Source organism: Manis javanica, chromosome 8, assembly GCF_040802235.1.
Source record: "Manis javanica isolate MJ-LG chromosome 8, MJ_LKY, whole genome shotgun sequence".
Taxonomy (NCBI): domain Eukaryota; kingdom Metazoa; phylum Chordata; class Mammalia; order Pholidota; family Manidae; genus Manis; species Manis javanica.
In genome coordinates, this window is record NC_133163.1 from 94593718 (window position 1) to 95021947 (window position 428230).

Consider the following 428230-nt stretch of genomic DNA (forward strand, 5'->3'; position numbering starts at 1 on the left):
ACCCCATTCCTACACACACACACACACACACACACACACACACACACACACACACACACACACACACACACAGCTTCCTCCACCATCAACATCCTGCACCAGTGTAGAATTGTTAACAATAAACCAACATCGATACATCATTATCCACCAAAGTCCTTAGTTTACATTAGGATGCACACTTTGTATTGCACATTCTGTGTGTTTGAACACATGTATAATGACACGTATCCACCTTTGTAGTATTACGCAGAATAGTTTCATGGCCCTAAAAATCCTTTGTGTTCTGCTTAATTCCTCCTTCCTTACCTCTAAACCCCTGGCAACCACTGATCTCCATAGTTTTGCCTTTTCCAGAATGTAATCTAATTGGAATCATACAAGAGTCCCCCAAATCTTTTCATGGCTTGATGGCTCATTTCTTTTTAGCTGGTTAATATTTCATTGTGTGGATGCACCACGGTTTATCCATGCACCTACTGAAGAATATCTTGGATGCTCCAAGTTTGGGCAATCATAAATAAAGCTGCTGTATAAAAATTTATGTTCAGGTTTTTGGGTGGACATAAGTTTTCTACACCTTTAAGTAAATACCTAGGAACATTTTTTTTTGTAGTAAAACACATAAAATATACTGTTGTACATTTATATTTAAAATGTATAATTTAGTGGCATTAAGTGCCATTCACAGTGTTGTGCAACTATTACCACTAACTAGTTTCAGAATTTTTTCATCACCTCAAATGTAAATCCTGTTAAGCACTTGTGTTAATTTTAAAATTTAAGCTAATTAAAATTAAATTAAGTTCCTTCATCATAGCACATTTCAAGTGCCCAGTAGCCACACAGGATAGTGGCCCACGGTTATTGAATAGCATAGGTCTAGGAGAAGATAATTAGAGGCAGAAGAAACAAAAAGTATAAAGCCCTTGATGCAGGAGTACATTTTTTCAAAGAACAGTTAGTAGGCCAATATTACTGCAGTACAAAGAGCAAGAGGTAGGGAATGTAGTCAGTGACACAGCCATGAGTCACCTAATAAAGGGCCTTTCATGTCATAGTAAAGACTTTACATTTTATTTTAAGGGTGACAGAAAATTTATAGAGGTTTAAAATTACCACTCTGGCTGCAATGTTGAAAAGACTGAAGAAGGTTCAAGAATGAAGCAGGAAGACTTTAAAGGCTGTTATTTAGGTGAGAGGTGATGGTTCTTGAATTTGAACTAGGGAGGTAGTTGAGGTGAGAAGTGTTTGGATTCAGGACATATTTTGAAAGTTTAGTTTATTGTACTTAACAGTAGATTGGATGTTAGATATAAGAAAAAATATATTCTGTAATGTGGAGATTACTGAGAGAGGCAGGTTTGAGAGAAAACTAAAGAGTAGTTTTGACCATAAGTTTCAGATGGCCATTGCCATCAAGTGATTGCAATCTTGGAGCAAAATGACTGTTCTGATATTTCAGTATTTATTATGGATATTATTTCCTTTGTTGCAATAAGAAAATGATAAACATGTAACTCCTGGAGATAGATTAATATAAAGACTATGTAGTGCATATGCCTTATAAGTCAGGTAAAAGGTAAATGTATTCCATATACCTTGGAATAAGGAATGTACTGAAAGACTGAAGATCCAAGATACTTATATTACATTACTTAGTGAACATCCTATTTCATTAGTTTTCATATAGCAATAGTTTTGAATAGTTTAAGAAGCATGCATGCTACTAGTTTTTTTTGCACGATTTTTTCTGAGGCTACTGCTTCGCATCTAAAAACTTCTGAGTTTTTAAGCTCATATTTTAAAACTTAATTTTATTCTAAAATCTTGGACAGGGTTGTTACCAAAATTTAATGACATTAACAACTACCATTTAAGGAGCAAGGAAAACACCTTGCTAAGTGTTTTCCATAAATAATCTCATTTGATCTTCACAACAATCCACTTAGAAAAGAAGCTAGTAGAGATCATTGGATGTAAATGACTAAGGTGAAAAATAGAACATACCAGTTCTCTGTGAAAAATGGTGTTAAAATGTTAAATTGCAAAAGCTTTTAGGCTTACTGACAGCAACCTTTCTAAACATCTAATAATAGTAACATTGTTGTAGGAGACAGTAGGATGTGGTGTAATAAGCAGAAAAAGGCTTTGAGTCCTGATTGTTACGGGCTGATTGTAATTGTCTTTGGATAAGGCATCTGTTTTCCCTTTTATCTGCCCCCCCCACCCCCACACACATACACTTTTAAGTTTTTGTTAGGAATTTTGGCAGCAGTAACTCCAACTCTCTTCTTGGAAGTAAGGTCTTCAACTGAAGATTTGGGGGACTAATATCACTAATTCCACCTATCTCACAGGGTTGATGGGACAATAAAAATGCATATAAAAGTGCTTTGTAAATGACAAGTTTTAAGATATTGAAAGTTTGAAATAACTGCTACCTTGAACACTTTTTTCCAGAAATATTTACAATTTTTACCTGATTTAAAAATTAGCTATCAAATGGGGGTAATTGCTTTCCATGATACATAATGGATTATCAGCAATTGTTTGTTGGTTTCTAGTTAAGTTTTTCGGGAACCTATTATTTTGGTAACTACTACCAGTTCTGCACCTTGTATACCATGGGCTCTCAATAAATGTTGCGTTCAGAGTGTTCTTTTACGAGTTAGATTTAGAGTGCAAATGAACTCTGAATTCTGAAAGGACTGTTTCATATAAGGCTTTCAGGAGACAACTCAATCTGCTCCACCTTTTGAAAAGAAAACCAGATTCACAAGGCTGCCTGCTTCTCTGCTTCACCTATCTGTCCCTCTCCATTCCCAGCGCACAGAACTGTTCAGTGGAATCTCGTCTTTGAACTTTACATCTGTTGTTTCCTTTAGACACTCTTCCTTTATGTCTCTTAGATGTCATCTCACGAGAGCCTTCCTAGGTCTCATCACCGGCACCTCTAATATACTCTTACCACGCCTGTCATTATTTTATCAAACTGTATTTAAATTATGCTTGTCTTAACGTGACTGTGAGCTTTGGGAAGGCAGGGTCCGTGTCTGCCTCGTTCACTGTTGTATCTAGTTTGGTTCTAACATACTGTTTTTAAAATAAATATTTCTTGTTTGAATAATGACAGTGGTCGGGAGTTTCAGTAAACAAACACTGCTCTTCCAACCATTAGGCTTGGTGTTCTGATATTCTGGACTGGACGCTCCGTATTGACACATTTTCACCACGTGAGGTGTCGGCCCTTTGACCAAAGCCTGCAGGTAGGAACAGGAACCCATTCGCCTGAATGATGTGACTTCTCAGAACCACTGCCGCCAACGTGGTGGAGTCGAAGTGTGGGTTGTATGACAGATCCGCCAGCAACTGCTATGCCCTCTAGGCAGTGAACTGGAAGGACCTTCAGGGAGTACCTGGATACCAGGAAGGACGAAAGGTTCGTCTTATCCCGGCCTGGGCAGCGCTTTCCATAGACCACCTCGTCCAGCGCGCCAAGGCGTTAGTCCCACCCCGTCTCACTCGGCTCCACCCACCTGGCGCGCCCAGGTTACTAAACCCTGGCCGCCAGGACGCGCGACGCGTTCCTAAGCCCCGCCTCCGGGGCGAGGGCAGCTCCCCTCCCACCTCTGCCTGTGCAGTTCCGTTAGCTGCGGGAGGAAAAACCGTCCTTCGGGTCCACGCCTCTCCACTCCCAACACTTTACGCCCTACTCTAAGACCACAGCACAGCCAGCTACGGAGGCCCCTAAAGTACAAGTGTTCCCCAGGCTCTGGCCTATCTGATAGATTTTGTCCTTGTTACTCCATCCGGTCCGAAGGCCTTGCGTACAGTTTTTGTCCGGAATTCCAGCTTGTGAGTTTCTTCTGGCAGCAGGAACTCTAACGCTCATCACGGAAATAAAAGCTGTTTTTTTTTTCTTTTTTTTGCCGCTGTGGCTGCCCGCATTCCTTCCCCTCCCACCTCGCGGAATTGTGGCGGGTGGGGGAGGAGAAAGTCAAGGCGCCTGCGCGGTGAGGCCGCTTTCCATCCGGGTCCCTGTCCGTGCGGTGCAGCAGGTCGGTAGGCGGGAAATGGCGACTGGCTGAAGGAGCTGGTTCTGTTGCTGCTGCGGGCAAAGCGGGAAAGACACCACACATTGCGCAGTCGGGACCATCGACGGAGTCTGAGGACACTTCTCTGTCGTCACAGTTAGGTAATCCCCCTCGTCTAGACACTGCCGCTGCTTCCAGTCTTAGTCGTCCTCCTCTTCAGGGCCGTCTGCCGGGATCTCCTCCCCTTCTCCGCCGGGTTCTCCAGCGGCTCCGGCACTGTGGTAGGCGCGCTGTTGGCGCCCCGTGGGTCGGCGATGTGGAGCCGCTCTTCTCTCGACTTTCCCCGAGAAGAGAAAAGGAGCTCGCTTCCCGCCAGCCTCAGCTCCTAGGCTGCGGCCTGTGTTTTGATTTCTGGGGTTAGATTCCACTTTGCTACCCACCCCCACCCCAATCTCCAGTTCCTAGTCCCAAACCCTGTGGTCCCCTCCGGGTAACTGGCTTAGATCAGCTTTTCTAACCTTGGCCCACCTGATGTTTTGATGTTTCATTCTTTCTGGTAGCGTGCTTTTAGGGGGGCGTTGCTCTATCTCAGTTTTTATAAACACCCTTTGATGATCTTGAAGAAGAGATTTCACTTAGTTCTGTTTATCTTATGTACTGTTAAAATGTTGAGCTGACATTGTTACTTTTTCAAATCAAGAGTGGTAGTAAAGAATAGCCCATGGAGGCCTCTGGTTTATATAGTGGTCAGTTAAGGGTGAATCTTTTCGTCCGTAGCATTCGACACTTTCTTTGGGTATTAAATGCCCGAATGGATGTTTACTTTTGCATTGTTGATAAGAATTCCGTGGCAAATAATTGCATAAGTAAATCGTGTTTATTTACTTCTCACCCTAGTGGTGGTTGGATGTGTGAATGATGTTAAGCACTTCAGAGTACCTTAGGGAAGCCCAAAGAGATACCGCTCGTAAACTGCCCTAAGATGCTGAAATGAAATGTACTTAGTAAATACTCCTCTAAGGCAGATCTTTCTAAGGCTAATAAGGCAAATTTTTATTACAGCAACAAATATTACTGTCCAACATGGGTATATAAATTAGTGACTTAAATGATAAATTCATTTTAGTAATCTTCAGATTGTATATTTCTTTGTCTCCACATTCTTTGCCGTTTTAAATTGTCGTTTGTGATCCAGTCGTTTCCCTTATAAAGCAAAGAGATGGCTAGTTGAGGCTAGTTTTATTCCCTTTCTCTTTTTTCCACATTGCGGACCACTTGTCCATAAAGAAAAGTAGTAAGGAGGCTCGTTGGTCTTTTTCAGAATTTATTTTTTGATTTTGTTGAATTTGAGATCTTTATAGGTTTTTCTTAGTCAAACTAAGTCTTAAAAATGTGGTTTGAGTTACAGTATCATTTGATGTTGATAACTTAAAGGCTTTCTCAGCTTTCTAGGTTCAGTTTAGAAGACTTCACTATTGTTAGCATATTAGGATTAAGTTTTAATAATAAACAGAAATACACTAATATCATTATAGTCATCATTTGGTAGATTTCCCCCCCTCCAAGGTCATAAAGAAAGTCAACGTAACATTAGCTTCTAGGCTAAGCAGTATTTTAGGTTTGAGTTGAACTTAATACTTACCTTCTGGGACCAGAATAATAAAGGGTGGGAAGTGGAGGTTGAGGGCATGTTGGACACTTGCTTGCCAAGTTGTTTAAAAGATAGGACCAAATATGTGACTTAATAGGATGTAAAATAAATTATTAATTTAGGCTTTATCTGTATGTAAATGGCCTTTTTGGGTAGTTTATAAAGCATTAATGTTTTTAATAAAATTTGGTTTACCTATAGCTGGGAGAGCATTGTATGTAGACTTTGTCAAGCATTCTCCCAAACTGTTTTTATTCTACATACATTCAGCACTGGGGCTCTTTTAATACTCTTCTCAGTATGCGTTGAAAGGATGTAAAATCTCTTAAGTTGTATAGACCTAACCTTTGTGGACTTGCAACTGTGTAGAAATTCCAAATACAATTGCGTAGAAAAACCAAATAGGATTGGTATGTTTCATAATATTCCATGCTGCATAGTGTCTCTTGGGCATTTCATTTGAGCTAGTTATGCTATTCCTTTTCCACTATTAAGAAATTAAGAATTGGGGAAATTTTATATTTCCCAAATTCATCTAACTGATCCCATGTTTGAGATTTCTGGTCAAGAGGTTTCTTTACAAAATGATTATATAATAGAATCCTTTCAGTGTTGGGGGAAAAAACTTCAGCTCTCTTGTTAAGAAAGGATGTACCAGACTTGTAACTAGAGAATTGCAGACTGAATAAAATGGTATTCAATTTCTTTATTCATAGGAGACTGGTTTGGATTAATGCGATAAAAAATGAGGTGGTTTATCAAAATTCAAAAGAAGCAATATCTAATTATATTTGTAATTTACCAAATTATAAACATATAAAGACACTTGAAGTCATAAATACCAAATGTGCTGAGAGGACCTCATATATGGTGTTCTCTAAGTAACTCTTGGGTGGGATAAAAAGTTACCTGGCCATGTTAAGCAGATTGGCTACAGGGGGTCATTTGCACTACTTTGAAGATGAGAAGATTAACATGCAGGATTTATGATAAAACTATACGATTGCAGTTTTAGATTCCATTTGCCATGAGGCATATGTCTAAGCCAGACATATGTTCACTACTGGTTGTATGACTAAATTAATTTTTAATTTAAACTGTATTAAATTGTAATTGGATCTACATTACTAATAGGTAGATTGGATGGTTGACTGTGGTATAATTTGAGAACTGCCATTGCCAAATTTTGTGTCTGTCTGTCTGTTACGGAATTCTTTCTAAAATGTTCTGTTTGAAATATTGAAATTCTCTGAAAGAGAAACTTTTAAATTACTGTCTTTTATCAACAATATTAGCAAAGAATCATTTATTAAATAAACGTGCTGATACTACAAACAGGTGAGGGTTCAGAGGCAGTGGGGATACAGAAGTAAGCTTTTGCTTGCGCGCTGTGATCAGGATAGGTGTGGCATTTAGGAACATTGTCTAGGGGAGAAAGGCATGGTGGGGGTAGAGCCTTAGTGAGAAGCTTGGGCCTCTTGGGGTCCTTTGGGAATCTTGTGAATCTGACAGTAATGAGGGGTGAGATTAAGGTGGTACCAAGAAGAATCATGAGACCTTAAGGACAAACATGGTTTATTGATTTGGCTAGCCTTTTGTTTGTTTAGTTCATCTGCAGTTCTCTCAGTTAATATACTTTTTTTTTTTTTGAGAGGGCATCTCTCATATTTATTGATCATATGGTTGTTAACAACAATAAAATTCTGTATATGGGACTCAATGCACAATCGTTAATCAACCCCAAGCCTAATTCTCAACAGTCTCCAAGCATAACGAACAAGTTCTTACATGGTGAACAAGTTCTTACATAGTGAATAAGTTCTTAGATGGTGAACAGTGCAAGGGCAGTCATATCACAGAAACTTTCGGTTTTAATCACACATCATGAACTACAAACAGTCAGGTCAAATATGATTATTTGTTTGATTTTTATACTTGATTTATATGTGAATCCCACATTTCTCCCTTATTATTATTATTATTATTTTTAATAAAATGCTAAAGTGGTAGGTAGATGCAAGATAAAGGTAGAAAATATAGTTTAGTGCTGTAAGAGGGCTAATGTAGATGATCAGGTGTGTGCCTATAGACTAAGTATTAATCCAAGCTAGACAAGGGCAACAAAACATCCACGGATGCAGAAGATTTCTCTCAAAACCGGGGGGGTGAGGTTCTAAGCCTCACCTCTGTTGATCCCCAGTTTCTCACCTGATGGCCCCCCTGCGACTGTGCCTGTCTTAGGTTCTTCCTCTCTTGAGGAATCTTACCCGCCTCTGGCTAACCGGTCATCTTCCAGGGCCATACAGGGAAATGTAAACTTGGTAAGTGAGAGAGAAGCAATATTGTTTGAAAAGGTTAGCTTTTTACTTCTTTGCAGATTTATGCCCTGTGGCTTCTATGCTCAGCATTTGTCTTGAGGTATCTTTACCTCAAGAAGAATTATGATGCTCGGTAATTTCGATATGAGGCACGAATTCTACTTAAGGGTTGTAATTAGGAAGGAAGAAGAAAAGCTATAGAAGTAGCAGACAGAAGAAAACATGGGAAGATTATTTCTTTGACATATCTTCTTGTAGTGTAACATAAGCATGTATAGGTTTTAAACTACTAATTAAATTGCGTGCACACATTAACAATAGGAATACAGCTACATAACCAAAGCAGACCTACAATTACCAGCCATATCCAGTGAAACCAAGAAAACCAGTTAGGCACCCTAGGCATTTGTGAAAACTTATCAATGATATGATGGATATTGTCTAACTGAATTTGAATAGTTTGAGAAAAATCAGACATATTAAAACAACACATTCCTGTGAACTGTTCACATCCCATATGTTCTTTTAACAGCGGATAGTCTATAGTCGCAAGATTTTGGAGCGCTGCAACTTGCACTTCTAATTCTTGGTTGAGTTCCGACAGTATAGATCCAGTCAAATTTGTTGTTTTACTAATATCGTACTTTTAGAAAAATGAAGGGAAACACAAATGCCTTTGAAAAAAGAATAGTGGTATAAAATATTCACATTAAAAATTCTTTTAACTTTAATATAAGATCATAGTAGGCCAGTTGGCTATATTAGGGACCCCATATTTTATGGTATTCATAAGCTCTGCTGTATTAATTCAGAGAGATTATAGAAAGTGTAGATTAAATATGAATCATCAGCAGTGCTTTGACGTGAGCAATGAGGTTTTCATTGTAGCTATAATTTTAGGACAAGGAAATGTGTTTACTACTTTGATTAAAGAAGCAACTGTACTATTAGAAGGCACTTGAATACTCAGAAATAATTGGGATTACTAGTGTTTAGTAATAGTGGTTTGTATAGTTTAGGAGGAATGTTTTCTTTCTTTGAAAGAAATGCTTCTATTTTGAGAAATTGGGAACTAAAAATCAGAGATGTTGCTAAAAATAAGGGGAAGATTAAGATCCTGTAAGTAGCATAACCTGATATTTTGAGTTTCTCATGTTTGACCAGTTAATCTTGAAGCAGGAAGTTAAAAGTATGTTTTATTAAAACAAGAGTTTTATTAAAAGAAGAGTATATTACTTGTTAAACAGAACACATAAATATCTCAAAAATAGTTGAGAAAAAACTATGATTGTTTTAGTAATAATTACTTTCTTCCTGGTATTTCCCAAATATGCATGATTATTCTATTGAGTTGAAAATTATTAACTTCTCACTGACCATATAGGTACCTTTAATGTATTTTGTTAAATAAAATAATTATACAATCCTTTAATTTTCTGATGTACTGATAAAAATTATTTTAAAAATATTCACAAATACATTTCAAACAATCATGCATTTTTCTCTCATTGGGAGTATATCTTTTTAATGTTTTTTAGTACCAGCAAACAAGAGGGCACTTCTCTTAGAGAACTATTATACCTTATCTTTGACTAGTAATTTAAATAAAAATTCCCTCTTCATAAACCTCCTTGTCCTCAGTTTATCTCAGTAATAATACTTAGTTTGTCCTTGGTAGATAGTGATAAGAATATTATTTCAGATACTCAGTGCAAGTTTATTTTGGTCAAAGGCTTTGATGTTTTTATTTTAAAATTTAAAGATTTTTAGTTAGTGCTTTTTTTCTTCTTTGTCAACCTCTCATTGATTCTTACATAAAATTAGTATGTTCTGAGAGTTTCAGATTTCTACTGGCCTGAGAGTAAGTTTAATGTAAAATTACTTTTCTTTACATTAAAGTTTTTATCAAACTAGTATAAATAAGTAGTTACATCTGTCCCCTTGCCCAGTTTTGGTGAGAACTGCTTAAGTTCAAAGCACACTTAGGAAAATTCTGCCAAAATTAAGTCCACTTTTTTTAATCTTCACATGTTCTTTGTTAGTGTAGTCAATAAGTACATTGTAACTTGTATATATCCCACATAAAAAAATATGTGTTGGAATATATATATTCTGGAAAGGATAGTAATATGATGAAAAAAGATAGACTTGAGTGAGAAGTTTCCTATGTTTTTTTTGAGGGGAAAAAAAAAGTTTCTCATGAGTCTTATAGAACTCAGTTCTTATGAATTCATAAATTACATTTTTGCTAAAATAACACATTGTGTTAGATCATTTTATTGGTGTGAATTTCTTTCATACAATTTAATAGAATGTTCTCTTTATAAGATATTTTAATTGTATTTATTGGAAGTAGTTGAAATTAAAACATTTTCTAAATTACTGTTCTATTAAATCTTAGATTAAAGAAATACAAGTATGTCCTCAGCAGAATGGTGTACTGTCTCATTCTGTCCATAACAAATATTGCCTTGCCCTAATGGTATTTACGCTGAGGACATACAAGGTTTTAAGTTGGAGTGCTGATAGTATTACTTTAAAACATATATATGAATGACTGCCTTAAGTATTTTCTGTGATGAACCAACTGAATAATAATGTCTTTAAGAAATCAGCTTGTATTTTTGTAGTGTTCAGTCATCAATAATCTTAACCCACATATTTGTTTCTCTAGAGAAAATTAATTGGTCATGGTTTTAGAAAAAAATTTTCTTTTGGTTCATTGAAGAAAACTTTTAAGAGGAAAACACTCTTAAATTATCAACTTAACTCAGCAGATGTTTTAATTTTTGTATACTCTCTAGCTTTGACAAATGTTTTTGATTATTCAATTATATTTAGTTTCTGAAGAATTCTATAATCTTATGCTAAAAAAAGAGAAAATCATACATAAAAATAATGACCTATAAAGGCCACCTATCTTTATCACACACTTTGATGAAAAGAATCTATGTTGGAGTTGATACTTTATATAAATACTCTTCTACATTTTCCTTCTGCCTTAGTTGACTTTTGACTTTTATTAGGTGATAAGTGGAAGGGGCAGAGAAATCTCTTCCTTCTCTGAAGTCATTTAATGAAGGTTTAGGAAAGTAGTGGAGAGTTAAAGTGGATAGTTGCAATATCTGAAGTTGTTGATTACGTACTAGACAGGTTAGAAATATAAACTGTGAAAAAACGGAGGCTGACACTTTTTTTTGACACTTTTGAAAATGTCATTTGGTGTCAATGAAGGTGATGGTTTTTAGCTTTTTCTTTCAGGAATATAAATTTCATAGTGATACCATGTGTAACAGCAAATTTAGAGCTAGAGGAGACCAAAGGGGTCATCAAGTCCAGTAACTTCTTTGTTTCATTCGCGATGAAACACCCTGAAGACTTTTTAACATGTAGTAAATGTTTGTCTTAATTAGGATGCTGTGACATGAGTTGTGCGTGATAGAAGGATGAAAACGGCTCAGATTAATGACTCATCTTCCTTTTTGACAGCTCTTCTTTTAAGTAGAATTTAGATGTAGCAAAACACAGAGATCTGATGTCCAGTAACTTATGCTGTTGAGGAAGTGCTAGAATGATTGATGACTTAACCAGTGCCTAATCAGTGTCACAGCTAACTAATGATAGATTATTTAAGACTGATACCTCCTAGAACGGATATTATTTCTTTAGTAATTCCCTCAGAAGCCTACTCCAGAACCCTGCATGCATGTATTCTTTATACAGTCAACTTATAATTTACATATACATAAATTTTCTGGTTAAACCCAGACTTTGCTGTTTTTAAAGTTTGATTTGTGATATTTTTACAGTTTTTAAAAACTTATATTACCCACTTTTGTTTCCTTCTTCTGTTCCTCATTTAGCAATCCTTTGTTTAAAAGAATGTACATTGAGTTAGTTCTAGATAATTTGTTGAGAATCCTTCAAATAAGACAAGTAGTGATTTTACAGCATCATACTATGTTGATGGACAGTGACTGTGAACGGGTGTGGTGGGGGGACTTGGTGAAGGGGGGAGCCTAGTAAACATAATGTCCTTCATGTAATTGTAGATTAATGATACCAAAATAAAACTAAAAAAAAAATCCTTCATATATAAGGTGCTATTTTGTTGTTTTGATAGAAATTTGCATTCAAGACCTCAGTAGCAAATTATCAACTGAGTTATGCTTGTAGTATTATTACAGTCTTGTTAACACAAGACAATTTGCAGGCAAAATTCTTGGCTTCAAATATTGCTTGGAATCGGATTTTGTGAAGAGGTAGGAAATCTTATGAGGAAGGAACATTTTTAGTTTTATTTATTGGCCCCTTTTATATATATATATATATATATATATATATATATATATATATATATATATATATATATATATATATGTATATATATATTTGCAATCATAAATATACAATTATATGAGCAACATTATGGTTACTAGACCCCCCCATTATCAAGTCCCACCACATACCTCATTACAGTCACTGTCCATCAGTGTAGTAAGATGCTGTAGAATCACTTGTTGTCTTCTCTGTGTTGTACTGCCTTACCTGTGCCCCCCCCACCCCACATTGTGTGTCCTAATCCTAATGTCCCTTTTTCCCCCTTATCCCTCCCCTCCTACCCACCATTCCCAGTCCCTTTCCCTTTAGTGACTGTTACTCCATTCTTGGGTTCTGTGAGTCTGCTGCTGTTTTGTTCCTTCAGGTTTTTCTTTGTTCTTATACTCCACAGATGAGTGAAATCATTTGATACTTGTCTTTCTCAGCCTGGCTTATTTCACTGAGCTTAATACCCTCTATCTCCATCCATGTTGTTGCAAATGGTAGGATTTGTTTTCTTTTTATGGCTGAATAATATTCCATTGTGTATATATATCACATCTTCTTTATCCATTCATTTATGAATGGACAGTTAGGTTGTTTCCATTTCTTCGCTATTGTAAATAGTGCTGCGATAAACATAGGGGATGGGGTGCATGTGTCTTTTTCAAACTGGGCTCCTGCATTCTTAGGGTAAATTCCTAGGACTGAAATTCCTGGGTCAAATGGTATTTCTATTTTCAGTTTTTTGAGGAACCTCCATACTGCTTTCCACAATGGTTGAGCTAATTTACATTCCCACCAGCAGGGTAGGAGAGTTCCCCTTTCTCCACATCCTCTCCAACATTCTGTTGAGTATTTTTGTATCTTTTGGATGTTGGCCATCCTAACTGGTGTGAGGTGATATCTCTTTGTGGTTTTAATTTGCATTTCTCTGATGATTAGCGATGTGGAGCATCTTTTCATGAGCCTGTTGGTCATCTGAATTTCTTCTTTGGAGAAGTGTGTGTTCAGCTCCTCTGCCCATTTTTTAATTGTGTTATTTGCTTTTTGTTTGTTGAGGTGCATGAGCTCTTTGTATATTTTGGATGTCAACCCTTCATTGGATCTGTCATATATGAATATATTCTCCCATACTGTAGAATGCCTTTTTGTTCTATTGATGGTGTCCTTTCTGTACAGAGGCTCTTTAGTTTGATATACTCCCACTTGTTCATTTTTGCTTTTGTTTCTCTTGCCTGTGGAGATATGTTCATGAAGAAGTTGCTCATCTTTATGTCCAATAGATTTTTGCCTGTGTTTTTTTCTAAGAGTTTTATGGTTTCATGACTTGCACTGGTCTTTGATACATTTCAAGTTCACTTTTGTGTATGGAGTTAGACAGTAGTAATCCTGTTTCATTCTATTGAATGCAGCTATCCAGTTTTGCCAACACCAGCCAATATTGAAGAGGCTGTCATTTCCCCATTGTATATCCATGGCTCCTTTATCATAAATTAATTGACCATATATGTTTGGGTTAATATCTGGACTGTCTATTCTGTTCCACTGGTCTATGGGTCTCTTCTTGTGCCAGTACCAAATTGTCTTGATTACTGTGCTTTGTAGTAGATCTTGAAGTTGGGAAGTGAGATCCCCCCTAGTTTATTCTTCCTTCTCAGGATTGCTTTGGCTATTCAGGGTCTTTTGTGGTTCCGTATGAATTTTAGAACTATTTGTTCCAGTTCATTGAAGAATGCTGTCAGTATTTTGATAGGGATTGCATTGAATCTGTAGATTGCTTTAGGCAGGATGGCCATTTTGACAATATTAATCCTTCCTACCCAAGAGCATGGATTGAATTTCCATTTGTTAGTGTCCTCTTTAATTTCTCTTAAGAGCGTCGTATAGTTTTCAGGGTGTAGGTCTTTCCTTTCCTTGGTTAGGTTTGTTTATAGGTATTTTATTATTTTTGATGCCATTGTGAATGGAATTGTTTTCCTGATTTTGCTTTCTGCTAGTTCATCATTGATGTATAGGAATGCAACAGATTTCTGTGTATTAATTTTGTATCCCCCAACTTTGCTGAATTCAAATATTAGTTCTAGTAGTTTTGGAGTGAATTCTTTAGGGTTTTTTTTATGTACAATATCGTATCATCTGCAAATAGTGACAGTTTGACTTCTTCCTTACCAATCTGGATGCCTTTTATTTCTTTGTGTTGTCTCATTACTGTGGCTAGAACCTCCAGTACTATGTTAAATAAAACTGGGGAGAGTGTGCATCCCTGTCTTGTTCCCGATCTTAGGTGAAAAGCTTTGAGCTTCTGGCTGTTAAGTATAATGTTGGCTGTGGGTTTGTCATATATGGCCTTTATTATGTTGTACTTGCCCTCTATACCCATTTTGAGAGTTTTTATCATGAATGGATGTTGAATTTTGTCAAATGCTTTTTCAGCATCTATGGAGATGATCATGTGGTTTTTGTCCTTTTTGTTGATGTGGTGGATGATGTTGATGGATTTTTTAATGTTGTAACATCCTTGCATCCCTGCAATGAATCCCACTTGAGCATGGGGTATGATCCTCTTGATGTGTTTTTGAATTTGGTTGCTTAAATTTTGTTAAGTATTTTTGTATCTATATTTATCAGGGATATTGGTTTGTAATTTTCTTTTTTTGTGTTGTCTTTGCCTGGTTTTGGTATTAGAGTGATGCTGACTTCATAGAATGAGTTTGGAAGTATTCCCTCCTCTTTTGTTTTTTGGAAAACTTTAAGGAGAATGGGTATTATGTCTTCTCTAAATGTCTGATAAAATTCAGTAGTGAATCCATCTGTATAGGCCTCTTTTCTTGAGGAAGAATTGATTACTGCAGTGAAGATTGTATTTCAGTGACATAGTTTTTCCCCATTCTCTAGTCTTTGAGGGAAATGAGAAAAAGTATGGTTCAGTTCAGCAAAGATTAAGTTATTTGTGTGGTAGGTTACTGAAGGTACAGATAAGTTCTCTGCCTTCAAGACTCTTACAGTAGTGCAGTTAATATATCAGATTATTTCAGTGCTTTGTTAAGAGCTGAGGTAGAGATAATCAGGTTTACAGAGGCTTGGGGATGTGGAAGTGGTTATTTATTGGGGTGCATGGTACTTGGACTGAACTTTAAACAATAATAAGAATATTTAGGGTAAAGAGAAAAGAAGCAGCATAATACAGCAGTGTGGGCAGGAAACCGTTATTACTGGAGTGCAAAGAAACAGCAAATAGTAATGAAAAAAGACTTGGAGAGGTAGATCTTGTAGGATTTTATATGTAATGCTATGATTTAGTCATTATTTTGATGGGACTTGATGGGAAGCAACAGGCAGGTTTGTGGAGTGTGGAGGATGGATTTAAAGGGGGCAAGAATGAGAACTATTTTACAGGTAAACTCATCAGGATTTGTGATTGACTGTTGGGGAAAGGAAGAATGACTAGAAGTTTAGGATGGTTTCTGGCTTGATTATTTAGGTAGATGGTAGTAGCATTACTTATGATCAAGAATTTCTTAGGAAAAATACAGTAGGAAGAACAGGTTTGGGTATGTATGGGGCTGGGACGGGAAAAGTGAATTCAGTTTTGGGTAAGTTGAATTTGAGGTGCCAAGTGAAAGTGTTGAGAACGCAGCTGAATGTGAGGCACAAATGTAGAGGTGATAGAGAAATTAGAATTAATGTTGGAATTTATAATGAGCATTTGGAAGAGCCTCTTCCCCCCAACATGCCGTTTTACCTGGGCCGCAGGTAAATAGAAAGCAAACTTTAATGCCCAGTTTTAGATTCCTGAGTAATCAGCTATTTGTATTCCTAAAATGAGATCTGCTTCTAATGTTGAAAAAGTGGAACTGTTTTACATTATATACTTTTTTGCCTAATGTCAGTTCTTAGGCTTAAAATGTGGTTGCCTCATTGGTATGTTTGTTTTGTGATATAATATACTTAAGTTGTATAATTTTCATTGTTTAGTAGATTTATTTCCCTACTGTACTCATTTGCCAATTTTGATTTATTATTTTGTTACTAACAGAAAAGAACTTAGCTAGTAATGCAGTTCTAAAGAACCTAGGGGTTGTGCTTAATTCTAACATAAATAGTAGGATTACCAAGATGAGGTTGTATATGTACGTTTAAAACTCTTCCATTTATATTTTAAGTTTAGGTAATAAAATTAGGTTATTGCAGATGTTACATAGGCAATTTCCTACCTGTACTTGGCCCAGTTACTATGTATTGTCTTTGGTTTTGGTATCAGGGTAATGCTGTCCTCATAAAACTAGTTGAGAAGCATTCCTCTCACTTCTGTTTCAGGACAAGTTTTTGTCGATTTGGTATTAGTTTATTTAAGATGTTTAGTAGGATTTTCCATTGAAGCCATCTGGGACTGGAATTTTCTATGCTGGAAGTTTTTCCTACAGTTTGAACTTTTAAAATTAGATAAATAGCTGATGAGGTAATCTATTCTTGTATGAGCTTTGGTGGTTCATATTTTGGAGGAATTTGACAATTTCATCTAAATTGTTGAATGGATGTGCATAATATTGTTTTTAATATTCCATTCTTTTTCTTATTTAATGTGTGTAGGATGTGCAATGATCACTTTTCCATTTCTGATACTGTTAATTGAGTTGTTTTCCCTTTTTTTCTGTCTTGCTGAAGGTTTATACATTTACTGATCTTTAAAAAAAAAAACCTGGTTTCATTGAGCTTTCTGTTTTTAAACTCATTGATTTTTGGTTCTGTTGAATTCTTTGTCTCTTGACAATAAGTTGCATTTTCTTCCTATTTTGTATGTCTTGCAGTATTTTGTTAAATGCTGGATATCATGAATAGAAAATAAAGACTCAGTAAATAGTATTATATGCCAGAAAAATTGTGTACTTGGACTTTTAATGTAGAGGGTTAAGTTGAGTTTCAGTTTTGTTGTTGCAAAGAGAACCTTAAATGTACCACTGGCCTCAGATTTCTCTGGTGTTACTTTGTGCTTAGGCTAGAAGTTGAGGTATGGGAAAATGTTTCCCAGGTTTGGTCTTTCCCTGTGTGTCTGTGCCTCATTGTGGAATCTAGATCCCAACCCTCTCTCACAGACCACTCTTATGTTAATTGCTACTTGTTAGCCTGATGGTGGAGTCAGGAATACCTCTGATGTCATGGTCTCCTCTCAAACTTGGATAGGTTCTGTGTATCTGCACATCAGTGGTGGGGCTCTCAGTGATCTTGGCCCTCTAAGCCAAACTAGGCCTTGTGTCTTTTCACATCTGGTTTAGAAAAGAGTTTCCTGATCCTGCTTCAGTAGTAGGCTATCTCTAATCATGTATAAGACCTTGGGCCAGGATTGTTAGACCCTGTCCTAGTGGTAAGGGGTTTTTCTTTCATTCTACCCTCATCCCTTAATGATGTCTTCCTTGTGCTCCTGGGGTGACAGGACTTGCTGCCCCTCTCTCAGCCTTGAAGTTTTTGTGCCTTAGTGGAGAAGGATCTGGTTAGAGCTTTGATATCCCTCCCTCCACGCCAACCACACTGCCATAGTAGATGCTCCTGCCTTCTAGCCTTGTACCACAGAGGAAGGTTCTCTCCAATCCCATGTTCCCATATTAGAAGCACCTGTTGGAGCTCTGTGACAGATTCTGCACATAGATTTACATTCTCATTGTGTCTATGGCTCCCAAGGTGCTACATGCTTATGCTAGCCCACACTTTGCCTTTTGTAGTTTATTAACAATTTTAGACGAATTCTTTTTGCCTACTTTTATGGCACTACTGACTCTTCCCTTGCTCCTCTTCCATAGGTGAGCTAGTGCTGAAATCTGTCTCTCCTAGGAAGGGCTGGTCTTTTTGTGTATATATATTTGGTTGCCCCGAGTTCTCAGTTCTATGATGGGTTCTAGAAAAATTTAGTTTTTGTTATCTAGTTTTTTCTTTTTGGGCCGGTAATGGCATTTTTTCTAGCTTTCTATTGTGTAGACAGAACTCAAATAATATATAAAAGTGGATTTTTGGCAGAACTCCAACTTACCAGAGCTATAGATTCTAATTCTGTGACTTCTTTGGACTCTGGTGGCTTGGGATAAACTCCCGTGCCTTCTACCTGGATTAGATCAAAGGAAAGAGTTCGTATTAGCTAGATTGATAGTAAAGAAACAGTTTCCCAACTGGTGCTACATTGCTTTTTCCTTTTTCCTAAACACTTGGGTTCCCCCAAAACTATCTGGTGGTCAGCACCTTTAATTTTTGCTGTTTTTCCCAGAACTACTCTTCCTTCAAACCCTGCTTATTCTTTCATTCCATGAAAAACTAGCTATATACTGAATTTTTATTTATTTATTTATGTATAATTAATGTACAATTACATGAGCAACATTATGATTACTAGACTCCCCCCATAATCAAGCCCCCACCACATACCCCATTACAGTCACTGCCCATCAGCATAGTAAGATACTATAAAATCACTACTTGTCTTCTCTGTGTTATACTGCCTTCCCTGTGTACCGAGCTCCTACATTATGTGTGCTAATTGTAATGCTGCTTTTTCCCGCTTATCCCTCCCTTCCCACCCATCCTCCCCAGACCCTTTCCCTTTTGTAATTGTTAGTCCATTCTTGTGTTCTATGAGTCTGCTGCTGTTTTGTTCCTTCAGTTTTGCCTCATTGTTATACTCCACTAATGAGGGAAATCATTTGGTACTTGTCTTTCTTTGCCTGGCTTACTTCACTGAGCATAATACTCTCTAGCTCCATCCATGTTGTTGCAAATGGTAGGATCTGTTTTCTTCTTATGGCTGAATAATATTCCATTGTGTATATGTACCACATCTTCTTTATCCATTCATTTACGAATGGACAGTTAGGTTGCTTCCATTTCTTCGCTATTGTAAATAGTGCTGCGATAAACATAGAGGATAGGGGTGCATATGTCTTTTTCAAACTGGGCTCCTGCATTCTTAGGGTAAATTCCTAGGACTGGAATTCCTGGGTCAAATGGTATTTCTATTTTCAGTTTTTTGAGGAACCTCCATACTGCTTTCCACAATGGTTGAGCTAATTTACATTCCCACCAGCAGGGTAGGAGAGTTCCCCTTTCTCCACATCCTCTCCAACATTCTGTTGAGTATTTTTGTATCTTTTGGATGTTGGCCATCCTAACTGGTGTGAGGTGATATCTCTTTGTGGTTTTAATTTGCATTTCTCTGATGATTAACAATGTGGAGCATCTTTTCGTGAGCCTGTTGGTCATCTGAATTTCTTCTTTGGAGAAGTGTGTGTTCAGCTCCTCTGCCCATTTTTTAATTGTGTTATTTGCTTTTTGTTTGTTGAGGTGCATGAGCTCTTTGTGTATTTTGGATGTCAACCCTTCATTGGATCTGTCATATATGAATACATTCTCCCATACTGTAGAATGCTTTTTTGTTCTATTGATGGTGTCCTTTCTGTACAGAAGCTCTTTAGTTTGATATACTCCCACTTGTTCATTTTTGCTTTTGTTTCTCTTGCCTGTGGAGATATGTTCATGAAGAAGTTGCTCATGTTTATGGCCTATGTTTTTTTCTGAGTTTTATGGTTTCATGACTTACATTCAGGTCATTGATCCATTTTTAGTTTACTTTTCTGTATAGGGTTAGACAGTAGTCCAGTTTCATTCTCTTACATGTATCTGTCCAGTTGTGCTAACACCAGCTGTTGAAGAGGCTGTCATTTCCTCATTATATATCCATGGCTCCTTTATTGTATATTAATTTACCATATATGCTTGGTTTATATCTGGGCTGTCTAGTCTATTCCATTGGTCTGTGGCTCTGTTCTTCTGCCAGTACCAAATTGTCTTGATTACTGTGGCTTTGTAGTAGAGCTTGAAGTCAGTGAGCATAATTCCCCCTCCCCCACTTTATTCTTCCTTTTAAGCATTGCTTTGGCTATTCAGGGTCTTTTGTGGTTCCATATGAATTTTCGAACTATTTGTTTTAGTTTGTTGAAGAATGCTGCTGTATTTTGATGCGGATTGCATTGAATCTGTGGATTGCTTTAAGCAGGATAGCCATTTTGACAATATTAATTCTTCCTATCCATGAGCACGGGATATGTTTCCATTTATTGGTATCTTCCCTAATTTCTCTCATGAGTGTGTTGTAGTTTTCAGAGTGTAGGTCTTTCACTTCCTTGGTTAGGTTTGTTCATAGGTATTTTATTATTTTTGATGCAATTGTGAATGGAATTGTTTTCCTGATTTCTCTTTCTGCTAGTTCATTATTAGTTTATAGGAATGCAACAGATTTCTGTGTATTAATTTTGTATCCTCCAACTTTTCTGCATTCAGATATTAGATCTAGTAGTTTTGGAGTGGATTCTTTAAGATTTTTTATGTACAATATCATGTCATCTGCAAATAGTGACAGTTTGACTTCTTCCTTACCAATATGGATGCCTTTCATTTCTTTGTATTATTTGATTGCCGTGGCTAGGACCTCCACTACTATGTTGAATAAAAGTAGGGAGAGTGGGCATCCCTTGCCCTCTATACCCATTTTGCTGAGAGTTTTATCATGAATGGATGTTGGATATTTTGTCAAATGCTTTTTCAGCATCTATGGAGCTGACCATGTGGTTTTTTTCCTTCTTTATGTTGATGTGGTAAATGATGGATTTTCGAATGTTGTACGATCCTTGCATCCCTGAGATGAATCCCACTTGATCGTGGTGGATGATCTTTTTGATGTATTTTTGAATTTGGTTTGCTAATATTTTGTTGAATATTTTTGCATCTGTGTTCACCAGGGATATTGGTCTGTAATTATCTATTTTTGTGGTGCCTTTGCCTGGTTTTGGTATTAGAGTGATGTTTGTCTGGTAGGATTAGTTTAGGAGTAATCCCTCCTCCTCCTCTACTTTTTGGAAACTTTAAGGGGGATGGGTATTAGGTCTTCACTAAATGTTTGATAAAATTCAGCATTGAAACCATCTGCCCCAGGAGTTTTATTCTTAGGTAGTTTTTTGATTACCAGTTCAATTTCCTTGCTGGTTATTGGTCTGCTCAGATTTTCTGTTTCTGCCTTGGTCAGCCTTAGAAGGTTGCATTTTTCTAGAAAGTTGTCCATTTCTTCTAGGTTATCCAGTTTGTTAGCACATAATTTTTCATAGTATTCTCTCATAATTCTTTGTATTTCTGTCGTGTGCGTAGTGATTTTGCCTGTGTCATTTCAGATTCTGTTTATGTGTGTAGACTCTTTTTTTCTTGATAAGTCTGGCTAGGGTTTATCTATTTTGTTTATTTTCTCAAAGATCCAGCTCTTGCTTTCATTGATTATTGTTTTATTCTTCTTGGTTTTATTTATTTCTGCTCCTATCTTTATTATGTCCCTCCTTCTACTGACTTTGGGTCTTATTTGTTCTTCCTTTTCTAGTTTAATTAATTGTGAGTTTAGACTGGTCATTTGGGATTGTTGTTTCCTGAGGTAAGGCCTTTACTGCAATATACTTCCCTCTTATCATGGACTTTGCTGCATCCCACAGATTTTGCAGTGTTGAATTATAGTTGTCATTTGTCTCCATATATTGTTTGATCTCTTTTTATTTGGTCATTGATACATTCATTATTTCGGAGCATCTTATTAAGCCTCCATGTGTTTGTGGGCTTTTTTCATTTTCTTTGTGTAATTTATTTCTAGTTTCATACCTTTGTGATCTGAGAAGCTGGTTGTTACAATTTCAATCTTTTTGAATTTACTGAGGCTTTTTGTGGCCTAGTATATTATATATTCTTGAAAACGTTCCATGTGCACTTGAGAAGAATGTGTATCCTGTTGCTTTTTGATGGAGTGTTCTGTAGATGTCTGTTAGGTCCATCTGTTCTAATATGTTGTTCAGTGCCTCTGTCTCTTTACTTATTTACTGTCTGGTTGATCTGTCCTTTGGAGTGAGTGGTGTGTTGAAGTCTCCTAAAATGAATGCATTGCATTCTGTTTTGCCCTTTAATTCTGTTAGTGTTTGTTTCACATATGTAGGTGATTCTGTGTTGCATACATAGATATCTATAATAGTTATATCCTCTTGTTGGACTGACCCCTTTATCATTATGTAATGTCCTTCTTTGTGTCTTGTTATTTTCTTTGTTTTGAAGTCTGTTTTGTCTGATATAAGTACTGCCAACTCCTGCTTTTTTTCTCCCTACTAGTTGCATGAAATATCTTTTAACATCCCTTTACTTTCAGTCTGTGTATGTCTTTGGGTTTGAAGTGAGTCTCTTGTAGGCAGCATATAGATGGGTCTTATTTTTCTATCCAGTGACTCTGTGTCTTTTGATTGGTGCATTCCAACCGTTTACATTTAGGGTGATTATCGATAGATATGTACTTATTGCCATTGCAGGCTTTAGATTCGTTGTTACCAAAGGTTCAAGGGTAATTCCCTTACTCTCTAACAGTCTAATTTAACTCACTTCATATGCTATTACAAACAACAACCTAAAGGTTCTTTTTTTTTCTTTTTCCTCCTTTTTCTTCTTCCTCCATTCTTTATATGTTAGGTATCATATTCAGTACTCTTTGTCCCTTGATTGACTTTGGGGGTAGTTGATTTGATTTTATGTCTGCTTAGTAATTAATTGTTCTCCTTTGCTGTGGTTTTATTTTCCCTGGTGACATCTATTTAGCCTTAGGCGTACTTCCATCTATAGCAGTCCTTCCAAAGTACACTGTAGAGATGGTTCGTGGGAGGTAAATTATTTCAGCTTTTTCTTATCTGAAAATTGTTTAATCCCTCCTTTAAATTTAAATGATAACCTTGGCAGGTAGAGTATTCTTGGTTCGAGGCCCTACTGCTTCATTGCATTAAATATATCATTCCACTCCCTCTGGCCTGTAAGGTTTCTGTTCAGAAATCTGATGATAGCATGATGGGTTTTCCTTTGTATGTGATCTTTTTTCTCTCTCTAGCTGCTTTTAAAAGTCTTTCTTTATCCTTGATCTTCGTGTTTTTCATTATTTTATGTCTTGATGTTGCCTTCCTTGGGTCCCTTGTATTGGAGATCTGTGTACCTCTGTGGCTTGAGAAATTATCTCCTTCCCCAGACTGGGGAAGTTTTCAGCAATTACCTCATCTATAACACTTTCTATCCCTTTTTCTCTCTGTTCTTCTTCTGGTACCCTTATAAATGCCGGTTTTTTTCCATTTGGATTGGTAACACAGGTCTCTCAGTATTCTTTCATTCTTAGAGATCCTTTTTTCTCTCTGTGCCTCAGCTTCTTTTTATTCCTCTTCTCTAATTCCTATTCCATTTACTGTCTCTACTACTACATCTAATCTGCTTTAAATCTCTCCATTGTATGTTTCATTTCAGATTTGGAATTTCTTAATGATTAAATCTTCATCTTAAATTTGTCCCTGAGTTCTTAAATATTCTTTACATCCATGATCATGTTTATGATTTTTATTTTAAACTCTATTACAGGAAGATTGGTGAGTTCAGTTTCATGTGGCCCTTTTTCTGGGATTTGTGAGATTTTGGTTTGAACTGTTCCTTTGACGTTATATAATTCTATGTGTTGCCCTCTAGTGCCCAGAAGCTCTAGTCTCTGGAGCTGCTCAGCCCGTAGAGTTAGGTTGGGGGTTGTAGAGGTGTGGCGCAGGTGCTTTGGGGGAGGAGAAAGCTGTTTCCTCATTCCTGACTGCAGCGCCTGTTTCAAGTGTCAGAGCCAGTGGGCCAAGCACAGAGGGCATCTCTAACTGTTGTAGGCGTGGCCTCCCTCTGGCTGCCGTTATGCCAGTGCAGTGACTGCCAGTTTGTGAGCAGGTGCCGGCAAGCCAGGAGGAATTCACAGCAGGCTGCGTGTCACAGTAGGGGGCCTTGGACCTGAGAAGGTAGCCAGGGAGGTGGGGCGCCCGAAGCTCCTCAGAGTTCCCAAACTGTGGCAGAATGTGCCCAGGCAACCTTGTCCACCTATCCCTTCTCCCACATAGCAAGCTCCATGCAAACCCTGCCCCTTCAGCACCTCTCTTGCTGCTAGGAAGCCTCTCAGAGCGCCTGCCTTTCCTTTGTTCCAGAGCAGCCAGATATGGAACCCCGTCCTTCACAAATGGCTGGAATCTCAGTCTCTCAAGCACTCCGCCTGTCCCAGCTTCCCAACCCCACCAACCTCCAGAGCACCACATAATGTAGTTTTGTGCTCCAAAACAGACCTCCAGGGCTGGGTGTTTAGTAGTCTTAGGCTTCCAGCCCCTCCCCTCTCCACTTCTCTTCCTCCTGCCGGTGAGCTGAGGTGGGGAAGGGCTTGTATCCTGCCGGATCAAGGCTTTCGAACGTTCCACTGTTTCATGAGGTCTGTGTTTGTGAGGTCTGTATGCAGTCTGGTGCAGCCTTCTTTCCTGTTGCTGTTTTAGGGCTAGTTGTATTGACTAGATTTTCACACTATATGTAGTTTTGGGAGGAATTCTCTGCGTCACCTCTCATGCCACCATCTTGAATCTCCTGTTTTCTTATAATATATGGAAATATGGAAGACTGCTCTCTGAGATTGCTTATGTTCTTCTTCCTCACTTTTTGTAGACATTCTTTGCTTTTCTTGTTTGATCCTATCCTACTCTGTTTTTACTTTATTCAGCAGTTTCTTCTTGTATTTAACACCGTCATTAGCTCCCATGGTCAAGGTTTTTGTAATTTTAATGGAAAGTATCAAATACACACAAAGTGAACAATGGTGTTATGAACCCCCATATAACCATCACTCAGTTTCAGTAGTTACTAACATTTTGTCTTTCTCGTTGGATCTACTCCCAGCCTCCTTCCTCCCACCTAGTTGGTTGGTATTCATAAGAACTTTTTACTGGTGTTTATTTAGGTAAGACTTAAATAGAAAGAAATAAATATATCTTAGCTGTAAGTTTTGACAAATTGGTCCCACCCCTATCACAGTATAGGACATTTACTTTTCCCAAGGCAACTTCTATTCTGATGTTTTTCTCTTTAGATTATTTTTGCCTCTGAAAGATTTTCTTTTTAATGGTGTCATCAACTGTGTACTCTTTTGTGTCTGCCATTGCTCAGCATAATGTCTGTGAGATTCTTCATGTTGTTGATATTAGTAATTGTTCCGTTCTGTTTCTGATTATTCCACTGTATGAAATCAACACAATATTCATCTTTCTGTTGCTGGACATTTTTGTTGCTTCCAGTTTGAAACTATTGTAAATAAAGCTGTCAGGAACATTTTTGTAAAAGTATGTTGTGAACATGTTTACATATCTTTTGGATAAAAACTTAGAAGTTAAAAAACCTTACTTTCCCACCAGTGAAATAGGAGAGGTCTCATTGTTCCACTGTCATTTATTCCTCGCTGTCATTTATTATTGTCAGTTCTTTTAATTTTTGCCATTCAAGTAGATGTGGATTAGTATGCTCTTAACAATTTTAACTTGCATTTCTCATGTTTATAATATTGAGTACCATTTATATGCTTGTGGCCAATCATCTTGCTTTCATGAAGTATCTCCCCAAGTCTTTTGCCCTCTTTTTCTGTTGTCTTGTTTGTCTTTTTTATTATGTTTTAGGGTTTCTTTATATATTCTGCATACAGGTACTTTGCAAGATACATATTTGTTTACCTGTGTTTTGATTTTCTTATGTTGTCTTTTGGTGAACAGGAAATATTTTAGTCTTTATGATATCTGGTTTATCCAGTTTTTGCTTTTATGGTTATTCTTTATACAAGATCATGCCATCAGCAAAGAGATATTTTTACATTTTCTTTTGTAACTTGAATTTTTAACATTTATTTTTCTTGCCTAATTACCTGGCTAGAACCCACAGTAAAATGTTGACTATAAGTGGTGAGAATGGACATCCTTGTCTTATTCTTGATCTTAGGAGGAAAGCATTCAGTTTTTCACTACGAAGTACAATGTTAGTTGTAGGTTTTTCATAGATGCCTTTTGTCAGGGTAAAGAAACTTCCCTTCTATTCCTGGTTTGTTGGGTCTTTTTATTGTGAAAGGGTGTTAGGTTTGGTCAAATGATTTTTCTGCATCAATTGAGATAACTGTGGATTTTTCCTTTTGTTCTTTTACTACAGTGTATTATATTGATTCGTTTTCATGTTAAACCATCTTTGCATTCCTGCAATAAATCCTGCTTTGGTCATGATGTATTATCCTTTTATTAAACTGCTGGATTTGGTTTGCTAGTAATTTATTGATATTTGTATCTGTGTTCCTAAAGTGTTTATTGACCTGTAGTTTTCTTTTCTTGTAGTATCATTGTTTGACTTTGGTATCAGGGTACTCCTGGCCTTGTAAATTGAGTTGGGAGGTAGTCATCAATTTTTTGGAGAAGTTTGAGAAGAATTAATGTTAATTCTTTAAACATTCAATAAAATTCACCAGTGAAGCCTTATGGTCCTAGGATTTTCTTTGTGGGGAATTTTAAAATTATTACTCATTTAATTTCTTAAAGAGTTTTTAAACTTTTCTCTTTTTTTCTTGAGTCCATTTTAGTTGTGTCTTTCTAGAAATTTGTCCATTTCATCTAGGTTAATTTATTGATGTAAATAGTTGGTAATATAGTCCTTTATAGTCCCTTTTATTTTTGTAAGATTTGGTATTAATGTCCTTTTTCTCAGTGCTGATTTTAGTAGGTTAAGTCTTCTCTCTTTTTTTTTTTTTTTTGACTAGTCTAGTCTAAAAATAGGTTTGCCAATTTTGTTGGTCTTTTCAGAAAAGAACCAACTTCTGGCTTCATTTAAAAAAACTTAAAACTTATATATCTGCTGTATTCTTTGTTATTTCCTTCCTCTTGGTTGCTTTAGGTTTAGTTTGCTTTTCTCTTTCTAGTTCCTTAAGGTAGAAGGTTTTGTTATTGAGTTGAGGCCTTTTTTTTAATATAAGCATTTACAGCTTATAAATTGCCCTCAGAGCACTGCTTTTGGGGCATCCCATAAGTTTTGGTATTTGGAGTTTTTGTTCTCATCATCAAAGCATTTGTTAATTCTCCTTGTGATAACTTCTCCATACAGTGGTTATTTAGGAGTTTGTTGTTTAATTTCTTCTGCATATTTGTTACTTTCTCAAACAGACTTCCTTGTGATGTCTGATTTCTTTCCAGTGTGGCTGAAACCATCTACTTGCACTATTTCGGTCCTCTTAAGTTTATTGAGATTTGCTTTGTGTTGTAACATGTAGTCTGCCCTGGGGAGAATGATCCATAAGGAAATTGAGAAGAATATGTATTCTGCTATTGTTGGATGGAGTGTTCTATATATGTCTCTTAGAGAGAATTAAAGAATTCTCTCGATCTTTTGTCTAGTTACTCTATCCATATCAAAAGTGGGTTGTTGAAGTGTCCAACTATTATTGTTGAATTGCCTAGTTTTCACTTTAGTTTGACAGTTTTTACTTCATATATTTTGGAGCTCTGTTAGGTGCATATATGTTTGTAATTTCCCTCCATCTGTTGTTTATTGCATCCAGAAATTTTGATGTGCTTTGTTTTTAATTTCTCAGTTCAAAAATCTTATATACTTGCTATTTCTTTTTTGACTCACGATTTATTTATTTATTTATTTATTTTGGTATCATTAATATACAATCACATTAGCAACATTGTGGTTACTAGATTCCCCCCATTTTCAAGTCCATGATCTATTTATAAATATATTTTTAAGTTTCCAAATATTTGGTACATTTTTAAGATATTTTTGTTTTTGATTTATAACTGTGGCCAGAGAACATTATTTCTAAGATTTCAGTCTTGAAATTTATTGAGATTTACTTTATAGCTCATCATATGGTGTATCTTGGTGAACACTCCATATGAAATTGAAAAATATGTGTTTTCTTCATCTGTTGTATGAATGGTCAGTTTTAAAAGTTCATTATAGGTTGACTGCTCCAGCTCTTTCAGACCTATTAAATAGACCTTTTACAGCTCACTGTTGGAAGGGACAAAAACCCTTAATTTTCCAACTGCCTTCTTTAAATGATCTTGAAATGTCTTTCTTTCCAGTGAAACTCTGTTATTTTTTAGTTCAGAGGATTTGTCTCCTAAGCTTTCCCAGAACCTTCTTCACTCTCTCCTTGCAGTGATCTAGTATTTTATGTGTACACTATGCTAGATTTTTTTATTCTTACAGGCAGAGATTGTCTTTTCCTTACCATTCTAGTAGCAGGTGACTAATAAGTATTTAAATTTTAATGAGCTGAACTGTGTAAGACTGGACTGCTTATATGTCCTTAGTCTTTTAAGTACTACTTTATATCAATATATTACTTCATATAATATATTTTATAATTTACATTTAATTATTTTGGGTTTGAGATATGTTCACTGATATTTCTGAATAAACTTACTAAAATTATTTGCAGAAATTGACTAAAAATAACTTACTCTTTGAAAAATTCCCTCATGCATTTGCTATATGGGAATTTCCCTTTTCTAAGCAGTGCTGTGCTGAAGAACAAAAGAAAAAAGGCAAAATTTATGTACCCTAATAAGGTAATTAAGTAAATGTAATATAAGCCTTGAATGATAAATCCCTTTAGAATTTAACATTGATTCTTTAGAAGAAAAGCAGTATTTATTTTATTGGGGAATGACAACTTAAAACTGGACACCATTTGGTGACTGGGGGGAGAAATTATTTGAAAAGGCATTTTAGGACTCCTTTTGTGAATCCTTTGAGTTTGGGGTTTTTTGTTGAAGTAAACTACATGTATATATATGTATGTAACTGCTTTATATATATAAAGTACATTTTACAGATATTATATACATGTATGTATATATATGGTATCTATAGTAAAAGGTTTTTTTCTGTGACTGTCATGTTGAATAATAACACTTGAATTAACTAACTTCCTTTTCTTTAAGTATAGTTTATATACAATCTTATATTAGTTTAAGGTATGCAACACAGTAGCTCAGCAGTTACCTATATTATTAAATCCTTACCCCCACTACTGCAATTACTATCTGTCAACATGGAAGGATCTTATAGAATTATTGGCTATATTCTCCATGCTGTACTACCATCCCTGTGACCAACCTCTATTATGTTTGAGCATTTTTGTACCCTTTTATGCCCCTCATCCTTTCCACCGGTCCACCCACCCACCCCGACCCCTCCCCTATGGTAATTTCCAAGTCACCTCTTGGTGTCTATGAGTCTGCTATTTTGTTCATTTAGTTTTGCTTTTTTTTTTAATACCAGAAATATGTGAAATCACATGGTGTTTGTCTTTTTCAGCCTGGCTTATTTCACTTAGCATAATACCCTCTAGATCCATCCATCCATGTTGTTGCAAATGGCAGCATTTTATGGCTGTATAATATTCCATTGTGTATATGTAGCACATCTTCTTTATCCATTCATTTATTGATGGACATTTTGGTTGTTCCATTTCTTAGCTATTGTAAAAAGGTAGTGATAAACAGGAGTGCATGTGTCTTTTCAAATCAGGGATTCTGTTTTCTTTGGGTAAATTCCTAGAAGTCACTGGGTTGGATGGTATTTCTGTTTTTAGTTTTTTAAGGAACTTCTGTACTGCTTTCCACAGTGGCTGCACTTGTTTACATTCCCACCAACAGTGTAGGAGAGTTCCCTTTTCTTCACATCCTCACCAACACTGGTTATTTCTTGTCTTTTGGATAGTGGCCATTCTAACTAGTGTGAGGCAATATCTCACTGTGGTTTCATTTGCATTTCCTGATGATGAGGAATGTGGAGCATTTTTTCATGTGCCTGTTGGCCATCTGTGTTTCTTCTTTGGAAAAATATTCAAGTTTTTTGCCCATTTTTTAATCAGGTTATTTGGTATTTTTTGGGGTTGAGGCATATGAGCTCTTTATATATTTGGCTGTTAACCTCTTATCAGATAAATTGCTTATGAATATGTTCTTCCTGTATACTGTAGGTTGCCTTTTTGTTCTGCTCATGGTATCCTTTGCTGTGCAGCTTTTTAATTTGATGTAGTCCCACTTGTTAATTTTTTATTTTGTTTCTCTTACATGGGGAGATGTGTCCAGGAAAAAATTGCTTGTGCTTATTCAAGAGATATTTGCCTATGTTTTCTTCTAAGAGTCCTATGGTTACATGTCTTACATTTAAGTCTTTAATCTATTTTGAGTTTACTTTTGTGTATGGAGTTAGACAGTAATCCAGTTTCATTCTCTTGCACATATCTGTCCAATTTTACCAACACCAGTTGTTGAAGAGGCTGTCATTTCACCATTGTATATCCACAGCTCCTTTACGATATATTAATTGGCCATATGTATATGGGTTTATATCTGGGTTCTCTATTCTGTTCCATTGATCTGTGTGTGGGTCTGTTCTTGTGCCACTATCATACTGTTTTGATTACCATAGCTTTGCAGTATAACTTGCAGTCAGGGAGCATAATCCCCCCAGCTTTGTTCTTCTTTCTCAGGATAGCTTTGACTATTTGGGGTCTTCTGTGGGTCCACATGAATTTTAGAACTATTCTAGTTCATTGAAGAAATTTTGTTGGTATTATGATAGGGATTGCATTGAATCTGTAAATTGCTTTGGACAGGATGGCCATTTCAACAATATTAATTTTTCCTATCTGTGAGCACAGGATAGATTTCCATTTATTAGTGTCTTAATTTCTCTCATGAGTGTCTCAGTTTTCAGAGTACAGGTCTCTCACCTCCTTGGTTAGGTTTATTCCTAGGTATTTTATTCTTTTTGATGCTGTTGTAAATGGAATTGTTTTCCTGATTTCTCTTTCTGCTAGTTTGTTTTTAGTATATAGGAATGCAGCAGATTTCTGTGTATTAATTTTGTATCCTGCATCTTTGGTGAATCTGGTTGTTCTAATAGGTTTTTGGTGCAGTCTTTAGGGTTTTCTATATCTAATATCATGTCATCTGCAAATAGTTTTTTTCCCCTTACCAATTGGATGCGTTTTATCTCTTTATCTTATAAAGATACAACTTCTAAAGCTTCTTTTTGATTAGTGAAGACCTTACCTGTTGCTAGAAATTTATGGACTTTTAGGAGTTTAGAGCCCTCAAATACAGTTAGACCGTTCTTTGAGTCCATTCATTGGTGTAAGTAGCTTTATTATTTTCTGTACTTTGTAGCTTTTTCTAATTCTTTTTTCATTTTGAGCCTCAGGATGGTAAGATGAATGTATTTATATAGGTGAAATTACACAGTTAAGTGACTATAGCTTAGCTGTGATTGAAATAGAATTTGAATTCACATCACTTAATTCTTCGTTTACTAGTTTTTATGTTTTCTTTCACAGATTCTAATTCAGGCCATGTTTTTTGTTTGTTTGTTTGTTTGGTATCATTAAAAAACAATCAGGAGCAACACTGTGGTTACCAGATTCTCCCCAATATCAAGTCCCCACCCCTTCAGGCTGTGTTCTTAACTATTTCTAAGTCTTAGGACAATTTGCCAGCCATTAATTTTCTCATCCATAAAATGAGTGAGTTTAGGTAGATTGCCTCATATTTTCTTTCTGATATGAATTTAGTTATTAAAGCATCATTATGTATGGGAGGATCAAATCTCACAAAAAGATCAGCCACTCTTGTTATACTTGTATGTGACTGCTGATTATTAGAATCATGCTCATGGAATTCATTCATTCATTGAGGGTTTTTTCCACTAAATTGTGAGCTTCAGAAGGCAAAAACCTCCCCTTCTTTTTTACTCTTTACTAGGTGCTTACCTAGCCCAGTGCTTTGAATTTGAAAAGTGTTCAGTAAATACTTGTTGAGTGAATGAATGAATGTAATGTTGGCATTGGGTGGAGGCAATGTAGTGCTGTGGACAGAGCGTGCACACTCTTGGTGTTACTTCTAGTTATTAGATCACAGGATATATTTCAGAAGTTGTTGGGAAAGTTACCTGGGAAGTTTATAAGTTTATAGCATAATGCCTTTCACTTAAGTGTTAGTTTCTTATATCATTTCCCTAGAGACCTGGACTTTCTTAAAAAACCGAGAGATTTTTATTATATAAGCTGGCACATAGGGGTTAGCTAGGTTTAATTTTTATAATCTTTATTATTATTTTTCTCTTATAGTTTTACATGTGTCACCCATAAAAGATGAGGCTGAGATCACGGAAAGCTTCTCAGCAATCAAATCAAATCCAAACACAACGCACTGCCAGAGCAAAGAGGAAATATTCAGAGGTTGATGATAGCCTGCCTTCAGGAGGAGAAAAACCACCGAAGAATGAAACTGGCTTGTTATCTTCAATTAAAAAGTTCATTAAAGGAAGCACACCGAAGGTAGTGGTTTTACTTTGTACTTAAATCATTAAAATTGAAGTTACATTGTTTTTTTTTAAGTGTGTAAACGTGAGAAATCTAATACTGCTAGCGCCTATTTTAAGGGAATGTCTACATCTTGCTGTTATTTTAAGAGTATTAATATGTAAAATACTTAGTGGCCATTCAGGAAAACATTGTTTATTCTGCTTAACTGTTCCACTTAGCCTTCTGTTTTTCAGCATAATAATATGGGAACTTTTTACTTGTTCTTTTACTTCGTTTTTTTTTTTTCATTTCTAAAAAAAAGTCTTGTTAATATTATTAATATATTACCGAATAAGGGAGATAATTCCTCTTATCTATCTGAATTGTAGCATTTGTGCAGTAAAAAATGTGTTATTTCATTAAGTAGGAAAAAAAGTTACTGAAGAAAGAATGGGTACTCACCAGGGTCATGTTCCAGATTCATATTCTGGATCAACTTTAGTGATCTGAGGAAAGTCATGTACCCCTCTGAGCCTCAGAAAGACAGTAAAATGGGACTAAGGCTGACAACTTTGTTTGCCCTCAGAGTTGTTTTCAGATTAGATAGCCAACAGGTGGAAAAACAGTTTGAGAAATTTTAATACAGCTTGTAAATGGATAGTCTTACTGTTCATTATATGTATATATTTTCATCATTTACTACTTTTGTGTTCTTTCTTGGAGTTATTATAAATATGGTATATATATATATTTTTTTTTAGTTTAGTTTTTTTTTTTTTTTGAGAGGGCATCTCTCATATTTATTGATCAAATGGTTGTTAACAACAATAAAATTCAGTATAGGGGGGTCAATGCTCAATGTACAATCATTAATCCATCTCAAGTCTAATTCTCATCAGTCTCCAATCTTCTGAAGCATAACGAACAAGTTCTTACATGGTGAACGAATTCTTACATAGTGAATAAATTCTTACATGGTGAACAGTACAAGGGCATTCATCACAGAAACTTTCAGTTTTGATCACGCATTATGAACTATAAACAATCAGGTCAAATATGAATATTCATTTGATTTTTATACTTGATTTATATATTGATCCCACATTTCTCCCTTTATTATTATTATTATTTTTATTTTAAAAAAAATGCTGAAGTGTGGTAGGTAGATGCAAGATAAAGGTAGAAAACATAGTTTAGTGTTGTAGGACAGCAACTGTAGATGATCAGGTGTGTGCCTGTATACTATGTGTTAATCCAAGCTAGACAAGGGCAATAAACCATCCACGGATGCAGAAGATTTCTCTCAAAGCAGGGGGAATGAGGTTCTGAGCCTCACCTCTGTTGATCCCCAATTTCTCACCTGATGGCCCCCCTGCAACTGTGCCTGTCTTAGGTTGTTCCTCCCTTGAGGAATCTTACCCGTCTCTGGCTAACCAGTCATCTTCCGGGGCGATACAGGGAAATGTAAAGTTGGTAAGTGAGAGAGAAGCCATACTGTTTGAAACGGTTAGCTTTTTACTTCTTTGCAGATTTATGCCCTGTGGCTTCTATGCCCAGCACTTGTCTCGAGGTATCTTTGCCACCTGGAGGAATTATGATACTCGGTAACTTCGATATGAGACACGAATTCTATTTAAGGGTTGTAATTAGGAAGGAAGAAGAAAAGCTATAGAGGTAGCATATGGAAGAAAACATGGGAGGATTGATTATTTCTTTGACATATCTTCTTGTAGAGTACCTTAAGTATGTATAGGTTTTAAACTACTAACTAATTTGTACACACATATTAACATAATAGGAATACGGTGACATAAACAAAGCAAATCTATAATTACCATCCATGTCCAGTGAAGCCAAGAAAACCATTTAGGCACCCTAGGCATTTGTGAAAATTTGTCTATGATATGATGGATATTGTCCAACTGTACTTGAACAGTCTGAGAGAAATCAGACAAATTAAAGCAGCCCATTTACGGGATCTGTTCACCTCCCATATGTCCTTTTAACCGTAGATAGTCTATAGTCATAAGATTTTGGAGTGCTACAACTTGCACCCCTCCCAACTCGTGGTTGAGTTCCAACAGTACAGATCCGATCAAATTCGTTGTCTCACTGTATGCACATGCCAGCCTAGACATCTCCCTCCTCATTCCAATGGCAAGCCCACGAAACGGTTGGGTGGACGCAGCCACGACCGCAGCATCGCACGGATCCCTGTGGAGGCTTTTTGATGATCATCCCCCAGCACGAGTCCTCCAGAGAGTGCTGATGCCGGAAGCTCCTCCTCATATCGTATCTTAGTTCATTTTCTGGGTATCCAAGCTAGGCCTTGATCTTCTGCATAGAAACAAACAGACCCTTTGCCCACACTTTGACATGCCCTCTATACCACTGTGCAGAACTCATTGGAGGTCAGCACACAGGGACTGCTTTTTTTTTTTTTTTATTAAGAGAAAGGAATATTATCAGAAAAGAGTACCTCCATAGCTGATCATCTGACACCCTTTAAGTGATCAACATTAAGGATATTTAAAGCATGCGTTGATCTTTGATTTACCAATAGTTTTATCCTATCAAGGAGTAATCCCCCTTTTCTTTCTTTCTTTCTTTTTTTTTTTTAATCTTTAATCTACACTTACATGAAGAATACTATGTTTACTATGCTCTCCCCTATATCAGGTCCCCCCTAACAACCACATTACGGTTACTGTCCATCAGCTTAGCAAAATGTTGTAGAATCCCTACTTGTCCTCTCTGTGTTGTGCAGCCCACCCTCCCCTTTCTTCCTCCCCCCCCAAGCATACTAATCTTAATACCCCCCTTCTTCTTCCCCCCCTTATCCCTCCCTGCCCACCCATCCTCCCCAGTTCCTTTCCCTTTGGTACCTGTTAGTCCATTTTTGGGTTCTGTAATTCTGCTGCTGTTTTGTTCCTTCAGTTTTTCCTTTGTTCTTATACTCCTCAGATGAGTGAAATCATTTGGTATTTCTCTTTCTCCGCTTGGCTTATTTCACTGAGCTTAATACTCTCCAGCTCCATCCATGTTGCTGCAAATGATTGGATTTTTCTACTTCTTATGGCTGAGTAGTATTCCATTGTGTATATGTACCACATCTTCTTTATCCATTCATCTACCGATGGACATTTAGGTTGCTTCCAATTCTTGGCTATTGTATATAGTGCTGTGATAAACATATGGGTGCATCTGTCTTTCTCAAACTTGATTGCTGCGTTCTTAGGGTAAATTCCTAGGAGGAATTTCTGGGTCAAATGGTAGGTCTGTTTTGAGCATTTTGATGAACCTCCAAACTGCTTTCCACAATGGTTGAACTAATTGGCATTCCCACCAGCAGTGTAGGAGGGTTCCCCTTTCTCCACAGCCTCGCCAACATTTGTTGTTGTTTGTCTTTTGGATGGCAGCTATCCTTATTGGTGTGAGGTGATACCTCATTGTAGTTTTAATTTGCATTTCTCTGATAATTAGCGATGTGGAGCATCTTTTCATGTGTCTCTTGGCCATCTGTATTTCTTTTTTAGAGAACTGTCTGTTCAGTTCCTCTGCCCATTTTTTAATTGGGTTATTTGTTTTTTGTTTGTTGAGGCGTGAGCTCTTTATATATTCTGGACGTCAAGCCTTTATCGGATCTGTCATTTTCAAATATATTCTCCCATACTGTAGGGTTCCTTTTTGTTCTATTGATGGTGTCTTTTGCTATACAGAAGCTTTTCAGCTTAATGTAGTCCCACTTGCTCATTTTTGCTGTTGTTTTCCTTGCCCGGGAGATATGTTCAAGAAGAGGTCACTCATGTTTATGTCTAAGAGGTTTTTGCCTATGTTTTTTTCCAAGAGTTTAATGGTTTCGTGACTTACATTCAGGTCTTTGATCCATTTTGAGTTTACCTTTGTATATGGGGTTAGACAATGGTCCAGTTTCATTCTCCTACATGTAGCTGTCCAGTTTTGCCAACACCATCTGTTGAAGATACTGTCATTTTGCCATTGTATGTCCTTGGCTCCTTTATCAAATATTAATTGACCATATTTGTTTGGGTTAATGTCTGGAGTCTCTGATCTGTTCCACTGGTCTGTGGCTCTGTTCTTGTGCCAGTACCAAATTGTCTTGATTACTATGGCTTTGTAGTAGAGCTTGAAGTTGGGGAGTGAGATCCCCCCTACTTTATTCTTTTTCAGGATTGCTTTGGCTATTCGGGGTCTTTGGTGTTTCCATATGAATTTTTGAATTATTTGTTCCGATTCATTGAAGAATATTGCTGGTAATTTGAGAGGGATTGCATCACATCTGTGTATTGCTTTGGGCAGGATGGCCATTTTGACAATATTAATTCTTCCTAGCCATGAGCATGGGATGAGTTTCCATTTATTAGTGTCCCCTTTAATTTCTCTTAAGAGTGACTTATAGTTTTGAGAGTATAAGTCTTTCACCTCTTTGGTTAGGTTTATTCCTAGGTATTTTATTCTTTTTGATGCAATGGTGAATGGAATTGTTTTCCTGATTTCTCTTTCTATTGATTCGTTGTTAGTGTATAGGAAAGCTACAGATTTCTGTGTGTTAATTTTGTATCCTGCAACTTTGCTGTATTCCGATATCAGTTCTAGTAGTTTTGGAGTGGAGTCTTTAGGGTTTTTTATGTACAGTATCATATCATCTGCAAATAGTGACAGTTTAACTTCTTCTTTACCAATCTGGATACCTTGTATTTCTTTGTTTTGTCTGATTGCCGTGGCTAGGACCTCCAGTACTATGTTAAATAACAGTGGGGAGAGTGGGCATCCCTGTCTGGTTCCCGATCTCAGAGGAAATGCTTTCAGCTTCTCGCTGTTCAGTATAATGCTGGCTGTGGGTTTATCATATATGGCCTTTATTATGTTGAGGTACTTGCCCTCTATTCCCATTTTGCTGAGAGTTTTTATCATGAATGGATGTTGAATTTTGTCAAATGCTTTTTCAGCATCTATGGAGATGATCATGTGGTTTTTGTCTTTCTTTTTGTTGATGTGGTGGATGATGTTGATGGATTTTCGAATGTAGTACCATCCTTGCATCCCTGGGATGAATCCCACTTGGTCATGGTGTATGATCCTTTTGATATACTGTTGAATTCTGTTTGCTAATATTTTATTGAGTATTTTTGCATCTACATTCATCAGGGATATTGGTCTGTAATTTTCTTTTTTGGTGGGGTCTTTTCCTGGTTTTGGTATTAGGGTGATGTTGGCTTCATAGAATGAGTTTGGGAGTATTCCCTCTTCTTCTATTTTTTGGAACACTTTAAGGAGAGTGGGTATTATGTCTTCTCTGTGTGTCTGATAAAATTCCGAGGTAAACCCGTCCGGCCCCGGTGTTTTGTTCTTGGGTAGTCTTTTGATTACCGTTTCAATTTCTTTGCTCGTGATTGGTTTGTTTAACTTTTGTATTTCTTCCTTGGTCAGTCTTGGGAGGTTGTATTTTTCTAGGAATTTGTCCATTTCTTCTAGGTTTTCCAGCTTGTTGGCATATAGGTTTTCATAGTAGTCTTTAATAATTCTTTGTATTTCTGTGGAGTCTGTCGTGATTTTTCCATTCTCATTTCTGATTATGTTGATTTGTGTTGATTCTCTTTTTCTCTTAATAAGTTGTGCTAGAGGCTTATCTATTTTGTTTATTTTCTCAAAGAACCAGCTCTTGGTTTCGTTGATTTTTGCTGTTGTATTATTCTTCTCAATTTTGTTTATTTCTTCTCTGATCTTTATTATGTCCCTCCTTCTGCTGACTTTAGGCCTCATTTGTTCTTCTTTTTCTAGTTTCGATAATTGTGATGTTAGACTATTCATTTGGGATTGTTCTTCCTTCTTCAAGTGTGCCTGGATTGCTATATACTTTCCTCTTAAGACTGCTTTCGCTGCGTCCCACAGAAGTTGGGGCTTAGTGTTGTTGTTGTCATTTGTTTCTATATATTCCTTGATCTCTATTTTGATTTGTTCATTGATCCATTGATTATTTAGTAGCATGTTGTTAAGCCTCCATGTGTTTGTGAGCGTTTTTGTTTTCTTTGTAGAATTTATTTCTACTTTTATACCTTTGTGGTCTGAAAAATTGGTTGGTAGAATTTCAATATTTTGGAATTTACTGAGGCTCTTTTTGTGAGCTAGTATGTGGTCTATTCTGGAGAATGTTCCATGTGCACTTGAGAAGAATGTATATCCTGTTGCTTTTGGATGTAGAGTTCTATAGATGTCTATTAGGTCCATCTGTTCTAGTGTGTTGTTCAGTGCCTGTGTGTCCTTACTTATTTTCTGCCCGGTGGATCTATCCTTTGGGGTGAGTGGTGTGTTGAAGTCTCCTAAAATGAATGCATTGCAGTCTATTTCCCTATTTAGTTCTGTTAGTATTTGCTTCACATATGCTGGTGCTCCTGTATTGGGTGCATATATATTTAGAATGGTTATATCCTCTTGTTGGACTGAGCCCTTTATCATTATGTAGTATCCTTCTTTATCTCTTGTTACTTTCTTTGTTTTGAAGTCTATTTTGTCTGATATTAGTAACCCCTGCAACCCCTGCTTTCTTCTCACTGTTGTTTGCCTGAAGTATGTTTTTCCATCCCTTGGATTTTAGTCTATGATTGTCTTTGGGTTTAAGGTGAGTTTCTTGTAAGCAGCATATAGATGGGTCTTGCTTTTTTATCCATTCTATTACTCTGTGTCTTTTGATTGGTCCATTAATTCCATTTACATTTAGGGTGACTATTGAGAGATATGTACTTATTGCCATTGCAGGCTTTAGATTCGTGGTTACCAAAGGTTCAAGGTTAGCTTCTTTAGTATCTTACTGCCTAACTTAGCTCGCTTATTGAGCTGTAATATACATTGTCTGGAGATTCTTTTCTTCTCTCCCTTCTTATTCCTCCTCCTCCATTCTTCATATGTTGTGTGTTTTGTTCTGTGCTCTTTTTAGGAGTGCTCCCATCTAGAGTAGTCCCTGTAGGATGCCCTGTAGAGGTGGTTTGTGGGAAGCAAAATCCCTCAGCTTTTGCTTGTCTCGGAATTGTTTAATCCCGCATCATATTTAAATGATAGTCGTGCTGGATACAGTATCCTAGGTTCAAGGCCCTTCTGTTTCATTGCATTACGTATATCATGCCATTCTCTTCTGGCCTGTAGGGTTTCTGTCGGGAAGTCTGATGTTAGCCTGATGGGTTTCCTTTATAGGTGACCTTTTTCTCTCTAGCTGCCTTTAAAACTCTTTCCTTGTCCTTGATCCTTGCCATTTTAATTACTATGTGTCTTGGTGTTGTCCTCCTTGCATTCTTTCTGTTGGGGGTTCTGTGTAATTCCATGGTCTGTTCGATTATTTCCTCCCCGAGTTTGGGGAAGTTTTCAGCAATTATTTCTTCAAAGAGACTTTCTATCCCTTTTCCTCTTTCTTCTTCATCTGGTACCCCTATAATACGAATATTATTCCTTTTGGCTTGGTCACATAGTTCTCTTAGTGTTGTTTCATTCCTGGAGATCCTTTTATCTCTCTCTATGTCACCTTCTATACATTCCTCTTCTCTGGCTTCTATTCCTTCAGTGACCTTTTGCATCTTATCCATTCTGCTTATAAATCCTTACAGGGATTGTTTCACTTCTGTGATCTCCTTCCTGACATCTGTGATCTCCCTCCGGACTTCATCCCATTGCTCTTGCATTTTTCTCTGCATCTCATCCCATTGCTCTTGAATTTTTCTCTTGCATCTCTGTCAGCATGTTCATGATTTTAATTTTGAATTCTTTTTCAGGAGGACTGGTTAGGTCTGTCTCCTTCTCAGGTGTTGTCTCTGTGATCTTTGTCTGCCTGTAGTTTTGCCTTTTCATGGTGATAGAGATAGTTTGCAGACCTGGTACGAGTGACCTCTGGAAGAGCTTCCCTTCTTGTTGGTTTGTGGCCTTCCTCTCCCCCTTCACAATGCGCTGGGTTCTTGCAGGTGTGGATGTGGTCTAGATGTTGTCCTGTGTCCTCTGGTCTCTTATTTTAGGAAGAGTTTTCTTTGTTATATTTTCATAGCTCTATGTGTTTTTTGGAGAAGATTTCCACTGCTCTACCCATGCCGCCATCCTGGCTCCGCCCCAAATATGGTATATTTTTTATTATAATGTAAGTTTATCACTTTAATAAGTAGAAAAATTAATTACTTGTGTTTATTCATAGTGGTAGATTTTGGCATCATAAAAGAAAACCTAGTTACTGTGAACCATTGAACACTTTATAAGTATTGCGTGTTTGTAGAGTTCTTATTGTGTTAATGGTTTATTCTTTTTTTCTACTATAAGTAAAATTTGTTTTGTTAATTTTAAATAGAAGTTTTTTGAGTTGCAATTTCTATAAATGTAGACCTACTCTAGGAATATCAGAAAACAGAGATCAAATCTTCCAGAAACATGAATTTCTGAATTTGTAAATTCCTAATGGGTTTTCGTCAGTCTCTATTGATGGGGATGTTACTATTAGTGAGTTCATTCTCTGAACAACTCTAAACATTGTGAAGTTTTTTTTCATTTGAAAAAATATACCTAAACCTTACTTTCTTATATGCTCTTTATTTTTTTTAAATTAGCAGCTCCATTTTTTATTGTTCATTTTCTTAACATCAATTCACAACCTAATCCTTTTTTTTATTTTTTATTTTGGTATCATTAATGTACAATTATATGAGCAACATTATGGTTACTAGACTCCCTCCATTATCAGGTCCCCACTACAAAGCCCATTACAGTCACTATCCATCAGCATAGTAAGATGTCATAGAATCACTACTTCTATGTGTTGTACTGCCTTCCATGTGCCCCACCCTATATTATGTGTGCTAATCATAATGTCCCCTTTTCCCCCTTATCCCTCCCTTACCACCCATCCTACCCAGTCCCTTTCCCTTTGGTAACTGTTAGTCCATTTTTGGGTTCTGTGTGTCTGCTGCTGTTTTGTTCTTTCAGTGTTTTCTTTGTTCTTATACTCCGTGGATGAGTGAAATCATTTGATACTTCTCTTTCTCCACCCGGCTTATGTCACTGAGCATAATACCCTCTAGCTCCATCCATGTTGTTGCAAGTGGTAGGATTTGTTTTCTTCATATGTCTCAATAATATTCGTTGTGTATATATACCACATCTTCTTTATCCATTCATTTACTGATGGACACTTAAGTTGCTTCCATTTCTTGGCTGTTGTACATAGTTCTGCGATAAACATAGGGGTGCATATGTCTTTTTCAAACTGGGCGTCTGCATTCTTAGGGTAAATTCCTAGGAGTGGAATTCCCGGGTTAAATGGTATTTCTATTTTTAGTTTTTTGAGGAACCTCCATACTGCTTTCCACAATGGTTGAACTAATTTACATTCCCACTAGCAGTGTAGGAGGGTTCCCCATTCTCCACATCCTCGCCAACATTTGTTGTTGTTTGTCTTTTGGATGTTTGTCATCCTAACTGGTGTGAGGTGATATCTCATTGTGGCATTTCTCTGATTATTAGCGATGTGGAGCATCTTTTCATGTTTCTGTTGGCCATATGAATTTCTTCTTTGGAGAACTGTCTGTTCAGCTCCTCTGCCCATTTTTTAATTGGATTATTTGCTTTTTCTTTGTTGAGGTGCATGAGCTCTTTATAGATTTGGGATGTCTACCCTTTATTGGATATGTCATTTATGAATTTATTCTCCCATACTGTAGGCTGCCTGTTTGTTCTACTGATGTTGTCCTTTGCTGTATAGGAGGTTTTCAGCTTAATATGGTCCCACTTGTTCATTTTTGCTTTTGTTTCCCTTGTCCATGAAGATATGTTCATGAAGAAGTTGCTCATGTTTATGTCCAAGAGATTTTTGCCTGTGTTTTTTTCTAAGAGTTTTATGGTTTCATGACTTACATTCCGGTCTTTGATTCATTTCGAGTTTACTTTTGTGTATGGGGTTAGACAATGATCCAGTTTCATTCTCCTACATGTAGCTGTCCAGTTTTACCAACACCAGCAGTTGAAGAGGCTTTCATTTCCCCATGGTTCCTTAATTGTATATTAATTGACCATATATGTTTGGGTTAATATCTGGACTCTATTCTGTTCCATTGATCTACAGGTCTGTTCTTGTGCCCATACCAAATTGTCTTGATTACTGTGGCTTTGTAGTAGAGCTTGAAGTTGGTAAGCGAGATCCCCCCTGCTTTATTCTTCCTTTTCAGGATTGCTTTAGCTATTTGGTGTCTTTCGTGGTTCCAAATGAATTTTAGAACTATTTGTTCCAGCTTGTTGAAGAATGCTTCTGGTACTTTGATAGGAATTGCATAGAATCTGTTGATTGCTTTAGGCAGGATGGCCATTTTGACAATATTAATCCTTCCTAGCCAAGAGCATGTGATGGATTTCCATTTGTTAGTGTCCTCTTTAATTTCTCTTAAGAGCATCTTGTAGGTTTCAGGGTATAGGTCTTTTCCTTCCTTGGTTAGGTTTATTCCTGGGTATTTTATTCTTTTTGATGCTAGTGTGAATGGAATGGTTTTCCTGATTTCTCTTTCTGCTAGTTCATCATTGGTGTATAGGAATGCAGCAGATTTCTGTGTATTAATTTTGTATACTGCAACTTTGTATTCAGATATTAGTTCTAGTAGTTTTGGAGTGGATTCTTTAGGTTTTTTTTTTATGTACAGTATCATGTCATCTGCAAATAGTGACAGTTTGACTTCTTCCTTAGCAAACTGGATGCCTTGTATTTCTTTGTTTGATCTGATTGTCGTGGGTAGGACCTCCAGTACTATGTTGAATAAAAGTGGGGAGAGTGGGCATCTCTGTCTTGTTCCCAATCTTAGGTGAAAAGCTTTGAGCTTCTTGCTGATTAGTATGATGTTGGCTGTCATTTTGTCATATATGTTCTTTGTTATGTTGGGGTACTTGCCCTCTATACCCATTTTATTGAGAGTTGTTATCATGAATGGATGTTGAATTTTGTCAAATGCTTTTTCTGCATCTATGAAGATGATCATGTGGTTTTTTGTCCTTCTTTTAGTTGATGTGGTAGATGATGATGATGGATTTTGAAATATTGTACCATCCTTGCATCCCTGAGATGAATCCCACTTGATCATGGTGTATGATCATTTTTATGTATTTTTGAATTCGGTTTGCTATTATTTTGTTTAGTATTTTTGCATCTATGTTCATCAGGGTTATTGGTCTGTAATTTCTTTTTTTGTGTGGTGTCTTTGCCTGGTTTTGGAATTAGAGTGATGCTGGCTTTATTGAATTAATTTGGAAGTATTCCCTCCTCTTCTATTTTTTGGAAAACTTGAAAAATAAATGGGTATTATGTCTTCAAATGTCTGATAAAGTTCAGCGGTGAATCCTTCTGGCTCGGGGGTTTTGTTCATGGGTAGTTTTTTGATTACTGATTAAATTTCATTGCTGGTAATTGGTCTGTTTCTCCTTGGCTCACTCTTGGGAAGTTGTATGTTTCTAGGAATTTGTTCATTTCTTCTAGATTGTCCAATTTATTGTCATATAATTTTTTTGTGGACTCCTTAATAATAATTTGTATTTCTGTCATGTGTACATTTAAACTATTCCTTTTTTAGTGTAATGGTATACTTATTTAATGACAGTTCAATTGAATTGGCAAGTAACTATTTGGATATTTTCTGTTACATATGATACAATAACAACTTAATATTTATGCAGCTGAAGGGAAAATAGCTGTATTATATTTTCATTTCTAGTTTACAATTTCATCTGTTTTCTTTGGAGTGGATTTCTCCCTTTTTTGAGTAAGAGAATTCTGATAGTTTCTTTTCACCAGTGTAGGATTGGATTGAAATCACAAGTCTCCCTTTTTTTATCCAATGATCCATTCTTAATTATAAAGTTATGTTTTATTTTAAAATATAGAAAGTTTTGAAATAACTGTTTTAGATAAAATTTTTTAAATGAAATTTAATATTGCAAAGCAGAATACAAGAAGCACCCTTATTGTGTTTCCATATACATGTAAAAAAAACCCTGAGACTTCAGAATAATGATTTACTGGATCATAATGGCTAGATATTATTTTAGCAAATATAACTGTTGGAGATAGCTAGTAAGCACATAGTAGAAATACTGAACTCCAAAATCTTTTCTATTTACTCATATATTTGCCTATGTAGTGTTCATTCCCTATTGCATGTTTAGGATACCATCTGTTACTATTTATTTTATGCCTAAAGAACTTCATGTAGTATTTCTTGTGCAGATCAGCTAGAAACAAATTGTATCAAGTTTTCTGTCTCAGAATGTCTTTGAATAATAGAAAAAAACCTTTTATGTTATCTCTTCCCAATTTTCTTATAGTTTTTTGTCTATATATTTTCAGCCTGTAGTCATTTACATACTACATTTTAATCCTCATTTCTCATGTCATTGCTGTCATTTTAATTGTGTGAAGCTCATTTTCTATTAGATGCCAGAGAAAGACTCATGAGAAGAATATTCTGAATGCTTATGTATATTGGTAACAAACTGCTCTTTGTGCTTGAAAATCAGTTCTGCTGCATATAAACTCCTTGGCTCACATTCTCTATTCTTGATGTTACTCCATTTTCTTCTGGCATAAAAAGTAATTGCTTTCACCCCGAACCCCCTTATGGTGATAAGCAGCCTGCCGTTTGTTCCCCCCAGCCGGTGCTGCAAACGGACCAGCTGACCCCGCCACAGGTGCGGAGCAGCCGGAGAGTGGCCCCACCCACAGCAACCACACAGAGTCTCCTCTCAGCGCACAGATAACTGGGACAGGCAGCGGAAGCCAGAGGAAGGTCCAGAAGGAACGAAGGGGCACCGTTCTAGCAGGAGAACACAGCCGGTGTGGCTGGAAACCACCTCCCCCTCAAAGTGCTATAGGCTAGGCCGAGGCCCTGCCCACAGTGGCAGCTCAGGAGATTATCCCAGAGACTGCCTCCCAGTGTGTGGGAAACCAGCACAGGCAGCAGAAGCCGGAGCAAGGTCCAGAAGGTATGAGGGGGCACCCAGGAGAACACACCCAGCATGGCTGTGATGCCCTGCAGTACCCTAGGCTAGCCTGAGGGTGGCCCCACCCACGGCATATGAGGAGATTTTCCCAGAGACTGCCTCCCGGTGTGTGGGTAACCGGTACGGGCAGCGGAAGCTCGAGGAAAGTCTGGAAGGCACAAAGGGGCCATTCTCGCAGAAGAACACACCCGGCATGGCTGCGACCCCCCACAGCGTGCTAGGCAATCCCGAGGGTCGCCCTACCCACGGCAGCTCAGGAAATTAACCTGGGGCTGCTCCTGGTGTGCGGGTAGATGGGACAGACAGCGGAGAAGGGCAAGGTGATCAACAAGCAGGAAGGGACTTTGTTCTCCCAGCTGACACATATGTGCCACCTGCCTGCGACCACTTCTATCGCCATGAAAAGGCAGAAGAATCTGGTCCCGTCAAAAATCATTCGGACAACCCCAGAGAGAAGGCCTGGTGAGACAGATATAACCCATCTTCCTGAAAAAGAACTCAAAATAAAAGTCATGACCATGCTGATCGGCTACAGAGAAATATGGAAGAGCAAAGGGATGAAGTCCAGAGGGAGATAACAGAAATGAAACAATTGATAGAAGGTCTTAAGAGCATACTGGACGAGGTGCAAGAGACTGTTAATAGAATAGAAATAAGAACAGGAATACAGAGAGGCTGAGGTAGAGAGAGAGAAAAGGATCTCCAGGAATGAAAGAATATTAAGAGAACTCTGTGGCCAATCCAAATGGAACAATATTCACATAATAGGGGTACCAGAAGAAGAAGAGAGAGAAGGGGATAGAAAGTGTCTTTGAAGAAATAATTGCTGAAAACTTCCCCAAACTGGGGAAGGAAATAGTCTCTCAGACCGTGGAAGCCCACAGATCTCCCAACACAAGGGACCCAAGGACGACAACACCAATACATATAATCATTAAAATGGCAAAGATCAAAGACAAGGACAGAGTACTAAAGGCAGCCAGAGAGAGAAAAAAGATGGCCTACAAAGGAAAACCCATCAGGCTATCATCAGACGTCTCAACAGAAACCTTACAAGCCAGAAGAGAATGGCATGATATATTTAATGCAATGAAACAGAAGGGCCTTGAACCAAGAATACTGTATCCAGCACGATTATCATTTAAATTTGAAGGAGGGATTAAACAATTCCCATACAAACAAAAGTTGAGGGAATTTGCCTCCCACAAACCACCTCTACAGGATATTTTAAAGGGACTGCTCTAGATGGAAGCACTCCTAAGGCTAAATAGATGTCACCAGAAAAAATAAAATCACAGCAAAGAAAGCAGACCAACCAAATACTAACTAAAGGCAAAAAATAAAATCAACTATCCACAAAAGCAGTCTAAGGAACACAAAAGAGTACAGAATAAAACACCTAACATATAAAGAATGGAGGAGGAGGAATAAGGAGAGAAATAAAGAATCATCAGACTGTGTTTATAATAGCTTAATAAGAGAGTTAAGTTAGACAATTAGATAGTAAAGAAGCTACTCTTCAACCCTTAGTAACCACGAATCCAAAGCCTCCAATGGCAATAACTACATATCTATCAATAATTACCCTAAATGTAAATGGACTGATTGCACCAATCAAAAGACACAGAGGAATACAATGGATAAAGAAGCAAAACCCATCTATATGCTGCTTACAAGAGATTCACCTCAAACCCAAAGATATACACAGACTGAAAGTGAAGGGATTGAAAAAGATATTTCATGCAAACAACAGGGAGAAAAAAGCAGGTGTTGCAGTACTTGTATCAGACAAAATAGACTTCAAAACAAAGAAAGTAACGAGATAAAGAAAGACATTATGTAATGGTAAAGGGGGCAGTCCCACAAGAGGATATAACTATTATAAATATCTATGCACTCAGTATAGGAGCACCGACATATGTGAAACAAATACTAAAAGAATTAAAGGAGGAAATAGAATGCAATGCATTCATTTTAGGAGACTTCAGTACACCACTCACTCCAAAGGACAGATCAACCAGATAGAAAATAAGTAGGGACACAGAGGCACTGAACAACACACTAGAACAGATAAACCTAACAGACATCTATAGAACATTCCACCCAAAAGTGGCAGGATACACATTCTTGTCAAGTGCACATGGAACATTTTCCGGAATAGACCAAGTACTAGGCCACAAAAAGAACCTCTGTAAATTCAAAAAGATTGAAAGTCTGCCAGCCATCTTCTCAGCTCACAAAGGTGTAAAACTAGAAATAAATTGTACAAAGAAAACAAAAAGGCTCACAAACACATGCAGGCTTAACAGCATGGTCCTAAATAATCAATGGGTCAATGGCCAAATTAAAACAGATCAATCAATATATGAAGATAAATGAAAACAACAGCAGAATGCCCCAACTTCTGTGGGACACAGCAAAGGCAATTCTAAGAGGAAAGTATATGGCAATCCAGGTGTATTTAAAGAAGGAGAAACAATCCCAAATGAATAGTTAAAATTCACAATTATTGAAACTGGAAAAAGAAGAACAAATGAGGCCCAAAGTCAGTGGAAAGATGGACATAGTAAAGATCACAGAAGAAGTAAAAAAAATTAAGAATAAAAGCATAGAAAAAGTTAGTGAATCCAAGAGCTGGTTCCTTGAGAAAATAAACAAAATAGATAAACCCCTATCCAGACTTATCAAGAAAAAAAGAGAATCGACACACCTAAAAAGAATCAGAAATGAGAAAGGAAAAATCAATATGGACAGCACTGAAATACAGAGAATTATTAGATAATACTTTGAAAAATTATATGCTAACAAACTGGATAATCTAGGGGAAATGGACAACTTTCTAGAAAAATACAACCTTCCAAGACTGACCAAGGAAGAAACAGAAAATCTGAATAGACCAACTACCAGTAATGAAATTGAATCGGTAATCAAAAATCTCCTCGAGAAAACCCCCTGCCCGGCCAGATGGCTTCATCGCTGAATTTTATCAGACATTTAGAGAAGACATAATACCCATTCTCCTTAAAGTTTTCTGAAAAATAGAAGAGGAGGGAATACTTCTAAACTCATTCTATGAAGCCTGCATCACTCTAATACCAAAACCAGGCAAAGACCCCACAAAAATAGAAAACTACAGAGCAATATCACTGATGAACATACATGCAAAAATACTCAACAAAATATTAGCAAACCAAATTCAAAAGTACAGCAAAAGGATCATACACCATGATCAAGTGGGATTCATCCCAGGGATGCAAGGATGGTATGACATTCAAAAATCCATCAACATCATCCACCACATAAACAAAAAGGACAAAAACCACATGATCACCTCCAGATAAGGTAAAAAAAAGCATTTGACAAAATTCAACATCCATTCATGATAAAATCTCTCAACAAAATGAGTATAGAAGGCAAGTATCTCAACATAATAAAGGCCATATATGTTAAACCCACAGCCAACATCATACTTAACAGTGAAAAGCTGAAAGGTGTTCCTCTAAGATCGGGAACCAGACAAGAATGCCCACTCTCCCCACTTTTATTCAGTATAGTACTGGAGGTCCTAGCAATGGCAGTCAGACAACACAAAGAAATAAAAGACATCCAGATTGGTAAGGAAGAAGCTAAACTGTCACTATTTGCAGATGACATGACATTGTACATAAAAAACCTTCAAGAATCCACCCCAAAACTCCTAGAATTAATAACTGAATTCACTAAAGTTGCAGGATACAAAATTAATATACAGAAGTCTGTTGCATTCCTGTACACTAACAATGAACTAGCAGAAAGAGAAATCAGGAAAACAATTCCATTCACAGTTGCATCAAAAATAATAAAATACCTAGGAACAAACCTAACCAAGGAAGGGAAAGACCTACACTCTGGAAACTACAAAACACTCTTGAGAGAAATTATAAAGGAAAGCAAGAAATGGAAATTCATCCCATGCTTTTTCGTAGGAAGGATTAATATTGTCAAAATGGCCATCCTGCCTAAAGAATCTACAGATTCAATGCAATCCCTATCAAAATACCAACAGCATTCTTCAACGAACTGGAACAAATAGTTTTAAAATTCATATGGAACAAGAGAAGACCCCAAATAGCCAAAGCAATCCTGAGAAGGAAGAATAGAGTGGGGTGATTGCACTTCTGAACTTTAAGCTCTAATACAAAGCCACTGTAATCAAGACAATTTGATACTGGCACAAGAACAGGCCCTTAGACCAGTGGAACAGAGTTCGAGAGTCCAGATATTAACCCAAGTATATATGGTAAATTAATATGCAATAAGGGAGCCATGGATATACAATGGGGAAATGACAGCCTCTTCAACAGGTGGTGTTGGTAAAACTGGGCAGCTGCATGTAAGAGAATGAACCTGGATTATTGCCTAACTCCATATACAAAAGTAAACTAGAAATGGATCAAAGACCTGGATCTAAGTCATAAAACTCTTAGAAGAAAATACAGACAAAAATCTTCTGAATATAAACATGAGCAACTTTTTCATGAGCATATCTCCCTGCGTAGGGGAAACAAAAGCAAAAATGAACTCATGGGACTACATCAAAGTAAAAAGCTTCTGTACAGCAAAGGACAGCATCAGTAGAACAAAAATCATCCTACAGTATGGGATAATATATTCATAAATGACATTTCTGATAAGGGGCTGACATCCAAAATATATAAAGAGCTCACACACCTCAGCAAACAAAAAGCAAATAAGCCAATTAAAAAATGGGTACAGAATCGAAACAGACTCTTTTCCAAAGAAGAAATTCATATGGCCAACAGTCACATGAAAAGATGCTCCACATTGCTAATCATCAGAGAAATGCAAATTAAAGCTACAGTGAGCTATCACCTCACACCTGTGTCAGGATGGCCAACATCCGAAAGACACAGAACAACAAATGCTCGCGAGGGTGTGGAAAAAGGGGAACCCTCCTACACTGCTGGTGGGAATGTAAATTAGTTCAGCCATTGTGGAAAGCTATGTGGAGGTTCCTCAAAAAACTCAAAGTAGAAATTCCATTTGCCCCAGGAATTCCAGTCCTAGGAATTTACCCTAAGAATGCAGGATCACAGATTCAAAAAGACATATGCACCCCTATGTTTGTCACAGCACTATTTACAATAGCCAAGAAACGGCAGCAACCTAAGTGTTCATCAGTAGATGAATGGATAAAGAAGATGTGTTACATATACAGAATGGATATTATTCAGCCATAAGAAGAAAAGAAATCCCACCTTTTTCAACAACGTGGATGGAGCTAGAGGTTATTTATGCTCAGTGAAATAAACCAGGGAGAGAAAGACAAGTACCAAATGATTTCACTCATTTGTGGAGTATAACAACAAAGCAAAAACTGAAGGAACAAAACAGCAGCAGAATCACAGAACCCAAGAATGGACTAACAAAGGGAAAGGGACTGGGGGTGGTGGGGTTTAAGGAGGGATAAGGGGACTAAGGGGCATTATGATTAGCACACATAATATAGGAGGAGTGACAGGGAAGGCAGTGTAGCACAGAGAAGATAGAGCATCTTACTGTGCTGATGGACAGTGAGTAAAATAGGGTATGTGGTGGGACTTGATAATGGAAATCTAGTAACCACATCGTTGCTCATGTGATTGTGTATCAGTGATACCAGAATAAAAAATTAATACTAAAAAAGTAAATAAAAAATAAAAACAACCTGTACAGTAATATACTATCTTGTTTTTCCTAGTTCCTCTTAATCATACCATGTCTGAAATGTCCCCAAATTATATAGTTGAATGTTCAAGAGAGACTAGAATTGGATGTTGAATTGTCTTTCATAATTGGAACATCATTGGACATTTGAGTACGGTTTTCTGAAGAATAGGATTTTACTGTCAATGACAGCAGAAGTTTAACCTTGGTCTTAGTAGCTTATTCTTCCTCTTTGAGATATACACTGAAATATTTTAATGTATTCTCATTTAGCTACAGTATATAGTCTGTTCTACTATAGTATGTGAAGCTTCTACAGTACTCCTTAGCTTGTACTGTGTTGGTAGATGGAGAAAAAGCATGGATGATTTGTTGATTTATACATAACTTTTCCTGAACTGATTGGGGAATCCTGAATAATGGGAGTTAAATTTTATCCTTCATCAAGAAAGTAAAAAAATTCTAGCTCAGCTGCTACTGAGGCAGAAGCATTACCACCCACCTCCTCTACCCCCAACACTCACACAAACACACATACACACAGTTTTTAATTGAAAGTGGTATCTGCAGTGAGAATTCCCTCCTAGAGAGGTACATCGTGGTCTAGCAGGGACTCTTAATGTGGCAGTTTGCATGTCCTTGTGTGTCTATATTAGCTGCCGTACTGACCTAAAGCTCCACTTCTCATCTTCCATACATCCTTGTTTCTACTTCTCTGTTTTTGATACTTTTTATTAAACCCTCAGGTAGCATTGCAGCTGGTGTTATTAGCCTCCTGGAGTATGGCATGTCCAAGTTACCTCTGGAGTTTCTGGTCATTGTTTTTGTTAGTGCTATGGTTAGAGTTATAGTCACACTGACGATCTGCCCCAGTGTATCACTTTTTACCCTCCTCTACCCAATTTTTTCCATAAGCCTTGTTGTTTTTAGTGTTGCAACCGAGGTTTTCAGACACATATGTATTTATGTTACAGCAGATGTATTAAGAGTTCAGGAGGATGCTGAAACTTAGTGTAGTTAAGGCTTTGTGGCAATATTTCTGTTTTTGAAGAACTTTTTTAAATAAAGAGAGCTCTTATATTTTCTGATAACAAATATTCCGTGTTCAGGATATGAGCCTTCCTGCTCATCATTTTAAAATGCAGGACAATGATAAACAATGAAAATATGAGAAAGTTTGTTGTGGATCACTGAGACATCTTTTGTGCTATAATGACATGTTTTGATAGAGCTACCAAAAATTAGAGAAACTGCGAAGAAAAAGCAAAATTCTGTATTGAATGTTATTTGCAGTTCTATTTTGATCCAAACAGGGAATTGTAACTTTGGCTATTTACAATACCAAGGTTTGTTTCAGAAATAACAGGTTAAAGTTCAACCTTTAGAAAATGCTTGGTAGTATGTATTACTTGCTGTGGTGTAAAAACATCAAATAGAAATATTCAGTACAAATAGATAAGTTATGCCTGTTGAATAAGCATGTTGATTATATGTATAAATTATATATAATATAGATTTAAAACTCTAACCTTTATCAAAAGATTTTAGGTAGCCTCATTAAAAACAGGAAGGAAAAGTCAATGTTACAGTAATGTAAGAAAATCAGTCATTCATGTGGTAAATGACTAGAGAAATTACAAATGAAGAAAATAGATGTACAAATGCAGAAAAGTAAGTCAGGCTATTGCTTGGAGTATACCATTTTAGTCAATAATATTGCAGAAATAGTGTAAACTGGTCATGTGAATTTGCCCCATATAGGGAAATTAATAGAAACCTTTGTTAAGGAGTTAACTCCTTAGTGTTAATTTGAGCATTTGAAGAATTGAGGTCAGCACTGGGAGTATGACAGTGGCAGGCTCTATTTTTTTAAATAATAAATTCCAGTTGGGTTCGCTTACTGAGTTTTCAAGGAAATAACCTCTATTCTTTTGTACAATTTTAAGAATAGGGGAAAATTGATGAAAATTCAGAGCACATTGTACAATAATATTTCAAAAGCATGAAAAATTGAATGGACCCTGGGGAAAGGATCTGAACTGTGACAATGCCAGTTATTTTTGTGTACTACAATTGTGTTAATAAATACTCTTAGGACACTGGCAGATTTTTCCTATGTTTTCTGTTGTGTATTAATTCTATTTTGTTTCTCCTGGATATGAAAATCAGAAAAAGTATATTACAACATATTTTATCTTTTTTTTTTTTGAGGTATAATTGACATACAACACTATATTAGTTTCATATGTACAACATAATGATATGATATTTGTATGTGGGTAAATTATCACTGTAGTTAAGTCTAGTTAACATCTGTTACCATACATAGTTAAGTTTTTTTCTTGAATAAGAACCTCTAAGATTTACTCTCTTGGAAACATTCAAGTATTAGTACAGTACTATTAGCTATGGTCACTTTGCTGTATATTACATCCCAGTAACTTAATTATTTTGTAGCCGGAATTTTGTTCCTTTTGACTCCCCTCACTCATTTTGCCCACCTGCCACTCTGGCAACCAGCAGTCTACTAACTGTATCTTTGACTTTAGTTTTCTGTTTGTTTTTAGATTCCATGTCTAAGTGAGACCGTGTAGTGTTTCTGACTTATTTCACTTAGCATAATGCCCTCAAGGATTATTCATGTCATTGCAAGCAGCAAGATTTCATTCTTTTTTATGGCTGAATAATATCCCATTGTGTGTGTGTGTGTGTGTGTGTGTGTGTGTGTGTGTGTGTGTGTGTGTGTGTGTGTGTGTGTGTGTGTGTGTGTGTGTGTGTGTGTGTTTGTATTTTCTTTATCCATTCATCCATTGATGGACACTTAGGTTGTTTTCATATCTTGACTGTTATAAATAATGCTACAGTGAGCATGGGGGTCATGTTATATTCTGTTTTTTTTTTTTTTGGTATCATTAATCTACAATTACATGAGCAACATTATGGTTACTAGACTCCTCCCATCATCAATACATTCTGTATTTTTAAAAGTGGAACCTGTAAGGTAGAATGCCTGTGCTGAATGAATGTTTTTTCCTCTTATATCTTAAGGAAGAGAGAGAAAATCCTGCGAAACGGAGTAGAATTGAATGTGGTATAGATAATAATTTGATCACATCAACACCAAGAGCAGGAGAAAAGCCTAACAAACAGATATCTCGAGTAAGACGGAAAAGTCAAGTAAATGGAGGTTTGTTAATATTTAGATACTGTTTTATTAGGTCTAAGTCGAGATCTCATCTGACATATTTCTTGTCTGTTTTTAAAAATCTACCCTGAGCAATTCCTGCCTTATTTTTTGTGATTTCTATTGTATTAAATATTAGTAGCATGAAGTGAAATAAAAATTTACCCTCCTAATATAAATCTACTTTGATGAGTGAAAATAAGAGGGGAGAGGCAGAGCACCTAGCTTTATTCTATTCAGCATGAAAATGTGTATGGAGCAACATTTTTACATCTAATGAACTCATTTCTTAAGGCATTAATAATTGTGACCTAATTTGTCTGAAATACATAAAAGAATTTGTTTCTGTATTAGAGAATTTCAGAGCTCAGAGGGGGCTTGGATCACTCAGACCAGTAGTTTTTAGCTAGGTGTGACTTTTTCCCTCATGGTACATTTGTCAGTGTCTGGCGACGCTTTTAGTCATCTCTGCCTGTGGAGGAGTTGCTACTAGCATCTAGCAGGTGGAGGTCAGGGATGCTACTAAACATCTTAAAATATACAGGGCAGCGTCCCACAGTAAAGAGTTACCCAGCCCCAAAGTCAGTAGTGTTGCTTCTGCTAAACCCTTTTCTAGGTCCAAATCTTACTGTATTGCTGAGAAGTTCCTTAAAGTCAAAAAGAAAAACAAGCACAGTCAGGGGAAGTTCTAAGAATGACACTGTAGCATGCAGTACCTACTGTCTTTAACGAATGCTATTTTAGACACAACAGCAATAATATTTTTGACACCTTCCCCTCAATGCTGTGATGTATTTCTGTTAAATTTGACCTGTTAAATTCTGTTAAATTCTGTTAAATTTAAATTCTGGTTAAAATTGACCATCAGGGAGAAAAGTGATAAGTTAAAAGAGCTATAGCACAGAAGAAAAGAAATGTAGGAAGATAATAGGTAAAGTTGTAGAGAGGGGCAAGGGTGTTGACCAAAATATTTATTAGAATTTATTTTTATTTCATATTTTCTAAAGACCTATGAAAATGTTTTATTGACTAGAAAAATCTTTAAAAATTGGCTATTTTTCCTCACTACCCTGAAATGGGGCCTCAATATCCATAAGTAACTTTTGACACTGCCTTCTATACATAGTGATCTTCTTAAATAGAGCTATGTTGCTTCTATTTGTTTAGTGTAGAAATAGCATGGGTAGTAGGTTTTATGAAGTAGGCAGTATCCCAAAATGTAAATAAACCAAGAAAAGATCTTGCATTTGTGTTTATGATACTGTAACTTCCTTGCTTTACTTACAGTTTGTTTTCTGTTACATTGTGTTGATTTGAAGCCTTGCAATCTGTATAATTACAAATTTTCAAAGTAGATATAAAAAAGTCTACTTGGAAAAAGTTCAGTGAATTATAGCATTTATAAAGCATTATAGTGAAATTTGTTGGATGTACAAGTGATTTATCTCAGGATTTCTTTTAAATAATGTTTTCCTAACTTCAATATTAGTTCTCATGAAGTATTTGAGGGAAAGAGTTATTTTTATAATGAATGGCTTAGAACACATTTCTGAAAGTCATGTTTTGTGGATCACAACTTATTCTATTTTTGTCTTAGAAGCTGGTAGTTATGAAATGACAAATCAACATGTAAAACAAAATGGAAAATTAGAAGATAATCCTTCCTCTGGCAGTCCTCCAAGGACTACATTGTTGGGGACCATATTTTCTCCTGTCTTCAACTTTTTTTCACCAGCAAATAAAAATGGTAAGTATAAACCATTAGCCATAAATTCACTTTAAAAAATTAATAATTTTCTCAGACTTTTAAAAGATATATTTGATTTTACCCGGTATTTTGTTAATATCTTATGTCAGTTTTTAGCCTCACTGAAAATACTCAGCTTCCAAAAGGCATTTTTTTTAAGTGACTGAAATAAATATAGATTATGTTTAATTCTATTGGAAGTGAATGAACTCTGCTTTCACTATTAGAAAAGCTAGATGATGAATTTTGGGCAGGCAGGAAAGTTTTATTTTTTGTGTTATGATTTCTGTAATCCTTCAAGTGAGAGCAAGAGAGAATCCAGAAGCATTTTCAGTATTCTGGATCAGTAAAGTGGAATTTGTTGAATATTTTAAGTGAGCTAAAACTAGGTCATTTTTTGTTACAGTTTGTTTTTATTATTTGTGTGATCCTCTTCCTCCCTGCCCCCCCAGGGAACTTTCATTTAGATAGACAGTAAAATTACCTAAATGAATTGAAGGTTTTCACTGTGTAATGCCTTTGCAAAAGACTCAAAATTGCCTTCATTCAAGATTTAGCTAGTGTCTTATCTTTTCTGATGATTAATACCTAATTTCATACATAATTTTAGTTTCTCTTATTTGAGGGTAAGAGATCATTGAAGGTCTATATTTTTTGCTTCTACTAGTATGGGGCACATGGAAAATAGCCATTAAATCCTTGTTACCTTTATTTAAATTTATTATTTAAATTCTGATTTAAATTATATTTCTGGGTAATAGTATAATTTTTAAAAGGTAGATTGGTGCGCTGTAAAATCAAGATGGCCTGAGGGGCAAAAATAACGCATATTAGTACATTTGGTAAGGACTGTAAAATCCGAGAGTAAAAGCAAAACAAAAACTACTGCTAACTTCATTTAACCCACTATTTCCTAGACATATTAGACCAAGAGCCCTTTTTTGTGGAACATCTGTTAATACCTTACAGAACTAGTGTCCCATAGAACAATCTTTGGAAATGTTGGTGTAGTGTAAAAAGAATCTAACTTTGGAGTTAGATAAACTTGTTTTGAAATTGCAGCTCTGCCACTGTTGAGCCATGTTACCTTGGACCAGTCTTTAAATTCTTAACCCTCTTAATATTTGAGTGGATAATTATACTTATATATGTGATTTGAAGATTTCAGTTGACTCAGCAAATGTTGAGCATCTGCTGTATTCCAACCATTGTATGTTAGTCACTGGAAATTCAAATATGATTAATGGATAAGACGGTCTCTGACCTCAAAAAGCATACATTTTATAAGCAGGAGAGATATATAAATAAGCATAATAAAATTTTTGTAGGTGCATATGTAGAGGTTTATTATTGGGACAGTGGCGTATTCAAAGAATGGAGTGTCCTGTATTCTGGGTGGCAGCTCACAAAAGGGTTCATAGAAAAGCTGAATCTTGAAAGGTGATAAAGGGCATTCCAGGTAGAAGGAGCTGTGTAAGCAAAGGCATAGTGTATTTGAGAAACTGAAATTACATTGTCACAGTTGGAGTGTTGGAGTTGATTGGACTGGAAGGGAATAAGATAAGAGAATTATAAAGAAGTCATATTAAAACAAACATGGTAAGATTTGAGCTTCATCCTTTTATGATGGACGAGAGTGGAAAGACAAGGGAGTAAGGACACTGAGGCTGCTGGTTTGAAAGTGGTTTAAGTGATATACCATGAAGTCTAACATCTGTAGATGAGAAGGGTGGTGAAGAAGCCACTGAGGGATGTGTTTGGAATAAAAGAGACAGGACTTTACCAAACATGGTCAAATGTAATATGAGTATGAAATAGATAATTAGAAGATTAGGAGGTTGTGGTAGGGATATTTGAATTTTAGGTTTCAATCATTGACATCACCTGTAATAACTGGAGAGTTATTTAATGGAGTTGTAAACTGGTAGCTCATTGTTAAATTCCTCTGTGCTTGAGAGAAGATGCAATAGATGGTAGATGACAGCAGAGGGCATAAGCGGAGAATTACATAGTCAGGCAACATCAGTCTTAAAGGAGCCACACTAGTAAACCAATGATTAGGTAGCAGCAACAGAGATAAATGAATTCTGTTTCTGTTAGTACATTGAGTATGGGAGAATAAAGAGCTCTGAGGGAAGTGTATCAGGAAAGAGATGTTTTTTGGAAAGATGTTAAATTTAAAGCAGTGAGTGAGAAGGAGTATTTGGTGAAGAAGTTGAGAATATTGGAGGTGATTTTGTTGAAAATGACATTTGAAGGATTTAGTAAAGAAATGGAAAGACGGGTCATTCCATAGTGGAAGAATAATTGGGCAGCAGAGTCATCTAGGTGATGGCTGAGTATAATGAGGAAATTAACTTCAGTCTTTGTTATTGAGGTGGAATTTTGTTACTGAGAAATTATTCTTGTCTCTGAATAAAAGATTTACATTATTGGGGAATGATTAGCTCATTCTTAGATAAATACTTCTGGTTTAAAAACAGAAAATTCCCACAGTGGCTAGGATGCTTAGTACTGGAAAGATCAGGAGCTATTTTGAGGATAATGAATATATAAATAAAATTCATTCAAGTATATATGTATCAATCATTCATTCATTCATTCATATATAGTGCCTAGCACATAGTAGGCAATTACACATGATACTTGCTTGAATGAAAATATGTTCTGTAGTCAACAGTGCCATATTAGATACTTCAAAGTTGCTAGAAGACTAGATCTTAAATGTTCTCACCAGGAAAAACAAATGACAATTATATGGCCAGATAGAGGTGTTAGCTAATGCTGGGTTGGTAATCATATTCAGTATATAATGTATTAAATCAGTATGTACATCTGAAACATATATAATGTTATATATATATATATATCAATTATATCAAAAAATAAAGTTCTAGGTTATGACTTGTCTGACTCTTAAGTTTCTAAACTATTTGAACACTCTTAAAAAGTTTAAAAACTTTTCACAAATATTACTCTAGCTTGTAATAGTATTTATTCCTCATTGTTTGAAATGTCTGGAAGAGACTCATTAAACAGTGGTATCCTTGGCTTTGTTTCTGTTACATTTAGTTTTTCTCAATCTTGATGAGTTTTTAATTTTAATTTCTAATTGAAATATATCTGACATTGTATAAATTTAGGTTATACAGTATGATTTGATACACTTACATATTGTAATGTGATTGCCATTGTAGTGACAATTAACACCTCTATCATCTTAAATAATTATCCCTTCTTTAAATAGTGGTTGGAAAAATTAAGTTCTAAAAATAACTAAGTTCTTTCTTTCAGCAAGTTTAATGATTATAATAGAGTATTGTTGTCTGTGTTCACTGTACTGTACCTTAGATCTCTAGGGTTCATTTACTATTTCTACATTTGTAGCCTTAAACAACATCTGTTCTTTCACCTGGTCTCTTTTTTAAAAATGATGATTGTGAGTACACTAAATCATGATTTCAGGAACATCAGGATCCGATTCCCCAGGACAGGCCATGGAAGCTGAAGAGATAGTAAAACAACTTGATATGGAACAGGTGGATGAGATCACTACCAGTACTACTACATCAACTAATGGAGCAGCTTACTCAAATCAATCAGTTCAAGTGAGACCAACAATAAATAATGGTTTAGAAGAAGAAGGAACAGTTAATCCTGATATCCCACCTCTTACAGGTGAAGAAGATTCCTTTTCTTATGCATCTTCATGAATCATTTATAAAAATACTGTATTTCATATTTTTTCTTAAATAGGTGAATTAAATGCTAAGTGTTTCTTCCTTGAAGTTAAGAAAATTAAAATTGGAAATAAAACTTTCTCCCCAAATCCAGTCAGAAAGAGCTTAGTACATAGGCATTTGTTAAGAGTATAGTTTGTTATAAGGAAGTAGAATGATGTTCTTCTCTTGAATTTAAGGGAAAAGTTTAAAAAATCATTGAAACAGCAGAAAACATTTAAAGAAAAATGCATACAATTAAAAAACTTCTATACAATGCAACCCAGTAATGCCAGTATGGAGAAGCAGCATAATAGAGGAAAAATGTATTTTAAATTGGTCAGATAAAAGATTAATATCTATAATATTGAACATTGAATCTACCAAGCAAATCAGTATGGATTATGCATATAGTTTATGAGTGGATAAAACTTGCAAATGAACCTACTGAGGACCTGTCATTCTATGCTGATTGCTTTGCCCAGTGTTAAGTTAGTGAATGGTATAGACTAAGTCCAGGGCTATTGGCTTTCTGTTTGATGTTCTGTATTTTTGTGCTGCTGTATAAACTTTGGTCTTTATTTTTTTCTGACAATTGTGAAGATGGAGAAGGGATGGTTTCCAGAGGGAAAACATAAGATTTAGTCCAGTTGTCTCAACCATTCATTTATTCCCCTAACATTTACTGAACACATGTTTTTTGTAATGGGTACTGTTTATAAAGATAAGATATGCTTCTTGACCCTGAAGAGTACATGATTTAATTGATAAGTCAAGTCTACACAAAAATTTCTGTACAGTGTGGTGAGTGCTGTTACAAATAAATGAACAAAGTGATGAGGTGGCACATTGCAGTTACTCTGATTAGGAGGATCATGAGAGGATAGAAGTAAAATTTCTGCTGATCTTAAAAAAAGATGAGTATGAGTGACAAAAGTAATACTTCACCTTAACTTCAAGAATGTAGCCAGAGAATAAGAAATGAGACTGATTCCGCCATTTGCTTAACTGTGTGAATTTGGACAACTTCTTTAAGCTCTCTGAGAGTTTTCTTAGCTTTAAAATGGTAGTAATAATTCAATGTTTTGAAGGATAAATGAGATGAAATATGAAAAATACTTAGCATGAAGGCACTCAGATACTACTTTCTTTTCCCCTTTCTCTGAAGTTAATAGGAATTTGAAACAAGTGACTGGAAGATAAGTTTTTCCATTATTCCTTTATGCTAATGAACCATTATCGGCATAAAGTTGTTAGAAATGAACAATTCTGCTTTACATTTGTTGTCATTCATTGAATATACAGACTCTATTGACTCTGTTTCAGGAGGTATTAATACATGACGAGAGCAAAAAGGTTAGTTTTTGTCCTGAAAGACTATTATCTACCAATATTCTATTCCTATAGTCAGATTACAGCAGTTTTTATTGAGTTCCACTATCTTAGTCCTTAGTAGATGATATAACAAACTACTACATGTTAGGTGACATATAAAAAACAGAAATTTGTTTCTCAAAGTTCAGGAGGCTGGGAAATCCAAGATCTGAGTGCCTGCAGATTCATTATTTGGTGAAGGCCTGCTTTCTGGTTCATAGCTGTGTTCTGTGTCTTCATGTGGCAGAAGCTCTGTGAGCTCTCTAGGGTCTCTTTTATAAGGACACTAATCCCATTCATGAGGGTTTCACCCTATGACCTAATAACCTCATGACCTCCCAAAGGCTCTACCTCTAATACCATCAGGTAGGGGATTATGTTTCTATGTATAAATTTTCAGAGGATACAAACATTTAGACTCTAGTCTTTTATCTCTGAAACAACCTGTTTAGCTTGTAAATTTTGTCCTCTCCTTGAATTTAAGTTATAATTATTGTCTTAGAAAATTCCCAGCATAATTTATAAAGCTCTACCAATTGATAGCTCAAACATAGAATGAAATATATTGTGGAATATAGAATTGCTTCTTGATTACTTTTAAGTTGCCTATAAATTAGAAGTAAAATAATGGGTCTTCTAAAGCAGTGGTACTTTATAGAGCAAAATTTAACTTTTTAATGAATAGCCTTGAGATTCCTGCAAAAAAAGTACATAACATTTTCTCCTAAGTGTTCAAGGTACTCATGGACTTCTTAACAACTGTTCTTGGGTCTCAGGTTAAAAAACTACCTTTGGGTCTATTGTCAGCACACATAATTGACTGCCTATATGTATAAGACACTTTGTGAAGTATTACTGCTATAAAATCACCATATTTTTATGGTTATATACATAAACAATATCCAGTTAGAAGCTGAATTTTTGTGGAGTGTGTTTATCTAGTAATAAGTAGTCAATTTTCTGTTAGCTGTTAGGGATTTTAGTTCTGCAAGCTATGATCTATCTGGCCATTTTGTCAGTAATGGTAATTTTTTTCCATTAGATCTGGAGTTAGATCTATGTGCTAATAAATTTGCATTTAAATACTATTTAAAGATTATTTGTCTTATCTTTAAAATATACAAGATTTCAGGAATATCTTGTATAAAAGCAGTTAAAATACCTACTTCATGGAAGCATTAAGTGACTATAAGTAACATTTTATTTTTCACTTTGTTAAATAGCACCAGTAACTCCAGATAGTGGTTATTCATCAGCCCATGCAGAGGCCACCTACGAAGAAGACTGGGAAGTATTTGACCCGTGAGTTTTGTTTTTGTTATATATCTTTCTCTCTTTGAACAGAATGAAAGTACATGTGTGGAGGAGTGGCTGAATGGTACATTGTAAAGGGCATGTGACATGTAGGTATTACTTTGAGTTACTGAAATACTAATCTGTAGATTTTCAGTTTTATTTACATGTTTTAAAAGTTTAATTTACTAGGTTAAATACACATTATTTAATTAAAGATGTAAAGATGGGCTGAATTTAGTAATATGTTTTGTATTTATAAAGTGTAGAAATGTTGAAATTTTCTTAAAATTTGATTTATAGCTATTATTTCATCAAACATGTTCCACCACTGACAGAAGAACAACTAAATAGGAAACCTGCTCTTCCACTGAAAACAAGAAGCACACCAGAATTCTCCCTAGTTTTAGACCTGGTAAGTTTATTATTTGTGAAGGTAGAGAAAATAAAGGAGTTAAGTTCCTTTTTTAAAATGTTAGTCCAAAATACCTGAATGAATAGCCTTATACATTTACTATAAACATATCTTAGTTTTTATTTTAAGCATATTCTAATGCCAGTGTCCTGAGTTCAGGCTGGTGTCAGGTACCCTTTGAAAATAAATTGGGCTTTTATTTTTGTATTGAATTAAATCTTCCCCCTATACTGAAACCTTTGTGATTTTTTTTAAATCTCCCAATAAAATCTAATTTTATTTCATACCTAGATATCACCTTTTTCTTTTGATCAGGATCATGTTTCCCTGAAGGACCAAATATAATCTAGGTATCAGTGAGTTAACCTTATGCAAGACCATACCCCTTACCCTGTTCTTACTTTTGCATATTATCTAATTCCAATAACTTTTTATTAAAAAGACTTTCAAAAGCATGATCTCTTAATGCTAACTAATGCAACCTTTAATATGTTCTCTTGGTGTGACTTAAACACTTATATTTTAGGGTTCCAGAAGAGCTTTGAAGACTTGATTATTATACAGTATTGAAAAACATTGTATTACTTAGCTTTTGTTACTGGTACCTTATAATTGGAGATGTGGTTTTGTTCTCAAAAAAATTAACTTGAGGAAAAGCATACTATTTTTAAATTTTAACTAGCATGTATAGTTCTGTTTTGAGAGGTCTTGCCTACCCAGAGAGATATAAGACAGATATCCAGAAGTCCTAAGTATTTAAGATACTTATTAGAGGATAGTACAAAGGAAAAGAAAAATTCCGGAGCTGATTATGAGTAGTTTAGATTTGATTTGCAAGTTAGTGGAGATACTGAAAAAGATTTTGCTAGATTTTTATGTTAGAAGTTAATGTGGTCATGATAGCAAGTTTAGCCATAAAATTTTTAATCAAATGTAGAAGATAAATGGAGAAGGAAAGATGAGAATTGGCTGGGGATAAATGAACAGTTTTATAGAAGTGAATAAAGAATGATCAAAATTTAGTTAGGCTGTCAATGAAGAAGTATTAGAATTAGTTATGACTGGTTTAGAAAAGAAAGTACCTGTTTTTAAGGTGCTAAGAGAATACCTCGAAATACGTAGTCTGATATGCTATTAGAAGTAAATGAGGCATATCTAGAGTACTTTTTTGCTCTTTGCCTCCCCAGAGTTTAACTTTAGGTTAAAAGAAGCACTACCCCTAATAAGATGTAGACTCACACGGTATGAACATTTCTGTTTCATTTTAATTCATCTTGAATGCATTGAACAACTTTTGGAGTTAATTATTTATAGCTTTACTTAAAAAAAAGGAAAGTGTCATTTACTACAAATGGAAACCTGTTTTTTAACCATTCAGGATTTGAGAAATATAAATAGTTGCACCTATCTGAGATTGAATGATCCTCCTCAGTGAGAAAACAGGTTTTGGTAAGCACAGGTGACAAATCTTCATTGACTGCTACTTTAGTTAACAGTGTTTATTATGTCTATGAGACATATTCAACAGGTACTAAAACATCTTTTCTAAAATAAAATTCTTTTTTAAAGACTTAAGGATAAAGAGCTTTATGAATAGAATATATATGTTTTATTTTATTTTATTTTATTTATTTAACAGTTATTGAATATGTGCTGTTTAGGAACTTTGAAAATAAAGCATAAGTAAAACATAGTCTCAGCCCTTTAAAGAGTTCTCAATTTATTGAAAAAGGCAGGAGAGTGGTAAACAGTTAACTCCCCTATAAGGGAAAAGGTAGATATGCTTGTAATAGAAGCACAAGCAAAGTGTTTACATCCCAACAATGCCATACCATCTCCTGTTATTTAAACAAATCATGTAATTTTCATTACCCTTACCTTTAAATACTCCTCTATTGATATTCTAGGTCTCCCTTATCTACTTAGTATAATCCCTTGCATACTTCTAAATTCTATTAAGGTATATGTGTTTTTTAAGTAGATTCTAAACTTTCATTTGCTAAATGTTAAAAAAAATGTATTTTACTTAACAAAGCTGGTAGCTGCAGAACTTGGAGCAGTGGTTCTCAAATTTGAGCATGCATTGGAGTCACCTGAAGGGCTTATTAAAAAAACATAGATTTCTGAGCTCCTCCTTTCACTTTCTGCTCAGTTTCTGAATGATCAGAAGTGGAGTTGGGGAATTTGTATTCTAACTACTTCCTAGATGATGCTGATTCTGCTTTGCTGGTCTAGAGACACACTTGAGTACCAGTGACTTAGAGAATTCTATCCCATACACAGTAATGTATGGTAAATGTAAAATTCCACGTATGAATGGTATTTTAATAAATGTTTTTGGTGATCATGAATACATATATTTGAAATTTAATATCTTGGTTCATTCAATATGTGCTTTTTATTTTAAGGATGAAACACTAGTACACTGTAGTCTAAATGAGCTAGAAGATGCAGCACTTACTTTTCCAGTTCTTTTCCAAGATGTCATTTATCAGGTAATTAAAAAAAATTTTTAACTTGATTTTTGGCCTTTAGATAACATTCTGAACAAAGAAATCTTTTGTAATTTTTTTGTGAAGTTTAATGTGTTTTTTCCTAATGGATTTCACCAGTATGTTAATGATTTATTAACAAACATCATGCTAAATAATTATATAAAGCAACATTAATTTGTTTCCAAAAAAATGTGAACTTTTTTTTACCCAGTGATCTCTGCTAGTTTCATAATCTGTTTGCCAGCAGGTGGAGGCAGGAGCACTGACAGATTCCCAAGAAGAAATTGCCAGGTTATGCCTGGTGTTTTTTGTTTTTTGTTTTTTGTTTATTTTTCTTCCAAAATCTGATTAGTATAAAGAAAACTCATTTCCTTGTTGGTCATTTTTATTTCCTTTTGTAGTATATATGGTCTGTAGATTGTGGTTTGGTAGATCTGCTTTATACTAATCGTAGAATTTCAGTACACTTTTCTAGCTTTTGCTTTACTTAAAAATTTTAGGTAAAAGCATTTCTCCCTCATCTGTGTTGATGGGCATATAACAGTGCAAAATACTAGTATTTAAATTTCACTATGAATTTTTTTATGTTGGCCATAGTTCTTTATGTTTGAGATTATCCTATCATAAAATTTGAATTAATATATATGAACACACTTCGAAAATTGCCAAGTGCCTTTTGTGGTGGTGGTGGTGGTGGTGATTTAACTAGCATTCCCTTTATACAAACCAGCTGTTGTAGGATTGGGAAAGGGTCAAGAAGTTGGTTGTCAAGAGGAAGCCAACCCAAGAATTAACTAAGTAAAGCCACAGAACATTTAACATGTGGATCATGAAGGGTTTTAATGGTTGTTTACGTGCTCTTAATAGGCAGTTATAATGTAGATATAGTTTTCTTGGCGCATGGTAGTTATTATCTCCTGGGAATCATAAAATTTCAGAGTTAAATAGAGTTTGTGGTTCAGGATCTACTTATTTTGTAATGAGTCATAAGGATTTATTTTAGTAGTTGTCAGTTCTAGTTTAACTTAGGTATTGCACGTATGGTAATATCTGAATACCATATTCACTTCCTTTTATATAAACTGGCTTGAGTTCTGATATATCATCAGATGATGAGCAAAATATATCTTAAAAATAAGGCATTTTTAAGACTTGTATGACTTTTTAACTGGATATTATTCTTAAAAAGACATTTTCTGCCAAATAGGTTGTTCTTGTTTAGTCACTTCAAGGACAGGAGTCTTGTGGCCAATATAAATAGTTTAGCAGTGTCTTAGTTCTCTCATTTTAACTTGATAACCTTGTTTTTTGTTCAAAATTACACTTAAAAACTGGCTTTCAGGCTTTGGATTTGGAAAGGAAAGCTGTTACTTGAAAAATACAAATAAATAATTATTTTGAGATGACCTCTTAAGCTTTGAGATTTGCAGTGTATTTCTTGCAAATGGTTTTGTTTATGTAATTTTAAATAGTGAAATAAGAAACTTGGAAAGTAGATGAGTTTGATTCATGAGCATTTCATTTCAATGTGACCATGAAATTGACTTTTTTCTTAGCACTTCTACCATTTCTGCTTTAATTCTCTTCTTCATAAAGTTCTTATTATTTTCATGTGAATCTGGATAGCTGTCTTTGAACAAAAGTCTTCCAACAGTTCATATGACTAGTATGAAAGCCGTAAATGTACTGCATCTACCTCTCTAGAATTAAAAGAACTCTTTTCCTTATATATTGAGATACACTTTCTGAAACTGAGAAACAATGATCTAGCCTAAATCAGGAGCACTGAGCAGAAGTTTGAATCTTGCAAGTTATAGAGGTGATTGCGTTGTAATATTATGATTAGTTAGTACATCATGTACCGAGTTTATAGCGGCCTTTCAGTAAATTTTTGAGGATGTCCATAGTTAATATTGGGTACATTCCTTTGGATTTCTGGTTTTGGCATAAGCATCCCGTCTGCTTTTTAAAAAATAACTTTGAAGAAATCTTGGGTTAGGGTTCCCCCAGTTTTCAGACCAACAAGCTCCCTTTAAACAGGGAATGATGTCTTTTAAACTTTCAGTGGTGTTGTCTCCATCTACTGGCAAAGAAGAAATATACACAAGGGTCTGAGATGATCTAAGAGATTTTGGAGAAACCACATTATTAGGTAAGATGTAACTTACATATTTAACCACTACAGTATAATGTGGCCCACTTAAAGATAGAAACCTGTAAAATACTGTATATACTCTTTAAAAAATAATTTATTGAGGTGAAATTCACAACATAAAATTAACCATTTTTCATTGAACAGTTCCATAGCATTTATCTATGTACTCTTGAATATGTCCATTCCATAGCATTCATGTATATACTTTCAAAAATAAAATGGTAATGTTAGGTGGGATCAAATTGTTCATCTGAATCGGGGCCTGATAAAGTGTCCTCTTGGGACTTACTTTGATTTCTTTCGTGGTAAGTTTGTTATGGTCGACTTCTATCTAATTTTAATTGTATTTGTTATTTCTCTTCCTTTCAAAGCAATTTAAAGTGTAAGTTGTTCTACATATGTTTTAGTAATCATCTATATCGGGCTGGCAAACTTTTTCCTATAAAGGGCTAAACGTTACCATTTTTGGGTTTGCAGTCTCTGTTGCAACTACTTTTCTGCCATTGTAGCTTGAAAATAGCCATAGCCAGCACATAATTGAATAAGTGTGGCTGTAAAACTTTATTTACAAAACTTAATTTACAAAAATCAGTAATGGTTTGGATTTGACCCACTGGTAATCCAGATGGTTTGCTGACCCTTGGTAATAACTATGAGAGTATATACAGTAAATTTACATACTCAAATTATAAGTGGAAGCAAGTAATCAAATATTCATCAAAATTCTTGTTCATATGTAGAGAAATTTAAAGCTAGATCCACTATAATCTGGTTGTGGGCTTTCTGCAACTACTCACATTTAAAGATTACCTCACTTCATGGTATATACTCTTCTTTGATAAGTAGTACTTAGTTTAGTTAATGCAAGTCTTAGAATTTATGAGCAGGTAGATTATTCAAGTCTCAATTTAGTAACTTACATGTATTTGAATTCCATTTTTCTAGGAGATAAAAAAGCCTGATAGATCCAACTCAAAATTTGATATTTGTTACTACTGACACTGTATGGATAGTTTGTGTATGTGGAGAAAAAGTCATTTGAAGGAAAAACTAAGTTTTTAAAGTGAGGGTATGGCACTCACAAGCAAAGTGTATAGATTTTTGTTTGAATGGGTCTTTTTCTCCCCTAATATTGGTAGCTTTTCCAGAAATTGTTTTATAATTAGTTATTGGGAAGACAAATATATTCATAGAATGGTGCAGGTGCATTTGATATCTGGAAAAACAAATGCATGATCAGTTCCAGTGCACATGTTTTATCTTTGTATTTAGCTTATATTGACACATTGTCAGGAAATCCATCTCGTGGTGTTACTCAGTTAAGAGGTCTCCACTGTATTTAGTTTCTGTTCCTGCAGATCCACCAATTCAAGACCCTAGGTCATCTCACTCCCTCTTCCATCCAGAAGATGACTTCTATCCACAAGCAGGACTGAATCAAAAGACAGATTTTTCACTTAGATCTTGAGCTGAACCACCTCCTCAATGACCTTCCTCTATCTCCATCAAGAACTGGAGCTCAGTTTTTGAAGATGTAATAGAACTACTCAGCCCAAACGTGGCTAATTGAAGACAAAAAGAAGATGCCTCATATGTTTCACCACAGTGCAGCCAAACGTAACTGTGTTGTCCAACTCCTCATTCTGTAAAGTATTGCAGGGGCATCTGATTTTTGACTCTCTTCACCAATAAGACTTTAGCCAGTCAGTGGCTTTCTGAAGATCAGTAAAATCAACAAACTTTGGGTCAGCTGTCCAGAAATCAGATTGGGGTAAGCACTCAAGGAGAGATAGGATCCCGTAGGGAACTACTTTCTAAAGGATGCTTTGTTTTATTAGTAAAGGTTGCTTTTGTGGGAAAAGTTGGGGGGAGAGTGGGCGGGAAACCCTGTGTTTAGTAAAGCTCAGCCTCTTTCCCTTATTATAGTTGTTTGTTTTCTTGAGAACTAACAGCTAGGATAATTGTCAGAATATTTTATATCACAGAACAAGAGAAATAGAGGGTCAGTGGTTCTATCTCCTTTCTACAGTCTTTTCTAGAAAAGTCAGTGTTATTTTTGCTTCTTGAAGAAAAAAAATCAAGTGAAGGATTTTGTAGTAAACATCTAATCGTTTTTCCTTCTCTCAAGCTCCAACTTAAATTGATACTAACCAAGAGGCATTTTTTGACCTTAATAAAACATAATTTTGTTTTACAAAAGTAATATGTATATTTGTGCTTTAAGTAAAACATTTGGGATTGTAGACACCTAAGTATTAAGGGTAAAAGTAATATTGTAGCTGGTAGGGAACAGTATTTTGATAACTATAGGTAAATGCTAAAAGTAATTTTAAAAGTAACTTTCCCATCATTAGTAAGTATAGTCATTGGTACTACTTTTTCATCGTAAGTATCTGTTATTTTTAGGTAAAAGAAAGATATAGCTGAAACCTATAGTTAACTACTTCTCAAAGATAAGAAAATGTGTTTCATGGGGAATTTTTTGTGTTCCTTCTAAATGCATCTTAAAATTAGGAGTAGTTCATTAAAAAAATACGTGGAAAGTTCTTGGTCAACAGTTGAAAGTGTTCTGCAAATTTAGGAGAATGACAGTTTGATTATTAAGCATATTAAATTGGAGGCTTGAAAGTTTACAATTCGTTTTTAAAAGCAGTATTTTTATTTTACTAAAATGGCCCCTTTTTTGCTTTTAAAATGATTATTTTAATATAAACATATCAATAGTTTACATATAATGTGTATACACATTTAAATACAAAATTGGTGGCCAATTTTTACTTGAAAATTACTCTTCATTGCTAACTTTGAACAGTATATGAATAAATAAAGCTTCACTTTATCCCACTTGGACTCTATAAGAAAATTCCTTTTCAAATTTATTTATTAAGGATTTTTAAAAATATGTTAGGGTCATATTATCTGTGTTTAAAACAATCTAGACATATTTTTCCTAAAAAGATACACATGTAAGAATTTTTTTATTCTTATCACTTGCCCACAAATTGAAACTGCTTTGGGTGTTTTCTTTCCTTCTTTAAAATTTTTTTTATTTTTATTTTAGGGGTCATGTTGTTATAATTATCCATATTAGATAAAGGTTTGGTAAACTTTTACTCAGTATATATAACTTGACATTGCATACTTGGATGTGAATTTGAGTTCAGACAGACTATATCAGAAAATATTTAAAGCTGCTTGTAACTGGATTGCTATTATTAAATCTAGTTCTTTTACCCATTTATGGCCTATTAGGATTACACAATTATAGTACATTCTTATTGTCTAAATACCAAACAAAGTATAGGCTGATGGTCAGGTATTGTTTATATCAAGTAGTGTTAATGTACTGCCCAATGTAATGTTATTTTTCTGTTATATATACATTGTTCTTCTATGTAAAATATTAATTTTGGTAAAATTAGGCCACAATAGATTTTAAAAGGTTAGTTCCATTATCACTATTTTGCAGTAGTACATTTATTTTAAATTTTTGCATAATGAAGATATTCATAAATCCCTATCTTTGGGTAATAATTTTATTTAAGACATGTCTTTGGGTATGGTATTTTTATATGTAGTTATTTCTTACTATAGCATTATAGATTATTTTTAAACTTCATTTTTCAGAATATATTTGGTTTAGTAATAATGTGTAGTGTAGATAGAATAATTGCTGTATATTTGGAGGAACATCTGTATACCAGAGTGAAATGAATCTTTTGGCCTAATCTTATATTTGGGCAACTACATTGTTTTGAAGAAGGTGGTTGGTGAAATAACAAGTATAGAAAGAATGTAGAAAATAGGAAGTAGACAGCTGAGGGCAGGAATCTTTGTTATGAGAAAGTCAGAAGGAAAGTGGAGTTAAGAGCCTCTGGAATAGAGTTTGAAGCATTTGGAGGCTCATGCCTATGTGTGCATCTGTATATTTGTGTATTTCTGTGACCTAACACAATAAAGATTGTAATCTCTTTGACTCATACACACCTTACAGTTGTTGTTTGTTTGTTTCCTATTGGACAATACTTAGTGCTTCTTGACTTCCATAAACTTCTGATTTAAAGTATCCTTCCAAATGACTTAGATCCTTCTGTCCTTATTTTTCGTGCTGAGATTTCTATTTGTTTTTCTTTCTGAGATTTTGCCTTTGCAGCACATGGCAGAACCCCATGTTGTCCCAATCCCAAACCTGCTCACTGTAACTTTTTACCTTTCTATATTCGTGTGTTAGTTTTCAGAGGAAACAATCCTGCATTACAGAGACACTACTTATGTTGCAAGTGATAACAGGGGATATTGAAAACATTTATAAAATACAAAATGAAATGGTTATTAAATGCATGTAAGTGATCGATTTTCTTAGCAGCAAGCAAAAGGGTCTTATGATTCATAGTTTATCACCCTCCTTGAGATGAGGTAATCGGGAAAAAAAAAGATTTGACAGAATAGAGGATTTTTTCTTAAACCATCACAAATCTATTTTTAAAAGACCATAGTTAATTAAAAGTGGTTTTGCCAGTGAAGGTCATAATATATCTAAAATGTGTTTCTTGGATTACCAAAAAAATAATGTCTGTGTCATTTTCAGCCAAGGCCATAAAATATACCAGGTGTTTCAGGATGAAAATGTTAAAATTAACTAGAATGAGAAACTTGAAATTTTTTGTGCCTCCATCCTAAAGGATAGTGATTGGATACTGAGGATTTGCTTATTTTTATTTGCTAGGGGTAGAGGCTTACTTCATTTTTGATTAGCCAAGATAAAATGCCCACTAGGATTAAAGACATTTATCATTCTAACCTGGAGTAGGAATAATAGCCAAAGCAATCCTGAGAAGGAAGAATAAAACACAAGTGACCAGTTTTTAAGGAAATTCAGTAGTTGTCATTGTGTAGTCATGTAGGCTTGCCTCTCTTTTTATCTCTAGTCCTTAATTTCAGGCAGTCTTTCACTTGTTCAACAGATTTTTATCAAGTACTTCCTATATATTTGATATTATCTTATACCTTTTGGGCTTTGGATGTTACAAAGTTGGTAGAATCTACCTACCTACCTAGAATTCTTTGCATAATTTTCCTGTTCTGCCCTAAGACATTTACAGAACTAGATTTTTATCTTGAGGGCATTTTTGTGTGGATGTATGTTGATGACAGAATTAAACTTCATGAAGCCTAGATTTTAAATTTGTTGTCACCAGTTCTTTGTTTTTTAAATATGAAGCCACTGAATCTGGTGCACATGTGTTCTATAAATATTTGTTCATAGTATTTGAGGTTAATAGTCATGTTTGAGCAGAGTACAAACTTTTCTTTTATAAAATTTTGTCACAAAATGAATACAATTTAAAGGAGTCAAAAATCTTTTGTAGACCAGTTTTAGTAGTTGCTCATGGCTTATATTCCTGTGCTTTTGAATACTGGAGTATATTAGAAGAGATACACTAAGTATAGGCAAAAGAACAGGCAGAAATAAGAAAATAATGTGCATAAGGCAGTTCTTTAGGTGCTGTAGTCCTTTCTGATATTACCAATACATTTTGATAACTGATTTGACTATTTTATTTTCAATCTGAGATAGCTTGATAGTGCTAATTTAGATGCCACTTCTGAATCAGTAAATGTAGAACAAGATTAATTTCTGAAAAATTCCAGTTATTTAAACCCACCAATCCAGACGTCTCTTTCTTGAACATTATTTATCTTAACAGAAGTGTAAAGTAAAGGTATTCTTAGCAGGTGGTTGCAGAGAAAAAATTCTGAGTAATTATTGAAGAAGGTCATTGGGACAGGTCAGCTAGAGGTGGACACACAGCCTGCCTAATAATTGGATGGATGCTACCTGGCTGGAAGATGGAGCTGATTGGTGGATCAAAATCTCACTGGGAAACCTTCCATTTTTAGTTTAAATGTCTAATAAAATTATACTCCATGAAGCACTATTATATTGTATGCTGCTATTTAACCATTAAAAAGTGAAGTTGATCACCAGTGATTATTATTACCCTACCAAAAGATTGTTTTAAGTGGTTTTTGGTATGTGAAGTAAATTTGGTAGAGTTGTACTTTGTAAATTTTTCTATTACTTTAAAATACAACTTTTTACTTATAATATATCCAAAGTTAGAATAAAACATATCTTATAAAGAAGTTGTTCTGTTTTAGATGTTTATTTGCTGAAGTCTATTTTTGTATTTCTTCAGGTTTACGTGAGATTAAGACCGTTCTTCAGGGAATTCCTGGAACGGATGTCTCAGATGTATGAGGTAAACATGCTTAAGTTAACTACATAAGTATTTTTATTTTATTCAATACAGTACCCATATTTAGATCATGTATAATGATTACTTCTTTTCCCCTGAATTTGTAGATCATTCTTTTTACTGCTTCTAAGAAGGTGTATGCAGACAAGTTACTGAACATACTAGACCCTAAAAAGCAACTGGTCAGGTAAATTTAATTAAGAAATAGTGGAAATGTCTGTCACACTGATTATGAAATTACTATGATTCTATTTAATTTTGATGGCCATTTTCAGTCGGCTGCATATTTAGAGATTTGTTGTTAAATGGTGAATATAAATTTTTTAAGCCCCCAAACTCTTTAGGAGTTTCTAATGATAAAACTCCAGACAGACGTTCTTTAAAGGATACAAAGATCAAATGCATTCACTGTTACATCTGTATCCTCACTTATTTTGAGATTGGGGGGAGATTGGGGATTATGTGGAAGTTTTCGCTGTGTGCATGTTTTCACTTCCTTATTATGTCTCTGAGATAATGCATGTTATGTCACCTTTTCAATGGCATAAATAAAAGTTGATTTTACCAGAAAGGATCAAAATAAATTATTTTGCTTATTTCAAGAGCAAATTTCTCTTCCATGGAAAGAAAATGTTACATGAATCTAATTGGAAATTGCATTTGGTTTAGTCATTCAGGTTATCCTGATCTGGACTTAGTTTCTTGTGTGTCTTCTTAGCTAACAGATGCAGTGTGTTCCTGGTTAGGTGGGAGTGCCTTGGGTGATTTTAATATATTTGAAAATTAGCTCCATTATTTCCTTCAACTAAAGTGAGATACTGCTGCATCCTCTTAGGTTGGAAGTGAATCTCTGAGTTTTTGACCAAGAGCTGAGAGAGGTGCCATAAAAAGTTTATAAACACTTTAATATCTGGGTATTCATTTTCTTGAATACTTTATCCCCACATTCTTAGTGGAAAATCCTCAACTTAATTTCTGTTAATAGTACTTTTATTATCAAGTGGTTGCAACTATGCTGTAAGACTTTTCCTAATGTCCCCGTTTAGGAGATTTCTTTATAAACAGAACTGTGTTTTTTTTTTTTAATCTAAAGGATAAAAATTGTCTTTGTAGTCAGTTTCCACTTTTTCTTCCATATAAGCAAGCTTCAGACCCACAAATGAAAATGACATTTCCCATTCATAAAAATATAATTTATGCTCATTTTACCTAACTTTATAAAAGTATACAAATAGTTTTGCTTAGATGACTTCATTCATTCTGAAGATTTCTATCATCACCTCCAATGTTCTAGGGAACAATGATGAGCAACACAAGCTTCCAATTGGAGCTTTCATTTTACTGGGGGACAAATCATAGTCATGGAATTACAATGTTATAAATTAACACCCATGTTTTAAACTAGTTTTTGTAAAATCTGCACATTCGGGAGTTTAAATTTATTTTATCTCGTATTTTGAAAAACTTAAAAACAGGAAAAACTTTTGAACAGTATATAGAATTCATTAGAGTGCCCTAGGAAGTTAGTGACAAGGCAGACTTAGAAATTTCTATGATCTCTGAATCCCATGAGTCCAAATGGAAATTTGATGACTGGCTAAAGTAGTTTCTTTCTGAAGCTGCAGATACTCAGGTTTCTGAGTAACTGTAGGGTTTGGGTAGAATTTAATTGTTAGCATCCACATATGTTTTCAGTTGTCTCAGGCAAATTTGCTGTGGGAAGAGCTATCAGTAGTGACTTGCATGTAGATGATGTATTTGCTTCTCCAATTTCCTCACCTAAATATTTATACAAATTAAATAGGGAATCCTACTTAGGTCCCAATAGGACTTAAATACTTAGTCTGGTCTAAATTTTTTCAAAGTAGGACCATCTTTAAACCTTTACAGGTAGATGATCATTTGATTAATTAACAGTATTGTTTATAGTAAGGAGAGAAAGAACTGTGTATACTGCATTTTCTCTGGTTGTAAAATTCCTCCTCTTTGCCGTCACCATCAACTCTGACATTTTTAAGGTTTTGAGTTTTTTTTTTGTTGTTAGAGCTATAACAGATTTTGTTGGTAGAAAAATGCCTTTCTTGAAATTGCATAATTAAAAATTGAGATATGAGTAGGCCATAGCTCCTGGAAAATTGTTTAGTGGGGTTAAGACACAAGGAAGCCAAACTACCAAATTATTAATATATGCAAATGGAGTATTTCAAGGTGATCTCTATCAGTTAATAGTAATATTCAGGGACTAGTACAATATTTTGAGAGTTAAGTGGAGATTTTATAGAATTACAGTTTATAAGTATTATAAAACCTTTAATAGCTTTTTAAAATGATATAACACTTTTCAATTAAGTATTATTGGTGAAATATGAGTTTACATTTGTAATACTTAAATCTGAATTTATCACTTCATTCAGTCCTTGCTTTTCAAATGATCATACACACACTGACACCAAATTAAAAGAAAGATGGGTGTTTGGGAAAAGTTGAAATGATGGAATGTTTTGGCCTCCACGCCTTTTCTCAAAAACTATTAAGGGAAACTAAAAACATTCTTTTTTAATGCCAACACGGAAACATTCCTTCTTATATTTTCTATTCTGGCATGTACAGGGATAGGGAGGCTGTGTGGTCTTCTGGTTAGAGCAAAGGACTGGGAGCCAGGAGGATCCTGGGTTCCAATGCGGGGCTAACCACTGACTTACTGTGTGACCTTGGGCAAGTCACTTGACCTCCTTGTGCCTCAGTCAACCATCTGGAAAATTGGTTAAAAAGCAGGACCTCGCTGACAACCAGATGCTGCATCTGAACTGAGCTTTCCTGGGTAAATAAATTACAAAAACAATTTACAGAGTTTTCAATCCCTCTTTATAATTTAATATAACATTTTGGGATAAACCGAAGTTCTTTTAAGGCATAGTAATATTTGGTTGTAAGGTTTCAATAATTGCTAAGAATTTTCATAGTGAAACTATAGCCCAAAGTTTAGGCCCTCATTGTATTTGAATTTCCTTTGAGAGAGAAGATAATAAGGCTTAACTTGTAAAGCCTCTATGGGTATACGGGTATGTGTATGTGTATATGTTTAAGTATATGTTGTACTTTTTAGACCTTTTACTTATTTTTATTTTTATCATTTTTTTAGTTAACTTGATTTTATTTTTATGTTTAGGCACCGACTTTTCCGGGAACATTGTGTTTGTGTACAAGGAAACTATATAAAGGACTTAAATATCCTTGGAAGAGATCTTTCCAAAACTATAATAATTGACAACTCACCACAAGCCTTTGCATATCAGGTAGGAAGAGAGTTGCTAAACAAACTCAGTTTGAAAAAAAATAAAGTAAAATGAGGACAAATGCTGCCAAACAGAACATAGTGTGAGAAAAATTTTCACTGGTAAAATTTCCATTTAATGTCAACTTTTAGAATTAGAAATGCCAAATTGCTGTATTCCTTGTGGAAAAATATTGTTTAAATGAAGTAAAACAGAAAATCTGAGTAGTAAATCTAAATAAGAAGGGGCTCCAAGATATGCATGATTTAATACCGTTCTTACCACTTGTTGAATAGTAATAATAATTGTGAACATGTTTGAGAATTACAATAGCTTAACTATGTGCTTCTGATCTATTTGATATGATATTCTGAAATACTTTCTTAAGGTAATTTTGTCCATATATTTGTACCCTCTATTAATGATTTTTTGAAATATAACTTCAACTAGAGATAAGCCATCCTTGCAAGATATAGTTTATGTTATGAATATGTTAATATGCATCTGAGATTTCTTTTATAATAAATCAGTGCTGAATGGGATGGTAGAAAGAGATGAAACAAGATTTGCCCTTAACCTCTGTTTCAAGTGTCCATAGTAAAAAGTAAAAAAGAAAAAAGGGAAAGACCATGTATGGTATTTAAACATGTTCAACTTACATCACTATTATTTGCCTGCATTTTGAAATAAGTTTTTAAGAATATCATCTTGGTTCCTAGATAAAATCAGTTTTTCTCTATCTCGAACACAATGTTTTACATAAATATTAAAGATATTTTGCCCTAGAAATTTCTTACCAGAAAACAAATATTTTTCATTATTGTATTTAGACTCTTCAGTGAAATACCATTGTGTCAGTTTGTTATGTTCCTACTGTGTTTCAGGTTATCCTGCTACTTTTTGGGAGTAAAACAATGAAAGGGACATGGTCTTGTATAAAAGTATACTGTGTGCTTTTTGATAGTGGTCTCTGTTTACATCAGCAGTGCTCCTTCATTCACAATGCTTAGCATTGACTAATAGTAACTATTTCCTGAATCAATAAAGAATGTTTTTAGTTACATTAATACAAAGTTTGTTAATGGATCTTTCAAGTTTAGTTTGATGTACACTGAGAAATTACACTGAAAAACCAGTTAGGCTTCTTTTTATTCTGTGACATCTGTCTCTTGCACTACTGACTTGTCAAAGAACATGACAAGCATAAACCAATGGCTTTCCTTTTTCAAAGGAACTTACAGATCAGTGTTTACTTAAATCTCTTATTTCTTTTTTAAGCTTTTCCAAAGTAGGCAAAATTTAAATAAAAATAATTTAATTATTTATTTATCATTTTAGCTGTCTAATGGAATCCCTATAGAAAGCTGGTTTATGGATAAAAATGACAATGAACTCCTAAAATTGATTCCATTTCTGGAGAAGCTTGTAGAACTGGTAAGTGTATCTTATAATTTATCTTTTTCTGTTTTTGTTGCCTCAACTCTATTGAAATAAATCTTTTTAATTGCTATATATGTGCTGATTTTTTTAAAGTCAGCGTGGTGGGAGATCAAGCAAAGGTTGAAAAGGATTATAAGCATTTTCTAACCTTGTAAATTAAAATTATGCTTATCAGATTTAAAAACTTGTGAATTGAATGTTTTTATTTCACTGAGCTTTACCTTGCAACTCACTAACTAGTGGTGTTAAATTTGTTTCATTTCGTTTTCATAGTTCAGGTGTAGAATTCATGCTTATGCTGCTGAAACTTTATTCTGGGATTTTGTTTTTTTCCCCTGTATCCATGGATTAATTTTAAAACTAACAAAGTAGAATTCAGTGGCTTAATACTTTCACCTCTCTTTTAGTTTGGCCTTATGGCATAATTGTTCTTACAAAATTAAAACTTTAATGACAGTTTTGGTTTTTACATTTTTTATATTGAGGTTCATACAATAAAATGCACAGATTGTAGTGTACAGCGTGGTGAATTTTGACTTGTGCATACACTTATGTAACCATCACTCAGATCAAAATATCAAACATTCTTGCTTTTTTTTTCTCCCTTCCTACCCATTGCCCTATAGCAACCACATCTGTTTTTTGTGTTTATGAGTTCATTTATGTTTTGTTTTTGTTTTTTAGATTCCACATATAGTGAAATCATATGGTATTTGTCTTTCCCATGTCTGACTTACCTCACTGAGCATAATACCCTCTAGTCCATCTGTGTTGTTGCAAATGGCAGGATTTCTTTTTTTAATGGCTGAATAATATTCCATTGCGTATATGTACCACATCTTTTTTTTTGAAGTATCATTGATATACAATCTTAGATTGGTTTCAGATGTACAACACAGTGGTTCAGTAGTTACCCAATCAATATTAAATCCTCACCTCCTCTAATGCAGTTACTGTCAACGTAGAAAGATGTTACAGAATCATTAACTTGTGTTCTCCGTCCTATACTATCATCCCCGTTACCAACTTGTATTGTCATTGCAATTTATTGTGATCCTTTATCGACCTCCCCCTTGGTAACCATTAGTCACTTCTCAGTGTCTGTGAGTCTACTGCTGTTTTGTTCCTTCTGTTTTGCTTTGTTTCTGTATTGCACAAGTGAAATCATATGGTATTTGTCTTTCTCTGTCTTTCTGGCTTATTTCACTGAGCATAATACCCTCTAGATCCATCCATGTTGTTGCAAATGGCAGGATTTCTTTTCTTTTTATGGCTGAATAATACCCTATTGTGTATATGTACCACATCTTCTTTATCCATTCATCTATTTATTGACACTTAGGTTGCTTCCGTATTTTGGCTATTGTAAGTAATGTGACAAACATAGGAGTGCATGTATCTTTTCTAATTAGTGATTTTGCTCTATTTGGGTAAATTCCTAAAAGAGGAAATGCTGGATCATATGGTATTTCTAGTTTTACTTTTTTTGGAAACCTCCATATTGCTTTTCAAAATGGCTGCAATTTGTAATTCCACCGCAGTGTAGGAGGGTTCCCTTTTCTCCATATCCTTGCCAATACATGTTATTTCTTGTGCTGATATTAGTGCTTCTGACTGGTGTGTGTGAGGTGATACATGATTGTGGTTTTGATTAATTTCACCTGATTAGTGATGTTGAGCATCTTCTCATGTTAGTGTCTGTTTGGCCATCTGTAACGTCTAGGTTTCTTTAATCTAAATTTTATTCTAAGTTAACTTTCTGTGCAGTATCTTTGTATTTGACAAACAGAATAATCTAAGTTGTAAAATAAATAGTGGTATGTTTTTTCTGCAAAATAAGAGTGTTCATAATTTATGAGAAATCATCTCTTTGCAATTATATTGGTTTTAATGTCTTTTTCTCCACACAGAACGAAGATGTTCGACCTCACATCAGAGACAGATTTCGCTTGCATGATTTGCTGCCCCCAGATTAAGTACAAAGACTTGTCAGATCACTGAAGGGGGAGAGAATGCAGGACCCTTTTGGACTAAAACAAAAACATTGCCATTACTGTTGAAATTTTGCATTTTTGTACCCCGTCTTGCTTTTCTTATCTTTGGTGCCCAATAATAATCAAGGGTTACAGAAAGAGACTATATCTCAGATTGAATACATACAGTAGGTAGGCTAAAACAGAAGAGTCTTTAGAACTAGTGCAACTCCAGTGAAATTTTTTTATGTACAGGACATCTGCAGTTTATAAAGAATTCTGTTTCTGCCACCAGCAGTTTGACCTGTAGTCACACAGGATTTTATGATAATAACAGAGATGAAAATGGACTTTTATTTTCTCTCTGTTTGGTGCTCTAAGTGGGTTTGTAGCCACTTTTCTGTTACTTTAAGATTCTCATTTCAACAGGAATGGCCAGTAAAAGTTGTTTTATTTTTCCTGTTAAGGTTTATAACCTTTTTACATTTTTTGACCTGTATTAGATTAGAATTTCATTATGCATTCCTTTTAGTTGAGGCGCTTCATAGTTTTCTGGAAATAGTCAATTTTTAGTTTTTTATTATACATTTGAATGGCCGTTTTCCTGCTTTGTCTGCCTGCATATTGTATATTTGTTTAAATATATTCTCTACTTTTAGTCCATGTAAGTTTCATTTAGAAAGACATGCATTTATATTTTGTTTATGTAATATTCTACTGTAGGTGAAATCTTTTAAAAAATCAAGAGACTGGGTAGACAAGAATATATGAATGACTAATATTCAAAAGATTTAAACCATTGTGATGGCATGTGTTTCCAAATGGTAATATCTTGCAATGGCACACAGATTTAATAGATAAAGGTATACCTCAGATTTCACTGTGCTCACCAATCTTTGAGGAGAATGAGTTTGGTCACCTGTTGGGCTTGATTTGGTTACTGATGCCTTTGGTTTTCTCCAGGAATGAAGTATTCAGCACAGTGACTCAGTATTTTTAGTTATTCTGCATGGGCTGGTAGTACCTCTGTTATGCTCTCGGTTACAATCAACTTAAAACTGTGTAACAGTCTTGGTACCTTTCAGTAGCTATGCATAATCCTGTGGCACAGTAAACTCCCAAGCCACCAGTGCAGTTAATGTGCCCTCATAGTGGTTTTCTATGCTATATGAAAATAGTCTTCAAGCCTTGGTTCTCTAATGCAGCTACCACAAGAGGTTGATATTTTTATAGGGGTGTGTAATCTCCTTTTCGGGAGGCTTTTTATGGAAGGTAGAATTTGTAAAAGTTAATATGCTTTGCCTCTACTGCATTAACATGCCATAGGCTCAGACTGTTTTTGTGTAAAGGATGTCAAAGAACGGCACTTTTTCTAAAGAGAAGTTTGATATTTTGTATGCTTGTTAAGAAAGTACAGTATTGGAAATTAAAGGTGGACAACTGATAATTGAGAAGTATGTCACTTAATTTTTTATGTATATTACCTGTTTACTTGTACAACTTACTGTACAAATTACATGCAGCTTCATTTTCAAATGAATCCTTAAAATAAGGAAATCTTTTTAGAAAACATTTAATTTTTGTATTTTTGATTTTAAAGGCATGAGTTATGTCAATTTTCAGTGTATTAATGAAGATTTTAACTTTTCATCAGGTTGAGTGTTTTCTTACTATATTATCTGTTGTGTATGTAGTTAGCATATTGTGTCACTGAACTGTTTAAAAACCTAGCATGTAGAGCAAGCCTGTTTTGTGGAAAATCCTTATTCATTAAAAAATAATCATGGCAGATTTTCTGCAAAGAAAAAAAAGCAAAAGCATTTGCAATTCAGAATACTGTTTTCTTTTGGTTTTGTTTTCATTTTAATTTAAAGAAAGGTATTTTGCTTGCAGGAAAAAGTACTACAGATTCATTTTAATGAGAATCTTTGAAATGTATTTATCTTTAGGGCATCTGGGCATCTTTATGCTGTTTGTCTTCTGTCTTTCTTGAAATAAAATGTACATACGTTACCTTTACATATCCTCTTCTCAAAATTGTGAACCTAGTTCATATTTCTCCATGCTCCCTTTTTATGCTCAAATAGCAAAACTCAAAACCTATACAAGATCTAAATTTCCAGTGTACATGATAATTGCTGAAAGCTCTTCTGATTAAATACAGTCTCAAAGGGCTTTCCCATAACTGAAGGGAAATGTAAGCACCTATACCAATGTGCCTATTGGGCACTTTAAGTAAACACCAACTATAACTGTATGTTATTAATGGTAAAGCTGTTTTCAGTCCTGTGCTAGGAGAGTTCCTTTAAGTCAACTGACAAGTAGGCAATTAAGCATAATAAGGTTCTGTAAATAAACTAAGGGGAATTTTATATGGCCTGAGAAAATTTTAGACCAGTTTTCATAAATTTTTCATTACTTGATTTGAGTCATTTTGTTTGTTAATACATAATTTAAAATTTTCAAAAATGACAATTATCCAGCTTCCTCCCACCTTAATATGATGCTTTATCTTCTCATTACCCCTTGCTTTTATCTGTTGGTAGACGTTACCTTAAACACTTCCATCTAGTTAAGCGGAGGTGTAATTTTATTGAGATGTGCCCAGTCCCTTCAGTTCACCCACAAAATACGAACTCTTAAAGACACTAGTAAGTACAGGGGATGGATACCTGATAAGATGCAGCAAAAGTGACCTACCTATATATACATTACAGCTCTGCAGTACATACTGTAATTGTGGTATTTCCAGTGATAAATGTCTGACTTTTAAGACATTGTTTTAAATATGTGTATCGTCAGGATGTTTTAATCAGTTGTGTTTTTTAATTCCATGTAATATATGTAGCCCTGATCAGATTTATATCACCATATTTCTCCTTGGGTCTTAAAAAATAAGTACCAATTTGAAACCATAAATTGTTTTATATTAGCTAGTATGTGTATTTATTTACCTGATGGCTTTAACATGTTTCCCAAATTTTGGGGGAGATTTGTTGAAAACATTGTAACTTCTATAAATGGCTATTTTCTTGTAACTGTCAGTGAAAATGGATGTGTACATTGTTTTTTTATATTTCTCTGCTTTTTCTTGTTTGTTTCTTGTTTTTTAGGGTTAAACAATGTTTTTTTTTTAAGTTGTCTTTGGCCAGTGACTTTCTCAGCTAGTTATTAATTGCATTCAGCCTTCTAAAGAAGTTCATTTTTTTCATTGTTTTGTACAGTCGACTTGCCTGAAAAAAAAGAGAGATTTCATCTCATCAGTGAAGACAGCATTTCATTATTCCTACAGATCTTTACAGCGAGCACAGAATTCTTCATAAGGACCAGGTCTCCTCCACATCTTGTGTCAATCACATAAAGCTGAAATGTAAAGGACACTGAAGCCTTCATTAAATGTACTAACATGATGGTATTATATACACATCATTAGCTAGTTAAGGTTTTCTGACCTGACTTCTCTTTGTCTTCCTAGGTATTTATTTGTTACCTCTTTTCATCATTTGTATCTAAATTAACTTAGTTAAATGTTACCCACTTAATAACTATGCCAAGCAACTAGGAAAGAATGTTTATTTTATTTCCCCTTATAGGGGAAGAGTGGACTGGGAACAGAAATGTATGGGCCAAAAGGCCTTAGGCTGTCATTCACTCACTTTGTTCCTCATGAACTATACTGAGTATTTTCTCAGTGCTGATGTGCTTGATGATGTCATTATTTTTCATGTCTTCCCCTGAGTTGAAAGCCTGCTAGGAACCTGTATAAAATACATTTGAAGTTTTCAAAATAACCATAAAACTCAGTATCTTATATTTAAATGCCACTTAAATTATTATTGGAATCCAAGTCTCACTCATTAGGATACATTTTTATAAAATGTTTCTCTGTATCTTGAATTGAAATTGCTTGCCCAAAGGCAAGAGTTCTGGAGGATATAATGAATGCATTTTGAGAACATTTTTTAAAGGGGATAAGATAGCAACAACTTTCTACTTAGTTACTTAATGATTGTTTTGATATTAGTTAATATTATAAAATACATCTGTGGTTCTCAAACCTGCTTATTAGAATTACTCTGAGGGTCTTTTGAAATAAAGATTTCTGAGGCCTAGCCCCTGCAGAAATGTCCCACTGGATCGAGAGTGACCCTAAGAGTTCTGTGTTGTATTTTAAAAGTTCTCCAAGTAATTCTAATAGCAAGGTTTGGGAAACCACTGTTTTAAATAATGTGACAGTGGCTTGAGAGTAGGCAACAAAATAAAAGTTTACCAGACATCTCTTTGTGGTAGAGTTTTCTTTTTCTAAACTGGGACCAGATTTGACAGAACTTATTCAAGATACATAGAGGAATGATGAAGATTGAGGCTACTGCTCATTATCATTCTTGTCTTTCATATTTTTTAAGAGTTTGCATTTCTAGCAATTGGAATAGTTGATCATATACATAGCTGAAGGACATCCCTGAATGAGACCATTATATATACTAACTGTAAAATATTCCACTATTTTTTTATTTTATAAATCTTCATAGAGTAAGCAATGAAATACTACTTTCATCTTTTGAAATGAGATTTTTCAAGGCAATGTCCTTTTGGCATTAAGGTAGGGGGGAATTAATATTCTCTCTGCATTTATTCCACATGAATCAGTATAAAGTCATGGACATTTAAAAATCTCAATTTAATTTCTACATATTTACTATGCAGTATAGCAGTGAACAAGTAATCTAGAGTTAGTTTTCTCATCTTCAAATGCCCTGATCACCCTACCTCACAGGGTTGTTGTGGGGATAAATAAAACTTTTATGGAAGCACTTTTCTTTGATGATATTTTATCAGCCTTTAGAAACAATATATAACACCTTATATTTGTATAGTGCTTTTTTTGTTTACAAGTACACAGGTTTTTTAAAATATTCCCATTTGATGATATTCAGGAGAGACTTGTAAGGAACACACAGTAGGTTCAGAGAGAGCTGTGACCATTGACCTCACAGCTTTTCTGAGATACTTGAATTTAAGTATCACTACAACATGCTATTTCCCAAGGCCTTCATATTCTTGTATAATCTTGTTTGTATATACAAAGCTTTCTCAAGTTTGTTAGTCAGTTTAGCCAATAAAATGTTTATAAAGTAGTAACAATGCAAAAGTTTGTGGTACAACTAGGTCCTAGAGTTTAACAATCCAATTTTCAAACTAGAAGGAAATTCCAGCTTCTAAGTGAATATGTTTATTTTACAGATAAGGGAGTGTTTAAAAGTATCTTCCCAAAATCACAGAGCTTGGATTAGAATCTAGGTCTCTTAATTGCCATTACTCAAAGAAGTGACTTTAGGAAAACTATGCAGAAGTGAAATAAAGCCTGAATAAAGAAGGGGTTAATAAAGTAGAGATAAATGGCAAGAAAGAACCTGATTGTGTTGAGCTAAGATGAGAAATTTACACTTGATGTAATAATGTATGGCATAAGTTATGGATTAAGTAACTTGAACCAACATAACTACAAAATAGTACCCTGATCCCACCCCAGTGTCTGGTGAGGCTCTTTTCCCAGCTTTATTGACTAAAACTGACATATAACACTTAAGTTGTACAAGGTGAAAGTATTTACCACTGTAAGGTTAACACATCCTTCACATCACGTAATTACCATTTTTGTTACGGTGAGAACATTTAAAATCTCATAGCAACTTCCAAGTATACAATACAGTATTAACTACTCACCGTGGTGTACATTTGTGAAAAGTTAGAACCTCCTGCAACTAGAGGTCTGTACCCTTTGACCAGCATCTTTTCCACCCTTAAGCCCTGGCTGGGTTAAGACTTGATAACAATTTTCCCTAAGCTACCAAGGAGTTTAAAGCACAGACAGGTTTGAGAGTCAGTGCAGTAGGCCTTTAGAAATAACTGACTGGACTTCGGTGAACAGTTGACTTGGAAGTATGGTTAGTAAAAGCATAAAGTTCAGAGTCAAACGACCTAAATTCAAGTGATAACTCATCTTCAGGATAGAGAAAGTAGTTCTCGAGCCTCAATTTTTTCACTCATAAAATGAGCACACCAAGACTTACCTTTGAGAATTATAGAGATGAAATGTAAAATTAGGTTATAAACTGTAGAGCAATATACAAATAACTACCAAAATGGGAGTGTTAAGCTAGCTCGTTGTCTTCAGAGTGTTTGACACACATATAAAAGGTTTTGGGAGATGTGTGAAGCTCAAGGGGGCAGGAAAGGGCAGTAGAATCAGGGTGAGCTTGTGAGGGAGAGCTTATTAGAAAAACGAGCTGTAGGGCACATTCAAATGAAGACTTGGAGAAGTGATGATGGAGAGGTCATGTGACTTAACATGTTTGATGAAAAGATGCTGACTAAAATGGGTGATGAAATTAGGATTGAGTGGCTTAAGTCTGGTAAGTAGTCAGGGTAGCAGGCTCATAAAAATGATTGCAGTTAGGAGTCCTAGTAATGGATAAAGCAAATGAACTAGGGCTTTAGTGTCTACCATATAGGGAACTTGATGTATGACAATATTTTGTTGAAGGTAGCTATAACTAGCTTTTCTAATGACAGAAGTCATTTTTAAACTACCGTAGCCATATGTTAGGCACTATGCCAGGCTCTGCAAGTGGCAGAATAAAACCAACCTGACGCTGCCCTCAAGCTTATGGTCTAGCAGTGGGGACTGACGGTTCTGTTGGCAAAAGGGTCATGAAGAAGAAGAGGGGCTTCGGAGGTGCTAATAAACTAGTTTGGAAGTCAGACTTGGGTTGGCTGAAAAAGTATTGTTTAAACAGATCTGTAGAATATTTAAAGAATGTAAAGCGGCGTTCCTCTCTGAAGTTGCCCGCACTTTCTAAGTACGTAACCTTTTAATAAACTTTCTCTCTCCAACCTTTCAGGGAGCCTCTCCTTGCTGAGGCTGCCTGCTGCACTTCTCTCTAAGTAACTAAATAAAACTTTCACTCTGCAAAAAAAAAAAAATGTAAAGCTAAGCTTTGTTGGGTGGGGTTAGTAAAATCAAGCAGGGAGTGAATCATCAGTTTGTCTTAATGCATAAGGGATAGAGAGCGTGTGTGGAAATCAGTTAGAAAAGTTACACAGAAGTTGACCTATTCCTTCACACAATGTATTCCCTTTCTCCAAGACAACATATGGTCAGTGTACTGGGTGCTGTCATCATAATGGACCATCTGAGGTCAAGAGATCGATACTCTTATTTAGTGTACGGCTTGTCTGGTTTACTGAAAAGAATAAGAAAGTACTCTAGGATTTCATGGTACCCTGTAAAAGTTAAGTATTGAAAAGTGTACAGGAGTTGAATGGAGACAGATGCTGTCATTTCCTGTCTTTTAAGGTTCTTGGGTAAGGTTTTGAGGAGGGAGGAGGTTGAAATGAAAAAGATCTCTATATTAAATCTTATAAAGCAAATCTTTTAACATGTAATAACTCAGGAATTTGATATTTTATAACTGAGCTTTAACCTGGTCTATTTGTAATTAAAAGCTCTTCAGTTTTACCTTATTTCATCTGTATGAAATTTTGAGTCTGGTACTTGAGGCACTTCCACTTAAAAGCCATGATCACCTGTTTCATTTCTGTCATTTACAATCCTATACTTTGACGAAGTTCTTGAAGGCAGAGGTTTTAATGTTAATTTGTCCAAAAAACATTGATCAATTATTCTGCTCATCTGTAAAATAGGAATACTGTTATGTGGGCTTACAGAGTCACAGGTTAGTATTAAGAACTAAATGAAGTCCCCAGCACATAGTTCTAGACAATTGCTTTTTCCCAGTTTATTTCAAAAAGCAGCAGGCACAATGTTGTAAATTCTTAATTTCTACTTCAAAAGTTTACCAGTGCTGCATACACATAGCCCATGTATTTTTCCATAGCACCTCCAACCCCAAGCCCTGTTTTCAATTATATGTGGTTTAATACCTTGAACTTAATATCCCCCAAACCTAGAATAGTACTTGAGGGCAGGCACTCAATAATTATTTGTTGAATAAATGAAGGAATGAACTCATTTCAAAGTTTGGACTTCTATTTTTAAGTCCAGAAAATCGACTCATTCAGTGCGACCAGAATTGATGAGACTCAGGGGAACTGATTCATACTAATTAAACTAAAAAGACACTAATTTTTAGGCCACATTTCAGTTTAATTCATTTACTGTTGCAAGTTTCCTCCTTATGAAACTAAATCACAATCAGTTGCCTGACTGGTAAGTGTAGAATCAGAAAGTCTATTTTAAAAATAATAATGGCTAATAACAAGTCAATAGAATGCCCTCATTTCTACTAGGTATCTGCCAAAAGTCTGCAGGTCAGCCTAACCTTTTCTCTAGAGATTATCAAAATTTTGTTCTTTGGCCTCACCTTCCCTATATTGCACCTCCTTTCTGTTTACATTTTTCCCCCTAATATACCTTAGAACACCTTCAGGCACATTGATACAGATGACTACATTACCACTTAAGAAAGAGTCTTGCTCTCCTGAGACTCCACCTTGTAGTAGCTGGAGCTGGCACATTCTTAGCCACTTACTATTTCCTACTTGAGGTTGCTACAGTGCTGTGGGCTTGCTAGTAATGTAATACAGATGCGTCTTTCTTTGGGACCCCACTGTATTTTTCTTTTGAGACTACCTTTCATGAAGAGAAACAATGGCTTGATGGGCAGGTTTTCCTAGGGAAAAAAAGTTTTGCATAAAAATTTATTCATGCAGTCATTCAATAGTTATTAAATGCCTACTATATGCCAAACTATGTACACAGACAAGTACAGTGGAGCTTAGCCTCTAAACATCTTTTACGTTTAATTAGAGATGCATTTGTTAAAATTTTTAGCCGCGGTCAAGAAGGGAATTTACTGGGAAGATACTGGGGTACCTTATAGCATTTAAGGGAGAGCTGGACAACTGGGCATGAAGGTTAGGCAGGAGGAAGTATGGTGGCCTGGGAAATCTTCAGGAGTTCATGGTCTTCCCTTCAGGCTGCTGTCATCAGCCGCCAACTCCAAGGCACTAAGAGTCTTGAGTTCCAAATTCTAAAGTCCCGGGAAAGAATCTTTTTGTTACCACTGCAAAATTCACCTCAAAACTTAAGAAGCTTAAGATAGCTTATTTCTTACAGATCTGTGGGTTGACTACGCTCAGTTGGGTAACTCTTGCTTGGGGTCTTCCGTGGTCACATTTCAAATGGTGCTTGGGGTGGGATCCTCTGAAGGCCCAACTCGCCTGGAGACTTAAGATGGCTTCTTCACTCCCAAGTCTGGCATCTCTGCTGGGATGTTTGGGAAAGCCAGGTGCTGGCTGATTATTATTCTCCCCCTGAACAGCCTCTCTATATGGTCAGCTTGAAACAGCACAGCAGTCATAGGGTAGTAAGAATGCCTGAATGGCAGCTGGCTCTCCCAAGACTGAGCACCCCAAAGGCACAGGTGAGGCCACAGGGCATGTTAACAGCTTACCTTTAGGTGTCACATCTGCCCCATTCTACTGCTCAGATATGAACCATCAGATGAGCCCAGTCTCAGAGAGGAAACTACGTACGGGCTTGAATGCTGGTCACTGAAGGGCCATCTCTGGAAACTAGTTTCCAGAGAATCTGATGATTCCACTGGATTACTTACATCTCACTTAGCAGCAGATCCAGATTTTATATGGTTTGAAACATACAATTTGGAGGGCTTTCCTGAAGAACAGAAAGGCCCATGCAACAAGGAGACCTGAAGCTGAAGTTACATTAACTTCACAGTCAATCTGCTTCTGCAAATCAGCTATTACAGGAACAAACATGGCTTTGGGGGGTCCACTTACTCTTACCTACCAGGTCAATTTCCAGAAAAGGAGGAATCACTGGGAATTTTTTCCACCCCTCCCCAGGATTGTCCAGTGTTTGGTTCAATCTAATCTGATCGTTAGAACAACTAGAACTCAGTTCTCCTGACTTCCAATAGTGAATTTTTGAATATACCATAATCCACAGTATTTAAAAAACTTTTTTTTACAAAAAAAACCCCCAAAACAAACAAAAATGTGGTAGAATTGGAAGGATACATATTAAAAAAAATAATAACTTTACTATCCTTTCTGTAAGTTTTTCCTTTAGCTTCTCCTTAAATGTTAATAACCTTCAAGGTTCCTTCTTCTATCCTATCTTCAGATGGCCTCTACTTTCACATGACTCCATCCACTACCATAATCAGATGACTCCTAATCCTTTGTAGCTCAGACCTCTGGTTCCAAATGCACATTAGACATTCCTATTTCCATGTCCCACAGGAATATCAAGATTGTGTGGCCAAAACTTAATTTGTCCTTATTAACATGAGACACTATTCAATTGTTTTCAAAAACATTGAGCATTTGCTACATGCCAGCTCCTGGGAATGCAGTAGTAAAGAATACAGACAAGGTCCCTGGGTTTCAAACAGGCATTAAATAAGTAAACAAGATCACTAGAGATTGTGATAAATGCCATGACAAAAACAGAGTGATGAGATAAAGTAATTGGGGGAGGCCCCTTGCAGTAGGGGAAGCAGGGAAGAGCTTTATTATGCAAAGATAACATTTGAACGCTGAAGGAGGAAGAAAAGCCAACCATGCAAAAGAAGAATGAACAAAGCATTGTAGTTGGAACAGCAAGTAAAAAGTTCAAAAATAAGAAAAGGCTTAGTAGGCTCGAGGGCCAATAGGAATGAAGTTAATGAAAGACTGGCATAGGGCTAGTGGGAAGTAAGAGTCAGACTATGCACGGCCTTGTAGGCCACTTTTAAGAAGTTGGATTTTACTCTCAAAATTATAAGAAGCCACTAAAGGGATTTCAACTGGGAGAAAGGGGTGTCATGATGTGATTTACATTTTTAAATAAGCAAAAACTGCCTGGTATATAGTGAATGGACTGTAGAGGATGAAGAGTGGAAGAAGGGAAAAAACAACTGGGAGGTTATTATGGTAGAAAAGTCTAGAGAAAGCTTGGATTGAGGTGGTTGTAAGATATATGGAGGAAATTAAATGGATTGAAGATTAGTAACTTCTAAGATGAAGTAAATCACAGAACTTGGAGGTAGACTGAATGCAGAGGCTGAGAGAAAGGAAGAAAGCAAGGATAGCTCCCAGGTTTTTGACTCCAGGGCCTATATAAGGGTGTTGCCACCACTCAATCTCCAAAGGCATTACCCTCTACTTCTCCCTTTCCCTCCCCCTCTCCCCCATATCCAATCAGTCGCTGCATTAAGGTTATACAGAGAAACAGAACCAATATGATATGTATATATACACAAAGAGATTTATTTTAAGGATTGGCTCACATGACTGTGGGAGCCAGCAAGTCCAAAGTCTGCAGGGAGGGCCAGCAGGCTGGAGACCCAGGAAAGAGCTGGTGTTACAGCATCCAAGTGCAGTCAGGAGGCAGAATTCCTTTTCCTCACTGGGTTTTCTTACGGCTTTCAACTGATTGGATGAGACCCATCCACATTCTGGAGAGTAATCTGCAGATTTACTCAATCTACTGACCTGAATATCAATTAAATATAATAAATACATATATTCACAGCAACAAGACTGTTTCACAAAAACTTGGGTGCCATGGCCTATCCAAACTGACACATAAAATTAACCATCACAGCCATTAAATTTTGTTCATTTTGGCCCTTAAATCTCAGATTGGTTCCTTCCTCTACTTTGCTATTGCCTTACTTTAGCTTTGTATTCTCATTTAATTAATTCATATTTACTTAATATTAGATACTGGGCCAAATGCTCAGGCACAACTGAATAAAAGATAAATTGTGCCCTAGGGACCTTACATTCCAGCCTTTCCCTGCCTGCTTCCAATCCATCTTTATAAATGGATGCCTGTATATCAAAATGTTCCTCACATTTTCATGTAGAGTTATATGAGGATCTTGTTTAAAGGCAGGTTCTAATTCAACAGATCTGGGATAGGGCCTGACATTCTGCAGATTCTGCATTTCTAACAAGCTTCCCAGGTGTTGCTGCTGATCAGGTACAAACTTTGAGTAACGGGGCTATAGAATATCTCTTCGAAGACTTATTTCCAGACTCTGAAAAGATTACACAAGAAATGGAGAACAATGGTTGCCACCAGAAAGAACAGAAAGGCTCATTACTGTATATACCCTTTTATAACTTGAACGTTGTTCCAAGTACTTGCATTACATACTGGAAATTAAATTAAGAAAGCCACAAAAGCAAAATAATATCTGAAACTGCTCACCTCTTAAAACCCTGCAGATGAACCCAGTGGCCCAAAGGGCAAGAGTGCAGCTTAGCCCATCTTAAAACCTTTATTGTCATCAGTTTACCTGTTAAGCTTATCTTCCATTGTGTCACTCATTCAGGTCAGGGGCAATTGACGTTCTTTCCACCCGAAATTCACTTGAGCGATTTCCCTGGGTCTTTGAAAACCCAGTTCCCACCACGCTTACCTCAGGAAGCCCTTCATGCATCCTCCCGCTGCCCAACCCCCACCTTTAATGTTACCTTTTTACATTTAACCTCACAATGATTCATTTTGTTGCATTCATCACACTGTGTCGTTACTTGATTACATGTCTATCTTTGCTACCTGACTGTGCGCTCCTTGAGGACAAGGATGGAGCTGATGCCTAACGCAGTTACGAAATTATTCTGGGAAAGAATGAATCATGTACGGGCCTCAAGGGGCTCAGGAAGAGAAAAGGGTCCAGCGCTGGGGCTCTCTTCGATGCCTTCCTAACTCAGGGCAAATGCGCCAGGAACTGACTCGAAGCACCGTGGAAGCCAGAGGGACCCCTTCCCCAAGTGTGCCGCCGGGGAGGGAGGCCAGTGCCCCGCCCACAGAGGCGGGAGTGACGTTCAGAGCCTGCTTCTGAGAGCGGCGTGGAGAGGCTGGGGGTCTCCCTGGCATCTGCCAGCGGCCACAGGCGGCAATCAAAGTGACCTGAGGGAGGCCCACCCTACCGGGCCGGGAGGAGCTGGGGTTGGCAGGAGACGGCTGGCAAGGACAGGCGAACGCCAAGCGCCAGGCAAGAGACCGCCCTGCCAAGTTCTCCGCACTTACGTTTCCTCCCCGGGGCCCGAGCTGGAGCGGCATTCTCCGGGCCGCGCCCTCTCTCCCCGCCCCTCAGCCGGCAGGACTGCCTAGCGTCGCGCGGTGCGGGACGCTCCGCCCCGGCCTCCCGCCGGACCCCGGCTCTGCGGCCTTCTTTCCACGCTCCCTTCGCGCGCGCGCGCGCGACGGGGGGCGGGGCCTGGCCCCGGCTTGCAGTCAGCCTCGGTCCCATCCTGCCCCGCGCCGGCCATCGAGAGCAAAGCCAGTGACTCACCTCCGCCGCGCCAGCTCCGCGCTCGTTCCGCGCACCCACGCGCACACCCGGCCCGAGATGGCGGCGGCGGCGGCGGCGGCGGCGGCGGACTCCGACTCCTGGGGTGAGGGGGAGCTTCGGGGTCAGGGCCCGGGCTCGCGTTGGCCCCGAGCCGAGGCAGGCACTAACGCGGCTCGCTCTCTTCCGCAGACGCGGACGCGTTCTCCGTGGAAGACCCGGTGCGGAAGGTGGGGGGCGGCGGCGGCCCCGCCGGCGGGGACCGCTGGGAAGGCGAGGACGAGGACGAGGACGTCAAGGTGGGTGCGGGCCGGGACGGGAGGGCTCCGGGCCCAGGGGCGCTGCCCGGGCCTGCGGGCCGGGGGACCGGGCGCGAGCGTAGGGCCGGCTGCCCTCTTCTCCGCTCGCTGGCCGCACGGGCCGGAGACGGGCGGCCTGGCCTTCCGGACCTGCCACGGCAGGGCGGCGGCGGTACGGGCCCCGGCTTTCGGTGCGGGCCCGCGTCCCAGCCTGGTTGCCCTCCGCCAGCTGGCGGCGGCGGTGACAGCAGCGGCAGGGCCGGCCCATGTGCAGACCTCGCGGTCTGCGGCTGCTCGCCGGGACGAGACCGGAAAGTCGGGGCTTGGGCCGCAGGCTTATGCCATGTGGGAAGTCTTGCGAGCCCCTCTGAGTTTTCGAGCTCAGGTCTCCCGGGGCCATTTGTAGTTTTGTTCGAGCAGTTAGATGAGTGAAATATTGTGGTTGAATTACAACCTTTTTTCACGGATGACAAATAAAAACAGCAAACTAAAATAACTTTTAGCCCCCACCCCCTCGCTGTGCGAAAAGGATGAACTGAGTACTGACATTGACAGCAGTTAGTGGTCAGAAACCTGGGTAAGTTCACAGAGCGACCTAAAACATTGAGAGTTGAGTGAGTGTTATTCACCTACACACAGACGACACCCAAAGAAACATTGATTTGGTAATTGGAGTAGATGAGGGGGCCAGTGTTAACTTTTTCCCAATGCCTTATAGATCTGAACCAGATTTACCTTAGTCCTTTGCTTTTGAAAATTACTTGGGGGCCCAGCATATGGCTTCAGATGACATTATGACTACTGCGTTCCAGTTTGTTTTTATTTTTAAATAGTTACAAAAGTCTCGAGCCCAGAATGTTAAGACTTATTAACAAAGTTCTCAAAATGTTTGTATATTTGTTCAGATAGAGTTATGTATGAATTGGAAAGTGTCTTTTGTGGTTTTGATTCACTAATGAATGTTTTATTCTTCTAACCTTCCTAACCTTCCAACACATACTGAAAACCCTACAAATCCTGCTTGAATTGAAAACATTTAAGCTAGATAATCACTATGGGCTTAATTAATACTGCTTTTGTTTGGATTTTACCCTTTTCTCCTGAGTCTGATGAGGTGGATGTCCAATTTATTGAATAGTCTGAGGTTCAGGAATGATGTGAACTTTGCACACATATGGAGTTAAATGAGTAGTACTATTGTGAGTATACTTACTTTATTTACATGTTGTATAGACACAGAAATAGATTGTGTTAACCTTAGGGCAAGATATTAGTTACCTCCCTACATCGTAGTAGATTTTCTTAGTTCAGATTTGGCCTTTCACTTTTTCTATGCAAGCAGTTAAGACATCTGTTAGGAAAATTGGGACTAAGTAAGCAAAAGAGAAGAAAAGATTAGAGAAATCAGGAAAGAGTATTAAAAAGTAAAGTTTGAATGGAGTAGTTTGAACTGATACTAGCAAGTAGCCTGCCTGAGATTATGGATCTAAATAGTGTCAATCCTGATAAATATCCTGATTACTTGGATCTAGTTTTGGAGGTTATAAGTTGTAAGGGACCATAAAAGGTCATCTTGTCCAGTCACTCTTTCAGTGCAGAATTTTTCTTTTGTACAAATAGCTTATTTCTTGATTGTGGAGAAAGCTGAACTTGTTCATTTTATTTCTGAGTTGAAATGTTTGCTTATTTCTTCTGAGTTTCTCCAGGGTTCTCAAGATCTGGTAACCATAGAATAGTTGGATCCTGGACTTTGAAGTAAGACACACCTGGGTTTATATTGTTGCTTTGACATTTTCTATGTCTGTGGTCATAAGCAAGTTTAAAATTTTTTCTTTTCTAGCTTCACATTCTGTAAAATGTCATTATAGAAATTACCTTTGCCTTTTAAATGCGGTAGTATGTCACACATTCAGCAGAGTTGCCTGGCACTTGGCAGGCACTCAGTAAATGTTAATTCTTTCACTTCAATATGTAATCTTGATTTTTCTGGCTTCTGGAAAATATCTAAACAGCTTAGGCTCTATCGATCTAGCACCTGGGATTTATTTTGTGCCCATTTTGTGATTTCATAAACTCAGGAGTAAATTCTCTCCACATAGGCTGTTTACTGTGAATATTGTGTTTTGAATAGAGTGATCATGGTTATCATGCAAGTTTTTGCTTGCTCAGAGGTTACCAATCTAGAGTTGAATTTTATCACCTTGCATGGTCGTAATACCAAATTTCTGAATCCTGGTGTTTTAGTACTTTATGCTTCTATAGGAAGATGCAAACAAGGCTTAGTTTCCATGAGATCGAATAATCAGTCTTAAATAATACAATTTGAATTTTTAAAAAGTCTTCAGAAGTAAAGTATATAGAAACAATTTCTTCAGTTTATGTCAGCATCTAGTGTTTAACCATTAAGAATATATATTTAATGTCATCTGTAATGTTTGAGAAATGAAAGGAAAGCTGAGGCCTTTATTATAGTAGTTGCTCCAGTAGATGCTCCACTACTTCACTATTTTTCAGTAGATGGTATAGCATTTTGCTGCCCTTGACTTTTCAAATAGCTGTCTAGCAGTGGCAGAGATGGATTTAGGTAAAATTGTAGAATTAATATTTGTAGGAGGAAAGCCTCTGCCTTCCCAGTTAAAAAGGTGCGAGCTGGGGAGCATACTTGCCTGTCACACTAGCTTTACCCTTATTACTATCCTGATGTTATGCAGAGGCAGTGGAGGAATTGTTCACTTGGCTTATATCACTGGGCTGTGTTTACTAGAAGGCAGTGAGTACCACCTACCTACATACTGCAAGCAACTTTTTTGCTCCATTTTACTAGTCTCCCAGCATTTCAGTAGAACAGATTAGAAGCTAGATTTATACAAGGGCTGTAGAATTTTGAGAAAACTTGTGGCTGTGTTCAAGCATTTTGGGAATTTGCTTCCATAACATTATTATAGAATTCCTTAAAAAGATCCTAGAGAATGACTTAGTTGAAACCTGCCTGCCTCACCTGACTCATTCAGCCATCTGTTGAGGATCCTATCCAAATTAATAGTTTAATTCTATCAGAATAAGGACATTTTTCAAGCATTGGAAACAGCACTTCTGAAGAAGGGGATCTTTATTTCAGAGAAATGTGAGATTATTGGAAAATACTCAGAAAGTGAGCATTTTGCTAGGAAGTAGGTGTCTAAGTATGTATGTAACTTATGAAAAATCCCAAACATATGTGAAAGTAGAAAGAAAAATTCAGTAAACCTACTACCGGTCTTATTTGTTCTATATCCCCACTTACTGCTCTCCTCCCCAACCAGATTATTTTAAAGAAAAATCCCGATTACATCATTTCAATACTCTGACAGTTTTTATAAACTAATAAGTTTTATGTTTGGAAGCATGTTTACTAATGAAAAATAGTTAATGTACATATTTGTCATGCTCGACCATTGAAAATAAATAAGCCACTTGTTTAGTGTTATGTATCTTGATCTTGCTTAGCCAAGCATTTAAAGTAGAATTGATTAATCACAGTTGTGAGTATAAGACAGGTATGTATTAGGTATGTATTGAGATGGAATTAACAGAGTACTGAGCCATACTTGATAGGAAGTTAAAAAACTTAATAAGTGGAATTAAATGAAGTGAAATTTATTGAGGTAGGTACTGTGCCTTCCAGAGACCAGCATAGTTCTGAGATGATGGAAAAACATTTGGGCTCCTTTTGAAAACCGAACATTGCTGTGAAGTCTAGCCTTGCCAGGAGCTCATTACAGAGTTCTAAGCTTCTCGGAGAATGTTCATCTTACAGAACACCAAAAAAGGCTCTTTTCCTGAAAAAGGTTATGGTTTACATAAACCAAACTAGTTAAAGAAAAAAAGGGGAAGGAGTATATGTTAGTTAATGGACTGTTTGCTATGGGGTAGAATTTTACTGCTGTTTTAAAGCTACTACTATTTGACAATCTATAAATATATCTTACTTAAGTTCGAAAGCATTTGAGCCCTAAATGTGTTCTCTCATTGCATGTGACATTCTGTAGTTGTACATTATAAAAATGATAAACCAGCTAACTTTTGACTGCATTATTAGAAATAAAAAGAAAGTAGGCTTTAAATTTATTTTGTTTTGTTTTCTGTTCTTAGTCATGTTCGCTTGGGAAGCAGGTTTTAAACTTGAAAAGCAGCCATCTCTTTCAGAGAAACGGCCCAAATGATGTTGGGTATGTAGAACAGGAGACTAGATAAGCAAGTAGTTTATAAACAGTCTCTGTAAGGAAGCTGGCGATTTTAGGAGAGTGGCTTGGGGGATTCTTCTGGAAATAAATTGGGTATTATAGTCGGAAGATATGTTGCCTACCAAAAATAACTGGGTAAGAAACTTAATTGGATATTCATTGGTAATCTCTGGAACCAACCATTTAGGGCTTACTAAATTACAGACTTACTCCACATCTTAAGTGTTTATTTTAGGTGTTTCTCTATCGTTTTTGCATTTTATCTGAAATTATTGTCAGCATTTACAAAGTCCTAGTGTTTACAGGAAATTGGGCAGATTTAGATTACTTTTTGGGTACTTGCAAATTTTTTATGTAAGGAAACAAAAGAATTTCCTGGGGAGAACTACCTGGTCTGTTTGGGATTCCATCTGTTTGGAAGTGTGACACGTCTCTTCGCTGATGTCACTAAGCTCTCTTTCTTAGGGGCTTGTCCCTAGTGTGGTAGTAACTGCAGGGTACACTTTTGAGTACTCTGGAATGAAGGTGAACAGGCCAGGGTTGCCCTTCATGGTCCTTTTATGAACCAAGGAGCAAGTGTCATGGCTATTCTCAGGACTTGTTGATAGGACTGCTGCTTTTGTTACTGAAGTCCATTCTGTGGTGGAATTCTAGGTTAGTCCCATTGTATCTGTGCTGATGGTACCATTTAACTGATGGTCTGGGATGAGGTTTATGGTTTGATGGGGAGACCACCACAGACAGGGATAAAGGTGAGACATACGGTTGGCATGATGAGATCCTGAGTGAGCAGTGGTTTGGGTGAAGTTTTACTGGGAAAAGAACTGAGGAGGAACATCAGCGTTGCACAGAAATGTTCCTTTGTTCTGTCTGTTTCTCTGCCTTGGAGGTTTTGGGATGTAGCTGCTCATTCTTAGCCATACCTCTCCCCTCCTAGTACCAAAGAGTGCTAGATTAGTTTCTTAAAATTAGAAAAACCATCATAGGCATTTGAGATGGGAAACCAGTATAGTTGTAGCTGGGCATATCCTCTTAGGATGTGTCATAGCTCTTCTCTTTAATTGGATTCCCTGCATTCCAGGGAAGCTCATTCCAGAAATTACTGAAAGAATGAATTTTGGTGGAGAAGGACCTAGTTTCTAGATGGTTATTTTATACTTAAGGACTCAGGTAAAAAATCCTGTTTACCATGACACTTTAAGGGAACTTAGGTCCATTCAGAGCAGGTTTCTTCATTATGTTTCACTGAGATTGTGGTAGAGCTGTCTTAGGGCCTTATGTGCTTATCTGTGAAATGGGGATAACAAAACCACCTTACAGGACTTCTTTGACGGTTAACTCCGTTCCTACAGTGTAGAGCACTTGGCATGGTGCCTGGTGCAAAGTAAGCCCTCAGGAGGTGCTGTCTGTTGTTACTGTCATACCTGTTACTAGTGGAGTTGTAAATATGCACTCCCTGGAAGTAAGCAAGTGGTCCTCCTATCTGAAGCACTGCCTAATAAGCAGCATATCACTCAGAACCACTTTCCTATGTTCTGTGAAGATGAAAACAACAACAAAAAATGCCTGGTAGTTAACTTTTATTTTTAGCTCTCTGGTTCATTTTGTACTATTGTGTATTGATATAAGCACCTATGCAAACTAGCAAGGTAATATAAACTTTTGCTCTGATTTCTAACTCTAGTCTTAGAAGTCCAAACAGGCTGGTTTGCCTTCAGTCTATTAACTCTGAAGTATAGGCTAAATTGCCTAGGTAAGGTGATTTTAAAAAATATTTTTACTTTTATACAGACTTCTTCCCATTCTTTTTGCAGACCCATGGCACTCTTAATCAGGATTTTTTATTTTGGTGGACTTACAGATTTTTAACAATCAAGGCTTGGTTAGTTTGTATACCTAGACAGATTCAGATTTATGGCCTGTTTTGTTATGAAACCAGAAGCTTGGTGTCATAGTTAAGGCACATTAGTCAGCTGCTGCATCTTCCAATAGCGTCAGGGCCTCCTGCTTTGCATCTGCCATCCTGTGGCTCAGCTGGAAATGGCGTGTCATAGTGTGCCTGGTGGTTGCTGAGATAATGCTCAGGCTACCTGTAGATTAAAGTTCTACTTAAATACAGGGCTGTGTCTATCCCTATTAAATTTAAACCATCTAAATTCTCTGGAGTCTTTAGAAAATTATTTGATAATCAGTTTATATTTAGCTCAGTGACTGTGTTAGTCATAGAAAAGACAAGAGTATAGATCCACATTAAAGTGCCCTGCCTAAGTTAGGGGGTGGGTTCTAGGAAGTTGTTGATCAGCTCCTGAGCTTGAATTACACTTAATTCATTAACAGGATTGTGTTGTGTGGAATATTGCTTAAAATAATTGAGCAGTTGGCTAGAATGTTGGATGCTTTTACATTTGGGGAAGTAAAAAGTACAGTACAAAGTCCTCTTGGCTTTTTATTTAAAATGTGGATTACTTTAGGAGAGGCTTTGTTTTGGCTTCAGTTGTCTTGTGTTTTAATTGTTAATTTTTATAGAATTAGACAAGTTGATATAAAAGTTCATATGGAGGAACAAACATGCAGGAATGGCTGGAAGACCTGAAAACCTATAAAGGGGCCTAGCCTTAGCCTACGTAAAAACATACTATAAAGCCTCTGTCATTAAAGCAGCATGGTACTAGTGCACGAAGAGACAACAAACAGTGGAATAGGGTAGAAAGCAGAAATAGACCAAGTTTAATATATGGTAAATCACAGGGCAAGATGGATATTTTGACAAATGATGCTGTGACAATTGGTTAATCATTTGGAAAAAAGTAAAATTAGAATCATACTTCATACCATAAAAAAGAAAAAACTCAACACCGATTAGAGATCTAAATGAAAAAAACAATGAATTCATGGCATGTCCTAGAAGAAAATCCCTTGCTGTAAGAAAAGATTCTCTAAATGACTTAGAATTGAGAGGCAATAAAAGAAAAAACTGATAGACTATACTGCATAAATGTGGTGAGCCGCATGGCACTTCATAGGGAAACACTAGAGGCATTTCCATTAAGAGAAGAAAGAGGCAATGATGTCCATTATCTCTGCCGCGATCCACATTGTACTAGAGGTTTAGCCAGTGCAGTTAGATAAATCTTATGGAGGCATAAGAATTGGTAAAGAAGTAAAGCTGTTTCTTGTTTGCAGATGATATGGTGGTATACCAGTAAAACTCTAGATCAAAGGTAGACTAAAGTGATAAATAAATTCAGTAAAGTAGCAGGATATAATATTAACATACAAATCCCGTAGCTTTTTATACACAAATAATAAACCAGCAAGGTAATACAAACCCTATTTAGAAAAAAAAAACCTATTTACAATAGAAACACAGAAGATGAAATATTTAGGAATAACCTAACGAAAAATGCCCAAAATCTCTGAGAGAAACTTTAAAACGCTCTTTAAAGGATAGAGAAGTAGTAAACTTGGACAAATGAGAAAACAGCCCCTTTTCTTGGCTAGGGATGCTCAACATTATAAAGATGTCAGTTCTCCCACCATAATTTATAAATCTAATGTAATACCAAAAAAATACCAGCAAGACTATTTCTATGGAGATAGATAGGTTGATAATGAAGGTCACATGGAAAAGTAGCCATGCAAGAATTATTAATGGAAATCCTTTCCCTTAGGATAACTGGGATGACGATGATGACGAAAAAAAAGAGGAAGTAGAAGTAAAATCAGGTGAGCCACTGGGGTTCCTCCATTTTTGGCTATATATCTTAGTGAGCATCTGGTGCTTCTGTTAAGACAAATGACAGAATGCTCACAAAATTGAAAATTTTGGTATTTAAGAAGCAGATATCCTTCTATTCTCATATTATTCTCTTCTCCCTGCATCTCTTCTCTCCCCTCAAAGCATAGTCAAATTAGATACTACCTGGCATTTTTCTGTTTAAGTGCTATCGTTAGAAGGAGAGAGTAGAGGTGTGACATCATAGTTGAATGATCTAAGTCCTGCTTAAAGGACGGTGGGGAAATAGGAAGAGATGCTTATGCCTTAGGGGTGAGAAGAGGAGAAAGGTCTGAGCCCCATAACTCTCTAACCTGACAGGAAATCATGACATGAAATTGGAGCTGGGAGAGGTTTGGTCTCTTGAAATACGTGTCATGTCTGTCTCATTGATAAACTGGAAAATATTCAAGATAACTGATTAAAACATTTCTTTACTTTCAGAAGTAAAAGTTTCAGAAAAGAAAAAAATAGCAGAGAAGATAAAAGAGAAAGAATGGCAGCAGAAGAAAAGGCAAGAAGATAATAAAAAGAGGGTCAGTACTATTTATTATCTAAAATACTGAATTCTCACATCAATTATGGGGCAGAGTCTCTAACAGGGAACAAATATTGTGTAGTAGATAAGCGAATCAAAAAAGTCAATTTGTGGTTTTTGCAAAAACCAAACCCAGAAACTTATGTATCTGAACGGCTTTTAAGTTTTCACAAACATTCAGGAACAGTTGCGATTGTGTAGTGACTGCCAGTGGTTTTTGCCAGTGCCCGCAGTTCTTTCGAAAAGCATCCATTTTTGTGCCACGTACAATATAAGTTTTCTTCTTATTTGGAGCAAGATCAGGATTTTATTAATTTATTTGTTTTTGAATACAAGATACATTTTTGTGATCAAAATCAAGATAATATTAAGAAGCACTTCCAACCCTTCATCTATCATGTTTCTCTCCCTCTGTCCTATTAAGTAAATGTTGTTTTTTTATATTTCCAAGGTATCTTTATTATATGGATACAACTATATATTGCTTTTTTATAGTATCTCACCTTGTTTTATTTAGTGTATTATGGAGATCTTTCCCTATCAGATTGTAGAGAGCTTTGTTACTTTTTCTTGACTTTTACGAAAAATTTCAAACATAAAAGTAGAGAAAAGAGCATAATGAATCATACACATCACCTAAATTTAAGTTAATATTTTGCCTCTTTCATCTTTGCTTTTTTTTGTTAATCAAATAACATTATGCATTTTACCTTTAAATACTTCAGTATGCATATCTCTGAGAAAGATTTTTCATATGATTACATACCTAATAAAATGAACTATTTTTTTTAACATCTCATATTTATATGCATTTTTCTAATTGTCCCAAAATGTGTTTTACATATGGTTGTTTAGACAAGGACCTCCCATTACATTTGGGTGTTAATGTATCTTCTAAGTCTTCTAGAGTGTCTCTTTGTCTTCTCTCTTTAAAATGACACTGACTTACTGAGGAGGCCAGTTGTCTTGTAGAACATCCCACCTTCCTGATTTGTGTGATTGCTTTCTTATGGTTGCAATTTCCTGTAACTTGGCAGTTAAGTCTCAAAATTTGATTGGATTCAGATTGAACATATTTGATTACCAAGTTTCAGAGGGAAAAAGGGGGTGTGATAACTTCAAGTGGTGAAGAATGGGGGATTTTGTGGGTTTTGTTTTCTTTTTGAATACATCTGTGGACTTACAGGCTTTTACAAATTATGTTTTACTCAGGTACAGTGATTATTTTTTTTTGATGCTCAGATCATCTCAGCTTTGGCCAGTAAAATCCCTTTAAGTTATTTCCATATCCATCCTTTCAATAGAAGCCATTAGTCTTTGAAAGCTTCCTTGTTTTCTGGCACAATAAGAAGTGCCAGGTTCACCCAGTTAACATTCTCTCTTACACCTGGAATCAGCTACTTCTCTAAGGTTCCTTTTAGTGGGAAATATTTAGAGGCTAAATCTAGGTGCCAGAAATACTGAGTAACTGGGGTGGCCTTGCGTTCTAAACCTCTTTTCATGGCTAAAGCTAGGAAGTAAATGTGTGGTGTGTAAGTGTGTAATCATTAGTTCATATTGAAATTTTTTCTTCTGAAAATCCTGGTTTCTAATGTTAACATAATCATTTATTTGCTTGTCTGCAAAACCAGTATTATTAACAGTGTTAAGCTACTGAATAAAGTTTAAGATTTCATTGCAGTTTCCTTTTAGAGTCATTTGTTTCAGTTCATTTTCAATTAAAAAAATTTTTGAATTTAACTTTATTTTCCATGAAATAGGTTTAGAAGTCAAAACTATATAAAAATGGTATATTCAGAAAAGTATCATACATACATTCCTATCCTCTCCACCCTCTTCCCTATAAGAAACCATTTTCATTAGTTCTGGTTTATTCTTTCATTGCCTAGATGTAGCATAATTCATTTCACCAATCTTCTATTAACAGACTTTTTTTTTCCCCCCAGTTCTTTCCTTTATAAATAATGCTTCCATGAATAGCTATACATATGTGTCATTTCTAATGGGTGGAGTCATATTTGTAGAGTAAATTCTTAAATATGAGGTTGCCAAGTCAAAGGATAAATCCATTTGTAGTCTTGATGAATGTTAACAAATTGTCCTCCATATAGGGTTGTACCAGCTTGTATTTGCCAACAAGGTACAAGAGTGCCTGTTTCCCCCAGCCAAGAACATTTTAGATGCTTTTTAATAATTTGTATATGTTTATCTAAAAATATATGTGTGTTTCTATGTTAAGGACGAACAGTGGAATCTTATAACTTAGTCTCAGAAGTTGTGTATTGATAGGCTCTTTCTTGGTTATTGAAGTTAGGATTATATTCATTTTATTGTATATTGATATTAGCCTCCAACATAAAGAAACCTTAGTTTGAATGTACTTAGTTTATCTTAGCCCAAATAATAAATTAAGATATATTCAGTTTCTGATGCAGGAAGTAATGATACTCAGGCCTATTAAAGACAGTTAAGTCGAGATCCCATTTTCTTTTTAGAAAGTGTTCTGAGATTTCCTAACTTGACATAATGACCTTTCTCATCTCATCTCCTGCATGAGAAATAAAAACCTGACCTCTTTCAAAAGTGGACTTCTGAATCAAAATCTTCAGCCTGCACAGGCATGGATAGTCATGAAAGGCACAAATTCTCTTCACTCTTTTCCCACTTTATTAAATATTATTGAAGATTTTCCCACACACTAAAAGTAATACTTATTTGTTGTGGAAAATTACATCACAGTATACAGAAATAATACTAAGCTGTTAACTCTCATCTGAGTGAGATTGGGAAGTAAGTGACAACTTCCATTGTGTGTTATAATTTGTTACGATAACGTGTTACTTTTACAGTACTACAATATACATATAAATAAGGGAAAACTTTGATTCTTTGAAAAAACTTTTTATATCTGCATAGTATCAGGGGTGTGCCACACTTTAATCCTTCTTTTGTTGAATATTTATTTCATTTATAAATAATATTCCACTGGACATCCTTGGGATTAAATATTTGTGTGCATCTTTAGTTTCTTAAGATAAACACCTGTAAGTGGAATTATTTGATTAAAACACCTAAAAATGCTTTAAGACTTGAAGGTTGTTTCCGTATATAGTCTTAGCAGCAGTTTATGAGGGCCATTTTTACTTTGTAATCTCAATTCCTTATTTTTTAAAAAAAAGTCCATAGAAATAAGCTTGGTCTTCCTGGGTTCAAATCTCGGCTGTCATATTACCTTAACCTCTTGGTGCCCTCAGGTTTTTTTTCCTGTAAAATTAGGATAAGATCTAAAGTGTTTAGAAGAATACCTGAAAGACCATAAACATTTTATAAGTCTTTGCTGTTATTTATGTGTTTACCAAAAAAAATTTTCAAAAAACTACCAAAGAAATGTACTTGGCCCATCATAATCCCAGCCCCTTTAAAAGCTTCATTTCTGTCTCATTTTAGTTAGAAGAACCTGAAGAACCTAAAGTGCTAACACCAGAAGAACAATTAGCAGATAAACTGCGGCTAAAGAAATTACAGGAAGAGTCAGACCTTGAATTAGCAAAAGAAACTTTTGGTAAGTTGGGGGTGTGATTGCAGTGCAATATTGAAGTTCCAGGTAAATGCTGTCAAAGTCTGAGTAGTTATGAAATTTCAGAAAATATCTCCCTTTTTGAAGAAACATGATACTGATATTAGAATATAGTTTTTTAATTCCTTTGTTTATATTTGAGATTTAATTACTTAAAGTACAGATACCTGTTCAGATTTTCAAATAGTTATGTTTGGAGTATCGAAGATATATTAAGATAAAGTCATTAGATCCAAATAAAGTATACTACTTTTTTAAATGTATTTTTCAGGAGGATGAAATCTGAGGTCTCTACCTTGAGGTTTAAATATTGAACCAACTGTAGGTCTGTTCTGTTGTCCTAAGTCTGGATAAGACAAAGCATGCTGTTCCCAGTGGGGCATTCATTTCTTTCTGCAGCCCTTCCGGCCTCACTGTACCCTGTCTAAGTTCAGAGAGTGTCCATGTATGTGTGCCATGCCTACAGCTGTGGTCAGTCCATGAGAGAAAAGACCATGTTCAGGATCCTGTAAATATGTAAGTTCAGAGTGTTTGACAGTTACATGGCACAGAGGATAAAGTAAGAAACATGGCCAGAGAAATAGTTAAAAGCTCTCACTTTGTTAAATCATTTGTTGTTGCAATTACCTGTTGAGTACTTTTCAGAGAAACAAGTTAAAACAGTGAAATAACTTTGAAATTGAAACCTAGAGCCAAAAAGAATCCTAGTTATCTTGATTTTTCTCCCCTCTCATCCTCTTCCTTAAAATGGATCAAGCATGTTGACTGTAGCTATCACTCGCCTTTACATGGAAGTGTGACCTTCTCTCGGGTTTCTCGCAAGCTCAAGTTGCTGTGGATGCTGCTGTGCACTGATGTGTGCTTGGCACGCCTTAACTGCACTAATGTCATTACAGAGGGCACATGGCCATTACCCTGTATCTTCCTAGGATAGTTTATTAAAGAGAAGGGTTTATGCTGTACCCATAAACGCTAATATGGGACACCAGGTGCAGATTAAAAGGCAGAACGTGTATTCATATAATCATCATTTGGTTAATGGGATTTTAATGTTGTTTCTCTCATATTAAAATACTCAATCAGTGATACTGTTTATAACTCATTTACATGGCTATTAAGGAGGATACAGAAGTTCACTTGTGTCTTTTAGCCTAGAATCCTTTCAGACCAGATTAATTTTTCTTTTGGGATTTAACACACTGGAGTGAGTTGGATACTTTCGCAGAAACCATCTTTGTTTCTTTGCCATTTTCCTTCTCTCCGCACCTCCGTGTCGGCTGTCCTTGGACAAACACTTTGAGAGCACCCCCTTTTGTGCCACACTTTTGGCAGTCTGGTGATGTTCATGGACCCCTTAATGGAATGTTTTTAAATGCATAAAGTAAAACACATGATTTTACTTAACAGAGAAATCCTGCTACACTGAAATAGGTATCCAAATATTAAAATAACTTGTGATACAGTTAACATGTGCTTCTTTAAATGAGATCTAGTGGCAGATCTAATAAGCAATATAATCTGAAAGTACTGGTGACTGAACAATATTTCAGGATACCTATAACTGCAGAGTCATATGAAAGTAGCTGATCTCTAGTCTCAATAGTCAGATTTTTGCTAATACCATTGTGATTTCTTGCCTGTAATCAAAATGGAAGGAAATGCTAAATTAAAGGTTAGTAAAAATAAATCTGTAATCTTTTTTTCTCATCTGAATGAATAGACGCCCTAAATCTGTCCAGGACTCCAATGGACCCAGGTTAAGAACCTATACTTCAGAATGAAATAATAGGATTATTCAGATGGCTAATTGGCTTAAAAATCTTTGTGATATTTTCAGTGCTCCCTTTTTCCTACAGGTGTTAATAATACAGTTTGTGGAATAGATGCTATGAACCCATCTTCAAGAGATGACTTCACAGAATTTGGAAAGTTACTAAAAGACAAAATTACACAATATGAAAAGTCATTATATTATGCCAGTTTTTTGGAAGCCTTAGTTCGAGATGTATGTATTTCATGTAAGTAATTCTAATCTTTAGCCCCTATGGGTAGATTTTAGGGCACACCATACTCAGGAGGATGGTGCTTTTTGGGTGCTATAATAGAGACATGGTATTTGCTTTTTAGCAGTTACCTTGGGAATGTTGTTCTGCAAACATAGAATGAGTTTGAGTGTGTTTGTTTTGGGGGCTGCTTTCTTAATGGTTTTACAGTGGCTTCCCAGAGAGACACCTAAGCTTTGTTGGCATAACAGCTAATAAAACACTAGCTTATTGTTTTATCTATTATATCTTAAAAAGGGGCTAGGAAGTGTCTTTTGGGGTAAATCCTCCTTGGGCATACAGGACTTTAGAGCTGAGTGAGACCACAGTAAATATCTGTTCATCTTACAAATGAGGAAGCCTGTGACTAGGTTCAAGTTGCTCAATAGAGCTGGCACCATTTTCTGGGTCTGTGGGTGTGGTACCATGCCCTGAGAGGAGTCACAAATTTCAGGGCAGAGTATGTGGGAATGACAACCAGGGATGGTGCAGCAGTAATGTGGAAGGGACTGGTTTTGCTAGTATTGCCTGTTTTTAAGACTGAGAAAAAGAAATTCTGCACAATGAATTAAAAAACGTTTTTGTTTTGAGAAATTGTTACTAAGCTGGGGTCTGAATTTTATCAGTAATGTGTCCATAGTTGGTATTTTATTCTGCATAAACTTTTTTCCTATTTTTGATGGTGCTCTCTAACCAAAACTGAACACTTTTTTTTTGGTAGCTAAAAACTGTTATCTGTTTCCAGCATTTATATTTTTTTAAGGTTGGAAGGATGTGTTGTGCAGTAAGCAGGCTTGTGTCCTGGTAGGACACTGACATTTCTGAGAACCTACTATTTTCATTCTAGTTCCTGTGCTAGAAAATGGAAGACCCTGTGGGAGGGTGGAGAGTTGTCATCTGTAGGTTTAAGGATGCGTTTTGGAAGGGTGTGTCACCCTCCATGTGTTAGGCTGGGTGAGGAAGACTGGTAGGGAGCTCTGTGAGCAAAAAGGGCACTTCCAGTTTCTCGGGTTGAGCAATGAGTTCTGATTTGTGAGGCATGCTGCAGACTAAATGATTCTTTACCATGTTGTATTAAACAGGAGAAATTCATAGCCTTTTCAATTACTAAAGTTAATGATGGACAAATTAGATTATAACACTTGTGGAAGAATATATAGTTTGCTTTTCTTAATTCCCCAAAATGTGTAAAAATTAGTTGGTATGGCTTTTTTTTTTTTTTTTAGTGGAAATTGATGACTTGAAAAAGATTACTAATTCATTGACTGTGCTTTGCAGTGAAAAACAGAAGCAAGAAAAGGTAAGAGCGAGCTATGTGGGGAAATGTGTAGTACGTCGGGGTGGAGGAGGTGCGGTGCCCACACTAAGAAACTGAAAGTTAAGCAGCCCACCAATACCATTTAAATTAGAACAGAAGAACAGAACAGACGCACCCTTTTGTTTACAGGTATGTTCATGGTATTTTCTGAAGACCTGCCCTGGGTAGTCTGGGATCTCTTCTGGAACCTGGGCCTTTGGTGTCTGTGAGGGATGCTATACCAGATCAGGAGCCCAATACTAAAGTCTCATAAATTAAACTCTCTCTTATCTTTAGCAAAGCAAAGCCAAAAAGAAGAAGAAAGGTGTGGTTCCTGGAGGGGGATTAAAGGCCACCATGAAGGACGATCTGGCAGATTATGGTGGTTATGATGGAGGATATGTACAAGACTATGAAGACTTCATGTGACATTTTATCTTCTCCTGGTGTCTTCTTTCTGTTGCCCACAATCCCTTCAACATGTAGCACAACTTCCTTTCCTTTCAGTTCTGCCAAATGCTACAATCAGAAGTGCAGTATCTTTTGTGCTGGTTATTTAACCCCTTGACACTTAGGTGCTAATGTGCGAACAAGGGAACTTGGATCTCGCTGCCAAGGGGTTAAAATTGGGAACCTCAGTTGCTACTAAATCATAGTTAAAAAAAGAAACCTAATAATGTTGTCACTGTTGTTGATTCCACAAGAACAGTCACTAAATTGGAAACTAAAGTTGCAACATGACAAAAAATCTGTGTAGTATTTACCAGCACCATTCAGTAATACAGCCTTAACCATACCTCCTTGAACTACTTCATAACTTGTCAAGAAAAGCAGTTTGCAGCAAGGGAATGTGGTGTGCACCTAGTATTAAAATTGCTTTGTCTTAAAATTGAGCATGAGGATATTAAAAATACATTGTGAAGAAGACTGCTCAGAGTGAAGATACCGTGGCTGAAAAGCACTAGTTTGATACTTATAATTAACTGACCAAACCCTCCAACTTTGAAGCTGAAGAAGGTAAACCTCTCCATTATTGCATTACAAGTTGTGGAATCTCTTGAGTGCAGCATAGACTGTCTAGTTATATTTATCAGACTGTTCTACTGATGGAGTACTTCAGGTTTGGGAGGGGATACTACCTGTTTTATTTGCCTCATTTAAGTGTCTGAGAAACAAATCTCCTTTGTTCTCCTAGGCTGCAATGGAATAACTTTAACAGGGTTTTGGCATTTACTTCCCTTTATAAAACATGCTCAGCAAACTGCACCAGTTACAGTTTGGCAAAGTGTTATGTTAACAATTATGACATCGTCAATGTTTTATAAAGCAACTAATTTAATAAAATCACTATTGTGAGGACTTAATTGTGTTATCTCCCAAGAGATATTTTTGGAGAGTAGAGAACACCACTCTTGGGATTAGAGTTCTCAATATGCTTACAAAGCTTAATAAGTGCTTGATAAGTAGTTAATAGCTTTAAAAGAAAAATGAGTTGCTAGGCCCTTAAGTGCTACCCTAGAGCAACAAAGGTATAGGGCTGCCTTCTTATTTATTTGGGGAAATTGTTTAGATACTAAAGCCTAACTAGGTACCTAGAACTATTTATTTGGAGTAATTGTGCTTATAACTCAGGTTATGGCTCTAAGCATAGATTGGGTGATCTTTATTATATATTGTCTTTTAAGCAATTTAACCAAATTTGTGGTTGCAGTCTTTTTTTGAAACTATCACAAAATCAAAAGTAGGGACAAAACAGAAGATGTTCTTAATTTCTCTTACATAGGAAATTGTGGTCTACGGAGCTTTGAGACTCCTAAGTGGAAGACAGGACCATCTAAATGATTTGAGGAATTAACAAAGCAGTGACTACAGAGCAATAATGACAGCAAATAAAGATTGTTTTAAGACAGACAAGGGCTAAGATTTCCTTAGCAGTAGTAATGACATACACTGAATTTAAAATCTATTTTATTACAGAGATCAGTTTCTAAGAAATGGAAATGTATCATCTGTTCCTGAACTGTGTAAATAATATTAAATTCCTTTGAAACTGGAATCTGCAGGCACAGGTATTCTTTAATTAATGTTGTATCATTTCCTAAAGTAGAAGCCATCCTGAGAATAATGGAACTTTTTATCTTAGTATCTATATAAAATGGTATAGGTGAACAATCACTTTTAAATAGGAATTTCCTGTGAAAATTCTCTCATTCTTTACCCACTATTCACTAAGGGCTGTTATAGTCAGTCCTGGAGTTTCACGACGCAGACAACGAAGATCTCCAATGCATTATTCTACTCTGATCAGGAATGTCTGTCAGCACCTCATTTCAGTACAAGAGAACAGGCACCTATGAAATTTTGGCAGCAGCCATCCCCATGTCATCTGAATGCATCTAACCTGCTAGCATGTCCCTTCAGGCACATATGCCATCTTGGCAGCAGCCATCCCCATGTCATCTGAGTGCATCTAACCTGCTAGCATGTCCTTTAGACAGCAACCTGTCTGAGGGTCCTTCAGCAGCACATTTACAATGTCATAAAATTTGTGTTCATATGCCAGCTTGTAATACAAGTAGATATCTTCACAGTATGTGAGTAACTTCTTTAGGTTTTTCACAGTCATGTCAGTCAGCTGATGTTGTTTATATCTAGGGATAGAAACAATGTACAGGTGAAGACCCTGTATCCTGGGTGAGAGCTATCAGCTCTAACACCTCTATCTGTAGAGGGGAGGGTGCTGGAGTCTGAGAGATCACTTAAGACTAGTATTAGGGGGTGCCTGATACACACTGAAATTATTTCATATAAAGTATTTAATGCCCACCTACTCCAAAGGGGACCTCTGATGTCGAATCATTGGCATCTCAGGCAGGCTGAGTAACTGTCCTCCCATTTTAAGTACAGAGCACGATAACTGTTCTCATTCATCTGTGCACAGATTTGTTAAAACATCTCTTCCTTCTGGGGATTCTTGGCAAGCAGTGGCATGTTATACTTAGCCATAAAATTCTTACCCATGCCTTACTTCAAAGCAGAGGCATTTTGATACTTACTTTTTTGAAATCTCTTCAAATATGCTGGATCTTAATAACCTTTGCTGCTTAAATTCTTCCAAGTAATTGAAGTCTCCTTTAACAATCACTTGTTGGTATAGAATTTCAGCCCAGTCAGGGACGAAGTCATAGGCCTCAGCCACAATAGAAGCCTTGAAAGGACAGAGGGGAAGGACACCATGAGAGCCTATTTGATATCAAATTGGAGTCAAATCGTTCTAGAAAACAACTTTATACTCACACAGTGAATGGGATCATTACCAGTTATGTTAAAAGGCTCTGTGTATCAGGGTTAGTGAAAAGTTTGGTGTTTGACATTTCCCCTCCCTTAAAACCCCTGAACATCTTCCTTTGGTGTTTTTTGATCTTCCTCACAATGGATTAATAAAACTGCTGAGAAAATATTTTTCCTGCTAATTCAACTATAAGGAACAAAGTGCTGATTCCCTGATAACCATCCCTCACCAGTCTCCCAGGAGCCCTGACTCCTTACACTAACCTGGGTGCACCATTCTGGAAATACTGAGGCTAAGATGCCCAGGACTACCAGCAAGGATGAACCTCAACTATCTAAGGGACAAAGGTGTCTGCCTCTTTGCTGGCTTAACAGTGAGGGGAAAGGAGGCAGTACTGCCTCACCGTTCTGCAACCTCTGCCCAGACAGTATGCTAGTAAGGAGTACTACCACGGAAAGGCAATTTGGTGTATCACCGAAGTCGAGAGAACTAAAGTGTCCTGGTTCTATCATTAGCCGTAGACCTTACTATGGATCCCACGAGAGAGACAAAGGATGCTAGTAGCACTGGTAGATTTTTCTTTCTCTCTCTCACCTGGTAGAACCTAGGAAGGGCCGTGATACAGTCCATCAGCCTATGGCAACCCAGATTGATGAGCATTGTGTTCTGGCCAGTGTTCAGAAAATGAATCTGCAGTGTTATCAACTTGGTGAGCCGCCGACAGTGCAGGGCCTGTCGTACACAGGAGTCCTACGGGACAACGGTGGAGAGAGGCACAGGTAGAGAAAGACTGTTACCACCATCTTTCTTTGAACCTTCCAGCAACTGATTTCACCCCTTTTCCACCAGTTGGCCCATGACTTCCCCCTTTCCACTTCAAAGAGCACAGGGACAAAATGAAATAATTATCACAGCAGACACCAAACCCCAAGGCCTGTCTGGAATGACTCCCCATTGTTACCTTGGTGTAACTTTCTGCTGCATCCAGCATCAGCGTCAGGGCCTTCACCAGCAGCTGCTTCAGTTGGTGTCCGTCCTTGAGGCTGTCCTCTGCAGGAGAGGACAGGAAACTTAATGGGTGTGTGACTCGAGGCAGTTTACTCTCACCCCACTCAGAGTGGTGTGGGCTGGACTAGAAACATCCCAGCTTCTGTTCACAGGGAGAGCAGTGTGTCAGGTAAAGGCTCTTTACTGGGCCAGAAGTGCATTCTGGGGTAGGATTCAGTGCCCCACCTAGTTCTTCATTTCTCTCTGGAACATTAAAGCAACAATATACACACTGGGTCCTGACAGATGACACCCTGGAGGCACAGACCACAGGAGGGGCAAATGCCTTCCCAGTCCTCTTACATCTGTCTGCCAGCCTGGGCCCCACTGGGTGATGTTAAAAGCTGAGGTGAATATTAGTCCATCTCATGGGCTCTTGCCTTTCTTAGCCCTCAGAACCTTCCTTGGCCAGCAGGACATCCCTTGTGGTTCATGTAGCCTCTGCTCACCCCAGGGCCGAGATTCAATCAGTTTCAGTTGGATGCACGCAGCTGCCTCATGGTTCTCGCCGATCTCGCGGCACATGCTGAAGCACAGGGCAATCATGTTGTGCTTTTCACTGTCCCCGGGGCGGTAGCGTTTAATGTAGTCAAGTAGGGCCGTCTTCAGGGTGCCAGTCTGCCCAAGAAAAGGAAAGCCAAGGCCTCAATCAGGGACTGACAGTGCAGGAACGGCTGAGTCCCTTGGTTTGCAAAGTTCCTTAAAAACCCCCAAGAAAAAGGAAAAGCAAAAACAAAATGTATGCTATCCTGAGTATAAAAGGCACAATCCCCTCTACTGGTGGGAGTGTAAATGGTAAAACCTGTCAGTAGGGAGAAGCCTTAAAAATGTGCACATACACATTATTCTAACAATTCTACTTCCAGATCCCTAAAGAAAGAAGCAGAGAAAAGTGCTGAGATGGATGTAACAAGGATATTTAATAGCAAACAGAAATAATACAAATGTCTAAAATAAATAAGGGCTAAGAGCATGTAGTATTAAAACCAATGTTGATTTGGGAAATATTCATGAATCCTTTTTGTTAAGTGAGAAAAGCAGGCAACTTCATAATCTGCACAGCATGATACATGTTTTGTTACAAATATGTAAATATATATACATGTTTGCGGGTCTGTATGCAAAGAAAGGGCCTATGCCAAACTATTAGCCACAGCTGTCTCCAATGATAAACAGACACAGGGCTTTCTGTGTTACTGTTTTCCAAATGTCTTAACACTGAATATATATTACTTTTGTAATCAGAAAAAAAGTTAATAAAAACGAAATGGAAAAACAAAATGCCTCAAAACCAACTTAAAAACTTCCCAGGGATCCATGAAGTACATGTACTTTTGTCCAGGCCTTGCTCCACTTCTGAAGACTGGGTCTGTCCTGAAACAAGCCCAGCACTGAGAAGAGATTTTTCTGCTTTGTCTTTTGATCCTGCTTGGTGGGCCCAACTTTCCAGAAGCCAAAAGTGCACCTTGGTTTTTAAATCTTCACAGAGGTGAAATGGGCTGAAGCAATAAATCAGCTCAATGAATGACTTGAACAGAGGCTCTGTGAGTGACCTGTCTAGTGTTGCATAGCATGCTGAGGACAGACAAGTGCCCAGAACCCAAAGACCTGGAAAGTCACACCTTTGCTTCCAGAACTTTTGGATCATCATCATAAACAGCTCCAGTTTTCCAGGCCCCGGCCTTGGCATTCACTTCCTAACAGCTCTCAGCAACACACTTTTCCATGGTGCCCTGAAAACTCCTACTCTGAGGGCCCTCAGACATGGCCTGAGCCGGTCGATCTCTCAGGAAGGGTTTTTGCCCCTGCCTGTGTAGGCCTTTAGACAGCAGGTGGCAGAGGCTGAGATGGAGGCACAAACTCATTTTCTTCATTATTTAGCAACTGTCAGCATAATCGCTCTCTGTTCTGAACTCTTACCTTCAGCTACTGGTTACAGTATGTGTCCTGGGGGGCGGGGGGAGGTCCGTAATTCCCACCCTCCATATCCCATGGGTCCACCCTGATTGGGATTATTCCTGAGAAAATCTGAGACTTCTGAATGTCAGTAGTAACATGTTATCTGGGAGCTCAAAGTACTGTACACCTACCGGATCCAACTTCTTCCTCATCAGCACTTCAAAGTAGTGCTTTTTGTGCAGCAAATCAAATATGTACGTCATCTCATTGTACCTTCCAATGCCAGTGAGGAGACGCACCTGAAGAGGAAGAGGGCAGCTCGCATCAGCACCCTGGCAGTTCTCTAAGCCAGATCACTGCCCTCATCAGTTTGGTTGCCTCCAGATGCCAAGCTCCAGGAAAAACTGCTACAGGCCAGGTTGCCATGCTCAGTGCCCTCCCTTCCGTCCTCCCTCTGGAGGACTGAGAAACGCAAGTCACTGGGACACCGCTGATGTTTCCCTTTTCTGCTGCCTAAATGTGACTATCAAGTGCTGAAGTGCCATCTGGGCGGACACTTCCTTTTCTCACAACCACTTATCACAGTGCCAGCAGCTTGCTCAGCCACTTGGGTAAGTTTCAAGCTTAGAGAATTTGGGAGAGAGAGAGAGAGAGGGGAGGCTTGAGTTGTCAGCTCATCTCAACTCAGAGACAAGAGGTAGGTCTCAACTTTGTGTTGAGTGTAAATACAGCTGTGTTAGCCCACTAGAAAAGAGTCCTCTCCATCTCTGCTCCTTTGGCACAATCTTTGGTTCTGGCAGAAATCATAATTGGAACTGAGTGAGGGTTGTGCTGCCTAGCCAGCGGCAAATTCCCTAAGACCATTATCAGATCTGATCTGGTCCCTGGCCAATCTGGCCTCTCTGAGGTTTCCTCAGGATGAAGGGTAGGGGATGAGGGTGTTACTTACCACCAGCCCATACTCTTCACTGGGGGCCAAGTGGTTGTCTGTGAGCAGCCGGGCAGCCTGCAGGACTCTGCTGATGCCCTCCATATGGCATGTCAGTGTGAAGCAGTGATGGGCCAGGATTAGCAGTTCTGTGGCTGGGTAGATGGGGCACAGGTGGGACACGACTGTGAACCCTGGCCACCCACTGCCTGTCTGCGCCTATCTGGAGAACACTTTCTCATGGGTCCTCTGAGATCCTTGACCTCACCAGCTCTAGTTCTGGGACAGGCCCTGATGATACCTAATTCTTTCAGTGATAGCACAGGGATCAACTTTCCTCAAAGACAGTCGTGTAGTGACCAAATTTCCAAAAGGCCCAACAAATGAGAACAAGAAACCTTCTCTTTCTAAAGATGAAAAAACTGCAGACAAGCTGAGGGAGCACCTGCCAACATGCACTGGAGAGCATTCTCTGTATGTCCATGGAGAGAGGGCCTAATCAGGCATCATTTGATGTTCTGCACTTCTGGCTTCTAGCCAGATTTCACTACATCTAAATTTAAAACTACTACACACAATCACTGTATGCATAACTGAAAGGCAAACTGGGAAAACTATTTCCAGTGGTGTAGGAAAAGCGTTTCCAGCTTTCATACATGCTGTGCCTTCTGGGGGACCCTCTGTGGGAACCTCTCCAAGCCTACTGACTACATGAGCAGCCTTGACTACTAATCTTCAGGCCTTGGTTTGTACATTTCCTCCAAACACCTTTCTTGGCCCCATCAGTCTGGCTTTTACTGTGTACTACACCCTTTGTGAGCTCAAGGACCTGCTGCTTAACTTGCTCACCATATCCCTAGTTTTTAGAGTACCTGGGACATGGCTGGTACTCAGTAAATGTTGAACTGAACGGAGAAGAGATACAAAAGGCTATTTAAAAAATCTTCAACCTTTTAAAACTTCCACTTATTTATTCACTAAACATCAGTAAAATGCCTTTATTGGGGCCTATCAAATTTACAAAGCAGCATGAGTTCTAGGAAATGATACTCACACTGCCTAAGTGAGTGAGAAGTGAATTTGTTTTCTTTCTGAAGTAAAATTTGACTGTATGTACATATATATATAGCCTTAGAAATGGGCATACTCTTGAATAAAGAATTTATCTTAGGGAAATAATCATGGATGTACATATGAATTTTTTTTTTTGCCCACGAGGATGTCTGTCAGTGTTTAAAATAGCAAAAAAAAACTAAGCAATCTAATGATCCCACAATAGGGTATAAAATTTTCAATTACATATAAGAAATACTGCATAACTAACCATTAAAGATGATGAATATTCAATGTTATGGAAAGACATTAATGACTGCATATTCACAAAAAAATTATGAACGGTATGTATAGTAAAATGTCATTTTTGAAAAGTAACTTTTAGACTTACATAAAAAAAGATCAGAGGGACACATGCTACTGAATGCCTACAGAACTAGATATGTAAAAAGCAAGCAGGATTTGAAATCACAGAGACTGGGTTCAAATACCAGCTCTGCTACTTAGTTACAAATTAACTTCTCTAAGTGTCAGTCTCCTTCCTCTGAAATGGGGACAATACCCACTTTACAGGGTAACCCAAGGAAGTAAGATAAATATGCCAAATGTTAAAAGGTTACCTTTTTGTGTGATTTTAAATTGTGGGCTGTTTTACCACATATAGTTTCTAAACTTCCCTCAGTGAACTTACGGCTCTCTACCAAGAAATGATACCACATGCTGGAGGGGTGGTGGGATCAGGAACAGAAAGAAAGATCCAAATACAGTTTTGGAAAAACTAGCTTCAGAAGACTTTCTGGAGACCTGCTTAGGCCCAAAACGTAAGAAAATGACCAACAACTTACTGCAAGACAACTCCCCATGGGGAACGGAGGAAATCTTTTCCAGTAACTTCATGCCTACCAATGTGCAGTCTTGACACAAAGTGATCAGCTGAAGAAATGTCTGGCTTTGACCTGCTGCGGTGAACATCTGCTTATGTCCTGTACAGAAATACGTGGAGAAATGTGCTTGTTTTATCTTCAGAGAGTTGAAAGAAAGATAAGAGCCCCGGGCTAGGAGGCCCACTCTACCAGGCCTGGGCACAGAGGTAGTGCTGAAGGAGCTCTCAAATGCAGCTCTCCTCTTGCTGAGCCCAGATACCTTGGCCCAGCTGTCTTCTTACAAAACAGCAGTTCATTAGCTCAGAGAAAGGCACAGCTACTCTGAGCATGGTCATAAACCAACAAACAAAAAAGCAACAACAAAATAAATACAATGTGTTCTCCTCTTACAAGTGTACTTGAGAGGAAGCGTACTTGAGAGAATAGCATGCAGGAGGTTCATGAGCATAACAATATCCAAATCCTTAAACTGGGAATGTGAGAATGTGATCTGAAAGGCTGTGGAAGCCTGGAGGAAAAGGCACCTGTTCCCTCTGATGGGTTCAACAGCTCCCGGGTCACCTCTTCAGCCACAAGTTCTGCCACCGTGTCTGGCTGGAGGCCCTGGGTGCTGATGAAGGCTTGGGCTCGCCTGCATCGGTCTGGCTGCTGAGAAGACAAGATTGCCCGGAGCATAGCCTCACCATCCTGGGCAGCAACGTCTGTGTAGGAGCAGCCCAACTCCTAAGAAGGCAAAGTCAGTCAAAGCTATGGCTAGTAGCCAGGAAAAGGCTAGCAAAAGACAGCCCCCTTTCTGAAATCTGATGTAGACAGACTCCATCATTTTCTGAGATTCAAGATCTGTCACCCTGAGCAGGAACTCTGGAAGAAGCAACCTCTGTTTTCTAAGCCCTTTCTTTCTATTGTTTCACCAAGTTGAATCTAAGCAAGAGAAAAGCTTGTCTTCAGAAAGCATCAAGTGACTTATCTCTTGTTGAACACTGGGCTCTTCAAATTTTATAAAATGTAAGAAAGTTGAATAAAAGGCAAGAGTTGCTTCCTTACTGGTCCCCCGGCGGAAGCAAACACCTCCATGTCTGTGTCCCTGAGCCTCAGCCAAAGCAAATGGCTTTAGTGCTCAGCTTTCCCACCCTGTGCTCTTCCGCCTCACTTAGAGTTGCTATTTTTCTCCCTCAGTTAGCACAAAGCCACAGACAATTCCTGGCTGCTCTAGTTCTGGTCTTTATAGTCATCACATTCCATTTTATTTTATTTCAAAACTTATTTTGGGTTCTCCCCTGTGTGGAGAGCCCCAAACAATCCTAAAACTAAGCCTAAGATATTAGAGCTAGAAGGGGCTTCTCGGCAAATCATTTTATAGATCAAGACCCAGGAGCTCTGAGAAGTGAAATCTCTTGCCCTAGCTTCTGGCTGGCTGAGCTGCAGCCAGGACTCACGTCGCCTGGCATGCTCCCCACTTTTCCCCAGGAATAGATTTGTAGGAGCCAAATCCAGATAAGAGCTCTACTCCCAAGTCTTCCTCCAACTTCCCGCTTTCCTTCTCCTCAGAGGGAGTTTCCTATGGAGGCCCCGCCCTTTGGCATGTACCTTGGCAAGTTCATACAGACAGAGGACCTGCCGGCAGTAGTTCTTCCCATGGAGGCATTTGTTTGTCAGGGTCTCCAGATTAGTCGCCACTTCATCACGGGGGGGCAGCATCACAAATGACTGACTATCCAAACTTGAAGCTGGAAACAAATACAGGTCTGAGGGAGGCTTTAAGATGGCAAGTTAAGGCCTCTCCCAATCCCCTTAAGACTTACCTCTCAGCTCACACAGCTGCTTGCATTGCATCCCCATGACTCCCCCTGTGTCTGGGACCACATTTTTTAAATTAGAATATAGTTGATATACAATATGTTGGTTTCAGGTGTGTAACATAGTGATTCAACAATTATATACTTTACCAAATCCTCACCATGCTAACTGTGGTTACCATCTATCACTATACCAAGATATTACAATATTGGCTATATTCCCTGTGCTGGACTTCCATTCTTATAGCTAATTTTATAATTTGGAGTTGTATCTCTTATCCCGTCCACCTCTTTCACCTATCTCCCACTCCCAACAGTAACAGACTGTCTGTGTTAATTAATTTCATTTTTGTTTCTTAAGATTCCACATGTAAGTGAAATATGGTATTTATCTTTCTCTGACTTATTTCACTTGGTGTTAATACCCTCTAGGTCCATCTATGCTGCTGCAAATGGCAAGATTTCATTCTTTTTTATGGCTGAGTAGTGTTCCATTGCATATACGTACTACTTCTTTATCCATTCATCTATTGATGGACTCTTAGATTGCTTCCATACCTTGGCTATTATACATAATGCTGCAATAAACATAGGAGTACATATATCTTTTTGAATTAGTGATTTTTTTGGGGTGGTGGTGGTAAATTTCCAGGAGTGGAATTACTGAGTTGTATGGTATTTCTATTTTTAGTTTTTTGAGAAATTTCCATTATTGCTTTCCATACTGGCTGCACCGATTTACATTTTTCCCCAATCTCTTTTCCCCCCCTTAGCTCTCTGCTCACAGTTCCTTACGTTGCACCACCACCACCCCCTTGAGTCCCCCTGGGTCTGGGACCACTTCTGACAGGGTCCACATCCCACTGAAACTTATTTCATTGCCTTCTTCCAGGAAATCCCAGCCTGGGATCTGAAAAGGCCTCATAGGATACAAAAGATTCAAAGTTACCTAATCAGTGTTGCATTAGAGATCATCACCTAAGACACCTGCTAGACTGTCCTCCACATACACCATCTCCCAATTTCCTCTCACATCAAGTAAGTCATCAGGTCCAGCTGACATCTCCCCAATTACTGCCTTAGTTGCAGCCTTCGCCATCCTGCATCTAAGAGACTATTACTTTCGAAACTGCAAGTCATATAAACCTAGGATTATCTGGAAAAATGCCTTAAAGACATTGTAAAACTAAAATCCATTCCTGATTTTTTTAAAAGTTTTAATTTGATAAGGGGTTTCTGTTAGAAAAAGTAGAAAGGAATATTTATATAACTTCCTAAAGCAGAATCAAAATTGAAAATTTTTAATGTGCATCAGTAAAGCATCGTTAAATAAATCATAGTACATCCATATAATACTCTGCAGCCATTAAAAAGCACAAAATCAATCTATACTGACATGAAATAATGTTGTAGTACAATATGATATAACTTCATTTTTATAAAAAATAAATACTGTGTTTGTGCATGCACATGAGCAATGTTTTCTATACATAGAAAATAATGTATACCACGCAAGTGAAAGACGTTATTCTGGGAATTTGGTGGTGTTGTTACTGAATTAGGTAAATGACTTTGACTTTTTACTTCATACACTTCTGTATTGTGTGCTTTGTTACACTAAATAAGCATGCAATACTTTTACACTTATGGTATTACACATTAAAAATATTCTTTAAAGATAAAAAAGTAAAAAGTAACTAGGCTATGTTATTCTCCTGCTTAAAATCCCTCTTTGGGGATTCAGTTCTAAGTAAGGTGAAGTAAGCTCCCTCCACACACTCTGACTGAATTCATTATAAAACCTAGCACAGTCCGTGCAGCACTGTATGAGGACTCTGAAAAGTAAATAGTAGCAGGGGGATTGAAGATGACTAGAATTACTATTTTTTCTCTTCTAGTAACTTCCAGCTGAATGCAGCACTGCCTGAAACCCAGAACCTAACACTAAGGCTCATAAAGAGAGCCCACTCCAGGAGAAGCCCTCTAGTATAGGCTCAAGGAGTGGGAAAGGGAACTCCAAATACTATTTCTCTCTTATCCCTGCTCCTAAGCAACCCCTTGGCTTGTAGAGGTGGTAGCAGCCGGTAAGAATTCATATTCAGAGAGGAACTTTTTTGGATCAGAAGTGCTCTGGACCCAAGAGGGTAGAGTGAACCAGTTCCTTTTTGCATTATCCTCTGTCTCTTGGCCCTGGATACAAGTATAGTCAGGGAAATGTGTGACAGAATGGGGTAACTAAACCTACTGATTGTCTTTTTCATCTCAGTGAGTATGCATGCATTTTTGTATGCTGCTTTTGGCCAAAACTCCAGCTTTTGGTGGAGGTGGTACTGGGTCTCAGGGCATCAGAAAGTACATGGTAGAGATTTAGGAAAGCAACACAGTAAAGTTGTTTATAAAGACTAGGACTCATTCCTGGGCTTTGCATGTGTGAATCTCATCTTAACTGGATATCAAAGACACTGAGAACTGAACTAACACACAGCCCATTACCTAGATCACAGACTGACCCCAGGTGGCACACACCCAGGATGAGTATTAATAGCATCTCAAATGACATAAAAATCTAACTGATGTGGGTTAAGAACCATAGTCCTTAGAAATTTGTAGCCTTAACCTACTAGGCCAATTACCTGCTAAAAAGTATCAACATTCTTCATAGGATTTAAACAAGACCCAGAGTCTCATTCTATTCAAAATGTCCAGGATGCAGTCCCACATGACTCAGCATACAAAAATACAGGAAAATCACAGGAAAATCTCAACTCACATGAGAAAAGACAATCAAAAGTTGACACCCAGGACTAAGGACATAAATGTTGAAATTACCTGATAAAGATTTCAAAGCAGCTATTATACAAGTGTTCCAACAGGCAATTATGGATGCTCTTCAGACAAAGGGAAAACAGAAAGTCTCATCAACGAAATACATGGTATAAAAAGAAGTAAAATATAAATTTTAGAACTGAAATTTTAAAATCATAGAAATTAGAAACACTCACTAGAAGAACAGAAATAGTGGAAGAAAGAGTCAGTGAAATTGAAGATAGAGGAATAGAAATGATCCAATCTGGACAAGAGAGAAAAAAAATTGAAAAAATAAAACTGATCAAAGCCTCAAGACAATAACAAAAGTTCTATGATTCATGTCATCACTGGAGTTCCAGGACAGGATAAGAGTTTGGTGCTGAAAAAAATGATGTCTGAAAACAAATTTGGTAAAACACATAAACCTATATGTTCGAGAAGCTTAGTGAACTCCAGATAGAATAAACCCAAAGAAATATATGCTCAGCCATGTTATCACAGAACTGCTAAAGACTAAACACAAAAAAATATCTTGAAAGTAATCAGAGAAAAATGCATTATCTACAGGGGAACAATTATTCAAATGATTGTAGATTATCCATCAGATGCCATGGAAGTCAGAAGGAAGTGGCACATTTTTTAAGTGCTGAAAGAGACAAATTTTCTATATCCAGCAAAAATCATCCTTCAGTAATGAAAATGAAAGAGACCATCTCAGATGAAGAAAAACTGATGTAAAATAAGAGACTCCATTCCTAGCAGACACCTCTATAAGAACTACTAAAGGAAATCATTCTGACAGAAGGAAAAAACAACTAGAAGGAAACATGGAACATCAGGAACGAAGAGCAATAAAAACTAAATATCTGAGTAAATACATAAATTTTAAAAATTTAAGTAAATACAAATTAGGTCCTCGAGTTTTTTTAAATATATTTTTTGGTTGAAAGCAAAATTTCTACCATTGTTTGATAGGGTTTTTCAATGTACACAGATGTAATGTAGTAAAAACAACTAAGATAAAAGGACAGAAGTAAAATGATATGGTGGTAAGGTTTCTACATTCCAGTTGAGGTGGCAAAATACTGATTTTTAAGTACACTATTAATTATACATCAAGAACGTATAATGTGGCAAGAGGCTTAAAGATGGCAGCATGAGAGGTGAGACAGAAACCTCTTCCCCAAACCACATATAGTATGAAAATATAGCAAATACAACTAATCCTGAAAGAGCAACAGGAGAGAAGGTTGTGACAGACAGCCTACTGGGGAAAAGAGCAGACCTCATGGAAAAGGGTGAAGTATCTAAGCCACAATACAGTGGAGCCCAAGCTCTTCCCCCTGTGTGCTTGGCACACTGGCCCTGGCACTAGAGGCAGGCACAGCAGCTGACAAACAGGAAAGAGCTCTTTCCTCCTGGCAGGAACAGGTGGGGCTAGCCTATGACCCCCCACCATTGTTCCAAGGGCTGAGCAGCTCCAGAGAATAGAGCTTCTGGGCACTAGAGGGTACTGCCTACACCAAGTTATTACTACAAATACGAAACGTCAAACGAACCTGGTACAAACCAAAATTCTACAAACAGCAGAAAGAGGTCAAAGTGAAAATGAACTCACCAATCTTCCTGAAAAACATTTCAAAATAAAAATCATAAACATGCTCACAGAGCTACAGAAAAATATTCAAGACCTCAGGGAGGAATTCAAAAATGAGATACAAACTTTGAAAAATACAGTATTCAATATGAAACATACAACGGAGAGACTTAAAAGCAGATTAGATGAAGTGGAGGAGACAGTAAATGAAATAGAAATTAGAGAACAGGAAGACAAAGAAGTTGAGGCACAGAGAGAAAAAAAGATCTCTAAGAATGAAAGAATTTTGAGAGAACTGTGTGACCAATCCAAATGGAACAATATTCACATTATTATAGGGATACCAGAAGAAGAGAGAGAAAAAGGGATAAAAGTGTCTTTGAGGAAGTAATTGCTGAAAACTTACCCAATTTGGGGAAGGAGATAATTTCTCAGGCTCCAACTCAATGGACCCAAGGAAAACAATACCAAGACATATAATAATTAAAATGGCAAAGATCAAGGATAAAGACAGACTTTTAAAAGTAGCCAGAGAGAGAAAAAACACCATATACAAAGAAAAACCCATCAGGCTATCAGATTTCTCAACAGAAACCTTACAGGCCAGAAGGGAGTGGTGTGATATATTTAATGAAATGAAGCAGAAGGGCCTTGCACTAAGAATACTCTACCCGGCAAGACTGTCATTTAAATTTGAAGGAGGGATTAAAGAATTCCCAGACAAGTAAAATTTGAGGGAATTTACCTCCCACAAACCATCACTACAGTGTATTTTGGAGGGATTGCTATAGATGGAAATGCTCCCAAGGCTAAATAGCTGTCACCAGAGAAAATAAAAAAACAAGTAAAGGAAGTAGATCAATTAATTACTAAGCTCATGCAAAATTATATCAACTACTCTAAAAGTCAGTCAAGGGATACACAAAGAGTACAGACTATGACACCTAATATATAAGAATGTAGGAAAAAAACAAAGGAGGAAACAGAAAGAACCTTTAGATTGTGTTTGAAATAGCTTACTAAGTAAATAGCTTACTAAGTTAGGCTGTTACATAGTAAAGAAGCTACCCTTGAACCATTGGTAACTAAGAATCTAAAGCCTGCAATGGCAATAAGTACAGAACTACTGATAATCACCCTAAATGTAAATGGTATGAATGCACCAATCAAAAGACATAAGAGTCACTGAGTAAATAAAAAAATAAGACCCATCTATATGCTGCCTACAAGAGACTCACTTCAAACACAAAGATATACACAGACTAAAAGTGAAGGGATGGAAAAAGATACTTCATGCAACTAATAGGGAGAAAAAAGCAGCAGTTGCAGTCCTTGTATCAGATAAAATAGACTTCAAAACAAAGAAATAACAAGGACACTGACAAATGGAAACTCATCCCATGCTCTTGGCTAGGAAGAATTAATATTGTCAAAATGGCCATCCTGCCTAAAGCAGTCTACAGATTCAATGCAATCCCTATCAAATTACCAACAGCATTCTTCAATGAACTGGAACAAACAGTTCAAAAATTCATATGTAACCACCTAAAACCCCAAAAAGCCAAAGAAATTCTAAGGAAAAATAAAGTGGGGGGGATCTCACTTCCCAACTTCAAGCTCTACTACAAAGCCACAGTAATCAAGACAATTTGGTACTTGCACAAGAACAGATCCATAGATCAATGGAACAGAATAGAGAGCCCAGATATTAACCCAAGTATATATGGTCAATTAATATACAATAAAGGAGCCATGGACATACAATGAGGAAATGGCAGCCTCTTCAACAACTGGTAGTGGCAAAACTGGACAGCTACATTTAAGTGAATGAAACTGGATTATTGTCTAACCCCATACACAAAAGTAAACTCAAAATGGATCAAAGATCTGAATATAAGTCATGAAACTATAAAACTCTTAGAAGAAAACAAAAGCAGAAAGCTCTTGAATATAACCATGAGCAACTTTGTCCTGAATACTTCTCCTCAGGCAAGGGAAACAAAGCAAAAATTAACAGATGGGACCACATCAAACTAAAAAGCTTCTTCACAGCAAAGGACACTATCAATAGAACACAAATGCATCCTACAGTATGTGAGAATATATTTGATAAATGACATATCTGACAAGGGGTTAACACCCAAAATATATAAAGAATTCACAAGCCTCAGCACCCAAAAAGCAAATAACCCTATTAAAAAACGGGCAGAGGATCTGAACAGACACTTTTCCAAAGAAGAGATTCAGATGGCCAATGGGCACATGAAAAGATGCTCCACGTTGCTAGTTATCAGAGAAATGGAAATTAAAACCACAATGAGATATCACCTTACACCAGTTAGGATGGCCAACATCCAAAAGACAAGGAACAACAAATTCTGGCAAGGATGTGGAGAAAGGGGAACCCTTCTACACTGCTGGCAGGAATTTATAGTAGTTCAACCATTCTGGAAAGCAATATGCAGGCTCCTCAAAAAACTAAAAATAGAAATACCATTTGATCCAGGAATTCCACTCCTAGGAATTCACCCTAAGAATGCAGCAGTCCAGTTTGAAATAGACATATGCACTCCTATATTTATTGCAGCACTATTTACAATAGCCAAGAAATGGAAGCAACCTAAGTGTCCATCAGTAGATGAGTGGATAAAGAAGATGTGGTACATATACAGAATGGAATATTATTCAGCCATGAGAAGAAAACAAATCTTACCATTTGCAACAACATGGATGGAGCTAGAGGGTATTATGCTCAGTGAAATAAGCCAGGCAAAGAAAGACAAGTACCAAATGATTTCCCTCATTTGTGGGGTAAAACAACGAGTCAAAACTGAAGGAACAAAACAGCAGAACAGCAGCAGACTCACAGATTCCAAGAAGGGACTAGTGGTTACCAAAGGGGAGGGCTGGGGAGGGAGGGAGAGAGGACTGAAGGGCTTTATGATTGCAACACATCGTGTGTGGGGGGGGTCATGGGGAAGACAGTGTAGCACAGAGAAGACAGGTAGTGACTCTGTGGCATCTTACTATGCTGATGGCCAGTGACTGCAATGGTGTGCGTGTGGGACTTGGTAATGTGGGTGACTGTAGTAATCACAATGTTTTTCATGTGAAACCTTTATGAGAGTATATATATCAATGACACCTTAATTAAAAAACGATAATGTAATTCTAAAGCAACCAATTAAAAAAAAACTGTAGAACGATACATAGTCAAAATCACAATGAATTAAAATGGAAGACCAAAAAATGTTCAAATAACCCAGCAGGAATAAAAAAAGATTTTCTCGGAAACCATAAACTATCAAAACTCACACAAGATGAAAAGGATAACCTGATTAGTTGTATAACTATTAAAGACATTCAATTCATAGTTCAAAATCTTCCAAAATAGATATCTCCAGGTTCAGAGATGGTTTTACTGGCAAATTCTACTGAACATTTAAAGAAGAAATAGCACCAATTCTATATATTTTTCCAGACAATAAAACTTTTGAATATTTTCCAACTCATGAAACCAGTACTACCCATATAAAAAACAAGACAGAGTACAAAACAAAGTACAGATCAATATTCCTCATGAACATAAATGTAAAAATTCTGAAGAAAAAAAGCAAATTGATTCCAGTAATAAGTCAAAAAGAATAATGCACCATGACCAACTGGGGTTTATCCTGGGAATACAAAGCTGATTCAATATTTTAAAAATCAGTAAATGTAATGTACCATACTGAATCTAAAGAGGAAATAAAAGATAATCATATCAATGGATACAGAAAAAACACAACAAAATTCAACAGCAGTTCTTGGTATAAACTCTCAGCAAACAGGAACAGAACACCCTCAACACAACAAAGTATATCCTCAACTAACATCATATTTAGTAACGAAAGAGTGAATGCATTCTCCTTAAAATCAGTAACAAGGCAAAGATATTCACTCTCATCACTCTTATCCAACCTAACACTGGAAGTCCTAGCCAGGGCAATAAAGCAGGAAAAAGAAATGGAAAAAAAGAGAATAAAATTTTACTCACAGACATGCTTGTCTCTGTAGAAAATCCCAACAAATCTATAAGAAAACTCCTAGGATAAGTGATTTTAGGAAGGTCAGAGGATACAAGGTTACCAAAAAATCAACTATATTTCTATACACTATCAATGTACAGTTGGAAACATGATTATTTGTACAGAATATATTTCAATGAACTAGCTACACGTCAGATTGCCTCTAACTTTGATACATAGCTGGTTAAAAGACAAAGGTATTTCTACATCACTGATTAGTTAATTACCTAGTTTATGATTTACCCTTAATGTAACTACTGTGCCAAAAGGGACCTTTTCTTCCTAGAGTAAGTGCCAACAGCACCAGTTAGGAGTCAGGGCAGTTTGATCTCCTTAACTTACTGCTTTGGACCTTCCTTAGAGGAATGTTGGGTTCTTCTTCCTCAGGCAGCTCACCACACTGTAGGAGATTACGGATCTCTGGGTGCAGGTCATCCACACTAGCTTTCCCTGAAGCTAGGGCTCTGCAGTGCAACGCCAAGGCAACATCTTGGTTATAGAAATGAAAATACCGGCAAACTCTACTTGCTTCATGCACACAGCCATCATCCAACAGGCGCCCAATCAAAAAGTTTAGCGACTCCTGCTCCTTCCAATCAAGTCTGTTCTCACAGGTCTCTTTGGATGGAAGACCATTAAGTTCTAAGTATACTGATGTGTTCAGAGCAGTCAACTTGGATAGTGAAAACTCACTGGCTAAGCTATCAAAGGAAAGTTGACTACTAGTTGATATCTGTTGAGAAAATCTGGGCTCTATTTCCTCCTGATTTTCTCCAAGCATATGCTGGGTGATACGACAGAGCCAGATCTGCTTCTCCAGTTCCTCCAGCTTGTCTATAGACACCAGGTCCTCCTGAGCAAGCCAGTGTCCTGCCAGGGTAAGCAGCAGGTGGCGCTCTTCAGTGCTGCTCCGTCCTTCCTCAGTTGGGTACTCACATGCCACAAGGGCTTGGGATGAGAAAAAGGAAGAAGCTGCGTTGCTTGAAATTGAATTTTTCTTAAAACTCTCATGACATTTTTTCCAGAAGACAATTCTTGCTTGTTTTAGACACCACTGGCCAATGTGTTTCAAGGTCTGCATTTCCTGTGTTATCTGGGAAATTTAACGAAGCAGATTTTAGCCTTTTCTGGAGATTAAAGTATCATAAATGCTAATACTTCTTAAGTAATACTTGTTAAAACCAAATCAAATCAGAGAACATGAGGCTTGCCTAGAGAGGATCCTGGATATTTTATCTGGAAAGTTAAGGTATGAAAACAATTCTAAATTTATCTAATTGAATGGGGTTCAAAAAGAAGCCACTCTGTATTTAATTCTAGTCAATGGAAAATAGTTGTATCATATCCTTTAAATGTAAGCTTACCTTACATTTTGGGCAAATGCAAGCTAACCTTCAATATTAGGCATCCTAAGCTCATCTATTTCTGAAAGTAACATCTGTGTCAAAAGTTAAAAAGCCTTGTCTCTTGAAAATTGTATCTGTTATCTGTTTAATACTGGTTGAAAAAGTTGATTTTACATAACGTAAAGGACTGATACCTCTTCAGTCACCAAGCTGTCCACAGGTTGCTCAGCTAAGGCTGCCACCCTCCTGGCCAAAGCAAACTGCCCATCTGTCACCAGTTTTTCCAAAATACATCTGCACTCATGCTGAAAGCCCTCAAGGCTATAGCTGGCAATAATCACATGAGTAATGGCTATGGGTGTATCCTTCAAAAATTGGCTAAGGGCACACAGCTTCTTCACATCTGGACCTATGCCAAAGAGAAGATGATACAAACATTTAATCAGTAAAATGTTACTGTGGCATTTCAAGAGTAACTAAATATTAGGGGGAAAATATGTATGTTGAACATAATAGTGTAGTTAAAGGAAAAACAAAAACCTATTTTTCTACTCCACTTGGCTAGTAGACAAAGCAAGCTCCTATACAGTGTGAATGATTAGAGATTAGTACATGGACTCAGTCTACACATCTGGCTACATTTACAGGGCAGAGGTTGGTGGCCTAGTAGGTAGTAGCAACTCAGTCAACCTTGGGAAGATTTGGCCATTCATTTGGGCTAGTCTCATCTCTTTTGGAATTTTTCTCCTACCTAAACAAATTTGTTTAATGATTTGTTCATTCATTCATTCAATGCAGGCATCATGTGGAGTATGACACAGAACTTGTAGGACAGTTGAAACTGCAGCTGGCCCATAGCTAAGGCTGTTAGATGGCCTCTCATATTCAGAATGGAGCATCACTTGCTTTTCCAGACATCTATCCACTTACCCCAGGGAAATCCAACTGAGCTTTCCTGACGACCCTGGGAAATTCTGATCCTTAGTAACATTAGCAATTCTCTGCTAACAATTTATGTGGCCAGGTTTGCTCCCATTCCCAGCTGGTCTGTGTAGAGCCTATATGTGCCCAATCATAAAGGAGAGGCATGAAAAACATTCTATAGGAGGCTATTCCCAATGCCAGTGGCTGGTCTGATGTAGGTAGTTCTAGGACCAGTGAGACACCCTGCACAATAACCACCAGTATAGACATGCCTGGTTTCTTTGCTGACATTATATAAAATTCAGGTTTTTAAAAAAATGTACTTCTTTTCTCTAGGCACATACATGTTATACAGACACACACACATGACACAAATAATCTATTTAACTTAATTATAGGACAAAGCATTACAGTAACAGTTAACAAGTAGAAAATCCTTCTAATTTTTCAAACATAGAGTAACTGGCAAGAAAACAGGAAATTCATTTCTGAAAAAAAGGAAAATTACTATAGATCAATAAGACTACCTCTATGTTCAGAGGATTTACTGTTCAGTCTACATAGTAACTGATGAGTACCAGCTCATTTATACTACATTTTGGAAACACCTCTCTTTCCTTCCAGTCATCAGCCCCCACGGCATTGGCACTTGGCCCAACACCGTCAGTGTTCTGTGAAAATTCGAGCTCCCTAGTTGAGTATCTATGAGTTTAAGTGTCATAAAATAACTTTAGTAGTAAAAATGTCAGTATCTAGTGTAAAAGATTAACATTATTGTTCAACAAAAACTTGAAATTATCAAGCAAGTAGAAAAGAGAATAAGGTAATAGTGGTTTCATTTAATCACAATCTAAGAGACTGCCAATGTCTGAAGCAATCTACAAAAAAATAAGCACACTTTGCCTCTGAAACCTTCAAAATGAATCAGACTCTGAATCGGAGTTTGTGACCCTTAACAATGATGACATGTTAAGTTTATTTGTCAGAGAAAGAATGATAGTGACAGAGTAATGTAGAGACTCGCCAGGGAGAAATGTATCTATTTGACAGTTGTTTAGATGAGTAGATAGTGGTGTTATTTATGTTATATCCTGTTGTGCTATGTTTTTAATGTTTTAACTATGACTGAAGTTTCCTGTAACCTCTTCACACCCCATTATGGATTATAAATGTAAAATTATGTATCATATGCATTTTAATTTCTTGAATGCCCTTTTAAAATATTTTCAAGATTAAGAAAACCAACTTCTTTAACACCAACTTAAATGAAAGGCTTGTCTTACCATCAAAAAAGAGATGCTCTACTCCAACAAATAGCTGTAAAAGCTTCCCCAGTTCATACTGGGTCCTACACTGCTGCAGCATAAGCTCCAAAAGAAAACACACCTGCTCCTTCAGCCATGGCACAGGGATGACAGCATGGACCCTTGTGGCTGCCATTTCAAGCTATGAAAAAAAGAAAGAGGGAAAGTGATTTCACAGGAATAGCAAATCAAAACCTCTTAATTTGGGAACATTTAAGAAAGCCAAGACACTATCACAAGTCATGCCCTACACAGAGGGGAACGTCTATTCAGGTCACTAGTCATGCGGCTCAGAGGAGTGGCAAAAATACGTGCTCCTTGGCAAGTCTGCAGTCTGCCTCTGGGTGGGAGATGTCCTGGTGTGGACAGCTGTGTGTGTGTGTGAAAGTCAAAGATGAGAAAAGAGACCTAAAGACTGAATCTAACTGTGGACTAAACTAATGCAAATAAACCCTAATTAGTGACTGCCAAACTAATAGCCCTGTTTAGTTGCTATGAAATTAACCACACGTTTCACCTAGCACCTTCTTTAGAGAGGGATCTAGCTCTGCCCTTGATTCCAGAAGATTTGAAATTCACACATGAAGACCTCTTAGACTTACTTAATACTGTCAAGTTGGTTCTACTAGTTTACTTGTAGTTTACACTACCTTTAAAAGAGAAGGATCTCAGGAAGCCTGGATTTACGTCATTTCAATCAAATGCTAAAAATACTAATTAAGAAAATGACCCCAAGTAGCAGGCTGCATTAACTTGAATTAGAGCATTAGTTTTCAGTCTTTTTTCACTCGTTTACCTACATCTGCTGCTCTAAGAAAAGTCTACAGCAGGCAGATGATACAACTGGTTGAAGGAAAAAAATGCATGGAAATAAAGGGCTGTGGCAAAGATAGAGAACTGCACTGCCTTGGGCACTGGTTGGTGCAGGGGCAGTCAGGCAAGAATAAGAAGCTACCCAGAAGATCTAATTATCAAATGCCAAACTATACAACACTTAGGAAGTAACACAGAGAAAACTTAAATGACCTTAAGAATGATGATGTCAAAGGACTGACATCTGAAACATATAAAGGGCTCACACACCTTATCAAACAAAAAGCAAATAATCCAATTAAAACATGGGCAGAGGATCTGAACAGACACTTCTTCAAAGAAGAAATTCAGATGGCCAACAGGCACATGAAAAGATGCTCCACATCATTGATCATCAGAGAAATGCAAATTAAAACCACAATGGGATATCACATCACACCAGTTAGGATGGCCAACACCCAAAAGACAAACAACAACAAATGCTGGCAAGGTTGTGGAGAAAGGGGAACCCTCCTACACTGCTGGTGGGAATGTAAATTAGTTCAACCATTGTGGAAAGCAGTATGGAGGTTCCTCAAAAAACTCAAAATAGAAATACCATTTGACCCAGGAATTCCACTCCTAGGAATTTACCCTAAGAATGCAGCAGCCCAGTTTCAAAAAAACATATGCACCCCTATGTTTATCGCAGCACTATCTACAATAGCCAAGAAATGGAAGCAACCTAAGCGTCCATCAGTAGATGAATGGATAAAGAAGATGTGGTACATATACACAATGGAATATTATTCAGCCATAAGAAAACAAATCCTACCATTTGCAACAACATGGATGGAGCTAGAGGGTATTATGCTCAATGAAATAAGCCAGGCAGAGAAAGACAAGTATCAAATGATTTCACTCATCTGTGGAGTATAACAAGGAAGAAAAAGCTGAAGGAACAAAACAGCAGCAGAATCACAGAACCCAAGAATGGACTAACAGTTACCAAAGGGAAAGGGACTGTGGAGGATGGGCGGGAAGGGAGGGATAAGGGGAAAAAGGGGGGGGCATTACTATTAGCAGACATAATGTAGGGGGTGAGGGGCACAGGAGGGCTGTACAACACAGAGAAGACAAGTAGTGATTCTATAGCATCTTACTACACTGATGGACAGTGACTGTATTGAGGTATGTGGTGGGGACTTGATGATGGGGGGAGTCTGGTAACCATAATGTCCCTCATATAATTGTGAATTAATGATACCAAAAAAAAAGAAAAAAAGAAAAAAAGAATGGTGATGTCTTTTTAGATACAACACCAGAGATAAAAGAAAGAAAGAAATGATAAGCTGTACTTCATTAAAACTAAAAATTTCTGCTTTACAAAAGATGGTATCAAGAGAATTAGAAGATAAGCTGCAGGCTGGGAGAAAATATTTGCACAGGACACACTGATAAAGAGTTCTTAAAATATATAAAGAACTCTTAAAACCAAACAATAAGGAAACAAACAACGTATTTAAAAATAGGCCAAAAACCTTAATTGACACCTTACCTAAGGAGAGACACAGATGGTAAATAAACATATGAAAGGAAGCTCCACATATGTCATCAGGGAAATACAAATTAAAAAGATGACACATCATAGCATACCTATTAGAATGGACAAAATCTAGAACACTCATAACACCAAAGACTGTGAAGGACGTGGGGCCACAGGAACTCTCATTCATTGCTGGTGAGAATGTAAAATGGTACAGACACTTTTAAGACAGTTTGGTGGTTTCTTAGAAAACTAAACATACTCTTATCATATGATTGAGCAATCATGCTCCTTTGGCATTTATACTTAAGTTGCTGAAAACTATGTCCACACAAAAACCTGCACATGGGTGTTTAGAGCAACTTTATTCAAAGCTGTCAAAAGTTGGGAGCAACCAAGCAGTAAGTGAATGGATGAACAAACTGGGACATCCATGCATGGACTGTTACTCAGCCATAAAAAGAAATGTTTTTGAACTGTGATAATGCATGGAGGAGGCTTAAATGAATATTGCTAAGAGAAAGAAGCAAATCTTAAAAATCTACATTCTGTATCATTCCAATTACACCACATTTTGGAAAAGCCAAAAAGTATAGAGACAGTAAAAAGATCAGAGGTTGCCAGGGATTGGGGGTGGGAAGATTGGTATTATAAGAATGGATACATGTCATTATACATTTATCCAAATGTATACCCAAAGAATGCACAACCCTAGAGTATAGCCAAGAGTAAAGCCTAAGGTAAACTATGGACTTTGGGAGATTATGGTTTGTCAATGTAGGTTCACCACTGGTAACAAATGGAACACTCTGACAAGTGATACTGATAATGAGAGAGGCTATGCATGTGGGAAGGGGGGGAACAAAGAGTATATTCAAAATATCTGTACCTCACCCCTCCCCCATTTTGCTGTGTACTAAACTGCTCTAAAAAATTGAATTCCTTTACAGAAAGGAAGGGAAAGTGAAGATGACACAGTAGAAAGCACCAGGAATCTGTCTCCTTATCTAGAAAACAATTACACCAGCAGAATTTGTCTGTTACAAGTATTTTGGAACTCTTTAGTTTGTTGAAGGATTGCAATTCCCAGAGGAGGACTTGGAAGGTAAATTGCTGATAATTTCAGTAAATTTTAGTCATTAGCACAGTAGCAGGTACCTGCCCCATCACTAGCAACAAGGCAGAAAGCTGACACAGTCTGCAGGAGTCAGCATGGGAAAAAAAGGACCCTTTCCTCCAAATATGAGAGATCTGTGCTCTTACTGCTGATTGCAACTTCTGGCCATAGAGGAGCAGACAAAGAGGCAGGCAGCCATTGTTTTTTCACCTCCCCTACTGTCACAAGCCCGTATCCCTCCAGCTGAAGTAACTTCTGTGGGATTTAAAAAGCCAGTGCCTTTTTCTTCAGTTTTGGTTTGTTCCCCTTTTGGAAGCCAGGCATTAAAGACCACCATATTAAAAAATAAATGCATATATAAGGAAAATTAGAAAGTGTCTATGCCCAGGGAAAGTTCAGAAAAGACCTGAGAAGACCTTCAGTTTACACCTGAGGCAGATCTCTGACAAAAAGATAGCCCATGACAAAAAGACAGCCCATGGCACTCAAAAAAAAAAAAGCAAAACAATAAACAAAAACAATACCCAAAGACAGCAAACTCTAGGGAAAGGAGAGAATCTGATTTCCAGAGTTACATTACTTGACTCAAATATCCAGTGTTTAACAAAAAATCACAAAGCACACATACAGAAAAGTAAGGCCCATTCAAAGGGGGAAAAAAAAAATCAACAGAAACTGTCCCTGAAAAAGACCTAGTGGCAGATATATTTGATAAAGATTTAAAAACAACTATTTTATTTATTTATTTTTTTAACTCTTAGAACTTCATTTTTAATTGGAAGTTACAAGGCCAGTTAATTTTTTAAATTAAGGCATCACTGAATACAATCTTATAAAGGTTTTACATGAGCAACACTGTGGTTTCAACATTCACCCATATTATCAAGTCCCCCCCCACATACCCCATTACAGTCACAGTCTATCAGTGTAGTAAGATGCTACAGAGTCATTACTTGTCTTATCCATGCTATACTGCATTCCCCATAACACACCTATATTGTGTGTGCTAATTATAATGCCCCTGAATCCCCTTCTCCCTCCCTCCTCACCCCTCCTCCCCTACCTCCTTACCTTTGATAACTGCGAGCCCCTTCTTGGAGTCTGTGGGTCTGCTGCTATAAAACAACTATTTTAAAGATGCTCAAAGAACTAAGGAAAGTGTGGAGAAAGTCAAGAAAATAATGTGTGAACAAAGTGGAAATATCAATAAAGAGCAAGAAAACCTAAAAACAAAAAAGAAATTCTGGAGCAGAAAAGTAAAGTAATTGAAATGAAAAATCCACTACAGGGATTCAAAGGCAGATTAAAGCAGGCAGAGGAAAAAAATCAGCAAACTTGAAGACAGAACAATGGAAATTACTGAGTAAGAGCAAGAAAAAGTAAGAAGAAAAGCTAACAGGGCCTAAAAGACCTGTGAGACATCATCAAGTATACCAACATACGCATCATGTGAGTCCCAGAAGAAAAGAAAGGAGAGACTATTTGAAGAAATAATTGCTAGAAACTTCAAAAATTTGATGAAAGACATGACTATAAACATCTAAGAAGTTCAACAAACTCCAAGATGAACTCAAAGACACCCTCACAGAAACACTACAATCATACTTTCAAAAGAAAAGGAGACTCTTGAAAGCAACGAGAGAAGCAACTAATTACATGAAGGGATCCTCAATAAGAATATCAACAAATTTTTCAAAAACACTTTGGAGGCAAGAAGACAATGGGCCAATATAGTCAAAGAGCTCAGAAACCTGCCCATCAAGAATCATATATCCAGTAAAGCTATCTTTCCAAAGTGAGGGAGAAATTAAGATATTCCCAGGAAAACAAAAGTCACGGAGTCTGTGACCACTAGACCTGCTCTCCAAGAAATACTCAAGGGAGTACTGCAAGGCAAAATGAAAGGATGCTAGTCAGTACTTCAAAGCCATATGGAGAAATAAAGGGCTCAGTAAAGACAAATAAATGGGCAATTATAAAAGCTAGTGTTATTGTAGCAATGTTTTTTTATATTCTATATGTTTTAAGAGACTAACACATTTGAAGAAAGAAAACATTAATATAAAAGCTATTATTACTGTAACTTTGGTTTATAACTCCAAATCTTGTTTTCTTCTTAATTTAAGAAACTAATGCATTGAAAGGAATTATGTTTATGTTTTGGGATACACAATGTATGTCATTTTTTGACATCAACAACCAAAAGCGGTGGGCATGGAGATGTAAAGGATTTGTTTTGCATGTTATTGAAGTTAAGCTGGTAAATATGCAAATTAGTGTTATAACTTTTGTATGTTAAGTGTAATCCCCACGGTAACCACAAAGAAAATAGTTATAGAATAGATACAAAACAAAATAAGAAATTTAAACATTTCACTACAAAAAAAATCAACTAAACACAAAAGACAATGAAGGAAATGAGGGTTAAAAAAGCTTTAAAGCATAGAGAAAACAAATAGCACAATAACAGCAGTCCCTCCTTGTCAGTACTAACTTCAAATGCAAAAGAATTAAACACTCCAATCAAAAGACAGAGATTGACAGAATGGTTAAAAATACATGACCTAACTATATGCTATCTACAAGAACCAAGAGAGAGCAGGGGTGGCTATACTAATATAGAAAACAGGCATTTTATATATATATATATTTAAATTTTTTATTAAGGTATGATTGATATACACTCTTATGAAGGTTTCACATGAAAAAACAATGTGGTTACCACATTTACCCATATTATCAAGTCCCCACCCATACCCCAGTGCAGTCACTGTCCATCAGTGCAGCAAGTTGGAAGGGCATTATATATTAATAAAAGGTTCAACACAGCAAAAAAAGTAACAATTATAAATACTTATATACCCAATGACAATCCATCAAAATCTATGAAGGAAAAGCTGACAGAATTGAAGGGAGAAATAGACAGTTCTACAATAATAGTTGGAGACTTTAATACCCAACTCACAATAATGGACAGTATAACCGGACAGGAGGCAATTAAGGAAATAGATGCCTTAACACAATAAACCAACTAGACCCAACAGATATACATATAAAGAACACAATCATACAATAGAAGATACATTCTTCTTGAGTGCACATGGAAGGTATTTTCCTGGATAGACCATATATTAGGCCACAAATTAAGTCTCAATACATTTTAAGAAGATATACAAAATATCTTCTCTGACCACAATGGGATAAAGTTAGAAGTCAATAAAAAAATGTGAACTGGAAAATTCACAAAATTTTGGAAATTCAACACACATTTTTAAGAAGAAAGAACAATCAAATTACTAAAATCAGAAATGTAAGTGGGGATATTAATACCTATTCTACAGAAATGAAAAGTCTAAGAGAATATTATGGACAACTGTATGCTAAAAAATTGGATAACCTAGATGAAATGGACAAATTTCTAGAAACATAAAGCCTACCAAGACTAAATCACAAAGAAATAGATAATCTGAGTAGTCCTATAATTAGTAAGGAGATTGAATCAGAAATAAAAAATCTCCCAAAAAAGAAAAGCCATGGACCTAATGGCTTCAGTGGTAAACCTTCTCAAACTTCTCCAGAAAATTGAAGAGGAGGGAACACTTCCTAATTCATTCTATGAAACCAGTATAATCTTGATACCAAAGACAGATAAAAACATTACAAGAAAACTACAGACCAATATCCCTTATGAACAATGATGCAAAAACCCTCAACCAAATACTAGTAAACTGAATTTAGCAGCATATTAAGAGGATTATACACTATTACCAAATGGAATTTATTCCTGAGTTGCAAGGATGGTTCAACAAACAAAAATTAATAAGTGTATACATCACAGCAGAGAATGAAGGAAGAAAATGTCACTGGATGCAGAAAAAGTATTTAACACAATTCAACACCATTTCATGATTAAAAAAACAAACTAGGAATAGAAGGAAACTACCTTTACATTATAGAAAACATGTGAAAAACCCACAATGAATAAACTCAATGGTGAAAGACTGAAAGCATTCCTCTCAGATCAATAAGGCTTTCACCACTTCTCTTCAACATGTTCTAATCAGAGCATTTAAACAAGAAAAAAAGATTAAAAGCATCCAAATTGGAAAGGAAGAAATAAAATTATCTGTTTGCAGATGGTATGACCTTACATGTAAAAAACCTAAAGATTCCACACAAAAAAAGCAGAATAAATTAATTTAGCCAAGTAGAATGCAAAGTTAACATACAAAAATCAGTTTCCATCCACAAATAATGAACAATCTGAAAGAAAATTACAAAAGCAATTCCATTTTCAATACCATCAAACAAAATAAAATGCTTATGAATTAACCAACGAGGTGAAAGACTTTTACAATGAAAACTATGAAACTGCTGAAAGAAATTAAAGAAGATCTAAATAAATGGAAACACATCCCATGTTCATGGATTGGAAGACTTAATATTGTTACCATATCAATAATATACAAAGCAATCTTTAGATTCAGTGTAATCCTTATCAAAATCCCAATGATGTATTTTTTACAGAAACAGAAAAACCCACACTAAAATCATACAGAATCTCAAGTGACCCTGAATATCCAAAACAATCTTGAAAAAGACTCTAACTGGAATACTCACACTTCCTAATTTCAAAACTAACTACAATACTTCAGTAATCAAAACAGTATGGTACTGGCATAAAGATAGACACATAGACCAATGGAACAGAATGTCCAGAAATAAATGATTTTTGAAATTATTTTTGAAAAGGATGCCAAGACCATTCATAAAGAAGGACAGTCTTTTCAAGAAGTCATGCTGGGAAAACTGGATATCCACACACAAAAGAATGAAGTTGAGCCCTTACCTAACAACATATATAAGAGTTAACTCAAAATGGACCAAAGACCTAAATACAAGACCTGAAACAATAAAACTCTTAGAAGAAAACAGGACAAAAGCTTTATCACACTGGGTGTGGCAATGATTTCTTAGCTATGACACCAGAAAGGCATAGTTAAAAGAATAAATAGGCAACTTGAACATCAAAAATATTTAAGATTTTTGTGCAAAATAGTGTCAAAAGACACTATCAACAAAGTAAAAAGGCAACCCACAGACTATTTGCAAATCGTGTGTGATATGGAATTAATATCCAGAATACATAGAGAAGTCCTGAAACCCAACAAAAACAAAAACCCAATTCAAAAATGGGCAAAGGACATGAACAGACATTTCTCTAAAGAACATATACAAATCGCAAATAAGCACTTAAGATACTCAACATCATTAACCATTAGCGAAATTCAAATCAAAACTACAGTGAGACACCACCTCAAATCCATCAGGATGATACTATCAAAAAAAATGCAGTTTGGTATAGGTCAGACTGGTTCTCCTGTTTCATTATCTTTAAATTGGTATATACCAAAAAAAAAAATCATATAGTATGTACTTTTTTAATGTCTGGATTCTTTCATTTAACACATTTTTGGGATTAATCCATTTCTTTATGTACCCATAGTTTATTCTTTTTTATCACTGGGTAGGATCCTTTCATACAATGGGAATATGTAGCACAGATTGTTTATCCATCTTCTTCTTATGAATATTTGGTTTGTTTCCAGTTTGGGGCTTATTAATAAAGATGCCAATAATATTCACATACAAAAAATGGCTATACACATAAATATGAAGAGTGGGTTAAATTCAGCATAGTGGGATTCAGCAAGGATGATTTTTTATTGATTTTTGCTTAGTGATATTTTATAATTTCATATAATTAAAATAAAATGAAGTCACTTCAGAAGAAAAAAAGTGTTGGCAAGGATATGGAGAAACTGGAACCATTAGGTAGTGTTGTTGGGAATGTAAAATGGTACAACTGCTATGGAAAACAGTATGGAAAACTATACTGTTTTCTGTATGGGGTTAGACAGTGATCCAGTTTCATCCAGCAATTCCACTTCTGGGTAGATACCTAAAAGAACTGAAAGCAGGGTCTCGAAGAGATATTTGTACAGGCATACTTCAGAGATATTGCAGGTTCAGTTCCAGACCATCACCATAAAGTGAGTATCACAGTAAAGCAAGGCATATTAACTTTCTGGCTTCCAAATGCATATAAAGTTATCTTTATACTATACTATAGTCTATTAAACATGCAACAGCATTATGTCTAAAAAAATAATGTACATACCCTAATTAAAAAACACTTTGTTGCTAAAAAATGCCAGTCATCACTTGAGCTTTTAGCAAGTTGTTAATTTTTTCACATTGATGGCCACTGACTCATCAGGGTCGTGGTTGCACAAAGTTGTGGTGCCTGTGGCAATTTCTTGGAATAAAACAACAGTGAAGTTTGCTGCATGGACTGACTTCCTTTCACAAATGATTTCTCTGTAGCACGTGATGCTGTTTGATAGTATTTTACCAACAGTAGAACTTTGAAAACTGGAGACAATGCCCTAAAACCCTGCTGTTGCTTTTTTTCTTTAAATTTTGGTATCATTAATCTACAATTACATGAAGGACACCATGTTTACCAGGCTCCCCCCTTCACCAAGTCCCCCCCACATACCCCTTCACAGTCACTGTCCATCAGCGTAGCAAGATGCTGTAAAATCACTACTTGTCTTCTCTGTGTTGCACAACCCTCCCCGTGGTCCCTCAACACTATACATGCTAATCGTAATGCCCCCTTTCTTTTTTCCCGCCTTTATCCCTCCCTTCCCACCCATACTCCCCAGTCCCTTTCCCTTTGGTAACTGTTAGTCCATTCTTGGGTTCTGTGATTCTGCTGCTGTTTTGTTCCTTCAGTTTTCCTTTGTTCTTATACTCCACATATGAGTGAAATCATTTGATACTTGTCTTTCTCCGCATGGCTTACTTCACTGAGCATAATACCCTCTAGCTCCATCCATGTTGTTGCAAATGGTAGGATCTGTTTTTTTCTTATAGCTGAGTAATATTCCATTATGTATATGTAAAACATCTTCTTTATCCATTCATCTACTGATGAACATTTAGGTTGCTTCCATATCTTGGCTATTGTAAATAGTGCACAATAAACATAGGGGTGCATCTGTCTTTTTCAAACTGGAGTGCTGCATTCTTAGGGTCATTTCCTAGAAGTGGAATTCCTGGGTCAAATGGTATTTCTATTTTGAGCATTTTGAGGAACCTCCATACTGTTTTCCACAATGGTTGAACTAATTTACATTCCCACCAGTGGTGTAGGAGGGTTCCCCTTTCTCCACAACCTCGCCAAAATTTGTTGTTCTTTGTCTTTTGGATGGAAGCCATCCTTACTGGTGTGAGGTGATATCTCATTGTGGTTTTAATTTGCATTTCTCTGATGACAAGCGATGTGAAGCATCTTTTCATGTGTCTGTTGGCCATCTGAATTCCTTCTTTAGAGAACTGTCTGTTCAGCTCCTCTGCCCATTTTTTACTTCAATTATTTGCTTTTTGTTTGTTGAGGTGTGTGAGTTCTTTATATATTTTGGATGTCAACCCTTTATCGGATCTGTCATTTATGAATATACTCTCCCATATTGTAGGATACCTTTTTGTTCTATTCATGATGTCCTTTGCTTTACAGAAGCTTTTCAGCTTGATATAGTCCCACTTGTTCATTTTCACTTTTGTTTCCCTTGCCCAGGGAGATATGTTCAAGAAGAGGTCACTCATGTTTATGTCTAAGAGATTTTTGCCTATGTTTTTTTTCTAAGAGTTTTATGGTTTCATGACGTATGTTCAAGTCTTTGATCCATTTCAAATTTACTTTTCTGTATGGGGTTAGACAGTGATCCAGTTTCATTCTCTTACATGTAACTGTCCAGTTTTGCCAGCATCATCTGTTGAAGAGACTGTCATTTCCCCATTGTATGTCCATGGCCCCTTTATCAAATATTAGTGGACCATATATGTTTGGGTTAATGTTTGGAGTCTCTATTCTGTTCCATTGGTCTGTGGCTCTGTTTTTGTGCCAGTACCAAATTGTCCTGATGTCAAGCTTTGTACTAGAGCTTGAAGTTGGGGAGTGAGATCCCCCCTACTTTATTCTTCCTTCTCGGGATTGCTTTAGCTATTCGGGGTCTTTGGTGGTTCCATATGAATTTCTGAACTATTTGTTCCAGTTCATTGAAGAATGCTGTTGGTAATTTCATAGGGATTGCATTGAATCTGTAGATTGCTTTTGGCGGGATGTCCATTTTGACAATATTAATTCTTCCTAGCCAAGAGCATGGGATGAGTTTCCATTTGTTACTGTCTGCTTTAATTTCTCTGAAGAGTGTCTCATAGTTTTCAGGGTATAGGTCTTTCACTTCCTTGGTTAGGTTTATTCCTAGGTATTTTATTCTTTTTGATGCTATGGTGAATGGAATTGTCTTCCTGATTTCTCTTTCTATTATAGTTCATTGTTAGTATATAGGAAAGCCACAGATTTCTGTTCATTAATTTTGTAGGCTGCCACTTTGCTGAATTCTGATATTAGTTCTAGTAGTTTGGAATGGAGTCTTTAGGGTTTTTTATGTCCAATATCATGTCATCTGCAAATAGTGACAGTTTAACTTCTTTACCAAACTGGATTCCTTGCATTTCTTTATTTTCTCTAATTGCCATGGCTAGGACCTCCTGTACTATGGTGAATGACAGTGGGGAGAGTGGGCATCCCTGTCTTGTTCCCGATCACAGAGGAAAAGCTTTCAGCTTCTCACTGTTCAGTATGATGTTGGCTGTGGTTTATCATATGTGGCCTTTATTATGTTGAGGTATGTGCCCTCTATACCCATTTTGTTGAGAGTTTTTATCATGAATGGATGTGGAATTTTGTCAAATGCTTTTTCAGCATCTATAGAGACGATCATGTGGTTTTTGTCTTTCTTTCTGTTGATGTGGTGTATGACGATGGATTTTCGAATGTTACACCATCCTTGCATCCGTGGGATGATACCCCCTTGGTCATGGTGTATGATCCTTTTGATGTATTTTGGAATTCGGTTTGCTAATATTTTGTTAAGTATTTCTGCATCTATGTTCATCAGGAATATTGGTCTGTAGTTTTCTTTTTTGGTGGGGTCTTTGCCTGGTTTTGGTATTAGGGTGATGTTGGCTTTATAGAATGAGTTTGAGAGTACTCCCTCCTCTTCTATTTTTTGGAAAACTTTAAGAAGAATGGGTATTATGCCTTCTCTGTATGTCTGATAAAATTCCAAGGTAAATCCATCTGGCCCGGGGGTTTTGATCTTGGGTTGTTTTTTGATTACCGCTTCAACTTCATTGCTGGTAATTGGTCTGTTTAGATTTTCTGTTTCTTTCTGGGTCAGTCTTGGAACGTTGTATTATTCTAGGAAGTTGTCCATTTCTCCTAGGTGTTCCAACTTGTTAGCATATAGGTTTTCACAGTAGTCTTTAATAATTCTTTGTATTTCTGTGGAGTCTGTCGTGATTTTTCCATTCTCATTACTGATTCTGTTGATGTGTGTTGATTCTCTTTTTCTCTTAATAAGTTTGGCTAGAGGCTTATCTATTTTGTTTATTTTCTCAAAGAACCAGCTCTTGGTTTCATTGATTTTTTCTATTGTTTTATTCTTCTCAATTTTATTTATTTCTTCTGTGATCTTTATTATGTCCCTCCTTCTGCTGTACTTAGGCCTCATTTGTTCTTCTTTTTCCAATTTCTATAATTGTGACATTAGACCATTCATTTGGGATTGTTTTTCCTTCTTTAAACATGCCTGGATTGCTATATCCTTTCCTCTTAAGACTGCTTTCGCTGTGTCCCACAGTAGTTGGGGCTTTGTGTTGTTGTTGTCATTTGTTTCCATATATTGCTGGATCTCCATTTTAATTTGGTCATTGATCCATTGATTATTTAGGAGCATGTTGTTAAGCCTCCATGTGTTTGTGAGCCTTTTTGCTTTCTTTGTACAATTTATTTCTAGTTTTATACTTTTGTGGTCTGAAAAGTTGGTTGGCAGAATTTCAATCTTTTTAAATTTACTGAGGCTCTTTTTGTGGCCCAGTATGTGGTCTATACTGGAGAATGTTCCGTGTGCACTTGAGAACAATGTGTATCCTGTTGCTTTTGGGTGTAGAGTTCTATAGATGTCTATTAGGTCCATCTGTCCTAGTGTGTTGTTCAGTGCCTCTGTATCCTTACTTATTTTCTGTCTGGTGGATCTGTCCTTTGGAGTGAGTGGTGTGTTGAAGTCTCATAAAATGAATGCATCACATTCTATTTCCTCCTTTAATTCTGTTAATATTTGTTTCACATATGTTGGTGCTCCTGTATTGGGTGCATATATATTTATAATGGTTATATCCTCTTGTTGGAACTGAGCCCTTTATCATTATGTAGTGTCCTTCTTTATCTCTTGTTACTTTCTTTGTTTTGAAGTCTATTTTGTCTGATACTAGTATTGCCACACCTGCTTTTTTCTCCCTGTTATTTGCATGGAATATGTTTTTCCATCCCTTGACTTTTAGTCTGTGCATGTCTTTGGGTTTGAGGTGAGTCTCTTGTAAGCAGCATATGGATGGGTCTTGCTGTTTTATCCATTCTATTACTCTGTGTCTTTTGATTGGTGCATTCAGTCCATTTACATTTAGGGTGATTATTGAAAGATATATACTTATTGCCATTGCAGGCTTTAAGTTTGTGGTTACCAAAGGTTCAAGGTTAGCTTCTTTACTATCTTACTATCTAACTTAACTTGCTTATTGAGCTATTATAAACAGTGTTTGATGATTCTTTCTCTCCCTTCTTATTCCTCCTCCTCCATTCTTCATATGTTGGGTGTTTTGTTCTGTGCTCTTTTTAGGAGTGCTCCCATCTAGAGCAGTCCCTGTAAGATGCCCTGTAGAAGTGGTTTCTGGGGGGCAAATTCCCTCAACTTTTGCTTGTCTCGGAATTGTTTAATCCCTCCTTCATATTTAAATGATAATCGTGCTGGATACAGTATTCTTGGTTCAAGGCCCTTCTGTTTCATTGCATTAAATATGTCACGGCATTCTCTTCTGGCCTGTAAGGTTTCTGTTGAGAAGTCTGATGATAGCCTGATAGGTTTTCCTTTGCAGGTGACCTTTTTTCTCTCTCTGGCTGCCTTTAATATTCTGTGCTTGTCCTTGATCTTTGCCATTTTAATTATTATGTGTCTTGGTGTTGTTCTCCTTGGGTCCCTTCTGTTTATTTTCTAGTTTTGGTATTAGGGTGATGTTGGCTTTATAGAATGAGTTTGAGAGTACTCCCTCCTCTTCTATTTTTTGGAAAATAGGTTAGCTTCTTTACTATCTTACTATCTAACTTAACTTGCTTCCCCAGTTTGGGGAAGTTTTCAGCAATTATTTCTTCAAAGACACTTTCTATCCCCTTTTCTCTCTCTTCCTCTTCTGGTACTCCTATGATGAGAATATTGTTCCGTTTTGATTGGTCACACGGTTCTCTTAACATCCTTTCATTCCTGGAGATTCTTTTATCTCTCTGTGCATCAGCTTCTCTGCATTCCTGTTCTCTGTTTTCGAGTCCATTAATGGGCTCTTGCATCTCGTCCATTCTGCTTTGAAGTCCTTCCAGAGATTGTTTTATTTCTGTATTCTCCCTCCTTAGTTCTTGCATATTTCTCTGCAAGTCCATCAGCATGGTTATGACTTTTGTTTTGAATTCTTTTTGAGGAAGATTGGTTAAATCTATCTCCCCAGATTCCTTCTCAGGGGAAGATGTAGAAGATGTCTGGGTTTGTCTTGTCTGGATCAAATTTTTTTGCCTTTTCATGTTGATAGATGCAGTGGTATGCTATTGATTTGTCTGTCAGCTGGGAGAGCCAAGACTCTTTCCACTTGTTCCTGGCCTTTCTTTACTGGGACAATTGTGACCCGTAGTGGCTTGTGTTGGGCAAGTGCGTGTAGACTGGGTCTCTGTATCTTGCCTGGCCGCTATGGAGGAAGCTCCCTTGTTGTGAGCGTGGCCAGCCTCAGGCTGCTAATCTGCTACAGCCGGGCCCCGGAGGGGGAATGGACAGGGGGCTGTTTGGCTGTTTACCACTGTGAGGGGTCTCAGAGCTGTTGCCCAGGGGGTTAGTGTTCCCATAGATCCCTGGGATACCCAGCTGCTGGGCTAAGTGTCCCGGGATGCTTCCGTCCAGCTATGCAGTCCCTGTCCCTTTAAGACTTTCAAAAAGCAGTAGCTTTTCTTTTTCCCAGGGGCACTGGCTGCAGGGACCTGCTCACAGGTCTTACTGTCCTGTTTCCCTAGTTTCCAGCACCCCGCGCATGCACTGTGTCTGTGCTCTGGTACAGATGGCTAGGGCTGGGTGATTAGCAGTCCTGGGCTCCCTCTCCCTCCCCGCTCTGACTCTTCTCCTCCCACCCGGAGCTGGGGTGTGGGACACTCAGGTCCCGCTGGCCAGGGGCTTGTATCTTACCCCCTTCGCAAGGCACTGGGTTTTCACAGGTGTGGATGTAGTCTGGCTGTTTTCCTGTGTCTTCTGGTTTCTCTTTTAGGGGTAGTTGTATTTGTTGTGTTTTAAAAAATATATGTTTTTGGGAGGAGATTCCCACTGTCCTACTCACGCCGCCATCTTGGCTCCACCCCCCTGCTGCTGCTTTTTTTACTAGGTTTATGTAATATTCTAAACCCTCTGTAGTCACTTCAACAATCTTCACAGCATATTCATTAGGAATATATTCCAACTCAATAAACTACTTTCTTCATTCACCCATAAAAGCAGCCCCTCATCTGTTCAATATTCATCATGAGATTGCAGCAATTCAGTCACATCTTCAAATTCCACTTGATTCTAGTTCTTTAGCTATTTCCACCACATCTGCAGTGACTTCCTCCACTAAAGTCTTGAACCCCTCAAAGTCATCCATGAGGGTTGGAATCAACTTCTTACAAAGCTCTTTTGTTTGTGTTGATATTTTAACCTCCTCCCATGAATCATAAATATTCTTAACAGCATCTAAAATGGTGAATTCTTTCCAGAATGCTTTCAATTTATTTTGCACAGATCCATCAAATAATTCACTATGTATGGCAGGCTGTGCCTTATAAAATGTATTTCTGACATAACAAGACTTGAAAATTCAAATGACTTCTTGAACCATGGGCTGCAAAATTGATGTTGTGTCATCAGGCATGAAAACAACACTAATTGCACTGTATGTCTCCATCAGAGGTCTTGGGTGACTAAGTGCAATGTCAATGAGTAATATTTTCATTTTTTTGGTACCGTTAATCTACAATTACATGAGGAACATTATGTTTACTAGGCTCCCCCCTTCACCAAGTCCCCCCCACAAACTCCATTTCAGTCACTGTCCATCAGCATAGTAAGATGCTGTAGACTCACTACTTGTCTTCTCTGTGTTGCACAGCCCTCCCCGTGTCTCCCCCCACATTATACATGCTAATCATAATCTCCCTTTCTTTTTCCCCCTCCTTATCCCTCCCTACCCACCCATCCTCCCCAGTCCCGTTTCCTTTGGTAACTGTTAGTCCATTCTTGGGTTCTGTGATTCTGCTGCTGTTTTGTTCCTTCAGTTTTTTTCTTTGTTCTTATACTCCACATATGAGTGAAATCATTTGATACTTGTCTTTCTCCACTTGGCTTATTTCACTGAGCATAATACCCTCTAGCTCCATTCATGTTGTTGCAAATGGTAGGATGTTTTCTTCTTATGGCTGAATAATATTCCATTGTGTATATGTACCACATCTTCTTTATCCATTCATCTACTGATGGACACTTAGGTTGCTTCCATTTCTTGGCTATTGTAGATATTGCTGCAATAAACATAGGGGTGCATCTGTCTTTTTCAAACTGGGCTGATGCATTCTTAGGGTAAATTCCTAGAAGTGGAATTCCTGGGTCAAATGGTATTTCTATTTTGAGCTTTTTGATGAACCTCCATATTGCTTTCCACAATGGTTGAACTAATTTACATTCCCACCAGCAGTGCAGAAGGGTTCCCCTTTCTCCACAACCTCACCAACATTTGTTGTTGTTTGTCTTTTGGATGGTAGCGATCCTTACCGGTGTGTGGTGATACCTCATTGTGGTTTTAATTTGCATTTCTCTGATGACTAGCGATGTGGAGCATCTTTTCATGTGTCTGTTGGCCATCTGAATTTCTTCTTTGGAGAAGTGTGTGTTCAGCTCCTCTGTCCATTTTTTAATTGGATTATTTGCTTTTTTGTTTGATGAGGTGTGAGCTCTTTGTATATTTTGGATGTCAAGCCTTTATCGGATCTGTCATTTATAAATATATTCTCCCATACTGTAGGATGCCTTTTTGTTCTATGGATGGCGTCCTTTGCTGTACAGAAGCTTTTCAGCTTGAAATAGTCCCACTTGTGCATTTTTGCTTTTGTTTCCCTTACCTGTGGAGATATGTTCATGAAGAAGTCACTCAAGTTTAAGTCCAAGAAATTTTTGCCTATGCTTTTTTCTAAGAGTTTTATGGTTTCATGACTTACATTCAGGTCTTTGATCCATTCTGAATCTACTTTTGTTTATGGGGTTAGACAATGATCTACTTTCATTCTCTTGCATGTAGCTGTCCAGTTTTGCTAACACCAACTATTGAAGAGGCTGTCATTTCCCCATTGTAAGTCCATGGCTCCTTTATCATATATTAATTGACCATATATGTTTGGGTTAATGTCTGGAGTCTCTATTCTGTTTCACTGTTCTGTGGGTCTGTTCTTGTGCCAGTACCAAATTGTCTTGATTACTGTGGCTTTGTAGTACAGCTTGAAGTTGGGGAGCAAGATCCTTCCCCACCCCCACCCCAGTTTATTCTTCTTTCTCAGGATTGCTTTGGCTATTTGGGGTCTTTGGTGGTTCCATATGAATTTTTGAACTATTTGTTCCAGTTCATTGAAGAATGCTGTTGGTAATTTCATAGGGATTGCATTGAATCTGTAGATTGCTTTTGGCGGGATGTCCATTTTGACAATATTAATTCTTCCTAGCCAAGAGCATGGGATGAGTTTCCATTTGTTACTGTCTGCTTTAATTTCTCTGAAGAGTGTCTCATAGTTTTCAGGGTATAGGTCTTTCACTTCCTTGGTTAGGTTTATTCCTAGGTATTTTGTTCTTTTTGATGTAATTGTGAATGTAATTGTTTTCCTGATTTCTCTATTAGTTCATTGACAGTGTATAGGAGAGCCAGATTTCCGTGTATTAATTTTGTATCCTGCAACTTTGCTGAATTCATTTTATTAGTTCTAGTAGTTTTGGAGTGTAGTCTTTAGGGTTTTTTATGTCCAATATCATGTCATCTGCAAATACTGACAGTTTAACTTCTTCTTTACCAATCTGGATTCCTTGTATTTCTTTGTGTTGTCTGATTGCTGTAGCTATGACCTCCAGTACTATGTTGAATAGCAGTGGGGAGAGTGGGCATCCCTGTCTTGTTCCTGATCTTAAAGGAAAAGCTTTCAGTTTCTCACTGTTCAGTATGATGTTGGCTGTGGATTTATCATATATGGTCTTTATTGTGTTGAGGTACTTGCCCTCTATACCCATTTTGTTGAGAGGTTTTATCATGAATGGATGTTGAATTTTGTCGAATGCTTTTTCAGCATCTATGGAGATGATCATGTGGCTTTTGTCCTTCTTTTTGTTTATGTGATGGATGATGTTAATGGATTTTCGAATGTTGTACCATCCTTGCATCCCTGAGATGAAACCCACTTGGTCATGGTGTATGATCTTTTTGATGTGTTTTTTAATTCAGTTTGCTAGTATTTTGTTCAGCATTTTTGCATCTACATTCATCAGGGATATTGGTCTGTAATTTTCTTTTTTGGTGGGGTCTTTGCCTGGTTTTGGTATTGGGGTCATGCTGGCTTCATAGAAGGAGTTTGAGAGTATTCCCTCCTATTCTATGTTTTGGAAAACTTCAAGGAGAATGGGTATTATGTCTTCTCTGTATGTCTGATAAAATTCTGAGGTAAATCCATCTGGCCAGGGGTTTTGCTCCTGGGTAGTTTTTTGATTACCGCTTCAATTTTGTTGTTGGTAATTGGTCTGTTTAGATTTTCAGTTTCTTCCTTGGTCAGTTGTGGAAGGTTGTATTTTTCTAGGGAGTTGTCCATTTCTTCTATGTTTTCCAGCTTGTTAGCATACAGGTTTTCATAGTATTCTCTAATAATTCTTTGTGTTTCTGTGGGATCGATTGTGATATTTCCTTTCTCGTTTCTGATTCTATTGTGTGTTGATTCTGTTTTTCTCTTAATAAGTCTGGCTAGAGGCTTATCTATTTTGTTTTTTTCTCAAAGAACCAGCTCTTGGTTTCATTGATTTTTTCTATTGTTTTATTCTTCTCAATTTTATTTATTTCTTCTGTGATCTTTATTATGTCCCTCCTTCTGCTGACTTTAGGCCTCATTTGTTCTTCTTTTTCCAATTTGGATAATTGTGACTTTAGACTATTCATTTGGGATTGTTCTTCCTTCTTTAAATAGGCCTGGATTGTTATATACTTTCCTCTTGAGATTGCTTTCACTGCATCCCACAGAATTTGGGACTTTGTGTTGTTGGTGTCATTTGTCTCCATATATTGGTTGATCTCTATTTTGATTTGGTTGTTGATCCATTGATTACTCAGGAGCATGTTGTTAAGCCTCCATGTGGTTGTGAGCCTTTTTGCTTTCTTTGTACAATTTATTTCTAGTTTTATACTTTTGTGGTCTGAAAAGTTGGTTGGCAGAATTTCAATCTTTTTAAATTTACTGAGGCTCTTTTTGTGGCCCAGTATGTGGTCTATACTGGAGAATGTTCCGTGTGCACTTGAGAACAATGTGTATCCTGTTGCTTTTGGGTGTAGAGTTCTATAGATGTCTATTAGGTCCATCTGTCCTAGTGTGTTGTTCAGTGCCTCTGTATCCTTACTTATTTTCTGTCTGGTGGATCTGTCCTTTGGAGTGAGTGGTGTGTTAACGTCTCCTAGAATGAATGCATTGCATTCTATTTCCTCCCTTAATTCTGTTAGTATTTGTTTCACGTATGTTGGTGTTCCTGTATTGGGTGCATATATAATGGTTATATAGTCTTCTTGGACTGACCCCTTTATCATTATGTAATGTCCTTCTTTATCTCTTGTTACTTTCTTTGTTTTGAAGTCTATTTTGTCTGATATTAGTAATGCAACATCTGCTTTTATCTCCCTGTTGTTTGCATGAAATATTTTTTTCCATCCCTTGACTTTTCGTCTGTGCATGTTTTTGGGTTTAAGGTGGGTCTCTTGTAAGCAGCATATAGATGGGTCTTGCTTTTTTATCCATTCTATTACTCTGTGTCTTTTGATTAGTGCATTCATTCCCTTTACATTTAGAGTGATTATTGAAATATTTGTACTTACTGACATTGCAAGCTTTAGATTTGTGGTTACCAAAGGTTCAAGGTTAGCTTCTTTACTATCTAACCATTTAACTTAACTCGCTTATTCAGGTATTATAAACACAGTCTGATGATTCTTTATTTCTCTTCCTTATTCCTCTTCCTCCATTCTTTATATGTTCGGTTTTTTTATTCTGTATTCTTTTGTGTTTCCTTTGACTGCTTTTGTGAATAGACTATTTTATTTTTTGCCTTTAGTTAGTATTTGGTTGGTCTGCTTTCTTTGCTGTGATTTTATTTTCTCTGGTGACATCTGTTTAGCCTTAGGAGTGCTTCCATCTAGAGCAGTCCCTCTAAAATACCCTGTAGAGGTGGTTTCTGGGAGGCAAATTCCCTCAACTTTTGCTTGTCTGGGAATTGTTTAATCCCTCCTTCATATTTAAATGATAATCGTGCTGGATACAGTATTCTTGGTTCAAGGCCCTTCTGTTTCATTGCATTAAATGTCACGGCATTCTCTTCTGGCCTGTAAGGTTTCTGTTGAGAAGTCTGATGATAGCCTGATAGGTTTTCCTTTGCAGGTGACCTTTTTTCTCTCTCTGGCTGCCTTTAATATTCTGTGCTTGTCCTTGATCTTTGCCATTTTAATTATTATGTGTCTTGGTGTTGTTCTCCTTGGGTCCCTTCTGTTGGGAGTTCTGTCAGCTTCTGTGGTCTAACTGACTATTCCCTCCCCCAGTTTGGGGAAGTTTTCAGCAATCATTTCTTCAAATACACTTTCTATCCCTTTTTTTCTCTCTTCTTCTGGTACCCCTATAATTTGGATATTGTTCCGTTTGGATTGGTCACACAGTTCTCTCAATATTCCTTTATTCCTGGAGATATTTTTACCTCTGTCTGCGTTAGCTTCTATGCATTCCTGTTTTCTGATTTCTATTCCATTAACAGCCTCTTGGATTTCATCCATTCTACTTTTAAATTCTTCCAGAGATTGTTTTATTTCTGTATTCTCCCTCCCAACTTTATCTCTTAGCTCTGGCATTTTTCTCTGCAGCTCCATCAGCATGGTTATTACCTTTATTTTGAATTCTTTTTCAGGAAGATTGGTTAAATCTATCTCCCCAGGCTCCTTCTCAGGGGTTGTTTCTGTGATTTTGTCTGGATCAAATTATTCTGCCTTTTCATGGCAATAGAGGTAGTCATGGGCAGTTGGCATGTGTGTCAGCTGGGAGAACAAAGTCCGTTCCTGCTTCGCGGTTGCCTTCTCCTGTGAGAACGTTGACCCCTAGTGGCTTGTGCTGGGCAGCTGTGCACCGATGGGGCCTCTAAGTCTGGCCCACATGGCCACGGTGGCGGCTCTGTGCAGCTGCTGTGGGTGTGGCCAGCTTCACATTGCTGCTCTGCTATGGTGGGGCTGCGCTGGACGGGGAACAGGCAAGAGGCTGTTTATCGCCGTGAAGAGCCTCAGAGCTGCACAGCCACCGAAGGGTTTAGTGCGCCCGGAGTTCCCTGGGATTCCCAGATGCTGGGCTGAGTGTACTGGGACGCTTCCATCCAGCTGTGAGGTCACTGTCCCGTTAAGACTTTCAAAAAGCACTTGCTTTTCTTTTGTCCCAGTGGTGTTGGCTGCGGGGACCCACTCACAGGTTTTACTGTTCCGTTTCCCTAGTATCCAGCACGCCACACACTGTGTGTCTGTGCTCCCGGTGCAGATGACTAGGGCTGGGTATTTAGCAGTTCCTGGGCTCCCACTCCCTCCCCGCTCCAACTCCTTTCCTCATGCTGCGGAGCTGGGATGAGGGGCACGCTCAGGTCCCTCCAGGCCATGGCTTGTATCTTACCCCCTTCGTGAGGCACTGAGTTCTCGCAGGTGTAGATGTAGCCTGGCTGTTGTACTGTATCGTCTGGTCTCTCTTTTAGGGATAGTTGTATTTGTTGTATTTTCAAAAATATATATGGTTTTGAGAGATTTCCTCTGCCCTACTCACGCCGCCATTTTGCCAAGTCCCCTCAATGAGTAACATTTTTAAAGGAATCTATTTTTCCTGAGCAGTAGGTCTCAACCGTGGGCCTGCTGGGCAAACGGAAGTTTTCAACCAGTATTTCTCACTTGGCCCTGACAGTGATATGCATATAAGGGACTGTTTGCATATCTTGTGATGTTTACCACCACAGAGCCACCAGTCTGGGGTAAGCAGTGGAGAGTAACAGTCATTCTCTCCTCCCCTCCATTCCTGGTAAATAATTGGGTCAGGTACCTGCCAGTCACCAGGGAACAACCCATGGATTTCCTCCTGGAGGAAGGGGCAGGAGAAGTGAAGCATGAGCTGCAGCAGGGGGTCGGAGCTTGGGGAGTGGAGCCAAGTGAGAGGAGGAGGAGAGTACTGAGCAAGAGAGAGCTACACAGCCAGGGTTCAGGGAGAGTGTGCTGAGGCCGGAGAGGGAGGACTTGGCAGAGCACCGAGCGAGAGGCTGAGCCATGAGCAATAAAAAACTTTTCCCCCAACGTCTCACCCTTGTTTTCCTTTGGTCCTATCAGATTCATAGAGACCTTGCCCTGGGCAGGGAACTGCCTTCCTCCAGGAGCCTCACTTTGGCATAGTTGGCAAGATCTGGTGAACCTGAAGAACTATCCTCATGGGTGTGATGTTTCAGCATGCTGCCCCAGTGGATGGTGGGGAAATACCTGGGGTCCCCCTATGGATTGTGGGTAAACACCTGGGGATCCCCTAGTGGGGATTTGGTCCAGAGTGATTTGCCTCCTAGAGAAGTGGGCCCCTCCCCAGAATTGGGGAAGCAGGGGACTCCAGAGGCAGTGGAGTTGGCCCTCTGCAAAATAAGGGATTCCTTAGGGGAACTGAGTGTCCATGTGGCAGTGGCAACTGTGGGTTGGGTGTTTCTCACAGCATTGGAAAGGGTTACCAAGGAGAGAGATGTGCTTTGGCAGGAAGTGGCAGAACAGTAACACCAGTTGTGGGATGGTATAAGGAAGGAAAGAAGGCTACTAAAAACTGAGATTGTGCTGCTGAGACACATTATGGTGCAGGAAAGGGTAGCAAGAGAAAGCAGGCTGCAAGAGGTCATGGGGAAGGTGAAGGAAGGTGTGGTGTCTTCAGCTCTGGAAATGGTAGATGTCAGGGGAGGAGCTGGGGAAGGATGAGGGGGAGGGGCTGAGGATGGACTGTTGCTGGTCCCACTGCTTGATGCACCAGTCTCTCCCCTATTGAAAGCCACCTGGTTGTAGTTAAGAAAATAAAGACACAGCAACAATGGATTCCTCAGGGAGAAGAGCAGCCCCCTCCTTAGGTTGTGGAGCACTCCATGCTCCACCCCTATATCCAGGCTGAACTGGTGAATTTGAGCACCCGGTTTTGGCAGAAGCTTTTGGAGTCTCTGCCCATGTGGCTTTTGCATCTTTGGGATTCAGGACTAGATGGCACTGTTCTGTCTGGGTCAGAAGTGGGGAAACTGGCTTCCCTGACAACTCACCCATCTCTCTGGCAGAGGTCTGCTCATCAGATTCCAGGGAATTATGCACCTCTGGATTGGCTGACAGCAGCACTCCACACCGTATGGCTAATCAGGGGGATTTATCATATTTTTTCCCTGCTAGCTGGCAGACATGCAGAGCTCCAGCAGGTCTTATGGGAGTTGGCCATGAAAAATGTCATCAATATGGACCATCAGGGCTCTGATAAGGAATTTTTAACATGGGGATGAGAAATCTGGTGCTCCATACAGCTTCCCCATCCCTCTTTGGGTCCCTAGAGACTGATTATTCTTGCCCCTCACTTAGGGAAATCCATAAATGAGGTTACTTGTACTACAGCAGATCTGGGAGAGGTTGAGACAATGAGGGAACAGGAGATATAATCTACTGAGAAAAGCGGTTCAAAGGGTCCCATGAAAGTCTTGAGGACCCAGATGTGGGGTGATTTGATAAAGGGGGGCAATGAAAGAGAAACTTGATGGACAGTCCAATAAAATCTTACTAGAGCTATGGCAACAGTTAAAGCCAGAGCAGCAGTTCTAGCCACTGAAGTCTAAGAAATGGAAGTTGGAGGCAAAGCCACATGTCCAACCCTTGTGTCTGCAGGACTTCCTGGGGGAGAGGGAAGAACATGCAGAACCTGCCTGGACCCTTGCGGGTGATGATTACAGTTTGACTGAGGTGAGGGTCACGGCAACCACCTTTGGGGACTGACTGGGACCTCTTGTGCCAGAGGGCACATGTTGAGTAATTTAGTAAATTATCAGTCTCCAGTAAATGTGTAGCATGTCCTGGCTCTGGTAAACACAGGAGCTGAATGCTCCCTCATTTATTATGACCCTGAAAGGGTTCCTGGGACTCCCACTGTTATAAAAGATTGCAGGGGTGGGGCTGTCAGAGTGGAATGAGCCTGAACCCCCTTGGTAATAGGGGATCTAATACTGTGTATGATGTTATGTTCACCTCTGATTCTCTTACAGATAAATGTGGCATTATTGCAAGAAGTTTTGGGTCTTGTAGGCTACTGGAGAGTGTTTATCCCACACTTGGCACAAATTCTGAGGCCCTTGTGCCACTTGGCATGCAAGGGCATCAGGTGGGGCTGGGATAAAATGTGTGCATTTACCTCTGCCATTGCAAAATGGACAAGTTGGATTTTTGTGTGACTGGAGATAGCTGTGACTGGAGCCTCTGGCAGCAGTTTGCAGGCCATTTGGCATTGCATCCTCAGGGAATGATGAAGCAGATGACTTAGTCCAGGGAAGAAGACACTGTGGGCTATAGTCCATTGGTGAGGCCTGCCTCTGATGTTTGGAGAAGTCAGCAGAGCCTGGCAGGAGTGTATCGTGTGACTGAGGCGCACAGTAATTGGACACCTCGATAAATGGACCAGCAATGGCTGGCCCTTCTGGCACCTTGAGGACCTGGTCCTTCTGGCACCTTGAGGACAAAGCCTGGGAGCTGGCCTACTGTGTGTTCCTGGAGTAACAGTAGAGTGGCCCCCACAGGTCATGGTAGTGTACCCAGAATGGCTGGAAGGTAAGAACACTTTACAGGGGAGTTTTGTCTTATTGTGACCAGTGTCTATGCCTCCAGTAAGCACTACATCTATCCCATTCCTGCCACTATACAGACCAGATCTGCCCATGTTAGTAACATTAAAGTATCTGTCTTAATGTCCTTAAGGTCATTCTATTCTACAGTCTTTGTGATTGGGCACAACCCCTAGCCACAGCTGCTGCTTCCTGAGTATGCCCCCTGCCAGTTCAGCTGCTGGCCTACTGTGGAACATGTGAAGCTATGGACACAATCTGAGTAGGACTTTGAATGCAGCTGGATCCTAAGGCCTGAGGACTGTCATGGTTTTATTGTTATCTGTGTCATACTTTATGTTGTTATTTTCTGGTTAGAGCACTCTAGCTTTTTTCGCTCAGGGGCCATTGTGGAAAATTGGGGATGCACAGATTGTGAGGAGAGATTCTGGAGGGCTGGATTGTTGGATATATGGAAGTTTTCAACCAGAATTTCTTGCCTGGCCATTCTCTCCTCCTCTCTGTTGCTGGTATGTAAATGGTCAGGCGCCTGCCAGGCACCAAGGGACCCACCCATGGAGTTCCTCCCAGAGGAAGGGGCGGGGAGCTGGGAAAATAGAGCACAAGCCATGGCAGAGGGATGGAGCTTGAAGAACAGAGCCAAGCAAGAGGAGGCAGAAAGCACCAAGCAAGGGAGAGCCGAGCAGCTGGGGTTCAGGGGGAGCACTCTGAGGCCAGAGAGGGAGGACCTGGGAGCACACTGAGAGAGAGGCTGAGCCGTAAGCAATAAAATACCTTTCCCCAAACCTCTCACCCTTGTGTCCCTTTGGTCTCATCAGATTCATAAAGAACCCACCCCAGGTGGGAAACTGCCATCCTCCTGGAGCCACAGGGCCTAATTATTCAGTAAACCATATTGTAAACAGATGTGCTGTCATCCCGGCTTTGTTCATTTATAGAGCAGAGGAAGAGTAGATTTAGCATAATTCTTAAGGCCCTAGGATTTTCAGGATGATAAATTTGAATCATTGGTTTCAACTTTAAATCACCAGCTGCATTAGCCTCTAACAAGAGAGTCAGTCAGTCTGACCTTTGAAGGTTTAAAGCCAGGCATTGACTTCTCCCAGCTGTAAGAGTTCTAGATGGCACCTTCTTCCAATAGAAGGTTTTGTCTACATTGAAAATCGGCTGTTCAGTGTATCCACCTTAATTATCTTAGCTAGATCTTCTGGATGACTTGCTACAGCTTCTACATTAGCCCGTGCTGCTTCACCTTGCACTTTTATGTCATGGAGATGACTTATTTCCTTAAACCTCATGAACCCTCTGCTGGCTTCCAACTTTTCTTCTACAGCTTCCTCACCTTGCTCAGCCTTCATATAATTGAAAAGAGTCAGAGCCTTGCTCTGCATTAGTCTTTGGCTTAAGGGAATGTTGTAGTTGATTTGATCTTCTGTTCGGAACAATAAAACTCTGCCTACCCCTGGAAGTAACCCAAATGTCTATCATGGATGAATGATCATCAAAATGTGGTATATACATATAATGGGCCATTATTCGTCATTAAAAAGGAAATTTTGCAATATGCTACAACATGGATAAACCCTGAGGACATGATGCTAAGTGAAATAAGTCAGTCACAAAAAGACAAATACAGTATGATTCCACTATTATGAAGTTCTTAGAGTAGACAAAATCATAAAGACAAAGTAGAAAGGTAGGTGCCAGAGGCTAAGGGTAGGGGAAAATGGTGAGTTATTTTTAATGGGTTAGCATTTCAGTTTACAAGATGAAAAGAGTTATGGGGATGAACGGTAGTGATGGTCGAACAACAATGTGAAAGTATTTAATAACACTAAACTACATGCTTAAAAATGGTTCAGATGGTAAATTTTATGTGTATTTTACCACAACAAAATTTTTTTTTCAAAATAAAAAAGAGGGTATTTGGTAGAGCCCCAGCCATAGAGCAAGGAAATTAATGTCTTAATTTTCTGTGATTTAGGAACATAAGGCATATTTGAATAACTGATACAATGTAACTTAAATCTTCATTACTGTTAAGACTAATTTGAGAGCAAAAGCCTATACTGAGGTGGCACTGTGATATATTTGTTGGGTAGAATCAGTATATAGTTTATCACAGAACTCTTTTGGGGTAGAGAAGGCAAATGTGCTGAAACCCCAAGTAGGACTAAGGCATTTTTCTTTACCTTTCTTATAACTTTTTTTTCCCATAGGGTTAATTAGTTCCACATGATAAATGGGCGTGAAACAAGCATCTGAATAGGTAAAGCCTGGAATTGACCACAGGCTCAGCATCATTAGAGACCAAAGGAAGTACTGATGAAAAATGGCATTATTTTCAGTGAATAAAGCAGCATTAAACACCTTTCACACTCAACACTGTTGGAGTTTTCTTAGACTGGCAAAATGTGGCCTATATGCCATCACACTCTTTAGTAGTATTCATAGGAGATACCATTCATCCCTTTCCCACTTGGTGGTAGCATCAGGATATTGGTCAGAGTTAGCACTTTAGATGAAACATCTGTCATCCCTGGCAACTAAAGTGCTGTTAAGGAAGGCCACTGAAGCTCCCCATCTCTGAACAGTACCAGTGATTTAGTTTCAATTATGCCACATAACAAGTATTCACCTGGTACCATATTCTGACTACTAGGAGACAGCAGGCCACTCTAACCAATTTCCCATCGGTAAGAAAGAGTGATATAACTACAACTTACAGTTTCAAGGCTCTTCTGGAACTCCAGAAGTTTAGCTTCAGCTTCCTTATAATTCTTGAAAAACATACACAGTTCATATACTTCCATTATCAGTAGTAGTGGGGAACCCTTTGAGGAAGAGTTGAATGAAAAGATCCTGAACTTAATCAATACTATTTTCTCAATGAATGATGCCAATGTAAGAGCAGATTACAGTAAAAAATATGTATATTATTAGCATACAGAATTAAGTCATATAAATTTAATTTTTTTCACATATATGGCTTTTTCCTTCTAGAATAAAGATACTCAGGCCAGATACATCTACTCAATAATCCATTTTCTGTCTATTCTATACTTGGCTCACCATACATGGACAAGAGATGTTTCACTAGATGGTGCTATGCCCCCTCTACATACACTCCTGGATAATGGGTTCCGCTGATCCATCAAACTACTGTTCTCCGTAGCATCGAGCTGTACATTTCCATCACTTCAGTGGGAGCTTTTTGATCAAAGGACAGGAGTTTTGGAATTAGAAAGTATGGATCTGAACTGTAAGTACACCACCTTGTGATCCCAGGCAGGTTGCTTTTAAATTTTGTGAGCCTTGGTTTTTCACTCTGTAAATGAGGATACTACCACTTCATAATATCCTCATACAATATTATCTTTGTAAAGGATTATTGTGAGAACCCACTAAAATAATGTATATAAAACACTTTGCTAAGTAAATGGTAGTTCTATTACCATTATCTGTTTTTGTCTTAAAAAAAAATCTAGGGATAGAAATACTTGAAAAAGCCAACAGGGGATATTCTTAAGTGACCCTTTTAAATTCAGGAAAGAAATGAAGTGACTCTCACTACCTTGAAGAAAAGTTGGAAACCTCTGATGAGAGTTTTGCTCTTCTGCCTTATTAATAACGTTTTCCAGATGACTGAGAGGTCCTGAAGGTCCCAGGTGTGGTCCTCTATTGAGTACTGTATGTGTGCCATTGCTTCAGCTGCGATCCTGTCCTCCACAGACGTGATGATCCAAACACAGAGACAAGGAATAGCACTGGCATCCTGCCATTGGATAAGAACTTTTCAAAATTAAATAACAACTGTGCCTGGATTGCCTGACAGAGGAAGTTTCCAGCAATGCTACAACTACAGATGGATATTTACTGTTTAGGCCATGTCACCTCACTAAATGGGTTAAAATGCCTTCAAAAGCCTTCAATCATGAAACAAATTCTAATGAACAACCAAGAACCTATTACAAGTGTCCTGCAGTGTATGGCAGGTCAAAAGGCCAGAAGACTGAGGGGATATATGTCAAGTCAGGGAAATACAAAGTACGAGAAAACAAGACTGTCTCCACAGAACTGCTGATGAAGGGACTGGCCAGAGCATTCCTCTTCTCTGCTTACGAGGCAGTGGTGGCCAGCCCACCAAATCGCCCTTCTCTATGACTGCCAACCAGGAGCCAAGGCTCTCACCACCGTCACTGAATGTCTGGGCACAGGAAAGTGCATTAGGTGGCCCAGACCCTAAGTGGGAGAAGCACAAGAAGTTGCAGTCATCTTAGACACACATGCCGAAGCCTCACCATCATCATCACCCTACTTCTCTGATTATCAGCCTTCCTTGTCCTTGTCCCTTTTTCTGTCACTCTCTGTGTTCTTAATTTAGGCTTTTCATGACCCTCACCTGGAGACATGAGGCCAGGACACTAAGGACAGGGGCCTGTTGTTTCACTGCTTCAGCCAGAAGCCAGCACCAGTTTATCTCCTCTGAGCACTGTAGCAGAATTTCAAAAAAATCAGTCATCTCTTCTTTATTTCTCTGCAGTTCTTGGGGGCACTTGTTGCAGACTTGATCATTATCCACTTTGGAGTTAGACACTGAGGGTAAGTTCTCAAAAGCCAGTGTTAAGTGGTCTTGAAGGACAGGACTAAAATACTGAAGAAGAGATTTCACCTAGAAAGCATATTAGATGATTAAAAAAGACAGCCTGGAGCTGAAAGTGTCAGGGTAAAACATAGGCGGAATTATTCTTTCTCATCCTGAACTGTGTCAGATGTGACCATGTATTTTACAAAGTTGGCTGTTGCTTTTGAGTGAATTTCCATATTTAATCTGGAGTCACAAAACTCTTCCACCCTTTAGTATTAATGACTGGTCCTTTGTAGCCAACCCACTGAAATCTTGGTATCACATCAAACAAAAGCCTACATATACACAACAGCAAGAGCACTATTTGTCTCCTGAGAAGTGTTGCAATTTCCTCATTTTGAAAAACTGGCAGTAATTGGTGGCTTACCTCCTCCAGGTGATAATCATGGAGTTGGCTGTGAACAATGAATTGTAACCAATCATTTGCTTTGGCACATTCTCTAAGATAAGATGTGCTTAATTTCACGTGGTGGAGCCTGCAGAACTGTACCACTAATGCCCACTGGCTGCTAGAGTCACTGGATAACCTGTATTTGGGGGTATGGGCAGTAGAGGGAAAAGGTGTTTTTATATAGCTTTAAACTGGAAAATTAGTAAAAAAAAAAAAACAAAACGTTAAGTTTAACTATAGCATATTCTCTAAAAAGCCTTTCAACAAATAACAAATATTTCTTAGAATGCTTTGAAACAGAAAAGGACTCTTTAACCCATAATACACAATAGCTTTCTTAGCATACTGGCACAGTTCATTCCTTTTACCAACCACAAATCTACCAAAATAGCCATGTACCATCTTTAGGAGAACTGAGAAATAGTCACTGAAAGAAATTTTCTGAGTGCTTCATTCTCTTGCATGATTCATTTTAGAGTATTAGAGCCCTGATGAGTGCCTAGGCTTCCTCATCAAGGGGAGGGTACCTATTCCTGCTGAAAGCAGGAGACTGTGAGGTCAGTGACAGGACATATAGGAGAATGTGGCTTCCCAGGGTCTGGGGTGGCTGGGTCAGGCCCAGTGGGGTAGCACAGAGGAAAGATGGTACAAACATGTAAGGACAGGGGCTTTTGTGGAGAAATGGTCACCTCAACTTCCATTATCAACTGACATGTATTAGCAAGAAAAATTATGGACATTACTTAGAGTCAAATTGTGTGAGATCCATCCCACATCCTCTGAAATGATTTGACCGTGTAACACTTCAGACTTCTCTGACCAGCAGGGCAGTGGAGGAGACAAAGCTCCTCTCCATCTCTTGGAAACTCCATCTCTGAAGAGGATATCGTTATCTTCACCCTCCTTTTAAAGATGGCAAGATGTAATTAAAACCCATTACCCATTTACTGAGTATCTGTATATGCTGGATGAATTCAGAGGATAAGGTCTAGGGAGACTGGTGAAAACATCTGAGTGTTGGAAGAAAGACTGGGCGAACACAGGCTGGAACAACAAAGCCTGCTGGAAAATAGACTGGGATTGCAATTCACAAACCTCTTTATTTCCTGCTGCTGAATGCTGTTCCATATACCTTCTTCTAAGAGGATAAGCAATTCTTCTATGGTTGCTTCTTCACCCACAGCCAGTTTAGATAGTTTCTCAACTGTAAATAAAGCACAAAATATGGTCAAGAGAAAAAAGGTCAGGAACTGAGCATTTCTCTTTCAAGGGCCATTTCAGAACCCAATTAAAGGACCCAAGAAAGACAAAGAGAAACATTCTGCCAGGAGAGGATGAAATAGGAATATAATTGTTTCCTCCCCAACCACTCACAATTTAATGTTGGTCCCTTGTCTTCTAAACAAACCACGTTAACAAAAGGTGCTGTACTACAATTTGCAATCACAATACATGTAGGTCATGGGGAAGGCAGTACAGCATGGAGAAGACAAGTAATGACTCTATACCATCTTACTACACTGATAGACAGTGACTGCAATGGTGGGGAGGACTTGATAATATGGGTGAATGTTGAAACCACAGTGTTGTTTATGTGAAACCATAAGATTATATTTCAATTATACTTTAATAAAAAAATAAAATAAAAATGAAAACAAACACCAAAAAAAAAAAAAGGAAGTAAAAGGTGCTGTACCTAGAGACTCTCTGATAAAGCTGTACTGAGCATCTTCGTTTTTACACTTGTACCTCATAATTACATTGGCCACTTTCATATCAACTCTGAGCTTGAGGCTGTCAAGGCCAAGCAATTCTAAGAAACAAACACAGGCAGCTCCTATTGAAGGTATATGGAAGGAGGAGAGCCCTAAAACATAGGCTTCATTGCCTACTTGCTGGATCCTGAAAAAGAAAGGAATCAAATCGCATCAGAACATGAAAACAGGAGAATTAGATCAGTAATACAGGGAGTATCAAGACATGAGATACTTGGCTTCCTCTCCCTTCCCTTTAGGTATCCCTTGGACACATCCATTAGGTTCTTGGTAGCTGTCTTCTGGCTCCACAGCCCCCCTACTGCCTTATATTTTACCTTCTCCTAAAATACCTACTCATAGTCCAAATTACTCTTCCTTCAAACTTCATTCTAGGAACACAGAGTGGGGTGTCCAAAGACTGCCAACTTGTGATCTTATAAATTGTATGTACATGAACTACCAAGAAAATTAATGCCACTTTGACATCATACAACACATAAAATTCAAATGACTCACGTATGTACTTTGATATGCATAGAAAAATCTTGAGGAAAGTGACACAAGAACCATGTTTATTTACTATGTAGAGTGAGGATGGGAGACTGAGGGACTTTGTCATTTTTCACCTTTCTGAACTACTTGAATATTTTATCATAAAAATGCTAACTATAAACAAACCAATAAAGTTGATTATATCAAATATTCTTCCCAATTCTGTGCTTTATTAAAGTGAATTATAACAGACAAAGACCTTAAATACAGAATTCACATCTCACTACAAAATTCCCTCTTTAGAGTAACTGCTAACATCTGGGAAGCTCCTAAACCATTTTAAAAAATATGACTTTAAAATATTTTTTTTTCCTATTAAAAAAGAGACACTAAATGCCCAAAACTTAGGATACACAGAAGCATAAAAAAAAAAAATCACCAAATAGTACTTAACTATGGTATGCTTTTTAAAAATGTATGTGTAAAATATGCCTTTTATTAAGAACACAAATTATGTTTTAAATACTCACAGCTGCTTGGGAGACTTGCTCTTGCTTAATTCTTGAATCAGAAAAGTACCAAATGCAAATGATGGCCGCCCATGATGTAAGTAATAAACAAAGTTCAGACGCTCCACTATAGCATATTTATTAACCAGGTCAGGACTAGAGAAATGGGGAAGATGACTCACTGCATCTGTTGGGAAAGTGAAGCAGTAGTAATTCTCTGTACCTCACCATGATTAATTTCAGATTTGCAGGTAGAAAACTTAACTGCAATGGTAAAAGAAAACTGGCTGCTGGAATCACCAGTTTGAACCACCAAAATGTTAAGAGTTTTAATATGTAGAGGTAGCCCTCTTTTATACAAAAATATATACTTAAGTAGCTGCATAAAAACTTACAAATTATGCTTTCTCCTCACTGAACTTATTTTAGATGCTTTAACTCTGTATTTAATGATACTTGATATTTACAATGGCAATAATCCTTCCACTTCAAAAATCTGTTAATGATCTGCGAAAGGAGCTGTTTAATTCATTCATATGCTCATTAAACACTGAAATCCTTAACATATTTATGAATCTTCTATTAACCAAGGCCAACTACTGTACCTTTCTCCAATAAATACTTCAAGAACATCTTTTTCTCCATATTAACACCCTCCTATAATCTTTTGTTATTACTATACTATATGTACTTTATATTATATTCATAGAGCACACTATTATTTATATATGATGGTGACATCTTTCTTAAGATCAGCAGAGTAAAGCTCCTCTGAAATTTTTTTTTCTTTGTAGAGAAATTTGAAATCCGAAGATATTTGGATGTGAGTAGTATGACATAACCACTCTTGTCAAGCCCTAATCTTTAATTGCCTCTTAATCACTTGCTAACTATTTTTAACATGAGATAATGTTTTGAACAGTTAAGGAACCAGTTCTGGAAAACAGTGCATCTGCTCTTATTTTCAAAGTTCGTAACTTACTTCTGAATAAAGTTTTACCCTCCAGGACTTTTTATATTGTGACTTGGTTTTTAGAAAAAAGAGTTGAGACTTCAGAGGTGTCCGTCATTACAAAGCTATTACTTAAAAGCACACCCCTTTTGAGATTAAAAAATGTTCCCATGCCTTACCTGATTCTTTATGAGATCAGAGTGACTTTGGTAACTTGTAATTACATATAAAACCATCAGTTCATTCATTAAGTATTTGCTGAGCACATGGAAAGTGTATAGCATTACCAGGGGCTGAATGAGCAAATTTGGATGTTTTTATTTAAAGAAGACCCTGATTTTTTTAGTGGCTGGGGGCTAGTGTGGAGATTGTAAGAAAAAATTTTACATGAAGGGAAATTATTCTCTGGCCTGCCACAGAAACTAAATCACTTCACAACCACGTTACATCCCTTTTCAGTGGTAAAACCATATTTAAAAAAGAAGTAAATATTCTAATACAGCTCTCCAATAATTTATAAATCTCTTTTGTTTTACTGACAAGTATTTCATTTACTTTGTGCTTTATATCCTCAAATATTTAAACTCTTAAAAACCAGGCAGGAAATAAGCCTTCAACTTCCTCTGTTTCCCTGGTGTACCTAGTAGAGTATTAGATCTTAACAAGGGGGTCAGGACTCTAAATGATGGAGTTGGAGGCAGTAGAACAGGACAGGGGAGTCTGTTTACTCTCTAGTAACTTCACTGAGATTAGAAAGAGTATCTTTGAATGTGCACTACTGAAAATTGATATGCACTAAGTACTACTTTATTCAGCCCTCAAGAAACATTTATTGAACATCTATTATTGGTCTAGCATTGCACTACGCTCTAGGTGAATTCAATATATTGAAATTTTAAGTTATAAAACTGACACATTAGAAAATTCATTTTTATGCAAATCAATAAATATTTACAGGGTATATATTATTTGCAAAGTACTAATTTGAACCTCTTTTAGAGTAATATAGGCAGAGGCACCAAAGGTAACATGATATTAAGGGCTAACTCTAAATGCAAAAGCAAAAAAGAAATAGAAAAAGCAGAGTTTAAAAACAGTACAAAAAAAGCACAGAAATTCTTGTGGGCTAGAGGACTGTAATGTGTATGCATCTGGTGTTTACCATGTGCCAAGAACTGGGAGAACTTTTTAAATGCCTTCTCTCCTTTCATTCTCATGTAACTTGTGAGATGGGCACTGTTAATAACCTAATTTTATAGAGAATTGAAGAGAGGTTAAGTCACTTGCCCAAGGTCATACAGCTATCACATGGTAGAGCCAGGATTTGTCTCATGCTAACACCTATACTCTTAACCTTTATAATACTATACTGCAAATGAACAGGCATTTTTGGAAAGAAAGAAATTCAAGCAGATAGGTATAAATTACATTTCCCAGCAAGCATAGCACTAGTGACTTAATACAATGACTTTTAACTCAATATGTTTCCAACTCAGTCTCCTAGAAAATGCTTTCCATTGGAATGTACCTTTATTTTCAAAATAGAAAGCAGTGAAAAAAAATGAACTGACTTTATAAAAATTAACTTCCACTGTCAACACTGCCAAAATGCTTCTAAAGTAAGAAGTACCTGTAATAACTTACCTCCTATAGCTAGTGTGTTGGCAGATTGCCAGCCAAACAATCTGCTAGGATCAAAAGGCAATAATGACTGAAAAAGGGGAAAAGTCAAATCAGAGTTAAAAATTTATTAATTATAAAATAAGTAAACAAAATTATATGAAAGGACTTCACAGCTAGTCTCCTTCCCTTCTCCAGGGTACTTAAAAACCTTATCTTTCTGGACATAAAATTATTTGAACACAGCTAAAACCAAAAAAGAATGAGATACCTTTTCTATTTTAATAAAAATAGAACTGGCTATGTTCCTTTTAGAGATGCTTCTCACTTTAAACTATGTTTGCAAAGTGTACTTTCTTTTGGTAGAATCAATTATAATGTAAAATGGGCTTTAGAAAAGCATTTGGAATCAAAAGGCAAGAGGACTAAGAGGCTAGAAATGTTACCATGTAAACATCACAAAGTGAGCTAAGGTGGGTCTGAAAAGGAAAGAGTAAATAAAACAAGTAGTAGATCAAGGGTTCGAGGACTGTGATGAGCAAATCATTCACAACAGCAAAGAAAAAACTGTGGTCTAAGATCAAGTCAAGAAACCTTTCAAGAAAAGGTTTGAAAGCAGGAAGTGTGTGTTTGAAATTTGTCTAGGCCAAAGGTTTAGCAAAGACTAAAAAAGGATCATAGAAAGTATACAGGAGAAAACAACTATTAAGATTTGGATGACTAACGAAAAACAGCTTTGATTTAAAAATAAGGGAGAATTTGTAGTCTATTACAGAAGGAATATTCTAAAATAGCAGGACTGATAGTACCGAAAATTACATCAGTCAACTTGAAAACAGAAAAAAAAGCAAACAAACCTGAAAACATTTGTTTTAGGTTGACTGAATCCACTTTAGGTAGTGAAACTATATTTTTATACATTTATATATAGTTTATACAAGTGCTACTCAAAGTGCTGGTCTGCAATAAGATTAAGATGCATGCAATATAAATCCAGCTTACTGCTTCCTTCTTCAAGTCTTGCTATATTAAAAAATAACAAAAACCCTGCTGAACCAGTGTGCTCAGGGATATAGATTTATGTCCTGATGCAAGACTGCAATTTCATCACATACCAGCAACAAGCACTTCATGGTCTGGCACCTACCTCGGGACCACATTTTGAGTAGCACCAGTCCATACCCTAAGAACTTTTCACAGTAGAGTAAGAGGTTTTGTACCTGTATAGACATATAGAGCTTATGTTGAACTGACTATGGAAGTATGTGTACTCAAAAAAGCAAAAGCCCTTTGAAATGAGAAATGAGCAAAAAAAGGCATTCTTTACTGAGGATCCCTGAATAGCTCTTTCAGGGAATCTGTGATCTCCTTTGAAATACAAACAAAATTACATGCATATGTAGTTTTTCTGGGTAAAGGGCTCATAGCTTTCTCACATTCTTAAAGAGGTCTGTCCTGAAAAAGGTTAAGCAGCACTGATTTAACTAAACAAATAGCCCTTTACTAAGAAGAGATAGAAGTTATCACTGTAGGATGGAAATGTCAGACAAATATGCTGCTCAACTATCTATTTGCTCTCAGATCCATTTCCACCTTTCCTCTGCTCTGCCCTGTATTGCAGAGAAATGCATTTCCTAAGCTCACTTGCCCTTCGGCTGGCTACCAGACAGGTTTAGCCATGAGAGACAACAGGGGAGATTAAAGGTGGGAAGAGGAGGAGAAAGCAAGCTATTTTTTCCACTTTTTTGTTTTCTGGGGCATCTTCGAAGTTCCAGCCCCATCATCTATGTTCCCAGCTCCCACACTAGTTAGGCTGAACGTGAGTTTAGCTCCCAGAGATGGCTCAAGCTTATGGATTATAGTAACACTACTTTCTCACACTATTCTTACAGCCTTAAGGATATTGATGGTTTCCTTTCTTGTCAATTTTTGGGTTGTCTCACAATCACCTTCAATCTGCTATCACTCTGTGTTATTCCCTATGTTAAAAATCCTCCATTTGAAAGAACCAGAATGGTATGTTTTCCTTTGAACCCTGACTGATACTCCTAAACACTGGTCACCTAAATACTGTACCTGAATAAGGTGGTAGAGCGTAATATCAGGTGGCAGGACACTAGGGGCAGTGTACTGTGGGAAGAGAGCAGTTTTTAGCTTAGGATAAGGAGTTAATGCCATCTTCAGTAGCTGGGGATCTACTTTTTTCAAACAGTTCTCATTTTCTTCATTCTGAACAACCTAAATAAAAAGACAGATAGCACAATGTAATACTTTTCTCTTCTCCAAACTTAACTCCAAAATTAAGCCCTGTGAAACAAGATTAGCTTGAGAGAATGTGTGGTAGTGAAAACAGCATTGGACAAGGACTCAGAAGACAACAGTTCTAGTTCTGGTTCTTAAATGAACTGTGTGACCTTGGGCTACATATTGAATATAAGGCCTAAATTTTCTCATTTAAAAAATTAAGAAGTTCAGCTAGATCATTGTTTTTCAAACTATGGAAAAGTTGTATGAAAATAGGTTCTCATACTACATTTAAATGTCAAATATTTAATTAGATATTAAATATTTTTAAAAGAAAATAAAAACTTCTAGACTAGATGATTCCTAGGTCCTTTCCCCTCAGCTCTTGTTAATTTTTCAATCAATTTATTTTTAATTGAAGTATAGTTGACATATATTAGTTTTAGGTGTACAATACAGTGATACAGTATTTATATACATTAAAAAATGCTCACCGTAACTGTAGTTATCATTTTACCATACAAAGTTATTATAAAAGCACTGACTATATTCTTCATGGTATACTTTACATTCCTGTGATTATTTTATAACCGGAAATTTGTACCTCTTAATCCCATTCACCTATTTTGCCCATCCTGACACCCCACCCCCTTGGCAACCACCAATTTGTTCTCTGTACTTAGGAGTTGTTTCTGTTTTGTTTGTTTATTTGTTCTATTTTTTTAGATTCCACACATAAATGATATCATGTTTTTTGTCTTTCTTTAATTTCACTTAGATAATACCATGTAAGTCCATCCATGTTGTTGCAAATGGCAAGATTTCATTCTTTTTTATGGCTGAGTAATACTCGATGGTATATATGGGCATCTTCTTTATCTACCCATCAATGGACACTTAAGTTGCATATCTTGGCTACTCTAAATAATGGTGCAATGATCATAGGAGTGCATATATCTTTTCAATTAGTGTTTCTTCAGATAAAAATCCAAAGTAGAATTACTGGATTGTATGGTATTTCTATTTTTAATTGTTTGAGAAATCTCCATACTGTTTTCCATTAGTGGCTGCACCAGTTTGGTATTTCCACCAATGCACAAAAGTTCCCTTTTCTCCACATCTTCACCAACACTTGTTATTTCTTGTTTTTTTAACACTAGTCATTCTGATAGGTCTCAGGTATCTCATTTGTGGTTTTGATCTGGATTTCCCTGATGATTAGTGATGCTGAGCATCTTTCCATGTGTCTGTTGTCCATCTGTACATTTTCTGTGGACAAATGTCTCTGATTCTCTGCCCATTTTTAAAATATGACTTATGACTATTTTTTTTGGTGTTCAGTTTTATGAATTCTTTATACATCTTGGCTATTAACCCCTTATCAGATATACCATTTGTAAATATATTCTCCCTTTCAGAAGGCTGCTTTTTCATTTTGGTGATGATTTCCTTAGCTGTTCAAAAGCTTTTTAGTTTGATGGAGTCCCAATTGTATATTTTTGCTTTTGTTGCCCTTGCCTGAGAAGATCCAAAAAAATATCACTTAGAATGATGTCCCAAAGTTTACTGTCTATGTTTTCTTTTAGGAGTTTTATGGTTTTTCAGGTTTTACATTTAGATCTTCAATCCATTTTGAATTTATTTTTGTCTGTGAGACAAGAAAGTGATTCAGCTCTTTTGCATATTGCTGTCCAGTTTTCCCAAAACCATTTATCAAAGAAACTATTTCCCATTGTATATTATTGTCTTTGTTATAGAGTAATTGACCATATAAGCATGGGTTTTACTTCTGGGCTCTCTATTTGGTTCCATTGATCTATGTGTCTATTCTTATGCCAGTGCCATACTGTTTTGATTCATATAGTTTTGTAGAATATCTTGAAACCTGGGATCTCCAGTTATTCTATGACTAATTTCTGACAGGTAACTAAAAACCATATAATTATGAGGTGTAAATAACCATATAATTCAGATATATTGCAACAATCTAAAAGGGGGGGGAATTAAAAAAAGATGGCATCAGTAAGAAACTTTGGGAGAATGAATGTTTAACAGCATTCTTAAGTTCCCTCTAACCAGGTACACTACACTTCGAAAAAAGCAGAGATGGGCAAATTTCCACTGGGCCTCTTCAAAGAGTTTTTATTGGTAGCTAAAAATTATGACTTCCTTTTTATCTAAAGACAAATATTAGAGAATAATTCCCAAGCCATAGATCTAAAGTGTACTCACTGCCAGGAGCAATTAGATCCTGATTCTAGACTGAAAATAAACCTGGAGTATCAGAAAACAAAGGAACAGGAAAAAAATCTCTATACAATATATTAGGTTCCTTTTCAACATAAGAGGATATGACATAAAAAGTTTAAGAATTCACCGTTTTCTGCTCTTTAATGAAATAATTGTAAGTGGTTATATTTCACTATCAATTGAGATCTAGAGAACCCATAAATATTTCTACTAGATTTAAAATCAATCCTATTCTGCCATAATGGGTAAAAGTGCTTTCCATACCTGGCTGACACCCCCGGGAGCATACATTGTGGTAGCAAGGGCCAAAAGGGTATGTCCTTCCAACAGCATACTGCTTACACTGGCCTGGTTGCTGGGAATCAGTATCTGAGCATTTGCAAGGCTAGCCTGGAAGATCAGTTTGGGATCTGGAAAATAAGAGAGTATGTTTTTCTCCTTTAGAGAGAGAAATACTAAATTAAGAATCATATAATTCTGAGAGAGAAAAGTAATGTTTACTTACCCACAGTAAGAAAAACTTTCTAAGCTTAAAAGTAGTGGGAAACCACCACAAAGGGGAAAAAATGAAAGATTTGTAAACATAAATATAAAAACTGTTATTCAAAGAAAGAAAACTGAAAGGTTGTAATGAACTGGGGAAAAATTAACAAAAGTGACAATTTAAGGATTAATGTCTTCAACAAAGAGCTCATACAAATCAATGTCCAAAATACTGACTCAAGATAAACGGACAAAAGAAATAACCATTTTTAAGACATTGAGAATATATAACCAATAATACTATAACAACTTGGTATGGTAATGGGGTAACTACACTTACTGTGGCAAGCATCTAGTAAGTTATATAATTATCAAGTCACTATGGTATACATCTGGAACCAATATAATATTGTATATTAACTTTATTCCAATAAAAATAAACTGTTTTACAAAGAAGGAAATATGAATGTCTGACACATAAAGATATGTAATTCACTAGCAATAAGGAAATGCATATTTAAATAATAATTCGATACCATATATCACCTATCAAATCAGCAATATTTTTAAAAAGTAATCATCCTCAAGCTTCAAGCTGGTCAGTGTGTGTATAAGCTGGGACTTATGGATAAGATGGTATAACTCCTTGGAAAGTAATCTGCCTTATAGCAAGAACTTTCAAAATGTGCCTAACCTCTGACCTAGTAATTTTATATCCAGGACCATATCTGTCCTAAAAAAGTAATCTGAAGCAAGGACAAAAATTTTACATTCAAATATATTCAAGAATATTATTTGTAGTAGAAAAAAATAAAAAATAACCTTAATGTCAAAAATGAAAAAATAGTAGAGATTATCTACTCAATGAAATATCATGTAGACATGAATGATTACTATCACTAAGAACACAGGAAAATTCTTATAATTACTATATGAAAAAAATGGTATACAAATACATAGATGTTTCTGGTTGTATCCCTAGCATTTAAAGACTGTCACAAGGTGGGAGTTCAATAAATATTTGTTGGATCAGTGAAATAAAATATACAGTGGGTTAAAAAAGAAGTATAGAGAAAATAACTAGAACATTAAAATATATCAAGAGTTACCTTCCTCTCTACCTAGGGTATCTACCTATGGAGGTGTTATCTTCTTCCTAGTTATCTATGGCTTCCAATATATTTTTTTATAATGGGCATATATTACTTCATAATCAGCACCAAAAAAACAAACCAAACAAAAAACCCAACCTACATTATGAAAAAAATTCACTTGGAGAGAAACCAGACATTACTTAAAAGTGAAAAACTGGATTTGGCTTAAAGATGAAGGCATCAGAGGTGAGACAGAAATCACCTCCCAAAACAACATATACTATGAAAATATAGCAAATACAACTAATCCTGAAAGAAAAACAGGAAAGAAGGCTGTGGCAGACTGCCTACACCTGGGGAACAGAGCAGACCTCACAGAAAAGGTTAAAATACCAAAGCCCTTCCCCCACCTCAGCTCACTGATGGCAGGAGGAAGAGAAACAGAGCAGGGAAGGGGTGGAGGTCTTGGACTGCTCAACATCCAGCCCTGGAGATCTGCTCTGGGAACATGAACCTACAATACATGGTGCTCTGGAGATAGTGGGGTTGGAAAGTTAAGACAGGCAGAATACTTGGACAGACTGAGATTCCAGTCGCTTGTGGGGAACAGGTACCCACAACCAACCACTCAGGGACAAAAGAAAGGCGGGCACTCTGAGAGACTTCCTAACAGCGAGAGGGCTGCTAAAGGGGCAAGGATTGCACAGAGCTTGCTGCTCAGGAGAAACAACAAGTGGACAAAATTGTCCTGGTGCACTCAGCCCAGCAGGTTGGGAATATTCAGGAGCTTCAGGCGCTCCATCCCCCTGGCTGGTAACGCAGCTGCAAGGTCCGCCACCGTGATACAGCCTGCCACTCATCCTCCCCGCTGGCACCAGCTTGCAAACCAGCTGCCCTTGCCATTGTGTCAGGCTAGCAAGACGGTGGCCCTGCCTACAGCAGCTACAAGTACATAGCATACAGGCTCCTACGCACACACTCAGCCCACTGGTCCTGGCAGTGGAGGCAGACACTGCAGCTGGGAAGCAGGAAAGAGCTCTTTCAATCCCATATGAACAGTCTAAACTCACAGTTAATGAAACTACAAAAAGAAGAACAAATGAGGCCCAAAGTCAGAAGGAGAGACAAATAAAGATTAGAGCAGAAATAAATAAAATCAAGAAAAATAGAACAAAAGAAAGAATCAATGAGAGCAGGAGCTGACTCTTCAAGAAAATAAACAAAACAAACACCTAGCCAGACTTACCAAGAAAAAGAGAGAATCTACACACATAAACAGAATCAGAAATAAGAAAGGAAAAATCACTATGGATACCACAGAAATACAAAGAATTATTAGAGAATATTTTGAAAAATTATATGCTAACAAATTGGATAACCTAAAAGAAATGGACAACTTCCAAGACTGACCCAGGAAGAAACAGAACATTTCCAGGAACAAAACTGAACTGGTAATAAAAAAAACTACCTAAGAACAAAATACCTGGAGCAGATGGCTTCACTGCTGAATTTTATGAAACATTTAGTGAAGACCCCATCCTCCTTAAAGTTTTCCAAAAAGTAGAAGAGGAGGGAATACTTAAAAACTCTTTCTATGAGGTCAGCATCACTCGAATACAAAAACCAGGCAAAGACACCACAAAAAAAGAAAATTACAGGCCAATATCCCTGATGAACAAAGAGGCAAAAATACTCAACAAAATACTAGCAACCAAATTCAAAATACATGAAAGATCATACATCTTGGGCAAGTAGGGTTTATTCCAGGGATGCAAGGATGGTACAGTATTCAAAAATCCATCAGCATCATCCACCACATCAACAAAAAGGACAAAAATCACATGATAATCTCCATAGATGCTGAAAAAGCATTCAACAAATTCAACATCCATTCATGATAAAAACTCTCAACAAAAGAGGTATAAAGGGCAAGTACCTCAACATAATAAAGGCCATATATGACAAACCCACAGCCAACATCATACTTAACAGTGAAAAGCTGAAAAGCATTTCCTTTAAGATCAGGAACAAGACAAGGAGGCCCATTCTCCCAACTGTTATTCAAAATAGTACTGGAGGTCATAGCCATGGCAATCAGACAACACAAAGAAATAAAAGGCATCCAGATTGGTAAGGAAGAAATTAAACTGTCAGTGTTTGCAGATGACATGATATTGCACATAAAAAACCCTAAAGAATCCACCCAAAACTACTACAACTAATAACTGAATTCAGCAAAGTTGCAGGATACAAATTAATACACAGAAATCTGTTGCATTTCCATATATTAATGATGAAATAGCAGAAAGAGAAATCAGGAAAACAATTCCATTCATAATTGCATCAAAGAGAACAAAATACCTAGGAATAAACCTAACCAAGGAAATGTAAGACCTATACACTGAAACTATAAGACACTTGAGAGAAATGAAAGAAGACAACAATAAATGGAAATCTATCCAGGGCTCATGGATAGGAAAAATTAATATTGTCAAAATGGCCATCCTGCCAAAGGCTATCTACAGAATCAACACAATCTCTAACAAAATACCAACAGCATTCTTCAATGAACTAGAACAAATAGTTCTAAAATTCATATGAAACCACAGAAGACCCTGAATAGCCAAAGCAATCCTGAGAAGGAAGAATAAAGCTGGGGTGATTATGCTCCCCAACTTCATGCTCTACTCAAAGCTACAGTAATAAAAACAATTTAGTACTGGCACAAAATCAGACCCATAGATGAATGGAACAGAAAAGAGAGCCCAGATATAAACCCATACATATATGGCTAGTTAATATATGATAAAGGAGCCATGGATATACAATGAGGAAATGACATCCTCTACAACAACTGGTGTTGGCAAAACTAGACAGCTACATGTAAGAAAATGAAACTGTATTATTGTCTAACTCTATACACAAAAGTAAACTCAAAATGGATCAATAACCTGAATATAAGTCATGAAACCATAAAACTCTTAGAAGAAAACATAGGCAAAAATCTCTTGAATATAAACATGAGCAACTTCTTCATGAACAACTCTCCTCAGGCAAGGGTAACAGAAGCAAAAATGAGCAAATGGGACTACATCAAACTAAAAAGCTTCTGCACAGCAAAGGACACCATCAAAACAACAAAAAGGCATCCTACAGTATGGAAGAATATATTCATAAATGACATATCTGCTAAGGGGTTAACCTCCAAAATATATAAAGAGCTCAACTGTCTCAACACCCAAAAAGTAAATAACCCAATTAAAAAATGGGCAGAGGATATGAACAGACACTTCTCCAAAGAAGAAATTCAGATGGCCAACAGGCACATGAAAAGATGCTCCACATCACTAATTATCAGGGAAATGTGTAAAAACCATAATGAGAAATGACCTTACATCAGTTAGGATGGCCAAAATCCAAAAGACAAGAAAAACAAATGCTGGTGAGGATGTGGAGAAAGGAGAACCCTCCTACACCATTGGTGGGAATGTAAATTTATTCAACCATTGTGTAAAGCAATATGCAGGTTCTTCAAAAAACTGAAAACAGAAATACCATTTGACCCAAGAATTCCACTCCTAGGCATTTACCCAAAGAAAATAAGATCCCTGATTCAAAAAGATATATGCACCCCTATGTTTATTGCAGCAGTATTTACAAAAGCCAAGATATTGAAGCAACCTAAGTGTCCATCAATAGATGAATGGATAAAGATGTGGTACATATATACAATAGAATATTATTCAGGTAAGAAAAAAACAAATCCTACCATTTGCAACAACATGGATGGAGCTAGAGGGTATTATGCTCAGTGAGGCGGAGAAAGACAAGTACCAAATGATTTCACTCATTTATGGAGTATAACAAAGCAAAACTGAAGGAACAAAACAGCAGCAGATTCTCAGACTCCAAGAAGGGACTAGTGGTTACTAAAAGGAAAGTGGTGGGGAGCGTGAGGAGGGATGGGGAAGGGGATTAAGGGACATTATGATTAGCACACATAATGTAGGGGGTTACGGAAAAGGCAGGATAGCACAGAGGAGACAAGTAGTGACTCTATAGCATCTTACTACACTGATGGAGAGTGACTGCAATGGGGTGTGGGGGGGGGACTTGAAAATATGGGTGGATGTTGTAAGCACAATGTTGCTCATATGAAACCTTCATAAGATTGTATATCAATGATATTTTAACAAAAATAAATAAAGCCTGAGCCTAGATTATAGACAGATATTTGTTTACAACCAAGTGATTCATTTAGAGTTCACATTTATTTTCAAGGAAATTTTTGCATTTAATACAGTACACCCATACCTGTTAAATTACTGCAAACTTGTCGACACTGAACTAAAAATTCAAACCAAGGGTGACCTTCATGCAGTTCTTTTTTTTCCAAAAAGGGACAATTTGAAGGACTAAGTCTGTATATAAAAAAACAAAAAACAAAAAACCTCTCTGATTAACATACAGCATAAGACAATTACAGCCATGTTTGCTCAGGTGATAATTAGCATAAAAAAGAACACTGGAATTTACAAATGAACATAATATACTCCCACTCTCATTTTGTGTTTTACCTATTCCTTATGATCTAGAAATAGGAGAAAATTTTAGAAACAGAGATAATATTTAAAATGTGTTTATTACCATGATGAAATTTTATCAACTGTAAAGATTAACAGATACCTTGTACTTTTAGATACTTCGTGTTTTATTCGTTTTTTTTTACAATGAAAACTCTTTAGCATTTTCAAGCTTGAGTTTTTTAAAAACCTTTACATGCTACAGAGAAGTTAGGACTGAAGAGTTAATGCTCGAATAGGTCCTCTGAAAAGATGGCTTTGAAATCTTCTCTTGCCAGTAGCTTTGGGGAAAGCCTTTCTGTGTCTAAGTCTCAATGACAGAAACTAAAATACACCGTTTGTTTGAATTCCTCATCTTTACTACACAAAGTAAAATAAAAATGTTCTCATTAGCTCATGAATGTGGGCTCTGGAATCAAACATAAGCAGAATTAAGTCTACTAAAAAATAAGGAGAAGTAAGCACTTATTAGCTGTGTGCCTTAAGTAAGGCACGTAAGTTTCTCCTGAAGCGTCAGTTTCCTCATCTGTGAGATGGAGATGGGAGTAATGACCTCTTTGGGTTGGTGAGGATTAAATGAGATAATGCATGTAAAGCATTTAGCCTACTGCCTAGGACACTGTAGGGAGGTATGGGAAAGGCAGGATAGCACAGAGGAGACAAGTAGTGACTCTATAGCATCTTACTACACTGATGGACAGTGACTACTCTAAGGATATAATGTACTTGCTTATATGCATGGGCTAGATCATTAATACAGGATTAAACATAGTATGTCCTATGTACTGTAATAATATAATGTACCTGTTTATATGCATGAGGTAGATCATTAATGCACAATTAAACATAATATGTCCTATGTACTATAATAATATAATGTACTTGCTTATATTCATGGGGCAAACCATTAATGCATGATTATACATAGCATATACTATATAATGCTTGTTGGACTGTACTATATTACAGACCTCATATATTAGAGACCACTACTATTTTTGTTGTTGTTATTGATCCAATAACAATTAACACTGATCAGGGATATGATTAAACAGATTGGTCTTAGGTAGGCATCTATTTATCTAAATATAAATTTTAGAGCATATCTAAAATACCTTGCAATGGCTATGAATTCAATGTTGTTTAGCATTCACCTGGTAATAAAAGTAGTAAAGAACTCCAAGTTAACCTTTAGAATCATCCTCTTTTAAACATTTAATGCATTTCTTCTATTTTACTCTAATATGTGCATATTTTCAAGATTAACAGAGATGTTACAGAATTAACATCACCTTACATGATAAGCATTCAGCTGAAGGCAGCACTGAACTAAAAATGTACCAAGTATTAAAGTTGGAGGAATTACCTCAAAAAGATCAGTATTCCTTATATGAATGTTTAATATTTTCCTAAAAGTCACAAGTAGTGTGGAAGTAGTATGGAAAGAAGAAACATGAAGACTTGCTCAAGGACAAATCAGTTCTCAGTACTCACTTGTAATAGTCAAGATAGACATAAAGAAGATACTGCAGACTGTGTTCCAAACAATAAACAATGAAGTGAGAATGGAAATCCCAACCTTCTTTGGATCGGTAGTTTTGAACAGGGAGGGTATCTTGCATCACACCCCCGATATGGTTCAGTCTTAGAAGGAAGAGTTCAAAGTCTTCTAGTTCAGATTTAAGAAAAATCCCATTCCTGTTGGGCAGGTTTCAGGGACAGCGAGTTAAAAAGTTGCTAGATTGAGAGCAGACTAAATCACTTCCATCATTTAAGTCTTAAACACTTAAGAATTTAAAAATTAAGACTGCCAATTTTTACTCTATATGTTGAGACACATATTTTACTAGTTATAATTAAAGGTTTCTGCACCATTGTAGTATTTAAAGGCAGTATAGCAGCCTCAAGTTACCTTAAATATTTCAAAAGCCTAAATAAACTAAGCTATCTCCATTGTTTTGCTTTTGATTGGAACTGTAAAACCAGTATGGCAATAGTGGTTAGCTCTTAAAGTTAGATGCTTTAAGCACTGAGAAATTCACTAACATACCCAAACAAAATCATTAAGAAAATACAGCAGAGTAATTTAAATAGACCAACTACTAAACAATAGAAATTTGTATTTAAGTATTACTTTTTACAACTTTACTGTTAAATACATTGTACATACAAGACAGTATAGAACACTATTATGTGGAGTTTAAAGAAATGCCATGTACCCACCACCCAGATTATATATTACACAGCCCTTGGTGTGTATTCCTCCCCCATTGTACATCCTTTGCTACCCCCAGTAACCACTATCCTGACTTTGGTGATAATTATTCCCTTACTTTTATTTATAGTTTTACCACCCATATATGTAACCCAAATATATAGTTTGGTTTTGCCTACTTTAAACTTTACAGGTAAATGGAACATTCTGGATATATTGTTCTCTGCCTTGTTTCTTCTACTCAATATTGTACAATTTGTACCTGTGGCTACAGTTTGGTTTTCATTGTTATATAGTATCCCACTGTATGATTATAGTACTTTATGTATCTACCTTTAATGGTCATCCTAGATTTCTGATAAATTTACATTTTCATGACTACAAATGAGGAGGAGCACTTTTTCATGTTTACTAGATATTTGGGCTTCCCCTTTTGTGAAATGCCTGTGTGTACTGGTCTCCTACCCCTCCAGATCCAAACTCTGCTCTCCTGCTCTGTGTTCCTGGAGGCTCACCTGTATAGGCTGCTCCAGAAGATTCCAGAGCCCTCAGGCTTCTGTTTTGGCTCACCCTATGGGAGAACCCCATCAGGAGATAAAGAGCCAGAAAAAGGAAAGGATGGGGAAGCCTTGGCTCTTTCTAGAGTGGGTGACTGCAAGCTGGCTGACACTATCCCCTAAGGGACATAAATCCTTCCAGGCAGCTCTCTTGGTCTCAGTAACTTTTTTCTTCCTTTGCCCCTTCAGGCCTTTTAGGTCATGAAGATACTCTTTTATTCCTTTCTAAAAGCTTTATAGTGTAACATTTGTTACTTTGGTTTGAAGGCCTACCTGAGGTTTTATGAACAATATAAGGCAGAAGAGCCAATTCCCCACCCCCCCATATAGCTATCCAGTTATCCCAGCCCCATTTGTAAAGACCACCATTCTCTCCCACAGTTCTGCAGTGCTACCTGTGTCACATATAAAATGAGCATACATGCATGAGTCTGTTACTATGCTCACTATCTTATTCTTCTGGTCTGTCTATCCCTGCATGAACACTCCCACTATCCTTTTTGCTATTATTTTAGAATAAGTTTTGGTATCTAGTAGGGCAAGTCCTTCTTTTTCAGGGCTATTTCTTTGCATTTCCATATAAATATTTAGAATTAGCTTGTCAAAATGCACAAGAAAATCTGTTGGCTTTTTGTTGAGATTGCACTATATCTAAAGATTACTTGGGAAGAACTGGTAATACGCTTGTCTTGTTCCAAATCTAAAGAGAATCTTGTGATGTTTCACCACTAAGTATAATGTTAGCTAGATTTTTTTTGACACCCTTTCAAGTTAAGGGAGTTACCATCTATTCTTAGTTTGCTAACAGTTTTTATTACAAATAGGTGTTGAATTTTATCAAATGATTTTCTGTATCTATCAGGGTGCTATTTTTTCCCCTTTAATCTGTTAACATAGATCTCATAAATTCATTAGTGTCATAATTCATGTTAAGTCACACATATATTTGCTTTTTAAACAACCAATATTAAGCAAAACATTTGATAAGCATACAAGTTGTACAAAATTTTACTTTTAGTAAACAAGAAGAATGGGATTTTGTGCAATGATAAAAATAGTGAATAGAACGTCAGGGGTAAAGGTCTGTAAGAAACTGGCTTGGGCACAACTCTTAACTTCTCTGGCTCTCACTCCCACATCTTTAAATTGGGTAGGACAATACAGCTATACTTCCTCAGTAAGTATAAATATAAAATAATACATGAGGAGTTAAAGAAACTTAAAAATTAACATACAAGTTATTTAGTCTCTTTATAGCTTAGGTAGATAGATTAGGTCAAGCCACATGAAATTGCTGATAAATTTAACCATTTTTGACCCAAATGATAAGTTCACATGGTTCAAATAGAATTATTTTGAGAAATGAATTAAAAGTTTAAAGTCTTTACTTATCACATCAAGAGCTGCTTTCCCTCGCTGATTTCCTAACTGAGCAGTCCACTTTTGGAGCAGTCATGTACCAAGAAGAATGGGAGACATTACAGAATACCAAAGCATCCTCAACTCAGCTTTTGCCACTTGGTTTTTGTAGCCCCACTGAGACTTACTATTTCTACACCAAAGCACATTCAATGCTTTGGAAAGAAACTTCATCTAGAATTTGAGAGCCAATTCATTTCCACATGATTTTAAATGCATGTGATTTTAAAACCTCAATATACACAAAAGACCTTTCAATTTAAAAATCCTATGAAACAACACTGCAATGGATTTATGACATTTCAAAGGAAAAAATCACACCATTATCTTTTATTGCTCTTCCTTTATTCATCCCCACAGTTACAATACCTGGCCAACTTATCTAAAATTTCATTCCTCATGTAGTTGTTGCAGAAGGTATTCTGATCAATAACATTAACAGTCAGAGGGGGCCATTTGTTCTGCTGAAGTGAAGCACAACTATCCTGGGTCTGAAATTCTCCAATCCACAAGATAATGCTTAACCAATCATGGTGAGCTGTGAGGTATCTCCAGAGGGCTTCGGGAGAATATGATTTGTATTCTACATTAATAACAAAATACATTTTAAAATATCAATGAGTTATGACTACTGACATGAAACTCAACACAAATTAACTGAGCAAATATGACAATCTGGACAAATATTTATATAAAATAGGCATTATTCAGGACTTCTGTATCTTTTGCTATTCTCTTTTGTGTATTTGTTCATTTTATAGTCTGTACTTCAGATGAAGGAAGAGCTAAATGTTGCTTCTCATTACTTCTGTGCTTAAATGAAACGTGGTTATTAGCCATGTGCCTCACTTATCTTCTCAGAACTTCTTCCTTTTTCTTTTCCTTAATATAAACAAACTGGCTGTAATAGAAAACATGAGTTTGACACCCTATGAATTACCGCTGTTTACCACTGTTATTTATTCACAGAGCACTGAAGTGATACAGACACAAAACTCAAAGACTATTTGGAAAAACAAAGAATGCCACTTTGAAACTTGGAAGAGAATGCTTATTAGCCTTGAAATCTCAATTCACTGAACCGTATGACTTTTCTCTTTTACTATCACTTTATAAATCCCTTACAAAAACCTTGGATAAGAAAGAGGTCTTAATGCAGTGACTTGCATTTTAAAGCAATTGAATATTTTTACCCCAAAAGGAACTCTAAAATGATGACACATCAAAATATTCAAATACCAATGCCTAATAATCCTCATTCAATATGTTCACGTTTGGGGCTGTTTCATACTTGCCTTCCGGACTTATCCTGGGGAGAAGGATGGATTCTTTTGTTAGTTGATTCCACCACTGAGCCCAATTTAACACAATTCTATGATCCTGTTTGTTAAATTTATCTTTATGATCATACTTCAGGAATGAGTCCAAAACAGATTTGTGCTTGAAAATATCTTGTTCCTTCATCCAATACCTACACAACAGTGAAAAATTTTTTTTTTAATTTTGGAGGAAAAAGCTTCATTCCTTTTTACCTGCTCAAGAACTATTCTTTTGGGGAAGGAAATACATAATTCAAAAAAAACTTTCTTCAGGATTAACAGTCATTCTGTTTTTTTATTTATCTTAAAATATGTATCTGATTATGTACATACTGAAATGACAGTCAATAGGTAATACAAGTTTCATCTTCATAGGGAATGTAAGCTCAGTCCCACATTAAGAAACATATGCTCACTAACAATTAAAAACTAAACACTGTCTGCAATATTCCTCTCATATTATCAAAAGGGGGCTAACGAGACTACCTGGGAAAAGACTGGATCTGCATATTTTCTTGGAAATGTCCTGAATAAAACTTCTCTACTTGATGCACGAAGTCTATAGTTCTTTTTTCTTTTTCAGAAAAATAATTTTTTTCTCTTAAAATTTCAACCTTGAATAAAAAGTAATTAAAGCAGTGAGTTCACAGAAGTTAAACAAAAGTCATCAGATTAAATACCATTTAAGAACTGTATTTTGAAATTTTAAGGTAATATTCACACAAATTTTCCTTTACCACAAATGGAGAACAATCATTTAAAAAGAAAAAGTTGATTTACTAGTTATTAGATGAATATTTAAATAATTTGTTTTAAACTTTCACCAAGGTTTAGTGGAAAATATAAACTACAGAGTCTCACCTTTACCTACCAAAAAGTCCCGTACATTTTTATCAGTTGTAAAGAAGCATATCTTGAATAACTCGCCTGTTACATTAAAGCCCTATAATAAATAGGAAAGTTTTAAAAACTTACATTTAAACTATTTTGAACATAAATATATGTTGGTTGTAAAAGTATTCTATTACAGACACACATCCTGTTAGAATTCCACAGCTTTTCTGCTTTTGTGAGCATTCAATGTCTACACTTACCCTGTTTACTGCCTCTCCCTAAAGTCCTTAAGCATTTTGCCAGAACAAAAGCAGTATATAGAACAATTTAAGGTAGTGCTGCTACCACAGGACACCAAAACTATGGGATCTCCTGATGATTCAGGTGAAAACAGAAATCAGTGCAAATAAAAATGCCTATATAGTTTCACTTCTCTGCAGTTCCAGAAAGTTACCATGGCTAAGAGCCCAACCATGCAGATTAGGGCCAGATCTCAGCTTAGTCCAAGAGCCCTACATCTAGGACTTGCCCTTCTCAAGTGACATGGAGCACAAAGCAGAGGCATAGACCATTAGAAAGTTCAAATGGAAATGTAAGGGTTCATATGAACAATACAGAATGTCCCCCAACGAATAATGCTCTGATTTGTGTGACGCCTTTTATGAGAAACACTGTCTCCTTCTAACCAAAGTGCCAAGTCTAGCAGAGAGCAAATGGAAACTCCGGTGAAAAACCTCTTCAAGAAAGTTCTCAGTACTGAAGAGCATTTCTCAGTATTACTGTCATTTTTCTAAAAGCTACATAAATTTCTTATTTTGTGATATAATTATGAATATAAATCCATTTTTATACCAACTAGAAATTATATTAATTACACAGAAATCTTCTCTGTTAGGGACTTTAAGAACAGACAAATAGATTATGCTACTCACCATATTCTTCAAGAGTTCAGAGGCTTCCTTTAAATTGTTGTTTTTTAAATTGTCAAAGACCAAATCTAGGCCAATTCTAATCAACTCCTCGAGTCTTTGAGCAGAATGACTGTTAATCCTGAAGAAAGCTTGTGCCTCTGGTATTTTATTGTTTAAAATGGCTTTGGCAATAACTTCCTAAGAAAAAGAAGAAAAACATTTGTCATTTAAGTTCCTTTTTATATCTTTATTATGATTATCAATAAGGGACTTTTATATTTAGTGAATACCTACTAAAGAACTTTCATTGAAAACCTACTACAGATTTGGGGTTTTGCATGGGGGATATAGGTTTTCTGAAACATAGACCCTCTCCTCCAGGAAGACACGCAAATCAAGTACTGAGTACAGTACTGCATGATAACAGTGATGATACAAGTATCCCAGAGTGCTAGGCTAGAAAGGAGGATCCAGAAGAGGGGCATCTAAACAAGAGGGGTGACAAAAAAGAAAAGGCTTCCTAGTAGAGATGACTGATGGGGTAAAAGCTTAAAGACAAGGAAGTATTACATACAAATATTAAGGAAAGAGACAAGTGTTCCAAAAAGAAAGAATATTATGTGCAAAGGCATAAAAGTAAGAAACAGCATCATTCTTCAGGGAACTCCAAATTAATCAATATAATTGGAGAAAAAGCCAGCAAGAGTAACAAAGGAGACTTGAAAGAAAAGCAGAGGTTCTACAATGTAGGGCACTGTATGTGTGAGAGATGGATTTTAACCTGAAACTTACGTGGAGACACTAAACAGTCTTAAAAGCAAAAGGTGATATAATTAGACATATATTTTAGGAAGAATATCCAGGCAGCAATGTGGAGAATAAACTAAGAGATTCAAGCTCAAGATAGTGAGCTATCAGAAGGTTACTGCAATAATCTAAGTAAGGAGAAATAAAGACCTAAACCCAAGAAATAACAGAATGGAGGCATCCTTAACCTGGGGCTTTAGAGGGACCTATAAATTCCATTGTGCCATGTGCAAAACTGTGTGTATGTGCACATGCACACATTCACATGTATGTTTTTGGAAAGTCCACAGCTTTCATCAAAGTAGACCAAATCTCCTAAGAATATCAATTAAAAGAGCAGAGGCTCATGGATGGAGCCTTGGAGCACATTAAAGGGGAGAAAACAGGAAGTGAAACCTGTGGAAACTGGAAAAGGGAAGCTAAAATAAATACAAGGAAAATCAAGTAATTTGGGGCTAGAGAATGAATTAGAGATACGGAAAAGGCAGTCACACCAGGTATTTCCTATCCCTCCAGCCCAAGAACAACAGTCTGGGGGACATGACAGCATCACAACCATATCACTTTCACATCCTATTGATTCAGATCATCTGAATTAAGATATTTTGGCTTGTGTCTTTCCAATGCCAATACTCTCCATGTGAGTGGAGGGATTCTTCTAGAGCCCAGTTACAAAGAGAGCAGCTCAGTTTGGTTGTATTAAATTTTACTACATGAAGAAAGGCAGGTAGATGAGCACACATGATTTAATTGGCAACATAACCAGAATCTGAGATAGGACTCAAATTGAGTATACCTTCAAGCCATAATGTCATAAAAATTTCCTAAGATCAAATCACTAGCAGCAATTCGATTTATTCAAAGGTCGGGGGAATGCCAAAGTCCAAAGTGTCTGGCCCTAGCCATTGAGGGAGTATTACTAAGGGAGTACCACTTCCATGCGTTTGAGGTTGGATGTTTGTCACTGCATCCAGGTGGACAGATCCGGTATTAAGAGGGAGCCTATCTGTGTTCTGAATTAAATACATGAAGCTTGTAGACATAAATTTGAAGTCATGCGGAGAAACTCCAAACTATAAAACCTAAACCCTTCCAAAGATTCTGAATTACAAGTGTACAGATTCTATATTCTGTTTCCTCTATTGTTTTCTCATATCCTCTGAATCTGGCAAATAAACGAAGTGATAATTATTCATATTTACCTCAATGCTGAGTTTCTCCCATGTATTGCTCTCCTTTACTCTGGGGACATTTTCATTTACATCATATTCATCTACAGCATCTGTCAGCTTCCAAGGAAACTTTATCATGAAGGTTCGAAGTTGGTTAATGTAGCTGGTCAAAATGTTCACTCCTTTCTCTAGATGTTCATCGAGCTCTATGGAAAACACCAATATTTGCCAATTTTATACATACACACACACGTGTGTAAGATTATACCATGAACTATTATAAAGAACTGCAGAAAAATACGTAACATCACTTCAGTGTTTTCAAATTTCAAACAAAAAATCTGAGCCTGTTCCTAATTACAAATAGCAGCGTGTTTTAACATAACCCTTTTCACAATTAGTCCTTCCTGCCAACTTTTCCCACTGTTAGAACCCATTTTGCTCACTCAATCACACACTGACTTTACCCAACTTCAGCAAATGGCACTCCAATGGCTTAGGCTCTCTGTCCTGACACAGGAATGGGACAATTGCACCCTTCTTTGCTGCTATTCTTACCTTCATAGTGAATAAAAATCTCCTTTATTTGTTTGTTAAGGAAAGACAGTGTAAGATTAAGCAATTGTTCTGAAAAGTGTTTGCTCTGGGTTTCAGAATCACTCTCTCTAATTGCTGAGCAAAGCAAATCCAATGCTGGTGTCAGCTCTTCCACATCTGAGGAAGAACCAAAGAAATTAGTATCAAGAAGACACAATAGGGAACTCCCAATAAAATTAACATGTCCAAAATACCCTATTTATAACGGTTGCAAAGTTTTCCAGCATAAAACAAGGACCAATGTCTTATTCTCAGAAAGCTCACCAAACTTGTAAGAAGTCTTATTATCTACAAATTTTAGTAACTCTATTATTAGTCATTATTTACTGTATTACTAGTAACTAACATTTTGCTGTCCACCTACTATATAAAGCTTAAGTATTGGACTTGTTATTTTATAAATGCCATCTCATTTCTTCCTTTCAACAACCTGAGAAGTAGATGTTATGGCCCCCTTTCCATAGATGAGGATCTGAGGTTCAGAAAGGATAAATAACTTGCCTAGCATAATTTGGAAAGTAAGTGGCAGAGCCAAAATTTAAACTTTAGCAAGCCTGATCCCAAAACCATTCTCTTAAACATTCAGTTGAAAAGTAAGGACATGGGTCCCTAAATCCTGCATTTGCCAGCTGCAGGCCCTAATGAAGTGATTTCTGTTTTTCTCAGCATTGGCTCCACTTCTAGAATTGCATCTCTGCAAACAACAATGATAGGCCATATGGGTTTTAAATTGACAGACAGGTAAAGCTATTCCCATGCTTATTTGCAGACCCACCCCTACCCTTTAGGGCAGAGCACTGCAGGTCAGAGTAGAGTGAGGAAAATCACTCATCACCAAATAGCAGAAAAGTGAATGATAGCCATGCAATGAATCACAAGAGGAGTCCAACTCAACACCACAAACCAGGCCTTTTTCTATAAATTCAAGACTCTAAATATTGGAGCATTTTTAAAAGTTAGCAATTCAAGAAAGAAGAAACCAAAACTCTGCACTCAAAACAAAAGAGAACATTTAAAAAAAAGAAAATTTCTAACCCCCACTCTTAGTGAGAAAACTACATCAATGGAAAAAGCAAGTTGTCATTTTCTCCACAGAACTATAGAGTACACGTTGGTAACAATTTTCTGAAGGACAATTTATCAAAGTGTTTGTGAATGTAAATTGTGTGTCTTTGACCTGAAAATTCTATACCTAGAAATTTATCCCAATAATTTTACATATGGAAGATTATATAAACATATAAACAGCATTTATAGCAGACTGCCAGAAATAGTAAAAACTGGAATCAATCTAAATGTCTAATAGGAGTCTGGTTGAGTAAATTATAGTACAGCCCATACAATGAAATTCTATGCCACCATAAATAGCTTTATCTCTTAACAAGAAAGACGTCTATAATATCAAGTGAAAAGAAAAAGATTATAAAACTATATACAAGGGCAAACACACTTTATTACTCTATCCATCTTCAGTAGAGGATTTACATGGTTACCTAGTCCAAAAATAAAAGCTAGATTTCCTGTTTTTTAAAAAGGAAAAACAAATCTTGAAAAGAAGTGTTGCTAATGTAGCAAAACAGCAGAAGAATCAGGCTGAAAAATATTATAGCTAGTCCCAGTTCACAACTCAGCTATACCATCACTGTACACCTCATACAGCTGCAAGGGAGGGCTACTTTGCACGTGAATTTTACTCTCTTTTGAATAAAATTTTCTTGAATTTGAAGAATCATCTCTTTCTTGCATACTAAAAATACAAAGCACAGTACAAGATGTTAACAATTAACACCCCACTTGGAATGAGCACATTTATAGTCTCACAACTCTCTCAAAGAGTCCACAAAGTATATAAAATGTCATGACTGAGTTTTGGCAAGTAAGTCATCAGAAAACACAATAATTTGAAAGTGATTAAAAGATAAAATAATAAATATGAATGTACAAGTCTTTATTCTACTTACTTCTTAAATATAACTGGGATGGAAAGTGATCAAACTGAGCAGGTACAGAAGATTTTGAGGATGGATTCAAAAGATTTTCCTTGCTCTTCAAAAAGAAATCTACTGTGTCCAGCTGATGATTTTCTATCCCAGCCTTAAATGAGAGAAAATCAGAAAAAAATTGACAAAAGGGAAAAAATCAGGAAACAGATTTTTTTTTAACTTTAGAACTTAGTGTGCTAAGACTGAAAGAGACACAAGGATATCTTTATCTTGCAGAAGTACCTGAGTTCTAGTAAAGATTCTAACAATGACTAATTATGCAACTGGGGACAAATCTAACCTTTCTGAACATTAGTTTCTGTTTAGTAGGAACAGGTTAGACTAGGAAACACTTCCAGCTCTATAATTCTATAATACTAAAACCATTAAACCTAGGTACTTGGGAATCACCCTTGTAGTTAAGCTATAGTCTTTTTTATTTGAGATAAAATGTTAAAGCAGTGTGATGTAAAGTTAACTGAGAAAAAGCAAGCTAAAAACACACTCCCATTTCTGACTAGGTGTCTTAAGGAAATTTTCTATACAGAACATTTAAAAATCACAGGTTAAATATATATATGTACATACATACACAGAAACATATACACAGGCACACATCTTTAAATGTTCAGTTGAACTGGAAAGAGAGAAAAATCCTCAGAGGATAAAAACAAGGAGCATAAACACAAATTCAGAAAATTAACAGCTGTAAATCCAGTCGCTGCCTGAAGGCTTCTGCAAATCACTGATGGCAAAAGCAAGGGTTGGACCAACTAAGGCCCACCAACCAAATTCAGCCCTTGCCTGTTTTTGGTAAGTTTAATGGGAATGTGGCCACCCCCACTTATTTACATATTGCCGATGGCTACATGGCTTTTCTGAGTAGTGGCAATAGAAACCTGTCTGCAAAGCCTAATGTATTTACTATCTGGCCTTTTACAAAAAAAGTTTGCCACTCTTAACCCAAAGCACTGTGCCTAAGAAGAGACCTGGAGAACTTGTTAAAAGGTGGATTGCTGAGCCCTGCCACCACAATGTCTGCTTCTGTAAGTTTGGGGTGGGGCCTGAAAATTTACACTTCTAATAAATCCCAAGGTCATGGTGATGCATTTGGTCTGGGGGACCATACTTGTAGAATAAATGGGCCCAAGTTCAGGGTGTTAACAGACCGGGCAGATTGGGGTGAGAGGTACCGGTGGAAGTTATGTATGGAGGAAGAAAAGGAAGGATAAACTAGGGTCCATGTAACCTGAAAGTCTCTGAAAAATGAAAAACTAGAAAAATTACTGCCCCCCGAGGGAGACCATAAATAAATTACTCCTTAGCTCAGGGTGGTGGGAGGAAAAATTGAATTAAATATGATTAAGGGAATATTCTTGTTCTTATGTGAAAGTACTTAAAGAGTTATGAAGTTTACCCTGAATAGCCAAGGCAATCCTGAGAAGGAAGAATAAAGGGAGGGGATTACACTCCCTGACTTCAAGCTCTACTACAAAGCCACAGTAATCAAGACAATTCGGTACTGGCACAAGAACAGACCCATAGTACTGGCAATAATAAAGACAGTAATCAATACAATCTGGTACTGGCACAATGGAACAGACTAGAGAGCCCAGATATAAACCCAAGCATATATGGTCAAATAATAGACAATAAAGGAGCCATGGATATACAATGGTGAAATGACAGTTTCTTCAACAACTGGTGTTGGCAAAACTGGACAGCTACAAGCAAGAGAATGAAACTGGATTACTGTCTAACTCCATACACAAAAGTAAACTCAAAATGGATAAAAGACCTGAATATGTCATGAAACCATAAAACTCTTAGACGAAAACATAGGCAAAAATCTCTTGAATATAAACATGAACTTTTTCCTGAACGCATATCCTCAGGCAAGGGAAACAAAATAAAAAATGAACAAATGGGACTAAATCAAACTAAAAAGTTTCTGTACAGCAAAGCACACCATCAGTAGAACAAAAAGGCATCCTACAGTATGGGAGTATATATTTGTAATTGACATATCTGCTAATGGGTTAACATCTAAAATATACAAAGAACTCACACAGCTCAACACCCAAAAAGCAAATAACCCTATTAAAAAATGGGTGGAGGATATGAACAGACACTTCTCCAAAGAAGAAATCCAGATGGCCAACAGGCACATGAAAAGATGCTCCACATCACTAATTATCAGGGAAATGCAAATTAAAACCACACTGAGATATTACCTCACACCAGTTAGGATGGCCAACACGAAAAGACTAGGAATAACAAATGCTGGCAAGGATGCAAAGAAAGGGAAAGCCTCTTACACTGCTGGTGGGAATGTAAACTAGTTCAACCATTGTGAAAGCAATATGGAGGTTCCTCAAAAAACTAAAAATAGAAATACCATTTGACCCAGGAATTCCACTCCTAGGAATTTACCCAAAGAAAACAACTTCTCAGATTCAAAAAGACATATGCACCACTATGTTTATTGCAGCACTATTTACAATAGCTAAGATATGGAAGCAAACTAAGTGTCCATCAATAGATGAATGGTTAAAGAAGGTGTGGTACATATACACAATGGAATACTATTCAGCCGTAAGAAACAAATCCTACCATTTGCAACAACATGGATGGAGCTAGAGGGTATTATGCTCAGTGAAATAAGTCAGGCAGAGAATGACAAATACCAAATGATTTCCCTCTTTTGTGGAGTATAACAATGAAGCAAAACTGAAGGAACAAATTAGCAGCAGACTCACAGACTCCAAGAAAGGACTAGTGGTTACCAAAGGGGAGGGGTGGGGAAGGGTGGGTGGGGAGGGAGGGAGGAGATTGTGGGGTATCATGATTGGTGCACATGGTGTGTGTGGGGTCACAGGGAAGACAGTGTATGTCAGAGAAGACAAATAGGGACTCTGTGTCATCTTACTAGACTGATGGACTGTGACTGCAATGGGGTATGTGGGGACTCGATAATAAGGGTGAATGTAATAACTACATTGTTTTTCTTCTGAAGCCTTCTTAAGAGTGTATATCAATGATGCCTTAATAAAAAAAAATAGAGTTATGAAGTTTGCAGCTTCCAAACAGTTCAGAAAAAAAAAAGTACACATACAGTCAAAACAAATATAGCAAAATATTTATAGCTGGCGAATGGTAAAAGGTAAATGGACACTTTTATTATCTTTTTGTAATTTTCCTGTAAATCTGAGATTCTTCAAAATAACATTTAAAAACAATAACCAAATTGTAATTCTGCTAAAAAAAATACAAAAATTTGAATTAGATACCCAATGGGTATGTTTAATACCAGATTAGACATTGCTCAAAAGCAAATTAGTGAGCTACAAGAGAGATATGAATAAATTATGCACAATGTAACAAAGAGTCATGCAAGAGAACTTGAGGAAAGTGTGAACAGTCTATTTCTAAATGAAGTACTACTGTGACAACTAGAAAATACACATTATTTTCAAGTACATAGGACATTATGAAAACTGAGTACTTACAAGGCTACAAACTGAGTCTCAACAAATTTTATGGTATCATACAGACCTTTATTTTTGCAATTAAGGTCCATAACTCATTAGTGAGATATAAAATCATAGTGAAACTGCAGACACTAAAGACAAAAAGATCACAGAAGTAGGCTGAAGGGGAAAAAATAAACAACCCTAAAAGGAACAACAGCTGACTTCTCAATGACAATGGGATCCAGAAAACAGTAAAGTGATCATGATGTGCTAAAAGAAAACTGCCTAACTAGAATTCCATACCCAATAAAAATATCTTTCAAAAATGACAGCAAAACAGACATCATTAATTAGATAAAAATGAGAGTTCAACAGTAGCCACAATCCTCACTAAAGGAACTTCTAAATGATGCACTTCAGGCAGAGGCAAACCCTAAAATGTGATAACAAATTAAGAGCAAAGAATATGTGTCATTATATAAAGAGAAATAAACTTAGATTAATAATAATGATGTCTAATATGATTTATAAAAAGAAAACACAATAATAACAAGTAGGGAAAGAGTAATTGAAAGTTAAAGCTTTCAATGGACTTGTATTATCCAGAAGGGTAAAGTTATTAACTTTGGATTTGATAATTTAAATATGTACACTGTATTTTCTAGGTTATCTTCTAAAAGAATACACTGAGTATTTAATATCCAAACTAGTGGAGGGCACATGAGCTTCTGGAGTGCCAGCAATGTTTTATTTCTTCATCTAGATGGACTTTTTGCTTTGTAATTATTTCTTAAGCTGTGTATATATTCTCTATGCTTTTTATACATGCTATATTTCACAATTCAAATAATAAAGTGATTGTGATTTATTACAAAAACAGACTAAAGGAAGTGATTTAAATGATTATCTCAACAGATTCAGAATAAGCATTTAGAAATAAAACTTCAATACCCATTCATGATTAAAAAAAAACAAACCTCATGGCTGGGGAAAAAAGAGAACTTCATTTTTTTTTTTTTGGTATCATTAATCTACAATTACATGAGTAACATTGTTGACCAGACTCCCCCCATCACCAAGTCCCCCCCACACACCCCACTACAGTCACTGTCTGTCAGCGTAGTAAGATGCTATAGAATCACTACTTGCCTTCTATGTTGTACAGCCCTCCCCGTGTGCCCCCACACACATTATACATGCTAATCATAATGCCCCTTTTCCCCCTTATTCCTCTAATCCCACCCATCCTCCCCAGTCCCTTTTCCTTTGGTACTTTAGTCCATTCTTGTGTTCTGTGAGCCTGCTGCTGTTTTGCTTCTTCAGTATTTTTCTTTGTTCTTATACTCCACATATGAGTGAAATCATTTGATACTTGTCTTTCTCCACCTGGCTTATTTCACTGAGCATAATACCCTCCAGCTCCATCCATGTTGTTGCAAATGGTAGGATCTGTTTCCTTCTTATGGCTGAATAATATTCCATTGTGTATATGTACCACATCTTCTTTATCCATTCATCTACTGATGGACACTTAGGTTGCTTCCAATTCTTGGCTACTGTAAATAGTGCTGCGACAAACATAGGGGTGCATCTGTCTTTCTCAAACTGGGATGCTGCATTGTTATGGTAAATTCCTAGGAGTGAAATTCCGGGGTCAAATGGTATTTCTATTTTGAGCTTTTTGAGGAACCTCCATACTGCTTTCCACAAAGGTTGCACTAATTTACATTCACACCAGCAGTGTAGGAGGGTTCCCCTTTCTCCACATCCTTGCCAATATTTGTTGTTGTTTGTCTTTTGGATGTTGGCCACCCAACTGGTGTGAGGTGATATCTCATTGTGGTTTTAATTTGCATTTCTCTGATGACTAGCAATGTAGAGCATCTTTTCATGTACCTGTTGGCCATCTGAATTTCTTCTTTGGAGAACTGTTTGTTCAGCTCCTCTGACCATTTTTTAATTGAATTATTTGCTTTCTGTTTGTTGAGGTGGGTGAGCTCTTCATATATTTTGGGTGTTAACCCTTTATTGGACCTGTCATTTTGAACATATTCTCCCATACTGCAGGATGCCTTTTGTTCTATTCATGGTGGCCTTTGCTGTACAGAAACTTTTCAGCTTGATACAGTCCCACTTGTTCATTTTTGCTTTTGTTTCCCTTACCTGTGGAGATATGTTCATGAAGAAGTTGCTCATGTTTATGTCCAAGAGATTTTGCCTATGTTTTTTCCTAACACTTTTACGGTTTCATGACTTACATTCAGGTCTTTGATCCATTTCTAATTTACTTTTGTGTATGGGGTTAGACAATGATCCAGTTTCATTCTCTTACATGTAGCTGTCCAGTTTTGCCAACACCAGCTGTTGAAGAGGACAACACCCACTGTATGTCCATGGCTCCTTTATTGTATATTAATTGACCTTATATGCTTGGGTTAATATCTGGACTCTCTATTCTGTTCCACTGGTCTGTGGCTCTGTTCTTGTGCCAGTACCAAATTGTCTTGATTACTTTGGCTTTGTAGTAGAGCTTGAGGTTGGGAAGCGAGATCCCTCCTGCTTTACTCTTCCTTCTCACGATTGCTTTGGCTATTCGGGATCTTTTGTGGTTCCATATGAATTTTAAAACTCTTTGTTCCAGTTCATTGAAGAATGCTGTTGGTATTTTGATAGGGATTGCATTGAATCTGTAGATTGCTTTAGGCAGGATGGCCATTTTGACAATATTGATTCTTCCTGCCTAAGAGCATGGGATGAGTTTCCATTTGTTAGTGTCCTCTCTAATTTCTCTTAAGAGTGTCTTGTAGTTTTCAGGGTATAGGTCTTTCACTTCCTTTGTTAGGTTTATTCCTAGGTATTTTATTCTTTTTGATGGAATTGGGAATGAAATTGTTTTCCTGATTTCTCTTTCTGTTAGTTCATCATTAGCGTATAGGAAAGCAACAGATTTCTGTGTATTAATTTTGTATCCTGCAACTTTGCTGAATTCAGATATTAGATCTAGTAGTTTTGGAGTGGAGTCTTTAGGATTTTTTATGTACAATATCATGTCATCGGCAAATAGTGACAGTTTGACTTCTTCTTTACCAGTCTGGATGCCTTGTATTTCTTTGTTTTGTCTGATTGCCGTGGCTAGGACCTCCAGTACTATGTTGAATAACAGTGCGGAGAGTGAGCATCCTTGTCTTATTCCCTATCTCAGAGGAAAAGCTTTCAGCTTCTCACTGTTCAGTATGATGTTGGCTGTGGGTCTGTCATATATGGCCTTTATTACGCTGAGGTACTTGTCCTCTATACCCATTTAGTTAAGAGTTTTTATCATGAAGGGATGTTGAATTTTATCGAATGCTTTTTCAGTGTCTATGGAGATGATCATGTGGGTTTTGTCTTTCTTTTTGTTGATGTGGTGGATGATGTTGATGGATTTTTGAATGTTGCACCATCCTTGCATCCCTGAGATGGATCCCACATGATCATGGTGTATGATCCTCTTGATTTATTTTTGAATTCAGTTTGCTAATATTTTGTTGCGTATGTTTGCATCTATGTTCATCAGGGATATTGGTCTGTAATTTTCTTTTTTGGTGGGGTCTTTGCCTGGTTTTGGTATTAGAGTGATGCTGTCTTCATAGAATGAGTTTGGAAGTATTCCCTCCTCTTCTATTTTTTGGAAAACTTTAAGGAGAATGGGTATTATGTCTCCTCTAAATGTCTGATAAAATTCAGTGGTGAATCCATCTGGTCCGGTAGTTTTGTTCTTGGGTAGTTTTTTGATTACAGATTCAATTCTGTCACTGGTAATTGGTCTGTTTAGATTTTCTGTTTCTTCCTTGATCAGCCTTGGAAGGTTGTATTTTTCTAGGAAGTTGTCCATTTCTTCTAGGTTTTCCATCTTGTTAGCATATAGATTCTCATAGTATTCTCTAATAATTCTTTGTATTACTTTGGGGTCTGTCATGATTTTTCCATTCTCATTTCTGATTCTGTTGATGTGTGTAGATTCTCTTTTTCTCTTAATAAATCTGGCTAGGGGCTTATCTATTTTGTTTATTTTCTCAAAGAATCAGCTCTTGGTTTCATTGATTTTTTTCTATTGTTTTATTCTTCTCAATTTTATTTATTTCTTCTCTGATCTTTATTATGTCCCTCCTTCTGCTGACTTTGGGCCTCATTAGTTCTTCTTTTTCCAATTTCGATAATTGTGACATTAGACTCTTCATTTGGGATTGTTCTTCTTTCTTTAAATAGGCCTGGATTGCTATATACTTTCCTCTTAGAACTGCCTTTGCTGGGTCTCACAGAAGTTGGGGCTTTGTGCTTTTGTTGTCATTTGTCTCCATATATTGCTGGATCTCTATTTTAATTTGGTCATTGATCCACTGATTATTTAGGAGAATGTTGTTAAGCTTCCATGTGTTTGTGAGTCTTTTTGTTTTCTTTGTACAATTTATTTTTAGTTTTATACCTTTGTGGTCTGAAAAGTTGGTTGGTAAAATTTCAATCTTTTAGAATTTATTGAGGCTCTTTTTGTGGCCTAGTATGTGGTCTATTCTGGAAAATGTTCCATGTGCCCTTGAGAAGAATATGTATCCTGCTGCTTTTGGGTGTAGAGTTCTGGAGATGTCTGTTAGTTCCATCTATTCTAGTGTGCTGTTCAGTGCCTCTGTGTCCTTATTTTCTGTCTGTTGGATCTGTCCTTTGGAGTGAGCGGTGTGTTGAAGACTCCTAGAAAGAATGCATTGCATTCTATTTCCTCCTTTAATTCTGTTAGTACTTGTTTCACGTATGTTGGTGTTCCTGTATTGGGTGTATATATATTTGTAATGGTTATATCCTCTTGTTGGTCTGACCCCTTTATCATTATGTAATGTCCTTATCTCTTGTTATTTTCTTTGTTTTGAAGTCTATTTTGTCTGATACAAGTACTGCAATGCCTGCTTTTTTCTCCTTGTTGTTTGCATGAAGTATCTTTTTCCATCCCTTCACTTTTAGTCTGTGTATGTCTTTGGGTTTGAGGTGAGTCTCTTGTAAGCAGCATATAGATGGGTTTTGCTTTTTTATCCATTCTATTACTCTGTGTCTTTTGATTGGTGCATTCAGTCCATTTACATTTAGGGTGATTACTGAAAGATATACTTATTGCCATTGCAGGCTTTAGATTTGTGGTTACCAAAGGTTCAAGGTTAGCTTCTTTACTATCTAACCGTCTAACTTAAATCACTTATTCAGGTATTATAAACACAGTCTGATGATTCTTTATTTCTCTTCCTTATTCCTCTTCCTCCAGTCTTTATATGTTGGGTTTTTTATTTTGTATTCTTTTGTGTTTCCTTTGACTGCTTTTGTGAATAGACTATTTTATTTTTTGCCTTTAGTTAATATTTGGTTGGTCTGCTTTCTTTGCTGTGATTTTATTTTCTCTGGTGACATCTGTTTAGCCTTAGGAGTGCTTCCATCTAGAGCAGTCCCTCTAAAATACCCTGTAGAGGTGGTTTCTGGGAGGCAAATTCCCTCAACTTTTGCTTGTCTGGGAATTGTTTAATCCCTCCTTCATATTTAAATGATAATTGTGCTGGATACAGTATTCTTGGTTCAAGGCCCTTCTGTTTCATTGCATTAAATATACCATGTATTCTCTTCTGGGCTGTAAGGTTTCTGCTGAGAAGTCTGATGATAGACTGATGTGTTTTCCTTTGTAGGTGACCTTTTTTCTCTCTCTGGCTGCCTTTAATACTCTGTCCTTGTCTGTAATCTTTGCCATTTATTTATTAAATATGTTGGTGTTGTCCTCCTTGATGCCCTTGTATTGGAAGATCTGTGGGCTTCCATGCTCTGAGAGACTATTTCCCCCCCATTGGGGAAGTTTTCAGCAATTATTACTTCAAATATACTTTCTATCTCTTTTTCTCTCTTCTTCTTCTTCTGGTACCCCTATAATGCAAATATTGTTTCATTTGGATTGGTCACACAATTCTCTTAATATTCTTTCATTCCTGGAGATCCTTTTATCTCTCTCTCCCTCAGCTTCTCTGTATTCCTGTTCTGTGATTTCTATTCCATTAATGGCCTCTTGCACCTCAAGTCTGCTCTTAAGTCATTCCATAGATTGTTTTATTTCTGTATTCTCCCTCCTAACTTGATACTTTAGCTCTTGCATATTTCTCTGCAGGTCCATCAGCATGGTTATGATCTTTATTTTGAATTCTTTTTCAGGAAGATTGGTTTTATATGTCTCCCCAAGCCCTCTCTCAGGGGTTGTCTGGGTGATTCTGGACTGGACCAAATTCTTCTGCCTTTCCATGGCAATAGAAGTAGTCGTAGGCAGTTGGCACGTGTCTCACCTTGGAGAACAAAGTCCCTTCATGCTTGCTGGCCTCCTTGCCCCTCTCCCCTGCCTGTGTTGGTTACCCGCACACTGGAAACAGCGTCTGGTTAGTCCCAAGCCACCATGGGCAGGGTCACCGTCAGGGTAGCCCAGAGCCCTGTGGGGAGTGGCAGGTTTTCCAGGTGTGCTCTCCTGTGAGAACAGCACCCCTTTGCGCCCTGTCTCAGCTTCCTCTGCCTGCGCCAGGCAGCCGTGCACCAGCGGCGGCCACTGGGTCTGGCCCGGGTGGCTGCATGCTGGGAGGAGACTCTGGATGGCTGCTGTGGGTGCGGCTGCTCTCTGGCTGCTGGGCTGCTGTGGTAGGACCACACTGGAGGGGGAATGAATGGCAGGCTGTTTATTGCTGTGAGAGGCTTCAGAGCTGCGCTGCCTCCTAGGGGGCTGGAGCGCCTGAAGCTCCTCAGGATTCCCAGCCTGCTGGGCTGAGTGTGCCGGGATGATTCCGTCCAGCTGTGAGGCCCCTGTCCCTTTAAGACTTAAGAAAGCACTCACTTTTCTTTTGTCTCAGGGGAGCCAGCTGCGGGGACTTGCTCACAGATTTTACTTTTCCATTTCCCTAATATCCAGCACACCATGCAATGTGTGTCTGTGTTCCCAGTGCAGATTACTAGGGCTGGGTATTTAGCAGTCCTGGGCTTCCACTCCCTTCCTGCTCCGACTCCTCTTCTCCCACTGGTCAGCTGGGGTGGGGGGAGCGCTCGAGTCACACTCGGCCACGGCTTGTATCTTACCCCCTTCGTGGGACGCTGACGTCTTGCAGATGTAGATATAGCCTGGCTGTTGTACTGTATCCTCCTGTCTCTCTTTTAGTAGTAGTTGTATTTTCAAAAATATATATGGTTTTGGGAGGAGATTTCCACTGTCCTACTCAAGCCACCATCTTGGCTCCTCCTCCCTTAAGAACTTCATCTTATCAAGGTTTTCTTAACACACACACACACACACACACACACACACCCATTAATAGTGAGATATTACAAGTATTCTTTTTTAAAATCAGAAATAAGGTAAGGATGCCCACTAATACTTCCGAGTAGTAGTATACTAGAGGTCCCAGCAGCACAATAAGGACAAGCAAAAGTAAAAGAATAAGGATTTGATGAAACAAATTATATTATTTTGCTATTGTATATAGATCATATAAGACATGAGTAAAATCTAACATAATTATTAGGATTAAGAGAATTTTATAATTTTGCCAGGTATAAAAAAATATGTATAAGTTATATAAATTTCTTTATATTGGTAACAAAATTTAAATTAAAAATATTCCATTTATAATAGCAATATATAGAGTATTTAAATATAAATACATAACCTTATTATATATAGTATTTAAATATAAACACACACACACACACACACACACACACACATACACACACATGCCAAAAATAAAGCTAACAAAGATGTGAAGTTCCTTATGGAAAAGATTGTAAAAATTATAATGTTGAAAGATAAGAGGACCTAAAAAAGAATGGAAAAAGACTGTTAATGGACAGGAAGATTAAATATCTTAAAGATGTTAATTCTTCCCAATTTGATATAAAGATTTAATGTTATTCTAATAAAAACCCTTACATTTTTTTCATGAAATTTAACAAGCTGATCCTTAATATGGAATAGGCTAAGGGAGAAAGAATAACAAAGACTCTCTGAAAAATAATAAAGTGAGAGATTTATAATCAATGCAAGCATGGAACTGGCCCAGAGCTAGACAAAGACCAATATAGAGCATAGAAACAAACTCATGCAAATATGGAAATCTGACACACAGACATTTCAGATCAGTGTTAAAAGGAAGGAATTTGGGGAAAAAAATAGTGCTGAGACAAATGGTTATCAAAATGGTGGGTGAGATGAAAGGAGGGGATAAAGGTCCCAACTTCACAAGATGCATAAATATAAATTCCAAATGGACTTAAATGTGAAAGTCATAATTTAAAAACTTAAGACAAAACATAAAAATGTATTTATTACCTCAGGATAGGACACATTACAAATTATATGCATAAAGGAAAGTACTGGTTAATTAAGCTACACTAAAATTTAGAAGTACATTAAAACAAAGACCCCAAGCAGAAAATAGACAAGCACAGATTGGAATATATTAACCACACTTAAAACAAAGGGTTGGTTTGTATCTAGAATATATCTGACACTATAAAACCACCAAGAAAAAGACAGATAACCCAAGAGAAAAAGAGGAAAAAGACTTAGTCACTTGACAAAAGAAATCCAAACATTCAATATACATATACTAAAAGATGTTCAACCTTGGTCAGGGAAATGCAAATTAAAACCTATCAAACTGACAACATTTTAAAAATCTGGATTTGCCAAGTGTTGGTAAAAATACATAAAAATGAGATCTCACATACACTGCTTGTAAGAGTGTAAACTGATAAAACTTTGGAAAATGAGAGTATTATATAATAAAGTTAAAGATGTACATGCCCTATGACCCAGCAATTCTACCACAATGTACCACATGTGCTACAATAGATGGGCAACAGATGTTTAGAGCAACATTGGTTATAACAGCAAACAGCTAGGAACAACCTAATGTTAAATACATTCATACCGTGGGCCTACTACACAAGGGTGAAAATGAATTAGAGTTACACAATTTAACATGGATGAGTCACAAAAGATCACGCTGAGTTGAGCGGGAGAAACAGGTTTCAAAAGAATATACACCATGATTCCATTTTACATAAAATTCAAAAGTAGTCAAAATTAAACAGTATTATTTAGAGACATATTTATATGGAGTAAGATAAAGAAAAGCAAGAGAGTACTTAAATTTTTCAGAATCATAGTTAACTCTGAGCCTGGGTGAGGTAAGGGATTAGGATGGGTACAGGCACACATTTGAAAGTATTGATGAAAATCTGTATCTAACCTGGATGATGGGTATGAGTGTTTATTATTGTTATTATCACTTAAGTCATACATATTAATTCATTTGTATGTGGTGGAGACTAAGGCCAAAACACTGTATATCATGCAACTCTAATATATCACGCAAACTCACACACATGCATGAATACTGTAAAAGGGTAGAGGCTCTAGTAACAACGCCTGGGTTCAAATCCTGGCACTACCAACACCTACTATCCCTAAATATATGTGAATTAGGTTTCCTAACCTCTCTGTTTCCTCACCTATAAAATGAAGTAATAACAGTACTTACCTATAGGTTTGATAAGAAGATTAATGAGATAACACCTGATTAATGACATTAATATTTAGGGGAAATAACTCTAATAGTAAGTATGATTATTTATTTCTAGACAATGGATTTATATAGTTGACAAACTGTCTTTTTTCCCCTATTATTCCAATTTTCTACAATGGTATTTTACAGTATATAAAAATTAGCTTTTCAACAAATGGTGCTGGAACAACTGATTATCCACATGTAAAGAATGAATTTGTATCCCCTCCTCATAACTTATATAAAAATTAATCAAAATGTACCAAAGGCCTAAATAAAGAGCTAAAACTCTTACTAAGAGTAAATCTTCATTACTTAAGATTATGTAATGGTTTCTTAAGTATGACAACAAAAGTACAAGTGAAAAAAAAATTGACTTTATCAAACTTAAAAATTTTTGTTTCAAAGGACATCATTAAGGTGAAAAGATAACCCACAGAACATGAGTAAATATCTACAAATCATGTATCTCATAAAGGTTTAGTATCCAGAATATATAAAGAACTCTTAGAACTCAACAATAAAGACAAAAAATGGACAAAGGATTTAAATAGACATTTCTCCAAAAAACTATATAATAGCCAATTAGCACATAAGAACATGCTCCAACATTATTACTCATCAGGAAAATGTAAAGTAAACCACAATGAGATACCACTTCACTTTGACTTCACAACCACTAGGATGGCTGTGGGAAAAAAAAAGTGGACAAAAACAAACGTCAATAAGGATATGGAGCTATTGGAACCCTCATACATTGCTGAAAGGAATGTAAAATAGTGCAGCTGCTGTGGAAATAGGTGCAGCTGCTAGTGGTTCTTCAAAAAGTTAAATTCACTGCTAGGTATATACCAAAATGAAAATATGTGGTGACACAAAAACCTGTACACCACTGTTCATAGCAGAATTATTTATAATAGCCCAAAGTGGAAATAACCCAAAGGTCTATCAACTGATGAATGGTTAAACAAAATGTGGTATACCCATAAAATGGAATATTATTCAGTAATGAAAAGCAAAGAAGTACTGATACACGTCAGAACATGGATAAACCTTAAAACACGATAAGTAAAAGAAGCCAGTCACAAAAGGCCACATATTTTATAATTCAGTTTATATGTAACGTCCAGAGTAGGCAAATCCAAAGGCAGAACATAGATTAGTGTTTTGGACTTAGGGGTCACAAAGATACAGGGAAAAGGAAGATTGCTGAAGTCTGTACTGAGGCAAGCTCTGCTGATAAACAGACCTTGAACACTGTTAAGAGAACCTGGCCCTTCATAATGCACTCAGATCCTAGCCAGTTCTGGGAACACTGGAACAGCCAATTATCTTACAAGATCACATGAATTTGTAATAAATGAGGCTTATGTAAGAATAGTTATATAATTGTTTGTACAAGAGTATAAAGTGGGAACTGTAGGGCAACAACCTGAAGCCTCACCTGTGGAGTGGATGCAGTGCCCAGGATCACTGTCCCAGAGGCTCCAGGGTGGCTGTATCAGAGGCTTTCCAGCTGGTGCAACTCAGATGCTGCCTACTTGGTCTAGTGAAGTTTTTAATTTTTATTTCATCTTCCATTTATCTGCTTACCTGCCTTAACACTTTGCAAGAAATAAAAATTTCTTCCTTTAATATATTACTGTGTTCAGTCTCATTTCTGCCTTTTCAGATCCTTAAAACCTTATCTTGAGCAAAACAGAGGAATAGTAAGTAATTGCTAATAGGTACAGAGTTTCTTACTGGAGTAATGAAAATGTTCTGGAATTAGTGGTGATGGTTGTAACAACTCTGAATACTAAAAACCACTGAATTGTACACATTAGATGGATGAATTTTATGGTATGTGAATTATATCTCAATAAAGCTATCATTAAAAAACAAACTGGCATATACTTATTAACTTCCAGTTTTTGACATTTTGGGGGCCATGTGGGATAGCAGAAAGTACTCTGACTTTGATTCTAGCTCCTGTTTTTATTAGTATGGCTATGCACCACTCACTCAACCACTGTGAGCCTAAAGTTTTCATCTATAAAATGAAGTGAATAAAAACTACCTAACCTATCTTGTGTGGTTATTTTAAGACCAAATGAGATTCTGCATATAAAAGGATGTGAACTAAAAAATGCTATATAAATTCAGGTTATGTTGTTTCTATAGCTGGATCAGAAGAGCAGGGACTAGAAGGTAGGAATAAAAGATCACTCCTATTCACACTTTCCATAGCTGACTTCTGCTTCATTTAGTTTCATCAGCTTATTGTTGCCTCCATTTCTTGCAACTTTTTCTTTCTTAAATAGTATTTATTAGAATCTTGTATCTTTTAAAGCAAAAAAGGGTAAACTCCTAAGCAGAATTAGGGTAATGAAATAGTCTGAACTATGCAAACAGTTGGGGAAAGACTACTTTTTTGCTGCTAGGTTAAAATGAATTCTCCCAAATTGTCAGTCAAATGAGATTATGTAACATCAAGTTATCCAGCAAAGTTCTACAGATATTTAATTCTGTTACCTCTAGTGCATGTATGGGGATTGAGCACCTTCCCCAACCATTGAGATGGCAAAGACAGTCCACCGTGCTAGCGCTTCCATGGATCATTAGTCTATTTAAAAACTCCTCTTGAGTCAAACCAAACAAAATCAGACAGAGTCCATTCTCTACAGAAAAAACAAAAGTTAGCTTTAATAAATTACTGGAACTTGGGTTTAGGATTAAACTAATTAATTTCTAGTTACTAATTTTAGGATTAAGTAATTAATTTCTAAGTACTCAATACTTCAGCACTATGATCACATATATATTTATTTAGTGGATACAAAGGACTATTAGGACCTTAATTCATGATTTTTCAATGTTTTAAAGAAGAGTTTTATTTTTTAAACACTGATCATAAGGCAAATTCTAGTAAGAATGATGTATCCTATGAAATAACATCAAATCTCACTTTTCTGCTTTCTATTATCTTGCACTGTCAATATCTGGAACATGTAACTATTTACAGAGATGTCACATTTCTGGTTTACTAAAATAAATAGTAACATTCTCTTGACACACAGAAATAACATGATTACCAAAATTGGGGTATTGAAGAATGAAGACATGGTTAGTTCAATCACAACATTCAATAGGTTTGCAAGAGGTTATGACTTAAATGCTGAAAGAATGTATATATGACACACCATACCCAAATACCTATAGGGCCAAGCAGGTGTTGAGAGAAGTGCAAGAAAAATCTAACCAGAAAGAAAATGGCCCATCCAAGAGAAGTGAAATTCAGTTCCAACTTACAAATTACTATATAGGAATTTGCAGGTCCAGTGTTGTCAGATCTTGTAATTTTTTGGTAACAGCAGGAATTCCAGATTTTGTGTGAAATCCTCTAATGTTACATGTTTATAATAATTTAAAATCTCTCTTTTTTTTTTTTTAGAGCCTAGATACTACAACCCAAACAAAACAAATTTGCAGTTCATACATGGCTCACAAGCAGCCAGCTTGCACCCTTTGCTTGTATGGTCTTAAGTCAATTCCCTGGGTTAAAACCAAACTTTATTACTCTTAAACTTTCTCTAACTTTATGTTAGCATTTAGCTGAGCAGAAATAACCTTAATTAAAAATCGAACACATGACACAATGTTACCAAGAGTGACACCAAATTTCCTCCATGAAAGATTACCACTTAAGAGGAGAGAGTAGGCACTACAACCACCAGGGCAGTAGAAGTAAAACACATGAAGAAAGCACAGCTCTCAGCAATGGATTTCAACCTGATAAAAGACATTCTCACCTGTCAAAACAAGGCACAGCTGTTGGTCTCCACTACTGTCTACAGGAATACACTTTTTACCAAGGGAAAAGCACTGCATGCCCTGGGTCTCCAAATCCCAAAGGATAATAACGTAGCCCATCTGTTCCACTGACCAAGTGAACAGTGCAGTGAATCCTGTCACAGACACACATTTAAGTTCAATGGGTTCCTCTTGTTCACGGATGTGCATTATTTTCCATGGTCTTCCTGGATCATTGGTCTTAGCATAATCTTTCTGTAGAAAATTATACTGGCTGCACATTATGTTCTGTGGAATGAAGGCCCATTCTGGCACACTAGTACTGTGGTTACCAGATTCAGGAGATTCTGAATGCAAAATATCAAGGAACCATGGAGCACAGTGAGAAACCTCCAGTTTGGAGCTCTTTATTGTTTCACTCAGTGACGACACCTGGGTTTTCCAAGACCTGGAAAACAGTATAAAACTCACATTTATTACAGTGAAGGAAACTAAGTAAAACACTAACCCAGGAAAAAGAAGTAGTTAAAAACAGTGTCTACATCTGTAAAGACCTTTAGTGAAAGGTATAGAGTAAACATGACAGAAAATGGAAGTAATAATGAAAATCCAAAAAGGTTGTTTCTGTACCTATCAGTCTGGAAGGAAAACTTGGTCAGTTTCATGTTGTAGTCAGAATTAACAGGATCGTCTTCATCTATTCCCTTAGGGCCTTCAATGGGAATATCTTCTGGAGTTCTTTCACACAGTAGGTGTCCCGGATGTTGCCTACATTTTAAAAGGACAGCCATGGTAAAAAAAGAAAACAAGATTGAATCCAAATGTGTGTTACTACTGCTCCTAATAAAAATGGAGGAGGCCGGGGTGTCACATAGAAGGAACAGTATACACAGTTAGGTTTCCCTGAATGGGACTCCTCCATATTGTTTATGGGACAGTGATAATGTCAACCTTAAATTAAAAATTTGACCCATGTGTAACTATGTGTAGTGAGGATGTTAACTAGATCTATAGTGGTTATCATTTTGCAAAAAAAAATTGAATCACTACGCTGATGGATAGTGACTGTAATGGAGTATATGGGGGGGACTTGATAATAGGGGGAGTCTAGTAACCATAATGTTGTTCAAGTAATGGTACATTAACGATACCAAAAAAAAAAATTGAATCATTATGTCGTATACCTGAAATTAATGTTATATGTCAGTTACATCTCAATTAAAAAAGAACTCCACCCTTAAGGGTAGTTGGCTTCCTAGAGGTAAGAGCATTTATTGTCTACTATATTGTGGATATTGTTAGAAACTTCATGTGGACTATTTAGCATTTCAACAATCCTATGAGGTAAAACATACCCCCATTTTATAGATATGGAACTAAGTCTCAGAGAATCATTGGAGCTGGATTAGAACTAAGTTAATGTGACCATAAAGCCCAAGTTATTAATCACTCACTAGATCACCACCACAAAGTAAGATTCAGGCTCACAACAGGGAACTGCGTAAGAACTAGAAAGGCCTAGTATGAATGCAGTTGCAAAGTATATGGGGAAAGAGGTTTAACACATTTGAAAAACACAAAGAGGGCCAGGCAGCTGAAGCAGAGTGAATGAGAACCACAGTGGTGTGAAATGAGGCTGGAGGATGGCAGAAGACAGACTATGCAGGGCTTTACAGGCTACTAAGTATTATTAACTTTTATCTTAGGAGATAAAAAGGAAGCCAAATAAGGGTTTTAAGCAGAAAAGCAGTATGATTAGACGCAGAAGAGTAGCTCTTACAGTTCTTACAGTTGACCTTAGCTGTCCATTCCTATAGTCATATCTTGGGCTTTGTCAGTCTTTGAAACTGCTTCTCTCCCAAAGCACTGTTTCACACATCTTACTCTCTGACTACTGCTTTCCAAGCTTTCCAGTTCACTTACTCAAGTGCTCCCACTTCCCCTGTCATCTCATCTCATTGGGATTTCCAGTCCATTCACCTTCCACTCTGCAGCACCCTCCTGTCTTCACTTCCTTCCTTTCTAGCATAGGTTCTGAAACCCATCAGTTTAGTCATTTTCTTGCATGCACCCTAAATCCTGCTCCTGCCCTGTGGTAGTACTTGGCTTGACAATTAAAAAAAATTTTTTTATTCTGCCTTCTCAGTTCCTGTACCCAAGTAACCAAACACTTGTGACAAAACCACAAAGAAAAATGATACCACTGTAAGTTCACATACGCTACCTTCAACTGGTCTCTTAATATTGCTTATAAATTTTATAATGATTTTTCATGAGCCCACTCTACAGCACTGTTTTGAATCTCCATTTTCCTCAAGCCTTTGTCTTTTTTACCCCCAACTCTTCTTGGGTGACTTTGCCTCCTACTTTATGAAGAAGTAGAACCCATCTAATGGGAGCTTCCTCAGCTTCTTGCATTCAATTACAAACCACTTTTGTGTACCCATCCTCCCTGTCTTCCCTCCTATTACAATGGAGGGATTCCCCTCCTATGAAGGCCTGTTTATCTGTGTGCTCTGGATCTCATTTCTTCCCTCTTTCTCAGACACAATTTTCCACTTCTTCCCTTTTCCGTGTCTCCAAGCCCTTGTAAGTGTTGGATCTATATCCAGTTAATCACCAGGTCATAACCATTCTACCTCCTAAACGTTTTAATTATCTGTCATCACTGTGATCCATGCCACTACCATCCCTTACCAAATCTGGCTTAATAGCTTATGATTGGTTTCCCCATGTCTGTTTTTATCCCCTCAAATCCATCCTATGTGGAGTAGCCAGAGTAATGTTAAAATGTGTATCTCATCAGAGGTATAGCTTATTTCACTGAGCATAATGTCCTCCAGCTCCATCCATGTTGTTGCAAATAGTAGGATTTGTTTCTTTCTTATGGCTGAATAGTATTCCATTGGGTATATGTACCACATCTTCATTATCCACTCATCTACAGATGGACACTTAGGTTGCTTCCATATCTTCGCTATTGTAAAAAGTGCTGCGATAAACATAGGGGTGCATATGTCTTTTTGAATCTGAGAAGTTGTATTCTTTGGGTATATTCCAAGGAATGGGATTCCTGTGTCAAATGGTATTTCTATTTTTAGTTTTTTGAGTAACCTCCATATTGCTTTCCATAATGATTGAACTAGCTTACCTAGCCAGATTTATTAAGAAAATCAGAGATTCTACACAAACAGAATCAGAAATGAGAATGGAAAAATCATGACAGACCCCAAAGAAATACAAAGAATTATTAGAGAATACTATGAGAATCTATATGCTAACAAGATGGAAAACCTAGAAGAAATGGACAACTTCCTAGAAAAATACAACCTTCCAAGGATGATCAAGGAAGAAACAGAAAATCTAAACAGACCAATTACCAGCGACAGAATTGAATCTATAATCAAAAAACTACCCAAGAACAAAACTACCGGACCAGATGGATTCACCACTGAATTTTATCAGACATTTAGAGGAGACATAATACCCATTCTCCTTAAAGTTTTCCAAAAAATAGAAGAGGAGGGAATACTTCCAAACTCATTCTATGAAGACAGCATCACTCTAATACCAAAACCAGGCAAAGACCCCACCAAAAAAGAAAATTACAGACCAATATCCCTGATGAACATAGATGCAAACATATTCAACAAAATATTAGCAAACTGAATTCAAAAATAAATCAAGAGGATCATACACCATGATCATGTGGGATCCATCTCAGGGATGCAAGGATGGTGCAACATTCAAAAATCCATCAACATCATCCACCACATCAACAAAAAGAAAGACAAAACCCACATGATCATCTCCATAGACACTGAAAAAGCATTCGATAAAATTCTACATCCCTTCATGATAAAAACTCTTAACTAAATGGGTATAGATGGCAAGTAACTCAACATAATAAAGACCATATATGATAAACCCACAGCCAACATCATACTTAACAGTGAGAAGCTGAAAGCTTTTCCTCTAAGATAGAGAACAAGACAAGGATGGCCACTCTCCCCGCTTTTATTCAACATAGTACTGGAGGTCCTAGCCATGGTAATCAGACAACACAAAGAAATACAAGGCTTCCAGATTGGTAAGGAAGAAGTCAAACTGTCCTTGTTTGCAGATGACATGATATTGTATATAACAAACCCTAAAGAATTGACTCTAAAACTACAAGGACTAATATCTGAATTCAGCAAAGTTGCAGGATACAAAATTAATACACAGAAATCTGTTGCTTTCCTAAACACTAACAATGAACTAGCATAAAGAGAAATCAGGAAAACAATTCCATTCACAACTGCATCAAAAAGAATAAAATACTTAGGAATAAACCTAACAAAGGAAGTTAAAGACCTATACCCTGAAAACTACAAGACATTCCTAAGAGAAGTTAAAGAGGATACTAATAAATGGAAATTCATTCCATGCTCCTGGGCAGAAAGAATTAATATTGTTAAAATGGCCATCCTGCCTAAAGCAATCTACAGATTCAATGTAATCCCTATCAAAATACCAATTGCATGCTTCAATGAACTACAGCAAATAGTTCTAAAATTCATATGGAACCACAAAAGACCCCAAATAGCCAGACAATCCTGAAAAGGAAGAATAAAGCAGGGGGATTTCACTTCCCAACTTCAAGCTCTACTACAAAGTCACAGTAATCAAGACAATTTGGTACTGGCACAAGAACAGACCCATAGACCAGTGGTTCAGAATAGAGTCCAGATATTAACCCTAGCATACATGGTCAATCAATGTATGATAAAGGAGCCATGGATATACAATGGGGAAATGACAGCTTCTTCAACAGCTCATGTTGGCAAAACTGGACAGCTACATGCAAGAGAATGAAACTGGATTAGTAACTCCATACACAAAAGTAAACTTGAAATGGATCAAAGACCTGAATGTAAGTTAGAAAACCATAAAACTCTTAGAAGAAAATATAGGCAAAACTCTCTTGAATATAAACATGAGCAACTTCTTCATTAACATATCTCCACAGGCAAGGGAAACAAAAGCAAAAATGAACAAGTGGGACTACATCAAACTAAAAAACTTCTGTACAGCAAAGGACACCATCAGTAGAACAGTATGGGAGAATAAAATGACATATCCAATAAGGAGCTCATGCACCTCAACAAAGAAAAAGCAAATAACCCAATTAAAAAATGGGTGGAGGATATGAACAGATACTTCTCCAAAGAAGAAATTCAGATGGCCAACAGGTACATGAAAAGATGCTCCACACTGCCAATCATCAGAGAAATGCAAATTAAAACCACAATGAGATATCACCTCATACCAGTTGGGTGGCCAACAACCAAAAGACAAACAACAACAAATATTGGCAAGGATGTGGAGAAAGGGGAACCCTCCCACACTGCTGGTGTGAATGTAAATTAGTGCAACCTTTGTGGAAAGCAGTATGGTGGTTCCTCAAAAAGCTCAAAATAGAAATACCATTTGACCCAGGACTTCCACTCCAAGGAATTTACCCTAAGAATGCAGGAGCCCAGTTTGAAAAAGACATATGCACCCCTATGTTTATCGCAGCACTATTTACAATAGCCAAGAAATGGAAGCAACCTAAGTGTCCATCAGTAGATGAATGGATAAAGAAGATGTGGTATATATACACAGTGGAATATTATTCAGCCATAAGAAGAAAATAAATCCTACCATTTGCAACAACATGGATGGAGCTAGAGGGTATTATGCTCAGTGAAATAAGCCAGGTGGAGGACAAGTATCAAATGATTTCACTCATCTGTGGAGTATAAGAACAAAGGAAGAACTGAAGGAACAAAACAGCAGCAGACTCACAGAACCCAAGAATGGACTAACAGTTACAAAAGGGAAAGGGACTCGCGAGAGTAGGTGGGAAGGGAGGGATAAGGGGAAAAAGGAGCATTATGATTAGCATACACAATGCAGGGAAGGCAGTATAGCACAGAGAAGACAAGTAGTGATTCTATAGCATCTTACTTCACTGATGGACAGTGACTGTAATGGGGTGTGTGGTAGGAACTTGATAATGGGAAGAATCTAGTAACCACAATGTTGTTCATGTTAATGTATATTAATGATACCAAAAAAAATCAGTTTTAATGAGTGGGAAAAAAACAGAAGCAACTAGAATATCTATAACAAAAAGCAACACAAATAAGCACTAAAGTTTTACTAAAATATTTAGACAGCCCCAAGTGTGGGCCCTCCAAGAGAGACACCTTAGGAAATTCTTAGCTGCAGAAAGCTGGCTTAATATATCTTGCCAAGTCCTTTAAGAGAAAAGTGATCCCCAAGGCAGCCAGAGCCCTGAGAAACATAAGAAGCAATTCTAACACATTTAGAATATTTTTCATTTATCTACTACTCTAATATGGGGCAATGGTGAGTAGATAATGTATAATAGCCAAGGACTTTTAAAAATTATGCTTCATTACATTTTTACATATATGATATAAGCCATATATAATATGTTATCATACAAATCAAAATAAAAATTTTGATATCCAGAAATAAAAAAGTATCCAGTGGTCATTTGCACAATTACACAGTAAGAACCTCACAACATAGTAACTAGAACATGATCTAACAATAAAGAAAAATGGTCAAAAAAAACCCTATCATGTATATTTTTAACCTCTATGACTCTATTTATTTCCCTGAATTAGAGATTGCAGTAATCTACATACCTGAAATAAAAATTTAAGTTAAGAGCAACTGCAGAGGTGGATGAGCTGACAATCACTACAACATCTAAGTCTTGAGACACCTTCAGTGAAGTAAAGTGAGAAATCTTGGCTGGCTCCTCTTGCTGCTCATTATACATATCTTCTTGGTAAAGTGCTAAATCCACATGAGCTACATGAGTACCATACACAATGTCAAAAATATCTTTGAGTTAGAGTTAAAGAAAATGCCATACATAAATATGTCTACCCAATTAAGACACAGGATGAGATAGAGCTGCATTGCTCCAACCTTGTAGGTATAAACAACAGATGACTGGAACACTGAGGCAGCCCCCATCACAGTATCTAGATGACTAGGAAGTTAGTGGCCCAATAAACAACCTGATAAAGAGTTCATTCAACAATATTTCTGAATACCCGCTCTGTGCCAGACCCTGAGACATTGCTAATATTTTCCACAAGTGTTCTACAATACTGCTATCCGAGAGAAATATGTGAGTTACACTTGTCATGGTAAATGTTCTAGTAGTCTTACTGAAAAAATACAAAGAAACCAGTGAACCTAATTTTAATAATTTATTTTACTTAACCTTATTATCTAAAATATTACCATCTCAACATGTAGTCAATATAAAAAATTGAGGTATTTTATATTCTTTTCTCATATAAGTGTTCAAAATCTGATATTTTACACTTTTGGCATACCTCAGTTTGGACACTGAATTTTCACTGGAAATACACGATCTGTATTTGGACTTCATAAAATTTACATTTGAGAACCTGGAACAACCGAAGTTTTTCCAAACTGTATTAGCACAGTTCTATAACCCGTCAGCAAAAATGAAGTTAATCCAGTGTTTTATGACATTTTTACAAAAGAAATTTTAATACAAGATATGATACATCTAAAATAGAAAAAACATTCCTTTAGTTCAGAAATTAAAGTTCCAAAGTCACAGAAGCAGTCATTTTTCAAGTACCTAAAATAATTTTGCTGATGACCTATGGGTCTGAGACAAAAAAAACCGTAATATTTTCCAAATACAAATTAAAGGTTGTTAAGCAAACCATATGATTCATTAATATGATGGAATCACTATTAGAAAACACAAGAGGTGGGTCATATTCAAACATGAAAATATATGTATCACGTCATCAGCTATCATTGAAATCTTTCCTGAAAAAAGCACATACAATTTAATAAGCATATTTTGAAAAATGGATAACGCAGAGCATATACAATTTAAGAACATAAATATGTTGGATGACTATTACTATTAAAAAACATTTATGCATTTATGCATATGCTGGGAAAATATCTGAATAGAATGTAAAGCATGAAAGTTGAGGATTTCATTAAGTTCATTAAGATGTTTTTTACCAAGAAGTTTTACTGAAAAACTAAATATTCTACCTACATCCCATCACTAAAACTAAAAGTCTAACAGAAGGTATCTTTCTAGGTGTTGGTCTCCCCTGCATATCAACAGCAACATCCTTCCCGCCAAGGATACAGATCCAGCCTAAACTACTCAAAACAAAAAGAATTCCTCTGCACAGCTGCATGTCGACAATCCTGTCCACTGCCTGTGCAGGCAAGGGTAATGTGAAACAGTTGAGTACTCCAATCTCAGCATCCCTTTCAGGAAATACAATGTGTAGGATGATACATTTGTTGATGAACAACAATGATGTGTTATTGTGAAATGACAGAATTCTCAAAGATAACAAGGGAATACCTACGAAACAAAAGGAAATCATTTCACACTCACTGGTTACAATTTTGCAATTGGCAAATTTGACTTTGTAAACGTAACAAAACAGGTAAAACAAAAAAGAAATAGTACTTAACTTGGTCCAATTCTAGGCAGTTATTCTTCACACCTACCTAAGCAAGTGTCCACTGGAAGGTAAGTAAGGGGATGAATAAAGATACCCTACACTGTCTCTGTTCCTTCTGTCTATGGAAAAAGTCTGGTATGATAGCACAGAATATTCTGTAAAACACTGGGTAAGAATATCCCACAGGAACAATCACAGACTTTTTATTTTAAATAAAGAACCTTAAAATCAAGGGTGGTCAGTATGCTACTGTCTCAAAAATACAAGCCTTAATGCTTTGATCTCTATTTCCTGCAGCCTCAGGATGGAATACAGTAAACAGCTCTGCAACCAGTTTAGATTAATACTATCCAGTGGAAATATAATGTCACCCATAAATGTGAGCCACACAAGTAATTTTTAAATTTTCTAGTAGCTACCCTGAAAAAAGAAACAGGTGAAACTAATTTTTAAATTATTTACCTCATTATATCCAAAATACCACTTCAAGATGTAGTTAATACAAAACTATTAATGAGCTATTTTACTTTTTTAGTACTAAGTCTTCAAACCTGGTATATATTTGACACTTAAAGGACATCTTAATTCCTATTAACCTCATTTCAAGTGCTCAACAGTCCATGTAGCTAGTAGGTACTGCATTGGACAAGGCAGATCTCCCTCCTGATTTCACCTCTGTAAGAACTTTTCCTGAAATATGTAAAATTACACAGTAATGTCACAGATTTAAACATGCTGAAAGACCACCTGTAAATACTTACTCATATTTTGATCTTCAATGAGCTTTTGCAATGTCTCCTCACTACAGTGACACAAAATGGTTGCATCACATCTTCCATCTTTCAAATTAAACTCATAGATGAACAGTTCATAATTTTCACTAAGAGCAAGCAGTTGGGGCTTGTCTGTTGGAGAGCTGCTGTTACGAGAATCCTCCCAGACAAAGCTAGGAAAAAAGTTTAGACTATTTATTATATTCTAAATACAAAATAATATTTAACCACATGGTGAGGGTAGACAGGCAGAATGAGTAGGGAACAATTCTTTAGTTCACCTGGTAGCATTAATTCTACTTCCAACTTAAGGGAATGTACACTGGTGTAGGATTTTCTGCCTCTTCCTTCCTCCCCCTTAGAACAAAGAATATAGGGGTAGATGGTGAAAAGGGGGCATGGAGCAAGAAAGGATGGCTACTTTTATTCCTTCATCCTAAATGCTAACTGCTGATATATTTAAAGGAAACATCATGATCAAAAAATAATTTTCAACACCAAATACGTAATTATTTACATGAGGTGGTACTCACAAATAACAAAATAGGTTTTGCTAACTTAAATGCTTTCAATAACTTAATAAAATGATTATTTGAATCATCAGGGAAATGCAAATCAAAACCTCATACCAGTTAGAATGGCGACTATCCAAACGACAAGAAATAACAAGTGTTGGCGAGGATGTGGAGAAAAGGGAACCCTCCTACGCTGTCAGTGGGAATGTCAACTGGTGCAGTCACTATGGAAAGCAGAATGGAAGTTCCTCAAAAAACTAAAAATAGAAATACCATACTATGACCCACTTAGAAGTGAGAAGACTCCCACTTCTAGGAATTTACCTGTAGAAAAAATCCCCAACTCAAAAAAATATACACACCCCTACATTTACTGCCACATTACTTACAATAACCAAAATATGGGAATAACCAAAGTATCCATCAATAGATGAATAAAGATGTGGTATATGTACACAATGGAATATTATTCAGCCATAAAAAAGAAATTCTGCCATTTGTAACAACATGGATGGAACTAGAGGGTATTATGCTAAGTAAAATAAGCCAGGCAGAGAAAGACACCTACTATATGATTTCACTTATTTGAGGAATATAAAAACAAAACAAAATGAACAAGATAGCAGTAGAATCATAGCCACTCATAAGTGACTGGTAGTTAACACAGGAGAGGGATTGTAGCGGATAGGTGGAGAGGGTTAGGGGTATTAAAGGGCACAAAAATTCTCAATCATAGTATCAGCTGGTCATGGGAATGGTAGTACAGAATGGAGAATACAGTCAATGATTCTGTAACATCTTCCTATATTGACAGTGATGAGGATTTAATAAATATGGGTAACTGTTGAACCACTGTGTTATATACTTGAAACCAATAAAACATTGTATATCAATGACACTTCAATTAAAAATAAAGAAAGTGATTATTTGTATGTATAGCCTTTGAAGACTCTAAAATGGTGTATTATAGAATAGCTCTGTCCAATGGAACATTCCTGTTGACGGAAGTGTTCTATATGTCTGCACTATTCAGTAGAGCAGCCAAGAGTCACATGTGGCTACTGAACACTTGAAATATTGAGTAGCACAACTAAGGAAATGAATTTAAATTTTAAGTCACATGTGGTTAATGGCTACCACACTGGGCAGCACGGTTACAGAATTTTTAAAGAAATATGACATCAACATACAACACTGGCTGACAGGGATGGAAAGAGACTAATGATTCTACTTTTTTAATTAACTTGGCTTCAAATTAAATAATAAAATTCCATTTTGAAAGTAAAAGGTCCCCAATTCTGAAAACAATGCAATGGGATGACATGAGACTACCATGTTGATAAAGTTTCATCTTTAAAAAAGAGAAAAGTGAAAAGATGGCAGTGTGAGAGGAGAGACAGAGGATTCCTCCTAAAACTAGATGCAATTAGAAAATTTAATTGGCGCAACTAATCCTGAGAGAGCAACAGGAAAGAGGGCGGCGTCAGACTGCATATACCTGGAGAAAAGAGCAGACCTCACGGAATGGGGTAACGTACCAGAGCTGTGGCTCCACAGGTCCTGAGCCCCTCTCCCACCCCAGCTCACTGGGGGGGAAGAGAAACGGAGCAGGGAGGGAGTGGAAGGCTGGGGACTGCTGAATACCTAGCTCCTGAGATCTGCTCTGGGGGCACAAACCTACATTTCATGGTGCTTTCATGAGACTCGCAGGACTACTGGGTTGGAAAGCTAATACAGGCAGAGTTCCTGGGGAGACTGGGATTTCGGCCACTTGTGGAAAGCAGGGATCCATATCTGGCTACTCTGGGACAAAAACATACCTGTGTGACCGGCCCACTGGCTCAGACAGTGAAGACAGGCACAGCAGCCGGGAGGCAAGGAACAGCTCTTTCCTCCCCCCAGGTACCAGTACCACTCCCCTGCAACCCCCCAACATTGTTTCAGGGACTGAGCAGCTCCAGAATAGAGCTTCTGGACACTAGAGGGCGCCATATACAAACATGAACCGCCAAAGGAACCTTGTCCAGAGTAAAATTATTAATACAACTCCCGAGAAAGATTTAAATGATATGGACCTTGTGACTCTTCCTGAAAGGGAGTTCAAAATAAAGATCATCAACATTCTAATGGAGGTATGGAAAGACATCCAAGAACCCAGGAATGAATTCAGGTCAGAGATCCAATCATTGAAGAACACAATGGAGGGTATTAAAAGCAGGCTGGATACGGTGGAGGAGACAATAAATGAAATAGAAACTAGAGAAGAGGAATACAAAGAAGCTGAGGCACAGAGAGAAAAAAGGATTTCTAAAAATGAAAGAATATTGAGAGAACTGTGTGACCAATCTAAGCGGAACAATATCTGCATTATAGGGATACCAGAAAAAGAAGAAGAGAGAGAAAGGGATAGAAAGTGTCTTTGAGGAGGTAGTTGCTGAAAACTTCCCCAATCTGGGGAAGGAGATAGTCTCTCAAGCCATGGAGATCCACAGATCTCCCAACACAAGGGACCCAAGGAAGACAACACCAAGACACATAGTAATTAAAATGGGCAAGATCAAGGACAAGGACAGACTGTTAAAAGCAGCCAGAGGCAGAAATCAGATCACATACAAAGGAAAGCCCATCAGGCTAACATCAGACTTCTCAGCAGAAACCTTACAGGCCAGAAGGGAGTGGCATGATGTATTTAATGCCATGAAGCAGAAGGGCCTAGAACCAAGATTACTTTATCCAGCAAGATTATCATATAAATTTGAAGGAGGGATTAAACAATTTCCAGATAAGCAAAAACTGAGAGAGTTTACCTTCCACAAACCATCTCTGCAATCTATTTTGGAGGGACTGCTATAGATGGAAGTGTTCTGAGGGTTGGATAGCTGTCACCAGAGGTAGTAAAACCATGGTAGGGAGGGTGGAGCAGCTGATTATGAGGCAAATGCAAAATTAAATGGACTATCCCCAAAGTCAATCAAGGGATAGACAAAAAGTACAGAATTTGACACCTAATATATAAAGAATGAAGGAGGAAGAAAAAGGAGGAGAAATAGAAAAGAACCTTTAGATTGTATTTGTAACAGCATACTAAGTGAGCTAAGTTAGATTCTTAGGTAGTAAGGAAAGTAACCTGGAACCTTTGGTAACCACGAATCTAAAGTCTGAAACGGCAATAAGTACATAACTATAGATAATCACCCTAAATGTAAATGGACTGAATGCACCAATCAAAAGACATAAAGTCACTGAATGGATAAAAAAACAAGACCCATCTATATGCTGCTTACAAGAGATTCTCCAAAGACATGCACAGACTAAAAGTCAAGGGATGGAAAAAGATATTTCATGCAAACAATAGGGAGAAAAAAGCAGGTGTTGCAGTACTAGTATTAGACAAAATAGACTTCAAAACAAAGAAAGTAACAAGAGATAAAGAAGGACATTACATAATGATAAAGGGCTCAGCCCAACAAGAGGATATAACCATTATAAATACATATGCACCCAAAACAGGAGCGCCAGCATATGTGAAACAAGTACTAACAGAACTAAAGGAGGAAATAGACTGCAATGCATTCATTTTAGGAGACTTCAACACACCATTCACTCCAAAGGACAGATCCACCAGACAGAAAATAAGTAAGGACACAGAGGCACTGAACAACACACTAGAACAGATGGACCTAATAGACACCTATAGAATTCTACACCCAAAAGCAACAGGATACACATTGTTCTCAAGTGCATATGGAACATTCTCCAGAATAGACCGCATACTAGGCCACAAAAAGAGCCTCAGTAAATTCAAAAAGATTGAAATTCTACCAACCAAGTTTTCAGACCACAAAGGTATAACACTAGAAATAAATTGTACAAAGAAAGCAAAAAGGCTCACAAACACTTGGAGGCTTAACAACATGCTCCTAAATACTCAATGGATCAATGACCAAATTAAAATGGAGATCCAGCAATATATGGAAATAAATGACAACAACAACACAAAGCCCCAAGTTCTCTGGGACGCAGCGAAAGCAGTCTTAAGAGGAAATTATATAGCAATCCAGGCATATTTAAAGAAGGAAGAACAAACCCAAATGAATAGTCTAACATCACAATTATCAAAATTGGAAAAAGAAGAACAAAGGACGCCTAAAGTCAGCATAAGGAGGGGCATAATAAAGATCAGAGAAGAAATAAACAAAATTGAGAAGAATAAAACAATAGAAAAAATCAATGAAACCAAGAGCTGGTTCTTTGAGACAATAAACAAAATAGATAAACCTCTAGCCAGACTTATTAAGAGAAAAAGAGAGTCAACACACATCAACAGAATCAGAAATGAGAAAGGAAACATCACGACGGACCCAACAGAAATACAAAGAATTATTAGAGACCACTATAAAAACCTACATGCTAAGAAACTGGAAAACCTAGAAGAAATGGACAACTTCCTAGAAAAATACAACCTTCCAAGACTGACCAATAAAGAAACAGACAACCTAAACAAACCAATTACCAGCAAAGAAATTGAAGTGGTAATCAAAAAACTACCCAAGAAAAAAAAACCCCGGGCCAGATGGATTTACCTCGGAATTTTATCAGACATAGAGAGAAGATATAATACCCATTCTCCTTAAAGTTTTCCAAAAAAAAGAAGAGGAGGGAATACTCTGAAACTCATTCTATGAAGCCAACATCACCCTAATACTAAAACCAAGCAAAGACCCCACCAAAATAGAAAATTACAGACCAATATCCCTGATAAACGTAGATGCAAAAATACTCAATAAAATATTAGCTAACCGAATTCAAAAATATATCAAAAGGATCATACAACACGATCAAGTGGGATTCATCCCAGGGATGCAAGGATGATACAACATTCGAAAATCCATCAACATCATCCACCACATCAACAAAAAGAAAGCAAAAACCACATGATCATCTCCATAGATGCTGAAAAAGCATTTGACAAAATTCAACATCCATGCATGATAAAAACTCTCAGCAAAATGGGTACAGAGAGCAAGTACCTCAACATAATAAAGGCCATACATGATAAACCCACAGCCAACATCATACTGAACAGTGAGAAGCTGAAAGCTTTTCCTCTGAGATCGGGAACAAGACAGGGATGTCCACTCTCCCCACTGTTATTTAACATAGTACTGTAGGTCCTAGCCACGGCAATTAGACAAAACAAAGAAATACAAGGAATCCAGATTGGTAAAGAAAAAGTTAAACTTTCACTATTTGCAGATGACATGATATTGTACATAAAAAACCCTAAAGACTCCACTCCAAAACTACTAGAACTGATATTGGAATACAGCAAAGTTGCAGTATACAAAACTAACACACAGATATCTGTGGCTTTCCTATACACTAACAATGAACCAATAGAAAGAGAAATCAGGAAAACAATTCCATTCACAACTGCATCAAAAAGAATAAAATACCTAGGAATAAACCAAACCAAAGAAGTGAAAGACCTATACCCTGAAAACAATAAGACACTCTTAAGAGAAATTAAAGAGGACACTAACAAATGGAAACTCATCCCATGCTCTTGGCCAGGAAGAACTAACATAGTGAAAATGGCTATCCTGCCCAAAGCAATATACAGATTTGATGCAATCCCTATCAAATTACCAACAACATTCTTCAACGAACTGGAACAAATAGTTCAAAAATTCATATGGAAACACCAAAGATCCAGAATAGCCAAAGCAATCCTGAGAAAGAAGAATAAAGTCGGGGGCGGGGGGGTCTCACTCCCCAACTTCAAGCTCTACTACAAAGCCATAGTAATTAGGACAATTTGTTACTGGCACAAGAACAGACCCACAGACCAGTGGAACAGATTAGAGACTCCAGATATTAACCCAAACATATATGCTCAATTAATATTAGATAAAGGAGCCATGGACATATAATGGGGAAACGACAGTCTCTTCAACAGATGGTGCTGGCAGAACTGGACAGCTACATGTAAGAGAATGAAACTGGATCACTGTTTAACCCCATGCACAAAAGTAAATTCAAAATGGATCAAAGACCTGAATGTAAGTCATGAAACCATAAAACTCTTAGAAAAAAACATAGGCAAAAATCTCTTGGACATGAACATTAGTGACTTCTTCATGAACATATCTCCCCAGGCAAGGGAAACAAAAGCAAAAATGAACAAGTGGGACTCTATCAAGCTGAAAAGCTTCTGTACAGCAAAGGACACCATCAACAGAACAAAAAGTTACCCTACAGTATGGGAGAATATATTCGTAAATGACAGATCCGATAAAGGCCTGACATCCAAAATATATAAAGAGCTCATGCACCTCGACAAACAGAAAGCAAATAATCCAATTAAAAAATGGGCAGAGGAGCTGAACAGACAGTTCTCCAAAGAAGAAATTCAGATTGCCAACAGACACATGAAAAAATGCTCCACATCGTTAGTTATCAGAGAAATGCAAATTAAAACCACAATGAGATATCACCTCACACAAGTAAGGATGGCTACCATTCAAAAGACAAACAACAACAAATGTTGGCAAGGTTGTGGAGAAAGGGGAACCCTCCTACACTGCTGGTGGAGATGTAAATTAGTTCAATGACTGTGGAAAGCAGTATGGAGGTACCTCAAATGCTCAACATAGACTTACCATTTGACCCAGGAATTCCACTTCTAGGAATTTACCCTAAGAATGCAGCACTCCAGTTCGAAAAAGGCAGATGCACCCCTATGTTTAACGTAGTACTATTTACAATAGCCAAGAAATGGATGCAACATAAGTGTCCATCAGTAGATGAATGGATAAAGAAGATGTGGCACATATACACAATGGAATATTATTCAGCCATAAGAAAAAAACAAATCCTACCATTTGCAACAACATGGATGGAACTAGAGGGTATTATGCTCAGTGAAATAAGCCAAGCAGATAAAGACAAATACCAAATGTTTTCACTCATCTGTGGAGTATAAGAACAAAGGAAAAACTGAAGGAACAAAACAGCAGCAGTATCACAGAACCCAAGAATGAACTAACAGTTACCAAAGGGAAAGAGACTGAGGAGAATGGGAGGGTAGGGAGGGATACAGGCAGGGAAGAAGAAAGGGGGTATTATGATCAGCATGTATAATGTGGTGGGTGGGGGAAAGGGGAGGGCTGTGTAACACAGAGAAGACAAGTAGTGATTCTACAACATCTTACTTTGCTGATGGACAGTGACTGTAATGGGTTTTGTTGGGGGGACTTGGGGTAGTGGAGAGCCTAGTAAACATAATGTTCTTCAAAAAAAACATTGGTGATGCGGGGAGTGTACTTAACATAATGTTACCCATGTAATTGTAGATTAATGATAAATAAATAAATGGATAAAAAACCAAACCAGTTAGGATTCTATTTTAGAATTGAATTAAAAAATTAAAAAAAGAAAGAGAAAACCTTTTCCTACATTAGTTTTATATCTAAAAAATTTTAATTTGGTTGTACTTATGTCCTTATTGGAGGAAAAGACATATTTTATATTTCTACCTTTATACCTAGACTTATGATTTTTCATGAACACCCCCAATTCCTGTTTACATTGAAAATGCAGACAATAATCTACATATTTAATATGGTAATGGTTAGACAAATTAAGATGCATTTAAAAGGCAGAATACGGCGACATTATCATTAGCACATGGATTACAGTCCTTCCTGGAAAGACAGAAAATTTTCAAGGAAAATAGAATGCAGAATATACAGTGATTTCAACGATATAAAAAGAAATACATGTACTTTGGGAAAAGTAGGAAGTAAACCCTGAATACTGTAAACGTGTCCTTATTTTTACTCCGTGGAGTAATTGAACTAAAATTCAATTTAAACAAACAAAAAAGAACCCTTCTTGATCCTCCTCCCTTCTAACTAATTTCATCCAGCAGCTTATGAACGTCCCCCATTATTTCATCCGTGTCTTGTCTTCCGTTAAGTTCTCAAACACCTCAAGAGTTCTGCTTCTTTTCTGCCTCATTCCTTTATTTACAGGGCTGTGTTCATAAGGACTTAATACCGTTGAATACATTAACTTCCCCTAGGAAGAGATTTCTCTTACTAGCAACTAAAGATCAGGAATGAAGAAGACAAACACAAAACAGGTTAAAGCATTCAGAAATTTAACAAATGAATCTCGACTATGAGGCACTGCTATAGGACTGGAGCTTCTATGGAAAGGCACCTTTTGACTCACTCTAAGTCTTAAAGAGAAGATCGTTTCCAAATGTTTTCTATTTTTAAAAAGAACCCAGTCAGACTCATAGGGCACTCCTAAATTTAATGACGTAAACTGTGTCCTGGACCGAGAGTTACTGGGAGGGGAAGTAATTCATGATTATAATTATGACCTTTTCTGTCTTCCCAAATCTCAAGCCTCACATGTAAGAGTTGTCTCGTTTAACTCTTCAGGGACTGTTGCCAGGTAACAGTAAGCACGTGAAATATTTGTTGACTGAATAAATGAGTGGGCAAACTAGGTTCTGTCCTTGATGGCAGAAGGGGCAAGAAAAAGCCCATGTGAAGGAAATTGCTATTTGTTTCATGGACAAGGAAGATATCAGGGTGATTCATACAAATTAAAGATGATGCCCAGCTGACATCTTTAACGGATTCTACTGAAATAAGAAAATGGGCAAGGTGCACGGCACAGTGACGATTAGTCAACCTGTGTTGAATGAATAAAAAAAGAACCAGCGCCAGAACTGGGACCTAGGCCGGTCTCGCGGCGGCTGAGGAGCCGAAGGCCGTCTCCGCCCACCCGGAACCCGGAAGCAAAGGGCCGGGACGCAGATAAGTGAGAGCAGGGGTCCGGGAGGGCGCGGGGCTCGCCTCTGAGGCGCGGCCCGCGGCTGTCATTCCCTCCCGGCTACTTCCCCACCAGGAGGAAGGTACGGGGGCCGGATGAGCTAAAGCTCCAGATCCCCCGAAGCTGGCCCGTCCCCCCGCAGCACTTACTGCTGAAAGGGGCCCTGGAGGCAGCAGCCCGCTCCGCCCCGGCCGCCCGGCGTCAAGGAAAGCACTTGAAGGCTGCCTGCAGCCGTCAGGCTCCCCAGAATTTCCTGCTCTCTGTGCAGTTGCGCCCGGGATCCCAGCTGCCCCGTTGCCTCGGCGGGAACTGGCACCAGCAACACAGGTAGAACCCGCTCCATGGCTCTAGCGCTGCAGGTACCGCCGGCGGCCGCACTGCCCGCCCCCCTACTCTGCAGCCATTTTGGTCTGGCCGTTTCTTCCGGTCACCTGGGCCAAGCTGCGTTATGGGCGTGCGCAGTGTGGCGGACCGTCTCTACCTCGTGACTTCCCGCTCTTACTGCTGAGTTCTCTGCGGGATAGCGCTCGGGGCGAGAGAAGACGGCTCCAGCCACTAGGGAAACCCCACGTCCGCCGTTGGCTCAAGTCTGCTGTTTACTACCCTACCCTAAAATAGTTGCGGGTCTAATTTAGCGGCCTAAGGCTGGCGGCAGCAGCTGTTGTATATGGTATTACCCTTTGCCTTCTTAATCTAGCTGCTTTCTGTCTATTGAAACCAGATTCCTGCCTTGCTTCGCTTTTCTTTTGTGTTTACAGGCCGTTGGGTCGTGGTCTTGGTAGCGAGCAATGCTGAAGTAAAAAATATACATTGTAATGGGCAGGGAAACAGTAGGTAAGGGGTGGAGCGGTTGAGTTCCTGTTTCATTACTACTGTTTTCTCAGGGACGTATGATCCAAGGTCCTCAGCAGGACGGGAGAGTAACAATGGGTAGAGGGAAGAGGCGTGGAACAGGCGTTTTGGAAAGGTCTAATAGCCAAACCTTTCTTTACACATTGTTTTCCACAGTCAGATATGGTCAACACAGTTATCAAATGCCAACTCCTCTTTTGGTGCTTTGATTCCCATCATCCTTTTGTTCTAGGACTTTGTGTTTGTAAAATTCATTTTTTCCTGCATTGCCATCTTCCCCTTTGAGGTGCTTTTGTTACCATGCAGACATACTATGCCATTCTTAAAAAAAAAGCCCTCCCTTAATCTACATTGACCACTACCTGTCCAATTTCTGCTTCCCTTTGAGAAAATTCTAAATTGACTCTTGTAGTTAGTCCCTCCCTTCTCACCTGAACCCCTCTGAACAGCTGCCATCTCCACCAAAACTGTCCTTCAAGGTCAGTGAGCTCCATGTTGCCAAACCAGCAGTCACACTTCATTCCTTTTTTTTTAAGGTATCATTGACATACAATCTTAGGCTCAGGTTTCACATGAGCAATATTGTGGTTACTACATTCCCCCTATTAGCAAGTCCCCACCACATACTCCATTACAGTAACTGTCCATCAGCGTAGTAAGATGCTAGAGTCATCACTACTTGTCTTCTCTGTGCTATACTGTCTTCCCTTTGCTCCCCCACCTCCCACATTATGTGTGCTAATCATAATGCCCCTTTTTCCCCTTATCCCTCCCTTCCCACCCATCCTCTCCAGTCCCTTTCCCTTTGGTAACTGTTAGACCATTCTTGGGTTCTGTGAGTCTGCTGCTGTTTTGTTCCTTCAGTTTTTACTTTGTTGTTACCTCCACAAATGAGGGAAATAATTTGGTACTTGTCTTTCTCCCCATGGCTTTTTTCACTGAGAATAATACCCTCTAGCTCCATCCATGTTGTTGCAAATGGTAGGACTTGTTTTCTTCTTATCCTCATTCCTTTCTTAAAGTACATTCTTTTCAACTTGGGTAGGAAACCAGGGAAGTGGTGTTAAGCAATTTCACCGACAACTTCAGTTTCCTCTGTTGGCTTCTTTTTATATAATCTCTTCTATTTTTAAGTAACATCTATGTGCTGATTACTCCCACTTTTGTGTCTTCATCCCTGACCCTTTTCTTCAGCTTCATACTGCTGTTTAACTACCTACTTGATATATCTATTTGGATTTCTAAGAGGAATCAGACTGAAAATGTCAATTGACCCCTGCCCAAAACCCATTTTTCTCATTTTTCCCCACTTCAGTATGGGGCACACACTATTCACTCTACCTAGGAGTCATCCTTGATTCTTAACCACCATCTTTATCCAACCCATCAACAGTGTCTATCAAATCTTACTTCCAAGACCTATTCCAAATCTCTTGTGGAATTTCCATCGCTACTGCTTTTCAATTCTTGCTTGAGTTGTTAGAAAAGAACCTCTGAACATTTTTTCTGCTGCTGCTCATTCCTCCAGCAATTCAGCAGTGTTCTAAAAACAAATCATGTCATGTCACTTTTAAAATTCTTTTTAAAAGTTCTAACTTTTCTTTCACAGTTAAAAGTCCAGATTAAAAAAAAAATCCTGGCTTACATATCTGTACCCTGCCTCTCTCTAACCTCATCACCCTCTCTTCTTATCTGTGTATCTCAGCCACACTTTCTTTTCCTGAAACCAAGTTATTCTCATTTGAGGGGCCTTGTGATCACTAGTACCTCTACATGGAATGCTTTTCATCTCAGCTTACCCATACCTCTTTGGCTGTCCTGGATCTTTGCACTCCAGTTGTTCATCACCCAGTTTTATTTTCACCATGGTATTTATCATTAAGTATTTTGTATTAGTCCCTGTCCAACCAGAATGTAAGCTTCAGAAGAGCAGAAACTTTTCATTCTTCAACATGGTTACCCCACCACCTAAAATGGTGCCTGGTTCATAAAAGGCACTCCATTGATGTTGATGAATGCATGATCTTAAGTTAAACCAAACATTTCATATCCTAAAGGAGATATTTATAACCAACCCTCTTACTCAATACTTTATCCTTAAAAAGAAAATGGCAATATTGGAGCAATTTACAAGATCATACTTTGGTAGATGTAACAAGGCCTTGTCCCTTTTATTCAGGACACTCTTGGAGAAGTCACACATAAAATGGCTTTTATTATGCCTCCTAACTTACAAGTTCCAGCACATCATTGTATTATCTCTTTAATGATACCTTATGCCGTGCCTTTTTAGGCACATCATTCAGGTTTTCAGAAATGCATAAGAAAATGCTTTGGTCTGGTCCTCCAATATATAAGGCATAAGAGATGTCTTCAGACTCTGGATCCTGTGGATAGGTCATACATCCAGAGTCTGATGTTAAACTGTTCCCACATACATATATTCCAGAACAACCATATCAGTAGATTGGGATAAGCCTAAAAAGAGAACAGGTGTTAACTGCAAATACAATTTGTATTTGTGATTTAACACCTGACAATTTCCAGCAAATGGTAAATTCTATGGACATAGATGACATCCATGTTTTTCAAGCTTAGATCTTGGAACAGTTGTCCCTCAAGTATTTTCTGAATGAACAATTCAGTTTCTCAAATTAATTCTTGCCTTCAAATAACTTAGCATGATAAATTACCAAAGCACCTGTAAATAAAAGGTTTGAAGAAAGGTCAAAAAGCCCTAACTTGGGGCAGAATGGTTACTCAGTAAATACCAGAATGTCTAGAACTACTTCCAAAGGCAAGTTATCTTCCATACCCTTGGTTTAAAAGAATTAGAGAAGTCAGTGACAGAATCTAGATTGGGCTTGTTTATGCCATCACTTACTCCATCCTAGCCTCCAGCTGCTGTACCAATTGTTTGTCCACATGGTGACAGAACAGGGGAAGAAGGTTACTGGGGAAAGCTAGGGGTTCTGCCAGAGAGGCTGTAGGCATTTGGGCTATCTCCCAGGCAATCAGAACCACCATGTCTGTCCTGGAGGACAGAAGAAGAGATACATGAGTCTTTACATTTATACAGGAAACCAACTCAAGGCCAAGATTATTATCCTACCACCACCGTCACCCTCTGCACATGTAGCAATTACAAAATAACATTTACACACATATATGCCAGGCAATGCTTAGTGCTTTACACATCTTATAAACTCTGGTTAATACTATCATCCCTAGAATCTTGTCTATAGATGAGGAGACAGACTAGTAACATGCCAGAAGTTACAGTGCTAGTAAATGACAGAGGCAGAATTCAAGTCCAAGTCTGTTTGACTCTAAAGCTTGTCCCTTTAATTACTGTGTTACACTGCCTGCCATGCCCAACACTGTGGGGCATTGTAGGGGGTGGGGAAAAAGGCAGAATAGGTAAAACTCTGCTATTTTTCCCTTCTCTGTCCAACCTCCTCCCCAATACTTGAGGTATTTCCTACATGGTATATTCCTCTGGCTCAGCCTACACATCCCAGGGGAGTGGAAATAGTATTTACACAAGGCCTTTATGATCTTACCAAGCTGAATGGTCATTCTTGGGTTCCTCTAGGGAAGAATCCAGGGATACCAGCTGCTCTCCATGACTTAGCAAAGCATAGAGCAAAGAAATTCCAAACTGAAAATGATAAAGTATGCAGGATAAATTGTTTGCCCTGGGCATTCAGTGCTTCCCTGGCTCTGCTGTCTTTACCACTAAAAGGGCATGTATACAAATGGAGTTCAATGCCCATAAGACTGTCAGGTTTTACACTGGCTGGCCAAATAATTCTTAGACCTTTTCAAGGAAATCGCTGTTCCAAATTCCAAAAAATTCTTCTGGGGGGCATTAAACACACACTCGTGGGTTCTACCCTCAGGAGTCAGTCTGTAGATCAGGAATGACCCAGGAATCTGATGCAGATAGTCTAAGGACCCCACTTTACGATGCATTGTTTTAGGCAAAGATCTCCAGAGAGGCGTTCACAAGACAGTCTATTGGGATATTAGAAGATACCAGAACTGTCACATTTAGAGTCTCATCTTTTAAAACTTCCTACCTTGTATTTGTTATGTACTTAATGTTAGTAGAGTGTTACATGTACATGACTTATAAACAAACACGTGGGTGATACAGTTCAGAATTTTTTTACTAGAAGAGATACACAAAAGTTTGGTGACCCCAGCAATGCCATTATCGGGGAGCTTGTTAGAAAAGCAGATGTGGGGGCCTACTCTGGGTCTGCTAAATCAGACTCCCTGGAGGTGGCACCAAGGAACTGGTGTCCAACATGCTTCCCAGGTCGTCCTAGCGCTCATTAGATGTTGGGAAGTACTGCAGAGGATACAATGGCGAGAGATTGTGGAGAGCTGAGAACATTCCCTCACTTGTTCCTTGCCAGTGATACCACCTGCAGGTCATCATATCCAAAGAGAAAAGCCTCCCAGTTGTTACCTGATTCTGAAGCACCACAGTGACTGGTCGCTCTGAGGAGCCAGGTGGAAGCAACATGAGTCCCTGAAGTCCTTGGAGGAGTTCATGGAAGGCCAAGTGGCTAATACATTTACCGAGAGGTTTGAACAACATTTGTAGGGCCTGCAAGAAGGTAAATGCTTCTCTCAGACTCCACTACTACTTTACCTCCTGCCTCGCCTTCAACTGCTCTTCTTGCTGATCTTCCTTTGGTATCTTCCTGCTCAGGTTCCATACCAGGTCTATCACTGCTCATATTTCTCCTCTAACACAACCTTCAACACCTGCTTGTCCTAGGATGCCTTAAGAAAAGTAAATAGAGCTCAGCACATATCAGGGAGTCTTTAACTTCTCAAACTCCACAGCACAGTCACACCTGTGCAACCATAGGCCCATGTGTTTTCTTTCATTTGTTGTAACTGAAGATGATCAGTTGTTCCTATAGTAATTTGTTCTGTAACTCCCTCTCGTGGAGATTGGGTTGGCACTGCTCAGTGCCCAGGCACTTTCTCTGGCATCTCTGGGTGTGGGGAGTGGAAGAGGAAAGATTCCCTAACCTGTTCACACAACCATCCCCTGCTCTGCTGAATGCCACAAGTACCTGATCAGCCATGTCCCTCCTGACCAGGAGGGGCAGGTGGTGGGTGACAGCCAGAAGGAGGCTAACAGCTCGATCTTGGGGCAGGAAGGGGAGCAGCCGGGCCACTAGGGCTTTCCCCTTCCTCACAGAAAGTACCTGCAGGAAGCCTTCTGCTGCCTCCCTACAAGGGAGAAGAAGAGCATTTTCAGGGCTCTGCATAGAGGAGAGGGCTACATGCCAGAAAGGAGGGGCAGAAACAAAGCCAATGTCTGCTGGTCCTTCCCTTTCTAGGCCAAGGCATGACCCTCCCACACTCACTCCAGATTATTCTGCTCCTGAATCTTTAAGGCCTCAAAGATCTTCTCAACCTGGTTGCTTTGCTGCTCAGAGTAGCAGGCCTGTGAAAGTCCATCCCTCTGGCCCTCCTCTATCTCTAGTAACTGAAGGAACATCTGGGAATTTGAGGGTAGGAAAAGAGAAAGATGAGGTCAATTTGAACAATATCCGATTCTTTGGGTAAGTTAGGGACTCATCCCTAGGGGACCAATGTCTCACCTTCTCAATCTGGTACAACACGTGCAGCCTCTGACTGCTTGCAGCTCCTGCCTCCTAGGAGGGAGAGTCCCAGCCATCAGCCATACCTCCACAGAAGCGGCCCAGGGCTCAGGAAAGCTGGAAATTGAGCTGGAAGGGCTAATACAAAGCTTAATCACACTGCTTTCTCACTCCTAGGTTACAATCTGAACTCAAGCATGAGATTGCTACAGACGTTTCTCCAAAACAGGAGAGAAAAGAGGTTCCTGGAAGATAACGTTTCTACCTGCTCTTGAGTTCCATGGGGTACAGCATCAATAGCTCGGCGAGGGCTAAAACACGTCGATACAGCTACCTGGCCCAGGGAACCCTCAATTCGAACCACTGCATAAAAGGAGTCAAGACAGGCACATTCCCCTCTCCTTTCCACCCTCAGTTTACTCACATGTCCTGCCCAACCCAGCAGGTTAGCCCTGGTCCTACCTGACTCGTAAGCCTCTGCTTTTTGAATGTAAGGTGTTACCAGCTTGAATGACTCAACTTTGCTCCTTTGCCCAAGTAGTTCTTCATCTGCCTGCTTCTTCTCTAGTTTCTGATAATATTCCTGTGAGCCCATGGGAGGGAAAAATGTATCCTTAACTTCTGAGTTTAGAATTAAGGTTCTCAAGCACAACTTCTTAGTATACCCTTTCATATAGCGTTCACTCCAGAAATAGTCCTGGCACCTCAGGCCATTCCAGCAATCATTCTACAGCATCTTAAGCACTTCAGGCCTCACGCCTCCTATCTCGGAATCTCCATAATGAGGACTTGAAGAGTGAGATACCACCGCCAGATGGAAAGGTCAAGAGCAAAGTGGAAAGCCAGGAAGCCAGCCTGTCCCAGCATCTGTACCCTTTCCACATTCCTTAGTCCCAAGATACATGCTGCATGCCATGTATCCTGCCCCCTCCCCCATTTTAATTTTGTGGTCCTACCTGTGTTTTCCAAAACCAGAGTTATTTGATGGCACCAATACCATCAACACCTTGAAGTACATAGATAGCACTACTGTCAGCTGGCCTTTTGGCCAGTTTTATACTTCTGAGGATTTTCTCAGCACCTCTAGTATCTTAAAGAAATTAGTAAAGTCCCAAGCTAAAATAAAGCCATTGACTGCTAGTCAAACAAGAATTTGAATAAAACTCCTTCATTTAGGAGAAATGCCAAAAAGGCAAGCATATAAAACTATTTCACTTTCAGTGATCCTGGAGGAGAGTTTCTGAAGCATGGTGGAAGGAAAGAAACTGATGTAAATAGGAAGGAGGAAAAGGTGAGAAACTTGGTAGGGGGGCTCAGAGTTGAAGAGAAAGTGAAATATAGCTTAACCAGCCCTAAAACCCCATAGACAAGAATTCACCCTATAAAGCGGAGATAGGAAGCAGGGGGAAATAAGTTAGAATGTCTGCCAGCCTTTGTTCAGTTCAACAAATTGAATCCATTATTTATGAGATCCCTGTGCTTTAGATTTAAATTAGTAAAAGGTAAGCAGGTGAATGTTTATAACAAGACATTTCAAAGGCCCATAAAAGTACACAAAAGGCAGAAAAGTTCACATTTCCAAGCTGAATAGTAAAAATTCTTGGCAAAGGATGGAGACAAAAATCTTAAAGTATGTTTGGGGAATTGTAAATATCCTATTACAGAAGTGTAGGAGAATACATGGGAATGAGCTTGGAACACCAGTTTTAGAAATGTGGTCCCTCTCCTGTAGTGACTGTCTCTCTCCCACCTGAATGGACATGGCGTTTCAGAGCTGAAGAGAGGGCCCATTTGGCCCCAAAGTCAGAAGCTGGGAAGAGCAGCTGGGGCTCACCTGGTAGTAATAGTCATCCAGGTGGGGGTTCTCACTCTGCAGCTGAACCATCTGCACTTTTATCACCCAGTCCTTCTCTTTTCGGGTCATGAGGTCAGCACAGGGGTCTGGCTGCTGAGACCAAGGCTTCTTGACTGGGGGACTTCAAGCCAGGAGGAGCATCCCTTCAGAACAACCCACCCCTGCCACAGTGAAATTCCCAGCAAGTGGTGGACAGGGAGTGAACTGGCTGGGAAGGACGGGAAAGACTGCAGAGGTGGGCAACTCTGCGGGACCCTTAATTGTTCAGGGGCTCTGGGGGAGACACTGCAACACAAGGGACTAGCCAGCATACCGACAGGGGGCTGTTCACCCTGCTGCTTGTCTGGGCATTACCTCGGCGTCTGACAATGTCGCTGCAGCTGCAGGATCCACTGGTGCCAAGGGTGGAGCCGGGCAAGAGGGCTGTGAAGGCTTAGAAAGAAACTTGGGCTGGCTGAAAGCAAGCTCTCTCCATTCATTTAGCCTCTGGTAACCTCAGCCAGACATCTAAGGAAACCCTATCCATTTATGTGATTCCCCAAAGCCAGCCTCATGGAAGGTCACAAATCCTAGCTCAGCAGAGCTCACATTGCCCTCCAAGATACACTGTCCTGCAACTTGGCTGCAGGAAATCTTGACACAGTAAAAAATCATTGGACCTGATTTTTGGGCATTCTGAATCCTACTCTAGGTTTCTGCCATGCCAGTTAACCTCAAGTAAATTCTTTTTAGTCTCTCTTGGTCTCCATCTTCTCTTCTGTGAGGCAGAAAGGATTGAACTCTACCTCAGACTTCCCTTAATAAGTTTCTGTAACCATTTTTATAGTGGCAGCTGATAGAGTGGCCCCATCCCTCCTTAGCCACCAGCTCCTGAGATCTGCGGAGAAGAGCTCAGCCTGTTGTGGACACTGGGGTTCCCAGCACCCGGAACCAGTACCTGAACCTAGGGGGCCATGAGGTCGGTGGGCTGCAGAAGAGAGATGGGTCGGGCGAGAGCAGTCGAGGTCCAAAGTGCCGTATGGGAGAGCTGGCACTGGGAAAGGTAGGCCGGAAAGGAACTGGTGACAAGTAGTCCAGGGTCTGAGAGAAGAATTAAGGGGTCTGGGAGAAGGGCACCTCCAAAAGGATGCTGTCTTGCTAAGTGCCTTTCCTGCCTCTGTTCTCACCTGCCTTTTCTCCTCAAGAACTTCCATCAACATTTTGCTATCTTGTAGGGCCCTCAACCCAGCTGTGAGGGCACCACACTGGGGGCCCACCCTTGTTTCCAACAGGGTTTTTACCTAGGGAGCAGCTCTTCAGTCCCTGACTGAATGTGGGGGCATGTGCTTTCCTACTGTCTGGTGAGTCAGCACCTCTCCCTCTCCTCTCAGGCTTTTGTGTCTCCAGCCACTGGGAGCAATGTTTATCTGCCTCTTTTCTGACTCACCTAAAGCCCTCCTCAGAGCTGTGTTCCCTTGTTTTCCCTGAAATTCCTCTACCCCAGACCAAGTTCCTATCACCTTAATGGAAGGGCAGGTGCTCTCTGTAGCTGTAAGCTCAGTGCTCCTCATCTGCTGAAATGTAGGGAAGGGGAAGTAGGGAACTAGCTTGTCCTTTTTCATGCAAATTGCCAATTGTCCCAGTACCACCTCTGTGATTTACCAAGCCTCCCTGCATCTTAGGTGTCTCCTACGTCTCCTTCCTGACATCTCACTTTGGGTGCTTCAGCTCCAGAGCAAGGACAAGAGCAGGCTGAACGTGATGGTAATAAGGGGCACTTGGCTTGCTGCCTTTCAGCACCCAGTCACTTTCACAAAGGAGAGAGACTCACCTGCCACAGGAAGTGCAAGGAGGCAGGTGCCATCCCCAACACACCAGGGGCCTTCATTCCAGGGGAGTGGAGAAGACCTCTCTGGAAATGGAGAGAAGAAAACCCAGGCTCGAATTAGCCCCTGTGTGTCTTCTACATTCATCTGTTTCCATGGTAGGGAGAGGGACAGCAAGGCCACCGATTTCCAATATCCAGGACAGTGGAAGCCTGGCCAGGACCTCTCTCCTTCCTCTGAGGGGAAGCGAGACTGGTACCTCAGGAGGAGGTTGAAGGAGGTTCTGAGTCACTTCATTTTTACATGGGAATCCTTGTCTCCACTGGTTGTAGGAACCCAAGGGAGTAAACCAGGAGTGGACTGCTGAGACACAGGAGCCCGGGGTCAAAGATGATTCACTTTCAGTGCCAGGAACAGGGCCACTGCACCTTTGTGCAATGCACAGCCCTGCTCGGATCTGGTTGTTAAGGTGAAGACAACATCAGAAACTAAGTGGGAGGGAGACAGGAGGAAAGAGGGAAGGAAGGAGAATCCCTACTCAGGTTTAAGCTGAAATAGAAAGTGTTAACTCAGAACCTATCTTAGGAAGGGGTGGAGAAGAGGAGAGGGATGTTTAGCAACAGTCCACAAGACACAGACAGTTCAGTTGTCCCCTGAGCCCCCCTGCCATGGTACCTGGGTGTTATGGACAGCACTGAGGATAGCTGGATCCCTGAGACTGGTCTCTTCTTCCTCTTCCTCCTGGTCTGGGGTTATATCTGGATCCAGATCCTCCTCCTCCTCTTGCACCTCCTCCTCTTTTTCCTCCAGTGGAGAGGCCGACACGAGTTCTTCCTCAGGAGCCAAGGGGCCAAAGAACTTGCCTGGGCCTTGGTTCACCTGGGGGCCTGAGGAGGAAGTAGATGGGAGCTCAGGTGTGAGGAGTCTCATCCAGAGAGGCTGCTTCTCAGTAGCACTTTTCATAAGCTGTCTCCAGCACCACTTTCAAACAACACCTCCTGTTTTAAGGGTTCAGCTCAGCCTTGCAACCCCAGGAGGCCCCTAACCATCCCCCACTATAGCTGATGGGATATGGCAGGTTCCAAACACCTTTGCTTTCCACATCCTCTCTTCACTTGCCTCATTAGGTACCCACACAAGCTTCACCTCCTGTCTCCCAGCCAACAGTGTTTTCAGTGCCTTCTGAGTCAACCAAGTTCTAGCTGCTCCAACCCACTGAAATGTAGCACTACTGTGTGCCAGATACTTTACATGTATGTGTGTGATTCTCACAATAATTACACAGGCAGTTATTGATAATTTCACAATGCAGGTGAGGAAAAATAGGACCTAGAAAAGTGATCTCAGTCACCCAGTGTGATGTAGCTAGCAAGTAGAAGAGTTTGGGAATCACTCCCAGCAATTCCAGACACCCAGGTCCATGTCCATCCACTGAAACAGTGGAGCAAGTCTATGCACCCCCAAGGTTTTTACCCAGATTCTAAGGCCCACTTGGTGATACCTTTGAGGCATTTCATCTTTGCGGGCTGGCAGACTTCCTCCATGGATTTTTCCTGTGGTGGGAGCATTGTCAGACTCTAGAAGGTAAACCTGGGACAGGGAAGAAATCCAGAGATAGTCTCCTCCTCAGTAAGGATGGCAGAGCACCTGAAATAGCCCCAGTCTCCCCCCAGCAACACTGTCAGAGTAGTGTTGGCCTAGGGCCTTGAGGAGCAGGACCCTGGGCTCTCAAACTGCCCTAAATCCCCACCCAGCTCTAGAGAGCTGTCTTGCCAGTGGGCAGAAATGAGAGAGGGGGCTAGGAGTCAGAGCCGTAGGATCTCCACACAGACACCACCAGCCTTTATCTCTGCTCAGCGAGGGGGCCGCACCACCTGACTGTTGCTGTCTTTTCTGCCTGGTTTAGCCTTGGCAGCTTAGGCAGGGCAGGCCTGCTGCACCTGGCTTTAAGAGTCCCGGTCCCTCCCCTGCACCCCAATTAAAGGGCCAGTGTCTCCCAACCACTGCACCTTGGTGGAAATATCAGCATATATCTAATAATAAAGAAAACCCTTAAAAAAGGCAAGAGAAATAAACTGCATTTTTAACCACCTAAGGTTGTGAGTATATAGATCCGGGGGTCTATATTTGGTATCAAATATTTTTAAAGAGGATCCCTGTTTTCCATAGCCGTCATAGGAACTTTGTGAGGTGTGTTCCCTTCAGTCCCTAGGTCTTGCTCCATCAAAGTTGATAGGAAAGCCCTGGGTGGGTCTTGAGGTGATTGCCCAGCAATCAAGATCTCAGTGCTTCACTGCAGCGCACATGTGGATCCCCAAAGTTCACCTGGGGATGCCTGTCCCTCACTGGGTCCCGTGAACTTAAATCTGCCACTTACTCTAACTCATGAGGGACCCCTGTGAATTTAGAAGCCAGATCTTCAAGGTAAAAACCCTTTTGCATGAGTTATACAATCTTGTGTCTTCTTGGCTGCTCTAGTAGAAAACTGGGTCAGAAGCTCAGGGGTAAAAAGAAAACAAATCAAGCTCATCAGTACTGCAGGTCTGCAAAACCTGAGACCCACCTCATAAGCTTCCATGTGACCTGGAATCTGGGCCCATGTCCTGAGTTCAGCTAAACCCCACATGGCTTCATAGAACTTCTGAATAAAAATTAAAGCAAAGCTGCTTTTTCTACATCCAAAATGCAAGTTAAGGCTCAGTCATCATGGTTATAGGACCATGGTTCTTGGTGACTCTAAAGAAAAATATTTGTTTTTGAAAGTTTTACTGTAGGACCTAGAAACTATATGGGTGAAGGAAAAAATGTTAAGTAGCTTGAAAGTTACTGAAAAATGTTTCAAACATCTGAGTTGGGTACAGGCCTTTTTGGTAATGTTATTCAGCTGTTTCTCTCAAGAATTTCCTAATTACTCACTTCGGCATTATTAAAGAAGGGGCCAAATTGTGAACTGCAGTGTTCCAAAAATGATTTATTAAGTTGTTGTAGAGACTAGGTCTTAGGGAGAACCACTTGCTGCATGCAGATTCTTATTATGAAGGGATGTCCTTCACCATGGTTCCAGAGCAGTGGACTAGGCTCATTGTTTAAGAACACAGCCCTGCCTTGGCTGTTTGGAGTTTCACTTCGGACCTAGCAGCTTTTGTGAACGTCCCTTATGCTTGCGTGAAGTCTTGTATGTTTATTGATCCCTTAAATTTCCTAGCTTTCTGTCATGGTTTAACTATACCAAGTTTAAGCCAAGCATGTGCTAGGCTTGGGGCGCAGTAGTGAATAAGACAGATGCCACCCAGGACCTCTTAAGAGCTTCTCATACAATAGGAAGTACAGACAATAAGAAGTACAGACAAGTTAACAGGATTGTTGGATCTGATAAAAGATACATTATAAATGTTTACATTTACTGAATAAAACACCCAAGGACTGTTATACTTTGATGGTGAGATTTTTTTTTTGTAGATAATATAATAATTTTTTATTGAAGGGTAGTTGACACACAGTATTACATTAGTTTCAGGTGTACAACACAGTGATTCAACATTTATATACATGATAATTCTAGGTACCAGCTATCATCATACCAAGTTGTTACATTACATCCCAGTTACTTATTTATTTTACAATTGGAAGTGTGTACTTTTTTTTTTTTTTTGTGAGGGCATCTCTCCTATTTATTGATCAAATGGTTGTTAACAACAATAAAATTCTGTATAGGGGAGTCAATGCTCAATGCACAATCAATAATGCACCCCAAGCCTAATTTTCATCAGTCTCCAATCTTCTGAAGCATAACGAACAAGTTCTTACATGGAGAACAAATTCTTACATAGTGAATAAGTTACATGGTGAACAGTACAAGGGCAGTCTTCACAGAAACTTTCGGTTTTGATCATGCATTATGAACTATAAACAATCAGTCCAAATATGAATATTCATTTGATTTTTATACTTGATTTATATGTGGATACCACATTTCTCTCTTTATTATTATTATTTTTAATAAAATGCTGAAGTGGTAGGTAGATGCAAGATAAAGGTAGAAAACATAGTTTAGTGTTGTAAGAGAGCAAATGTAGATGATCAGGTGTGTGCCTGTAGACTATGTGTTAATCCAAGCTAGACAAGGGCAATAAAACATCCACGGATGCAGCAGATTTCTCTCAGAACAGCAGGGGAGAGGTTCTAAGCCTCATCTCTGTTGATCTGATGGGGAGATTTTTAATCCATTGAATCAGTTGAAAAGCTGTAGATCTAGTCTGGTTTTTAATTTCTTCTTGAGGGTGTTTTACTCAATTATATATGTATGTATGTATATATATATGTATATATATATGTATGTATATATACACTCTCCTCTTCCCTCTTGAGGCCTAGATGTAAAGACTTCTCACTCTTGCTAGCCCCAGGGCACTTCCCTATCCCTTATTAATTTCCCTTAAGTCTGCTCACACCTGGGGAAATGTGCCCTTCACAAAACTCTCCTCACTTACTCTGCTTGCATGTGTGATTTGTTTCCTTTTGGGACCCTGACGCCATCTCCATCCCTGGCCTGCTGACACATTCTCTTCTTTGTACTTGCTCAGCTGCTTCTCCCAGCCCTGAAAGATCAGCAATCGTAAAACATAACCATTGTCCTCAGTCTGCTACACAGCTCCAATCTCTGTGTTCTCAGAGTCATCCTCCCCTCTTAATGTGGTTGAGAAGATAAGAGGCCATTTGGGCTGATCTATGTATATTTATACTTTTGCGCAGGCACAGGTCTCCTCACCTCATTCGTCTGGGTGAGGGGTGCCTCTTTTCTTCTAAGTCCAGCTTCTCTTCCTGGATCCCATGCCCTCCGGTCACTTCATTTATGCTTCTCCCCTCTGTGTCTTCAGCCTCTCTATTTTTCCTTCTTCTTCTTACAGCATTGCATAGAAATAGCATTCTTAGAAACCAAATCCCAGTTTTGTTTCTGAAACAAACCAAACATCCACTCCTTAGCTCATGCTGTACCTTCAGCCACTGCTTTCTGGCTTTTGACTCCATCATAAAGGAAGCATGAGGGCACAGATGGATATAGTCCTAGAAGCCTCTCAACCCTTTCTATCAACAATTGACAACTTTCCAACTGTACATTAGTACTCTGCAAACATTCCTTAAGACAAGTCCCCTACCCTCACTTCTACTCAGATGCCACCCCTGAACACTTCTTGGATTAAAAAAAAAATTCAGGAACTACCATTATCCATCACTCCTCAAAAACTATTCACAATTACCAGTGATTTCTTAACTGTAAGTGCAACAGACATGTCATAGTCCTTATCTTAGTTGAACTCTCTACAGCATTTTACACTGTTGATTATGCCCTCCTTATATATCTCTTCCCCACAGCTTCCTAACAATTCTCCTCATCCCTCTTGTACATCTTGGGTCTATTTTTGGCCCCTTTCCTGCTCTCCTCTTCCTCTCCCCATCCTTCAAATATCCTCTTCTTCCTGCCTCATCTCTTCCCCTCTACATCAAGTATTCTTTCTTAATCTGAGGTCCCCTGAAATTGTGTATATGTCTTTGTGATTTTTACCATGTGCATTTTTCTGTAGAGACAGTCCAGAGCTTTAATCACATGATAGAAGGCTGGGGGGCAGTGAGGGTGGTCTCTGGGGTTTCTTTGATAGGGGCACTAATCCTATCAGAGGGGCTCCACCTTCATGACCTAATCACCTATCAAAGGCCCCTCCTCCTAACAGCATCACCTTGAAGGATAGGATCTCAACATGAATTTGGAGCTGGTGGGGTGGTTGCACAAATATTCAGTCTAGAGCTGTGACCTTTGGGGAATACAGACTAAGTATATAAAAGAACTGTTTTTTAAATTGATGTTTATATTGAAATATACTTGGTTATAAAAATCTCAAAAAAATGTATTGTTTCTCAAAACTGTGCTTCTATTTATGTTATAGGTAAGGTGCATATGTAGACAGAGAAAAGTTGAGGCTTTGTCTTCCATAGCTATAATCAATCCACAGGTAATTCAAATTTCTGTGATTAATCTGTAATTGCCACACTTACAAAGAAACTCCTGGTTAAGAGAAACTTTTTTAAACAAATTGTTTGGTGTTACATGTAGGCTCAGTATACATTTATTTAAATCACCTATGACATTGGGAAAATTTTTTCAAACTTAGGAAAATGCAATTTTTAATAGGGCTTCATTGAATTATAACAAAACTCTGCAAAATATTGCCATTACACACTTAAGCATAATTGAATAAATGATATTACTTAGACAAAAGTAAGACTTTCCTTTCACATTTAAATTATATTTGTTTTACAGTTGGAAGAGACTATTAATGATCTTAACTATGACAATTTGTTGCATTTTCCAGCCTCTTTTTTTTAATGTTAAAAAGTTTGGAGTTTTAAGTTCTCTTTTTCTCCTTATCTTCAAATAGATGGTTTAGCATAAAACTTGAATAGCTGACACCACCACCATGACCACTAAATTGTTTGTCGGCCAGAAATCAACTCTATCAAAGTTGCTTCCTTACATATTTTGATCATGAGCTTCAAATGATCTAAGCAGAGTTACACATATCCAACACATCTGCGCCTGTAATTTATTCCCTCTTATTCTTGCTCCCATTCCTCCATATTACCCAGGATTAATTCAAAGACAGTCACCTTTCAGAAATGGTGCAGAATATACAGTCACCAACTTCAGTTTCCACCATGTGTACTACAGCAGATTCTCTTTGTTTCAAAACTGGGGTTTTACTTCCTGGAGAGGCAAGATGAAAATCAATATCCTATCCTGCATTATCTGAAACTTGGTAGTCCATGTCCAGAGAGGCCATCAGGGATATGGCCTGGTGGAAGTCATTGTGCAGGAGACCTGAGAATGGCCCAGGAGCTGGATGGCTTTTGTCACCCAACCTAACTTGTCAAGCTGGAAAAGGTGGACTCACCCAAGTTGGCTGAGAATCTCCAGGTGGCAGCAGCAATTGTCTTGAGTTGGAAGCATAGTCCGAGAAAGAAACGCATCTAGGATGGGCTGCAGTCAACTGTCTGAATCCTCTTTGGCCTCTGCCCCTTTAGGACACTCTTCCTCTGAATACTTTCTTTTGAAAAGTTTCAATCCTACAAAAAAAAAGTTGAATGATAAAATTAACCTTTGTGAATCTTTCACCTAGCAATTGGTAACGTTTTGCCTTACAAATATTCTTTAAATAAACTCTGCTACATCAGGTAGTGTCTGTTTCCAGTGACTAAGGACTTGAGCTAACAAGACCATGAATAGGAAACTCATAGAACAAGAAACGCAAATGACAAGTAACTATGTGAAAAACTGTTCAGTCGAGTGTATACTCATGCAATCTCTGGAGGAAAATTTCACAATGGGTAGGATGGATTATAATAGGGAAAACCTGGAAATGTCCCCAATACAAGATTGAGTAAAAAGAGTATGGCATATTCATATAATAAAATACAGTGAAAGCATGAAAAACTACATAGAAATTGATATATTGTCCATGATATGTAGTTAAATAAAAGAGCTATTTTCAAAGAAATATATATGTATAACAGTTACATCTTTGTAAATATACATATCCTTATTTATATCAGTATATGAATAGACAAAGTCTGGGGACAAACATCAGTTTATTAGCAGTGGTTATAACTGAATAGTAGGATTACAGGTGACTTAAATTTTTATCTTTATTCTTAGCTGAATTGTCTGAACTTTTCATAATGGATATGAATTTTATCATTAAAAAAATAAAGCTATGTAGAAAATCATTTTAATATATCAAACAAAAAATTCCCAAAAGACAAACAGCAAAGAAAAAACCTTCAGCTCTGTTGGCCCCTGCATCATGGTCCAAAGGACAAAGTCCGTGTTCTTTTCCCTGGTACCAACATCCTCCTCTGCAGTCAATTAACTTCTCTAGGTGGAGTTAGTTGCTCTCCTGGTATCATAATCTATTCAGAGGCCTAAAAACCAGAGTCTGTGAGCTTGAGGAAAGAATTTTCCCCAGTGCCAGCCTAGTGCCCAGTACCTAGCAAGGTGTTTGGTAGAGGTTTGCTGAACTGTGATGAGCACTGAGACCTGATGGATATGCTGGAGCCAGGCTGAGAAGAAAGAAGCCAAAGCTTTGGGGTACCTTTGTCTTAGGGACCAGAAGGCCCCTCTTGTTACTCTCATTCCATTTAACACTAGCTAGAGCAGGTACAGCAGGAGTGGTTGGCACATTTGGTGAGTAGTATCTGTGAAATAGTCCAGAAATAGCGATGCCAGGGGAGCTGACCCAGCTCAGTGGGGACAGTGATAGAAGGAGGGGGACCAAAGCCCCTGACCAAGCCAGGTTTCAGCAAAACTACCTGCTAAGCTGATAAACTGATGATAGCCCACCCTCAAACATGAGTGTACTCAAAATGCTCTGTGTCCAGAATCTGGTTAATTAACAGGTGAACTTGACTTTGAAAAGGCAAATATTTTGAAAAACTAGGCAACCAAGGCCCAAATGTGCATGATTCTGGAAAAGGAGCATGAATTGTTTTTTTTCTTGCTGTTGTAATAAATTACCACAAACTTGGTGGATTAAAACAACACAATTTATCATCTTACAGTTCTGTTGGTCAGAAGTCCAACACAAGCCTCATGGGGTTAAAATTAAGGCAGGGCTGCTTTCCTTTCTGGAGGCTCTATCAGAGAATCTGTGTCCTTCCTTTTCCAGCTTTAAGAGGTCACGCATATTCCTTGGCTTACAGCCCCTTCTTCCATCTTCAAAGCCAGCATGTTGCATCTCTGATCATTCTTCTGTAGGCACATCTCCCTCCTGCCACATTCAGTGGAAGGACTCTGCTTTTAAGGATCCATGTGATTACATTGGGCTAACCCAAATAATCCCTGATAATTTCCCCATCTCAAGGTCCTTAATCTTAATGACACCTGCAAGGTCCCTTGTGCCATGTAAGGTAACCTATTCACAGGTTTCAGGGATTCGGATGTGAACATCTTTAGGGACTTGAGGCATTATTCTGCATACCACAGGTATGATATGGAGGAAAGTCTGAAATTGTTAATAAGAAGCCAGTCTGTATATAAGGGCATGGAAAATATCTATGTTAGTAAATGAAAATAAGCAAAAATATCTACACAATCACTCATCTGGTGAAACCTCCCTTCCCCTCACTACACTCTGAGTATGCTCACTAAGCCATCTCCCACCTGTCACAGCCACCTCACCCACTCACACCCTCAGGGCATTGGGCAGGCATGGGGGTGGGCATCAGATTTTGCTGTAGTCAGTCAATAGATCAATAGATTTTTGGCTAATTTGACAAATGATAAATTGTCCTTTAGCAAACTCATTTTAGGCAAGTTGATCTACAGTTAAAACAACAATAGAGACAACAGTGATAATAAATAATGAAATAAAGAAAAATGATGAGACTCACCAACCTATTTTTTGGCCACCTCCTTTGTCCTTGATTGCTCCTACTGTGTGTATTGCAGTTCTTGTGTATATACATCTCTCACATTTTTGTTTTAAATTTCTGATTCTTTACTAAGCAATTCTTCTGGGTTTCTTCACATTCCTCTTTCAGGAGAACAGATCAAAAAATGTCTAAGACATCAGAGAGTAGAGAGCATAGTATCTAAGTCAGTTCCAGTGTGGCAGGGGGCAGACAGAAAGTCCCATGCACACTAACTGGCCAGGGGTGAGTACAAGCTAAGGAAGCCAGAAAGGAGAAAGCTGGGGTTTAGAGGAATTTGCCAAAATGGAAAAGGGGCACTTGAGGGAGAGTCTTGATTATTAATAGTGCTGCATAGGATCCAAGACAGGATAGAAAATCCAATTTAGAATTCTGCAGTTTTAACTAGGAATTGAGATGCATGCTCTGGACCTATGGGGGAGAAACAACCATGAAAGGAGGCTTGCCAGGAACTCAGTCACTGGGTGTAGTATTCTCCAGGCACAATGCCCAGTCTTTGGCTCCTGGCATTGCCCTGCTGTCCCCACATTGTTAGGGGGTTTTGGCATCAGCATTTACCTAAATGCACTCTCCATTCAAGCTGATGACTGATGATACCTCTGATTCTCTTATGCTATTAGTAGGTGCTGTGTTCTAAACACACTATAATAATAGTCTTTATAGTTATAATTAAAAAATCCTTCACCTTGCAAACTACATACAGTATACATCCATGGAAGGATAGGCACCAACCCTTAACAATAGTTTCTGAGGGGAGGAGACACCTGAGGCGAACTTTCACTTTTACTAGTAGACCTTGAATTGTTGGCATTTTTTCCAAAGGGCATGCATTCAAGTATTGGGTTTGCAATTACAAATAAAAAATGAACCCCTTCCCATGAAGCCCTCCTTTAAATGCTGATTATTATTGGGAAGAGGATTTGAGAGAAATTAGGGTTTATAGTTCTGTACTGCCTGATGTTTATACCAAGTTTGTATGATTTCCTACCTAAAAAAACAAATTGGAAATTGATAGAGCATGGTGGTTACACATATGCCTCTAAGCCAGAGATTCCCCACCAACTAAATAACTCTCTCAGCTTTTGTCTTCCCATGTACTCTCCCCCATATAACAATAGTAATGCTTAATTTATATGGATCTTGTGAGGTTTTTTTTTTTCTTCTATGTTAGGTGTCTGACTTAGTAACTACCAATTTAAAAAAACCGGCTACTCTGTGTTCCATTTCCTTTGGGCCCATTATAAAACAGCTCTCAAATCTTAGAAGCTCGTCAGCATGAACACCCTAGGTGGGTGCTAATAAATTAATTACTGTGCTGATCTGAACTGCAGGTTGGAATCTCCTGGTTGGCAGAGTCTGTTGTCTTCTTCCATTCTATTATTACAGTACTTACCTTTGCCACAAAGCCTGCACTCAACAGACATTTCTTGAATTTAATGGAAGTTAACATGTAAGACCAGGGATTTCCAGCTGCAAAACAGTCCTAAACAGGATGTAGTTTTGAGCAGGCAACAGTCTTCAATTTCCTTAAATCAAACCATTTAACAGTGGTTATCTGGGCTGTAGGATTACTGGTGATTTTATTTTCTTTATAGTTTTTAGTATGTTCTGATTTTCTATCATGTGCATATATTACTTTTGTAGAAAAGTAGAAAAAATGTCAATAAAAAAAAATTACACTGGTGCTAGTTCCTACATACTTACTTCCCCTCATCTTCTCCTTTTTAATCCTTGCCCTGATCCAATGAACCCCTTCCCATGAAGCCCTCCTTAGAAAGTGATTTTTTAGCAGAAATGATGAGGCCTTTGGAATCAGATGGACCAGTGCAAATGTGGGCATTTTACTTCTCTGAGTCTGTCCCTGGGAAGCAACACCTTCCTTCTAGACTGTTGTTCAGTTCTGCTCAGCAGCTTCAGAAACTTTGTGTATATGAATCACCTGGGATGTTTTTAAAATGCTAACTCTGTTTTAGTAGGCCTAGAATGGTCCCAAAAACCTTCATTTCTAAAAGCTCTTAGGTGTTGCTGACACTGATGTGTGGACCACACTTTGAATTATAAGAGATTAATGCCGTAACACTTGAAAGAGCCCTGGCACAAGTGACCTACCTATGCTTGTTCCTCTACTCTCACGTGGGCCTGCCTTTTCTGGTTGTTTGGATGAGCCCATCTCAGAATAACTGCTGAGATCCACTCAGGAGCAACCCACCTCATTTGAGCTTTAACCTATTACTCCCCCCACCCCCATTTCAATATCCTTCTTTTTCTTTCTGTTCAAACACTTCATTCTTCTTTTGCCTAACAACAATAAAGGTATCTGCTTTTTAGGGCAATTGAGCTATAATTGACATACAATAAATTATATTTTAAGTGTACAATTTAATAAGTTCTAATATATTTGCACACGTATGGAATCATCATCAAACTCAAGATAATGAGCATATCCACTGCCCCCAAAGTTTCCTTATGCTCCTGATGCATAAACTCCCTGGAAACCACTCACTGACATTCTGTTACATAGATTATAGTTTGCTTTTTCTAGAATTTTATTCCAGCAGAATCATACAATATATCCACTATTTTTTTTTTTTAGTCTGGCCTCTTTCATTCAGCCTAATTATTTCTTAGTGTTATTGTTTTGTATCTTAATAGTTTATTCCTTGCTTATTATTGATAGTATTCAATTGTATGGATATATACCACAATTTGTTTATCCATTCACCTGTTGATAGATGTTTGTATTATTTCCATTTTGGCTCTTATGAATAAAGCTGCTATGACCATTTCTGTGCAAGTCTTGTATAGAGATATATGCTTTCATTTTCTCTTGGGTAAATACCTAGTAATGGAGTGGCTGGGTCATATGGCAGTGTATGTTTAAAAAGTTTAAACTATTTTCCAAAGTAATTGTACCATTTTACATTCCCACCAGGAGAGTATGAGCGTTTCAGTTCTTCCACATTCTTGAAAATATTTACCATTTTGAATAAACTTCATTGTAAAAAATTTTAGGAGGGTGACATAGGCAAAAAAGATAATAAAATCTATCTGTAAATCCTACTACTGGGAGATAACACTATTAAATTGCGGTATTTGTGGAGTTCTAGAAGTTTGCCCTACTAGACAGTGTTCTTATCTTTTAAAAAAGTTTTATATCTCATTTTCACCCTCACTATTCAAAACATGTCATAAAAATTTCAAGAAAAATACAGGGGCTCCCCCCAAACAGAAAACTGAAAAACACTTTTATTTGTCTTCACTCTATTTTAAAATTACTCCTAAATTGGTTTTCTAAATGAATATGTCATAATCTGTCATTAATGAATTTTAAGAATAGCATTTTGCTGTCATGTAGTAAACAAGGAATTTAGAGATAAAAAATAGCCCCACTTCTTCCTATATTCTCAGGGCATTAGAAAACAATTCAACACTAACGTTTCAGGGATTAAGAGCTTGAAATAAGTTAAGAAACAAACGGAGGGACAGGAGTGTCAACGTATAATTTTATACATAACAATTGTTCTTATATTTCAAGAGAGTTACAGATTGATCTGGTAGAAAAACTAAGTAAATGACATCAATAATTACAGTAATTTGTTAAACCCAGAACATTCACTATGTGCTAGGAAATGGGAAGGCACTCTCTGTGCATTATCTCCTTTCATTAGATCTGTGGAGAGTATTCTGCTTTCTCTAGTTTAGACATGGTCTCCACAATAGGAATTATTAAAAGGATTGAAATACATAAAAGAAATCTTAAAGGATATCTGTTGTGCTCCTTGGGGAAGCACAATCCAACTGGAAACCACGGTAATTTCCAAATTTCTGGCCCTCCAAGCCTGCATAGTTCACTTCCTCTCCTCACTGTTCCACGCAGAGAAAACCGCTAGGCTCAGCCACCATGTGATGGCAGCATCAATTTTTTATGGTATCTCTGGAGCATAGGTTTTCTTAGTGAGGCCAACGCTGGCACAGTCTTAGAGCAGTAGGTTTAATGTCTTTGGTTGGTCAGATGTGATACAAAGTCTCACTAAAATTGCTGAGACCTTTATCTTCTATGTCTAAAGCATGAATGCCAGTGGAATCAGGCCAGAGTTTGAATCCTAGTGTCAGCCTTTGTTTTCCCTTAAACTTAAATTTAATGGGATAATTCCTACCAGCTGGGTCGTTTGTTCGTCCATCCATCCATCCATCCATCCATCCATCCATCCATCCATCCATCCATCCATCCATCCATCCATCCATCCATCCAGTTTACTAAATACCTACTATGTGCCAAGTACCATTCTAGTGTGATAACTCACAGCAAACGATGTGCCTAAAGGGCTATGTAAATTATAAAGCTCTAGGCAAACAGTTACTGCTTTTACTTTCAGTAGTCGTTTTCCCCACAGATCACCAAAACAAAGAAAATTACCTAAATAACCGCAGGAAGATGGTACAAGGAAGGATTTCTTGGCACAGGGTTTTACAAAAAGTTTATCCTGAAGGGATTCAGCAAGCAAGAAGGTCCTAGTTTACTCCGTACGGGTTTCTGAGGCGTCCTCGGGAGACCTCGAGGTTCCTGAGGTATTTTCTGGCCCTAATAATCTGGAAACCCTACAGTGTATTTCTGGGCTGTAATTATTAATTGAAGTTCTTATTCTGCTGACACCTCTCACCCACTGTCCACACTTTTAATCTTTCCCGGCTTCAGTTTTCTCAAATGAAAACCATAGGTTCTAGGCTTCTAACTGGCTGGGGCATGTTAAGAGAGTAACTCTGGGGTTGGTTGCTTCGCAAAGCAAGGGCGCTGGACCAACCTGCTGCCAGCCTGAAGTTTGAGGATGGGAGTCCTCCAAGCTTCGGTGCACATCCCAGGTCGGAGGGCGCCGTTTTACAGACAGCTAAACCACCCGGTCCACCCCTTGTCTTCCTAAGCATCATGAGACTCCATAGGAAAATGAAACTGAAAATGGTGAAGTCCTTTCTAACCTGGTGGGGCATCACGCTCTAGGAGACGGGTGACGGCTCCTGAGCGCGGGGTTCTGATTGGCTGTGCGCGCATGGACTATAAGAGGAGGCGCAGGGCGCGGTGCCCATTCCAGAGTCCGGCGCTGCTGTGGAGGCGATGGCTCGTTTCGTGGCCTTGGTCCTGTTCGGGCTGCTCTCTCTGTCCTGCCTGGAAGCCATAGAGCGTGAGTGTCGCCTGCTCCACTTGCCCTCCCTCTCCCGCCCCCTACTCTTTTGGTCACTCTGGGCACAACCTCTGGAAACCAGCGTCCGCTCCCCAGGTTCTCCTTCCCAGCCCGGTCTAGGTCTCGGGGAGGGGAAGCAGTGGGGTGGCTGCGGAGTAAGGAAGGGGTGCGAGCCCAGGACGAAAGCCTCTTTTTTCCTTCTCCGGGAGCGGGGAACAGGGGAGCCCTCTGGCAAGCCCGGGCCGGGCTGGTCGGGACCAGGTTTTGGGGTGTTGATAAGTTTCAGAGCGACGGGTAGGGAAAGGTTTCTCTTCTGCTCTTCCCCGGGACCTCTAGCTCCCCGAGCGGCGCTGCTGGGGGAGGGCGGGTAGGCGGCCCAAAGGCGCGGAGTTGGGGGCTGTGAATGGGTGGAGACAGACGTCTGCGCTTTGCGGGAGGCACCGCCAGGGTAAATCTATCCGCTGCAACTCTGCGCGGCTCGGATCCGCAGGGCTTCGGGCTTCGCCCGGACGCCTGTCCTCCGCATTTCTCCACTAATATGGGACCAAATCATGGCGAGGAATCAGCACGCGATTTCGGTAGAAGGCTTCGAGATGTTACAAAGCGCTTTCACATCATCATTCTACTTGTTCCCATTACATGTCACATTAAAAAATCCTAAGATCTACCTGTTATTGGTCGCTCACTGGCGAAGACGTTGTGTGCTTCCTGTCGATTTGAAGCGCGCTTGTGATGTAAATACTACGGTTATCGTCAGTATCTCACAGTTGAGAAAACTGAGACACCAAGAGTTTAAGAAACTAAATCACACTGGGGACAAGTGGCAGACAGTCGGGCCCGACCAGAACATTTTTGCAGGAGTGCGCGCCTTTGGGCTGAATCCGTGCGTTTTTCAGAACCGCCTTGTCACGTTCCGGTGTGAGATTATTGCCAGGCAGCTGGACGGCCATGGGCCCCTTGTTGCCTTCTCTTCACAGAGGGATTCCTCTTTGGCTTTTTGCCGGATTCTTTCCAAGGTGAACTGAGCTTCTAACTTTCAGTTTTGAAAAAGTAAAGGTTTACCAGTTAGGGAGGTTGTAAGATCAGTGATAAGGATAATCAACATGGTTATCCAGGCTGTCCAGGACACCTTAGATCTTGGGCATGTTCTAAATACCCTTCAGTATATCAGACCTTTTCATTTTTTTCCCCTCACAAAAGTCTCTGTGAAGTTGGGTTTTCTGATCATGAGAAAAAGGTATTTAGTTTATAATTTAGTTATAAAATAAAGCATAATGTTGTATCTTCACTATTATTGGTATTTGCTGATGACTATAGAAGTCTTTTTAAAAATAACAAGTTGACATTAGAAAATTTTAATTTGAAAATTTCCAAAGTAACACATGCCATTCATAGACCACTTCTGGAACATATACAAGAAAAGGGTAATCTTGATTACCTGGGGGTTAGGAAGATTGTCTATTTTTTCTGCTCTATCTTTAGTGTGGGTTTTGTTTGTTTCATTGTGGGCATAAGTTAGTTTTTCATTTAAGTCTCAGAAGCTCAAATAACTCTCTCAAAGTTATAAAGCTAGTAAGTGGCTGAGCCCAGATTCAAACCCAGTTTTCTCTGATGCTTGTCTTCCTCTTAGAAGAGATTATTGTGATCTTCCAAAGCCCCATCTAATTCCATCAAAGAGAGAATTCCAGGCCACATGAACCTATGTTCTGACTCCTGTGACATTTATGTTCTAATTAGTAGAAGATCAAATGCAAAGAGCTTTCTGATTTATCTTCACCTTTAACTTTATGAATAAAAATATCAGGGCTTCTTTGGAATCCACAGTTCAGCTCTTGGTGGAGGTGGTGAACTTTTCTTTGGTGGTAAGGTATTTCTAGACAGATATATCTGGTCAGAGTAGCCTGTCTCTCCTCCTCCTCCCCACCTACCTCCTAGACATGGAGGAGGAGTTGCCCTTTAGTAATCACATACCTGGAATGTATGTGTATTTAAAAGTGAGTTATATACATGTGTTAGTGTCAATCTATATATCTAGTAGCAGTAATACTTCATTTTGGATGAAAAATATGGAGAGTTTATAATATTTTCTTTCCATATTCCCAGGGATGGTCTAGTTATGCATCTCATTTTGGAGACCACTGTTCTGTAGCATTATGTAATGTGTTCCCAACCTGGCTAGTAATAGCAATGAGTTAAAGGTTCTGATTAAAAATGCAAATCCCACTTTCACATGCACTGTTCCACTTAGTCATAATAGAGAGTATGTTCTCTCCCATTTGCTACAGTCCTCACCCTTCCCAGTCCTCTTACCCAGTTCAACTCACTCATTTAAGGTATTTGCCAGTTTAAATAAACTATAGGCATTTAAGTTTTTCTTCATTTTCTAGCTCATGAAATCAGATAGAGATATGGCATATAAACTCTGGGCAAGATGAGGAGGCTGTACTTTGTAGGAACATAATTTGGGTTGAGTTTCTTAGGAACCTGAGCAAGGCAGTAATAATACCTGTCACTTAGGGAGTGTGCCAGGCACTGTACCAGACACTACATATTCAGAAGTCAGATGCATGTGGATCTAGGCAGGAGCAGTAACCAAAAAGGAAAGGAGTAAACATAAGAAAAAAACTAATAGGGCTGAAATGAGTACAATAACATGAGTTTTTTAATGTGGCTACTAGGGAGGGGATATGAAGTAAGAAATGAAGTGTGAAAAGTAGGTTGGGGCCAAATCATGTAGACTCTTGAATGACGTGATAAGGAATTACAATGGGTACAGAGAAGCCATCAAAAGTTCTTGAGAGCCTCCACAGAAAAAGATTCTTAAGATGCTCGACATCACTAATTGTCAGAGAAATGCAAATTAAAACCACAATGAGATATCACCTCACACCAGTTAGGATGGCCAACATCCAAAAGACAAACAACAACAAATGTTGGCAAGGATGTGGAGAAAGGGGAACCCTCCTACACTGCTGGTGGGAATGTAAGTTAGTTCAACCATTGTGGAAAGCAATATGGAGGTTCCTCAAAAAACTAAAAATAGAAATACCATTTGACCCAGGAATTCCACTCCTAGGAATTTACCCTAAGAATGCAGCACTCCAGTTTGAAAAAGGCAGATGTACCCCTATGTTTATCACAGCACTATTTACAATAGCCAAGAAATGGAAGCAACCTAAGTGTCCATCAGTAGATGAATGGATAAAGAAGATGTGGTACATATACACAATGGATTATTATTCAGCCATAAGAAGAAAACAAATCCTACCATTTTCAACAACATAGATGGAGCCAGAGGGTATTATGCTCAGTGAAATAAGCCAGGCAGAGAAAGACAAGTAGCAAATGATTTCACTCATCTGTGGAGTATAAGAAGAACAACAAAAAAAACTGAAGGAACAAAACAGGAGCAGATGCACAGAACCCAAGAATGGACTAACAGTTACCAAAGGGAAAGGGACTGGGGAGGATGGGTGGGAAGGGAGGGATAAGGGGAAAAAGGGGCATTATGATTAGCCCACATAATGTGTGTGGGGGGGCACGGGGAAGGCAGTACAACACAGAGAAGACAAGTAGTGGCATCTTACTATGCTGATGGACAGTGACAGTGACTTTAATGGGGTATGTGGTGGGGACTTGATAATGGGGGGAATCTAGTAACCACAGTGTTGCTCATGTAATTGTATATTAATGATACCAAAATAAAAATAAAACAAAACAAAATAAAATTCAAGTGAATAGTCAAAAAAAAAAAGATTCTTAAAGACTTGGTATATTCCAGTAACAGAAGATACTGCTAGAAATCTGCTGTGAAAAGCCAAAAAGGCATGTGTAGGGGAATTACATTGGAAAGATGTCATGGCTTATCCCTCAAAGTAGAGGTAGTCTTTTGAAAAAGTGGAAGCTCATTTGGCTGGAGTGGAAATGGAATTGGGAGAAATGGATGATCAAATTTAAACACTTGGCACTTGATATAGCTACCAAAGTACCCCAAGTAAAATACTCTGCAACTTTCTTTTTTAAAAAACAATATGATTGACTACATTCCCTATGCTATACTTTTCATCCCTATGACTTATTTATTTTATAGCTGGAATTTTGTACCTGTTAATCACCCTCACCTATTTCACCAACCCCATCCCTTCTTCTCTGGCAACCACCAGTTTGTTCTCTATATTTATGAGACTGTTTCTGTTTTTTTGTTGTTGTTGTTTATTCATTTGTTTTTTAGATTCCACTTATAAGTGAAATCACATGGTATTTGTCTTTCTCTGACTGACTTATTTCACTTAGCATAGTACCCTTTAAGTCCATCCATGTCATAACAAATGGCAAGATTTTGTTTTTTTATGGCTGAGTAATACTCTCATATGTACCACATCTCCTTTACTCATCTTTTGATGGACACTTATTGCTGTTTCTGTGTCTTAGCTATTATAAATAATGCTGCAGTGAACATAGTGGTACATAATATCTTTTCAAATTAGTGTTTTTGTTTTTTTCTGGTGAATACCCGTAAGTGGAATTACTGGATATATGGTATTTCTATTTTTAGTTTTCTGAGAAACCTCCATACTGTTTTTCACAGTGGCTGCATCAGTTTACATTCCCACCAACAGAGCATGAGGGTTCCCTTTTCTCCACTTCCTCACCAACACTTGCTATTTCTTATCTTTTTGATAATAGCTGTTCTGATTGGGGTGAGGTGATACCTCACTGTGGTTGTGATTGGCATCTTCTTGACAATTAGTGATACTGAGCATCTTTTCATGTGTCTGTTTTCCATCTGCATGTCCTCTTTGGCAAAATGTCTATTCAGGTCCTCAACACTTGAAATTTTCATTTGTCTTTCCCTGGTGTTACTCAGGTGCTCCAAAAGTTCAGGTTTACTCACGGCACCCAGCTGAGAATGGAAAGCCAAATTTCCTGAACTGCTATGTGTCCAGCTTCCATCCACCGGAAATTCAAATTGATTTGTTGAAGAATGGGAAGGAAATGAAAGTGGAACGCTCAGACTTGTCTTTCAGCAAGGACTGGTCCTTCTATCTTCTGGTCCACACTGAATTTACTCCCAAGGAAGGAGATAAGTATAGCTGCCGTGTGAATCACCGTACTCTCTCTGAACCCAAGATAGTTCAGTGGGGTAAGTTTTCAAGTTCTTCCTTAGCTGCTGACAGCTGTATCCGAGCATAGCCATGGCATAAAACTGCTTTGATATAAAAAAAAATTGTGTATCGGGAATGCCAGGGAATAGCAGCACCTTCTGAGAGACCTCTGCAAAGCATGGTCCCTGAAACAACAGTGTCCCTGTGGAAAGAGCAGGGAGCAGCTGCAGCACCTGCATAAGGGCACATGTACTCCCAGTGTCTATCTATTGGCTTCCCTGGGCTCCCGGCAGCCTCCTGGGTACTTAGGACCAGTGAGTCTCGGGGAGGCACAGGCCTTTGTCTGTAAGCCCTGCTTCTCTAGCGCCCTGCAATCCTGGACTCCTCTAGTACTCTTTGACTGGGTTGGGATCTGAGGCTGGTAGGAAAGGTTGGGTCTCACTGGGTAGTTCTAAACAAGGTATTCACAGTTGGGACAGCAGGCCATTCTGCCAGCCTTACATATAACAGTTTTAAACATGTGATAATATATAGTATTTAAAAATACATAATACACAACACATAATACATAGTATTTTAAAAGTAAAACCTACTGTTTTTCTTTCTCATTCCTGTTTTCCTTTTCATAGATCAAGACAACTAATTAGCAGTGGAGGTGAGTTTCTAACCTTAAGAAAATGCTTTTTTGTTTCACTCTTTCGGGCACTATTTACAGACAACTCTATGACAATAACCCTCGTTATGTGGAAGACATTACTCAGGGTAGCATTTCAGCAGGCAAACATTCCCTTCTCCTGAGGAGTGGCATGAGGCATAGGCATGCCCCCAGGTGTGTCTCTGCCAGCATCACTGACCCTCTGAAGGAGTCAGGAGCTGCCAACATGGTGTGACAGGACAGAGGTTGCTGGTTATCTGCACTCCCTGCAAGGGTTTGATACGTCTGCTATTTCTACATTGGGCATCCCTGGGAACTTCAAAAATGAACCATTCTCTTCCTTTGCATAGCAGTTGTTTTATTACTCAGAAGAAAAGAGGAGTGACATGGTTCTGTAGACTTCTCATTCTTTGAATCTCTTGTTCAGCTTTCGTGTGGAGGCACTGTTTGCCTTCTAGAGGCTCCCAGTCCAATAGAGAGAAATGGAAAGAGGTTGTTAAAATGCAATATAAAAATACTGCAATAAATTCATCTACAAAGGGCTCTAGCCGCATGAAAGAGGGAGGAATTGGACTTCTCATCTTTGGCTAGAGTCTAGAGGTAGAAAATCCAGCTGTTCAATAAAATTCTACTCTACAGGATACTTTTGTACTGAAAAACCTATTGAAATTTTCTATTATATTCTAGGACTGGGAGATGAATTTGAGAGAGATCAGGGAGGTTGGGTGACCTGCCCCAAGTCATAGTTAATAAATGGTAGAACCAGGATCAAAACTCTAATACCTGCATTCTTCCCTCAAAGGTTGACAGAGAACCAATGGGATAAACTAATGGGGTATGCTTTTTGTAATGGGTTTGGAAAACTGTCTGCAGCTACTACTTTTACAAATGGTGATCCACGTAGCAGAAGTTAGAGAAGTTTGATGATGTGATCTGTAATCCACTTGAAATAAATGTATTTGCTAACAAGCCTTCTTTTTTTTTCAGGTTTGAAGATTCCTCATGTGGACTGGACTAATTCCAAATTATGTTTTTTTATTTTTAATAGTTACCTGCATTTTATGTACACAAATACGTGTTATGATGTTAACATATATACTGTCTTTATAATTCTCCTTTGGGCACTAGGTCTTCATATTTGACCTACCTGGGCAGGCAATCTAAACTCTTCAGTCTCTTCTGCGTAGAAAACTAGATATTAAAATAGTTATGCATGTTTTGAGTTAACTTCCAATTTGCATACATTGCTTATAATTTTGGGGAAAGGTTTTGAAAGATAATTATCAGAATTATTGGAAACTTGTTAGAGTCGATGAAACATTTTGTCATACAAAATTCACATTTACCTCTTAGATCTGTTAGAGACATGGTGTTCTCTCTTGATTTTACATTTGTTTGAATAATTAAATAAATACTGAAAATTGATATGTTCAGTTTCTTAAATATCACTCCCCCTGTTACCCCTTAGTTTTCAAATAGGGAAATGGTCTACAAGTGTTACTTGGAGAAGATTGTAAACCCCTGGTTATAGTGTTTGGCTCACAGTGAAAGGGGACTCCATGATTTGCATTTTACAAATGAAGAACAGGATCCCAGAGAAGTTAAATGATTTAGTCAGGGTGACACAGCTGTCTGCTGGGAGACCAGGCTTTTGTCTTATGGCTAATGTTCTTTCTGTTCCCTTGGCCAAGACATGAAGAATGTATAGACTCTAAGAGGGAGCAAAAGTATCTGAAGGATTTCATATTTTAGCAAGCAACAGATATATTTTGAATGAAAAATACTAGATTTTTAAATTCCAAGATGGAGTTTATACATGATCACCAGTTTTGTGCATTTGTTGCTTTGACCAAGATTGAGTTAGCTAGGGATAGGTACTGACAAGATGAATAAAACACAACATTGCTCTCAAATTGCCCAATTTAGTGGTGGGGCAGATGTGCACTCCAACAATTAAAATACATTTTCATAAAGAGTATAAAATAGGTATTCCCAAAGATCTAAGTGATAGGAAAATGTGTTCAGAGCATACCAAAAGTTTTACATAGTTGTTAGGGAAACTGTTTGCTTGAGCTGAGACTTGGTGGGTAGTGGTTCTTCTGATTGTTGAGTGGGGTCTGGTGTTACCAGGGTGGGGGGGTCAATTATGAAAAGTATATGAGGTATGACAGGTGTGGGTAATTCCAAACAGAGCAAGGGTACCTAGGAGAAGATGTGTAGGAGCTCAGCTAAGCAGGTTAAGGGGCGACTTAGACCAGTAACTCTTCACTCTGGATGCACATTAGAATCACCTGTAGAACTTACTAAACAATACCAGCTATAAAATTAAAGTATTAAAAAAATAAAACAGCTTCTCAGGCTCCAATCCAGACCAACTAAATGGCAATTTCTAGGTATTAAGGCCAGATATCAATATTATTGCTGCTTTTTTAAGACCTTCTGTTTTTAGAGCAGTTTTAAGTTCACACTAAAACAGAGGAAGGTCCAGAAGATCTCCCACACACCCCTGTCCCCACCCCTGCCACATGAATATCCTCACATGTTATCAACATCTCCCACCAGAATGGTACATTTGTTAACAACTGATGAACTTACGTTGACATACAATCACCAAAGTCCACAGTTTACATTACTGTTCACTCTTGGTGTTGTATGTTCTATGGGTTTGAACAAATTATAATGACATTTATCCATCATTACGGTATCAGAATATTTCACTGTCCTAAAAATACTCTGTGCTCTGCCTATTCATTCCTCTCCCCACCCCTTGTCCCTGTAACCCTTGGCAACCACTGATCTTTTTACTCTCCTCATTGTTCATTTTGCCTTATCCAGAATGTCATATAGTTGGAATCATACAGTGTGCAACCTTTTCAGATTGGCTTCTTTCACTTAATAGTATGCATTTAAGCTTCCTCCATGTCTCTTCATGACTTGACTTGATAGTGTTGAAAAGCATCTATTCTCTGGATGAACCACTTTATTTATCCATGTGGGGAAGCTGGGGTTCCTATGGCCAAGATCCTCACTGAACTTAAACCACCTGATGATGTAACTGGTCTGTTGCTGGGCTGCCGCTTCCACACCTTTTAGGCAATAAGCTATTATTACGCTATAAAGAAAGCTTGGTCCAGTGCTCTGGGTGGAGGCAGAGACCCTAGTGCTCGACCTGCCACTGGGAGAACAAGCTGGGTAATAAACCCTTTCACCCCAAAGAATGTTTTGCTGTCATTTTCTTTGGTCACATTGAATCCATAGCAAACTTGCCCGGGACTGAAACCCGTTAGCAAGACAATCCATCACCTACTGAAAGACATCTTACTGAGGTTCCAAATTTTGGCAATTATGAATAAAGCTGCTATGAACATTGTGTTCAGGTTTTTATGTGGACATAAATTTCACAGTGTTGTTTTAAAAAGTCACTTGATAGTTTAATGTGCAGCCAAGGTTGAGACCCAATGGGTTAAATTATAAAGGACTTCTTGTTCCATGTCATTCAACAGATCTAATTTCTGAAAAGTTACTTTGCTGGCTGATGGTCCAATGCAGTGTTACTCAAGTCATAGGAGAGGGGAAAATAAAGTAGCAGCAGCTGACTAGCCTGTTGGAAAATCAATTTGCTATAAGCTATTTTCCTTAATATCAGTTGGTGGTTTTCTGAAACCCTATATGTATATATGGGGGAGGGATTTGGGGGATAGGAGAAGTAGGAGGGGAAACAGGGCAGACTCAGACCCTAAGCAGTGGTACTGCCCTCCTGCTGTTCACCGTGGCCAACAGGGAGACCTGTGTCCTGCCCTTCAAAACACTGGGAATGTGGTACCTGGGCCAACCACGACCTCCATGGAAGGAGGGTGGAACCCACAAGACTCCCCCACTCTCCCAAGCAGAGGGCTGGTCTCAGCCCAGACTATGTTGGTGAAAGGGCCCAAGGTAGCTGTCAGCTTGAGATAAATTGATCATTTAATTTAATTGCCTAATTGATATACAATAATTTTTTTTAAGAAAATTGATTTTAGATTTGTTCTAAAATTGTCCTCCTCATCATCAGATAATGCAAACACAGAAAAAATATGGTAAATTCCAATCTTTTATGACAAAGATCACCACCTTTTGGATCCAACTGGATTCTCTCAGTGTATACCCACTACTCTTCATTTTATGTTATGGTCATATATTAAATAGCTTTCCTTGCATTTCCTTATAATTTCCCTTTTAGAATAATTTGCAAAGGTCCAAGGGACCAGAGCAAGACAGCTTATGATTTGATGAAGTTCCTAGAACTTCAGGGACAACCCAAGAGAATTCCATACCTTAACTGCCCAACAAAGCAAGTGACAGTAAGAAAAAGCTGAGGTGGGAGCCAAAGCTTAAGGCAATTCACTAAGGTATAGGACTAAAAACATATCTGGAAGAGAGTCAAAAGAAATACACAGTGCGAGTTAGAATTCAGCAATTCTAACCTAGAACTGCTCTGCTGACCCAAAGGGAATAAACAGAGAGAGGACACGGTGAACAGGTACATGAAAAGATGCTCCACATCACTAATTATCAGGGAAATGCAAATTAAAACCACAATGAGATATCACCCCACACCAGTTAGGATGGCCAGTATTGAAAAGACTAAGAACAACAAATGCTGGTGAGGACGCAGAGAAAGGGGAACCCTTTTACACGGCTGGTGGGAATGTAAGCTAGTTCAACCATTGTGGAAAGTAATATGGAGGTGTATTGATAATCAGTTTATTAATTACTGTGCACAGGCTTAAATGCTAATTTGGGCTCGATATGCAAGACACACCACCACAAGCCACAGCTGTTTAGTATACTTTTACTTTATTAAAAGAGGAGGAGGAGATAAGGGGAAAAGAGGGAGACACAGAGAAGTTTCAGGAAAATTAATCTATTATACCACTAGGACCTCATCAGCAGTACCAGAAAACAAATCATCACAGGCAAGTCTCAGGGGAGGAAAACAAGAGGAAGAGCAAGCAAGCAAGAAAGAATCAGTTCATCATACAGGAGGGAAGGAGGGAGGGCAGGAAGAAAGAGAGGAAGAAAGAGAGAGAGAGAGAGAAAGAGAGAAAGATGAATCAGTCCATCATACCACTAGGACCCCATCATCAGCACCGGAAAACAAATCATCACGGGCAAGTCTCAGAAGAGGACAACAAGGCAGCAGTACTCCAAGCATGATCCAGGGAAGGCTGCTCGTGGTTTCTCTAAGCTGATATTTATGGTAGTTTCTACAAAAGAGGCTCAGTTCCAATAGGCACATGCATGAGTCACGTATGGACCTGGATCTGGCCAGGAGCCGGGGCCATGTTCACAACTCGCTGTTACAGAAACGTCCCGGGTGCGTTTCTCAAGGTAGTTATCCCGGGCACATAGCCGAAGGACAAGTATCTCTGGCACGCAGCCCAGGATTGTTGTTCCCTTCTCCCTGAGGAGTGGCCAGCTCCTCCGGGAAAGGGGTGCATACCTTGAGCCTGGTAAACTCATATGACCCTGAGCAGGCCTTAACATTCTATACTTCATTACAGGAGGTACCTCAAAAAACTAAAAAGAGAAATACCATTTGACCCGGGAATCCACTCCTAGGAATTTACCCAAAGAATACAAGTTCTCAGATTAAAAAAGACATATGCACCCCTATGTTTATCGCAGCACTATTTACAATAGCCAAGATACGGAAGCAACCTAAGTGTCCATCAGTAGATGAATGGATGAAGAAGATGTGGTACATATACACAATGGAAAACTATTCAGCCATAAGAAATAAACAAATCCTACCATTTGCAACAACTTGGATGGAGCTGGAGGATATTATGCTCAGTGAAATAAGCCAGGTGGAGAAGGACAAGTACTAAATGATTTCCCTCATTTGTGGAGTATAACAACGAAGCAAAACTGAAGGAACAAAACAGCAGCAGACTCACAGACTCCAAGAAGGGACTAGTGGTTACCAAAGGGGAGGGGAGGGGGAGGGTGGGTGGGGAGGGAGGGAGAAGGGGATTGAGGGGTATTATGATTAGTACACATGGTGTAGGGGGGGATCATGGGGAAGACAGTGTAGTACAGAGAAGGCAAATAGTGACTCTGTGGCGTCGTAGTACACTGATGGACAGTGACTGCAATGGGCTATGGGGGGACCCAATAATATGGGTGAATGTAGTAACAACATTGTTTTTCATGTGAAACCTTCATAAGAGTGTATATTAATAATATGTTAATAAGAAAATATCTTAATGAACAACAACAAAAAAAGAGACTGTGACTGTAACTGGGTGCTGTATGTGTAATAGTCCTCAGGAATGTGCTCAGAGCTTTGCAGCTTGGTAGTTATTGCTCACCACCCCTTTCAGAGCATCAGCATTTGCCTATTTCAGACATTCCAAGCTGAGGTGCTACTTCCAATCCCATTTTTATATATTTTTAAACAAACTATATAAGCCTTTTTGCTTTTTTAAAAATCAACCTCTCTAAGCAGATATAACCACAGGAGAAGGTCCAGAAATATATATATAACAACCTTTTAACAACGTTCACCTAGGGGCAGGGGCTAAGATGGCAGGAGAAAGATGAAGGAAGACTTATTTTTATTATTCAACTTACTTCTATATGATTTGAAATTTTACAGTTTTTACTGAGCATACTTCATTATTTTTAAAAATAGGAATTTATATGGAGAGAAAAGAAAAAAAAAAACAACCTTGCTAATCCCACCACTCAGAGATGACCACTTACCACTGGCCATTTTGGTGTGGTTAATTTTTTGGGAGATTAAAAAATTTTTTTTTGCTTACATCACAGACAAGTATTTATTTTACTGAAGAAAGACCATGAGAGAAGGTCTTGATAACCTCAAGCATTTACAACAAAAGAAAGATAAGCAAAGAGGAACAGTGCAAAGATATTGGAGTAGTTAGTGACAAAAACTAGAAGAGATAACATTTGCCAAAGATAGGCCGATGTGGAGTACCAAAACCCAGCTCCCTTCAAGGCAGCACAAACTCTGAGGTGTGTTCCTTTGTTCTAGAGCTCCTGGGGGGAACAGGCTGAGTGTGAGACTTCTGAAATCACACCCTCACTTGGCCTCTATGTACTTTGATATGATTTGAAATTTTACAGTTTTAGGGACAAAAATTAGTGTTATCTCTCCTTGGATGCTAGGCTTTTAGAAAAAAATTGAAAGCTAACATTTGGGTCTGAGATAGTAAAAGAAATATAGTATCTGCGAGTACCTTGATTGGATACTCTATTCATTGAAAACTATTCTGACACTTTGAAGAGCTACAAGAAGGGCTGATGGGAAAAAAAACTAGTAAGTATAATTAAAAATCACAATTTAATCAGGTGTCAAGCAGTTACTATGCACTAAATTCCATAGATCTTCTTTCATTAGTTGGATACACAGTAGTTCATTTTCTTTGGTTCTCCACAACATAGATGATTAAAAAGTCTATGAAACTAAGGAGATTTATATCTTTAGAGCACACAGGCCTAACTGAAGAACACAGTGCTGTGCAGCTTACCCCTCCCCCAAGGGCCACTTCCTCTTTTTACTGTTTCACTTAGAAAAAAGCAGAGAGAACTCTTACTACCGCACAATGCCACAGCGTTTTGTGAAGTAGTTTTCTAGGTATCCTTACTGCAACTGTGCACGCCGTTTTCATCATCTGAAGAGTCTGCGAGCATCTTGGGTTGAGTTCTTGCAAAAGCAGGCTCTGAGCCAAGGATTTGGATGCAAGTGACTTATTAAGAAAGGGCTTCCAGGAGAAACCGAGAAACGAGGGAGGGATAAAGGACAGGAAATGGGAAGAGGCCAAGTAAGGGTGTGATTTCAGAAGTCTCACACTCAGCTTGTTCTCCCCAGGAGCTCTCACATCAGAGTTTGTGCTGCCTTTAAGGGGGCTGGGTTTTGGTACTCCACATTGGCCTGTCTTTGGCTATAGGTGCCCAGGCATGTGAACTGGGATAAAACAAAACTTCCAGGTACTTCCAGCTCACTCTAGTGCTTTAGAGTAATTGCCTAGGTCTAGGAGTAATGTGTAGGAGCTAGCTGTTAGCAGCAAGAAAAAGCTGAGCATGGGCTCAGAGTCTGGGTGGAGCATCAGTCTGCTGCTAAGAGTTTCCTGTTTAACTTCCTCTGCTTGGCACACAACACATGCAGTCCCAAACTTCCATTGAAAGTTCAAAGCCAGGCAGAGAAATACAAATACCACATGGTTCCACTTATATGTGGAATCCAAAAAACAAAACAAACAAGCAAACAAAAACAAAAACAGATTCATAAACACAGAGAAAAGACTGATGGTTGTCATAAGGGAGGAGGTAAGTGGGGTGGGTGAAATAGGTGAAGAAGTAAAGAGGCACAAACATCCAATTATAAAATAAATTAATCACAGGGATAAAATTACAGCATAGGGAATGTAGTCAATAATACTGTAATATCTGTAAGGTGACAGGTGGTAACTACAATTACCATGGTGAGAATTTAGTAATGGGTGCAATTGTTGAATCATTATGTTGTATACCTGAAACAAATATAATATTGTATATCAGTTATACTTCTATTTTTTTAAAAAGTTCAAAGTTTATAAGGCACTAGCATTAAAGTGTGAATGAACTCAGACCTGAATTGGAATCCTAATTCCATAAAAAGAATGGGAAGTCATATTACTGTTTAAATTTGAATCCTAACTCCATAAAAGAAATTGGAAAAGTATCACTGGCCTCTTTGTCACCATATCCATAAAAAGGAATAATTATTCCTATGTCACAAAGTTTATTTATTCACTCAATCATTCATTCAATAAATAGGGTGTCTGCTCTGTGCCAGGCACTCCTTGAGGGTTGCTCTGAGAAGGGGATGGTGATAAGAACTTTATAAAATTAAAGCAACTGCTTTTACTTCCAGTGATTATTTTCACAACTCACTGTTAGAACAAATGAAATTACCTAAAACCAAAGCAAGAAAATACAAAGAAAAACCTCTTGGCACTGAAAAAAATAAACTATGGAGGAGTTCGAGCTTTAGGTAAAAGATAAGAGTCCTGACTCTGGACAGTTCCTCCAGAGGTCTGCCTGCCGGCAGATTGCTCATCTGGCTGCCTCAGAATTTCTGGAATGATCTTGCTTAGGGAACTCACAAACTCTAGCTGCATTTCCAGAAGCATCTAGTCCTGCCTCTGTTCACAGTTCATCCTCTTTCAAACCTCTTAACCCTTCCTGCCTAAGAAACCTTAACTGTTTCCTTTCCTTCTCGGCCACTAACTGGTGATGGCGTGGTGCAGGAAGCAGGTCATTTGTGTATTGGAGCCTTATCTGCTAGATTTCTAGGATGGGGAATCAGTATCAGGCTTGGTAGACTAAGGCAGGCACAGTCCCCAGGACTTCAGTGTAGAAGAGAGGTTTCAACTCCAGTTGGATCCCGTACCTTCCCCAAACTTTTGCCACCAAGACACCTCATTTTTATAACTGTTTAATGGTGCCTCTTTTACTAATTTGATTCCAAAAGCTAAACAATTTAGTGTGTGAAAGTTCTAACTTGGCTGCACTGGCTGGTGTAAAGCAGTGCCAGATGCTTGCAACTCACCTAGGATCTCTGTGTACCATGACACTGAAGACAGAGTTGCACTATACTGATGGCGCAGACTCAGATACAGTATTGCTAGTTGTGGTGTGTGTCTCTGAAATAGTGAAAATCTCTAGGTAAAATTCCAAAACCAACCAAAAAAACAAACTAGAAATACATCTTTCTTTGAGTTCCTGGTAGTTGCATGCCTGGAAAATTCAGTGTATGTCGGCCTGGTATAGCAAATGGTCAAGAAATATTCAAGGAATAAATGAAAATAATTGAAAAATGAAACACATTTTTACATGTGATTGTAAAGTCCAGATTATAAGCAGGTTTTGCATACATTGAGAGAATGTGTGTGTGTGTGTTTCTAGTCTGGGGCTCTTGGCCCTCATTCCTAAATATCTATAGTGACCCCATCACTGCAGCAATGAAAAACAGCCCTTGTAATTTCCAAAACTTCTAGAAAGATGTACTGTCCCCATTGAGAATCATTTTTCTGTAGAGTGGGGAGTTGTTGATAGTGACTAAGGGTGGTAAAAAACAAAAAACAAAGACAACAACCCGGCCCTTTCCCTTTCTCAGAAAACATGTGACTTTGGAGAAAGACGAAACTAAGAACAAAGTCCTCTTTTCTAACCCGGAACAGCGCTTTCTACCCAGAGTCTGGTGATGAGCCACCATGGCCTTGGGTTTTGACTGGGCAGATGAGGAGCTAAAATAGCGGGTCCCTAGTGCTTTCTTCTGCTCGGTTGGTGGGAATATGCACCCAGACTCTCGGCTGTGTGACCTTGGCTCTTCTACGCTGGGCGCTGCCGCCCGCCAGCGCATTCACAGCGAGTACCCAACCTTTGCCGCCCCTCCCTCTGCTTCTTCCTCTCTGTCCGCTGGCTGTCCTGGGCCCTGCGGCTCTCCCGTCCTCCTTCCCGGTCCAGTATAGCCAACCTCAGGAGTTCGGTTCACTCAGGCTCCGTCCGGACCGGACCAGGAAGCACCCAAGAGGCTGCAAAGTGCCGCGCCGCTGAAGCCCACGCTTCCTGCTCTGTTCCCACTGGATAGCTACCCGGGCAGGACTGGGCGGGACAGTACAAAATATCTAGGTCGGTGAGCTGCTGGGTGCGTGGGTCAGGGGTAATGGACACCGCCTGCCAGGGCGGCCCGGCGTCGTTCCCAGGGTTCAATTTCCCTGGGGGCCTTGCGAAGGGGCAGGAGCAGTCCGATCATGGAAGGCAAATACTACAGGGTGGGGATCCTGCGAAAGGCAGGTGTCTGTGGGGTCCAAGAGAAGTATTGCCTCCGTAAGTAGGTCGGCGCAGCTGGTGGAGCATTGCGCGCCCTGCGCCCTCCTCTGGGGAACCTTCCCTCCCACCTAACTCTAGCTAAGCACTGCCCCACCAAGTTCCAGGGCTTGTGTCTAAATCCAGATTCTTATCGTTTTGTGTAATATTTCTGTGGTAGCTTATGTGTTTTGTTTTAGTTAAGGCTTTATTGAGATATAATTCACAAGCCATACAATTCACCTATTTAAAGTATACGAGTCAGTGGGTTTTAGTATATTCACAGAGTTGCACAACCATCAGCTCAGTTTCAGAACATTTTCATCACCCCCAAAAGAAACCCTGTACCCATTAAAGGTCACTCCCCATTTCTACCTCTAGCCCTAAGGTACCACTAATTTTCCTGTCTCTATGGATCTGCCTATTCTTGACATTTCATATAAATAGAATCCTGCAGTAAATGGTCTTTTGTGATTGGCTTCTGTCACTTAATATGTTTTCAAAGATCATCCACATGATAGTACATATCAGTACTTTATTCCTTCTTTTTGCTGAGTAATACTCCATTGATGGATGTATCACATTGTTTATCCATTCATCAGTTGATATTTAGGTTGTTTCCACTTTTTGTCTATTATGAGTAATGCTATTATCAAGGTTAATGTACATGTTTTTGGCATGGACATAAAATTTCAACTCCCTTGGTTATTATACCAAGGAGTGTAATTTCTGGGTTATATGTTAACTATATGATTAACCTTTTGAGGAACTGCCTGTTTTCCAAATCTGCCATACCATTTCACATTCCCACTAGCAGTATATGAGAGTCTGAATTTATCTACATCCTTACCAGTGCTTGTTATTATCTTTTTTATTACAGCCATATCCACCATCTCCATGGGTATGAAATGGTACTTCATTATGGCTTTAATATTCATTTACCTAATAATGGCTGTTGATGCATTATTTTTAAGTTACAAAATAATATTTAAAAGGATTTACATGCTGAGCTTTGGCAAACTTTAACTGTCTAGGTCATATGCCCAAAGTCACAGAGCCTAGAACAAACCAAGTCTCCAGTACTAGAGCTGCATCCCTTCTTTACTAGTACAGAAACTGGAATAAAACTCTTCAAATACTCTACTAGCTGCTTCTGTTAGGAAGGGAATTTTAGGCAAGATGAACCTCCACATGGACTAAATAAATGTTTCATTTCTTATTTACTACTAGAAACTCAAATGAGCAAAGAGCTGGTTTTGGCCTTTCCATTTTTACTTTGTGAAAAATAAGTGTTTCCTTGAAGTCCTCATAATTCCTCATAATGGATGTTAGATGAAGAATGACACTTTCGTGATGGTTAATGATTTTGCGTTTCTCTTCCTATAAGTGCCCCTTGGGCTTCTCCTTCTGTCCACTACCATCAGGGCGTGGAATGAGGAGGGGCACAAAGTTTAAACTTTGTTTAAATGCATAACTATCAAAAATCTTTCATTTTTTTCTTTATATACCTATACATTTCACACTATCAATCTTATTTTAAATATTATTAAAGCCTAATCTTCCTTTTTTCAGTTAAAAGATTTATATTGAGTTGTATCATAAGTGACTCCCAGCTAACTCTGCTCACCCTCATCCCACTGTGGGAACACTGAGGTTGTAGAAGTAGAGACAGGACTGAAACCAGAATCAGTGTTCAGATATACCGGAAAATCTAGACTCTAAATTCTTATGTACATCAGAGACTGACTGACCAATAGCTGTAAGACATTGAGGACTTTAACACTGGCTCTAAACTTTGGCTCAGATCACTTATGTCTCTGAAAACAGGATGCAAATGACACAATGAATACAAGAATGTACTGTGGAAGCAAAATTGATTCCAGACAAGCCCAAGAATTCCGTACAGGATGGGAAGGATGCCCAACTCCTGAGATGGTCTTGAAAGCAGAACTGATAGAACTCGGGGAAGATGATGAGGTTGTTGTCCTCACTGTGAATCTCCAGAACCCGCAGGATTGGCCTAACTCAACCATGACTTTGTTGTGATTACTGAAGAAAGGAGGAGGCCAAGGAGAAACACCAGGTCACTCCAGGCCAGACTGGCAACTGTGTGGTGAGCAGTGGTAAGGAGGGGTTGATGACAGACAGAGATGTGTATGTCACTAACAGTGTCTATCATAATGCCCTGGGAGAAGAAACTTTAAGTTGTATACTACCTGGACATATCCAGTGGTGAATCTGTATGGAAGGGAACTCAGAGATTGACCTGTGTAGAGGATACATTCATTCTATAGACTGTGGCCATGTCTTCTGTAGTTTTCTATAGCCACTGCCTCTGCATGTCCCTTAAATATACTAAAAATTGCCCAGTTTGCTTGGAAAAAAAAGACTGCCTTCAGTACCACTGCATTTATATGTGATGTGTGCTGTGTTGCTCAGGTCAAACAGACCCCTTTGCTGGATTTTTCCATGTCCTTGAGCAGAAATTATGTAGGTTGCTCGTATCTAATGCACTGAGCTCAAAAAACCTGATTTAAAAAATTACTTTCTAGAGTGTATAAAAAACTTTCATTTCTCACACACCATGAGACTGTTTTCTGATTCCTTTTCTTTCATTCTGCAGGGCTGGACTTTGGTTGTCACAGTGTGCCACACACTGGGGGTTGTCCTTAAAGCAATTGACCTTTCTTTTTCATAGTAATCAATTTTTATGGGTCACACATTGGCATTTTGGATCATATAACTAAGATGTAAACAGCCTAGAAATGGTGGAGCAAGTAGATGGAAAGAAACTGGGAGACTTGACATCTTTGCAAACGAGAGCCACCATATAAGTTTGGACATTTATTTGAAAGACAATTCATTCTTGTTTAAGCAACCATTATACTGGGTCTTGTTTAGAGCAATGGAAGTTTAAATTAATACATCAGGTAGAGTGCTATCTCTAGGTTTCTCTTGATTTCCTGATTCCATTGGAGTGGAAGCAATTCAGTCCTTTCTGAACACCTTTCCAACCAGTAGGATAGAGGGGGTTATATGGGCAGGCACCATGTCCTGCTGGGACTCCTGGTGGCCTTTGAGGCCAGCCTGAGGAGTTGTGTGGGCACACCGGAATCTAGTGTTATGGTTCTGTGCTCTGACCTGCCAGGCTGGGCATGGGGTGGGGGATGCCTTCACCCTGACTTTACATGTGTGCCACATTGTTCAGCTAATCAACAAGCTGGCATACTTCTCTGTGAACAAACACATCACCACATCACTACCCCAGCTGCTCCAGCAGCCTAGCTGCTCACAGGCCTAAAAAAGACCTCCTCACCTACACCCTCATACACACATACTCGCTCTTTCTTCCTTTGCAGAGAATCACGTGGCACTCAGAATTCAGCCTGCAATTTAGAATTGGACAAGGGAAGGATTTCTACATGCCCTCTCCTTTTCCCTCAGAATGAAAGGTGTCATAAAGCTTATTCCTTACTTATAATTGTTGCCCCAGTGTTGCTTTCCTCCAGGGAGATTCAGTTGTGCCAATGGATCAATGTCCAACCCTGTGTCATGTCTGTCTACGTATTGCATTCTCTGCAATGTCCCATTCCCCAGACCTCAGTTACTTGATTTGGCATCAGATACGCAAGATGAATGTAGTATACTACTTTCTGTGGGTTCCTCTTAATGTTCTAAAATAAAAAGAGGAAGATAAAGAACAGGAAAATGAAAAAAAAGTTCAAAATATTATCTTCCTACAGTTTAATAGATCATCTTGAATCCTACTTTGGAGACTATTAATTGTTCTGTTACACAGCACAATGTGTCACAAAATTGGCTAATGACTAAAACATCTGAGGTGCTTATAAAATACAGATTCTGTATTATCCATGGGGTCAGGTTAAAGAGCATACTCTGCGGTTTGCCAGCAGCCCTAAACTCTATTGTTTTCTACCCAACCACTATGTATTTACCTTATTTGCCAGACTCATGTAGACATTTAAGTTTTGATCTCTGCTTTAGGGGAAAATAATAGAGGGGATTCCAACTTTCTAAAACAATTGAGAAAAAAATGTACTGATCTTAGGTACAATTAGATGAGTTTGGAAAAATATATACATTTATTTAACTGACATCCCAATCAATATATAGAACAATTCCATCATTCCAAAAGTTCTTTTACACCTCCTTCTAGTCAATCCCCATCCCCCATAGGCAACCACTGTTCTGATTACCAGCACCAGGGATATGTTTGGAGCTCTGATTTTGATTACTTCATTGTCTAGCTCAGCTCTTTAGGGGAGAAAATTTGACACAGATTTGGAGTATAAACACTAGGCAGGGATCAAGAGTTTTAATAGGAGCATGATTTATATTATCTCTGTTAAGAATTGAAGAAGATATTAATAATGACAGCTGCTATTTATTAAGCAATACCTATGTTCCAGGCACAGTACTAAGCAGGTCAGACATCACAGACAGCCAAGGTATACCCCTAGGCAAGAGCAGGAACCCAGCAGGATTAAGGGAGCTGCCACAGGATACATTCACTTGATTAATTTGGCTGACTATTGCACATAGCTGTGGGAAGAAGTGAGAACTAAAGAAAAGATTAAGGCTTCACCATGAGTGGAGCATTGTGTGCTCTCTTACAGAGTTTAGATTTTATTCTACAGGTGCTAAGGAGCCATTAAAGGCTCTGGAGGAGAGCCTCCAGACAAAGATTATTAAGGATTCAGCATGATTTTAGTGAAAGATGAAGATACGGTTTGAAAGTTGGGAGAAAAAATAAAGATGTGGAATTAAGAAGGGACAGATCCTGGTGTTGATTTTGCTGTCAAAATAAAAGTGAATTTTATGAAGTGTGTAAGAAAAAGGATGAAGCAACCTTGGTCTGAGAAATTTGGTACTACAATGGTACTCTCTGGCCCTCGGATGGCAACAGTGTCATTTTTGTAAGGCCAGCAGAGCTGTGCAAGCCTTTTGAGCTGTGGCAGCTCTTGGGAGATGGTGGCTGGTCTGAAATGGTGACAATAGAAGCCCAGGGGGACAGCTGTTGCAGTTTGGATTTAGCTTTCTGGTACCTTTCTGAGGAAGTGGAAGCTCATTTGGCCAGAGTGGAGGGATTAGGAGAGGTGGACAATCTAACTTATCCACTCAATGCCTGATCTAGCTTTAGACCAAGTTAGCCCCACAGGAGATAATTTGGCAATTTTCATTTGTCATTTCCTGATGTTCACTAAGGCTACTGTAGAAAATGAAAGGCAAATTTCTTGAGCTGTAATATGTCTGGATTTCTTCAACCACAGATCAAAATTAAACTTTTCAAGAAAGGGGCTGAGAGAGAGAGACTGCAAGTGTCAGACCCATCCTTCAACAAGGACTGATCTTTCTATGGTCTGGTCGACACTAAACCCATCACTACTGCAAATGCTAAGTACACCTGCCAGGAGAAAGAATTGACTCTTCAAGAATCTAAAATTGTTATGAGGGATAAACTTTTAGGTCCTTTCCTTATTTACATCAGTTAGGTTCCACTAATTTGATAATAAGATCTGCATAATGGGATGACTACTCCAGGGAGTGCTATAAAGTAAATTAGGTTTCATTGATACCGTTAGCTCAGTGCCTGTCTCTAAAACAGTGCCCCAGCAGCAAGAGCAGGGAGCAGCCACAACACCTGCATAAGGGCATACGCACTCCCAGTGTTTACCTATTGGCTTCCCTGGGCTCCTGGCAGCCTCCTGGATACTGAGGACCAGAGAGAGTCTCAGGGAGGCACAGGCCTTTGTCTGTAAACTCTGTAATCCTGGACTCCTCCATTACTCTCCGGCTGGGTTGGGATCTGAGGCTGGTAGGTAGGCAAGCATGGGTCTCACTGGGTAGTTCTAAATAAGGTATTCGTGGTTGCAACAGCAGGCCATTGAGTTAGCCTTACTTCTAAGTCTTAAACAATTACTAACACATGGTATTTTGAAAGTAAAACATGTAGTTTTCCTTTTCTTTGTCTCCAATTACATAGTTCAGTTTCATGGTATTATGCAGGTGGGTTTCTGACATTGTGAAAATCTTTTTTGTTCACTATCCTGGGATTCTTTATAGACAGTTCTACCATGATAACCCTCACTGTATAGGGAACATTAATAAGGGTAGCATTTGCTTTTTCATAAAACGCCTTAGTGCAGAAATGGGGATGTGTGAACCTTAAGATTAGACTGCCACCTTGAATCTAAGTTGCCTTCCTCCTTGACCACAAAAAAGGGGATTGGTGGGGTGGGGCAGGTGTTTCTCTTTCTCTTAAGCTAATGATGATCAAAGCAACTGACAAACTGTCACGGAATCTTCTAGACCTCACTCTGGCCTTGCCCGGTCTCTCTGTCCCCTCAACTTTTCCTCCTCCCGACATGCTCTGAACCCATTCTTACCAACCTACCAGGTCCAGGCTCCAGGTGTGCAGCCATCCTGGGCCTTTTAAGCTCTGTAGGCCCAAGTGCCTGCCTCTACCCCCTGGTGGCCTATTGATAGAGCTTCATGGAGGTGAGTCACTTCAAACTCAGCTGATTTTCTAGGCCAACTGCAGAAAACTGGATCATAGAAGGGAGTATGGATTTTGGAGCATTAAATAAAATTCAGGGAAATACTAACTTGTGACAGCTTATAGCTTCCACACACTCTCCAGGCATTGGAATAATTGGGAATTTAGATAAGAGAGGTTGGTAGGAAAGTAATGAAACCTACGATAAACTTTTGAGAAATAAATAAAATACATTCTCTGAACTAAGTGTTTCTTTATAGACAAAAGAAAATGTTTATTTACTATTAGAAAGCTTAAGAAAGTCACTGAAATTCATCAAGAATGTCAACAGAGGTCCTTATGTTTTGAGTTCTCATATCCATCAGTTTCCATTCTTTATAAAGTTTAATTTGATTAAACACAAATTAATCTTTAAGATCAGGTTCTAATTTCCTTGATTTCAGGACCTTTATATTTTCTCTTACTTTCCTCTGTTCTTAACTTCTGAAGCAGAGTAATAAGTATTTTGTTTATAATTTCTAAAAGAAAATAATAAACACTGTCGCCTATTCCTACCACACTGTTATTAAGGTGAAGTCAGTAAAAAGAGAAACTTTTTCGTAATAGTTTAAAAAATAATTTGTGTAATAGTGAGCTTCCCATTATTTCAAATGTTTAGGAAGCGGCTGGGATGGAGTGAATTAAATGTCCTAAGGTCTCTTTTAACCCTGAGAAGCTCCAGTAAATCAACAAGCTCACAGTCTTTCTTTCTTACATGAAAATGGCAGGGCACACGAAGCGTGTATATATCTTCCTCTTGTGTTTGAGCTGGCTGTGCCATTTGGTTTGTCCTTTATAGATGAATTGTACCTCTCTGCTCTTAAGGTTAATTCTTCAGAAAATCTGCCCATCAGAGTTTTAAAAAATTACTTTGTGAAGTAATAATAGCTGAAAAGCAATAAATGCCCTTAAATACACAACAAATGCCTTTAAATGTTTTATTAACCATGATTTCAAAAATCACAAAACTTCTCCAGAAAAAAAAGCTCTGATAAAAATTTGTCTTCTGCAAGCTTCCAAGGACTTATTTGCTGTACTCCTTGTCTTTTCTTTGCTTTATGAGAATATGTGAGATGAGTGAAAGGAGGTGGACATGCTTTTTTAGAAAGTGATCCTGCCAACTAGGGGCTTTATAAGGATGAATATCAGTTCCCAACTTGAATTTTTCTCCCTCTGCTGTAAGGTTACACTTTCCCTAAGGGGCTGGCAGTGGGTATGATTTCCTAAGATTTCCAAGTAGAGAAATTGCAGAATCTCTTTTGGTTTCTAATTCTGTTTCTCCCTCTAGAGCAGTGGGGAAGTTGTTCTAGCTATTTTGCCTCACAAATTTGACCCACTTAATAAATTCACTTGCACAAAACATTGATTGGCTCTCTGCTGACTCAGTGATTAGGATAATGGGTTTGGAATCAGATAAATAGTTCACATCCAGGCTCCACTACTTAATTACTGTGTGACCTTGGCAAGTTATTTAACCTCTCTAAACTTCAATTTCCTTAAAAATGGCACAACAATACTTTGTAAGGTTGTTATGACTAAATGAAATAATGTACATAAAGCATTTTGTACAGTGAATGCTCAGTAAATATTACCTAATGTGATTAAAATAATCCGTTGTTTATAGCAGAGGCTATATTCTTAAAAGGGTAATTGGCAAAATCTTAATCTGCAAGATGAATTAACAAATAACAATCATATAATATCAACAATCAATAACATTAAATATACATTTCCATAATAATATTCAATCTTTTAAAGTGTACAATTCAGTGATGTTTAATTTAGTATAGTCACAAAGTTGTGCATTCATTACCACTCTAATTCTAGAGCATTTTCATCACCACAAAAATAAATTCCATACTCATTAGCAATCACTTTTCATTTACTTGTCCCAAGCCAGGTAACCACTAGTCTACATTAAATACATTTTAAAAACACATTGAATAAAATTCCTAAATGGCATCCATTTCCAAAAGTTACTGCATTCACTAGGATTAAAAACCAGTCCTGGGAGGCAACCCTTCTCTTAATCACTTTCAACAGGGCAAGTTCTCCCATAAGTTTTATCTTATATAGAATGCATCTAATTTTAAAGTTTTCAAGACATCCTGATTGGATTAAAATGTAAAAAGGAATACTTGCATATTCCCTTGTAGGCATATTTTTCTGAGTTTGATCTAAGTACAGATTGAGAGGGTGGAGAATAAACAAATGTTCTCTTCACTTCTACAGAATTGCCCACTCAGTGTAGTATAAAAAATTAAATAAAAGTTTTTTGCTGTACGGCAGAACCATGGGAAATAAGACTAGAAATATGAGTTTGCAACATGTTGTAGAGAATTCTGAATTCTGGGACCCTTTTTAAAAAGCCCACAAAACTTCTTTTGGTAACCTATGGAAAGCAATAGAAAATTTTGGAGGCAGAGGAAAATTTTGGATGCAAAATTAGTATTCCTATTAACTACAAAATTAGTATTAACTATACTTTGCAACTGATTAGATGATGGGGAAAGAAGCATAGACGGAAACATACAAAGATAACTCAGACTTCAAAACTGAGATATATTGGTGGTACAATAAATAGAAATAGGGAAGTCAAGGGAAGGAAGTGTTCTAGGGAGAAAGATGAGTTCTGTTACAGTCTTGTTGAGTTTCAAGAACCCAGTCGTGGGCTTGGACATGTGGGTCCAAAGGTACAGATTTGTGAGTCACCTCTGCAGATGTTGTACATAAAATAAAGTCATAGGAATGAATGGCTCACTTGTTAAAATAAGAGTATAGAGCTAGAACAGAGCTAAAGACAGACCATGGTGATTGTTTACACTTAAGAAAGTGAGAAAAGGAAATAAGTGAAGGCAGACGAGTGGTGAGAGGCAGGAGAACTAGGACAGAGCTGTGCTACAAGAGCCAAAGGGAAAACCCAATAAATCAAGAAAGATGAAGATTGAGAGTAAGTCATTAAACGAGTATTTAGCAAACTCTGTGGCAACCTTTAAGAACACAGTTCTTATATACATACTATAGAGTGCTGCAGTAGAGAGTCTGTTGCAAGTGCAGAAATTCAGACAAGTACCTTGAGCAAAGAGGTAACCTCACTTACCATGAGGATAAACATCCATTTCTCCAGCTCATTTGTTGAGCTCCATTTGTTGAACATTGTGCTAGGCCTAGGAATCCAGGAAGAACCAAAGGACAGGTGCTGTGGTTATATAACACAGCCACTACCCACATTTATTTTTCTTTATAATTCTTGTCTCTACCAAATAACTGACTCTCTCCACCCTACATCTCTGTATTTCTTCTATGTTATGTTTAAAATTCAGCTCCTACACTCTGTTTCCCTATGATTCTCCATGCCATGACCTTTCACATCACAAATTCTACTCATGGCTATCTTAAAGCTTTTGCTTCAGCTGTGAATTCCCTGATTCTTTGCTTCCAGATTTAAATATGCATGAGGTTCTAGCTTGCCTAGATCATCTTTCGTATTCGGTCACATCTTAAGTTGTCAAACAGCCTATGGGATGGGTCAGAAGCTCATCTATACTTTTAGTTACATGTGGCCTAGGAGAGGGAGTGGAGGCCACATGGGGTGTGTAGGCTTGACTTTTAGGATGGACTGTGGGAATGACAGCAACTGTGATGAACACATCTTGTAGGTATTGGGGATGAATCCTAATTTAAAGATGAGATGGGCAAAAAATAGTACATAGCCTTTTCTATAATACTGCCTAATAATGACTTTGACTCCCCATTCCTGTGGGCTGGAGTGAAATTCAACTTATAATCTTTGAGAAGAGGCATCCACACTGATTACTGATGAAACTGCATTACCCAATCTGGTCAAGATGGATGACATATTGAATTATCTCCACCAACACTCCTTCTCTAAATACATAAAAATGTTGGATAAAGTGTCAAAAATAATTTAAGCTTTTGTTTTCAAATGGTATATAAAAACAGGGATTTCATTTCTCTTCTCTCAGAAAGCTATCCTCTTTAACTCAAAATTACAAGGAGAATGAAAAGTACCCCGACTCTATTTGCAAGGTAACTTAAGACATCTGTAAGCCTGAACTATAATCTATGAGGAAGGAATGCACAAAACAGTGAAAGTCAAACAGGAATGTAATAATGGATGCCTAAGGATGCAGATTTTATACAAAGCAAGAGCAACATAATAAAGCCCCCTCAGACTCACAAGCCCTTGTATGGGATAATGAGGATGATACATGAGCTTTTCAATACAATGTCATAAAGATTTGAGATACAGGGAAGGTGAAGTTGAACAAGGACAAATAAACTATATTTGTGGAAAGTAGTCTGTTGGTGAGGAAGAGAAGAGATAGATCCTGCTCTGTAAGCAGCCCCCCAGTGTTGATCATTGGGAAAAGTAAAGGCTGTAAGAACTGACACATACACTGTTTCATAAAAAAAAAAAAAAAAACAGCCTCAAATATGGCCCTGCCTCCACTCTCTTGAGAGTCTCTTGTAAATAGCTGATTCTGGAAGAACTTACTTCATTAAAAAATGTTTAAAGAAACAACAAATAGCATCTTAACACAGAATGGAGAAAACATCCAGAGCAAAGCACAGAGAACTATGAAGTTAGCGAATATGAAAAGAAAATTAAGAGAAATGGAGGCTAGAGTAAGAAGCTCTGACATTTTTCTGATAGGAGTTTCAGAAAACGACTGGAGAGAATGGTGGAGAGGTAACATTCAAAGAGAATGGGGCTTCATGAGAAGATCTAGACTTGGGGAGACTGGGTGTAGGAATAAGGAACACAGGTGATGTGGGAAAGAGGGAGCACAGGTCTAGGGACTCAAGCCAAAGTATTTGGACAGAAAGAGGTGAAAATCTAGGTATGGGAAGAGAACAACATAGTCATCAATGAGAATGTAATCTGATGATGAATCAAAGAATTATTAGCCATGTTCCACATAGAATAGATCTGAATATGAGTGGGACTAAGTCCATAAGCAGAGGCAAACACAAACTCCTAATTGGGAATAGAGGGTTAGGAATGAGGAATAAAGCAGTTCTGGATCCTCAAATTCTCAAGGGAATGTACAGAAGATGGAGACAGTTCTGGTCTTAGGGTTAGAATTTTTTAATTCTCTTGATTCTACCACTGACTTGAATGTTAGGGCATCCTACATTCCAGTTTCCCTCTCAAGAGCATGACAGTAATCCCTGGACCAATCTGCAGGGATTCTGTCTCAGAATAAATCTATCTGTATTTAAGTTTTTCATCATTCAGAGGACATGATATACAAATTTAAAAATAGTATATGCACATTTAACATTTCTTTTTATAATCTTCCTTACTTTTGTCTAAAATCTGGTCTTTCAAATTCTATCTTAAAACATGCTACATGTTTCACTTGCCCACACCCCCTACTCAAATGTCAAAACCCGATCTACTATGGTCCCCTAAAATATGCTTACCTCTATCAGACAAATTATCCTGCTACTTTGAGGAGGTCCCATCTCAGTCCCCATTTTTATACTCCTGGATCACAGCCTTCCAGCTTTAACATTTAGGAAAAAGTAAGAATATACAGAGCTGGTCATGGAATATGCTAAGAGTAATGAATGGATGCTGGCATTTTTAAGTCTGGGATGGGTAACATTATTTCAGGAATTCCAGCAGAAAACTCTGAAGGAAGCAGAGCCCAGAATCCTGGAATCTGGGCAGTCAATGATGACAAAAAGGTCCTCCGCAAGGCTCAATGAGACAAGCCCCATATGGGCCCTGAGACTCCAGGAATTCAGTTCTGGTAGAAGTGTGGCCTATGAGATGAAACCCCAGACTTGCTTTTAGGCCAGCTACCTCCTTGCTGATTCCAGAGCACAGACAGGCTCAACCCATAGCTGGTGCTCAGATAAGATAGGATAAATGTGAGTGGAAAGGGACAGGAGGGCAGTACCATCCCTAGACTGGGACAATGGGTGGTCCTTTCCTGGGCCTATGCTTGGAGGCTCCTACTCTGATCCTTCTGCTATATTTCTTTTTACAAGATAAGGCATCCATGAGACCAAGGAGCTTATTGTCCTCTCCTACTTTAAATCACATTCCTCATATCCAGGACTCTAAAATTCACTGAGTAAAAGAATATGAGCCCACTGCTAGGGTCTCTATAGCTTCCACAGGCAGCTGTGTGTGCCGAAAGGGCAGCTGTGTGCAGGGTTGTGTGTATGTATATATGGAGTTTGCTTGTGTGGCCTGAGTTTTCCACAAACATGCTCCAGCTATAGGTGACAAGAACCTTTCTATAAATAAAGTCCAAATATACTGTAAGTATGGGAGTAAAAACTGGAGAGGAAACTGACAGTGCTCCAGGGAACTTCAAATTCCACAACAAATGTAGAACCTTCACACCCTGAAAGGATGTTTCTCGTGAGTATATCCCATCTGATTCATTTAAGTCTGTCATTGGATTAACACCCTGGAGAGCAGTGACCACTAGTATGCCAAAGAGGCCCAAGAACTTCGATATTAACAGATCTAGGCTATCATTTATAAAGATGGGTATCCAAGAATCATCAGAAATTTGAGAAATACTAGCAACAAGAAAGAGAAATCTTAAGGTACACAAGCAGAACAAGTGACCATGAAAGAAATATAGTTAGTGCTGGAAATAAAAGACAATTTAAATAAATCTCATCTATATCTTAGTAGAGATTAAAGAGAGCAAGTTCATTGTGAAATCTTTGAGAATGGAGTAGTTACAGAGTAAGAAATCAGTCTTAGAAATTAAAAATATGATTGCTTTCTAGCCAAAAATAGCCATGTGAAAGGCCTGAATATAAAAATTAATGCAGCCAAAACCAAATCAATGAGTTAAAACATAAAATTTAAGAATTCTAGAATGTAAAGAGAGAAAGAAGCTTAGGAAAAAATTAAGAGGCATAGAACTTAGATATAGTAAATCTAATGTCCAATTCTGAACTCTAGACTCTAAATAAAAAAAATAGAAGATAAAAGGAAGAAATAACCAATTAGTTAAATGAAAATTACCTGCGCTAAAGAACATTTTTATTTATTAGTCCAAAAAGATCACTTAAGACTGAAAAATTTTTTTGATATCATTAATGTACAATTACTTGAACAACATTATAGTTACTAGGCTGCCCCCATTATCAAGTCCCCCCCACATACCCCATTACAGTCACTGTCCATCAGTGTAGTAAGATGCTATAGAATCACTACTTGTTTTCTCTGTATATACTGCCTTTCCTGAAGACTGAGGAATTTTGAAAAGAGAAACAAACTTAGAGCTACCTTGCTGAAAAATTTTTGAATTCAAAGATAAAGAGGAAATCCTACAAGTTCCTAGAGAGAAATAAACTAATCCCCAAGAGAAATGAGAATGAAATTGACATTGGATTTCTCACCTATGATGCTAAATGCAAATAATGGAAAATGTCTACAAAGCACAGAGAGAAAAAGGTTTGGAACCTAAACTTCCTAATCTACACAAACTATCATTCAAATGCTGGGACAAAATATGGTTATTACTACTGGAAGAGAAATTATTCCAATGGAATATACTCCCTATTCAGCTTTTCTTTTTAAATTTTTTATTAAGGTATGATTGATATACACTCTTCTGAAGGTTTCACATGAAAAAACAATGTGGTTACTATATTTACACATATTATCAAGTCCCCACCCATACCTCAATGCAGTCAATGTCCATCAGTGCAGCAAGATGCCACAGATTTACTATGTGCCTTCTCTGTGCTACACTGTTCTCCCCTTGGTCCCCCACACCATATGTACTAAACATAATACCCTCAATCCCCTTCTCCCTCCCTCCCCACCCACCCTCCTACACCCCTCCTCTTTGGTAACCACCAGTTCATTCTTGGAGTCTTTGAGTCTACTGCCATTTTGTTCCTTCACTTTTGCTTCATTGTTATACTCCACAAATAAGGGAAATCATTTGGCATTTGTCTTTCTCCGCCTGGCTTATTTGATTGAGCATAATGTCCTCCAGCTCCATCCATGTTGTTGCAAATGGTAGGATTTGTTTCTTTCTTATGGCTGAATAGTGTTCCATTGTGTATATGTGCCACATCTTCTTTATCCATTCATCTACTGATGGACGCTTAGGTTGCTTCCATATCTTGGCTATTGTAAAAAGTGCTATGATAAACATAGGGGTGCATATGTCTTATCGAATCTGAGAAGCTGTATTCTTTGGGTAAATTCCAAGGAGTGGGATTCCTGGATCAGATGGTATTTCTATTTTTAGTTTTTTGAGGAATGTCCATATTGCTTTCAACAATAGCTGAACCAGCTTACATTCCCACCAGCAGTGTAGGTGGGTTCCCCTTTCTCCACAACCTCTCCAGCATTTGTTGTTCTTAGTCTTTTCAATGCTGGCCACCCTTACTGGTGTGAGGTGATATCTCATTGTGGTTTTAATTTGCATTTCCCTGATGATTAGTGATGTGGAACATCTTTTCACGTGTCTGTTGGCCATCTGAATTTCTTCTTTGGAGAACTGTCTCTTCATATCCTCTGCCCATTTGTTATTTGGGTTATTTGCTTTTTGGGTGTTGAGGCATCTAAGTTCTTTATTTATTTTGGATGTTAACCCCTTGTCAGATATGTCATTTACAAATATATTCTCCAATACTGTAGGATGCCTTTTTGTTCTGTTGATGGTGTTCTTTGCCGTACAGAAACTTTTTAGTTTGATGTAGTCCCATGAATTCATTTTTGCTTTTGTTTCCCTTTCTCAAGGTGATGCATTCAGGAAGAAGTTGTTCATGCTTATATTCAGGAGATGTTTGCCTATGTTGTCTTCTGAGAGTTTTATGGTTTCATAACTTACATTCAAGTCTTTAATCCATCTAGACTTTACTTTTGTGTATGGGGTTTTAAACAGTAATCCAGTTTCATTCTCTTGCATGTAGCTGTCCAGTTTTGCCAACAACAGTTGTTGAACAGGCTTTAATTTCCCCATTGTATGTCCATGGCTCCTTTATCATATATTAATTGACCATATATGGTTGGGTTTATAGCAGGGCTCTCTAGTCTGTTCCATTGGTCTATGGGTCTGTTCTTGTGGCAGTACGAAATTGTGTTGATTACTGTGGCTTTGTAGTAGAGCTTGAAGTTGGGGAGTGTAATTCCCCCTGCTTTATTCTTTCTTCTCAGGATTGCTTTGGTGATTCGAGGTCTTTGGTCGTTTCATATGAATTTTAGGACAATTTTCTCTAGTTCATTGAAGAATGCTGTTGGTATTTTAATAGGAATTGCACTGAATCTATAGATTGCTTTAAGCAGGATGGCCATTTTGACAATACTAATTCTTCCTATCCATGAGCATGGGATGTATTTCCATTTATTGGTATCTTCTTTAATTTCTCTGTCTTGTAGTTTTCAGAGTATAGGTCTTTCACTTCCTTGGTTAGGTTTATTCCTAGGTATTTCATTCTTTTTGATGCAATTGTGAATAGAATTGTTTTCCTGATTTCTCTGCTAGTTCATTGTTAGTGTATAGGAATGCCACAGATTTCTGTGTATTAATTTTGTATCCTGCAACTTTGCTGACTTCAGATATTAGATCTAGTACTTTCAGAGTGGATTCTTTAGTTTTTTTTTTTTTATGTACAATATCATGTCTTCTGCAAACAGGGACAGTTTGACTTCTTCCTTGCCTATCTGGATGCCTTTCATTTCTTTGTCTTGTCTGATTGCCATGGCTAGGACCTCCACTACTATGTTGAATAAAAGTAGGGAGAGTGGGCATCCTTGTCTTGTTCCCAATCTTAAAGGAAAAACTTTCAGCTTCTTGCTGTTAAGTATAATGTTGGCTGTGGGTTTGTCATATATGTCCTTTATTAAGTTGAGATACTTGACCTCTATACTCATTTTGTTGAGTTTTTATCATGAATGGATGTAGAATTTTGTCAAATGCTTTTCAGCATCTATGATGATGATCATGTGGTTTTTGTCCTTCTTTTTGTTGATGTGGTGGATAATGTTGATGGATTTTCGAATGTTGTACCATCCTTGTATCCCTGGAATAAACCCTACTTGATCATGATGAATGATCTTTTTGATGTATTTTTGAATTCAGTTTACTAATATTTTGTTGAGTATTTTTGCATCTATGTTTGTCAGGGATATTGGTCTGTAATTTTCTTTTTTTGTGGTGCCTTTGCCTGGTTTTGGTATTAGAATGATGTTGGCCTCATAGAATGAGATTGGAAGTATTCCCTCCTCTTCTATTTTTTGGAAAACTTTAAGGAGAATGGGTATTAGGTCTTCACTAAATATTTGATAAAATTCAGCAGTGAAGCCATCTGGTCCAGCAGTTTTGTTCTTAGGTAGGTTTTTGATTGCCAGTTCGATTTCATTGCTGGTAATTGGTCTGTTCAGATTTTCTGTTTTTTCCTGGGTCAGCCTTGGAAGGTTGTATTTTTCTAGAAAGTTGTCCATTTCTTCTAGGTTACCAGTTTGTTACCATATAATTTTTCACAGTATTCTCTAATAATTCTTTGTGTTTCTGTGGTTTCCGTAGTGATTTTTCCTTTCTCATTTTTGATTCTGTTTATGTGTGTAGACTCTCTTTTTTTCTTGATAAGTTTGGCTAGGGGTTTATCTATTTTGTTTATTTTCTCGAAGAATCAGCTCTTGCTTTCCTTGATTCTTTCTATTGTTTTATTCTTCTTGATTTTATTTATTTCTGCTCTAATCTTTATTATGTCCCTCCTTCTACTGACTTTGGGCCTCATTTGTTCTTCTTTTTCTAGTTTCATTAATTGTGAGTTTAGACTGCTTATATGGGATTGTTCTTCTTTCCTGAGGTAGGCCTGTATTGCAACATATTTCCTCTTAACACGGCCTTTGCTGTGTCCCACAGATTTCACGGTGTTGAATTATTGTCATTTGTTTCCATATATTGCTTGATCTGTTTTTATTTGGTCATTGATCCATTGGTTATTTGGGAGCATGTTATGAAGCCTTCATGTTTGTGGGATTTTTCATTTTCTTTGTGTAATTTATTTCTGCTTTCATACCTTTGTTTTCTGAACAACTGGTTGGTACAATGTCAATATTTTTTAATTTACTGGGGCTCTTTTTGTGGACTAGTATATGATCTATTCTTGAAAATGTTCCATGTGCACTTGAGAAGAATGTGTATTATGCTGCTTTTGGGTGGAGAGTTCTGTAGATATCTGTTAGGTCCATCTGTTCTAATGTGTTGTTCAGTGCCTTTGTGTCCTTACTTATTTTCTGTCTGGTTGATCTGTCCTTCACAGTGAGTGGAGTGTTGAAGTCTCCTAGAGTGAATGCATTGCATTCTATTTCCCCTTTTAATTCAGTTAGTATTTAATTCAGTTTCACATATGTAGGTACTCCTGTGTTGGGAGCATAGATATTTATAATGGTTATATCTTCTTGTTGGATTGACCCTTTTATCATTATGTAATGTCCTTCTTTGTTTCTTGTGACTTCCTTTGCTTTGAAGTCTATTTTGTCTGATACAGATGTCTGATCCTGCTTTTTTCTCTCTATTAGTTGCATGAAATATCTTTTTCTATCCCTTCACTTTTAGTCTGTGTATATCTTTGGGTTTGAAGTGAGTCTCTTGTAGGCAGCTATAGATGGGTCTTGCTTTTTTATCCATTCAGTGACACTATGTCTTTTGATTGGTGCATTCAGTTCATTTACATTTAGGGTGATTGTAGACTTTAGATTCGTGGTTACCAAAGGTTCAAGGTTAACTTTCTTACTATCTAAGAGTCTAACTTTACTCACTTAATATGCTATTACAAACACAATCTAAGGTTTCTTTTCTTTTTCTCCTCCTTTTTATTCTTCCTCCATTCTTTATATATTAGGTGTCATATTCTGTACTCTTTGTCTATCCCTTGATTGACTTTGGGGATAGTTAATTTAGTTTTGCATTTGCTTAGTAATTAGCTGTTCTACTTTCTTTACTGTGGTTTTATTACCTATGGTGACAGCTATTAAACCTTAGGAGTACTTCCATCTATAGCAGTCCCTCCAAAATACACTGTAGAGATGGTTTGTGGGAGGTAAATTCTCTCAGCTTTTGCTTATCTGGAAATTCTTTAATCCCTCCTTCAAGTTTAAATGATAATCTTGCCAGATAAAGTATTCTTGGTTCAAAGCCCTTCTGCTTCATTGCATTAAATATGTCATGCCACTCCCTTCTGTCCTGTAAGGTTTCTGCTGAAAACTCTGATGTTAGCCTAATGGGCTTTCCTTTGTATGTGATCTTATTTCTCTCTCTGGCTGCGTTTAAATAGTCTGTCTTTATCCTTGATCTTTGCCATTTTATTTATTATATGTCTTCCTTGGGTCCCTTTTGTTGGGAGGTCTGTGCACCTCCATGGCCTGAGAGACTATCTCCTTCCCCAGACTGGGGAAATTTTCAGCAGTTACCTCCTCAAAGACACTTTCTATCCCTTTATCTCCCTCTTTTTCTTCTGGTACCCCTATAATGAGAATATTGTTCTGTTTGGATTGGTCACACAATTCTTTAAATATTCTTTCATTCTTAGAAATCCTTTTTTCCCTCTGTTGCTGTGCCTCAGTGTATTTCTATTCATCTTCTTTACTTTCTATTTCATTTATTGTCTCTTCCACCATATCCAATCTGCTTTTAATACCCTCCATTGTGCTCTTCAGTGATTGAATCTCTGACTAGAATTCATTCCTGAGTTCTTGAATATTTTTCTGCACCTCCATGGGCATGTTAATAATTTTTATTTTGAACTCCCTTTCAGGAAGGGTCATGAGGTCCATCCTTGTCATCTTTCTCAGGAGTTATATTAATTTTACTCTGAAACAGGTTCCTTTGGCATTTCATATTTGTATATGGTGCCCTCTGGTGTCCAGAAGCTCTACTCTCTGGAGCTGCTCAGCCCGTGAAGCAATGTTGGGGGTTACAGGGGAGTAGTATTGGTGTCTGGGGGGAGGAAAGAGGTATTTCCTGCTTCCTGGCCACTATGCCTATCTCCACTGCCTGAACCAGTGGGTTGAGCACACAGGTATAAGCCTCTATGCTTTGCATTTGTCATTGCTGAAGACAGATCTTCCCTCTGGCTGGTCTAACTCCAGGGTAGGATTTGCTAGTTTGCGTGGCAGGCGGGGCTGACCAGGAGAAAGGCGAAGTAAGCTGTGTATCACAGAGGGGGTCCTTGGAGATGTGTAGCCAGCCAAGGAGCTGGAGCACCTGGAAATCATGAAAACTCCCAACCTTCTTGTCAGAGTGCACCTGGACAATTTTGTCTTCCTGTCCTTTCTCCTGAGCAGTAAGCTCTGTGCAATCCTTGCCCCTTTAGCAGCCCTCTTGCTAAGGGCTTCCTTGTTAGGAAGTCTCTCAGACTGCCCACCTTTCTTTTGTCCCAGAGCAACCAGATATGGATCCTTGCTTTTTACAAGCAGCTGGAATCTCAGTCTTTCCAGGAATTCTGCGTGTCTTAGCTTTCCAATCCCCTGATCATGAGAGTATCATGAAAGCACCATGAAATGTAGGTTTGTGCTCCCAGAGCAGATATCCGGAGTTAGGTATTCAGCTGTTCCAGGCCTCCACTTCCTCCCCACTCCGTTTTTCTTCCTCCAGCCAGTGAGCTGGGGTTGGGGAAGGGCTTAAGTCCTGCCAGGCCACAGCTTTGGTACATTACCCTGTTCTTTGAGGTCTGGTCTTTTCTCCAGGTGTATGCAGTCTGGAGCAGTCCTCTTTCCTGTTGCTCTTTCAGGATTAGTTGTATTAATTATATTTTCATATTATATGTGGTTTTAGGATGAAGCCTCTGTCTCACCTCTCACGCCACCATCTTTAATCCCCTATTCAGCTTTTCTTTAAAAATTACTTGACGATATCCTCTTTAAGTTCCTTTTCTGACAATACTGTGAACCATTTATTCTATAAAATACACCATTATGAAACACCTAGAAACACCAGTGAAGATGTAATGAACATCCTTTTAATGCATGCCTGAGTATACAAGAGAGAGAAATTTCAAAGTTGAAAAGGAATATAGAATTGAAAAGCTGTGAGGTAGGCTGGAGTTACTGAGGCTGTGGCTGCAGCAAAAGCTCTTGTGTATCCCAGGAAAACCCAAATTTAACTATCTTTAGACATGCTGAGTATGGGGTTGGACCTGAGATCCTTGAATAAAGCTGGGAGATTGGAAGAGCTACATTCTCAGAGAAGGAATGGCAAAGAGAAAATGAAGAATATTAACTCACTTGATTTGGGGTCTAAGTGAAAAACAAGTTTAAGTGTCTCCCTGCAGAATTTTTAACCACAAGCTTGCCCTAAAAAATGGGTAGACTTAAAACTTAAAATCCCCATATGACCTAGAGACTTGACCAATAAAATTAACATAAAATTTATGCTATCTCCAAGAAGAAGTAAACACAAATATTCCCTGGAGGGACTCACTTTTTTTTTTTTTTTGCATAGCAAAAGTTTGGTCAGTTTTTTTTTTTTTTGAGAGGGCATCTCTCATATTTATTGATCAAATGGTTGTTAACAACAATAAAATTCTGTATAGGGGGGTCAATGCTCAATGTACAATCATTAATCCATCTCAAGCCTAATTCTCATCAATCTCCAATCTTCTGAAGCTTAACGAACAAGTTCTTACATGGTGAACGAATTCTTACATAGTGAATAAATTCTTACATGGTGAACAGTACAAGGGCATTCATCACAGAAACTTTCGGTTTTGATCACGCATTATGAACTATAAACAATTAGGTCAAATATGAATATTCGTTTGATTTTTATACTTGATTTATATGTGGATCCCACATTTCTCCCTTTACTATTATTATTATTATTATTTTTAATAAAATGCTGAAGTGGTAGGTAGATGCAAGATAAAGGTAGAAAACATAGTTTAGTGCTGTAAGAGGGCAAATGTAGATGATCAGGTGTGTGCCTATGGACTAAGTATTAATCCAAGCTAGACAAGGGCAGCAAAACATTCACGGATGCAGAAGATTTCTCTCAAAACAGGGGGGGTGAGGTTCTGAGCCTCACCTCTGTTGATCCTCAATTTCTCACCTAATGGCCCCCCTGCGACTGTGCCTGTCTTGGGTTGTTCCTCCCTTGAGGAATCTGACCCGTCTCTGGCTAACCAGTCATCTTCCGGGGCCATACAGGGAAATGTAAAGTTGGTAAGTGAGAGAGAAGCCAGATTGTTTGAAAAGGTTAGCTTTTTACTTCTTTGCAGATTTATGCCCTGTGGCTTCTATGCCCAGCACTTGTCTCGAGGTATCTTTACCACCTGGAGGAATTATGATACTCGGTAACTTCAATATGAGGCACGAATTCTATTTAAGGGTTGTAATTAGGAAGGAAGAAGAAGAGCTATAGATGTAGCATATGGAAGGAAACATGGGAGGATTGATTATATCTTTGACATATCTTCTTGTAGAGTACCTTAAGCATGTATAGGTTTTAAGCTACCAACTAATTTGCGCTCACATATTAACATAATAGGAATACAGTGATATAAACAAAGCAAATCTATAATTACCATCCATCTCCAGGGAAGCCAAGAAAACCATTTAGGCACCCTAGGCATTTGTGAAAATTTGTCTATGATATGATGGATATTGTCCAACTGTACTTGAACAGTCTGAGAGAAATCAGACAAATTAAAGCAGCCTATTTCTGGGATCTGTTCACATCCCATATGTTCTTTTAACCGTAAATAGTCTATAGTCATAAGATTTTGGAGTGCTACAACTTGCACCCCTCCCAACTCCTGGTTGAGTTTCAACAATGCAGATCCGGTCAAATTCGTTGGCTCACTGTATGCACATGCCAGCCTAGACATCTCCCTCCTCATTCCAATGGCAAGTCCAGGAAACAGTGGGGTGGATGCAGCCACAACTGCAGCATCGCCCAGATCCCTGTGGAGGCTTTTTGATGATCATCCCCCTGGCACAAGTCCTCCAGAGAGTGCTGATGCCGGAAGCTCCTCCTCATATCATATCTTAGTTCATTTTCTGGGTATCCAAGCTAGGCCTTGATCTTCTGCATAGAAACAAACAGACCCTTTGTCCACACTTTGACATGCCCTCTATACCACTGTGCAGAACTCATTGGAGGTCAGCACACAGGAACTGCTTTTTTTTTTTTTATTAAGAGAAAGGAATATTATCAGAAAAGAGTACCTCCATAGCTGATCATCTGACACCCTTTAAGTGATCAACATTAAGGATATTTAAAGCATGCGTTGATCTTTGATTTATCAATAGTTTTATCCTATCAAGGAGTAATCCCCCTTTTCTTTCTTTCTTTCTTTTTTTTTAATCTTTAATCTACACTTACATGAAGAATACCATGTTTACTATGCTCTCCCCTATATCAGGTCCCCCCTAACAATCACATTACAGTTACTGTCCATCAGCTTAGCAAAATGTTGTAGAATCACTACTTGTCCTCTCTGTGTTGTACAGCTCACCCTCCCCTTTCTCCCTCCCCCCATGCATGCTAATCTTAATACTCCCCTTCTTCTTCCCACCCCTTATCCCTCCCTGCCCACCCATCCTCCCCAGTTCCTTTCCCTTTGGTACCTGTTAGTCCATTTTTGGGTTCTGTAATTCCACTTCTGTTTTGTTCCTTCAGTTTTTCCTTTGTTCTTATACTCCTCAGATGAGTGAAATCATATGGTATTTCTCTTTCTCCGCTTGGCTTATTTCACTGAGCATAATACTGTCCAGCTCCATCCATGTTGCTGCAAATGGTTGGATTTTTCCACTTCTTATGGCTGAGTAGTATTCCATTGTGTATATGTACCACATCTTCTTTATCCATTCATCTACCGATGGACATTTAGGTTGCTTCCAATTCTTGGCTATTGTAAATAGTGCTGCGATAAACATAGGGGTGCATCTGTCTTTCTCAAACTTGATTGCTGCGTTCTTAGGGTAAATTACTAGGAGTGGAATTCCTGGGTCAAATGGTAGGTCTGTTTTGAGCATTTTGATGAACCTCCATACTGCTTTCCACAATGGTTGAACTAATTTATATTCCCACCAGCAGTGTAGGAGGGTTCCCCTTTCTCCACAGCCTCACCAACATTTGTTGTTGTTTGTCTTTTGGACGGCAGCTATCCTTACTGGTGCGAGTTGATACCTCATTGTAGTTTTAATTTGCATTTCTCTGATAATTAGCGATGTGGAGCATCTTTTCATGTGTCTGTTGGCCATCTGTATTTCTTTTTTAGAGAACTGTCTGTTCAGTTCCTCTGCCCATTTTTTAATTGGATTATTTGTTTTTTGTTTGTTGAGGCGTGTGAGCTCTTTATATATTCTGGACGTCAAGCCTTTATTGGATCTGTCATTTTCAAATATATTCTCCCATACCGTAGGGTTCCTTTTTGTTCTATTGATGGTGTCTTTCGCTGTACAGAAGCTTTTCAGCTTAATGTAGTCCCACTTGCTCATTTTTGCTGTTGTTTTCCTTGCCCAGGGAGATATGTTCAAGAAGAGGTCACTCATGTTTATGTCTAAGAGGTTTTTGCCTATGTTTTTTTCCAAGAGTTTAATGGTTTCATGACTTACATTCAGGTCTCTGATCCATTTTGAGTTTACCTTTGTATATGGGGTTAGACAATGGTCCAGTTTCATTCTCCTACATGTAGCTGTCCAGTTTTGCCAGCACCATCTGTTGAAGAGACTGTCATTTTGCCATTGTATGTCCATGGCTCCTTTATCAAATATTAATTGATCATATATGTTTGGGTTAATGTCTGGAGTCTCTAATCTGTTCCACTGGTCTGTGGCTCTGTTCTTGTGCCAGTACCAAATTGTCTTGACTACTATGGCTTTGTAGTAGAGCTTGAAGTTGGGGAGTGAGATCCCCCCTACTTTATTCTTCTTTTTCAGGATTGCTTTGGCTATTCGGGATCTTTGGTGTTTCCATATGAATTTTTGAATTATTTGTTCCAATTCATTGAAGAATGTTGCTGGTAATTTGAGAGGGATTGCATCAAATCTGTATATTGCTTTGGGCAGGATGGCCATTTTGACGATATTAATTCTTCCTAGCCATGAGCAGGGGATGAGTTTCCATTTATTAGTGTCCCCTTTAATTTCTCTTAAGAGTGACTCGTAGTTTTCAGAGTATAAGTCTTTCACTTCTTTGGTTAGATTTATTCCTAGGTATTTTATTCTTTTTGATGCAATGGTGAATGGAATTGTTTTCCTGATTTCTCTTTCTATTGATTCATTGTTAGTGTATAGGAAAGCTACAGATTTCTGTGTGTTAATTTTGTATCCTGCAACTTTGCTGTATTCCGATATCAGTTCTAGTAGTTTTGGAGTGGAGTCTTTAGGGTTTTTTATGTTCAGTATCATATCATCTGCAAATAGTGACAGTTTAACTTCTTCTTTACCAATTTGGATTCCTTGTATTTCTTTGTTTTGTCTGATTGCCGTGGCTAGGACCTCCAGTACTATGTTAAATAACAGTGGGGAGAGTGGGCATCCCTGTCTGGTTCCCGATCTCAGAGGAAATTCTTTCAACTTCTCGCTGTTCAGTATAATGCTGGCTGTGGGTTTATCATATATGGCCTTTATTATGTTGAGGTACTTGCCCTCTATTCCCATTTTGCTGAGAGTTTTTATCATGAATGGATGTTGAATTTTGTCAAATGCTTTTTCAGCATCTAAGGAGATGATCATGTGGTTTTTGTCTTTCTTTTTGTTGATGTGGTGGATGACGTTGATGGATTTTCGAATGTTGTACCATCCTTGCATCCCTGGGATGAATCCCACTTGGTCATGGTGTATGATCCTTTTGATATACTGTTGAATTCTGTTTGCTAATATTTTATTGAGTATTTTTGCATCTACATTCATCAGGGATATTGGTCTGTAATTTTCTTTTTTGGTGGGGTCATTGCCTGGTTTTGGTATTAGGGTGATGTTGGCTTCATAGAATGAGTTTGGGAGTATTCCTTCCTCTTCTATTTTTTGGAACACTTTAAGGAGAATGGGTATTATGTCTTCTCTGTGTGTCTGATAAAATTCCGAGGTAAATCTGTCCAGCCCGGGGGTTTTGTTCTTGGGTAGTTTTTTCATTACCGTTTCAATTTCTTTGCTCGTAATTGGTTTGTTTAACTTTTGTGTTTCTTCCTTGGTCAGTGTTGGAAGGTTGTATTTTTCTAGAAAGTTGTTCATTTCTTCTAGGTTTTCCAGCTTGTTGGCATATAGGTTTTCATAGTAGTCTTTAATATTTCTTTGTATTTCTGTGGAGTCTGTCGTGATTTTTCCGTTCTCATTTCTGATTCTGTTGATTTGTGTTGATTCTCTTTTTCTCTTAATAAGTTTGTCTAGAGGCCTATCTATTTTGTTTATTTTCTCAAAGAACCAGCTCTTGGTTTCATTGATTTTTGCTGTTGTTTTATTCTTCTCAATTTTGTTTATTTCTTCTCTGATCTTTATTATGTCCCTCCTTCTGTTGACTTTAGGCCTCATTTGTTCTTCTTTTTCCAGTTTCGATAATTGTGATGTTAGACTATTCATTTGGGATTGTTCTTCCTTCTTCAGGTGTGCCTGGATCGCTGTATACTTTCCTCTTAAGACTGCTTTCACTGCGTCCCACAGAAGTTGGAGCTTTGTGTTGTTGTCATTTGTTTCTATATATTCCTTGATCTCTATTTTGATTTGTTCATTGATTCATTGATTATTTAGAAGCATGTTGTTAAGCCTCCATGTGTTTGTGAGCCTTTTTGTTTTCTTTGTAGAATTTATTTCTAGTTTTATACCTTTGTGGTCTGAAAAATTGGTTGGTAGAATTTCAATATTTTGGAATTTACTGAGGCTCTTTTTGTGAGCTAGTATGTGGTCTATTCTGGAGAATGTTCCATGTGCACTTGAGAAGAATGTATATCCTGTTGTTTTTGGATGTAGAGTTCTATAGATGTCTATTAGGTCCATCTGTTCTAGTGTGTTGTTCAGTGCCTCTGTGTCCTTACTTATTTTCTGCCTGGTGGATCTATCCTTTGGGGTGAGTGGTATGTTGACGTCTCCTAAAATGAATGCATTGCAGTCTATTTCCCCCTTTAGTTCTGTTAGTATTTGTTTCACATATGCTGGTGCTCCTGTGTTGGGTGCATATATATTTAGAATGGTTATATCCTCTTGTTGGGCTGAGCCCTCTATCATTATGTAGTGCCCTTCTTTATCTCTTGTTACTTTCTTTGTTTTGAAGTCTATTTTGTCTGGTATTAGTACTGCAACCCCTGCTTTCTTCTCACTGTTGTTTGCCTGAAATATGTTTTTCCATCCCTTGACTTTTAATATGTGAATGTCTTTGGGTTTGAGGTGATTTTCTTGCAAGCAGCATATAGATGGGTCTTGCTTTTTTATCCAGTCTATTACTCTGTGTCTTTTGATTGGTGCATTAAGTCCATTTACATTTAGGGTGACTATTGAGAGATATGTACTTATTACCATTGCAGGCTTTAAATTCGTGGTTACCAAAGGTTCAAGGTTAGCTTCTTTAGTATCTTACTGCCTAACTTAGCTTGCTTATTGAGCTGTTATATACACTGTCTGGAGATTCTTTTCTTCTCTCCTTTCTTATTCCTCCTCCTCCATTCTTCATATGTTGTGTGTTTTGTTCTGTGCTCTTTTTAGGAGTGCTCCCATCTAGAGCAGTCCCTGTAGGATGCCCTGTAGAGGTGGTTTGTGGGAAGCAAATTCCCTCAGCTTTTGCTTGTCTGGGAATTGTTTAATCCCATCATCATATTTAAATGATAGTCATGCTGGATACAGTATCCTTGGTTCAAGGCCCTTCTGTTTCATTGCATTAAATATATCATGCCATTCTCTTCTGGCCTGTAGGGTTTCTGTCGAGAAGTCTGATGTTAGCCTGATGGGTTTTCCTTTATAGGTGACCTTTTTCTCTCTAGCTGCCTTTAAAACTCTTTCCTTGTCCTTGATCCTAGCCATTTTAATTACTATGTGTCTTGGTGTTGTCCTCCTTGGATCATTTCTGTTGGGGGTTCTGTGTAATTCCATGGTCTGTTCGATTATTTCCTCCCGCATTTTGGGGAAGTTTTGAGCAATTATTTCTTCAAAGAGACTTTCTATCCCTTTTCCTCTTTCTTCCTCTTCTGGTACCCCTATAATACGAGTATTATTCCTTTTGGATTGGTCACATAGTTCTCTTAGTGTTGTTTCATTCCTGGAGATCCTTTTATCTCTCCCTATGTCAGCTTCTATACGTTCCTGCTCTCTGGCTTCTATTCCTTCAATGGCCTCTTGCATCATATCCATTCTGCTTATGAATCCTTCCAGGGATTGTTTCAATTCTGTGATCTCCTTCCTGACATCTGTGATCTCCCTCCAGACTTCATCCCATTGCTCTTGCATTTTTCTCTGCATCTCATCCCATTGCTCTTGCATTTTTCTCTGCATCTCTGTCAGCATGTTCATGATTTTTATTTTGAATTCTTTTTCAGGAGGACTGGTTAGGTCTGTCTCCTTCTCAGGTGTTGTCTCTGTGATCTTTGTCTGCCTGTAGTTTTGCCTTTTCGTGGTGATAGAGATAGTTTGCAGAGCTGGTACGAGTGACCGCTGGAAGAGCTTCCCTTCTTGTTGGTTTGTGGCCTTCCTCTCCTGGGAGAATAGCGACCTCTAGTGGCTTATGCTTGTCAGCTGTGCACAGACAGTGCTTCTGCTACCTGCCCATTTGCAATGGAGTTTATCTCCGCTGTTGCTGTGGGCGTGGCCTCGCTGGGGCTGCTCCTCCATAATGGTGGAGCCCCGTTGGAGGGGGAGCGGCCAGGAGGCTATTTATCTCCGTAAGGGGCCTCTGTGCTCCCTGTTGCCCAGGGGGTTAGAGTGCCCAGAGATCCCCAGATTCCCTGCCTCTGGTCTAAGTGTCCTGTCCTTCCCCTTTAAGACTTCCAAAAAGCACTCTCCAAACCAAAACAACAACAGCAAGAATGAGAGAGGAAACAGAAAAAAAAAAAAAGGAAAAAACATGCGATTTTTTTTGGTCCTCAGGCGCCAGTCCCAGGCACCTGCTCACTGGTCCTGCTGCCCTGCCTCCCTAGCACCGGGGTCCCTGTCCCTTCAAGGCTTCCAAAAAGCACCCGCCAAAAAAAAAAAAAAAAAAAGGGAATATCGCCTGATATTGTTTGTCCTCCGGCGCTGGTCCCAGGCACCCGCCCACCGGTCCTGCTGTCCTGACTCCCTAGCACTGGGGTCCCTGTCCCTCCAAGGCCTCCAAAATACACTCACCAAAAAAAAAAAAAAAGGGAGAAACGCGCGACCCTCTCTGTCCCCAGGCGCTGGTCCCAGGCACCTGCTAACTGGCCCTGCCACCCTACCGCCCTGCTTCCCTGGCACTGGGGTCCCTGTCCCCCTAAGGCCTCCAAAAAGCACTTGCCAAAAAGAAAAAAACGGGAGAAACGTGCGATTTTCTTTTCCTCAGGCACCGGTCCCAGGCACCCACCCACCAGTCTTGCTGCCCTGCCTCCCTGGTATTGGGGTCCCCGTCCCTCCAAGGCTTCCAAAAAGCACTTGCAAAAAAAAAAAAAAAAGAAAGGAAAAACATGCGATTTTCTTTGTCCTCAGGCACCGGCCCCAGGCCCCCGCCCACTGGTCCTGCCGCCCTGCCTCCCTAGTATTGGGAAAAACGCGCGATTTTCTTTGTCCCCAGGCGCCGGTCTCAGGCACCCGCTCACCAGTCTTGATGCCGTGTTTCGCTGGTATTGGGGTCCCTGTCCCTTTAAGGCTTCCAAAAAGCACTCGCCAAAGAGAAAAAAAAGAAATGGGAAAATCGCGCGATTTCCTCCGTCCTCAGGCGCCAGTCTCAGGCACCCCCTCTGGTCCCGCAGGGAAAGACGTACGATATTCTTTGTCCTCAGGCGCCAGTCCCAGGCACCTGCTGATGGGTCCCGCCGCCCTGCCTCCCTAGCACCGGGGTCCCTGTCCCTTTAAGGCTTCCAAAAAGCACTCGCCAAGAAGAGAAAAAAAAAAGGGGAAAAATGCGCAATTTCCTCCATCCTCAGGCGCCGGTCTCAGGCACCCCCTCTGGTCCCACAGGGAAAGACGTGCGATATTCTTTGTCCTCAGGCGCTGGTCTCAGGCACCCACCCACCGGTCCCGCAGGGAAAAATGCGCGATATTCTTTGTCCTCAGGCGCCGGTCCCAGGCACCCACTCACCAGTCCCGCCACCCTGCCTCCCTAACATCGGGGTCCCTGTCCCTTTAAGGCTTCCAAAAATCACTCGCCAAAAAAAAAACTGGTCCGGTTTCTTTCCACCTGCTGGGAGCCGGGGGGAGGGGCGTTCGTGTCCCGCCGGGCTGGGGCTTGTATCTTACCCCGTTCGCAAGGTGCTGGGTTCTTGCAGGTGTGGATGTGGTCTGGATGTTTTCCTGTGTCCTCTGGTCTCTATTTTAGGAAGAGTTTTCTTTGTTATATTTTCATAGATCTATGTGTTTTTGGGAGGAGATTTCCACTGCTCTACTCACACCGCCATCCTGGCTCCGCCCCCCGAGGGACTCACTTTTAATCTGGAAAACATATAAATAGATTTAGAAAGTTAATTACACTAAAACTAAGAACTTCTATTCATGGGAAAAAGCAATAATAAGAGTGAAAAGATAAGTCATACACTGAGCAACAGGAGAAGATATATATAACACAAATAACCAAAATAGAACCTAGTGTCTAGAATATATACAGAACTACTCTGAATCAATAAGAAAAAAGAAAAAACAATCCACTGGAAAAATGTACAAAAGACTTAAACAGAGTTAACTCTTAACAAAAGAAAATCCACAAGTGAAAAAATGTTCAAATGCATTATTAATCAGATAAATGCAAATTAAAGCTGTACTGAAATGCCATTACACATCTGCTTGTTTGGCAAACATTAGAAAATCTGACAGTAAGTGTTGGTGAGGATGTGGAGTAACCAAAATTTTCATCGTCTGCTAGCAGAATGTAATTTGCTGTATTCATTTGGGCAAGCATTTGGGCAATAACATAGCTTTATACCAAAACATTTATAAACTTAGGCAAAATAAATTCCTAGAAAAATATAAATTATCATAGCTATCTTAGGAAAATACAGAAAAATCTAAATGATCCTATAACTATACAAGAAGTAAATTAATACTTTTAAATAAAACAAAATAAAAAAACAAAACATCAATTGCAGAAGTTTTGCTGGTGAATTCTGCCAAATACTCAAGGAACAGAAAATTCTAATTTTTAAAACAAACCCAGAGAAGAGAAAAAGAAGACACATTCCCCAATTAATTTTATACAGCTACTATAACTTAGATGAGAAAACCAGACAAGGAATAGTTTAAGAAAAGAAAATTAAAAGCCATATCACTCGTGAACATAGAAGTTGAATCTTAAATAAAATATTAACAAACAAAATACAGCCATTCATAACTTAGTATATCATGATCAAGATGGATTAATTCTAGGAAAGAAAGGTTGGTTTAACATTAAATAATCTAAAATCCCTTGCAAATATGTACCAGGAAACATGTGAAAGAATATTCATAGTAGCATTGATTATATGACAAAACACCAAAACAATCCAATTGGCTATTAACAGTGAAATGGATAAATATATTTTCATAAAAGAATATTATTTAGCAGTGAAACTGAATGAACTTGAACTATATGTATCAACATAATCTCTAAAGTCATGCTGAGCAAAGAAAGCAAGTCATAGACAAATGCATAAAATATGATTTTGTTTACATAAACATCAAAACAGGTTTAGAAAGGGGAATGATTATGAAAAAATTTGGTAACCATGAATCTAAAGTCTGCAATGGCAATAAGTACATACCTATTGATAATCACCCTCAATCTAAATGGTCTGAATGCACCAACCAAAAGACATGGAGGAGAGGAGCCAAGATGGTGGCATGAGTAGGGCAGTGGAAATCTTCAAAAACCATATATATATATTTTAAAATGCAACAAACACAACTATCCCTAAAAGAGAGACCAGAAGATGCAGTAAAACAGCCAGGCTACATCTACACTTGCGAGAACCCAGAGCCTCATGAAGGGGGTAAGATACAAGCTGCGGGTCAGTGGAACCTGAGGATGACCCCCACTCCAGCTCCCCATCAGAAGGAGAGGCGTGGGAATGGGGGGAGAGTGGGACCCCAGGACTGCTAAATATCTGGCCCTAGTCATCCACACTGGGAGCACAGACACACACAGTGCATGGTGTGCTGGATACTAGGGACATGGAACAGTAAAACCTGTGAGTGGGTCCCCACAGCCGGTGCCGCTGGGACAAAAGAAAAGTGGGTGCTTTTTGAAAGTCTTAAAGGGACAGGAGCCTCACAGCTGGATGGAAGCATCATGGCACACTCAGCCCAGCAGCTGGAAATCACAGGGAACTCTGGGCACCCTAACCCCTGGGCGTAGTGCAGCTCTGATGCCCCTCATGGCGACAAACAGCCTCCCACCCATTCCCCCTCTGGAGCAGCCGTGCCATAGCAGGGGAGCAGCCTGAGACCAGCCACGCCTACAGCAGCCGTGCACGCCATCCTCCTCAGCCCCCCGGGCCAGACTCAGAGGTCCCATCAGCACGCAGCTACCCAGCACAAGCTGATAGGGGTCACCATTCTCAAAGGAAGGGAAGGCGACAGGCAAGCAGGAAGGGACTTTGTTATCCCCACTGACACACGTGCCAACTGCCTATGACTAACTCTATTGCCATTAAAAGGCAGAATAATTTGATACAGACAAGAATAACCCAGACACCCCTTGAGAGGGAACCTGAGGAGATAGATTTAACCAATCTTCCTGAAAAAGAATTCAAAATAAAGGTCATAACCATGCTGATGGAGCTGCAGAGAAATATGCAAGAGCTAATGGATAAAGCTGGGAGGGAGAATACAGAAATAAAATAATCTCTGGAAGGACTTAAAAGCAGAATGGACGAGGTGTAAGAGGCTGTTAATGGAATACAAATCAGGGAACAGGAACACAGAGAAGCTGATGGAGAGAGAGATAAAAGGATCTCCAGGAATGAAAGAATATGAAGAGAACTGTGTGACCAACTTAAACAGAACAATATCTGCATTATAGGGGTAACAGAAGAAGAAGAGGGAAAAAGGAATAGAAAGTGTATTTGAAGAAATAATTGCTGAAAACTTCCCCAAACTGGGGGAGGGAAGAGTCAATCAGACCACGGAAGCCCACAGAACTCCCAATAGAAGGGACCCAAGGAAGACAACAGCAAGACACATAATAATTAAAATGGCAAAGATCAAGGACAAGGACAGAGTATTAAAGGCAGCCAGAGAGAGAAAAAAGGTAACCTACAAAGGAAAACCCATCAGGCTATCATCAGACTTCTCAACAGAAACCTTACAGGCCAGAAGAGAATGGCATGATATATTTAATGCAATGAAACAGAAGGGCCTTGAATGAAGAATACTGTATCCAGCACGATTATCATTTAAATATGAAGGAGGGATTAAACAATTCCCAGACAAGCAAAAGTTGAGGGAATTTGCCTCACACAAACCACCTCTACAGGCTATTCTAGAGGGACTGCTCTAGATGGAAGCACTCCTAAGGCTAAACAGATGTCACCAGAGAAAATAAAATCACAGCAAAGAAAGCATACCAACCAAATATTAACTAAAGGCAAAAAATAAAATCAACTACCCTAAAAGGAAACACAAAAGAGCACAGAATAAACACTAACATATAAAGAATGGAGGAGGAGGAATGACAAGGGAGAGAAATAAAGAATCATCAGTCTGTGTTTACAATAGTTCAATAAGTGAGCTAAGTTAGAGAATAAGATAGTAAAGAAGCTATCCTTGAACCTTTGGTAACCATGAATCTAAAGACTGTAATGGCAATAAATACATATCTTCAATAATCACCCTAAATGTAAATGGACTGAATGCACCAATCAAAAGACACAGAGTAATAGAATGGATAAAAAAGCGACACCCATCTATATGCTGCTTACAAGAGACTCACCTCAAATCCAAAGACATGCACAGACTAAAAGTGAAGGGATGGAAAAAGATAGTTCATGCAAACAACAGGGAGAAAAGACCAGGTGTTGCAGTACCAGTGTCAGACAAAATAGACGTCAAAACAAAGAAAGTAACAAGACATAAAGAAGGACACTACATAATGATAAAGGGGTCAGTCCAACAAGAGGATATAATCATTATAAATATATATGCACCCAATACAGGAGCACCAACATATGTGAAACAAATACTAACAGAACTAAAGGAGGAAATAGAATGCAATGCATTCATTCTAGGAGACTTCAACACACCACTCACTCCAACGGACAGATCCACCAGACAGAAAATAAGTAAGGACACAGAGGCACTGAACAACACACTGGAACAGATGGACTTAACAGACATAAAAAAAATCATACACTCTAAAGCAACAGGATACACATTCTTCTCAAGTACAAATGGAACATTCTCCAGAATAGACCACATACGAGGCCATACAAGAGCCTCAGTAGATTCATGAAGACTGAAATTCTACCAACCAACTTCTCAGACTACAAAGGTATAAAAGTAGAAGTAAATTCCACAAAGAAAGCAAAAAAGGCTCACAAACACATGGAGGCTTAACAACATGCTCCTAAATAATCAATGGATCAACGAGCAAATTAAAATAGAGATCAAGCAAAACATGGAAACAAATGACAACAACAACACAAAGCCCTAACTTCTGTGGGACACAGCAAAAGCAGTTTTAAGAAGAAAGTATATAACAATCCAGGCCTATTTAAAGAAGGAAGAACAATCCCAAATGAATAGTCTAAAGCCACAATTATCGAAATTGAAAAAAGAACATATGAGGCCTTGAGTCAGCAGAAGGAGGGACATAATAAACATCAGAGAAGAAATAAATAAAATTGAGAAGAATAAAACAATAGAAAAAATCAACGAAACCAAGAGCTGGTTCTTTGAGAAAATAACCAAAGTATATAAACCTCTAACCAGACTTATTAAGAGAAAAAGAGAATCAATCCACATCAACAGAATCAGAAAAGACAAAGGAAAAACTTAACAGACCCCACAGAAATACAAAGAATTAATAGAGAATACTAAGAGAAAACCTATATGCTAACAAGCTGGAAAACCTAGGAGAAATGGACAACGACCTAGAAAAATACAACCTTCTAAGACTGACCAAGAAAGTAACAGAAAATCTAAACAGACCAATTACCAGCAACGAAACTGAAGTGGTAATTAAAAAACGAGCCAAGAGCAAAACCCCCGGGCCAGATGGACTTACCGTGGAATTTTACCAGACATACAGAGAAGACATAATACCTATTCTCCTTAAAGTTTTCCAAAAAATAGAAGAGGGAATACTCCCAAACTCATACTATGAAGCCAGCATCACCCTAATAACAAAACCAGGCAAAGACCCCATCAAAAAAGAAAATTACAGACCAATATCCCTGATGAACATAGATGCAAACATACGCAACAAAATATTACCAAACCAAATTCAAAAGTACATCAAGAGGATCATATACCATGATCAAGTGGGATTCATCTCAGGGATGCAAGGATGGTACAATGTTCGAAAATCCATCAACATCATCCACCACACAAACAAAAAGAAGACAAAAATCACATGATCATTTCCATAGATGCTGAAAAACCATTTGACAAACTTCAACATCCATTCATGATAAAAACTCTCAACAAAATGGGTATAGAGGGCAAGTACCTTCACAGAATAAAGGTCATATATGCTAAACCCACAGCCAACATCATACTGAACAGCGAGAATCTGAAAGTTTTTCCTCTAAGATTTGGAACAAGACAGGGATGCCCACTCTCCCCACTGTTATTCAACATAGTACTGGAGGTCCTGGCCAGTGCAATTAGACAAAACAAAGAAATACAAAGAATCCAGATTGGTAAAGAAGAAGTCAAACTCTCACTATTTGCAGATGACAATGTATTGTACATAAAAAACCCTAAAGATTCCACTCCAAAAGTACTAGAACAAGTATCTGGATTCAGCAAAGTTGCAGGTTACAAAATTAATACACAGAAATCTGTGGCTTTCCTATACACTAACAATGAACTAATAGAAAGAGAAATCAGGAAAACAATTCCATTCACAATTGCATCAAAAAGAATAAAATACCTAGGGATAAACCTAACCAAGGAAGTGAAAAACCTATACCCTGAAAACTACAAGACACTTTAAAGACAAATTAAAGAGGACACTAATGAATGGAAACTCATCCCATGTCGTGGCTAGGAAGAATTAATACAGTCAAAATGGCTATCCTGCCCAAAGCAATCTACAGATTCAGTGCAATCCCTATCAAATTACCAACAGCATTCTTCAACGAACTGGAACAAACAGTTCAAAAATTCATATGTAACCATCTAAGACCCTGAAAAGCCAAAGAAATCCTGAGAAAGAAGAATAAAGTGGGGGGAATCTCACTCCCCAACTTCCAGCTCTACTACAAAGCCACATTAATCAAGACAATTTGGTACTGGCACAAGAACAGACCCACAGACCAGTGGAACAGAATAGAGAGCCCTGATATAAACCCAACCCTATATGATCAATTAATATATGATGAAGGAGCCATGGACATACAATGGGGAAATGACAGCCTCTTCAACACTTGGTGTTGGCAAAACTGGACAGCTACATGTAAGAGAATGAAACTGGATCATTGTCTAACCCCATACACAAAAGTAAATTCAAAGCAGATCAAAGACCTGAATGTAAGTCATAAAACCATAAAACTCTTAGATAAAAACATAGGCAAAAATCTCCTGGACATAAACATGAGTGACTTCTTCATGAACACATCTCCCCGGGCAAGGGAAACAAAAGCAAAAATGAACAAGTGGGACTATATCAAGCTGAAAAGCTTCTGTGCAGCAAAGGACACCAAGAATAGAACAAAACGGTACCCTACAGTATGGGAGAATATATTTATAAATGACATATCCAATAAAGAGTTGACATTCAAAATATATAAAGAGCTCACATACCTCAACAAACAAAAAGCAAATAATCCATTAAAAAATGGGCAGAGGAGCTGAATAGACAATTTTCCAAAGAAGAAATTCAGATGGCCAACAGAGACATGAAAAGATGCTCCACATCACTAGTTATCAGAGAAATGCAAATTAAAACCACAATGTGATATCACCTCACACCAGTAAGGATCACCACCATTCAAAAGAGAAACAAGAACAAATGTTGGTGAGGTTGTGGAGAAAGGGGAACCCTTCTACACTGCTGGTGGGAATGTAAATTAGTTCAACCATTGTGGAAAGCAGTATGGAGGTTCCTCAAAAAGCTCAAAATAGAAATACCATTTGACCCAGGAATTCCACTTCTAGGAATTTACCCTAGGAATAAAGCAGCCCAGTTTGAAAAAGACAGATGCACTCCTATGTTTATCACAGCACTATTTACAATAGCCAAGAAATGGAAGCAACCTAAGTGTCCATCAGTAGATGAATGGATAAAGAAGATGTGGTACATATACACAATGGAATATTATTCAGCCATAAGAAGAAAACAGATCCTACCATTTGCAACAACATGGATGGAGCTAGAGGGTATTATGCTCAGTGAAATAAGCCAGGTTGAGAAAGACAAGTACCAAATGATTTCACTCATATGTGGAGTATAACAACAGAGAAAAAACTGAAGGAACAAAACAGCAGCAGAATTATAGAACCCAAGAATGGACTAACAGTTACCAAACGGAAAGGGATTGGGGAGAATGGGTGGGAAGGGAGGGATAAGGTGGGGAAAAAGAAAGGGGCACTATGATTCGCATGTATAATGTTGGGGAAGGCACAGGGAGGGGTGTGCTACACAGAGAAGACAAGTAGTGATTCTACAGCATCTTACTATGCTGATGGACAGTGACTGTAATGGGGTTTGTGGCGGGGACTTGTTGAAAGGGAGAGCCTAGTAAACATAATGTTCATCATGTAATTATAGATTAATGGTACAAAAAAAAGACATAGAGTCACGGAATGGATTAAAAAACAAGACCCATCTATATGCTGCCTACAAGAGACTCACTTCAAACCCAAAGGCATGCACAGACTGAAAGTAAAGGGATGGAAAAAGATATTTCATGGAACTAACAGGGAGAAAAAAGCAGGAGTTACAGTACTTGTATCAGACAAAACAGACTTCAAAATACTGAAAGTAACAAGAGACAAAGAAGGACATTACATAATGATAAAGGGGTCAGTCCAACAAGAGGATATAACTGTTATAAATATCTATGCACCCAACACAGGATCACCTACACATTTGAAACAAATATTAATAGAATAAAAGCGGGAAATAGAAATCAATGCATTCATTTTAGGACACTTCAACACACCACTCACTGCAAAGGACCCATCAACCAGACAGAAAATAAGTAAGGAGACAGAGGCACTGAACAACATATTAGAAGAGATGGACCTAAAGGACATCTACAGAACACTCCATCCAAAAGCAACAGGATACACATTCTTCTCGAGTGCACACAGAACGTTTTCAAGAATAGATCATATACTAGGCAACAAAAGGAACCTCAGTAAATTCAAAAATATTGAAATTCTACCAACCAGCTTCTTGGATCACAAAGATATGAAACTAGAAGTAAATTACACAATGAAAATGAAAAAGCCCACAAACACATGGAGGCTTAATAACATGCTCTTAAATAATCAATGGATCAACGACCAAATAAAAACAGAGATCAAGCAATATATGGAGACAAAAGACAACAATCATTCAACAACACAAAAATCTGTGGGACACAGTGAAGGCCGTGCTAAGAGGGAAATACATTGCACTACAGGCCTACCTCTGGAAAGAAGAACAATCCCAAATGAACAGTCTAAACTCGCAATTAATGAAACTAGAAAAGGAAGAACAAATGAAACCTAAAGTCAGTAGAAGGAGGGACATAATAAAGATTAAAGCAGAAATAAATAAAATTGAGAAGAATAACACAATAGAAAGAATTAATGAAAGCAGAAGCTGGTTCTTTGAGAAAATAAACAAAACAGATAAACCCCCTAGCCAGACTTATCAAGAAAGAGAGTCTACACACATAAACAGAATCAGAAATGAGAAAGGAAAAATCAGTACAGATACCACAGAAATAAAAAGAATTATGAGAGAATACTATGAAAAATTACATGGTAACAAACTGGATAACCTAGAAGAAATGGACAACTTTCTAGAAAAATCAGCCTTCCAAGGCTGGCCCAGAAAGAAACAGAAAATCTGAATAGACCAATTACTAGCAAAGAAATTGGACTGGTAATTAAAAAACTACCTACGAACAAAACCCCTGGACCAGACAGCTTCACTGCTGACTTTTATCAAACATTTAGTGAAGACCTAATATCCATTCTCCTTAAAGTGTTCCAAAAAGTAGAAGAGGAGGGAATACTTCCAATCTCATTCTACGAGGCCAATATCACTCTAATACCAAAACCAGGCAAAGACACCACAAAAAAAGAAAATTACAGACCAATATCCCTGCTGAACATAGATGCAAAAATACTCAATAAAATATTAGCAAAATGAATTAAAAAATACATCAAAAAGATCATCCATCATGATCAAGTGAGATTCATCCCAGTGATGCAAAGATCGTATAACATTCGAAAATCCATCAACATTATCTACTATATCAACAAAAAGGACAAAAATCACATGATCATCTCCATAGATGCTGAAAAAGCATTTGACAAAATTCAACATCCATTCATAATAAAAACTCTCAACAAAATGGGTATAGAGGACAAGTACCTCAACAGCATAAAGGACATATATGACAAACCCACAGCCAACATTATACTTAACTGCAAGAAGCTGAAAGTTTTTCCTTTAAGATCGGGAACAAGACAAGGATGCCCACTCTCCCTACTTTTATTCAACATAGTAGTGGAGGTCCTAGCCATGGCAATCAGACAAGACAAAGAAATGAAAGGCATCCAGATAGGCAAGGAAGAAGTCAAACTGTCCCTGTTTGCAGAAGACATGATATTGTACATAAAAAACACTAAAGAATCCACTCCAAAACTACTAGATCTAATATCTGAAGTCAGCAAAGTTGAGGGATACAAAATTAATACACAGAAATCTGTTGCATTACTATACACTGATGATGAACTAGCAGAAAGAGAAATCAGGAAAACAATTCCATTCACAATTGCATCAAAAAGAATAAAATACCTAGGAATAAACCTAACCACAGAAGTGAAAGACCTATACCATGAAAACTACAAGACACTCTCAAGAGAAATTACAGAGGACACTAACAAATGGAAACTCATCCCATGCTCTTGGCTAGGAGGAATTAATATTCTCAAAATGGCCATCTTGCCTAAAGCAATCTACAGATTCATTGCAATCCCTATCAAAACACCTACAGCATTCATCAATGAACTAGAGCAAATAGTTCTAAAATTCATATGGAATGACAAAAGACCCCAAATAGCCAAAGCAATCCTGAGAAGGAAGAATAAAGCAGGCGGAATTATGCTCCCTGACTTCAAGCTCTACTACAAAGCCACAGTAAATAAGACAATTTGGTACTGGCACAAGAACAGACCTATAGACCAGTGGAACAGAGTAGAGAGTCCAGATATAAACTCAAGCATATATGGTCTTAATATACGATAAAGGAGTCATGGATATACAATGGGGAAATGACAGCCTTTTCAACAGCTGGTGTTAGCAAAACTGGACAGCTACATGTAAGAGAATGCAGCTGGATTATTGTCTAACCCTGTGCACAAAAGTAAACTCAAAATGGATCAAAGACCTGAATGTAAGTCATGAAACCATAAGACTTAAAAATATATATAGGCAACAATCTCTTGGACATAAACATGAACAACTTCTTTATGAACATATCTTTCTGTGCAAGGGAAAAAAAAGCAAAAATGAACAAGCGGGACTATATCAAACTGAAAATCTTCTGTACAGCAAAGAATACCATCAGTAGAACAAAAAGACATCCTACAGTATGGGAGAATATATTCATAAATGACATATCTGATAAGGGGTTGACATCCAAATTATATAAAGAACTCACACACCTCAACAAACCAAAAGCAAATAATCCAATTAAAAAATGATCAGAGTTGCTGAACAGACACTTCTCCAAAGAAGAAATTCAGATGGCCAACAGGCACATGAAAAGATGCTCCACATTACTAATTACCAGGGAAATGCAAATTAAAACCACAATGAGATATCACCTCACACCAGTAAGGATGGCTACCATCCAAAAGACAAACAACAACAAATGTTGGCGAGATTGTGGAAAAAGGGGAACCCTCCTACACTGCTGGTGGGAATGTAAACTAGTTCAACCATTGTGTAAAGCAGTATGGAGGCTCCTCAAAAAACTCAAAATAGAAATACCATTTGACCCAGGAATTCCAGTCCTAGGAATTCACCCTAAGAATGCAGCAGCCCAGTTTGAAATAGACATATGCACTCCTATATTTATTGCAGCACTATTTACAATAGCCAAGATACGGAAGCAACCTAAGTGTCCATCAGTAGATGAATGGATAAAGAAGATGTGGCACATATACACAATGGAATATTATTCAGCCATAAGAAGAAAACAAACCCTACCATTCTCAACAATATGGTTGGAGCTAGAGGGTATTATGTTCAGTGAAATAAGCCAGGCAGAGAAAGACAAGTATCAAATGATTTCACTCATCTGTGGAGTATAAGAACAAAAAAAAAAGTGAAGGAACAAAACAGCAGCAGAATCATAGGACCCAAGAATGGACTAACAGTTACCAAGGAGAAAGGGACTGGGAAAGGGGGGTGGGAAGGGAGGCATAAGGGGGAAAATGGGGTATTACGATTAGCACACATAATGTAGGGGGGTACATGGGAAAGGCAGTATATATACAGAAGACAAGTAACGATTCTATAGCATCTTACTACGCTGATGGACAATGACTGTAATGGGGTATGGGTGGGGACTGGATAATGGGGGGTGTCTGTTACCATAATATTGTTCAAGTAATTGTACATTAATGATATCAAAATAAAAAAGACAAAGACTGTAATAATAGGAAGGGTATTTATTACATAATAATAAAGCAATCAATTCAGCAAGAGGATATAGCATTTATAAATGCTGCACCAATACAGCAACATAGGGCACCTAAATAAAATACATGAAGCAAATATTAACTGACAGCAAAACAATAATTGTAAGAGATTTTAATACCACACTAACATCAACGGATAGATCATCCAGAGCATCAACAAGGAAACAGTGCCTTTAAGCAACACATTAGACCAGATAGACTTAATAGATTTATACAGAGCATTGAACCCAAAAACAACACAATACACATTTTTTTCAAATGTGCATGGAACATTGTCGAAGATTGATCACATGTTAGGTCACAAAACAAGTCTCAATATATTTAAGAAGACTGAAATTATATCAAGCATCTTTTCTGAGTATGAAACCAGAAATTAATTATAAGAAGAAAACTGGAATAAATACCAAACACATGGAGGCTAAACAGCCTATGGGCCAATGAAGAAATCAAAGAGGATATTTTTTAAAGTACCTTGAGACAAATGAAAATGAAAACACAATAGTCCAAAGTCTTTGAAATGCAGCAAAAGCAGTTCTAATAGGGAATTTTGTAGTGATACAGGCCCACCTCAAAAGGAAGAAAAAATCTCAAATAAATATCCTAACCTAGAAAAAGAGCAATTAAAGCCCAAAGTTAGTAGAAAGAAGGAAATAAAGATCAGAACCGAAATAAATGAAATAGATACTAAATAGATAAAATATCAATGAAACTAAGAGATGGTTCTTTGAAAAGATAAACAAAAGTGTTAAATCTTTGGCCAGATTCATCAAGAAAAAAAAGACAGCCTCCAAAAAATCAGAAATGAAAGTTACAATTGATACTGATACAAAAATACAAAGATTCAAAGAGACTAGCATGAATATTTTAGTTAAGAGATTTTAATACCCCACTACCATCAATGCCAACATATGGAACAACCTAGGAGAATGGATAAATTCCTAGAAATATACAGTCTTCCAAGACTGAATCAAGAAGAAATAGAAAATCTGAACAGATTGAATACTAGTAATGAAATTGAATCTTTAATTTTTAAACTCCCAATAACAAAAACCCAGAACCAGATGGCTTCATAGGTAAATTATACCAAACGTTTAAAGAAAAGTTAATACCTCTTCTTCTCAGACTATTCCAAAAACTGAGTACAAAGGAATGCTTCCAAACTCATTTTATAATGCCAACATTATCCTTATATCAAAAGCAGAAAAATATATCACTAAAAAAGAAAACTACAGGCCAATGTCCCTGATGAATGTAGATACAAAATATCAACAAAATACTAGTAAAATGAATTCAACAATACATTAAAAGGATAATATACCATGATCAAGTGGGACTTATTTCAAAAATACAAAAATGGTTCATTATCCACAAATCAATCAATATGATATATACCATTTGACAAAAATAAAGATAAAAATCATATGATCATCTCAGCAGATGCAGAAAAAGCATTTGACAAAATTCAACATCCATTTATGATAAAAACTCTCAGTGAAGTAGGTATAGAGGGAACATACCTCAACATAATAAAGGCTATATATAACAAACCCATAGGTAACATTATACTCAATGGCAAAAAGCAGAAACCTTTTCCTCTAGGATCAGGAGCAAGACAAGGATTATCACTTTTATTTAATATAGTTCTGGTGGTCCTAGCCATAGCAATCAGGCAAGGAAAAGAAATAAAAAGTAACCAGATTGGTAAGGAAGAAGTAAAAATGTCAGTGTTTGCAGATGATATGATGCTATATATAGAAAGCCTAAAGACTCCACAAAAAACTATTAGAACTAATAAACAAATTCAACAAAGTTATTGCAGGATACAAAATACAGTAACAGAAATATGTTGTGTTTCTATAATAAAATAATGAATTAACAGAAAGAGAAATTAAGAATACAGTCTTATTCACAATTGCTTCAAAAAGAAAAAAACACCTAAGAAAAATTTAACCAAGGTGGTGAAAGACCTGTACTCTGAAAATGGTAAGACACTGATGAAAGTAAATGAAGATGACACAAATAAATGGAAAGATACAACATGCTCATGGATTGGAAGAATTAATATTGTTAAAATGTCCATACTACCCAAAACAATCTACAGATTCAATGCAATCTCTATCAAAATACCAATGGAATTTTTTACAGAACTAGAACAAAGAATCCTAAAATTTGTATGAAACACAAAATACCCCCAATAGCCAAAGCAAATCTTGAGAAAGAAGAACAATGAATTTCCTGATTTACTTTAAAGCTATAGTAATCAAACCAGTATGGTAGTGGCACAAAACACACGCATAGATCAATGGAACAGAACAGAGTTCAGAAATAAACCCACACATATATGGTCTACTAATCTTTGACAAAGGAGACAAGAACATATAACAGGGAAAAGATAGTCTCTTCAATAATGGGTAATGGGAAAACTGGACACTACATGCAAAAGAATGACACTGGACCACTTTCTTACAACATATACAAAAATAAACTAAAAATTGATTAAAGACTTAAATGTAAGACTGGAAATCAAAAAACTCCTAGAAGGAAACATGGGCAGAAAGCTCTTGGACATTAGTATGAGCAATATTTTTTTGGCTCTCTTTCTTCAGTTATGGGCAACAAAAGAAAAAAACCACGAACTAAAAAGGTTTTTCACAGTGAAGGAAACCATCAACAAAATGAAAAGGCAACTTGCTGAGTGGGAGAAGATATCTACAAATGATTTAACTGATAAGAGGTTAATATCCAAAATACATAAATAACCCGTACAACTCAATATCAAAAAAACAAACAATCCAATAAAAAAATGGACAGAGGACCTGAATAGACATTTTTCCAGAGAAGACATACACATGAAAAGAGGCTCAACATTACTAATCATCAGGGAGATGCAAATCAAAACCACAGTGAGATATCACCTTACCCCAGTGAATGGCTTGTATCAAAAAGACAAAAAATAACAAGTGTTAGTGAGGATGTGGAGAAAGGGAACCCTTGAGCACTGTTGGTGGGAATGCAAAACAGTGTGGCCACTATGGAAAACAGCATAGAGGCTCCTCAAAAAATTAAAATTAGAACTACCACATGATACAGGAATTCCACTTCTGGTTATTTATCCAAAGAAAATGAAAACACTAATTCAAAAAGATATGCATCCTTATGTTTATTTCAGCATATGGAAGCAACCTAAATATCCATCAATAAGGAATAGATAAAAAAGGGTGTGGTATACACACACACAATGAAATATTATTTAGCTATAAAAATAATGAAATCTTGCTGTCTGTGACAACATGGATGGACCTAGATGGTAATATGCGAAGTAAAATAAGTTAGAGAAAGGCAAATACCAAATGATTTCACTTACATGTAGAATCTAAAAAACAAAACAAACAAAACATAACAGAAACAGACTCATAGATACAGAGAACAATCTGGTGGTTGCTAAATGGGAGGCGGTAGGAGATAGGCAAAAGTAGGGGAAAGGGATTAAGAGGTACAAACTCTCAGTTATAAAATAAATTAATACACAAGTTGCATAGGAAATAAAGGTAACAATATGTAGCAATTTTGCATGGTGACAGATGGAAGCTAGATTTATCATGGTGATCACTTCATAATGTATATAAATGTTGAATCACTAGGTTGTACACTTGAAATTAACATAATATTGTATGTTAACTACACTTCAACAAAAAATAAAAATAAACTAAAAAAGTGAAAAGGCAATCTACATTTGAAATATGCATTTATAATATGTGTATTTGATAAAGAACTCGTATCTAGAGTATGGGAAGAACTTTTGTGAATAAATTAAAAGGCAGACAACTCAACAATAAAATAGGGGCCTTAAATAGTCATTTCACAGAGGGGAAATGCAAATAGACAATTGTCACATGAAAATGGGCCCAATATCCATAGTCATCAGGCAAATGCAGAATAAAGCCATAATGCAATACTACTGCATGCCTACCAGAATAGGCTAAAATGAACATACCTACACTAAATGTACCAAGAATATGGGTGGTACAGTGTAAATTGATACAGTCACTTGGAAAGCAGTCTCGCAATATCTACTAAACTGAATATATGAAAATCCTATGAGCTACTCCCAAGTATATACTAAAGATAAATATATACACACATACCAAAGAACACAAGCAAGAATGTTCTTAGCAACACTATAATAGTTCCAACTGATCAAGAGTAGAATGGAGAAATGAATTTGGTATACTCACACAATGGAATACTATGCAGAGATGAACACGAATGGATTACAATTCATAGAATAATACGGATAAATTTAAATGTAGACAAAAGAAGCCCCCAGCAAAAGAGTATATATTACATGGTTGCATTTATATGAAATTAAAAAACAGGCAAAACAAATGTATAGTGTTGGAAGTCAGGATAGGGGGTCAATCTTGATAATGGATAGTAACTTGAAGCAGGCATATGGGGGGCTTCTGGGATGCTGGTTGGTATTCTGTTTTGTTATCAGAATTATGATCTCACGGATGTGATCATTTTGTGAAAAAAATCACTGAGCTATACACTTATGATTCCTCATTTTTCTGTATGTTATTTCTGTAATGTGTTTTTTTGAAGTGGGGGGATGGCTATCTGATATTATGGTTGGTGATATTATGCCATTGAGGAATCTGATTGACTTCCAAATTATTTGTATATGACTTGTAGAAAACAAAACAAAACAAAAAGGTAATAACTAGTAGAACAGAAGTTGAAAGTAAAACTTTCAACTGATTCATGGGGAAAGTGGGTAGAAGGAGGGATTGCAACAAAATTCATTTCTTTGGTTGAGTGCTTTTTCTTTTCTCTATTAAAGTTTAAACAGTGTTGGGTGTAGTAATAAACTATGACTTTGGAAAACACTGAATTTGTCAGATCACTTTCCAAGAAGAGATCATGGTGCTTTTACTCTGGCTCTACCAATTCTCAGCTCCTTTAGGAATGGAGCCCACTATTCTGGAGTGCTGAAATGGGCATCAAGAAAGAGAAACTCATTTCAGCTGTTCTTTTCCAAGGTATCTTCCAACCCTTCCTGCAACATCGACCCAGGCAACTACACTGAAGTGCATGATTTAGTCACCGAGACACCCTCTAAAGTGCAGATACAAGATATTACTATGGAGCTACACTGCCCACTGTGTAATGATTGGTTCTGTGATCCATTGATGCTAAGCTGTGGCCACAACTTCTGCCAGGCCTGTATCCAAAACTTTGGGAAGCAACATACAAAGGAAACATTCTGTCCTGAGTGTAAGATGTTATGTCCATATAGCAACTGTACATTCAACCGTGTACTGGAAAAGCTGATAGAGAAGATTAAGAAGCTACCCCTACTCAAGGGTTATCCACTGTGCCCAGAGCATGGAGAGAATCTGAAACTGTTCAGTAAGCCAGATGGGAAACTGATCTGCTTTCAATGCAAAGATACTCGGTTGTCTGTAGGACAATCTAAAGAGTTTCTGCAGATCTCTGATGCTGTCCATTTCTTCATGGTGGGTGAGCCCTAGGCCTTGAGCAATCCTTTAGGAAAGCTGGGAAAAACCTCCTGTAGTTCTTCTCTCTTCCAATCCCACCTCTTTATTAGGATTATTAGAGAGATCAGAAAATACAGCATATCTTGCAGTGTTCTTTCTCTAGAGTTGCTGATTATAGCAAAGCAGCAGTGGAGGAGTTCTGATCCACTCCCTCAATCAATCAAATATTTACTTAAACCTGCCATTACAGCACTCTACTAGACAATGTATAGAATATGGATATATAAGATATAGCTCTTATAAAGAAGTCTTGAAATTTAGTCAGGTTTAAAATAAATAAAACAAAGGAATCAAAATAACATAGTTTACTGTTGAGAGCTAAATTTTGTTGCATTTGTAATTCAAAAATATTCAGAATTTCAGAGATTATAGAAAACTGAAATAAGGGATATATGACTAAATGAAAGCTTGAACTGGGAAATCATTTGCATTTGGATGGGCAGAAGGAAGAAATGAGTGTTCCAAGTGAAAACAATGTAAGTCAAAGTATAGAGAGAACAGTGTAACTAGAATAGAAAATGTATAAAATTCTTTTACCTTCTTCAAACCCTAGTAGTTAGCTAATAAGAGGGTAAAACTAGGTTTTTCTGTGGCTTGTAATTTTCTTCACCACTTCTGGAAGAGACAGGAACTATGATACAAGGAAAAGAAAGATTTTTACAGTAAGAGCCTTCTTTTTTTCTGACACACTGGGGCTTTGCGGGGGCAATGTCCCTTAGGGCCCTTCATCTCCCAAGTCAGTGTGGGTTAATTCCATGTGGTATTCCCAGGAGGAGCTTACCATCCATCAGGGTGAACTGGAAGCAACCCTGAAGGAGCTCCAGTCCCTGAAGATCATGCAGAAAGATGCTATTGCTGCTTACAAGGTGAGGAACAGGGTAGAGCGATTATGAGATGGAACTGGAATACACCCTCCTTGTGACTTCAGCTATGCGGGTAGAAAGATACCTATATACATATATTTTCAATACATTAAATGGCACCTGGGCTACAGAATTAAAATATGGACACTATAGGGTGGAAATGAAAGGAATATAGCAGTGGAGTAGGTTCCCAATAGTTAATCAACAGAGAGAACAGACTGACTTTCCCTTATAAGAGGATCCTTTTGATGGTTCAATCACTAGGTGATTGTTCTGGAATTATGATCTATCTAGTCTTTCCCTATATCTATGGTAAAATAAGGACTCTATCAGAAAATCCCACTAAAGATTGTTAAGTCCAAAGAAATACTTTTTATTCCTCCATGGATTTACAACCAGGCTACTTCTGAACCAAGGTCTCTCAGAGTGCTGGGTTTTCCCATCTGATTTTATCTTTCCTAGCTTCCCCTAAACTAAATAAAACTATAGCCCATATTTTCAACTTCACTGTAGTTTTAGAACAACATTAGGGATTAGTGACTTGGCAAATCAGTCCCTAGGTTGGGGGTGCTAAATTGTGAGTTCTATTTCTTCATTAATTATTCCATGGAAGAGAGTCTTCTCTGGCATTTGGCATCTGGAGCAGGAAATGTGTATAATGAGGGAAAGAAGCAAGATAGATGGAAATAATGATGTCTCTAGAGAATCTTGTTCCTGTTGTAAGAATTCCTAGTTTAGCTATTACAGTCAACATTCATTCATTCAAAAACTAATTATAAAATCACTGTGATAATTGCTATGAATGAAAACATAGGGTTCTATGAGAGCATATAAATTGGGAACCTAATCTGGACAGAGCGAAGAGTGTTCTCTGAAAAAGTCACCTATTAAAAATTGAGAATTGAAGGCTAAGTAACTTAGCCAAGTGAACTGGATGAGGGTAATATGAAGGAAGTGGCCTGGAGAAGAATGTTCTATGAAGAGGAAAGAAGATATAGAAATATCCTAAGACAGGAAGTTAGTTGATTGTTAGACCAAGAGAAGGCCAATAAAGCTGGATCATGATAGACAAGATGAGATAGGCAAGCAAGATGAGACTGAAGAGGCAGATACGGGCCCAATCTTGTAGACTCTTGTAGATAATGTTAGGAATTTTGAACTTTATCCTGTGAGTAAGGAAAAGCTTTTAAAGGGTTTAAACAGGACATGGTTTCATCTCATTTTGAAAATATAAAATATCAGTCTGGTGGCTGTGTGGAGAATGAACTGGAAAGAGAGAATGATGAGGATAATGGCTAGAAGGATACTGAGTGATCCCAGAGAATGATGGTGGGTTAGACTACAGAGGGAGTGAAAATGGGAAAAAAATAAACAGCTTCAGCATATGTTTTGGATATAAAAATAACCTGAATGTCATGACTGATTATACGTGAGGGGTGAGTAGAGATGCCAAATAGATAGTTGGATATAGGGATCTGGAGCTCAGAAATTTGTCTAGCCTGGAAATAAGTAGTCAGCATATAGATGGTTTTTCGAGCTGTGGGAGGAGAGGATATTATCTAGAAAGACAGTGTAGAATGGGAAGAGGAAAGAGCCCAGGACAGAATAGCAAGTACTCTAATATTTACAGCTTGGTTAGAGGAGACAGAGCCAACAAAAAAGACATGTTCACAAGTGGTGAAATAGGTAAAAGGAAAACTGAAAATGTGAGCTAGAGGAAAGAGAGAGTTAAGACTTTTAAGAGTGCAATTATAATGATGGACTATAAGATCTAAGCTGGATAAGAGGGGACATGAAGCTAGGAGGTGACAAACAGAAAGGAGGGGCCAATGAATAGGAAGTTTCAATGAGACCTAATAACTGTTGCAATAGGGACACCTGAGGAAGTGAGGATAAAAAGTTAATTTTGGAGATGGTTACAGTAGTTGCTTGGGATACTAAGATCCTTAGTGTGATTATAAGAAGGGTCAATAAGGGTCAATAAGGTGGAAATTACTAGAAATGAGGAAGATTAGGAACTAAGCAACGAGGATGTAAGATGTACCCCCCATGAGGATGGTGAGGTTACCTCAGAAAAGAGCTGCAAGTGTAGCAGTTACCAGTTTCACTGCTGGACATTGCCCAGCTCCAGCTTCTTCTATATAGCCCCGGCCACAGGGGTGGCATCCCCACAGTTCTGACTTCTAAATAAGGTCTGTTTGCTTGGCCTCCTTAGAGTCAGTCTAACAGCACCACCTGATAGATACTGGTTTGTATTTCTGGGTAGAAGGGTATTCATTCATCCTAGACTGGACTGTTTGATTAACCCCAGACTTATTTAATATGACATTGCTCACCATCTCAGTACTGCAATAGGAACCTAGAGATCACTTCTGACTATTTCATCTTGAACTACTAAACTAGCTGAGAAAGACAGAGTAAGTGTCCCTAAGGGCTTCTTTTAATATGGCTGCATGTTGATACTCAGCAGCCATTTTTATGCATTTTTCCTGTTATGGTACTTCCTAAGTTGTATGAATATTGGTGGTATGGGCCCCCATCGCCAAGTGCTCATCTCAATAATTACCATGGTGATGATCATGGATGTTTCCAGGAAAACAAGCTACATCTGCAGAAACACATCTCCTTGGAGTTTCTAAAGCTGCATCAGTTCCTGCACAATAAAGAAAAGGACATTTTAAATGAGCTCCAAGAGGAAGGGAAAGCCTTGAATGAGGAGATGGAGCTGAATCTGAACCAGCTTCAGGACCAGTGTCTTCTAGCCAAGGAGATGTTGGCGAGCATCCAGACATGGATGGAACAGCAGAACTCCTTCGACTTTCTCAAGGTGAGACTCCACATCAGCATGACTATGGGTACACTAGTGGAGGTAAGAGGGTTGGAAAGGATGTAGAAGCAGCTTTTCCCTACCAGGAGAGGGAGAAAAAAAATCTGCTGTAGTGCTTTTAAGATTCTCTGGAAGAAAAGCAGGAGTCTACCTTTGCCTTACACTCGATAGAAAGCTTTATTTTTATTCTCCTGGAAAAGAAGATAATAAAATGCCATTAGTAACAGTATGTATTAATATTTTAGTATTTCTCCCTAAAGAGTTTTGAAACTTTATTTCTCAACAATTAGAACATTGTATCTTTGGCTCTCAGCAATCATAAACTGACCTGTTTGAAAACTGTTTGCCTATATCTGCTACCTGAAGCTTCACTTCTAAAGTTGTATTGGTCATTACCACAGCACTCAGAGGCTTAATTAGCCAGAGTAAGGAAAGTGGCTGTGAGGCTGGAATACCTACTATTCCACTTAGTCATAGGTAGAAATAGTTTAACCTTAATTTCTTTCTTGTTCCATGTAAAAGGGAACTCCAGAAAATCAGAGCAAAATAAGGCCAGTTTATACTGGGTTAGATGAAAGATGTAGATCAACAAAAGCATATGGAGGATGAGAGGAGTTGATGTCAATGGGATAGGGACATCTGCACAGGATCCCAGTACTCTGATCAAATTCTGGTGGTGGCCAGTATCACCAAATAAATTTCTGGAGTTGATAAACAGGGATCTAACTTTTCTATTTCTCCTTTCCCCTTCTAGGATATCACACCTTTCTTGGATAGGTAAGTGGTTCTGTATGGTATTAATACCCTTCCTTCAGTCCTGGAGGATGCCTAAGAATAAATGCTTTATAATTTCTGCAGCTTGGAGCAAGGAATGAAGGTGCTGACACCCAGAGAACTTATCTCCAGAAAGCTGAGCCCAGGCCTGTACAAAGGTCCCATTCAGTACATGATGTGGAGGGAAATGCAGTCCACTCTCTCTCCAGGTATCAGTCACTAGTTGGTATTGGTTTCTAGGGCTCCTAATGTATGTTTCATATGTGGGAACTTCTGTGGCCCTAATTAGTAGTTTAGAGCCTGGCACAAAGGGAAATGTAGAGTTTAGCCAAAAGAAGGTTATGACTGAATTTATTCTGGTACCATGACCAGACTTGTTACTGGTCAATAGTCTGATGTCAGAATTACTTCTCAGCCTATGATTTTGTTTGATTGTTCAATCAAAAGTGACAACTGATACTTCATCCTGTTTTGGTAAACCAGTTACATAAATCTCTGGGGTTTCTCTGCCCTGGAGGAGGGGGCTAATATACATATTCTTTGTATGTAATAGGGTCTTCATAGGTCTCCTTGTGTTTGATGTTCATATATAGAGTATAACATCTTAGGAGATTGTTCAGAGATGTTCAGTGCTTCAAAAGAAAACTAGTAATTTCAATATATGTGCCTAATAAGGACACTAAGTTTTTGTAATCCTGCAGATACCAAAGGACTGAGCAGGAGGAGAAAAGAACACAAATGGCTATTTCAGGGACATAAAATAAAGTTCTAAATAAGTTTTTTTATATTATTCATAGAAGTATTATTATTATTGCTTATAGTTACTGATTTAATGAAAATCACAAATCATTTCCTGTTAACAATTTTTTTCCAGGTAATTGACATTGAAAAAAATCAGCTTTACTGAGGTATAATTAACATAGAATTAAGTTCAATTTTAAGTGTACAATTTGATGAGTTTTGACAATGTATAGACTTATGTAAACATCTCCAAAATCAAGATATAGAAAAATTCCATCATCCTAAAAAGTTCCTGCATATCTTTGCAGTCAACCCCTCCCTTCTATCTCTGGCCCCTGACACTCACTGATCTGCTTTATTTCATTTCAGTTGTATCTTTTCTAAAATCTGATGAAGTGGAATCATACATTATGTAGTCTTTTGTGTCTGGCTTTTTTCACTTAGCATAATACTTTTTTGAGATTCACCTGTTGTCCCATGTGTCAATAATCATGTTTTATTTGGTACATCACAATTTATTTATTCATTCACCACTGATGGACATTTGGGTAATCTCTAGTTTATGGCTATTGTGAATAAACTTGCCTGAACATTTGTATTCAAATCTTTGTCTTTTAATTATTTGAGTTAAACATCTAGCAGTGGAATTGCTGGGTTGTCTGTTAGGTGTTTTCTTGACTTTATAATAAACCTTTATTTTTTTCATAAAGTGATAGATGGTACCGTTGTACATTCCCACCTACGATGGATCAGAATCCTAGTTTCTCCAAATCCTTGCCAAAACCTGATATTGTCAATCTTTTAAAGTTTAGCTATTTATTACAAGTGTAGTATCTCATTGTGGTTTTAATTCATAGTTCTCTAATGACTCATCTTGAAATCTTTTCATGTGCTTTTTTACCATTCATGGGTTTTTTAATTAAGTGCATTCAATCTTTGGCTCACATTTTATTGGATTTTTTAAAAAGCTGAGTTCTAAAGGACACAAATTCTTTATCAGACATGTTTTTCAAATATTTTCTCTCAGTCTGTGGTTTGCCTGTTCATTTTCTTAACAGGATCTGTCAAAGAACAAATTTTTAATTTTGATGGAATCCAACTTACCAATTTTTTTTATTGTCTTATCTTTGTGTCCTAAGAAATCTTTCCCAAACCCAAACCACAGATTTTTTTTCCCTAATCTTTCTTCTAAAAGTTTAAAAAAAATCATTTTAGCTCTTAAGTTTAGGTCTATTATCCGTTTAAAATTAATTTTTATCTGTGTTATAAAGTAAGAAACAAGGCTATTTTTTCCCTTTATGAATATCCAGTTACTCCCACATTATTAAGACTACTCTTTATATCTCTGAAATAACTTGGCACCTTTGTCAAAAATCAACTCTAAGTCTATTTATCAACCCTCAATTCTGTTCCCTACATCCATATATCTATTATTATACCAACAACACAAGTCTTTATTATTGTCGTTTAATGGTAATTCTTGAAATTAGGTAGTATGATTCCTCCTTTCAGTTCATTAGTTTTGCTTCATGTATTTTGAAGCTCTGCTATTAGGTGAATATACATTTAGGACTGTTATGATCTCATGGTGAATCAATCTCATTATAATTATAAAGCATTCTTCTATGTCCATGCTAATGTTCCTTTTTCTGAATTCTATTTTGTCTAATATCAGTATTGCCACTCTGGCTTTCTTAGATTAATATTTACACAGTGCATCTTTTTCCTTCATTTTATTTTTAAGTTAAATTTGTGTTTTTATATTTTAAATGTGTTTTACATAGCTAACATGTAGTTAGGTCTTGCATTTTTATCCAATCTGGCAATCTTTGTCTTTTAATTGAGGTGTTTTGACCATTAACATCTATTGTTATTACCAGTATGACTGGGTTTTAATCTAGCATCTCGGTATTTGCTTTTATTCTTACCATCTGTCCTTTGCTCCTTTATTTCTCTATATCTACCTTACTTTTGATTGAGTGCCTTTTAGTTCTCCCTTTCATCTTCACTACTGGCTTATTATCTGTACTTCTTTATTTTATTTTTGCTTTTTTTCTTACATTTTTTGTTGCTCTAGGATTTTACAATATACATCTTTAACTTATCCCATTGTATCTTCAAATAACAGCCTTTAGGTGTAATGTAAAAAACTTAACAATGGTATAATTCTATATTCCTCATTCTTTAAGCTATTGCTGTTACACATTTTATTTCTTCACATTATAAATTCCAAATATTACTATTATTGCTTTAAACAGTCGATTATATTTGAAAGATTTTAAAAATGAAGAAATATCGCTTACATTCACATATTTACAGTTTCTGGCACTCTATTTCTTTATGTAGATACAAATTGCCATCTGCTTTCAGTTTTCCTTCTGCCTGAAGAGCTGCCTTCAACACTTTTTATAGTACAAATATGCTTGGGATGAATTATCTCAGCTTTTGTTAGTCTGAAAAAACCTTTACTTCACATTACGTTTTTGAAAGATATTTTCAAAATATCTTAGATATAGGTATAGATATTAGATATAGATATATAGATATATAGATATAGAATTTGTGCTTGCTGGATTTCCTTTACAGAACTGTAAAGATGTCACTTCATTGTTTACTGACTTGGACAGTTTTGATGAGATGTCTATTATCATTTTCATCTTTATTTCTTTGTTCTTTGGCTACTTTTAAGATATGCTTTTTTGTCACTTGTTTCCACCAATTTGATTGTACTGGGGGTTGGTGTGATTTTCTTTATATTTATTCTGCTTATGGTTCATTGAGCTCCTTGGGTCTATGGGTTTATAGTTTTCATCAAGTTTAGAAGAATGTCAGTTATTATTTCTTCAAGGATTTTTCACCAATCCCACTTCTCTTCTTTCCTTTTGGGACTCTAATTTTACATAGTTAGACCAACAGCCATTGTCTCACTTGGTACTGGTGCTCAGTACTTTTTAGCCTTTTTTTCGTCTCTTGCTTCATTTTGAATAGTTTGTATTGCTATTCAAACTCTCTCATCTTCTCTTCTGCACTGTCTGAGCTTCTGTTAATCCTGTTCAAGATATCATTCATTTCTGATACATTTCATTTCTAAAAGTTTCATTTGGGCCTTTTTCTATCTTCCATTTCCCTCCTCACTATGTTTCATGTTTTCTTCTGCATTCTCAAGCAAATGGAAGATATTTATAATAGCTCCTTTAATGTCTTTGTTAATTCCATCATTGTCATTTCTGGTATGTTTTTATTGCCTGATTTTTCTCCTGACTGTGGGTCATATTTTCCTGCTGCTTTGCATGGTTACTAATTTTCTTTCTTTTTAATGGACTTTATTCCTTAGAACACAAGATTTATAGAAAAATTGAGAAGATAGTATAGAAAGTTTTCATATACTTTCATACCTTATCCTCAGTTTCTCCTATTATTATCTCACATTTAGTGTGATATACTTTTTTTTGGTATCATTAATGTACAATTACTTGAACAACATTATGGTTACTAGACACTGCCTATTAAGTCCTCACCACATACCCCATTACAGTCACTGTCCATCAGTGTAGTAAGATGCTCTAGAATAATTACTTGTCTTCTCCATGTTATACTGCCTATCCTGTGACCCCACCGCTACATTATGCATGCTAATTATAATGCTCCCCTCTCCCCCTTATCCCTCCCTTCCCACTCGTCCTCCCCAGTCCCTTTCCCTTTGGTAGCTGTTAGTCGATTCTTGGGTTCTGTGAGTCTGCTGCTGTTTTGTTCCTTCACTTTTTTCTTTGTTCTTACACTCCACAGATGAGTGAAATCATTTGGTACTTGTCTTTCTCTACCTGGCTTATTTCACTGAGCATACTACCCTCTAGCTCCATCCATGCTGTTGCAAATGGTAGTATTTTATTTTCTTCTTATGGCTGAATAATATTCCATTGTGTGTATGTACATCTTCTTTATCCATTCATCTACTGATGGACACTTAGGTTGCTTACATTTCTTGGCTGTTGTAAATAGTGCTGCGATAAACATAGGGGTGCATATGTCTTTTTCAAACTGGGCTCCTGCATTCTTACGGTAAATTCCTAGGAGTGGAATTCCTGGGTCAAATGGTATTTCTATTTTGAGATTTTTGAGGAACCTCCATACTGCTTTCCACAAAGGTTGAACTAATTTACATTCCCACCAGCAGTGTAGGGATCCCCTTTCTCCACATCCTTGCCAACATTTGTTTTTTGGATGTTGGCCATCCTAACTGGTGTGAGGTGATATGTCATTGTGGTCTTAATTTGCATTTCTCTGATGATTAGTGATGTGGAGCATCTTTTCATGTGCCTGTTGGCCATCTGAATTTCTTCTTTGGAGAAGTGTTTGTTCAGGTCCTCTGCCCATTTTTTTTAAAATTTTTATTTTGGTATCATTAATCTACAATTACATGAAGGACATTATGTTTACTAGGGTCCCCCTTCACCAAGTCTCCCCCACATCCCCGTTCACAGTCACTGTCCATCAACATAGTAAGATGCTGTAAAATCACTACTTGTCTTCTCTGTGTTGCACAGCCCTCCCCGTTCCCCCCCCCCTACACTATACATGCTAATTGTAATGCCCCCTTTCTTTTTTCCCGCCCTTATCCCTCCCTTCCCACCTGTCCTCCCCAGTCCCTTTCCCTTTGATAACTATTGGTCCATTCTTGGGTTCTGGGCTTCTGCAGCTGTTTTGGTCCTTCAGTTTTCTTTTGTTCTTATACTCCACATATGAGTGAAATCATTTGGTACTTGTCTTTCTCCGCCTGGCTTATTTAACTGAGCATAATACCCTCTAGCTCCATCCATGTTGTTGCAAATGGTAGGATCTGTTTTTTTCTTATGGCTGCGTAATATTCCATTGTGTATATGTACCACATCTTCTTTATCCATTCATCTACTGATGGACACTTAGGTTGCTTCCATTTCTTGGCTATTGTAAATAGTGCAGAGATAAACATAGTGCATCTGTCTTTTTCAAACTGGGCTGCTTTATTCCTAGGGCAAATTCCTAGAAGTGGAATTCCTGGGTCAAATGGCATTTCTATTTTGAGCATTTTGAGGAACCTCCCTACTGCTTTCCACAATGGTTGAACTAATTTACATTCCCACTAGCAGTGTAGGAGGGTTCCCCTTTCTCCACAATCTCACCAACATTTGTTGTTGTTTGTCTTTTGGATGGTAGCCATCCTTACTGGTGTGAGGTGATATCTCATTGTGGTTTTAATTTGCATTTCTCTGAAGACAAGCGATGTGGAGCATCTTTTCATGTGTCTGTTGGCCATCTGAATTTCTTCTTTAGAGAACTGTCTATTCAGCTCCTCTGCCCATTTTTTAATTGGCTTATTTGCTTTTTGTTTGTTGAGGTGTGCGAGATCTTTATATAATTTGGATATCAACCCCTTATCGGATGTCATTTATGAATATATTCTCCCATACTGTAGGATGTCTTTTTTTCCTACTGAAAGTGTCCTTTGCTGTACAGAAGCTTTTTAGTTTGATATAGTCCCACTTGTTCATTTTTGCTTTTCTTTCCTTTGCCCGGGGAGATACGTTCATGAAGAAATTGCTAATGTTTATGTCCAAGAGATTTTTGCCTGTGTTGTCTTCTAAGAGTTTTATGGTTTCATGACTTACATTCAAGTCTTTGATCCATTTTGAGTTTACTTTTGTATATGGATTAGACAATAATCCAGTTTCATTCTCTTACATGTAGCTGTCCAGTTTTGCCAACACCAGCTGTTGAAGAGGCTATCATTTCCCCATTGTATATCCATGGCTCCTTTATCGTATATTAATTGACCATATATGCTTGGGTTTATATCTGGGCTTTCTAGTCTGTTCCACTGGTCTACAGATCTGTTCTTGTCCGAGTACCAAATTGTCTTGATTACTGTGGCTTTGTAGTAGAGCTTGAAGTTGGGGAGCATAATTCCCCCTGCTTTGTTCTTCCTTCTCAGGATTGCATGTGATACACTTTTTTAAAATTAATGAGCCAATATTAATACATCATTTGTAACTAAAGTCCATAGTTTCTTTAGATTCCCTTAGGTTTTACATAATTGTCATTCTTCTGTTCCAGGGTCCCATGTAAGATGCCACATTACATTTAGTTTTTAAGCTCTTCTTGGCTGTGACAATTTCTCAGACTTTTCTTATTTTTGATGACCTTGATAGTTTTAAGGAGTACTGGTCATATATTTTATAGGATGCCACTTTATTGCAGTTTGTCTCATGTTCTGATGTTCTACTGCTGAGTTGGGGGTTATGAGTTATTGAGAGGAGACTACAGAATTAAAGTTCCATTTTCATCACCTCATATCGATCATACATACTAGTCAACATATTTTATGACTTTTGATGTTGGTTTTAATCACCTAGCTTCAGTAGTGTTTTTAGGTTTCTCTAGTAGAGTTACTCTGTTTTTTCTCCCATTTCCACCCAGAATGCAGGGAGTGTAACTAGCAAGTATGTACATGACAGCATCAGATAGAGATAGAGGATAATATGAAATGGAATAACAAGAGTCTCAAATGAAGAGTGATTTTTACAAGAGAATGAGGAGCAGATTAGGGGTATGGAAATGGCAATGGTGGCTACTGGATCTCTGGCATTTGTTTATTTAGAAGATGAATAGTCTCATGAACTTTTGGAGGCTGTGTTTTTTGGGAAAGAACCAGCCAGGTTTCTGTTAAGGTAAGGAGGTGATGAAAGAATTCTGTAAACTGAGGATGCAGAAGAGTTAATTAGGGAGAGACTTTCAAAGGGCAGAGTGGTAAGGGTAGGTGGGAGCAGTGGGAGGATGGGTGAAGGTATAGGAAATGAAGAATAAAATAATGAGGATAAGAATAGATCAGAGGGTAAATCATCAGAGGGGTGTACTTTCAGGGCATTGGCCAAAGATAACAGGAATATGAGACACTGCTGTGTCAAGGTTTCAACTTTTATTGAAGTTCACTTATTTAACAAATAGTTACTTGAACACCTAGGAACAGTTTCAAAGTTTGAAGGTTTATGAAGAAACAGAACAGATGAAGTCTCTGCCTTTCCAGAAATTACATTCTAGTGCAGAAGATGGACAATGAACAAGTAACTCCCTCCTCCCTAACACTGTTTTGTGGACATTTCCAAACATGCAGGAAAGTTTAAAGAATTCTACAATGAACACCCCTATACCTACCTAGGTTCTATCATAAACATTTTACTGAACTTGCATGAACAAAGGCCCAAATAATTAAAGGAGTAAACTGTATGTAGAAAGAGTGTTTTGGGACAAGGAAGGAAAGTGTTAAAGGCCCTGGAGTATGAATGATCTTGGTATATTCAAGGTACAGCCAAAAGGCAAAGGTGGTAGATCAAAGTAAATGAGGGTAAGTGTGGTAGATGATGAGGTTAGAGAGGTGAGTAAATCATGTAGGTCTTCTTGGCAAGGATTTTATCTTGGGTGTGATGGGAAGTATAAAAGTGTGTTGAGTAGGAGAATTGGATGATTCCATTCATGTTTTGGGCAAGAGTAGAAACAGAACAGTTAAAAAGCTATTGCAGTAGTTTGAGGCCAGTGGTATTTATAGTTATATGGCATGCAAAGAAAAGAGGGGATACAAAGCTGACTTCAAAGTCAGTGCAGGCTGAGCTAGCTGGAAGTGTCACTGGCTTGCTGATGAGAGCAGACTGGGGTTCTAAGAAGGTTGGTAAGAAGTCTTTATAATACCTCCAAAGAAATCCTAGGCTTCACATTGGAAAGAATAACAGCCCAAGGTAATGGAGATATGTGAGGGAGAGAAGATTCAGCCTATATGGAAAAATTCAGGATTCCTCAATGTCTCTTGTTGGAAAGAGAAATCCTTGGGATGATAGAAAAGACTAGGTTTTTCTGAGAACAGAGAGTTGGACTGAACTGATCTCACTCTCAAGGATAAATTTATCAACAACATATGCATATATGAATTAGTGTCCATGCTGTGAACATATGGAGCTTTTTGTTTGCTTTATCAAATTTTGTGCCAATGTTCAATTATCTCACACTTAGAATTTGTGTCATCTTCTCACTTGTATGATTCCAACTTCTCTTCATTTAGAAATTCTTTTTTATACTGCTGCCCATTGATTTGTCTAAACCAATGCTTGTCAAATTACTTGTGATGAAGGACCAGATCTTAAAATCTCAATGTGTCATGGACTGATATGTTTGTAGAATACATAGAATTACTTAGAAAAAGTGGAATTAAAAAAATATATTATAAAATGCAGGCCCAGTTTTTCAATTTGGTTCAACTGATATAAAATTACTCTGTCAGATTGCTACGAAAATTTCTACGAGCTTACTCTTAATTTCTGTACTACCTTGTCCCAGACTAGTAATCATACAGTTTTTGGATCACATTCTGATTAATAGTGGCAGAAATCACTCCTGATCTCAAAAGTCCTATTATCTATTTAATAAACCAAATATTAAACCATTGTCCTCTAAACTCTGTACTAGTTAGCTCAGTCTTCCCGGCCTCTAACAGGCAAGCCCTTACTTTCTCTCCCACACTAGCTGCTGTTCTTTTTAGCCCACTCCTTTTTGCCTCTATCTACCCAAAACATCCTGAATACACCTCACAGATGTTATATAACAGCTGAAATACTTATCCTAAGAAAGCTTTCTCAAAACAAATTTATCTAATATTTATCTCCTTGACATTTGTATTTTCTTACATTTATTAATACAGATTTATATTATTTGTATTGTTTTCTTTATTAGAACATTAATTCCTTCAGAGTAAAGTCTGATTTTTACCACAAATATCAAATTGTCTAGAAATAGATACATGGACACTAAACAAAAACAGTATGTGAGCGATTACCTGCCTGCCTAAGAATACATGTGCATGGGGAGATAAAGTTCTGGTGTGTATGTAAATATTGTCTTTTACTATAGGAATTTGTATTCACCCCTTTTCTCCTATGCCCTGCTTTCTCTTATTTTCTTACTAGGCCTATCTCTATTAACTCTGGACCCTAAAACAGCTCACCCAAATCTGGTGCTCTCCAAAAACAGAACCAGTGTATGGCATGGTGACATTAAGCAGGAAATGCCTGATGATCCACAGAGGTTTGACTCAAGCGTGGCTGTGCTGGGCTCAAAAGGCTTCTCATCTGGAAAGTGGTATTGGGAAGTAGAAGTAGCAAAGAAAACAAAATGGACAGTTGGAGTTGTCAGAGAATCCATCATCCGGAAAGGCAGCTGTCCCCTAAATCCTGAACAAGGATTTTGGATTTTAAGACTAAGGAATCAAACTGATCTAAAGGCTCTGGATTTGCCTTCTTGCAGTCTAAAATTGACTAACAATCTCAACAAGGTTGGCATATACCTGGATTATGAAGGAGGGCAGGTGTCCTTCTACAATGCTAACACCATGACCCACATTTACACCTTCAGTAGCACTTTCACGGAGAAACTTTATCCCTATTTCTGCCCTTGCCTTAATGATGGTGGAGATAATAAAGAACCCTTGCATATATTACATCCACAATAATTAATCATACTATTGTGTAAAATCAGAGTGTTATTAAAGAGGTACTGAAATAGTTTATCAGTCTCACTGGTTTCTCATCCCAATTTATGGAGAACTCTGGAATAATGAAAAGAGGATTCATTCTCACTGTCCTAAGTGGATTTCACTGGAGCCTTTCAAGATGTCATTCAAATTCTTTGGGGTCTTCTATGCCACAGGAGTTACTTTCATGAGACTCATCTTCATGCTATTGCTACTCAAGCAATCTGCAACTTAAGTTTGTGATGCTCAAGAACCCTTTTAAAACATGCCCAGAAATTCAATTATGCTTTTATCATTCTCCAGCATGACTCTTAATAGGTGAATTTTCAGATGTGTACTCTTCTTCCTATATATCTTTTAATATAAATTTTGCAACACATTTCTTTTCTCAAACTTGCTAATGTAATTTTTAAAAATTGCTCCAGAGATTTAAAGAAAATAAAAGGAAATGGTCTGGTTAGTTTATACTCTTGTTTTGAATTTTCTCAAGGTACTTTTTAGTCCAGCAAAATTTTAAAGAATTGTCATCACACAGGCCATATTCTTTCACCTTAATGCATTTAAGCCAGAAATTGATAACAATGACTAAATAATCACATGTATTTGGAAATTTTAAGATACTTTAAATAACCCATGGACCAAATAACTCATATTGGAAATCTGAAACTATTTTGAGTTGAACAATATTAAAAAATGACATCTTAAAAACTTGGCACACAGTTTTAGAGGAAATGTATAGCCTTATATGCACATATTAGAAAAACAAAGGATGACAGTCAATCATTTTTAAAGAAATTAGAAAAAGTACAGCAATTTAAAACAGGGAAATTATGAGAGCAGGAACTATGTGAAAGAGAAACATACAAGACAGTATCAACAAAGCCAGAAGTTTTTTTTTGAAAAGGCTAATAAAATTGACAAACTTCTAGTGAGACTAGGAAATAGACACATATAATATCAGAAACAAAAAAGTAACCATTGCTATGGAGCCTGCAGACATTAAAAAAGATAAAAGATTTTGTGGGCAACTTTATATCAATCTTTTTCATATTTTAGATTAAAGGGACCCAACACCAGAAATAAATAGCTTATCAAAACTAATGTGGACGGAAATTATAAAAGAAAAACCCTTTTGAGGAAACTGGGCATTTGAACACTGGCGACACTTGACTGTATTTAAGAATTAATTTTTTAGTGTGATAATGGTATTGTGGTTAATTTAAAGTCCTCGTCTTTTAGAGATTCCAATTGAAATATTTATAGATGAGATGATGAGTATTGCTTCAAAATACTTGATGCCACAGAACCTGTGCCCAAGCCTGTACAATATACCACAACAACTTTGTTAATACTTAGGTTTTAAAACTCTCAAGCGTGACTGACCCTTGTCTGCCGCGTCAGGAGAAAGCTGAGAGGCTCGTTCGCAATCCTCCCCAGTTAGTCAGCTCGGTCGGCTAGTGACGCTTCCCTCGTCCTTCCTGCCTCAGGCTTTTCCCGCCAATTACTCTGAGAGCCAATCATCGAGCGACGCTTCGACCTGGGACCAATCAGTGATCTCTACTGACCCCCACGTCCTTGTGTGCAAGGAGGCGCCATGTTTCAGGGGCAGCGGGGTTGGTTCTGCCGCAGCGTCAGCCAGGACTTGAGGCAGTTCTGGGGTAGGAAGGTGTGGATGAGGCGGTGCAGCGAGCACCCTCCCCCCTCTGGTGCCTTGGCCCCAGGGTACTTGCTAGGCTCACCTTATGCTCTTGCCTCCACAGTCGCTGAAGGGGGGGTCATCAGTGACGCGAAGGCCGCCGACTTCTTGTTCAGCTGTGATGCCTCCCACCCAGACACACTGAGGTACTCTGAAGGCCACCGGCAGGGCCTCTTGGGTCATGAAGAGCCAGAAGTTGGAAATGGAAGTTGCCGTCCACTAATAAATAGTGATAGGAAGAGACTGGAAACGAGCACGTTTTGGTCCTGGATGTGTGGGGTGGGGGAAATAGACAACCTTTCTCCTCTCCCTTTTTCCTAATGGCATTCCTCCTACCTGGTCCTCAAGCCTCTCCCCGAGTTCCAGTCGTGTGTTTCCAGCTGTCTTTCCTGCAACGCCAGATGGCACCTTAAAGACTTGTTTATACCAAATGTCACTGCCTCTCATACCTGCACCAGGTCCTGTGTTCTCAAAACCTTCCGTTTCTTTTGAATAGCAGCCCTTACCCCATTAATTAATCAGTGGCCAAAGACCATGGATTGTGCTTCTAAATGTTCTTCCTACTCTGTGCCATTATCTTACACACACTAATTACCTTTTGCCTGGACAGTCACAGTAGCTTTCTAAGAAGCTGTTTTGCCTCTCACGCGTCTACCTGTGATCTCCCTGCACATTGCTGTCCCATTATGTTTACAAAGCAGAGGTCTCACCACCGCCCTGGGTGTCCTTGCCCCACCTCCTTACCTCCCGGTTTCCTGATTACCTTACTGATAATTCTCCTTACTCCTATACGTTTATTTCTTCTTTTAAAAGGTTGAATACATTCTTGTTCATTTTATAACCTAAAATATTTCCTTTATTTCTCCTAGAATATATCAGAGCCTTGATTACATAGAAGATAACGCTACAGTTTTTCATGCCTACTATCTGTCTGCAGTAGCTAATGCTGCAATAAAAAACTCGGTGGCTTTAGGTCATTTTGTTCTACCTCCTGCATGCCTGCAAAAAGGTTAGCAAAGATCATTCATCCCTGTTGGACAGCTAGATCCATCCAGGTCAACCAACTTGACTGATCTGTGTTCTCAATCAGTGATTTTTGTGTTCTGTATCACTTAATCTAAGTGGAAAAGAATAGACTTTAGATCAGATTGCTTTGGGTGTGTATTCTAGCTTTCTTCGTCTATTGCTCATTCACACGTTCACTGAGCTCCTGCTGTGTGCCAGGTTCCGACCCAGGTGCTGGGTTTCAGTAGTGAATAAGAGATCTTGCCTTAAATGTCCTCACTTGCTAGAATCCAACACTTACTAGTTTTGTGACCTTTAGCAACTTCTCCCAAGTTGTTTTGAGGCTAAAATGAGATAATGTATTAAGTAGTCCAACATGTGAGCATTCAGTAAATGTTCTTTGCTAGTTTCGAATCTGTACATTATTTTTCTGAAAGTTTTTTCTGATATTTGCAGATTCGTTATGATAATAAACCGATATATATTTTTATACTTTGGAAAGTACTTTCACATTGATTATTTCAGCAATCCTCTGAAGTATAAAGGGCAAGTAAATAAACAGCTTCTGAGGTTGGTTTTTTTCAGTTTTTCCCTGCTTGGAACACCCTTTCTTAACTTGTTCCATTCAAATCCTACCTATTTTTTATCGGCTAACTTTAAATATCCCATTTATGTAGGTCTTGCATTATTATCGAATTTTTAATGTGTATCTTGATGTATGTGTCCATCTCTAGAAAGACAGACTGAAGCTAGTACAAATTCCCAGTGAGCAAGGTATTTAAAACAAACCAAACTTGAAAAAGACTTCTATAGAAGAGCTTTAGAAATCCCTAAGATTGGGTTCCTTCCATAGTTAATACCCTGATGAGACCTAGTTATAACATATAAAAATAAATTGTTCTAAGTGGTTCTGCAGATGAATTAATGACTGGCTAGGAGAACCGATTTATTTAAAAACTGTGCCAATCAGTAAATACTCACCTTCAAGGAATTTATATTACAGAATGACTACCTGATCTGATTTTAAATATCATTCGTATTCTGTTTCTCAGTTTAGCATCTTATATTAAAATGTATTTAAATTTTAAAAATCTGTTTTAAATGAAAACATGCTCTTTTTTTAAGAATAAGAAGCATACATTATTATCTGCATAGACCAGTATTGTCTATAGAAGTGTGAGATGCAAATATGAGCCATGTGTTAATTTAAAATTTTCTAGTAGCAACATTATAAAGAATAAAAATAAATAGGTGAAGTTAATTTTAAGAATATATTTTATTTAACCTAATATATCTAAAATACTATCATTTCAGTATATAACCAATATAAAAATTACTGAGATATTTTACATTTTTTTTGATACAAAGTCTTCAAACGCAGTGCTTATTTTATACTTCGTACATCTCAATTTGGTCTAGTCACACACTTCAATATGGTACCCACATGTAGCTAGTTGTTAGTATTGGATAGCACAGATCTAGAAGAATATTACATTTTTGTTTTTAAGAAACTTTTGATATCCTCGAGTTAGAATGATGACATAGTCCTTTAACATGTTGAGCATTATGGAATTTCTGCACCACCATGCCCACTAGACTTATTGCTCTTTCACCCTTCTTTTAGCAAAATAAATTATTGAATTCTTGAGACCCTTGTACTCTACAAATTCAGGAATCTTGTGCCTTTTATTTTGACCAGACACTTGTCTTCGTTATTAATGCCTGACCTACAGACACTGACATCTAACGAAGAAGTGTATTTTGGCAGAAAAAATTTACAGCAATGATTCTCATAACACATTGGAATCATCTGGAGAGTTTGTTAGAAATGTAAATTCCTGAGCTCTTCCTCAATGATCTGATTTAATAGAAATCTACATTTTAAACAAGTATCTTAGGTGATTTTGATGCAAATGCAGAATATCCTACAAAGTTGCTTTTTAAAAAATATTATTGGATATGTTTTTCTTACCACAGAAATAAGAAGAAAAATTGGTAGTTTTATTTGGGAACAAGACCAAGATTTTCTGACAGAAAAGGTAAGAGTAAATTAAGTTGCTTGATTAGAATCTACCATTTCAAAATTTTTGAAAGTAATGTAATCTAAAAAATATTTACTTGTAACATGTTAGCACCAATGTCCAGATTAAGGAGTTTAAAGGGCATGCTTTTATTGAACATTATCTAGTTTGACATTGTTTTTACATGAGTACATTAGTAAAATTTGGACTTCTTTATGAGTAGTTCCATTCACATAGAAACTTGAAAATGTGCTTGTCAATAAAATTAAAAGAGTAACATGTTGTTACACAGTATTTACCAATTCTTTACTCCCAGCATAGATTCTGATTCCTGTATTGTTCCATTTCTTAAATATTTTTAATAACACCTCTCAATGAATGTGCACAATACTGAAAATTGACTGTTTTATAGCTTTTGCCATCCTACTTCAGATTTCCCTATACTTTTGACTTACTTCAAAATCTTTATGCAAAAGCCATATTAGGAGCATCAAAAAGAATAATGACAGTAATGGCTGATAATACATTAAGTTAAAAAGAGTACATGATTCCATAGTAATATTCCAAAAGCATAAAGAAAGAAAAAAAAGGAAGAGGGGGACAGGAAGGAGGGATGGAAGGAAGGAAGGTAGGAAGGGAAAAGTGGGGTAAGGGAAATTTTCCTTACAGAATAGCAGCTGATGAATACAGAAAGGATGATAGAATATAAATCCCCATTTGACCACTCCCACTAAAACAACTGATTTAAGGCAAGGGTCATTAATGAATAATATAACCACTATCTCAGATGATCACCCCACACATTACTTATTAATTACAAAGGCAGCAATTTACATTTATAGTGGAGAGGTCTGGCAGATACTACTTTAACCAACACATCAAATTTAGCATCACCAATATTGGAACAATCTCTCATTTATGCTCAGCTTGATGTGACTTTATAATAAAAAGTATACAGTATTATCTATGTAGTGGTCTTGTTCAAAATGCTTACCCTGAATCTAATTATCAGTAAACACTCTGACAATTCCAGAATATGGGACATATCACAAAACAACTAAATGGCTTAGGCTCTTTAAAACAATTTCATAAAAAACAAAAAGGCAGGAAGTCTGTTCTAGATCAAGAGGCATAACAACCAAATGTGATGTGTGAACCTTGGTTGGATTTCTAGACTTTTGAAAATTAAAAACAGGTAAAAAAGACATTTTAAGAACAAATGGGAAAATTTAAATATGGACTGTATACTAGGTGATAATGAATTAATCTTGGTTTTCCTAATTGTGATGGTGGTATTATAAAGATAAAAGAATATTTTTTTCTGGAAAATGCATTCTAAAGATTAAGAAGTGAAATGTCATATCTGCAAGTATTTTCAAATAGTCCAGCAAAAATAAAAGAGAGGACATTCAGGGTGATAAAAATGTTAATTTGTGAATCTAGGTGAAAGGTATACAGTACTTACTGAATTATTCTTTTTTTTTGTGCTTAAACTTTTATTATTTGTAGTTTTATCACATTATAATAAGAAAACAAGAGTGGTATAAATTTTATGTTTTAAGTAATTTTAAAGATTTACTTTGTGTCTAAATGAATATACGTATGTGGTCCACAACGCCCACCCGAGGTGCCTTGTGCAGGAGGGCATCTTACCTGCTCAGACCATCAACTACATCAGCTACTCAGAACAGACGCAACCCCTTCTCCCTGTATTGATAACAATTTTCTTTCTTTTGTTGTTGTTGTTGCTGTTTTGTAAGCTCACAAATGTTTGCTACTGTGTTCCTTTTTTTTTTTATCGTTCAAAGTCCATAGTTTATATTAGGGGTCACCCTTTGTGTTGTACATTCTGATTTTTGACAAGTGTATAATGACATTTACCCACCATTGTAGTATCATACAGAACAGTTCCACTGCCCTAAAAATTCCTGTGCTCTATCATCCCCCATTAATTTTTTAACCTACAGAATGAACCAACTTCCATGCTAAGGAAGTTAAAGAAATAATCATCCATCTCTGTTCTTCCACTCTCAATTTTTGTTAGTTCTGCTATTTTGTTTACATTGTTGAGGTTTTTATATTCTATTCAATAACCATAATTGCTCTGATTTAAAATATTAATATTAATTCAGTATTCACCAGGATTCCTCCATTGATGAACTTATGAATTATTCTTTAACTTTTGGTAGGTTTTAAATTTTCAAAATAAAAAGTTTGGGAGAAACTCTTTAAAATATATCTAAAGTCAAACAATTAACTTATATATTTCATATTCCTTTCATTAACTTTTTTTTTTCTTTCCAAGTTGTCATTGTCTAAAAATAACAGTTCTTTTAGTATCTTTGGTGACCTTATATACTAAGGGCCAAAATATCTAATTCTTGATTTGTCAGTGTTTCCAGAAACATGAGTGATGATAGAATGGTTATTATTTGACAGAATTACTGAGTATACCAGAACTTAAACACTAAAATGATCCTTAAAGATCATTAATTTAATAATTCAGTTTTAGAAATGAGAAAACTAAAGAGAAGGTAAAGACCTTAGTTCACATAACCAGATATTAGCAAAGCTGAACCACATTTTCTGAGCTCCAACCAATCCAGTGTTTTTTCTACTAAAAAATTCGAACATTCCTGTCTTGATTATCGACTTTAGAAATTGTATGATATGTGAGAAAGGATTTTGATAGTTCTTTCAAAATATGATTGATATGGATGGAATATTAGCCAGTTACAATAGTAACCATAGAATATATAAATAAAAGGTGATTCATCAAATGGCAACAACAAGGGTAAATCTGGAAAATAATTTGGGGAACATTATTATTGTTTGGAGTAGATTTATGACCCAAATATAGAAATATCCTAATGTCATATTGAATAGATAAATTATGTGATAGGTATCGGTATCTGAGTCACTGTCACTTAATCTTTTGGAAAATCTTAACATATATTTAGTTGTTTCATAACTCCATAGCTAAATACTCCACTTTAATTCAGAAGGGGAAACCATTTGTTCAGCTTATGTCATATTTTTGATTTGTACTTCACAGGACACCTACAAATCTTCAAGTCAAGGACTTTAAGAAAGCTTAAATTAATAATGCTCTTTTTTGTTCTGCTTATTTTTTTCTAAACAAAAAGTAATATGACCACATTAGGGAAAATTTCAAAAATTGAAAAGAAAATCAAAGTTTACTATCTAATATAACCACAGTCGATACTTTAAAAATTCTATCCTTTTCTACATATCTCTTAAGAAATATAGTTAACTATATGTGTGTATACAAAATTTTATGGTTTTCCCACAAACTAAATTGAATTAACCTAAGTATATAAATATATTTATAGCTCTTGAAATGTTTTGCCATTCTACTTTTTTGCTTTTTAAAAAAACATTACTGATTGGATCATTGATGTACTAATTTTTAAAAATGTGATCTCTTTTGCTATCTGCAGCATGATGAAGTAATACCAAATGAAATAAAAGCCCTTACGGAAAGTAGTGAACTAGCAACAGAGCACAAAAAAGAATTATCCAAAAGGTATTGAATTCATATACTTCATTGACATTCAATTCAATGTAGAATTAATTTTTTATTTTGGTATCATTAATGTACAATTACGTGAGCAACATTATGGTTACTAGACTCCCCCATTATCAAGTCCCCACCACATACCCCATTACAGTCACTGTCCATCAGCGTAGTAAGATGCTATAGAGTCACTACTTGTCTTCTTGGTGTTGTACTGCCTTCCCTGTGCCCCCCACCCCGCCCCACATCAATGTAAATATCTTTGAGCACTGGCTGTGTGTTTATCTCATTTAATTTTCAGTGTTTTTATGAGGTTGATTTTACAGAAAAAGAGACCTAAAATTGATCAAATAATTTGCCCAAAGTTATATAAACTTTTAAGTGGGGGAAGCAGAATTTGAACCGGGTCAGTCAAATTACAGGGCCCACACATTTAAATACTATGCTAGACTCTCTTTGCAGAAAAGAAACAAGAATTTTATGTATATTATGGTGTCTTGCCAGTGGGTTTCAGCCCCGGGCAAGTTTACTATAGATTCAGTAAGACCAAGAAATAACAATAGGACATTCTTGGGATAAAAGCGTTTATACTAGGCTTTATTCTCTTGGCGATAGGCTGAGAACTAGAATCACGTCTGCATCTAACAGTCTACAGGTCTGTAATCCTCCTTCATCTCTGCCTCCACCCAGAGCGCTGGGCAGAGCTTGTTATATAGTGACTCAGTCAATAATAGCTTTTTGCCTGCAAGTGTGGAAGCAGTAGCCTAGCAGTAGGCCAGTTACATCATCAAGTAGTTTAAGGTCAGGTGAGGATCCTGGCCATAGGAGCTTCCATTTTCCCCACTTATGATTACTGTTACATTATTTTTTTAAATATGCTTTTTGAATAAGAAGGAAATACAATAAATATTAGCAGTTATTTTATTAGGATTGGAAGTTCTGAGTGATTTTTCCTTCTCCTTTCCAAACTGTTTGTAATGTAGTTACAGTGTTCTTAAACTCTCTTTAGTTTAAGAAGTTAAAGTTTAAAAGACAAACATGGACTTGTCATTGTGTTAAGGCCAATCTGAGAGAGGTTCCTTGTTGAAGGCTTATTCATTATCTGGTCCTAATTCTGTATTTTCCAATTCAGTGGTTATCAAATATTCAAATATTCAGCTATTCAAAAGTCTGGTATTCAGCTATTGAAATAAAAATGATCAAATAGTAGCTATCTTTCTTCAATGTGAAAATTAATGTGTTTAAATTGTATAGTTTTTTTCAATTTTAAGTTTTTCTCCCATAATTTTTTCTTATATTTTGAACCTGTGATCTAAGTTGTTATCTGATTTAGCATAAAGTATATTTAATTATTTTAAGTTTAGTGAACCATTGTTTCATGGTCCCTTGACTTTTAGAACATATTCTACTACTTAAATTTGAGAATCCATATTCTAGGTCTTTAGGATCTCTATGGATAGCACTCCTTTGAACTTACTTGTCCTTTTGAGATAAGAAACTGGTAAGGAGATAAAAAAATGAGAATAGAAGAGGTGAAACTATGAAGATGTTCCTAAGGGATTAATAGAGGAGAGAATGGTTATCCTAAGTGATGTTGTAGGAGAAGGCAGGGAAATAAAAAATAAAATAACTCCCAGTGATTCACTTGACTGTGAAAGACACCAGATATGTAAGTTCTTTAAGAAATGGTTGTCCTGAAAAACACAGAAGCCATAAAGGAAAAGAGTGATAAATATGACCACAAAAATACTTTAAACTTGTATATGACAATAAAAATACCATGAACTGAATCAAAGAAAAATATACACTGGGTAAAACATTTGACAAAGGCAGGTTTCCTTTACATATGAAGAGGACTTACAAATCTGGGGAAAATATGTCCAATCCAACAACAATAACAAAAATAGACAAAAGATAATGAATAGATACCTTAGGTTAAGTGTCTACCTAGAGACTTTTCTTTGTGGAAACACCAGAGGGTGCAGTATGAACACAGATAAAATATACCTTGCCCCTACTGGAAGTATTTATTTTGTTGGCATACTAATAGTGGTATGGAGCATTAAGTGGTAAACCAGTTATTGAACACTTGCTACATACAAGACACTTGTGAACTAAGCAGTTCACAACATTTCCTTTCATTCTTGCAACCTTATACAATAAATATTATTAGCCTCATTTTACAATTAAGCGAACAGGTTCAGAAAGCTAAATGATTCACACAATATGTTTTAAACTGAATTTGAAACCAAGTGTAGCTGTTTCAGAGTCCAAACCTTTAATCATTGTGCTGTTTTCCCTTCCCCAAATGTTCCCAAAATCTTCTGAAATGGCATGAAGTTTTGTTTATTTTTCTTGTTTTTAATTAGTTCATCAAATTTGTCAAAATGGAAAATGCAGAAAATAAAGAAAACTTAACTTATAAGCAACCCACCACTCAGAGATAACCAACCCACCACTCAGATAACCAACATTTCTTGATAGTATATATATATATATATAGTCTGCCTCTTGATTTTTCCACTTAGTATCCTATAGGCAGTTCTCCATCTCAAAGAACCTTACTTGATATTATGATTTGTATTGGCTGTATAAGGTATCTTGTTGCTTATTTAATCACCTTCCTTTTTTAAAAAAGATATTAAAATTTTTTAGTTTGTTACTTTTGTAGCACCTTCATGAACATCTTTTTAAAAATAAATCTCTGCTTTTTAGATAATTTTCTTAGTGTAAATTCTCAGATATGGAATTTACAGTAGAAAAAGATACGAACATCTAGGCCATGACACCTATTGTTAGTTGCTTCTCACAGAAGTACAAATTTAAACTGCCACCAGTGATAGTCACACCACATCCCCATTAGTATATTGAGTATTAAAAGAAGTCTTGTGCTAATTTAATAAATGAAAAATGGCATCTTGTTTTAATTTGTACTTTTCTTTGACTACTAATAGGTTTGAACCTTTTGGATTACTTTTATTGGCATTTTATATTTCCTTTTCTGTAGCTTATGTTTTTAATCCATTTCCATTTCCTATTGGGGTCTTATTGTTTTTCTTATCAACTTGTCTGACATCTTTATATAATAGCTATATTATCCTTTGCCAGTTTGTCACATTGTATCCTCAGTTTGTTGTCTTGCTTATGCTTTTTCAGAGATGCAAGTTTAAAATTTTTACATCATTAAATTGATCACTTTTCCCTTACAATTTCTTCTATTGCTTTTATGTTCAGAAAGTCCTTTTCCAGTCACAGAATAAACAGGCTTTTGACTCTGTAGATATTTATTTTGGTGTATGGTAATAGGTGAAGATCTAAATTTATTTTTGTTTTGCAAAGAAGAAATTTCCACCAGTTTTTGATTAATAAATCTAATTTCCAAATGACACATTAGCCTTTGTCATATGTTGTTTTTATGTACATGGAAATCTATTTTTAGACTTTTATTCCATTCATCTGTTGATCTGTTTTTATATCAACACAATATTTTTTTAAGTTATGTAACCTTATGTTACATAACTCACAAAGCAAGTCCCAAGCTCATTACTCTCCTTTAAAAAATCTTTTTCTTAACTCTTTATGCATTCTTATTTTTCCATTTTCAAATTTTAATTATTTTTAATAAGAAATATACTCAATGGTTCAAATCCAAGATGTGTAAAAGGGGATTCTATGAAAACACACTGGCCTCTAGTAAGTTTGTTTCTCTCCCAGAGGCATTCAATACTATCAGTTATTTATATATGTACATACTAGCAAATTTATATAAATATTCTTTCATTTCTCCTTTTGCTCACAAATAGTAATACATTATAAACCCTGTTCAGCCCCTTGACTTTTTTCACGCAATAATTTACCTTGGAAATCATTCCACATTACTCTATAAAAGAGCCTTTTCATTTTTGTACTGTGTAGTATTCCATTTTATGGATTTATTATAATTTATTCAACTATTCCCTTATTTTAATGGACTTTTAGATAATCTCTAATTTGCCATTTAAAACAGTGCTTCAGTAAATGATCATACGTCATTTTGCATGTCTGGGAGATCTATAGGGTAATTGTGAGAAGGGGAATTTCTACATCAAAAGGCATGTATGTTTCTATCCATGATAGGTCTTGTCAAATTTCCATCCATAGAGGTTAAACTAATTTACACTCTTCCTCTTTGTGTTTATAAGTTTTTAATTCAGAAGTCACTTCAGAATCTTAGTGTACCTCATGATTTTCCCAGACATAATTTTTTATTTATTTTAAAGTATGGAAATACTAGTTAATAGAGTTCCAATTATTTGAACACTGAACAACAAAAAATGCTGTGATTATTTAAAATAGAGTATACGGTGCCTTTCTTTAGGCATATTTAAGATTACATTTGTATATATGCATTTATCTAATTTTAAAGTAGTTATTGAATGATTATGCTTTCGAGAATATTGAAAAAAAAGACCTAGAACTTTAGATACTCAATAAATATTTGTTTTGTGAGGTGGACAAGAAAACCAAAAATAACTATGTGGGCCCTTGTATCACTTAGAATCACAAAGAGGTTCACACCTAATATTTCCACCAACTAAGACTAAAGTCTAACCAAAGAGTTAATAGATTACTATATATATTGCCTGGAATAATTTCTCATTTGTAAAATAAGTCCAAAATATATATATAAATATGACTTTCTGTGTTTTATTTTACAGTGCAGAGAAGCATTTGACAAGGACTCCAGTTGTAGAAAAGCAGATATACTTCCCTCTTCAAAATTATCCAGTGAACAACATGGTAACAGGTAATTTAAAATAAAATTTAGAGTAAACCCAAGTAGGTAAGGAACCCAGGAACACTTTGTACAATAAGGTTGTTATTGTACTAGCTTAGCAAGTAAGGCACCCCTCTTATATATGCTAAGGGGTGATATCCTGCATATATTAAATAAATTAATCTGCAGAATTGACCCAAAGATAGGTCCCATATTTTCTGTGTTGAAACACTGGTCTACAGGTAGAGTGAACACACATCCCTGTTTACACAGGATACTTAGAATTTATGTCTGTTGTCCTGGCATTAGTTTTTATTCTCAAGTGTCCCAGTTTGATAGATAAATTATATGAACAACTCTAATCATGAATTCCTTTGAGGGTCTGAAGAAATATAGACCCTTTCCATAGCATACCTACATACACATACAAACATAACACACAAACTTTACATATAATTTGAAGAGGCTCATATATACCCGAAAGCCCATTCATGGATCACCCAGGTGTCCATGCACTCCAGATTAGTGGCCATGTTTTCTACCATGTAAAGAAAGCCAACTTGCCTCAAGAAAGGAAAATAAAACTAACTTGCAGAGAAAACCTGGAGACCGGTGAGATAGCTGTGAAGTTGTGAGAGCTGGTTCTGCTACTTCGGAGGCCTAGCCATATGTCTGCCTTCCTCACAACTTCGTTGATGTGGTAATGTCCTTCCAGTAAATTCTGCCTTTGTGTAGGCTAGTTTAAATTGGGTGTCTGTCAGCTTCAGCCTAAAGTTCTAACTACTTCAAAACTGTTGCAATGAAACATTTCTGATGCATAAATGTTCTATTCTTCTTACTGGAATATTTTTATCAATATCCTTCTTACTGGAATATTTTTATTAATGTAGTAATTATTTTATAAATTCCTATTCTCACATATATCTTTAGAAACTTCACACAGTATATATGTGCAATTAGCTAAACATTAATATTTTTCTGCACTAGTTCATTGTACATAGAAACCTAGCCATTAGGCAAAGATCATGAACAATAATGGAGTATAGTAATAGTACTTCAAGAGATTTTCTGAAGTGAATAACTATGAGTAAATATCTTTAAAGATACTAATCAATTTTATGTGATTGGATTCATGGTTTAATTTATTAACTATGAATTTATTATCTATTATTAGAAACAAACTATATGCATAGATATCCTGTTGATAGTGGTGGTGTTCTAAACTCATCATCCTTGAGCTCAGCCAGAATTTTTTTCATACAATATTTACTTTTAAATTAGGTTTCAATTTAGTATAAATCACAAATGCATTACACATAAAATATAATCATTCAGATAAGTTTCTATCAGTTACTATCAAGGCAATGTTACTTTAAGTTATTGAGTTTTTAAGCCGTCTCCCTTATACATATTCTTTTTGATACACATATCTATTTCAGATTATTAATGACATCACAGTTACACCCAAAACTTTGTTGACTAAGCAGTAATATAGATTTTCCCATTATTTCTTATTAAAGAGTGTTATCCCGGTGTTAGCAGTGCAGCACAGAGTTGCCTGCTGTACTAGGGAAAGTGAACTGTTTGTGCTGTTAGTAGCTAGTTGGATAGATAGTTCTCAGAGATTATACTTTAAGCCCCCCCACACTTCCAAGTTATTTTGGTAGGTACTTTTATGTTCCATCCCCAACCTGAATATCACACTCAGTAGTCAAAATGAATAATCAAATATCTGTGTTTTAAAAGGAGGTAAAAGGTTGGGATGAGAGGGGAGGAGGGAAGGAAGGTGTTCCCTGATGATAATCAAGTTTCATACTTTTCACTGGTATTAGTTCTTCTTTCACTTCTTTTCTAAAAACAGTCTTTTGAAATCTTAACTCTAATAAATCAAAGACATTGAAAAGCAGATAGTATGATAGGATTTCAAATATGTATTTTTTATTTTGTAGGTTATGTATCAATTGATGTCATGAAGAAATTCCTTGGGGAGCTACATGACTTCATTCCTGGAAGTTCAGGATATTTGGCATACCATGTTCAAAATGAAATTAACATGTATGCTATAAAAAACAAATTGAAGAGGAAATATTAAGTTAAATTGTCCTTTTATCTAGGCATTTATTTCCTATAAAACATTAGCAAAATGGTGTGTAATTTTAAATTCTCCTCTTTGAAACAGGGGGATGGGGATATGGGGAAGAATTCTTCTCTTCCTTCCTCAAAATGCGCCTTCATTATGTCCACAAATTCTGAGTGCACAGTTGTTATGGAGTAATTGTCATTGAAACACTTCATAAGAAGTCTTTGTCTCAATCTCTCTCTCTGTCTCTCTCTCCCTTTCAGAGGTTCTTTGGCTTTAACATTCTATTAATTATACATTTCTTTCTATGTTCAGTGCTGTGAATGCTCAGTTTTATGATTTTGGCTATCTTATTTTGATTTTAAAAAATTAGAATGCTATAGTTGAATTCTGAATTACTGTTTCTGACTCAAAAAATATAAAGTAAGATTTTAATAATTCTCATGTGTGGACGATTTCTGAAAACAAATATATTAGAAGAGACAATGTAAACAAGTGTTACGTCATCTGAAATGAGTCCTCAAGGTACCTTAGAATAGCAGTGCTGGAAAGGATGTTAGAGGACAAGTTCAACCTGTTTATTGTTTTTAATAAGGAAATGAAGGCCTTGAGAGGGTGTCTTGGCTAACATGACTAACTGGAGGCTGAACTAGGACTAGAACACAACCTTCTTGATCTTCCAGGCCAGTGCTTCCCCACTCTCCCATGGTACATGCTATGTCAGATAAAACAGACAGCAGATCTGCAGAGGGAATGTAAACACAAGCCAACAACTTGTCTTTTCTTTTAAATAAGCTGAAATAGTATTGACATGTAGTGATTTCAAGAAAGCAACTTCTTATCTTTATTAATACAGTCATGTTATATAGAAACTGGTGGGTTTATTATAATTTGGAGGTTTGTAAAAGACATTATTTGTGAAGCTATCATCTTGTTAAAACTATTTTCTGTTAGGAAGTGCTTACCAGCTATTGAATTATCTAAAGAAAATACTTTTTTTTTAGTGTTTGAATCATTTGGGTGCATGTGGGTGCTGGCTTTTCTCCCATTACTCGAATTTCATAACATAAAAATTTAACAGTAATCTCAGTATCAGCATTTGAAAGTTCTATTTTTCCATATGGTAATGTTTCCTTTTTTATATTAATATTTTTGGTTAAACTTTCCTGAATTTGTAAATTAAAAAAAAAACCTTCATGGTAATGATCTTTCCCTGAAATGTATTATCTCTCCTAAACACTTTATCTTAGTCACATTCAGTTGGTTATGTTTATTATATAGAAACCTAGCTTGTCTGTAGATCTTAAATTAATTATTGAAAGAGGATTTTCATCAAGTTGCATACATTGGGATTTCTTGGGAGTGTTCAAGTACTTTTATGATATATGTAGCTCGCATATATTAACATAATAAATAAAAACTACAACAAAACAAAAATGGTCCCCCAACAAAAGTGATCATATCTTCAGATGTATGTAGAGAAGGCCAGATGCAATGTATATCCTTGAAATACAACAGAAGCAATAAAATCAGTTGATAACACCAGCCTTTCAGGAATCAGAAATATATGAACAAATAAAATAGGCAAAGATAAACTGTTTTGTAAAAAATTCTATTGTCTTAACGGAAAGTAAAAGCAGTATGATTTTACTTATTGCTTATTTAAACTGTTTCTTTTTATTGGCCTTAGTATATCTGATGTATATCTTAGTATATTGCCTTTGGATCCTATCTTATAAAAAATGCTCCCCTCACTTTAGAACTTTAATTTTTTCCTGTACCCTTTTGCAAACAGGTTTCCTCCCATGCTTTTCACTATTAAGCATAGCCATTCCTCATACTGTTTAATTTAGCATGTTTTTAGTTCATCTTATTTCTTTCAACTTTTGTGACCAGATCATTATTTTTTTCTAGCTTTTGGTATGGTTCTGCTATTACATAAATTATGAGTCACTGTTAGAGTCTGATATTATTTCTGAATGTCTATTTCCCTTTCTTCCATGATAATAGAACCACTAATTTCTATCTGGGCACATGCTACCTAAAATAAAGACCATATTATCAGTCTCACTTGAAATTAAGTATGGCTGTGTCACAATATTTCAGTCAATTTATGCAGAGCAGAAATGGTGTGTGGGAATTTTTCTCTAAAGATGTATGGTATATACCCTTTGTCCCCCTTTCCTTCTACCCCCATTCTTTCTGTTTCTTTCATTTGTTGCTTGGAATAGGGATTTGATAACTACTATTTGAACCATAAGAGCAAGAACTATACCCTAGGGTTGCTAAAGCAGTAGACTGAAAGGGTCCTGAGGGCATTGTGGACCTATCTGCCATCCCAGCTCTGTGTCACCTACCTCTAAACTTTCATGTGACAGAGAAATAAACTGTTTTGTTTAAGGCGCTATATTTATGTGTCTCTTATTGCCAAACTAATCATACGTGTAGCTTAAGGGCAGACTACTGTTTTATGGGAGAGAATTGTGTGGAAGATACTAGTCCTTTACATCTGTAAAGTATTGACAGACTTGTGACTGTAAAGTTATATAGGTGACCTTGCTGACATCACGTCTATTAGATTTATAGCAGCCTTATTAAAAAATAGTTTTGCAAATGGAGTGTTTGGTTACACTATTACTTAACAGTGAAAAAATGAAAATAACCTCGTTTATACATTATCTTCCATAAGACAAAAAGAGTTTATGACAGCTCTGTTTTTTCTTTAAAGAGTTGGAGAAACAAGAGTCCATAAGTATCTGAAGGTATAAAATGTATTTATCCAAAGCAATTACATAGTTGAGACCTCAAAAAAAAGCTTTAAAAAAGCTTGATTGACAGAAACAATGTATTTGGTGTAGCTGTTTCAGTGAACAACATCAATGTAATACCCCTCATTTTCCCCTTTTTAGGGGAACATATATAGTAGAAATGTTAATTATTTACCTTAAATATATTGTGAAAATTATTAGAGAAACCTCATGACATGGAATTGGGGGACCAGCAGGGAAAGCTCTCAAGTCCCACCACTCTTCCTCAGTATCAGAGATTTTCAATATACCTCTCTCAGAAATTTAAAGAAAGTAAGACAAATCACTAAGGAAATAGATTTGTATATATAAACTAAGAACTTGACTTAACACATATAAAATATCACACCCAACAATTACAATTGTTCATTCTTTTTAAATATGCACAGAACATATAAGCAAACTGACCATGTTCTGGATAATTATTGCTGCTTTATAAATTACCCATACACGCTGAGCTTAAAATAATGATTTATTATTATCTTTCAAGATTCTGTGGGTTAATTGGGTTTAGATGGGTGGTTTTCACTTGGGGGTCTCCTGTGAGGCTGCAACCAGAAACAGTTGGCACTACAGTCACCTGAAGTCTTGCACAGATATCCAAGGTGGCTTATTTAGTCACATGTCCTGGCATCTTGGTGCTCCTTGGCCTCTTTGTCTCCTCTCAAGATAGGTCATCCTCCAGGGTCTTGCCACGTGGCTTGATTCGTTCACAGCACTATGGTCTCAGGGTAGTCACACTACTTACCTGACAACCATCTTCCAAGAAGCTGGAAGAAAAACCTGTCACACTAGCCATTATCTCTTGGTTAGTTACAGGACTTGCCTACATTTAAAGGGATGGGAACACAGATTCCCCCTTGATGGGGAAATGGCAATGTGACATGGCAGGAGAGCATGTGGCACTGGAGATAGTGTTGTGACCATCTTTGGAAAATATAATCTGCTATAGAACATTTGCTGGGCCATAAAGCAAGTCCCAACAAATTTCAAAGAATTGAAATATTCCAAGTATGTTCTCTGATCACAGTGCAATTAAGCAAGTAATCAATAAAAATAATAACTAAAAAGTCTCTTAATGCTTAAGGCTCTTCACATTTCCTCCCTGTCCCAGAAAAGAGCAGGTCGGGAAGATTTTGCATATGTGGGCACAGGGTATGTGTGGTGGGGCTAACTGAGTATGGCAGATTAGTAAGTATGAAGATTTGAAATAAAATTTGAAGAGGGGCTTTTCTGCTTCCATTGCTGCCATGGTGCCCATGAGAAAGCTTGTGGGGAATGGGGGGCAAAAAAAAGAAACAGGTCCTGAAGTTTACTCTTGAGGACACCCACCCTGTAGAAGATGAAATCATAAATGCTGCCAATTTTGAGCAGTCTCTTCAGGAGAGAAAGTGAATAGAAAAGATGGGAATCTTGGAGGAGGGGTTGTAACCACTGAAAGGAACAAGAGTAAGATTACCCTAACTTCTGAGGTGTCTTTTTGCAAAAGGTATGTGAAATATCTCACCAAGAAATTATCTATGTGATTGGTTGTATATAGCTACTAATAGCAGAGAGTTACGAATTATGTTACTTCCAGATTAATCAATGTGAAGAAGAGGAAGAGGATGATTACAAGGCCTGCATTACCCTGATACCAGAGCTAGATAAGGACATCACAAGAAATGAAAACTAAAGGTCAATATCACTGGTGAATATAGATGGGAAAATTCTCAACAAAATACTAGCAAGCTGAATTCAACAGCACATTAAAAGAATCATATGCCATAACCAAGTGGGATTTATCCTCGGATGCAAGGATGGTTCAAGATATGCACATCAATAAATGTGATACATCCACATTAATAAAATGAAAGACAATAATCATATGATCATCCCAGCAGATGCAGAAAAAGAATCTGACAAAATTCAACATCCTTTCATGGTAAAAATGCTCAACAAATTGGGCATAAAAGAAACATGTTATTCAGCTATGAGAAAGAGAAAATCCTGCCACTTGTGACAACATGGATGGACCTTGAGGACATAATGCTAAGTGAAGTCAGAGAGAAAAAGACAAATACTGGATGATCTCACTTATATGTGGAATCTAAAAACTCTGCCAGGGGACTTGGGGTGGGAGAAATGTGGAGATAGTGGTCAAAGGGTACCAACTTTCAGTTATAAAATAAGTAGGTTCAGGGGATTTAATGTGCAGCATGGTGATTATAGTTCACAATACTGTGTTATATGCTTGCAAGTTGAGCTATGAGAGTAGAGCTTTAATGTTCTCCCCATAACAACAAAGGTAATTAGGTGAGCTGAAGGATGTGCAAATTAACCTTATTGTGGAAACATCTCACAATATATACATGTATCAAATCATCACAGTGTACACTTTAACTTACACAATGGTATTTGTTAATTATATCTCAATAAAGCTGAAAACAACAACACACATTTACTCTCTTACGGTTCTGGAGGTCAGAATTTTGAAATCGGTTTCAGTGAGCCAAAATCAAGGTGTTTGTAAGGCTATGCTCCCTTCCAAGGCTCTAGGAAAGAATGTTTCCTTGTTTTTCCAGCATCTAGAGCTGTATTCTTTGGTGGTACCTTTCTCCATCTTGAAAGTCATCAGTGTAGCATCTTGCTTCAATCCTCACATTGCCTTCCATAGTAAAATCTCCCTCTTGTAAGGATGCTTGTGATTACATTTAGGATCCACCAAGTTAATCCAGGATAATCTCCCATCTCAAAATGATTAATTTAGTTATATCTGCCAAGTCCCTTTTGATGTGTAAGGTAATATTCATAGGTTCCAGGGATTCACACCTGGATTTCTTTGGGGCTGTTATTCAGCATGCCATGTTGCAAACGTAAATGCTTAAGAAACATTAGCTATTATTATTACTGTGCTAAGTACTTCCTATGTATTATCTCATTTAATCCTTACTATACCCCTAGGAGGTAGAGACTATATTTATCCCTATGTTACAGAGGAGAGGTTTGAGAGCTTAAACTTAGCTAGTTGCCTAAAATCAGATGGTAAATGGAATTCCAACTCCAAGATTAACTCCAGAGCCCATTGTCTTAGCCTCTATCCGAGGCTGGCTGAGAGGAACACACCTGTTACTCTCCTTGCAGTAACAAACAGTAAAGCTCTATCTATCCTGCTTTTCTGTTTGAGTTGATACGTGTTTTTCTGGGGAGGGGAGGTCCTTCCTCAAAGATTGTCATCTCTTTTGGGACAAGGAGTCTGTCATGAACTTTCCCTTATGGCTCCCTTAATGGCTCTGTACATACCGAAAATGAATCAATGTTGATTTAACTGTCAAAGCTGGAGACCATAAAGATAGTTAAGTTCAAACAATACTGATCAAACAGAAAAAAATCTACATCCTTATTTTGCTAACCCTTAGAAGCTGATATAATAAGAGGGATGAGCTGAGAACAGAAGTTTAGTTTCACCTTCTGACAGTCAGTGGACTGTCTGGGACATACAGAGATTAGAACAACTAGTCTTCAGAAAAATGGTTTATTTTGTTCCATGAAGAATAAATAGTATGTTGTTAATGCAACATGTAGTAGTCTTTCTGGCATGGTGGGACTGGTTATAGTCACCATATCATGGGGTTGGGTAGGAGATGGACTTCACTCAACAGGAGAAAGTCAAACCAGGAAATGAACTGTGAAGAAAGAGGTATCCACAAGTAAAAGCATCCTGGGTGATGGTGGAGAAAAGCCCAGTGTGAAGGAAAAGAAAGGTGATAAAAGTGTGTGATGCTGGTACTGCATTCTTGGGACATGATGAAATCTGCTGAAAGAGAAGGAAAGAAGAAAAGAGGCTTAGATCTAGGCACTGAGAAAGAGTTTGATGAATGTAAGGTTTTTCTCTAAAACATGAAAGAACCAGAAGTGGCCATATAAAAATTTCTTATAATGGACTTGTTTTTCTTCAGAAGGGGTGAGTGCTAGTATTTGCTAAGTCTGAGAAACCATCATCACCGCTTTGATTGCATGAATCATGTAGCAGCCACCACAGAAATCAGAATCATCAAAGCCTCTTTCTCCCTCCTTCTTGACAACCTTTTCCCAATCGGACTAGATTGGGGTGGGAGAAGATGGAAACTACAGTAAGTAATCGAGTATCCTCACTAGCATCTCTAAGGCATTAGGGGAAGTGAGGTGACTGAGGGACTGGTCCTGGGGCTTTTGGATTTCCACCCACACAGCATGATGGGAAACAAATGGAGGCTGGCTCATCAGAGCCTCGCCTTCCTGTGTGGAAGTCAAAATGTCACCAGAAGGCTGCCCAGAGAGCATGAAGCCAGAGGGTGTGGAGAGTAGGATGGATGGTTCCAATGGCTGATGCCACCCAGCTTCGGTGGCCTGATGCCTCCATGTCTGTTATCAGTATGTCCGCTTTGTGGGGACTAGCTCCTCATGTATTAGGTCAGGAAACTGCCTTTCCAGGATGGTTTGGAGACCAAGAACCCCTTCTGCTAGAACATTTTTTCTTCCTACATTATTATGCACATGTTAGGTTTAAATTTAACCTAGTCCAGGCCTGTATAGTCCACATTTTCTTGAGATGACAATACACCCGTGCCGCTTTAATCTGACCTGCAGGTTACTGATATTCATCTATTACATATTCAGAAATAATCCCTTTTGGCTGTGGCATTTCTACTAGTGTCTAATCTCATCCCTTTTATTTGGGTCTTACTGATTTATTTTAAGTTTAAGGATACTTTGGAATGTCAGTCCAACATATTGCCATATAAATACTCTCATTAATTCCATAAATGAACATTGTGGAGTATCTAGTGTTACTCTCATTTTAAGGCTGAAAAAAATTACACTAAGACTTATCCAAACTTTTCCAAAATCACATAGCTGGTAAATCATAGAATTAAGTTCAGCCTCCTCCTACATAATACTGAAGTGACTATGAAAAATTACTGACATTTCAATTGGGAATTTACTCTTATGTTTCCTGGTGATGACATACTATGCACAACCGTAGTTCAAACCTGACTGCATATCAAATCATGTTATTGAGCTTTTAAAAACCATACATGCTTTAAGTGCACTGCTGCAATTAGATTTGCTAGTACAGTTGACCATTGAACAACACAAGGATTAGGGGTCCAACACCCTCGTGCAGTCGAAAATCCACCTAAAACTTGACTCCCCAAAAACTTAACTACTAACAGCCTTACCAATAACATAGTCAATTAACATATATTTTGTATGTTATACATGTTGTATACTGTATTCTTAAAATAAAGTAGACTAAAGAAAATGTTTTTTCAAATTATCACAAATCTCCAAAAAAATTTCCAATATTGTTTATTGCAAAAATTCATGTATAAGTGAATCTATGCAGTTCAAAACCATATTGTTCAAGGGTCAGCTGTATTTTATTCAGGATTTTTGCATCTATGTTGATGACATAGATTGGCTTGTAATATTTCTTGTAATGACCTTGACTGGTTTGGGTATCAGCTTTTATGCTGGCCTCATAAAACAAGTTGGGAAGTCTTTCTTATTTTTTATTGCCTTATGTTTATCAGATGTTATTTGTACTATTTGTACAATTTTTGTACTTTACAGAGATTTTCATTTTGACCCAATATATTAATCATTATTTTTATGAGTTATTCATGAATACTTAAAGGAAAGTATATCCTTTTAGAACACTAGTTTTACCTATGTTATTAATTGTGCAATTTAGACTTTCAGTGTCTTAAACCTCCTCATAATATTGTGTTTCTATTTTTCGTTGTATATGCTGTGGTTTAATGTTTTAATTAACATTCATATTGATGCTATGTTGTTTGCTACATATTCATAACTTTATAAATTCATTGCAAATTACATTCTTTACCATTATAAATGACTATTCTTTGCCACCTTCAACACTTATTTATCCTCGTGTTAACCTTGCCTGAAATTAAAATTACAATCCCTGTTTTCTTTTTGTTTGCAATTGTGAAGAATTCTGAATTATTTTGTTTTGGATCCCTTGTATACAGCATAGAGTTGGATTTTGCTTTATGATTCAAATAAAAATTCCTTTTATTTTAATAAATTAGTTTGGCTCATTTGTAGTTATCAAATTTACATGTTTGGTTTTAATTCTCTGTTATTTTATATCATGCCTTCTATTTCTTGATAGATTCTCTAAAAACTCTTTGAAATGTAGTATGTATTTGTTTTTGTTTTTTCCTGAAAATTTGGAAGGCTTCTATTTTTGTTTTAGTGGGTGTCTATAATTTATACACCTAATCATCACTTCTTATGCATTATTTGATCAATCCCCTAATATGAATAAATAACAGAATTAGTTTCTCTTCTTCTTCTTCTTCTCCTGCCCTCTATAGTCCTTCTCTTTTTGCCATAGTTTTCTCGTTCATCACTTGTTTGGCTTAAATTCATCATCTAGTAGTTATTTCAAGGAAGGCTCATGAAAACAATGTATCTTGAATTCTTGCATGCTCAAAAATGTCTTACTGTGCCTTTTTACATACGCCATAGTTTGGCTTGGTTTAGAATGTGTGGGTGATGCATACTTTCCTTGAGGGCTTCCTAGGATTGCTTCTAGCAGTGAAAGCTGCTTATGTAGAACTTTAAGCCAAGCCTGAATTTCTTCCCACTTACAAGTGACTTGATTATTTGCCTAGCTGCCCAAAGGATTCTTTATCTTGGAAATCAAATAACTTCTTTTCAGTATTGATCTTTCCCTTGATAAGGTATGATCTTTCAATTTTCAGATTCAAATATTTTATTTTGGAAAATTTCCTTTAATTATATATTGAAATTATTTTCTATTATATTATTTTTGGATATCTTCATCAGGGAATCCACTATGCAACCATTGAGTCTCTTTTGGCTACCTTCAATGTCTATCACTTTCTGATACTTTTAAACTTGTTTATTTCTGTTTCATTTTGTTCACTTCTTTCAATCTCATCCTCTATGTCTTTCATTGTGTTTTTGACATTGTCTGTCTATTCCTTTGTGATATTTCAGATTTTGGGGTTTGTTTGTTTGTTTGTTGATGATTTTGTTTTATTCCACTTTCCTTCCTGAGAGCTTTCAGCTTACATTTCATTTCTTTCTAATTTTCCCCTATTACTTCCTTAAGCTTTTTAATGTCTGCTTTATGCTATTTTATTACAAAGGCAAGTGCATTATTGGATTTTCCTTTATACATATTAAAAAAATTTTTATTTATAGAAAAAGTTGCAAGTACAATATGAAGAACTTTATTTCCTAACCCAATTGTCAACATTATGTCCCATCAAAATTAGGAAATTAACACTGATACATAGCATTACTATTCAGGATTTATTTGACTTCCATCACACTGACAGATTCAAAGATTACAGACCAGTTATTGAAGGGTGTTCCTCAATTTGGGCTTGTTAATGCTTTCTTATGATTAGATTCAGTTTATGCATTTTTTTGGCATGAAAATATCGCTGTTTTCTTCTTATTGCATCCTATCAAGTGGTACATGATTTTAATTTGTCACATTGCCAACAATAGTAACTTTGACCATTTGATTAAGGTGGTATATGCCAGGCTTCTCTACTATAAAGTTACTTTTTCCCCTGTATAATTAATAAATATTTTATAGAGAATTTTGGGTTATTTAACTACACATTCTTTGTCTAACTTTCAATTAATTAATTTTTATCAATATGGACTTGTGGGTTCCTATTTTATCTGATGGATTATGATCTGTTACTATTGTGATTTATTTTTATACTCATGTTGCCTCTGATTTGACCAGTAGAAGTCTCTGGCAAAAGCAAGCTGCTTCTGTGTCCTTGGTTATGTATCATCATTGGTGGAATACTTATTTTCTGGCACAGTAACATGTTCAGGATTATCTTGTACCTTTCTTGTCCTAGCCCTAGACTAAGTCATTTCTTCAAGAAGTCCTGGTTCCTTTTAGTGGAGAATGGTATTTAGAAACCAAGATTTGGATGCTACATTTATTCCTTGCTTACTATTGGGTATCACATTTCCCAAAACTTTTTCAGTAGACCAAGCAATGGAGTGTGTGTGTGCATATACAATACAGATATTTTTTTTTTTGGAGAGGGCATCTCTCATATTTATTGATCAAATGGTTGTTAACAACAATAAAATTCTGTATAGGGGACTCAATGCTCAATGTACAATCATTAATCCACCCCAAGCCTAATTCTCATCAGTCTCCAATCTTCTGAAGCATAATGAACAAGTTCTTACATGGTGAACAAGTTCTTACATAGTAAGTTCTTACATGGTGAACAGTACAAGGGCAGTCATCACAGAAACTTTCAGTTTTGATCACACATTATGAACTATAAACAATCAGGTCAAATATGAATATCCGTTTGATTTTTATACTTGATTTATATGTGAATACCACATTTCTCCCTTATTATTATTATTATTATTTTTAATAAATTGCTGAAGTGGTAGGTAGATGCAAGATAAAGGTAGAAAACATAGTTTAGTGCTGTAAGAGAGCAAATTTAGATGATCAGGTGTGTGCCTGTAGACTAAGTGTTAATCCAAGCTAGACAAGGGCAATAAAACAACCACGGAGGCAGAAGATTTCTCTCAAAACAGGGGGGTGAGGTTCTAAGCCTCACCTCTGTTGATCCCCAATTTCTCACCTGATGGCCCCCCTGCGACTATGCCTGTCTTAGGTTGTTCCTCCCTTGAGGAATCTTACCCGTCTCTGGCTAACCAGTCATCTTCTGGGGCCATACAGGGAAATGTAAAGTTGGTAAGTGAGAGAAAGGCAATATTGTTTGAAAAGGTTAGCTTTTTACTTCTTTGCAGATTTATGCCCTGTGGCTTTTATGCCCAGTATTTGTCTTGAGGTATCTTTACCACTTGGAAGAATTATGATACTCAGTAAATTCGATATGAGGCACGAATTCTACTTAAGGGTTGTAATTAGGAAGGAAGAAGAAAAGCTATAGGAGTAGCAGACGGAAGATAACATGGGAAGATTGATTATTTCTTTGACATATCTTCTTGTAGAGTAACTTAAGCATGTATAGGTTTCAAACTACTAGTTAAATTGCGTATGCACATTAACATAATAGGAATACAGTTACATAACTAAAGCAGACCTATAATTACCAGCCATCTCCAGTGAAACCAAGAAAACCAGTTAGGCACCAAAGGCATTTGTGAAAACTTATCTATGATATGGTGGATATTATCCAACTGATCTTGAACAGTCTGAGAGAAATCAGACAAATTAAAACAACCCATTCCTGGGGACTGTTCACATCCCATATGTTCTTTTAACAGTAGATAGTCTGTAGTCATAAGATTTTGGAGTGTTACAACTTGCACTTCTCCTAATTCTTGGTTGAGTTCCAACAGTATAGATCCAGTCAAATTTGTTGTTTTACTGTATGCACAGGCCAGCTTAGATATCTCCTTCTTCATTCCAATGGCAAGTCCAGGAACCAATGGGATGAATGCAGCTACAACTGCAGCATCGCCTAGATCTTTGTTGAGGTTTTTTTGATGATAATCTTCTGGTATGACTCTTCCAGAGAGTGCTGATGTTGGAAGTTCTTCTTCATATCGTATCTTAGTTCATTTTCTGGGTAGCCAAATTAGGCTTTGATCCTCTGTCAGTCCATTCTTGGGTTCTGTGATTCCGCTGCTGTTTTGTTTCTTCAGTTTTTCCTTTGTTCTTATACTCAACAGATGAGTGAAATCATTTGGTATTTCTCTTTCTCCGCTTGGCTTATTTCACTGAGCATAATACCCTCCAGCTCCATCCATGTTGCTGCAAATGGTAGGATTTGCCCTCTTCTTATGGCTGAGTAGTATTCCATTGTGTATATGTACCACATCTTCTTTATCCATTCATCTACCGATGGACATTTAGGTTGCTTCCAATTCTTGGCTATTGTAAATAGTGCTGCAATAAACATGGGGGTGCATCTGTCTTTCTCAAACTTGATTGCTGTGTTCTTAGGGTAAATTCCTAGGAGTGGAATTCCTGGATCAAATGGTAAGTCTGTTTTGAGCATTTTGATGAAAACCTCCATACTGCTTTCCACAATGGTTGAACTACTTTACATTCCCACCAGCAGTGTAGGAGGGTTCCCCTTTCTCCACAGCCTCGCCAACATTTGTTGTTGTTTGTCTTTTGAATGGCAGCCATCCTTACTGGTGTGAGTTGATACCTCATTGTAGTTTTAATTTGCATTTCTCTGATAATTAGTGATGTGGAGCATCTTTTCATGTGTCTGTTGGCCATCTGTATTTATTTTTTGGAGAACTGTATGTTCAGTTCCTCTGCCCATTTTTTAATTGGATTATTTGCTTTTTGTTTCTTGAGGTGTGTAAGCTCTTTATATATTTTAGACATCAAGCCTTTATCGGATCTGTCATTTACAAATATATTCTCCCATACTGTAGGGTTCCTTTTTGTTCTATTGATGGTGTCTTTTGCTGTACAGAAGCTTTTCAGCTTGATATAGTCCCACTTGTTCATTTTTGCTGTTGTTTTCCTTGCCCAGGGGGATATGTTCAAGAAGAGGTAACTCATGTTTATGTCTAAGAGGTTTTTGCCTATGTTTTTTTCTAAGAGTTTTATGGTTTCATGACTTACATTCAGGTCTTTAATCCACTTTGAATTTACTTTTGTGTATGGGCTTAGACAAAGGTCTAGTTTCATTCTCCTACATGTAGCTGTCCAGTTTTGCCAGCACCATCTGTTGAAGAGACTGTCATTTTGCCATTGTATGTCCATGGCTCCTTTATCAAATATTAATTGACCATATATGTTTGGGTTAATGTCTGGAGTCTCTAATCTGTTTCACTGGTCTGTGGCTCTGTTCTTGTGCCAGTACCAAATTGTCTTGATTACTATGGCTTTGTAGTAGAGCTTGAAGTTGGGGAGTGAGATCCGCCCTACTTTATTCTTCTTTCTCAGGATTGCTTTGGCTATTCGGGTCTGTGGTGTTTCCATATGAATTTTTGAATTATTTGTTCCAGTTCATTGAAGAATGTTGCTGGTAATTTGATAGGGATTGCATCAAATCTGTATATTGCTTTGGGCAGGATGGCCATTTTCATGATATTAATTCTTCCTAGCCATGAGTATGGAATGAGTTTCGATTTGTTAGTGTTCCCTTTAATTTCTCTGAAGAGTGTTCATAGTTTTCAGGGTATAGGTCTTTCACTTCTTTGGTTAGGTTTATTCCTAGGTATTTTATTCTTTTTGATGCAATTGTGAATGGAATTTTTTTCCTGATTTCTCTTTCTATTGGTTCATTGTTAGTGTATAGGAAAGCTACAGATTTCTGTGTGTTAATTTTGTATCCTGCAACTTTGCTGTATTCTGATATCAGTTCTAGTAGTTTTGGAGTGGAGTCTAGGGTTTTTTATGTACAATTTCATATCATCTGCAAATAGTGACAGTTTAACTTCTTCTTTACCAATCTGGATTCATTGTATTTCTTTGTTTTGTCTGATTGCCGTGGCTAGGACCTCCAGTACTATGTTAAATAACAGTGGGGAGAGTGGGCATCCCTGTCTAGTTCCCCATCTCAGAGGAAAAGCTTTCAGCTTCTCGCTGTTCAGTATGATGTTGGCTGTGAGTTTATCATATATGGCCTTTATTATGTTGAGGTACTTGCCCTCTATTCCCATTTTGCTGAGAGTTTTTATCATGAATGGATGTTGAATTTTGTCAAATGCTTTTTCAGCATCTATGGAGACGATCATGTGATTTTTGTCTTTCTTTTTGTTGATGTGGTGGATGATGTTGATGGATTTTCGAATGTTGTACCATCCTTGCATCCCTGGGATGAATCCCACTTGGTCATGGTCTATGATCCTTTTGATATACTGTTGAATTCTGTTTGCTAATATTTTATTGAGTATTTTTGCAACTACATTCATCCGGGATATTGGTCTGTAATTTTCTTTTTTGGTAGGGTCTTTGCCTGGTTTTGTTTTAGGGTGATGTTGGCTTCATAGAATGAGTTTGGGAGTATTCCTTCCTCTTCTATTTTTTGGAACACTTTAAGGAGAATGGGTATTATGTCTTCTCTGTGTGCCTGATAAAATTCCGAGGTAAATCTGTCCAGCCCGGGGGTTTTGTTCTTGGGTAGTTTTTTCATTACCGTTTCAATTTCTTTGCTCGTAATTGGTTTAACTTTTATGTTTCTTCCTTGGTCAGTCTTGGAAGGTTGTATTTTTCTAGGAAGTTGTCCATTTCTTCTAGGTTTTCCAGCTTGTTGGCATATAGGTTTTCATAGTAGTCTTTAATAATTCTTTGTATTTCTGTGGAGTCTGTCGTGATTTTTCCGTTCTCATTTCTGATTCTGTTGATTTGTGTTGATTCTCTTTTTCTCTTAATAAGTTTGTCTAGAGGCTTATCTATTTTGTTTATTTTCTCAAAGAACCAGCTCTTGGTTTCTTTGATTTTTGCTATTGTTTTATTCTTCTCAATTTTGTTTATTTCTTCTCTGATCTTTATTATGTCCCTCCTTCTGTTGACTTTAGGCCTCATTTGTTCTTCTTTTTCCAGCTTCGATAATTGTGATGTTAGACTATTCATTTGGGATTGTTCTTCCTTCTTCAAGTGTGCCTGGATTGCTATATACTTTCCTCTTAAGACTGCTTTCGCTGCGTCCCACAGAAGTTGGAGCTTTGTGTTGTTGTTGTCATTTGTTTCTATATATTCCTTGATCTCTATTTTGATTTGTTCATTGATCCATTGATTATTTAGTAGTATGTTGTTAAGCCTCCATGTGTTTGTGAGCCTTTTTGTTTTCTTTGTAGAATTTATTTCTACTTTTATACCTTTGTGGTCTGAAAAGTTGGTTGTTAGAATTTCAATATTTTGGAATTTACTGAGGCTCTTTTTGTGAGCTAGTATGTGGTCTATTCTAGAGAATGTTCCATGTGCACTTGAGAAGAATGTATATCCTGTTGCTTTTGGATGTAGAGTTCTATAGATGTCTATTAGGTCCATCTGTTCTAGTGTGTTGTTCAGTGCCTCTGTGTCCTTACTTATTTTCTGCCTGGTGGATCTATCCTTTGGGGTGAGTGGTATGTTGACGTCTCCTAAAATGAATGCATTGAAGTCTATTTCCCCCTTTAGTTCTGTTAGTATTTGTTTCACATATGCTGGTGCTCCTGTGTTGGGTGCATATATATTTAGAATGGTTATATCCTCTTGTTGGGCTGAGCCCTCTATCATTATGTAGTGCCCTTCTTTATCTCTTGTTACTTTCTTTGTTTTGAAGTCTATTTTGTCTGATATTAGTACTGCAACCCCTGCTTTCTTCTCACTGTTGTTTGCCTGAAATATGTTTTTCCATCCCTTGACTTTTAATATGTGCATGTCTTTGGGTTTGAGGTGAGTTTCTTGCAAGCAGCATATAGATGGGTCTTGCTTTTTTATCCAGTCTATTACTCTGTGTCTTTTGATTGGTGCATTAAGTCCATTTACATTTAGGGTGACTATTGAGAGATATGTACTTATTACCATTGCAGGCTTTAAATTCGTGGTTACCAAAGGTTCAAGGTTAGCTTCTTTAGTATCTTACTGCCTAACTTAGCTCGCTTATTGAGCTGTTATATGCACTGTCTGGAGATTCTTTTCTTCTCTCCCTTCTTATTCCTCCTCCTCCTTTCTTCATATATTGGGTGTTTTGTTCTGTGCTCTTTTTAGGAATTCACCCATCTAGAGCAGTCCCTGTAAGATGCCCTGTAGAGGTGGTTTGTGGGAAGCAAATTCCCTCAGCTTTTGCTTGTCTGGGAATTGTTTAATCCCGCCATCATATTTAAATGATAGTCGTGCTGGATACAGTATCCTTGGTTCAAGTCCCTTCTGTTTCATTGTATTTAATATATCAAGCCATTCTCTTCTGGCCTGTAGGGTTTCTGTCAAGAAGTCTGATGATAGCCTGATGGGTTTTCCTTTATAGGTGACCTTTTTCTCTCTAGCTGCCTTTAAAACTCTTTCCTTGTCCTTGATTCTTGCCATTTTAATTATTATGTGTCTTGGTGTTGTCCTCCTTGGATCCTTTCTGTTGGGGGTTCTGTGTATTTCTGTGACCTGTTCGAATATTTCCTCCCCCAGTTTGGGGAAGTTTTCAGGAATTATTTCTTCAAAGACACTTTCTATCCCTTTTCCCCTCTCTTCTTCTTCTGGTACCCTTATAATACAGATATTGTTCCTTTTCGATTGGTCACACAGTTCTCTTAGTATTGTTTCATTCCTGGAGATCCTTTTATCTCTCTCTATGTCAGCTTCTATGTGTTCCTGTTCTCTGGTTTCTATTCCTTCAATGGCCTTTTGCATCATTTCCATTCTGCTTATAAATCCTTCCAGGGTTTGTTTCACTTCTGTAATCTCCTTCCTGGCATCTGTGATCTTCCTCCGGACTTCATCCCATTGCTCTTGCATTTTTCTCTGCATCTGTCAGCATGTTCATGATTTTTATTTTGAATTCTTTTTCAGGAAGACTGGTTACGTCTGTCTCCTTCTCAGGTGTTGACTCTGTGATCTTTGTCTGTCTGTAGTTTTGCCTTTTCATGGTGATATAGTTTGCAGAGCTGGTACCAGTGATGGCTGGAAGAGCTTTCCTTCTTGTTGGTTTGTGGCCTTCCTCTCCTGGGAGAACAGCAACCTCTAGTGGCTTGTGCTGGGCAGCTGCGCACAGACAGGGGCACGCAGACAGGGCTTCTGCTTCCTGCCCCGCTGCTATGGAGTTTATCTCTGCTGTTGCTGTGGGTGTGGCCTGGCTCAGGCTGCTGCTCCAAAATGGCGGAGCCCCATTGGAGGTGGAGTGTCTGGGAGGCTATTTGTCTCCATAAGGGGCCTCCGTGCTCCCTGCTGCCCAGGGGGTTAGAGTGTCCAGAGATCCCCATATTCCCTGCCTCTGGACTAAGTGTCCTGCCCTGCCCCTTTAAGACTTCCAAAAAGTACTCACCAAACCAAAACAACAACAACAAGAACAACAAAAAAGAAAAACACACGATTTTCTTTGTCCTCAGGTGCTGGTCTCAGGCACCTGCTCACCAGTCTTGCTGCCCTGTTTCCCTAGTATTGGTGTCCCTGTCCCTTTAAGACTTCCAAAAAGCACTCCCCCCCAAAAAAAAGAGGAAAAAAAATAAATATCCGTTCCCGTTTCTTTGTTCTGTGGTGTCAGCCTCAGGCATTCGCTCACTGGTCCTGCTGCCCTGTTTCCCTAGTTTCCAGCCCTCCATGCATGCACTGTGCCTGCGCTCTGGTGCGGATGGCTGGGGCTGGGTGTTCAGCAGTCCTGGGCTCCCTCTCCCTCCCGGCTCTGACTCCTCTCTTCCCGCCAGGAGTTGGGGATAGGAGCGCTTGGGTCCCGCCAGGCTGGGGTTTGTATCTTACCCCCTTCACGAGGTGCTGGGTTCTTGCAGGTGTGGATGTGGTCTGGATGTTGTCCTGTGTCCTCTGGTCTCTATTTTAGGAAGAGTTGTCTTTGTTATATTTTCATAGATATATGTGGTTTTGGGAGGAGATGTCCACTGCTCTACTCACGCTGCCATCTTGGCTCCCGCTACAATACAGATATTTATATTTATGGTTATTTCAAAGTATGTTTATATTGCAAACCATGAATTCACAGTGATTCCTCCAATTTTATCCAACACTGCACAGCGCTCATTCTGCTTTTTCCTTTCCTTATTTTACCCCTCTTCAACAGTGAGAAACTTCACTCCCATTATCCTTGATATATATATTTATTTTGTCAATCTCTCTGTATGTATCAGTCTTCCATCTCTGTGGCTGCCTCCTCACCTGAGCAAATGTGGTCCCCACCCTACCCTACACCCCACACTGGCCCTTCCCTAAGGTCATCCTCTTTGTCATAGCCAGTCTCTCTTTTCCATGATTATCAATGGCTTCCTTGTTGCTAAATCCACTAAACACTTCTTGGATTCCATCTTGACCTCTCCTTAGAATTCAACAGTTTGCTGCTTCCTCCTTATGACACTGCCTTTTTCTACTATGGTTTAACTTATTCTCAAGATCCTTGGTTGGTTCCTCTTCCTTTTCCTGATTTCTCAATATTGAATGCTCAATTCTTTCCCTTGATTATTTCATTTTCTCTTCTTGCTTTAAATACAGTGTATACACCAATGGTTTCCAAATTCAGTTTAGACTTTTTCAAACCAAGATTTTCCAAGACCCTTATATTAGTTGGTCATTTCTCCTGGATGTCTCACAGACATTCACAAACTTGGTCTATTTAAAATTACCTGTCTGATCACTCCCCCAAGTTTGCCCATCTTCAAAGCAGTGCTGTCCATATCAGATAACAGCATCTCATTCACCCAGTTAGTCTTGTCAGAAATCTGGAAGTTAACCTTTTCAAGACCTTCTCCTGTAGGCCAATCCCTTACCAAGTCCTGCGGAACCTGCCTCCAGGATAAATCTTGGCTCCATCCATTTCACTCCATCTCTACTTCCATTGTTTATCCAAGTCCAAGTCACCAACCTCAGTTGGCATTAGTAGTAACCTTTAACTGGTCCTCAGCTTCCACAGTTCTGCTCTAGCAGCACCACAACTACCACCAAGTGCCTCTCTCCCTGGATAGTTCTAGACTAAAATTCTTACTCTCTTAGTTACTTTTCATAACACTTCTTAACCTTTTCTTGAGATTTGTTAATGGCAGGTGTGTTCCTCGTTCCTTACGGAAGTCCCTCAATCTCATCTATTGCATATGGATTTTACTATTTTAACTTTCATTAGTAACCTTATTTCCAAGGTCTGCAAGAAACCTCTTGGTTTATTCTTCTGTTTCTTTCTTTCTTTTGTTGTAAATAACCAGGTTTGAGTAACTGAATAGTTGATAACCAATTGGGAAAATCTGGAAATCAGGATTTTGCAACTGTTCTGATCTTGGGGACACTATACTATGGCCCCATGGCACACTGATTTCTCTGGTTAGTACACTATGTAATCCAGACCTGAAGTAACTCAGTATTTGTGATAGGATGTAGTCTCCCTTATTCCAGGTATATGACCCCAGAGGGTGTGCATCCCATGATTTAATTTTTTAATTTCAAATAAGTTTTCAGGGCAGAAACTTACTGACCACTACTGAAGTTGTGCTCAGTGGAGAGAGTGCCTCAGAGTGATGTGCTGTTTGGGAAAGTCAGGCAGAGGCCCAGAGAAGCTGTGCCAAGCAGGCTACTAGCAAAGGCAGAGCCAGCATTTTATTCTTATTCAATAAAATGCCTAGAAAAACCTATTCCTCACCATTGTGAATGCTGGTCTCTGTTAGGAAATTATGTAAAAAATGTCACAACAAATTGTTTAAATACTAAAATAACAACTTGCTTTTTAATTTTAAAAATGCCAGTTTCTTAACAATCCTTATCAACTCACCTTTGGCTTTTCTATAGATGGCCCTAGTCATAGACTATATTCCTAAATATGTCTCCCACCTTTCCAGATCTCTTTGTCCCCGGCCAACAACTTTCAAGACAGTTTCATAGTGTTATTGCTTAGGAGAAAACAAATACCACTTCAAGTGTGGCTGTTGTGTCATTATTTTAGTGGCCTTTGATTTGGTTCTGGAGTTTTGTTTTCTTAATTTAAAAGTCAAGAAGTGTCTACTTCAAGTGGCTCTCAGCTCTTAAGCCATTCATGGGGCTTTCTCCATCTTCAGCTTCACATGCTTGGCAGACTGTGAGGAAACCCCACAGGAGCTGAGTGCAGTAGCTGATGGAGGAACCAGCCAAGCACAGCCAAACCTTGTGGGAGGTGTGTCAAAGCAAAGAACACAACTGATTGTAGAAGAGCCCTGCAAAAATTGATCCCATTGACTTGTCACATCTTGTGACACTCCTCTACCCTACACTAACACACACACACACACACACACACACACGCGCGCGCGCGCGCCTTTTTGTCATTATTGGGGTTTCAGAGTTTGATACATCATCAAATCTTTTGTTTTGAGTTCCACACTGCATAAAACATTTTTCCAGGTTCTGTTTAAGAAATGAGGCCTTGCCCTTCAGTGTGTTTGGAGAAGGGATGATTACCAGTGAGAGCACAGGCTGTGACCCATACATGGGGCTTGCAGTAAGTGCCACACAGAGACATCTTCAAGGGCTCGGAGCGACTTCAAGGGCAGGTCTCCCGGAGGAGGTAAAAAGGATCCAGCAGAGTGTCTGGGGGGAGGAAGAAAGGGAATGAGATGCTGAGCACTGTTCTCAAAGCAGGAGGGAACTTTCTGGACTCAGGCCTATCCAGGGGGCAGCTCTCTCTCCTTAGAGTAGAACTTTAGTGTTCCTCAAAGGGGAGAGGAGCTTGAAGGAAGAATTTAGGCAGAAATCTGCTTCTATCATAAGCAGCAGCGCAGGTCAAGAGAAAGTTCACAGATTGCATTTCGCAGGTTCTTTGCACTGATGCTTCAGGCCGATGGCGGATACACCAATGCATTCATTCACTCCTACTTGGGCCAGGCACTTTGCTGGATGCTGGGGACATAGGGCCAATGTGAACGCTGTATCAGTGTAGGGCCTGCGCTTCGGGGTGTAGGCTGTGCTCCACCTGTAGCCTCAGCATTCGCAAAGCTTGTAATACAGACCCTCAGACCTCACCGCACCCTATCAGAATCTCAGTGCTGGTCGTGAGAATCTGCCCCACAATGCGCAACCCCATTTTTCTGCAGTCTTGAGGCTGTTGCCTCTGCAGGCTACTTTCAGGGCCGTAATATTTACTTGGATGCGAGGCAGACAGAAACACCTCTCTTCTGAGGGAGGCGGAGGACCGGCCTCACCCCTCCCCAGACCTCACCCCAGGCCGCTCTCCAACGCCCTCCCCAACCCCCTTCCCAGCTCTTACGGGCATGCGCCGGCGACTGAGCGGGGCAGCCCCGCCCCTCCACGGGAGTCCCGTCCCGGCTGTCAGGCACCAGGAAGCCCCGCCCCCAGTCGGGCGCACCTCCTCGTCCCAGAGGGCCGCCTGACCCTGACCCCGACCCTCGGCTGGCGGCCACCAGAACCGCCGAGCGTCCTGAGGACTGCAGCCTCCACCCGGGCGAAGGAGAGCGCCATGGCGGCGACCAAGCCCGAGAACCTCTCCCTGGTGGTGCACGGACCCGGCGACCTGCGCCTGGTAAAACGGGAAGCCTAGCTTGGCTCTGCCCCACTCGCGCCGAGCTCAGCCGCTGTCCCAGTTCGCCGTTACCCGCCCGGTGCGGGCCGCGCACCTCGCACGCTCTGGCGCCCAGATCCGAGCTGGGTACCATGTTGGGGGGAGGGGGTTCGGCGCTTGGTTCTAAGGCGCCAGGAGCAGGGTTCTTGTCGCGTGCCACCCGGAACCTAGTCCCGTGTCCGGCACGTGGCCAGATCCCTGGACGGCTGCAAACTGAAGCCTCTCCCTCCTTTGCCAGCTGCAGATTCCTTGTTCAGCCTCATGTCACCGCATTTTTAAGAGAAGATACTTGGGAGGCTGTCTGATTTAGGACATGCCCTGAACATCTCTGAGCATGCAGTGCAGGGCAGAAAGGGAGGCCAGCGACATTTAAAAGCTGTAGAACTCATATTTACTCTCTACTGCTTGGGGCGGATAAAACCTCCTTTGCAGGATTATTATGATCTTGAGAGTACCCAGCGCTTACTAGGTACTCAGAAAGTGCCAGCTCCTTCCTCCTTTCCTCCCGGCCCAGGCCTGCATCTCCAGGACTCCTGGTGTTCCCTGTGCGTGTGTCAGACATGTCTCCATGTCCCTAAAGCTCCTTTCTTCCTTACTTCCTTTAGTTTACATCTGGTTGACTTTTCAGCCGTTTTCCTTTCTGATCCTGCTCCCCTGTCTCTTTAAGAGCATTATGTCTGTCTCTGCACCAGACCCTGCATCTGCTCCCTGGCTCCTGGGGCCAAAGTTCAGGGAGCTGCAGAGTCAGTGTGTGGCTTGGCCAGGGCGCCCTTGACAAAGTCCATCTCAGACCAGCCTGGAGTGGCAGCGGGTATGTGGGACTGGTGCCAGCCATCTCTGCTGGTACCTAGCACCTCCTTCCCCCTCAAAGAGGACATGTACCAGGATCTAGATGAGCCAGATTAGAAAGATTACACAGATAGCAGTTCTTGACTATTTGAGAATTTGAGAACCTGTAGTCTCTCTCATCACAGAGTGCAAGACTGAATTTGGCAGCAATTTCAGAGAGTTCGTGGACTTCCTTTAAATCCTTCTGTAGTCCCTTCAGAGTTCTGCGGCTTAAGAACTCCTGCCCTGAATGAACTCTCCACTTCCTTAGTGGGGAAAGGTGTCATCCCCATGGTGACAGACTTGACTAGTTAACAGAGCCTAGATAAGAACTCAGAGGTTCGGCTTCCACCTCGTAGCCTCTACCTGAGGTCCTGAATTAGTGTTCATGGCTACCAACACCAGAAAGTATTATGAGGAATGAAAGGTGGTATAGCTCTATACAGTTTACAGATGATTTTACAATCAGTCTTTCATTCCACAAACATTTAATAGATGTGAGAATGCCTGTCATAATGCAAGCCCTGGGCTAGGGATTAGGGGCCTAGAGAGGAGCAGGAAGACACAGTCCCTATACCCATGCTGCTCTAGGGAGACAGATGAAGTTAACAGTGAGACAGAGTGTGAGGGCTTTGATGGGGGCCACAGAGTAATGGCTTCACAGGGACAGGCCCTTGGCCCAGAGAAGAAGCCCTAGAAGAGAGGGTGCTAGTTGATCTGGTTCTTGAAGGGCAAGTAGGAGTCACTCAGGCAAGTGGAAGAGCAAGTGCAAAGATCAAGTACAAGATGGAAAAAGATCAAGTACAAGAATACAGGTCCTGTTTACTGGCCCTTCCAGTAATCTGATGTACTGAATGGACAGGTGGTGATTTCTGCTGGAGAGGCAGAAAGGACCCACTTCTCTATCTGCTCAGTGTCTGCTTTTAGGTTGTGTACCTAATAAGTAGCAGAACTGGAATTAACAACCCCAGAATCTGCCTTGCCTTAACTCCTCAACGTGTGTTCTCCTAATGCTTAGCCAGATTACTAATGTTTGTCCTGGCTCTGTGGAACAAAGCCTTGAAGATTGGAGGGGGAAGGGAGCTTGCCTGAAATTGATGTTATCACCTTAGAATCCACTCTGGATTAGGGGCTGGGTGGGGTAGGTGTATCCTAAAGGATCTAGAAAATGTGATGGGCTAGAGAGTGTAGCCTGTGGTTGTGGGATTGGTATACTCACTGCGTAAAAGGGTTCTGGGCAGATTCTGGAGGACCTCAGGTTGGCGTAAGAATGGAAAATGGTGGGGTCGTTTACTAGACAGAAGAGATTAAAATGATCAGATCAGATTTGAGTTTCAGATGTGTCTGGGGCAGAGCATCAATGTGTCTTTGAGCACTCACCTTGGTTGTAGGGTTTGGCATTGGGCTGGACATTTAAGTCCAGGAATCATTTGCTTCTCTACTGCACCCCTGGGGGGCAGGGGGCAGTTTGGGAATGTGTGAGGGGGGATTGGTTGTCACAAGAGAGTCAGGCTTCATTTAGTTTACAGCACTGTTCCTCACAACAAAGTATTGTCCTTCCCAAAGTAGGGCCCTACTGAGGAATTATGGATGAATGAGCTTGCGTAAGCCGAGTGGGACATGCAGAGTGAAAGGCAAGAAGTGGAAGACCTTAGCCTGGAGAGAACTCCAACACTGGAGAAAGGGCAGAAAGCTGTCGACAGGGGAGAGTGGCCGGGGTTGCCTGTGCTGCCTCAGAGATGCCTGCAACGCAAGTGGGTCTTCGCCACTGCCTCCCAAACATGGTTGTCCCCCAGCACCTCCAAAGGGAGCCCCCGCAGTAGGATAACTCTGCATTCCCCCCTTCCCCTGAGGTGAACTGAATAGTGTAAGTGGTTTGGGGTCAGGGTAGGTGGCACTAGGAGGAAAGCAGAGAGAGGAACATGGAAGAACAGTCCTGGGGCAGCTTTGAGGGGGCACACCGGTACTCCTGTCTGTGGAAGAACCAAAATGGAATCCAAGATTTCCTAGGCACAGTGGGCTGTGGCCATCTGGGCCAAACAGGGATAGGATCTGCTAATGAAAATGGTTCGTGCTTCAGGAACTCAGGTGAAGGGAGTTGTCTGCAGAAAGGCCCACTCCTAAAATCTGAAGCAAGACTTAGAAGCATTCTGAAGCCAGAAGCAAGGGCTCTTCCCTGTGTAGCACCCCTTGGTTATATTACAATGTGGTTGTCTATGGTGATGGCTCTCCCTGAAGCAGGTTCTCTATCTAAATTCTTTTTAAGCAGTTGGGTGGGGAGAAAAGTCGAAGTTTTTTTCTCAGATTTTTGGGCCGTGATTGTTTTCAGTTCTGAAATAATCTTCATGCCAAAGTGGCGCATTTTTGGGCAACCAAGGGGCCTGTCCTTGGGCCCTACTGGGATGATTGCAGTGTTCACTCACCTTTGGGTAGTGTGAGGATTAGGTAGGATGGTGCATGTAAAAGGCCCAGCTCAGCTAATGGTATGTGTTAAACTGGAGTTCAGCAGGTTAGGGCCCATGAGAATCAGACACAAAGCATCTCGGCACGAAGAGATGGATAAAGACTGTTAAAAAAACAAAATCCATTTGAGTAAATTTGAAGGTGTAATGGGCTTCGTTTAGTGATTTGTGAATTGGGCAGCATCCCTTCTAGTAAGTAGAGAGGTGCTCCAAGGAATTGTACAAAATGGAAGGTTTTTATAGACAGGAGGGTGGGGAAAAGTTATTAGCAGAAGGAAAGAAGGGATTGTTTCAGGCCTGGTCACTTTCTTAGGGGGAAGAGCAGGGAGTTTTAAAATGCAGATGACTCCGTCTTCTTAAGGCTCATGTGACAGATCTTAATCCTGACCAGAAAATTCCTGACTGACTACGTTTCTGGGGGAGGTGGAAACTGATTAGATTGATGTATTAAGTCAGGGTTTGGTGACTTGGCCTAGCAGAAGTGACACCAGGTTGGGCCTGTGTGCTTTTTTTTTAACAAGACCAAGACCTTCAAATATATGAACAACTCTTTTTTCCTATTTGTGTTATTTGGTTACGATTCTTAACCAGATTATTGTAATATGGGTCTAGGCAACAATCTTGTATTCAACTATCTTTACCAGTTTACTTACTTTGTGCCTCTTTGGTCAGTCTTGAGAAATCCAGCAGTTGCTTTTGGGTGGGAAATGAAGTCTCTCCCTGAACTACTAGTTCATGAAATTGGGATATGAAACAGTCAAATTAGTTTTTCTCCACAGAAGCTATTTTTGGGGGTAGGGGGTGGCTTTGTGCTCTTAGTGTTCTGGGTTTCACTTGAATGGTAAGGAAATGACAGGAATTAATATGTTGAGTGCTTCCTATATTCCAGGCCTGTGCTGGGTGCTTTCATACAGTGCTTCTTCTCAAACAATCTGAGGTGAAAGACCAATTTTGTTTTTATTTTCAACTGGCCATGAACTGATGTTTGTATTGCTGTGTTTAGATGTTGCAGCAATGTCAGAATGCTGGAAATATTTCTAAATGCTTCTGTCAGTTTCTGTCCAAGTTCTATCACATATCAGTCCCATCATGTAACAGCTACCAATACATTGACCACACTGAGTATACTTTATCTCTTTTATTCTTTACAGCAAGCTCAACCGGATTCCAGGCATGAACATCCGGACAGGGAAAACAGGAACAATACAGCCCCCATTTCCAGGGAGCCAAACACTGGAGCAGGGGTGTAGTCAAAGTTTTGTTTTATGATGCAGGGGAGGAAAAATAATTTTTCCTGTACCCTTCTATGTTGTTGGCAAAGACACACACTTCTCCCCAGGCCCCATAATAAAAGGCAGATTAACAGGAGAAAAACAAGTTTAATGACATGTATACCTTTTGTATACTTGGAAGATACCTATGAAAACTGAGTAACTCTTTGAAATGGCCCAAGCCAGCACCTTAAATACCATTTTCAGCTAAAGACAAAAGAAAATGTTGGGGTATAGGGGGTCAGTTATCAAGAAAAGGGGAGGTTCTCAAGAAAAGCACAATAAACAAAGGTAAGGTTGTTATGCATATTTAGGTCCTGGTTTCTCCATAGATGAGAGTTTCTGGAGATTTAGTCATCCTCCTCTGCCTGGTACAGAGAGGGGACACCTTTACAAATGGAGGTTTCCCTTAGAAATGCAAGTCTCTCTTATGAAAGGGTAACTTCCCAGTTTTCAGAGCTTTTCCTATGTTTACTGTTTCTTTCTTTTTTTTTTATTAGTTTCATTGATATATAATCTTATGAAGGTTTCACATGAACAACATTGTGGTTTCAACAGTCACCCATATTATCAAGTCCTCACCCCCCCCATGCTGCCACTGTCTATCAGCATGGTAAGATGCTGTAGAGTCACTACTTTTCTTCATGCTGTACTGCCTTCCCGTGACCTATCTATATTGTGGTTGCTAATTATAGTGCCACTCAATCCCGCTCTCCCTCCCTCCCCACACACCCTCCCCAACCACTCCCCTTTGGGAACCAGTAGTCCATTCTGGAAGTCTGGGAGTTTGCTGCTGTTGTGTTCCTTCAGTTTTGCTTTGTTTTTATACTCCAAAAATGAATGAAGTCATTTGGTACTTGTCTTTCTCCACCTGGCTTATTTCACTGAGCATAATACCCTCTAGCTATATCCATGTTGTTGCAGATGGTAGGATTTCTTTTCTTTTTTTCTTTTTTTTCTTTTGGTATCATTAATCTACAATTACATGAGGAACATTATGTTAACTGGACTCCCCCCATCACCAAGTCCCCCCCACATACTCCATTACAGTCATCAGCGTAGTAAGATGCTGTAGAATCAATACTTGTCTTCTCTGTGTGCACAGCCCTCCCGTGCCCCACCCCCACATTATACATGCTAATCATAATGCCCCCTTTCTTTCCCCCACTCCTTATCCCTCCCTTCCCACCCATCCTCCCCAGTCCCTTTCCCTTTGGTAACTGTTAGTCCATTCTTGGGTTCTGTGAGTCTGCTGCTGTTTTGCTCCTTCAGTTTCTTTTTTTGTTCTTATGCTCCACCTATGAGTGAAATCATTTGATACTTGTCTTTCTGTGCCTGGCTTATTTCACTGAGCATAATGCCCTCTAGCTCCATCCATGTTGTTGCAAATGGTAGGATTTGTTTTCTTCTTATGGCTGAATAATATTCCATTGCATATATGTACCACATCTTCTTTATCCATTCATCTACTGATGGACACTTAGGTTGCTTCCATATCTTGGCTATTGTAAATAGTGCTGCGATAAACATAGGGGTGCATATGTCTTTTTCAAATTGAGCTGCTGCATTCTTAGGGTGAATTCCTAGGAGTAGAATTCCTGGGTCAAATGATATTTCTATTTTTAGTTTTTTGAGGAACCTCTCTACTGCTGCTTTCCACATGGTTGAACTAGTTTACATTCCCACCAGCAGTGTAGGAGGAATCTCCTTTCTCCACATCCTCACCAGCATTTGTTGTTGTCCGTCCTTTGGATGTTGGCCATCCTAACTGGTGTGAGGTGATATCACATTGTGGTTTTAATTTGCATTTCTCTGATGATTAGCGATGTGGAGCATCTTTTTATGTGCCTGTTGGCTACCTGAATTTCTTCTTTGGAGAACTGTCTATTCAGCTCCTCTGCCCATTTTTTAATTGGCTTATTTGCTTTTTGTTTCTTGAGGTGTGTGAGCTCTTTATATAATTTGGATGTCAACCCCTTATCAGATATGTCATTTATGAATATATTCTCCCATACTGTAGGATGTCTTTTTGTTCTACTAATGGTATCCTTTGCTGTCCAGAAGCTTTTTAGTTTGATATAGTCCCAGTTGTTCATTTTTGCTTTTGTTTTCCTTGCCTGGGGAGATATGTTCAATGAAGAAGTTGCTCATGTTTATATCCCAGAGATTTTTGCCTATATTTTTTTCTGCTAATATTTTGTTGAGTATTTTTGCATCTATGTTCATCAGGGATATTGGTCTGTAATTTTCTTTTTTGGTCTGGTCTTTGTGTGGTTTTGGTATTAGAGTGATGCTGGCTTCATAGAATGAGTATGGAAGTATTCCCTCCTCTTCTATTTTTTTGGAAAACTTTAAGGAGAATAGGTATTATGTCTTCTCTATATGTCTGATAAAATTCAGTGGTGAATCCTTCTGGCACGGGGGTTTTGTTCTTGGGTAGTTTTTTGATTACCGAGTCAATTTCGTTGCTGGTAATTGGTCTGTTTAGATTTTCTGTGTTGTATTTTTCCAGGAAGTTGTTCATTTCTTCTAGGTTTTCCAGCTTCTTAGCATATAGATTTTCATAGTATTCTCTAATAATTCTTTATATTTCTGTGGGGTCTGTTGTGAGCTTTCCTTTCTCATTTCTTATTCTGTTGATGTGTGTTGATTCTCTTTTTCTCTTAATAACTCTGGCTAGAGGCTTATCTATTTTGTTTATTTTCTCAAAGAACCAGCTCTAGGTTTCATTGATTTTTTCTATTGTTTTATTCTTTGCAATTTTATTTATTTCTTCTCTGTTCTTTATTATGTCCCTCCTTCTGCTGACTTTGGGCCTCATTAGTTCTTCTTTTACTAGTTTCAGTAATTGTGAGCTGTTTTGTTTTCTTTGTACAATTTATTTCTAGTTTTATACCTTTGTGGTCTGAGAAGTTGGTTGGTAGAATTTCAATCTTTTTAAATTTACTGAGGCTCTTTTTGTGGCCTAGTATGTGGTCTATTCTAAAAAATGTTCCATGTGCACTTGAGAAGAAAGTGTATCTTGCTGCTTTTGGGTGTAGAGTTCTGGAGGTGTCTGTTAGTTCCATCTGTTCTAGTGTGTTGTTCAGTGCCTCTGTGTCCTTACTTATTTTCTGTCTGGTGGATCTGTCCTTTGGAGTGAGTGGTGTGTTGAAGTCTCCTAGAATGAATGCATTGCATTCTATTTCCTCCTTTAATTCTGTTAGTATTTGTTTCACATATGTTGGTGCTCCTGTATTGGATGCATATATATATATATACATACATATATATATATATATATAAATATATATATTTATAATGGTTATATCCTCTTGTTGGACTGACTGACTCCTTTATGTTTATGTAATGCCCTTCTTTATCTCTTATTACTTCTTTGTTTTGAAGTCTATTTGTTTGATACAAGTACTACAACACCTGCTTTTTTCTCCCTATTGTTTGCATGAAGTATCTTCTTCCATCCCTTCACTTTTAGTCTATGTATGTCTTTGGGTTTGAGGTGAGTCTCTTGTAAGCAGCATATAGATGGGTCTTGCTATTTTATCCATTCTATTACTCTGTGTCTTTTGATTGGTACATTCAGTCCATTTACATTTAGGGTGATTATTGAAAGATATGTACTTATTGCCATTGCAGGCTTCAGATTCATGGTTACCAAAGGTTCAAGGGTAGCTTCTTTACTATCTATCCTCTAACTTAACTTATTAAGCTATTATAAACATAGTCTGATGATTCTTTATTTCTCTCCTTTCTTATTCCTCCTCCTCCATTCTTTATATGTTAGGTGTTTTATTCTGTGCTCTTTTGTATTTCCTTTGACTGCTTTTGTGAATAGTTGATTTTATTTTTTGCCTTTAGTTAGTATTTGGTTGGTCTGCTTTTTTGGTGTGATTTTATTTTCTCTGGTGACATCTCTTTAGCCTTAGGAGTGCTTCCATCTAGAGCAGTCCCTTTAAAATATCCTGTAGAGGTGGTTCGTGGGAGGGAAATTTGCTCAACTTTTTGCTTGTCTGGGAATTGTTTAATCCCTCCTTCATATTTAAATGATAATCACACTGGATACAGTATTCTTGATTCATGGCCCTTCTGTTTCATTGCATTAAATATATCATGCCATTCTCTTTTGGTCTGTAAAGTTTCTGTTGAGAAGTCTGATGATAGCCTGATGGGTTTTCCTTTGTAGGTGACCTATTTTCTCTCTCTGGCTGCCTTTAATACTCTGTCCTTGTCTGTAATCTTTGCCATTTTAATTATTATATGTCTTGGTGTTGTCCTCCTTGGGTCCCTAGTGTTGGGAGATCTGTGGGTTTCCATGGTCTGAGAGATTATTTCCTCCCCAAGTTTGGGGAAGTTTTCAGCAATTATTTCTTCAATGACACTTTCTATCCCTTTTTCTCTCTCTTCTTCTGGTACTCCTATAATGCGAATATTTTTCTGTTTGAATTGTCGCATGGTTCTCTTCATATTCTTTCATTCTTGGAGATCCTTTTATCTCTCTCTGCCTCAGCTTCTCTGTGTTGCTGTTCTCTGATTTCTATTCCATTAACAGTCTCTTGCACCTCATCCAGTCTGCTCTTAAGTCCTTACAGAGATTATTTTACTTCTGTATTCTCCCTCCTGACTTCATCCCGTAGCTCTTGCATATTTCTCTGCAGGTCCATCAGCATGGTTATGACCTTTATTTTGAATTCTTTTTCAGGAAGATCGGTTATATCTATCTCCCCGGCCCTCTCTTGGGGGTTATCTGGGTAATTCTGGACTGGATCAAATTCTTCTGCCTTTTCATGGCAATAGAGGTGGTAGTGGGCAGGTGGCATGTGTGTCAGCTGGGAGAACAAAGTCCCTTCCTGCTTGCTAGTTGCCTTGCCCTTCTCCGCTGCCTGTGTTGGTTACCTGCACACCAGGAGCAGCCTCCGGGTTAATCCCCTCAGCTGCTGCGGGCCAGGCCGCCCCCAGGGTAGCTCAGAGCCCTGCAGAGAGAGGCAGGCATGCTGGGTGTGCTCTTCTGTGAGAACAGCACACCTTCACACCTTGCCCTGGTTTCCTCTGCCTGTGCCAGGCAGCTGCGCACCAGTGGCAGTCTCTGGGTCTCACCTGGGCAGCTGTGCGCCCGGAGGAGACTCTGGGTGGGTGCTGTGGGCTCCACCGCTCTCTGGCTGCTTCGCCACTGTGGCAGGGCTGTGCCAGCATGGGGGAATGAATGGCAGGCTGCTTATCATCATGAAGGGCTTCAGGGCTGCATTGCCATCCAGGGGGCTGGGGCCCCTGAGGTTCCTCAGGATTCCCAGCCTGCTGGGCTGAGTGTGCCAGGACAATTCCACCCAGCTGTGAGGCCCCTGTCCTTTTAAGACTTTCAAAAAGCACTCGCTTTTGTTTTGTCCCAGGGGAGCCGGCTGTGGGGACCTGCTCGCAGATTTTACTTTTCTGTTTCCCTAATATCCAGCACACCATGCGATGTGTGTCTGTGCTCCCGGTGCAGATTACTAGAGCTGGTTGATTAGCAGTCCTGGGCTTCCACTCCCTCCCCGCTCTGACTCCTTTCCTCCCACCAGGGAGCTGGGGGTGAGGGCGCTCGGGTCCCTCCGGGCTGCAGGTTGTATCTTACCCCCTTTGTGAGGTGCTGAGTTCTCGCAGAAGTAGATGTAGCCTGGCTGTTGTACTGTGTCTTCTGGTCTCACTTTTAGGAGGCATATTTTCAAAAATATATATGGTTTTGGGAGGAGATTTCTGCTGCCCTACTCACGACACCATCTTGGCTCCTCCCCAGATTTCTTTTCTTTTTATGACTAAATAGTATTCCATTGTATGTATGTACCACATCTTTATCCTTTCATCTACTACTGATGGACACTTAGGTTTGTTTGCTGTTTCTTAAAAATAATCATCCTGAAACAATCCTTATGCCAAAGAAATATCTTTTGGGGTGGCAAATTCTGAACTTCAATCATTAGCTTTGTCAAGAAATAACAAATTAAATTTATTTTAAGAATGATGGGCTAATGTTTAGTTATAAAGGATGGAGAAAATAATGCATCAAAATCAAGTTTAGACATTGATCAGTGTCTCATGAACTGTTTCTTGAGCTTTGCCCTTCAAGGAAATGTACCCTTGGTCAGAAGAATTGCTTTGAATCTTCAATAATCCAAAAGCTAAGGTAATTTTATATCTGTAATATAACACATGCAAAATATCTCCTCCCTGCATATGTATTTTACTGTTGGGTGAAGTCTATATCTGAGACTTTTGGGTGAGGATGAGGGGATTGTGTAATGAGGGGGCATGAACACCAGCAGCCAACTGGTCCTGAACATCAGGTCTCTTCTGGTTAGTTTTGCCCCTAGTTGACAGAGCCAGCTGCTTCTATAGGATCAGATTTAAAGGGCCTGGACAGGCTTCTAGGAGCAGTCTAATTAAACTAACTGGGGGTTTACTCGGGAGTGAGGAAATGCAAGCTGCTTAACCCTTTAATACAGCAGCTATTATCAATCAGAGGCACTTGAGACTGAAAACAGAATCTAAAATTCCTTCTGAAAAAGAGAAATCAGGTAGTAGCAAATAGCCCAAAGAAATACTTCCCTTCCCTTTATCTTAATTATATTTGAACAATAAAACCAAACCAAACCAGATAAACAGGAAATGAAATCCAGAAAACACTAGCATCTCTGCCAGCTGCTGTGGAGGGGCAGTGCCTTTGTCTGCAAAAGGCCAAGAGGCGCAAAGCTTATGTTTTCCCCTAAATGCTGGAGCAGTCAATAGTACCACAAATAGAATTCTAACATATTATGTAGTAAGGCCTGGTACTGCTAAGAGAAGTGGTACAGGTAGTCCTATTCTGAGGGGAAGGATGAAAATTATACGTGTAGGGGAAATTTCTCTTTTAAAATTGCATAACAGAAATTAAAGAGGAGGAGAACTGTGAACTCAGATACAGTATTGGCATCACCTTGATAAGTCTTTTAGTGTGGCTGTTAAGGCTGGCAGTTTTCCCCAAGCCATTTTTACACTAACAACATTAATTACTGGAGAAGATAAGTTCAGATTTTGCAAAGTGATATTGAGCTCAAAAAAAAAAGTTCAATTACATTTGAATGTTTATGTATAAATATAAATATATATCATGTTGCATATAAATGTTCAACACAGTGCACACTTAGCCAATGTTACTAAAAGGCTAGTGCACTTATCAAAGTTCAGAGAATTCATAATCATCTGATAGGTTCACGTATGGTTATGTCCATACATTTTGAATTAGGAAATTGTTGACTTTATCATAGCTGAGCATTAAATAGTCCTTTAACCCTCTGTAGGGATTCAATTCTAGGTGTTGTGGAAGCTCAAGGGAGAGGAAGGGGTCACCTTCCCAGCCTGGTGAGGACAGGGAACTTCTTGTAGGAGGTGATTGTTTCACTCCATGTTCATGATTCATGTTCCTGCATCTCTATCCCTGACCTACACTTCAACCACCAGTCCTAGGAATGCAGCTGCCTATTAAACAGCCCCTCGATGCCCCCAGACACCACAGCCCCAACCCATCCAAACCTGAATCTTTTCAAGTTACCACGGGAATTGGGAAATCATCCCAGATGCCTGTCTTCCCCTCCCTTTAGGCCTCATGTGGAATCTTGAAGGAAAGGGATCAGCCAGCAGAGAAATGACCCCTATGAGGTGAGAAATTGAGTGCAGTGGTTTTGGGAAATGCAGGAAGCTTACAAGGAGACATGATGGGCACAACATGAGGGGGTCAGAATTTTACAGGGATACTGGAGCATTTGAACGGATTTGCATTTTAGAAGGATTGTTATCAGCAGAGGAAGGTTGGCTGGAGACCAGCTCAGTGGACTTCGGGAGAGTGGCTGACCCTTCTATTTTGACCCTGGATTTGCCAAGACCAACGAGGCTAGAACAAAGTATTTTATGACAAAATGGCCAATTACAAAATCTCTGGTTTTTCCTCTTGCCCTCAAAACAACCCTTAAGTACTCAAGGGAGGGGGAAATTTGAGGAAGGAGGAAAGCAAAAATAAGGTCTGCTTTGCTTTCCTTAAGTGTGGAGGGCAGCCAGCCAACAACAGGTTGACAGGAGAACCTGGCAGTGATGCTGGGGTTCTTGTTCATGAAACTGAAGAATGAGCTTCACAAACACTCAAAGTAGGAGAGCAAGGTACAGGCTTTTATTTATAAATAAAGTGAGAGGAAAGAGCTCCTGGCTCATGCCAGGAGGGGACAAGGGAGCCCAGGGTGGTGTGTTGTCTAGGGGATTTATAGGCAGTTGAGGACTTTTGGGAACTGAGGGCTTAGGGTGTGGACTTGTTACCATCTGCCCTGCCCTCAAGGTGGGCAGGGTTGTTGTCTGTTTGCTAGGGCTGTTTACAGTGAAGTCATGGGTTATGCTGAGAGACCCTTGCAGAACACTCAAACATTCCAGGCCAAATTGCTCCTGGCCTTTTGACCTTTAACTGATCTCACTGAAGATGTCTATATTCTTAGTCTAGTATCTTTACCCTAGAGAATTAGTGTGACCTTGACTTTGCATAATGCTGAACACAGAGTTTCAATAGGGACTTTACATTGTTACATTGCTTTGACTGTAAATATCTTGACTTTTGTTTTTCCAGAGGCCCTCATGCTACTCTGTCTAAGCCTATGCTCCCTGTCTCAGCAGGAGGGAGCAGGTAGCAAATGTGGGGCTGCAGGTGATGCCAGGGTTCTTGTTCACAAAGCCAAAGAATGAGCTTCACAAACACTCAAGGTAGAAGAGCAAGGTACAGGCTTTTATTTAGAAATAAAGTGAGAGAATAGAGCTCCCGGCTCACACCAGGACGGGACAAGAGAGCCCGTAGTGGTGTGCTGTCTAGGGGGTTTTATAGGCAGTTGAGGATTTTTTGCAAACATGAAAAAAACTTGGGGGTGTGGACTTGCATCACCTGCCCTGTCCTGAAGGTGGGCTGGGTCATAGTCTGATTGCTAGGGCTGACAGTGGAGTCATGGGTTATGCTGATACCCTTGCAGACCACTCAAACATTCCAGGTCAGGTTGCTTCTGGCCTTTTGACCTTTAACTGATCTCACTGAAGATGTCTATATTCTTAGGTGTCTTTCCCTAGAGAATTAGTGTGACCGTGACTTTGCATTATGCTTAACAGAGTTTCAATGGGGACTTCTTTGCCCATTGTTACATTGCTCTCATTGTAAATATTCCGCCCTGCTTTTCCCCAGAGGCCCTCACCCTACTCTGACTACACCCACCGTCCCTGTCTCACAGGGACCTTGAGCAAGGCTGGTGCACCTTCTCAGAGCCTTGCCTCTGGCCACTCTTTACACTCTTTCCCATAGCTGATAGAATTAAGCCTGGAATACTGCTGGAATTCTACTTCACTTTCTTCCAGATTCTAGTCTTTTGAGGAGCAAAGTCTGTTTATTTTTTAATTTTTTATTAAGGTATCATTGATATATACTCTTATGAAGGTTTCACATGAAAAACACTATGGTTACTACAGTCACCCATATTATCAAGTCACCCCCATACCCCGTTGCAGTCACTGTCCATCAGTGTAGTAAGATGCCAGAGAGTCACTACTTGTCTTCTCTGTGCTACACTGTCTTCCCCGTGACCACCCACACACCATGTGTACTAATCATAGTACCCCTCAATCCCCTTCTCCCTCTCTCCCCACCCATCCTCCCCCACCCCTCCCCTTTGCTAACCTCTAGTCTCTTCTTTGAGTCTGAGCCTGCTGCTGTTTTGTTCCTTATTGTTATACTCCCACAAATGAGGGAAATCATTTGGTAGTTGTCTTTCTCTGCCTGGCTTATTTCACTGAGCATAATACCCCCTAGCTCCATTTGTGTTGTTGCAAATAGTAGGGTTTGTTTTCTTCTCATGACTGAATAGCATTCCATTGTGTATATGTACCACACCTTCTTTATCCATTCATCTTCTGATGGACACTTAGGTTGCTTCCATTTCTTGGCTATTGTAAATAGTGCTGCAGTAAACATAGGGGTGCATATGTCTTTTTGAATCTGAAATTCCTGGGTCAAATGGTATTTCTATTTTTAGTTGTTTGAGGAACCTCCATACTGCTGCTTTCCACATGGTTGAACTAATTTACATTCCCATCAATGTAGGAGGGTTCCCTTTTCTCCACATCCTTGCCAGCATTTGTTGTTCCTAGTCTTTTCAATGTTGGCCATCCTAACTGGTTTGAGGTGATATCTCATTGTGGTTTTAATTTGCATTTACCTAATAATTAGTGATGTGGAGCATCTTTTCATGTGCCTGTTGGCCATCTGAATTTCTTCTTGGGAGAATTGTCTGTTCATATCCTCTGCCCATTTTTTAATCGGGTTATTTGCTTTTTGGGTGTTAATGCATGTGAGTTCTTTATATATTTTGGATGTTAACCCCTTGTTGGATATGTTATTTACAAATATATTCTCCCATACTGTAGGATGCCTTTTTGTTCTACTGATGGTGTCCTTTGCTGTACAGAAGCTTTTTAGTTTGATGTAGTCCCATTTGTTCATGTTTTATTTTGTTTCCCTTACCCGAGGAGATGCGTTCAGGAAAAGTTGCTCATGTTTATATACAAGAGATTTTTGCCTATGTTTTCTTCCCTAAGAGTTTTATGGTTTCATGACTTACATTCAGATCTTTGATCAATTTCAAGTTTACCTCTGTGTATGGAGTCAGACAATAATCCAGTTTCATTCTCTTGCATGTAGCTGTCCAGTTTTGCCAACACGAGTTGTTGAAGAGGCTGTCATTTCCCCAATGTATATTCATGGCTCCTTTATCTTATATTAATTGACCGTTTATGCTTTGGTTTATATCTGGGCCCTCTAGTCTTTCCTTTGGTATGTGGGTCTGTTCTTGTGCCAGTACCAAATTGTCTTGATTACCGTGGCTTTGTAGTAGAGCTTGAAGTCGGGGAGCATAATCCCCCCAGCTTTATTCTTCCCTCTCAGGATTGCTTTGGCTATTTGGGGTCTTTTGTAGTTCCATGTGAATTTTAGAACTATTTGCTCTAGTTGGTTGAAGAATGCCATTGGTATTTTGATAGGGATTTGCATTGAATCTGTAGATTGCTTTAGGCAGGCCAGCCATTTTGACAATATTAATTCTTCCTATCCATGAGCACGGGATATATTTCCATTTATTGGTGTCTTCTTTAATTTCTCTCATGAGTGTCTTGTAGTTTTCAGGGTATATGTCTTTTACCTCCTTGTTTAGGTTTATTCCTATATATTTTATTCTTTTTGATGTAATTATAAATGGAATTGTTTTTCTGATTTCTCTTTCTGCTAGTCCATTGTTAGTATCTAGAAATGCAACAGATTTCTGTGTATTGATTTTGTATCCTGCAACTTTGCTGAATTCAGTTATTAGTTCTAGTAGTTTTGGAGTGGATTCTTTAGGGTTTTTTATGTACAATATCATGTCATCTGTGAACAGTGACAGTTTGACTTCTTCTTTACCAATCTGGATGCCTTTTATTTCTTTGTGTTGTTTGATTGCCGTGGTTAGGAACTCCAGAACTATGTTGAATAAAAGTGGGGAGAGTGGGCATCCTTGTCTTGTTCCTGTTCTTAAAGGAAAAGCTTTCAGCTTCTCACTGTTAAGTATGATATTGGTTGTGGGTTTGTCATATATGTCCTTTATTATGTTGAGGTACTTGCCCTCTATACCCATTTTGTTGAGTTTTTTATCATAAATGGGTATTGAATTTTGTCAAATGCTTTTTCAGCATCTGTGGAGATGATAATGGTTTTTTTTTGTCCTTTTTGTTGATGTGATGTATGAAGTTGATGGATTTTTGAATGTTGTACCATCCTTGCATCGCTGGAATAAATCCTATTTGATCATGATGGATGATGTTTTTGATGTATTTTTGAATTTGATTTGCTAATATTTTGTTGTATATATTTGCAAAGAGCAAATTCTCTTGATAGTGACATGAAAACAAGGGAAATACAACTTTTCCCCAAAACAGTTTTAAAAACTTTACCCTTTTCAAAAGGAAAAGGATAAGGTTGTCAAGAGCAGGTTCAACCATACTGTGAGCCAATTCTGGAAAAAAAACTTAAAAAAAAAATTGAAGTGTTGTTGGACATACAATACTGTATTAGTTTCAGGTGTACAACATAGTGATTCGACATTTATTTACACTACAAAGTGATCACCAGGATAAATTTAGCTACCATCTGTCACCATGCAAAGTTATTATATGTTATTAACTATATTGCCTATGCTCTACATTGTATCTCCATGTCTATTTATTAGAAGAACTTTGATTTATTTCTTTCCTAATAAGAGTAACTTAGTTACTAGGTGTCCAGAGGAGGAAATTGAGGACACAAAGAGGTTATGTAACTACCCCCAGGTCACTTAGCTGGTTTTGCACACAGGTGATTCCAGTCTGAGTCCTTCACCACTGCACTACTCAGGTTGGCTGGAGGAGGGCAGATGTATCTTCCCCTGATTATGCCTCATGTTGAGGCCATTGCTGCAGCCCAGATGTGCAGGCAGAAGTAGAGGAAAGGGGGCTGGTAGGATATATTTAGGAAATACATATTTAGATTAATTAGAGAAAAAATATTTAGGAAAGGCAAGTTAACATATAAGATGCAACAGGCACCTGAGATATCATATTCCCACAGAGAGTTCTTCCTGATGTATTAGTAGGATTTACTGGGGGTAAGGGTGGGGTTTACCTGAAGGGGATAGAAGGGAGAGTATGTATGTGATATGTGTCTGACTTGGAGTGAAAATGCTGGAAAACTGACCTAATTACAGAAAAGAACCATCACTTGACTCCTCTTTATCCCCTTGTTACAATCACTCAAAAAAGATAAAAATCGTGTTCAGGAAACCTTGAATATGCCTGATTGCAAAACCTTTGGGAATGAAGAAAGGGGTTCTGGGGATAAAACGAGTGTTTGAGATCTTGGGGAGCCAAAAAACTTTGATAGATGAGAAATAGAATAAATGAAAGAATATTACCACTGAAATCTGAGACAGAAAAGGAGATTAAGTATTAACAGGATTGTAGCCAACGTCATACCAAGGAACCACAAACAAAAAGCAGGTGTTTTTTAGTAGCTGTGCTATGATAACTTTCTGAAACAGTCTGAGCTCCATGGCTGTGCTTAGAAACGAACTTAAGGGCTGGCTCTTAACTTGGTTTTGTGTTAAGGTGGCATGTCTCCTGCAGAGAGCGGAGTCAGGAGCTGAGCTGAGTTGTAAGGATGATTAGAATCGGCAGAAAGAGAACCAACAAAAAAGGCAAGTAGGCTTGCCAGGAGAGGTGTTTACGTTCTGGGTAGCATCTATTCTGCTAAGGAGAAGCCAGGCCGCTACACAGCACCCTCTAGTATCTGGGAAAGTCGCTAAGGCCAAAGTTGGTATGCTGTGTTACAGGGAGCAAATTAGTGACACAGGGCCTATTTGGTGTGCCCATTTGTTGCTTTGAGCTTGAGACTTATTACCTCTCTGCCCCCAGATGGAGTGGCCTGGCTGGGGGCAAGAATATGAAAAGTATTATGTGAATTATCTTTCAGTGCCTGAGAAATTGCCTCCTAGTGCCTTTAGGGGGAAGAAGGGGGTGCCGTTCCAAGACTGAAATAAAGGCCGTAGTCTTTAGTTTAAATTTAACCTGCACTTTAAAATCCCACCTAGTATATAACAGAAACATAACTTTACACAGCAGTTGCTGATGTTGTAAATGTGGTTGCTGATATGTAAATGCCAGGTGTGGGATCAGCACTTTCAGAAAGGTTTCGGTGACGGCTAGCTATCCAAATCGCCCGTTTCTTGATTTCCTCCTCCCTCCCTCCCTCCCTCCGTCCCTCTCTCCTTCCCTCTTTCCCTCCCTCCCTCCCTCTCTTCCTTCCTCCTTCCCTCCCTTCTCCTTTCTTTTCTCCTCCCTCCCTCCTACTCCCTCCATCCTTTCTTCCTTCCTTCCTCCCTCTCTCCTTCCCTCCCTCCCCAGGCTGCTTTGGATGCAGTTCCACCCTGTGCTACCTCAGTGTTATTATGGGCAGATTGCTAAATGTCCTCATTCCTTAGTCTCATATGGAAAATGGGATAATAAGAGAAATATAACATAGAGTTGTTGTGAGGATGAACTGGGGTGATGCATGTATAGCACTTAGCACTGGACCTGACACAAAGGAGTTGGTCAGTGTTAGCTAATCTGTGAAATTAGCATTATCTAGTATCTGGGAAAGTCACTGCAGCCTTGCATGGTGCTAATGCCAAAGCTGGTATGCTGTGTTACAGGGAGCAATATTTTTTTAATGTGTTTCACTGGAGATAGGGAGTTCATATTAGCATTGAGCTACTGCAGTAGAAAAGACTGATAATCTGAAACAAGAGAGAACCTCAGACCTTCCATGAATCACTGTTACGGAGAGTTATTGAACAAATAAAATATCCCCCCACCCCACCATGTAGGGCTAGGTGCTGTATCTGGTACCAAAGAGAGTGAAGGCACTGGGGTAATTATCTTGTTGGCAAATAGCCTCAGTGTCTTACTGCTGCTCATAAAAGCTTCCGGGGAAAACTTTCTGCAAGCTTTGCAGCAGAGCTCCTCCATGAGCGCTGTGCAGGAGGCGCAGCTCCAGGGTTCCCATCACCTGATTGACTGTTCCTTGAATCACCCCTGAAGCTGAAAAGGCACATTCCACTGTGAGGAGGTGCAGTAGGGTGCAGGCAGGCTTGGGAATCAGATACACCTGGTTTGTCCACTCTGGCAGTATGAATTACTTAACTTCCCAGCCTCACCTCAAAGGTTTCTCATCTGCAAACTGTGGGCCACGTGCCATGATATGTGTAAAGCCCAGCGTGTTGTCTGCACATAGGTGTAGTAAACATTTTACATCCCTTTTCCTTCTTTTTGGCTGTCTTCAAAGAATTAATAACATGAACACTTGGACTTGGCTACTCACTTTCCTTCCTCCTTGTCACCAGTTCCTAGACAGTTGGTAATGGAAAAATAAGCTTGGTAAAACAACAGTAGTAATAGATGTAAACACCAGAATAGCTCAGATTGTGTTTTGAACCTGTGAGAGTGGCCAAAATGCAGGCCCTATGTGTTTCCAAGGGCCCTCTAAAACACCACATGGGAGGTTTGGGAAGAAAGGAGCAAATGTTAGTGTGTACACTAATAGAAAGGAAAAAAAGTGGCAACACACACACTTTCTGCAACCATGTAGAGGTAAAAGCCCTCACATGCCACTGCCAGAAACGCTCATCCTTTGCCTGTATGAGTTTGCCAGACCAAACCAATCTGTATCCAACCATGTGTCTTTCTGGGAGGAAAGGATCTGATACAAAGGGCAGATCTACAGACCTAAAGCAGCCCAAAGAGCCTTGTGCAGGTGCAAAGAGCATACTTTTTTATTAGTCCAGGGCAGATTTCAGGGGTGGGTGGGGTGAAGTTGGCACTATTCAGTGTTCCCCCTCAGACATCCATCCACCCAACAGCAGTATGGTCTGAGCCTGTGTGAACTCTTAAGCAGAAATGTTTGGATGAAGTTCCACTTTAGTTTAAAAAACAGAAATTGAAAATGTTCATGAGATATAAAGTTATCAGACATGCTAAATGATTTTTCTGTTTTGTTTCCTTTAGGAGAACTATCCCACCCCTGAACCGGGCCCAAATGGTAGGTCCTTGGTATGCTCAGCTTTTGCTTTATGGTTCTCTATGTTTTGCCCTGGAGATACGTGCATTGCTCATTACCCCTCTTTTTCCTACTGTTCCTTACTTTTGCCTCTGTTAAAAACTGTGCTCCTGTTAGGCTCTCAACCCAGTGCATTGTCCACAGTCTGACTTCATAGATTCAACTTGACACTATGTGAAATGAAAGGAATAGTGGTGGAACTGAAAGGGTTAACCATGCAGGGCTGTACATTGTCTTTAGTAAATGGACTAAAGGCAGCATAGTTCCCCTTGTGATATAACAACATAGTCAGGTTCCTCTGTCCACCATAAGTTGCTATTTGGATGGTCAAATCATGTCCTAACCCTGACCCAAACCCAAACTTTGAAAAATTTGTCTATAGAACTTAATCTTTTAATTAGGAAAGGCAGCATTATTCCAAGAAGACCAGGACCTTCTGTCCAGTGGGGAGGGGCTGCATGGAGCCCTGACTCACTACCCTAATCAACCAGGTGCACAAAGTAGGTGAGCACTGGGGCAGGGTTCCCCGCCACCTTTGCTCCAATCCTGTGGGCCTCTCACGGGGCCAGCATGCTGGGCCAAGGCGTGAGCTGACCTGCACGTTTCCTGGGGTGGTATCTGCATCTGGGGGAGGTCATGGTGGGGGCAGAACCCTACTGCCAAGTTTCCAATCCCTCCCATCCCTAGAGTTCTGCTTCATAATCTGCAGGACTCTGAAGTGAGGCTGGGGGTGAGGAGCAGAGGGTCTATAAAGAGCTCATCCCACACCTAGCCACTCAGGTCCCTTCTGTCCTAGGTGAGTTGGGGTATTGTGCTCCCCCACCTTGCCGCACCATACCCCAGAACTGTAGCTTCTGTGTGAACCTCAGACTGAAGCCAGCTTTCCTGGAACCTCCAGAGCTTTGCTACTCAAAAGTCAGTTTCGGTCAGTGTTTAACAAGTAACGTATATTTAGGGCTTAAGCATTTTCACCAAGATAGTATGTTCAGAAAAGTGAAAGGTGCACCTCACTGAATTGGAAGGCAAAATGACGGGTCCGTTTCAGCTAGTTCTAGCAAGTCAAATTTAATCTTATTACAAATTGGTAACTTCAAGAGAGGAAACTGAGATAATTCTACCTCAGATGATTTCCCCTACCTTTAACCTCAGAATTGACCCTGCCATTTCTAAACTCTGTTTACCAAAACTGAGGACAGAGAACGTTCTGTAGAGCCACACCCGGTGGATCACCACTCATGGTTTGTGGCCAGGATGTTGTGTAAGACTCCTGAGGGCATGGCAGAGTTCTGGGTCTCTGTCTTTCTAAGGCAGAGATTGTTCTCAGGGAGAAATCTGTGACATGGCCATCTCCATCAGACTAGGCCAGTAATTCTTTAGAATTTATTTTAGCAAAGGGGCCCAGAAGCATCATTATTTTTAACTTGTAAAACTGACAACAACAATACCATTGAATTTTACTTCATTCAAACCTGTGAAGGGGAAATGCCAACGGAGATCTTTGGGTGGTTTAAATGATAGCTGTACTTTGTAACCGAACAGCAGGCATGAAGAACCAGCCTGATGGCACACAATGTTTTGCCGAGCCTAGGTTCTATGAATGTCCCTCTCAAGAATAAGAATCAGGCAGAGCATATTAATTGTCTGCAAATAGTTATCTCTTTGAAAACAGGTTTTTCTCTTAGGTTGTTGATACATTTCTGTTAATAATTATCTTGTTTATGCAGTGCTTTAGAGTTCTCCAGAGAAACAGAACCACAAGAGAAAGGAGAGAGATTTATTATATATATTTATTTATGTACAAATTTATTACAAATGTATACATAAAGAGGGCTGAGGAGATTAGTTTTAAGGAATTGGCTCATGAGTGCCAGGGCTGGCAAGTCTGAAATTTGTGGGGCTGACCAGCAGGCTGGAAGTTCAGGTAAGAGTTGAAGTTGCAGTCTTGAGGAGGATTCCTTCTTCCAGAGGCCCCCATCTTTTCTCTTAAGGCCTTCAACTTACTGGATGAAGTGTATGCACATTATAGAGGGTCATCTGCTTTACTCAGAGTCTACTGATTTAAATGTTAACCACATTGAGAAAAATACCTTGACAGCAACATCTAGCATTTAACCAGAAAACTGAGCACAGTAGCTAGTCACATGCAGTTATTTTGCACTGTGGAACCTTTTTTTTCTTTGGCCTGCAAGACTTAATTGCCATTGCTATTTAGCTTATTTCCTTTGTGGTCTAAATTTGGTACCTGGCCTTTGAGACTAAGCCCCCTCCTGTCCAGAAGGAAAACCCCTGGTGCTTCAGGGTAATAGAGTGCTCGTTCCTTCCCTCACTTGTGTTCTCCTTCCTCCTCCCATCAGAGGTTCTGCTGAAGATGCATTCCGTTGGGATCTGCGGCTCAGATGTCCACTACTGGCAGCACGGTCGGATAGGGAATTTTGTTGTGAAAAAGCCCATGGTGCTGGGGCACGAAGCTTCAGGAACAGTTATAAAAGTGGGATCTCTGGTAAAGCACCTAAGATCAGGTCAGCAAAGTACTTTAGCTAACTGATTTATTTACTCATTCAATCTAAATAAATGTTTCTGCATGCTTTCTCAGGGCCAGGCCGTGTTAAACGCTGGGGATACAGCAGGGAACACGAGACGGGCTGTTCTGTAAACACATGGACCTTGCCTTTTACAGTGGAAGACAGATAGTTACTTAATTACAATTGTGTTGAAGGCAGCAGAGAAGTCAGGGTGTGGTCAGTGTGTTCTAGCCAGACACTTGGTTCCTCTGGGGGAGAGAGAATTAACCCAACACCTGAAAGCAAGTAAGAAAAAAGCCAGGTGAACTGGTGGGAAGAACATTCCTGGCACAGGAGCCACATGCTGAGAACCAGGGTCTTTGATGCCTGGGAAACACCACTATTTTTCTAGATTTGCTTAATTTTCTCCTGGAGGGAGGAATTCTTAGCCATGGCAGCCTGTGATGTTCCCCAGCACGGCAAGTCAAACCCAAGCTGCCTGAGCACAGCCAGCTCTTGACTCTAACCTTCCATGGCTAATGAGGCCACCACACACCCTGGAGGTAACTTCAGATTATTTGGGGCATGTTGGCACCATGGGCCATCCTGTGTGTGCTGTAAGGTGCTCTGAGCCCAACTACTGACCAGCTTTGAAGAAGCTAGACTTGGGTCCCATGTAGGAATGCTAAGTCAGGCCCTCCATTCATCATCGGTGGAAGTCAAGAAAGCCCCTGAGGTTCTTCAGGGTTACCCCAAAGTGGAAGGTTTATAGTTTCCACCAGCCACTGAATGGTTCTTACCTGTGGGATGAGATACCTTAAATATTAGTCATAACAGAGAATGGGGTTCTCTAAATTTAAGTTATAGCAAGTGCCCAGTCAGCATCTACAGTGGGTCAGCCTTGTGCCAGGTGCTTTGAGGGGTATAGAAAATTGAGAAGATATGATCTTCATCTATCTTCAGTCTAGTTGGGGAGAGAAGATAACAGGATATGATAAGTTCCAACACTTGGAGAACAGAACCACAGGGTGCAGTCAGGTATGAGAAAGAGTAGGCCCTTGGAGTTCAAAGAAAGGGCGTTTGTTGCAGGCAGAGGAGCTTAAAGGTTCATGGAGGAGATGGAGGAAGAAGCTAATATGTGTTGTTTTACTATTTTAGTCTCCATGTTAACTACTTACATGTATAATTATGTATTTCCTTATTGAAACAACTCTAGGAGATGGGCATTATTTTCCTTGCTAATGGATGAAGAAAGTGAAGTGTGGTGATTGTCCCAGGGTCACAGTGAAGAAAGTGCAGTGTGGTGTTTGCCATGGTCTTTAGACTCTAGAGCAACTGCTGAGAACCACTGAGCTACCCAGCATCTGGAGATTTGGAAAAGATTTTTGTATTTTAGTTGAAGAGGTCAGAAGTTAATATTTCAGTGACAAGGAACAGAATAATAAAATTACAAAGGCTGGAGTAACATACCTGGGTTGCTAATAAGTTTGAGCTGCTTAGAGCAGAGGTTTTGTGGGGGGGAGTTCATGGATATGATAAAAATGCATCATCTGTGCCAAAGTCCCTCTTTAAAAAGCTCTGTACAACAGTGAATTATTATAATATTAATAATAATTACATAATACACCTAAGTAACATAAAACTCTGCCTGATTATAGAGGACCTTGAAAGCTAGGTTGAAGAATTCATTATCAATGGTGGAAGCATAATTTGGAGAAAGGTCCCTGGGCAGCAGAGAAAGTAGAGGGGGCTGGAAGGAAGAGACATACAAATGGAGGAACACATTTCATGGTCATAGGGATTTGTGTGAATGTTTTTTAGACTATAACATTTTTAAGTGTTTCATATGTTAACTTTGACTTAACTAATCTAGAAAGAAGGAAACCACTCATTGAGTAGTTCTTAATATTTGTTCATGAAATTTAAACATCAATCTTAATCACTAAACCTAAGGCATGGAAAGATTCCTCATTTATATACAAGCTGGCCATCTAGCTCGCTCATAGTTTGAATTTCCTCTACAATGATACCAGCTCAGGTCATTATAATACATACTAAATAATAAATACAATACAAAAACGTAATACTACTATATATATTACTATTACTACTACAATGACCATTGCCACCACTACTTTTAGTGGCACCAACTACATATCAGGACTCTACACTATGCTGTGCGTACTTTATACACAAAAGACTTAAAAAATAGCTTAACACATCTCTGCTTCATGAAGGGCAGACATCCCATGGGTTCTTCAGGCTCAGGGGGTCCCTAGCTCTGCTTGTACATCCCCATGGGGGAGCGGGTGGGGTTGACTGACAAGGGACACAAAGGAATGATATTTCGGAGGTGGTAGTAATGTTCTGCATCTTGAGAGGGGTTTACAATACACAGGTGAGCGTCATTTCTCCAGATTCATCTAGTGATCCCTATGAGATTTGTACATTTCATCAATATCTAAATTTTACCTGAAGAGCCATAAACAAGTACTGAACTCTAGTTAATGATAGGCTGAAATATTTAAGTGTGGAATATACTAATGTCTATAACCTACTTAAAAGTGGATCAGAAAAGATGGATAGATGGATGGTTGGATGGATGGATATGTATGAAGTGACTGTAGCTAAATGTTAATTGGAGAATCTAGGTGGTGGATATCCAGGTGTTCACTGTACAGTTCTTTCCACTTCACTGCGTGTTTGAAAATTTTCATTATAGAAACAGAAGAGCAATTCTAAGGCTGGATTTCCATGCAGATGTGGTGAGACATAGAGTATAAGGACGGGAGACCTGGCTATTCACAAGCCCGAATGTTACTCCCTGCTGTACCAGAGGCTGAGGGCTTCGCAGGCTGATGGCCTTAGCTGTTCTGCTAACCTGGAGTCAGTTGACTCCTAGTTACATAAGACATGCCGTAATTATGCCCATGTGTTTTTAAGGGGCTTGCCCCATAATTTCAGAACAGGTAAAGAAAAAATGTCTGCGAACTCCATACCTGGCTCCCTCTTTTGCAGCAGGTTGATATGGGAACTGGACCTGGCTGGACTTAGAGATGTGACTGGCTCTGCTTCCCAAGCTGGGAGGTGGCTGTGGAGGGGCAGGTTGGGCTTCTTCCATGAGTTGGTGAAAGGGCAGGACACACTAGTCTGTGGAGAAGTGGGTTGGTCATTTTCTCCCAGAACATAAGTCTGTGCTGCATCCGTGTTTTCCTTGGGAAGCACCTGTGGATTGGGCTTGCCAAGGGCCCCCAGAGAGGGCAGATTCTCCCACCGGCACTGGCCTGTGAGCACACGTCCCTTCGGAGCCTCTGCGCTCCTGCTCGTGTTTTCTTCCCCAGGTGATCGTGTTGCCATCGAGCCTGGTGTCCCCCAAGAAACTGATGAATTCTGCAAGATTGGCCGATACAACCTGTCACCATCCATCTTCTTCTGTGCCACACCCCCTGATGATGGGAACCTCTGCCGGTTTTATAAGCACAATGCCAACTTCTGCTACAAGTTAGTGCCTAAGGCCCAGCCATGCCACCTGGGCCCTCTCTCCTTCTGTTTGTTCAGTGTTCTTTCTTCTGGCTTCCTGTGGTGATACCTCTGTTCTTCTTAGCTCATGATTGCAAACATGAGGCACCTCCTCAGCAGGCCTGCCCTTTTTGGTGGCACTGAGAGGGGTAGCCTGGCTTGGACTAAGACTGACTCACAGGGCTTGGTTTTAGTCTCTCAGTCTGGCTTTCCCTCACCTAGAACAGCAATAAAAAAACCCTGCTGAAATCACTCACTCCTCTCCAGCCATTCTGAAGATAACGCGCTGTGGTTCATTCTCCATAACTGGTGTGTCCACCGCAGCTGTGGAGAGAGAACTGCTAACAGCAGTGAACCTGACAGCCACACAAACAGTAACAGCAACGATTGGAGGAGGCCTGGTGTGCAGCAAGGGCATGGGCTTTGGGTCCCTGGATGTCTCTTCCCTAGCAAGTGACTTTGGGGACATGACTTCACTTCCTCTGCTTTAGTCTCAGTTACCTCCTCAAGGTGAAATAAGGCACTGCTTGTGAAGTCACAGGTGCTATTAGCACGTGTCCAGCCTTGTGCAATCCTCTAATTTAACCTTCATAAGAATAATGGGGAGTCGGGCACCAGTAGTGCAGTTTTGTGCAAGGGTGAGTGGAGCCGGGAGTAAAGCCAGGGTAGCTGTGACTCCCAAGCTGCTAGCCTGGCTTGGACTAGCAACTGAAACTAAGGCAGAGGAAGTGCTCACTCTCCTACCCCAGCTATCAGAGAGGTTTGGGCTGAGAAGTGTCCAGCAGAAGCAAAGTGTTGCTCCTCTGCATAGGCCCCGGTCCACGGAGCTCAGGGGAGCTGACGTGCTGCTTTCCTCCTGACCTGACCACCCCCACGGGGGCTCTGTCAGCCAGGAGGGGGCTTGTCCAGTGGAGGCCAGGTGCCAGTCACAGGAGCAGCCTGACAAATCTGAGATTTCTAGTGCCCACTGGAAGCCTTGAGAGGAGTCACAAGCCAGACCTTGTGATGAGTTTAAGTCAACACCTGAACCTGCTCTAGAAGAAAGCTGGTTACGTGGGCACAGGTCACATCTCAGTAAGTGGTTTCTGAACCAGCCCACCTTTTCTGGTATGGTTCCAAGTCAAGGCACCAGATGAGGTTTTTGTGGAAGGCAGAAGAACAAACTAGGAAAGTTTAAGACTAACCACTGGTCTCTGCTCCTTACCAATTGTGTAACCTTGAGCAAATTACTTAAACTTTGTAACCTCAATATGCTTGTCAAATGCAGATGATAATAGTACCAATAAGATGAAGCACACAGAATTATTGACAGAATTCAATGAGAAAGGCATATCAGGTACACATCACAAGACCTTGCACACAGTAGGTGCTCAGTAAATTGTGCCATGATCTATCATAGTTGTGGCCTTGAGGCTGGGGGATGATACAGGGTCAGGCCTGAAAGGGAGCCTTGCCCAAGAGATGGGGGTGTGTGTGGGGGGGTGTTCTGGTTGGCAGTGGCAATGGGAGGGCTAATGGGCCCCTGGGGGACAGGCAATCCCTACCTCCCCTGTCTTCCCAGGGTACTTTCTGCCTGTGTCCCCAGCCCAGCCCTGAACCCACGCCCTCCTCTCCGGTTTCTCTTTGTAGGGATTCCTATACTACTATAGTCTCTTTATTTTCTGTCTTCCTTCTTCCCCCTTGGCTTCTTTATCATTCTAACCCTTTGCCTGTTACCTGAACCCTTACTGGTCAAACCACCAAGTGGCCTTGTTACTCTCTGGTGTTTATAGTCGTGGAGGAGTAGGCTTGGGAAGCAACTTGGAGTCCTCTTAGCCCCCTTACTCCTCAGTCCTCACAGAGCAAGGGTGGGGAAGGAGGACCCAGTAAGTATCCCGGGGTCAGTGGCAAGGGGGTTGGGCCCAGGACTCTGCCTGGTGCTCTTGCCTGCATGCCAGGCTGCCTTTCCATGCGGCCGATACAGCTGCATGTGCGATAGGACAGCATCTGTCTGATCAAGAGAACAGTCTCCCCAGAGGGAAGTCAGAGAGAAGGGAGAGCAGTGCCTGGCTCCTGCCCCAAGGCCACCCTCAGCTCCGAGCAAACAGTTCTGGGGGAGACAGGTGGGAAGGGGTGTAGTTGGGTGGGGGGGTCCTTGAGACATTTGGGGAGTCCTCATTACTTCATTTCAAGCTTCCTTCCCTTATTTGGAATTGAAGGGGTGGGTAGCTTGGGTAGAAGGGGTAATGACAGCAATCTGAGCAGGAGAGTGGGCTGTGGGGCGATATGATGGGAGAGAGGCAGAGGGAGGGGAGGAGGAACAGGTGGTGGGCAGCAGCGAAATGAACCGCAAGCCTTGTTATTCATTCTGTAGAGGACTGGGAGCAGGGACAGAAGGACCATGGGGATGAGCTCATGGTTTGGCTGCCACCTTTCTTTCTTTGTGGAACTTCAGAGTTCTCATTTCTTGCATGTAAAGGTTTTGGGGGCAGTGATAAATATTGGGCAGTGATGGACTAGCAGAAACTAGATATGAGCTACAGAGCTGCTGTACCAGGAGGGAGCTGATCAGGGACAAGCAGAAGGTGTGGAATCAGGACACCTGGGGCCTAGTCTTGCTTTTCCACTCACTCTGCTTGTGACTGTGGGCATGTCTCTTATGTCATTGAGTTTTATTTTCCTCTTTTGTAGAATAAAGGTAAAAATAAAGTCTGCCCTCCCTGCCTGACCAGGTCATGGGGAGTATTAAATGAGGTAGTGGATGAGAAAGCGCTCTAATCTGTAAAGCTTTATGCAAATGTTTGCCATCTTCAGTGAGTTTGTTAATAGGGTCAGGCTGCTGGAGGACTCAGAATCCAGTGGTGGAGATGACACAGCATTTAATAAGCTGTGTGAAAGGCAGGCCCTTTCCCCATCTATCCCAGTCCTGGGACAGCCAGGCAGATACTGCCATCAGCTGTGGAGGACAAAGAACAGCATGACGCCCGCATCTACTTCAGTGTTTTGCAAAACTGCTAATAGTTGGGATTGTTGGCCAGAGTGGAACCTGAAAGGCTGCAAGTTTGAGAGGCAGATGAGTAGCTGGAATGTGGTTCTGTTAATTCCTTGTTAAATGAACTTTTTGTCTGTTAGTGATAGCCACACCATACTCTCTTGGATAGCAGGTTAAAGCATGTTAAAAACATAATATATTCACATTCTCTGAAGTGATTTCTCTGAAGAAAACCATTTTCAGAGGGCAATGTGGAATCGAATGTTCGGTTTCCAATTCAAATCATTTGAGTCCCTCACTACTTTTGAACCTTTGGAGACACCAGTTAATCCTCCAAGGCTTGGTTTCCTCATCCATAAAATGGCAATAATAGCACCTATGGTAGAACTATTACAAGGATTTACCTAAGGGAATATTTGTAAATTGCTTAGCTCATTGCCCAACACATAAACAAATGCTCCATAAACATTAGCTACTATCATTCTTGTTAACCCAGAGACACTAACTGAGTGTATTGAATGATTCTCCAGGCTTCCTGACAATGTCACCTTTGAGGAAGGGGCCCTGATTGAACCACTGTCTGTGGGGATCCATGCCTGCCGGCGAGCTGGAATTACCCTGGGGAGCAAGGTGTTAGTGTGTGGAGCTGGTAAGAAACAGACGACATCCTAGTTGTGAGTTCATTAAAGGGAACTGTGGGGACTACCCATCTCATTACCCATCCAAAGGCTAAAATTGGTCCTAGAATCTTCCTGGGTTGGGGAGGATTACAGAGTCTCATTCCCTCAGTGACCAGCACTTTGCTAAGTAAACTATTATCTGCAGATGTAATGGTATTAACGTCCAAGGGAACATAACTTGTTCATTTAAAGAATGCAATTTGGAATTATTCTTCAGCCCTTGACAGGAAACTGGAGAGATATTTTTGGTGGTAGAGTGAAGGGAAACTTTTGGAACTTTCAAATCATAGCAGAGAAGTGGTCTCCTGGTCCATCCAGGAACGAGGTGGGCCCTGCCCATGGCCAGTAGAAGGTGTGGAGTCCAGCCCACCATGAGCCAGCGCTCTGCTGGCAGTGGGTCTTTCTGTCCTCCAAGCCAACTGTAGCAGCCTCAGACTGAATCATTCTAGGCATCTAACTGCTGGTGACCCAGTCAGCATGCTCACACTCCCTGTGAGTATGATCTGGTGTTCCTCATACACTTTTGTTTTGAGGTATAATTGGCATAGAATATTGTATTAGTTTCAAGTGTATAATGTAATGATTTGATATGTGTATGTATTGTGCAACGATCACCACAATAATTGTAGTTGACATCTGTCATCACACATAGTTATAAAAAAAATATTTTTGTGATGAGAACTTTTAAGATTACTTTCTTAGCAACTTTGAAATATATAATGCAGTATTGTTAAGTATGCTCACTGTGCTGTACATAACATCGCCATAACTTATTTATTTTATAATTTCAAGTGTACCTTTTAACACCTTTCACCCATTTTACCCACTCCCTACCTCCCATTTCTGGCAACCAATTTGTTCTCTGTATATGAACTTGCATAGTTTTGTTTAAATTCCACATTCAAGTGAGGTCATATGGTATTTGTCTTTCTCTGTCTGACCTATTTCACTTAGCATAATACCCTCTAGGTCCATCCGTGTTGTCACAAATGACAAGGGTTCCTTCTTTTTCATGGCTGAATAACATTCTATTTGTGTGTGTGTGTGTGTGTGTGTGTGTGTGTGCATATATATATATATATATATATATATATATATACCACAACTTTTTTATCCATTCATCCATTGATGGACACCTTAAGGTTGTTTCCATCTCTTGGCTATTATAAATACTGCTGCTGTGAACATGGGGATGCATGTGTCTTTTCAAGTTAGTGTTTTTGTTTTCTTTGTATAAAGACCCAGAAGTGGAATAGCTGGATCATATGGTAGCTCTATTTTTAATTTTTTGTGGAACCTCCATGCCGTTTTCCATAGTGGCCGCACCAATTTATATTCTCATCAGCAGTGCACCAGGGTTCCCTTTTCTCCACATCCTTGCCATTATTTGTTATCTCTTGTCTTTTTGATGCTTGCCATTCTAACAGTCATGAGATCTCTCACTGTGGTTTTGATTTTCATTTCGCTGATAATTAGTGATGTTGGTCACTTTTCATGTACCTGTTAGCTATCTCTTTGTCTTCTTTGAAAAAAATGTGTCTTGTCCCGCCCATTTTTAAGCAGATTGTATTTTTGCTATTGAGTTGTATGAGTTCTTTATGTATTAACCCCTATTCAGAGACAGGAATTATAAATATTTTCTCCCACTTGGTAGAGTGCCTTTTTAATTTTGCTGATGGTGTCCTTTGCTGTATAAAAGTTTTTTAGTTTCCAGTTGTCTATTTTGCTTTTGTTGTCAAATCCAATAAATCACGACCAAGACCGATGTCAAGGAGCTTACCACCCATGTTTTCTTCTAGAAGTTTTATGGTTTAGGGTCTTATGTTTCGAGTCTTTTATCCATTTTGAGTTAATATTCATACATATTTGTGACTTAGTGTCTTTGGCAGAGTTAGATAAGTGACCACAGGTCTTCCTAAAAGGTGTTGGGTGTAGAACAGATTTGCCTCAGTGAGTCATGAGTCAGCAGACTGTAGGATTCAGGTGACATATTTTTTAGACTATCTGTCTAAGTAATACCTTTTATCCATAGAAAAAGAAAATAAGTCATACCACACATGCATACACACACACAGAAATTCACCTATACTGCCATCACCCATCAGTCTGAGAGAACCACTGCTAAGAATCTTTCATTTAAAAAAAGGGTTCATTCTGAATATGTTTTATTTTACCTACTTTTTTTAAAGCAGTATATTGTGAACATCTTTCCATGTCAATAGATAAGATTTATGAGATAATTTTTCATAGCTGTATAGTACCCACTGTAGTTTTTTTAACTAAACACCCTTTGTTGGTCATTTCAAGTATTTTTCAATATTTTACTTTCTGGGGGAATTCAAAAAATTATTTTTGAGAGGAGTCCAAAAGGCAAATCCCCAGAGATAATCTGTATAGCCTCATTTTGTGGGCCTGGTTTTTGTATTGTGTCATCTAGCATGCAGATACTGTGGGGAAGGGAAGCAGGTGGTCTCTGGGCTGATGCCAGGTGCCAGAACATCCTGGAACTGCCTGAGCAGCTGAGTCAACCCAGGGAGCCAGCTCAGCTCACTTAAGCACACCTTCAGGATTGTCCTTAGAGAGCACCTGGAAAGGATATGTCTCTCCTTGGGGAGGTATGATGGGTTCTGAGATGGTAGGAGTCACAGAGAGAACAGGAAAATATATCCACACCTTCTGAGATATCTTATTTTCTGAACAAATATGTATTTCCTTGAGTCTTCTGGTTTTGACATTATATTATCACCAAGCAGTTCCCAAGAGTAAGTGGAAAATTTCTGACTCTGAGGTTTGAGAGCATGAGAGGCAGACGTCCCATAGAGAACAACTCATCGTGCATTCAGCAAGCAGTTGTCAAGGTCATACTGTGCGCTGGGCGCCAGATAGATACTAGAGGCACATTAAAGATAGGGTTCCTGTCCATGGCCTGGACAAGGGGAAGGACTGATGTTTAATATTTCATAAATGTCTCCCATTTCTTGCTTTATTTAGGGCCGATTGGACTGGTCAGTTTGCTCGTGGCCAAGGCGATGGGTGCGGCCCAAGTGGTAGTGACTGGTGAGAAAGTTTTCTTCTTTTAAATCTCCTTGAGGGGAAAAGAGCTGCACCTACAGTTTGGGGCAGGAGCATAAGACCTAGTCCTTTCCTGGGGTCCTGGGCTCCTCTTTTCTCCTGGGCTGCAGTGTTGAAAAGCCCAGCTAGGGGACTGACCAAGGCAGGGCCCAGGAGGAGATTCTTTTTTGAAGTCTCTGGGAGAGGGTGGCTGCTGTGAAGACCTGGCTATTTATGTGTGGACCTCAAATAAGTGTACTGAGCATGAGAGGCAGACGTCACATAGAGCTGTGTGTGTAGCTGGGTAGAGCTGTGTGGTATGCATGGGGGCATGTGGAATGTAGAAGGGTGTGGATGTCTGAGGAGGAGTTACCAGAAAAAGAGAGAGAAAGAGAGAGAGAGAGAGAGAGAGAGTGTGTGTGTGTGTGTGTAGCTCTGTGGTGTGTATGGGAATGTGTGAAGGTATAGACAGTATGTGTGTTGAGCTCAGTGACGCCACCTGCCACACCAGAGAGTCATTGACAGCAGAACCTGTACCTCATTTTTACTTTCTCACTAACCCACCACCAAGTTTCTCAGTTTGAAAGAAACTTTCGTTCAACTTCAGATCTGTCTGCCTCTCGGTTGTCTAAAGCCAAGGAAGTCGGGGCTGACCTTGTCCTCCAGATCTCCAAGGAGACTCCTCAAGAAATAGCCAGCCAAGTGGAAGGTCTGCTGGGGTGCAAGCCCGAAGTCACCATCGAGTGCACAGGGGCAGAGAGTGCCGTCCAGGCGGGCATCTATGTGAGTGGGAGGAAGGGGGCTGAGCTGGTGGGCAGTTCTGGGGAGCCAGTGCAGGTAGTGAGCCGGGTGGAGGAGGAGTCCTAGGATCATGATTCTCCACTGTCTTGCTGTGCGACCCCCCCCAGGCAAAATTAGGTAATCTGGTATATCTTGGTTTTCTGGTCTCTCTGGTGGAGGCACTTGCCTAACATCTTTATTGGGTATTGTGAGGTTTAAACAAGGTAATAGATGTAAATGGGCCTTGAAATACGTTAAGTGACCCACACCTTTAGGATGGGATTGTGACGGTCATATCTGTTATAACCAAAGTAGTCCTCTTGGTAAAAGGATCAACAGGAGGAACAGGGAACCATGTCTTACTTGCATGTGGGAAATCCCTACTTACTTTATTGAGGAAAACTGTAGTCTTTGAGTCATTGATATAAGGTGACAGCTATTAATTCAGTTAGTCATAAAGGTGCAGTGATTGTTCAGGGTCACAATTGGCTACCACTGTCCTCTCCCTGATCTAGGGACAGATAAGCTACCAATACCCAACTCCTCAACAGCCCACCAGTAATTTGTGGGAAGTGGGTGGGGTGGGAAGTGGCACTGACAGATCAAAGTATGAAGAAAAGAGAGGAGAAAGAATACCTCTAGGTTCTGAGCCCTACTGTGTGCTGGGGCCTCTGCTGGTTGCTTTATACATGTGATGCCTGATCTTCATAGTAGCTGTGAAAATTAGTTATCATTTCCCATGTTTTATGATGAGGGGACTGGTGACTTGCCTTGAGCGCACTGCTTCAGGACCAGAGCTTCCCCCACTCTGCCCACTGCTGAGGGGAGGGGAGGGGGGGACAAGGAGCCAGTGGGCAGCTGTGCCAGGGAGGGAGGGGCTGAGCTGGGGAGAGCAACAGCGACAGCGGCCACCGCTGGGCACACCTGCCTTGCCTCCCAGACTGCTTCCCCTCACCAGCTTGGGCTTCCTTCTTCCTTCTGAGTCCCAGCTGGGTCACACGCAAGATATTCTGGGGAAAGCTGACCCTCGAGTTGTATGGCACAGCCCCGCCAGGCCCCCTGGAGTTGCCCAGGCCTCTTCCTGCTAGATGCCCATGGTATCAGGGCCGAGTGGGTGGTGGGGTAGGGGAGGAGTGGGTGATACCCTTGCCCTAAGTTCCAGCTGGAGTCGGCCCGCCTTCTGCCCCACCATCACCATGTAGGAAGGGACAAAGAGGAACCAGACTCAGAGAGCAGAGGGTCTGCATGTGACATGTCTTGGGCCGCTGCTTGTGTGCCTGGCTATGTGCCAGGCTCCTTGCAGGCTTTGACAATGAGTAAGGTGTGTCTGTACTGGCAGGTCAGTGACCCCTATTCCACAGAAAGGCAATAAAAGACATGGCTTTACGCACGATGTGAGACTTTCCTTCCTCTTCTTCCCAGCCTGGAGAGCATCTGGGAACAGTTGGCAGCTGCAGCTGTTTGTGGTGGGGCCCAGTCACCAGGGTCACTGTGGTGGGTGTGGAGGTAAATGTGACTCAAGGGCCTTCCCAGGCCTGAAGCCCATGACTCTCCACAGTGGGGAGCTATCATGCATGACAGGTGCTGTAGCCTGCTTCCGGCCACCCCAGTGAGCAGTTAGGAGCAGCTGCCTTATATGGACATTCTGGAGAGTCACTTTCCTGCCAGGTCATGGCGGGGCTGCTGAAGATCAACCTTGATTGTAAGGGAGATTCTCTGGAGAACTGGGGCTGTTTTCTGGGGTGTTGTGGACAGCAGAGGATGCTCCTACTGTGTCTGGTCCTCCACTGGTAACTTGTATGATTTCTGGACCTTTAAAGAAGATAGGGTTTACCCTGCTGCTCTGTTGAGTTTGGTCTACATATTGAAGAGTTCAGCAGTATAGAAAGCATCAACCTCTGAAATTTTTGGATACTCAGTTTGGTGAAATCAGACATTTGTATGACAACAGTGTTATTGTGAGTGGGAAGGCTGCATTTTCTTATCTTCTGGGTTTTTGTCCTCACGTCCTTTTCAGGCCACTCGTTCTGGTGGGACCCTAGTGCTCGTGGGGCTGGGCTCCGAAATGACCAGTGTACCCCTAGTGCACGCAGCCACCCGGGAGGTTGATATTAAGGGCGTGTTTCGATACTGTAACACGTGAGTATGTTGTGACTGAGCCAGGGTGGTGAGTGGCCAGCAAGACCAGAGCAGGCCCCTCGCGCCCTCTGGGACCAAGGGTCTCTGCCTAATTATTCACGAGGAGCATCCCTGGCCACATTGACAGCCAAGCAGTATGGTAGGGAACCAGAGAGCATTCAGTCCTGATTACAAAATGGAAGGGCAAAGATGGCAGAGGGACAGGCCGACCAAAGGAGGGTGGGAATTTTGAAGCATGCTGCTCTTGAGCATCTACCACTCATTGCCCAGGCCCTCTCTATTCCATTTTCTTAAGTGGCCAGGTCTTCATTTCCCCTTTAAAGGGAAGAAGGAGAGAAAGGGGAATAATATCTAGAACTCAAGTCCCTTGGTTCCCACTCTAGAGCCCCAGGGCCCAACCTGGGGAATAATAGAGTCTTAATCCACCTACCACACATTCTGTGGCCCCACCCTTCCCCTGGCTGGGGAAGTCTGTCCAGGACCACCTTCCCCACCAGTGTCCCTTACTTCCGCCTTTAGAATCTACCTATGCCCTCAGCAAAGTGCCAGTAAACTCTGCCAAGCCACGCTGCTAATGAGTGTGACTAGATTATCCTGGGCTGCCTCCCTGAGACTATCTCTGCTTTTCACAGTAACCGCCATATGGCTTAAGTATTCATGCCAAAGGAATTCTGGCTCTGTGGCAGATGTTTCAGAGGGGTGGGGGCCCTGTACTCCTGAATCATAGATCTTAAAATCATTTCCACCATTGTTGGTTTGTAGAAGTAACCTTGCAGAACCACAGTGCTATACATAAATATGGCCAAGCTGATCTCGTGGTTGATAGTTTTGGGGACCTGGTTCTTCACTCCAGAAGGTTGAATGTAATGCTTATACTCTTTTACAGGTGGCCAATGGCGATTTCAATGCTTGCGTCCAAGTCTGTGAATGTCAAGCCCTTAGTCACCCATAGATTTCCTCTGGAGAAAGCTCTGGAGGCCTTTGAAACATCCAAAAAGGGATTGGGATTGAAAGTCATGCTCAAATGTGACCCCAATGACCAGAATCCCTGATGTTAATTGGGTTCTGCCCTCATCCCCACCCTTTCAACATTTCAAAGCTGAATTGTTGGGCCGGGATGGGCTTTGATGCAGAAGTTTCTTTTGAGTAGTATGAATAATTAAAATAATTCATTGTAAGCAGAGAGCCTAACACAAAAGAGTTGGTGTGCCTTAAAAACAAAAGTAGAGGTAGTTTTGGGGAAATTCTAGACAGGATGACTGGTTCATGCAGAGCAGAGTTCAGCCAGTGGAGCAAAGATTGGCAGGCAGTTGAGGGGAACTCCCCTTATTCCTGGATTGATTGAGATGAGTAAAGAAAGAAATCTGCCTGTTGGGTTCCTGGTTCCACCACTATTGGGGCCTGGTGGGGGAGCGAGGCTGAGTTATGAAGAGACAACTTAATCAAGACTTAACTTAAATCAACACAGAAGCTGATATCCACAAAAATCTGCAGCTCAGGGTCTGGTGGGAGGGGTTAGCAGGTTTAATTTAGAGTGCTGTGTTTCTAGACCTAAGTGCTCTTTGGTTTAACGACCAAGGAGAACAAAGGACTGACCTTCCCGGGTCTAAGGTAATTTTAAAACCAAACAAACAAATAAAACCAAAATCCCACATGAGGTCAAACCAACTTGCATTCCCCAAAGGCAGAAATAGTCCAGGAACATCTCACAGCGCTTGAAGGTTTCCAACTCCTGGGAGATCAGTATAACTTACTCTGCAAGGTGAAGGACCACCTCCCCACCACTGACCATGCCCACCCTTCCTTCCCCACATTCAAGGGCAGCCACTGCAGGTTCCGTTGTCACGAGGCTGCCAGGAGGCCCTCGTGGAGTCTCAGAGTGCACCTCTGACTCTCCCAGGAGGTTTGGCAGTGTGGTGGCCTTCCCCACCCCACAGGATCAGCCTCCCCTTCTAGGCTCAAATTCGCTAATTGTTTAACAATTCCATTTAATACTGGTAATTATCGGCAGACAAACCTTTCCCCTTCTCATAGCCAGTTAAAGTTCTTGCTGTCTATCTGTTTGAATGATAGCTCTGACCTTTTTAATTTTAATCATGGGGTTTTTTTCCCTTATAAAATTTGGATCCAAATCACTTTGTCCATTTATGACTTTGAGGTTACTAATCAAGAATGAGGATATAGCAGCTGTGACATAACTTGGGCTACAGCCTTTAATCCCTCACTTCAGCTGGGGGTGGAGAATGAGTTGAAGAGGTTCTGGTTTTCTTGTGACTGGGGAAAGCTGTGAACAATTCCTGGAATTTCCCGAACTGCTTTGGGTAGAATTCTGGCTGTAGTGCCTGACTGCTAACTCATTTGTGCCCTTGTTTAGGGAGGAATGGACTTAGGTTATCCATTTCACAAAGGGAATGACCCAGGATTTTTTCAAGTGACACATTTTTTGCATCAAATATAATTTCGTTGACTATTGGAAATTTGTATTAATGATCTCTAATCCTCTTGGCACATCAAATACAAAATTATTATACAGCTAAGGAAATAAAGAAATCAAATAATTTGCTCAAGGTCACATGCAGCTTTTTTCATGTTATCTCTGAAAAGGGGGGTGTTTTGTGACTTCTGTTCACACATAACACATGCACATAGTTGGCAGCCACATAGTCCACTGTGAGTCCTGCTTAGCTCTAGGGTTAGAATTGCCAGCTGCCTCTTGAAAGTCTCCTTGCAGCTCAATGGTGCCCATAGTTGAATGTGGAGTGAAAAAGCCTTCCCTTTCTAGTTGGAAGGCTTTCAACAGAAGTGCTCTTGAGGGAGGTGGACTCACTGTGTTAAACTAACGAGTCACTGCTTTTCCTCTGATTGTGGGTTTGATGGAGAGAGGAGGCCACTGAACTTGAAAGGGATTTGGGAGCTGCAGAGGGGCCCTGAAAAGGTGGGGCTACTACGGACAAAGATGTGTATTGCTCATTTCACGACTGATTTGTCTGGACCTTAGGCATGTCTTGGAGCCTGTGTTTCTTGGTCTGTAAGATGGGCTTCATGATACCTGCCATGCAGGCAATTATGAGAAGTGAAGAAACTGGAAATAGCTGTTGAGGGAGTACCCATTTCTAAATCCCCCTCCCCCACCATGCCTCTCAACTGTAATGTTTCAGCTTCCCAAGCAGGGGCAGAGAGAGTGGCAGGAAAGGAAGTGGGGTGGGGGGGCCTCCAGGTGCTGGTGGTTCAGTGGGTCCTGAGGGCCCACTCAAATTCCTGAGCTGGTGCCGGGCTCCCTGGCCTCCATTGCCATATTGAAATGTTCCGCCACTGTTTGCAAGGGGCTTCAGAAAGCCCAGGAATTCATTCCTCCCACCACCTCCACCAAGTGCTCAATAAATATTGATTGACTCAGTGAATCAGTCCCAGAACCAAGACTATGAATTCCCCACGAGCTCCCCAAGCTTGGATGGCCCCACTGGCCTCCTGTGTGCTCCAGTTCCTGGTTTGCTCTCAGTCAACACGGAGGACCCCACTTGCCCAGCTGGCACTCCCAGCAGCAGGGTCAGGTGTTAAGGCGGAGAGCTGGGAAGAAGGACCCTGCAGGCAGCCTGGAGGGTGAAAAGGTGATGAGAGCAGCTCTGTCTCGCCGTCCACCTTTGGCTGCAGCAGATGTTGCCATGAAGTCTTCCTGGACTCGGATCCTGGTTCTCAGGCCACCCCAGTCTCACTTCTGAGTAGCACAGTCCTGCCTCTTCCTGGCTTCTGTTTTGCTCCCTTTGGGAGAGCAAAGGGGGCTTGGGAGAAGTTGGGCCAGAAGTTAGAGCAGGAGGAGGCAGATAGGATTTATTGCATATTTGCCTCTTCCCAGAACTGTCCTCTGCACATGATTTCAGCCTAGATTTAGAGTACCGAAGCCAAGGACAGGGCCCACATCCCAGGGTGGCAGGCAGGTCTCCGCAGTCCCCATCTACCTCCACACGCGGATGTCCTTGCGGGCTCAGAGGGGAGTGGGGCGGAGAAGGCACAGCAGTGAGGTGGCCTGTCTAGGAGTCCATCACCTATGGAAATGCCTTCAAGACGGCAACAGAGGCTCCCTGGTCCTGCGGCCACTTGGCTGAAGCTGCACAGCAGAGCTCCCATGGCCTCCGGCCCTCCCTCCCGGCCGCCCTCTCCCTTAGAGCCCTGAGTCAGATACTGAACTCCTTCCCAGGGCACCCGGAAGTGCAGTGGTGTTCCTGCCGAGACTGCTTGGTGGGTCTTATCACCGGTGGGAGCTTCTTGGGGGTAGTGGCAGAGTGGGGAGAAGCCTCTGCCCTCTGGGTCTCTGACCCATCAGACCCACAAGAGGCAGCCTGTTGTAAAGGGTTTGATGGCAGGATTCCTGGGGTCTATCTAATCCTGGGCCCACCACTAACTCGCTGTGTGATTTGCCAAGTCACTTCTCCAGTCCGAGCCTTGGCTTCCTCCCTTGTTAATGGAAGGGTTAGGCTTGATGATCTGAAGGTCTCTTTCTGCACTGATACTCTACAGGGTTCCTGTCACCCCAAGGCCTGGACAGTGAGGACCCTTCAGGGGTGTCTCCCAGGATTGGGGTGTGAGGGATTTTTGTGGGTTTCAGTTCCAGTGCTGTGTGTGTGAAGGGCCCTCCTGAGGGATGGAGACAGGAGGAAGTGGGAGCTGCCTGTAGAAATATCTGTGTCCAGGGCATCACCTTGTTCTGCTCCTCGGCCTCAGGCTCCCTGGCGTGGTCCTGAGGGGGTCTGCACGGCCAAAGCTGGGCCCAGGGAGGTCTGCCCACATCACCTGCTTCCCTGCTGGTGGGCACTGATTGCCCTTTCTGTGCTCCACGTGGGATTGGAGGCAGAAGCACAGCCTGGTTGGGGATGGGGGAGCCCAGCAGTCTATCTATAGTCCCCTACTTGCTGTGGGGAGAAGGTGAGCCCGGGCCCAAGGAGGCCTGTTCTGGGCCTAGCACCGCTGGGACATGGTGGGGCTGCAGCTCCCTCAGGACCAACTCCAGGCTTCAGGGGGATGGTGCTGAGGCACCCTAGGTGCTAGCTGACCTCACAGGCTGTGTGTGTGCTGGACCACCAATTGCCGCTGCATGGGCCCCACAGTCCTGGAGGCCTCTCCCACAGACCTGCCGCAGCTCCCCACCCACTAGCAGGAATCCCAAGAAAGTCCCTGGGCCCTGTTTGCAGTGCCCTTCTCACCAGGAAATAATGGTGACGGTACTTTCCCTTATCACAGAAGCTTGTACGTTGTTAAGAAAATAAAGGCAGATTAAATAAAGAAAATCAGCTGTAACCTATTCTCCAAGGATGCTAATAAGTTGGAGTACTTTCAGCTTTCTCCCATGCATTTCTGTACACATAAAACATGTACCTGTATTTAAAATTAAAAATAACATATTTTACCTACATTTTTCCCCATTTTCACCCCTTACAGATAAGAAATTAAAAAAAAACAACCCACAGTTCCCATTGGTGAAATTAACAATTCCTTCATACCACCTAACACCCCTAAGTCTAAGTACAACTTTCCCTAATTATCTAAAAATATTGTGACTCTTTTCCACTTGGTTTTTTTGAATCAGGATTCAAGCACATTACCTATGGTTGATACCTCTCTGAAGTCTCTTTATCTGTTCGACGCCCCCCCTCCATTTTTGTTTATAGACCATTTGTGTGCATCAGAGAAACCAGACCATTTGCATTTTTTTCACTTACCAAATTGTTTTCATTTCATGAATTGTTAAGTGTTGTTCTGTGTGAATAATTACATCATCGTTTTAAATTACCACATCCAATTGTGTAGACATATGATCATTTATAAAACAAATGACAGTATTGAGTATTTGGGCAGGTTACAGGGCTCAGGACTTGCAATAAGGTTGTGTTGATTATCCTCGTGCACACATTTTTGTACTCCTGACTTATTGTTTGCTGAAGTTAGGTATGAGAATGAAAATAGCTGGACTGAAGGATATATACATTTTAGAGATGATTTGGTCAGACCAGAAAATAAAATAATGATATAGAAACTAAGAAAACCTGAGACTGGGGATGCTGCAGGCCACGTGCCATGTGTGCAGACTCTGGAGTCTGGGGGAGCTTTCAGGGACTGCTGAGAATGCAGCCGTGGAGCCACTGGATCTCTGGCCTCAGGCCAACCGTGGGAAAGCAGGAGGCTTGGGCCTCACCATTTATGAACTTGCATAGGTCACCCCTTCTTCAGGCCTCAGTTTCCTTATTAGTAAATGTGATGGTTCCTCTGACTCCAGGCCTCCTGCCAGGACTTAACAACAAGCAGCCCCTGTAAAGAGCTGGCATAGGGTTCTTAGGGAACTGTGGCTGGGTTCTGGTGGAAGAGTGGACTCTGTCAATGAACTTGTACTGGAAGACTCTGCTCACCCACAAAACCTCAATGCCAGGGACTTGGTACCATTCACCAAATTTTAATAAGTCACTGGGAGGAAGTTTGGGGGTGTGTAGAACGTTTGGGTTTGGCCTCTCAAGTAGATGTAAATTCATGTGGTATAGAATGAATTGGAGTAGTTATTAAGATGAAAAACTTGGATTCTCAGACCCCCAAGAAATTGACAATTTATAGATAGGACTCTTAAGGAACTTTGTTTACTGAGTGATTCAAATACAACTGTTACAGTGCTATTTAAATCTCTTTATATATACACACAAACACACAACGCAGTGCTTATGTGGCTTCACAGTATATATTTCCGAGTTTGCTTGCGTGTTTGTGCTGGGTGCTTTCCAGAGCACTACAGTGAGTCATCTCCCCTGTCACTCATTATGTGGGATGGGATAGACTGCCAGCTCAGAAGTATCAAGGATTGAGACCAGAGAACTTCTGGAGAAACTTATCAGTAAGGAGGAGAATAGCGTGTGACTGGAGGGAGTGCCAATGAGGAATTTTCTCAGAAGTGAAGGAGCTGGGAATCCAGGGTGGGGTGAGGAGAGTGCCTCTGCCGTGGGCTCTGGGGGCCTGCTCTGCTGGTTCTGGGGAGCATCTGGGCTTTCAGCTCAGCACAGTGACAGACAGCCTCCAGCTGGAGCTCTCCTGGGCCAACCCCAGACTTGACCTCCCCTGTACCACATACAAAATTCCCATGTCTTGCTGCACACCCAGTGAAACTAGAACCTGAGGGATTGCTCTGTTCATTGGCCCCCTAACGGCACCTTATGCTGCCTTCTCCTGGAATGGAGATCCAGAGGGAGTGATGCTTCCAGCAGACCTTGGTGTGTGGTCAGCTCCAGAGGAGTCTGCCATCCAGTGTGTGTCCTCTCGCGGGCTTGGCAGCGGCTGTGGGGTGACTGGATGCCCTGGGCTCCCTACCGTGAGAAAGAGGTAGGTTCACAGTAGACTAGTCCATCTCCTTAGGGCCTTGAGGAACACACTTAAATTCTTTGAGCCTCAGGTTCTCCATCCTTTTAAGTGGGAAAAATAATACCTACCTCATGGTTGTCACAGGGACAGAATGAAGTGATTTTGAAGTCCTTAGCATGGTAAATCACACCATGATTGTGCTTAATAAATGCTTGTGTTCCCAGCTCTCCCTCACCAAACCTTATCCCTTCACCTGGTAAATGAGCAGGGTGGATGATCCCCAAGACTTTCCAGCTCTGAGCCTGAGTCTGCAGAGGTGCTTGGAAGTATGTAAGAAATTTCCAAGGGGGCAGAAAAGGCCCCAGCCTGGCCATGTCCCAGCATTCCCTGCTGTTCCAAAAACTCATCAGGGCAAGGGAAAATGCAAGGGCAGCAGGCCTGGAGGCCAGGCTGGGAGGAGGAACAGGAACCAGGTAGTGGCACTCTGGAGCTGACTCTTACCGGCCACCTTGCTCTGGCCAGGCAACCAGCCAGAGGAGCCCTGCATGCTGGAGCCCTGACTGATTGCTCCCCACAAGGCAGGACTCCCAGAGGCTATGGCCATACCTCACACCTACATTTTGGAGGTATCCCTCATGGCTGATATACACAGAAGGAACTCTGGAAATGTCTGTAGCCTGATAAGCAGCCAGTTCTCACTCTCAGCTCCAAGTCATTAGTATCCTGTTCAGCCTGAGCTAACCCCAGAGCAGCTGGGAGTCCTTAGCATGACTTGCTGTGTAGAAGGGGAGCCAAGCCCCAGAGACCAGCAGGGGCATGTCCGGAGACCACAGCGCTTGGAGGGCCTAGAGTCTCCTGCTCTGGGTCCAGAGGGTGGGGCAACCAACCTGGATATCACTGAGGGACAAGGAGTGAGACCAGTTGCCACCTCCCCACCTCTTTGGCTTTAAAGGGGGTTGTGGGCAGGCCCTGTGGTGTGGTGAGAACAACACTGGACCAGAGGCAGAGGCAGAGTCCTGGGTTCTGTGCCTAACACCCACTAATTATAGGAGAGCCATTTAATTTGCATGTGTTCTTGGGCATCTGCGATGGGGTCAGTAAAACCTCTTTCTGTATTATTGTCATCTATATAATAGAATACTAAATTGTTGTGAAAAAAGTATGGGGGAATAATCATAATATCTAACCTGTGCATGTTTACTATGGGCCAGACATTGCTGAGAATGAGAGGTATCTTAGTTAATTTCCCCCTCAAACAACCCTATGTATTGTTCTCCCATTTTACAGCTGAGAAAAACTTGAAGTATACAGATTGCATAGTTTGCTCCAGATTCCGCACACACACATAGATGTGTTTATGTTAGAATATTACTTGGAAAATAGTGTCTACAAGGATAGACATCAAACTATTATTAGTAGTTAATTCTGGAGTAGAGGATTTTGAGGTTTCATTATCTGAGGGGAGGGACGAGGAAAGCTTTATTTGTTTTTACTGTATATATTCTTCTGTTTTTTACCATAATAAGGTATCATGTTTGTAATTTAAGATGAATAAGGGGAGAGGATTAAAGATGGCAGCGTGAGAGGTGAGACAGAGGCTTCCTCCTAAAACCACATATAATACGAAAATATAATTAATACAACTAATCCTGAGAGAGCAACAGGAAAGAGGACTGCACCAGACTGCATACACCTGGAGAAAAAAGTAGACCTCACAGAACAGGGCAATGTACCAAAGCTGTGACCCAGTGGGACCCGAGCCCCTCCCCCACCCCAGCTCACCAGTGGGAGGAAGAAAAACAGAGTATGGAGGGAGTGGAGACCTGGGACTGCTGAATACCTAACTCCAGAGATCTGCTCTGGGAGCACAAACCTACATTTCGTGGTGCTTTCATGATACTCTCATGATCAGGGGATTGGAAAGCTAAGACAGGCAGAATTCCTGGAGAGACTGAGATTCCAGCAACTTGTGGAAAGCAGGGATCAATATCCAGCTGCTCTGGGATAAAAGAAAGGCGGGCAGTCTGAGAGACTTCCTAACAAGGAAGCCCTTAGCAAGAGGGCTGCTAAAGGGGCAAGGATTGTACAGAGCTTACTGCTCAGGAGAAAGGACAGGTAGACAAAATTGTCCAGGGGCACTCTGCCCAGCAGGTTGGGAGCTTTCATGATCTTCAGGTGCTTCAGCTCCCTGGCTGGCTGCACAGCTCCAAGGACACCCTCCATGATAGGCAGCCTACTGCACTTTTCTCCTGGCCAGCCCACCTGACTCAAAAACTGGCAAACCCTACCCTGGTGTTAGGCCAGCCGGAGGGAAGATCTGTCTACAGCAACTACAAATGCAAAGCATAGAGGCTTATATCTGTGTGCTCAGCCCACTGGTTCAGGCAGTGGAGACAGACACAGCAGCCAGGAAGCAGGAAACAGCTCTTTCCTCCCCTCAGGCACCAATACCACTCCCCTGTGACCCCCGACATTGCTTCAGGGCCTGAGCAGCTCCAGAGGGTAGAGCTTCTAGACACTAGAGGGCACCATATACAAATATGAAATGCCAAAGGAACCTGGTTCAAAGTAAAATTATTAATACAACTCCTGAGAAAGATGACATAGACCTCATGAGTCTTCCTGAAAGGGAGTTCAAAATAAAATCATTATCATGCTCATGGAGGTATGGAAAGATATTCAAGAACTCAGTAATGAACTCCAGTCAGAGATCCAATCATTGAAGAGCACAATGGAGGGTATTAAAAGCAGATTAGATATGGTGGAGGAGACGATAAATGAAATAGAAATTAGAGAAGAAGAATACAAAGAAGCTGAGGTACAGAGAGAAAAAAAGATCTCTAAAAATGAAAGAATATTGAGAGAACTGTTTGACCAATTCAAACGGAACAATATTCGCATTATATGGGTACCAGAAAGAAAAAGAGATAAAAAGGGATAGAACATGTCTTTGAGGAGGTAATTGCTGAAAACTTCCCCAATCTGGGGAAGGAGATAGTCTCTCAGGCCATGGAGATCCACAGATCTCCCAACACAAGGGACCAAAGGAAGACAACGCCAAGACATATAGTAATTAAAATGGCAAAGATCAAGGATAAGGACAGACTACTAAAAGCAGCCAGAGAGAGAAATCAGATCACATACAAAGGAAAGCCCATCAGGCTAACATCAGACTTCTCAGCAGAAACCTTACAGGCCAGAAGGGAGTGGCGTGATGTATTTAATGCAATGAAGCAGAAGGGCCTGGAACCAAGATTACTTTATCTGGCAAGATTATCATTTAAATTTGAAGGAGAGATTAAACAATTACCAGATAAGCAAAAGCTGAGAGAATTTACCTCCCACAAACCATCTCTACAGTGTATTTTGGAGAGACTGCTGTAGATGGAAGTGTTCCTAAGTTTTAATAGCTGTCACCAGAGGTAATAAAACCACAGTAAAGAAAGTAGAACATCTAATTACTAAGCAAATGCAAAATTAAATTAACTATCCCCAAAGTCAATCAAGGGATAGACAAAGAGTACAGAATATGATACCTCATATATAAAGAATGGAGGGGGAAGAAAAAGGAGAAGAGAAAGAAAAGAACCTTTAGTTTGTGTTTGTAATAGCATATTAAGTGAGTAAAGTTAGACTCTTAGATAGTAAGGAAGTTAACCTTGAACCTTTGGTAACCATGATTCTAAAGCCTGCAATGGCTATAAGTACATACCTATCAATAATCACCCTAAATGTAAATGGACTGAATGCACCAATCAAAAGACAGAGTCACTGAATAGATAAAAAAAAACAAGACCCATCTATATGCTGCCTGCAAGAGACTCACTTTAAACCAAAAGGTATACACAGACTAAAAGTGAAGGGATGGAAAAAGGTATTTCATGCAACTAATAGGGAGAAAAAAGCAGGAGTACTTGTATCAGACAAAATGGATTTCAAAACAAAGAAAGCCAGAAGAGACTAAGAAGGACATTACATAATGATAAAAGGGTCAATCCAACAAGAAGATATAACCATTATAAATATCTATGCACCAAACACAGGAGCATCTACATATGTGAAACAAATATTAACAGAATTAAAAGGGGAAATAGAATGCAATGCAGTCATTCTAGGAGACTTCAACACTCTACTCACTCTGAAGGACAGATCAACCAGACATAAGATAAGTAAAGAGACAGAGGCACTGAACAACACATTAGAACAGATGGAAATAACAGACATCTGCAGAACTCTACACCCAAAAGCAACAGAATACACATTCTTCTCAAGTGCACATGAAACATTTTTAAGAGTAGATCATATACTAGGCCACAAAAAGAGCCTTGGTATATTCCAAAAGACTGAAATTGTACCAACCAGTTTCTCAGATCACAAAGGTATGAAACTATAAATAAATTATGCAAAGAAAATGAAAAATCCCACAAACACATGGAGGCTTCACAACACTCTCCTAAATAACCAATGGATCAATGACCAAATAAAAACAGAGATCAAGCAATATATGGAGACAAATGACAACAATAATTCAACACCACGAAATCTGTGGTGGCACAGCGAAGGCCGTGCTGAGAGGAAAGTAAATTGCAATACAGGCCTACCTCAGGAAAGAAGAACAATTCCATATGAGCAGTCTAAACTTACAATTAATGAAACTAGAAAATGAAGAACAAAGAAGGCCCAAAGTCATTATGCCCAAAGGGACATAATGAAGATTAGAGTAGAAACAAATAAAATCGAGAAGAATAAAACAATAGAAAGAATCAGTGAAAGCAAGAGCTGGTTCTTTGAGAAAATAAACAAAATAGATCAACCCTTAGCCAGACTTATCAAAAAAAGAGAGTCTACTCACATAAACAGAATCAGAAATGAGAAAGGAAAAATCACTATGGATACCACAGAAACAAAGAATTATTAGAGAATACTATGAAAATTATATGCTAACAAATTGGATAACCTAGAAGAACTGGACAACTTTCTAGAAAAATTCAACCTTCCAAGGCTGACCCAGGAAGAAACAGAAAATCTGAACAGACCAATTACCAGCAACGAAATCGAACTGGTAATCAAAAACCTACCTAAGAACAAAAATTCCTGGACCCAATGGCTTCACCACTGAATTTTATCAAACATTTAGTGAAGACCTAATACCCATCATCCTTAAGGTTTTCCAAAGAGTAGAAGAAGAGGGAATACTTCCAAACTCGTTCTACAAGGCCAGCATAACTCTAATACCAAAACCAGGCAAAGACACTACAAAAAAAAGAAAATTACAGACCAATATCCCTGATGAATATAGATGCAAAAATACTCAACAAAATATTAGCAAACTGAACTCAAGAATACATCAAAAAGATCATCCATCATGATCAAGTAGGATTTATTCCAGGGATGCAAGGATGGTACAACATTCAAAAATCCATCAACATCATCCACCACATGAACAAAAAGAAGGACAAAAACCACATGATCATCTCCATAGATGCTGAAAAGGCATTTGACAAAATTCAACGTCCATTCATGATAAAAACTCTCAACAAAATGGGTATAGAGGGCAAGTACGTCAACATAATAAAGGACATATATGACAAACCCACAGCCAACATATACTTAACAGTGAGAAGCTGAAAGCTTTTCCTTTAAGATCGGAAACAAGACAAGGATGCCCACTCTCACTTCTATTCAACATAGTACTGGAGGTCCTAGCCACAGCAATCAGACAACACAAAGAAATAAAAGGCATCCAGATTGGCAAGGAAGAAGTTAAACTGTCCCTGTTTGCTGAGGACATGATATTGTACATAAAAAACCCTAAAGAATCCACTCCAAAACTACTAGATCTAATATCTGAATTCAGCAAAGTTGCAGGATACAAAATTAATACACAGAAATCTGTGGCATTCCTATACACTAACAATGAACTAGCAGAGAGAGAAAGCAGGATAACAATTCCATTCACAGTTGCATCAAAAAAAAAATACATAGGAATAAACCTAACCAAGGAAGTGAAAGGTCTATGCTCTGAGAACTACAAGACAGTCATGAGAGAAATTAAAGATGATACCAATAAATGGAAACACATCCTGTGCTCATGGATAGGAAGAATTAATATTGTCAAAATGGCCAGCCTGCCTAAAGCAATCTACAGATTCATTGCAATTCCTATCAATATACCAACAGCATTCTTCAACGAACTAGAGAAAATCACTCTAAAATTCATATGGAACCACAAAAGACCCTGAACAGCCAAAGCAATCCTGAGAAGGAACAATAAAGCTGGGGAGGGGATTATGCTCCCCAACTTCAAGCTCTCCTATAAAGCCACAGTAATCAAGACAATTTGGTACTGGCACAAGAACAGACCCATAGACTAATGGAACAGACTAGACAGCCCTGATATAAACCCAACCATATATGGTCAATTAATATATGATAAAGGAACCATGGACATACAATGGGGAAATGACAGCCTCTTCAACAGCTGGTATTGGCAAAACTGGACAGCTACATGCAAGAGCATGAAACTGGATTATTGTTTAACCTCATACACAAAAGTAAACTCAAAATGGATTAAAGACCTGAATGTAAGTCATGAAACTATAAAACTCTTAGAAGAGAACATAGGCAAAAATCTCCTGAATATAAGCATGAGCCACTTCTTCCTGAACGCATCTCCTCGAGAAAGGGAAACAGAAGCAAAAATGATCTTATGGGACTACATCAAACTTAAAAGTTTCTGTATGGCAAAGGACACCATCAACAGAACAAAAAGGCATCCTACAGTATGGGAGAATATATTTGTAAATGACATATCCAACAAGGGGTTAACATCCACAATATATAAAGAACTTACACACCTTAACACCCAAGAAGCAAATAACCCAATTAACAAATGGGCAGAGGATATGAAGAGACAGTTCTCCAAAGAAGAAATTGAGATGGCCAACAGACACATGAAAAGATGCTCCACATTACTAATCATCAGGGAAATGCAAATTAAAACCACAGTGAAATATCACCTCATACCAGTAAGGATGGCCAGCATCGAAAAGACTAAGAACAACAAATGCTGGTAAGGATGTGGAGAAAGGGGAACCCTCCTACACTGCTGGTGGGAATGTAAGCTAGTTTAACCATTATGGAAAGCAATATGGAGGTTCCTAAAAAAACTAAAAATAGAAATACCATTTGACCCGGGAATCCCACCCCTTGGAATTTACCCAAAGAATACAACTTCTCAAATTCAGAAAGACATATGCACCCCAGTGTTTATCGCAGCACTTTTTGCAATAGCCAAGATATGGAAGCAACCTAAGTGTCCATCAGTAGATGAACGTATAAGGAAGATGTGGTACATAGAAACAGTGGAATACTATTCAGCCATAAGAAAGAAACAAATCCTACCATTTGCAACAACATGGATGGAGCTGGAGGACATTATGCTCAGTAATATAAGCCAGGCGGAGAAAGACAAGTGCCAAATGATTTCCCTCATTTGTGGAGTATAACAACGAAGCAAAACTGAAGGAACAAAATAGCAGCAGACTCAGAGACTCCAAGAAGGAACTAGTGGTTACCAAAGGGGAGCTTTCTGTGAGAGCAGGTGGGGAGGGAGGGAGAAGGTAATTGAGGGGTATTATGTTTAGTACATATGGTGTGGGGGATCACGGGGAGAACAGTGTGGCACAGAGAAGGCACATAGTGAATCTGTGGCATCTTGGTGCACTGATGGACAGTGACTGCAATGGGTTATGTGTGGGGACTTGTTAATATGGGTGAATTTAGTAACCACATTGCTTTTTCATGTGAAACCTTCATAAGAATGTGTATCAATAATACCTTAATAAAAAATTTAAAAAAATATATGAATAAGGATCTTACAACTCACTGTGGCTTTTCAGACTCAAATGCAGGAGCATATATGTGGTAGGTAGCGCAAGTTTGCAACACAGAGGACACCCATTCCCAAAAAGCCATAGTTGCAGCCAGTTCCCAGGAACAAGGAGAGGAAGGGAGCCGCCCAGTTGCAAACTGTTAAAACCCCACTCCTGACCTCTAGCAGACTCCTGGGCACCATGGGCAGGGCGTTCCGTTATGTCATGGGCCCAAGGGGGCAGTTGTGAAGCTTCAAGGACTGTGGGGTTAAACTGTTGATTGCACAGTCAGCTGTTTGCATGCTTCAGCCATAAGGTTGATTCCTTGCACTCTTGGCCTTTGTAATCATCATCTCATATGTCTGATGACCAGCAGAGTAACTGCTGGCAGTGGGTCAGTCCTTGGCACCTCCCTTTAATTCTCACATGGCTGCATCTTTCAGGCTCTGTCATGTTTTGGGGATTCCATGTTACTGCATTTGTTTTTTGATCGTTAATCACCCCTTCAGTTTTCATAGTTACTCAGCCGGTGCTCCTTAATGGCTGTGAACATGGGGCTGTGCTTCTCCCATTCCTTACACTTGCCTTGGTTCCGTCCTTCTTTGCTTCCCCACCCCTGTCATGTGGTTTCTAGAGAGGACTTTGTGTTTTCTGAGTGTTTTTAAATTAGGTCAGAAGAGAACATTAGCTCATCTTTCTGGTTTTCTAAAACTTGTTTTTACCATAAGCTTTAATGGAAAATTTTTTTCATTCCCACTATTAATTTCTATGAACAATTAAGTAATATTTTAATCTCGCTTTAGAGAAATATGGATTAATTTTAACTCTTTCCTCCCCAGCCGTTCTCACCTATTGGTATTATATTGCTGTCTAAAAACCCTGTGGAACCTCCCTATTTACTGCCCTAGCTCTGGGAATAGTGTGTGTGATGAAGTGTTTAATTAGACCTAATAACATCAGACATGCCCTCAGTCTTTCAGATCACTTCTCTGCATTCCTGTCCCCTCTGTTAACCAGTGATGACTTCTACAGCCCACAACCTCCGTTGAATTCTTTCAAGGCTTCCTGCCATTTCTTGAAATGTTCTCCCAAAGTAACATCAGCTGGGATCCTTCTTACGCTGCTCTTTTTCCTTCAGGCGGTGGCTTTTCTTTCAGGCACTCCTCTTTCCCTAGCTTGAGAAGTGAGGTTCAAAAAAATCTTCATCCCCCCCTAACCACTTACCAAGAACTGTATCCACATTTAGGTGATTCTGCTTGATTTTGTCTCTGATTTTACAGAACTGGTAAGGAAATGTGTAGGGAAATGTTACGGAGGATTGTATTGCTCTCTGAACATTACAAACATTATCTCACTTTACTCTCATGTTTGGCAGGAAACGAAGCTCAGGGCAGTGATAGAAACTGAATGCGGGTGACTGGCACATGGGGGCTTGAGCTCCAAAGGCAGTTCCTTCAACCACAGTGACGCTGGCTTTTCTTTATGATACTTGTGGTCACTGTGTTCCCCCTTGTGCCTTGTTAGTCTTCTTTAGTTGCTAGGCTCACTGAGGATTTTTCTGCATCATGATCAGCTCTGTGTAATTTGTCTCTATGCAGGCTCTCTATGCCAGTATTCCTGGCATTACTAATTATTTGCTCTCCTCTATAATGGAGATTTAACTCAGCTGAAAAACAAAATGTCCCTACCTTACCTCAACTCCCATTATCCTAGAAGCCTCCATTGTCAATTATTTGAATATCCCAAACACTATACATGTGCTATGTATGTGTGTTTATGTATAGATTTAATACACATAGATGCATATTTAATACACAAATTTCATACATACACACACATAGATTTAATTTTGCAAAAATGGGACCATATCCTGGTTGCATTGTATTTCCCTGCAGTACATGTAGATCATATTCATTCTTTTTAAAGGTAACGTTATTCCATTGTATGGATGTCCCGTATGTCATCATCTATCCTTTACCATTCTTCTGTTAGTGGGCTTTTAAGTTTCTTCCAGTATGTTGCTATTATAAATACAATGAATTTCCTTGTACATGTATCCACAAAAATACATGAACTATTTCTGTAGGATTCTTAGAAGTAGGATTTCTGTACTGAAGGATATTAACACAACTTTCAAGCATCACTCATACGCTCTCTTGGGGAAGCAAAAGTATTTTCCTCTTTTCTTTCAGAATAAGTGCTACCTCATCATTTGTGTATTTGTAATACTTCAGCATTTCTCCCATTGTTTCTTTCTTCTTCAGGTTCCTCTTAATCACCTTCTCTCTTTTGGTGGTGGATATTGATTTCTTTCTCTTTTTTTTTTTTCTTTACTAAGCATTTATTCTATGCCAGGTACCATTCAGAGAAGAGAGTAAGACAGACATGGTGTTCACCTTTAATTGAAGGTGGTGACTGGGAGAAAAGAGAAAATAAACAAGATCCTTGCAGGCTGACATGTTACATAAAGTAAAATGAACAGGGTGATGTATTAGAGAATGTTCCACTATTCTTTTGCTGCACAAAACCGCATTTACTGGGTTTAAACTGAAGCAGTGATTTAAAAACTTTTTTCTTTTGATACAATCATCCATAATACAATTTTTGATTTGACATCCCTGTAACACATCAACTTAGAATCTTTCTATGCTGTCTGCCAGTCTTTGCATATATATAAAACTATAATTTTTTTAATCTCTATTTTTTTAAGATTGTGAAAGTAATACATGCTTGTTATTTTAAAAAACACAGAAATGTGTAAGATAGAAAATGAAAGTCATTCTTAGTTCTACTCCACTCCCAGAGATAAGTACTGTTAACAATTTATGTTTTCATAGTTACCTTCAAAGCACAGCTACAATATATTTTCACTTAAAAATACATTTAAAAGATTTTTGTATTATAAATTACTTATAAACTAAACTGTAATTACAGTTTTTCCAAAAATATTTTTGTTTGGAATGGAAACATTTTTAGCATTTTTTCCCTCTTATTATAAATATTTTGTATTTTTAAACAATGTATAAAATTACAAGGAGGAAAATAAGATCAACCATGTTATCACCTAGAAATAACAGTTACCTGTTTCCTGAATATGAGATTGCCCATCTAGTAATTTCCATTGTGTCTGCATGATACTCCATTTGGCTGTGTTGCTTGCTTACCTGTTCTCTTACTGTCACCCATCCAGAGGGTCATGGCTGCCTCATAGAGTTGCTAAGAATTATATGAGAGAATATGTTAGGGAACCCAGTCCTGGACCTGACTCAGAGGGGAGCTCCATTGCTTTGTTTGCCTACTCCCTCTTCAACCACTCCAGGTGGTGGCATTCCTGTCCCCCAGAAACCTCAGCCCTTGTCTTGTCCCTAACTGGGGGGCCACGGCAGCCCACCCCAAAGACTGTGCCTTCCAAAGGTGCCAACCTCTTTTGAACCCAGACTAGGATAGATTCTTGTTTCCCATAAAGTGATGTGCTGAGGTGAGAACCCTTCACCGGGGCCCGGGGGTGGGGTCACTGACATTTACGAGGTGGCCATATCACACTTGGTGTCAACAGATGCAAATGTAATAGGAATTCAGAGACGTTCTTTTCTTCTGAAGATGTCGCCTTGAGGAAAGTCTGGCTGTGGAAGGGGATCACAGCTCAGGTCTGGAGCAGTAGAATGTGGACTCCAACCCAGAGATGAGCTCGTGCAGTTGACCTTCTTTACCCTTCAAGATTCTGCTCACGGTCTCCCTCCTCCAGAGACCTTTTCAGAACTCCTCCAACCCGAGCAGCTGTCCCACTCATTTTGACATTTAATCCATCACTTATGTAATTAATTTTTTTCATGAAATACCCAGAGAGAATATATTCTGTGGCCAGTATGAGCAGGCAGTGCAGAAACAACATTGAACAGCAAAGGCCCAGGTCCTACCCTCTAGCAGCTTAGAGTGCAACAGAAGAGGAACATTGAACGAACACTGTGCTTGCAAGCTCGATGAGTTACTGCGCTTCTGTCCAGAGCTGGGCTGATTTCCCACTCCTGGAGGGCTGGGAGTGTGTCTTGCATTCCTTTTGGGCCCTGTGGGATCTAATGTGATTGTTCAGAGCAGTTGCTCAATAAATAGCATTTAAACAACTAACAATGAGAAACAAATTATGAAAATATTTGCTTCTTTTTATTGAGGTATAATTGACATATAACATTATATTAGTTTCAGGTGTACAATGCAATGATTTATATATATATATATATATATATTGCAAAATGATCACCACAGTAAGTCTAGTTAATATTCATCACCACACTTGCAAAATTTTTTTCATGTGACAGGAACTTTTAAGATCTACTTTCTTAGCAACTTTCAAATATGCTATACAGAACTATTTACTATAGTCACCATGCTATAGTTGTTTCTTCTTTCAATAGTTAGAAGCACCAGGATGGAGAGAGCACAGATTCTGAGCTTTCAAGGAAGCTAGGTTCGAATCCTGATTTTGCCAGTTACTAGCTGGATGCTTGTGGGCAATTTGCTCTCTAAGCCTCCAGTGCGCCTCTAATGAAGGCAACAGCACTTCTTCCAAGGAGTTACTGTGAGGAGTAAATGAAGCAATTTATGTAAATGTAGCATAGGCTCTAACACATATAAATCCTTAAATGTTAGTTCCCTTCCCCTAGCAAATCGTACTTTGAATCAGAGGTCAAAGATGTTTTCCTAATACAGGGCTTCCATTCATTCGGGACATTCAGTAAAAAAAGGAACAGTGAAATTTTAGGTCTAGAAGGGGTCTTAATCTAATCCCTTTATTTTCTTGGTGTGAAAATTGAGACCTGGAGAACCTGGGTGACTTCCCTCATGCAGTGATTTTAGTAGGATTTTAGTAGGAGGACTCAAACTAGAACCCAGGTCCTGATTCCAGGCTCCAGTGCACTTTGGGCAGCCTCTCCTAGAATCTCACTGCCAGCCTCTCACTCTCAGGAAAGGGAGTACCTTCATGTGACAGCTCATGTGAGGTCATTCTCCCGAGAGGACAAGGATTCCTGTGAAATCAGCTGAGAGGCTCCCAGGCAGTTATAGTTTCCTGGAGGTTGGGCAGGGAGGTGAGCAGGTCATCTGTCACATACCATTCCAGGCATGGCCAGGAGGAAGTGACTTCCAGATGAATTGGGGGCTCGGTGACCCTAGAAGGTAGGGCAGGCCTCCTCCTCCTCCCTGCTGGGGAGATGAAAATGGGGGTGGGAAGCCAGCACAGAACCCGCCTGGCTTAGAAAGAAGTCACTTACTACTCAAGCCCCAAACACTCCAAACTCCTTGGAATATGGAGTTCTGCCTCTGGATCCTCAACTTCTCTTCATGAGAGTTACTGTAATAACAATATTACTAGGTGCCAGGCACAGTTAAGGGCTCTCCATGTATTATCTTTGCCTGAATACTTGCAACCTGCTTTTGAGAGGCAACATAAAGTGATAGTTAAGGACTTGGTCTTTGCTTAAAGCTATCTGTGCTCCAGTCTAGTCCTCTCACTTATATTCTAGGCAACTTTGGTTGAGCTGTTTAAATCTCTTTCCATTTCAGCTTCCTTGTCTGTAAAATAAGGAGAAGGGTAGCTCCTACCTCACAGGTTGTTCTATAGACTAAATGAGTTAATACATCTAAGCACTTACTATAGTACTAGGCACACAACTCTATGTGCATTAGTTGTTACAATCTTACAGTCACCTTCTCTGGGGCCTTCCCTTAATCATCTTATCTTAGTCATTTGCTGTAACACTATTCTGTTTTATTATTTTTATCATGATCTGGGATTATCTTCTTTTTCTTTTTTATTTGTTTGTGAGGTCCGTAGGAGTTGGACCTGGGCATAGGACATAACAGACACTCAGCATGTATTTGTTGAATTGAATGATATTACTGGAGCTTCCCAAATTCTATGAAGCAGAGATGTGTGTTATCCCCATGTTATGGAGGAGCAACTGAGGCATCAAGAATTTCCTTTGCTTGCTCAAGGTCCTCCAACTGGGACTCAAAACCATATTTGACTGAAAAGCCCTTACTCTTAACTACTATGCTAGATTGGCTCTTGCTAAAAAATTCTTAGCAAATGGGTAGGAATGTTGCCACTTCTTTTCAACTTTCTCCCCTCTCAATCAAGACAGAAGCTGGGTCTGAAAAATTAGGAAAAAAGACAAAGAGCAGGCATTCATTCCTCTTCTTCTGAACTTAGCCTCTGCACTCCCCAGCCTCTTCCACTCCCTTCCCACTTGACTCCAAAGCCCTTCCATCCAATCTCATCCTCATCCTCATCTTCTCCTAATCCCATTGCCATCTAACCCTACCTGATTCCATCTCCATCCCTGTTCCATTCTTGGCATCATCACTATCGTTGTGAGACAGGAGCTGGGCTGGGCTTTGTCCTAAGGCCTATTATCAACACCTTTGATCTAAAGTAGAGAAGGTTTGCTTTCTTTTACACTGTCAATATAAAGGTTTCTGCAAATATCCTCTGAGTCATCCTTTCCCAGTCTTCTTTCTCTGAGACATTTTTGTGGCCTCCCTTGTTTACATATTTTCCAAGTCTAACCTCTCCCTGTCATCCACTTGTATGGTTGTTGACCTTCTTTTCTCAATTCAAAGGCACATTGCCTGATGGCTGCCTGAACCTGCCTTCTAATCTGGTTTCCAAGAAGAGTTGGTCACAAAGTGCCAAGGAGGGTGGGAGCAGTTGAAGATCTTGATGAATCCCCAGACTGCAGACACCTCTACTCTCTACAAGTTCTTGACTTTTATCTGGGCTTTCTGGGAATTTGGGCAAAGCTATGCAGAGCATCCAGATCACATTAATTTATTCCTAGGGCTGACATCCAGAACCTGGCTAGGCTGTGGGGTCAGGACTGAGGTCAGGCAGGCCAAGTGCCACTGAGGCTACTCAAGACCATGATAACATGGTTCTCTGTCCAGGTGCATGCACATGGCATTGTCTGGTGTCTGGTCACTAGTGATCATGGATTCTTCAGGAGACTCACATGACCCTAGCTTGGCAGGGAGCGTGGGGCTGCATAGAGAGAGATTGTGGATAAAATGAGAGTTCCTGTGGCCAGGATTCTCACCTGGCCCTGTTTGACTAGCTCACTGCACACCTGTGGGCAATACATGGCTGTTGACTCTATATAAAGAGCTCCGCCAAGTGCTCTGGGCGCAACATGGTGGCACAGCTGCAAGGCTGCAGGAGAGCAGAGCAGAGGCTGGAGTGGTGGCAGCACCAAGGACAGAGGTCCAGAGGATGGCTGTGTGGGATGGCTGTGCAGGCAGAGAGGCCCAGAGGACAGCTGTGTGGACAGAGGGGCCCAGAGGCAGAGACCGGCTTGCTGCATGCAGACTTGCTCTGATGAACGGGATTTCAGTGACTGACCTACCACCTGGAAATAAAGGTGGGTATAATCCTTTCACCCCAAGAACGTTTTGCTGTCAGTTTCTTTGGTCACATTGATTCCATAGCAAACTTGCCCAGGGCTGAAACCCATTGGCAAGACAATTGGCATAGTCAGCAGGATTCATTGTTGACTAAGGAAAAAGACAGGCTGCCCTTATGGGAGGGGTGTTTCAGCAGGCCACCCCTGTTAATTGGGAGACAGTTGATCATCCCCCATGGGTCTGTGGTCTGAGGTGGCTTGCCTCCTAGAGGACTGGGCCCCACCCCAGGACTGGAGGCAAGTGGAAGTGACACCTGAGGCTATAGGGGTGGCTCTTGGTATAGTAAGTAGATCCTTTGAGAAGCAGAGTGCCTGTGAGGCAGTGGGGACTGTGGGTTGGCTACTTCTCACAGTATTAAAAAAGTCTACAGAGGAGACCCAAGAAATGGCTGCATGAGAATGCGAGCTGCAAACTTCTGTGGATTGATTCCCTGAGGAAGGAGATGGCATTGATGTGAGAGGAGGCAGCACGAGAGCACCAGCAGCAAGGTGCCATTGGCTATGAGATGGCAGCACTGCCAGGTGTTCTGAAAGAGGAAGAGGCCATCAAGGAAAAAGACGAACTCCTGAGGGAAGCACAGGTGGAGGTGGCATGAGAACGTCAGCTGCAAAGCATTGAGGTGAAGGTAAAAGAGATTCTGAAGACTGAGCTGGCATTGTTGCAAGGCACAGTAACAGAGGAGGCACTTGGGGGAGTGGAGAGAAAGGTGCCATCAGCCCCGGAAATGGAGGAACTGGGGAAGGATGAAGGGGTGGTGCCGGAGGCACTGGCACCGGCCCCTTCTGTACTGAAAGCACGCCCAGTGGTTGTAAAGAAAATAAAGACCCAGCAGCTGAAAGTTCCCCAGGGAGAGGAGCAGCCCCCTCCCCAGGTCGGGGAGCACTCTATGGTCTGCCCCTGTACTCAGGCTGAACCAGTGGCTGTGGGACTTAGGGGTGGATGGAATTGTTCTGCAGGGATCAGAGATGGTAAAGCTGTCTTCCCTGACAGTGCAGCCTGCCTTGAGGCAGTGATTACAAAATGCAAGGTGACTTACAAGAAGAATTTAAGGGGTCCTATGAAGGTTACAAGGACCCAGATGTGGGTTGATTTAATACAGGCAGGAGTAGATGGAAGGAAATTAGACGGGAAGCCAAATAAGATCTTACTGGAGCTATGGCAACAACTGAAACCAGTGCAGCAGTTCAAGCCATTAAAACTAAAGAGGCAGAGGTCAGACAGAGAGCCACAAGTCTGGCCTGTGTGTCTGCAAAATTTTTTGCTGGAGAGGCTGGAGAACAATGTTCTAGCTTCCTTGCACAGGAACCATTGCAGAGGACTAAGGGCACATATTGAGAGGAGAAAGTCCTGGAGGTGTGGAGTGGGCACACCTGTGGCAATACATGGCTGTTGACTCTATGTAAAGAGCTCCACCCAGTGCTCTGGGCTTGACACGGTGGCAGGGCTGCAAGACTGCAGGAGAGCAGAGCAGAGGCTGGAGTGGTGGCAGCACCGAGGACAGAGGCCCAGAGGACAGCTGTGTGGGACGACTGTACAGAGAGGCCCAGAGGACGGATCTTTAAAAAATTAAAAATAGAACTACCATATGATCCAGAAACTCCACTTCTGGGAATATACCCAAAGAAAATTAAAACACTAACTTGAAAAGTTATCTGCATCTCCTTGTTCACTGAGGCATTATTTACAATAGCCAAGACATGGAAATAACCATCAGTGGATGAATGGATAAAGAGTTTTGTTATATGTATATGTGTGTGTGTATATATATAACAAAAATATATAGAAAGAATGGAATATTATTCAGCCATAAAAATAGGGAAATGCTACCATATGTGACAACACAGATGGACCCTGAAGGTATTATGTTAAATGAAATAGATCTGAGAGAGAAAGAAAAATAGATTTTTTGAAATCATTATATACGATTTCATATATATCTGGAAACCAAACTCATAGAAAAAGAGATCAGATTTGTGGTTATCAGAGGTAGAGAGTGAGGGAAGGGGAGTCAGAGGAAGGTGATCAAAAGGTCCAAGCTTCCAGTTATAAGATGAGTAAGTACAAGGGATGTGATGGACAGCATGACTGTAGCCCATATTGCTCTATGATATATAGAAAAGATATTAAGACAGTAAAGCCTAAGGGTTCTCATTGCATGGAGAGAATTTTTTCTCCTTTTCCTTTTCCTTTTGTTGTGTGTATGAGATGATGGAGGTGAGCTGAACCTACTGTGGTAATCATCTCACAATATATGTAAACCAAACC

At 38.7% G+C, this 428230-nt stretch overlaps 8 protein-coding genes and 1 pseudogene across 18 annotated transcripts; 6 read left to right on the top strand and 3 right to left on the bottom strand.

Annotated features, from left to right (window-relative positions):
- Positions 1-4040: 4040 nt before the first annotated feature.
- Positions 4041-82635, top strand: CTDSPL2 (CTD small phosphatase like 2). Of its 3 annotated transcripts, none has more exons than XM_037022167.2 (13): positions 4041-4195; positions 32377-32586; positions 54331-54469; positions 56064-56213; positions 59679-59891; positions 62530-62608; positions 62903-63014; positions 65423-65509; positions 73865-73927; positions 74032-74111; positions 77094-77220; positions 78538-78633; positions 80550-82635. In XM_037022167.2, exons 2-13 carry the CDS (start codon positions 32401-32403, stop codon positions 80613-80615), a joined length of 1398 nt encoding a protein of 465 aa, XP_036878062.1. In that variant the 5' UTR covers positions 4041-4195; positions 32377-32400; the 3' UTR covers positions 80616-82635. The 3 variants fall into 3 exon arrangements, with proteins under 3 accessions (XP_036878062.1, XP_036878064.1, XP_036878063.1); XM_037022169.2 differs by having other exon boundaries at positions 56067-56213; XM_037022168.2 differs by having other exon boundaries at positions 4049-4190.
- Positions 82636-93888: 11253 nt separating this feature from the next.
- EIF3J (eukaryotic translation initiation factor 3 subunit J) lies at positions 93889-111756 on the top strand. Its single transcript, XM_037022170.2, has 8 exons — positions 93889-94055; positions 94142-94248; positions 102143-102197; positions 102691-102782; positions 106232-106346; positions 108218-108379; positions 109630-109703; positions 109998-111756. The coding sequence occupies exons 1-8, from the start codon at positions 94010-94012 to the stop codon at positions 110127-110129; spliced, it is 783 nt and encodes a 260-aa protein (XP_036878065.1). The 5' UTR covers positions 93889-94009; the 3' UTR covers positions 110130-111756.
- On the bottom strand, positions 111652-227311 carry SPG11 (SPG11 vesicle trafficking associated, spatacsin). Of its 7 annotated transcripts, XM_073211737.1 has the most exons (42): positions 227019-227148; positions 218134-218243; positions 217493-217677; positions 216404-216628; positions 214890-215091; positions 208816-208953; positions 208185-208633; positions 206908-207053; positions 191295-191427; positions 189295-189450; positions 188767-188942; positions 186779-186955; positions 185884-185955; positions 185499-185626; positions 184989-185164; positions 184063-184276; positions 180997-181200; positions 179234-179340; positions 173607-173752; positions 170925-171086; positions 168873-168939; positions 166298-166463; positions 165215-165420; positions 164614-164722; positions 163495-163654; positions 162882-163151; positions 162054-162254; positions 161206-161313; positions 132625-132787; positions 130612-130826; positions 129414-130164; positions 120606-120656; positions 120391-120530; positions 119328-119526; positions 118765-118902; positions 116888-117021; positions 116130-116237; positions 114420-114657; positions 113954-114042; positions 113587-113742; positions 112757-112908; positions 111652-112351 (listed from the first exon to the last, which is right to left on the bottom strand). In XM_073211737.1, the coding sequence occupies exons 3-42, from the start codon at positions 217494-217496 to the stop codon at positions 112171-112173; spliced, it is 7017 nt and encodes a 2338-aa protein (XP_073067838.1). In that variant the 5' UTR covers positions 217497-217677; positions 218134-218243; positions 227019-227148; the 3' UTR covers positions 111652-112170. The 7 variants fall into 7 exon arrangements, with proteins under 7 accessions (XP_073067838.1, XP_073067837.1, XP_073067836.1 ...); XM_073211736.1 differs by lacking the exon at positions 218134-218243 and having other exon boundaries at positions 162882-162971; positions 227019-227311; XM_073211735.1 differs by lacking the exon at positions 218134-218243 and having other exon boundaries at positions 114489-114657; positions 227019-227311.
- Positions 227312-228867: 1556 nt separating this feature from the next.
- Positions 228868-251422, bottom strand: PATL2 (PAT1 homolog 2). The gene is made up of 17 exons (XM_037022171.2): positions 251294-251422; positions 246453-246622; positions 243959-244130; positions 241780-241965; positions 237687-238601; positions 237017-237097; positions 236144-236286; positions 235561-235638; positions 235186-235327; positions 233814-233934; positions 233617-233714; positions 233352-233405; positions 233115-233248; positions 232818-232977; positions 232199-232339; positions 231285-231382; positions 228868-230755 (listed from the first exon to the last, which is right to left on the bottom strand). Exons 5-17 carry the CDS (start codon positions 237972-237974, stop codon positions 230602-230604), a joined length of 1692 nt encoding a protein of 563 aa, XP_036878066.1. The 5' UTR covers positions 237975-238601; positions 241780-241965; positions 243959-244130; positions 246453-246622; positions 251294-251422; the 3' UTR covers positions 228868-230601.
- LOC118973107 (transmembrane emp24 domain-containing protein 5 pseudogene) lies at positions 242327-251538 on the bottom strand (annotated as a pseudogene).
- Positions 251515-258853, top strand: B2M (beta-2-microglobulin). Its single transcript, XM_017640012.3, has 4 exons — positions 251515-251668; positions 256536-256811; positions 257403-257428; positions 258416-258853. The coding sequence occupies exons 1-3, from the start codon at positions 251602-251604 to the stop codon at positions 257414-257416; spliced, it is 357 nt and encodes a 118-aa protein (XP_017495501.1). The 5' UTR covers positions 251515-251601; the 3' UTR covers positions 257417-257428; positions 258416-258853.
- A 57503-nt stretch (positions 258854-316356) lies between these two features.
- On the top strand, positions 316357-330370 carry TRIM69 (tripartite motif containing 69). Of its 2 annotated transcripts, XM_073212266.1 has the most exons (5): positions 316357-316447; positions 319038-319271; positions 320026-320048; positions 320130-320254; positions 329774-330370. In XM_073212266.1, the coding sequence occupies exons 1-5, from the start codon at positions 316418-316420 to the stop codon at positions 330313-330315; spliced, it is 954 nt and encodes a 317-aa protein (XP_073068367.1). In that variant the 5' UTR covers positions 316357-316417; the 3' UTR covers positions 330316-330370. The 2 variants fall into 2 exon arrangements, with proteins under 2 accessions (XP_073068367.1, XP_017524394.2); XM_017668905.3 differs by lacking the exon at positions 316357-316447 and having other exon boundaries at positions 318766-319271.
- A 1546-nt stretch (positions 330371-331916) lies between these two features.
- Positions 331917-347869, top strand: TERB2 (telomere repeat binding bouquet formation protein 2). 2 transcript variants are annotated; one of them, XM_037022123.2, is made up of 7 exons: positions 331917-331994; positions 332097-332178; positions 332902-333041; positions 335015-335076; positions 338520-338605; positions 343294-343382; positions 345302-347869. In XM_037022123.2, the coding sequence occupies exons 1-7, from the start codon at positions 331931-331933 to the stop codon at positions 345442-345444; spliced, it is 666 nt and encodes a 221-aa protein (XP_036878018.1). In that variant the 5' UTR covers positions 331917-331930; the 3' UTR covers positions 345445-347869. The 2 variants fall into 2 exon arrangements, with proteins under 2 accessions (XP_036878018.1, XP_073068368.1); XM_073212267.1 differs by lacking the exon at positions 331917-331994 and having other exon boundaries at positions 332001-332178.
- Positions 347870-367143: 19274 nt separating this feature from the next.
- Positions 367144-405876, top strand: SORD (sorbitol dehydrogenase). Its single transcript, XM_037022155.2, has 9 exons — positions 367144-367381; positions 387612-387645; positions 390018-390182; positions 393506-393665; positions 397185-397303; positions 400326-400391; positions 400993-401168; positions 403183-403304; positions 404191-405876. The coding sequence occupies exons 1-9, from the start codon at positions 367319-367321 to the stop codon at positions 404354-404356; spliced, it is 1071 nt and encodes a 356-aa protein (XP_036878050.1). The 5' UTR covers positions 367144-367318; the 3' UTR covers positions 404357-405876.
- Positions 405877-428230: the final 22354 nt, after the last annotated feature.

Coding starts and splice junctions, on each gene's coding strand:
- CTDSPL2 (XM_037022167.2), top strand. CDS start 32,401: ATGAGGCTGAGATCACGGAAAGCTTCTCAGCAATCAAATCAAATCCAA. Junction 77,221..78,537: donor CACAAGCCTTTGCATATCAG/GTAGGAAGAGAG, acceptor TTATCATTTTAG/CTGTCTAATGGAATCCCTAT. Junction 78,634..80,549: donor TGGAGAAGCTTGTAGAACTG/GTAAGTGTATCT, acceptor TTCTCCACACAG/AACGAAGATGTTCGACCTCA.
- EIF3J (XM_037022170.2), top strand. CDS start 94,010: ATGGCGGCGGCGGCGGCGGCGGCGGCGGCGGACTCCGACTCCTGGG. Junction 94,056..94,141: donor GGCGGACTCCGACTCCTGGG/GTGAGGGGGAGC, acceptor TCTCTTCCGCAG/ACGCGGACGCGTTCTCCGTG. Junction 108,380..109,629: donor TCGAGATGTATGTATTTCAT/GTAAGTAATTCT, acceptor TTTTTTTTTTAG/TGGAAATTGATGACTTGAAA.
- SPG11 (XM_073211732.1), bottom strand. CDS start 227,212: ATGGAGCGGGTTCTACCTGTGTTGCTGGTGCCAGTTCCCGCCGAGGCA. Junction 114,043..114,419: donor GGTTCTGAGGGCTAAGAAAG/GCAAGAGCCCAT, acceptor CCTCTCCTGCAG/AGGACAGCCTCAAGGACGGA. Junction 112,909..113,586: donor CCCTTCCTAGGTTCTACCAG/GTGAGAGAGAGA, acceptor TGTCCTTTCAAG/GCTTCTATTGTGGCTGAGGC.
- PATL2 (XM_037022171.2), bottom strand. CDS start 237,974: ATGAAAAGTGCTACTGAGAAGCAGCCTCTCTGGATGAGACTCCTCACA. Junction 233,715..233,813: donor AGCAGAGGCTTACGAGTCAG/GTAGGACCAGGG, acceptor CCTTTTATGCAG/TGGTTCGAATTGAGGGTTCC. Junction 233,406..233,616: donor CCCATGGAACTCAAGAGCAG/GTAGAAACGTTA, acceptor TCTCCCTCCTAG/GAGGCAGGAGCTGCAAGCAG.
- B2M (XM_017640012.3), top strand. CDS start 251,602: ATGGCTCGTTTCGTGGCCTTGGTCCTGTTCGGGCTGCTCTCTCTGTCC. Junction 251,669..256,535: donor CTGCCTGGAAGCCATAGAGC/GTGAGTGTCGCC, acceptor GGTGTTACTCAG/GTGCTCCAAAAGTTCAGGTT.
- TRIM69 (XM_017668905.3), top strand. CDS start 318,939: ATGGTACTTCCTAAGTTGTATGAATATTGGTGGTATGGGCCCCCATCG. Junction 319,272..320,025: donor ACTCCTTCGACTTTCTCAAG/GTGAGACTCCAC, acceptor TTCCCCTTCTAG/GATATCACACCTTTCTTGGA. Junction 320,255..329,773: donor GCAGTCCACTCTCTCTCCAG/GTATCAGTCACT, acceptor TTTTCTTACTAG/GCCTATCTCTATTAACTCTG.
- TERB2 (XM_073212267.1), top strand. CDS start 332,009: ATGAGGCGGTGCAGCGAGCACCCTCCCCCCTCTGGTGCCTTGGCCCCA. Junction 335,077..338,519: donor AAGATTTTCTGACAGAAAAG/GTAAGAGTAAAT, acceptor TGCTATCTGCAG/CATGATGAAGTAATACCAAA. Junction 338,606..343,293: donor AAAAAAGAATTATCCAAAAG/GTATTGAATTCA, acceptor TTTATTTTACAG/TGCAGAGAAGCATTTGACAA.
- SORD (XM_037022155.2), top strand. CDS start 367,319: ATGGCGGCGACCAAGCCCGAGAACCTCTCCCTGGTGGTGCACGGACCC. Junction 367,382..387,611: donor GACCCGGCGACCTGCGCCTG/GTAAAACGGGAA, acceptor TGTTTCCTTTAG/GAGAACTATCCCACCCCTGA. Junction 390,183..393,505: donor GGTAAAGCACCTAAGATCAG/GTCAGCAAAGTA, acceptor TTTCTTCCCCAG/GTGATCGTGTTGCCATCGAG.